The 576716-nt window shown below is 38.7% G+C and overlaps 1 protein-coding gene across 3 annotated transcripts; it reads right to left on the reverse strand.

The window, feature by feature from the left end:
• Window positions 1-32662: 32662 nt before the first annotated feature.
• brinp1 (bone morphogenetic protein/retinoic acid inducible neural-specific 1) lies at window positions 32663-366157 on the reverse strand. 3 transcript variants are annotated; one of them, XM_057818881.1, is made up of 8 exons: window positions 365820-366157; window positions 290676-290943; window positions 192129-192319; window positions 166231-166400; window positions 122767-122872; window positions 71673-71909; window positions 58083-58305; window positions 32663-36061 (listed from the first exon to the last, which is right to left on the reverse strand). In XM_057818881.1, exons 2-8 carry the CDS (start codon window positions 290891-290893, stop codon window positions 34927-34929), a joined length of 2280 nt encoding a protein of 759 aa, XP_057674864.1. In that variant the 5' UTR covers window positions 290894-290943; window positions 365820-366157; the 3' UTR covers window positions 32663-34926. The 3 variants fall into 3 exon arrangements, with proteins under 3 accessions (XP_057674864.1, XP_057674865.1, XP_057674866.1); XM_057818882.1 differs by lacking the exon at window positions 365820-366157 and adding an exon at window positions 356053-357201; XM_057818883.1 differs by lacking the exon at window positions 365820-366157 and adding an exon at window positions 350010-350255.
• Between the last annotated feature and the right edge of the window lie 210559 nt (window positions 366158-576716).

Below are 576716 nucleotides of genomic sequence, written 5' to 3' on the forward strand. Positions count from 1 at the left end.
CCAATAATAAATGAATGGAAATAGTGTACGAACTAGATGTTTACTGAGGTAAACCTACCAATTCTGCCCAAAAATGTTGTCCCTGGTGCCAAATTCATTGGCAAAGATGTGGAAGAACATACAAATGTTCAGTTAAAGAGATGGCTTCAGTGTCGAGGGCTAAAAAAAAAAGACGGGAAACAGAGTCTAGCCGACCTAAGCTTAGCCTTAGCTTTGTTATAGACACCTTTTTCTTACGCCACTGACAATGACATTCACCTGTTTCAACAATCTATCCTTTGCCACCATATGCCCTGTCTTTCTTATATACAGTGGGGCAAATAAGTATTTAGTCAACCACCAATTGTGCAAGTTCTCCTACTTGAAAAGATTAGAGAGGCCTGTAATTGTCAACATGGGTAAACTTCAACCATGAGAGACAGAATGTGGAGAAAAAAAACAGAAAATCATATTGTTTGATTTTTATAGAATTTATTTCCAAATTAGAGTGGAAAATAAGTATTTGGTCACCTACAAACAAGCAAGATTTCTGGCTGTCAAAGAGATCTAACTTCTTCTAACGAGGTCTAACGAGGCTCCACTCGTTAACTGTTTTAATGGCACCGGTATTAACTCATTATCGGTATAAAATACACCTGTCCACAACCTCAGTCAGTCACACTCCAAACTCCACTATGGCCAAGACCAAAGAGCTGTCGAAGGACAGAAGAGACAAAATTGTAGACCTGCACCAGGCTGGGAAGACTGAATCTGCAATAGGTAAAATGCGTGGTGTAAAGAAATCAACTGTGGGAGCAATTATTAGAAAATGGAAGACATACAAGACCACTGATAATCTCCCTCCATCTGGGGCTCCATGCAAGATCTCACCCCGTTGCGTCAAAATGACAACAAGAACAATGAGCACACAGGGACACCTAGTGAATGACCTACAGAGAGCTGGGACCACAGTAACAAAGGCTACCATCAGTAACACAATGCGCCGCCTGGGACTCAAATCCTGCACTGCCAGACGTGTTCCCTTGCTGAAGCCAGTACATGTCCAGGCCCGTCTGCGGTTCGCTAGATTAAGATTATTTGATTAAGTCTGAAGCATTTGGATGATCCAGAAGAGGACTGGGAGAATGTGTTATGGTCAGCTGAAACCAAAATAGAACTTTTTGGCAGAAACACAGGTTGTCGTGTTTGGAGGAGAAAGAATACTGAATTACATCCGAAGAACACCATACCCATTGTGAAGCAAGGGGGTGGAAACATCATGCTTTGGGGCTGTTTTTCTGCAACGGGACCAGGACGACTGATGTGTGTAAAGGACAGAATGAATGGGGCCATGTATCGAGGGATTATTAGTGAAAATACTTCCTTTTTTTCAGGTCATTCATTGTCAGACAGAAGTAGCACGGCAAAACTCAAGTAGATCCATTCTTCACATTTTTTCCTCCAAGTTTTTGGTTTCGGGAAACGTATGAAGAAAACATCTTTCATAAGTCGTAATGCCTATAGTCGTTTCTACTAGTTCCACAGCAGCAGTGTTTGATCGGCATGTTTTTTTTTTTTTTTTTTAAAGATTACCAATGAAAACAAGCAGAAATAACATGATGTGTATGCGAGGGCGTGTCTATAATGTCCCACTTTCCGCGTTGCGATGGTGATGTCCCGGTCTAAAAATAGAATTCGTGCGGTACGCTATTACAAATAGCAATTGCACATAACAAAGCAAATAAACTATGAATACAAATCATAATAATGAAATAATAATAAAAATAATCTAATAAATCAGGTTCTAATGTGGCAGTTGTGTTTTGCATGCTGATTCTGAACACACCATGTGACTGATGACAGTGAGAGAGGTGCGTTAGAGTGGGAAGCTTTCACTTTCTCTTTTCAGGTTCTGCTGTTTTTGGCCTCGGCTACAGCTGACAATAGCCGTGTTGTGTTGCACAAGTACTGAAATAAACGATTAAAAACCTGACGAAGCTGGTGCCTTCCTCGCCGATGTTACAATAACAATAACTGTCACCTTAACTTATAAAGACTTCGAACAGAGGTCAGAGAAGGATCGTGGAGATCACACTCCACGCTCATATTTTTTCTATCATTTTCTTCTTAATTTCACTGGTATGCATCACCATTTTCCTTTTTTGACCTCCTGCAATAACTTTGCTGGGACCCATGTCGGTTTCTGTCTCAAGAAAATCCGCCGTACGTCCGTCTTACGGGAAAACAATGAAATTGCTACGCTATCAAAAATAGTCATAAATCATAAATCGTATTTCCTATATTTTTTTGGATAACGATCACAAATCATATTTCCTGTATTTTTTTTTGTATACTGTATTCTTCGGACTATAAGTTGCACCAGCCATAAAATGCCCAACGAAGAGGGAAAAAAATATATATAAGTCGCACCGGAGTATAAGTCGCATTTTTGGGGAAAATTTACTTGCTAAAATCCAACACATAGAACAGATATGTCATTTGAAAGGCAATTTAAAATAAAAATACAATAGAGAACAACAAGCTGAATAAGTGTACAGTATGATAGTGTTACATGATGCGTGAACAAAGAAATGCGAATGTGGCCGGTGTGTTAATGTAACATACCTATTAAGAGTTATTCAGATACCTATAGCATTAATAACATGCTGACAAGTTCCAACCAACCAAACCATCAGTGTCACTCCAAAACACCAAAATAACATGTGAAATGATATAGTAATGTGTTAATAATTTCACACATAAGTCGCTCCAGAGTATAAGTCACACCCCCAGCCAAACTATGAAAAAAACTGTGACTTATAGTCCGAAAAATACGGTAAATGTCATATATCGAATATGTAACAAAGTCAAATGAGCCAAATTTTTTGTCGGATGCAGGAGGGATCGTATGTCGATGCGATTTTATGTCAAAGTTTTACTGTAGTTTCGATTAGTGTTGCACCAATACCATTATTCAGTTCCTGATACTTATTCTGACACTGATTCTGTGGTATCGGCTGTTTACTGTATGTACTGTGGTATCGACTGTTTACTTTATGTACCATATTTTTGGAATAAATATGCATTTAATACGAAATTTCTGCATATTCACCTGAAAGTAGAGTAATTGCTATCATGCCTTTGTCAGACACTGCTAGATGTCCAATCCGTTTAAAGTTTTTGTCTTTTACTATCAATGACACTGAATGGGTTGATTTTGGTTGGAAATTTCAGTTTCAAAATAAACTATTTCTTTGAAGTTAGGGCCGGCCGTAGCCCAGGTTTGGATGGTTTTCCGTCTGAGTTCTAAAAAACATTTTGGAAGCCATTAGCCCCATATTTGTTAGAGGTGTTTACAGAGGCCTTTGAGCTTAGTGCTCTCCCGCAAACGTTAAACCAGGCATGTATTTCTCTGATTCCTAAGAAGGGTAAAGACCCATTAAAATACAGTTCTTATCGCCCCCTCAGTTTGTTGAATGCAGATTTTAAACTTTTGTCTAAATTGTTAGCTCTTCGTCTAGAGCGAGTACTTTCATTGATTATTTCTCAAGACCAGACTGTTTTTTTTTTCGTGATAGACACTCTTTTTTCAATCTTAGGAGGATTTTCAATGTTGTGTATAACCACTCAACCGAAGCTCGGACAGAGGACTTGTTAGCCCTAGATGCGGAGAAGGCCTTTGACAGAGTGGAATGGGATTATTTATTTTTTTTGTTTGGGGAAATTTGGGTTTGGAACGAATTTTGTATCTTGGATTAGGCTTCTGTACTCGTCTCCACAAGTATTAGTTAGAACAAATGATACAAATTCTGAATTTTTTCATTTATCTAGATCTAACAGGCAGGGCTGTCCCTTGAGCCCACTTTTGTTTGCGGTGGCCATGGAACCTCTTTCAGCTGCACTGAAATGTCACCCTGACCTATGCGGTATAGTGCGACATGGTGTGGAGCTGAAAGTTGGACTTTATGCTGACGATCTTCTGTTATTTTTGTCGGACTTATCTCGTTCCATTCCTGCAGCACTCACTGTTTTAAGTGATTTTAGTAAAATCTCAGGGTATAAACTTAATCTGGGAAAGGGTGAAATATTTCCTGTAAATCAGCTAGCCAAGGTATATCCATTAGAAACATTGCCATTTAAAGTATCTAAATCAGGTTTTGCTTATCTTGGAGTTTATGTGGAGGACACATTGTGCAACCTTCGTAAGATGAATTTTAAATCACTGCTCATACAGCTCAAACAAGACTTTGAAAGATGGTCCTTGCTCAATCTCTCTGTTCCAGCTCAGATAAATTCGGAACATTCTCCCTCGATTTCTTTATGTGTTCCAGTGTATTCCGATTTTTCTTCCCCTTTCCTTGTATAAATCGGTGGACAGCCTTATTAGGGATTTCATATGGAATAAAAAGGAACCCAGGTTATGCTATCAGACACTCCAGAGACCCAAAGAACTAGGTGGAATGGCTCTTCCAAATATTTTGGCATTACTATTGGGCAGCTAATATTAAGAACTTGAAATATTGGCTCTGCTATGAGAGTACTGATAGCACCCCATTGTGGCTTGATGTTGAAGCCAACTCTGTTAAACCTGTGACATTAAAATCCCTATTGTTTTCACCGCTCTTCTCATCTACCTCTCCATATTCACAAAATTTTGTCGTGTTCTCCTAGCTCAGAATTTGGAACCAATTTAGAGTATATTTTGGTCTACAAGCACCTTCCATTCAGTCTCCAATTTCACCTAATCATGCTTTCCCTCCTTCTCTATTGGATAACACATTTACTATGTGGTCTAGACTGGGCATTGAAACGTTCAAGGACTTATATCTGAATTCAACCTTTGCTTCTTTTCAACAGCTAGCTGAAAAGTTTTCATTACCTAACTGCCATTTCTTAAGATATTTTCAAATCCGCAGTTATGTTCGCTCACTCTGGCCAAGTTTCCCAACACTCCCTTCTACCTCTGCTTTATATACCTTTTTAAAACCTTTGCCCTCGCTAAAGGGTGCAATTACTACAGTTTATTCAAATATTTACAAAATCAGCTCAGATCCCACTTTAACCACCCTTAAGGCGGTATGGGAGTCGGGTTTGGAAATGAGTATACCTGAAGTGGTCTGGAGAGAAATCTTGTGTAGGACGCACAAATCCTCAATCTGTGCTAAACACGGTTTTACCCAGTGCAAGATCCTACACAGGGCACATTATACCAAAACTAGGCTGGCCAAATTATTTGATGCGGTCTCCTCCACTTGTGATCGACGTAAGCAGGCTCCAGCCGATTATGTACACATGTTTTGGTCATGTCATTCTTTAACTGCATAGCCTATTGGTCTGACATTTTTGCTGTCTTATCAAAGTTCACCAGGATAGATATTGCTCCAAATGCCTTGACTGCTCTGTTCGTTGTGGTTCCAGCAGCAGCATCTTTTCTACCTTCTCAGAAACGGGACCTAGTAGCATTTTCAACCTTGCTGGCTAGGAGGCTAATACTTTTAAGATTCTCTTAAGAAGTCTCCAGTCCCACCTACGCAAGCTTACTGGATCAAAGAGATGTTATTTTCTCAAATTGGAAAAAATTAGACTGCCACTTAGTGGATTGGCTGAGACCTTTGAGGATGTCTGGAACCCTTTTTTGGTATACATTAAAAGCACAGAACATATGTAAATATAGTTTTTCCTGATCATGCCTTTTTCTTCTTTTTTAAAGTGGAACAATAATAATACATTTTTTTGTTGGTGTTTTTTTTTTGGGAGATATGTGCCTTGGGTATTGGGGGGTTGAGGGTTTTATTTTTATTTATTTAATTTTTTTTTTTTTTTTTTTTTTTTTTGATATGGTAAAAAGGGGGGGAAATGCTCAAATGTTGTCACTTCATTATGTCATGAGACTTAAGAGACCAATAAACAGTTTCCAAAAAAAAATAATAATAAAGAAAGAAAGAAATTAGGGCTGCTGTGGGAAAGCCAAGTTTCAAACTTGATCAGTGTTTCAAATCTGGTTTTGAGTTCCAAATGAGGATTTTTAGACAGTTTGGGTTTCAAGCAAGGCGTGAAGTATAGTAGAGATAAGGATATCATATTGTCACAGATAAAATAAAATAATCCTTGATGACTTACTACACACTAACGTTTGTGCATTTCTCATGAAGCCAAGCTCATTGATTAGCGTCAGGTGAAAGGAGCACCTTTTAGCAATAGGGTTGGGCGTGCCGTACCGTTAAATTCATTAATTACCCTTAGCCATTTGGGAATCACTTAAACTTGCAAAACTGTGCCTGGGCCACATAAGGCTAATTGGGCATTTAGTACTGAGAGAGCTAGCCTCAACCCCCAAGGACGAGCATGTCCCTAAAACAGACACAAGTCCTTATTAGTAAAAGTAGCACAGTGACCCTTTACAATATGAAATAACTACTTTCTTGCCTTTGACTGCCCCTCCTTCTCGCTTCTTTCACCATCCACATAGTTCTAAACGGATGAATGCCTCCACATAATCCTATTCCACCCCGCCACTGTCCTTTAGAAGAAAGGGGAGGTAAAGGACATAAAGGTGTTCCTCTTTAAATAGTATGTCATTTTTAAGGAGGGCAAAAAATACTTATTTCTGCTTATATTACACTAAAACGACAAAGACTTTCCTCTACAAAACCTAGGTATTTGAAATCTTTCAGTGGCTTTAACGACAATAGATGTGCAATCACATAGCTGTTTTCCTCTGTCTGCTGTGTGTTGATTTTTTTTTTTTTAAATAGTAAACATCCATCAATCTGAACAGTATTGGCTTGCACTGAATGTGCCAGCCCTGCCCAGATCAAATGGATTGGACACCAATGAGTTAACCTTTTTTTTAATTATTATTATTACCGTATTGGCCCGAATATAAGACAGTGTTTTTTGCATTAAAATAACACTGAAAAAGTGCGGGTCGTTTTATATTCTCGGTCTAGACATTATACCCATTCACGACGCTAAATGGCGCCAGATATCATTGAAGCGATGTTCGGCCTTGACAGATCTCAGCTACTCTCCCCATTCACGACGCTAGATGGCGCCAGATATCATTGAAGCGATGTTCTGTCATGACAGATCTCAGCTAATTGTTTAACCAGTTTGCATTATTTTGTTGAAATGTTTTTCCTTATTCAGATTTGTTTCAAGACAACAGTTACAGTTAGACTTCACGTCTTCACGACTTCAGGTTTATTTACATTTCAAAAACCAGAAGCCATTCATTCACGAATGTGATTGCACTTTAGTTTACATATTTAAATGTTCAGATATTAAGATTTGAATGAGGCAAAATAACATGCTTTTTCTCTCAAATATATTGTTATAAGCATTTGTTTCAGATGTACTGTAATTATTTTCTGTATAAAAATTTGGTGTTCAAAAAGTCTTTTTTCAAACTTGAGTCTTAATAAAGAGGGGGTTGTCTTATAATCAGGGCCGTCTTATATTCGGGCCAATACGGTATTATTATTATTAAATATATACAGTGAGGAGCAGAAGTATTTGCACCCCTTGAAATTTTACAAGTTCACCCACTTAGAAAATTGGTAGAGGTCTGATATTTGTATTATAGATGCATTTCCACTTATAGAGACATAATCTAAAAAAAATCCGCAAATCACATTGTATAATTTCTTCAATAATGCGTTCATAAATATTTGTACCACTGACAAAATCAGTGCTTATATGCAGAAGCCTTTGTTTGCAATTGCAGACGCTTTCTGTAGTTCTTCACCAGGTTTTCACATATGGAAACAGGGATTTTTGCCCATTCCTCCACACAAATCTTCTCTAGATCTGTCAGGTTTCGGGGCTGTCATTGAGAAACACAAAGTTTCAGCTCCATTCGAAGATTTTCTATTGGACTGAAGTCTAGAGACTGGCTAGGCCACTCCACAACCTTGATATGCTTTTTACGCAGCCACTACTTGGTCAGGTTGGCTGTGTAATACGGATCATTGTCATGTTGGAAGTTCCAGCCACGGCCCATCTTCAAGTCTCTGAGGGAAGAAGGTTGCGGCTCAAAATCTGATGATAACATTTCACCATTCATCCTCTGTTTTATACAGTACAGTCGTCCTCTCCCCTTTGCCAGAAGGCAGCCCCAAAACATGAGGTTTCCACCCCCGTACATCACACTGGGGATGGTGTTTTGGGGTTGTACTCATCCTTCTTTTTCCTCCACACATGAAGTGTAAAGTTTGCACCAAAAAGTTCTACCTTGGTCTCATCTGACCACATGACTTTTTCCCATGACCCCTCTGCATCATTTAGATGGTCCCTGTCAAACTTCAGACGGGCCTTCACATGTACTGGCTTCAACAGAACCTTTTGAGCAATGCATGATTTTAAACCATTACATCGTAGTGTTCTACTGATAGTAGCCTTTGAAACTGGTCATCCAGCTCCCTTCAGGTCATTAACCAGCTCCTGCCGTGTAGTTCTAGGCTGAGCACTCACTTTTCTCATTATGAGTGATGCCTCACGAGGAAAGATTTTACATGGAGCCCCATTCCGAGGTAGATTATTAGTCATGTTTAGCCTGTTCCATTTGCTAACAATTGCTGAAACTGTTGATTTATTCTCACCAAGCTACTTTTCAATCGTCCCATGGCCTTTTCCAGCTTTGTGGAGCTCAACATTTTTTTCTCTGGTGTCTTTCGAGCGCTCTCTGGTCTTGCCCATGGTAACAGCTGGATTATGACTGATTGTGGGGTGCACAGGTGACAATAAAGAGCTCAAACGGGTGGTGGGTGGATGGTTACTTATGGGGTAAAGGCGGACTATTTTTAAAAGGATTCACGGACAGAAAGATATGTAGTTCTTAAAAGATCAATGTTAGTGCGAGTTATACGAATTTCATATTAAATTTTTAATTTTTAAATTATTATTTTAAAGTTTTCATTGTAATAAAATTTGTAAAATTAGTTTAACTAGTAGGTCGCCATTGTTGTTGACGTCGCAGGGCGGTGACGTCAAACATACATGCTGCCGGACTTCCACAGTGTCACTCTTTAACTACATAAACATGTCGTTGGTTCTGCCCTTCCAATTTGAACCCAAGCGGAATATAAATGAGAAGGACAGCCCTGTCGATATTTCACAAAACTAGTAGCAAAAGCTAAATGAACACGAAAGACGGGATGAGAGGAGTAGCATACATGTGTCAAGTTCGCTAGTGACAGCTAGCACTCTCCTGCTCCATCACTAGAGCATGAGAGTGCTTGATGTCAAAAAACGAGACGTCTAACGACGGCTTACCTATTTTTTGTTTTGTTTTGTTCATTCGTTTTCACGGGTAAGCAAGCTGAGACAACTGAGAACACCGGCAGGATGATCATCGACGTGGAGAGCGCTTTTACATGGCAAACTATCAATGCTTTTGTGTGACGCAAAAAATAATCAAACTGCTGTGTTTCACTATATACCCTAATAATACAGTGTATCACAAAAGTGAGTACACCCCTTGCATTTCTGCAGATATTGAAGTATATCTTTTAATGGGACAACACTGACAAAAGGACACTTTGACACAATGAAAAGTAGTCTGTGTGCCGCTTATAAAATAGAGTTCATTTATTTTCCCCTCAAAATAACTCAAAATATAGCGAGTACATCGCATAGAAACTACGTACATCCCTAAATGTCCAAACTGAGTACTGCTGGTCATTTTCCCTCCAGAATGTCACGTGACTCGTTACAGGAGTGCTGTCAGCATTGCTGCAGAGATTGAAGAGGTGGGGGGATCAGCCTGTTAGTGCTCAGACCATACGCCGCACTCTACATCAAATTGGTGTGCACGGCTGTCACCCCAGGAGGAAGCCTCTTCTGAAGACGGTACACAAGAAAGCACGCAAACAGTTTGCTGAAGACATGTCAACAAAGCACATGGATTACTGGAACCATGTCTTATGGTCTGATGAGACGGGCAGGCTTTCTTCAAAGGTGTGTACTCACTTTTGTTGCCGGGGGTTTAGATATTAATTAAGCTTGAGAACAATAAACCGATGCGACCGGATATCCGGTTATACAGGTGAGAGATACAGCTGTATCGATAGTAAAGTTACCATTCAACAGTAATTAGCCATTAAATATTCAATGAACCGATAGTAGAGATAGAATTCGGCTATTGCGAGCACAAGAATCGGCTTCTAATGCCTAGTTCAATGCATTGCTTAATATGATAATAATTTAGCTTTTACCTCACATGCTGCGCTTGAGTCATTCACCACACAGCGCACTTAGATTGTGCCCGCCGTCGTGGTTGCCTCAATTTCCCATTCATTTCGGCAGAACCGCTAGTAGTCGCCGACATTACCCGATCGTCACGGGCGTGTCATAACAATGCGAGAGCTAACAAAACCACTGTAACGCACGCTCCGTTTTCTTCACAGCCCAAAACGAAACTAGTAGTGGCAACGAAGCAACATGCTAAAACAATTGACAGCTTGCGCACCACGCCAGCGACGTGCAGCGATTGATTTTCAATGCACCCAGGAAAACAAAAGTCGGACTTCGAAGTGACGAAGGCAGCCAGATCTGTTCGCATGGGACAGAGCTAGTTTGAAGCGGTACAGAGATCGTGAGTTTTTAACCCTAAAAATCAAGCCACTACAATGGTGGAAAGGGCGGCATATTGTTTCCATGAAACGCAGTGTACTTAAACAAGAACATGTGGATCAGTTGATCTTCCTCGAGAAAAATGTGCCCTTCAAAAAAGATATAGACAGTGATGAGGAATAAAAAATTGTGGAAGCACAGGCATAAGTGAATGACTTTGCCGTGTATAAGGTTAAAGTAATGATTATAGACCTGTCTGTCTAAAATGCCATGTTTTTATTCCCCCAGTTATACCAGTGGTAAAGCATTCATTCATTTTCCATGCCGCTAGGTCCTCACGAGGGTCGTGGAGTGATAAAGCATAATTTATTATTTTTATTTATGATAACACTAGCAGGTTTAATTTTTTTTTCTAGAGCTGCTGAATATAATTAATATTTTTTGCTTGTAAGATGTTTTTGTTGAAAGTTTGCACTTAAATTACTTACCTATTGTGTTCAAAACACCAGGAAATACAGTAATTAAATTACTGCACTTAATTGTTGTCTGTCACTGGTGTTATATTTTATTATCAATCTCATCCAACAAAATGACGGTCATATAGTAAGCTTTATTTATTTATTTTTTTTTCATTAAAAAAAAAAAAAAAACACATAACATTGGTATGAAATTTGGTTGTTTAATTTCATCTTTAATGGTTTTTTTTTTTTATATGCTTAAAATACTGTACGAACACACACAACAAATGTTTACTATCGTATCGTTTTCACTCTGTATCGAACCGTATCGTTCTTAAACTGTATCGAATCGTGTTGAATCGCTCGGCCTTAAAAATGTATTGTTTTTTAATCGAATCGTAACGTGTGTATCTAGATACATATTGAATCGGCTTCATGCCAGAGATTCCCAACTCTAATATGAATGGCTATATTTGAAGTTATTTTGAGAGGAAAATTAATTAATTCTATTATATAAGCTGCACACAGACTACTTTTCATTGTGTCAAAGTGTCATTTTGTCAGTGTTGTCCCATGAAAAGATATACTTCAATATCTGCAGAAATGCGAGGGGTGTACTTACTTTTGTGATACACTGTATGTAACGCACACAACAGCTCTGGATGCTAACTATCTCCATAATAGTATTGGAAAAAGTTGGATGACACAATATTTAACCATGAAGATCTGCAAACATTTTTTGACATCAAACACTCTCATGCTCCGTCACTGGAGCAGGAGAGTCCTAGCTGTCACTAGCGAACTTGACACATGTATGCTACTCCTCTCATCCCGTCTTTCGTGTGCATTTAGCTTTTGCTTCTCATTTTGTGAAAAAACGACAGGGCTGTCATTCTCTTTAATATTCCACTTGGGTTCAAATTGGAAGGGCAGAACGGACGACATGTTAATGGAGTTAAAGACTGACACCTTGGAAGTCCAGCAGCATGTCCATGCAACGTCACCGTCACAAATCATACAATGAGAATTTCGGATTTTTTTTTAGATTTTGTCTCTATACAGTGGGGCAAATAAGTATTTAGTCAACCACTAATTGTACAAGTTCTCCCACTTGAAAATATTAGAGAGGCCTGTAATTGTCAACATGGGTAAACCTCAACCATGAGAGACACAAAGTGGAAAAAAACACAGAAAATCACATTGTTTGATTTTTAAGGAATTTATTTGCAAATCATGGTGGAAAATAAGTATTTGGTCTATACCAAAAGTTCATCTCAATACTTTGTTATGTACCCTTTGTTGGCAATAACGGAGGCCGAACTTTTTCTGTAACTCTTCACAAGCTTTTCACACACTGTTGCTGGTATTTTGGCCCATTCTTCCATGCAGATCTCCTCTAGAGCACTGATGTTTTGGGGCTGTCGTTGGGCAACACGGACTTTCAACTCCCTCCACAGATTTTCTATGGGGTTGAGATCTGGAGACTGGCTAGGCCACTCGAGGACCTTGAAATGCTTCTTACGAAGCCACTCCTTTGTTGCCCTGGCTGTGTGTTTGGGATCATTGTCATGCTGAAAGACCCAGCCATGTCTCATCTTCAATGCCCTTGCTGATGGAAGGAGATTTTCACTCAAAATCTCTCAATACATGGCCCCATTCATTCTTTCCTTTACACAGATCAGTCGTCCTGGTCTCTTTGCAGAAAAAAAGCCCCAAAGCATCATGTTTCCACCCCCATGATTCACAGTGGGTTTGGTGCAATTCAGTATTCTTTTTCCTCCAAACACGAGAACCTGTGTTTCTACCAAAAAGTTCAATTTTGGTTTCATCTGACCATAACACATTCTCCCAGTCCTTTTCTGCATCATCCAAATGCTCTCTAGCGAACCGCAGACGGGCCTGGACATGTACTTTCTTCAGCAGGGGGACACGTTTGGCAGTGCAGGATTTGAGTCCCTGGCGGCGCATTGTGTTACTAATAGATGCCTTTGCTACTGTGGTCCCAGCTCTCTGTAGGTCATTCACTAGGTCCCCCCCTGTGTGGTTCTGTGATTTTTGCTCACTGTTCTTGTTATCGTTTTGACGCCACGGGGTGAGGCGGGAGTTGAAAGTCCGTGTTGCCCAACGATAGCCCCAAAACATCACTGCTCTAAAGGAGATCTGCATGGAGGAATGGGCCAAAATACCAGCAACAGTGAGTGAAAAGCTTGTGAAGAGTTACAGAAAACGTTTGGCCTCCGTTATTGCCAACAAAGGGTACATAACAAAGTATTGATATGAACTTTTGGTATTGACCAAATACTTATTTTCCAACATGATTTGCAAATAAATTCTTTAAATATCAAACAATGTGATTTTCTGTTTTTTTTTTTTTCTCTCCACATTCTGTCTCTCATGGTTGAGGTTTACCCATGTTGACAATTACATGCCTCTCTAATATTTTTAAGTGGGAGAACTTGCACAATGAGTGGTTGACTAAATACTTATTTGCCCCACTGTAAGTGGAAATCCATCTCTGATTGAAAATTCGGACCTCTACCTATTTTCTAAGTGGATGAACATGCAAAATCTCAAGGGGTGCCAATACTTCTGCTCCTCACTGTATATTTAACTAAACAAACCCCAATGCAGAGGTGGAAAAAGCAGACAATTAGACTTGAGTCACAGGGACTCAGACTCCAGTCAACTCAAGTCACAAATTTGATTACTCGCATCTCGTCTTGGACTTGAAGAAAAAAAAAAAAGCCGACTCGGACTAGACTCGCTTGAGCTGGGAGGGTCCGAGACAGGAGACCCGACGCTATCTGTGAGTCAATTAATCGGAGCACGACTCGACTTGTGAGACAATGACTCGAGACTCAATAAGCTGACTCAAAAAACGTAGATCGTAGATTGGTTCCCACCTTCCAGTGATCTCCTTGGAACACCTTAATGCTGGTTTATTCCTTGCAGACTATACTACATCGTTTTTTTTTAAATGTTTTTTTTTTTTTTTTTTTTTTTAATGACAGTAAGGTTTCCCTAAAAGATAAACCTGAGTGCTTTGTGGGTGGTCTGGTTAACAATGGTGAAGGCCTTGACTAATCTGTGACTGGACAACCTACTCACTTGACACGACTCGTCTTTACAACATTGTGACTTGGCTGGACTCAACATGACCTCGACACTCGACTCGGCTTGACTTTACATAACCTTATGACTTGACTCGACATAACCTCGTGACTAGACTCGACTTGACTTACCAACAACAGGTAAGACTCGGGACTGAAGGCTGATTTATGCTTCTGCATTCCGGTGACGGCGGAGCAACGGCGTAAACCCTACAAGGTCATTGAGCTTTTGAAGTTCTGCGCCAAGGGAACGCATTGCTCTGTAATTCACCGCCATGCCACTAGATCAGTGTGGCTTTGTCTTTGTACGATTTTGGGGGACTCTTGTTGAATTCCTTTAGTTTTCCTCAGGTCATTGACAGCAATGGCAACGAATATATTGAACCAACAAATGTTGTTAGTACAAATGTTAAAGCGTAAGCGACACAGAAGACGTTTGCGAATGTTTGAAAACGGACCAATCACAGTCCTTTGACGTTCACGTCACGTGCATAATCAGGATTTTTTTGGGCGATGCACTTTAGGCTACAGCGAAGGGTCTTAAATCGTGTCTGTATTAACGGTGTAGGTCCGCCATAACGTCTACGCAGAAACATAAATCAGCCTTTACTTGTGACTCGTGCAAATGTCTGTTAAAAAGTACCATCTTGTTGCAGTGATGAAAATTTACTCAAGTATAAAATACTTCTGTTAAAATCTACTCAAAGTAAAATGAGTAATGAATCACTGCCACTCCCTCCTATTTCAAATGGATTGGACTTCTATCGCTGTCAATGGCAGCCAATTAGTTAAAAAGGCCCAACATCACACAATTTAAATAAGTAGCCTGGAAAGGAATTGCTTTTTTTACAAGCAGCAAAGTGCAAGTGCTAGTAAAAGCGAACTACTAAATGGAAAAGGGACCTACCTGGTTTGTCATTTTTCATCATCCTGCTAAAACAGCAAGTATCTTGCTAACATATGGACAATGAACAAACAAAAACACTTTTGCTAGGTCAACCTTAAAAGGAGGTCTTCGCTTTACTTGTGCCATTGTTTGTGTGACAGAGATGGATGTAGTGGCACTTACTACATTTCCCAGCGGAAGCTGTTCAAGGGATATTGTCAAGGGAGCTTAGGCGTACTTTCTGAAAGATCGCTTTCCAGTCACCACCATCAATCTGGCCCGTGGCTTTCGAGGCAAAATGTTGGTTTTGCAAAAGGTTAGGTAAGGCTACCGGACATTGTTATGTATGCAAAGGTCTGCATTCTATTTGTCACCTGTTAAAAATAGGATGGGGCAATGTGAAAAGTCGAATAACCAACGCTAATGCTAAAACATTAGCTAACACATAGTGCTATAATGTACTATTTTTTTCACAGAGGTAATGATTTCATATACTGTCAATTATTTATTCAACATTTAAATATCAACTGTTTGGCTGTGAAGCCTTTTGATGATTTAGGTTTAGTATACACACTTGACCTCAAATGGAACTGGTATATGAGTTGTCATTCTTTTCCGGTTTAAAAAATAAACTAAACAAGATGCTTTTAACTCAGATCAAGTATCGTTTGGGTTTTATCAGATATCGGTTACTCCTCGGTACTTCAAAATATATACATGGAGGGACCCCCGAATGCGAACATTCCTTCATTTGCCCCTCTCAGTCAATGTGTATTGGACATCTAGCGCTGTCAATGGCCGCCAATGTTTTAACAAGAAAAATGCAAAAAATATCCTCAATTACTTTTCCTACCAAGAATAGTGCACAATCAGATTCAGCACAACATATTTCTGATAATTTTTTGGTAGTGAAAACAGACAATTTGAGTATCAACGTTTTATGATCAAATACAGTGGGGAGAACAAGTATTTGATACACTGCCAATGGGTTTTCCTATTGGCAGTGTATCAAATACTTGTTCTCCCCACTGTATATTGTTCAGATACGACATTCAATATTGATACCTTTTAATACTTTTGACAACCCTAGTAGTGTAGTTGCGTAATGTAGCGCAATGTAGTTGATCCATGCCTCGTTCATCTACTGTAGTGCATAGCAAAAGAACTCACTTTTCCATTTAGTCTGTCTCTTTTCTTGATATTTCACTGCAGTTAGTTTGTTTTATTCCACTAACACGTGGCATAAATTGTATTATACCCCAGAATGTGTACAACGGCTTCCCTGCACGAAAAAACAACAAGGATTTTGTTGTTTTCGGACAATCTGACATACCGTAATTTTCCTGAATATAAGGCGCACCTGTGTATAATGCGCACCCCAAATTTACTTGTAAAATTTGGGGAAAATTATTGTACCCGTTTATAACGCGCACCCTAATTTTAGCACCAATAAATAGAAGAATACAAGAAAACAGAGCTCGTGTACAGATACAGAGATGTCATCTTACTGACTGGTGAAACACAGCACAAGCATAGCACATTGGTAGTTCAAAACATTACCGTAAACTGACAATATTTACGGTAATAATATGATTTGACAACTTCTCCAACTTACCAGAATCTAGGAGAAAACAAAACGGATGTGACTTTTCTTTTAAAGGCTGCTGTATAACTTGCTCGTTTCCTCATGATGAATAAATGTTTCTTCCATGGATTGATACGGTAAAACTACTGAACTATTGTTATTTGGGTTTGAGTTTCCCGAGGGACCGATATAGTTGACGGACACAGGAAGTGTGTGTCCTTACATTTGTTATGCTCCGAATTGTGGAGCTGCAATAAACGTCGACTCAAATGAGTTCAAGAAACTAAATTCTGTGCTTTATGAAGAGTGAAAAAAGCAGAATTTAACACAGACGAAATCATTCGGCCGATTAGTGTGAAGTATTACCGAAACAAAATGGTGACGTCACGTACCGTAATGGTCGGCAACGGGTCGCCGTATACGTTTCTTCAACACAACGTGGCCGTGTCAATGAAAAAAATCGGTTTATATATATATGTAAAACATATATATTTCTGTCTCCATCCATGTACCCGTTTATAATGCGCACCATGAGTTTACAAGTTGATTTTGGGGGGAAAAAAGTGCGCGTTATATTCGGGAAATTACGGTACTAGGTTTTTATGACGACGCAGGCACTGATGCCTTCTCCAAAGTTCCCAGCTAATAAAATTGAAAGCTTCCATTACGATCCATCTTAACGTCCACTAAGGTCAGCCCACAATTTTTTTCCCTCCCGAAATGCGATCTGGCCATACAGCTGGCGAGGTTCAGCACATAAAACTAAAACACACAATGGCGAATCCAATAACCTTAAAAGTCCTGACACCATTACACTGTGTGTGCACAGCTGTCTGCACAACCTTCTGAGTTGACTTTCACATCCCGGCGAAACACAGAAAATGAAAGACATCATCTCTCTTGAGACACAAGGCTATTGGAACTACAGTAGGTGTTGAGTTAAAAATAAATAAATAAAGAAAAAAATTATATATATATACATATATACTGGACTGTCTCAGAAAATTAGAATACACAATATTCTAATTTTTTGAGACAGTCCTGTGTATATATACAGGACTGTCTCAGGAAATTAGAATACACAATATTCTAATTTCCTGAGACAGTCAGGAATCCTGAGACAGTCAGGAAATTAGAATATTGTGTATTCTAATTTCCTGAGACAGTCCTGTATATATACACAGGACTGTCTCAAAAAATTAGAATATTGTGTATTCTAATTTTCTGAGACAGTCCAGTATATATGAAAGAAATAACTTGAAAGAAAATGACCAGAGATTTGAGATGATGCCTATTGGAGAGACATGGAGTATATTTCAGAAAGTGCTGTGTGTCATCGAAAAAAAATACATTGAGATGTGGACCATTTTATATTATGGTATCGATATGCCAAATGTGACAGCTTTCCCTAATGCACTTAATGTTTGTATTAATATTAAATTGACCTTCCATGAATCTGAAACGTATCAAGTGGTGCTGCAACCTAAAACTATTCAGTGTAAATAGAAGCAGCAGAGTAGCATAAATATTTTTTCTCAAATGTAAAGAAATCTAATCCGTGCTTAATTTGTAAATCATAAGGTGCCGGAACGCAAAGTACATATGACAGCGCAGGATGATGAGACGGGCAAAGGTCCAGGAACATACACAGAAAATGGTGCTGAAACAACACGCAAATGCCCACTTGCCATGCTGTAGGACCAAAAATTCTCAATTTCAGATAATATCCATGATATAATTGTGGTGACAACAATATACAATTGTTTTGGCTATACTCTGCACAGCACGGGCAATTGCCCACATAACCACAGGTGGGACTTACAGTACACAGTAAGCAATTAATTTCTCAACAGTTCTAACTTGTAAAAAAAAAAAAAAAAATCAGAGAATACAATAAATAACACAAACCCATTCTTTAGCGAGTTTCATCCGCCCAGTCTTCTCTGGCCCCAAAGTTCCTACCGCCTTACAAATTGTGCAGCCCAAACCCGAATTTCCCATAAAGGCACTGGCCTGTTGCTCCAGCTGTTGGTGGTCCACCTAGCTGAATGCTGGCGCTGTAGCTGGGCCCCACTCCGGGTGGCGCTGAACCTGATCAGCTGCTGCCACGGTAGCGGCCTCCTGCCCTGGCTTGGCTGGATGTCCGTGAACCTGACTAGCTGCTGCTGCGCTAGCCTCATGCTGCACCCGGTCCTGCACGTTAGCATGATCGTTGCAGCTGCCCTCATCACCGGTTGTTGCTTTTCTGACCCGTTTTGAACAATCTTCCTTATTTTGAAAAAAAACAAAAAGACAGTAAATGCAACTCTCTTTGTGGCATGTTGAAATACTGTTTGATCCTGGCTCCTTGCTCCCCAGATGCCGCAAATTTCCATTTTTTTCCTTTTTCACGTCAGGGGCTTGATTTGGTGGTCCAGCTTTTCAGTGCATCAACAAATCTCCTTAAAATGACATTTCTTTTTTTTTAAACAACATGCAATAATTGGGATTTGTTTTGTAAATTAAGTTATGCATACTATTTATTTCATGAATTAAAAAAAAAAAAAAAATTATATTATTTTTATTTTCTATGCATGACAGGTGCCATATCTGCCCATATACAGTAAGTCCCGGAACACAGGGAGGCGAAAATCAAGAGGTGCCGGATCTTGTTCCGGCAGGATCCGGCACAAATTAACTGTATCTATTTATCTACCAACACTGGTGACAAGAGGTTTTGATTTTTCGGACTGCTGTATATTAAGCATATCATTTAATTATGATTGATATTGGAACAAATTGTTATGTTCTGTGTGTATTATATGTAGTATATAAAACAAATAGATATCGATGTCTTGCGATTTTTATTTTTTTTCTTCAAACTGAGAAAGGACTTGGAAGCCATTTCCGTACAGACGACACTTTGCAAGCAATGTACTTTAAATGCTAAATGGTGTGTTATTTTTGTCGCTAAAGGTTTTCTTGTGACTGTCATACTGACTCATTAGAAAAGAAAAACAGCCCTAAGGTGTTTGTGTTGAGTGTCTTCAATTATCAGGAGAACTGGCAGACAGCTTGTGTGTATTTCTTTCAAGACAAACGTTAACTAACAAGTGTGTCATCCGAAGTAAGCACACACCTAACTGTTAACCTCAATTGTTCCTCACTGATGCCCTTTATGTTTATTTACACGTTTGACTTGTTTCCCCTTTCTCACTTGTTCCTTAACAAAGTAGAAATGTAGAATGTATCATAATTGCCCTACTTTCTGTTTTAAATACAAATATATCACTTGACTACCTCGCTATTGCCTAGAGGGGCTTTGAGGTTATCGAAAGAACTTATGCCCTTAAATATTTTAAAACTTTGTCAAGCAGAAGTAAGCTACATTTTTGCAGAAACACATTGAGAACATGATGTAGCCTTGGCCAATGAGATAAAATAGTGGGTTCAAAACAACTATCACAATTTTTGGACTATAGTGAGTTTATTTTCATAGATAAAGCGGACCTGATTATATTGCACATAGTGAAGCAATGCATTGCATTTGCATAATTGCTGGATTATATAATAATTATTATTTAATGTATTGTTTCATTTATTGATGAATAATGAAGGTGAATGTCTTGAACTTTTCTGAAGCTGTATTTTAAGGATATGCTGCAACATAAATTTGGGAGGAAAATAAATCATTTTAAGTGTGCCTTATAGTCCAGAAAATACGCTGCTTGAGGAAGGCATCGTTTCTTGTGCAACACTTGTTTTTTATTTAATATTTTGTTATTTTAACCTGTGCCGTTCAGCTGTTAAAACACAGACAATGTTGATCTGAGTGTCATTATAGGCTAAACGGTTTTAATATGCCACATGGGAGTTTAATGTACTTCCAATGTGTTTGTTTATATTGTGTTTTTTAACCGGAGGAAGCAGTTGGATAAAAAAAAGGAGTTCGGGGTGATAGAGCGAAAGAAAGAACAAAAATATAAGAAAACAAAAAAATACATCACCTACATGTTTGAGATAGATTTCAAGTGACAGAGTGGAGTCATTTATGACTCCAGGCATATACTACTGTGCACCATTTTTTGAATTAGAATCAGAAAAAAAAAAAAAAAAGTTTCCTCCAGAGAAATAATTGTCCATCATTTGTTTATAAAGTTTTTCAAGGATCGACTGGTCCATATGGCAAATATAGTATAAAATTAGCTGCCATTGATGGCGCGAGATGTCCGATGAATTCAAACTAATGATTGAACTGACCAATGATTTGATGTCTATCATCATCAACGGCACTGAAAGAGTCAAGGCCACAATAAGAACAAAAACAGAAAGCTCAAAACAACTTTAACCCCTTTATGCCTGAATTTACATTGAACAAAAATACCCAAAGCATTGGAGGAATACATAAGTACGTACATAAAAACAGTACAGTGGTAATTTTCAGGTGAAGACACGCCTCAACAATATTGCCTCTTTTTACGAAATAAATTTCAGAATACAAAAAACAACAATACAGTGTGGCTGGTACTTCTTGCTACCAGAGTTTACTGAACGTAACATACTTATAGCTGCTCTACCATTGGCCAAAGCCAAGCATTCCTGGCATCCAATTGGCTAAGAGGGACATCTACTGTATGTGTATATCCCAGCATCCTCTTCATTTGTCCCTCGTTTTCCGACAGCTTTACATGACTGTATTAACTTTTATTCTTTACTTTATTCTTGGTCTGTTTTACATTATGCACAACTTTGATTCTATACTTATTGTGCAATAATCTAATTGTAACATGTATTTGCTACATGTATTGATGAATAGTTATGCATTATAAAAGATTTATGTCTGAATTTTGGATGTCTTGGAACGGATTAGGGCATTTAAATGGAAAATCTATCTCTTGAAGAATGTTCAAGTTACGGAACTACTTGCAGAACACATTAATTTGGTATGTAGAGGTCCCACTGTATGAAAAAAGAATACTAAAATGAAATTGAACAGCACAGCAAAAAAATATTAATAATTTCAAAAATTAAAAAAGGACTATATTAATAAATGGATCTGTGGAATAAATTTGTATGGAGTCCCACCTCTAAATGTTACAAAAGGGCTCCACTGAAATTTGGATGTTCTTTCTTTGAAAACTTTGTAACATAAAAAGGTTTCCAATTGTTTGCCAATCAAAAGGAATGCGATCGTTAGTTTTAAAGGGAAGTTGGATGCCAACATGGGACTCATTTCAGGCACAGGCTGGACTTGCATAAAAGGCTGGAGCTTTTTCTTCAACTCCAGTGGAGTGCTTAAAAGCTTGAGCGTGATAGGTTGCCTTTAAAGGCACTTTTCTTATTTCCTCATCTCTCCAGCTGAAATTACCGTCTGAACAAGCACGTCTCCATGAAAAGTTTGCACTATAGAGAAAATTAACCCTTAGATGCACAAGTAACTTTCAGTTCACTTTTTAACATTTTTGAAAAAGAAAATTACAAGAACAGCAATAAACTTCATCTATTATTAGTATTATATCATCAGTGATGAAGAGCATCTTTGTATGCATGCCTCTTTTTGGTGAGACATTGATCCCTTGTGCAGGCCCTGACCGACTTCTGAGGCTCTGTGTTCTGCCCTGGGTGGGTGGGAGAGAACTTCCTCTATCTAGTAAGAGCCCTACCAACCCATTCTGTTGGCCATGATTTGGAAAGTTTCTTCTTCAGATTACATATAAGTGGAATCTTGTGAGTCAGGTTGCTCCTGTTCAGTTGTATTTCCAGGTGGACAATTCCCACAACCAACGAGACAACAGTTTGGGTTCTCATCATCATAAATTTCCAATCACGTTACTTCCTCTCCATCATCCAGCATCTCTAGGACCTTTTCAGTTGTGTATCTAATAACCATGACACCTTGGATAATGAGAAAAATAGTCATGCTTTCAATAGATCAATATGCAGCTATATAAATAAACACACACACTACATACACAGTAAAGTTAGCTGGCTAGTTATGACGTAGGCTAAATTGTGAATTAACACTAGTAACAGCAGTCATGAAAGACACACACATTAAAATATTATATGAAGACAATACTTACACATATCAGCTCTTGCTGTGTAAAATATCTTCCTGAGGGGTGACACTTCTGATATAGTCTATGGGGTCCAAAGTTGATTTATTCCTGGCAGCCAAAGTTGATAAGAATTAAAAATCAAAGGTTCCAAATGGATTCCATAGAAAATGCATGTGGGTCAATTTTAACCCACTGATGGAAACTTGAAGTAGTGATACAAAAATTACAATTTCTTCAAATGCAAAAAAAGGGAATGAAAAATGTGAATGGCATTCTATCAAAAACATGTTTTTTGAGGAATACCTTTGATATGAAATGATGCAAATTTTTCATTACAAAGATATTTCAAGAAAACAACCTCACCTGGTCATTTTTGACCCACTTATGCATCTAAGAGTACAAGTGCCTATGACAGCAAAAAGCATGTTTATTTCATATTTCACGTGGTAATTTATGCTCCTGAATGAAATGGACCGCTTGGATGTCTGTGGAAGCGATTGATATATTTGTTCAATTTTTTGAACCCTGCGCTATGACAATGAGTGACTTCCGGCCAGAGTCTGGATTGAGGAAGAAGGCGAATGTGACGTCAGCGGTCGAAATTAATCTTCGCTATACAGCCATTACTGGAGTATGCAGAATAACTGCGGATTCATCAGATTTTGCAGATTAATTTGTTTATTTTTCGCATCATGCCAGCCCAAGGTGCTGCAGGCTTTTGTTGCTGCACCAGGGAGAGGCGTGTGAGCCTATTTGGGTTTCAGAAAAATCCTCAAGAATGGGCAAAAGAAGCCCGACAACTGCGGGAACATTGGACGGACAAGGAAGTGAGTACTCTACGTGTTTTATATTATGTAAAATACTGGAATCATGGAACAAATTTTAATAAGGAGGTGGCTTGCATTTTGTGGGTGACAATGCTCCCTGTCACTGAAAAGGCGGGAGTGGTTGCCTCCCTCGGGCGTCGACCGATCGATTGTGTTGAGACTTCCACCTCTCTCGGGACTCTTCGTTTGCCCGCCGAGAGACCACTATCCTTGGCTTGGGCTCGGGCAATCACACAGTCGGACGTCGGCCACTTTGTTCACCGAGAATGCGCCATTTTCGACGTTCATTCCCCAGCTGCGTCCTGCAGGGGCCACAGCTGGGGAACGACGAGTCAAAACCAATGGGTGAAGGCGATCACCCCCGCCACTTTGTGTGACTTGTGTCGGGGTAGTTTTGTGTGATTTTTCGTTTTCGAAAGGCGAGGAAGAGACTTTGAAGAGCCGCTCGGTTTGGGTTAGCATGTAGCCTAGCTCTTACGCTTCCTCTTTTCTGAAAGCTCCTTCCTTCGTCTTGAAGTCGCCGGGAGGGAAATGACAAGAACCGCACTAACTCCGGTGGCATTAAATACTGTGCGGAAGTCGGCAGTTTTGACCATTGTGTAGTAATTTAGCCCTGTCGTACTGAATAAATGCATTTTTAATATTTCATATTCCATTTAGCACAAGACTGTTATTTTTCATGATCATGCAAAGCATTTAGCAATCGGTGAAAAATGCTTGGATACAATGCATATAATGTAAGATATTGAAGAGAGAAAAAAACAATGATGACATTTTACAGTATGCTCTAGTCATCAGCCTCGTACATGTTGTTCTGAATCTTCCTCCTCCTCCAAATATGACACAAACATATATGGCTGTATGCCATAGGTTTCCTCTGTATCGACAATATCGCTTGAAAGATCCACACCTGAACCAGAATCGCTTCCTCCTCCATTGGGCTGTTTTTTTTTCTTTTTTTTTAACCTGTCCTTTTCAGCTGCTTGACACGGAGAATGGAGATCTGAGTGTCCGATTGATCTAAACAGTTTTAATGTATCACATGGGAGAATGACATACATCCATTGTTATCATTCAACGTTGGGCTGAATTCTGAAATCACTACTCTGCCGATGTCATCACCCAGATGGAGACGCCAGAGCGCCATAATGACAGGCGGGGCTAAACGGCAGATTCAAAGACTCCTTTCTCGTCATCTGCGCTTTGCCAAATTTTTGTACAGTGTATCACAAAAGTGAGTACACCCCCTCGCATTTCTGCAGATATTTAGGTATATCTTTTCATGGGACTACACTGACAAAATGACACTTTGACACAATGAAAAGTAATATGTGTGCAGCTTATATAATAGAGTCAATTTATTTTCCCCTCAAAGTAACTCAAAATATAGCCATTAATATCTAAACCCCTGGCAACAAAAGTGAGTACATCGCATAGAAACTACGTACATCCCTAAATGTCCAAACTGAACACTGCTTGTCATTTTCCCTCCAGAATGTAACGTGACTCGTTACAGGAGGGCTGTCAGCATTGCTGCAGAGATTGAAGAGGTGTGGGGTCAGCCTGTTAGTGCTCAGACCATACGCTACACTCTACATCAAATTGGTGTGCATGGCTGTCACCCCAGGAGGAAGCCTCTTCTCAAGACGGTACACAAGAAAGCCCGCAAACAGTTTGCTGAAGACATGTCAACAAAGCACATGGATTACTGGAACCATGTCCTATGGTCTGATGAGACGGGCAGGCTTTTTTGTGTACCCTCTTCAGAAGAAGCTTCCTCCTGGGGTGACAGCCATGCACACCAATTTGATGTAGAGTGCGGCGTATGGTCTGAGCACTAACAGGCTGACCCCCCCACCTCTTCAATCTCTGCAGCAATGCTGACAGCCCTCCTGTAACGAGTCACATGACAAGCAGTACTCAATTTGGACATTTAAGGATGTACGTTGTTTCTATGCGGTGTGCTCAATTTTGTTGCCAGGGGTTTGGATACTAATGGTTATATTTTGAGTTATTTTGCGGGGAAAATGAATGAACTATATTATATAAGCTTCAAACAGACTACTTTTCATGTGTCAAAGTGTCATTTTGTCAGTGTTGTCCCATGAAAAGATATACCTATACCTAATATCTGCTGAAATGCAAGGGGTGTACTCACTGTTGTGATATACTGTATACTAGTATAGTCGAATGGTCTCAAAATATGATTTACCTCCCAATAATAATAAGCCTTTTATGAAAACTTCCTCCTTCTTAACTATTAGATGAATTCCTTGCATGCTTTAGCCCTGATAGTTGAAAAAAATAATAAGGGCAATACAAAATGCGCCTGAAACAGAAACGCTGAAAAATAAAACAAGCGTGCCAATTATTATTAAATATAGCCTTTTAATGAGAAATAGATTATAATATGAAACATTCATTGAAAGAAGCGGATATAATGACCTCAACTGAACAGGAAAAAAATGTACATTGGCAAGGAAATCGGTGAGATTCTTCTTTGGACACATATAATGGACACATGTAAGCAACACTACGTAGCGTGATGTGTAAATGACTGCTGTTATAATTCGCAAGTAGCGCAATGTTCACAAACTCTTCCTGTTTGGGCATGAAATTGAAAAATACTAAAACACTTATTATGAATAGTGAATTTAAATGAGTTTGTCACTAGTAGACGTCCAATCCAATGGACGGGTTGGCAGCGAATGCATGAATGGATTGGACGTCATTATCATTATCTGTGGCAGCCAATGAGTCAACATTCTTTGAATTTCCTACATAATATCACTTAGCGTAACCCCTTGATGCCTGAATTTATACTTCACTGTTTCGGTGCCGTAGACAAAGCTGGACGTCCAATCATGTGTATTATTTTCATGTACTTATGTCTTGCTTTTTGATGTACTGTATATTTGTAAATGCAAATTCAGGCATCAAAGGGTCAAATGTAACAAGTGACCTGCCCCGCAAAAGATGTGAAAAAACGCTACAATTATTTTTTTTCAAATGAGCTAATGTGAGTGCTCATAATCCCGTGCTTTGAGGAATGACTTCACGCTCTCAATTTGTGGTACGTAAAACATTATAAACACCATAAACGTGCTTGTTTTATAGACCTTGCAATGGATTCCCAAACCCAAAATAAAATTGGTCGTGATGATTTAAAAACATTCTCAAAGTGTCATAAACGTGATGAGAATTGACGATACTTTGTGCTAATACAGGTACATTGCCGTAATTCAGTTACTCCAAAAGAGAGCACTTTGAAATGTATTCATTATAACTGGGGACAAAATTTTAGGTTTGCAGTTTTTTCCGACAGCAAAAGCTCCTTAAAAGGAGATTGTCATTGATTGAGACATTTTTCCAGCTCTAAACATGTTAAAGGGATAGATAACAGGCACTTATGATACAATAATAATATTATGAACTGAACTATGTGTTTGCATTTCCTAGGAATTGTCTGGTTTGGTGCCAAAGAATCGGGAACTATTTAGCTACAACTAAATGAGGAGTCGCTATCTATTGCAAGCCTAGGCTTGTGTAGCGTTCTGATTTGAAGTCCATTTACTGAAAGCATTCAGGCACAGTTTCGGCAGTAGCACGTTCGAGCACAAGAAACAGAACAAAAGTAGAACACAAATGAAAGTGAAAATTACGCACACGACGGTAGGAGACGTTGCGACAATTCCTTTCTGTGTGAGAAAAACCTTAACCAATGTATAGCATAGAGAACAACAAATGCTAGCATGCCAATGTTGTACTGCGGATGTTATGCATCATTCTACTATATTGAGCTCATGCTATTACTGTATGTTAAAAAAATGTCTTTGAGTGTGATGAAGTATTATAATACAACGGCACTTCAAGTGTAGAGGTTAAAATAACATAAAATATTTGTACATAATTTGAAGTCAACCCTAGAAATGATCATGAAGTGGCAAAAACTAAGTTGAACTTTGTAATTTGATAACATACAAGAAAAAAAAATATTCATGGGACATCATAAGTTGGAGACATTTTACAGTGGGGCAAATAAGTATTTAGTCAACCACTAATTGTGCAAATTCTCCCCCTTGAAAATATTAGAGAGGCCTGTAATTGTCAGCATGGGTAAACCTCAACCATGAGAGACAGAATGTGGGAAAAAAAAAAAAAAAAAAAAACAGAAAACCACATTGTTTGATTTTTAAAGAATATTTGCAAATCATGGTGGAAAATAAGTATTTGGTCAATCCCAAAAGTTCATCTCAATACTTTGTAATGTACCCTTTGTTGGTAATAATGGAGGCCAAACATTTTCTGTAACTCTTCACAAGCTTTTCACACACTGTTGCTGGTATTTTGGCCAATTCCTCCATGCAGATCTCCTTCAGAGCAGTGATGTTTTGGGGCTGTCGTTGGGCAACACGGACTTTCAACTCCCTCCACAGATTTTCTGTGGTTGGAATGGGGTTGAGATCTGGACACGACAGGACCTTGAAATGCTCCTTACGAAGCCACTCCTTTGTTGCCCTGGCTATGTGTTTGGGATCATTGCCATGCTGAAAGACCCAGCCACGTCTGATCTTCAATGCCCTTGCTGATGGAAGGAGATTTTCACTCAAAATCTCTCGATACATGGCCCCATTCATTCTTTCCTTTACACAGATAAGTCGTCCTTGTCCCTTTGCAGAAAAACAGCTCCAAAGCATGAAGTTTCCACCCCCATGCTTCACAGTGGGTATGGTGTTCTTCGGATGCAATTCAGTATTCTTTCTCCTCCAAACACGAGAACCTGTGTTTCTACCAAAAAGTTCTATTTTGGTTTCATCTTACAATAACACATTCTCCCAGTCCTCTTTTGGATCATTCAAATGCTCTCTAGCGAACCGCAGACTGGCCTGGACGTGTACTGGCTTCAGCAGGGGGACACGTCTGGCAGTGCAGGATTTGAGTCCCTGGCAGCGCATTGTGTTACTGATAGTAGCCTTTGTTACTGTGGTCCCAGCTCTCTGTAGGTCATTCACTAGGTCCCCCCGTGTGGTTCTGGGATTTTTGCTCACCGTTCTTGTTATCATTTTGACGCCACCACTAGGTCCCCCTGTGTGGTTCTGGGATTTTTGCTCACCGTTCGTTATCATTTTGACACCACGGGGTGAGATCTTGCATGGAGCCCCAGATCGAGGGCTTGTATGTCTTCCATTTTCTAATAATTGCTCCCACAGTTGATTTCTTTACACCAAACGTTTTACCTGTGCAGATCTACACATTTGTCTCTGGTGTCCTTCGACAGCTCTTTGGTCTTGGCTATAGTGGAGTGTGGAGTGAGACTGTTTGAGGTTGTAGACAGGTGTCTTTTATACCGATAATGAGTTAAAACAGGTGCCATTAATACATGTAACAAGTGGAGCCTCGTTAGTCCTCATTAGAAGAAATTAGACCTCTTTGACAGCCAGAAATCTTTGTTTGTAGCTGACCAAATACTTATTTTTAACTCCAATTTGGAAATAAATTCTTTATAATCAAACAATGTGATTTTCTGTATTTCCCCCCCCCCCCCACATTCTGTCTCTCATGGTTGAAGTTTACCCATGTTGACAATTACAGGCCTCTCTTATCTTTTCAAGTAGGAGAACTTTCACAATTGGTGGTTGACTAAATACTTATTTGCCCCACTGTATGTCATCTTTTTGACCACCCCGACTGCCAAAGTTGAGTACAAATTCCATTGCTGGGGTAGCGCTACTTGTTGAGAGAATGTAGACTGCAAAGTGAAGGTTGTGAGTATTTCCCTGTTGAAGGCAGCACTATATCATCACCGAACTGTTAAATTGCAGCCACAAATACCAAATATGTCCACTCCAAGAACTGTGAATTGAGACTGGTGCTGATTAAAAACTGCAAACCCAGGTATGGAATAAATGTTTCTGCTATGCCCACAAGACTTTATGCCACAATAAACAGAAAAAAAAAAAATTAATGGCAAGACAAGCAATTTTGCTTGTTCTTAACTAGGATCGTTCAAAGTATGTTTTGTGTCGTGAGTTGAGGCCGATTTATGCTTCTGTGTTGTTGTGATGGCGGACCTACGCCGTTAACGCAGAACCGATTTGGACCCTATGCAGTCGCGTGACGTGCGCCTCCAAAAAATCCTGACTACGCGTCACGTCAACGTGTCGTGAACGTCAAGGTACTGTGATTTGTCAGCTCAGAACATTTCCAGTTCAGCACACCACCACCCCATTTTCAAACATTCAAACACTTCGGCAAACGTCTTCTGTGTCGCCTATGCCTCAACATTTGTATCAACAACTTGTTTGGCTGCAGCTCCAAATACACGCGTTCAATCTCCGTTGACATTGTGTCTATGACCGGTGGAAAACTAAAGGAATTCAACAGGACTCCCCCAAAACCGTAAAAAAACAAAGCCTCACCCCTCTTATGGCTTGGCGGTGAACTACAGCAGAGCAACGCGTTCCCTTGACGCAGAACTTTGAATGCTCAATACTAAGTAACTCTGCCATCCACGGAACGCAGAAACATAAATCAGCCCTATGAAGACACCAGGTCAACCGGTTTCATCAGCAAAGATCATGAGAGACCATATTTCTATGTTTGACAAATGATTATATACATCTTCCTATAGGATTCACACAGACACACACAAAAAAAATACACTGTTGATAAGAAGGACCATTTGTGCCAAAAAATAAATAATGGTTTATAAAATTTACATGGTGTTTATGTGTGTGTATGTATATATAGACGTATATTAGAAATTATTGTAATTTTTATTTATTAGTTAAAAATAAATGTTTAACTAAATATTGAAATAAATGCAAATTTAAAATTTATATTAAAATTAGAAAAATAATGTCAAAATTATACGTACACATTTAGTTAAAGCAACACTCGGAAATTTTTCAGTTTGGGCCAATTTTAGCGACGCAGATCGATAAAACGTTGGTGTTTTGACATGAGGCTTAATCTTTGAGTTAACGGGGGTTTAATTGGTTGGTGGAGTTGATTTCAACAAATTCCGTGCAGTTTGTCAGTTACGTGTTAGTTTCAGGGCTAAGCTAGCGTGAGTCAATGGTGCCTGCTTAGCATGACAATAAAAAAACAACATTACCAGATCTAACAGTCAAATAAGTTCAAAATGCAAATCATTGTTCAAAATTCCCATCAGAATGTCACACTAAACTGCCATAATTCATTTCATTCTACAGCATTTTTTTTAGATGTGTAATGCGACCACAATAGAGTGCTCAGTCTGTGGTGAATAACCCGATGTGAAATCACTCAAATGTAGCTGTTCAAGTATTGACATGCAATGGTAAGTTCTAATAACTTTACCCTGAAAACATAGCCAACAATATTGATTGCATGGGTCATAGGTGATTCTCGTGTGTGCATATGTTGTTTTTTATTGGTATGCTAATCAGGCACCATTGACTAGCGCTAGCTAAGCCCCTCCGGAGCCCTGAAACTGGCAACAAACTGCACGTATTTTGTTGTAATAAACTCCACTGTCTAATTAAACCCCAGCTAACTCGAAGATTACGCCTCAAGTCTATAATTCTTAACTTTCCCTTTAAGGAAGACTGTGTTTCCCATGAAGACCAGCGCACAGTGTTGTAAAATCCTGATCTCCCGGTTGCCTGCAGATGGATTAAACGACATTTCAGTTTCCAGCAGCTGTGTGAAGGTTGAATAGTCATGAGGTAATTAATCCAGTTGTGCGTAACAACAGTAAATGCAGATGTCGACAATGAGAAACGTTTGACTGTGTACCGTATTTCCCCACCAGCCCTCCAACAACCCCGCCCCCCCAACCAAGCTCGTCAGTGGTAACAAGTTCATGCCAGCGAGTGAAAGCCGGGCCAATGTTTATTCTTTAGAGTGTCCTTTTATTCTGTTAGCCCTCCCTTTTTCTGCAGAATTTGCACGAAATCGTTTGCATCGACTTCCGTCTTTATAACGAATGGGGAAAAGGGGAAGTGACGTATGCCGTAAAGCAGTCAGTACATTTGTAGTTTTTTTGTTTTGTAGGGTTCCTGCCACCCTCTTCAAAGTTAATTAGCGCCGGTGAAAGCGATACAGATACCCTCACGGTACAAAAGAGGTGTCATTTAACTACTGTCAGTCGACATATCACAAATGTGATGAAAAGTTACCTAGTGTTGCTTTTTCTGTGCATTTTTTTTACTTTTGGCACTCCTGGTCCTCTAATGATTATTTTCAAGAAATTAGAAAAAAAAATACACAAACAGGTGGTAGTGAAAATATTCCAAATTTAAACTTGGTGTTTTACAATATAGTAGATTGGCTGCCACAGACAGCAATTGAGGTCCAATCCATTTAAACTGGAAGGTTCAAATGGATTGGATGTCCACTAGTGAATAATTCATTTAAAGACTTTTAATTGAGTTTAAAGAGCCACATGATTGGACGTTTATAGTCAATGACATTGAAGAGTTAATATCAGGAGTTCAATGACTAGCCAACATCATACTTTTTTGTGCTTTTATCCCAAATCAGATGAAAAATCACATTCTATTAAATTAAAAAAAAAGGAACATATTCTAGTTTGGAGTGGGAGTGGAGTATCTATGGCTTTTCGTCAGTGTGCCTGAACAATGAACGCGAACATTTCAGTGCCCAAGAAAAAGCTCCACAAACCAGCAGTTAACACATTTTTACCATTTTTTTTTTTTTTGTTTGCCCATTTTACGCAAAGCAGTACAAAATTTGCATTGACTGTTAAATCCACGACAATGTTTAAGCCTTGTGAAACTACGAGAACCAAGAAATAATAATAATAATAAAACAATAAAAACACGTCAAGAGCGGCAAATTCAAAAACCGGACACATTCAATTACCCCAAAAAATTTAAAAAGGTATGCGTCGACATACACACGCACACACACAAACGCACATCCATCCACATACACTGTATATGTATATATGTATATTTATATATATAAACAGCTGGCTTTTTCTTATTCGACATGACTATCCATTACCGGTCTGCTGTGTGTGCCTTACATGTCAGAACAATGATCGAGTGCTTCATAACTCACTGACTCGCCGAGGGTTGGAAAAGTAATAAAGACTCTATAATAAATGTGTTGGCTAGGTTACAAGCTATTGGGCTGTTTTTAAATCCTTAGGGTGAATATAAACATTTTCATTTTGCATGTTAGAGAAAAGGATATCTGGTCTGCCAGCTTAATTTTTTTCTGTGGAAATCCCCCCACCCCATTTTTTTTCCTTTTTTTTTTTTCTTTTTTTTTTTTTTAATATACCACGTGGAGAAGAATGGCAGTTTCAGATACAACCCTCCAAACAAATAGCCTGGCAAGCAAGCCTGACCTTTGCCATGTATGACGTACATGTCGGGTCAGTCTGGTTTTCTGTGGTTTGGGCTAGATTTCAAAATTTATACTAGAGGTGGGTGGTGCTAAGGAGCATAGACCGAATCTGAACCAATCACAAAAGCACGGCTGTGACACAAATGCATTGCGACTTACGCTGTTGGCTGTCATCAATTTGTAGTTCTCAAACAATCATGGCATTTCGTCAAGAAAACTGCTGTTTTTATGTAAAGTAAAAAAAAAAAAAAAAAACCTAAGCGTACATGGTGTATTTTCTATTGTTGTACTAATACCACTACCTGTACTATTGTGACCAATATGGCTCTTAAATTACTTAAAAGGCATCAGAGTACTAAAAATAATGTGTGTGCGTACTTTTCAAGATCTCGTTTCCAACCAATGGTCGCCCTACCCAAAATGGCCACCAGCTATGCACATCATCGTGTCATGATAAATGTCCAGTCCTGTGGGTTTTTTGCTAATTTAGCAACTATGTACTTCATGTAGCGCTTTGCTGCCTCTGTTAAGATGAACAATATTGAGAGCATCTTGTGGGGTTTCACAAATAAGGAAATCTTGGTAACTTGCGTAGCTTTGCGCATTTTGCGTAATATTGAGCAAATTTTGGAAAATTTGCCACACTGCATCTACACATATTACACAATATGCATAATATAACAAGTTTAATCCGGTAATATAATGTTTGTATAGTAAAAAAATTTCATAATACAGTGGTCCATCAACATACGATCGCATTGACGTACGATCCTTTCTAAATCTGACGTTTTCCAAGACTGATGCATGGTGGATTTTTTTGCCGTGAGAGAAATTAACATGTGTCCCAAGTAGGTTACTGCAGGTGGTGAAAAAAGGAATACGGTGATGCTCACCATTGAAATTAAGAAGGAAATGATAGAAAAATATGAGAGTGGTGTGTGCGTCAGTGAACTGGCTCGACAATATGGCCGGAATATGTCTACGATCTTGACGGTCCTCCTCCGACCTGCCTTCCTTCACCAGTCTTTATAAGGTGACAATTATTATTGTTGTAACATCGGCAAGGAAGCTAGCATGCTAGCTTCATCAGGTTTTAATCATTTATTTGTGAACTTTTGCAAAAGAACATGAAAAGTGAAAGTAAAAACTAACACACCTCTCTGCCTCTGTCGTCAGTCACACGGTGTGTTTAGGAACAGCATGCAAAACACAACCGCCATATTAGAACCTCATTCATTAAATTATTATTATTATTATTGTTCCGATTTGTATTCATAATTTGTTTTGTTATGTGTAATTGCAACTTGTAATTGTAACCAGCAGTATTTATTAAGGATTTAGAGTAGGTTTTTGGACAAAGGAACAAATTAATGGAATTATAATGTACTCTTAAAGGAAAATCCAGATCGACATGCAACCATTTCGACCTACAAATTAGGTCCTGGAACTAATTAAATTTGTTTGTAAAGGTACCACTGTACTATATGAAATTACATGACATTATGACTTTTATTCCCCGTAAAATTACGACTTTTGTCGAGTAACATTGTGGCTAACTTCGTAATATTACAAAATAAGACTATCTTCTTAGACTTTTTTCTTAAAATTATGACTTTATTCTCTGAGTACTATTTTTCTTCTTTATTTCTTTGTGTGGCTATAAAATACTCAATCGCAACAAAGTCCCGCCTCACATCCTATGATTTGTCGGTCCAGATTTGACCAGATTGGAAATCCAATTGAAACCACAGAATACCAGACTGACTTGCCATGTATGTTGGCTTGCCAGGCTACTAAACAAGGCCTTTTTAGAACATTTTTTTTCATTCTCTCTTTGACAAAGTTCTTTGAGGGAATGACAGACATGCTTGGACAGATACTGTATGTTACAGTCCTTTTATATTAGTTCCGGTTATCCTTTTCCTTTCATTGATGCCTTTTCCGTTTTTTTTTTTTTTCATTACAAAGTTTGAGTCACGTCAAAAAGGCAGAAAAGGTCCAAAAAGGATAAAGGCCAAAGAAAAATGAAATAAAAGTCAACCCCCGAGGTTCAATTCATTTGCAGAGGGATTTCTGCTGTTTTCCATTCTTACGTTGTCGTTTTTGAGCGATCAACACAGTTTTGCAGTCAGATGATCTGATTGTTTTAGTATCTCTGTGCTGTACATGTCCAAGGCGTGATTGACCCGAATCATCTCGCTGTTGTTCAGCTTGAGTCGATGCTTCAGCATACAGGAAAAGAGGTCCAGCTGGGGTTTCCCGGGCGCAGACGGTGGGGCCAGGCGGTTAATCCGATCACGTATGTCAAGTAACAGGAGCATGACTGACGACGACGAGTAGAATTGACTTCCCTGTGTGTACGACTGGTTCACCTGTTGCACGGCGCTGCGGAGCAGGTCCGCGTTGAAGCGCAGGCTGTAGCCAAACACTTGGATGTCGGATATTTTGATGTAGATCTGCCGCTTGTTGGGATCTGCCAGATCAACGGGACCCGTGTCATTGCGGAGGCCGGTGGGGATCTTGGCTCGGCTCCTTAGGTAGATGTGTACGGTCTCGAAGAAGGTCTTCCAGCGATTGCCCAGCAACAAGGTCCAGTTGAAGCACTGGGAGTTCTGCAGGCGCACCTTTTCCCAGCGGGGATAACCGTGCTCACCGAATGGCATACTCCAGCCTTCCGAGTGGCTACCACTGAACGGGTTGACGTAGACAAAGAACATCGGGTCGATGCTGCTGTTCCGCATCTGGCAGATTTTCATTGACAGGCCGATGATCATGTGGAGGTAGTCCATGCGGTTTTTGTTGCTTTTGAGCGTCAGGGACATGCGCTTACGCCACCGCGGGTCAAAAAATGTTTCAAGGCGGATCTCATTGCTGATGAACGTGGTGTGGATGTACAGTCGCGAGTCCATTTTCTGCAGCAGATACTTCAGTTCCAAGTCCTGAAAGTCCAGGTCCGTTTCAAAGCTGATGAATTGCTCACTGCGCTCAGAGTCCACGTTTTGAGGCTCGCAACGGCCACGGTACAGCTTGTAGCCTTTGTTGCATGAGCCACACTGCGAAATGTTGGCCAAGCTGCACATGGCACAGCTGTTGTTGCCCCCGATAACGCAAGGGATAGGTCGCTGGCAAAGAGTGACGCCGGTGTGGCACACGCATGTCCTCTGGCTTTCCAGGAAGGTTCCCCAAAAGCCGTTCTCATTGCAGTAGAGAAAGGACTGAACCCTGTTGAGCCACTGCATCACAGACCTAGTTGGAAAAGACAAGAAAAATACGAAGGGTTAAGATCCTTGATTGGCTCTTTTCATCCTTCTGCTGTGAACTGAAAGTTTAACACAGGTAGACATTCAATCCATTTGAAACGGGAGGGGTGGAGCAATAACCGTTCATTCATTGGCTCCCAACTCTCCCTCCTTTGTTCATATAAAAGCTGCACTGGATATTTAAAGCAAAACATTTTTACTTCTTAGAGTAGTTTTACTAAGCCATACTTTTTACTTTTACTTCAGTAGATTTGTGAAGAAAAAAACGCTACTTTTACTCCGCTACTTGGGGCGACACAAGAGTCATTACATTTTTCCTCTTTATTCAACATACTAGATTTTTTTTTGCCAGCGATGCCAAGAGTAGCTCTCCCAATTTCACCAATGAGACGTTGCAACAATAATCATGACTCTATTAAACCAATCTGATGCAAGATTGCCGTTCTATGATCACGCCAGCCTGTTCAATCATGTGGCGTCTTTAAAGCACCGTAAAAAATGAAGTTGCTTTTAATTGAAGCCATGTTTGGTTTCAATTAAATGCAACACAGAAGACTGCACGAAAGACATCACAGACGAATTGGAATAGCAAAAAGGAAAATGATCGAGCTAAACAACATTTGGAAAGACAGAACATTAAGCAATGCCCTGAAACTCTGAAACTGAAAGATATGGAGAAGCCTCATTTTTACAATGATAATATAAGGAGCAGAAGGATGGACCATCAAACAGAAAGAGGAAAAGAAAATACATGCAGCAGAAATGTGGTTTTACCGAATACTACTGAGAGTTAGCTGGAATCAAAGAAGAACACATTTAAGCATTCTTGAAGAACTAAACATGAAGTGACCATTTCTACCAGCAATAATTGAAAAGTTGTAAACATAAGTAGGAACAGAAAGTGCAGCATGAAGAGAGACATAATTCAAGAAAGGTAGTGGGTCGACGTTAAAGGGATAGACCAAGAGCGGCATATATGGACAACATCAAGAAATGGAGCAAAAGCACAATATAGGAAGCTTTTAGAAAGGCAGAGGAGAGAAGAACATGGAGATAGTTAACCAAGGAGGCAGCATGGTCAGCAAGCGACAAAGTCGACGCTGGATAGAGAGACAAAATGTATTTGACAGAGCGCTGCCCTCAACATGACTCGAAAGCGCAAATTTAAACCTCTCTTCCAGTTTTTATTTGGTACCGATTGACCAAGGAAAACCGGAGATATGATTCTTTTAAGTTCATAATAGTAACTATGAACGAACTATTCACTATTCAAACTAGAAACTATTTTCTCCACTAGAGGGCACCCATGCTCTTTGGACGAATAATGCTTCATTTGTGTCTTTTTTTTTTCTCTCGCCAGAATTCAATATTTTTATGGGGGGGTTGGCTTAATGTGGTTATGCAGTGGGTTATTGTAAAGTATCATTATAACAGTTCATATAGATAAGGGCTGAGAGAAAAAAAATACCATTATTTAAAAAAAAAATAAAACAAAATAAGCAATTACTCACAATGTTACTTATTACTTGAGTATTCTTTTCACTGAATACTATTTTACTTGAGTACATTTTTTGGATGACTAATTTTGCTTTTACTTGAGTAATAGTATTTTGAAGTAACGCTACTCTTACTTGAGTAAAATTTTTGGCTACTCTACCCACCTCTGATAATGTATTGCCATTGATATTGTACAGTGTCATTCATATGGTTATTTATTTATGAAGTGTATAATGGGGGTTGTGATGGTTGTAGTGGTTGTTAAAAAAGGCCAATATGAAGAATACCCTTGATAAATTTTGCCCGTCTTACCTCTGAGGCGCCAATTTTGCAGAAACGTATTGTGAAAGTGACGAGAGAATGGGACGTTCTTTGCCTTTTACAGAAGGGAGAAGTTCGGTTATTTCCCTCAGGTAGAAGGTATCACTTGCTATTCTTAGCGTGTCTCTGCTTCCCCTCAGGCATCTTTCCCTGTCATCTTGACAGTATTGGAACTTTGTTTCTGACTATAGGAAATTAATTCGGATTTTTTTTTTTTTTTTGCTGGAGTGAAGAGTTGGTCAAGGTTAGTGTGACATGTTAATGAACCTGAGTGCTAACTATGATGGATGGGATTGCATTGTTAGCAAATCACAAATCGGCTTAAATGGGTTCGAATGTGTTGCCAAAGCCTACTGAGATAGCTCACTTTGGATCTGTGACGTAATGTATATTTTTAGGTAAGCACTAAAATCTTGACTTTATACCATTGTTAAATTCAAGATGTCTATTCAAACACTTTTCTAAATCAGATTTTCTACTCTGGGGTCAGTAACGCCAAAGTTAACACAAAATATGGTGACAACTAGTGTTGCACCGATAGTCCGATACCAGTGCTATTATCGGTATCAGTACTGATAAAGTACGAAAAAGATGTCATCGGTAATGGGGAGTTTAAAGAAATAATGTGGTAATGCAGTGCAATGTGTACTCTTTAAGATCTAGTGGCCAACTGCCCTACTCAAGATGGCCGTCAGCTACGCACACTGGCGGAAAAAAAGGAGCGTTTGACACACTTCCCAAAATGATAAATGTCCGATCATACTTCTGCTCTGAATTTAAATGAGTTTATCACGAGTACACGTCCAATCCAGTTGAATAGGGAGGGTGGCAGGGAATGAACGTTGGTTCAATTGTTGCCAAAAATTCTATTTAAAATTCTATTCTATTTAAATATCACCCAAGTGAGTTACTTTAAATTATTTAGAGATTCTCTACTGTTCACATTTTTAAATTTAAAAGCATTTGAAGTATCTTCTTCAGCCTTTTTTGCATCTCTTCAACAAACTGAACCAATCTGAGATCACAAATCAGTGTACACCCCTAGTTAATACAATAATTATTTGTGTGAAAGAATATAATGCAATACAGGCTGATATGAAGATGAACACAATAAATGGACACGGCATACAGTAGTATGACAAAGTATCTGAACCTTTTTGGGATTTCTCACATTTCTGCATAAAATCACCATCAAATGGGATCTGATCTTTGTCAAAATCACACAGGTGAAAATACAGTGTCTACTTTAACTAAAACCACCCTAATATTTATAGGTTTTCATATTTTAATGAGGATAGCATGCAAACAATGCCAGAAGGGGGGAAAATTAGTATGTGAATCATCACATTTAATATTTTGTGCCCCCCACCCCCTCCCTTTGGCAGCAGTAACTTCAACCGGACACTTCCTATAGCTGCAGATCAGTCTGGCGCATCGATCAGGACTAATCTTGGCCCATTCTTCGTGACAAAACTGCTGCAGTTCAGTCAGATTCCAGGGATTTCTGGCATGAATCACTGTTTTTAGGTGATGCCACAGCATGTCAATGGGGTTCAAGTCTGGACTTTGACTTGGCCACCCCAGAACGTGTATTCTGTTCTTTTGAAACCATTCTGAAGTTGATGTACTTCTGTATTTTGGATCATTGTCTTGTTGCAGCATCCGCCCTCTTTTTAGCTTCAACTGTCCGACAGACTTCCTCAGGTTTTCCTGCAAAACATCCTGATAAACGTTTGAATTCATTCTTCCGTTAATGATTGCAAGTTGTCCAGGCCCTGAGGCCGCAAAACGGCCCAAAATCATGATGCTCCCTCCACCATGCTTCATGGTGGGATGAGGTGTTGATGTTGGTGAGCTGTTCCATTTTTCCTCCACACATCACAATTCAACTTTGGTTTTATCAGTCCACAAAATATTTTGCCAAAACTCCTGTGGAGTGTCCAAGTGCCTTTTTGTGAACGTTAAAAGAGCAAATGTTGTTGTTTTTTTTTGCACAGCAGTGGCTTCCTCTGTGGAGTCCTCCCAAGCAAACCATTCTTGGCCATAGTTTAACATATAGTTGATGTATGCACAGAGATATTATTGTGTGCCAGTGATTTCTGTAAGTCTTTAGCAGACACCCTAGGGTTCTTTTTTACCTCTCTGAGTATTCTGCGCTGAACTCTTGGCGTCATCTTTGGTGGACTGCCACTCCTTGAAACAATGCCAAACTTACTGTCGATTGAGGAACATCCAGACTTTTAGAGGTGGTTTTGTACAAATACAAATCAACATTCCTTGATCGCAGGTCTTCAGACAGCTCTTTTGACCGAGCCATGATGCACATCAGGCAATACTTCTCATCAAGTTAATTCTTACCAGGTGTGTTTTTTATAGTGGGCAGGGCAGCTTTAAACCACTCATCAGTGGTTGGGCACACACCTGACTTAAATTGTTTGGTAAAAATTGGTTTCAATTGGTCTGTAAGTCTTCTAAGGCAGACGGTTCATTTACTTGTTTTTCCCCTTTCTATCATTGTTTGCATGCTATTCTCATTAAAATATGAAAACCTATAAATGTTTAGGTGGTTTTAGTTAAAGCAGACTGTTTTTACATCGGTGTGATTTTGACAAAGATCAGATCTCATTTGATGGTGATTTTATGCAGAAATATGAGAAATTCCATAAGGTGAAGATACCTTTTCATACCACTGTAAGCTCCTTTGACAATAATACTAAATTACTGTCTTCAGCTTCATAATTCTGAGAGGGATACTAGAATTTTTGAAAATGTAACTAGATTGTTAATAACTACATCTTATCAGAGGAAGGTATTACTATATATTGATTTTTATTGCCTGCTTCATGGCTCAACTGAATATTGCAGGTCCAATTTGAATCATAATAGCGTTTTTGGCCTGTGATTTTTGGCTTCCCTGCTCTGTTGGTTTTTACTATAGACTGTCCTTGGCACAAGCTCAAAGTGCCTCCAAATCAACGATGTGAAAATGTGCTGCCTTGGAAAATATTCATTTAATCATATGCACATCATTATCATTTTGGGTGTGGGCAGACACAAACTCTCATGGTGCTCACCCTGGCTGTATGTTTATCAGTAATTAGGGGTAGAGGGGAAAAAAAAATAAAAGAAATAAAGCTCCAAGCAATAGTTTGGCCGAAAACACGTAGTTGTTACGCCAGGTATCTGGTGTTGACAGATAGAGTGGGAGTGTTGGAACAGATTGCCCCTGAAGCGTTAGTAATGTCGTTTTTATTTGACCAGCACTCTTGTGTACTGATTTCAACCACACACTTGTTGACAAACTAATTGAAACAGCAACAAAAGAAAAAAACTGATAATTAGCAAGCGACAGGTAGAAAATGCGCATAAGCATAAATGTGTCTTTCTATTTTTGTACTAATTGTGCATTTGCATGAAATTCTTAAGCAGCTAATTTGCATAATGGTGCTATGACGGGGCACAGCACCTCGCCAATTAGTGACTGTGGATGAGAGTGATACTTGCTATTCAGAGCTTGCCAACGTTCTGAATGACAGAACCCAATAAAGTCAATTATTGTGATTTTTTTTTTTTTTTTTTTTAATTTGCAGAGAAAATGGAAAAAAAAATCTGTCGAAACATTGGACTCAAGAACAATGACTCATTAGCTACCACTGACTAGGAGTGTGACAAAATATCGAAATGGTGATATATCGTGATCATTTGCATCCCAAAAGGTTATCGTAATGCTCTTTCCAAGAATTGATATATCGTTTTAAAAAGGTGTCACTGCTTTAAAAAAAGGTACAAGAGCAACAAGTTGCTACCAAAATCTTCCTCTAGAATAGTGCCTCTGTTAACTCAGTAGCTGCCTGCCATCGACCTTGCTGGGTCCCCAATCTATTTAGACTGGGAGGCAATGACGGTTCCTGGCACGGTTGGGTTGGGTGGTCACCCAGTGTGGCACTTGATAGGGCAGCATGGACAAAAGGTGCATGTGCATGATTGTCTGCCATTATTATTGGCGTCCCTAGCATTGCAATGACGCCCCCTGCAGACCGAAGTTACTGTCTGCATGCAACCCCAAAGGGAGAAGGAGGTGGGAGCAGGGATTGGATTAGTTAACTGTATCACTCACCCAGGGTTGACTTTGATTCTTAATGTGCAAAGAATCATTTTCTATACTTGATCATTTAACCTAGTTATATAATCTATATGTATTCTGTGTGTATTTCGGGGGAGCATTCGCAGCCGGTCTTTCCAGTTTTCGGGGCATTTACAGGCCACTTTCTGTTCATTTTAGGGAAGTTAGAGGTCAATTCCTGTTCGGTAACCCAAAATGAACAGGAAGTGATCCAGAAATTCCCCCAAATCAACACAACGTGACTGAAAATCAACAGCAAATGACACGAAATGCCCCAAAACTGGTTGCCATTGACCACCATAGTCCCAAAATTATTAAAAATTAAATGAATGAACGTTCAGTCGCTGCCACCCCCCATTTAAATGAATTGTATGTCTACTAGTGATAAACTAAAGTATATTCATAGCAGAAGAGCTTGTTTATCGGTTTATTACTTGTACAGTGGTACCTTGAGATACAGTCGCTTCAACACACGATCTTTTCGATATTCAACGTAAAATTTGACTCGCCATTTGTTTCTACATCTGACGAAATGCTCGAAATACGTCATGTTATGATAGCGTTGCAGTTTCATTGTTTTCCAGGAAGTCGGATGCACGGCAGATTTTCTTGCGAGAGACATCAACACGGGTTCTGCTTGACAAGATGGACGTAGATCTCGACGGTCCTCCTAAGACCTCCGTTTGCCAGTCTTTGTAAGTTAATGTGACAATTATTATGATTGTAACATCACCCAAAAAAATCGCAAGCTTCGTCAGGTTTTAAATAATAGATTTCAGAACTTGTGCAACACAACATGCCTAACTGTCCGCCGCACTGAACATGAAAAGTGAAAGTAAAAAAATACCTCACTCACTCTAGCACGTCTGCCAAGCGGTGCGTTCAGGTACACCACCTTAAACACATCCGCCACATTAGAACCTACTTCGTTACATTATTATAGGTATTACCGCATAGGCCCGAATATAAGACGGCCCTGATTATAAGACGACCCCCTCTTTTTCAAGACTCAAGTTTGGGAAAAAAAAGACTTTTTGAACACCAAATTAATTTTTACACACAAAATAATTACCGTACATCCAAAACAAAGGATTATAACAATATCTTTGAGAGAAAAAGCATGTTATTTTGGTTCATTCAAATCTTAATATCTGAACATTTAATTATGTAAACTAAAATGCAATCACATTCGTAAATGAATGGCTTCTGGTTTTTGAAATGTAAATAAACCAATCTATTGTGATAAAACAACAAAATTGCAATAACTGCATTAACCATCAAAGTGAAGTCTAACTGTAACTGTAGTCTTGAAACAAATCTGAATAAGGAAAAACATTGCAATAAAATAATTCAAACTGGTTAAACTAAAAAGAGTAACTGAGATCCTTCATGACAGAACATCGCTTCAATGATATCTCAGTGTTTCCCATAGGATTTTTTGAAACTGTGGTGGTGGGCTGCATCGGAGTCGGACAGCCTCACCATGTCGTGCCACGGCGAATTTTTTTTTTTTTTCATTATTTTTTTCCCCCAAGAAGAACAATAACAAAGATATATTTGAAATATGTCATTAGCTTGGCTAATGTTATAGCTCTCAGCTACGGTACATGTATGTAAAATGCGTAGCTGATTACAGCTACGTTACCCTATGTAATAATGCGACTTTTTTTCTCGTAGCAATAGTACGACTTGCATCTTGTAGTGACTCAGGGTTGGCAACCCAAACTGTTGAAAGAGCCATATTTGACCCCCCCCCCCCCCCCCCCAAAAAAAAAAAAAAAAAAAAAAAAAAAAAAAAAAAAAAAACTGATACAGTATGTCTGGAGCAGCAAAAAATTAAAAGCCTTGTACAAGCCTTATAATTATCGATACTAGCTATATTAGCCTACTATAGAAATGACTAAGTTGGCTAGAAATACATAATTAGCCTTCATGATTAAATGTTTATTTTCCCTGCAGTGGATCCTATAGCGCACCACGTGAGTACTCTGTTGTACGATGCCACCATGCCAAGTTTAACTTCATTACAATATTAATGAATTGAAAGAATGTTTGTGTCATGTTTGTCCTCCTAGAAATCTTATTAAAACAAAAAATATATTTCCCTCCCCCGTCTTTTTCCATTAAAAAAAAAAAAACAAAAAAAGCTCCGAAGCAGCGCTAAAGAGCCGCATGCGGCCCGAGAGTCGCGGGTTTTAGACCGCCGTCGTAGTCCTCCTTTTTCCTTTTTATTTGACCCTCATAAGTACTACATTACCACAACAATAACAGTCCTTCTGTCAACTGACCCATTTACAGGACTGGGGGAATTCTAATAGCCGTGTAAAGAGTTTTACTTGATTCGGTGAGAAGGTGAATAGTTTTTTCCCCGTTGTTCGTGAACTAAATTTCCACACAAATGCACATCGAGGTACCATTAACTTAGCAAGTAGAGGTATGAGAGTCATTTTTCGAGTGTCCCAGAGCTCGCGAAACTGGGGGTGGGGGGTGGGGGCGAATTTATCAAAGTTTCGTCAGCCGTAATTGTCTGAAGTTGGCGCGCCGGTGTTGTGCCGAAAAATAGCTACTCCACGCGAAATGTCCCCCCTGACGGGAGCGCCCACACGTCACTCGTACAAACAGCCTTTTCTTACCAATCGATGGACACGGAAACGACGTTCTTGTACCGTGAATATGTATCATTTTACTCTGCTTGGACTAATAAATATTTTACTGTGACCAACGCTCTGAAAATAGAGCAAGGCTTTATTTTGGGCCCCGCCTCTCCGCGCAAGTTCAATCAAACTTTGCTTTCCGTCCAAGACAGCCGTCCACCGCTCACTTTCGCCGAAAAGTCCGATCCAAACTATTGTAATGCCCCGGATACGGGGAAGAAGGAGAGAAGTCTGTATTTGCTTACCCACTTGATTGTGGTAACAATAATAAAGAAAAACAACAAAATAACAGCGGGCTGCTACGACATGCGACCACTATCTCTCGCTATCTCGCTCTTTCTCCCATTCATCCTACTTGTTCCCCTTGCGTCTCTTAATGGGGGGGCTGCATAGTTACGAACATTACGCAACAATACACAATGAATAGGTGTCCGCTGAACTCGCGGGTAGTAGAGTGGAGTGGGCTACAGCTGTGTAATCGGCTGACTGACGCATCTCATTATTATCTTTTTTTTTTTTTTTCGGCGGGGGGGTGGGGGTGGGGGCAAACGAGACTGTGGCGGGCCCAAACGAGACTGTGGCGGGCCGCCACAGTCTCATTCATTGGTGGGAAACACTGTATCTGGCACCATCTAGCGTCGTGAATGGGGAGAATAGCTGAGATCGGTCATGACAGAACATCGCTTCAGTGATATCTGGCGCCATCTAGTGTCGTGAATGGGTATAATGTCTGGACCGGGAATATAAGACGACCCCCTCTTTTTCAGTGTTATTTCAATGCAAAAAACACCGTATTATATCCGGGCCGATACGGTATTATTATTATTATTATTATTACCATTATTATATTTTTATTCCGATTTCTATTCATAATGCATTTGTTTTGCTCTGTGCAATTGCTATTTGAAATAGTACCACCAGTATTTATTAAGGATTTAGTGTAGGTTTTTGGGCTGTGGAACAAATTGATAAAATTATGATGTATTCTTATGGGAAAATCCTGGTCGACATACGACCATTTCGATTTATAATCAAGGTCCCGGAACGAATTAACTTCGTATGTAGAGGTACCACTGTATAGTCAAATATTGTAGAATTATTTCCTCACCCATGTATCGATAATTATTATATCATCATACTGTGAGACCCTTATCATGAGCCTTGTATCGCAAATCGCATCATATCCTGAGGTACCCAGTTGTTCCCATCCCTACAACTGACAGTGGCAGACATCCAATCCCTTTTGACTGGGAGGGGTAATGACCATTCGTTATTTTTTTACTCGCGCTCTTCTTTAGTTCTGTTCTGAAAGGCACAATGATCATAATATAATATGTTTATCACTGTTCTGTACCACTGTATACATTTCACATCCAGTACTCTTCCTCTACATCAGTTTAGATGTGACTAAAGTGCGTTTAGCGTACAAAACGCGCGTACAAAAAGATGTCATCATTTACATAGTCTGAAATTTACATAAATAAATCTTTTTTTCCCTTTTTTCTTCAAAGCTGAAATGACACATGAAAGTTTTTTAATTTTAAAATAATCATTTCATGATTAGGTTGAAATATGAAGATAAATTGTTTTTGTTGTTGAGTCGCCAAGCTCACAGAGATTTGTCGTAGGAAATCAAAAAACAATCAAGTGGAATAGACGGTTATTTCCGCTGAGAATACTTAGCGTCTGTGTGGGGCTTCAAAGTTAAATGAGCTCAGATTAAATGCGTCATAAAATCCTCCTAAAGAGAGCAGAGTCAAAGCAGCAGGGACAAAATATCAATTTACACTTATTTTTTTTTAAATATGAACAGCAGACTTTTTATAAACAAAAATTAATTGTGTGAATCAACTCTTTCAGTTGTTTACCTATTGTGATTTTTTTTTTTTTTACGAGAGTGAGAGAGAAAGAAATAAGCAAAGGGTAATTCAAGTCAGAAATTATTTAAATTTTTTGTTAACTTTTTCATTGCCACTGATGATGACAGATGTTAAATCGTGTCTCTTTTCATCGCTACTAGATGGTGCCAGCCCTCTAGTAAACAGTAAATATTTAATTTTTAAAGCTTCTTTTAAATAGAAAGAAAGGGAAAATGTACTGTAATTTTAGGACCATAAGGCACACCTGACTATAAGCCCTCACTCACCAAATTTGACACGAAAACCCCATTTGTTCATCGATAAGTCGCAATGGACAATAAGCCACAGCTGTCCTTACAGTATTATGGGGTATTTACACCTAAAGAAAACCAGTAACACTATATTGGACAGCGGCATCATAAGACCAAATGAACCACCTTGAAGCTTTGAACCAATTGGCTGCAAAGCTTCATTGGTTCAAGAAGCCTCATTTGGCCACCACTGTTCCCTTGGAAGAGACAGTCAACCTCTGCTGCCACCTGCGGTAAACACTGTTGTCGTCCAACATGCCTCCAACAGTGCTGGCCAAAAGTATTGGCACCCCTTCACTTCTGTCAGATAATGCTGAATTTCTCCTGGAAAATGATTTGCAATTACAAATTATTTAGTAGTCATATCTTTATTTGTTTTGCTTGCACTGAAAAAACACAAAATACATAGGAAAAAATGTAAAAATGCTGGAATTTTCGACCCTTCTTCTTTAGCCAACTGTTCCAAGTCTCTAAGATTTTAAGGGTGCCTTCTCCAAACTGCCATTTTCAGATCTCTCCACAGGTGTTATATGGGATTCAGGTCTGGACTCATTGCTGGCCACTTTAGAAGTCTCCAGTGCTTTCTCTCAAACCATTTTGTAGTACTTTTTGAAGTGTGTTTTGGGTCATTGACCTGCTGGAAGACCCATGACCTCTGAGGGAGACCCAGCTTTCTCACACTGGGTCGGTCAAGCAATCCAGTGCCAGAGCCAGCAAAGCAACCCCAAAAACATCAGCGAACCTCCGCCATTTTTGACTGTGGGGATTGTGTTCTTTACTTTGAAGACCTCGTTTTTATTCCTGTAAACTCTATGGTGATGTCTTTTCCCGAAAAGCTCTACTTTTGTCTCATCTGATAAGAGAACATTCTTCCAAAAAATTTTAGCTTTCTCATGTAAGTTTTGGCAAACTCCAGTCTGACTTTTTTTATGTCTGTCGGTTAGAAATCGGGTCTTCCTGGGTATCCTACCATAGAGTCCCTTTTCATTCAGATGCTGATAGATCGTACGGGTTGACACTGTTGTACCCTCAGACTTCAGGAGAGCTTGAACTTGTTTGGATGTTAGTCTAGGTTCTTTATCCACCATCCGCACAATCTTTTGTTGAAATCTCTCGTCAATTGCTGTTAATGCTGTTAATTACACAAATTAGAGAAGAATCACATGATTTTTCAAAGGGTGCCAATACTTCTGTCCGGCCCATTTTTGGAGTTTTGTGTAAAATGATAATAATTATTTTTTTTCCCCCCATTCTCTTTTGTGTTTTTTTTTTTTTTTTTTTTTATTGCAAGCAAAATAAATGAAGATATTACTACCAAAGCCTTTGTAATTGGAATTAGTTTATGGGAGAAATTGAGAATTATCTGACAGAATTGCAGGGGTGCCAATACTTTTGGCCAGCACTGTGGCATGCATTGCAGCGATACAGATGTAAATAAAATATTAAGTTCATGTTCTGTGCTAATTATTTCTTCAGTTACTGTTCCTGTTGTTTCATTAATTGATAGTTATCGTATTTGGTAACACTATTTGACAGTGGCGCCAAACGAGGTCATAAGCATTCATTAATGGCCCTGATAGTGTCATGTCATAATTATGACAGTCTTATGATGCCGCTATCACATAAAGTGTTACCTATTAACCCAACAAATCAACAAATAAGCCGCACTGGACCATAAGCCGCAGGATTCAAAATGAAGGATAAAAGAAGCGGCTTTTAGTCCGAACAGTAGGCTAAGGTAAAATCTTGAAAAAACGAAAAAGTATAAAAATCGGTAAACTTTATTTCAGTTTTGCATATTTCATCAAAAACAAAGGAAGAAACAGTGAATAATACAGTTGTCCGATAATGACCGATATCTTCCAGCTCCAAAATTCCGATACCGATATATGTGGTCGTGGACATATTATGGCTAATTGTATTGTGATGATCAGGTCAAATGGTCTACTCACATAACAAATTCCAAGCATCTTAGTTTGGAGACATTTTATGGTTAATATGCATAAGTGCTGTGCTCAGCTGTGACCCTCCCTTGTCCAAATGCAGAAGGCTTCTACATTCACTTTGAAGGCACCATGCATATTGGCCCAAAACCGATAATGGAAAACCGATGTCGATATTATCCGATATTGATTTAAAATGCTTATATCAGCCGCTATTATCAGATACCCAATAATATCGGACAACTGTAAGAAATACTATCTTTTTTTTATTTTTAATTTTTTGTAATGGTTAAAAAACTAAGTAGTCTAAGATTTTTGGACTAGAGTAAGTTTTTGCATCAATATTATCTGAGCAAAAAACAAAGTCGATGCACGTGATTTCCTTTCGCAGGCCACACAAAATGATGCAGCAGGCCCGATCTCACCGCGAGCCGCCAGTTTGACACCACTGGCTGCTTTAAACTTAAGGCTTCTTGGACTGTGATGCATTTTTTTGTTTTGTTTTTGTTTACCTAATATGTGTAGCAAAGAGGGATGGATGGTCACTGGTGGCAGTTCCTGTGGGGAAGATTGAGGATTGTGGGGGAATCCGCAGGAGGCACCACTGAACATTATTCTCACAGCGGCTCTCAGAGTGAGAACATGCTAAAACAAAGGCGGCTAGATGACAATATCCAGTCCCATTGTGGGTTCTGATATATGAATGGCAGCGGTCCCGCACTGGGGACCGACCCTGTAGCGTTTGTTGTCGGTCTGGTGAGATGCTTTCACATCATCATCCACTTTCTCTGCGGTCTGGCTTAAATGTATACGACGTGTTAGAATGCCTCCCTGGTGGTGCTATGGCACACACCTTGGAACCATTTGACAGATATAGTGGTCCAACTGATTTAAAGTTGGAGAGCTATCTGTGAAGGCTCATATTTCAGTGCCATGTACGACGTGAGATTCATTTGCCCCTCCCAATCAAAGTGGATTGGCTGTCTAGTGCCATCATTGGCAGCCACTAAGTTCAATGAGTGCCCCTATAAAGGGGCATTCATAATGCCCCTTTATATGCCATGTTTACAGAAGTTCGTAAACACAGCATACCAACTTTCCCTGGGTAACACAAAAATGTCATAATCCATCTTTAATCATCTCCAAAAGTGTAAAATACAATAAGGTGCTAGGATAAAGAATAATAAAATAATAATAGTGCCTAGCGATTAGGAAAAAAAATGATCAATTATCCATTTTATATCATGACATTGATATGCCAACATATAATACATTTTCAATTGTTCTATTAAAAATTATACCACAATTTTGACAGCCGGCAACTGACGTTATTTTTTTAATTAATAAACTGACTTGCCACAAATATAAAATGTGGCATCAGTAGTGCTGGAACCTAAAATTATACAGTGTAAACAAAAGCAGCAGCACAGTCATATACATATTTTTGCTCAAATATAAATATGTCTAATTACCTGCTAATACTTGTGAGTAGTGGTTTTGAATTTTAAGACAGCTGTATATAAATTTAGCATAATATTATTAAAAATTATAAAAAGATTAAAAAATAATAATAATAAGAATAAAAAAATAAATAATAAAACATAAATACAAAATAAAATTATATTGGAACAAATTGTGTAATCTGTGTGGATTATAGGTGTTGCTATTTTCAATTGTTTTGCATGCCTTACTCAAGTACGGTTGGCAGGTCATTGGCTAAACTGACATTCGCCAATCCCTGACCCACCCCGGAGCTGCAGTTTCTTGGACTGACCCTTTTCCCTTTCATGTTCCTCTCATTAGTACCCTCTCCTCATTTACCCTTCCTTCAATCCCGGCTATCTCTGACATCATCACCAAATCCAAATCCACTACCTGTCACCTTGATCCTCTTCCCACTGCCCTCATCAAAACTTGTCTCCCCTCAATAGCCCCCCTCATAACTACTATCATTCACTCTTCACTTACATCCGGTACGGTCCCTCAATCCCTCAAAACTGCTTCCATCACACCCATTCTAAAGAAACCCAACCTGGATCCCACCAATTTCAATAAACTCCGCCCAATCTCCAACCTACCTTTCATTTCCAAAATTCTTGAAAAAAACTTTGCCTCCCAACTTCATAACCACCTAATTACCAATGACATTTACAAGTACTTTTAATCCGGTTTCCGCCCCCTCCATAGCACCGAAACAGCCTTACTTAGAATTACAAACGACCTCCTCATAGCATCCGACTCCGGTTTATTATCAATTCTCGTCCTCCTCGACCTCACTGCCGCCTTCGACACAATTTCCCATACAATCCTTCTCGACCGACTCTCCTCCATTGGTATCACCCACACACCCCTTTCCTGGTTCACTTCCTACCTGTCCAACCGCACACAATTCGTCAAACTTGGCCCCCATCAATCCAGTTCCCTCCCTGTCTCTGCTGGCGTGCCCCAGGGCTCTGTCCTGGGGCCGCTCCTCTTCATCATCTACATTCTACCCCTCGATTCCATCTTCAGCAAGCACAACATTCACTTTCACTGTTACGCGGATGACACCCAGCTCTACATATCCTCATAACCAACCGCCTCCCTCCCAACTTCCTCCCTCACCCTCTGCTTAGATGACATTAACTCATGGTTCTCCTCCAACGTCCTCCTACTTAACAGCTCCAAAACAGAAGTCCTCTTAGTTGGTACCACCGCAACGCTCTCTAATGTCCATAAGTTCTCTATTACCATCAACAATTTACCGATCTCTCCTTCGTCTCAGGTTAAGAGTCTGGGTGTCATCCTCGACAGCACACTTTCCTTCCGGTCACATATCAGCAGCATCACTAGATCAGCCTATTTCCACTTTCGCAACATTTCTCGCCTCCTCCCTTCTCTCACCCGCCGTACCGCTTCCACCCTGGTCTGTAATCTAATAACCTCCCGGCTCGATTATTGCAACTCACTGCTCTTCGGTCTCCCTAACAAGTCCCTCCAGAAACTGCAGCTCCTCCAGAACTCAGCAGCACGCCTCATCACACGAACCCCCGCAACACACCACATCACCCCCATCCTCCGTCAACTTCACTGGCTTCCCGTCAAACAAAGAATCAACCACAAGATCCTCATCTTCACCTTCAAAATACTCCATGCCCTGGCCCCTCCCTACCTTCTCCGTCTAAACAATCCAACCCGTTCACTTCGCTCTACCACTATTCTTCCCCGCTCTGTCCCCCGTGTCCGCCTCTCCACCTTTGGTTCCAGAGCTTTTAGTCATTGCGCCCCCAGCTCTGGAACTCCCTACCCCCTGATCTCCGCAGCATATCTACTCTATCACTTTTCAAATCTAGACTGAAAACACATCTGTTCACTCTTTCTTACCCACCATAACCCCTAGCTGTCATATTTTTACTTCTTTTTATTGTGCTTTTAATTTTTTATCCTTTTAACACCTTTTTATTGTACAGTGATTCCATGTCTCTTGTGAAGCGTCTTTGTGTGTTTGAAAAGCGCTCTAGAAATAAAATGTATTATTAATATTAAAAATTGAGTGGCGATAGGGCCTTCTTGAGGCCAATTAGTGGTACTACTATGGAATATGGAATCCCAAAACAAAATAATTTAGTGGAAATTGCAAAACTGCAGATCTGGAAATTTTTTAGGAATGCATTTGTGTAACAACCTAATCGCGGTATCGTTGGCGCTGTGTTGTAACGTGTTATAGGAGCATCGTTAGAACTTTGTTGTGACTTATTGCCAGACGACCTCAGTTCTAGACTGATACAATTGCATAATGTAGCAATTAAGGCTGCAACAATGAATCGATTAAATCTATTAAAATCGATTAATAAATTAGTGGCTAATGCTTGATAATCGATTTTTGCAGGCAGCTCAGGGCAGCCCCGTTTGGGCCCCTGTTTGTGTATAATGTGAGGGTGTGCACGCACCAGTGATTAGAATAAGAGAGAGAGAGTTCACTGCTACACTCAGGTTGGGTTGCAGATTCAATAATATTACTTTTTTATTATTAGTTAGATTGTCTTTTGTGTTGTTAGATCTAGTGTGCCTCCGTTAGACGTGCGTAAATAAAGCTAATTGTATTTTTTTGTATTTTGTGCTGATGAGACATTACGACGCACGGAGTGCTAAGCTAGTTAGCAATTATGCTAATCAGTGTCTTAAGTGTCCGTTTGTATTGTGTTTTGGAGAAGCACTGATTTGAGTTTCACTTGAATTATTCTTAGATAGTAAAGTTGTTTCATTTTTTTTTTTATAACGGAACCATACACATAAATCCATTCATATAACAGCCTCGAGCAGGGGTGTCCAAACTTTTTGCAAAGAGGGCCAGAATTTGTGTGGTAAAAATGTGGGGGGCCGACCTTGGCTGACGTCCTTTACGTAGAACAATATATTTAAGCAAATTTTAGCAACCTATTCTGTGTGTCACATTTGCTTTGTTTTTTTGTTTTTTTTAATTCATAATTTCAACAATCTCGCAACTAGCCTTTGTGGGGTTCCCTTTCGACTCTCGGGCTCTTGCAAAATACTGCTGCTGTGAAATTGAACTAGCTTCAAGTTGCTTCAATTTCTCGCTGCGTATCTTCCCTGTAATCTGGTTGTACATCTCAGCGTGTCTCGTTTGGTAATATCGCCTCACATTTTGAACTCTTTAAAAACAGCGACTGTCTCTTTGCAAATGAGGCAGACACAGTTGTTGTGTATTTTAGTGAAAAAATAGTCCAATTTCCACCTATTTTGAAGCGTCGGCCGTCGCAGTCAACTTTTTTTGTTGACTGTCACTATTTTAAAAAATTGGAGGTAAAGGATCACACGGGGTAATGTTGCTTAGAGTGCTGCTGCCTTTTAGTGGGTCAATAAGGAGCAGCATTTAGTGTGTAAGCTACTTTATATGCTGGTAGCTGTACTGCTGACCAATTTATTAAGTGTGTGCGGGCCAGACGTTATTGATTTTATGACTGAGGTTGGGGGCCGGATGAAATTTGACCACGGGCCGCATTTGGCTGCGGGCCGGACTTTGGACATATCTGGCCTAGAGTGTCCATTCAGCACAAATTCCCATTCAAACTGTAAATTGTCATACCAGAGAGTTTGCTTTGAAATTGGATTTGGAATGTACATTGGTACTCAACTATGTAAAACTATGGCCAAGAATGGTGTTCATAGGAGAACTCCAAGGAGGAAGTCACTGCTGTCTCAATAAAAAAAAACAAAAAAAAAACAATATTGCTCATTTAATGTTCGAAAAAAGGCACTTGGACACTCCACAGAAGTTTTGGCAAAATATTTTGTGGACTGATGAAACCAAAGTTGAATTGTCATGTGTGGAGGAAAAATGGAACAGCTCACCAACATCAACACCTCAACCCCGGCGTTAAGCATTGTGGAGGGAGCATCATGATTTGTGGCTGTTTTGCTGCTTCAGGGCCTGGACAACTTGCAATCATTAATGGAAGAATGGATTTAAAAGTTTATCAGGATGTTTTACAGGAAAACCTGAGGCCATCAGTCAGAAAGTTGAAGCTAAAAAGAGGATGGATGCTGCAACAAGACAATGATCCAAAACACAGAAGTAAATCAACTTCAGAATGGTTTCAGAAGAACAAAATACACATTCTGGAGTGGCCAAGTCAAATTCCAGCCTTGAACCCCATTCAGATGCTGTGGCATGACCTAAGACAGCAATTCATGCCAGACATCCCAGGAATCTGACTAAACTCCAGCAGTTTTGAGGAGAAGAATGGGCCAAGACTCGTCCTGATCGATGTGCCAGACTGATCTGCAGCCACAGGAAACGTTATTGCTGACAAAGGGGGGCCCATAAAATATTAAATGTGATGGTTCACTTCTTTTTCCCCCATCTGTCATTGTTTGCATAGTATCCATATTGAAATACGAAAACCTATAAATGTTTGGGTGGTTTTAGTTAAATTAGACAGTTTTGTCTAATTTTTATGTTTTATGTTGTAATGTTTTATCTGTGTGATTTTGACAAAGATCAGATCACATTTGATGTTGACTTTATGCTGAAATGTGAGAAATCCCGAAAGGTTCACTTTTTCATACCACTGTATTTATACCGTTTGATAAAGAAAACTGATTCATTACAGTCTGCCTCCTCTTTATTCAATTTTGTTTAGTTTGTTTAAAGAAAATAAATGAGTCATTAACACAACTTCTATCAGCGTTTTACCCCCAATAAAAAAAATGTCAATGTCAATGTTTTTTTATTTGAACAAACAGGACTTTTGACAGATCTGTGAATTCAGAAATTATTCTTTTTTAAGTTTTATACTCAGACCCTTTATTAAAAACTTTAACAAAATTTATGTACCGTATTTTTCGGACTACAAGTCGCACCTGAGTATAAGTTGCCCCAGCCATAAAATGCCCAACGAAGAGAAAAAAAACATATATAAGTCGCACTTTTGGGGAAAATTTACTTGATAAAATCCAACACATTTAACAGACATGTCATCTTCAAAGGCAATTTAACATAAAAATACAATAGAGAACAACATGCTGAATAAGTGTACAGTGCATGAACAATGAAATGCGAATATCCTGTCCTCACCAGGACGCTACGGCTCGGTCCTGGCTATTCAGCGGGCTAAACTCCCAAATGACGATGCTGGACGTCCGTATAATTTGCTACATCAATTTCGTCCTCGATACCAAACGGGTTCGCGTCAACGTAAATAAATGATAATTAGGTGCTTTTACAGCAATGACAAAAACGGTTAGCATGCGTTCGCTAGCATTAGCACATCATTCAAACAACCACACAACTGGCTCTAAGTATCCAATCGCGGGTGGAAAACACACAACAAAAACAGAAAAGATGACACTCTAAGGCGTTGCCTCTATAGAGATATTTTACAAGCATAAACAATGAACGTAGGTTCGCAGCCGTGTTTCTCTCTTGCTAACTCGCCCACTCACTCAGACCTACGTAGCTGTCGGTCCTCTTCTGGGGTGTGAGCGCTCTTCTTCACGTAAACAAGTGCGAGTGCGCCCCCACGTGGGCGTGAAAGCGCCACAAACTAAAAGCATGCATTTCAATATAAAACGTCAATAATACAATTGAACACACATTGCCAAAGGCAGAACGGTAACGTGGCCAAAGCTATTAAGAGTTATTCAGATGATTCTAGCATAAAGAACATGCTAACAAGTTTACCAAACCATCATTGTCACTCCAAAACACCAAAATAACATGTGAAATTATATCATAATGTGTTAATAATGTCACACATAAGTCGCTCCTGAGTATAAGTCGCACCCCCAGCCAAACTATGAAAAAAACTGCGACTTGTAGTCCGAAAAGTACGGTGCTTAAAACAGTAGAGTTGTAGACTACAGTACAGTTAAGTCAGGAAGCTGTAATATCATATTTTTGAAGGAAAAAGTCATCCATTTTGTCTTCATTGTTGCTTACAACATGCCTAAAACAACTTCAAGTTAAATTGTGAAGGCAATTGAAAAAAAGTGACATTGATACGATTAATCATTTAATTAATCATCTTATTAATCTATTATAAAGAAAAAAATAATTATAGTGTCAGCTCTAGTACTAAGTCTGTGCAAAGTAGTGCTTTCTGCTGGCCAAAATGTGCAGGTACAGGTAAATGTCAAAGTTTTACTGTACAGGTATACCGTTTTGGATATATATATTATCATATCGCTCAGCCCCAAATAAGAACATATGATAAATCCATAAATACAGTTATAAAGTGTATATAGACATGTAGCTGTATACAGCTATGTCATCAACGCGTGGCTTCTCACCGCCTCTTCCTACATCTAACACTACCAGCATAAAAATAACAGATAAACCAACAATACAAATAAACCCACAATGTATTTGAAAATAATTATTTATACATGTTCTCACACATGGGGTGGAACTATCCAAATGCTGGATGTTTGAAATTATAAAATGATGTAATCCTCTTGAAACAAGCTATAGTGTGAAGGGGAGGCGCGCGCTATCTTTGATAACACTTCATAAGCCAAATCTTTTTACAGTAGTGCTACTCCTGACAGTCTTGAAGTGCTCATTTTCAGCAGACTTTAAAATGAATATTTAATCATTTTCCATTTGTACACTGACGCCTTCATTACAGCCGACTGTTTCATATTTCGGGGTATTTGCTGTCATGTCAGGCGGTGGCGCACCCGCGTAGCCAAGGCTCTTAAGCTGCAAGAGCAGGTAGGTGGTGGCAGATATGAGCAATGACCTTTCGAGAACACTCCCAGAGCTGCATTTGCTTTTATAGATGGCGACGTGGGACTACATGAGTGAAGTTGCATGTGCAAACCTTAGCACTAAGGCGACCTGATGGACACAAACAACACAGCCGTAGCTCAATATCTATTATGGATAATGCCCTTTTTAAAGCACAAGTTTAAAACTCAAGGCAAATCTTTCCCGCAACCTCATTTTTGCGACCTTCAATGGTAATTCAAACCGACTTTGTTTTCTTGCTACATAAATGAGACTTTCTACCTTTCATATTTTGCCAGTGTTTGAATAAAAAATACTGTTTTCCCATTTAGAAATAAATTAGATTTAAAAAAATAAAAAATGCCTTTCATACGTCTTTTTTTTTTTTTTAAATGAGATGATCAACTGTTTTTACCTTTTTTTATTTGAATTAATGAATTAATTTATTGTCATTGTCATCATCATCATAATCATTACAGTTACAGAGTGTGGAATTTGCCCGAAAGAAAGACGATGACTGACAAAGGAAAGACGGGAAAAAGCAAATGCTTAGTTTACATTTAAAAAATGTAAATAAATATATATTTTAATTCGAAAGATGAAATAAGAAATGTTTTTTCTTTTCTTTTAAAAAAGCAATAAGAAAAAAAAAAAAATCAAGAGAATATTTACTGTTTTCCACTTTTATTTAAAAACTGTAAATCAACAAAATAAAATGAAAAAAATGTTAATATTTACTTTTTTCCCCTTTTTTAAATACTGTAAATGAATAAAATAAGCAGTTTTTTCTTTTTTTTTTTTTGTTAAATGAACATTTATTTTTAGTTAATATAATAATAGATTTCTTGTCGAATAGACAATCGTTGCAGCGCTATCCTCGATGCGCCCATTGACAAAAATGCATTAGACGCCTGTTTTAAAGCAAGCACGCTCGGAAAAGCGGTTATCATTTGTTTTTTTTAAAGGACATTTTTCATCTAAAATAAGTAACTGTCTTGTCATGTATTCCTTTGGGTTGATGGAGCATGACAAGTTGGGCGGTTTCTGTCAAGATTGTATTTCTACCCACCTCTCCCTGGGCATCTGGTGGTTAGGATTGTGGTGACAGCGGATGCTGAGGCCAAAGAGCTTGCGGGCAGTACGCCGGATCTTGAGACGCTGGACCTCAAGGGAGCTCTGAAGTAGCCTGTAGCGAGCCTGCAGGTCCCAGTCGCTGCCCCACAGCAAGTGCACGCTGTTAATAGGTAGGAAGTGAGTGGAAGGCAGTCTCTTCAGGAAGGACTTGAATTCATCTGTAAAAAACAGAGGAGGGAGGGGGCTATATTTTTTTCATTGGACTCTTTCAAGGCACATGTTCAATATTTGATTTGATTTTATGAAACACACCATCTGAACTTGATTACCAATAACACTATTATCTAAATATAACATGAGGTGGATTTTAACTTTGATGAACAATAATTTTCTGTATTTAGTTCATGCATCACCATTTTCAGAAAATGGCACACAAAGAGTAAAAGCCCAAGAAAAAAATCATGAATATCATGTACTTGTATACGATGATGCTGAGGGATAGATTTACTTAAATTTCAGATAACAGGTGCTAAATTGTGTGTTTACCAGTGTTTTCGTCAACGATGACGATAACGAAAATATTTGGTCGATGAACATTTTTTTCATGATAATAACGAGAGGATACCGAGCCAAAAATGTGCCTTGGGAGACCAAAACATGACGAGACTGATGCCAGTTTTCGATGACACGAGAATAAGACAAAAATGTGCCATCGTTTCCAACACATGTTTACAATGTGTAAAATTTTTACGTGTAGTTAGCCTGCATCGTAGCAGTCTCTGGTTGCGTCACTCATGTGATGTGCTGCATCCCCCTAACTAATCATTGTCCTCTCCAGGCTTGCTTGTTTTGAAACAAACATGGTAAGATTTGTTTTCTTATCTTAACAAGAGAGAATATTCAATGTTGCTTTAGCCTTTAAACGTCTGTGCTGAGTGATCATCACACAATAAATGTAACTCGTAGCGTTAGCATAAATTCACGTGAACAATAGGCTAATGCTAATGACGAGAATCCTCACACTCCCAGACATTAAATACAAGCATCAATTTCATTTCAGGTATTGTTCAGACCAGAATATTTCATCCATCAACAAGTTTTTCATTACAATGATGAGACGATCACCAGCTAAAAATGTGTCTTGGTAGACTAAAACATTATGAGACGAATGCCAGTTTTTGTCTGACGAGACGAGAACGAGATGAAAATGTGCCATAGTTTCCATCCATGTTTACAATGTGTAACATTTTTAAGTGTAGTTAGCCTGCAACGTAGCAGTGAATTGTAGTGACGCTCATGTGACGTGCTGCGCCCAAACAAACCAGTGCCCACTCCAGGCTTGCTTGTTTTGAAAAAAAAAAACACGGTAAGATTTGTTTTCTTATCTTGGCAAGCGAGAATATGCAATGATGCTTTAGCCTTTAAAGGTCTGTTCTGAGTGATCATCACACACTAAATGTCACTGCAGCGTTAGCATAGCATCGCATTTGTGTAAGCATTAGGTTAATGCTAACGGCGAGCGTCCTCTTAAACTGCTGAGTGTGTATTATTACCAAGTTGGTGTTGTCCTTGTGGATGCTCCAATACGTGCTCATCTGTCAATTTCATTCAAATTTGTTGAAAACCTTTTATTTATTTTTGGACAAAAACTTTTACAATTTTACAATCAAAAACATTCTGAGTAAAAAGGTAAAACTCGACGAAGACAACCACATTTTGAAATGACTAAAATATGACTAAAACTAAAAAGTATTATTGTCCAAAACAGTAAGACTAAGATGAAAATTAAAAGGGCTGCCAAAAAACAACACGGGTGCCGAGTGTCTGGACCCGACACTCTTCCATAAGTGGGTCAAAAAGGATTTTTTTTTCATGAAATCCGAATGGGAACTGCATACACCACAAACTGAAAACCTGTAAAATGAATAAACAAATGAACAAATGAATAATTAAGGCCCAACCTGCTCAAATGGATTGGGCGGCTAACAAAATTTACAAGAGACAAATAAAACAAGCCACATGATTGGACGTCTATCATTGTCAGTGCTACTGGAAGATTTAAACAACAGCAAGAGGATTAAATAAATAAGGCACCAAAGTCAGACAGACAAGCGCTAGCTGAGGTCTGAGTGCCATTTTGTTCCACTGTCTTACTGAATTTAGATTTTGACTTCAAGAAACAGCCAGCAAGAGGGTGTTTGATGTTCCATCTCCGGTAGGAGAACATAGAGTCTTAAGTTTGGGGAGCTAAATTTAAAAGGCTTCAACATGAATAATGGAGCAACTAACATTGTAATGTCTTCTTTATAGCATTGCCACTCGAAGCTAAAGGCATCTGCAAACTTAGGTTACCAACTCGACTATATTGGCTAGATTACCTGTCATACTCAACAAAAAAGACAAAAATGTCCTAATATTTTTTGTACTTTGGTGTTTTAAGTGGGGCTGTCAAACGATTAAAAGTTTTAATCAAGTTAATCACAGCTCAAAAATGAATTAATCTTAATCAATTAAAATATGCCATATTTTTCTGTAAGTTATTGTTGGAATGGAAAGATAAGACAAGACAGATATATACAGTCAACATACTGTACATAAGTACTGTATCATAATGTGGTTGCTACAAAGAAGAGTAGCCTATTTTAAGGCTCCAACAATGCATCACAAGTTGAGTGACGCTTTGGCGCTTCTAATAGACGCCATGTAATAGAGAATCTTTTTCGATTACTCCAACAATACGTGAATGCAGCATCGATATTACGGTACGTGTGTTAATCAAAGAGTCAACGGTGAATATAACTGTACTGTAAAACCGTATTAGCTTCCCACCTGCTTTACAGGTTAGGGCCAGATAAACTGCCCGTCCTTGTTCCTTTTGGCCTCTGTGTTGATGTTTGTTTGCTTGCCTATTTTCATGAACTGTGAATTTAAATAGTTCAACTTTACTCTTTACGTATCAGCAGTGGCGCCACCAGGGGGTGGCCAGGGGTGGCCACGGCCACCCCTATAAATATGTTGGCCACCCCACTGGCCACCCTGCTTGCCAGTATATCATTAGATTATTGTAGCGTCAGTTATGCATTTCTTCCCAAATGAATGCATTTATTTTGTTTTGTTAAATGTAGGGCTGTCAAACTTATCACATTAACGGGCGCTAATTAATTTAAAAAAAAATTAATCACGTGAAAATATTCATCGCAATTAAGGCATTCGCGGTACGACTCATTCACACATTGCCGCAAACAGCCTACAATGGCGCCGTTTTACTTATATACAGATATAAGAGGCAGAGTGGAGTAGATACAAGCATTCATTGGGGCCGTGCTTTTAATTGGCAAAAGCTTTGTCATCGCTCCCACAGCAGCTATAAACACTGTGGGAAGCGACGTGGGGAAGAATGACAGGAGTTGATCTTTTTCTTAACACCCTGTAGTGTACCCAACACAGAGAAGATATAGCATTTGCAGCCACCACACACATTCATGGTTGCACCACTTCCCAACATATATTTGGGCAGAACAGTTAAGTCGCTACAGTATCATTTACTGAAAGCTCAACAAATACACTAGATGGCAATATTTAGTCACAATAAACAAACTCACATTTATACTTTAAGACTTACAAGTCTTTCTATCCGTGGATCCCTTTCACAGAAAGAATGTTAATAAAGTTAATGCCATCTTGTGAATTTATTGTTATAATAAACAAATACAGTACTTATGTACAGTATGTTGAATGTCTATATCTGTCTTTCCATTCCAACAATAATTTACAGAAAAAATTGGCATATTTTAGAGATGGTTTGAGTTGCGATTAATTATGATTAATTAATTTTTAAGCTGTGATTAACTCGATTAAAAAATTTAATTGTTGACAGCCCTAGTTAAATGTACACCTTATGCCTAATATATACATAACACTAGAGCTGGGAATCCTTGGCCACCTAACGATTCGATTACGATTCAGAGGCTCCGATTCGATTATAAAACGATTATTGATGCACCCCCCTCCTTTTTTTTTTTTTTTTTAATATTTTGTACATTAGTTCCAAAATTGTTCAAAAATACTGTGAGGCTAAACCAAACTACTATTTCAGTATTAAGTTAACATATAGCAGTAAATAAAATATACAAAAATAACAGTAAATAAAAAACTCCAGTCCCCATTCTGTATCAGCAGCTTTAAACTACATTCAATTAATGTTGTGAATCAACCGTTAAAGTTGTTGAAATTGCTCCCGTTATTCCATAATTTCCCTTTTGTCTACTTTCGACATATGAAAGTTTAAAAACTATTTTAAAGATAGATTCAAGTCAATATTTTACCGATTTAGGAGTATTTTAGATAAAAAGTTTGCTTGGAAGGTTCGCTACAACAGCCTTGCAGAGAAGTGTACTGCTTTAAGATGGCGGACGTTTACTAACGCCCGCATCTAGATTTTTGTAGGTGTGCTGCTAACGCTACCGAATCTATACTGCATCTAGTCCTATATAAATGATATCTACCGTAACATTATGTGGATGTACTTTGTAGCAGCTTTTCGGCAGCAGTCAGGTATGTTGTTGTGTTTTTTTTTTATCTCGTGGCATGAGTTGAGCTAGAGCCGTGAGTTGAGCATTGGCATTACCCGAGGGGCCGGGTAATGAGAAGCATGATGTTAAGCTACTCTCGCTCTGTTCCTCATTGACCGCGCGGCGCACTGAGTGTGTTGTACTTCCAGCTTTACTTGGCATATTTCAATAATCGGAATTTGGATGTTTGTGAATCGTTCTCGAATCTTTCACGGCCGAATCACGAATAATCTAAGAATCGGAAATTTTGCACACCTCTACATAACACAATAAAACAATTGTTGTGGAACTCAAAATGTTGACTGGACAGGTATGGACTATGCACATTAAATCATTAGTAACATCAAATGTTACACAATACACCAAAGTATATCAGTAGCCGTGTCCTTAAGTCTTTTTGATAGTTTTCCACTGACCTTTTTACTGCAATAATATAATGAAAACCTGAAATTATGGCTTTTAGTTTTGGCCACCCCAATGAAAAATTTCTGGAGGCGCCACTGCGTATCAGGCCGTTAGCTGCGATAAATTAGACAACGTCTACACTACGACAGATAATGGCCTTAAACGTGTAATTAAGTTGGACTAAATGGCACGTCAGCTACATTAATATACCTCTTGTCCGGATTACCATTTTTTCCGGACTATAAGTCGCATTTTTTTTTTCATATTTTGGCTGGGGGTGCGACTTATACTCAGGAACGACTTATGTGTGAAATTATTAACACATTATGATATAATTTCACATGTTATTTTGGTGTTTTGGAGTGACACTGATGGTTTGGTAAATTTGTTAGCATGTTCTTTATGCTATAGTTATCTGAATAACTCTTAATAGCTATGGCCACGTCCGCGTTCTGCATTTGGCAATGTGTGTTCAATTGTATTATTGACTTTTTTTTTATATTGAAATGCATGCTTTTAGTTTGTGGCGCTTTCACGCCCACGTGGGGGCGCACTCACACTTGTTTACGTGACGAGCGCTCACACGCCAGAAGAAGACGGACAGCTACGTAGCTCTGAGTGAGTGGGTGAGTTAGCGAGAGAGAAACAAGGCTGCGAACCTACGTTCATTGTTTATGCTTTTAAAATATCGCTACAGAGGCAATGCCTGTGTGTATCTTCTTTTCTGTTGTTGTTGTGCATTTTCCACCCGCGATCGGACACTTAGAGCCAGTTGTGTGGGTGTTTGAACGATGTGCTAATGCTAGCAAACGCATGCTAACCGTTAATGTCATTGCCGTAAAACAACTTAATTATCATTTATTTACGTTGATGCGAACCTGTTTGGTATCGAGGACCAAATTGATTCAGCAATTTATACGGACGTCCATCATCGTCATATAGCCAGGACCGAGCCGTAGCGTCCTGGTGAGGACAGTATATTCACATTTCGTTGTTCATGCATTGTACACTGTACATTTATTCAACATGTTGTTTTCTATTGTATTTTTATATTAAATTGCCTTTCAAGATGACATATCTGCTCTATGTTTTGGATTTTATCCCCCAAAAATGTGACTTATGTTTTTTTCTCTTCATTGGGCATTTTATGGCTGGTGCGACTTATACTCAGGTGCGACTTGTAGTCCGAAAAATACCGTAGTTGTTACACGGATAATGTAGGCGGGTAATATTACCCACCGCTTAATATAGACTGCTGTCTCCGTACAACAAGCAGATATTAAGGAAGTGACGTCATGGAGCTTGCCATTGCCATTTTTAGTGTGGCATGCCGGCATTGTTAACGATGGAGGCGGACGATCAGAATGTGGCAGTCCTGCTCCTCTTTTCTTTTCCACAGTCATTGTTCACAGTTTATCATCTAGTGTGTAGAACAAGTGTGAGGGAACCTGCGCAAGTCATTTCTGGCTTTTTGATGAGTGCATCTGCCTCTCCGCCACCCCGTAATTTTAAATGCGGTACCGGCCGGCTCGCTCGACATGGAGAGTTGATAATGCACTCATACATTTTTCTTGAACTTTCAAACATGTGTCGCAATAATATGCTTCAATGCAGTGCCCATTGGTGGTCCTCTCATTGCAGATCACACGGAGATGAGCGTTTTATTACAGAGCTCATCTCCCGCGTCCTGTCCCCCCTTGCTGAAAAAGCATATGTCTCCACCCCCATACTTCACAGTGGGGATGGTGTTCTTGGCATTGTACCCATCCTTCTTTTTCCTCCACACACGACGTGTAAAATTTGCACAATTCTACTTTGGGCTCGTCTGACCACATGACTTTCTCCCATGTCCCCTCTGCATCATTCATATGGTCCCAGTCAAACTTCAGACGGGCCTTCACATGCACTGGCTTCAACAGGGAAACCTTCTGAGCAATGTATGATTTAAAACCATTGCACCGTAGTTCTACTGACAGTAGCCTTTGAAACTGTGCATCCAGCTGTCTTCAGGTCATTGACCAGCGCCTGCCGTGTAATTCTAAGCTGATTCCTCACTTTTCTCATCATGAGTGATGCCCCATGAGGAGAGATTTTATATGGAGCCTCAGTCTGAGGTAGATTATTAGTCATGTTTAGCCAGTTCCTTTTTCTAATAATTTCTACAACTGTTGATTTATTCTCACCAAGCTGCTTTCCAAATATTCCCATAGCCTTTTCCAGCTTTGTGGAGCTGAACATTTTTTTCTCTTGTGTCTATCGAAAGATCTCTGGTCTTGCTCATGGTAGTAGTTGGATTATGACCGACTTTGGGGTGCACAGGTCACAACAATGAGCTCAAACAGGTGGTGGTTGGGTGGTTACTGATGGGGTAAAGGTGGACTTTTTTTTAAAGTAGACTGACAACTCTCTGAATGTCATAATTATTGCGGGTTCTCAGGGGTACAAATAGTTATGAACCCCAGTATATTATAAACCGGGGTGCACATATATTTTTTGCCCAGGTTCTCAGAGGAGGACCTGGAGATGTGACTTGGTCCTCATTGAGCTTGAGAGCCGGCCCGCCTGATGCAATAAAATTATGACAAGCTTTACTTAGAGCCAATTACCTTTAATTAATTATGTTAACAATTAATGCTTGATTATCAACTGACACAACAAAATTGCCATTACTTTGAAGTGAACTGTAAAGAAATAAACATAAAAGCACTAATTCAAAATAAAGGGCATTATGCGGCTCCCACATTAACTCCAAGCCTTTGTAAAAGTGGGATGTCCTCCTCATAAGAGCTCATTGAACGTGCATGTTTAGCTTTGTGAAATGCGAGCAAAAACACGTTTGTCAGTGCATGGCGCTGTTCTTTATTCCGCCAGTGGCGTCCTGACATCGATAGTTTGCTTAATTGCCACATGCTCTGTTTTTTTCGGGCTTTTCAAAGTTTGGATGGCTGAAATTCTTTGACCCTGCATAAAATGCGCTGCTCTTATCAGCGACATTGGAATTCTCACGGCAAATTTTGGACTACATTTCCGTGCGAGCATCATTTGCTTCTAGCCATGGTACCTCCTGCAGCCACTTTTCAGCAAAAGTCCTTTTTTTTCGGTAGCTCCGGTGACGTCTTTGTCGTCTGTCTGTCTTTTGACGAGGGGTTGGGGAACACGGAAATAATTACTCAGTGGGGCCGGCCTCTTTGACATTTTGAGAAGTGCTTTTCTCGTGTCCGCCCCCGATTACAGTGGTACGCAAAAGTGCATGGAAGCCGTTGAGGGCCAGCGCGTGTGTCTACGTCCAGTACGCATGCGCACCACTTATGTGCACCCCTGATTATAAATATTATAAATTATAGAAAAATCATACGATGTAAGTTTTAGATTTTTTTTAGATTATGTCTCTATAAATGGACATGCATCTATGATTGAAATTTCAGACTTCTACCAATTTTCTAAGTGGGTGAACTTGCAGAATCACAAGGGGTGCAAAGACTTCTGCTCCTCACTGTTAGGGCCTCGGCCCCGCCCTCCTGAGACCTGGCCCACCTTGGGCAGGTGTGAGTGTTTTTATTGATTTGCAGGTGGAGCGGCCACAGCTGCTGGCAATACCAATCAGCCATCTTATAAGCCAGTGGACGCCAGCACCTCGTCGCCCAAACAACTAGTCTGTTTACCACGTCAGTTGCATCTCGCGTACTTGATTATTTATCTGATCGCCGGCTCACGACTTTTATCTTCTCGCCCCAGGTCCTGACTTTGTGCACCCCTGTCAGATTCCACGCCTGCCTTCCTTCCGAGCTTCCACGCCCCACGTCGGCTCAGCTACCCCAAGCAGAACGACCTACACCCGCCACGTTATTGTTTGCGCTCGCCAATAAAATATGACTCGCCACAACCACTGCATTGTCTGCATTTGGATCCCCTCTCGTCGCACACCCTAACACTCACTGTATATATGGATATATATAAAAAGGGGGGGGAAATGAGATATTCTCTTTATATAGATATTCTTTCATTCATTTCTACTTTTATTTACAATCTTTAATTTATTTAAAAAAAAAAAAAAAAAGGGGGGGGGGTTCGTTTTTTAATTAAACCAAAGGGAAAAAAATAGTCTTTTTTAATTTATCTCCTTCATATACAACACTTGTATTTTTGCTTTTAATTAGATGTTAAATCAATTTGAGAAAATTTATTAAAATACAAATATAATCGTAATATTAATAATAGTATTAATACTAATGAAAGGAGAAAAGATTAAAAAAATAAATTGCATATTATTTTAATTAAAAGGCGTATATAAAAGGCAAAAAAAGCATTAAGGCTGCTTTAATTTGTAATCTGACTTTTTCACAACAACATGCATCAAGAGTTAGTAAATAATCTTCAATTTACGATACGGATAATTTTACCCAAAAAAATATTTTTGCGAAAAACATTAGGTCGTTGCAAAGTAAAAATTATTTTCGCTGGCCACACCAAATGATGTGAAACTGGCCCCCGGGCCGCCAGTTTGACACCACTGTCCCCAGATGGTTTAGCAAGCTATTGTCAAAATAAACCCAGAGGACCATTAATGAGGACACATGCTACAGAAAATGGTTGGAAAGTGAACAATCGTCACCCCTGGTCTAGGCAACACATTTTTGCATGTAATGCTACATATACAGTTCATAAATTGCAAATAAAAAAGCCAACATGACCTTCAGCATCCTATGATAATCTCGTGAGTTGAAGGGAGCCAAAGGACAATTTGTAATATGGCAATGCCCTCCACACTCCACTTCTTCACGACAGTGTAACAGCTTTTTTCTTTTCCCCCAGCCTCAGCGGAGACATTTCTCCGAGTTTTCGCCTCGTCCTCCCGAGGCTTGTCAGATCTGCTTTGCTCGTTCGCTTCAAAGACACCAGAGTCCGTCTCCTCCTCTCCACTATCTTTGCTCCACCCAGCATTCATAGATGTCACATGCCACCCTCAACCTTTTGCTCAATGAGCCGCCGTGGGCTTGTTGGCTCACGATTAAGAGTCGTCTGAATCAGACACCCTCATAAGACAATTAGCATCTCACTCCCTCCCGTCGGCTCGACAGCTGCCGCGTCCTGTATGTGAGGGAAATAAATGGATGCGCACTCTAATACATATTCCCAGAAAGGTAATAAAATGTACCGATGATTAATCAAACTAAAACCCTATCAATTTTTTTTTCTCTGTAGTGCCACATTTAGATGACAAAATGGATATTTACTAAAACAGATAATGTCTTTAGAAAGTCTTTAAAATAAAAATGTTAACTGTGCCATTGACGTCAAATTCATTTGATCTGGGAGAGGCGAATGAACCTTTGTCAATCGCACAGAAAAATAAGCATTCACAGCCAGTCCGCCCAGCAGGTGTGGAGTGGAACCAAAAAAATGGCCCAAGCATTTCTGTCCTGGGCAGCCTACCTTGTGTGACTGACTAGAGATTTGTACTTTTTGTTAAAAAAAAAAAAAAAAAAACCTTGGAATTGAAGTGACTCTAGCTTTATGTATCACATGCCTGTCAACCTTGGCCCTTATGAAATCGTTTTTTCCTGTAAAGCTTAAAACCCAAGCGGGGGGTGGTGCTTGGTAGCGTAGCTTCTAGAGTGTTTTCCCGTTTGATATTTACCGTTCGCCGTAACCATTAAAAATATAGTGAAAATTACGTACAAAATACAGGCTGGTGGAAAAAAAATTGCGGCTATGGGCATAGTGCAAAAATAAATTGATATTGTCTTTAGTGTCCTACAACAATCGTAAATTTAAAGATACCCTGGAATTTATTTTAACTAGATAGTCATTGCACTATGTTTTAAATTATGACTTGAAAACAGTTAAGATTCTTTTATTACATATGCAGAGTTTAAACGTGGCCGAAATGTGTCATTGTATGTAATTGACTTTCTTATATATGATTTTAAAATTGAGAGTTGTAAAGCAATGAAACGTACAACAAAAGTGAGTAAATTGAACAAAAAAAGAACAGAATCATCGAACAGATCATGTGGCTAGCACCTTAGACCGTCATTTGCTTTGCTTAGCCAAAACCCCCGGAGGACCGAAGAGGCAGGAAGGATATACATAATTTTTTCAAACCTAAGCTTTCAAAAGCGACCACAACTATTGAGCAAGAACCAAGGATTGAAAATGTGGACCATGAAACTCCAGAGAGCATCGCCAAAATGGTGAGCAGTTTCAATTTGCCCAACTAAAGAAGCTAATTGTACAACAGAGCCACCACCGGTGTCTTGCCAATGTAGTTACCTCTGTCAAAAATTGTATCCCATGGCTGCGGGAGCACACACACACACATTAGTTATCTGTAATGTCGACTTAAACAATTAATTGAAACCAGAAAAAAACATTATATATTTTGGACATCGACATTTATCAAATTGGACAACTCAAACAGGACTTGAATTACAGTAATAACAGTTAGACACTTCTGGCCAAAAGTATTGGCAACCCTGCAATTCTGTCAGATAATGTTCAATTTCTCCCAGAAAATGATTGCTATTACAAATGTTTTGGTAGTAATATTTTCATTTATTTTGCTTGCAATGAAAAAACACCAAAGAGAATGAAAAAAGAATAATAATATCATTATCATTTTAATGGGCCAGACAAAAGTATTGGCACCCTCAGCCTACTACTTGTTAGCACAACCTTTAGACAAAATAAAATGCCAACAACCGCCTCCTGTATCCATCAATGAGTTTCTTACCATGCTGTGCTGGAATTTTAGATCATTCTTCTTTGGCCAACTGCTCCAGGTCTCAGATCTCTCCACAGGTGTTCTATGTGATTAAGGTCTGGACTCATTGCTGGCCACTTTATAGGTCTCCAGTGCTTTCTCTGAAACCATTTTTTAGTGCTTTTTGAAGGGTGTTTTGGGTCATTGTCCTGCTGGAAGACCCATGACCTCTTGGGGAGACCCAGATTTCTCACACTGGGCTTTACATTATGCTGCAAAATTTGTTGGTAGTCTTCAGACTTCATAATGCCATGCACACGGCCAATCAGTCCAGTCCCAGAGGCAGCTAAGCAACTCCAAAACATCAGGGAACCTCCACCATGTTTGACTATGGGGACCGTGTTCTTTTCTTTGAAGGCCTCGTTTTTTTCCTGTAAACTCTATGTTGATGCCTTTTTTCCAAAATGCTCTACTTTTGTCTCAGCGGACCAGAGAACATTCTTCCAAAACGTGTTTGGTTTTCTCAGGTAAGTTTTGGAAAACTCCAGTCAGTCTTTTTTATGTCTCTGGGTCAGAAGTGGGGTCTTCCTGGGTATCCTGCCATAGAAGCCTTCTCATTCAGATGCCGACGGATCGTACGGGTTGACACTGTTGTACCCTCAGACTGCAGGACAGCTTGAACTTGTTTGGATATGAGTCGAGGTTCCTTGGCCACCATCTGCACAATCTTTCGTTGAAATCTCTCGTCAATTTTTCTTTTCCGTCCACATCTAAGTAGGTTCGCCACAGTGCCATGGGCTTTACACTTATTGATGAGACTGTGCACGGTAGACACAGGAACATTCAGGTCTTCGGAAATGGATTTGTAGCCTTGAGATTGCCCATGTTTCCTCACAATTTTGCTTCTCAAGTCCTCAGACAGTTCTTTGGTCTTCTTATTTTCTCCGTGCTCAATGTGGTACACAGAAGGACAGAGGTTGAGTCAACTTTAATCCATTTTAACTGGCTGCAAGTGTGATTTAGTTATTGCCACCATGTGTTATGTGCCACAGGTAAGTAACAGGTGCTGTTAATTACACAAATTAGAGAAGCATAACATGATTTTTCAAAGGGTGCCAATACTTTTGTCCAGCCCATTTTTGTGAGTTTTTTTGTAAAACGATAATTTGATGTTTTTTTCCATTCTCTTTTGTGTTTTATCATTGCAGATAAATGATAAAGATAAATAATTGCAAATAAATGAAGATATTACTACCAAAGCATTTGTAATTGCAATCATTTTCTGGGAGAAATTGATAATTATCTGACAGAATTGCAGGGGTGCCAATTCTTTTGGACATAAGCTAAGGTCATCCTACGAGTAAAACAGTAAAACATTGCCTTTTTTACGTTCAGCAAATATGTTACGTATTATGACAGAAAAAAAAATGACAGATTGGCTGTTTCTAAACCTTGTTGATACAGTAACTACATCATCAAAACACAGGAATCAAACAAATCAGTGCAGCGCAGTGGCTCCGCCAAGAGGATACAAATTTTGACGGGGGTAACTACATTGCCACGACTCCAGCGGGCGTAGCATATTCAATGGATGACGATCGTGGCGAGAAGCATAGCTATCCTAAGCGGCCTGATTTAGAATTTCCCTCAAGAATGATAGGGAAACATAAAAAAAACAATCTTTTTCAACGCATTATTATTATTATAATGGTGTCAATGGTGGTGTTATCGTTGTATAGCGCTTTTCCACCTTATATTCTTGTAAATTAATTTTATTGCTGACACTGCATCATCAACATGTTGTGCCTGCCCTGCCCCTAAAGTCAAACTCCGCCTATGCTTTAATAGGTCATAGGTCAAGGACTGAAAACTCAATTCTCAAGCAAAGGTGCTCATGACTACTCACCAGAGTTCTCAAAGTCTTTGTAAGAGGATGCCCATGACTCAGCCATGCCCAGCATTGTGTTTTCCATTATTTGGATATCGGTGATGGGACAGTTGCACTGGGGATACTCGTCAGCACACTGGCAGATGCAGTGGTTGTTGCGGCACAGGTACTCCCCTTCTCCATTGCACATAATATAACTCAAAGCTGACTGGACAAACTTTTCCTGCAGGTACTCCGGGAAGATTACCTGAAGACCTGGAAAATATCAACATAGATCAATTAAAGCATGATGAGCAAGACATTATTACATCCATTTCCCATACAACATTTCCTCATGTTGGTGGGAGGTGAGCTGGAGGCTACCTCAGTTGACTTTGGGCGAGACAATGGATTACGTTAAAATAACAGAATAATTAGAAACGGTTGTTGGTAACTTGAGGGGCTTTTAAACTTAGATCTTGCCATTAACACTATGCCATTAAGGACAACAGAATGGAAAAATGGATTGATGCAGTATTGTATTGGCATCTTATTCAGTAATGAGAGTTACAGTACATCATAAAAACAAAGAGGTCAAGAACAACTTCTAATTCATTTAATGATTGCCCTATAAAGGTATTGTGTGTGAAGAAATGCACAGTGAAGTGTCCTTTGTGTTAGACTCTGGGTTGTTTTGTCTAAAGGACGTGCTTCAAAGAGTTCCACGGTTCAACAATAGCTGACAATTTTATGTTGGCTTGCTCTTAGCATGACAGCCTTCAGTGGTGATTGATGCAACCCATCAAGTGTACTGTGGACGTATTTAGCACACATTTGTTAACCCCCAACTCACCTTTATCCATTTTCGAGCCAGTGTGTGCGTTTCATACAATTAGCTAACTAAAATATAATATCAATAATTTGATAAATTGATACATCATATTTCTCATAATATGTATTATACCATGTATTAGGGCTGCACTGAAAGAAAAATTCCTGGCCGAAACTGAAAACCAAATGTGAAAAAAAATCTTGAAACAAATATTTTTCAATTTATTAAAAATATATATGCATGTATTATAGATACATAAAGCACAATTAGCCCAAATGATATTTTTACTATTGTATTTATTTAATTATGATTTTAATTATGGAATTATTATGTTTAGAATAATAAAACTGTTTGATGTTTATTTGGTACTGACATTTCAAAAATGCACAACTTGAAATATGATAAAACACAAAATTAAATGTTTAACTTGACCCATTGTAGAGTAAAATTATTCGCTGTTCCAGAAAACATGTATATTTGAACTAATCAGCGTTAACTATCTATGCTGATCCAGTGTTTCTCCTACATATAAAAAGATTGTGGAGCTAGCTCCACCAAAATAAAAGCCGCTATGCCTTGCAAATGAGATTTTTTTTTTTTTAAGGCCGTTTCAAACTCGTGGCAGCCTAGTGTGAAGGGTTCAGCGGCAAACTATTCATTGTGTATTGTAATGTCCGTAACTATGTTTAACCCCCGTAAGAGATGATTGGACTGGGGAGCTCTGACGTAGGGAGAAGCGATTAGGAAGAATGGGAGACCAGGCGAGATAGCGAGTGATAGCGGTTGCATTTGCTGTTATTTTGTTATTGTCTTTCAATATTATTGTTGCCACAATAAAGTGGATAAGTCAATACAGAATCCTCTCCTTCTTACCCCGATCCAGGGCATTACAGTGTTTTGGATCGGACTTTTTGGCGAAAGTGGTGGACGCGGCCGTTTTGGACGGAACGGCAAGTTTGAATGAGTTTGCGCTGAGAGGCGGGCCCAAAATAGAGCCTTGCTCTATTTTCAGAGCGCCACCACGCTAACGTCAACAACGCATCCAATAGCAGAGGGGTTGGCGTACTTATATCTGTGCTATCAAGCTGTTTTGGGGGCTGGATATACGCAATGAGGCTGACGAAACATCGATAAATGCGCTTTTTTTCTAGTTTCGCCTGCTCTTGGACACTCGAAAAATGACTCATACCTCTCCTTGCTAAGCTAAACGGTACTTCGATTGCGTTTGTGTGGAAATGTAGTTCATGAACAACAACAAAAAAATTCTATAAAAAACTATTCACCTTCTCACCGAAACTAGTAAAACTCTTTACACAGCTATTAGAATTTCCCCCTACTTTGTGAAATGGGTAAGTTAGCAGAAGGACTATGATTGTTGTGGTAATGTAGTACGTATTAGGGCCGAATAAAAGGAAAAAGAGGGACAACGACATGCAAATCATACTATTGTTACAAGAAAAAAAGCCGTATTATGTAGGGTAATGTAGCTGTAATCAGCTACATATTTTACATACATGTACCGTAGCTGAGAGCTACAACATTAGCCTGGCTAATTAAATATTTTAAATACAACTTTGTTATGGTTGTTCTTGGGAAAAAATATAGGGAAACAAAATCATTCACTTTAATTTGCTTGTTGTTAACACTTGTGTATGTAAATCTGACAGTGGTAAGTTTATGCTTTATTCAAGGAGATGAGATGCGTGTGTGGCAGACTTGCAGTTTTTGTTGTTTTTTTGTTTTTGTTTTTAACATAGGGTTTTGATAGTTGCCGTCATAGTTTCAGGATCAAAGCACTGTTCCGCCCCCAAATATTTTACCGGGACCGTGTTCCAGACCGTTACATCCCACTTTCACCCCTACTTAAATAACTACCGTATTTTTTGGACTACAAGTCGCACCTGAGTATAAGTCGCACCAGCCATAAAATGCCCAACGAAGACAAAATAAAACATATATAAGTCGAATTTTGGGGGAAATTTTCTTGATAAAATCAAACACATAGAACAGATATGTCATCTTTAAAGGCAATTTAATCGTAAAATACAATAGAGAACAACATGCTGAATAAGTCTACAGTGCATGAACAACGAAATGCGAATATACTGTCCTCACCAGGACGCTATGGCTCGGTCCTGGCTATACAGCAAGCTAAACTCCCAAATGACGATGCTGGACGTCCGTATAATTTGCTGATTCAATTTCGTCCTCAATACCAAACAGGTTCGCATCAACGTAAATAAATGGTAATTAGTTGCTATTACAGATATGACACATCCAGTTAGCATGCGTTCGCTAGCATTTGCACATCGTTCAAACAACCACACAACTGGCTCTGAGTGTCCGATCGCGGGTGGAAAACTCACAACAACAACAGAAAAGATGATACACACAGGTGTTGCCTCTGTAGAGATATTTTACAAACATAAAAAATGAACGTAGGTTCACAGCCATGTTTCTCTCTCGCTAACTCGCCCACTCAGAGCTGCGTAGCTGTCCGTCTTCTTCTGGCGTGTGAGCGCTCTTCTTCACGTAAACAAGTGCGAGTGCGCCCCCACGTGGGCGTGAAATTGCCACAAACTAAAAGCATGCATTTCAATATAAAAAAAGTCATTCATACAATTGAACACACATTGCCAAAGGCAGAACGCGAACGTGGCCATAGCTATTAAGAGTTATTCAGATAACTATAGCATAAAGAACATGCTAATAAGTTTACCAAACCATCAGTGTCACTCCAAAACACCAAAATAACATGTGAAATGATATCATAATGTGTTAATAATTTCACACATAAGTCGCTCCTGAGTATAAGCCGCACCCCCAGCCAAACTATGAAAAAAAAACGACTTATAGTCCGAAAAATACGGTAGTTAACTAAATAGTAAATAGATATTTCACTTAAATACTGCTTTTCTATCCCTAAGGTACTCTCAAAGTGCTCTAAAATTGGTGTATGTTCTTTACAAATGGCAAAGCGTAGCAAGACAAAATGCAACAATACTACTCTATATTAAAGTTTGACCTGACCTGGCAGGCAGTGGCAGTCTAGTTTGGTATATAAACTAAAGGCGAACAAATGGAAGCAGAAGTGCATTTCGCCCCGTCCTACTGTCTCCAAACGTATCATTTCTGGACTATGGGCCAATTGATATCTCTCAGGAGATCTCACAGAAATGAAGGTTGTGCGGCAGTAAAGCCTTTTCCTTCAACTACGCCTTGGAAAATAAATCCTCAACTCTACAAGCCAGTGGACTGGAAAAGAACTAAATAGTTTTTTTCCATGCCCTTTTTGTACAGAATGTTTAGAAAGCAATATTTTTTTAATCGCTTTTACTTGAGCACACAAAGGTTGCCTCAGCAGAAAATATGCACGAAGGAGCCACAACATAATATCGTACTGAATGATGAATGTTTCCCCCCCCCTCTGTTTTCCGTGCACGTATTACTTTCACCAAAAGGTGAAAAAAAAAAAAAATCAATTCAGGCCAAATAAATGTGATGTAGCTGAAATGAAAGGGAAAAGCGAGTGCATTAATATACATTGTACGCATGAATAGCTTGCTGTTTAACTGTCAAACGTTGTCTGTTGTGTGCACACTTCAATTAAAACTACTTATTTTCACTTGCAAAATATGTTAATGCAAAAACTGGGGAGCTGAAAAGTTAATTAAGATCTTAATATTCACCGCCATTTAGCCATTTAGCCTACAACTATACACAGCATATTCGGTATGCTAATCAATAATTAATATTCCTTAAAGGAATACAAAAACACTTACTGCAACTAGTAGTGAGTAAAAGCACAAAATACACCAATGTAAAAATCTAATCAAATATGAAATGGAAATAACATCAATATGTGAACAGGCTGGCAGTCTTGTACAGTAAGCAATACATTTAATTCAATCAATTACGTACACGTACATTTTTCCAAGTAGAAACCTGCAAGAGCTAGAAATTAGATTTCAAGAATTACAGCACGTAGTGTATTCCTGCTAGACAGTGGTATACAATACCTCATGTTACAGTGGGGCAAATAAGTATTTAGTCAACCACCAATTGTGCAAGTTCTCCTACTTGAAAAGATTAGAGAGGCCTGTAATTTTGTCAACATGGGTAAACCTCAACCATGAGAGACAGAATGTGAAAAAAAACAAAACAGAAAATCACATTGTTTGATTTTTAAAGATTTTCAAATTAGAGTGGAAAATAAGTATTTGATCACCTACAAACAAGCAAGATTTCTGGCTGTCAAAGAGGTCTAACTTCTTCTAACGAGGTCTAAAGAGGCTGCACTCGTTACCTGTGTTAATGGCACCTGTTTAAACTCATTATCAGTATAAAAGACACCTGTTCACAACCTCAGTCAGTCACACTCCAAACTCCACTATGGCCAAGACCAAAGAGCTGTCAAAGGACACCAGAGACAAAATTGTAGACCTGCACCAGGCTGGGAATACAATCTGCAATAGGTAAAACGCTTTGTGTAAAGAAATCAACTGTGGGAGCAATTATTAGACAATGGAAGACATATAAGACCACTGATAATCTCCCTCGATCTTGAGCTCCATGCAAGATCTCACCCCGTGGCGTCAAAATGACAAAAAGAACGGTGAGCACACAGGGAGACCTAGTGAATGACCTACTGAGAGCTGGGACCACAGTAACAAAGGCTCCTATCAGTAACACAATGCGCCGCCAGGGACTCAAATCCTGCACTGCCAGACGTGTACTTTTGCCAGACGTGTCCCCCTGCTGAAGAAAGTACACGTCCAGGCCCGTCTGCGGTTTGCTAGAGAGCATTTGGAAGATCCATAATAGGACTGGGAGAATGTGTTATGGTCAGATGAAACCAAAACATAACTTTTTGGTAGAAACACATGTTCTCGTGTTTGGAGGAGAAAGAATACTGAATTGCATCCGAAGAACACCATACCCACTGTGAAACATGGGGGTGGAAACATCATGCTTTGGGGCTGTCTTTCTGCAATTGCCAACAAAGGGTACATAACAAAGTATTGAGATGAACTTTTGGTATTGACCAAGTACTTATTTTCCTCCATTAATTGCAAAATAAATCCTTTAAAAATCAAACAATACGATTTTCTGTTTTTTCTCCCTCATTCTGTCTCTCATTGTTGAGGTTTACCCATGTTGACAATTACATGTCTCTCTAATATTTTCAAGTGGGAGAACTTGCACGATTAGTGGTTGACTAAATACTTATTTGCCCCACTGTACACTTATAGTATATGACACTTGGGATTGTTGAAATGTTATTCTGAAGACGATTCCCAGGTGTCCTGATTAGACATGTGCCGGTTACCGGTTTCAAGGGATACCATGGTATGAAAATGTCACGGTTTCAAAACAACTAACATTTTCCGTTATAAGTTCCCAATGCTATCAGCAATTTTGTATGTCCCAAAAATACAGAAAAAAATCCCTCGCTCTCAGCTACAGGGCTCACCCCTCTCCCTCCGGTTGTTGCTCAGTGTCAGTGAGTCAGCTGTGCTACACGATGGCTGGATGAGGTGAAACACCTTAACTATTACCCCCATCGCAGAAAAAAAAGTCGCTGGTATGGGAATACTTCGGCTACAGAAAAGGGAGCGGCTTAGAGGAGGAGTGCCAACAGACAGGTAAAACATGTCTGCGGAGGTTGGCTGCCGAGGAGGCAATACCTACTATATTATTTCGCATTTATACAAAATTAAAGTTTAGTTAACACTGTCATGAACATTCCCAACACCTACAATAGTTAACTCCAGCATGTTTAGTGTGTCTAGCGGTCGTAAAACATACTATAACGTAAGCTTGTTAACGAGGCAGATAATATGGCTAATTAGCACGCCAAGACGGCTAAGTTTCCTCCCTAACATTAGCCTACTTTTTCCGCCATTGTAAACATCTGTTGAAAATAACATTTTCATAATACAGCCTGTGGTGTTTTTTGGTCTCTTTGGTGACTGTGTCGAGAGCGTGAGTGTGTTTAATACGAGTCATATACACGTGGTTTTTATGGAAAATAATTTCTTTTCTTTGGTTCTGATGATAATAATGAGCTGTGAGTTTAGGCTAACCTAAACGACTGCATTTATTTTAATTTTATTTACTGTAGAATATTTCAGTTTCATTGTTGTGAAAAATAAAAATCCTGTTCAATGGGAAAAACCTTTTGATGAACCCAGACATCTAAAACATTTTAGAGCTGTAATTGCAATACCGTGAAATTATGATGATTTTGCTTAAAGTTATCATACCTTCAGAATCTCAAACCGGCACAAGCCAAGTCCAGATAAAATAATAATGCCTGCTTGGCCCCAAATACCCTAAGGATCGCCAATAACAGGAACTGTCCCGTTTCAGGTAAATCAGCCACTGCTCACCCCACTCCTCTCTACTTACACAACCAGGCGTTACATAAATGCTATTTATGGACATACAATATTGTCCATTATTGTCCCTTTGTAGTTCTCACTAAATACTGTAGGAAACATTCATATGTTTTATTCTGTTTTTGGTGACTGTAATAATGACTGCTACCCTGTAACTTGGTTTAGGTTGGCTATCTGTGAATCCAACAATAGGCCTGTTGCGATAACAAATTTTAGTAGGCGATATGTTATCTCAAATTATTGCCGATATGCGATATTATTGCCTTTTTTTTTTTTTTTTTTTTTTTTTTAACAATTCAACCACGAACATAGTGACAATACATCAATAAAAATACAAATCACCAATTGAAATGCAATAAATTGTTATTCTGAAATACAACACAAACTAACATTTTATGAATATTAAAATAAAGACATCATGCATTATGAGTAATTTTTAAGCTAGTTAGGTGCAGAATATGAAATAGGTGAGAAACCCAATGTCATTTTTGTTGTCTGCCAATTAGAGCCAATAAAAAGTGTTAATTGGATCCAAAATGACTCTCATCTTGTCCTGCAAAGTGCGCATGCAACAAATTTGAAGCCAAATTATGATCATTTAGTACATTATATTATCATTGCCAATCTGATTTTTCATAATGGGTGTCATTTTAAAGCTATTCTTAGTGTAGAATCTGAAGTACGTGAGCTTGCCTCCAGAAATTTGGACATGACATGCTTTTATTTTGAAATGTTCACTGGACGTTTGCTAAGCCACTAACCGTATGCTTCACTCTCAGTACAGAAAAAAAAAAAACTGCGCTATTCGTCATGCATGTGGCATCAGTAATTGTTTTTTTCTTTTGTTCGCATCGTTTGCGAATTCTGTAATCCAGCGAGTTTTGATGTTTGAAGTGTCACCTTTTAACTGCAATTTTGCGTTGTGGAGAAGACTGCCAAAGTTTTATAGCAGGATAAAGTGCTTAGTACATTGTCTTTTTTCCACTAGCTTCGATATGGCAATGCTAACGTTTTACAATGTTTAATATTCATGTGTTTCCTTATTTTGTATGTCTGAACTTTTTTCTATGGCGTGTTGATGGCCAATAAACATCTGTGAAAGCTACTGAAGTCTCATATGCAATCAACACACACTTGTGCCGAGTGCACGAAGCACACGCACGCACAATTGTACAGTATGCAAGAACGCACGCGGCGATAAATCGTAGCTGGGAAAATTACCGCCCTTGCATTAATTTGACTTCTCGCATATCGCGACAGGCTTATCCAACAACACTGAAGCTTAGGTTTTAACTATGATATGAAAAGCCCCTTTCAGACATACGAAGAAGTATAACTACGGTAATGTACCGGTATTTACCCGACATGCACTGTAAACAGTAAATGCAATTTGGTGTATGCAGCAGGTAACGTTTCACTTCAGAGTGCAAAATTTGATGACGTAGCTGTCATGTTAATACAGTGGGCTGAGCCACAATCCTCGATTTTCTTCACCCTAAGATCAGACCCTAAGATCAGACGACTGTTCTATTAAAAAAAACAAAACAAAACAAAAAAAAAAACAACGAGGTATCGGTACAGTATCGGCATCAGCCGATACCACAGAGCCGGGTGTTGCAATCAGTATCAGGACCCAAAAAGAGGTATCTGTTCATTAACATATACAGTGGTACCTCTACATATGATTGCATCGACATCTGACGTAAAACTTAACTCCTGATTTGTCTCGACATATGACAACATGCTCGAAATACGACGATTTATGACAGTGTCACAATTTCATTGTTTTCCCGTAAGGTGGACGCACGGCGCATTTTCTTGTAAGAGAAATCAACATGAGTCCCAAGAAGTTAAGTGCAAGTGATAAAAAAATATTCAAGGTGACACTTAGCATTGAAATGAAGGTGGAAATGATAGAAAAATAAGAGCGTGGTGTGCGGGTCAGTGAAATGGCAATACGGCCGGAATATGTCTATGAACTTGACGGTCCTCCTCCTACCTGCCAGTCTTTATAAGATGTCAATTATTATTACTACTGTAAAATCGGCAAAGAAATCGCCAACTTCGTCAGGTTTTTAATCATTTATTTCAGAACTCGTGCAACACAACACGGCTACTGTCCGCTGTAGCCGATGCCAACAACATGCAAAGAGATTGAAATTCTACCACACCTCTCTGTCGTCAGTCACACGGAGCGTTCAGGAACAGCATGTAAAACACCTCCACCACATGTGAACCCGATTCGTTACATTATTATCATTATTTATATTATCATTATTACGATTTGTATTCATAATTTATTTGTTTTGCTATGTTAAATTGCTATTTGTAATTGTTCCAGCAGTATTTATTAAGGCTTTAGCGTAGAATTTTGTGCTGTTGAACGAATTAATCAAGTTATAATGTATTCTTATGGGAAAATTCTACTCCTCATGCAATAATTTAAACTTACAAACCAGGTCTTGGAACAAATTAAATTCGTATGAAGAGTTACCACCTTTTTTTAATTTAAAAATTTTTTTTTTATTTTTTATTTTTTATAAACAAACATTTTGATTTAGGAGGAGTCATTGTTCAGTCTAGTCTCCTACAAATAGATGAGCCCAATTGGTAAAGTATATGAATAGAATCTAAAAAAGAAATAGTGTCATGCTGAATCGCACTCTGCATCAGAAAGCTGCAGAGTACCACTATATTTCTCTACAGTATAAAACACAGCTGAGTCTGTAAAGTCCCGGTATATTTTCCGTATGTCTGAAAGCCCGGATCTGGGTAATTTCCTGGTCACAGTTCTCAGTAATCTTATGTCTGAAAGCAGCTATAGTGTTTTCATGTGGTTTGCTTACTGTTAGTTGTTACTAGTTATGGAGTCATGGACGGGGATACTCTGTGTGGGGGTCGTACTATGCAGTTTAACATCCATTTACCATGGAACTCATCCTCATGAGGGTGGTTGGTGAACTGGAGCCTAACCCTTTCTTCTATGTCCACAAGAAAGCCTTTACAAAAATGAAATCACGTCATATAACGGTCCACTATTTGAACTTGTTAACAGAATCCCAGGATGCGAATCTACTGTGATTTATTTTGTGTCTTCCTTGCTACACCACGCAATGACCGTCAACTAGATGAAGTGTAGGGAAGGTCGGGTTCTTGAAGGGGCAAAGTGCATGGATAGTTCAGAATGTGACCACAGAAGAGTCGTATTGCACCGGCCTTATTCTCTCTCCATCAGGCTTGTCTGTGGCCCACAGATCCAATATTCATTTAGCTTGATGTATTCCTAGACTTGAAACTTTAATGTGATTTGTGGGACAATCCAGATGGCAAGTTCACGGATCAACGCCGCTCACTGACGGAGCTTGGAGCCAGCGGGGCCTGCCGCACAATAACAAGAGTGCCTATCCTTCTCCTTCCTTCGCTTTTCTCCGACCGTACTTCATGAGCTACGAGTCCCGCGTCGACATCCGTCACTTCGGTTGCCGTCCTCTCTGTTTTGCTCGTCGACTTTGTCTCTCCTCTTTGCACCTCTGTCCGACTTCATTACGCTCACTTGTGCTCCCGCCGTGCACTTCCACGTGACCTTTGGCTCACGTTCACTCCATCACTCACTCCTGTTTCTTCACCTCTTGTGCTCTCCCCAACTACACTCAATCACTGTGCATCGACTCGGTTACTGGAAATGTTGATGTCTTGCCCTCGCACCCGGCCCCCTCGCTACAAGAATCCTTCAGCGGACACTGTTGCTTTAAATTCACAGAAGGATTAAAAACAGCCACATGATTGGACGTCTACAGAGCCAAAACACCCAACATATTTAAAATGTGATTCCACGAAAGCCATACAATGTGTGTGTGTGCTTTTTCAGTCTTGTCTGTGTTTTCCGCCATATACTGTGTACATATATATATATATATATATTCTTTTATTGTTGATTTCTGGTCCATTTCTGTTGGTTTTGGGACACTTTCTGATTATTTTAAAGTTTTCTTTAGTCACTTGCTGTAGATTTTGGATCACTACCTGTAGATTTGCGGGCTTTTAAGGTCACTTCCTGTTGTTATCAGGTCATTTCGTTCCCCGTTGGAAATTAATATAGACATTTGAAATAAATGAGGATGTTTTAGTTAGCACATCCAATTTTTTTAATGGATATCTTGTAAAATACAGTTACCACAGCCACCAACAAGTCCACAATAAATTAGCCCTTGTACAAAAAATTACAGATGGCACATGTTACATTGCTACCGAGATTCAAGATGATCAGAATTTTTTACCAATAGACTGAAACCTAACTAATACCTAATCTTGGAGAATGCATAGTACAGTGGTATGAATAGGGATCTCAACATTTGGTTTTTCTCACATTTCTGCATAAAATCACCATCAAGCGTGAGCTGATCTTTGTCAAAATCACACAGATGAAAAAACTGTCTGCTTTAACTAAAACCACCCAAACATTTATAGGTTTTCATATTTTAATCAGGATAGTATGCAAACAATGACAGAAGGGGGAAAAATAAGTGAACCATCACATTTAATATTTTGTGCCACCCCCCCTTGGCAGCAATAACTTAAACCTGACGCTTCCTGTGGCTGCAGATCAGTCTGACACATCGAGCAGGACTAATCTTGGCCCATTCTTCTCTACAAAACTGCTGTAGCTCAGTCAGATTCCTGGAATGTCTGGCATGAATCGCTGTCTTTAGGTCATGCCACAGCATCTCAATGGGGTTCAAGTCTGGACTTTGACTTGGCCACTACAGACTGTGCATTTCATTCTTCTGAAACCATTCTGAAGTTGATTTACTTCTGTGTTTTGAATCATTGTCTTGTTGCAGCATCCATCCCCTTTTTAGCTTCAACTGTCCATCAGACAGCCCCAGGTTTTCCTGCAAAACATCCTGATCAACTTTTGAATTCATTCTTCCATTAATGATCGCAAGTTGCCCAGACCCTGAGGTAGCAAAACAGCTCCAAATCATGATGCTCCCTCCACCATGCTTCACGGTGGGGATGAGGTGTTGATGTTGGTGAGCTGTTCCATTTTTCCTCCACATATGACGTTGTGTGTTACTCCCAAACAATTCAACTTTAGTTTCATCAGTCCACAAAATATTTTGCCAAAACCTCTGTGGAGTGTCCAAGTGCAAACATGAACACCATTCTTGGCCTTAGTCTTACATACAGTTGATGTGTGCACAGAGATACTGGACTGTGCCATTGATTTCTGTAAGTCTTTAGCATACATTCTAGGGTTCCTTTTTACCTCTCTGAGTATTCTACGCTGAACTCTTGGCATCATCTTTGGTTGATTGCCACTTCTAGGGAGAGACTCAACATTGCCAAATTCTCAACATTGCCAAACTCTCTTCATTTGTAGACAACTTCTTTGATTTTCAACTGATGAACATCCAGACTTTTAGAGATGGTTTTGTATCCTTTCCTATCTTCACACAATCAACAATCCTTTATCGTAGGTCTTCAGACAGCTCTTTTGCCTGAGCCATGAAGCACATCAGACAATGCTTATCATCAAGACTTTTCTTACCAGGTGTGTGTTTTCTTGTGGGCAGGGCAGCTTTAAACCACTCCTCAGTGATTGGGCACACACCTGACTTAAAATGTTTGGTAAACATTGGTTTCAATTGCTCTTTAAATCTCCTTAGGCAGAGGGTTCACTAACTTATTTTTCCCCCTTCTGTCATTGTTTACATGCTATCCTCATTAAAATACAAAAACCTTTAAATGTTTGGGTGGTTTCAGTTGAAGCAGACATAGAAATGGGCGGCCATAGAAATCCAGTCCATTTGAACTGGTCGGGGTGGCAGCAAATAAACGAATGCATCATCGTAATTGTCGCTCAAAAAGTTAACATACCAAGCATAATTCTCCATTTAGTGTCCTTGGTAAAGTTTCACAGTCTGAAAAAGCGTTGAATTTATTCATTACAAGTCACGGAGAAATATTTTACAAGAACTTGGCCTCCAATTCACTCAGAGTCAAAGTGTCTTTTGTTTCTTTTCAACTGGGATTGCAATAGTAATTTGATGTGGCACATTAACGTGCTCTTTATTTGTTTCTCCTGACTCCTGACTGACACTCGGGAAGTCTTCTCGATATTAGTTTGAGTGGAATTCTAAATTTCTCCCGAGACCTGAAGATAAAATGATTCTATTGAGTCTCCGAAGGTATTTGCGTGAAGTAGTTAAGCGGTCGGGATTTTAATTGTGAATAAATCCTCGGCTGTTGCCAAGAAATAAATCTCATTTATCATTTTAAAATTATGCTGTCTGCTATGTAAATTGTGGAGTGACTTGCCACATGAAAAGAAATCTAAATGTGGAAGACCTATGTTGTCCCTTTGCTGTTGTTCAACCAAATAGACTAACAATACACCCGTTATGTCATATTACAACCCGTTATGTCATATTACAATTAGTTTTGATTCAAAGTGGCAAACAGATGTGACAAAATATTTTCAGTCTCTCTAGATATTTTTCAAAGATTTTATGTTGCTATCAGGCCTGCCGAAATGGCTAAAGAAATGGCTAAATTAGTAGATCACTGTCATTATTAACCGTCAATTATACATCACAGTTGATGATTTACAACAAATGCAACACTTCCTCTAATGTGCGAAATGATTTACGCACTGGAGATTATCTGAAGTTGAGTTCCTCCAATAAATGTCTACAGTCACTGTAAGCGTTTGATCTGCCAGCGTACGTAGTCAATCTTGACACTTTGAGAGCAGTCGTATCTTTAAGAGATGCAATGGAAACGTCAAAGCTTGTCATGGGACAAGAGCCCACACCCACTCTCGGGGGTCCTTGTAAAATGTGTGATTTCTACTAGACCTCTGATGTGGTAGAGTGCTGACTGCACATATAGCAACAGCACTAAGAAATAGCTTGAACTGTGGAAGTGTAGGGCACTTGTAGCCACAATGTCCATTAAACTACTGTACCTAACCTTTTTATCTTAAGAAATGCTTCTAAAATTATGATTTTGGGGGGTAAATTCTGACAGATTTTTTTGTTATGCAAATTATGTATAAATTCAGACCATATCCTAGTAATTACAGTACATATGGTAAATGTTAAATGCGAAAAAAAAAAAACAATTTCCTTAGAGTTACAGTATATCAATAGAAAGTGACCAAGAAATGCCTCAAAATCAACACAAAATGACCCAGATATGCCCAAGTTAAATAGGAAGTAACTGGGAAATATAAAAAAATTAACAAGAACTGAGAGAATATTAACAGGGTTGACCTAAAAATGCCTCAAATTTGAGAAAAGCCCCAAACTTTTTAGGGAAAGGACTTGATATCAATAGGAAGTGACCTATATAAATCCCAAAATTAACAGGAAGTTAGCCTTTCTCAACAGTAAGTGACGTGTAAATGTCCCAAAATCAAGACAAAATGACTCAGATATACCCAAAAATTAACATTAAGTAAACCGGAAATGCCCCACAATTAACAAGAGGGGAGTTAGTATCAACAGAAGGGGACCTAGTAACCCCTCAGAATCAACTGGAAGTGACCTGATACACTGTACATAGGAAGTGACCTACATATGTCCAAAAATTAACTGGAAGTTAGCCTCTATCAACAGTAAGTGGCCTGTAAATGCCCCGAAATTAAGACAAAATATACCCATATATACCTCAAAATTAGCATCAAGTAACTCAGAAATGTCCCACAATTAACGAGAAGGGACTTAGTATCACAGAAGGTGACATACACTGCTGGCCAAAAATATTGGCATTTGGTACCCCTGCAATTCTGTCAGATAATGCTTAATTTCTCTCAGAAAATGATTGCAATTACAAATGCACTGGTAGTAATATCTTCAATGATTTTGCTTGCAATGAAAAAACACAAAAGAGATTGGAAAAAAAAAAAATCATGATCATTTTACACAAAACTCCAAAAATGGGCCAGACGGAAAGTATTGGCACCCTATGAAAAATCATGTGATGCTTCCCTAACTTGTGTAATTAACAGCACCTGTTACTTTCCTGTGGCACATAACAGGTGGTGGCAATAACTAAATCACACTTGCAGCCAGTTAAAATGGATTTAAGTCGACTCAACCTCGGTCCTGTGTACTTGTGTGTACCACATTGAGCATGGAGAAAATAAAGAAGACCAAAAAGCTGCCTGAGGCGATGAGAAGCAAAATTGTGAGGAAGCATGGGCAATCTCAAGGCTACAAGTCCATCTTAAAAGACCTGAATGTTCCTGTGTCTAACGTGCGCAGTGTCATCAATGAGTGTAAAGCCCATGGCACTGTGGCTAACCTCCCTAAATGTGGACGGAAAAGAAAAAATGACAAGAGTTTTCGACGAAAGATTGTGCGGATGGTGGATAAAGAACCTCGACTAACATCCAGACAAGTTCAAGCTGTCCTGCAGTCCGAGGGTACAACAGTGTCAACCCGTACCATCCGCTGATGTCTGAATAAAAAGGGACTGTATGGTAGGATACTCAGGAAGACCCGACTTCTGACCGAGAGACATACAAAAGCCAGGTTGGAGTTTGCCAAAAAACATCTTGGAAGAATGTTCTCTGGCCAAATGAGACAAAAGTAGAGCTTTTTGGGAAAATGCATCAACATAGAGTTTACAGGGAAAAAAAACAAGACCTTCAAAGAAAACAACACAGTCCTCATGGTCAAACAAGGCGGAGGTTCCCTAATGTTTTGGGGTTGCTTTGCTTCCTCTGGCACTGGACTGCTTGACCGTGTGCATGGCATTATGAAGTCTGAACACAACCAACAAATTTTGCAGCATAATGTAAGGCCCAGTGTGAGAAAGCTGGGTCTCCCTCAGAGGTCATGGGTCTTCCAGCAGGACAATGACCCAAAACACACTTAAAAAAGCACTAGAAAATTGTTTGAGAGAAAGCATTGGAGACTTCTAAAGTGGCCAGCAATGAGTCCAGACCTGAATCCCATAGAACACTTGTGGAGAGATCTGAAAATGGCAGTTTGGAGAAGGCACCCTTCAAATGGAAAGAAAAATGGTCTAAAATTCCACTAGAGCATTGTGAGAAACTCACTGATGGATACTGGAAGCAGTTGTTCGCAGTTATTTTGTCTAAAGGTTGTGCTACCAAATATTAGGCTGAGGGTGCCAATACTTTTGTCTGGCCCATTTTTGGAATTTTGTGTAAAATGATAATGATTTGTTTTTCAATCTCTTTTGTGTTTTTTTCAGTTCAAGCAAAATAAATGAAGGTATTACTACCAGAGCATTTGTAATCGCAATCATTTTCTGGGAGAAATTGAGCATGATCTGACAGAATTGCCGGGGTGCCAATACTTTCAGCCAGCAATGTAGTAACCCCTCATAAACAACAGGAAGTGACCCCTAGATAAGACTCAAAATCATCCCGAAGTGAGTCGATATCACTTTGAAGTGACCCGGAAATGGCTCAAAGTCAAGTGAACCAATATAAATAAGAAGTGATCTGTACATGCCTAAAAATCTATTTGTCCAGAGATTGCAATAATTAATAGTTGATTAATAAAATAAAACTAAAGTTTTTAAATTCCCCAAAATAATTACTTTCCCCATAGAGGGTTGAGAATCTTTATTAATATATGACCTTTCGTTCATTCATTCATCTTCTGAACTGCTTATCCTCACGAGGGTCGTGGGGGTTCTTCAGCTTGTCCCAGCTAACAATGGGCAGGGGGCAGGGAACACGACAAGAGTTTTAAATTCTATTATTTCAAATGGGAAAAAATTGACCTTCGAGGCGCCACTGTAAATAGCATTGAAGTCAATGAAGAGACTTAATTCCAGCCACTGAATGATGACAATGGCCATGAACTCCACAGTGACTTTGCCTTTCCATTATGTCTCCTTGTGGCATGCACTATTTTTAAATGTTGATAGATAGTAAGGGGGGGGGGGGGGGGGTGCAGCGCTTGTAACTGCAAAGCGGCCGCCTGCTTATTGCGATGCCACGCTTCGCCTCATAAGTCAGCGTTTCATTACAGATTAATTGACCATTGTGTGGCCCGCAATTTTGCAAAATAATCATTACTTAATCCAGTGGTGCAATAAAGTGCATTTAGTTGAATGGGAAGAGGGTGAGGAAAGGAGAAGAAGACGAGGACATTAAAAGTAGATTGTAGGTTATCGTTATCAAACCCAAAGACCTCCGATGTGGATTATTGCTTCTTGTATTTTTTTATAGGTTGGGAAACGGGAACTCTGGTCTGCCTGTGAAGGCTTTCACCAGAGGAAGGCATATCATCGGAATATTTGCTGTGTCGGATCATTTCGTGCACATGTGTGCAGCCAAAGCCTCTATTTATCCACTTTTCATTTCTGTTCCATAAGACTCTGTGAGTGGCACTGCAGCTCAGAAAAGCACTTTTGGAGAACTTTCAGTCTCAGCACTTAACCTGCAAGTAGTTCACAGGCATGGTGAGTAGATTATCAGACATTGTTATAAATATAGCAAGCACCTTGTTTTATCAAAGGGAGCCTCAAGTCCTAAATTTATGAATATGGATGTAAGAAAAAACTATTTAAAAAATAAAACCCATAGACAGTACAATTGGACAGCATTTTTACGGGGAAAATACCACCTGCTCAGCCAGAAGTCGAGCCTACAACCATGTACATTCTGCATTATATGTGGCTAAAAACTAGCAAACGAGGCAACAAAAGCAAATGCACTGAGAGCATCTTACCTCGTGGCAAACCGTATTGCTAAAGCCAACAAACCTTTCACGATTGGAAAAGAACTCATTATACCTTGCGACTAAGGATATTTGCCTTAAAGTTCTAGGAGAGGCTGCTGTTAAAAAAGGTTGATTCAGCGTATGGTGAGTGTAACGCAGGAGTGGGCAAACCGGTCCTCGAGGGCCGCAGTGGGTCCTGGTCTTTGTTCCAACTGAGCCAACACAGATAGTTTAACCAATGAGGTTTCAGCAGAAATGAGAAGCACCTGACTGCAATTGACTGATTGCACTTGTAAAACAGCAGATTGGCGAAAAGGTGTCCTCTTAACCCGTGGGCGTTATTTTATTTTGACTAAATTCTTGTGATTTTGTCCAAAAAATGGCTTTTCCTTTGAAGTGTGATAACTAAGTCATTTCTGAATATTTTTTCACTTTCAGCCACTCAAAATGTTCAGTGGCGTCAGACCTATCTACACATATAAAGTTTTTTTTTTATTTTTTTTTTTTTTTCAATGCCCCCTATGGACAATAATAGCAGCATTATCCGAATAGCAAAACTAACTATGCTGTATATATATAAAAAACAAAAGTCTAATTTGAATATTCCATATCACATAGTGAGGCTTGAATAAGTCGTTAAGTCATAACAACCGATTTTTTTATGCATGCCCAGTTTTTACACATTTGCAGTTTTCTCATTTACACAAAATTCTTGTGATTTTGTCCAAAAAATGGCTTTTCCTTTGAAGTGTGATAACGAAGTCATTTCTGAATATTTTTTCACTTTCAACCACTCAAAATGTTCAGTGGCATCAGACCTATCTACACATATAAGGTTTTTTATTTTTTTTAATTTTTCAATGACCCCTATGGACAATAATAGCAGCATTATCCGAATAGCAAAACTAACTATGCTGTATATATATAAAAAACAAAAGTCTAATTTGAATATTCCATATCACATAGTGAGGCTTGAATAAGTCGTTAAGTCATAACAACCGATTTTTTTATGCATGCCCAGTTTTTACACATTTGCAGTTTTCTCATTTACACAAAATTCTTGTGATTTTGTCCAAAAAATGGCTTTTCCTTTGAAGTGTGATAACGAAGTCATTTCTGAATATTTTTTCACTTTCAACCACTCAAAATGTTCAGTGGCATCAGACCTATTTCCACATATAAGGTTTTTTATTTTTTTTAATTTTTCAATGACCCCTATGGACAATAATAGCAGCATTATCTGAATAGCAAAACTAACTATGCTGTATATATATAAAAAACAAGTCTAATTTGAATATTCCATATCACATAGTTAGAGGCTTGAATAAGTCGTTGAGTCATAACAACCGATTTTTTTATGCATGCCCAGTTTTTACACATTTGCAGTTTTCTCATTTACACTAAACTCTTGTGATTTTGTCCAAAAAATGGCTTTTCCTTTGAAGTGTGATAACTAAGTCATTTCTGAATATTTTTTCACTTTCAACCACTCAAAATCTTCAGTGGCATCAGACCTATCTACACATATATAGTTTTTTATTTTTTTTTATTTTTCAATGCCCCCTATGGACAATAATAGCAGCATTATCCGAATAGCAAAACTAACTATGCTGTATATATATAAAAAACAAAAGTCTAATTTGAATATTCCATATCACATAGTTAGAGGCTTGAATAAGTCGTTAAGTCATAACAACCGATTTTTTTATGCATGCCCAGTTTTTACACATTTGCAGTTTTCTCATTTACACTAAACTCTTGTGATTTTGTCCAAAAAATGGCTTTTCCTTTGAAGTGTGATAACTAAGTCATTTCTGAATATTTTTTCACTTTCAACCACTCAAAATCTTCAGTGGCATCAGACCTATCTACACATATATAGTTTTTTATTTTTTTTTATTTTTCAATGCCCCCTATGGACAATAATAGCAGCATTATCCGAATAGCAAAACTAACTATGCTGTATATATATAAAAAACAAAAGTCTAATTTGAATATTCCATATCACATAGTTAGAGGCTTGAATAAGTCGTTAAGTCATAACAACCGATTTTTTTATGCATGCCCAGTTTTTACACATTTGCAGTTTTCTCATTTACACTAAACTCTTGTGATTTTGTCCAAAAAATGGCTTTTCCTTTGAAGTGTGATAACTAAGTCATTTCTGCATATTTTTTTCACTTTCAACCACTCAAAATGTTCAGTGGCATCAGACCTATCTACACATATATATATAGTTTTTTATTTTTTTGTTTTTGTTTTTAATGCCCCCTATGGACAATAATAGCATTATCCTAATGACAAAACTAACTATGCTATATATATATAAAAAACAAAAGTCTAATTTGAATATTCCATATGACATAGTTAGAGGCTTGAATAAGTCCACAAGTCGTAACAACCAATTTTTTTATGCACACCCACTTTTTACACAATTGCAGTTTTCTCATTTACATTCAACTCTTGTGATTTTGTCCAAAAAATGGCTTTTCCTTTGAAGTGTGATAACTAAGTCATTTCTGAATATTTCTTCACTTTCAACCACTCACAATATTCAGTGGCATCAGACCTATCTAAACATATAGTTTTTTTGTTTTGGCCACCTATGGACAATAATAGCAGCATTATCCTAATAGTAAAACTAACTATGCTATATAGGCTATATATAAATCAAACAAAAATATTTTATATTACATAATTACATCATTGGATAAGTAAAAGTCGTAACAATAGATTTTTTTTTAGAACAAGACTGTGACAACGTGACAATAACTGATTTGATGATAGAATTTATGTTAACAATTTTACAAAACATACATACAATATAACAGTTAACATAATAATATACACAATTCATGATGTGCACTTTGAGATTTGTTGTTCAAATGTAAAGTGTGTTATAAATAAAATGTATTATTATTTATTATTATGTTCGAAGCCCGAAGTGGCTTTGTGCAAAGGCCACATTGTTTGCGCTTGGACGGGGGTCCAGCTCGCTGCTCAACCAAGCCTTCGGCAGAAGGCGGTGGTTCCCGTTTTAGGACTTCTGGCCGAATTAGAGCCTTGCCAAGTTCCTCAAGAAATAGTCGGCGCTTGTAGCTTTTCTTCACGTTCCACTCAGGGTAGATCTCCGTGAACAGCACAAATGCGCCGCAGGACGAAATGTACGGCATGTGAAAAAACACACATTGGCCACCTGAGTGTGCGCCGGCGGCAGAAGTATGTGCCACAGGCCTGCAAAGCACAAGCGCACACAACAATAACAGCTTTGATCTTTGATCAGCTTTTACAAGACAAACCTTGATATGCAAAACATTTGCTTACTCACTCTCGTCATGACCTCGATCGCCGTCATTTTCGTCATGCGCCTCAACGTGGTCATGTCCGTGCCCCCGCCGTCTGCTGCTCCCCGCTTTCATCTCCGTCATTATGTTGTCAACCATTTCCTAATCCTCGTCATCAAAGCCGTCCTCCTCCGGCATAGTCCGGAAGAATTTGTTCAATGTCTTCTGGGCTCTCCAAAGAAGCGTCCGAACAAAGGTCGTCGTCGTCGGAATCAGGATTTTCTAACACCATTCGAATCGTGTCCTGCTGTGAAATACTTCTCGCCGCCATCGATCACAGTTGTGTTGGAAGAAATGCAAAATGGTGATCCTCGCGAGAACAGAGACTCCCAAAATGCCCAGAACCAATGAGAGTAAAGAAATTCAAACACCCAACCAATAAGAGTTGAAATTCAAACGACAACAATAAACACGTGTTTTTTTGTTTTGTTTTTTTTGCATTTCCGGGAAGTACCTTTTTATTGTCTTGTGCAAACGTGCAAAATTGCAAATATGCATGCCCAAATAGACTGAAAGTGAGCTCAGACAACATTGACACCAATTTTTTTGTAAAGCCAACCGTCTTTATTGCATTAATTTGTGACCGATCTGAAGCTAGCTTCGCAAGCAAATTCGTGTATTGGCCTATGGCTCCATCTAGTGACTTCTGGGTGTCAACACAAAAAAAAATTTATCTGCATGTTTTTGACTCGCCAAAGAAGCGATTGCATCAATAATCACGGAAAATGCATTATAAAACATCAGGTTTACAGCATATTAAAAATCATGATGTATAATGGGAGTCAATGAGCCAAAAAATGGCAAAATAACAAGAGTTTAGTGCAAATCTTCCCAGCCTGTTTGCAATAAGTTAGAAATTGCCGGATGGTGCCATTTCGAACTTCTACATGATTTAGTATCCTGCAGGAAATATCAGCTCCCTAGTGTATTTTTTCAAATGCTTTTTTTCCTTTTAAACACAGAAAAAAACGAAAAAAGCCAAAAAATGGACAAATAACACCCAGGGGATTTATTTAATGGGTTGCAACAAAAACCCGCACCCACTGCGGCCCTTTGTGGAATAGTTTGCCCACCCCTGGTGTAGCGGATGAGGTTATGGAGTCTCGTTAACTTGAGTTTGTATTGCCGTGTTAATCTCTTTGCCGGCGACAAAAGAGTTCCCCCACTGGAACACAACATGCCCCACATAAGTACCATAGGTGAATTCTGTTACAAGGTAGTGGTCACTACATGAGTTACATTTTCCCTGCACATTGCACTTGATGTTTGTTTTTAGCCCTGTCATGTTATTTCATATCTACCAGTGGTGTTACCAGGATGCCAGGTGTGGGTGGGCATTAGTCTTACCTGGGGGACAAAAAAAAAAAAAAAAAAAAAAAGCTACAATGCTTAAGTAGATCGAAATCCAGCGTAGGGTTACTGCACCTTAAAACATGTTTTGTTTTCTCCTTGAGATAACTTGTTGTGATTTGGTCTAAACAAAATGAAAGTTAATTTGATTTTATTTGACTTAGAACACATCCATAACTGAACAGTATGGACATGCAGGTGACAATGTTTTTTTTTTTTTTTTTTTTTTAGGTAACCTATTGTGGTTCCTCGGTTTTATTATTATTATTATACTTATTATTTGTTCCGCAGCCCCTTTGAGCTCAATTTGACTCCCTTAGAATGCTTCAAAATGCACCAAAATCGGCAGGCAAGGACAGGTGCAATCTTTGATACCGTGTAAAGACAATTTCCAAATACACTATGTAGCACCAAGCGCCCCCTAGCAGTCATTCTTTGTCCCGCCAACACTTTGAGCCCTACTTCGACCCCTCACAATGCTTCAAAACTCACCAAACTCAACAGCCAGGTGAACACTGGTGAAAACTTTGATAAAATGCAAAAAAAAAAACAAACAAAAAAAAATAATAATAATCTAAATTTGTGTAAGTGTGTTTAGCGTCCCCTGGGAACAAAACCAACATTTCATTTTTTTTTTTTTTTTTTTTTTAAAGGTGAAAGAGGAGGTAACAACGCAAAGGTTAAAACTTAGAACACATCAGTGCTATAGACCCCACTCACATGACGTCACAACCATGCCTCCACGCCATATTGTCCGTCAGCTCGTCGTGTTTACGCATTACCGCTACGTAAATTCCTCCTATTATGGCGTGTTTTTCTGCTCGTTAACATTAATAATCAAAATGGTGAAGGCGTGTGTGGCGGTTGGTGGCAGTAACAGAGAAGATAGACGGAGATAATTGAAGTTCTATCGTATTCCAAGAGACCCGGAGAGGAGAGCGAGATGGACTGCTGCAATTCGACGAGAAAACTGGGCACCAAACGATCACCACAGACTATGTAGTAGTCATTTTATAACTGGTAAGATACATTTAATATATATTTAGAGGGTTTTGGGCTGACAACCACAATTAAGATCATTGCGAGGCTAATCGCCGACAACATACAGTTTCAAATTCAAGATGGTTATTTCTTCCGCCATCATTATTTTTTGAATAATATTTAGCTGGTACCAAGAGAAAGAAGCTTGCCTCGTCTACAGATCATCAGTTAAACAGGGGTGTCCAAACTTTTTGCAAAGGGGGCCAGATTTGGTGTGGTAAAAATGTGGGGGGCAACCTTGGTTGATTAACAATATACAATATGAACAATATATTTAAACAATTTTTAGCAAGCCCTTTTGTGTGTCACATTTGCTTTATTATTATGTTTTTTAATTCATAATTTCAACAATCTCACCTTTGTGGCGTTCTCTTTCGACACGAAATACTGCTGCTGTGAAATTAAACTAGCTTCAAGTTGCTATAATTTCTCGCTGCGTATCTTCCTTGTAATGTTGTCGTACATGTCAGCGTGTCTTGTTTGGCAATATTGAACTCTTTGAAAACAGCGGCTGTCTCCTTGCAAATGAGGCAGACACAGTTGTTGCGTATTGTATTGAAGAAATAGTCCAATATCCACCTATCCTTGAAGCGTCGGCCATCGCAGTCAACTTTTTTTTTTTTATTGATTGTCGCCATTTTAGAAAATTGAAAGTAAAGGGTCACACGGGGTAATGTTGCTTAAAGTGCTGCTCTTAAAGTTTTTCAAAATTTCGTGAGAATAGGCTGTTTCTGTGGACAAGATAGTTGTAGATATCAGGATAGCAGATGTCAGACAGAGACGGCGAAGACAGCGGGTCGAAAAATATTGATTTAGGCATCAAATATGGATCTGGCGAATGGATAGACTGAAGCTTTTCCACATAACGCCTTTTATGCAACGCATCCAATGAGTTTACAATGTCTGAAAGCACCGGGGCTTCCATGAATTGCACTATAAATTGCACGGCAAACTGAAACCATTGAGAATACGGATAAACAATGACGGACAATATGGTGGCCGGATACAGCGACACGTCATTGTGTGACGTTGGTGAGTGGGGTCTATATGAATGGGATACCATATGCGGTGCCCAGACAGCAGTTATTACTACTTCCACTTTTCTTTGGGTGGGCAGAGCATGTCCGTGGGTGAGCAGTGCCCAACCCCGGTAACGCCCCTGATATCTACTGATTTTCGCCACACATTGTTGGTCAGTGAAAAACAGGACAACATTACACCAGTCCATGTTGCAAAAAAGGTTGGGGACCACTGATTTACAGGAAGTGACCTGCTAGTAACCTAAAATTTTCAACTCAAACCTGCAAAAAAAAAAAAAAAAAATCTCAATGTGAGTGTTCAATATTTTTGAGGAATAAAACACTTCCTCAAATTGCCACAAAATTGAGGTAGGACCCAAAATGTAGAGTAAATGACCCAGCAAATCCCCCAAAAAATCAAGTGGCCGTAAGTAATTTAGATTCATGAAACACTTGGTAACTTTTCAGTTTTGGTCGGTTTTAGTGATGCTGGTGGACAAAAGCGGTAGTGCTTTGCCTCAAGGAAGACTGCATTTCCCATGAGGACCAGTGCACACCTGCAGTGTCGTAAAATCATAAATCAATCAAAAATCCATCTCCCAGTCGCCTGCAGGGTAGAGTAGCCGAAGATATTACTCAGAGTAGCGTATCATCAAAATAATATTACTCAAGTTAGAGTAAGTAGTCATCCAAAAAATGTACTCAAGTACAAGTAAAAAAGTATGCAGTCAAAACAAACAATACTCAAGTAATCAGTAACATTGTGAGCAAATACTTTTTTTTTTTGGATTTTCTTTTAAACAATAGTATTTTTTTTCTCCAAGCACAAAAGTATCGATATGAACTGTTGTTATAATGATACTGTACAATAGCCCAATCCATAATCTCATCAAAAGAAATACTATTAAAAAAAAAAAAAAAAAAAAAAAAAAAAGGGAATGTAGCATGTAGCAGGAATGAAGCATTATTTGTCCGTACAGCATGAGTGCCCTCTAGTGGAGAAAATAGTTCCTAGTTTGAATTGAATAAAGTAGTTCCATTAAAGTTACTATTATAAAATTAAAAGGATCATATCTCCGGTTTTCCGTGGTCAGTCGGTGCCAAGTAAAGACTGGGAAAGAGGTTTAAGTCCGTGCTTTTCAGTCATGTTGAGGGCAGCGCTCTATGTCAAATACTTCATTTTTTACAGTGCTTTAAAGACGCCACGTGACTGAACAGGCTGCCGTGATTATAAAATGGCGTCTGATTAATGTAATGGAGTCATGTGATTATTGTTGCGATATCTCATTGGTGAAATTAGTAGATCTACTCTTGGCATCGCTAGCAAATAAAAAAAAGAAAGTGAAATAAAGAGGAAAAATGTATCAACTCTTGTGTAGCCCAAAGTAATGGAGTAAGAGTAGCATTTTTTCTTCACAAATCTACTCAGGTAACAGTAAAGAGTATGGGTTTAAAAGTTACTCAAGTAATGTAATGGAGTACATGTAACACATTACTACCCACCTCTGGCTGCAGATGGACTAAACAACATTTCTGTTTCCAGCGACTGTGTCAAGAATGAATAGTAATAAGGTAATAAATCCAGTTGTGGCTAAACAATAGCATATGACGGTTAGCAACCCTGTGATTAGACCCCATCCTCATTAGCACTGACGAGTTCGGTTGGGGGGGATGGGGGTGTCACGTGAGCGAGTGAAAGTCAGGCCAATGTTTATTTTGTATATCCTGGTAGCCTGCCTTTTTTTCCTCCTCAGACAAAACTTTTTGTCTCTTGTTGCTCTGCCATCTTTGCAGAATTCTCACAAAAACCTTCACATCGACTTCCGTCTTTATAATGAATAGGGAAAGGGACGTTTGCTGTCAAGCAGTCAGCACAGTTGTAGTTTTTTTTTTTGTGTGTGTGGCAGGGTTCCTGCAACCCTCCTCAAAGTCAATCAGTGCCCGTGAAAGCGATACTGACCCCCTCAAGACATATGAGGTGTCATTCAGCTACTTTTCAGTTGCCATATCACAAATGTTCATTCATACAATTTCCACGACGCATATCCTCACAAGGGCCGCAGGGGTGCTGGAGCTAATCCCAGATCATCACAAATGTTATGAAAATATTTTATAATGGTTGAAAAGTTACAAAGTGTTGCTTTAACAAGGAAGTTATCCATAATTAACTCATTGCCTGCCAACGTAAGATTCATTTAGACCAGGCGGACTCGCTGTCCATTCGCCCCTCCCAGTCAAAATAAATTGGACATCTAGTGCTGTCAAAAGCTCTCAAAGATGAACATTCACAGCATTCCTTCCAAATTAAAAGGATATTTATTTTTGTCAATGGCAGACAATGAGTTAAAACAAAAGTAAAAGGGGCATTAGACAGGTAAAAAGCCATTAGCTGAGAATGATCCAATCACTGTCAATACCGGTGTCATAAATTACAATCAAAACAAAAGCCGCGTAGTTTGTCTTCCTCGACACATGCTTTCTCTCACTCGTCTCTTTACCGCATTTTCTCAAGAGTCTATCTCGGAAGAGCCATGAGCCTATCGCGTAAGATTTATGAATATGTTCCAATAGCCTGAGCCAACAGTTTTCAAAGTGGTGAAGTGAAAATAAATTAAAGTGGCCCTGTAGGCGAGTCGTGAGCGGCGTGATGAATTAGATACTCATTGCGCTGTCGCTCCATTGCCGTTGCTCCTTTTTAATTTTTTTTTGTTTATGGAGAATGCTGCAAACACAAACAGAAAAATTAATTTCCCTTCTTCTTTAATAACGGACGTGTTGAGGAATTGATTTGCGGGCTTACTCACTGTAAACATCATCTTTCGTGGAAAATAATTAGCAAATTGTTTTCTCTTTCTGGAATTTATCATTTGAAGGAACCAGTTCCATCAAACTATTTCCTCCACACACAAATTATCACATGCAGTAAATCTTGAGAGGAATTGAAGCATCTCACGGAGTACTTTGCGAAACCCAACCGCCGTATTGATTTCCTTTATTAAAACATGTGACCCTTTGGCCGAAGAGCTGATAAAAAAGGAATCATTTTCAAGATGGATGGCGGTGCACGTTTTTTACTCAAACATGGCCAAAGCCCCTCCAGTACCTAATGAAATCTTCTCTGACTGACCCGCAGGTCAGGCTTCAATTGGAAGTGGTCAATCAAGGGTAAGTTTCCATTCGAGCTGGCACGGCTATAAATCTTCTGCTCTTGGCCCACTCTTGCCAACTGCAGGCTGTCATTTGTGCGGAACAGCAACCTCACTCTTGTGTCACAAAGTGATGTAACCTGTTCCTGGTGGAAGGTCATTTTGCTTGTTTTGATTGCAGACAGGGACTCGCAAAATGGGTTTGTCACAATGTTAACTCATTGGCTATAACTCTGTGACGTTGCTCTCCCGTCGGATGCAAATTTATAAAAAAATATATATATATGACATTTGTTTGTGCTGATATCATTTTTGAGATATTTAAAATTATTTTATAGGTCAATCTGAGGACAACCAGCCCCCCATTTTGATTAAAAATGGCTAAAAATGGTGTCAATAGTTTGTGTTACGTTTGTACTGTAAACATTTTCGTTTGTGCTGCTATCATTTTTAACATTTTTAAATTTTAATTTCGAGTGATGACATCATGCATCCCCGCATTTATTGCAAAATGGACGCGAAATGGTGCCATTTGTTTATGCTAAGTTTGTGCAGTAAAATTTTTCGTTTGTGCTGATAGCTATTGGGATATTAATTTCAAGTGATGACGTCAATCGCAGAACCTCTGTAAAAAAAGGGTCTGACTCCAGGCCGCAGCCACGGTACAAACGAAGTCTCATACAAACCACCCCCCCTCCAAACCACACCTGCTGTGGGTATGGTGGGGCAAAGAATTTGTTTACTGTACTATGTGAAATTCCAAGGGGTTTTGGGACAATAGGCCCTAGCCCAATTCTTTACCCTAAACTTAACTAGACACAGGGGGATTGCGGATATTGCGATAACTAGATTGTAACCTTTGCTGTTTGGAAGTCATTTAATGTTGTGAATCAACTGTTAAAGTTGCTAAAATTGCTCCCATTATTCCATTATTTGTTGTCGGTCTACTTTCGACATGTAAGAGTTTTAAAACTGTTTTATCATTTAAAGATATATTCAAGTCAAGATTTTGAGGATTTAGGACTAAAAAGTTACTGAGGCTCGCTAGGAATGTACGCTACAACAGAGCCTTCCTGATAAGTCTACTGCTTTAAGATGGTGGCTGTCATTTCGCATCTAGTTCTATATACATGTGATATCTACCGTAGCATCATGTGGGCGTAGTTTGTAGCTGGTGTCGGTTGCAGTCAGGTATTATTAACCTCCGTCCCAGTTTACGAAGCGTACCAACTTTCTCAATGACAGAGAGGTATCCCAACAACTAGTGCAATATAGCACAAACGAATGGCACCCTTTCGGGTCCATTTTTCAGTAAATGGGGGGCTGCAAGTCAAGTGATCACTCGAAATTAACATCTGAAGTCCCCCATTTACTGCAAAATGGATCCGAATGGGTGCCATTTGTTTCTGCTACGTTTGAGCTCATTGTTGGGATACGCCTCTGTTATTGAGAGAGTTGGTATGCTTCGTCAGCCGCAATGGAGTTGCTGCGAATGATATTCGATATTAATATATCAATAAAATGATAGCAGCAAAAACGAGTATTATACAGTACAAACAAGAACAAACATAGCATAAATGAATGGCACCATTTCAGGTCCATTTTGCAAGAAATGAGTGGCTGTGTGACATCATCACCCGAAAATAATATCTCAATGCCTCAAAACCTATAGCAGCATAAACTATTTTTTTTACAGCACAAACCAGCACAAACGATTGACACAATTTTTTAGCCATTTTTAATCAAAATGGGGTGCTGTTTGACCTCAGACTGACCGGTTAAAAAATTCTTAATATCTCAAAAACGATAGCAGCACAATTTTTTTTTTTTTTTTTTTTTTTCAGCACAAACGAATCACATTCTACAAATTTGCGTCTGATTGGGGGCCAGTTTCACGGAGCTATTGGTTACCATTGACGGAAATAGATTTTCAATCTATTTGAAATGGGTGGGGGCTGGAAGCGGATGCATAAAGCAGAAAGATGATTGGACGTCGCATGATTTGATGTCTATCATCGTCATTGACAGTCAAAGAGTTAATATTGGTGTAAGTGATCTGTGAGGAGACAAAAAAATCAGCTTGTCCCACACTGCACATTTAATATAATATTTGCCAAACTACAGCAGCAAAAGAAAAGCAATACATCAATGTTATCTTTGAAACTCGAAAATGCACTTTCTGAAGAAAATGCATGGGGTCACTTGCTCTTGTAGTCCGTAAACTTCAGTGGATCACTTTCTGTTGATTTTAGGGCATGTAAAAGTCACTTTAATGTGTGAATCTGACAAAAACTTTAGGACAGGTAGAATTTAGAAAATTTGAAATTTATATGTTTTGCCTTTGGAGATGGTTGAATTGTTTTTGGCTTAACCATAAACGTTCGGGGTGAAATCGAAAAGGAGCCTTGCGAACATGATTTTTTAGAACATTTCCAAGAGACTGGGATATTCGGTCATGATATTTGATTGACTTTTCTATATTTTTTTTCTAGTCAAGCTAATATCTGTATCGGTAAAAGGCATATTTTTGTATTTTTTTGCAAATTAAAAAATATTAAATGCTTTACCAATACATCAAAAGAAAATCAGGTAACACTTTACAATAAGGGTCCCTTAATTAACATTAGTTAATGCATCTTTAGACAATAACTCATGTTTAAGTAACATGACAATAATTCATTTAATCCCTTATCTATTATTTATTAATATCTTAATTACCATGAGTTAATGCATTAGTTAATGCATTTTAAGACAATAACTAATGTTTAAGTAACATTACAATAATTAATATAATTGCTTATCCAACATTTATTAATATATTAATCATCATGGGTTAATGCATTACTTAATGCATAACCAGACAGTAACTAATAATTTGGTACAATATAAATATATATAGGCTTATATGCTGTAGTTAGGTTTAGGGTTTGTTAACTTAAGCATTTATAATTTCTTAGATAAGGGACACATGTGCTAGACTTTACAATAAGGGACCAAAAAGCATTCAGTAATGGTTAATAAAGGCTAAGAGGGAGGAACTTAAGCATTTATAATTTCTCAGTTAAGGGATATGTGTGCTACACTTTACAATAAGGGTCCAAAAAACATTCCATAATGGTTAATTAAGGTTAAGTAATACTTATGAGGTACGTTCACGTGAAATAATACCATACTTAAGGTTAGGTTATAACATATAATATATATATAATACATTTCTTAACATAATTAATTCACATATACATTAGTGCATTAATAAATAGTTATTAATGTATACTGCTACTAGTAAGTGATAATGTTATTTTAAAATGAGAAACATTGCTCGATGAGTCCTTGGGTGCTGCTAATATATATATAATACATTTCTTAACATAATTAATTCACATATACATTAGTGCATTAATAAATAGTTATTAATGTATACTGCTACTAGTAAGTGATAATGTTATTTTAAAATGAGAAACATTGCTCGATGAGTCCTTGGGTGCTGCTAACCTAACCTTAAGTATGGTATTATTTCACGTGAACGTACCTCATAAGTATTATTTAACCTTAATTAACCATGACTGAATGTTTTTTTGGACCCTTACTGTAAAGTGTAGCACATGTGTCCCTTAACTAAGAAATTATAAATGCTAAGTTAACAAACCCTAACCCTAAACCCTATCGCTATGTAGGCCATTATATATTTTTAATTGTACCAAACCATCAGTTACTGTCAGTTTATGCGTTAACTAATGCATTAACCCATGTTAATTAATATATTCATAGATGTTAGATAAACAATTATATTAATTATTGTCATGTTACTTAAACATTAATTATTGTCTAAAAATGCATTAACTAATGTTAGTTAAGGGACCCTTATTGTAAAGTGTTACCCAAAATAACAATATGCCTAGTGCATTTTAATTAACATATGAATGACACTAAATAATCTAAGTGTGTTTCTACATTGAATGCATTGTACAGTTCTTGCATTTCTTTATATTTTGTGATCAGAGCCATGAAAAATTGATAACTCACTCTTGTGACCTATTGTGAAGCAGCAATAAGCTCTTAAAATAGTTTGAAAAGGCGCTCTAATGACCTGCTACTATGTCGCTATTGAATGTCGAACAAGCACAAATATAAAAGAAACTCTTCAGCGGCCGCATTAAGTTGACACCAATAACGGTCTCATGTTTGATTGATCAAAGTCGTGTGAAATGTGGGAAGAAAACATACTTCTAGCACTATCCTTAATTTTGATGATTTATCTAGGGAAGAAAAAAGGGAGTGTAAGTTGTTGGTGTAATAGACGACTATTTTAAATCTGCAGAGGGAAGTAAAAGGACAGTGTTGTTGGCTTAGATAGGCAGCTCCATTTATGTTCGAGTCCAATAGAATATTCTGATCTACATTGAAGTGCAAGCAGGAGGCACATTGGGGGAGTGTCATATTCGCCATTATCAGTGGCTCGCAGCCTAGCCTGCTTACCAGGAAAAAAAAAAAAAAAAAAAAAAAAAAAAACACACACACAGGGATAACCGGGGTGAAAGAAAAACACATTTCCTTTTGAACATTCTGATCCTAAGTATAATATTCCTCTGACATATCTCTGGGGTTGACTAGAAAGTCATTTTCTTTTGTTTAATCTGCATCTAAAACTTGACCAGCGTGACTGTTTTGACATTGCTATGACAAACCTTGAACACTGTAGAACATATGACTTTTTTTATCATTAATTTTTAAATATTATTAATTAATAAATAATGCAATTTCTGAAGAAATTTGTGGCAGTGCTTTCATTCTGGTCGGTAAACTCCAGTAGTTCACTCCCTGTTAATTTTGGGTCACTTCCTGTAGATTTTGGGGCATTTCCGGGTCACATCCTGTTGATAAAGAGTCACTTCCACATCCTTTTCAGGGACAGTGGTCGCTACAGTGGGCAGCTATTCAAAAGTTGACACAGAAAACCTTTAAGCCTTTCTAGGGCAAGTGACTATTTTTGGTCAATGAAAAAACTTTATTTTGGAATTATTCTTATAGAAAGAAAGTAAATATATATTTTGATAATATTTTATAAAATTATGAATACATTTTTTTTTTTTTTTTTTATAAATGAATACAATGTTAATAAAACCTAAATTAAAATGAATTTAAAAACAGGAAATACACTATGGTTACGACACAAAAAAACAATTTTCGAACTATAAGGAGCACCTGACTATGAGCCGCAACCCACCAAATTTGACACAAAAACGGCATTTGTTCGTAGATAAGCCGCACTGGAATATAAACCATAACTGTCCTCATTGTATTACATTTATTACACTGTTTTAAAATGACACCAAAATATATAAACCGGTAACATTTTATTGACAGCTGCATCAAAAGATTGTCATAAGACCAAATGAACCACCATGAAGCTTTTAACCGATTGGCCGAAAAGCTTCATTGCAACAAGAAGCTTTATTTGGCCATCACTGCTCCCTTGAGGGAGACAGTAAACCTCTGCTTCACCTGCTGTCAACACAGTTGTCGTCCAACATGCCTCCTAGCATGCATTGCATCGCTACTGATCCAAATATTAAAAAAAAGGTGGTGTGCTAATTATTTCTTTAGTTACTGTCCCAGTTGTTACATTAATTGCTAGTTAGGGTATTGGGTAACACTTTATTTGACATTGGTGCCACAAGACTGTCATAAGACCATCATAATTTAAGCATCTGCTTTTCCCGTCTTTCCTTGTCTGTCTTCGTCTTTCCTTCGGGTAAAAATTCCACACTCTGAAACTGTCAATGATTTTTTGATGATGATGACAATGACAATAAATTCATTCATAAATTAATTAATTCATTCAAATTCATTCATTCATTCATAATTATGACATGACACTGCCATGAGCATTAATGAATGCCTATAACATATTATTTTGTGTCATACAGCAAATCCTCTCACTTTTGAATGGATGTAAAAGATCCGAGCTGGACATTAATGGAGTTAGTGACATAATTTTTTGGATGACACGTAATGACATCTGTCATATGCATTTATTAATGCATATGACAAATAGTGATATGATATATGATATATGATATGATATGATATGTGTCATGTCATAATTATGACTGTCTTATGGCAGTCTAATGACACCGCTGTCAAAAAAAGTTTTACCTATTAACCCAAAAAATAAACAAATAAGCAGCACTGGACTGTAAGTGGCAGGATTCAAAACGAGGGGAAAAAGTAGCAGCTTATTGTCCGAAATTGATGGGAACACCTAAAAGTAGATTTTTTTTTTTCATACTACAGGTAGTCCCTGGGTTACGAACGAGTTCCGTTCCTAAGCTGGCGACTTAACCCAAATGTCTGCGTTGTCGGAATTGACCCTTTAAGTAAACACCCCCTCCGAATCTCAAATTAACTATCCAAAAACATGTCTTATGCGTCATTGTACTTTCCTTGCCAAGTCATTGGAGCTAAGTCCTAGCCGTGTGGTGTGCTAACTTTATTCAGCTGCTCATGACATCAACACTTGCACAATAAAACTACCGTAATTTTTGGACTATAAGCCACTACTTTTTTCCTTCATTTTGAAACATGCGACTTATAGTCCAGTGCTGCTTATTGTCGTGCTGCATGTTGATTTATTTGGTAAATAGGCAACACATGCCTTTTAGCATGCATTACAGTGCTACAGATGTAAATAATGCTTATGATAGATGTCATTAAGTGTCATCCAGCAAATTATACTACTAACTCCATTCATGTGCAGTTTGGATCTTTTACATCCACTCAAAAGTGAGATAATTTGACGGATAACACTAAATGACATTTGTTATAAGCATTCATTAATGCTCATGACAGTGTCATGTCATAGTTATGATCGTCTAATGACAGTCTTATGGCGCCATTGTAAAATAAAGTGTTACTAAATACCATAACTAGTAGCAATTAATGAAACAAGTGGAACAGTAACTGAAAAAATAATAAGCACAGAACATGAATTTTGATTGTTATTTACATCTGTAGCGCTGCAATGCATGCTAGGAGGCATGTTGGACAACAACAGTGTTGACAGCAGGTTGCAGAAGAGGTTGACTCTCTACCCCAAGGGTGCAGAGATGGCCAAATGAAGCTTATTGAAGCAATAAAGCTATGCAGCCAATTGGTTCAAAGCTTCATCGTAGTTAATTTGTTCTTATGACACTTGTATGATGCTGCTGTCAAAGAAAGCGTTACTGGTTAATATATTTTGGTGCAAATATCCCATAATACAGTGAGGACAGCTGCGGCTTATAGTCCATTGCAGCTTATCTATGAACAAATCCTGTTTTCTCGTCACATTTGGTGGGTGGCGACTTATAGTCAGGTGCGCCTTATAATGTGAAAATTATGGTAAAATCAAAATGAAATTCGATCAATTTCATCTTCAATAACAGCAAATTTACGTTTATAACTAGCTGCTGATACAGCAATAACAATCCACAAAAATTATTAGCATACAGTACAGAACAAATATTTGACATTTGCAGTGTATCAAATACTTGTTCTCCCCACTGTATATCAGTTCTGGTCCGCACATCATCAAAAACAATCACATAAAATCGCCCCGAGTATTTGACCACAACTAAAACCACACAATAAACAATACAAAATGTGTTAAATACAGGTGTTGCCACTGTGGATGCTTCACAAGCAACAAATGTGCACGCAGGCTTGCAGCTGTAATCTGGCTGGGCGACATCTTCGTGGGCGCAAATATGCTCTTCCTCGTGTGTGCGCGTGCACTCTTCTTCATGTGCGCAAATACGTTCTTCTTCGTGTGTACATGCGCTTTTACTCGCGTGTGGAAGTACCACTGTCATGTACGAGAGAGGAACCAGTTGCGTATCGCAGACACATGATTTTATTGATGTTGACATGCAAATAAAACAATCAGGTCAAGCGGTTATGGCTAGTTGGCATGCAAACGTAGTTACCATTTACCATTTATGCTGAATCGCTGACGACCTGACACTGAATGCAATGTTTTCGTGCCTTATATACTGTTCTCAGTTGTTCTTTGCGACATGTTAAAGAGTACATAGTCTTTGTGATGTAAGCTTTGTAATGCATGAGTGTGATGCAATATGCTGGTACACTGGTACATGACAACTACATGCTCTATGCTTCCTGCGCCAAAAAAAAACCATTCCTCTCAAAACAAAAGTAAACATTATTAAAGTTTTTTTAAAAAATGGCAGATGAGCCTTTGGTGTCGTAAAGTTGCCTCTTCCTGGTCAAAATGGGCGTCTAGCGCCGTCAATGGCAGGCAATGAGTTAAATACATAAAATAAATAAATAACTGAATTAAAAAGTCCATTTGGGTATGAAAGGGTTCGTTCTGGGGCATGTGCGTGTCACTTCCTGTTAGTTTTGGAGCATTTCAGGGTCACATCCTGTTGATATTAGCTCACTTTCTCTTGATTTGCTGACATTAATTAGGGACATTTCTGGCACTTCTTGTTGGTATATCGTTATTTGCTGTTATTTTTTGGGAGCATTCATAAGTCACTTCCTTTGCGATTATTGTCTAACTTAAACAATTCAAGCACTCTATAAAATATATGGATGAGATGCAGTGGAAAGTGTTGAAAGGCAAAATTGATGCCTAAAGATGCCCGGTGTCAATTTTTCTTCAGAAACTTTGCTTTCCTTTATATTGTCAAAAAGAGGGTGCCTTTGAGAGCTTAACTAAGGGGGAAGCATTAACTATAAAGACCAGCGACTCATTTTTCCTCAAAGGAAAAAAAAAGGCAATGGAATGGCTTTAGGGGGTTCGAAAGTTTGTCCAGATGGCCAAAGCTTCCAATAGGATTTTTTTCCTATCTAAAGAAATAAAGCATCTGTCACTTTCAGTTACTTAAACCAACTTTGTTTCCAAATCATAATTGGAGTGGTGTCCAAGCAAGGACTTGTAACCTGTCTTTTTTTTTTAAGGTCTTAATTAAGCATACTTTTTTGCCAAACCCCATCTGACAGATTCAGATTTATTTTTTTGTCTCAAGAAGTGATAGAGTAAAAGAAAGGGGAGAAAATGCCAAAGCGTGGAACAACATGGGCTCAACTCTTTCAGCCAGTTGACCACAGATATCCAAATATATAAAACTGCATCATGTAAATAATTTAGTCAAGGTATCCTCAAACATCAGGCTGGAGACCGGTCCGTGTCGCATTAGGGACCGGGCCGCACAGATATATGAAATTATTTAATAACAACAACATTCTGGCCATTGCCTCTTGACACATCAATCTGCCTTTCTACTCTATAGATATAATAATAAAACTGGATAGGATGAAATCCATTGGAGCTACCATCTATATTTATATATCTATGCGCGCTTGTCTTGGATAATGACGTAGGCACATCAGATCTGTTCCTGGAAATAATAGAGACAGCGACAGTGTATTTGTCACAATTGAGATGTACAGTCTTTAATTTTTCAACATACAACACAATCATATATAAACAAAAGCAGCAATAAAATTAAGACTTTCCTGTAATTGTTGACGAGGCTTCTGAAATAACCTGGTGGTCCAACCGCGAGCGTAGTGACCGTATACCCAAGAGTCATCAGAAAGCCGACATGGAAATTTGGACGTGCACAGCCGTCAATAGCCTAGTCTGACTTGGGTGTCAGTTAAATGTCAATGCGCTCCAATGTTATGTGAATGGTCAAAAATCACAGGCACATATGTTTTTCTGCCATTTAAAATGAACGGAAAATTTGGACATGCATAGCAGTCAATGGTACTGGTGTCAACAATAATCGATTCGGCGATGCATCCCGATGCGGGCCATGGACGATGCGATTCGATGCGGGCAACAAGCCGAATCGATTCAGCACATATTAAAATATATAAGTCCGTTCAAAAATCTTCCAGTGATGCAATGGATTTGGTTTCCCCATTTGTATTATTATTCTCATGTTTACCTGTAGAGGGAGCTATTGTACAAGAAATGCAGGGGGGACGAGCAACCCAAATTTGCTTCCTCACGGGAGTAACGTCACAGACATGCGCAATTGCGCAGTGCCAATCGAGAAAGCAGAGAGATAAGTCATACCAACAATGGCTGAAGCGGAGAAAGAGGGAGTGCGAAAGATTATTGACGCACCAAAGACATTGAAAGCAGGCATATGGAGACATTTTGGCTTCTATGAGGTTGGTGGGAAACTTGACCAAACTTATGCGGTGTGTGTAAAAAAAAAAAAAAAAGAAAGCCCTGGTCTCATTCAAAGCACTAATTAAATGCTGTGATGTTTTTTTTTTTTTTTTTTAATTTTTTTTATTTATATATTACTATTTTCATTTGACTACAACCAGGAATGACACAAGAGCCTATAAAAAGTTGTTTAATGTCTGACCGCTTGTGTTGCCTCATGATTCACGAAAAATATGCTTTGGTTTAGCATTTTAATGCATCCCAGGCTTTAATGCATCGTGATGCATGGCCGAATCGAACCGAATCGAATCGTGGCCCTCTGAATCGAATCGAATCGAATCGTGGCCCTCCGAATCGTAATCGAATCGAATCGTGAGGGCAGTGCCGATGCACACCTCTAGTCAATGGCATAGCTTTACTTGGGTGACAGTTGAATATCAATACACTCTAATGTAAAGTTAATGGTAAAAAATCACAGCCACACATGTTTTTTCTGCCATTTAAAATGAATGAAAAATTTGGACGTGCATCACCGTCAATGCCCTGGATGTTGCCTGGTATACCAGACTCACCGCTGTTCCAGCGATTGAGTCTGGCGACCGTCCGGCTGATCAAATTCCCAGGGTGGAGCAAGCCACAGCAAACAGACAGCAAAGTGGACCAATCAGCGATGGGCAGACGTGACATTGTTAAAGCGACAAGTAACTAGCGTGCAACATTGCTAGCGCGAGCCATGTTGACTGTTGTCAATGACTTGTGTCGATGTGTTTTTGGTAATTTAAAACTGATTTTACCGCGGATTGGAACATATTCTCGGCTCTCCCGTTCGCCATCTGTGTTGTTGTAGAGACGACTTTCGGCGCACAAGAGTGACGTTACTTGTTAAGAACATGTCACGCAAATAAAAAAATAAAAATAGACATCTTTGGACAGCTTTTTTACGTTGAAAATGCCACCTTACGAGCCAGAAAAGGATCCACCAACCACGAAGACAACAAAAACTTCTCTACATAATATGTGGCCTAATGCTAGCAAACGGGCAAACTTTTCACGATTGGAGAAGATCTCATTACATCTGTGACCAAAGATATTTGCCGTCAAGTTTTAGGAGAGGCCGCTGTTAAAAAAAGGTTGATTCAGCGCATGTTGAGTTACATTTTCCCTTAAAGCCCCGTCGTGTTATTTCATATTTGCTGTGTTTTTCTTCCACACATTGCTGGTCCGTGAAAAAATCACATCGGTCAGTGGTGCAAAAAAGGTTGAGGACTACCGATGTCGCCCACTTGACCCAAAATATGATGCCCAGCTACAGTTGTGTTAGATTATTAAACCATAACACTGCTGTATAGTGTTGTAACAAGTATGACATTTAATTTTAAAATCATTGCTTTTCCGTTCAAAGGTCGCCACAGCGAATCAGGTGTCTCCATCTAACCCTTTCCTCTGCATCCTCTGCTTTCACGCCAACTACCTTCATGTCCTCTTTAACTACATCCATAAAACTCCTCTTTGGACATCCTCTAGACCTCGTATCTGGCATATGTAAATTCAGTGTCCTTTTGCCAATATACTCACTTTTTTCTCAATCTGGCCTCTCTGACTTTATCTCCATATCCTTTACCATGTGCTTTCCCTCTTATATGCTCATTCCCGGTCCTAACCATCATAGTCCATAGAGATCCCTATCTATCATTGTCTATCGTCTTGTCCATTTCCATAGCAAACCCAAAGGGGCTCAGAGCTGACCCCTGATGGAGTCCGACTGCCACCTTGAACTCCTCTGTCACACCAACAGCACACTTCACCAATGTCCTACAGTCCTCATACATGTCCTGCACCACTTGAACATACTTCCCTGCCACACCAGACTTCTTCATCCATAACCACAGTTCCTCTCTGGGCACTCTGTCATAGGCCTCCTCCAGTCCACAAAGACACAATGCAGCTCCTTCTGACCTTCTCTGTACTTCTCTATGAACATCCTCAAAGCAAACACTGCATTTGTTGGACTCTTTTTGGCATGAAACAATACTGCTGCTCTTATATGTACGCCTCTGTCATAAACACAAAAAAAAAAAAAAAAAAAAATGGGTAATCTAAACAAATGGATTGTTGATTGTACAATTCATAATGTGATCTGGTTGAATAATTTTGAACACAACTTTATGTGGATAGTCTTTACGGGTTCAGATATTTTATAGTTTGTTTTTCAGTCCTAATATTATTGCCAAAAACTGTCACTGTCCCTAAGAATTGCTATATATATATATATTTTTTTTAAATAAAATGAATATAAATTAATATCGACCTTATCATTTTTTAAATTATATATTAAAAAAAAAAAAGTCCCATTTTTACGATTAAAATCATCTTGAACTAAAAATTAAAAATAAATATTCAAAAATAAAAACCTGATTATTTGCCACCAACTCATTCACTGCCAACCCAAGCATACATTATGTACAGTATTTACAAAGTATGTGTTGTTGTTAGTAAAAGAAAAAGTACATGTATATTATAAATACCCATCGATTTGTTCATTTGCCCCTCCCAGTCTAAATTCATCAGACATCTAAAAGCTGTCAATGGCAACTCATGAGTGCAATAAGTGCCCTATAAATAGTTAAATACACAAAAGTCTGTTTTTCTCTTAATCCAGCCCCCTGGGGTGCAGAGCAATGCCAGGGGTACAACATGTGACCTCAGAACATACTTTTTTGCTGTACTACAATAAAGTGTAATTGTGCATCCACTCAGTGAGTGGCAGTGGCGCTCCCATTTTCAGAGTGTGTGCAGTATTTTTGAACCAAACAAAAGCACACAGTAAAGAGCACTGGATATATGAAGAGTTAAGACGAGGAAATATGACGAAGCGTAGCATTTGGCTTTTAATACAGTGCGAGATGAGGAGACCAGTCCATTTACCGTGTCTAAAAATGTTTGCAGCGGACAACAGGAAGCCAAATCAAATAAGACGTCACTTAAAGACATTAGACCCCAATCACATTGATAAGCTGCTTGATTTTTTCCCCCAGCAAAAACGTGTCGAATATTGCCAACAGCTGTCCCGCTTTGTCAGTGTTACATCAGTAAACCGGCGAGCACTGTTAGCATCATTTAAGGTAGCATACCTAGTTGCTCAGAGCAAAATAACCCCACACCAATGCAAAGGAGCTGATACTGCCTGCAGCAAAAATATTAACGGTCCCTGTCCAAATACACTGTCTTTTTTGTTCTATTCATTTTTGTTTTTTTCGGTCAAATTGTTTGGCATATTGTCCTCATGAGTTCATGGTGCTAATCAATTTGAATTTATTATCATTAATTGATTTGACTAAATTTTAAATTTCAGGATCAAATGGTCAAAAATTAACCTTAACTGCATTTTTACAGTTTGGATGTGACCTAAAGGGATCCACGGAAAGAGAGACTTGTAGTTCTTAAAAATAATTTCATCTTGGAACCCCTCTTGATGTTTTTGTTTTTATACAATTTGTAAAATTAGTTTAATTAGTAGGTCGCCATTGTTGTTGACATCGCAGGGCGGTGACATAACATGGTTACGCTGCCGGGCTTCCAGAGTATGACTCCAGCAACATGTCATCTGTTAAACCCTTTCAATTTGAACCTGAGAGGAACGTTAATGAGCATGACAGCACTGTTTGTTTTTCAGAAAACAAGCAGCAAAAGCAAAACGAACAGGGAAGACGGGATGAGACGAGACGAGAGTATGAAAAAAAACGGTGTTCTGCCAAAATGTGCTACACCAGTGAAACATCTACAAGAGGCGAATTTGACACCCAAAGTACTACCGCACGTTTTCAGCTTGTTGTGTTTAGACACTTATAGACAGAACATACTAAAGATGCCTTAAGAAAATACTTAAACATAGCAATATCAATAAGGGTGGTTTAAAATGCTACGTGACTAATGTGGTCATTAGATCAACAATCTGCTTTAAAGGTATCACAACACAGTGCTTAAAAGTATAAGAAAATACTAGGGCTGTCAAGCGATTAAAATTTTTAATCGAGTTAATCACAGCTTAAAAATAATTGTAATCAATAAAAATTCAAACCATCTCTAAAATATGCCATATTTTTCTGTAAATTATTGTTGGAATGGAACGACAATATACTGTATATACATTTATAATATATACATTCAACATACTGTACATAAGTACTGTATTTGTTTATTATAACAAGAAATCCACAAGATGGCATTAACATTATTAACATTATTTCTGTTTAAGGGATCCATGTATAGAAAGACTTGTAGTTCTTAAAAGATGAATGTGAGTACAAGTTATAGTAATTTTACATTAAAAACCCTGTTAATGTTTTCGTTTTAATAAAATTTGTAAAATTTTCATTAAAAAAACTAATAGCTCGCCATTGTTGACGTCGCCGAGTGGGACGTCACGTTGCCGTTCTTCCACAGAGTCTTTAACTACGTAAGGTAGTAATTGAAATACACCACAAGGTGTCAATGGCGAGTTTTACATTAATTAGAGATCTAGCCAAAGTCTAGGCAAAGTCTGAGTCAATTTTATGTGTATTTTGCATAGCATTGGGAATGCCAGTTCTCTTTGCATTGAGCGCTTTTCTTTTTGTGAAAATTATTTTTTTGAGGGATAGGAATATTATATATAATATTATTAATATTATTTTTGTTGTGCTTTCACTAAATGATACTGTAGCTGCCTAACTGTTCCGCCCAGATGCATGATGGGAAGTTGGGCAACCATGACTGTCAGTGGTGGCTGCAAATGGTGTATGAAAAAGATAAAGATCAACTTCTGTCATTCTTCCCCATGTCGCTCACCACAATAGTTATGTTTGTTGTGAAAGAGTTGCCAAAGCTTTTGCCAATAAACAGCGCAGTCCAGTGAACGCCTGTGTCCACTCGAACTTCTATGCCTGTTAGCTCTCAATGGGTAAAAACAGCGTCATTGTAATATGTTTTTGCCAATGCATGAGCGGGTCAATCCGCGAATGCGTTAATTGCGTCAATTATTTTAATGTCATTAATTTAAAAAAATTAATTACCGCCCGTTAACGCGATAAATTTGACCGCACTAGAAATAAATTAAAAAATATATACATAAAATAATTTTGAGGCAATGAAAAAGTTCTAAAAGACAATAAAAACACAAACAGAAAGAACTTTTAACCGATGAGCGCAATTGCTGGATGTCTCGCCGCGTAGAAGGAACTGCAGTAACCAGGTAGTATTCGTGAAGTGACAGTGACAATCTACGTCATCACCTCGAGTGTCCACTGCGCGCTTAAATAAAAATAAATTATTCCTAAACAAAAGTAGTTATCTGCAACATGGAAGCATTTGCATGGTTGAGCACCAACGTGTTATTCCACAACGCCTTCCATAGGTCAAAACATGTACTAAATTTTATAGATTTTTTTAAATCAATGGCAATATTTTATGTGTTTCTAATAACATCTTTTAATAAATCAGAACATTTGTGACTTATTAGAGCCTACAAGACTAAGTCCGAGGTACTCTTTTAAAAACAAAAAAATCCTTTTCTAATTCAGGCAAAATGATGCGCTTTAAGTCTTTTCTGTCATAAACAAAACAAAGTTATATTTTATTGTAAATTGATCTACATTACTTATTTCCTATAACCAGGGGTGCACATATTTTTTTTGCCCAGGTTCTCAGAGGAGGACCTGGAGATGTGACTTGGTCCTCATTGAGCTTGAGAGCCGACCCGCCTGATGCGATAAAATTATGACAAGCTTTACTTAGAGCCAATTACTTTTAATTAATTATATTAACAATTAATGCTTGATTATCAAGTGGCACAACAAAATTGCCATCACTTTGAATTGAAATGTAAAGAAATAAACATAAAAGCACTAATTAAAAAAAAGGGGCATTATGCGGCTCCCACATTAACTCCAAGCCTTTGTAAAAGTGGGATGTCCTCCTCATAAGAGCTCATTGAACGTGCATGTTTAACTTTGTGAAATGCGAGCAAAAACACGCTTGTCAGTGCATGGCGCTGTTCTTCAATAACTTTTTTCCGCCACTTGTCCATAGGGCGAGTGGGGTCCTGTCTGACATCGATAGTTTGCCTAATTGCCACGTGCTCTGTTTTTTTCGTGCTTTTCAAAGTTTGGATGGCTAAAATTCTTTGACCCTACATAAAATGTGCTACCCTTATTAACGACATTGGGATTCTCACGGCAAATGTTGCACCAGATTTCCGTGCGAGCATCATTTGCTTCTAGCCATGGTACCTCCTGCAGCCACTTTACGGCAAAAGTCCTTTTTTCCGGTAGCTCCGGTGACGTCTCTGTCGTCTGTCTGTATTTTGACGGGGGTGGGGGAAGACGGAAATAATTACTCAGTGGGGCCTGCCTCTTTGACATTTTAAGAAGTGATTTTCTCGTGTCCGCCGCAAATACAGTGGTCAGCCATCGGTACGCAAAAGCGTATGGAAGCCGTTGAGGGCCAGTGCGTTTGTCTACGTCCAGTACGCATGTGCGCATGCGGACTACTTATGTGCACCCCTGCCTATAACTCATTTGCTCCCAAAAAACGTATGAATACATTCTATTTTTAATTGTTTCGGTGTCCTAAAGACGTATTTATACGTCTTTTACTTTTTTTTTTTTTTTTTTACAAGAGACATCTCTGGGTTCTGATGCAATTTTGCTACAAAGCACAAAGCTGAAAATCCATTTTAAAGCAATAAAACTGGCCACTGGAAGGCAGTAGCGCATTTGGCAAGATCCACAACCTGATTCAACGGCAACAAATGGCCGTGGTGCACAGCCGGGGCGCCGGTGGAAGACGACCGAATGGAGAAATACCTAGAGGACGACCGGGATGCCAAGCAAACGAGCGGGACCACCACCAGACGATGCCGCTGAGTCCGTGCTGCTCGCCGAGCAAGCCCCGCAGAGACTCAAAAAAATCCTTGCTTCAGGCGACAATGAGGGAAAAGTTTACCCGGCTGTCACGTCGGCTGACAGCGTAATTTTTCAGTTAGTTAAGTGTAAATAGTTACTTTGCTATCAAAAGCTCTTTTTTTCTTGTTATGTTATTTTGTAAAAGGAAAACATTTTTCAGATGTTTGGGATGTAACTGAAGCAAAAAATAGCTGTGTTAAAGTCAAAGTTATGTTTGAAATGTATGCTTTCACAAAAAGCTAAATTTCTGTTTTTTTTTTTTTTTCAGAAATTGGAAAGTTGCTCAAACTAAGCTATTTTCTAATGCTGATTTCTAAAGAATGGAAAAGGATATGAACTTTTTTTTCCTGCTGAAAGAACAGAGTCTAATCTTTCTTTTGGTGGGTTCCATATTTAAATAGCAATAGAACAGAATTTTCTGTGTGCCTTGCAAAAAATGCCGGGAGCGAAGGGGGTTGCACCGGTGAAAATGGCTGGGAGTGAATGAGTTAATATAAAAAGGACACAATGTTATGCAGAGGTGTACTTATACAAATAATCATTTTATAGACAAATGATACTATTTACATTGGCGGCAGAGAGAAACATTTACGTCTTCCTGGGAGAGGGGCGTAACAGAAAATAATTGAGAAGCACTGTCTTAATCAAATGTTAAATCCCATCGTAATCCAGACTTTTGTGGCCCACGCCCATAAATGACAATGGTCATATTGAATCAAACCGACAAATGATTTCTATAAAGATGCCAAGAAAAATGTCAGCGACCTCTCTTTCAGGTTCTTATAATAGCCAGGTCAAAAGAAAAGCAAAATAATATTTTCCAAAGCTTTAATCCGATCAACATTATGTTAAATTCAGGCTAAATCAAACAGTCAAGTCAACTGTGGAAAATGAAAAGGTTTAAGCTTTGCAGATTTTGTTCCCAAGAGAAGAAATTTCTGAAGGGGGCACGTGGCTGGCTTTGAGAGGCATGCAAACAATACGTATAGTCAGGATAAAAGAAGACTAATTGCTATACGAACACTGGCGCTTAAGACAAAATGGGCAAATTAAATAAGTGGATGTCATTATTTCCGTGGTGCCTACCTTCAAAGTGCTCTGCTGGGAATCGGCCTCTCTTTATGAGCTGTGCAAAGTGTCATCGCTTGAAAACCGCTGCGATGATTTGTTCGTAAAGTTAAACCACCTACTTCTACTTAAAATGGGCTAAAATTAAAGTTTAGTCCTTCGATAAAAAATACCTTTTCAGGTGAATTCTCAATCGCTTGAATGCCATTATATTCAAGGATGAATACCAGCCACTCACCTTAATTCTATTTATGTATTTATTTATTTTTTTATAACGCAACCCCAGCTGCAACAAAGTGTGGAACTTAAATGCAAATCGAACATTGTTTAAAAGAATAACTTGAAACAAAACAAAGCTCAACAGTGACTGTTAGGTTGTTTCAGAACAGAACAACACAGGCACTAGTGTGCTACATTAGGCTGAAGGCTGTTACGAAGAGCATGCGCGCATGAAATGTTGTTTCAATCGCCCCTCCTAGTCAAAATTGATTGGACGTCTATCGCTGTCAATGGCAGTCAAACAAGTTATTTTATATATGTTGCCCAAGGTAGTCATCAAAACCCGATGAAGAATACTTACAAAGAACAAAGCAAGTACTCCAGAGTATAGCTTTGGAATCCACAGAGCAAGAGACAACTTAAATAGTTCCTTTGACAAAACCGCTTCTGATTTTAGAGGACAAATAACGATCGCTTTGTTAAAGGGAAAGGAGACTATCACAGGAGTCGGAATGTAGAAAATGTGCCTTTTGAGAATCTCCAGCTGCTCGTAATCGCCTCGGTAAACTCGGCTGGATCAAAAGAAGCAATCACTCTGTTCAAATACTTGACCGCAGATTATACGCCGTGCTGTCTTTGACATCGATTGGCGGTTCTGGTAATTAGTTTGCAACATTGTTTAAGATCTTCAAATACGGTAACTGCTGGACCGTTAAAGTTTAATATTGAAAGAAACCCCACGATCGGTTTTCAGTTCTGAATGTCTATGAAATCAGTGATTTTTTACAGTATATCTGTTAATTAGATATTGTATATGTATATAATGTTTCTGTGCCTTCGACGATGATTGAAGTCTAATCATGTGGCTCTTCTCATCCTTCTGCTGTGAATTTAAATGAGTCTATCACTAGCCAGTCCTCCCATTTCAAGTGGAGCGGACATCTATCACTGTCAATTTGTGCTGTGCGATCGGAAAAATAGAAAAATCTAACGCGATCTAGGCGATTTCATATCGCGATTTTGATATATAAACCACAACATCATACGATTTTTTTTTTTTTTTTTGGTGCGAATTTATGAACTCTTTTACACCCTGCCCCCCATTATTTTTGGATTCATAATAAATTGACCATACACAAATATTAAATGTAACAAGTAGTACAGCAACCTAAAAACTAGCCAGTTTAACCAGAAGCAGAACTGCAGGAGCAGTATTTTTGCTCAAATTAAAAAATATCTATCTAATACTTGTGAATGGTGGATATGACTATTTAAACTGGTGAATTTTAAGTTAGCATAATGTTATTAATAATAAATCAAAATTGATATTGGAAGGAATTGTCTGTTTTCTATATGAATTTGATATTGGTTCCCATTTTCAATTGTTTTGCGTCCATTACTCACATACCGTTGCCAGCTCTGTTGTTTTTGTTGTTGGTTTATTAATCTTAGTCATATCTTCATTTAGTTTTTGTTGACGAAAACTCAAGACTACTTTTGTCTTGGTTTAGTCGACCGTTTGCTAAAAACGGTTTCGTCTGTAAAATTTGAAAATTTCTCGTTTTGTCTAGTTTTAGTCGACGTTTGCTAAAAATGTTTTCATCTGTAAAACTAAAAATAAATAAATAATTTCAAATGAAAATTGACAGACAAGCACATGTTGAAGCATCTACAAATCTATCACCTGATAATACCCACAAAGCAGGGAAACCGTACATTATTTTCAATGAATTATACCCACCTGGATGCCATGAACTGTAAGTAAAAAAAGCTGTCCAAGAGTTTAAGAGTACGCTCGCCTTTGGCAATTGCCTAATGCTAACACGAACGTGAATGTTGTGTTAACGCTGCGAGTAGGGGTGTAACGGTACACAAAAATCTCGATTCGGTACATACCTCGGTTTTGAGGTCACGGTTCGGTTCATTTTCGGTACAGTAGGAAAACAAAATGCAAAATATAAATGTCCTAGTTGTTTATTACACACTTTTGTGCTTTCAACAATAGGAACATTAGCCTATGCAAAGCTAGAATTCTGCTCAAAAATAGAAAATACAATATTCTGAAATGTAGATATTTTGAAAAACAAAATAAAAATAACTTTGGCTAAGACTTTTTTTTTTAAAATAAATATCTGATGTGCAAAATTGAACAGTTGCAACACTGAAATGAAGAGTGGTTCCATCTATATTCTTTTTTAATTTGAATTCCCCACCCAGAGGGCCAACCATCTTCCATGTTAACATTTAACCGTTACCCACGCTGCTCACTGCACTTCTGAGTGGTGCGACGGTCCTGGCCGTTTAATTGTTATCTTTTTCTGAGATCAGTCATCTGATCACCACGTCCGCCAGCTGGCTGCCTCCCCTCCCAACGTGGCATACTCTGATTGACGCCGGACGGGCAGACGACATCACCGCCGCTGATGGGTCACCCGAACTAGCCGCTGTCTGACATGTATCCATTATGCAGTGCTTTGTTTACATTTGCGGCAATAACGACACTTGCTTTACGGCAGCTAATCCGATACACGGTAATACAGCTCTTAGGCCGTTTTTGAGCTTGCATACCCGCATGCGTGTTGTATTGTGCCTGAGTCTTGTTAACCAAATAAAGGCAGCGTTAACAAAAGTCATCTGACCGCTTGTCATTTTACAGTCAACACACAGAGTTCGCAACTTCGCATTTGACAGCATACGTGCCGCGTACCTCCTTGCCAGCTGTTTGCTCGCCATTCATTCACCTGAATGAATCGCTATTTTGTTACACTCCCGCTTTTTCGGTGAGGTATTTTGTGTTCATTCGTTATTGGATTTTGGATTGGATTGCATTTTTGTTCACCACTGTAAATAAGAGCACCGCAGCAGTAGAGGTAAACTGCCGTTTTCGTTCAACCAGTTTTGTTTAGTGTAGAAGCCAGGGTAGTGGCTGTATTGTTTTTTCTTTTTTACGATCAGGGTTTACTTAGCGGGTGGGGTTCAAGTGTTGTTTCATTTTGTTTGTTGTTTTGGCCTGGGCTTACGCTGAAGCCAGCTTCTTCCGCATTTTGTATATTTTGTTCATTGCGAGTTTGACTTGTGTGAATAAATTTGTGTCCACTTGCAACTTGTGTGCATGGCTCGTTTTATGTTACGCCCTTAGCAGCCGTCCGTTGGACGTAACAGTGGGATTATGGGAAGCATGAGCGGGCATTCCACGCTTGCGTTAAATGCTTCAAATATTTTAACGTGATTCTTTCAAAAAATTTATTATCGCCCGTTAACGCGCTAAATTTGACAGCACTTTACATTACGTCAGAAACTCGTTCGGTACGCCCCCGTACCGAACCGAGGACCACGTACCGAAATGGTTCAATACAAATACATGTATCGTTACACCCTTAGTTGCGAGTTACATTTAGTGTGTGATGATCACTCAGCACAAACATTTAAGGGCTAAAGCAACATTGCATATTCAGTCTTGCCAAGATAAGAAGACAAATCTTAGCAATGGGGAGACTGGAGAGGACACAAGTGGGTGAGTTGGGGTACAGCACGTCACCTGAGTGGCACAGCAAGACACTGCTACGATGAAGGCTAACTACACATAAAATGTAACACGTTGTGAACTTGTGACAGAAACTATTGAGCTTTTTTGTCTCGTTCTCATCTCGTCAAACAAAAAACTGGCATTTGTCTCGTTGTGTTTTGGTCTTCCAAGACATGTTTTTAGCCCGTTATCGTCTCGTCATGAAAAACTGTTCATCGCCGAAACATTTTCGTTATAGTCATAGTTAACGAAAACAATACTGGTTGGCAGGAAAGGCCAATTGGCTAACCAATGAGTGGTGATAGAGGCACTGCTGTTACTACGGCACACTGAATCAATATACAGTAGCAACTAAACACAAAATAGGTGCCATCTGCTGTCCAAAATGTACATTTTAGGAACAGGTCTGTTTATGGCGATAATGATGATACACACATACATTTTTTTAGGGGCTGTTTACATGACAAGGGCAACGGGGGTGACAATACAAAATCTTTTCCAGCGTTTTGGGGGGCTGAAAATGCAAACATTTGAAAACGCCTTTCAGAGTGGAAATCTTGAAAAAACTCCACCCTGTCGTCACCGTCTAAACAGTTGACATGCAAAGGGAGTTTTGGGTGACAACGGACTTCCATGCTCTGCAACAGAAGGTGACGATAATGCTCCAATATATTTGTCAGTGAAGGGGGTGAAGATACTGATGACATCAGTGCATGCGGTTAGTCTGACAGTGTACGAAAACATGTCTTCAAGTAGCAACCTTGTACACAGCCTAACTGCGTTCAACATTATTCAAGAATCGAGTCAACTATTCACTACTGTAATTACAGCCTGTCAAGAATCGAGTCAACTATTCACTACTCTAATTACAGCCTGATGCGCATCACCATGTTGTTATTTGACCAGGACGAAAAAGGAAACATCAGAAGGGAAGGTGATGGGACACCCTTATGTTATTGAAAGAATTGGTACGTTCTGTCAGCCGCGGATGTTAGGACACGGAAGTAATGCATTCTCGTGCTTTTTGTTTTTGGTGCTGCCACCTACGCATTGGCAATGCATACTACATCGGCAAATTGGATGTTTCATGCACTTTTGTGCTTCGGTGGTCGTGTAAATGCTGAATTAAAATAATGGCAAAACGCCACTTATTTATTATTGTGTAAGATCGTTGTTCTGTAAACGAGGCCTTAAATCGTTTTAGTGATTATATATCGTCATATTGTACAGCACTGCTGTCAGGGGCAGCCATTGAGTTACGCACTATGTCCCATTTTGGACAAAATTGAGTTAACCCAAGCGTGACAGTGTCACACGGTTAATACAAACACGTTGGCTTTTTGTTTACCTTGCAGATGAAGTTTGCTCTCGGGGCTCTGCAGCAGGACGGAGCTGACCGAGTCCAGATTGTCGTAGCTGCTGCATCCCAGTGGCCCCGTGCGTGTCTCCGTCACCTATCAAGAGACAATAAAAAAATCGAAATGGGTATTTTTGTGCCTAGGCGACTTTGAGAACAATGGTTGTTGTTAAATCTTTAAGTGTACATTTAGGGTGTCATTCTAGATAGATTTGAAAAAGATGAACATATTATTTGACATAAAACTGTTGGCGGTAAGCCCTAACTCACCACTAAGGATGAGCTTAAAACACTTTTAGGAGGGGCGACGACAGACACTTTTCTTGAATAAAAAGCTTATGTCCATGCCAAACGGCCACACCAAGACGTACAACAATGACTCCCGACCCTGAACTGCCATCAAGAGGGTATAATAAAGATTTTCTGATGTGAAGAGCCTGCTTTTAATATGACTTTCACACTAGGTTTGGACAACATTGTCTTGTAACCCCTTGGCTGCCAATGATGGCGACAGACATCTAATCCATTTGAACTGAGAGGGATGGCAGTGAATGAACAAATGAATTGGATGTCTACTTGTGACAAACATTTCAATTACATGACTGTAAATCTATCATTGTCAATGGCGCTAAAGGCTGTTTCACACTAGCGGCAGCCCAGTGTAAAAAACAGCCCACGGCATGCGCAAAATGGGAGGAGCCACGTAGGCTTATGTAGACGCTGTCAGGAAGAGAAAAGCGGGTGGACTACAGCAAGCATATTTACTATAGTCCCAAGCACCAATGCATTTATTTTTCATTGTTGCGCAAGAAAACAGCAATTTTTCCTATTTCAAAGAGTAGGGGGAATTATAATAGCCGTGCAAAGTTTGACTAGTTTCAGTAAGAAGGTGAATAATTTTTGTTTTTTTGTTTTTCATGAACTACATTTTCTTACAAATGCACATCGAGATCATTTTGTTTAGCAAGGAGATGTGGGAGTCGTTTTTCGAGTGTCCCAGAGCTCGCGAAACTCTAAAAAGCGTATTTATCAATGTTTCGTCAGCCGTGATTTGCGTGTATCTGTCTGCCGAAACAGCCTGATAGCACAGATTTCAGTACTCCTGCCCCTCTGCAACTAGATTGTTGTTGACATCAGCTCGGCAGCGCTGTGAAAATAGAATAAGTTTTTATTTTGGGCCCCGCCCCTCTGAGAAAATTGACTCAAGAATTTTAACTCCGTCCAAAATGGCCGCTGCCACTCACTTTCGCCAAGAAATACCCTTCCACATACAAAATGAATGGGTTGACGCACACCGATTCACACTGGGCTGCGGCTAGTGTGAAACAGCCTTTAAACGGTTAAAATAAGGAGCAAATGTTATTCAGTCTGTTGCTAACACTACAGACACTTCAGAAAGTCATTCAATATCTACAGAAAGTGACCCGGAAATGTCCCACAAAAAACAGACAAAACAAAAAAATGTTTCGATCTGAAAAAAGAAAAAAAGCTGGAGGGAAAAAAAAAAGCCAAAACCTCGAAAAAAGAATATTCGTTGCCATCACTTCCAGTTCAAATAGATCTGATGTTTACTAGTGGCAAACATTTAAATCACAACAGAAGGATGAAAAGAGGCACATGATTGGACGTGTATTATTGTCAATGGCACTGAAAGAGAAACAACATGAATAGATTTCATACGGGCGATGATTTTATTATATATAATATACAAATATACAGTGGTATGAAAAAGTATCGAACCTTTTGGAATTTCTCACATTTCTGCATAAAATCACCATCAAATGTGATCTGATCTTTGTCAAAATCACACAGATGAAAGTACAGTGTCTGCTTGAACTAAAACCACCCAAACATTTATAGGTTTTCATATTTTAATGAGGATAGCATGCAAACAATGACAGAAGGGGGAAAGTAAGTAAGTGAACCCTCTGCCTAAGGAGACTTAAAAGAGCAATTGAAACCAATTTTACGAAACATTTTAAGTCAGGTGTGTGCCCAATCACTGATGAGTGGTTTAAAGCTGCCCTGGCCACTATAAAACACACAACTGCTCAGAAACGTGTTGATGAGAAGCATTGTCGGATGTGCATCATGGGTTGGTCAAAAAAGCCGTCTGAAGACATGCAATCAAGGATTGTTGATTGGTATAAAGCGGGGAAAGGATACAAAACCATCTCTAAAAGTCTGGATGTCTGGAAAGACATACAAAAATCACTGAAACAGTCCAATATCTCTGTGCACACAGCAACTATATGTACAACTATAATCAAGAATGGTGTTCATGGGAGGACTCCACGCAGTAAGCCACTGCTGTCTAAAAAAACATTTTTGCTCGTTTAATGTTCGCAAAAAGCCCATTGGACACTCCACAGGAGCTTTGGTAAAATATTTTGGGGACTGATGAAACCAAAGTTGAATTTTTTGGGAGTAACACAAAACGTCATGTGTGGAGAAAAAATTGACCAGCTCACCAACATCAACACCTCATCCCCACCGTGGAGCATGGTGAAGGGGGAGCATCATGATCAATTGCAATCGTTAACGTAAGAATGATTTCAAAAGTTTATCAGGATGTTTTGCAGGAGAACCTGAGGCTGTCTGTCAGACAGTTGAAGCTAAAAAGAGGATAGATGCTGCAACAAGATAATGATCCAAAATACAGAAGTAAATCAACTTCAGAATGGTTTCAGAAGAACAAAATACTGGAGTGGCCAAGTCAAAGTCCAGACTTGAACCCCATTGAGATGCTGTGATCTAAAGACGGCGATTCGTGCCAGACATCCCAGGAAACTGACTGAACTACAGCAGTTTTGTAGAGAACAATGAGCCAAGATTAGTCCTGATTTATGTGCCAGACTGATCTGCAGCTACAGGAAGCGTCAGGTAAAGTTACTGCTGCCAAGGGGGATGGGGGGAAGGCATACAATATTAATAGTGATGTTTCAATGACTTATTTTTTCTCCCTTCTGTCATCGTTTGCACAACATCCTCATTAAAATATGAAAACCTATAAATGTTTGGGTGGTTTTAGTTAAAGCAGACATTGTATTTTCATCTGTGTGATTTTGACAAAGATCAGATCACATTTGATGGTGATTTTATGCAGAAATGTGAGAGATTACAAAAGGTTCAGACACTTTTTCATACCACTGTATATTATACCTACAAAAAGCAGAGGTTTCACTGTAATAATGAGGAAAAGTTTGTTCATCACATACTTTTATCCTGTCTTTCATGTTGATCATGCAGCAGATGGTGTGCTGACATGCAAGAAATTAGACAGATGCATTTCGTAGGTCGTTAAAGCGAGAGGGAGACTTGAAAAAAAAAAAAAAAAAACTCATTGGGAGGGGCATAAAGAAAGCTTGCATTTGCTGTCCAACGAGCCGTAGGACGCACGCTTGTAAAAGGATAGCATTGTAATATTTAATGACTTACTAGTAGAGGAATGTCTGAACACATTGCAGTAAATGGGACGGATGGCTCATCTCAGGCATCTCAACTGGCAGCAGTTTAATACGTGATAAGAAAATTGTACACCTGTCTATTTTGGCATGATGCCATTTAACTAACAGCAGTAATCCACCTTGCAGTGGACTTTAGATTTACTAGTGCTATCATCTTATCAAGAAAATTCCTTATCGAAATAGTTCAGTTGAAATATAAAAATTCAATCAAATGAACTTTTAGGTCATAATCTAAAGAAAGTATGTATAACTTTTACATTATTTCCAGTCAGTCTACAATAACAGGGTTAAATTTCAACCCATAAGACAAACAAGAAGAAAATGGGGTCTACCGCCAGCATTTTGTTTCAATAAAAACCTAATGTTTACATCCTGCAAAGGGTAATGTGACACAAAATAGGCCATTAAAGCTAACAAGCAACAAATGGTTGGTGAAATTGCATTTTTCCGTAAAGCCTGTTGTATTACAAGTGTTCCATACACTTATCTTACTGCAAAGAAATGTGGGGAAAGTCTTTTGTAAAATTCATTATGTTTATTGATCGTTCTAAGTGGTTCATGACACAAGGCTGCTTTACTGCAACTTTTTCTTTTCAGACATTGACACATTGTCATCATAGCATTACAAACCTGGGAAACATTGCATTTGTGCAACTTGCATCTTTGGTACAATAGCCAGAGGTGGGTAAAGCAACCCAAAATTTTACTGACGTAAAGTAGTGTTACTTCAAAAATAATATTACTCAAGTAAAATTAGCTAACCAAAAAAATGTACTCAAGTACAAGTAAAAAAGTATAAGGCGAAAAGAATCCTTAAGTAATGAGTAACAATGTGAGTAACTGATTAGAATGTTTGATTTTTAAATTTTTTTAACAATGAACTTTTTTCTCAGCGCGTTATTTAAATTAACTGTTATTATTATACTGCACTATAACCTAATAAATAACAACATTAAGACAAAGAAATAATAAAAAAAAATAAAGAAAAAAAAAGAAAAAAAAGCTACATCAATGAAGAACCATTCGTCCAAAGAGCATGAGAGCCCTCTACTGGAGAAAACATATTTCCAATTATGAAATTAAAAAGATCACATCTCCGGTTTTCTGTAGTCAATAGTTGCCAAATAAAAACTGGAAGGTTAAAATCCAAACTTTCAAGTCAAGTTGACGGGAGCGCTTTATGTCAATTACAGTGGTACCTCTACATACGAAGTCAATTCGTTCCAAGACCTTGTTTGTAAGTCGAAATGGTCGTATTTCGAGCAGGATTTTCCCATTAGAATACATTATAATTCCATTAATTCATTCCATAGCCTGAAAACCTACACAAAATCCTTAATAAATACTGCTGGTACTATTGCAAATAGCAATTACACAGGGCAAAACAAATGAATTATAAATACAAATCGGAAGAATAATATAATAATAGTAATAATAATAATAATAATACATGTAATAATGTAAGGAATCTGGTTCTAATGTGGCGGATGTGTTTTGCGTGGTGTTACTGAGCGCACTGCATGGCTGAAGTGACAGAGTGAGAGAGAGGTGCATTAAGAGTTTTTACTTTCACTTTTCATATTCTGTTGGCATCAGCTGCTGTGGACAGTAGGTGTGTTGTGTTGCACAAGTTCTGAAATAAATGATTAAAAACCAGACGAAGCTGGTGATTTCTTAGGCGATGTTGCAATATTCATATTTGTCATGTTAACTTATAAAGACTGTCGGAGGCGGACCGTTGAGCTCATAGACATTCTGCGGCCATATTGTCGAGCCAGTTCAACGACACGCACAACACGCTCATATTTTTCTATCATTTCCATCTTAATTTCAAAGGTAAGTGTCACCTTTTCCCTTTTTTTACCACCTGCACTAACATCCTTGGAACCTATGTTGATTTCTTTCACAAGAAAATCAACTGTGCGTCCGTCTTGTGGGAAAACAAAGAAACTGCGAGCTGTCATAAATCGTCGTATTTCGAGCATGTCGTCGGATTTAGAAACAAATGGCGAGTGAACTTTTACATCGGATGTCGAAAAGATCGTGTGTCGAAGCGATCGTATGTCGAGGTACCACTGTACTTAATTTTTTACAGTGCTTTAAAGACGCCACGTGATTGAACAGGCCAGCGTAATCATAGAATGGCAGGCTTAAGTCTGATTATTATAATGGAGTCATGTGAATATTGTTGCGACGTCTCATTGGTGAAAATGGTACAGCCATTATTGAAATCTAATATGTAGAATAAAAAGGAAAAATGTAATGAGTAGTGTAGCCCAATGTAGCAGAGTAGCGTTTCTTCTTCCGAAATCTACACAAGTAAAAAGTATGGCTCAGTAAAATTACTCTTTGAACTCCATTTTTCTCCAAAAGTTACTCAATATAACGAAGTAAATGTAATGCATTACTACTCACCACTGACTATAGTCATTCTTTTGACACGTTATATGATAAATGATATAATGTGGTGTTCGATATGGGATTGTCATTATTAAGAATTCATTCATATTTTCTATCATTTAATGTATTTGATTATTGTATAGTTACACTGGCCAACATTTATTTTCATTTTTTGTTGTATCTGTTTTTTAACTAACCATATTTCCTTTTTGGTTACCAATTTCTAATCTGCCATAATTTTTTTTCTGAACACTTTAATTTTCATGTAATCAACATTTTGGGTATTCTTATATTAGTGGTATTTTACACAAATGATATACTGTATATATATATTTTACAAAATACCAGTTTAACTCTTTAGTCCTTTGCAGTTCTAAACATTTTTCTGAATCCTGACAAATTTTCACATACTGGTAGCCTTCTGCAGCAGTCCAGTACAGCACAGCACTTCACATTGTCCCTAGTGTTGGTCTCCTGTGTCTGTAGTTGTCTTCAGCATGGCATAACGGGTATTATTTTATCTTTTTTTAAGTGGCAATCAAGCAAATGAATTGCTTAATCACAAAATTATTTGACAGATTAATTTATCATCAACTAATTCCCTGCCAATTATCATGTCTCGGTACCACTGATCAATTCATTTGGACTCGCAACATTAAAATTCATCCATTAATTTCAAAATTGCATTAATCACAAAATAAATCATCAGATTAATCCGTCAAAATCATCAATAATTCACAAAACTTTTTCACTGAATCTATCATTACCTCATTAACTCATTTGCTCCCAGAAACATTGAAACGTTCTATTTTTAAATGTTTCATTGTCCCAACAACATATTCATACGTCTTTTGCATTTTTTTTTTTTTTTTTTTTACAAGAAACATCTATAGCTTGCGATCTATCTTAGAAACAAAAACCATGGCTCCAAACCCATTTTAAAGCAATAAAACTGGCCACTGGAGGACAGTAGCACATTTTATAAGACCCAGAACCCGATTCAACTGCAATGAACAGCACGGTCAGAGCGCTGGCGGCATGATGCCAGGCAGTGCTCCAACCGAACAAAACAACCGAGAGGATGCCTGGGAGGCCAGGCGCTGGACGACCGAGCAAAACGAGTGGGACCCCCAGTGCAGCGGCTTGCCAAGCAGATCCCGCAGAGACGCAAAAATAATCCATCTTTGTGAGACAGGCTACGATGAGGGAAAAGTTTACACGGCTGACGTGGCGACAACGGTGTCATTTCGGTGACAAAGTGTCATCTCTCAGTAGTCATACATGAATAAATTGTTACTTTGCTATCAAAAGCTCTATTTGTCTGGTTGCTCATGGTATTTTGTAAAAGGAAAACATTATTCAGATGTTTGGGATGTAACGAATGCAAAAAAATAGCTTTATTAAAATCAAAGTTATGTTTGAAATGTATGCATTTACAAAGAGCTAATTTTCTCAGTTTTTTCATCAGAAATTGGAAAATTGCTCAAACTAAGCTATTTTCTAATGCTGATTTCGAAAGAATGGAAAAAGATATGAACTTACATTTTTTCTGATGAAAGAAGAGTACTCTTTCTTTTGGTGGGTTCTATGTTTGTATAACAATAGAGCAGAATTTTCTGTGGGCCTTGCAAAATCAGTCAAAATCCAGAAAAAACGGCCAGGAGCAAAGGGCCTTGCTCTGGTGAAAATGGGTGGGAGTGAATGAGTTAACTGTCAATAACCACTGTTCGTTGTTAATGATCAGTTTATTTGGAGTAGCAATGTTACAATTCACAGATTAATTGCCAAATTAGATTACTCGGACGTTGGTTGATAGATTACCGTATTTTTCTGACTATAAATTGCTGTTTTTTTTTTTTTTTTTTCCATCGTTTGGCTGGGGGTGCGACTTATACTCTGGAGCAATTTATGTGTGAAATTATTAACACATTATTATATCACTTCACATGTTAATTTGGCGTTTTGTAGTGACACTGATGTTTTGGTAAACTTTTTAGCATGTTCTTTATGCTATAGTTATCTGAATAACTCTTAATAGATATGTTACGTTAATATCCCGGCCACGTTCGCATTTCATTGTTCATGCATCATGTAACATTATCATACTGTACACTTATTCAGCATGTTGTTCTCTTTTGTATTTTTATTGTAGATTGCCTCTAAAGATGACATCTGTTCTACAGTATGTGTTGGATTTTATCTAGTAAATCTCCCCCCAAAATGCGACTTATACTCCAGTGCGATTTATATGTTTTTTTTTCCCTCTTCATTGCCCATTGATGGGCCGGTGCGACTTATACTCAGGTGCGACTTTTAGTCCGAAAAATATAGTAATCTATCAAATTTATTGTTTAATCACAATATTATCTGCGAGATTAATCTATCACTAATATAGTCACTGGCATTGATCATGTTTCATTGCAATTGACGGCAGTCTACGTCCAATCAAACACTTGTCACTCCATTACTGACACTTTTCTCTTGTGTGTGGTACTTGTATTTGACACACCAATGCTTCATATGACACTGCATTACAGCCAATTACATCTTCAGCACAATATTTGTGACACCATTGCAGCATGATATGACACGAATATTTTGTAGATTATTCCGAGTGGTTAATTTTACAATTTCTTGTGTCCTTTAAAAGGTAATGTAGCATAGTAATGCTTACATTTATTCGTCCCCTGTCGACTGCTTTCAGCAGCAGACTGAGACATGTTTACATTCATTTTCACACACAAACACACATGCACCGCTAATAGATGTGCATAAACATGAGAGCGGTGCTTTGTGGATTAAGTGTGGCCCTGATAATCTGCAGGATTTTTGAGAGAGCTACCGTATGTGCCTCACTTCTCTGAGCACACACCAGCAGATTATGAAAATGTATCGTCTAAACGAAATAAAAATACAAGGAGCAATCAAACGACTGAAGTGGGCCTTGGGGGGGACGGTTAAGGATTTGGATTATTAAGCGGAACACAACAGTCGAATCCCACTGGGCCACCGTACACCCCTCCCCACCCAGCTATATCAAAGCCCACCGTCAGAAATCAGAGTTCTGGAACAGCCTCGATAATTGTCATCTGTCATCATAAGAATGATCTTCACGCTGTAAATAAAAGATGCACAGGAGATCTAAAGTTTTCTCTGCAGTGAAGTGGATAAATAGTGCATGTCGTATTCTAAACGCGACACCTAATGACGAATGCTAAATTAATTTCAGCACTATGCACGAGTCTCAAGCATTGAGAATCAGTTTATCAATAAAAGACGCCCAATCCATTTGAACTGTGAGGTTTGGCAGCAAATTACTTCTTTTGTTGTCAATGGCAGCCAATGAGTTGCATGACTACAACTGTTCTCCTCTGTATGATATTGATCTGTAGCACTGTCACTTAATGATACGACATAACATTATTGGAAATCTCTTTGGGCTGACATTTATCTTTGTCGTCCCACTGCTTCCCAATATGGTGCAACAGTAGTGCAACTCTCCCTTTTGTGTATGAAATGTATCTTTGTCACACAAAACAAGACACTTCATGACTGCAAGTTTCCTCTCAGCTATGGTCTGATTTTGTATCACCATATGTGTAACACCATTGCTTTACGATATGACACCACATCACTGCAACTCTACTCTTTAAGGCCGATATTCATCACTTTAAAACAAGGGCGTAGGTTTGCATAGGGATGGTAGGGACATAACACAACCAACTTTTCAGGATGCTCAAATTGTCCCCACCATTTTTTAAGCAACTTTATTTGCATATAATGATGAGTTCAGTTATATAGATACTTTTGTGTAATTTTGTCTTCCAAAATGTTGTAAGGATAGAATTGACCCTAACATTATTAAGTGAATGTTTTACATTACGTTAAGACTTAGAATTTAGCTCTTTTCACTTGCTGAATGTGCCGGTCCATTTTTCCCCCTCAAATGCACGTGCGATTGGCTGATGACTTGCATTTATTTAAAATGTATTTATGTATTTATTTTCTGCATTATTTATTTTAAATTATTTTTATATGCAAGTTAAGCAGACATTTCTTCAGATAATCATACATTAATCATAGTCGAGGTAAAAAGTATGTATGTAAGTATGTTCATATAATTTATGTTTAAATATTGGAATTTAGATTTGCTCATAAAATCCAGACATTTATTCTGGAAGTCCAGACATTTACTCTGGAAGTTTTCAAAATGTTTCTTTCGTACTTTTTGAAAACAAAAGTTTGAAACAAACGGTGTATCACCTGAACACATGAACACATGAAAGTTAGTATAAGTCAATTTAGATATATGTTGTTGCATTGATCATTTTGCCTATCAATTAAGAAGGTTCATGAGTAGGGATGGGAATTGATACGATTTTTACGATTCCGATTCCTTTATCGATATTGCTTAACGATTCGATTCTTTATTGATTCTCTTATCGATTCTAATTTCGGGAAAAAGAAGAACAAACATTTTGATTGGCATTGAGTTTGTTTAATCAGAAGTCACAACCTAACAAACTCACAACGAGGTCAAAAGAGGCCGAAAGCCTCAATGTTAACTGTGGCAATAAGTGGCAAATGCACAAGAATTTGTAACATTTTACTGAAACATTTTTCTAATAGAAATAAAAAATATTGGTATATATTGGCATATAGGCCGTTGTTCTGGCTTTGGCAATATGTGTTAAAGCAGGGCTCCCCAAACTTTTTCCTGTGAGGGCCACATAACTTTTCCCTTCTCTGATGAGAGGCCGGGGTCAGTTTGTAACAGAAAAAGTGAGACGATTGCAGGAGTACGTAAATGTAAAAAAAATATTGTTTTGCAGAAAGCCACAATCAAATAACCCTCTGTGGATTCTTCACGGAACAAAAGTAAATAAAATAAAAATAATAATATAATATAATATAATATAATATAATATAATATAATAATAAATAATAATAGCACTATTAATTAAATAGATAATAACCAAATAACCCTCTCTGAGTTATTCACTGAAAAAGGCCAGGAAATAAATAACACTACTGAGGGAGAAAAAAAAAATTCAAAATGCTCTCTGGAATTGTTCAGGGGGCCGGACCAAATATGGAGCCGCGAGCCATAGTTTGGGGACCCCTGTTTTTATTTACCAGTATATTGAAATGCATGCCTTTTAGTTTTTATGGTGCTTTCATACTCAAGTGGTGGTGCCCTTGCGCTTCCTCACGCGAAGAAGAACGCGCTCACGTGAAGGAGAGCGCGCTTACACACGAAGAAGAAATGCCGTATCCAAACCAGTGAGCGGGTTAGTGAGAAAGGGAAACACTGCCACGAGCCTACGTTCTTTGTTAATGTTTGCAAAATATCTACAGAGGCAACGCCTGTATGTATCATCTTCTGTGTTGTTGTTGGGTGTTTCCACTCGCGATCGGACACTTAAATCCAGTTGTGTAGTGGTTTAAACGATGTGCTAATGCTAGCGAACGCATGCTAACTGTTTGTTATTACTCTGTTAGCAGCTAACCATCGCTGATTTACGTTGATGCAAACCTGTTTGTTATTGGGGACGAAATTGATTTGTTTCATTTCTATTTTTAGTTTCAAGTGATGGTTGAATAAAGTCAGCAAATTATACCAACGTCTTCTACATCGTCATTTGGGAGTTTAGCTAGCTGTATGGCCAGGACTGAGCCTTAGCGTCTCCGTGAGGAGTGGACAGTGCAGTCTATTCCCTCCCGATGCAGTTATCTCCACCTTGCAATGACTGCTAGTCGTTTTGTTGTAATTTTTCCTCGTGAAGTAAAGACACACTTTCGAGCGTTCGAACCTACGTGCTGTCATTGTTATATTTACAGCGGCAATGCTCGTGCTAAACTATCGTAACCTTTCATTTTCACCCTTTTTCCTGGTGAAGTGTAGCCAAACTTTGGAGCGAGTGGTTCTTGGCGCCATGCTAGTTTGATGTGCCTGGACATCAAAGACACGTAGACACGGAAGACACGTCACGACGCAATATGCGTCTTTAGGGATCGTTAAAGGGATCGTTAAGGCTTTTTCATTGTGATGTCGAGGCCTCGAAACACTCGGAACCGGTTCCGAATTGGAATCAGATTTCGATTCCCATCCCTATTCATGAGAAAAGTCGCAATGACCCCTGTTCATCCAATCTGTTTTGTCTTATTAATAAAGATGCACCGATACCGATACCAGTATCGGCAGAGGAGGCCAATCCGGCCCTAAATGGTGGTATCGGTGAGTACCAACAAAGAGGGCGCCAATACCATTTACTGGTCCAGTATTATAACACTTGACCGCAGCCTTTTTTTCTCCTGACGCTCACTACACTCTTTGTTGTGTGATGACACGTGATCACTTTGCATGCCCAGCAGTTATCGCTATTGGCCTGCTCCAGACCAATGATCGCGGGCCAATAGCCGCTCTTAACAAATGTGGGGGCAGCTATTTTATATGGAGGAAAAACAAAGCACGAGAGGGAAATGTCAGGGGTCTTGAAATATTTCATATATATATCCGTCACGCACAATGGCTGCATGCAAGATTTGTGGCCTGAAAGTTTGGAGATGTGGAGTTAATCGGCCAGTTTTAATAACTCGAACCTGATGAAACATTTGAAGACGAAACGTGTGAACGAACACAAAGAGTTTGAGGCTGCAACAGCAGGACTGCTATCCAGAAGGAGGGGGGTGGACTGGAGCAACAGTCCAACTGGGTCAATTGGGTTCGTCTACATTACTTTTATTGTCTTTTACTGAAAGAAATGCCGCAGTAATTTGAGACCTGTTTCAAAAGTAGGGTTGCCACCTTTCAGAAATAAAAATAAGGGACGCTCCTCTCGCGGCCAAAGCCGTACAGGTGATGAAAAAAACCCCACAAAACTCCTAAAATGCCTAGAAATGTATCCATTTATATATATTCCGTACTGGTTCAATACGGAACGCAACTTTTCATTCCCAATTCGGAAAGATTCCTTATTTCAAAGGACGGGTGGAAAGCCTATTCAAAAGTGCTGTAGAAGTAAGCAAAGTAAGCCAAGCAAAGTGGCTAAGTGTGTGTTGCTGCTGGTGCAGAGAGGGAGGCTAATAGAGAGACAGGATGCTGTGGTCAATTATTATTACTTATCTTTTCATGAAAGTTGCACTGTTTGGCTTTTGAGAGCCTGTTGTTTTATTCCGGTTTTACCCCAAATTTAAAAATTTAATATGGCGTTAACTTTCAGTATTGCCTGGGTTCCTTTCAAAAGCTTTGTCAAAAGTAGCCCACAGTCTTTGAAAATAGACCAATCGGGCAGAAACCTGCCCCACCTGGCAGTACTGAATTAACAGTGAATTTGTACAGAACAAGGGAAAGCAGTATTATTATTACCTTGATTTTACAAGTTTTAAATATCATGCGAAAAAAAGAAAATGAGTGTCATTATTTGATTAGACATGACCTATTTTGACCCACTTTAATGAGCACCACAACATGCACTATATCTACAAAATGATGTCAATGCTTCTCAATGTTTTTTTTTTTTTCCCTCTGCACACACTGGCCTATTCACTCATACGCTCGACCTTTCTTGCGCACACAGTTTTAATTAGACACCAATTAAAAATCTCATTAGGGCCTCAGCAGCTTGACAGAAAATAGTGAGTACGGCACATTTGGCGGCGTAAACGCCAGGCTCACGTCAGATTGCAACAAAGCAAATATTCGCGCAAGCTAGACTCTCGGCTACGATGCGACATTGTTTTGACAACCAAACACCACATGCGTGGTGTCATGGAGCGGCGTAAATTATTCGCAATAATTGAAGTTGTCCCACGGCATTAGCATGAAAGATCTGAATCCTCATGCCTAATTAGAGAGTTCATTTTTTTCATTTCTTGTCAATGTATGAATTATTATATTACATACTTTGGAGTTACAGAATACAATAAGGATATTTTGCTGAACAAACAACATTAGACAATAATGTGAAGAGAAAACTAATTGTCGGCATTGCACTTAGCCCTTTATCAATGACTCGAGTCCAGCGGGTGTGGAATGTTACAAATGTAATGAGAAGATGCAATTTCTGGAGACAATGCATCGGGATGCTTTGCCCCTCTAGTTGATAACTTTTTATCAATTCCCACTGGAATTAAGGGAATTGACTTACGTATCAGTCTTTGTCATTGACGGATATAGCCCTTTTTATTAAAGTTTTCCAATATTATCAGGTAGCCGTTAACACTGGCCGATAAAAGCATGTCAAAATGACATCATATGATATCGCCATGGGCTTGTCATTATTGGTTTTGGGCCAATATGCATGTTGCTGTCAAAGTAAATATAGAAGTACTATGACTGGTCGCAGCTTAGAACAGCAGTTATGCTTATTGACCAATAAATGTCTCTAAATTAAGATGCTTGGGATTTGTCAGCAGTCCATTTGCATCCATGGTGCAACATTTAACTCATTTGCTCCCAAAAACGTATAAATATGTTCCATTTGTAATTGTTTCAGTGTCCCAAACACATATTTATACGTCTTTTATGGTTTTTTTTCATAAGAGATCTCTGGGTTTTGATTCAACTGAGCTCCAAAGCACAAAGCTGAAAATCCATTTTAAAGCAATAAAACTGGCCACTGGAGGGCAGTGGCGCATTTGGTAAGACCCGCAACCCGATTCAACGGCAACGAACAGCCGAGCCACACGGCTGGGCGCCGGCGGAAGGATGCCAGGCGGCGGACGACCGAGCAGAACAACCGAGAGGACGCCTGGGATGCCAGGCGCTGGACGACCGAGCAGAACGACCGGGACCACCAGTGCAGCGGACGATGTCGTTTAGTCTGTTTTTTTTTTTTTTCCGCCCGTTTTTTGGATGGGAAAAACAAAAGACCGTCAGCCCCCCTTGCTGTGAGTGACTTTCAGCGCCCCTGTTGCATTGGTATGTCCTATGATCGCTTGCTTGTATTCGCAATGCTTTGGTCGCCTTCTAGTGGCTCTTTGGCATTACTACTGTAAACGTGATTTCAATTGTGAATGATTCCTTTAATTTAATTATGGACATTTTGGCTCATTTCTATCATTATTTATATGGAACATTTATTTTCTATAACTTCAGTTGAAATTGTTCTCTTGTTTTTTACAGAATGTTTATTTGGTAAACCTTGAAGTTGTTACATTTATCATTAATAAAGCATACAGTTGGGCATTACGATACAATCAGCGATAACACATTAAGTGCACGACCACATATATCGGTAGCGGATTTTTGGAGTTGGGCAACATCGAAATATCGGTTATCGGTGAAAAAGTTATTATCGAGCAACCCTACTTTTTAGCATTGACGGACATAGTTGTCTTTGCAATTGAGGTTAGATCACGAAAAACCTTTTCACGATTTCGCAAAAACCTGTGAAAATCGGAAAACCTCAAAAAACAGCAAAAGGCATAAGAAGCATTCAAATAAATTTTAAAACATAAAACATTAAGTCATTGGCTGCCAATCAATTTGACTTGAGTTGACAGCCCTCCCATTTCAAGTGGATGGGACACTAACTATTGACAGACTAAATAGTTGTAGTTTTTATGAGCCACATGATTGAACTGTCAACATCAATGGCACTAAATGTGTTGAGGTCATGTCATTTAAAACGGTCACCTAGCTTCAACTCCACATGAATAAATAAGTAATAATAATAAAAATAAAACACACACAAATTAGAGACTGCTGAATTTTTCTACATGGGCTTGAATAATTATAATCCCCGCCTCATTGTTTGCCAAGTTCCTTTTATTGTGCATTCCAGCTGTGCTCGCAAACTATTAAATATTTCACCAACAATTTCATTTCATTACATTTCAGCTCCAACCACAAAGAATAAAATGCAAGGGGTCTGCTGGGACTTATGTGAAAGATGTCTTCATTTCAGGAGGCCTCGGAATCTGCCCATCACTTGCCATTCTCCCCTAATGACTTGCTATTTCTAGCCAACGTAGAAATGAAGAGACGTGATCCTTGCTAATTCTTTGTGGATGGCGCTGTAAGATCTTAGAGGACCCCCCCCACCCCACCCTCACCCCTGAAAAATAGATCTCTGAGTCACTTTTCCAGTAGAATCAAACTGCTGTTGTAGAAAGCATCTTAATCTTGGAGGCTTTCTAATTATTTTAATTTCATTTTGGCTATTTACATTGTGTCAAAACAATGATTGAGTGGACACAATACATATTCCAGGGTCGATTACATTATTTATCATATGAAAACAGCTATTGAAGTCGCTCACCCTAACCCTAACCGTGTCGTGGTACATTCGCCTGACTTTAACACAGGCAGCGTGAAATCGATTCCCACTCAATGGCGGTGTGATGATGAGTGCGAGTAGTTGTCTCTGTCCGTATGTACCCTATGACTGACTGGCGACCAGTTTAGGGTGTAGTCAGCCTTTTGCCAGAAGTCAGCTGGGATAGGCTCTAGCACCCTGGTTAGTATAAAGGGTGTAGAAAATGGATGAAAAAAAAAAAAAATTACCTAAGGCGAGCTTGAACAAAAAGATTAGTGTCAAGCACAGTATTACACAGGTAATATTGGTGAGGAGATTGTCTTTTACGTTTTTTTTTTTTTTTTTTTTTTAATACACAAGGGACATCTCTGGGTTGTGATTCAATGTAGCTCCAAAGCACAAAGCTGAAAATCTATTTTAAAGCAATTAAATTGGCCACCTGATGGCAGTAGCGCATTTGGTAAGACCCGCAACCCGATTCAACAGCAACGAACGGCCAGGCCGCACGGCCGAGGCGCCGGCGGAAGACGACCGAATGGAGAACAACCTAGAGGACGCCCGGGATGCCAGGCACTGGACGACCAAGCAGAAGAACCGGGACCACCAGTGCAGCGGACAATGCCATTGAGTCCGTGCTGCTTGACGAGCAGACCCCGCAGAGACTCAAAAAAGTCCATATTTATGAGACAGGCAGTGATGAGGGAAAAGTTTGCCCGGCTGTCACGGCAACAACAGTGTCATCTCTCAGTTAGTTATGTGTAAATAAATTGTTACTTTGCTATCAAAAGCTGTATTTGTCTTGTTGTTTATGTTATTTTGTAAAATGAAAACATTATTCAGATGTTTGGGATGTAACTAAAGCAAAAAATAGCTGTCTTAAAGTCAAAGTTATGTTTGAAATGTAGGCTTTCACAAAAAGCTCAATTTCTCTGTTTTTTTCATCAGAAATTGGAAAATTGCTCAAACTAAACTATTTTCTAATGCTGATTTCGAAAGAATGGAAAAAGATACAAACTCACTTTTTTCCTGCTGAAAGAAGAGAGTCCAATCTTTCTTTTGGTGGGTTCCATGTTTATATAGCAATAGAACAGAATGTTCTGTGGGCCTTGCAAAATCAGTCAAAATCAAGGTCAAAATGGCTAGGAGTGAATGAGTTAAATGACTTCTCCAAAAAATGTTGCATCATAAATTTAGATACAGCCATTGATGCTGATAGACAGTATCAGTGTTGGGAAAATTCATTTTTCTACATGACATACTTCCAATTGCAGTTCACAAATTTTAAAATGAACTGTTCAGTTCATAGTTAATAATTCAAAATTTTGAACTAAGGTTCGGGGTTAAAAATGAACTTTTTTAGTTTTGTTTTTTTTTTTTTATCTTTATTTTTTAACTTTTGTAGTTCTTTCTTCTCAGCAATAATATCTGCAAGCTATTATTAACAGTCGATATTAGAAGCTCAGACAACAATTGTTTTATCCATTTAAACACTAAAACTGTCTCAGTTTCATCTTCATATTCAATTTCAAATCTGCATCGGTATTGACCCGTTCGTAAAACTCACTTAAATGTGGGTACTGGGCCAGTGTTCTGTCAGATTTTGTACTCCATCAGAAATTGCAACTTTGCAGTTTTGCACATGCGCATAACGTTGCAAATGGCTGCAAATGCAGATCTTCCAAAATAAAGACCAAAAATTTTCTACAAATACTGTAAAGGAATGTACTTATGCTTGGTCATGGACGCACACGAAGGAAAGTAGTCTCTAACCGAGTCTTTCCCGTGCTGTTAAGCATTTATTTACACCGGTTTCATGTTGCAGAAGTATGTTTATGATGCGACTTGTTTGTTTAGCATCTTTGGCTAAGTCCAATTGGATGTAAAAGAATGGCTATTCGCCGCCATAAAATCTTCGGGAGCAAACGCTGCCATATATGCTTGAACTACACAGCTGTGACAGCCACGGGCAGGTTGAGTTGACAGGTTGGATAGTTTTCCACTATTTTCATTATTATTACTATTATTTTTTGTTTGTTTGTTTTAAGCCTATGGCTTTATCTGCAGTTTTGTCAGAAAGGCTCTAATTCTGAACTCATGAATGTGGTATCCGGACTAAATTTCCGATGATCACCCTGGGTTCACACTGCCAATGGGATGAGACTTGGGTGAATGGGGGAAATCATTGTTCTGTTATATGATATCTCGTGAGATATGCGCGAAACTTACGGTGCATTAAAAAAAAAAAAAAAAAAACTTGACATCACATACTGTGTAGGCTACCACAGTAGTCACGTGTGTTCGTTGCTGCACAACACCAATACTTGACAATGAACGTGGTTATGAACGCCGCTCACAACCACTAGAACGAGCGCTTTCATGAGACAAAAATATGATGAGTTCAGTTCACGTTTGCCCAAAATAGGAGCAGTGTTCATGAACAATCGTTCATTGAAGGCGTTCATGTACAACACTGCACAATATCTTAATGAGGGGTGGACCGACATGAAAATTCTTGGCCATAAAACAAATGTAAGCAGACTGAGGCTGAAAACCGAAACCAAAGCTTCAAAATATTTTATCAAATATATTTTTAATAGTTATATTTAAAAATATAACACACAACTGAGCCAATTATTATTCTTTTTTTACATCTAATTATTTATCTGATTGATCACCACAGAGCTTATCACCACAGAGCTTTTTTACGTTGAAATTTTGGGAATAAATGCTTAAAATACCTGAATTCTTTATAGATATGGATGTAAAAAAGTCAATTCTTGGTTAAAAGCAAAAAACGGGCAGTTACCATTTATTTTACGTAAATATGTCGAATGTGCTGCTAGTCTTTAAGCCACTGTGGCACCGCTTTATCACCACAAAGAGTTTTCCGTCGAATTTTTGGGGAAAAAATGCTTAAATCCCTGAATTCTTTATAGATATGGACGTAAAACAGTCCCGATTCTTGGTTAAAAGCAAAAAAAACTGGCAGATCGCATTTATTTTACGTAAATATTACTAATTATGACGCCAATGCCGTAGTGGTTAATTTTTCCCATTGATTCATTCCACAACATTTAAAAACGCATGCAAAATTTTTTTTTTAAATGAATAAGGAGGCATGCATGGTATGAAAAATATAATAATTACCTTGAATCCTCAAACAAATCACTCCTGAGACAATCCTTTTTGTTTGTATGCGGTACAGCTTTCGTACTTTTTCAACCCAAATCCGGCGGAGAAAAACTACGACCGACTTCAACCGACTGAAGTGGAGTGTAAGACGGCCCCCTACTTGAAAGCGTGGCGCAGTGTGGCAGGAATATGACCCGTCAATATCATTATGAAGTCTATGGCTTCTCGTTATCACACTGAAGTCTGTTCGTCCGCTCATCGGCAAAACAGAATAATAACAGAATCATCTCTGCCAGCACTCCAAGTAAAAATGGATTCGACATCTTGCACCATCAATGACACTAAAACATGAGAATTCACAGCCAGTCCTCCCAAACTTTACATTTTCCCATTTTTTACTCTTTTTCTGTTGTTGTTATTGCTAATTCCGAAAAGCAGTTGCTACAGGCAAACGCATGCTTGTGAGGTTGCCGCTCATCCACCGCCACCACCCACACAGCAGAAGCATTACAGGGGGAAAATGCATATTGAGCACTGGTGTAAATCAATCCGTGGTAGCTGTGCGCATAGGTGACCTTGTGAGGGAAGCAGTCAAAGTACTGCCTGGCAGCCATGCGCACATCTCACGCCGGAATGCATTAACGACACACATTCACAAGCTTTTGCCACGTGTTCTCTCAGCCGTGATAACGTGAGAGCGAGGGAGAGCCTACACATTATTCTTCACACACTTCTTGCACAGGACGACACAAATGCAGAGAGTGGTATTTGCTTTTCATTAAAATACTCGGCTGGGTGTCTTATTGTCGCTGCTAAAAGATTGTCCCTCGCAACTGGAGTCCTAGACGGTGCAGCCATCCAAACACAAACAACTTGATGATATTTATTTCTATCAGTAAGAAATTATAGTGGTCAGAAGCAGGGGCATGAGTATCTATTCAGGACTGCATAAACAGATACAGAGCCTCCTATAATTTGTACATATTTTCTGTAGGGCTGTCAAAATTATCGCGTTAACGCGCGGTAATTCATTGTTTTAATTAATCACGTTAAAATATTTGACGCAATTAACGCACATGTCCCGCTCAGACAGTATTCTGCCTTTTGGTAAGTTTTACAGCAAGGCTTTTTGTGCTGTCTAACAGCGAACTCTTGTGGTCGCTTTGCGACATGGTTTGTTTTCTTGCCAGTTCAATATGGCTGCACGACGTCTCAGGCTGACGCCTACGTTGTAATGTTGTGCTTATATGATCCTTGGACAAGATTTGTCCGTAAGTATGGTTGTTGTAAAGAATGTACATATTATGTTAGTAGGCGAAATGTTATATTTTTTGTATGAGACACTTTTTGTTTATGTTTAGTGAACATGTATAGCGTGTTAAGCTAACGTTGTTGCTAATGCAATGCTTGTGTACTTTTTTTTTGTAGTTTTACGACGGTCTAAAGAGGACAATGGTTTGAAGCTATTTTATTAATAAATCAGATGAAAAAGGTAGAAGTCTGATTATTAAGGCGTCGTTCACTAGCTGTCTAGCTTTGGAAAAAGTAGACGCTTCCGAGTGAGGACAGCATAGACAGATTTAAATGACAGTAGAGTGAAATGCCCACTACAGTCCTTATGTACCGTATGTTGAATGTATATATCCATCTTGTGTCTTATCTTTCCATTCCAACAATTTATTTTACACAATATATATATAATTTACAGTAAAATATGGCATATTTTATAGATGGTTTGAATTGCGATTAATTGCGATTAATTACGATTAATTAATTTTTAAGCTGTAATTAACTCGATTAAAAATTTTAATCGTTTGACAGCCCTAATTTTCTGTCTTAATCATGTCAGCATGTCAAATCTTTGTCATTGTATATAATGTAAATTAGTACTCTTCGATTTTGCCTCACAAGAAAATCCCGATTTTTTTCTCTCAAACCCGATTTTCTGATATTGATTACGATTTCTTGGCGAAATAAAAATAATAACAAAGTATTCAGAATGTTTTCTATTTAAACTTATTTTTTCTTGACGAGAACTAAACGTGCTAGTGAATCTAACTCTGTTAATACACACAGAATAATCCCTTGGAATTAAGAGCATTTTATTGATGCAACGGACTCCAGCTCTGTTCTTAATTAAAGCAAAAATGAAAGAAAAGCGTGTATCAGGCCTGAACGATATTGTAAAAAACTATGGTTGTGATTTTTGGGGGGTTTGCTATATATTGGGATATTATATTGTGATATTAAAAAGTATATATCACATACATACATATATATATATATATATATATATATTTTTTTTTTTTTTTTCTTTTAAGAAATTTTCACTAGATGACTGTAATAGCTGTTTGGAAAGACTTTGGATGAGTCACCATGACCACAGTGTACAGAGATTCCTCGTTTTTCGTGCTTAATGGAGACCAGAACCCGCCAGGATAAGTGAAAAAATGCAAAGTAGCACCCCCCCCCCCCCAAAAAAAAAAATATATATACTGTATTTTTTTTTTTTTTTTTTTTGGTGTGTGTTCAATGTATTTATTCAGATTTAGCATTGGAAAGAGATACACATACACATTTTTTCACTTTTTCCCCCCCAAAGTATAATTTTAAAAAATGTATATATTTTAATAAATGTTTTTTAAGCACTTCAAACGTAATAATTATGATCAGTTTTAAACATAACTGTCCCACTTTTCCTGTCCTGTCCCATTTGAAAAAAAAAGAAAAAAGAATAAAGTACTGTAGTAGAAAAATGTTTGACTTTATTAAATGTTTCTGTTTACCTACCTGGGCTGTGACTCCTAGAGTGACATGTAGAAATTAGAAACTCAAGATAACTTCTGGCGTTTATTGAAACGACACAACATGCCCGGTTGCCTTGAGCGTTTCGACACACACACATTCATTCCAGCGAGCGGAAGAGGAAGCGCAGCAACTATTTAACAAGTTAAAAAATGATTGACGTATGCGGCACATGTGAAGTCCGCTTCTCTGGCAAGATCAAAGACAACCATCCGTCAACATCGTTAACTTTAGTAAGCAAGTGCCACAGTGACTAAGGGAAAAAAAAGAGCTGGGAGAGGGAGGGAGGCTGTGCGGCGCTCATGAAGCAGAACAAAAGTTTGTGGATTTTTTTTTTTTTTTTTTAACTATCGTACGTCCTTGCGATGGGACTATTGCGCATACGCACATAGCGTTGGCAATGTTTAAAGGATATATCGTTCAGGCTCGTTCATTTGAAACAAAATCAAACAAAGTAGTCAGTCACTCAAGTCAGGTGAAGTACGTAGGCAGCCAGGCTCAGGATGATGGGCTGTCACATTTCTCGCTAGTCTTACTTACATAAATTAATGATTAGTGCAAAACTGTCACTCAATAATAACAATATGCAAGGTGGCAGTCACCTTTTCTAAACACAAATATGCACCCCAGTGAAGGTAACAAACAGAATGACCCCTTAGGTTTTGAGCACCTAATCTTTACACATCTGTTAGGTCAAACACATTAATGGGCCACAATGTGCAGTCTGTGTAGATTCCATTTTCAAATGTAGAACTACAGTGGGGCAAATAAGTATTTAGTCAACCACTAATTGTGCAAGTTCTCCCACCTGAAAATATTAGAGAGGCCTGTAATTCTCAAAATGGGTTAACCTCAACCATGAGAGACAATGTGGGGAAAAAAAACAGAAAATCACATTGTTTGATTCTTGAAGAATTTATTTGCAAATCATGGTGGAAAAAAAGTATTGGGTCAATACCAAAAGTTCATTTCAATACTTTGTTATATACCCTCTGTTGGCAATAATGGAGGCCAAAAGTTTTCTGTAACTCTTCACAAGCTTTTCACACACTGTTGCTGATATTTTGGCCCATTCCTGCATGCAGATCTCCTCTAGAGCAGTGATGTTTTGGGGCTGTCATTGGGCAACACAGACTTTCAACTCCCTCCACAGATTTTCTATGGGGTTGAGATCTGGAGACTGGCTAGGCCACTCCAGGACCTTGATATGCTTCTTACGAAGCCACTCCTTTGTTGCCCTGGCTGTGTGTTTGGGATCATTGTCATGCTGAAAGACCCAGCCACGTCTCATCTTCAATGACCTTGCTGATGGAAGGAGATTTTCAAAATCTCTCGATACATGGCCCCATCCATTCTTTCCTTTACACAGATCAGTCGTCCTGGTCCCTTTGCAGAAAAACAGCCCCAAAGCATGATGTTTCCACCCCCATGCTTCACAGTGGGTATGATGTTCTTCGGATGCAATTCAGTATTCTTTCTCCTCCAAACACGAGAACCTGTGTTTCTACCAAAAAGTTCTATTTTGGTTTCATCTGACCATAACACATTCTCCCAGTCCTCTTCTGGATCATCCAAATGCTCTTTAGCGAACTGCAGATGGGCCTGGACGTGTTCTGGCTTTAGCAGGGGGACACGCCTGGCAGTGCAGGATTTGAGTCCCTGGCGGCGCATTGTGTTACTGATAGTAGCCTTTGTCACTGTGGTCCCAGCTCTCTGTAGGTCATTCACTAGGTCACCCCGTGTGGTTCTGGGATTTTTGCTCACCGTTCTTGTTATCATTTTGACGCCACGGGGTGAGATCTTGCATGGAGCCCCAGATCGAGGGAGATTATCAGTGGCCTTGTATGTCTTCCATTTTCTAATAATTGCTCCCACAGTTGATTTCTTTACACCAAGCGAAGAGTGAAGAGTTACAGAAAACGTTTGGCCTCCGTTATTGCCAGCAAAGGGTACATAACAAAGTATTGAGATTAACTTTTGGTATTGACCAAATACTTATTTTCCACCATGATTTGCAAGTAAATTCTTTAAAAATCAAACAATGTGATTTTCTGTTTTTTTTTATTTTTTCCACATTCTGTCTCTCATGGTTGAGGTTTACCCAGGTTGACAATTACAGGCCTCTCTAATCTTTTCAAGTAGGAGAACTTGCACAATTGGTGGTTGACTAAATACTTATTTGCCCCACTGTATGTATTTTGACAAAATATGCTACTGTATTAAAAAAAACAACATTGCATTCTTTTAGTTACTGTAATTTTGTAGTAGCAATCTTGACAGGAAGACGAGACGGGACAGACACACTCACAATATACACAGTGAGAGAGACAGACACAAACACACGCACACACTTTCATACTTATGGTATAGTGCAATATACACTCAGCCAGATGTGGTGCTGTATTACCGTCTGTCGTTGTGTTGTACATGAAAGTGTGGTGACAAAGTATGTAAAAGAAGTGTTGAACGTTTCAAGGCTGCATGTTTTATTTGACAATCCACTGCAGTCCTTCTACATATACAATAATACCTTAAGTACATCATGAAATAATACACTTACCCATGGCATTATGCAAATTGTGCCCAAAGTTGGCCGGGCAAAAGTAGCAGAATTGCCAGTAGCCATGGTTGTTGTTGACAAACTTCTGCGGCTTAGATAAACCAAAATGGTGCAGTTTTGAAAATTGAATGGCACAATTTCAACATTTCTGACATCGGTTTCAGTTCAAAATCAATTAATTGAACAGCCTTACTGTAAGTGTATCATTATCGTGGCACATTTGACTGCCTTAGGTGCTCAGCTCCCACTCAGTGAATGCGAATGCAAATAGTATGTCTCTATATCTGCCCTGCAATTGACTGGTGACCTGTTCACTGCATTTTGTCCAGAGTCAGGATTAGGGTTAGGCTCTAGCTGCCCGTGACCCTGAACTGGGTTAAGCAGTGTGAAAATTGGACAGACTGATGGGAAATTTTGCCTGGAAGGCATACTGAGAGATCAGCCCACGTCAAGCGTGTTGTGGGTAGCCTACCAGCAGAGTTTCATACAAAATCAATGAAAAAAAGAAATTTAAAAAATATGTTAACTTGGATGAGTGTAACAAATAATATTAGCAGATAAAAGCATTTTAAAATGATATTGGATGATATTGACATTGTTTTTTCATTTGCAGTTCTGGGCCAATATGCATGTTGACTTGAAAAAGAATGTAAAAGCCTTCAACCTTTGTAGAAAGGCTAGTCAAAGCTTAGCAGAGCAGACCATTAGACCGTATTTTCCATTAGATGTCTCCAAACTAAAATGTTAGGGACTTGTTATGTAACCAAACCATTCACATTCATGGTGCAGAAATTAAATGAACAATAAATGATTGAAAATAATAAATTTATAAACTCTTTAGAAATAAATATGCAATGTGCAATTTAGGCACTTTTCCATATATTCAGTTGAAGTTGTTTTCTTATTTTTCACAGAATGTTTATTTGGAAAACCTTGAAGTTGCTACATTTATCATGATTAAACATGCAGTGGGGCTTCACGATAAAATTAGCCACAATATGCTCCACGACGAAGTCCACGACCGCATATATCGGTATCATTTTGATATCGATACCGGATTTTTGGAGTTGGCCAATAGCAGGATATCGGTTAAAAAATTATTATTGGACAACTCTAGTTGTCACAATGAAAAACTTTCCACTTCAGTATGATACTTACATAGAGTATATTGATCTACAAAAAAAAAAAAAAAAAAAAAAAAAAAAAAAAAATCAACTGCCCGGTTCTTTGCTCTTTTAACAAAGAAGCGAGACTGTTTTAAGTCCATATCTATAAAGAATCCATGGATTTACGCATTTATTCACAAGAATTTTCCATGTAAAAAGCTCTTTGTGGTCATAAGGCGGCGCCACAGTGGCTAAAAGACTAACAGCAAATCTGACATATTTATGTAAAATAAATGCTAACTGCCTGTTTTTTTGCATTTAACAAAGAAGCGAGACTGTTTTACGTCCATATCTATAAAGAATTCAGGGATTTAAGCATTTATAGACATTAATTTTCAACGCAAAAAGCTCTTTGTGGTGATAAGGCGGCCCCACAGTGGCTAAAAGACTAGCAGCAAATCCGACATATTTATGTAAAATAAATGCTAACTGCCTGTTTTATTGCATTTAACCAAGAATCGAGACTGTTTTACATCCATATCTATAAAGAATTCAGGGATTTAAGCATTTATTCACATGAATTTTCAACGTAAAAAGCTGTTTGTCTGTTTCTGCTCGGTCAGCTTTAACGGAGATAGGCCCCCTATTAATCGGTCTCGCGTCCCGTCAATATATTATGAAGTCTATGAATACACATAGTTTAATCTTTGCACAATTGAACAAAATTTTCAACCTATAATATAGTTGCATATTGATTTGATTAAGATTTGGTAATAAGAGCGAATCCATATGCAGAAGATGAGTAATATAGCAGGACAACATGTTGATGAGATGCATAAGCGGATTTTAAGGAGGGGGCCAAGGGAGCCAGCCCCCCTGGTGGCCTAAAAGTGTCATTGCATGTAATTGACTTTCCGATAAATGTATATAAAAGTTGTAAAGCAATAAAACTGAAAAAAAAAAAAAAAAATGAATGAAATGAAATGAAATGAACAAAAAATATATATTTTTAAAATCTGTCAAAATTATTTTTCGAGCACCTTAGATGGTCATTTGCTTTGCATATGATTTTCACACAAAAAAAATTAGAATAACAAGATTTTTAAAAGATGATTTTTTGTCTTTGATCGAAAATATGTTTTGTGATTGAAGCAACTTTATTAGGGGATTGAATGAGTTAGACACAAATGTCCTAATCATAATATGGCCCAAATACAAAAAGAATTGCTTCATGCAAAGAAAAGTTTTTCTATGAAAAATTAAGTGTTCAAATGCAAATTTTTCAATCTTAATTTTTTCGCATTCAAAAACTTTTTTTGTGATTGATTTTGTTCTTTTTTTTATTGAAGTGATTTTCTTTTTGAAAATCTATGTTTTTGAAGCAACCTTTTTTTGATTGAATAATAAAGTCAAAAATGTCCTAGCCAAAATGTGGCCCAAAAATAAATCAACATTACATCATTTAAAAAAGTTGCTTCAATCAAAAAAATAAAAAAATAAATAAAAAATCAATCAAAGAAAAATAGCTTTCACATACATTTTTTTTTTAGTTTTTTGATTTTCAAATTTATTTTTGCATTCAAACACATTTTTTTTGATTGAAGCTACATTTTTTGATTGAATAATAAAGACAAATTTACCTTCATATGGCTCCGCCCAGGGGATACAATTTTTGATTGAGGTAACAACATTGGCACGGCACCGGCAGGCATACCATATTCAATGGATGACGATCTTGGCGAAAAGTATGCCTAAGCAGCCTGATTTAGAATTCCCATCAAGAATGATGGGGAAAAAAACGCTCATTGTCAACTTATTATTATAAATATTCTTGTAAGTTAATTTTATTGCTTACAATGCGTTTCGGGGTGATCAACATGTTGTGCTCCCCCTGCCCCAAAATTAAAACTCCGCCTATGATGAGATGATTGGTGAAGACAGCTGAATCTTCCTCGTTTTACACCAGGATTTTTTTCTATTTGTGAAACTGCTGAGATATAAAGGTACGTGAAAAATGAGTGACAATCCAACATCACATCTCTCTGAATTCAATTCTGATTGTTTGCAGAGACGTTTGACTCTCAACGGCTATTGCAATCAATGGACAAACTTCATAGATGCCGACCATAAACCAGGTCACAGACTCATTTTGACCTATGTTATGCATAAAACAGTGGAGAAAATTGGATTTTGATGGAACGGGACCTTTGTACTTGACCATCAAATTTCCCTTTACAGAGGCAACGTCTGCTGTGCAGACTGTGCTTTGTTCAAGACAGCACCATATTTTTCATGGTTGACATAAATCTCGAGTCATCATCTCAGCACGGGATGAGTGGCGGAATGTTCATATAGAATGTGAACTCATTGGCTCCCTTTGACAGCGCTAGAAGTCCGATCAGTTTGAACTAGGTTCGAACTGACTGAACGTCTACTAGGGATAAATTAAATTCAATTGAAATAAATTGATAAATTGAAAACAACTACACCATTGGACGTCTATCATCGTCAATAGCAGTGAAAGAGTAAATAAATGCAGTTTTGCCACAACAGTAGATTCTAAGTCCTTTCCTGTCAATACGAAGGCTTGGGATACATTAATGGAAATCACACGATCAGAAAGAATGCCCATACTGCATGATCTCATTATCTCCTAACCCTAGGCTAGCTTGCTTGCGCATTGTCGGTTTACTGCATTTGTCTCTGCGGAATCACATCTGCCTCCTTGCTGCCAACGGTGAACACAAACTGACACATTTGAGGGAAAAAAAGCATTTCACAATTTTTCTCACCCCTGAAGGAATAGTCTTTTTTTCCTCTATTTTTCAGGACGCATAGGACCTGTGAATGTTTGTTTAAAGTGATGCACTCTCTGGAGAGCGCAGTAAACAACGGAGCATCTGCAGCGATTGTGGCAATGTATACATCTTGGATTTTGATTACTGTTTAGATGACAGCAAAAAAGTTCTTCGGGTACACTGAGGAGAATAGCAAGAAAGGTTTCTTTATATATTTAGCCACCCTATCTTTATACTTTTAGTGGTGAGCAATTGAGTAAGGAGGATAAACAAACATGTGACTTTTAAAACACGAAATTAAAATTTGTTTGAATCTGTCTCAGATGAATGATAGCTCCACCAAGATTTGAGTCTCCTCAACATATCCATTCCTTACATCTGATAACAGTCTGTTGTGTTATTTCAGTAATTGAAATAAAACAAATTACTCACATTTGTCTTCAAACAGCAACAATATGTTATCTGTTAATTTGCTGATACATTTGGTCGATTCATTTCTAAGATGAAGCATCGATCTGTCATCAGCCACACTTGCTCCACATTCTTAGGCCGACAGCCAACAAAGATGCTGGCTGCAACCCATCTTTGACCATCTTGCTGAAAGGAATTGTGAAGCCACCAGCTTGTGTCCGACCATCGGCGAGAATGTGCATTCATATCCAAATGAGAGCATCTGCTGTCTTCAACATCAGATGGTAATACTTGATGAATTTACATCAGCTTCTGTTTGGTCCAGCTTTAAAAAATAGTTTTTAATTGTTGTGTACTTTATTCTTCAGGGAAGAGAAACTAAAATCTTAATGGGAACCACGGATAGAAAGACGTGTAGTTCCTAAAAGACAAACATTAGTATGAGTTAAAATAATTTAATATTAAAACCCCTCTTGATGTTTTAGTTTTTATGCAAATTGTAAAATTAGTTTAACTAGTAGATCGCCATTGTTGTTGCCACCGCAATGCGCTGTTGGTGGTGACGTCAACGGGTGGCACTGCCGGGCTTTCAGAGTGTAACTCTAGCAACATAAACATGTCTTCTGTTCAGCCATTTAATTTTGAACCCGATAGGAGCATTAATGAGCAGGACACCACTGTGATATTTCACAAAACCAGCAGCAAAAGCAAAATGAACAGAAAAGACGGGATAAGACGAGAGTAGACAAAACCGATGTTCTGCCAAAATGTCCTACACCAGCGAAACATCTACAAGAGGCGAATTTGACACCCAAAGTTCTACCGTGCCCTTTCAGATTGTTTTGTTTAGAAGCATACAGGCAGAACGTATGAAAAATGCCTTTACAAAACAAGTGAACGTAGTCATATCAAATAAGGGTGTTTAAATGCGCTACCTGACTAGTGTGGTTGACAGATCAACAATATGCTTTAAAGTAACAATGCTTAAGGTAAAAGCAATAAAATACTCAATAAACACACAAATTGTAAGTACGCGCCACTTTCAACCGCATGTGTTGGACATCTCGCACCACAAGGACCATGTTATTTTTTTCTACATCAATAGTATGTGTATTATTTATCGATTATTAGCTGCAATCAGTAACAAGTCCTCAGATGAAAACAAACGTGTTACAGTCCACAAATGCGGAAGCAAGCAGACAACAATAACAGGGATTGCGTAAAAGGGCTTTGAACAAACAAAAAATGTGATTGCAAAAAGCGAGACAAAAACAAGGGTCTATGACAGTAGGTCGAGATAAATTCAAACCATCTATAAAATATGCCATATTTTTCTGTAAATTATTGTTGGAATGGAAAGATAAGACAAGACGGATATATAGACCCTACTCACGTGACGTCACAGCCACGCCCCCGCGCCATGATGTCCGCATACTCGCCATAGAAATGCATTAGCGCTTCGTAAATTCTTCCTATTATTGCACGTTTTACTGCTCGTCAACATTAATACTCAAAATGGTGAAGTCGTGTGTGGTGGTCGGTTGCAAAAACAGAGAAGATAGACGGAGAGACTTGAATTTTTACCGTATTCCGAGAGACACGAAGAGGAGGCCGCGATTGACTGCTGCAATTCGACGAGAAAACTGGGCTCCAAACGACTACCACAGATTATGTAGTAGTCATTTTATATCTGGTAAGATGCATTTAATATATATTTAGAGGGTTTTGGGCTGACAACCATAATTAAGATCATTGCTAGGCTAATCGCCAACAACATACACGTATGTATGTAGTTAGTGCTATCGCTAAACCATATAAACATTAAAAGCCCTAGCTCCATTGACAAATGACATGAAATACATTAGACTTGACAGTGAATGTTAGCAAGAACAAAAGATTTTGAATTGAAAATTTCGTAACTCACCTTCCGAGCACAAGATTCCTGCCGAATTTTCGTGTACGAGGACGTGTTTCACCTAACCAGCAACGTAGCATTTATAAGCCTCCAAGCTCTTAAAGTTGTTCAAACTTTCGTGAGAATAGGCTGATTTTGTGTGGGTATCAGATGTCAGGCGAAGCCAGCGGGTCGAAAAACATCGATTTAGACATCAAATACGGATCTGGCGAATGGATAAACTGAAGCTTTTCCACGTAACGCCTTTTATGCAACGGATCCAATGAGTTTACAGCGTCAGATAACACCGGGGCTTCCATGAATTGCTCTATAACTTGCTCGACTAATTGAAAACAATGAGAATAGGTCTGAAAAAGAGGTACAATATGGCGGCCGGAAACAGCGACACGCCCATTTTGTGACGTAGGTGAGTAGGGTCTATACATTCAACATACGGTACATAAGGCCTGTATTTGTTTATTATAACAATAAATCAACAAGATGGCATTAACATTATTAACATTCTGTTAAAGTGATCCATGGATAGAAAGACTTGTAGTTCTTAAAAGATTAATATTAGTACAAGTTATAGAAATGTTATATTAAAACGCCTCTTAATGTTTTCGTTTTAATAAAATTTGTAAAATTTTCAATCAAAAAATAAACTAGTAGCCCTATTCTGTCCTCAATGTGTGTGAGTACACAAATTGACAGATAGCGAACATAAGTTCCAAAAAGAAATCAGACGGTGTGGCAAAGTTGCATGGGCTTTACTGAAGTCATCTCTTTTTGACAGGAGCACGTTTCTTGTATTTTTGTAAAACTGAAAATAACAAGGCAATGTGTCAATAACTTGCATAAATCACAAAATAACATAAAATGTACACAGACGTGTCCATTTGAGCAGTAGCACTAGCCAATTAGCTCACAAGCATCTAACAACGTAACTGCATTTCACCATATATGTGAACAAATTCAAATACACATCATCAATAACTATCTAATGCTCATGAATATAAACAAAGGAGGAATATAACTCACAAGCAATGCATGTATTAGACACAAACAGTGTGATGGGGCTATGAGAACTGCCACTGAATACTGGATGCAGACGTTAGCTGGTCTGAATAGCACTGTCTATTAGTGTGAGTTCGCGTCGACATATAATCACGTCAGAAAAGCGCGCCGAAACCCAAATAATCAGCTGCACTGAATCGCCAGCAGAGGGCGACATTACGCCACATAATATATGCAAGTCACACCCAAGCGCCAGCAGAGGGCGGAAAAACTCCATAAAACACAATTAACAAGTTGGCCTTTCACTGTACTGACATTTAAATCTGTCTGAGCGGGCCTAGTGCTTTAATTGCGTCAAATATTTTAACGTGATTAATTTAAAAAATTAATTAACGCCCGTTAACGCGATCATTTTGACAGCCCTAAAAAAAAACATAATAATAATAAATTAAAAAAAACAAAGGAAAACCGTGGTGAGAGACGAACGAAAAAATGAAGGCAAGAATACAACTCGCAACGAAGGGGTCAAGAATATAAACTGTCAAATGGCAGCAAGTCAATATCTCGGCACACCGCGTAGGATTGGTTTAAAGACACTGCTGATGAACTGGAATTGGATGAGGGTAAGACCTCAGGAACTCATCCCTGTAACAAAACTATTTGACCAGCAGCAGAATGTGACAAAATTACACTCCTCGTCATACTAGCATTGCTTGTATAGAGCACAGGTATTCTCCCAGTTTAACCCAACTGTGTCATCACCCCCAGCATACATTGGGCGCGTAAAACGAGTTAGCGGGAGTTTAACTGGTCGTTGGAGTTGATTTCAACCAATTCCATGTAGTTTGTCAGATATTTTTTTGTTTCAGGGCCCAGAGTGGCTAAGCTAGCGCGAGTCAATGGTATAATCTTAGTATGGCAATATAAAACGAAATTAACAGATCTAAGATAGTCTAATTCAAAATGCAGATCATTGTTCGAAATACCCATGCGGCCAATGTCACATCAAACTGCTGTAATTAATTTCACTCAATTGGACTATTTTTTTAAATGCGTAATGCAACCACAGTAGAGAGGAATGCTTCGGCCACCCGTGCCCATGCTGCATTTGTGAAAGGTGGGAAGTCAGACTTATCCCACTCAGATGGTACCAGTTGCGGCCTCATAGCGTTCCAAGTGAATGTAAACAGCAAAGTTGGCTGATCACGACAAGTTGTTTTTTATTTGGCCATCAATAGACATTTTATCTCCGGCAAACCTGCCTTCCTGAAAGCGACCAAATATTTGAGGAAAAACGACGGCTGAGGTAAAAATTACACACTGTAAACTGCCTTCTTTAGTTTTACTATTGACAATCTGCTTCTTGACGGGCAGCGGCATTTTGTTGATGTCAGATTTAAACAACTCGTTATATCTGGGTACTTTTTTTTTCTCGACTTTGTGACTAAGACCTCCCAGTTCGAATGGCGTTCCAATGACATACTGTATTTCCAGGTCCCAAGTTGGAAACTCCAGCTTCCCACCTTCCTCGAATGCATTATTTTCAATGAATTACACCCACCTGAACGCAATGAACTGTATGTAAAAAAATCGTCCGACAGTTTAAGAAGACGTTCGCCGTTAGCATTAGCCTAATGCTAATGCTACAAGCTACATTTTGTGTGTGATGATCACTCAGCACAGACCTGTAAAGGTTAAGGTAACATCGCATATTATTTCTGGGCAAGATATTAAAACAAATCTTAACGTGTGAGCAAGCCTGCATGGAGACTGGAGAGTACACACTGGTGAGTCGGAATGGTGGGCGCTGCATGTCACATGAGTGACACAACCAGACACTGCTACGATGCAGACTAACTACACATAAAATGTCATACAGTGTGAACATGTGACGGAAACTTGCGCATTTTCGTCAATTTCTTGACTCGTCAGACTAAATCTGGCAGTAGGCTCATTATGTTTTAGTCTCTCTCTTGATCTATCACCATCTTGGGAGATAATTGTTATCGTAAGCCTTGTATCGCAAATCGTATCGTAAGGTACGTTCATAATTCATGATTGTTGACATTTGGTTCATTAAAACAAAGTGGCAGCTTTGACGTTCACTCTTCATCAGTCAAAATTAAATGTTGAAAGGTGTCTTTAAAGAGAAATTACAATTATAATTAATCAGAGGTGGGTAGTAACGCGTTACATGTACTCTGTTACATTTACTTGAGTGACTTATTGAGAAAAATGTAATTCTAAGAGTAGTTTTACAAAGCCATACTTTTAACTTTTACTTGAGTAGATTTTTGAAGAAAAAAACACTAATCTTACTCCCCTACTTTGGGCTACACAACAGTTGTTACATTTTTCCTTTTATTCTACATATTAAGATTTATTATTGTTTTTGCTAGCGATGCCAAAAGTAGTGCTACTAATTTCACCAATGAGACGTCACAACAATAATCACACCACTCCATTACATCAATCAGACAAAAGCTTGCTGTTCTATGATAAAACCAGCCTGTTCAATCACATGGCGTCTTTAAAGCACCGTAAAAAATGAAGTATTTGACGTACAGCAACTGCAACATGACTCGGAAGAGTGGATTTTAACATCTCTCCCAGTTTCTATTTGGCATCGATTGACCATGGAAAACCGGAGATGTGATCCTTTTAATTTCATAATAGTAACTATGAAGGAACTACAGTATTTACTTTTCAAACTAGGAACTATTTTTTCCACTACAGGGCACTAATGCTCTTTGGATGAATAATGCTTCATTTCTTTTTTTTCTCGCCAGAATTCAACATTTTTTTTTCTATTTCTTTGGCCTAATGTGGTTATGTAATGGGTTATTGTACAGTATCATTATAACAAGAGTTTATATATTTAAGTTTGTGCTGAGAAAAAAAAAAAACATCGTTTAAAAAAAATTCAAAACAAAAATAAACAGTTACAAAGTTACTCAAGTTACTCGTTACTTGAGTATTGTTTTCACTGGATACTTTTTTTACTTTTTACTTTACTTTTACTTGAGAACATTTTTTGGACGACAACTTTTTGTTTTACTTGAATATTTTTATTTTGAAGTATCGCTGCTCTTACTTGATTGAGTATAATTTTGGGCTACTCTACACACTGGAATAAATCAACAGGAAGCAGAAGGTGGCATTTGGGCGAGTATCACAAGTTATAATTTCAAGCCGTCATGAGAGTATTATTACAGTAACGGTCAGTCAAAATGGCACTATACAGCAGAGTGAATTTGAGCAAATAATGTGTAAATATTTTCTTTGTGAGCGTACGCTTTCCCGGCGGAACACAATCGACTTGTTCAACCTGCTTCCGCGTGGACAGGAAATGTCTGAAACATTTCTGCCATATTGACACATGCTTTTCATCCTGATTGTAAGTTTGCAGTGCAAAGCAGCTCTCACAGCCACACTGAATCAATATTGGAGGAGCAAAGCCCTTGTTCCTTGTGTTTATAGATCTACGGGCTGGACTTTGCTTCCCCTGCACATTCGCTCTTGTCTGAGACGTGAGCGGAAAACAGTCATTTCTGCCGCCGTTATTCATAGTCAAGGGGTTTTATAAGGCACATAACCTGAGATTAAATTTGGGTTATGTTATGTCTGCAGTAATACAGTCGGCTATGCATGTTTTATATTCACGCAGCGTTTGCTCACTATGATCTGCTGCAAAGTGTCTTTTTCTCCCTTTTTTTTTTTTTTTTAAGACAACCGAATTACGGCCCATAAGCTTTTTATTTGAGATTAAACCACACTAGGTTTGGTTGCATTTTATTGCATTGTGAGGTTTGATGTGTGTGATGTAACAATTGTACGCCGTTTGTATAAATATTGCATAGGCAGGATATAAAAAGGTATCTTTTTTTTTCCAATTTATCATACCAGAGATATACTTTGTTGCACAGGCTGTACTCTAATCATCTAATCGCAAATATGATCACCTGATTATTAATGTTGCACCATTACCAATACTAGTATAGGTAACAATATCGGTACCGATATGGCACTAAAATGACAGCAGTATCGAGGAGTACTCCGAGCTCAGATGGATGGGACGTCAACTAGTGACAAGCTCATTTCCATTTTCAGCATACGGATGAAAGCAGACGCATGATTGGACAAAACACACCATAAGGAGTTGCTGTGATCCGCACACAGCTGCGTTTTGTCTATCTGCACAGCAAATCGGCATCACTGCTACATTAGCCTGTTAGAAGAGCAAGAGATATCCAGCAGGAGTTGCAAATGAGTCATTACGTCCCGGCAGATGTGATGTTATCTGCAATCCTGACATGCTGTCTCTTAAATTGCAGCACTACGCCCTCAAGCAATTGTTCCTAAATATCAGACAAGCCTCACCTCGCGACATACGCTGGATGTCCGTCACATTTGACAAACACACTGTCCACTCCACGACTTGTCTCAGAGCCCCTTCGGCCTTCCCTTGACAGCGCTCCGAGTCTTGCCCCCCTTCAGAAACTGACTCAGCACCCACTGTCAGGTTTGCTTAATTTTGCTATCCTCGACTCGTCGCTACCTGCACTCTCATCTGCCACAGCGCCTTAATCCTCTTGTCACTCAACAGCCCCCAAAAAGATAAGGACGGAATGAAAGCTCGAGATGACGAGTTGAGGGGGACCGTTGAAGTAGAATTTCAAACTATACTACAAAGTGAAATAATAAAGAAACCTCCAAAAGTAGTCGCGAGAAAAATAAGAAATGTCAAGTCCTGTTGTAGTGAACACAGTCTTTAAGTGCACGCTGACATTTTTACAAGGTCACATTCATGCATTTGCAAGCTATTCCATAGAGTGCAACTGTGGCGAATAAGGTTCCAAAGGGGCAGAATAGTTCTTGTAAATTCACAGAAACTTTTACCAATGGGAGTCTATCCTGAAAATAAATATTCTAATTTCATGGGTGTCACACTAATCAACTCATTCTGAAGCAGGCAAATTCCACTCCTAGTTAGGAAATTTGGGTCTAAATGAGACACAATCAGAAACAGGTATCCTTGACTGATAAGGTGATGCTTAATTGCAAAACTTTGTTGCCTTCATTGACCCAACCCCCAGGCTGCAGGGCCGTACTAGTCCTCGAGCCATGGATAATAAGCCGCTACTTTTTTCCCCTATTTTGAATTCTGCGGCTTATAGTCCAGTGCAGTTTATTTGTTGATTGATTTGGATTCATAGGTAACACCTATTTGACAGCGGCGTCATAAGACTGCCATAAGACAGTCATAAATATGACATGACTATCATGGGCATTGATGAATGCATATGACAGATGTCATTAAGTGTCATCCGGAAAATTATGTCACAAACTCCATTTATGTCCTGCTTGGATCTTTTACATTCATTCAAAAGTGAGAAAACTTTCCGGATGACACAAAATGACATCTGTCATGAAGGAGATTTTTCTCGTAGGCACCGTCTAACTGTTTGCATTATTCTAACACACTTAATAAATCAGGGAATAGTATCTTTTCTCGTATTTACTGATCAACTGTTTGTATTACTCTAATACACCCAATATAAAATAAATAGTACTTATACCATAGTTTACGGAAAACAGCAGAATGTTGGGCATAGGAGATAACGCCTTATTACCACGGAAGCCTAACGTGTGCGTCATGCAAAGGACTGAGCAAGATTGACGCTGACAAGCCCACGTCTGCACCGCCAACTTTTGCAATCAGTTCTCTCGGGCAGTCCAGAACAAATGGTGGGACGCCCGGTCTCAACACAAGGAACACCGGAGAACGTCTGATATCCAACTGATAATACTACTGACAAGACTCCAAGAGCCCCCTTTGACGATGAGGAGCCAAAATCCACAACCTCGTTGCCCTGACAACACTAACTCCCGAATCCTCCAGTCCAATCCATAAACAGATAATAATCTTAAACAAACACACCCTTCATCTTGCCCACGGCCCGGCCAGCGAGAGCCTTCAAAAGACTGAATGTTTAACTAAGCGTTGTCATTTTTCTTGGGAACCTTTTATTGACGTGTGATATGGTGACCTTGGAACGGGTTTGCCTCCCCGCCTGAGTCTGTTTCTGTTTCGCCTTGCTGTTATATACCTTGTTTTCGGTGAGCTTTCTTTAAATATTTCAAATTTGAGTCAGTACAAAGGGTTAAGACTAAGGTGAACACTCAGAGTTTGACCTTTTGGCCGGGATGTCAGGGTCCCGCCGGCCCAGGTCGTTGGAGCTGTGCCAGTGCAGGTCCGGCGGTTTGGCTTCCCCGATTCTGGCAGTCTGGCTAAAAGGTCAGATTCCTTCAATCATAAGCATTCATTAATGCTCATGGCAGTGTCATATCATAATTATGATGGTCTTTTGACAGTCTTATAGCGCCACTGTCAAATAAAGTGTTACCAGATAGCATAAGTCGCAATTAATGAAACAACTGGAACAGTAACTGAAGAAATAATTAGAACAGAACAGAACATGAATTTTGATTGTTATTTACATCTGTAGGGCTGTAATGCATGCTAGGAGGCATGTTGGATGAAGAGAGTGTTGACAGCAGATGGCAGCAGAGGTAGACTCTCTCCCCCAAGGGAGCAGAGATGGCCAAATGAAGCTTCTTGAAGTAATGAAGCTTTGCAGTCAATTGGTTCAATGCTTCATGGAGGTTCATTTGGTCTTATGACAGTCTATGATGCCGCTGTCAAATAAAGTGTTACCGATTTATATCTTTAGATGTAAATATCCCATAATACAGTGAGGACAGCTGCGGCTTATAGTCCGGTGCGGCTTATTTATGAACAAATGCCGATTTCGTGTCAAATTTGGTGGGTAGCGGCTTATAGTCAGGTGCGCCTTATAGTCTGAAAATTACGGTACTTAGTAAGTCAGGGTGTGACAATACAATATATCGATATGATGATATATTGCGATACTTTGTATCCCAATAGGTCATTAATATGATCCCACCAAAAATTGATATATTCTTTTAGAAAAATTTCACCTTTTAATAAAGGTAGCTCCCAAAATTTGCTACCACTGACAGTGCTAATTGTTGTATCATATTGTGAGATATTAGAATGAATATTTTAATCACAAATTACAAAAAGAAAAGACGGCATCATTAATTTTTCATTCGATCAAACTATCTTGTGATTGCTGAATTAAAGAAAGCCAACTTAAGCCAAATTTTCTAGAGCATCAAGGCTTGCAATAAACAACTTATCGTTTACCCCTCATATGGGTAAAAAAATTCCATCAAAGTTTTCCACACTGCAAAAAGGAGAATAAATTCGTATCGACTGTGTTAGCCTCATGCATGTCCATCAATGGAATAAATCGTTGTTGGGAATGATAAAAATTCATTTCCTGCACTCATTTTCAGTAAAAGTTACTCTTTATAACTGTTACTGGTCAAGGAAAAACAGGAAGCCACCAACACAGAATTATTCATCCTAGTAGAGTGACACAAGGAACTCTAATTCTCATGGTATAGCACTGCAAAAAATAAATAATGTACATGCCTGTTAGGTCATGGCAGAAATGCAACCTGTTGTTCTTGGGCCCTGGACATTTTTATTTATTCAACATATACTGCAGCTTCATGCAATGCATTATAGGTCTGTCCTCGCTTTCGGCTTCTTTCCTGTTATAATGTGTGTTGTGTATGGATGTAATAATTTGCAACGTGTTGTATTCCCCTCTCATGAATTTATAGTAAATAAGAAAGCATGAACAAGTATTTTGACATGAAAATATTAAAATTCCAGCAACACATCATGAGTCAATGCTTAAAAAACATACTGTATATAGTTTCAATACAGATAGTTCCCGGGTTACGACATACACGACTTACTTTATTTTGACATTACAACGCCGAGTTTAAAAAAAAAAAAAAAAAATGTAAGTCTCGAAACAGTGTCTTGTCAACCACATTACAACATTGATGGTAAGTACAGTATTATTTGTAATTTTTAATTTTGTTATTTACAGTGGTATGAAAATGAATTGGACATTCTAATATTCTGCATAAAATCCCCATCAGATGTGATCTGATCTTTGTCAAAATCACACAGATGTAGAAGCAGTGTTTGCTTTAACTAAAACAACCCAAACATTCATAGGTTTTCATATTTTAATGAGGATAGCATGCAAACAATGACAGAAGGGGGGAAAATAAGTAAGTGAACTATGGAGGTACATTTGTGTCTTTATTATTCAATCAAAAAAAAAAAGTTGCTTCAATCAAATAAACACTTCAATAAAAATATATATATTTCAAATAAAAATAAATATATATATATATATATACATTTTTTTTTTTTTTTGGCCAATGATTTAAAAAAAAAAAAAAAATAGTTAAAAATAAAAAATAATTAAAAATGTTTTTTTTTTTTTTTTGATTGAAGCAACTTTTATTGGGATTGAATGATTTAGACATAAATGTCCTACCCATAATATGGCTCAAATACATAAAGGATTGCTTCAATCAAAGAAAACAGTTTCAATGAAAAATGAAGTGTTCAAATGCAAATTTCTGTGTCTCAAATATTTTTTCACATCCAAACCTTTTTTCAACGATTACATTTTTTTTAGTTTTTGAAGTGATTTTGCTTTTGAAAATATATATTTTTTTGTTTGAAGCAACTTATTTTTTGATTGAATAATAAAGACACAGATGTCCTAGCCAAAATGTGGTCCAAATGCAAAATTACATTACTTCAGTCAAAAAAGTTGTTTCAATTAAAAAAAAAACTTGACTTGATCAAAGAAAAATAATATAAAAAAATATTTAAAAAAATAATAAAGACACAAATCTACCTGCATAGTGAACCCTCTGCCTAAGGAGACTTAAAGAGCAATTGAAATAAATTTTTACCAAACAATTTAAGTCAGGTGTGTACCCAATCAATGATGACTGGTTTAAAGATGCCCTGCCCACTATAGAAAACACACCTGATAAGTATTGTCTTGATGAGAAAGAAGCATTGTCTGATGTGCATCATGGCTCGGTCAAAAGAGCTGTCTGAAGACCTGCGATCAAGGATTGTTGATTTGTGTAAAGCTGGGAAAGGATACAAAACAATCTCTAAAAGTCTGGATGTTCATCAATCGACAGTCAGAGAAGTTGTCTACAAATGGAGAGAGTTTGGCACTGTTGACACTCTCCCAAGGAATGGCTGTCCACCAAAGATGATGCCAAGAGTTCAGCGCAGAACACTCAGAGAGGTAAAAACAACCCTAGAGTGTCTCTGTGCACAGATCAACTATATTTAAAACTATGGCCAAGAATGGTGTTCATGGGAGGACTCCACGGAGGAATCCACTGTTGTCTAAAAAAAACATTGTTGCTCGTTTAATGTTCGCAAAAAGGCACTTGGACACTCCACGAAAGTTTTGGCAAAATATTTTTGGACTGAAGAAAGCAAAGTTAAATAGTTTGGGAGTGAAACACAACGTCATGTGTGGAGGAAAGATGGAACAGCTCACCAACATCATCACCTAATGCCAACTGTGAAGCATGGTGGAGGGAGCATCATAATTTGGGGCTGTTTTACTGTCAGACAGTTGAAGCTAAAAAGAGGATGGATGCTGCAACAAGACAATGATCCAAAACACATAATTTGGGGCTGTTTTACTGTCAGACAGTTGAAGCTAAAAAGAGGATGGATGCTGCAACAAGACAATGATCCAAAACACGGAAATAAATCAACTACAGAATGGTTTCAGAAGAACAAAATACACGTTCTGGAGTGGCCAAGTCAAAGTCCAGACTTGAACTCCATTGAAATGCTGTGGCATGACCTAAAGACTTATACCAGACATCCCTTGAATCTGACTGAACTACAGCAGTTTTGTAGAGCAGAATGGGCCAAGATTAGTCCTGATCAATGTGCCAGACTGATCTGCACCTACAGGAAGCGTCTGGTTGAAGTTATTGCTGCCCAAGGGTGGGCCACAAAATATTAAATGTGATGGTTCACTTACATATTTTTCTCCCCTTCTGTCATTGTTTACGTACTATCATTAAAATATGAAAACCTATAAATGTTTGGGTGGTTTTAATTAAAGCAGGCACTTTTTTCATCTGTGTGATTTTAATGATCAGATCACATTTGATGGTGATTTTATGCAGAAATGTGAACAATTCCAAAAGGTTCAGATACTTTTTCATACCACTGTATAAACTCTAAATCGTTGATCTATCTCTAATTGCTATGCTTATCTGGTATTTCATTATATTATACTGTATGTGCAGTCTGCTTTCCTTTGTTGCACTCGGACTTGTTTGACGTCACACCAGCGCTACTTTCTGTAGTTTCGAGCATTGCTTTCACGTTGGGAAGCGGGGGTGAACGCCAGTTAACATTGCAAGAAGGCAGAGAAAGGGTAAATGGCGCAGGCTTGGCGATGCCCCACCTTTAGCTTGCTATTAGTCCGCTAGCTTATTGAGCAGCGTTCCTTTTCACCGCTGGACCGGTGCCATAGCTACCGTTTTTCTTGTTGAATTGCCCAAGAGTTGGACCTTATTTCCCTCTGTATTATTGTGCAGCCGTTGAAGTATGTTTTTGTAAGCAAATATGTCTCTGTTGATCTACTTTATAGCATCGTAACCCTGTCAGGATTGTATTTTCTAAATGTGTGTTCATAGTTTGATGGTGACAAATAAATAAATGTCAGTTGTAAGAAGAACTATGTGTGATCGATGTTGGGGAGGGAAGAAATATCTAGCTACCTATCTTATTTTTTTATCAATATGATGTATAATACATGTTTTTGGATAGTTATTTTGAGATTAATGGTATTTAAAGGGTTATGTCCGACCTGCACAGAAATTTGGGTTACGTCGCCATTGTAGGAACGGAACTCGTTCGCCAACCTTGGACTATCTATATAATCAGCAGTCGTTTTTCACTGATACACATATTAGTAACGGTACCGATACGACACTAAAATGGGAGCATCGGTATCAAGGAGAAATAGGAAATAACGTTCCGATGCTGTGCAATATGTACTTTTCAAGATCTAGTTTCCAACCGCAGTTCGCCCTACCCAAGATGGTTGCCAGCTATGCATGCCGCCGTAAAAAAGCAGCACTTGTCACACTTCCCAAGTTGATGATAGATGCCCAATGGTGTGATGTCAAATCATCCTTTTGCTGTGAATTTTAATGAGTTTATCAGTAGTCGACGTCAAATCCATTGAAAGAGGAAGGGTGGCTGTGCCAATCCCTCCCACTTCAAACGAAATGGACGTCTAGCAATGTCAATGGCAGTCAATGAGTTCATTTGTAATTTGTAAAAAAAATATATATATATATAACTCTGCCTCCAACCAAGATGCAACCCCTTCCCACCAATTAGTTTATCATTAGTAGACGCTCAATCCATTTTAAGCGGAAGGGTTGCAGCAAATGAACGTTCATCGACTAGTGAAAAACTAATTTAAATTCACAGAAGAAACATAAAAAGAGACATGATTGGACGTTCTGTAATCGTCAATGGCCTAAAAGAGTTAAATATGTAGAGCGGGGGATTGAAAATAAACTGTAAATGAAATTTTGGTGGAAAAAAATCAGATATTTTTATTGTATGGCCAACTAACCTTGATGGCATTGGTGGATATCTGGATTTCATGCAGCTTCCTCATCGTGCCATCGCGGTCAATAAAGTAGGATGAAGCCAGCTGATGTAGGGCTTCCACATTTTGAGTGGCATTGGCGAGCTTCCTGTCCAGCTTGTTTTTAGCCAGGTACATTGTCAATGCCTCCTCCCCTACAACAGAAAATACCAAATTGGTTATTTGTGATCATTTGGTGTGAAAGAAATATCCGTTTGATTCGCTGTGGCGACCCCTAAAGGTAAAAGAAGAAAAATATGTGCCGTTAAAGCTTTGCCCCCCTTCCCAAAAACCCTGAAATTATACATACATAAATCCATGTACTATAGCATAATGAAGCTGGAGCCATTTAAAACTGACAAAACAACAAACAAACAAACAAACAAACAAACAAACATTTAGAGGCAGATTTAACAGACATCAGCATAAGTACCTTCTACTGAGCAAACCAGTTTCAATTCCTCAATGAACATTTGTTCGTTCGCTAACACCCTCCCTGCTAAAATGAATTGGACGTCTACATGTTTTGAATTTATTTAAGTTGTTTATGTTTATTTGCAGCTTTTCACATTTTTATCCCATTTTTTAAAAATGTTTAAGTGCTTTTTTTTAAACATTTTTTTCTTTTATTTTTCCCCCCACTTTTCTACAATTTTTCCATCCTGATTTGCATCTTAAAAACTGCATATAAAAGCAAAAAATGACAACTTGTGTAAAAAAAAATGTGTAAACCATAAAAAAGTTAAAAAAAAAAAAATAATTAAAAAAAAAAAAAAAACATTTTAAAAAAACGCAAAAAAAATGGACAAAATATTCTCGCAATTAATGAAAGTTTTGCAAGTTCTACTTCACAAACAATAAAAAGCCTGTATAATGTGTTAAGTTTTTCAGTGCCTTTGGACGACGACAGGCGTCCAATCACATGGCTACTTTCATCCTTTGACTGTGAATTTGACAGGCATTTTCACAAGTAGACGTCCAATCCATTTTGAACTGGGTGCGCCTTTCCAGGAAATCACAAAAACCTTGCCCCCATACCTTGACCCAGACAAGTGCAAGTAATTTACACCCATCCACTCTTTTTGGCTTATTCCACATAAAAATAACACCTTTAGTGTCTGGACATGATGAATTGTATTTGCCGTGTTTACTGTCCTATGTGCGCTGGGTCAAAGACGGCCCTTGATAAAAATGTTTTGCATTAATTGGTTAGGATTTAAGAAAGACAAAACATAAAAATTATATATTTTTTAGCATTTTATGTAAATCATCAGAATAAAACAATCATATTTCCAGTTAACATAGATTTTGTGCTAACACGGTCTCATTAATTTCTAGGCGTACAGGCAGACATTTTTGGAGACTGAATGATGTAAGATTTCAAGCGAGTCAAAAGAAAACTGCTGCTCTGTGATAGTCTTCCTAGTCACGCTTATCTGCTTTAAAAAAAAAAAAAAAAAAAAAAAAAAAAAAAGACAAGCATCATTTACCCACAGAAACCAGATGCCCCATTTTTCCAGGAACATACTCTGCACGATTGCTGTTTTATCCCCAATTGGCATCAGAACAATTGCCCAGAAAGGGCCCAGCTTTACCCTGTCGGGATGGAATTACTTCTGTGAAAAGAATGGTGTCCATACAGGAAGGCCGTGTATGCATTTGTTTGGACAATGCTATGACAGAAATAGCAAATAAACTGAATGCTTGACTGTTCTTATGATGTTCTAACACATTGGAGAAGAAAAAAACCTGGGGACTATAGGAGCATTTACTGCCTTGCTTGTTAGGCCAATTCTTTGTGTACATCTTACAGAATCTACCCACATTATCGAGCCACAATTTTTTATTTATTATGGCACCACGTGGAGGCGTGAGGGGGTTTAGCACATTATTCTTGCCAAGTTTCTTGTTCGATACTTACAGAATCCAAGGTTAGATGCATCTCGCTGCTGTTATGAAAAAGTGATTTCATCTCACGTAAATGTTACCAATTTGTCACCTCGGAGATAAAGAAAAATAAACTGCACACAATGAAAAGAAGTATGTGTGACCTTGTTCTTTCAGCCTGCTGGTACTTTGCCTGTAATAAAGTGTGTCTTCCAGAATTTTGCCAAACACACCTAATGAGCAGTGTCGTTGTCTTGCTGAAACCCTCATTAATGTTTACCAAGATAGACTACTCACCTCTAATAGGAGGTGAGTTTCAAACAGCTGGAATACGCTAACACCTTGTAACTTGATTACACCCAGAACAAAAGTCCTTGCACCTTTTCGAATCGTCAGAGTGTTAGGATAACTATTGTAATGGAGCAGGTTGATCAATAAGAGCAATTACGAAGTATATTCAGCATATCATTTGAATTAAAATAAGGAATTTAAAATGAACTGCACAGCAACAGAAAAAGTATCTGAACCTTTTGGAATTTCTTACATTTCTGCATAAAACCACCATCAAATGTGATCTGATCTTTGTCAAAATCACACAGGTGAAAATACTGTGTGTTTTAACTAAAACCACCCAATCATTTATACAGTAGGTATTCATATTTCAAGGAGGATAGCATGACAACAACGACAGAAGGGGGAAAAAAATAAGTCAGTGAACCCTCTACCTCAGGAGACTTAAAGAACAATTGAAACCAAATTTTTACCAAACATTTTAAGTCAGGTGTGTGCCCAATCACTGTTGAGTGATTTAAAACTGCCCTACCCACTTTATAACACAAAACGGGTAAGAATTGTCTCAATAAGAAGCATTGTCTGATGTGCATCATGGCTCGGTCAAAAGAGCTATCTGAAGAGCTGTGATCAAGGAAAGAACCAGATCTGTAAGTTTATCTCCTATTGATCTCGATCATGTGTCTTCTTTTGTATTTTGGGTTACATGTGTACACAGAGATAGAGTATATTTTATTAGTCTTGGAGTAATTGTTCTGCGTTCGTGTATTTGGTTGAATAGTAGTATTATATTCTAAGTAGCTGTGTTTCTTATGCTTCAGGGTTCCATCATCTACGTTAATGAAAGGCAGTTCCAAATTGACACGGAGGAGTATTTCTTCACAATTAGCGTATGTTGAAATTGACTGACACTTTGCACAGAATACTAAGATACTGTGCTGCCTGTGACGTGTTCCTCGAGAGCCTGCCCAGTTGTTAAGAGTGTTTTTTACAATCAATACTATATACTGTATAATCCAATGCTCATGTACCCAAAAGAGAATTAAGTTGAAAATACCTTTATTCTACTTTGGATACAAATTTGCGCATGCGTGCGCAGTCACAGACTGTATACATACCGTAAATACATTTCCATGGGTCTGAATTTATATATTATATAAGGGCTGTCAAACGATTAAATTTTTTAATCGAGTTAATTACGGCTTAAAAATTAATTAATCATAATTAATCGCAATTCAAACCATCTATAAAATATGCCATATTTTTCTGTAAATTATATATATATATATATACATATATATATATATATATTCTGTAAAATAAATTGTTGGAATGGAAAGATAAGACACAAGATGGATATATACATTCAACGTACGGTACATAAGGACTGTAGCGGGCATTTCACTCTACTGTCATTTAAATTTGTTTATGCTGTCCTCACTCCGAAGCGTCTACTTTTTCCAAAGCTAGACAGCTAGTGAACGACGCCTTAATAATCAGATTTATTCCTTTTCCCTCTGATTTATTCATAAAATGTCCTCAAACCATTGTCCTCTTTAGACCGTCGTAAAACTACAAAAAAAAGTACACAAACATTGCATTAGCAACAACGTTAGCTTAGCACGCTATACAGGTTCACTAAACAAACAAAAAGTGTCTCATACAAAAAATAGAACATTTCGCTTACTAACATAATATGTACATTCTTTACAACAACGATACTTACGGACAAATCTTGTCCAAGGATCATATAAGCACAACATTACAACGTAGGCGTCAGCCCGAGACGTCGTGCAGCCATATTGAACTAGGAAGAAAACAATAAAACAATGTCGCAAAGCGACCACAAGAGTTCGCTGTTAGACGGTACAAAAAGCCTTGCTGTAAAACTTACCAAAAGGCAGAATACTGTCTGAGCGGGACATGTGCGTTAATTGCGTCAAATATTTTAACGTGATTAATTTTAAAAATTAATTACCGTGCATTAACGCGATAATTTTGGCAGCCCTAAAGCCTGTTGAATAACCTGTAACCTGTTGAGTAAAAACATTTTGCCATTTAATACATGATATATACTACCATATTTTTCGGACTATGAGTCAAACCTGAATATAAATGGCACCAGCCCAAAAATGTGCAATGAAGAGAAAAAAAAAAAAAAAAAAAAAACATAAGTCGCACTGCAGTATTTTAATTTGCATTTTTGGGGGTAATTTACTTGATGAAATCCAACACATAGAACAGATGTCATCTTGAAAGGCAATTTAAAATAAAAATACAATAGAGAACAACATGCTGAATAAGTGTACAGTATGATAATGTTACATAATGCATGAACAACGAAATACGAACGTGGCCGGTATGTTAGCGTAACATAGCTACTAAGAGTTATCCAGATAACTATAGCATAAATAACATGCTAACAAGTTTACCAAACCATCAATGTCACTCCAAAACACCAAAATAACATGTAAAATGATATAATGATGTGTTAATAATTTCACACATAAGTCGCTCCAGAGTATAAGTCGCACCCCCGGCCAAACTATGAAAACAACTGTGACTTGTAGTCCGAAAAATACGGTATATGGCAATATATATATTTTTTTATAATACTGATTTTTTTTCATCCAGACGAAGGAGGCACACTTTAAATATATTAAAGTGATATAGGCACCTTTGAGTGAACTTTGAGTGAAATTCGAGTATCTGAAGGCCGGCCCGTGTCGTCTTTTTTAGAAATCATAATATGGTCACCCTACAATATATAGAAAAGGTCATATGATGCTATACTTTCTAGACCAAAAGGTTATAGATATGCTCCCACCAAGAATCGATATATCATTTTAAAAAGGTGTGACTGTTTGGGAAAAAAAAAAAAAAAAAAAAAAGGAACCAACAGGTAGCTACCAAAATCTACCATTACAAAAATGTCTACGTTAGCTCACTGGCTGATTTGACAGCGCTAGACATCCAGTTCATTTTGACTGGATTGGACGTCTAGTACAGTCAATGGCACTGAAACTAGAGCGTTCACAGCCTTTTTTGGACATTTACAAATTATTTCGTGTTGATTTTGAGTCACTTCCTAATCATTTGGGGACATTTTTGAGTCACTTCCTTTTCCGTTACCCAAAATCAACAGAAAGTGATCTGCAATTGTAACCAAATAAACAGGATGTGACCCGTAAAGGCCCCTAAAGGAAAAGGAATAGATTAAAAGTCAACAGTTAATGACGTGAAATGCCACAACATTAACTCATTGCCTCACTCATTTGAAGTGGGAGGGATGGCAGCCTCCCACTTCAAACAGATTGGACATGTACTAGTGATAAACTCATTCCAATACACAGCAAAAGAATGAAAATAGCTTGTTTTTCCATTTATTAGTTGTTTTATGTAGAATATCCTAGCATGATTTCCTGACCCATGAATCACTAATTGTTGTAACGCCATATTGTGAGACCATCGGAATCGTGAGCCTTGTATTTCCACCCATATTTAAAGCCTTCCAAAAAGCTCTGCAATAATTGTTATGAAAAAGACATGGAAAAATTCACTGAACCCACACATTCCCATTTTATACAGAAATAAAAATCCATTCCATCCTAGTGTTCTGTCAATTTAGTATGGCCATAGGACTAAATTTTAAATTGAATGTGAAAAAGGCAGTAAGCCATAGACATCTCCTCACACGGTGGGTGAAATGTGAATTCAGTGAGCCGGAACGGGTCCAAATATTTACCCGTTGTGTGGCAGTTGCTTGTGATTTGCATGTCATACATTTGTTTGTTGACACATTCTCAAAAGGTTTGCACTACGCTCATTGTATAAAACATCATGTTTATCCACATCTCATTTCGACGAGCACGATGAGCAAACAAGCAAACAGCCCCGATTCAATCCCACGGGCTCACGTGACCTCGTCTTTCCAAGATTACGGTTCAACAAAAAGGCAAAAGCGTATGCCTGAAGCCGGGTTAGAGAGCGTGTCACACATGCTCACATCCATGGCGGCCTGGAATGCTTTATTCCTCCTCGAGCGATGCATGTGAATTGGTCACTTAACTTGTGGTGACCAGACTAGCGGTCTTATGTCTGGTTAGAGTACAAAACTCTTTGTCTGCCTCAAGGCCCGGGCAAATTACTAAAGCAGGGTAAACAGACTGGAAACTAGGAGTGGGAACCTCTAGGTGACTCACGATATGATTTTCGATACAAGGCTCACGATGACGATTATATGGTACATAGATCAGGAAATCATTTTTAATTGAGTTTATCACTAGTAGACGTCCAATTCGTTTAAACTCCCACTTCAAACTGATTGGACATCAATGGCAACCAATGACTTTAATTTGGAGTTATTTCAGTTCATTTGCTGTTGATTTCCAGTCACTTTCTGTTTATTTCTGGGTCACATCCTGTTGATTTTGGGTTACAGAACAGGAAGTGACTTGGGAATGGACCTATCGCAAAACCACGGCCCAAATGACAATAGCCTGACACCTAGCCGTAGATATTCATAGAAATAATGTGTGGTTGTGACTTTTTTTTTTTCAAATTTTAAAATAGCAAAAATCCGATGATTAATGCTGTGCCATTGACTTCATAATGATATTGATTGGACACATTCCCAAGACTCTGCGCCATGCTTTCAAGTAGGGGGCCGTCCCACACTCCGCTTCAGTCGGTCGAAGTCGGTCGCAGTTATTCTCAAACACATGCAGCGATCCAACGCTGGATTTAGGTTGAAAAAGTACGAAAGCTGTACCTCATACAAACAGGAAGGATTAAAAAAAACAGGAAGGATTGTTTCAGGAGTAATTTGTTCAAGGATTAAAGGTACTTATTATATGTTTCATACCACGCATGCATTTTGAAACATGACAAAAATCAATGGGAGATATTAACCGCAATGGCATTGGCGTCATAATTCGCAATATTTACGGAAAACAAATGCTAACTGTCCGGTTTCCGTTTTTTTGCTTTTATACATTCATATTAGGGCTGTCAAAATTCATGTTAATTTTTTTAATTAATCACGTTAAAATATTTGACGCAATTAACGCACATGCCCCGCTCAAACAGATTAAAATGACAGCAGTGTCATGTCCACTTGTTACTTGCGTTTTTTGTCTCCCTCTGCTGGCACTTTGGTGCGACTGATTTTATGGGTTGACAACAATGGCGAGCTACTAGTTTATTTTTTGATTGAAAATTTTACAAAATGTATTAAAACGAAAACAGTAAGAGGTGTTTTAATATAACATTTCTATAACTTGTACTAACATTTATCTTTTAAGAACTACCACTCTTTCTATCCATGGATCGCTTTAACAGAATGTTAATGAATGTACAGTATGTTGAATGTATATATCTGTCTTGTCTTATCTTTCCATTCCAACAATAACTTAAAGAAAAAAATGGCTTATTTTATAGATGGTTTGAATTGCGATTAATTGCAATTAATTAATTTTTAAGCTGTGATTAACTCGATTACAGATTTTCATCGTTTAACAGCCCTAATTCATAAACATTACATTCTTATCTTAAAGAATTCAAGGATATCAGCATTTATTCACAAGAATTTTCAACGCATAAAGCTCTTTGTGGTGATAAGGCCGCCACAGTGGCTTAAAGACTAGCATTATACTTCGACATATTTACGTAAAATAAATGCTAACTGCATGTTTTTTTTTCTTCCTTTTAACCAAGAATCGAGACTGTTTTACGTCAATATCAATAAAGAATTCAGGGATTTACTCATTTATTCACAAGAATTTTCAATGTAGACGCTCTTTGGGGTGATAAGGCGGCGCCACAGAGGCTTAAGCAGCACATTCGACATATTTACGTAAAATAAATGGTAACTGCACGTTTTTTTTTTTTTTTTTTTGCTTTTAACTGAGAATCGATACTATTTTACGTCCATATCTATAGAGATTTCAGGGATTTAAGCATTAATTTACAAGAATTTTCAACGTAAAAATCACTGTCTGTGTTTCCACTCGGTCAGCTTTGACGGAGATAGGCCCCCTATTAATCGGCCCAGCGCCCCATCAATATATTATGAAGTCTATGGCTGTGCGTGGGGTACCTGTAATTCCGACACAGGTTACCCTGAAAGATTGAGGGGATGAATTTTTTTTTGTTCCTTTTCAAAGCTTAAAAGAAGGCTCGCCAAATGCACACTATGAATAAGGCTACCACATAAACGACTGAATGTCAAGACTGTGACACTGATCCTAGGACATAATGCTTGCTTTAAGTAGGTGATCGATTTGTAAAAATAAATAAATGAATGAATAATTATAATATTTGATAGCATGTAGTAAAAATGTCGTCTTGACTGTTAACCTTAGTTTGCTAACATTTGACTGCCTGCTGTTTTACTATCCTGTCTCTGCACAAATAGAATAAAATATAACTAATCTGAGCTTTTAAGACCCCAGCACTAATATTCCAAAGTAAACACCACAGACTTTCTATGAAGAAAGGAATACTGTATGTACATACGTTTGGTCACGGACGCACATAAAGGAAAGTTCTCCTCATGCACACACCTAGCATTTGGCTGCGGTCAACTCGAATGCATGCTCTTTCAACGTTGAGCATTTATTTACGTCGTATTGATGTTGCACATAAAGGTTTATGATGTAAATAGTTTATTTAGCATCTCTGGATTATAATGAGAATCCAACTGATTGTAAAAGACTGCTTATTCATCGCCACAAAAGCTTCGGGAGAATAATCTGACAGAACACATGACATAATGTTACTAAGTAGTTAACGTTATATCTAGATAGATATTCGGCCTGTGGGGTTTCTCGTTTTTAAGTTGCGAGTAGTAGCATTACGCTCCGATTACAATAATAGTCTACTTTCTGTAAATTTCAATACCATGATATACCGCTCCACTGCATATTGCAGCTGAAGCTGTCTGCTTCTTGACGAAATTCATTAAAGCAAACAAACAAAAAACATGTCTACGGCCAGCTGTGGTTGTGCAAATTCAGAAGTTTAAACTCCCACCATCAACCATAAATCGTTCATTCACTCAATACTGTCACTGAAAAAATTGGACAGAGTCTTGGGTTGAGTTTTTCAAGGGGTCATGGCTTTGCGATAGATCCATTGTCCCAAATGAATAGACTAAAACCCAACAGGAATGCCCTAATTTGAACAGAAAGTGACTTGTAAATGCCTCAAAAATCGGAAAGACTGGCTGCGAATGCTCTGGTTTTGAATAAACGAAGGTTCATTCGTCCCTCCCAGTCTAAATGGATTGGGTGTCTAGTGCAGTCAATGGCAGCCATTGAGTTAACAGAGACAATATTTTGGTGGAAGATTTTTTTTAAACAGTGACACCTTTTCAAAACGATTATCGATTCTTGGCAGGAGCATATTGATAACCTTTTGGGATACAAAGTATCATGGTGTATCACCATTTCAATATCTTATCACACCCCTACTGGCAACTGGATCAAATTGGAGCATTTTCCCCATTTGGATCAAATTCAGATTTCTCCAAAAGGGATTACGTCATATGGTGGGGGAATGTGGAGAGCAAAGAGGAAACTAAGTACTGCAGGACTTTTTTTTAGTGTCTTAACTTGATATTTTTCTAATAACTTTCCGGTTTTACTCTTTACACTACATTTGAACTCAGAATCTATCGGTAATTTATTCTCCTTACTTTGTCAAAATACATTCGTAACCTCTTTCAACGCCCACGGATAAGTACACACCATAAAACAGAGAAGTCAACAAAGAGGAAAAATCAAACATGTTTGAGATTTGATGGATTGCGAACTTATGGTGGAGGGAAAAATCAGCACAATAACATGGAGAAACATGGGCAGGGGAGAATGAACTTTGAGGACACAACAGGTCTGAAGACGCAAGTGTGAGGCGCCATTGCTACCCAGTAAACCAGTGTGTCATTAATGTTTTTTAATACATTTTTTCAAATTAAAATCACATTTTCAGTGATTTTGCTGGGGTTTTAAGGAAGGCACTGTTCAGATGTTTGAGGTGATGCGAAGGCAAAAAGTTAAGTGTAAAGGCACACTAACTTTCACACCAGCGTCAGCCAAGTGGGAAGAGTCGTCCACGGCAAGTGAAAAATGGGAGGAGCCACGTAGCCTGACATAGACGCTGTCAGGAAGTGAAAAGCGGCAAACATATTTACGATAGACCCAATGCACCAATGCATTTATTTTTCATTGTTGCACAAGAAAACAGCGACTCATCTTATTTCAAGGAGGAGGGGGCATTATAATAGCCTTGTAAAGGGTTTTACTACTATTACATTATCACATAATCTCACATCGAGGTACCATTTAGCTTAGCAAGGAGAAGTGTGAGTAATTTTTCGACTGTCCCAGAGCTCACGAAACAAAAAAAACAAACAAAAAAAAACAAAAAACAAACAAAAAAAAAGGGTTTATAAAGGTTTCGTCAGCCGTGGTTTGCATATATCTGTCTGCCGAAACAGCCTGATTGCACATATATAAGCATGCCCGCCCCTCAGCTATTGGTTGCGTTGTTTACGTCAGCACGGCGGCGCTCTAAAAATAGAGCTATGCTCTATTTTGGGCCCCGCGTCTCGGCACAAATTAATTGAAACTTGCCGATCAACTCAAAACGGCCACTTTCGCAGAGAATTTCCTGCCCTCATACACAATAAATGGGTTGCTGCTGAATCCTTCACAATAGGCTGCTGCTAGTTTGAAACAGCTTTTAAAAAATCATCATTGTGCTAAAAATGTATATCAAGAACGGTACTTTAACTCATTCACTCCAAGCCATTTTCCCTGGAGCAAGGCTCTTAGCTCCCGGCCGTTTTACTGGGTTTTGACAGATTTTGAAGGCCCACAGAAAATTCTGTTCTACTGCTATATACAATGGGGAGAACAAGTATTTGATGCACTGCCGATTTTGCTGGTTTTCCCACTTGCAAAGCATGTAGAGGTCTGTAATTTGTATCATAAGTTCTCTTCAACTGTGAGGGACGGAATGTAATACCAAAAAACAGAAAATCACGTATGATTTTTGTATAATACATTTAATTTAATTTATTATTTTTTTTTTAAATGCCCTCCTGTTCAAATTGTTTCCCCCAGAAAATTGAGATTTTAAGCTTTCCAATGATGTATCCCACATGCATATAGGACAATTTTGAAATTTTCCCAAATTGGGGGTCTCAGAGCGGAACTTCAAGTACTCTGAGTGTTTACCGCCATTTACATTTTTGAGACAAATAATACTGTGCTGAAAATTTCTAAAAAAACGAAATAAAACACTGGTCTTAGACTTTTTTTTGTTGTAATCTTTCATTTGGTAGTGTCCAAATTTACTGCCATGAAACAATATTTTGTGGACCTTAAAAAGGATCACCAAGGAACACTTTTCTTTCTGTTTCTTGTTATTTGAAGTGTGGATATGTCCATCAGTAGCAACATGCCATTTCTCCAAGATCATTGTTGGCACAAGTTGGGAGAAGAGACTGCTGATCGTTGATTTATACAGTATATTCTCTGGGTTGTTCATCCTGATTATGCAACACAATATAACCACGAACACACATGCACGGCCATGTTCTCATCATAATTCATGGGGTCTCTTCTATAAAAGAAAATTTGTGAAGATGTTAAAAATCCGTGTGTGTTCAGTTGCACTGCTGCGCGCTAATACTACTCCCATATTAAGTTCTTTATAGGAAGCTACTGTTGCGTGAAGCTTCATAAATATTTGTGGTTATTGCCTCTAGTCTAGCAATAAATTACTATTACAGACCACCCTGCTTGCCTGTAATCACAATTAATGCGCTCGGGCAAACCTTTTTTTTAAACCGTTTAAAAACAATGTAGTGTATCACTTTGAAAGCCCCCCATTAAGCAAGTACTTGTAGTTTTTAAATGTATGTATGCACGTATGTATGGCAATGTCAATGGTGTAGAGTGCAAATAGTTTGAAAGTAATGGAAAGGCTGTAGAGTGCTCCATTCTTTATTAATACTACATGTGTGGGTCTCTTTATGGAGAACCATTAAAGTATATAGTGACGCCAATGTTTGGCATGGTTCCAGAGGAAAGTGGCTAATGAAAGCCCCCCCCAGTTTCCACTCAGACTAAAAATTCTGCTTTGATTAAGCAACGGGTGTTTGAAGGCATGCAACAAAATAATCCCGCAAAATGCCTGTATAATTAGGATACTGTTAAAGTGGATGAACAATTTCATAATAGGCAACCATTATAGTAAATTATACATTTAATTGAAGAACTGTCCATTGTTATAACTGTACCTCTTGAACCATAACAAAAATGATGGAAATGAAACAAAAACATACAGGAAGTGAGCCAGAAATACCCCCAAATCTTCAGAAAATGACCAAAATAACAAAAAAAAAAATGTCACCTGGAAATGTCCCAAAATCAACAGGAAATGACCTGGATATGCTCTCTAATTTGTGTATTTAACAGCACCTGTTATTTACCTATGGCACATAACAGGTGGTGGCAATAACTGAATCCCACTTGCAGCCAGCTAACATGGATTAAAGTTGACTCAACCGGTGTCCTGTCTCCTTGTGGGTACCACATTGAGCATGGAGAAAAGAAAGAAGACCAAAGAACTGTCTGAGGACTTGAGAAGCAAAATTGTGAGGAAGCATGGGCAATCTCAAGGCTATAAGTCCGTCTTCAAAGACCTTAATATTCCTGTGTCTGCCGTGCACAGTGTCATCAATAAGTGTAAAACCCATGTTACTGTGGCTAACCTCCCTGGATGTGGACGGAAAAGAAAAATTGACGACAGATTTCAACCAAAGATTGTGCAGATGGTAGATAAAGAACCTCGACTAACATCCAAACAAGTTCAAGCTGTCCTGCAGTCAGAGGGTACAACAGTGTCAACCGGTACTATGTGTCAGCGTCTGAATGAAAAGGGACTCTGTGGTAGGATACCCAGGAAGACCCCACTTCTGACCCAGAGACATACAATAGCCAGGTTGGAGTTTGCCAAAACTTATCTGAGAAAGCCAAAAATGTTTTGGAAGAATGTTCTCTGGTCAAGTGAGACAAAAGTAGAGCTTTTGGGGAAAAGGCATCAACATAGAGTTCACAGGGAAAAAAAAACAAAAGAAAAGAACACGGTCCCCACAGTCAAACATGGCGGATGTTCCCTGATGTTTTGGGGTTGCTTTGCTACCCCTGGCACTGGACTGCTTGACCATGCGCATGGCATCACGAAATCTGAAGACTACCAACAAGTTTTGCAGCATAATGTAGGGCCCAATGTGAGAAAGCTGGGTCTCCCTCAGAGGTCGTGGGTCTTCCAGCAGGACAATGACCCAAAACACACTTCAAATAGCACTAGAAAATGGTTTGAGATAGGGTTGTTCCGGTCATGTTTTTTTGCTCCCGATCCGATCCCGATCGTTTTAGTTTGAGTATCTGCCGATCCCGATATTTCCCGATCCGATTGCTTTTTTTTGCTCCCGATTCAATTCCAATCATTCCCGATAATTTTTCCCGATCATATACATTTTGGCAATACATTAAGAAAAAAATGAATAAAACTTGGACAAATATATACATTCAACATACAGTACGTATGTACTGTATTTGTTTATTATGACAATAAATCCTCAAGATGGCATTTACATTATTAACATTCTTTATGTGAGAGGGATCCACAGATAGAAAGACTAGTGACTTTGTATATTGTGACTAAATATTGCCATCTAGTGTATTTATTGAGCTTTCAGTAAATGATACTGTGGCCATCCCAAATGCATGATGGGAAGTGGAACCATGACTGTGCGTCGTGCTACCAATTGATATATCTTCTCTGCGTTGGGAAATAACTTGGTGTTAAGACAAAGATCAATTGCCACCTTGCATCCCCACATTGCTGCCCATGATATTTCTATTCATAGGGAGAGGGATTGCAAGGCTTTAGCCAATTAAAAAAAGGCTCCAAAGGCTGCCTAAATTCACTCTACTCATTTTGCGCTGCTTTTTATCTCTCTAAATAGGTAAAACGGCGTCATTACAGATTGAGCGCGACAGTGAGTGAGAGGGTCGTGCAGCGCATACATTAATTGCGTTAAATATTTTAACGTGACACGTTTTTTAATAAATTAATTGCCGCCGTTATCGGGATATTTTTGATAACCCTACCTTAAGCCTAAACTAAAGACTCTGGATGAGTGTAACATATTATGTCTGTAACGTTAAATACAATTAGAAAACAATTTAATTAAAATATATACTGTATATATATATATATTAAAAAAACGCATGGCCGATATTTTTTTGCCGATTCCGATACTTTGAAAATAACGTGATCGGACCCAATCGACATCCCGATCGATCGGGACACCTCTAGTTTGAGACAAAGCACTGGAGACTTCTTAAGTGGCCAGCAATGAGTCCAGACCTGAATCCCATAGAACACCTGTGAAGAGATCTGAAAATAACAGTTTGGAGAAGGCACCCTTCAAATCTCAGAGACCTTGAGCAGTTGGCCAAAGAAGTCTGGTCTAAAATTCCTGCAGAGCATTGTAAAAAAACTCATTGATGGATACCGGAAGCGGTTGTTCGCAGTTACTTTGTCTAAAGGTAGTGCTACCAAGTATTAAGCTGAGGGTGCCAATACTTTTGTCCGGCCCATTTTTGGAGTTTTGTATTAAATGATAATGATTTTTTTCCCCCCATTCTCTTTTGTGTTTTTCTTATTGCAAGCAAAATGAATGAAGATATTACTACCAAAGCATTTGTAATTGTAGTCATTTTCCGGGAGAAATTGAGCATTATCTGACAGAATTGCAGGGGTGCCAATACTTTTGGCCAGCACTTTACAATAAAACAACTTTAGGTAACACTTTATTTGACAGTGGCGCCATAAGGCTGACACAGTCATAATTATATAACGACACGACAGTCATGAGCATTAATGAACGCTCATGACAGATGTCATTTAGAGTCATCTGGCAAATTATCTAACTTTTGAATGGATGTAAAAGATATTGAGATATTTTCTAGTGAGGCCGTAACTCGCAGCCCCCCCATTTACTGCAAAATGGACCCGAAGGGGTGCCATTCATTTGTGCTTCGTTTGCGCTAGTTGTTGGAACACCCCTCTGTTATTGAGAGAGTTGGTATGCTTCATCCACCCCGACAGAGGTGCTGCGGTTGACGTCATCACTCGAAAATAATATCTCAAAATCTATAAAATGATAGTAGCACACACGAATATTATTACAGCACAAACATAGCATAAACGAATGGCACTATTCTAGGTCCATTTTGCAAAAAATGGGGGGGGGGGCGCACAAACGAGCAAAAACGTAACACAAACGACTAACAACATTTTTAGTCTATTTTAATCAACCGACCAGTAAAACAATTGTTAATATCTAAAAAATGACAGCAGCACAAACAAATTTCTTTCAGCACAAACGAGCAAAAACCTAGCACAAACAATTGACAACATTTTCTAAATATTTGCGTCTGTTGGGGGCCAAATTCACGGAGGTAACTAAAAGGATCATATTTTCAGTTTTCTGACGTCAATCGGTGCCAAATAAAAACTGTGAGAAAGATTAAAATCTGCGCTTTTGAGTCATGTTGACAGCGGGGCTCCATGTTAAATACTTAATTTTCTTATAGTGATTTAAAGACGCCACGTGAGTGAACGGGCCCGCATGATCATAGTCTGATTGAGTCTGATTGGAATAATGGAGTCATGTGATTATTGTTGCGATATCTAATTGGTGAAACTGGTAGAGCTACTGTTGATATCGCTGAGGGCAAAATAAATGAATAAAATCTAATATGTAGAATAAAATTGAAAAATGTCACGACTAGTGTAGCCCAAAGTAGCGGAATAAGAGTAGCGTCTTTTCTTCACAAATCTACTCAAGATAAAAAGTATTGCTTACTAAAATTACTCTGTTAGGGCCTCTGCCCCTCCCCCCTAAGCCCAGGCCCACCTCAAGCAGGAGTGCGTATTTTTATTCTGATTACAGGCTGGGCGTCAGACAGGTGGAGTGTCCACAGCTGATGGCGATGATAATCAGCCCTTTAAAAGCAGTGGACGCCGCCACCTCGTCACCTGATCAACGTGTCTGTTTCCTATGTCAGTTGTATGTCACATTCCTTATTGTATTCTATGATCACCGGCTCACGACATATTTGCTCTCGCCCCAGGTCCCATTTTGTGTGCCCCTCGTCAGATTTTACGCCTGCCGACTTCCTGAGCTTCATCGCCTCATGCCAGCTCGACTAGCAGGATCAGAAAGCACCGGTCTTGTTTTGTCTTTTGTTCCTCGCTACACTGTACCTGGTCTGCTCAGGGATCCTCTCCATTCCGCGAACCCTAACATTCTTAGAAGTACATTTTTCTTAAAAAGTTACTCAAGTAAATGTAAGGCATTACTACTCACCTCTGGCCATGTCATAATTATGACTGTCTAATGAGACTCTTATCATGCCACCAGTGTTGTTAATCTTATTTTTGAGAAAAATAATTAATTACAGTTACAAATTACTTCTTCCAAAAAGTAATTGAGTTAGTAACTCAGTTATCTGAATGTAAGAGTAATTAGTTACTTGGCAAGGTAACTGGGGTTACCCTCTTTTTTTTTTTTTTGCTCCCGTTATTACATTTGTTCCCTTCTGTCTACTTTTGACATGTGAACATTTTAAAATTGTTTGATCATTTAAAGATAGATTTGAGTCAAGATTTTGCCAATTTAGGCATATTTTAGATAAAAAGTTTCTTAGGTCCGCTAGGAAGGTTCTCTACAACAGAGCCTTCCTCAAAAGTCTACTGCTTTAAGATGGCGGCTGTTTACTAATGCCACCTTGTCTGTCATTTCGCATCTAGTTCTTTATACATGTGATATCTAGCGTAGTATCACGTGGGCATAGTTTGTAGGCTATCGCTTACAGTCAGGTATTATTGTAGCCACCTAGCATCGCGTTTGCAACGGCGTCACAACTCCCGTCCCTCCTACCCACTCCCGCTCTGCTCTCTCGTCTCCATGAGTCGGTGTCTCCGACTTTTCTCGTGTCAGTCAACCAACGTAGTAACGCATAGTAACGCACACCTTTACATCCTCAGTAATGGTAAAAGCATTGCCAAGATGAGAAAAGTAATAATACCGTTATACTTTAACGCCGTTATTACAACACTGGACGCCACTGTCAAATAAAGTGTTACCCAACTTATGTAGTGCAACTCTAACTCAAATGTTCACCCATGTCCTTGCCCCGAGCATGTCAAGCTAAGTGCAGATCAACACAAAGGCCTGAAAATTGGGAGAGTGATGTGACAAAAAATAGCAGCGTGGACCTCTTTCACTAGGTTTCCCTTTACATCCCTACTAAATCAGGTCCGCCATGTTCCTAGAAAACAATCCCCAGCGACCCTAGCCCAGTCATTTCAATAAACCATTTCTGTGAGCACGCTACTGAGTACAGAGGACCGTCGCACCGAAAGCGCCTCGGATCCAATCACAGGTTGCACGTTTTACGAGAGGGAAGTGGAATGAGCTCTCGCTCCTGCTCTCTTTCCACTCAGCCGAAATCTATATTGTGGTGCTTGTTGACGCTAAAGGAGTAATCTACTTGACAACCCGCTCATTCTGTTCAACAGGTTTGGCGCTCTGAATCAATCACTTGCGTTTAAGTTCCACTGTGAGACTTATCGAATAAATGTCCTTCTCTTTATTCCAAGCAGCCCTTATTCAGGAAAAATGCAGTTGCTCCAATCTGTGCCTTTTTGCTTCCCGTAACTATATGGAATATTTCGTACAACGTTACATAGTCGTAAATTAATAGCATGAAACATGGACAAGAATGACGTATGAGTTGTGCTTAATGACTCAGCCGGAGATGGGAGCTTCTAATTTGGAGGGGGTGTCCATTAGCAGCGATGCATGAACTCATTGACTCATTCGCCCCTCCCAATCAAAAAGGATTGGACATCTCGCATCGTCAATCGCACTGAAAGATGAGCATTTACAGCCGGTCTTTGCAGTTAAAGTTATTTTCATGTGTATCGTTGTCAATGGCAGTTGGTTTGAAACCAATACTGACAGAGTAAATTGTAATGTGTATGTCATCCATGTTGAGTTTAAAATAATTAAAATCATGAAAAATTGCAGCAAAATATGTTAAAGCACAACAATCTGTAGCTCAGATCGGTGGCGACAGGACGCGACTGGGACTGGTAAGGTTTTGTGACAGATGACTTACAAGTAGGGCTGTCAAACGATTAAAATTTTTAATCGAAGTAATCACAGCTCAAGAATTAATTAACCGTAATTAATTGCAATTCAAACCATCTCTAAAATATGCCATATTTTTTTGTAAATTAATGTTGGAAGCGCAACCAGCGGCACGTGCGTGACGTCATTACAACGTGACGAGGCTTCAAAGATGACATGCGCGCAGGAGGCACGGGCGCGTCCCACGACCTTAGCCGGTTAAATCATTAACTTTAAGAATGATTGATCGACTCTTTCTGTCCCACTGACGATATTAGATGTCCAATCATTATCTGCTGTTAATTTAAACTTGAAACTAGTAAACATCAAATTCATTTGAACTAGGAGGTCTGGCAGAGAATTAAGCCTGTCGCCATATACAATAAGTCAATTTATTGCATGGTAAATAAAAATGAGGGCGGTAATTTTCATGCGTGCGTGCATACATTTGTGTGTGCTTGTACACATGCCTGTTGATGGCATATTAGACTCCAGTTCCTTTCACAGATGTTTATTGGTCATCAAAATGCCATAGAATTAAAGTTCAGACATACAAAATAAGGAAACAATTAAAATTTTTAATCGAGTTAATCACAGCTTTATTAATCGTAATTAATTGCAATTTGAACCATCTCTAAAATATGCAATTTTTTTCTGTAAATTATTGTTGGAATGGAAAGATAAGACACAAGACGGACAAGAGTTGTATTTCTTAAAAGATAAATGTTAGTACAAGTTATAGAAATTTTATATTAAAACCCCTCTTAATGTTTTCGTTTTAATAAAATTTGTAAAATTTTCAATCAAAATAAACTAGTAGCTCGCCATTGTTAAAATAATAATAATAATAATAATAATAATAAATAAATTGTTGATGTTGCCGATCGGTGAGGTCACATGGGCTCCCTGCTGTTATTCCACAGTGTCTTTAACTATGTACTGTAGTGATTGAAATATACCACAAGGTGTCAATGGCAAGTTTTAAATTACTTAGAAATCAAGCCATTGAGTGAGATTGTCCCTCGACTGACGCCGTAGTTCCCCGTTTACTGGGTCCATCCATTCCATTGTACTTCACGGTCATTTGAGTGCTGGCTTCACAATGTACAAGACCTCTGATAGTTTGTATATTGTGAGTAAATATTGCCATCCAGGGTATTTGGTCAAACTCTATTCAAACATTTCATTTAGCTCAACAAAGTCTGAGTAAGTTTTAAGTGTATTTTGCATAGCTGTTTTGATTGGGAATGCCAGTTGAAGTGCTTTTCTTTTTGTAAACATTTTTTTGAGAGATAGGAATATTATTTTGGTTGTGCTTCACTAAATGATTCTTATGTTTGTTGTGAAGGAGTTGCCGAAGCCTATGCTAATAAACGGCGCGGTCCAATGAACGCCTATGTTCAATCGCCTTTCTCTGTCTCTCAGTGTATAAGTTCTTGCTAATGCCGCCGTGTCTGTCATTTGCATATAGTTCTATATATGTGTCATATCTACTGTAGCATCATGTGGGCGTAGTTTGTAGGCTATCGACTACAGTCAGGTATTATTGGAGCCACCTAGCATCACGTTTGCAACAGCGTCACAACTCCTTGCCTCCTTCCCACTCCTGCTCTGTTCTCTCGTCTGCGTGAGTCCGTCTCTCTCAGACTTTTCAATCGTCATTCTACCAACATAGTAACGCACACCTTTCCTGCCTCAGTAACGGTAATTGTGTTGCCAAGATGAGAAAAGTGATGAATTTGATTACTCACTACTGAAAAAAAATAACGCCGTTAGTAATGCCGTTATATTCTAACGCCGTTATTAACAACACTGATAATACCGATAGCGCTGCAAGTTTGACAAGGATTAGCAGTGTTGAAAATGAATGAATGAATGATGAACTCATGTATTTTTTTCTTTAGAACAACATATATCTATATATAACAAACATCTAAACACAAAATGATTGGAGAAAAAGGCTTTCAACAAAGAAAACATTTTAGATGGCAGGATTTTTTTTTTCAAGGTTGAAATGCCTTGAACTACATGGAGAGATACTATATACAATAGATGAGAGTTCCACTGAGTGTAGTTGACACTCAAACCAATCAAACCACCTTAACACCATGAATTATATAAAGCCTGTCTGCAATTTATGGAGCGACATCCAGAGGGAGGTACACAGCGGGAGAGGGAGTACACAGGGATTTTTGGTGGGAGAGGGGTAGAGGTTGAGCTGCATAGACTAGTGACGGGAAAAGTCGTTCACCTGAGGAAACGAATCAATTCCGGTTCGTTCAGTAAAAAGATTCGTTCAAACAAATCGTTCAACGAATCGTTCAACGAATCGTTCGCCCTCCTCATCCCCCCCACCCACAACCGCCCAAATGAATCGTTCGGTCAGTGAACGGGAAGTGACGTTGCCAAATGAATCACCAAAAGACTGCTTATAACTGAACAGGAAAGCTTGGTTCCTCCCCCTCTTGCACAGTACACAGGCTTTTCATTGGCCGCTCTCTTCGTAGATTCAGAAGTGAGTGACAGACTGTGTTTTTCTTTCTTTTTTTTTCACTGCCTCGTCTTTGCAGCCCAGCCGCTTCAGCAATGAGAATTTCCGCGTCTATCATATTTCTATGGGATCAAAGCCATGGCTTGTGCTTGCTTCACTTTGATATAGGAAACGGTTAAACATTTCCCCTTTTTTTAAGCACAAACTTTTTCAATCACGCTAAATTACGTGTACGCTCCCTTCCGTATTCGTAGTTTAAATGCGTGTTTACGTGAGCTGGCTGCTCGTGAAAGCCATTTGATATACCACCAAATCATTTCGGCTGAAGAACAAATAAATGTGGAATTTGAATAAACAGTCTTCGGCTATTTTTTCCGGTTGAGTGGGATTTATTGCACACAAATAAGAAAATATAAAAAATATTAATAAATAATCAATTTATTATGTATATTAATAAATATTAAATCAGCGTTATAAATAAAATGTATTATTATTATTATTATTATTTGGCTTCTCTGACACGAAAATAAATAAATAAAAAAACACTCAAAAAAATATTACCTAAAAATCGCGTTGAAATGTCATTTTTGCACTGGTATTAATATATAAAAAATCCCATCAACTCCACGCAGTCATCCCCTCCCGATCTCAGATCACCAAATGCTGACGAAAAGAGAATCGTTTGCTCTTTACAATGTAACCATTCCACTCTCATTGGTATGTTAAGAAAGTGGAGACATACATGTATATATACATCCTACGTCCCCGCGTTTAATTTTTGGACGCTTTAGTCGCACAGGATGGACTGATGGACTCAACATTAATTAATTTGCGCCCCAACCCGACAAGCTGTGACACGGGGGGAAAAAAAGAAACTCGGAAAAATGTCATGAAACTACCGTTTCATAGCAAATCAGTATTATGGTGATCATACTAAATAGTCATTTTCCATGGGCACAGATTAGATAAATTTAGCTGCCATGAAGTCCAGCTAGTCTCTTGACAGCTTTCTCGCCCGCCCCCGCGACGTATCCATAGCTCAGCCTTATCGCCTTGTAGCTACTGGCGAAAGTTTTAACGTACTGTAAAGTGGATACAATGTCGTCATATGTAGTCTCGAGTCTGTCGAGAAAAGCACAGTAAACTTTGCTCACTGTGTTTATGTGGGGATTTTTGTGCATTTGAGTAGCATATGATAGGCTCAACATGAAAGAATATGTGATAAAGCCCTTTCCTTTCAGTCCTTGGCTCGTTCACTGCCGCAGCGCTGCTGCGTGACTGCCGGTGTAGGCTGACTATAAATTAGCGTAGCAGTCTAGCAGAACGAATCATCTAAGCATTCTCGGTAGGACGGAGAGTCAGTGAACGGGAAGTGACATAACTCAGTCTTGCCCCTGCCTGCGTGCTGGCTGCTTATTGGCCACACGTGGAAGTGAGTGACAGACCCCCTGATTCTGTTTCCGCTCCCTCCCCTGCCCGCGATGAGGCTGGCGTCTGATTGGTCGTGTGCTATGTCAGTAGACGCTGCCGCTTGCTCAACGCCCTCCCACGCAGATAACAAGGGACCCAACTTCATTGAACGAATCAGTGCAGAAGATGATTAGTTCGGTCTCGTTCACCCAAACAATTCGTTCAAAAAGAACGAATCGTTCACGACCGATACAACACTAGCATAGACTCCCCCTACTGGTATGGAGGAACGGGTCATTTTCCCCATTTTGTCTGAAAACGACATTTTTCCTCACCAATAGCCCAGTAGGTGTTAAAGATTCAAATGTACTCTAAAGGTAATTGAAACGTTTGCAGTAAAAATTCAGCAGGTAAGACATTTAAGCGAAAAGGAAAATATATCTGAGTTGGCGATGGATGCGAATGTCACTTTTTTTTCATTAAGCATGTTAATGACTATCGCTGAAGGGGGCAGTGAGAATACACAGAAAAGTTCCATTTTTGACCTCATAGAACAGGCACAGAAAAATAAGGATCATTTAGAAAATGTGCCGCACACGCACCCAAGAATGTCAATGTATTCTACAGCTCTTCTATTTCTGTTTAGTTCCATGTTACACTTAAATGATCCAACCACTAATGGCATGCTTTACACTTGACCAGTGAAATTTAAGTTGCCTTTGAAAATTCACTTCTTCCCTGTTGTATAATGACGCTTGAGAGCATAAAAGTGGAGGTGCCCACATAGCGCATTAGCCTCTTCTTCTTGATTACTAGCCTGCTGAGCACCTTTATTGTCCTTTATAACTGTGTTCGTTAATGGGCAATCCCCAGAGTAAGATTGTAACAAGTGTATTGGTCTGCAACTTGAGATGAGAAGGCCTCAAGGTTAAAATGTGGCCATGAGCACATAAACAGAAAAAATAAACCCCAAAATTAGTTTATCACATCCATCCGTTTAAAGAGGGAGGGTTAGCAGCGAACGTACAAATGTTCTGTCATAGGCTTCACTATCAGTTGATGGGACACGGGCTCGGGGCTAATCCGTAGGGGGCCTATTTTAAAAAACTTAAAATATTTTCAAAAGCGAAGCCACTAGCGACCTGGACCAAAACAGGCACCTCCCTTAGGCATATCATCAAAAAATTTAAAGTCGTTCCATAATAAAATTCTGATTATTCTATACCGTATTTTTCAGACTATAAGTCAGTTTTTTTTCATAGTTTGGCAGAGTCTTATACGCTGGAGCGACTTATATGCGATTATTTATGGTCGGGTCGGGCCGACTTCTCTCTCGCTAACTTTTTAAAAATAAGTATATATTCATATATTTATACTAAAACTATGTATGGATGTTAAATAAAATAATTTGGATAAAACAGAGAAGGGCTGTGCATGCCTGCGCACGTGAACGCAGTGGCTCTTTTCAATCTTCCCCTCCCGTGCCCTGCGGCGCCCTCCGCGAGCATCCTGGTATTTCTGTTTCGATATGGAGCAGCTATAGTAGTGAAAAACAAACTGAAACAACTGCGGTAGGAGTGGGATATGGAAATTGATTGTTGAAGGTGCTATACGGAAACCTGTGTCGGCTTTGCTGAATGTAAACGAATGTGGCGCTTTGGTCTCATACGAGAAATATAACAAACTTTTCCAGCGTTATTTTGTTGTGTAAATGCATTTATAATGATCATAAAAACATGTAGGCTATATAAACATTGTGAAAACTTTTTTTTTTTTCCCGCCAACTTAAGAAGATTAAAATAAATGTCAAATCCACTATCCGCCTGTTAAAACAGACATGCAAATATAAAAGATATAAATGTTTATTGAATATCCACAGTCTTGTTTAACTGGGACAATTCGTTACAAAAAACAGGCTTTAATTTGTTATTACTATGCATATATGCACCCACATTGTCACAAACGTGATTACACAAAACGCAACCACGCATCGCATTTCCTCCTGAGTCCTCACAAATAAAACATAACATTTGTTTTTTTCGGGCTCGTGCCTACAAATAAAACATTAATTTTGTTTTTTTTCTCGGGCTCGGGCAAGCAAATCAAGTTAATTGATGAGGCTCGGGCCGCGTCGGGCTTTAATACCCTCAGGCCGGTCGGGTCAGGCTGGACTTTTTAGGCCCGATCTAACTTCTAGCATCATGTAATGTAATGTAATACCATATACCTATTCAGTCTGTTGTTCTCTATTGTATTTTATATTGCCTTTCAAGATGACATGTCCGTTCTTGGTCTGGATTCTATCACATAAATTTCCCCCCAAAAATGCGACTTATACTCTGGTGCGACTTATATGTTTTTTTTTCCTTTTCTTTGCGTATTTTTTGGCTGGTGCGACTTATACTCAGGTGTGACGTATAGTCCGAAAAATACGGTAAGTATAACAAAATTTAAAATGACTATGAAATTCTCCGATTTTACACTAAATGCACAAAAATCACCTAATGCAGAGATAATCACATATATTTTCAGGACCAATAGCAATATTTAACATATCATATACGTTTGTACCAGAAAGAGCAACTTAAATGTCATGTGTAGAGATTCAAAATCACTCATGGCGGCTGTCACAAAACAAAGAGGTTTTTAAGTTCAAAATTCTTGCAAATAAATGCTTAAATCACAGAATTTCTATAGATATACATGTAAAACAGTCTAAATTCTTGTTTAAAAGAAAAAAAAAAACAAGCAGTTATCGTTCATTGTACGTAAATATTTCATGCAAAGGTATAGTATTCTGTAATCCAACATGGCGGCCGTCACGACAAAGAGCTTTTTAAGTTGTAAATTCTTGTAAATAAATGCTGAAATCGTGGAATTTCTATAGATATGAACGTAAAACAGTCTAGATTCTTGGTTAAAAGCAAAAAACAGGCAGTAATCGTTCATTGTACCTAAATATTTCAAGCAAAAGGTATGATATTGTGTAATCCAACATGGCTGCCGTCACGACACAGAGCTTTTTAAGTTGAAATTCTTGTAAATAAATAGATATGAAAGTAAAGCAGTCTAAATTATTGGGTTGAAAGCAAAAAAAAAAAAAAAAAAAAAAAAAAAAAAACAGGCAGTTATCATTCATTTTATGTGAATATTTCAAGCCGTTACACTAATTTTATCCATTGATTTTTTTTTTTACAACGTTTCAAAGTGCATATATGGTGCTATTTAACATTATAATTATCTTGAATTCTCGTCTAAATCACTCTTGACACACTGCCTGCTTGCACACAGTAAAACCTTCATCCTTTTCCACCTAAATCCGGTGTTAGAACACAGCGTGCGTTTGAGTTTATCACATTGAAAGCCAACTCAACGTTCTGCCTGGGTCGGCCCCCTACGGGAAGACATGGCGCAACGTCTGTGGGAGTTTTCTTGTCAACTGATGGTGGAGTCTTTGGTTCTGTACCAGTATGTTTACTGGATTCTCCCACCGTCAGTGGCAGCCAACGAGTCAAAGTTTCTTACCTCCCAGCGTGGCTGAGATGAGAATGTGGGTCCCATATTTTTTAATGATGGTGTGAATGAACTGCTGTGTGGTCGGTCTTCGGCCCAGCAGGCGGACGCTGCGCTGGAACTCGGGCATGAGTGGCACGGGGTTCCGGATCAGGTCCCGCCTCTCAATGGCTGTGTTCCTCACCTTCCAACGTGCAAATTCCCTAAAGGCAACAAAACACGTCAACAGAAAATTAATGCTTTCTAGGGTAAGTATTTTTGGCAATTAATAAAAAACAAACTTTAAAGTTCCTAATTATGATTACATACTTATGCTATTCTTAAAAAATATTACATTTTTATACTAATTTAATTGAAAAATACATTAACAAATCAGCTAAATATTATTAAAAACTAAGGTCATTTCCTATTTCATGCACCGAATAGAGAATCTGAATCAAATCAAATAGATTTCAAATAGAGAGTCTGAATCTCGTTGTTCAATGAAGGCTTTCCATTCTATTCTAGTCAATTCTGGATGACTTTCCTTTCATCTTGGGGCAGTTTAATGAAAAATAAACTAATTATGGCTGTTAATTATAGGTGAAAGTTGATTTAAAAAAAAAAAATGATTCCTAATATTTAAATGAGTGCCCTGAACACTATAAACAACTTCAGCCTTATACCATGCAAGCCTATCTCTAATATGGAATATCCGTGAGTAACTGGCAAAAACAACAACAACAAAAATGTATCAGTGATTGCTGCTACAGGATGGCCCCAACTAATGTATTTTTTAGTTTAGGTGTGTGGCACCAAGATCCCACTCGATCAGGGATGCTCATTGTTTTTTGCTCCAAAATCTAATTTTCAAGGAGACGACCTCCCACGATTTATCTTAACATTTTATTATTATTTTCTTCTTTTGATGCCACGAGCTACCCACACGAGCATTGCGATCGACGTAATGGGCACCCCTGCATTAGATGGAAAATAATATTCTTATACAAGACATAGCCTTGGCCTGAGCATACAAATGGCAAATGGGTTTTTCAATAAATCAGAGGATAGTGCCAAAAAAGGTAGGGTTCCAGACTAACATTTTTTACTAGGAGCATAGCATAGGTCCCCAACTTAAAATGGAGAGAGGTTAACCCTTAAAAGTTGCAGGAACTGCCCACGCGTCCTCTGCGCATGTCATCTTTGAAACCTCCTCACGTTGTAATCACCCATGTGCCACTGGCTGGTATTGTTTGAAAGTGCGGAAGTTGAGGGTGACTCTCGTTTTTATTTGAAGTCAATCGACCAAGTAAAACGTGAGCTGATGTCATTTAAGTTTTATAGTTGTATTGTCCTCTCAAATAAACATTAAAACCCTGCACGGATCATTTGTTCATGTCCATATTTCCATCATTTCTAGTCCTTTGTCAAAACGGAAAGCACCAGGGAAAAACCACATATCCAATGAACCTTTCTGACATGACTACTGCCATACTGCTGAGCCAGGTTCCACATAATATGGTCAAAACAAGTTATATATGGTAGACCAACAGTGCAAAATGGTGAATATATATGGCTGAAAACACAGACAAGGCTGAAAAAGTAGCTTTTGCTCTTGCACCCCTCTTTAAAATAAAATGCTTTATTTTAAGCCAAAGGAACTGTTGTGTTTGATAGCAGATTCATGGCGCATTAAGCCGTCGAACTATTTTTAATTTGTTCGTTTTACCCTGGAAACCCCCGTTTACAGACATCAAGCCATATATATATATATATATGTATAGCGAAAACACTCAGATGACTTGAATTTCTGCTTTGAGACCCCCAGTTAGGCCAAATTTCAAAATTGTCCTAAAAAAAGCTTAAAATCTCAATTTTCTGGGGGAAAAAAATAAATTGAACAGCATACGCATTCAGAACTACATGCGAAATGACAGACTCAGCCACCATTTTAAAGCAGTAGACTTCTCAGAAAGGCTCTGTTGTAGTGAAACTTCCTAGCTAACCTTAGTAACTATCTAAAATACTCCTAAATCGGCAAAATCTTGACTTGAATCTATCTTTAAATGATGAAACAGTTTTAAAACTTTAACATGTCGAAAGTAGACAGAAGGGAACTACTGCAAAAACGAGAGCTATTTTAACAACTTTAACGGTTGATTCACAACATTAAATGACTTCCAAACATAGCAAAGGTTACAATGTTTTTTGGAAAAAAAAAAAAAAAAAAAAACATGAAAGGTAACACCAGTTACTTTGCCAAGTAACTAATTACTCTTACATTCAGGTAACTGAGTTACTAACTCTAACTTTTTGGGAGACGTAATTTGTAACTGTAATTAATTACATTTTAAAAGTAAGATTAACAACACTGGTCATAAAGATGAAGTCTGCAGAATGAAAAGTGACGAAAGCGGAGATTTTATTCTGCCAATTTGTTGCCGAACACAATTTCACTTCTCAGAATTACCAAAAGAAATGTTCCCTCACGCAAAGATTGTATCGATAAGTTAATTTTATCAATTGACCTTTTGAATTTATAATTGGACACACTAACGAACTACCTTCAAGTCAAACTGAATTGCGAGCGAAGTGCCATGAAGTCCAGCCATCAAAAGACATGATACAAATTGCCAAAAGTGCTACATACAATTATAACAAACATCACTGTTAAATTTTAGTAATCATGATGTAGCTGAAGATATTGATTGTTCTTTGATTGAACCAGGTTATATGTTACAATATTACCAATAAAGTCATATCGTTTTAAAAATTGAGTTATTTTTGTTTCATATTGCACTCTATATAGGAGATTCTAAGATTAGTCACCAATTTGTAAGGGCATACGTCACTATTTGTAAGATTGGCAACGGCCTCGGGTTGACAGGTATGTTAAAGGATTATTAGGTCTTGAATTTAACTTTCAATGAGCTGAAGGAATCCTGTCAATATTTTCGATTCTACTCGTTTTTACCATATTACTGATAAATGCAATGCTTTAGCAACTTATTTGTGCATTGCTGCCAACAATTAAGCTTCAGCGTGGAGTCAAATTTTGTCAGCCAGACAAATTCTTGGGCTGAAATGCCCCTATTTAGGAGCAGTCTGGAGACCTGAAAGGCATAACTTCAAATGGTGAAAACCGAAACTGTGAGTTCACAGCCTACAAACTAAGTGTTGAAAATTTAAACTCATTTTTTTGTTATTTAGTCAAAGAAGTAATCAAGGCCAAAACAGTTCATCCCCTAGTTTGTTTCTTTAGTAAATTTTCCATTTTTACTATCATGAGTCACTGCTATGTAAGTGCACTCCATCATTAATTGCTGAACTTTCCTTTAGCTGATGACAATTACATTTAACAGAAGTGAAATGCATACAATGTATCTGCCAGACTGGGTTTTCAAAATATTTACAAGGATGCATTGGCGGCGTTTACTCATGAGACCGTTGAGACGTACGTCAAGAAAAACAAGAGATACAGAAATCTCTGTTGCTCGGTGGAAGAGCACCCATAAGCCTGGGGATAAAAGTGCCACGTTTTCTCCAGCTGTCTGCAATGTTGAAGCGCTAAAGCAAATACACTGTCATTGAGTCAATAACTCGTGCCTGGCATATTTAGGAACTAAATCGTATAAGCATGATTAGGCATTCAGGTATGATGCCACCACTGGATAGAACATTATCTGTGTAAAGAATGTGTTAAATGGCACACACCTGCAGCATTTTTTCATTTTCAATCAAGTACACAAGTGAGCTTTGCTGTTCTCACAGCTAGAATTTTTATGATTGTGTTTTTTTTTTTTTGTAGTAATTTAAAAAATATGCTAATCCATTTGTGGGGATGTTTTGCAAAGCAAACCTCCTCACGTATTAAATTCATATTTTTTTCAGTCCACATTTTCAGTACGCTGCACAGCACACAGCTCTTAGACTCACACCAATCCAAAAATTGATGTCACGCAGGTTGTCTTTCGCAATTAAGGTTAATGTTTGCGCCAAAAGCAGCTTTTTTGACAAAAAAGCACCATTGAATACCTAAAAAAAAAAAATTCAAAATATTACTTGTCCTACAGTTTATGTCCCATTCACATGATTCACTAATTTAAAAAAAAAAAAAAAAAAAAAAAAATCAGGGCACAGAAAAGCCTATTTTTGGTCAAACAATCAATGCTGCAAAACATTGACAAAAACATCTCCATATATCTTCAATGGCCCCATTCATTTCTAATGCCACATTCAACTCCCACAAAATGTCAAACGCACTCACACAAAATCCTCGAAGGCAAGGCAAGGCAAGGCAAGGAAAATTTATTTATATAGCACAATTCAACACAAGGCAATTCAAAGTGCTTTACATCACATGAAGACCATAAAAATCACATTTAAATCAACACAACGTAAAAACCAAGACAAATGATCACATCTAATCACAGAATAAAAATAAATAAATAAAAATAAAACAAAAATAAAAATAAAGCAAAAACTACTACTACTAATAATCATTGAAATCAGCAATGGAGATAAGCACAATAGGAATAGAAGGCAGGTAGGTTGAAATATATAGACAGTTATGGATATGCAGTGCCAAACAAAAGCGTTTTTAGCTCTGATTTAAAGGAGCTAACAGTTTGAGCATACTTCAGACGTTCGGGCCGCAGATTTAACAGGAAATTCCCTAAAATGTACAGCAGATGACCCAGGTATGCCCCCAAATCAGAAAGTGATCCAAAATAAACAGAAAGTCACCAGAGATGCTCTAAAACCTACAGGAAAGATTTAAAATGTAGTGGAAGTAACTCCAGAGTGCCCCAAAATGTGCAGGAAGCAAGGGTGAAAGAACATCGTTCCAGTATAAAATTTGGGGGCGTAATGGTTCTTTGATCCCGAAAATATGAAGGGAACTGTCAGACCTCCATGTTTAAGAAAAAAAAAAAAAAAAAAGCCAGGCTGCCACACATACCTCTCCATGAAGAAAACAATCTACTAACGTCAGATTTACATACACAAGTTCTAAAAAGAAGCCTAATGAAGTGGTTCTGTAGCGTCATCCACTTCCACAGATATTTATTTATTCCACGGAGTTCTCCGAGCGAGCCTGACGAGACAGTAGACTCGCGTCGATGTGCACATGCAAACCACCCTTCCTGGGCTCCAGTTGTCCGTTCAGTTGGCTGCAAACTGGTATGTTGAACAGCATGGATAGTTAGCTCTTATTGGTTGAAATGCACATTTTCTGGGACAACAAAAATGAAAAAAGACCATGCTTGTTGAATTAATGCGAAAAAAAAACAGCAATGCAGCGGAAAATTGAGAATGGGAAAAAGATTTGGAGGGACTTATTTTCTCTGATGGGGAAGTTCAGAACAACTTCCATGTTAACTGATAAGATGATTATTAAATGATTATTAAATATTTGCTTTTACCAATGAAAGCTCACAATAAAATATTGATTTCTATAATAGTATGTTCCATGACTGATGGCAGTAAGAGACATTTTAGTGATTGATAACTATAGACATGTTTAGCTCTTGATAAAACTGCCTTGTAGGCCTGAACGATATTGGAAAAAAAACTATTGCTGCAATTTTTGGGGGGGTTTGCAATATATTGCGATATTATATTGCGATATTAAAAAAATATATCTACATTTTTTTGTAAATAAATTTTTACTAGATGACTTGAATAGCTGTTTGGAAAGACTTTGGATGACTCTTCATGACCACAGTGTACAGTATTCCATCATTTTTCGCGGTTAATAGGGACCAGAACCCACCGTGATAAGTGTAAAACCGCGAAGTAGCGCATAACCCCCCCCCCCCATTTTTTTTTGTGTGTGTGTGTGTGTGTACTCAATGTATTTATTCAGACCTAGCACTGGAAAGAGATACATATAAGACATGTGTCTCATGTTTTTTCTCCAAAATATGATTAAAAAAAAAAAAAAAAAAAAAAAAAAACATATATATATATATATATTTTTTTTTTTTTTTAAATAAATGCTTTTTAAGCACTTCAAATGTAATAATTATGATCAGTTTTAAACAGAATCCTCCCACCGAATCATTTTTAAACAAGAATAAAGTACTGTAGTAGAAAAATGCTTGGCTTAAATGCTTCTGTTTACCGAACATTGCTGTGACTCTTGGAGTGACATGTAGAAATGACAAACTCCTAATAATCACTTCTGGCGTTTATTTTATATGTCTCGAACGTCTCTACATTCTCCCCCCCTAACCCACCCCCCACAGACACACACATTCATTCCAGCCTGCGCTTCCTTGCAGAAACTGTTTAACAAGTTAAACGATGATTGACAGATTGCTGCTTGAGTGAAGTCGGCTTCTTTGGCCAGATCAAAGCCATTGTTAACTTTAATAAGCAAGTGCCGCAGTGACTAAGAGCTGGGAGAGGGGGTGAGGGAGGCTGTGTGAGAGAATGAAGCAGAACAAAGTTTTGTGGACTGGAAAAAAAAAATAAAACTATCGCACGCCCTTGCGATGGGACTATTGCGCATGCGCACATCACGATGGCGATGTTTAAACGATATATCGTTCAGGTTTACTGCCTTGTCATCGTGACCGGTTTCAACCGGCCTAGGTTTCACAGTTCAACTTCAATACAAGCCACAGACATTGAGAAACTAAAACTGTCTGGGACATTTAATAAATCAAATATAGAACATAATTGAAAGCATACAATTTTGAATGAAAATCAATTTCTGATGTATGCCTTGTCCAAGTAAGTATAAGGCATTAGCCTAATGCATGTGTAAAACTTGTTGTGTTTTATTTTGTATTATAGCTAAAACTGCCAAAAGCAGTTTTCCTTGCATTTCTGTGGCAGGAGGTTTAACGCCCCCCCACCAAAAAAAATAAAAATCAAATAATAATCATAAAAATAAAAAAAATTCTGGCTCCGTGGCGTGGCAAGCTTTATGTCAGGGAGTTCCGGCACGAAATTCTAGACACTTTCACCCATGACAGGAAGTGACTTAAAATCAACAAAAAAATGTCCCTAACATGGAAGTGACTATAAATAAACTTTAAAGCAAGACATACAATTGATTTAAACTGGGAGGACTGGCTTGATTACTCATCTTTTAGTGTCATTGCTAGACATCCAATCCCTTTTGACTGGGAGGGGCTAATGAACAATCATTCGCCCCACCCGGTCAAAACAAACTGGAGATCTAGCACCGTCACAGGCAGCCAATTAGTTCACAAGGAAGTGACCCGAAAATGTCCCAAAATTAATAGAAAGTGACCGACAATCTATAGAAAGTGACCCATGGGGGAGAGAACAAAGAAAACAACCTTGCAATTACTCCAGATATTGAATTTTCTCATTTGTATTGTTATTTAAACTGATGAAACCTTACCAGAAAATCTCCTTTTCATTTAATGCACAAAGGAGAATGTATTGTCTTTTTTCTTATAAATATATATATATATATATTTTATGTCCTTGTTTAATTTATTGAGATACTTCTGATCACAGTATGCCTTTTCCTTTCATTCTCTCCGGTCCTTTTACAGAACTGTATTCTAATGGTGACCACTGCTGTGAATTTAATTAGTCATGTCCTTGTTCCCCCACAAAAGCAAACACACACCAAGTAGCATATGTAAGTAGAAGTAGAGTTAAAATGCAGTGACTGTAAAAGAAGAGTGGGATGCGCTGTTTATGGTAATATAGTTCAAAAAGCAATTTATAGTGTTGGGTTTTAGCTAAGACCAGGTCATTAAATTAACTAATAAGGTATGACCATTAATAATAATGTGGCTATTAATAATAGGTATAGTTATTATACTACGGATGGGCATAATAATCAATAAATTGGTCATTAAGAATTCCATTCATCACTGTGTGGAATGGATTGCTGAATAATTGTGTCTTGAAGTAATTAAATTGAAATGTAGTGCCTCCATTGCTTACATTGATCATAAATTTGAATCCAGTGAAGATGCAGAGCCTTCGAATAGCTTTATGGTAACCAGGGGTGAAAGTGGCTTGAATTTCTTGCCGGAACTCCCTAACATAAAGTTCGTCACAGAGCCTTTTTTGTGTGTGTGGGGGGGCTTAAACCTCCTAAAACCACCAAAATGCAAGAACTTTTGGCACAGTTACAAATATAACACACAATAAAACACAAAAGGTTTCACAGTGGTTAGCACGTTCCCCTCACAGTTCTGATACCAAGGGTTCAGAACTGTGAGGGAGGGGAGTTTGCATATTCTCACTATGCCTGCGTTGGTTTTCTCCTGGTGTGTGTGAAAGCAGGGCTATAAACATGGCAAGCTGGAAATGGCTAAATTAAACTGAAAACATAACGAAATTAAAATGTCAATCATTACGTTCGGATCGGGGTTCTCGCTAAATTTTAAAAATACATATATATTTATATACGTATACCAAAACGATGTATGGATGTTAAACGAAGGAATACTTATCAAATAAATAATTTGGATAAAAAAAGACAAGGCGCTGTATGGTCATTGCAGAGCCAGAGCGTGCCATGCGCCCTCTTTTTACTCTTTCTCCTCTACGATGCAAAACCGCATCTGTTTATTTACATTTTACACACTTTTCCAGTGCTATTTCGTTGTGCAAATGCATTTAAAATGATCATAAAAATATGTAGACTATTTAAACATTAAGAAAAGTTGCGTTTTTTTTTTCTGCCAACTGAGAATTCGTTACAAAAGACAGGCTTAAATGCGCAGGCATCACCAAATGTGATCACGCAAAACACAACCAGTCCGTTTTTCCAAGCAGCAAGCAGTGATCTGTCCAGGTCTGACTGGAGCATCCCTTCCCTCTCCTCCTCACAAATAATACATAGAATTTTGAGGGTTTTTTCTCGGGCTTGGGCCTACAAATAAAATATGAAATTTTGTTTTTTTTTCCGGGCTCGGGCCTACAAATAAAACATAACATTTTGGGTTTTTTTCGGGCCTGCAAATCAAGTTAATTGATGGGGCTCGGGTTGGGCATAAATACCAGCGGACCGGGTCAGGCTGGATTTCTTTTAGGCCCGATCTTACATCTTGGTGACCTTTAATTGGTTGCAGTTACACGTCGGGGAACGCTCCCTCCGGAACAAAACACCACAGGATTTGACCAACATTGTGACAATGCTGACCAAAAATGACGTAATGTCCAGGTTATAAAATCGCCCAGCAGCCTGCCACGCACAGAGAGTGCCAGTGGGAAACACAGGTCAAGTCTGTGAAAGCGTCCAACCGGCTTCATTCTCAGAATCTTTTCATGCACGAAAGCAATGACGAGAGTAAATCCTGCGTTACCTTATACGGGAAATTCCCTGGTAATATGTGTGAAAAGGGCTACAGGCAATGCGACTTGTCAGAGAGAGACGCTGGGGAGAACTACGTAGAATAAATGAATAATAAAAATCCGTGAAAACGGATGACGCTAAGCAAGCTCTTTATTAGGCTTCTATTGTGAACACTTGTGTATGTAAATCTGACATTAGTAGATTGTTCTTATTGGAGATGCGTGTGTGGCAGCGTGGCAGGTTTTTTTTTTTTTTTTTTTTTAAACATTGGGTTTTGACAGTTGCCGTCATATTTTCGGGATCAAAGCACCGTATGCCGGAACGGCGTATTTCTTGGCGGAACGCCGATCCGGTGTGTTCCGGCCCACTTTTCACCCCTGATGGTAACCAGAAAAAGCAATTTCTGGGGAATATTTGCACTCCCATTGGTCAATTTCTATGAATTTTTATGTAATTTCTTATTAATTTAGAGGCATTTTCAGGTCACTTCCTTTTTAGCTCATTGATAGCTCATTGGATGTCCATCGTTGTCAATGGCAGGCAAAGAGTTAATATTGGGTTACTTCCTTGTTATTATTAGGGTACTTACAGGTCACTGAATTTTGGGTCAATTCCAGTTAATTTTGGAGCATTGCTGGGTCACTTACTGTGCATTTTGCATCATTTCCTGTCAATTTTGGGGACAATTTGAGGACGTGATCAGTAGTCGAGTAGTTATATTCTTTTCCTTATTGTATTTCCAATTAAAAAAAAATAATAAATTGATTCTTTTGCTCGTCATGCATTTTATGGTGAGCCCTTTGCCATTTTGTCGCTTCTTTTTTTGTGAGTTTAAGGTCATACCCACACATAGCAGGGCTTTTTAAGAACAACGTCCACATCACCTCGTTTGTATGAAAAATATCATCCACACCCAACCGCCTACTGTATGTGCGTTTTTTTTTTTTTTTTTTTTTTTTACACATTTATTTGTGTGGATTCAAGCACAGAGTGAATGACAAAAAGTCAAATGGGTCAATGAAGTGTTCTGTCTGTTTAGCCCTTGCCTTGTGATATGTTCTTGAACAGTTAGAATGTTAGCACGTTATGTACATTCAGAGGTGGATAGAGAAGCATAAAGTTTTACTCAAATAAGAGTGGCATTACTTCAAAATAATCCTACTCGAATAAAAGCAGTCATCCAAAAATTTAAGCAATGAGTAACATTGTGAGTAACATTGTAACTGCTTTTTCAACTGTTATCATTAAACTGTACTATAACATATTACATAACCACATTAAACCAAAGAAATACAAAAAATAAAGAAATGAAGAATTAAAAAAATAAAACATTGAATTCCGGCGAGAGAAAAAAAAAATCTACAGAAATAAAGCATTATTCGTCCAAAGATCATGAGTACCCTCTAGTGGAGAAAGCATATTTCCGATAATGAAACTAAAACGAACATATCTCCGGTTTTCCTTGGTCAATCGGTGCCAAATAAAAACTGGGAGGGATTAAATTCCGCGCTTTCAAGTCACGTTGACGACAGCGCTCAATGTCAAATACTTATTTTTTTACGGTGCTTTAAAGACGCCACATAATTGAAGAGGCCGGCGTGATCATAGAACGGCAAGGTTGAATCTGATTGGTATAATAGCGTCATGTTGATTATTGTTGCGATGTCTCATTGGTGAAACTGGTTGGCGTCTCTGGCAAAAAAATGGAAGTAAAATCTAATAATGATAATATCTCAACATCTACAACAACATCTATGAAATGATAGCAGCACAAACAAAAAATTTTTACAGCACAAACATAGCAAACGAATGGCACCATTTAAGGGTGGCTGGGTGACGTCATCACTCGAAATTAATAACTCAAGTTCTCGAAAACGATGGCTGCACAAACGAAAATGTTTACAGCGCAAACCAGCAAACGTCGCACAAACGACTGAAACAATTTTTAGCATATTTTAATTAAAGAGAGGGGCTGGTTGACCTCATACTGACCTGTAAAAGAATTGTTAATATCTCAAAAACGATAGCAGCACAAAAAAAACTTTTTATAATAATTTTATAATCATTTTCTATAAATTTGCGTCCCATGGGGGCCTACCTCACAGAGGTAACTAAAAGGATCATATCTTCAGTTTTCCATGGTTAATCGGTGCCAAATAAAAACTGGGAGATTATAATTTGCGCTTTTGAGTCATGGAGATGGAAGCTCTCTATGTCAAATCATTTTTTATGGTGCTTTAAAGACGCCACGTCATTGAACAGGCTGGCGTGATCATAGAACGGCGAGCTTGAGTCTGATTGGGCAAATGGAGTCATCTGATTGTTATTGCGATGTCTCAGTAGTGAAACTAATTGAGCCACTGTTGACGTCTAAAGAGGAAAAATGTAAAGACTAGTGTAGCCCAAAGTAGCAGAATAATAGTAATGTTTCTTCTTCACAAATCTACTCAAATAAAAAGCATGGTTTAGTGAACTACTCTTAGAAGTACATTTGTCTCAAAAAGTTACTCAAGTAAATGTAACGGGGTAAATGGATGTAAGTGGATGATAGGCCAAACCATAGAAAATGTTGTTTTTGCGAGATAGGCCATGTCCACGCGTAGCAGGGTAAGAAAAACAGCGCGCACCCAAGCTTGACAGTGCTCAGATGAATTCCTAAAGAAGACTGTCACATTTTACAATTTATTGGAAGTTCTGCCTCACAGTTCAGAAGTTCTGTGTTTGAATCTCCTTTCCTATCTTGACTGACAATGTTTTTTTTTTTTTTTTTTTTTTTTTTGGTGAAGCTTGCTCTTCTCTCCTTTATCTCCTCTGTCTAACAAAGGATTGGCAAGACAGCGCATGGTGTTTTTCAATGGTTTATTACACTAATAGAGAACATATTGATATAGACATGATCTACTTCTCTGCATTTGGAAATGATCATGTGTTGTTTTTCCGCCCTGTTCATTAAGTAGCTTAAGTCGTCATGCAGCAGTAGTGGGAGTGATTCATGCGTTTCCTCTCTACTTTTCAATTAGCCAGAGAACTTGTGTATCACATTTTGGATGGCAGTGCTTTAACAAGTAAATAATTTACATCAGCCAATATGGCCAATGGGTTGGCAATTGCTGCACATTGGTGGGTAGGAGGTCAAATTAGGTTTAGTCATGGATGTATCGACATTACTTCAAAACGCATAGTATGAAAAATTGTGAAAATAGTTGAGTTTAAGGTGTGATTGCCCACCCAACATGTCAAATGCAAAGCGGGATGTTGGGTGGATATGGCTAAATCAGCCAGTGGTGGCAATGCATACGTAACATTTAATTGCAGTCTAAATGCGGAGAAGTCAGGAGTCTTGAATATCATGGCAAAAAGACATTAATTTTTTTGACAGTGTCACTCAAGGGCTTGCTAAAGTCGAAATATAGTAAGAAAATTAAGTTGGCAAAATTTATAAAGTGGAGTACACAATAATACTGTACTCTTTGTGGATTTTGATGGAGGAATGGGATTCATCATAATATTTCATACTGTAGAAGATAATATTTCAATTTTTCAAAACACGCACGCAAAAATATCCCCCATGACTATTACTATTAAGACTAATCTACCCCATGACAACACATTTCTGGTGGTCTGTGGTCGTGCAAAAAAAACAATTGAGTAGCTATACTTTTGCAATGAAATGTCATATCCAGATACAGGGGAACTGCCAGGGATTTTGGGCTCCATGAAAAGATCAATTTGGGCCCCACCAAAAGTGCCGGGACAAACACACACATTTAGAGTATCAACTACTTAATTTCCTGCATTCTGGTGAATCCTTACACACTAATTTGTGCATTTTCTTCATTAATTTAAGATGAAAATATATTTATGTAAACATACAGCGTATAAAGCAATAATAAATAGACTGATATCATCTATAAGAAATGTACTGAAGGCCGTCTTTTACAACCTAAACATTTTTATGAGAAATATTCTCAAAGCAAATACTATAATGGATGACTTAGAATAAATGTTTTGTTTGAACTTAACTATACTACAGTCAAGGGCGTAGGTTTGCAGAGGGACGGTTGGGACAAAACACTACCAACTTTTCAGGATGCTTAAATTGTCCCCACCAACTTTTATGCAACCTTATTTGCGTTATGTAATGACTTCAGTTGTTTAGGTTATTTATATTGTCTTCCCATATTTTTAAATTGTTGTAATTGACCCCACCATTATTAAGTGAATTATTTTTATTATGTTTAGATTTACATGTACATTTTTTCACTTGCTGAATACATTGCTGGTACATTTTTTCCACCTAAACCCACATTTGATTAGCTGATGATTTAACCCTCACACACACCCACATTAGATATTAGAGATATGAGAAGTTTTTTTCACCCAGCAGCAGCCACTGTTAGAAATGTAATGGGCATCATTGTTTTGGAAGTGGGGAAGACACCATTAATTTTGCTACTGTAGGTCCAACCAATCAGTGTTAACAATAAACTGTGTGAACTTGCTAACCTGCAAAACTCAAGTAGGAAGCTGCTTCGAGAGAAGTGTCTTTCTCTTTATGTTTTCTACTGTTAATATTAAATAAACTGTGAGAAATGTAGGAACCTCTGCTGGCAACTATGGAACTAGAAAAACATTAGCAAGAAGCTGCTTAGAGAGAGGTGCTGCATAACCTCGTACGGAGCTCACACAACACAACATCCACACAACAATCATAATTATGTACATTAAAAAAGTTTTTTTTTTTTTGGGGGGGGGGGGGGGGGGGGCTACCCACACTAGCTTTGTGATTGACTGGTCGATCGTGATCAACGTCATGAGCACTCCTGATTTAGTATATCAATTAATTAGGTTCATATTCATGAAATGTAGACCTGACCCCCGTTCACCCAATCTGTTTGTGTTAGGTCCTCTTCCCCTTCTTTCTGAGACCTGCCCACCTCCGGCAGGTGTGCATGTTTTTATTGATTGCAGGTTGGACGACAGACGGGTGGAGCGGCCACAGGTGCTGGCAATGCCAATCAGCCATCCATAAAAGCCAGTGGACGCTGCCACCTCGTCACCCGATCAACTTGTCTGCTTCACACGTCAGTTGTATCTCGCCTTGTATTTGCTATCTTTTGATCTCCGGCTTACGACTACATTGCTTTCGTCCCAGGTCCTGCCTTCTGCGCGCCCCTCATCGGATTACAAGCCTGCCTCTCTTCCGAGCCTCCTCATCCCACGTCAGCTCCCCAACTTCGCTCCCAGCAATCTACACCCGAGACAGCCTTGTGATCTTCAATAAACGATTGCTCATTTTTACCACTGTGTGTCCACTCTGGGATCCCCTATTGCTCTCGCACCTTAACAGTTTGATCGGGCCATCATGGATCCCACGGACAACACAGCCAGCTCGCCCACGTCACTCCTTGACCACCACCAAGCAATCGAATATCTATTCAGTAAGGTAACGGACATTTCTGAGTCACTTCAAGCCATCCAAGCACAACTCACGCCGCTGCCTCCTGCACGCACAGCCCCGCCTCCCCTCCGCCACACCGCCGCTTCGCTGAGTCATTTTCCCGCAACTAACCTGGCGTCAACAGCTGCGGCGCGGGAACCCCACGTCCCGGCTCCGTCTCCTTACGACGGCAACCTTGGTACATGTCGTGCTTTTTTAGTCCAGTGCAGCCTTGTATTCGAACAGCAGCCATCCATGTACCAGGGGGACCGAACAAAGATTGCTTATTTGATCGGATGCCTACGCGGAGCGGCTCTCGATTGGGCTTCCTCCATATGGGAGCAGGGATCCGCGCTGTGTAGTTCGTACGCCCACTTCACCGATGAAATGCAAAAGATCTTCGACCATCCTATCCGTGGTAAAGAGGCTGCCAAGCGGATGATGTCCATTCACCAGGGGTCACGGAGCGTCGCCGAATTCTCGGTGGAATTCCGCACGTTGGCCTCTGAGAGCCGTTTTAACGATGCGGCGCTACAGGAGATCTTCACCCGCGGCTTAACGGAGTCCCTCAAAGACGAATTGGCCACGCGGGATGAGCCCGTGTCTTTGGACGACCTTATTAAATTAGCGATCCAAATTGACAATCGCTTGCGGGAGCGAAGAAGACAACGCCGGGAACCACCGAACCCCCCCGGCCCGCGCCTAGCTGCCCTTCCACGCCAGTCTTCGCTCCCTGTTCAGGCCACTGATGCGGCTCAGGCGACACCGCCCCCTGCTGACAAACCTGAACCAATGCAGTTGGGCCGCGCCAGGCTATCCCAGGAGGAACGCACTCGCAGGTACAGCGCTCAGTTGTGTATTTACTGCGGGCAAGGGGGGCATTTTATTCGCAGCTGCCCGGTGCGTCCGGGAAACTGCTAGGCTCACCATTAGAGGAGGGACTACTGGTGAGCCACATGTCCCACAGTTCCTCACGCCGGCTCCAGCTCACCGCCACGCTGTCCTGGAGGGGCCAATCCCGCACTGTCACCGCCCTTGTAGATTGTGGTTCCGACGAAAATTTCATTGATCAAACCTTGGTGAGCCAGTTGGGGTTGAGTACGCACCCGCTTCCTGCCCCTTTAAAGACTACTGCGCTGGATGGACAGCCCCTGTTCAGCGTGAGCAGACAGACCGAAGCTGTTGATGTCCTCTTATCTGGCAACCATCGAGAGGTGAGCTCCTTTTTTGTTTTCCGTAGTCCCCGCACACCTCTGGTCCTTGGTCTGCCTTGGCTAAGAACTCATAACCCCGCCATAGACTGGACCCACCCTAAGTTAACTGCATGGAGTAACTATTGTCACTCACACTGTCTTAAATCTGCCTTAGTGCCTCCCTGTTCAGTCCAGGAACCGACGCAACCTGACCTCTCCGCTGTGCCAGAATGCTACCATGACCTTGGACTGGTTTTTAGTAAGGACCATGCGGTGTCACTCCCTCCTCACCGTCCGTACGACTGTGCCATTTCTCTCCTTCCTGGTGCGACCCTCCCCAAGGGACGACTTTACAACATCTCTCTACCAGAAAGGGGAGGCAATGAAGTCATACATCACGGAGTCCCTGGCCACAGGTATTATTCGCCCTTCCTCCTCCCCTGTCGGGGCAGGGTTCTTTTTTGTGAATAAAAAAGATGGCGGCCTCAGATCCACCATCGACTACCGGGGGCTGAATGAAATCACAATTAAAAACAAATACCCTCTTCCTCTTCTTGATTCCACTTTCACCCCCCTCCACGGGGCTACCATCTTTACGAAGCTCGACCTACGTAACGCCTACCACCTCGTCCGTATTAAGGAAGGCGACGAATGGAAGACTGCCTTTAACACGCCCATGGGCCATTATGAATATCTTGTTATGCCCTTCGGGCTCACTAACGCCCCTGCCGTCTTCCAAAACTTGGTGAATGACGTCCTGAGTGATATGATTAACAGGTTCCTCGTGGTGTATTTGGATGACATTCTGGTGTTCTCTGGCACCCCATCAGAACATGAGGACCATGTCCGCCAAGTACTCCAGAGGCTGCTAGAGAACCGGCTGTACGTAAAAGCCGAGAAATGCGAGTTCAGTGTTCCCGAAACTGCCTTCCTTGGCTACATTGTGGGGCATGGGAAGCTACGTATGGACCCGGCAAAAGTGACTGCTGTTCTGGACTGGCCTCACCCCTCTGACAGGAAGCAACTACAACGCTTTCTCGGTTTTGCAAACTTCTATAGGAGATTCATTCGCAATTACACCCGGATTGCAGCTCCCCTCACGGCCCTCATCTCCACCGCCAAACCATTCCTCTGGTCCGACGCTGCAGACGCCGCTTTCAGCGACCTCAAGAGTCGTTTCACCTCAGACCCCGTGCTGGTCCACCCCGACCCGTCACTCCAGTTCATTGTGGAGGTTGATGCCTCAGAGTCGGGGGTGGGCGCAGTGCTCTCCCAACGCCAGCCCGCCGATAGCAAAATCCACCCATGTGCCTTTTTCTCCCGCAGGCTCTCACCCGCTGAACGCAATTACAGTATCGGGGACAGGGAGCTCCTAGCAGTAAAACTGGCTCTGGAAGAATGGCGTCACCACCTGGAAGGCACACCACAGCCATTCCTCGTACTCACTGACCATAAGAACCTGGAGTACCTCAAGGCGGCTAGGAGACTGAATCCACGACAGGCCAGGTGGGCTTTGTTTTTCTGCCGTTTTGACTTTGTGCTCTCTTACATCCCAGGCTCCAAAAACACAAACCCGACGCCCTGTCAAGCCAATTTCAAACCATTGAACCTAAGGAAGAACCCGCGCTGATTCTTCCTCAAACCCGCTTCCTTGCCTCCGTGGAATGGGAGATAGAGCGCAAAGTAAAGGATTCCCATGCTGAGCACCCAGATCCTCGAGCCGGTCCCCAGTCTAACCTGTTTGTGCCCCAGAATCTCCATTCCCAGGTCTTGGAGTGGGCTCACTCATCCCGGCTGTTCTGCCTTCCCGGCATCCGTAGGACATTGGCTGTCCTACGCCAGCGGTTCTGGTGGCCATCCATGCCAGAAGATACTAAATCCTATGTCCTAGCCTGTACAGTATGTGCGCGCAGCAAAACGTCCACCAAGCCCAGCTCTGGACTCCTTCGCCCACTACCTGTCCCAAGCCAACCCTGGTCCCACATAGCCCTGGATTTCGTCACCGGTTTACCCCCCTCCAAAGGTAATACTGTAATTCTCACTATTGTGGACAGATTCTCCAAAGCCGCTCATTTCATTCCCCTTCGCAAACTTCCATCAGCCACGGAAACTACAGCCCTGCTCACTAACCATGTCTTCCGTTTGCATGGCATCCCGTCAGATATAGTCTCCGACAGGGGACCCCAGTTTACTTCTCAGGTCTGGAGGGCTTTCTGTGCGGCCCTGGGCGTGGGAGTGAGCCTCTCCTCCGGTTACCACCCACAGACAAATGGCCAGTGTGAGCGTGCAAACCAGCAGCTCGAGGCGGCCCTCCAGTGCACCACTCAAGCTCACACCAACACTTGGAGCGACCAGTTGCCCTGGATTGAATACGCGCACAACGTCCTGCCGAATGCCTCATCGGGTATGTCACCTTTCATGTGTTCCTTGGGTTACCAACCCCCGTTGTTCCCCTCCCAGGAAAGTGAGATAGCCGTCCCGTCTGTCCAAGGCCACATCGACCGTTGCTCCAGAGTCTGGGAACAAGCGCGCGCCGCTCTCCTCCGCGCCTCTGACAGGTCCCGTACCCAGTCCGATCGTCGCCGCCAGTGTTGTTAATTTTACTTTAAAAAAGTAATTAATTACAGTTACAAATTACTTCTCCCAAAAAGTAATTGCGTTAGTAACTCAGTTACCTGAATGTAAGAGTAATTAGTTACTTGGCAAAGTAACTAGTGATATATATTTTTTTTTTCTCAAAAAAAAAAAAAAAAAAAAAAAAAAAAAAAACAGGTCACACAATGTGAAGCTTAAAGGGTTTGGGGGACAATTGGCCCTAGCCCAATTCTTTACCCTCAACTTAACTAGACAAAAGGGTATTGCGATAACTAGCTAGTAACCTTTGCTATGTGTGGAAGTCATTTAAAGTTGTGAATCAATCGTTAAAGTTGTGAAAATTTCTCCCGTTATTGCATTAGTTCCCTTCTGTCTACTTCAAACATGTGTAAGTTTTAAAACTGTTTCATCATTTAAAGATAGATTTAAGTTAAGATTTTGCCGATTTAGGAGCATTTTAGATTTTAAAAAAATTACTTAGGTTCGCTAGGAAGGATCTCTACATCAGGGCCTTCCTGAGAGGTCTACTGCTTTAAGATGGCGGCTGTTTACAAACGCATGTAGTCCTTAAAACATGTTGGCAATGCAGCAGTGTCTGTCATTTGCATCTAGTTCTATAATATGATATCTACCGTGTCATGTGGGTGTAGTTTGTCGGCTATGGCTGCAGTCAGGTATTATTGGAGCCACCTAGCATCGCGGTTGCAACGGCGTCTTCCCCACTCCTGCTCTGCTCTCGTCCCCGTGAGTCCGTTTCTCTGACTTTTTTTTATTCAACCAACTTAGTAACGCATAGTAACGCACGCCTTTCCCGCCTCAGTAACGGTAACGGCGTTGCCAAGATGAGAAAAGTAATTAATTAGATTACTCATTACTGAAAAAAATAACGCCGTTAGTAACGCCGTTATATTGTAACGCCGTTATTAACAACACTGGTCGCCGCTCGCCCGCACCGATTTACACTGTCGGCCAAAAGGTGTGGCTCTCTTCCAAGTCCTTGCCCTTGAAGACAGGGTCCGTGAAGCTCACCCCCCGGTTCGTTGGGCCCTTTGAGATCACGAAGGTGGTGAACCCCAACGCGGTGCGTCTCCGGCTCCCTGCACATTACCGGGTCCACCCCACGTTCCATGTCTCCCTCGTGAAACCGGTCTCCACTAGTCCCTTGGCCCCCCCTGTTCCGCCCCCTCCGCCGCCTCTGTCGGTCGACGGGGATCCGGCCTACCGTGTGGAGCGGCTTCTGGATGTCCGCCGCCGTGGCCGTGGGCTCCAGTACCTTGTTGACTGGGAGGGCTATGGCCCGGAGGAGCGGTCCTGGATCCCTGCCCGGTGGGTGCTGTCGCGGGCGCTCATCCGGGACTTCCACCGCGCCCATCCTGGGCGTCTCCATCGGGCGCCTGGTGTCGCCCGTGGGGGGGGGGGGGGGGGGGGGGGGGGTCCTGTTAGGTCCTCTTCCCCTTCTTTATGAGACCTGCCCACCTCCGGCAGGTGTGCATGTTTTTATTGATTGCAGGTTGGACGACAGACGGGTGGAGCGGCCACCAATGCTGGCAATGCCAATCAGCCATCCATAAAAGCCAGTGGACGCTGCCACCTCGTCGCCCGATCAACTTGTCTGCTTCACACGTCAGTTGTATCTCGCCTTGTATTTGCTATCTTTTGATCTCCGTCTTACGACTACATTGCTTTCGTCCCAGGTCCTGCCTTCTGCGCGCCCCTCATCGGATTACAAGCCTGCCTCTCTTCCGAGCCTCCTCATCCCACGTCAGCTCCCCAACTTCGCTCCCAGCAATCTACACCCGAGACAGCCTTGTGATCTTCAATAAACAATTGCTCATTTTTATCACTGTGTGTCCACTCTGGGATCCCCTATTGCTCTCGCACCTTAACAGTTTGGTACTATTAATGTCCTATCCTAAGCAAAAAGTGTCCATGCAGGTTATGCTGTAATATCTCTACCAATGTTGAGACCAAACCTTTGCCCTTGACTACAGTATACATTACAGTATACAACTGTTTTAGTATGAAGAGATTGCTAAGGATTTTAGAACTAATGTTCTAATTTTCTTTGTGGGCCCCCATCAGGGCATGGGCCCTTAGAATCAGTCTCACCTTTCCCCCCTATATGGCGCCCATGTCCAGATACAACAATTAAATATTAATAATGGTGATAACTATACCGGAAATGAATTCCTTGTTTCGAAAATACTTGAGTTACCATTAAAGATTTGATTCTAAAAAGCAAATCAAAGTTAACTTGACTTCAAAATGCTAGAATCAGGTTTTAAACTAAATTGTTTTTGTGACAATATTTGGCCATAATCTGGATTTCATAACCTTGGGGGCGTTCAGTGATTTAAAAAAAAATCAAAAATGCACAACACTGATGAGACAGTGCAAGGACTCAAACCATAACAATAAAGAGGTGGAAAATATTTTTTATCCCCCCCGCCCCACCTCCCTTCCACATCTCTTCGCTGCTATAGCTCACTGACATCAGATTCATTTCCAATGAAACCCGCTGGCTGCCAGTTGTTATATAAAACCTTAAATGGCGGCCATATGCGCTCCAGCCCTTGTGCCCCAGATTAAACATGCCAGCAGATGGAATGGGGAAACATGATTCAGTGCTTTACTCCACAGCTCCAAGACCACTTTAATGACCTATCACTGCACGTAAAGAGGAGACGAATGGCACAGTGGGCTGCATAAGAGGGGAAATTGGAACATAGGTGATTATTGCTCTATGGGGTTTCGGTAACTTACAGAGGAGGGGGGGGTGTTACATTGAGTCCCTTGTCAAGTGTAAATAAATGATGTAATTGAATCATAATTTATTAATTATTTACATGGAGGACTGATATATTTTTTTCACCCGATTTAACCTAAATAGGGAATCCTTGAGATGTGATTCCCAATCCTCCCCCTTGAAGAAAAAAAAAAGTAGGAATTTGTCCAGTACAGGTAGTCCCTGGGTTACGACATACCCGACTTACGTGATTTCGACATTACAACACCGTAGTCTCGTCTGATATTTTGGCTAGGTTCATACCCTAATGACTCCTAATGCTCAATTCAGATTTTTTTTGTTAGACTGACTTTGTCCATTGAGCCCGTTCAAGTATCATGCATGCGCACTAATTCGCAGTCCGAGATTCGGTGAGCAAACTGACCCGCATGCACAGGAGCATCAAAACAAATGACTACACATGCTTGCTAAACGTCAAGGGTGGTCATATTTTGATTTCCAAAAAGAGGACACAAATAACATACATAAATGATCCCCGTTAAGTCTTATTTTCGAAGTTTATATGTATTTATAGCATCCACATACTGTGAGTGCATGACACACATACACACACACATACGGACAGTTTGTCCCGACTCTCAGCCGTGTAAACAATCTTGAAATATTGCTCATTTGGAGCACAGAGACAAAACCGAGCATTCTCGGGGTTATCCTATTCCCCATTTTATTTTTTATGACTGTTGTCAAGCCCGCCTCTTCCTTAAAAACCGCGTTCAAGCTAGGCGCCAACGCTAATGCACAGCTCCATTGCTACCGTAGCACCCTGTCTTTCGCGCTCTTTGCTGACATAATTGATGCATGAATTCCGATTCTGACTTGACAGTTCAGACAGCAGCCACATTCTAGAAAAATGTGGCCCAGATCGGATTTTAACCACATACAAAATCAGATTTGAAATGGGCTACTTCTATGCAACTTGTCACATTCAGACCGGAAAAACACGAAAAAAAAATGGATTTGTGCATTAAGACCGGCGGAATGAAACTAGCCTTTGTCTTTTTTCAAATAACATTGACTTTTTTTTTATGCATGTTTTTATTTTGGCACAGGAAGCACAGAGCAGGTAGCACTTCCACACACGAGTAAGAACGCATTTGCGCACACAAAGAAGAGCGCACGCACATACACGAAGAAGACCGCACGCGCACACACGGGGAGGTCTAGCAGCCGAGTGAGAAAGAGAGAAAAGGGGAAAGAAAGCTTGAGCGCACATTTGTTGCTTGTGAAGCCTGTATATAAGACCTTTTGTACTGTTTATTGGAGCTGGAATTAAAGTAATTTAGTTGAAAATTATTTTTCTGAGACAGACCAAAAACACTGCCGCACCAACAATCCTCCATGGCTATCATGTTGTTAAGCTCAAAATTAAAACAAAAATGTGTATACAGTTGTGGTCAAAAGTTTACATACACTTGTGAAGAACATAATGTCATGGCTCTCTTGAGTTTCCAGTTATTTCTACAACTCAGATTTTTCTCTGATAGAGTGATTGGAACAGATACTTCTTTGTCACAAAAAAACATTCATGAAGTTTGGTTCTTTTATGACTTTATTATGGGTGAACAGAAAAAAGTGATCAAATCTGCTGGGTCAAAAATATACATACAGCAGCGCTAATATTTGGTAACATGTCCCTTGGCCATTTTCACTTCAATTAGGCGCTTTTGGTAGCCATCCACAAGCTTCTGGCAAGCTTCTGGTTGAAGCTTTGACCACTCCTCTTGACAGAATTGGTGCAGTTCAGTTAAATTTGATGGCTTTCTGATATGGACTTGTTTCTTCAGCATTGTCCACAAGTTCTCAATGGGGTTTAAGTCAGGACTTTGGGAAGGCCATTAGAAAACCTTAATTATAGCCTGATTTAGCCATTCCATTACCACTTTTGATGTGTGTTTGGGGTCATTGTCCTGTTGGAACACCCAACTGCGCCCAAGACCCAATCTTCGGGCTGATGACGTTAGGTTATGTTGAAGAATTTGAAGGTAATCCTTCTTCTTCATTATCCCATTTACTCTCTGTAAAGCACCAGTTCCATTGGCAGCGAAACAGCCCCACAGCATAATACTACCACCACCGTGCTTGACGGTAGGCATGGTGTACTTGGGGTTAAAGGCCTCACCTTTTCTCCTCCAAACATATTGCTGGGCATTGTGGCCAAACAGCTCGATTTTTGTTTCGTCTGACCACAGAACTTTCCTCCAGAAGGTCTTATCTTTGTCCATGTGATCAGCAGCAAACTTCAGTCGAGCCTTAAGGTGCCGCTTTTGGAGGGCTTCCTTCTTGCACGGCAGCCTCTCAGTCCATGGAGATGCAAAACACGCTTGACTGTGGACACTGACACCTGTGTTCCAGCAGCTTCTAATTCTTGGCAGATCTGCTTTTTGGTCATTCTCGGTTGAATCTTCACCCTCCTGACCAATTTTCTCTCAGCAGCAGGTGATAGCTTGTGTTTTCTTCCTGATCGTGGCAGTGACAAAACAGTGCCATGCACTTTATACTTACAAACAATTGTTTGCACTGTTGCTCTTGGGACCTGCAGCTGCTTTGAAATGGCTCCAAGTGACTTTCCTGACTTGTTCAAGTCAATGATTGTTCAAGTCAATAATCACTCACAAGAAATTGCTAATTCGTGTTGCTATATGTATATTTTTGACCCAGCAGATTTGATCACTTTTTCTGTTAACCCATATTAAAGTCATAAAAGAACCACACTTCATGAATGTTTTTTGTGACAAAGAAGTATCTGTTCCAATCACTCTATCGGAGAAAAATCGGAGTTGTAGAAATAACTGGAAATTCAAGAGAGCCATGACATTATGTTCTTCACAAGTGTATGTAAACTTTTGACCACAACTGTATATATATATATATATATATATATATATATATATATATATATATATAATGTACAATATATATTATGATTGTTGTATTACAATAATAATAATACATTGATAAATAATATATAGCGATAATTCAATTCAATATAATTCAAATAGCCATCTCAATCTTACATGGCTATCATGTTGGGATGGATAAGTTCAAAAAAAAAAAAAAAAAAAAAAAAAAAAAATTACAATTGATGTATTATATAATAGAGTAATATTATAATAATATATATATATATGTGCTGTACTGGCCCGAATATAAGACTGTTTTTTGCATTGAAATAAGATTGAAAAAGTGGGGGTCGTCTTATATTCGCGGTCTAGACATTATACCCATTCACGACACTAGATGGCGCTAGATATCATTGAAGCGAATGCCGAACTCGAGTAATAATCTGTCATGACAGATCTCAGCTACTCTCAAGTTTAACCAGTTTGCATTTTATTACAATGTTTTTCCTAATTCAGATTTGTTTCAAGACTACAGTTACAGTTAGACCTCACTTTGAAGATTAATGCAGTTATTGCAATTTTGTTGTTTTATCACAATAGATTGGTTTATTTACAGTTCAAAAACCAGAAGCCATTCATTTACGAATGTGATTGTACTTTAAGTTTACATATTTAAATGTTCAGATATTAAGATTTGAATGAGGCAAAATAACATGTTTTTTCTCTGAAATATATTGTTATAATCATTTGTTTCAGATGTACTGTAATTATTTTCTGTATAAAAATTAATTTGGTGTTCAAAAAGTCTTTTTTCAAACTTGAGTCTTGAAAAAGAGGGGGTCGTTTTATAATCAGGGCCGTCTTATATTCAGGCCAATATGGTATATATATTTTTGTCTTAACTCATTCACTGCCATTGATAACAACAGACGTCCAATGTTCAAATGGATTGGACTTCGACTAGTGACAAACATTTAAATTCACAGTACAAGGCTGAAAAGAGGCACATGTTTGGACGTCAACCATTGTCAATGGTACTGGAAGAGTTAATACACTGCAGAGGTATCGGTTCTGGACTTCTGGACTTTGGTGAAGTGTACTTGGACTTGTGTACAAAAATATGTGATCGGGACATCCCTACTTATAGTTGCAGGCACTTACCTCACTTTACTTTTCTCAAAATACCGACAGCAAGCAAAGAAAGAAAAGTGCTTGAAGTTACAGAAAAGAGGAAGGCATGATTAGCTGGGACGTTTTGGATATGAAATATTGATGCGGAACGAGGGCAACGTCTCGTGTCTTTGAGCTACGTTTGTGTTCGTTAGCAACACACTAGCTAACATCTCACGGATGTGGACTTACAATTAGCAAAGATTTTATGGAAAATCCCAGCAATTTGTGTCTGCATTATAGATGGCCATTTTACCAATTTCTTTTTTTTTAATCATTTATTTATGGGAATGGGTATTTTTTAAATATAAAATGATAGTAGAAGCTCAATTTAAATTGCTTAGAAAGTAAAATATGTCTTGTAAATTTGATACACCACAGATCAAATCAAATCAAAATCAAATCAAATTTATTTATATAGCCCTTTACAAAACCCGAAAGGTCCCCAAAGTGCTTTACAACAAAGACAAACATGGCACATAGTAAATAAAAGGCAGGAAACGAACCATCGCATCACGATTAGTTAGACAGCAAACAAAACAATAAAACAGATAAAATCCGAAAACATTAAAAACCCTAAAGAAATAAAACCAGGCTAAACTAATCTTGGGGAAAGGCGAGTCTAAAAAGGTGTGTCTTTAAACGAGATTTAAAAAGGCCCAAATTTGTAGTGGTGCGGATTTCCGGGGGAAGACTATTCCATAACCTGGGTGCAGCAACCGCAAAAGATCGGTCTCCCCACTGTTTGGGATTTGCAAATGAAGTTGGCCGGTAGAGCGAAGACTCCTGCCAGAGTTACGGATGGTTAAAATTTCTGATAAGTAAGAATACTTACTACACAGATAAGAGTTTTGCTTACAAAAAAATGTTATGTTTCCTGAATAAGGCTTACAAATCCCGAAAAATAGTTGCCGTTCATCTGCAGGACTGGAGGACTAAGTTGACAGTTAATTACATGTCTTCTCTCAATGTGTTTGTACCCTCCCAATTCCTTCTTAGCGATGCAGTGATTTCATCACGCCCTATTACACAGAGGACTCAAAACACCCAAACATCTGAGTGAAGATGCATTTATAGTGAAGGGTTGTTGCATATTTTGATGGCTAACCGCCTGCTGTACTGGTGGAAATTGACCAGGGGGTTATGAATGAGGAAGTTTCCATTACACCCGTGTTGGTACAGTGGTTTGAAAAAGGATCTAAACCCTTTGTAATTTCTCGCATTTTTGCATAAAATCACCATCAAATGTGATCTTTTCTTTGTCAAAATCACCCAAATGTAAAAACAGTGTCTGCTTTAACTAAAACCACCCAAGCATTTATAGATTTTCACATTTTATTAAGGATAGCATGCAAACAATGACAGAAGGGGGAAAAATAAGTCAGTGAACTCTCTGCCTAAGGAGACAAAGAGCATTTGAAACCAATTTTTATCAAACAATTCAAGTCAGGTGTGTGCCCAATCACTGATGAGTGGTTTAAAGTTGCCCTTACTACTATAAAACACGCACCTAGTAAGAACTTTCATGATGAGAAGCATTGTTTGATATGCATCATGGCTCGGTCATAAGAGCTGTCAGAAGACTTCCGATCAAGGATTGTTGATTTGTATAAAGCTGGGAAAGGATACATCTCTAAAGAACCATCTCTAAAAGTCTGGATGTTCATCAATCGACAGTCGGAGAAGTTGTCTACAAATGGAGAGAGTTTGGCACTGTTGTTTCTCTCCCAAGGAGTGACCGTCCAACAAAGATGACGCCAAGAGTTCAGTTCAGAATACTCAGAGGTAAAAAAAGAACCCTAGAGCAGGGTTCACTAAATCTGGACCTCATGCCACTTTTTCCGTCGTGTTTTCCATGTCTCCCTCCTCCAACACACCTGAATCAAAATAATCAGGATCATTATCAGGCTTCTGGAGAGGTTGCTGATGACATAATCATTTGATTCAGGTGTGTTTGGGGAGAGAGAGAGACGTGGAAAACACAGCAGGAAAAGTGGCACTGAGGTCCGGATTTCGTGAACCCTGCCCTAGAGTGTCTGGTAGAGACTTACAGAAATCACTGGTACAGTCCAATATATCTGGGCACACTTCAACTATACGTAAAAATATAGCCAAGAATAGTGTTCATGGGGGGAAGCCACTGCTGTCTAAAAAAAAAAAAACAAAACATTGTTGCTTGTTTAATGTTCGCAAAAAAGGCACTTGGACACTTCACAGTTTTGGCAAAATATTTTGTGGACTGACGAAAAAGAAGTAGAATTGTTTGGGAGTAAAACACAATGTCATGAGTGGAGGAAAAATGGAACAGCTCACCAACATCAACACCTCATCCCCACCGTGAAGCATTATGGAGGGAGCATCATGATTTGGGGCTGTTTACCTGCCTCAGGGCCCCGACAACTTGCAATTATGAATGGAAGAATGAATTTAAAAGTTTTGCAGAAAAAACTGAGACACGAGACGAGCAAAAAAACAGAAGTAAATCAACTTAAGAATGGTTTCAGAAGAACAAAATACACGTTCTTGGGTGGCCAAGTCAAATTCAAGACTTGAACCCCATTGAGATGCTGTGGCATGACCGAAAGACAGCAATTCATCCCAGGAATCTGACTGAACTACAGCAGTGTTTTTAGAGAAGAATGGGCCAAGATTAGTCCTGATCAATGTGCCAGACTAATCTGCAGCTACAGGAAGCGTCCGGTTGAAGTTATTTCTGCCGAAGATGGGGGGGGGGGCACAAAAAATTAAATCTGAAAGTTCACTTACTTATTTTTGCCCCCTTGTGTCATTGTTTGCATACTATCCTCATTAAAATATGTAAGCCAATGAATTTTTAGGTGGTTTTATTTAAGGCAGTTTTTTTCATCTGTGTGATTTTGACAAAGATCAGGTCACATTTGATGGCGATTTTATGCAGAAATGTGAGAAATTCTAAAAGGTTTAGATACTTTTTCATACAACTATAAAATGTGGGTAAGGCCAGTCATCTTAAAGCTTATAGTGCAGTGGTGTCGGATAGATATCCGGTTCTTATGCATATATGAATGAGCCCAGGAATAGGAATTGGGGTCTTCACACTGCATGAAAAAAAATCTGATGTGTCGCATATCAGTCAGGAAATTAGAATTGACCTAAAATACTTTATAACTATTTTTTTTTTTTTAATCATAAGCATACCATAGTTGATGACAGTACCATATATATAATTTATCACAGTATCATTTCATCAACATTACCATATGATAGTCTATCATAGTCGGAGGGGAGAAGTACTGACATTTATCCGCTCAATAAACATGCCATCTGCTGCCATTTGTCTGTTCAACAAATGTCAGTTGATGTAAGACTGATTCAAATGTCTCTGTAGATGACTGCAAAGCTTTTTCCAGATCGACATTCAAAATGGTTGTTTGAGGTTTTAAGAAAACAAAATACCTTGAATAAGTAAGTCATTTTCTTTCTACAGACTCCAAATACTTCCAAAACCTGACACATTTTTCCGATAATTAAATGGAATAATTTAACTCATTGGCTGCCATTGATAACAATAGATGTCCAATCTATTTAAACTGGTAGTTCCAATGAACTGATGTCTGATAGTGACAAACTTAAATTCACAGCAAAAGGATGAAAAGAGCCACGTGATTGGATGTCTATCATCGTCAATGGCTCTAAAAGAGTTAATGATTTTTTTTTAAACTCATGCTTCAGTAACGCCACCCAGATTTGAGTTTTTATACTTCCATAGAGCCAAAAACATGTATTTTCTGGGATATTATTTTCATGTGCAGCTCCTTTTAAATCATCCTTTTAAAAAATGAAGACCGTGACACCGTCAAGCATTATGACAACATCATGTCAGCTTCAAATAAAAGTCAGGAGAGTTCTGATAACTCTCAGATGTTTATAGCTGGATGTTACAACTTTTTTGTTGTGTTTTCCATCATAAACGCTTGTATTCCCGAGTGAAAGTGTTGTTTTTCACATTCTCAATCTAATGAAGCCTAGGTTGGAACTGTCCAAAATAAGCACTTTGAAATTTTAGCTGTAGCAAGTAAACAGGAAGATGTTTTGCCTCCCATGAAGGTTCTTGACTTCTTTCTCTTCTTTTTGTGCTTCCTGAAACATCTCTTTGAATCCTGCAGAGCCACTTTTCTCTTTATAATTGGTGAGAGATATTCTTGCAGGTAAAACTGTCACCCTCATGCTTGGGATTGATGTTGACATCATCAAGAGTTGTTTATATTTTTTGGAGGTTCAGGAACATGTTTTGTAGTTTTCACAAGTGAATCAAATGCTGCAATGTGCTTCACTGTTGGAAACCAGACTAACAATCTCCCGTAGCTGCATTGAACCAAAGCAACTGGACTGATCTAGTTGTTGAAGTTGCTTAACTCTTTCAGCACCACTGAGGATGATGTCCAACCATGTGGCTCTTTTCAATCTGCTGCTGTTAATTTAAACGGGTTTGTCACCAGTAAACATCCGATCTATTTAAACTGGAAAGCAGTGTTGTTTTTGGCAGCCATTTTAATTTTCGTCTTAAGGCTGTGCTATGCTTCTGCGGTAGGCCTACGCTGTCAAGGCAGCCCCGATTTACGACTCTGCGCCCTAGCCTGACGTGCACCTCCACAGAATCCTGGCTATGTGTCACATCAACGTGTGGTGACTTGACGCAAATGGACTGTGATTGGTCCGCTCAGACTGTTGTTCACAGTTCAGCACGAAATCTTCACCATATTTGCGTTATACTTGGATCAAGCCGATGAGAGGATCATCGAAGAGGTCCGCAAGTACAACCACCCATACAATGTTAAGTCAAGGCATTGTAAAGATTGCCAAATGGCAAGCAATTTGTGAAAGGAGATTGCTGAAAATACGGGGCTGGAGGTCAGCGAATGCATAAAAAAAAATGCAAGAAACTCTGAGATAAGTACCGTATTTTTCGGACTATAAGTCGCAGTTTTTTTTCATAGTTTGGCTGGGGCTGCGACTTATACTCAGGAGTGACTTATGTGTGAAATTATTAACACATTATGATATCATTTCACATGTTATTTTGTTGTTTTGGAGTGACACTTATGGTTTGGCACCTAATTATCATTTATTTACGTTGATGCGAACCTGTTTGGTATCGAGGACGAAATTGATTCCGCAAATTATACAGATGTCAAGCATCGTCATTTGGAAGTTTAGCTCGCTGTATAGCCTGGACCGAGCCCTAGCGTTCTGGTGAGGACAGTATATTCGCATTTCGTTGTTCATGCACTAATCACTTATTCAGCAAGTTGTTCTCTATTGGAATTTCATATTAAATTGCCTTTCAAGATGACAGATCTGTTCTATGTGTTGGATTTTATTAAGTAAATGTCCCCCAAAATGCGACTTATACTCCGGTGCGACTTATATATGTTTTTTTTTTTTGTCTTTGTTGGGCATTTTATTGCTGGTGCGACTCATACTCAGGTGCGACTTGTAGTCCGAAAAATACAGAATGTGTGTGTTCGGAACCGAATGGCCACACGAAGCGGTGACCCAGGCGGCCAAAAACTGCCAGCTTTTTTGTCACTTTATGTCGTATTTTTGGTCGGTGCACTTATCATTTAATGTACATATGTTTGCTTTGAGTCCGTGACCTATTTACATTTTACACTTCAAGCATATGAAAAATAAAGCACACGTTTGGTGTCAAGAGTTATGATGTTTAATTTTCAACAACAGACAGTTTAAACCAGTGCTTCTCAATTATTTTCTGCTACGCCCCCCCAAGCAAGACGTAAATGTTTCGCGCCCCCCCAAACTCTCTGCCGCCACTGTAAATAGTATTATTTGTCTATAAAATTACTATTATAAATACGCATCTGCCTAATATTGTCCTTTTTTTCTAATAAAGAAAAAAAGTAACATAGATCAACTTATAATAAAGTATAACTTTATTAACATTGTTTTGTTTGTAACAGAGAAGACTTGACGTGCATCAATTTGCCTGAATTAAAAAAAAAAAAAAAAGTCACATTCAAACTGTAAAAATACACTCAAGGTACATTTTTGACCATTTGATACAGAAAAATAAAATGTAATAAAATCAGTAAATAATAACAAATTCAAATTGATTAGAAACATTCACTCATGAGGACAATATGCCAAAAAAATTTGACCGAAAAAACAAAAATGAATAAAGGAAAAAAAGAGTGTCCTTGGACAGAAGGACAGTTTTTATTTTTGCTGTTCACACTCAGTATTACTTCCATTGCAATGGTGTGGAGTCATTTTGCAATGAGCATGCTAACAATGCTCACTGGTTTACTGATATAACACTGACAAAGCAGGACGATTGTTGGTAATATTCGGCACGTTTTCGCTGAAAAACAATCAAGCGGCTTATCAATGAGATTGGGGTCGAATGTCTTTAAGTGGCGTCTTAATTGATTTGGCTTCTGGCGGTCCGCTATAATTATTTTTAGACACAGTAAAAAGTCAAAGCTAAAAGGCAAACGGCACGAACAAAGCGCATTCTCGGCGGCCGAGGTAGAACCGTAGGTGAGGGGGGTCGTCGTGACGATCCCAAGCCGAAAATGGCACTTATCGGGCGGCGGCGTGAGAACCTGACAAGACAGTGGGTCGCTGCGTGAGTGAGTCCGGTCGGAAAACGGCTTTCGAAAACGGCGGCGGCGCACTGCTCTTCATATTTGTTTTCTGTGCGATGAGTGCTCTTCCTTAGTTCAAAAATACTGCACGCACTCTGAAAATGAGAGCGCCACTGCCACCCACTGAGTGGATGCGCAAGTACACTTTATTCCAGTACGGCAGAAAAAAAAAAAAAAAAAAAAAAGCATGTTCCCCGAGGTCACACGCACCCCCCCTGGCATCGCTCTGCGCCCCCCCAGGGGGGCACGCCCCACTATTTGAGAAGTACTGGTTTAAACACTTGATACGCCATTATTGATTGAGAGTGCCTCGGTGCTTTTATGATGGCATGTTTACCATCAAGTCTTCCAACGCATTTTGGGAAGTTCAATAGCCACCACAAATCTGCTATGTCTTCCCACTGGCTGGTTGTAGGACACGGCAAAAAATCGGACAAAACGCTGGACAAAGCTTTCACTAGATGCTAGAATTCGTAATGTGACTGCCAGTCTCAACAGTCATCAACAGTCTGATAGACCACCTCTTCAACAGTCTTCTGCTTTGCCTGCGCCTCAACATTTGCATCATCAACATTCATTGTTCAATGTTGATGAGATCCACATTCCAGTCCTGTTGCCATTGTTTTCTAACAGGAAGAAAACTCAAGGAATTCAACAAGAGTCCCCCAAAACCACACAAACAAAACGCAACACCCCTCTAGTGGCTTGGCGGTGAATTACAGAGCAATGCATTCCCTTGCCGCAGAACTATCGAATAACTCAGGCTTTAGTCTTAGTCTTTTGGATTAGTTATAGTCAACGAAAAGTCGCTTAGTCTTAGTCGACAATTCTCAAAATGCTTTCATCCATAAACTTGAAAAGTTTTAGTCCATGAATAAATAAATACATAAATGGTTTCCAACAATTTCGAATGAACATGACAGATGAGCACATAACTGTAGAGTCTACAAGGACATCACCATTTACATGATGATAATACACACTCAGCAGAAAAACATTGTTTGCAATTAATTAAACCCTCCTGGATGCCACGAACTGTATGAAAACCGTTTTCCAAGAGTTTAATAAGACGCCGAGTCACTGCGCTAAATGCGTATGTCATCACGCAGCACAGACCTTTAAAGGCTAAAGCAACATGGCATAGCTGAGATAAGAAAACAAAACTTAGCACCTAACACGTTTCACAAAATGAGCCTGGAATGGGCACAAGCTTACTCACCGGCTGGTGAGTAAGCGTGTGTGTGGGTCGGGTGAGTCTGGGGGGAGGCGCAGCATGTCACATGAGTGATATTCCAACACTGCTAAATGCATTCTAACTACACATTCAATAAGAAAATATCACGCATTGTGAATTTATGATGGTAACTATAGCAAATTTTCTATCGTCAGACGACAACAGGCATCCATGTCGTTATGTTTTAGTCTCCCCGCGTTTTCAGCGCGTCATCGTCATGAAAAAAAATGTTCCTTAACGAAATATTTTATTCGTTGACGAAAATAACACTGCTGGAAGGGCTGGCAGGGAATGAACACGAGAAGACTACTCGTGACAAAATTTACAGCAGAAGGATCAAATTAACCATAATTGGACGTCTTACCATCGTCATTGACACCGAAGAGTTAATTTAACCATCTAAGGTTGGTGGACATCTTACAAGCCTTGTAACTTGGTGAATAATAAGCGTTTGCAGTACCCTTATTCAAAAGTGAGGAAGTGGAGGTTGTCCCTCGTTTTTACTTGAAGTCAATAGACCAAGTAATGTAGGGGGTATTGCCCTTCGAGTTTAATAGTTTTATTGCCCTCATAAATAAGCATTAAAATGCTGCATGGACCATGTGTCTGTGTCCATATTTCTGTCATTTCTTGTCGTTTTTCCAATCAGAAAGCACCTTGGAGAACCACATATCCTATGATTCTATTCTGATATCACACCGGAAATCATGATCGTTGAGGGCGGTGAGGGCGAGGGCATGTGTTGAGAGAAGTGAGTTATGACTGGACGGCTCAGATGTGTATATTTTTGCGTTATATTTTAATTGTTTTGCACTATTTTGCACAGCTGTTCTACTGTATATAACCTTTTTTTGACCATAGTATGTATAAAGGCCAAAAAGGCCTATGGCTATACCAGCTGTTTCTGTTGAATTCTCAAATAATAAATTATTCAGTCAAATTTTTTATAATATTTATTAGAATTGGTCAGCGTGAATGTCAGGAGAAATAATCGATTTTAAAAGTTTACCTGTGATCACAAGGAGAAAATCCATCACACACAGAGTACAATGATGCTCTGAAGCGGGAGAGCTCAGAGGACTTATCATACTGAAAGCGGGGTTAACTAGTAAAAGCAATAGTCACATAATTATTAGAAAAATACGTCATATCATGAAGCGTAGGTGGCCGGGCCACCCTTTACTAATTTAAATGTTACATTTTACCTTTTGAAGAACAGCTTTACCCTTGAGTGTGTCTGCTGGCCTCCCTCACCTCAGGATGTAGACAGCTGTGCTCTGAATTATGAATTTTTAGATAAGAACGTGTACAATAATAAAGCTTAAGCTATATATCAACATCTGAGAAGTATTTGTTGAGAAGTAATTCCTTGACAGTAAAGAAAACAACAGGTTGCACATGAAGGTTAAGTTGTCCTGAAAATAGGAACTCAACCAGGCCATTGTCAAGAATTTTTTCTTTGAAATATAATGGCAAAATTAAAGGCATGCAAAACTGGACCTTAAAGGGTTAATTAAATAAGCTAGAGTGGGATGAAAAAGTATCCGAACCTTTTGGGATTTCTCAAATTTCTGCATAAAATCACGTGATCTGATCTTTGTCAAAATCACACAGATGAAAATACTGGCTAAAACCACCCAAACATTAATTAGCTTTTCATATTTTAATGAGGATAGTATGCAAACAATGACAGAAGGGGGATTTACGCTTTGTTTAAGGAGTATTTAATATTTTGTGCCCCCCTTTGGCAGCAATAACTTCAACCAGACGCTTCCTGTAGCTGCAGATCAGTCTGGCAGGACTAATCTTGGCCCATTCTTCTCTACAAAACTGCTGTAGTTCAGTCAGATTCCTGTGATGTCTGGCATGAATCACTGTCTTTAGGTGATGCCACAGCATGTCAATGGGGTTCAAGTCTGGACTTTGTCTAGGCCACTCCAGAACGTGTATTTTCTTCTTCTGAAACCATTCTAAAGTTGATTTACTTCTGTGTTTTGGATCATTGTCTTGTTGCAGCATCCATCCTCTTTTTAGCTCCAACTTTCTAACAGACGGCCTCAGGTTTTCCTGCAAAACATTCTAATAAACTTTTGAATTCATTCTCCCATTAATTATTGCAAGTTATCCAGGCCTTGAGGCAGCAAAACAGCCCTAAATCATGATGCTTCATGATGATCATGATGTTGGTGAGCTGTTCCATTTTTCCTCCACACATGACATTGTGTGTTACTCCCAAACAATTCAACTTTGGTTTCATCAGTCCACAAAATATTTTGCCAAAACTTCTGTGGAGTGTCGAAGTGCCTTTTTGGAAACATTAAACGAGGAACAATGTTTTTAGACAGCAGTGGCTTCCTCCATGGAGTCCTCCCATGGACACCATTTTTGGAGCTATTGGACTGTGCCAGTGATTTCAGTGAGTCTTTAGCAGACACTCTAGGTTTTTTTTTTTTTTTAACCTCTGTCAGTATTCTGCGCTGAACTCTTGACGTCATCTTTGGTGGACAGCCACTCCTTGGGAGAAAAGCAACATTGCCAAACTCTCTCCATTTGCATACAACTTCTCTGACTGTCGATTGATGAACATCCAGACTTTTAGAGATGGTTTTGTATCCTCTCCCAGCTTTATAGAAATCAACAATCCTTCATAAGCGGTTCTTAGATCTTTTGACCGAGCCATGATGCACATTAGACAAAGCTTTTCATCAAGACATTTCTTACCAGGTGTGTGTTTTATAGTGGGCAGGGCAGCTTTAAACCACTCATCAGTGATGGGACACACACCTGACTTACTACGTTTAGTAAAAATGGGTTTCAATTGTTCTCTAAGTCTCCTTAAGCAGAGGGTTTAATTATCCAACCCCCCGTCATTGTTTGCATGCTATCCTAAAATATAAAAACCTATAAATATTTGGGTGGTTTTAGTTAAAGCAGACATTGTATTTTCATCTGTGTGATGTTAAGATTGGATCACGTTTGATGGTGATTTTATTTTGAAATGTGAGAAACTCCAAAAGGCTCAGATACTTTTTCATACCACTGTATGTTAGAATAATGTAATCTGGTGATTTTTAACTGAATTCAATTTTACAGTAGATGCCAGTCAGGCTATAACATTTTTAATAATGTCAATACTGAATTACCAAAAAATAAATGTCAGTGATTTAAAATCTGCTCTTTTCAAAGTTAAAGGGGATGTTGAATCAGCAGATTGAAAAAAAATACAGAAAAACAAGAGCAAACATTGATTTAGTTTATGTATTTTTGTTGACTGGTCAAGATGATGGTGATGTGCTGTGAACTAATGCTAGCTGAAGTCAGTGTCACACTGAGAGCAAACATGTTTGCTGACCAAACCCAAGTAATTATATATATTTTTCAGGGACGACATTAAATGACATGTAGTAACAATCAAGCATAATATCATGCTGTTAAACATAGCTAGAAAAACCTTCCCTGATATTTATCAAATGCCACATGCAAATTCTGCAGGCCTCCTGCTGTTGTCCTTCAACCACTGAATATGAAACGTTAGTAGCCCGCGCCAGGCCATCTGACAAATTCAATGTAATAACATTTACCCTAACTGCCTTTGAAAAAATATATATAAATAATATCCGATTTGCCGTATTGCTTCATGGCGGGGACACCATGTGCATAGTGGAAAAGAAGAAGTCAATACTGTGTGGGAAGACCAAATTGCTTCAGAAAGTCATTCATGTGGGAAATTACCATTATTGGATCAAAGTCCACGTCTGCATCCCCGCCCCACCATAATCAAGTACCAGCAGCTTGCCGCTTGGTCTCATGGTGCAATGCCATCATCTAAGTTAAATTCAGCAAAATAGCTATAGATAAAAAAAAAACACTTGTCCACAGGAGTAAGGCAGGCAGCAAATTTCCGCCATCTTAGAATTAGTTTCTAGACAATGGTCAGTGCGGACAGTATGCTCTTCAATGACAAGGCTGTTTTGATTCACGCACATTGACTGTTATAGAAGTCAATACGATACATTTCAAATACAGTTGCGTTCGAAATTGTTCAACCCCCACAGTGGATAAGTGTTTTTTCAAGTTTGACTTTCATTTGTCATCTTGTTTATAATCACGTCAAATAATGACATGTTAAATAGACAAATACAACTGAAAAGGACTGTGACACATGGCTCTTCTTGGCAGTTAATGACATTTTTACAACATGGTGAAGTCCAAGGAATGGCAAAAAAAAAAAAAAGTTCAGAGAGGAGGTCATTTCACTTCATAAGCAAGGATATGGATATAAAAAGATAGCAAAAGGACTAAGAAATTCAAGAGACACAATTGAGTCCGCAAGTTTAAATCTAAAGGCACAGTGGAAATGCTACCTGGGCGTGGTAGAAAGAGGTTACTGTCTGCAACTGCTTTGCGATACCTGAAGCGAAAGGTGGAGAAAAATCCCAGGTGACAGCTAAGAAACTGCTACAGGACATATCATAGGAAGGTATTCAGGTTTCATCCTAGACAATAAGACGCAAACGGCCAAATGATGGCTTCCATGCAAGAACTGCCAGGCGCATTCCCCTGCTGACTCCATAGCACAAAAAGTATGCCAAAGACCATTTGGACAAATCACAAAAGTTTTGGGATTCTGTTCTCTGGAGTGATGAGACCAAACAAACCTTTTGGGGCAATAGATCAACAGTACGTGTGGAGGAGAAAGAATAATGCCGAAAAAGAAAAGAACACCCTATCTACTGTGAAGCACGGTGGGGGGGGTCAGTCATGTGCTGGGGTTGTTTTGCTTCTTCAGGTACATGGAATCTTCAGCGTGTGCAAGGTATTATGAATTCACGTCAATAACAGGAGATTTTGAATGCAAATGTCATGCAGTCATTCACAAAGCTGAGGATTGGGTGAGGTTGGACCCTCCAACAGAACAATGATCCTAAGCATATCTCAACATCTACCACATCTTGGTCGCAAAAGAAGTGCTGAAGATTCTGGAGTGGCCATCGCAATCACCAGACTTAAATCCCATTGAAAATTTCCGGTCGTACTCGAAGAAGGCAGTTGCAGCACGCAAACCCAAAAATGTTTGCCTGGCACGGCCAGACTGTTCTCCCTGTATTTTTCAAACACTGAGATAAAAGTCTGGGACCCAGCCCATTAACGGCCTCTCGAGCAGGTACAAAATCAATCGACAAATCAGATTCGTTTATTTGCGTGACGTGTTCTTAACGAGCAACGTCACTCTTGCTTCAGTTGTGTGACTCTTGGAAGTCGTCTCCACAACAACACAGATGGTGAACAGGAGAGCCGAGAATATGTTACAATTCATGGTAAAATCAGTTTGAAATTACCAAAAACACATCGACATTGACAACAGTCTGTCTCACGCTAGCCATGTTGAATAAACTCCGCTCTCCTCGTATGTTTCCTTCCGCGCGCAAGTCCCTCGTCCTGCCCTCGTCGCCTTACTAACGTCACTTCTGCCCGTCGCAGATTGGTCCACTCCGCTGTCTGTTTGCTGTGGCTTGCTCTGCCCTGGAAATTGTATCCCCTGAATGGTGGCCAGACTCAATAGCTGGAACAGCGGTGAGTCTGGTGTACCAGGCAACAAAAATGTCACAAGAAGGCCACACATTGGAATATTCCCAAAAATATTTTTGTTATTTCAATTGTATTTGTCTATTTGACATGTTATTATTTAATGTGATTATGAAAAAGATAAAAAATGTCAAACCTGCAAAAACACTTATCAACTGTGGGGGTTTAATAATTTTGAACACAACCTACTGTCTTTCCCTCCTGTTTATACCCAGACTGAAAGCAAATATTACTTTGTTACATTTGGAGGATAAATTGCGCATACAATCCTCTCGATCCCGCCATCCAGCAGTGTTATTTTGATCAACAAAGATAACGAAAATATTTCATCAACGAACATTTTTTTTTTCACGATGACGACGAGCTAAAAATGTGGCTTGGGAGACTAGAACATAACGAGACGAATGCCAATTTTCATCTGATGAGACGAAATTGTGACAGTTCCTGTCATATGTTCACAATGCGTGACATTTTCTTATTGTACGTGGAGACGTCAGCTTGCATCGTAGCAATGTTTGGGTCGTGTCAATTATGTGAGATGTGCTGCGCTGTGTTTCAAGCTAGGCTGCGCTCCATCTGGCTTGTTCGGAAACACATGGTAAGATTTTTTTTCTTATCTTGGCAATAGAGAATATGCAATGTTGCTTTAGCCTTTAAAAGGTCTGGGCTGAGGGATCATCACACTGAATGTAACTCATCGCGTTAGCATATCATTCATGTTAGCATCAACTAACGCTGACTTTTTTTTTTTTTTAACCAGACAGTTCATTGCTTCTACGTGGGTTTATCTGAAAATATTTGTACTGCTTTTTCTGCTGAGTGTGTTGTCCTTGTAGACGCTACAATATAGGTGTTCATCTGTCTGCTCATTCAAAATTGTAGGAAACATTTATTTATTTTTTGACTAAAACTTTTTAATTTTACATACGACATTTTGAGAGATTTTGAGTAACTGTCAAGTACCACGAGAAAAAATTTGAGATTTCGTCGACTAAAAGTAGACATAGACAAACATATTTTGACGTGACTAAAATATTACAATGACTGATAAGTATTTTCATCTAAAAGACTAAGACAAAAAGTAAAAGGGCTGCCAAAAACAATGCTGTTATCCAGGAACAAGTCCAAAGCCCAACCCAACCCCTTTTTTTTTGCCCTTTACGAGGAAGGCACAATGACACAAACTGCCCCCGTTGACGGCTGATTTCCCCAACCTCCTTGATGAACAGTGCCCTTAGACCGTGCTCTTGGTGATAGCACGCAAAGATCAGGCTGTATCTAGTCAGTGTCATACTTGTAGTGTAGTAGCCCCTCACCTGGTCCAAGGGAACAAATTTGACACCGTGAGCCTTTTTTCGTATATTTAGACCAGTGCGAGTCTGCATCAAGCCAAGAGCCATTTTTATTAGTATTGTGAACAGTGTTGTTAATAACGGGGTTATTTTCTACAGTAGTGAGTAATCTAAATAATTACTTTTCTCATCTTGGCAACGCCATTACCATTACTGAGGTGGGAAAGGCGTGTGTTATTATGCGTTACGATGTTGGTTGACTGACGCGAGAAAAGGCTGAAAAAGACGGACTCACGGAGACGAGAGAACAGAGCAGGAGTGGGGAGGAGGCAAGGGAGTGTGACGCCATTGCAAACGCGATGCTACTATGCTAGGTGGCACCAATAATACCTGACTGTAGCAGATATCCTACAAACTATGCCGCATGACAAAAGTAGATGCAAATGACAGACACGGCAGCATTAGCAACATGTATAATAAAGAACTAGATGCGTTAGTAAACAGCCGCCATTTTAAAGCAGTAGACTTCTCAGGGAGGCTCTGTTGTAGAGAACCAAGCGAACCTAAGTAACTTTTTTATCTAAAATGCTCCAAAATGGGCAAAACTGAAATCTTTAAATGATGAAACAGTTTTAAAACGTACACATGCCGAAAATAGAAGGGAACTAATGCAATAACAGGAGCAATTTTAACAACGTTGAGGGTTGATTCAAAACATTAAATGACTTCCACACATCGCAAAGGTTACTATCTAGTTATCGTAATATCCGAAGTACCCCTGTGTCTAGTTAAGTTTAGTGTAAAGAATTGGGCTAGGGCCAATTGTCCCAAAAACCCTTTAAACTTCAGCATTGTGTGACCTGTTTTTTTATTTATTTTTATTTTTTTATTTTTATTTTTTTTAGAAAAAACAAAAAAACAAAACATGAATATTATCACCAGTTATTTTGACAAGTAACTAATTACCAGTACTCTTACATTCAGGTAACTGAGTTACTAACGCTATTACTTTATGGGAGAAGTAATTTGTAACTGTAATTAATTACCTTTCTAAAGTAAGATTAACAACACTGATTGTGAATAGGCGCAAGTATCACTATGCCAAAAAAGTGAGATGTGTCGTTAATTGGAGTAAACACTGGTTACGCCTTTGCACCAATAAGCAGGCTTTTTTAGTCTCTTAACAACGGTGCAATTTTTGGGTGGGGCAAAGGTGTCCTCTATAAAAGCAGAAACTGGTTTGCTCAGTGGAAGATTGGCACGCAAGTGCAAGCAAACCTTTAGGTAAATTACATGAATTTGGTCCAAAATATCTGCAAAGTGAAATGAGTGCTTTAAGTCCACCTTTCCACCCTGAGCCCACGTATCCTTGTGTAATACATACTTCGTGACTCTTTATCCGCCTTCAGTGATAGCAATGCTTGTCAAAATGCACCTTTGCTACAAAGGGGAGAATCAACAACGCGGAAAGATCATCTTCACCCTGCAAATACTGCTCTTATAGAAGCCAATGTACGTGAACAACAACAAAAAAAAGATGTAGTTTCAGCATAGTAATACAAGGCAACAAGTTTCATCCAAAAAAACAAACAAAACAGGCACACACTAAGTAGGGCTGGTAGCAAATGCACAAACGTTCATTGCCAACCTCCATGTTTAAATGAATTGGATGTCTGCTATAGATAAAGTAATTTTCATTTCACAGTGTAAGATAAAAGGAGCCACATGATTGGACGTGTACAATTGTCAATGTCACTGAAAGACTTACGCAAAGCCCCCCCATTCACTTTATACAAATCAGACTAATGTTTCATTAACATAACCTTTTCAGGTAAAAATAGTTTGACAAGTGATGAGAGTGTTGATACTTGCTATTTTATCTATAATGTATTCATGCAAATGCAACATCCATACTGTACTTATTGCTCATTTGCTTGGAGTGTCTGAAAAAAGCCCCCACCCCCACCACACCCCACCCCACCCCAAAGCGTTTTGTCAGGTGACAGTTTTTTTATATTTTTATTTATTTTTTTATTAGGCACGCAAGACGACAGCCCAAGCCGACATCGTCGTTATTGTGTCCTCTTGTGGCATTTGAAGTATTAGTCAAGTCATCCCGAACAAATAGGTAGTGGAACAAATGGCTGAAAATGAAAGGTTCATCCTTCATCAAAGCCCGACACCAAATGCTGTCTTGTTTGGCGACAGGAGGAGTCGACATTTTCAACACGCAATTGCAAATGCACACAACGCACAGGCATTTCCATTAGGATTTACATTTCATTAAGCTTCGCTTAAGTGAATTCCACAGTTTCTCTTCCATGTCCGCAATGCATGAAATATGTATCTTTCCTTTGTGCTTTTTATGCAAAAACAAGTCTGAAGTGAAATCACAGTGGCTTTTTTCCGCACACCTCCCCAAATGTTTTAATTGGGGGAAAGGACAAGAGTGACTGTGGCCCATTCGTTAAATGTAAAAGTGCCAACAAATTGGCATTTGATTGCTGAGAATGTAGTTACAGTGAAATGATTTATTTTCATTTTGTCAACGTTTTGTTGTTGCCTGTCATAGTTAAATGAAATTACTGTCCTGCAAACCAATAATTTCTGCACATTTTGTGGTAAAACAGCTCATTAGAGCCTCTATTCCTCTAGAATGAGGCAATCTTTCGAGGGAGCGACGTCAGGACATTGTTACAGGCAGATGATAGGTGATGCCTCAAACCTCTTTCACCGGCCAAAATGTCCATTCTGTTTCACCGCAGTTTGAAAGAGCCTTCCCGATACGTGTCTACTCTTTTAGTGTTGAGCCAATACTAGTAAAGGAAGGGAAGTCAATATGGCATTAAAATGAAGGTCTTGATATTAGTGAGTACTGAGAAAAAACGCGCCTATGGTATGCAATATGTACTCTTCAAAAAATGTTTTCAGCCCCCAGTCCTCCCAAGATGTCTGCCGGTAACAAACGTCTGTTTTCGAAGGTAGCAGCGCTTGTTACCCTTCCCAAGATGTCCACGACGTCAAAGAAGAAAAACAGGGGTGGGGGAGAATATTATATATATATATATATATATATATATATTAGGGCTGTCAAACGATTGAAATTTTTAATCGAGTTAATCACAGCTTAAAAATTAATTAATCGTAATTAATCGCAATTCAAACAATCTCTAAAATATGCCATATTTTTCTGTGAATTATTGTTGGAATGGAAAGATAAGATGAGACAGATTTATACATTCAACATACTGTACGTAAATACTGTATTTGTTTATTATAACAAATCCACAAGATGGCATTAAAATTATAAACATTCTGTGAAAGGGATCCATGGATAAAAAGACTTGTAATTCTTACAAGAAATGTGAGTACAAGTTATAGTAATTTTGATAGTTTGTATATTGTGACTAAATATTGCCATCTTGTGTATTTGTTGAGCTAAACGAAATGTTTGAATAGTTTGACCAAACTGAGTATTATTTTGCATAGCAATTTTAATTGGGAATGCCAGTTCTCTTTGCATTGAGCGCTTTTCTTTTTGTGAACATTATTATTATTTTTTTTTTTTGAGAGAGATTGGAATATTTTTGTTGTGCTTTCACTAAATGATACTGTAGCGACTTCACTGTTCTTAACTGCCCAAATGCATGATGGGAAGTTGTGCAACCATGACTGTCAGTGGTGGCTGCAAATGGTATATCTTCTCTGCGTTGTGTTCAATACAGGGTGTAAAGAAAAAGCTCATCTCCTGTCATTCTTCCCATAGCGCGGCTCCAATGAATGCCTGTGTCCATTCTACTCGCTTGTCTCTGCCTCTTCACTCTCTATATACCATATTATCCCTGATTATAAGATGACCCCCTCTTTTTCAAGAATCAAGTTTGAAAAAAAGACTTTTTGAACACCAAATTAATTTTTATACAGAAAATAATTACAGCACATCCGAAACAAATGATTATAACAATATATGTGAGCGAAAAAGCATGTTATTTTGCCTCATTCAAATCTTAATATCTGAACATTTAATTATGTAAACTAAAGTGCAATCACATCTGTAAATGAATGGCTTCTGGTTTTTGAAATGTAAATAAATCAATCTATTGTGATAAAACAACAAAACTGCAATATCTGCATTAACCATCAAAGTGAAGTTTAACTGTAACTGTTGTCTTGAGACAAATCTGAATAAGGAAAAACATTGCAATAAAATAATGCAAACTGGTTAAACTAAAAAGAGTAGCTGAGCTCTGTCATGACAGAACATCGCTTCAATGATATCTGGTGCCATCTAGCGTCGTGAATGGGGAGAGTCGCTGACATCTGTCATGACAGAACATTGCTTCAATGATAACTGGCGCCATCTAGCGTCGTGAATGGGTATAATGTCTAGACCGCGAATATAAGACGTCCCCCTCTTTTTTCATTGTTATTTCAAGGCAAAAACACACTGTCTTATATTCGGGCCAATAAGTATCAAAAAACGCCGCCATTGTAGTCTGCTCGCGGCAATGCGTGAGTGGGCCGTTCCGCGCATGCGTTAAATATTTTAACGTGATTAACAAATGAATTACCGTCTGTTAACGCGATAATTGACAGCCCTAATATATAGCTGTATAGGGTATATGGCGGAAAACACAGAAGAGGCTGAAAAAGCATTTTCTTCACTTGCACAGCTCTTTAAAATAAACTGCTGTATTTTATACCAAAAAACTTGTGTTTGATAGAGCTATATGTCCATATGCTGCCACAGCAGTTTCATGGCGCATTAAGCCCCCAAACTATTTTTAATTTGACCGTTTTACCCTGGAGACCCCGTTTACAAACGCCGCGCAACCGCTTTTGTTTCAACCCAGCCATAAAAAGGTTAATAATTCTAATTATTATTAGAAATGTCTATCATTTTTAGCTTAGAATCATTAATTGATGTCTAATATTTAGCTAAAAAAACGACTTTGTAAAATTATTCACTCGCATATTTTAAACTTTTAAACAAATTACGTCACAATGAAAAAAATAGTGTCTGTAAATATGTCAGAGATATCTACCGCACAACTATCGCTTAATTGTATTTTTTTGTTACTGTTGCATTTTCCTCGATATTTTAGATAATACTCGATCCAAACAGAAAAATTGGGGGGAAAAAAAAAAAACGTTTAAACATTTTAACACTCCTTGATGTCTGCAATTTCTGCTTTGCTTCCCTTGTTATATTACCGTGCTTCACCCATAAAAGCCTGACTGTGGCCATTCATGGCTATGTTTTGACTCTCGGTGAGACTTGCTACCGTACATAGAGTTTTTAGATCGAAACAAGGCAAGTAAAAGATTATATGTCGTTAAAATCATTATGTCATTAATTATGCTCTCTAATGCGCTCACCTCCAGTTAGGGTTTTAATTTAATTTAGTTCAAAATGTTTCTTCTCCCAGAAAATTGAGATTTTAAGCTTTCCAATGATGTATCACGCATGCATATAGGGCAATTTTCAAATTTGGCCAAATTGGGGGTCTCAAAGCGGAACTTCAAGTCACCTGAGTGTTTCCAGCCATATATACATTTTTTTTTAATGCCTAGACTTACTTCCTGTTGATTTTGGTTCACTTCCTTTTAATTTAAGACCATTTACAGGTCACAGTCAATTTTGGGTAATTTCCTGGTTATTTAGGTTCAATTCTAGGCACTTATTGTTGATGTTTTCGGGAATTTTTGGGTCACTCCCTGTTAATTTTGGGTCATTTCTGGTTCACTTCCTGTTCATTATTGGCCATTTCTGGGTCACTTAATTGATTTGGGGGCATTTCTGGAAGAAATGCACTCTGGTTATAGTCTCCAATAACCTTTTAAGGCTGTTTTCCTTTTTCTTTTTTTTTTTTTTTTTTTTTTTTATTCATTCATAGTATTTATAGACAAGTTTCCGAGGTACTTCCACTTTACTTCCTGCTTCCTGCGCGCGACTTCCCTCTTCACGTTATTTTACATGCAATTGCGCTGGAGTGGCATCACGCACTAAAAACCCTGAAAAAACACTATTTGGAAATACTGCATCTTTCTGCCATCCCGACATGTGAAGACAACAAAGAAATGGCCGAGGGTGACCACAGTAAGGCTATGGGGTACATCTACAGTGGCGCGTTGTAGCACGTTGGTAATAAAAACATTCCCCTTCAAACCATATATTTAGGCGCTTCCAGGAGTTTGCATAGCCACGCACAGCACAGAAAGTCCCGAACCCTCGTTTACGTTGGAGAATCAGTGGGTTTCTTTGATTTGATTTTGACTTTGTCAACACACTATGATCCTCAACCGCAACTCATGAAGTTTTGTCTAAACCGGAAGCCCAGAGCAGAAATGTTCCATGTTTCGCTCAGGTAACTTGTCTATAGGGCTGTTGTATTTTTTTTTTAATTCATAGTATTTATAGGAGTGCTTTGAAAAGGGTTTTCTTTGAATTATTTCTAAATGATAAGTTTAATAAATTTTTCAAAATAATTTTTTTAAAAAAAAAACGTAACGGACATATGTAAACAAGAAAAAATATCCTCGCTCAGGTAAGAGCTAACATTATTTTTCTCCTCTCAATTATTTTAAGCTTGCACTGGTTGATCGTTAAAAGATGCAAATCTGAATCCTTTTCACTCTGTTGCTGTGGAGATGATGCAGTCACTGAGTCAGATCCTGCAAATATGTCAACCTCCTCTCAGCCTAACAGATGTTTTAATAATCTGTATTATACATCTCTTTTGTCTCGCTAAATTACAGCGGATGAAGCAAGCAAACATATGGTGCTTTCTCCCTCTCTTTTTCATTATTAACATTGCATTTTAATACTTCATACCGCAGGTTTTTTTTTTTTTTTGCGTTAACATTCCCTGGAGGGCAGTAATAACTGGTATTGCTTAGGAAAGACTGGCCATAATCGTCGACCTCTCGAACTCTTGTTCCTGCCGAGGTATTATGCGCCAGCCACAGGGGGTGGGAGAAAAAAAACGGAGACTTTTTCATGTTAATAAGAAGGCAAAGTCCAGCCATAAATCACATAGACAGAGACGCAATTGAAATTCCTCGGTGAAATTCCGCCGTGAAATTCATCTGGCAAGAAGTGTTCCAAATATTATAGAATGCATCTTAATCACACGCTACAGCGCGCAGGGGGAAAACAATAGGAAGACACACAGACATAGCGAGCGAGGTCGGTGTTATTTCGGTTGACCTGAGCTGTTTGCTTTCTGGATTTATAAATTTTTGCCTCGGTGCTGTCGTTCTAAAAGAAAAAAAAAAAGAAAGAAAAACATACATACACACAGAGCATTGCAGTTTTTATTCATTTATATTCATCGTAGAGGTGCTATAAACGAACTGAGAGATAGCATCAGTAAACATTGCAAAAGGCAATCTGTGTGACAGGCAATATTGCAAGTGGCCTTACATCTGTCTGCGAACAGATGACATCTGTCTCCTTAGCTAAAGTTCAAAGAAGCAGTCCTATAAGAATTAGAGTATACAGTGCTAAATTGTTTGGTTTTTGCTATATTTTTTGACAACATATTATGAGAAAGTGGAAAATTAAACAAGTCAATATTTTTGGAAATGTGCCCTTAAATAATTTAAATAACTACCAAAATGTAACCGATTCATTGCTATTGACAGAAATAGGGGATGGTTGCTAGCGATAGGAGCTCATATTGATTGGACATCTACTAGTGACAAATATATTTAAATTCACAGCACAATCTCTAATTATGTCAGGATTAAACCGATCAATATTTTTGGAGTACTGTAGTACGAGCACATCTAACAGCTTCCTGTTTAGGAAGCTTCCAGAGATAGTCGCCGCTTCCCAAATTAACCTCTATTTCATTGACAAACTGCACATACACTGCCAAAAGACATGTAAACATCCTTATTATTAACCATTAAGGTCTGCAAATGGAACATAATTACCTAAATGGAATATAATGGCGTAATAGTCCTATTAGCGTGCTCAGCGATTGTTATGAAGCTTATGAGGTGAAAATTTATCCCATCAAAATGAACTTTCCATTGAAGTACGTCTTAAACATTTGATAGGAAATTCTGTACAGTAGTGCCAGAAGACGGAGATAATAATGGACCGACTGACTCACTGTTGTATAAAATTACATGATGACATGCTTTTATTCGAGAAATGTCAAATCCCATGTTATTTTTGTAATTTTGTTCCGATAGAAGGAAAATAGGATCAACATATTTTCATGCATGGCATTTTGTTGGTTGTCACAGGGGCGGAACTAGAGGGGTTGCTGGGGGCACGACCGCAGAGGGATTCAAGTAATAGAACTAAATAATTAAAATTTAAAAAAAAATTTTTTTATAACTTTCTGTAAAATGTAATTTTAAATAGATGTAATTTCTGTTGAGGAATAAATTAGGACACCCCCACATTCAATCCCACTTAAAATGGCTAAAATTGCACACACAGGTATCACATTAGGTGCACATGATAAGAACATCATTACCCAGTTTTTTGAAGGAGGCTTGCCTTATTTAAACCTCAAATTTAGTTCAGTGTGCCCCTCACTGTTGAAGTGAGAGAAAACACCATGGTGAGAACAAAGGAGCTGTCTGAGGCCTTCAGAAAGAAGATTGTAGACGCTTATGAGTCTGGTAAGGGATTTCAAAAGATCTCAAAATAATATAAAATCAGCCATTCCACTGTCCGGAAAATAGTATAGAAGCGGAAGACATTCAAAACAACTGCCAACATGCCCAGGTCTGGCCATCCGAGCAAGTTCACTCAGAGAGCAGACCGCAAGATGCTAAAAGAAGTCTCCAAAACCCTAAAATGTCATCACGCTACAGCAGGCTCCTGCTACTGTTGATGTGAAAGTGCATGCCTCTACAATTAGAGAGACAAGTTTACAAGTTTAACCTTCACGGGAGGTGTGCAAGAAGGAAACCTTTGCTCTCCAAGAAGAACATGAAGGCAGACTGAAATTTGCCAGAATGAATGTAGACAAAGACCAGGACGTCTGGAATAATGTTCTTTGGACAGATGAATCTAAAATTGAATTATGTGGACATCAGAACAGAGGACATGTTTGGCGTGAACCCAGTACAGCATTCCAGCAAAATAACCTCATACAAACTGTGAAGCATGGAGGTGGAAGTGTCATGGTTTGGAGATGCTTTGCTCAAGCAAGACCTGGCCAGCTCACCATCATAGAATTCACCATGAATTCTATGGTGTATCAGAGGGTGCTTGAGGATCATGTGAGATCATCTGTGAAAAACTTAAAGCAGAAGCGATACTGGAACCAGCAACATGACAATGACCCAAAACATACCAGTAAATCCACCTGTCAGGAATTACGGGCAGGCAGGTGGTGTGGACCCAAATGCAGGGAAAGGGAGGTGAGGCAGATAGACGGTGCAAAAATGATTTAATTAAGGCTAGCAAAAAACAAAGTACCAACAAAATAATGTGGAGATCCCCAAAAAACACCGCAGCAAAAAAAAACTAACAAAAGGCTCGATATCAAAAACTTACTGAGGGGAACACGAGGGCTTGGAGAAAACTGACGAGAACAGGTTCGAACGTGAACCTGGTTGACAATGACGCAACAAGGAGTGAAAAGAAACCAGGAGCTTATATACACACACAGACAAGGGGTAACAACACAACGAGGAACAGGTGAGCACAGGAGGATGCAGGTTGGAGGATACACTAGGAACAGGTACACAGGTGAAATCAATGGGCAATCACAGAGACAAGTCACACTAGGAGAAAACAAACAAAACCTAACACCACCAAGGACTGGCTGAAAAGGAGGAAATGGAAAGTCCTGGAACGGCCGACTCAAAGCCCAGATCTTAGTCCCATTGAGATGCTGTGGGGTGACTTGAAACGTGCTGTACATGCAAGAAACCCCTCAAACATCTCACAGCTGAAAGTATTCTGCAATGACCCAAAAAATACCAGTAAACCCACCAAGGACTGTCTGAAAAGAAAGAAATGGAGAGTCCTGGAATGGCCAAGTCAAAGCCCAGATCTTAGTCCCATTGAGATGCTATGGGGTGACTTGAAATGTGCTGTACAAGCAAGAAACCCCTCAAGCAACTCAGAGCTGAAAGTATTCTGTATTGAGTGGGATAAACTTAAGGACTGATGTCAAAGACTGGTAGAAGGCTACAAAAAGTGTCTCACTGAAGTTATTTCAGACAAAGGGGTTAAGCTAGCTAGCTATTAGATGGAAGGGTGTCCTAACTTTTTCCTCAGTTAGAATATCATTTTTGTTGTTATTTTTGGTTTAATGAGTAAAACAATGTGAATTTTTGTTGTTTACCTGCAATCAAACCACTTTCTTTTCCAGAAATAAAGTAAACAAGATCAGACATTGACATGTGAACATTTCTTAATTAAGAACTGAATAATTAATGAGGTGTCCAATTTTTTTTTACATGACTGTAGTGTTAAAGTCTTAAAATTAAAATTTCCACTATCATCCAACCTCCCCACCCCCCAGGTCCAGCTTATGCTCATCGCACTCGGGGCCTGTTCACATTTGTTCCACCACTGAGTTGTCACACAAACAGAACGTAACGAAATGTATCATTTTGTAATCATTTTGCTTTATCTTTAACATTCACATGCTAAATTTGAAACATATCAAGTAATTCGAGAAAGATATCATTCAACAGCGATGACATGGTAACTTGATTTTCAATTTGTCATTTCATTTCCGCTTAACGTGGTTGTCATTTTTAATCGGGGAATACAGAAGCGCAAATATACAGAAAACATTTCTACTGAACAGCGACTATATGTCAAGCAGAGTGAAGTCTATTTATATAGCCCTAAATCATCATCAAGATCCCAAAAGCAAATGAACATTCTTTCATCTGCTGCCAACCTTCCAACTGCCAACCTTCCAACTTTAAATGGATCAGACGCCTATTGTCGTCAAAGGCAGCCAGTCTGAACATATATAAATAGAATTTTGTCAGTGTGTGTCTGTTCGTTCCCTAGGGACTCCAAAACGGCTGTGCGGATTTTGACAAAATTTTACACAGTTTTACTCTGTGTTCTGTTATGCCTCCATTTAGTGCGGAAAATTAATTTGAAACTCCAAAAATTAGCATAGAAAATCCCTGATTGTGGAGGCGACAGTGCAATCTTTTGGGCAAAAGTCTCTTGCAATCGCAATGTCGCAGTTGGCTTACTAACATTACGGTTTCATGTACAAATGTCATTGTGCTGTGATGAAAAATTGCAGCTTTTAGAACTCCACAACAAGACGCTGGATTTCAGAAAAATGTACAATTTACTAGAATATTACAAACAGACAGTCCGGATATTCATACTTTTAGTGACTGTTTTTTATTATGTGTTACACCCGCAATGGTTCATGGGTAGCCGTGGCAACCATGACTGAGAGTAGTGGCTGCCTTTGCTGTGTTCTGGTGTTTTCTGTTCAAAAAAGGTGCCGTCTCTTGGGGTCACGAGGTGGGTAGAGTAACCAAACATTTTACTCAAGTAAGAGTCTTCATCCAAAAATTTACTCAAGTACAAGTAAAAAAAACATTCGCTGAAAATAATACTCAAGTAATGAGTAACTGCTTACTGCTTTTTTTTTTTTTTTTAAATAATGGTATATTTTTTTTCCTCAGCACAACTTCATCTATATGAACTGTTATTATTATACTGTACCATAGCCATAGCCCAGTGCTCCCCAACCTTTTTTTCTGCACCACGGATCTGTGTGATGTGAGCCTTTTTTTCCACGGACCGGCAATGTGTGGCAGAAAATGAAAGTAAATATAAAATAACACGACAGGGCTAAAAACGAACATTAAGCGCATACACCATACTGACCATACAACTGCTTACATCTTCCTGGGGGGTTGGGGGGAGCAGAGAAGCACTGCTGTACACAGTGATGGAAACGCAATTGTGCATTAATGCCTTTATGGTGTCCTTTTCCTATTACTACATTACAGCTGAATCTCTAAGGAAATTATGTTTTATCTGGCTTTCGGTTGTATTGCGTTCACGTTACACAAAACCGAGCAACTTTACTGCTAGTGAGTTAAAAAACAACATTGTGTCGATAATGCACTCCCAGCACATTCAGCTCTTTATATCTATATTATTTATCTTTAGATTTTACTTACCAGTGACCCTCATGAGGATAAGCGGTACAAAAAATGATTTTACGTAGATTTTTTTTCCCCCTTACATTTCATAAACGAGTAGGAATTTGCATAAATGCATGTTTTTCTACAAATTTGGCCGACGCAAGGGAATGGCATACTGTAGACCAGCTTAGTAAAAGGGGAATCATCACAAAGTAAGCCACAGTTTTTTTTTTTAAATACTTCAAGTCAGTCCCACACGTTGGTTCTTTGAGGGGGTTGTTGTTGTTGTTTTTTTTTTTAAATGATCAACACAACAGCAATGAAACAAAATCTGTCTCTCTTGAACAGGGACAACCTGCTGATATGCTTTTGTTGGCGAAATTTTATGTCTACCTCTGAAGTAGTAACTGTGGCAGTTTTAATTTTTTTCTAATTAAAAGACACACACAAAGTTTTGAAATATGTGCCTGTCTTTGACAACAAGACCAGTTATTTGTTACATTAGATTTAAAGGAAACTTAGAACATGAAGAAATACATGCTCCATATTAACTCCCAAGTAGCATTGATGATGATTGAAGTCCAGTCACGTGGCTCTTTTCGCCCTTCTGCTGTGAATTTAAGTGTCAGTAGTAGATGTCGGATCAATTTCAAATGGATGGACTTCTTTCGCCGACAATGGCAGTGAATGAGTTAATTGGGGGCATTTGTGGGTCACGTCCTGTTAATTTTGGGTTAATTCTAGTTGATTTTGGGTCTATGAAGGGCAGTGTTATTGTTGGCAGCCCTTTTAATTTTCGTCTTAGTCTTTCTGACGATAATACTTATTAGTCTTAGTCATATTTTAGTCGGCTCAAAATGTGTGTCTTCGTCTAGTTTTTGTTGATTAAAACTCAAGACTAATTTTGTCTAGTTTTAGTCGACGTTTACCAAAAATTTTTTGGTCTGCAAGAAACAAATAGGTTTTAGGAAAAAGGTTTTCAAACTATTTCGACTGACAGACGAGCACATATTGTAGCGTCTACAAGGACAACACCAACTTGGTGATAATACATACTCGGCATGAAAAAGGTACATTATTTTCAATTAATTATGTCCACATGGACGCCACAAACTGTATGTAGAAAAAAGTTGTCTGAGAGTTTAAGAGGACGCTCGCTGTTAGCATTAGCTTAATGCTAATGCAATTGCTATGCTAATGCTAGGAGTTACATTTAGTGAGCCTGCGGGGGGGGGCAGCACATGACATGAGTGACACAACCAGACACTGCTACGATGCAGACTAACTACACATTAAAATGTCAAACATTGGGAACGTGACGGAAACTATTGCGCATTTTCGTCTCGTTCTCGTCAGATGAAAGTTGGCATTAATCGCATTATGTTTTAGTGCCCTAAAACACATTTTTATCGCTTGTCATTGTCATGAAAAAAAGTGTTGCTGAAATATTTTTATTATTGTCATTTTTGACGAAAGCAACACGTTCCAGTTGATTTTGGTCTCCTTTCCATGTAATTTTTGGTCACTTCATGTTGATGTGAGGCCTAGGAGCTTCTTCCGGTCGACTTTGGGTCATTTCCTGTCGATTTTGGGGCAATTCAAGAACGTTTTTTTTTTTTTGTTTCGTTTTAAACGTTTGGTGTGAACTGGTCAAAGCCATAGGCGGAGTTTGACTTTTCGGGCAGGGGGGGGCACAACATGTTGACAATCCCGAAACGCAGTGTCAACAATAAAATTAACTTACAAGAATATTTACAATAGGGCTGTCAAAAATATGGTGTTAACGGGCGGTAATTATTTTTTTGAATTAATCACGTTAAAATATTTGACGCAATTAACGCACATGCCCCGCTCAAACAGATTAAAATGACAGTACAGTATAATGTCCGCTTGTTACTTGTTTTTTGGTGTTTGGTGCCCTCTGCTGGCGCATGGGTCCAACTGATTTTATGGGTTAGTACCAGGAGTGAGCATGGTGTAATTATTGACATCAACAATGGCAAGCTACTAGTTTATTTTTAGATTGAAAATTTTACAAATTTTAATAAAAAGAAAATATTAACAGTTTTGATATAAAATTTCTATAACTTGTACTAAGATTTATCTTAAGAACTACAAGTATTTCTAATCGCTTTAAGAGAATGTTAATAATGTTAATGCAATCTTTATTTATTGTTATAGTAAACAAATACAGTACTAATGTACCGTATGTTGAATGTTTATATCCGTCTTATGTCTTATCTTTCCATTCCAATGATAATTTATAGAAAAATATGGCATATTTCTTAGATGGTTTGAATTGCGATTAATTACGATTAATTTTTAACCTGTAATTAACTCAAATAAAATTTTTAATCGTTTGACAGCCCTAATTTATAATAATTGAAAATGAGTGTTTTTTGTTCCCCATCATTCTTGTGGGGAATTCTTTAAATCTACAGGCTACTTAGGACAGCTATACTTTTCGCCAAGATCGTCATCCATTGAATGTAACGTAAAACGTTAAACGTAACGTAAAACGTAACGTAAAAAAGGCAATGTTTCACTTTTTTACTCGTAGAATGACCAATAACTGATATTACTGTAATTCAAGTCATGTATGGAGTTTCTCCAGTTTAATAATCGTCGATGTCCAAAGTATATAACTTTCTTTTCTGGCTTCAACGAATTGTTTCAGTCGAAATAACTCATAACTAATTTCTGTGCGCTCCCGCGGCTAGGGGACACAATTTTTGACGGGAGTATCAACATTGGCAATACACCGGTGGTAGCTCTGTTGTACAATTAGTGCCTTAATGGGGCAAATTGAAACTCCGCTCACCATTTTGACGGAAGTCTCCAGCATTTCATGGTCCACATTTTCAATCCTTGGCTCTTGCTCAGTAGTTGTTGTCATTTGTGAAAGCTTAGGTTTGAAAAAATTACATACAGTATATCCATCTTGCCTCTTTGGTCCTCAGGTGGTTTTGGCTAAGCAGAGCAATGACCGTCTAAGGTGCTAGTCACGTGATCTGTTCGAAAAATAATTTTGACCCATTATAAAAATATGTTTTTTTGTTCATTTCATTCATTTTTGTTGTTTGTTTTATTGCTTTACAAGTTTTATATACAATATTTTACCGGAAAATTCTTAATTTTAAAATCGTGTATGGGAAAGTCAATTACATGCAATGACACTTTTTCGGCCATCGGTGGGGGGGGGGGCTCAAACTCCACTTATGGTCAAAGCATGGTAAATGTGTGGTGCACCGAAAAAGTGGATCATACATATACTATAAGTATATATACATATACTATAAGTATATATATATATATATATATATATATATATATATATATATATATATCTTTATCACATGTTTTAATAACACTTGAGCTGTTACATATCATGTCCAAAGTGTCACCAAGGACACACGGCTGGTGTACATGTACCATATCACAGCTGCTTCCCATCTCCACTTTTGAAAATGAGATGCATGTCGTTTCTTGCTCGAACCACTTAGCAGGTCTCAGCTGTGCGAGCCCCCGGAGATCGGAACAAATGCCCGCAAGATATTAGGCTGCGTGTCCTCGTCAGCTTTATAAAAGCTCTCTTGAAACACAACATACACTTTCTTGGGGGAAAAATAAAATATTACAACTAAATTATTCAGCTGCTTTGCTTTTCTTTCTTAAAGTTAGGATCTCCCAAGAAATACATCTTGGGTCAGTTTGACCTTAATATGGTTATATGAGGCGCAGCAGGTCTGCAGAATTTGACTGTGCTTTCAACACACATTCACATAAAATTGCTATCATCCTTCGCCTTCATAAATATAAATGGGCCCAATGTCAGAACATTAAAAACACATTTTGGGGTCCCAGATTTTGCAGAAAGAGGACTCTGGATACACATAATGCATTTTTCATAATGCATAATGCATTGGGATACATTTTAGATACTCTTAGTCAAACATCCATCATTTCGGTGTTTATTTTTTTTCATTATTCTGCGGCGATCAAAAATTCCAGAAAGGGCCTCACGTTTGTTGAAATTAAGACAAACTACAATTTGAAAATCCCATCTCAAGAGCATAAACTAAACAGCTTTTTTTTTTTTTTTTTAGTAAAAGAATATGCCTGGATATTTAAAAATGTCTCATATGGGCATTTCTACTCTTAAATCCAGTCTCTCCACCACAAAAGGCAGCCAAAGCCTTTATCGCATCTATTTATTCAGCCCTTTTCAATTTCAAGGCCAAGAATATACTAGTATACTCATGCTATAAAAACAATGCTACTGTATAAATGATATTAAAATAAATAGCTATACTAGTTTTTTGGCTCCAGATACCCGGCAGATGTGGTATCGGCTAATGCTGATACTCTTCATATATACAGTATATATAGTATATATAGTTTTTTGTACTTTTTTTTTGTGTTTGTTTTAATACTAAACTAATGTAAAGTTTGTGCTATCATTTATTGATCAGACACTTCTTAACTCATTGGCTGCCATTGACGGTGCCAGACATCCAAAGAACATCCGTTCATTCGCTGCCATCCCTCCCACTTCACTTGAATAGGACGTCTACTAGTGATAAACTAATTGGCTGAAGGGAGCATCTTTTTTTACCTCACTGGCTGCCAATGACAGCACTAAGCATCAATTGTACGTCTATTGGTGATAAACTTCATAAAATTAATGGCAGGGGATAATTGTGCGCCACATTATTAGATGTTTATCACCATCTTAGAAAGGGAGACAAGCGCTGTTCTTTTTTACAGTAGCATGTGAGGCTGGCGTCCATCTTGTGTAGGTCGTCCAACGTTTGGAAATTAAATCTCAGAGTACAAATTGCGCAGTACTCGTGCTGTTTTCGTCAACAATGACTTTAAATGGATCCACGGATAAAAACACTTGTAGTTCTTAAAAGATAAACGTTATTATGAGTTAAAATAATTCGATATTGAAATCCCTCATGATTTTTACGCTGTAATACCATTTGTAAAATTAGGTTAACTAGTAAGTCAGCATTGTTGTTGACGTCGCAGGGCGGTGACATCACATGGTTATGCTGCCTGGCTTCCAGAGTATGACTCAAGCGACATAAACAAGTCATCTGTTCAAACTTTTCAGTTTAAACCCGAGAGGAACATTAATGAGCATGACAACAATGTCAATATTTCACAAAACGAGCAGCAAAAGCAAAATGAACAGGAAAGACTGTATGAGAAGTGACGAGAGTAGGGAAAAGAAAAAGGTTTTCTGCCAAGATATGCCACACCGGCGAAACATCTACAAGAGCCGAATTTCACACCCAAAGTACTACAGTATGCTTTCAGCTTGTTTTGTTTAGATGCATACAGACAGAACAAACTAAAGATGCCAGAACACACTAAAGATGCCTTAAGAAAACACTTATAAGAGGGAAACGCATAAAAAAAGTATTTTGAGGCAATAAAAAGGTAATAAATCACTCAACAAAAACACAAATAGTAAGTACTCGTTGCTTTTAATCGATAAGCGCATGTCTTGGACATCTCGCTGAGTAGAAGGAATCACATTAACCTGGTAGTATTCGTCGAGTGACTGTGACAATCTTTGTCCTCAACCCGAGCCTCCATAATACATGGCACCCTGCGCAGGTCAAAACATGGAGTAAATATTATAGATTTTTAAATCAATGACCATATTTTATGTGTTTTTAATCACGTTTTAGTAAAATAGAAAAAGTGTGGCTTATTACAGCCTATAAGCCCAAGTCTGAGGTTCCCTTTCACAAAATTATTTCGTCATCATGACAACGACGAGACGATAACGAGCTAAAATATGTTTTGGGAGACTAAAACCTAACGAGATTAATGACAATTTTGTATGCCGAGACAAGAACGCAAAGTGTGCAATAGTTTCCGTCACATGGAGTTACACTCGTAAAGTTCCTTTCCACCTTTACAGCCCTCAAAGGGCCTCACACTATATCCTCATCTACCTACTGGTGATGCAGCACCAGCAGCAATGTGGGGTTCAGTATCTTGCTCACGGACACTTAGATGAGTTCATCAGGGTGGAGAATCGAAGTCACAACCTTCGGGTTGGTGAACAACTACTTTACCACTGAACGGCACAACCCCATGTTCACTGCAAAAACATCTTAAAACTGGCAAATTCCCTTGTTTTCAGTGTAAATCTACTAGAAATAAGTGAAATTATCTGCCTGTGCTTAAAGTAAATTTTGCTCAGATTTCTTAAAATAAGAAAAATAGCTTGCTGAAAATAAGCTTTACAGACATTTTCAGCAATAAATTAAATATAAAGTATATTTAATCTTAAAAAAAAGATTTAGGTTGATCAGAAATGTTCTCAATTCAAGAATATTGAAACTATAATAAACTAATAAATTATAATATTATAAATTACGGACAGGATAGCTCACCGGGGAAGCAACTGGACAATGACCGCTGAACAAACCGGCCGAGGGGAAAAGGAGCATGTCAGCCACAACATGCAAGCCACCTACATATTAAAATGATCCCAGTATTTGACATAATACAAAACACGATGTTTACTCACTTCCTCGTAAGTCCTATGGTCCCACAGTAGTAGGGCTTGTTTTGGCCAAAATCCACCAGTGAATGGGAACCTTTTGAAACCCCAAAAAGGCGCACACGCCTCTCCCTCATACAGCAAGATTTTTCTGCAGCCGTTTGGCTGGCGTGATGCGAGAAATAAACGTATTAATCTGCAAAACCCTGAATCCTTAGTCCTGCTCATACAACAGTACGGCTGTATAGTGAGGAGGACTCCTTCCTCCGTACACGTCACAGCGCCCTCTTTCTCAACTCGAGACTGTTGCCGGAAGTCACTCATTTTCATGGCGCGGGATTCAAAAAACTAAATAAATATAGCGATCGCTTCCACACACATCCAAGCGGTCCATTTCATTCAGGAGCATAAAATACTTTGTGTATTATGAAATAAACATGCTTTTTCGTGTCACAGGCACTTTAAAAGTTGGTGGGGACAATTTGAGTAGGTAGTGTTATGTTATGTCCCTCCCGTCCCTATGCAAACCTTGGATCCATATCAGCAACGATACATCGGTATCGGTGCAACACTAGAAAAGACCCCCAACGAAGGCGTTACAAGCTGGCGGCCCAGGGGCTATTTACGGCCCACTGCATTATAATATCTGGTCGGCAAAAGTATCATGCATATCAACTTCATGTTATTCGCTAATATAAAATGAATGTGCATTTTTTTCGCAGTCAATCTTAATCCATGAATCTGATTTTTTTTTTACCCAAATCAAAACATCAAACACAGACCGCAAATCAAGACAAGAAAAGCTACTCCCACATTTATTCTCTCAATCTTTCCTATTATTCCAGAAAGTTTTAAAAAGCATGCAGAGCACAAAGTATACAATTTATTCAATCACAAACTTATAGATATCAAGCACTTTTTTGGCTCAGTATTTTTTTTCCACCCGTGTGGCCATCTGCCAGGTTGCCTTGTTGTCATGCAGCACACAAAAAGCAACAAAAACAAACAAAATAAACCTCTGAGCCTCCTACATAACATCTGACTCGATATTACTCTTGGCAAAACTTTGAAAATGTCAGACATTGTTATGTTGGTTCCCTTTATGTTAGGAATACAGTGCATGGCGTGTTGCCTCGTGCTTTATACACATCTACTTTTATGTGTGATCAAGTTGAATGTGTTTACCAGCTGCCACAATGGTCTGGCAGATATGGGGCCAGCTTTTAGTTTGCTGACGTGGCCAATTTCTTTCAAAATAAAAAGGTAAGGAAAAATGGAAAAAGCAATCTCTGAATGAATTGCTTTGCTCTCCTGTGAGTCTGTTCCTGTAAATTTACACTCACTTTCTATAAGTCATGGGGCATTTTCAGGAAGCATCCTTGCTAACAAATTGGCTGCCATTGACGGCGCTCGGCGTCCAGTCCATTTTGATTGGAAGGGGCAAATGAACGCCCCTTTCAGTCAGAATGGATTGGTTGTCTAGCGCCGTAAATGGCACTGAGAGAGTAAACGTCTGAGCTCGGTTTTTTTCTCCACAGCTACCGTATTTTTCGGACAATAAGTCACACCTGAGTATAAGTCGCACCAGCCATAAAATGACCAACGAAGAGGAAAAAAAAAACAGGTCGCACCGGAGCATAAATCACATTTTGGGGGGAAATTTACTTGATAAAATCCAACACATAGAACAGATAAGCCATCTTGAAAGGCAATTTAAAATAAAAATACAATAGAGAATAACATGCTGAATAAGTGTACAGTATGATAATGTTACATGATGCATGAACAACGAAATGCGAACGTGGCCGGTATGTTAACGTAACATCACTATTAAGAGTTATTAAGATAATTATAGCATAAAGAACATGCTAACAAGTTTACCAAACCATCAGGGTCACTCCAAAACATGTAAAATTATATAATAATGTGTTAATAATTTCACACAAAAGTCGCTCCAGAGTATAAGTCGCACCCCTAGCCAAACCATGAAAAAAAATGACTTATAGTCCGAAAAATATGGTAAAATACGGATGCACACAACTAGCTATAATTTTCAGAGTTGTCCGATATTATCAGCTACCTGGTGAAACCATTTTAAAATGATATCGGATATTATCGACATCGGTTTTGGGCCAATATGGATGTTGCCTTCAAAGCAGTGTTGTATTTAGCAGCTTTTTAATTTTTGTCTTCGTGTTTTGGGCGATAATACATATTAGTCATGGTTAAGTCATCTCAAAATGTGTCTTCGTCTAGTCTTTGTTGAAGAAAACTCAAGACTTGTTTTTTACAAAAAAAAAAATGTCTGTAAAATTTAAAAAGTTTACTCCATAAATACATAAAGCTTTCAACTATTTCAAATGAGCATAGACAGAGGAGCACGTATCGTAGCGTCTATCTACAAGGGCAACGCCAATTTGGTGATACTACACACTCAGCAAGAAAACAGTACATTATTTTCAATTAATTATACCCATCTGGACGCCACAAACTGTATGTAAAAAAAAAAAAAAAAAAAAAAAAAAAAGTCAGAGTTTAAGAGGAAAAAAAGTGTTCGTTGACGAAATATTGTCATTGTCATCCGCGTTGTGGAAAGCAACGCTGCTTTAAAGTGGATGTAGAAGCCTTCTGCCTTTGTACAAAGGCTGGTCATAGCTTAGCACAGCAGTTATGATTATTGCCATTAGATGTCTCATACAATAAGATACTTGGAATTGTGAGCATGATCATTATTAAAGCATCCAGTGGGGGATCACAATACAATTAGCCTTAAAATATTGAGTCCACGACCGCATATATCGGTATCAGTTTGATATCAGTATCGGATTTTTGGAGTTGGACAATATCGGGATAATGGTTATTGGTTAACATGTCATTATCGGAAGACTAATAATCCTATTAAAAACATAATAGCTTTAAACAAATACTGCAGTCACAGTCATGCCTGTTTCCTTCATATTTCAATGTCTGTCAATATTTGAAAACATGTTAAGATTTGTGAGTCCCGACTACAAATGGCTAATATGGCTTAAATACCGTATTGGTCCGATTATAAGACGACCCTGATTATAAGACGACCCCCTCATTTTCAAGACTCAAGTTTGAAAAAAGACTTTTTGAACACCAAATTAATTTTTATACAGAAAATAATTACAGTACATCTGAAACAAATGATTATACAATATATTTGACAGAAAAAGCATGTTATTTTGCCTCATTCAAATCTTAATATCTGAACATTTAAATAAGTAAACTTAAGTGCAATCACATTCGTGAATGAATGGTGTCTGGTTTTTGAAATGTAAATAAACCAATCTATTGTGATAAAACAACAAAATTGCAATAACTGCATTAACCATCAAAGTGAAGTCTAACTGTAACTGTAGTCATGAAACAAATCTGAATAAGGAAAAACATTGCAATAAAAACATGCAAACTGGTTAAATTTGAGAGTAGCGGAGATCTGTCATGACAGAACATTACTCCTCAAGTTCAGCATTCGATTCAATTATATATGGCGCCATCTGGCGTCGTGAATGGGTATAGTGTCTAGTCCCCAATATAAGACGACTCTCACTTTTTCAGTCTTATTTCAATGCAAAAAACAACGTCTTATATTCGGGCCAATACGGTATGTATGCAACATTCCGTGTACATTTTGTGAAGAAAATGTAGACAAAATATCCACACTGATTTTTGTGATTGTTGATTTTAACTGCAGAAGTTTGTTTCAAATGAGGCGTTTTGTAAGTATAGCAAGACATTTCATACCTACAGGAGTAGCAGCTTATTAAAAAAATGAAAATTTGATGGAACGCAGTTTAGATTAATTTTTTGGTGTAGGCCTTAACAACTGCTCCAGTTCTCATGTGGCCCATTTGGGAAAATTGATTGTCCACCCCTGTTCCGGTTAGATTCTTTCATGTGTTTTGTTAATATAAGATTAGTTAGATGCTAGGATGTTGTGTATTCTCCTCCATTGCTCTATGTTGTTGTACATGGATTGAAGTAAGACGCTCTCCTAACCTGAAAAAACTTTCGAAGAGAATCACAAATTTCAGGACTTTCTAAGGATAGTATTTGTTGATATTATAAAGTCACCCATGATTCAATTCGAGGAGCTTCGATGTATTGAGTACTGGATTAAGTACACATTCAACAGACTCAGGTTTTGGCTAAAGTAATGAATAATGCAGACTTGCAGAGTCATTGTGATATTGTTGACATGAAAAAAAAAAACACCTTTAAAAGACGACCATGTTCACTGTCATTTTGCAGCATTTTGATCGTTGCTTAACTAGTTAATATATCATCACAACTCTAAGCAGTACATTGTGAACGTCATCCATCTATGAAACACTAAAGAAAGGAAACCTGGACAGCAACCACATCTTCTGTTTAAATGTCTCAACTATTTGACTCCAATAATGACTAGTTAGAGAACTATAAGCCATACAAGTCAACATGAATAACATTTTTGAATATTAAAATGTTCAATTTTGGGTTGCTTTAGATAAAGCCATTATGTTCCATGGTGAAACCTGAAATGTGTATTTTTATTGGTATAAAATATTGTTGCTTTCATCAACGATGACGCTAACGAAAATATTAAGTCGACCAACTATTTTTTTCATGAAAATGACGTGACAATGATGAGCTAATAACGTGTCTTGAGAGACTAAAACATAACGAGATGAATGGCAGTTGAATGCCGACAAGATGAAAATGTGCCATACTTTCCGTCTCATTTTGTTATCGTATCTGTAGTTAGCCTGCATTGTAGCAATGTTTGATCGTTTCGGTCATGTGACGTGATGCACCCCCTACACACTCACTGGTGTCCTCACCAGGTTAGGTTTAGACATTGCCTCGGGTTAGAGAGAATATGCCAGCCTATGAAGGTCTGTGCCAAGTAGGCTTGCCACACGTCCCTTGAAATACGGAATCGTTCCTTAATTGGGAATTAAAAGTCCAATACGGAACGCGGTCTATTCCGTATTTCACAATTGTCCCATTGGGCGACCCCGTGCGACCCGCGGCTCCGGTGGCGGGGAGGGGCAGGCGGCGGTGCGCCCAGCATGTCTGTCACACAAAAAACTGACCTGCGCTCATGAGTGAACACTGAGCCAACAATAATGAACAAAAAGGGCTGGAGATATTAAAGAGAGCAAGATAGTTATCCGCCTGCCCGCTGCTGTCTGCCCTGCACTTAGCACTGCGCTCCACTTCCGGGTTCGTTGCCTAGTTAACTCTCTCGCTCTGCTCAGTGGACCGTCCCGCGCGTTTTCAAAACAAAGATGTCTTCAACAGCAGATGCTAAGGACACCCCACCTCATCCTAAAAAGAGGAAACGTCTCCAAAAAATAGACTGGAGTGGGAAGAGGGTAACCCGTGGCTCGATAGAGTCACTGATGATTATAAAGCGAACTGCAAGGCAGGCAGGAAAGTTTTTGCAGTGTCTCACGGAGGTATAAAACAGTGTGCTGCAGGGGACCTCCACAAACGGAATATAAGATCCCAGAAGAGCCTCCGTCACAATTCTTTCTACCTGAAACATCCCCTGAGCTTGATTTGGTATGTTATTATGCTCTTGTATATAGTTAACATATAGGCTATATTTATATTTACCTTCATACAGCTTGCATTGATAGAAGCATAGCTAGGCTATTTCAGTTGCTACTATGGTTGATTAATTTCAGTAATGTTGATTTTTTTTTTTTTTTTTTTTTTTTTTTCCAAACATGCATTTATCATCAATCAATATGGAATGAATTTATGTACCCATAAAGGACATCTTATTTTGTTATGCTAACTAATGCTCCTCATTTGGAATTATTCCTAATAGAGTAACAGCAAATAAACACTGAATAAATATTCCTACTGCGAATATATACTATCTATATTGATTAATAGTGATACCAAATTAAAGCAATCATTTGACATCATCCCACTCCTACCCTCTAAATTACTGCAGCTGAGGTGACACAGGTATAGCACAAAGTAAAACGTGGCTAGAGCTACAATAGTGCTGACTGTGGACACATGCTCAATCAGAAGATTTTTATGTGATTCCAAAATGGTGAAGAAAAGGACTTTGGGGAGAACAAAGCTAGAGGCACTGTTGAAACAAGTCCTGGGTCCAAAATCAGTGGGTAATGTGCTCAAGATCTTAACGTCACCCATCCCATTCTCCATACAGACCGATGCCTCAAATAAATTGAGCAGGAAGATTGTTTCCCCTTGCTGTCCAGTACTTCAGTCCAGAGTCTTGGGTCACCAAAAAAATGTTGGACTTCATAGAGAATGCAGACGAGTCAGCTGCTGGAATTGTAGCTCTCCTGTAACATTCCCTTAAGAAATTTGGCTTGTCAGTGGGTCATGTGACTAGATTCAGTGCCGACAACAAACAAATGTTAATTACGATATTCACAACTTCGTTTTCACTAACCTGCAGAAAAAAACAAAACAGTCTGCTGCAAGAAACTGCCATGCCCACATAGTGCACAATACAGCTTTCATCTAAAAATAGATACATTTTTATGCATTTTAAGGAGTTTTAGGGATGCCCCTTTTTTTTCGCCCGTAAGGCTTTGGGCACGAGGGGGGCGTACCTTATTTCCATTTCTGAAAGGTGGCAACCCTAGCGCCAAGTGATCATCACACACTTAATGTAACTTGCAGCGTTAGCGTAGCGTTCTCGTTGGTGTTTAGCTGTGTTTTTTTTTTTTTTTTAACGTCCAGGTATGGAGTCACAGAAGTGCCAAAATTAAAAATAAATAAATAAATGAATAAATAAATAAATAAACGAATAAATAAATATAAAGAGAAATAAATATATAAATATATAAGTAAATAAATGAATAGGTAAATAAATGAACGAATAAATAAATATAAAGAGAAATAAATATATAAATAAATAAAAATATAACTATACTTTGTCATTGACATTTACTTTTGGTCATTAACAACCACAAACGGAAAAAACAATGACAATATTTTTCATTGACTTTTACTTTCTGTCATTGAACACCACAAACGGAAAAAACAATGACAATTGTATTTTTTGCCTTTGCCTTTTCTGTTTGGCTTTTACATTGTCATTGTCATTTGTCGATCGCCTTTCCTCTTCGGGAATGTAAATGGCAAATGCGCAGAGAAACGGTCTGTCAATCAAATGACGTTGGGAGGGGCTTTCCAAACAGGAATAGTAGTCGAGAACTGATTATTCCTGGTTTAACTTTCCGCACATGCGCTGTACGGCTACCCAAGCGCAACCACGGCTGCTTTGTGTGACTGCACTACGCCACTTCCTCCAAAGTCGTCATAATTATAAACGCAAAGATTCGGACAAATAATTATTCTTTGCATGGTCTGGCATGTGTGTCGAATAATATATTTTATAATATATTTTTTTAACGGTCTAGAAAAATGTATATCCATCGTTGAATCTATCACGTAAAAAGTCTATCCATATCCATATCTATCCAGTCTATCCTATCCATAAAAACCGCACGTGCAACTCGATAACCGACGTCACTTTCCTTCAGGTAAACTAGGAATAATCAGTTATCGACTACTATTCCTGGTTGGAAAGCCCCGCCCAACGTCATTTGATTGACAGACCGTTTCTCTGCGCATTTGCCATTTACATTCCCGAAGAGGAAAGGCGATCGACAAATGACAATGACAATGTAAAAGCCATACAGAAAAGGCAAAGGCAAAAAATACAATTGTCATTGTTTTTTCCGTTTGTGGTGTTCAATGACAGAAAGTAAAAGTCAATGAAAAATATTGTCATTGTTTTTTCCATTTGTGGTTGTTAATGACCAAAAGTAAATGTCAATGACAAATTATACCGTTATATTTTTATTTATTTATATATTTATTTCTCTTTATATTTATTTATTCGTTAAGTTATTTACCTATTCATTCATTTATTTATTTCTCTTTATATGTATTTATTCATTTATTTATTTATTTTTAATTTTGGCACACCTGTGACTCCATACCAGGTGGGTTTAATTAATTAAAAATAATGTACCATTTTCTGCTGAGTGTGTATGTATGGTCATCACAAAGATGGCCAAGTCCTACAGTTATGTGCTCGTCTAATTTTGAGTAATTGCCTAAAACCAGACGAAGTTGAACACATTTAGAAATGACTAAAATATGACTAAGATGAATAAGTCTTTTCATCCAAAAGACTAAGATGAAAATTAATAGAACTACAAAAAACAACACTGGTATAAAATGTCAAAACGGGCCAAATATGACCAATGCCAGTATCCAGTAGTATTTTTTTCCCTTACTGTACATTTCACTAGTGTTTCAACCACACAGTGCATTAACCTCCAAAAGGGAGTTAACAAACTCATAATGTCATGTATCGCATTTGAATATGAAAATGTGAACTAGAACTGGCGGACTTCAATGAGAAACTTTCACGGCTGCGGATTAAAATGTCAACACACGACGCATAAACTCCATTAACTTCATGGCCAGTATGACACTGTGACAGCTTTAAAAAAAAAAAGCATATTATTACATGTACATTTCAGATGCTCTTTGAGTATATTAGACAGATTAATCGGCTAACGTGAGACGACGGCGAAACCAACGTCTCCTCCTTCGAGCGCTCTGTTGCTCTTGTGGAGATTGCCACTGTCTCGCGGGAGGGTGACGGCAACCCACGCGGTGAATTAGTTGGCGCTTAACCCAGGCGCATCCCTTCTCATCTCCCCCTGTAATGGCACTAATTAGCCGCCCACTTTCCCTACTGGTGATTAGTTGGTCTGCAAGTGGAAAAGGGAAGTGGCACAAAATGCAAGGAATGCAGTACACAAGGTCAACTAGGGAGCGCAAATCTGTCGGAGATGTTTACATATTTGTTGTTCCGATGTCTAATACTGAGGTGTCCAATAATCCGCCTGCTGTGAATTTTAAATAGTTTTATCGCTAGTAGACATCCAACCCATTTAAAGTAGAATGAATGGTCGTTCATTCTGTACTAGCGACAAACTCATTTAAAGAGTTTTAATTTCGTTTTTAATAGTCGTGATGGACGTGTCTCATCATCGATGGCACTAAAAGTGCTAAAAGTGCTTTGGGGGCGGGGGGCTGCATGCTCGATTGCAGGGGTGTCAAACCGGTCAGATACTGCATGCCACATCATTGTGTGTGGCCCACGAAAGTAAATTGTGTGCATCGACTTCATTTTTGGCTAAAAAATGTATAAAATATATGATAATATAAAAACATTTACTTTTTTTTTAATAAAGAAAATATTTCCTGTTTTCTTTTGTTTATTTCCCTTTAAATCCCCTAATAAAAAGAGACAATATTAACCAACTTCATCTTCTGATTGAAAATCAAGATGTCTTCCAGTAACGAACGTCTGTTTTTGAAGGTAGCAGCGCTTGTTACTCTACCCAAGCTGGCCACCAATTACAAACGACTTCGAAGAAAGGGGGGGGGGGGGGGGGGGGTATTATAAATATACAGTATATATGGCGGAAAACACAGACAAGGCTGAAAAAGCAGTTTCTGCTCTTGCACCACTCTTTCAAATAAACTGCTGTATTTTAAGCTAAAAGAGCTGTTGTGTTTAAAAGAACAATAGTCTATATGCTGCCATAGCAGTTTCACGGCACATTTAGCCCCCTAGCTATTTTTAATTTGTCCGTTTTACCCTGGAGACCCCGTTTACAGACACCACACAACTGCTTTTGTTTCAACCCAACCATAAAAAGAAGGTAATTAATATTTATTATACGAAATGTCTATCATTTTTAGCTTAGAATCATTAATCAATTAATGACAAACCGATGTCTAATATTAAGTTGAAAAAAAAATACTTTAGAAAGTTACTTGCATTTTTAAACTTTTAAACAAATTACGTCACAATGAAAAAAATAGTGTCTGTAAATAGGTCACCGATATCTACCTAACAACCATCACTTAATTGTTTTTTTTTTTTTTTAAACTGTCGCATTTTTCCCGATATTTTAGATGATAATCAACCCAAACAAAGAAAAATAGAAAAACATTTTTTTTTTTTAAATAAATAAATAAAAAACATTCAAAAGGGTAAATATTTGAAAAAAAAAGATTTCTGCATTGTGACCCTTGTTAAGTTTCACCCATAAAACCCCCAAATAGTCTGGCTGTGGCTATTCACAGCTGAGTCTTGACACTCAGTGAGACATGCTACACAGAGTTTTTGGATCCAAACAAGGTAAGTACACGATAAAATCTTGTTAAAATCATGGTGTCTTTAATTATGTCCTCTCATGCGCTCACCTCGAGTTAGGGTTTAGGGGTTTAATTTTTTTTCTTCTTTAAATGCCCTCCTGTTCTAATCCCCCCCCCTCAAAAATTGAGATTTTAAGCTTTCCAATGATGTATCACACATGCATACAGGACAGTTTTGACATTTGGCCAAATCGGGGGTCTCAGTGCGAAACTTCAAGGCACTTGAGTGTTTTTTGCCATATATAATATTAATTGATGCATTTGTATATAAAAACATTTCAAAACAATTTCAAAAACAATTTCAAAAAAAGAATATTTACAGTTTTCCATCATTTCTCAAAGGGAAATCAAACATTTTTAAAAACTGGTTATTTCGAGGGTCAAAAAAGGATTTGGACAATTTTGAGGTTAACAATGTCTCTTAACAGCTTATTGACTACCAAAATGATGATGATTACTTATAGTTTCGTATAGAGGGCTTTTATTTTGGCCAAACCATATAATTTTTCAACGTCCAATTGATTGTATGTAAAAAGAGGTAGCTGGGTTAGAGGTACAGTGATATCTCAAAATATGATCGCTTTGACACACGATCTTTTCGACATCAGACGTAAAATTTGACTCGCCATTTGTTTCTACATCCGATGACATGCTCTAAATACGACAATCTATCACCAACCGCAGTTTTTTTGTTTTCCCGCAAGACGGACGGAGGGCAAATTTTCTTGTGAGAGAAATCAACATGACTTCCAACAATGTTAGTGCAGGTGGTGCACATCTGTGATATGGCTCAACAATACAGCCATAGACGGTCTATGATCTCTGCGGTCCTCCTCTGTTTGCCAGTCTTTATAAGTTAAGGTGACAATTATTATTGCAGTAACATCGCCAAAGAAATTGCCAGCTTCGTCAGGTTCAAATCATTTATTCCATACACTCGTGCAACACAACACGCCAAGTTTCCCCCGCAGCAAGTAAAAGTGAAAGTAAAAACAAAAAGTAAAAAACACCTTCGCCACATTAGAACCCTGATTCGTTACATTATTGCGGGTATTATTATTATTATTACTATTATTATTCCAATTTGTATTGATAATTTATTTGTTTTGCTCTGTGTAATTGCTATTTGCAATAGTACCAGGAGTATTTATTAAATATTTAGTGTAGGTTTTCTGGGGGTGGAACAAATTAATGGAATTATAATGTATTCTTATGGGAAAATCCTGCTCCATATACGACCATTTCAACTTACAACCAAGGTCCTGGAACGAATAACTTCGTATCTAGAGGTACCACTGTATTGTACTTCCATGAATTACAATATTTATGCCAACTTTACGGCCTCCCTTTTTTTCCCCAATTTGGGCTTTGCTTCCAAAGGTAGAAGCAATCTGCAAGTAGCAGTGCACACCTCGCGGCAAGAGAACGAGAGCCAGCTCATCCCAAGACAGAGAAGAAAAGTCTGGCTGCAAATCGCACACTCACCGGCGGGATCCTTACCGCAGTTACGCATAAATGTTACATCAGAATCCGCACGATCAAATGTGGCTTCTTAAGTGAGATTTTATTTGGTCCCCCACATAATACAAGATGTACATGGGCTTGGAAAATAGACAAAGTTGAATCAATTTTAATATCTTGAATTAAAAAAATAAAAGAGAAAACAAACACCCGTTTAAAAAAAAAATATGAATGGAATTGCAAATCATTGATTGGAATGAATACAAAATGAGAAACCTACTTTACCAACCATTCATGTAGAATATACAGTAGTGATGTACCGAAATGAAAAAAATAATCTGCTATTGGTTTACAGACAGCCCCTTGTGTTTCTTTTTCACTATTTGAGACACTTAATAGGTTTAAAATCTGAGTTTGCTCAAATCCAATCCTCCCTGTGAGCGAACTGTATATTCTCCCAGTGCTTGTGTGGGTTTTCTCAGGGTACTCGACCCTCTTAAAAATGGATGGTTCTCCCTTTCAAACAACTCCTGTAATCATACTGACTACAGATCGCCTTCTTATCCGAAAACAGCCTCCTGCTTAAAATAGTCGTGAGTGTGCTACTGTGCTTGTCCAAAAATGACTCAACTTATTACATAAACCAGCAAATATGACCTTCCAAACAAATCAATGATGAGATGACAGCTTCAATAAAAATAAGTTTTTATGTTGTGTGGGAGAGTCAACAAAGCCTCTCCTTCCTCACTCCCAGCGTGACCTCACTGTCAGCGTTCATCTATTTGATACTAAACACAGCAGACCTGCTTTTATGTCTCTACCGCATACTGCTTCCCCCCTTACTTTTTGCACCTTCCTTTCCCGTCCCCTAATGGCCACCTCGAACCCAACCCCTACCGCTCCCTTTTGTGTTCTTCTATTCCTCAGTCTGTTTCATCCATCCTGACTTCCTGTCACCTCGCCACTTCTCCATCGCTTTCTCTACCCGCGGCTACCACGGTAGTACACCTGCTGAATTAAACATGGCCACAGCAAAATTGCAGACTCCATCAAATCAGCTTTCCAATTACAGGCCGCTCATCCCGGCTAATGCAAGACCCCGAGACAAATGGTGCACCTTGTTGTGGTGTAAAAACAAACAGCCAGGGGGCAAAAAAAAAAAAAAAAAAAAAAAAAAAAAAAACATGAAAAAAAGGGATAAATGTTCAACTGTGTTTATTTAGAAAAATATATCTACATAAAGCAGTGCTAGAGAGAAGTTTTCATATGCAAATGACAAGTGCTGATAATTCATTCAAGGCTCGTCTGCGGACTGATTAGGCCTAATTAACAATGCCGAGGAAACGTTCTGTTCGTGCGACACATAATGTGCTTGTATAACGGCATATGTCACAACATATCGAATGAAGCACTGGGGAAGATTGAAGCACGTTCCGAAATACAAACAATGACTAACTATCGTTGTGGTTTTCATGCACAATCGCATCTTTATGAATAGCAGTTGCAGTGGGGGATGAAGAACTGACTTTTTTTTTTTTTTTTTAACTTAAATAAAAGCACAGATACAGGTGCAAAAAAATACTTAAGTAAAAGCACAAGGATAAAAGTGGACCATTTCAAATCCGATCTTGGTCACTTTCGTATGTGGTTATAACCTGATCTGGGCCACATTTTTCCAGAAAGTGGATGCGGTCTGAACTGTAAAGTCTCCCAAATTGGAATTAATTCAGCAATGACGTCAGCAAGAGCGAGAGAGGCACAGAGCACAGCAGCGATGAATTTGTACATTAGCATTAGCGCCTAACTTGAACTCTGCTTTTAGAGAAGAGGTGAGCTTGACAGCAGTCATAAAAAATAAAATGGGGGGGATATGCCTACGAATGTTCGGTTATCTTTCTGTGCGCCAAATGAGCAGTACTGTATTTCAATATTGCTTACATGTCTGAGGGTCAGGGCAAACTGACCATATGTGTGTGCCAGAGGTTGCGCTAGACTTTTTCGTTGTCTGTCATTTTGACTGACAGTGTCATAAAAATCCGGTCATAATCTATTTTTACCAGTCACTTACATTTTTAAAATGATAATAATGACATATTCTATAGTATTTAGTTTTCATTCATTTTTAATTAATATTCTGTCCGAATAAGCTTAATGTAGTGGAGAAAACTGGATTCTCGCTGATTCAGGTTGATTTTAGCTGTGTTCACGTCAGTGTGTTGGCCAAACACCACTTAAGGCCCACTCAAAGTAGAGGCAATCACGGCACTTGGACAGGTGGCTGGATTTCTCCTTTTTCTTTAATGCAAATCCTCTTAAATCAACTTTATACAGTCCATTCATCCCAACTGTCCATGTAGATGTGGAAATGGTTATATTCTTGAGTAGGTGTTTGTGGGTATATATGTGTGTATCTGTGTGTGTGGTTTATCTGTACAAAAGACATGAAAAGAAACAATAAATAAATATACATTGCTTAAATTCAACTTAATTACATTTAAACATGTAGATGGAATATTCGAAGTTAAGTTTGAACTATTTTCTACGCTCCAGCTAAGCACTTCCGGTTTCGGGCACTTATTGTGAAGGCGGATTCACTCTACTTCCGGTGCGCTATGCCGCAACTTGTCACTATTTTAGAATCGCAGCATAGCAACACGCTAACGGACTACCACGCAAAACCATCGGACGAACTATCATAACAACAGCAAAAGGTAATCATAACAAATTGTCTACGTAAATATGAATGCTGCTTGTGATACTCACTTTGCATTTACGCACAGCAATGAACAAACACACAATTAGATTCACGCTCATGTCGTGCATCCACCCGTGACTTTCTTACTATCGACATCCGCATTCTGGTACGGTGCATGCGCAATCCAACTTTTCACCTATTTAGGTCAGCCAAATGTGGGAATCAAATGATGCTGAAGGCATTGAACGTGCAACTGTGAACATCTTAAGCAAACAATCACATAACTTTGTAGCCTTTTCTACACTTAACAAGAGGCAAACAGACAGCGGAGTTCACCAATCAGCGACGGGCAGACGTGCCGCTAGCAAAGCGACAAGGGCAGGACGAGGGACTTGCGCACGGAAGTAAACATACGAGGAGAACGGAGTTTATTCAACATGGCTAGCGAGAGACAGACTTGTCAATGACTCGTTGTATTTTAGCTTATTTAAAACTGAATTTACCGCGGATTGGAACATATTCTCGGCCCTCCCGTTCGCCATCCGTGTTGTTCTAGAGACGACTTTCGGCGCGCAAGAGTGACGTTGCTCGTGAAGAACACGTCACGCAAATAAATCTGATTTGTCGATTGATTTTGTACCTTCTCGAGAGGCTGTGTCCCAGACTTTTCTCTGTGTTTGAAAAATACAGGGAGAACAGTCTGGCCGTGCAAGGCAAACACTCAGTTGCCTTAACATTTTTCCGAGTAAGGCCAACGACGTCATGCATCAAGAGAGACAATAGCTAATTAATATGCTCACTTGCCACCCTCTGGGTGTGAATTGCAACCTGTCAAAATGACGGATGGACTTCACTTTTTTCCGTCACCGTTTTAAAAAACCGGTCAACGACGGAAAATATTTGGTTAACGCGACCCCTGGTGTGTGCGTCATGCACCCGTAGTGCACATGCACATGCATGTGGTCATGTCATATATAAAATCCACCCTCACACCCACTCTGGACCCCTTCCAGTTTGCAAAGAGGGCCCAATGCTCCACAGATGATGCAATATGCTCTGCCCTCCACCCAACCCTCACCCACCTGGACAAGAGAAACTCATATGCAATAATTCTGTTCATAGACTTCAGCATTCAACACCATAATACCACAACAACTCATGAGTAAATTGGACAAGCTATACTTAGCACCTCCCTCTGCAACTAGTTGCTGGACTTGCTCAGCAAGAGACCGCAAGCAGTACATGACGGCAACAACATCTCGAGCATCATCACACTCAGCACAGGAGCGACTCAGGGCTGTGTTCTGAGCCCCATGCTCATCACTGCTTAAACATGACTGCGAAACAGCACGTTCATTTGGTAAAATATGCGCACTACAGGACTGAGGTGGACCTCTTGGCCACGTGGTGCAGAGATAACAACCTCCTGCTGAACAACAAAACAAAGGAGATTGTTGTCAACTTCCAAAGAGGCCCCAGCCAACACCTGCCACTGATCATTGATGGGGCTGCCGTACAGAGAGTAACCAGCACAAAATTCCTCGGCGTGCACATCGATGAGGATCTCTCTTGGACCTCCAACACCACATCACTAGCCAAGAAAGCACAGCGGCACCTCTATTTCTTCAGGAAACTGAAGCACTCTAGGGCCCCACCACCCATCATGGCCACGTTTTACAGAGGGACTATCGAAAGTATCCTCACCACCTGCATTGCTGTTTGGGGCGGAAGCTGCACAGATTACAACATGAGAGCCCTACAGCGTGTAGTGAATACAGCAAGCAAAATCATCAACGCTCCACTTCCTTCCCTGCAGGACATCTACACCACCCGCCTCACTCGCAAGGCAGTCACAATTGTGAGGGATGTGACACACCCAGCGCACAGCTTTTTCTAACTTGCTGCCCTCTGGTAGGAGGTATAGAAGCCTCCGGCCCGGAACCACCAGACTGACAAACAGCTTCATCCACCAGGCCATCAGGATGTTGAACTCCCTCCTTTGCCTCCCATCATTGACTTCCACACATACACACACATTCAAGTACAGATCACTAATAATTTACTACCTCATAAGAACTACTGGTGCCTTGCAGTACACAACAATGGACTGTCTCAATTGTTTCCTGTTACATCACTTTATTATTATTACTACGATACATGTTTGTGTCCTAATGTATGTACTGTATGTCTCACTTATGTTAGTTCTATGTTATGTGTCTTTCATTGGGAGAGAAACGCAATTTCGTGTTCTTTGTATGTATGTGCATATGAAGAAGACAATAATAAGCCTGACTGACTGTTCCATCATCTTAGCCTGGCTCTGCCAGACTATTCTCCCTGTATTTTTCAAACAGAGAGAAATAGTCTGGGACCCATCCCATTGACGGCCTTTTCGAGCAGATACAAAATCAATCGACAAATCAGATCCGTTTATTTGCGTGACGTGTTCTTCACGAGCAACGTCACTCTTGCGAGTCGAAAGTCGTCCCTTCAGCAACACAGACGGTGAACGGCAGAGCCGAGAATATGTTCCAATCCACGGTAAAATCAGTTTTAAATGACCAAAAACACATCGACACGAGTCACTGACAACAATCTGTCTCGCGTTAGCCATGTCGAATAAACTCCGCTCTCTTCATATGTTTACTTCCGCGCGCAAGTCCGTCATCCTGAAGTCGCCATTTTACTAACGTCACGTCTGCCCGTCGCTGATTGGTCCACTCCGCTGTCTGTATGCTGTGGCTTGCTCCGCCCTGGAAATTGTTTCCGTGGGAAGGGTGGCCAGACTCAATAGCTGGAACAGCGTTGAGTCTGGTGTACCAGGCTACCATCATCTATCAATCCATATAAACTTTGTCTCTGTTATTTGTGTTCTCCTTTTGTAAATCAAAATATGATCAACCTCGAATGACGTAGAACCAGCATGTGTAATCATTTTTCTTATGCTTCTGCGCATGTAGGTTGGTTTTCTCAGCACATGTTGGACTGCGAGTTCTAGCACATGTGTAATACATGAACGGGCTCAATGGAAAAAGGCAGTCTGAAGGAAAAAAAAAACAAAAACATGAAGAACAATCGGAATTGTGCATCAAAACCTGCGGTCTAAACCTAGCCCTAGTGACAACGACACTCAATTCACAGCAGAAGGTTGATAAGAACCAAATTCCAGTTAATTGATTAATTGTTGCACTTGTTTGTCAATCCATGTAAGTTAATTATACAATAGGGGTGCAAACGTCTGGGTACCTCACCATACGATACAATATGGTTAACGATACAGGCTCATGATAACGATCTCACAATATGGCGATACAACAATTATCGATAAATGGGTCAGGAAATTATTGACGATATTCTAAAAAACTAATTTAAAAAAAAATTGAAAAGCTATTTTTATCCTTTTTCTGTGAATTGGAATGAGTTCATCACTAGTAGGCGTCCAATCCATTTGAAGTGCGAGGGATGGCAGCCCTCCCAGTCGATGGCCATCAGTGGCAGCCAATGCCAAGCAATGACTGTATTTTAGGGCTTTTCACATCAGTTCCTGTTGATTTTTGGACACTTCCTTTTCCTTTTGGGGCATTTACAGGTCACTCCCTGTTGATTTAAGAGCATTTACAGGTCACTTCCTGTTAATTTTGGTGTTACTGAAAAGGAAGTGACTCAAGAATGACCCCCAAATGAATAATAGAGGACTCAAAATCAACAGAAAGTAACCTGTAATTGTCCTGAAATGAACAGGAATTGGCCTGTAAATGCCCACAAGAGACTGGCTGCGAATGTTCTTGTTTCAGCGCCATTGACGAAGCGAGACATTCAATCCAGTCAAAATGAATTGGATGTCTAGCGCCGTCAGTGACAGCCACTGAGCTAACGTAGACACTATCCTAATAGGACATTTTGGTAGCAACCTATTGGGTCATTTTTCAAACAGTGACACCTTTTGGGGTAAAATGTATCGCGATATATCACCTTTTGGATATATTGTCACAAAACAGTTATACAATCTCCATAAATAGTAGATATGACACACAGTAGGATTTGCTAGAAGTAATTTTTGTTGTGTAATGATATTGTCCACATTGGTGCAGTAAAGTGCAAATTTTCCCCATTGTGGAACTAATAATAGTCTAATTCTATTCTAAACCAGAGTACATATCAAGATTCTTCACATCAGACGCCGATAAAGTCGCATGCAGCGACTCACCCGGAGCCAACAATGTGCAAATGAGGAGCTTAACACTTTGACCGACGATTTGTGCTAATTGGTCGCCACTGGCTTTGGGTTTTTGATTGTCACTCTGATCCAGTAATTAAGTCTGCAGTGACTGAGTTGCTTAAGGGGTATTTTGGAGTATCATCGTCATTATAATTTTTATTTTTTTAAATTATTCTATTTATTTGCACTTTTGATGCCCTTACGCAACAAATTATACAAAAACAAGGTTGAATTAGTTTGGCATTTTTCCCAAAAATTGTATTTTCAGACAGTACTTGTAAAAATGAGATTATTCGCTGCCACCCTGCCAAATGGTTTTGACGTCTATCCTTGTCAATGGCTGCCGATGAGTTGTAATAGTGCAACATATTTTAAGCAATCAAACAAGTGAACCATCACATTTAATATTTTGTGCCCCTCCCCCTTAGGTAGCAATAACCTAAACCAGATGCTTCCTGTAGCTGCAGATCAGTCTGGCACATCGATCAGGACTAATCTTGGCCCATTCTTCTCTACAAAACTGCTGTGGTTCAGTCAGCTTCCTGGTGTGTCTGACATGTATCGCTGTCTTTAGGTCATGCCACAGCATCTCAGTGGGGTTCAAGTCTGGACTTGGACTTGGCTACTCCAGAATGTGTATTTTGTTCTTTTGAAACCATTCTGAAGTTGATTTACTTCTGTGTTTTGGATCATTGTCTTGTCGCAGCATCCATCCTCTTTTTAGCTTCAACTGTCTGACAGAAGGCCAGCAAAACATCCTGATAAACTTTTGAATTCATTATTCCATTATTGATTACAAGTTGTCCAGGCCCTGAGGCAGTAAACAGCCCCAAATCATGTTGCTCCCTCCACCATGCTTGATGTTGATGAGTTTTTCCATTTTTCCTCCACACATGATGTTGTGTGTTACTCTAGAACAATTCAACTTTGGTTTCATCAGTGCACAAAATATTTTACCAAAACTTCTGTGGAGTGTCCAAGTGCTTTTTTGCGAACTTTAAACAAGAAACAATGTTTTTTTAGACAGCAGTGGCCTTCTCCGTGGAGTCTTCCCATGAACACCATTCTTGGCCATAGTTTTACATATACAGTAGGTGATGTGTTCACAGAGATATTGGACTGTGCCAGTGATTTCTGTAAGTCTTCAGCAGACACTCTAGGGTTCTTTTTTACCTCTCTGAGTATTCTGCACTGAAATATTGGAGTCATCTTGGGTGGACGGCCCCTCCTTGGGACAGAATCAACAGTGCCAAGATCTCTCCTTTTGTAGACAACTTCTCTGACTGTCGATTGATTAACATCCAAACTTTTAAAGATGGTTTTTAATCCTTTCCCAGCTTTATACAAATCAGCAATCCTTGATCGCAGGTATTCAGACAGCTCTTATGACCGAGCCATGATGCACATCAGGCAATGCTTCTCATCAAGACATGTCTTACCAGGTATGTGTTTTATAGTGTGCAGGGCAGCTCTAAACCACTTATAAGTGATTGTGCACACACCTGACAAAATGTTTGATAAAAATAGATTTTAATTGGTCTTTAAGTCTCTTTAGGCAGAGGGTTCACTTACTTGTTTCCCCCCTTCTGTCATTGTTTGCTTGCTATCCTCATTAAAATATGAAAACCTATAAATGCTTGAGTGGTTTTAGTTAAAGCAGACACTGTATTTTAATCTGTGTGATTTTGACAAAGATCACATTTGATGGTGATTTTTTGCAGAAATGTAAGAAATTCCAAAAGGTTCAGATACTTTTTCATACCACTGTTTTTAGCACTTTTTCCATTTTATTACAGCTACAGTGTACAATGTTTGTTCTTGGCCTCTGATTAAATAAAATGATCTCGCCCATATTCGACTTCTACTCCAGTATGACATATCTGTATTTTTTTTTCTCTTCTTTTTTTGGCTGGTGAAACTTATACTCGGGTGTGACTTATAGTCCCAAAAACAAGGTAGTTGAGCAGACTTGCATAAAAGGATACATTATGCGGCCTATAGTTTACTTTTTAACGTCCAACAACTCTTCTCGTGATTGCCATCGTCAGAATAAGACATGCAATATGATTGACTTGTAAACCGTAACCAGTGTGTACAGCAGAGAAAATTTTACTTTTACAATTGACTATTCATAAATAACTTAACAGTATATCAAGATTCCACCCTCCTTCCCGCACTACAATATTTGATTCAGTTAGCAGTTCAATCTCAACAGCCCGTTTTGCTCAGACTAGAATCGCTCATTCTCTCGCTTGTACCCCATTATGGACTACCAATGTGTTTCGTATGATGCTCTTTGTTTGCTCCATTTCAGGTTCTCGCATGCCCCATGCCAAAATCCAATATAAATGCAAATCCAGCGGCCATTAATGCATTCTGAAGGCTTCAAATCGGCATTGTACTGTAATCAAAGACACGAGGTGGAGGATGTTATTTAGACATGAAAAATATTTATGAAAATGCACACTTTTGATTGATTGCTCTTTTTGAAGCGCCTCCCGTCCAATCTGCTAAATATGCGAGAGGCGTAATGACCTGCAGAGAAGTATAAAAGATCTGATATCAAATAAAACCACCAATCTTTCACTTTATTTAAAGGCACAGTTTTCAACAATACCATAAGGGAGGGGGAATATATTCTGCTGGCAGGAGAAAGCTCATTTAAAATGGAAAACTGGGCCATTGCATTTTACTGCAGTATATCTGCAAATCCCTCCATATCGTATTTATGATCGCTATGCTAAATTATAGAACGAAAATTGCCTGCACATACTCAACAGCAGTCATGTTATTAAGTTATTATAGTCTATTTTCATTAAAATGTAACCACTCAGTAATTGGCTTCATCCTTATTTCTTGCTTGTCCTGAGGCATGGAAAGTGTATATGTACTGTATGTATATACTAGTATAGTGTATATATACAGTGCCTTGCAAAAGTATTCGGCCCCCTTGAACCTTGCAACCTTTCGCCACATTTCAGGCTTCAAACATAAAGATATAACATTTTAATTTTTTGTCAAGAATCAACAACAAGTGGGACACACTCGTGAAGTGGAACAAAATTTATTGGATAATTTAAACTTTTTTAACAAATAAAAAACTGAAAAGTGGGGCGTGCAATATTATTCGCCCCCCTTGCGTTAATACTTTGTAGCGCCACCTTTTGCTCCAATTACAGCTGCAAGTCGCTTGGGGTATGTTTCTATCAGTTTTGCACATCGAGAGACTGACATTCTTGCCCATTCTTCCTTGCAAAACAGCTCGAGCTCAGTGAGGTTGGATGGAGAGTGTTTGTGAACAGCAGTCTTCAGCTCTTTCCACAGATTCTCGATTGGATTCAGGTCTGGACTTTGACTTGGCCATTCTAACACCTGGATACGTTTATTTTTTAACCATTCCATTGTAGATTTGGCTTTATGTTTTGGATCATTGTCCTATTGGAAGATAAATCTCCGTCCCAGTCTCAGGTCTTGTGCAGATACCAACAGGTTTTCTTCCAGAATGTTCCTGTGTTTGGCTGCATCCATCTTCCCGTCAATTTTAACCATCTTCCCTGTCCCTGCTGAAGAAAAGCAGGCCCAAACCATGATGCTGCCACCACCATGTTTGACAGTGGGGATGGTGTGTTCAGGGTGATGAGCTGTGTTGCTTTTACGCCAAACATATCGTTTTGCATTGTGGCCAAAAAGTTCAATTTTGGTTTCATCTGACCAGAGCACCTTCTTCCACATGTTTGGTGTGTCTCCCAGGTGGCTTGTGGCAAACTTTAAACGAGACTTTTTATGGATATCTTTGAGAAATGGCTTTCTTCTTGCCACTCTTCCATAAAGGCCAGATTTGTGCAGTGTACGACTGATTGTTGTCCTATGGACAGACTCTCCCACCTCAGCTGTAGATCTCTGCAGTTCATCCAGAGTGATCATGGGCCTCTTGGCTGCATCTCTGATCAGTTTTCTCCTTGTTTGAGAAGAAAGTTTGGAAGGACGGCAGGGTCTTGGTAGATTTGCAGTGGTCTGATGCTCCTTCCATTTCAATATGATGGCTTGCAAAGTGCTCCTTGAGATGTTTAAAGCTTGGGAAATCTTTTTGTATCCAAATCCGGCTTTAAACTTCTCCACAACAGTATCTCGGACCTGCCTGGTGTGTTCCTTGGTTTTCATAATGCTCTCTGCACTTTAAACAGAACCCTGAGACTATTACAGAGCAGGTGCATTTATACGGAGACTTGATTACACACAGGTGGATTCTATTTATCACCATCGGTCATTTAGGACAACATTGGATCATTCAGAGATCCTCACTGAACTTCTGGAGTGAGTTTGCTGCACTGAAAGTAAAGGGGCCGAATAATATTGCACGCCCCACTTTTCAGTTTTTTATTTGTTAAAAAAGTTTCAATTATCCAATAAATGTTGTTCCACTTCACGATTGTGTCCCACTTGTTGTTGATTCTTGACAAAAAAAAAAAAAATTCATATCTTTATGTTTGAAGCCTGAAATGTGGTGAAAGGTTGCAAGATTCAAGGGGGCCGAATACTTTTGCAAAGCACTGTATATGTATGTATATGGTGGAAAACAAAGACTGAAAAAGCAGTTTCTGCTCTTGCACTCTTTAAAAGAAACTGCTGTATTTTAAGCCAAAACAACTGTTATGTTTGATAGAACAATATGTCTATATGCTGCCATAGCAGATTCATGGCGCATTAAGCCCCCGAACTATTTTTAATTTTCTCATTTTAACCTGAAAACCCCCGTTTTGAGACGTTGCACAACCACTTTTGTTTCAGTCCAGCCATAAAACGAAGGTGAATATATTTATTGTTCAAAATGTCTGTCATTTTTAGCTTAGAATCATTAATTGATGTCTAATATTTCATATAAAAAAAAATATGCCTTTAAAAAATTATTCACTTGCATATTTTAAACTTTTAAACAAATGACGCCACTGTGAAAAAAATGGTGTCTGTAAAAAACTCACGGATATTTACCTCATAACTATCGGTTTTTGTATTTTTTTTTTTTTTCTGTCGATTTTTACGATATGTTAGATGATAAATAATGGATCCAAACAAAGAAATATTGGAAAAAAACATTTAAAAAGGTAAATATATGAAAAAGAAAATCTCGCCCACTCCATGATGTCTACAATTTCTGCATCGCGACCCTTGTTATATGTAAAGATGCACCGATACCGATACTAGTATCGGCAGGGGGCGCCGATCCGGCCCAAAATGGTGGTATCGGTATTGGCGGGTACCAACAAAGACGGCGCCGATACCATTTACCGGTCCATTATTATAACATTTGACCGCAGCCATTTTTTTTCTCCTGGCGCTCACTACACTTTGTCTCTGTGTTGTGTGATGACACGTGTACACCAAACAGCTATCGCTATTGGCCTACTCCAGACCAATGAGAACGGGCCAATAGCCACTTCTGACCAATGACATGGCCGACATGGTGGCGGTCGGGAAATATTTCAAAATGGGAATCCTGTCAATTAAGATCAATGGCTGCGTGCAAGATTTGCGGCCTGAAAGTTTCGAGATGTGAAGTTAAATCGGCCAGTTTCAATACCTCGAACCTGATAAAACACGTGAAGACGAAACGTGAAAGAACACAACGAGTTTGAGCCTGCAAGAGCAGAACTGCTATCCAGAGGAAGGGCGCTGGACAGGTGCAACAATCTCTGGTCAGTTCACTACGTCTACTTTACTTTTATTGTCTTTTACTGAAAGAAATGCTGCAGTAATTTGGGAACTGTTTCCAAAGTAGGGTTGCCACCTTTCAGAAATAGAAATAAGGGACCCACCCCCTCCCGAAAAAACGAGGCTAATAGAGAGACTGGATGCTGTGGTCAATTATTATTACTTATAATTGTGAGCGTCCGCAAATGTGGAAACAAGGTTGGACCTCGAAGTGGACAACAAGCGGGGGATAAGTACAAGGGTTTAATGATTGCAAACAAAAAATAACACGCGATGGCGGGATAGTAGAAATAACAAAAGGAGTCCGTGACAGCAGGTTGACGGAGCTCAATACTACAAACTTGAAGATTAACTAAGACGATAGGCAGCGAGCCAAAAAGCCAAAATAAAAACACTCAAATACCTGCACAGGGTAGACGTTACAAACGAGTGCAGCACACTAACAGAAAAAACCCAATGCAGGGGCGTAACAAGCAAATGCAGCGAGACTATAGTGCGAGATGTCAAATGGCGATCAGCAAAGCAAATATCTCGGCAGCCTTCTCGGAGCTCACCCGTGCTTAAATGCTGCGTTCATGAGCCCGCATTGGATTCAGGTGCGATGTCAGGAACGCCCCCACTAACAGCCCAGCAACAAAACACAATCTAACCAGCAGCAGAATGTGACAATAATTTCATGAAAGTTGCACTGTTTGGCCTTTGAGAGGTTTTAAAAAAGTTTACTCAGTTCATTCAGAGTTTATTATTATGAACTTATTTTTACTTTCTTACTGTTGGGCTAGTATTATATTTTGTACTCATCTTTTTCTTATTTTGCAAAGGTAAGCAACAGCCTGACAAAGCCTTGATAGCAATGATTTCACATCCAATTATGTAGCTCTTTGGGGGGAAAAAAAAAAATATATATATATATATATATATATATATAAATATATATAAAATCGGGGTGGTATCGGTATGGTATCGGCCGATACTGCACAGCCAGGTATCGGTATCGGGGCCAAAAAATGGTATCGGTGCAACACTAGTTATATGACCATGTTTCACCCATAAAATCCCCCCAAAATCCAGCTGTAGCCATTCACAGCTGTGTCTTGACACTCAGTGATACACGTACATGGAGTTTTTGGATCGAAACAAGGTAAGGATGAGATAATATCTCGTTAAAGTCATGGCGTCTGTAATTCTGCTCTCGTGTGCTCTCACCTCCAGATAGGGTTTTGCTGTTTAAAAAAAAAAAGTTTTTTTTTTTTTTTTAAATGCCCTCCTGTTCAAAATTTTTCTTCCCCCAGAAAATTGAGATTTTAAGCTTTCCAATGATGTATCACACGTGCATATCGGACAATTTTGAAATTTGGCTAAATTAGGGGTCTCAGAGCGGAACTTCAAGTCACCTGAGTGTTTTCTGCCATATACAGTAATTTCCTTCAACTTTAATTACTATTACTATTGTAGCTAAATCTCCCTTTCAAAGATTTCAACATACATAATAACACACCCGAATTAAAAAAAGGTAAAACGGTGTAACCATTTGAACTGGTAGGGAGGTATTTTCACTAAGGCCTGCGAAAAATTCTCCATTTATCTTAAATAGTACCAGAATTAAGAGCAAGTGACTCAAAATGTGCATAAAGAGACTTAGGAATGTCCAAAATTTACAGCGAGTCACCCAAAATCAACAGGAAATGAATGTAAACCTAAAATTAACAAGCACGACACGTAAAAAATTCTCATTACTTGCCATTGAGAAGTTTCAATTTAAACTGGGAAAACTGTCAAAGCTCATCTTTCACTTTCATTGACATACATTCATTCACCCCTCCCGGTCCAAATGAATTGGACAAGCGCCGTCAATGGCAGTCAATGAGATAAGGGTCCGACCCAGGTGATAAAACGCACTGAGTACACACACAAAATGTTCCGTGTCCTGTGGAAAAAATCAAGTAGTCAGTTTTCCCAATTTCTGAAGAATTTAAACTGGATTTGCAAGGAAACTACAAATACAACTTCTAACATGGGAATGTCATACCCACATATCAAAACTAGAGATGTACCAAAAGCAAAATTCTTGGCCGAATACGAAAACCAAATATTGGAAACACTTGGCCGAAAAACCTAAAGGCCGAAAAATACACATGTATTTTTAAAAAATTCATTATTTTCCGATTAATGCCCTTTGCCTTGGCTCTACAACGCTGGAGGCACAAGAAATTTATTCCGAAAGGTGCCGATTCTGACCCCCCAAGGGAGGGTGCGTTCCAGTTGTTCTGTCAGATTTTTCACCCCATCAGAAACTGCAACCAATTGGCTCCAATTGCTAAGCTAAATGAGATCTTAATGTATGTTTTGTGTCGAACCGTAGTTCACAACAACAACAAAAAGCTATTCAGTTTTCGCCGAAACTAGTAATGCTCTTAACAAGGTAATTACAATCTCTCCTACTCCTTAAAATAAAACACAGCATTTTCTTGTGCAACAAGTGGAATTAATCAAGAGCCATGCGAGTGGGCAGAGTTCTAGCGGCGATGGAGCCGAGCAAAGTCGCTCCCAGCAGGATTAAACGGCGACTGGCAGAGGGGGTGTGGAAGCCGCGGGAAAAGAAAGTGACAAAATGAAGTGGTAGTGCCATAAATGTACTGTACTAATTCACAGGAAATACACATGTATGCATTTGAATCAAGGGTGGGCAAACCGGTCCTCAAGGGCTGCAGTGGGTCCTGGTCTTTGTTCCAACAGAGGCAGCACAGACAGTTTCATCAATGAGGTTTCAGCGGAAACCAGAAGCACCGGACTGCAATCAACTAATTGCAATTGTTAGACACCAGATTGATAAAAAATATTTCCTCATGATGGGTTTGAACAAAAACCTGCACCCATTGCGGCTCTTTATGGAATAGTTTGCAAACCACTGATTTAAATATGACTTTATTTGTAGCCTATACTGTCTACTTGATTAAACTCCAAACTACTCACGCACTTGCTCAAATGCACTGTACTCGATGTAACGCGGGATATTAATGGAAAGCAACGTCAGAGCGAGCGTGTAGCACCAATGAAGCACATTTATTTCATTTTCCTTCTTTTAATAATTGATATACAGTGGTACCTTGACATAAAATTGCATCAACATACAATGCTTTCGACATCCGACGTAAAACTTGACATTTGTTTCAACATATGATGACATGCTAGAAATACGACAATATATGACAATGTCACATTTTCATTGCCCCCTCCCCCCCAAGACTGATGCATGGGGGATTATTTTGTCATGAAAGAAATCAACATGGGTCTCAAGTAGGTTAGTGCCGGTGGTGAAAAAAAAAGGAAGACTGTGACGCTTACCATCGAAATTAGGAAGGAAATGATAGAAAAATATGAGCGTGGTGTGTGTGTCACTGAACTGGCTTGACAATATGGCCGGAATATCTCTACGATCTGGACGGTCATCCTCAGACCTCCGTTCACCAATCTCCATAAGATAAGGGGTGATAATTGTTATTATTCTAACATTAGCAAGGAAGTCGCCAGCTTCGTCAGGTTTTAAATGTTTCATTTCAGAACACGGCCACTGTTCGCCTTAGTCAACAGCAACAACAACAAAACATGAAAAGTAAAAACTTCCCACTCTTCTGCACCTCTCTTGTCAGTCACACAGTACGTTCCGGAACAGCATGCAAAACAACCTCCACATTAGAACCCCATTCTTTACAACATTATTAATTTTGTTATTATACAGTGGTACCTCTACATAGAAAGTTAATTGTTTCCAGGACCTTGTTTTTTAGTTGAAATATTCGTATGTTGAGCAGGATTTTCCCATAAGAATTCATTATAATTCCAATAATTCGTTCCACAGCCCGAAAACCTACACTAAAACCTTAATAAACACTACTGGTACTATTACAAATGTCAGTTACACATAGCAAAACAAATAAATTATAAAATCATAATAATAATAATGATAATGATAATCATAATAATGTAATGAATCGGGTTCTAATATGGAGGACGTATTTTGCGTGATTTAACTGAACGTACCGCGTGGCTGACTTAACTGAGATAGGTGCAGTAGAGCTTATACTTTCTCTTTTAATGATTTGTTGTTGTTAGCGTCAACTGCGGCAGACAGTAGGCGTGTTGTGTTGCACAAATTTAGAAATAAATGATTAAAAACCTGACAAAGCCGGCGATCTCTTTTGCGACGTTACCACAATAATAATTGTCACCTTAACTTATAAAGACTGGCAAACAGAGGTCAGAGGAGGACCGTCGAGATCTTAGACATTCTACAGACGAATTTTCGAGCCAGTTCACACACTGCTCATATTTTTTTATCATTTCCATCTTCATTTAAATGGTAAGCCTCACCTTCTTCCTTTTTTTTTCACCACCTGCACTAACCTTTTTGAAAACATGTTGATTTCTCAAAAGAAAATCCTCCCTGCGTTCGTCTTGTGGGACAACAAAGAAACTGCTGCACTGTCATAAATCGTCGTACTTCGAGCATGTCGTCGGATGTAGAAACAAATGGCAAGTCAAATTTTACGTTGGATGTCGAAAAGAATGTGTGTCAAAGTTATCATGTGTTGAGGTACCGCTGTATTATTCTGATTTGTATTTACAATTTATTTGTTTTGCTATGTGTAATTGACGTTTGTAATTGTACCTGCAGTATTTATGACAGATTTAGCATAGGTTTTGGGCTGTGGAACGAATTAATCTAATAAAAATGTATTCTTATGGGAAATTCCCGCTCAATATATGACCATTTCGACTTACAAACCAGGTCATGGAATGAATTAAATTTGTATATATATGTACCACTGTATTTCTTTACTACCTCAAAATACTTCCACGGCAGACATGTTGACTGTGAGCCAGTAGTGTTAGCTTGCCGTGTTTTGATCACGTCATCACAAGAGGACTAAGGTCCTTCACACTTTTCAGTGGTAAACCTTCGGCCTTTTAACCGAAAATTCAATTTTAGCGATTTTCAGGCAAAAGTTTTAGGCCACATCTCTAATCAAAATGTCAGAACCTATCAAAACCCACCGCAAGTACTGTGGTACCACTACATATGAAGTTAATTCGTTCCAGGACGTTGTTTATAAGTCGAAATAGTCGTATGTCGAGCAGGATTTTCCCATAAGAATACATTAATTCCATTAATTCGTTCCAAAGCCTGAAAACCTACATTGAATCCTTAATAAATGCTGCTAGTACTATTGCAATTAGCAAAATAAAACAAATAAATTATGAATAAAAATTGGAATAATATGAGTAACAATAATACCATTAATAATGTAACAAATTCTGTTCTAATGTGGCAGATGTGTTTTGCGTGAAGTATCTAAACGCATCGCGTGGCTGACTTGACAAAGTGAGTGAGGGACTTTGTTCAGTTGCTGTGTACAGTAGAGTTGTGCTGCACAAGTTCTGTAATTAATGCTTAAAAACCTGACATAGCTGGTGATTTCTTTGGTGAAATTACCACAATCATAATTGTCACCTTAACTTATAAAGACTAGCGAACAGAGGACAGAGGAGGAACGTCGAGATCGTACACATTCTACGGCTGTATTGTCGAGCCAGTTCACAGACGTGCGCATCACGCTCATATTTTTCTATCATTTCCATCTTCATTTCACTGGTAAGCCTCACTTTTTACATTTTTTTTCATGTCGTCGGATGTACAAACAAATAGCGAGTCAAATTTTACGTCGGATGTCGAAAAGATCGTGTGTCGAATCGATCGTATGTTGATGTACCACTGTACTGTCTGTCTGAATGACATGAAACCCAGTTCATAAGATGTTTTGGAAAAAAAAAAAAAAGAAGAAGAACCTACACTACATCTATGAATTACACAGGTCATCCATCATCCATTTTAGTTTGAAAATGAATTTTTCACACCCGATAACCACCACAGAAGAGTGTCTGCAAAGGCAGAAATAAGGTAAACAATATGATGACTTGACCCAGAAATGTATTGCCTTGTACAAAATTGTCACCCAACTCTCCCAAGAGCGCCTTTTCTTTTCTAGATTCGTAAATGCAGGGGGGAGAGTAATTGGTGCCTCGTAGCTCTTCGCTTCCCCCTTCACATGGCCACTGACCTTTTCAGAGAACAAGACAAGAGGCTGGCATCTCCTAAAGCTGTGTTTATCTTTCAAATTAGGCACCGCGCCCATGTTATTAGAGATGGTCCTGATTTGTTTGTTGCTGATCAGGTCAACATTGTCCGTGCATTGTGCCTCTGAGTAATTGTTTGTGATATGAAACGCCAAGAAGAAGAAAAAAGAAGAAACGGATGGGTGTTTTTTGTCATTCTGCAAATCTGATTTGACCACTTTCCACCTCTAAATCGCCAAGGCTGACAGTGTCCCCGGGGAAATTTACAAAGCTATTCACTGCTCATTGGCGCTTAGAGGAGAGCGCAATAGAGGAGAGTGTTGCGGTAGAGACTTCATTTCGACAAAACACTACAGCACCTGATATCATTGGTTTCCGCCCTCCTCTCTGCTTGAAAATGCACTGATCTACTTCTCCAGCACACAACCAGCGCCACCAGTCAATTTGTATCGGTGGATCGGCCAGTTTAGAGAATTCATTGTAATTTTCTTGTGCACGGTTGTGTGCATGCTGATAGAAGTCACATTGACTGTCTAGAGATAAAAATATACAGGGTGACCCAAAAAAAAAAGTTTACACTCAGTTGACTGCTTGTTTAAAAGCCATTGAAACATATCTAAATAGGTTGACATGCTTAAGTGATTCATTACGGTCACTCAATGCAGCTGGTAATCTCTCGTCTCTACAATTCCTGTGCTTCTGCTGAAAATGAAGAAAACTTTAGCTGTACCTGAATTTCTGCGTGCCGGTCTGACACCTACTGAGATTGCAGCAAATCTGAGAATATCCAGATGTGCAGTCTACAAAGTTAAAAAGAAGCTGAAAGATACTGGAACAGCCTCACGAAGACTTGGGTCTGGAAAACCCGATCTGTGCGGACCAAAAAGTTGATTGACAAGGTGATATGTGGCCACCCCAGAGTCCAGATCTCAATCCCCTTGATTATAGCATATGGGCAACTGTGGAGGACAGTGCCTGTAAGAAGCCACAAACTTCTGTGGCAGCCTTGGAGAGGTCCATTGTTAGATCTTGGGAAAAGATGACAGCATCCTACATAAAGAAGCGTTTCGCAGGCGCCTGGAGGCTGTTGTGACACTTAAGGGAGGACACATTGAAAAATAGAGTGTACTGTACATGTTCTTTACAATAATGTATAATTTGTGATTAAATTCTAATTCTAAGCTGAATAAACATGGCATTTAAGTTGTATTATGGCAGTGTAAACTTTTTTTCGGGTCACCCTGTAAAGTATATTGGTTACAACCGTTCTTGCATCTAAAATGACAAACTCATTTCACTCACCTTCTCCTCAGGTAGTTGCCATCGAGCTCTGCGCAGAAAAATTAGCAGGAAACCCAATAGCTTTTTCCCTGTGAACTTTTTAAACAATGGGCCTATAATTCCATAAGCATCAATCTGTGCTTTTGTGTTCCACATCTCTGTTCTGTCTGTAGTCATGAGGTGGTGTTAAGAAATGTGATCGTAGAAAATTATTGAGGAGTAATGTGATAGAGCTATACGTATTCTGATATACTGTATTTTTAGGAATATAAATCACATTTTTTCATGGTTTGGCTGGGGGTGTGATTTATACTAGAGCACACATGTGCCGATTACTCTTTTCAAGGTCCACCGTGGTTGAAAACGTCAAGGTTTCAAAACCGCAAACTTTTTCCGTTATACCGTTCCTAAGGTATTAGCTACTTCTTATGTCTCAAATATGCATGGAGAAATCCCTCGCTTGCAGCCGTAAGGCTCAACCTTCCCCTACCAGTTGTTGCTCCGTGTCAGTGAGTCAGCTGTGCTACACAATGGCTGGAGGAGGTGAAACTCCTGAAATTTTTCCCCCCATCGAAGAGAACCAAATCGCTGGTATGGGAATACTTAGCCTAGAGAAATGTTACAGACAGCCGCGGCTTGGAGGAGGAGGGCCAACAGACATGTAAAACATGTTTGCGAAGGGTGGCTCCCAAGGAGGCAATACCTCCCATATGATTTTGCATTTATACAAAATTAAAGATGAGCAAACACTGTCATGAATGTTTCCCACCAGCTAAGAGAGTTAACTCCAGCGTGTTTAGTGTGTCTAGCAGTGGTAAAATGTGGTGTTTTTTGTCTGACAACTGTGTTGAGAAAGAGTGTATGTACGTCGCAAACACGTACTTTTTATGGAAAATATTGATTTCTGTTCTGATGCTAAAAATGCTGAGCTGTGGCTGTGGGTTTAGGCTCACCTAAAGGACTGCATTTATTTTATTTATAATATATTTTATTTATTTTAACATTATACTTATGTTCCAATTTGCTAATATATTTTGACAAATAAAAATGCTGTTCAATAGATTTAATTTATTTTTTTGAAACCCAGATATCTGAAAGTAACACATTTTGGAGCTGTAGTTGCAATACTGTGATATTTTTGCTTAAGGTTATGATACCGTCAGAATATCATACCGGATCACATGCCTACTCTGGAGCGAATTATGTGTGAAATTATTCACACATTATTATATCATTTCCGATGTTATTTTTATTTCATACTAAACCGCAAGAGGGTGCTCAAGTTGTTTAAAAATTAAACTGAGGATGAAAATTTTATTGGGTTTAGAAATTTGGAGTGCTAGCTATGTTTGTCATGCCTTGAGTTGAGTTCTGTTAAGTTCAGGGCTGCAGCTATCAAATATTTTAGTAATCGAGTAATCGATTGAAAATTATATCGATTAATCGAGTAATCGGATAAAACATTTTTAGGTGAAGAGCAATTTTAAATATACATGAGAAAACAAGACAATTCATCTAATATTGAACCATTTTCAGTCAATCAATATCTATTTTTATGTACTTTGTTGAAAACAGCCAACAATGCATGTCAGATGTAACTGGAAAAAAAAAAAAAGACTAATTCACTGCTCTCACTCAAAAAACTTAGATCTTATAAAAAAAAATATTTATATATATCTATATTTCTTACCTGAAGATGCCATTACACTTGATAACACACATCACTTAAAAGTTAGGTTTTTTTTCCATGTGTTTCAATTGAATTTCCATTTGTGTCAAGCTATTTTTAAGTTCTAGTTAAGTTTTAAGTTAGTCTAAACTGTAAGTCCTGATAGGATTTTGAGTTTTTGAAGTGTTCAAAATAAATGTAGGATACCTGCTGTATTACATTAGGGACAATTGCTACTTGGCGTTTTATCCAGCAATGACTACTGAGCTAAAATTGACAGTTAGCATTATTAAGTTCTTATTTTACACCCTCATCACTCTACAGCGCTATGTTTTCACAGATGAAATAAAGCCTGTATGTAAGACACGTTAGCCACGCATCAACAGTGGTCATAATTAATAGAAACTAGCCCTTCGCAGGGCTAACGTTACGTGAGCGAGTGACAGTAACGTTAATCTCATTTATTAGCACTTACAAGTCTACTGCTTTAAGATGGCGGCTGTTTACTATCGTCACTGACTCTGTCATTTCGCATCTAGTTCAACATATATGTGATCTCTGAGACGCATCAGACGCTACCTCCTACCACCGTAGCATCATGCGGGCTCGTTTTTAGCAACGTCGGCATCGTTTGTAGCGGCTGTCGGCTGCAATAAGTTTTTTTTTTTTTTTTTTTTTAATTGCTTCTTTCCTCTACGCACGTGACATCAGCGCGTTGTCCTGCATTAAAAGTACTTCGGGCAAAACGTGATGCTTAGAACTGTCAAAATGAAACGATTACTCGAGGTGAATAAAATTACTCGGGTCAGTTTTTTAAACTCGAGTTACTCGAGTTGCTCGAGTATTCATTTCAGCTCTAGTTAAGTTTGTGCCCTCGTGTGTCTGGTCATTGTGATTACCCATTCAGTTCACCTGTTGTGGCCTGCTCCTTGTGTCACCCACCCTGACTCATTGTCTGTAAAAATGTCAAAAGTGTGGGAGCATTTCAAGCTGGACACAGTTTTGTGTATTCACTGTAAGACAGCGCTTGCATAACACAACAGCACGTCTTCAATGCTGCAGCTCCACCGAAGGCACCCTGTTTACTCCGAGAGCGGAGGAGCGATATATGGGACAAGATAAAATTGAGTTAACGTAGCATTAATGAATAAGATTAACGTTACTGTACCTTGCTAACGTAATGTTAGCCCTGCGGAGGGCGAGGTTTCTCTTAATTATGACTACTGTCGATGCATAGCTAACGTGTCTTTCATAAGGCTTTATTTAATTTGGAAAAACAGCACTGAAGAGTGATGAGGGTGTAAAATAAAAACAAATAAAGCTAACTGTCAATTTTAGCTTTGTAGTCATAGATGAATAAAACACCAAGTACCACTGGTGCCTAATGTGCTCCAGTAAAGCAGATACATACATTTTGAACACTGCAAAAACTCAAAATCATATCAGGACTTACAATTTATACTAACTTAAAACTTGAAAATGAAATGATGAAATGAAAATTCACTTGAAACACGTGGAAAAAAACCCTAACCTTTAAGTGATGTGTGTTATCAAATGGAATGACATTTTAGGTAAGATATCAGGATTTTTTTAATAGGATCTTTTTTGAGTGAAAATAGTGATTTATTTTTATTTTTTTCAAGTTTTATCTGATTACTTGATTATTCGATTGAATTTTCATTAGAATACTCGACTGAAGTATTTGACAGCTGCAGCCCTAGTACTCAGTCAAAAATGTTACCCCTTTTCAAAATCGAGAATAAGGAAGTTCTGATGATGTCTTGCATCATCTTTCATAAACTAGGAAATCGCGTTTTTTGCGTCAACAAAAACCACGCCGGGAATATGACAATACGATTACTAAAAACGGTTTTTGGGGGACTAAAACATAACGAGACAAAACCGAACTTCTGAAGCGTTACATGTGTCAGTCATCGTTTAAGTTGTTAAACAGTTGCTTTGACAACTCATTGTGTGTAAGTGAGCAGCTCCAAGCGGATTTGAGAACACTCACTCAGTGAAGCATTTAATAAAGCCAAGCATTTTTCTACTACTACTTTATTCTTGTTTAAAAGTAATTCAGTGGGATAGCAGCATGTTTAAAACTTGTCATAATTATTACATTTGAAGTGCTTAAGAAACGTATACAGTATATACATATATGACATACAGTATATCTTTTCATGGGGAAAAACTGACAAAATGACACTTTGACACAATGAAAAGTAGTCTGTGTGCAGCTTATATAATAATTTATTTTCCCCTCAAAATAACTCAAACTATAGCCATTAATCTCTAAATTCCTGGCAACAAAAGTGAATACACTGCATGGGAACTACGTACATCCCTAAATGTCCAAAGTGAGTACTGCTTGTCATTTTCCCTCCAAAATTTCATGTGACTCGTTACAGGAGTGCTGTCAGCATTGCTTCAGAGACATTTTTTTTTAATTATACTTCGGGGAAAAAAAAGTGAAAAAGCATGTCTTATATGTAAGTATCTCTTTCCAATGCTAAATCTGAACAAATACATTGAACACACAAAAAAATGTCCAAAAGACTAGCGCTGCCAAAAACAACACTGCTAGGAAATAGCCCACAAACCTACAAAGGGAGGAACAGTATAGCCCTCATTTTTTGTTTTAATGTATTTGAATCCATATGACTTTTTTCCCTTTGAGTCGCATCAAAAAATTATTACTCTCCTCAAAATTTCATCACCTTACATCATTCTCTGCAATCTAGTAAGCATCTCACCACATTTTCCAGTTTGATCGATAAGACTTCTAACCTTTTACTGCTAAAGACAAAAGAACATATTGGTGTGACAGTTGAGAAAATCCGCCAAAGCTTTCCCATTTAATTATCTTGTAAACATCAAAGTCGCACACTGTACTGATGGCTGAATTTAAAGCTACAAATGATTTGATATGAGGGTAAGACGACACCTGGGCATAGTAACTTCCCCGGCGTTTCCCTTCGTGCAAACAGTCTGTTTTAATAAACCGATGCAGTACTCTGCAACCCATCTGCTGAACGTCGCCTCAGAAGTCTTGCCTCTGAGAATCACATCACCGGCACAACAATCCTCGCAAAAGTCGAGAAACATTTTATGCAAATGTCTTGTTTGCCGTTACATGTGACAATACTGGGGGTACAGAAAGCCGGAGGGGAGCAGGCAGCCGCTGTGGCGACTTTCCAAGAGACACCGAGCAGTGAGATAGAACAAACGGGGGTGGGGAAGAAGAGCCGTCAAAAGCAACGTGGCGAGTGAGTGGAATTTTATACTATTACTTGGGGTTTTAATGCAATTCTGAGGTTGCAGGGGGACAGGAGGAAAATTGCAAGCAGATTTATGTTGGCGTGTTGTGCATTCGCTGATGTGAATTGAAATTAGTTGATCACGAGTTGATGTCTAGTCTATTTGACTCACCTCCCCTTCTCTCTCTCCTCAGTTATCAGGTGTCATGGTGTCCACGGGTGAATATAATTAGCTAATGATAGCACCACTGTGTCCATAGTTAGCTTAAGCGTGTAACAATGTATTTCTTGTTGTTGTTGTTGTTTGTTGTTCTCTTGTCTGCTTACTTCCTCTCTGTCCCCCCCATAACCCCTTCCTGCTCGCTGCTTTCTCCGAATAAGTAAAACAAAGAACAACCACAATGGAAGTATATCAAACTCCCATGTGATACATTAAAACTGTTCAGACCATAAGGACACTTATATTCCTATTCTCCCTGTCTAAACAGATTAAAAGGATCGGTTTAAAACAAAATTAAATGGTACTATCTTATTTTGGGGACACTTTATAATAACTATGTTATAACGAGTTAATACATCATTACTAAACAATTAATAAAAGTTTGTAACAGTTTTTTAACTATTTCTAATGATGCCTTACACATATTTAATATATCATAAATAAATTGAAGGTAAATAAATGAGTTGTTAGATGTACGTCAATGAGTTATACCTATACTTTATAGATTAGAATGTTGTGGTTGTTAACAGTTTGTTAGACATTTATAATGATGCCTTATGGAATACATGATTTGTGACTTGACAGTGATGTCAATCATTCATATCTACACCTTATAAATTAGTAATATATCATTAACAAGTGATTAATAACTTACTAACGACTTAAGAATCAGTTAATAGTTTATGTTGTTGGGATTTTATTCTAAATTAGCAACTACTCCTCATTCCTTAACTGTTCGTAAATGAGGAATATTTGCAACTTTAGAATAATGTTCCAATAACTTACATAACCTTATAACTAATACCTAACTAATATATTAACTCACACTTTACAGCTTAGTTGTTAAGAGTTTGCTTACCATCTGCTAAACTTTGTAGAACAGGAAATAGGCTTTTCTTTGTGATGTATTTTTTACCAAAGAAGAACCACAGTTGAAATGTTGACCATTTCATCTTTAATCTATTTGCCATTTTTCAAATTTTAGTAGATGGTTAGCAATTAACAACTGATCTGTTAGTGTGAGTTAATATATTAAGTGTTAGATATATGCTTATGTATGTTACTGGGACGTTAGTCTAAAGTTGCACTTATTCCTCATTTACTAACCATTAAGAAATGAGGAGTAGTAGCAATTTTAGAATAACGTCTCAATAACAAAAAAAAAAAAAAAAAAAACAACAAAAAAAAAAAAACTATCAGCTGATACTTTAGTCCCAGTGAGTAGGTTAATAATTGCTTGTAAATGGTATATTACTAAGATATAAGGTGTAGGTAAAAATGATTGAAATAAGTCATTTATTCCATAACCATCATTATAAATGCTTAAATGTTAACACTTGAAAAGTCATTAGTTAGCTTGTTTATGATCTTAAGCCAGTTTACAAGGTATAAGGATAAATAATTGACATAGAGCTTACACTAATTCATTACTCATTAACCATCTGTTTAGGATATATTTACTATCAATAAGGCATCATTATAAATGCTGAAAAAACAACACTTAACAAGTCAACAATAAATTATTAATAGTTTACTAATTATATATTAACTAGTTATAACTGATAGCTATAATAAAGTGTTACCCTTATTTTGATAAAAAAGTGACCGAGGTTGCCGACTGGCGAGTGATACCTGACTTTAACAGTTAACAGTTACCTCAGTCGATTCCTTCCAAAAAATGATGTGTTGTCTATTTTTGGACATAAATTCTGAAATAAAGAATATTGGAACCATAAAAACACATTAGCGAAAAGACAGCCAATCGATTTGAACTGGGAGGCCTGGTAGCGACTGAACTTAGTAAGTTTACAGCATCTCTCGGGGTTTATGATAAACGAAGCAGTTTGAAAATTGAGCAATATTTAGCTATTCCAAAATGGAGGCTCCAATTACAATATAGATTACAAAAAGCCCAAGTTGGATTTGAATATTTCAGAATTGGCCTTTTCATAGTGCATGAAAATGTCAGGACAACAAAAAAATCCAAACTCACCTGCGGTGTGAACGTAGCCTAAGTAACTTCTACTTTGAGAGAATTTTCAGTGAGAATTACTTGCTTAATTATTTCTATACCAATACTTTTGATTAAAATGGTATCAATTTAAAAGTATCATTATGAAATAAATATTTCCCACCCCTACGTCTAGGCCTGTTTAGTTAAGCAAAAATCCAGTTCTGTTGTACAACTGGCAACACGAGGACAAACAGGTTATTAACTGCCAGTAATGGTGATAGATGTCCAATCCTTTTGAATTTGCAGGGTTGGCAGCAAATGAACAAACGTTCAATCGCTGGCAACTCTTCCAGTAAAACTTTACTTTTGCTTGAGTAAAATGTCATCAGCGCACCAGCACTTTTACTCGGGTAGATGTTTTAGGAACTTTAGTCATCACTGGTAGTTTTAGAGCATTAGTGTGAATGCTCATCACTGATGATAAACGTGGCATCTAAATGAAAGTGTTTCACTAGGGCCGATCGGCGTGCAAGGTCAGCGTTACCGTCTCATAGTTGCAAAGTTAAGCCTCCTGCGACACGGCGCAGGTGTCCTTGTGCAAGACTCGAAACCCTTAAGAGCTCCTGATGAGCTGCTTTGCACCTTGCCATCATCACCGGCGTGTGGTTGTGGGCGTGAGTGGGTTGCATAAGAGGCTATGCAATGAAATGCCGCGCGGCGCTTCTGGACTTAAGGGCTATAAAAATACAGCTGTAAATGCCCTCTATTTATGGAGGGTATTTCGGTGTGGTAAAGCTGAGCTACTCCCCAATTGTTATTCCATTTAAAAGAATAATATTTTTTCAAAATAAGCAGGGAGGAGCCCCATTAATATCTCATAAGGACCAACAACACGCTATGATAAAAAATGCATAGTGGGTTAAAAATGTACACGCAGCTTTTTGCAAGTGCCATCTGAAAATAGTGCGCGGCGTCAGCGAACACTCACCTATAAATTTTATATCTGGTCGTGAATCCTTGGCGGAATCTGTCCACAAAGGACAGATAACTGCGGGAGTGGTGGAACGGCCCACGGTCGGAGATGAGCCAGTCATACTGCTTGGCAACATGTTGCTCAGTTGCCAACGGGTCTTGGCGGGAAGACTGAACTGTTATATGGTCCCATATAAACAGGAAGCAGATGACCTCAATAAACCTCCAGTTCATGCTTTTTTTTCAGCCGCTCTCTGTTCATTCTCGCTCCATTATGTGGAGACCTGATGAGATAAAGAAGAATAAAAGAGGGAAGGAGTGTGTGAAAAGAAACACAGTTGTTAGAAGGCAATTTTAACTATAAGCCCACGTAAATTCAATTGTAAAATAGCACAATGAAAAATTAAGGGTGATTACACACTAACACCCATTAGCTCAATGAGACTTTGTGATCCAGATGAAAAAGAACCAATCAGGATGGGCCATAAATGGCGTAATGGGGAAAAATGATGGGTGACTTATTCAGCATATGCAGACTTTGACTTTAGTGGGAGTGGGGGCAAAATACGTTGATGACCATCAAACGCAAAGTCAGCAATTAAAGTAACTTCCAATTTATATGTGTGTATATTACATATATAGACTATGTTCATGTTCAATCTTCATTTCAAACTCAGTTGTTGTTGAAGCTTTTGAAAGCTTAGGTTCTTGTTATGGTTCATTTTATTCATTTTTGTTTCATTGCTTCACAACTTTTATCGACAACATTTTACTACCTTCATCTTTATTATAAATGCATATACAGTGGTATGAAAAAGTATATGAACCTTTTGGAATCTCACATTTCTGCATAAAAATCACCATAAAATGTGACCAAAATCACACAGATGAAAAAAAAAACTGCTTTAACTAAAACCATCCAAACATTTATATGTTTTCATATTTTAATGAGGATAGTATGCAAACAATGGAGGCAGAAGGGGGAAAAAATAAGTAAGTGAAGCATCACATTTAATATTTTGTGGCCCTCCCTTTGTCAGCAATAACTTAAACCAGATGCTTCCTGTAGCTACAGATCAGTCTGGCACATCGATCAGGACTAATCTTGGCCCATTCTTCTCTACAAAACTGCTGTAGTTCAGTCAGATTCCTGGGATGTCTGGCATGTATCCCTGTCTTTAGGTCATGCCACAGCATCTCAATGGGGTTCAAGTCTGGAATTTGACTTGGCCACTCCAAAACGTGTATTTTGTTCTTCTGAAACCATTCTTGTTGCAGCATCCATCCTCTTTTTAGCTTCAACTGTATGACAGACGGCCTCAGGTTTTCCTGCAAAACATCCTGATAAAGTTTTGAATTCATTCTTCCGTTAATGATTGCAAGTTGTCCAGGCCCTGAGGTAGCAAAACAGCCCCAAATCATGATGCTCCCGCCACCATGAATCATGGTGGGGATGAGGTGTTGATGTTGGTGAGCTGTTCCATTTTTCCTTCACACGATGTTGGGTGTTACTCCCAGACAATTCTACTTTGGTTTCATCAGTCCACAATATATTTTGCCAAAACTTTTGTTGAGTGTCTTTTTGCGAACATTAAACGAGCAACAATGTTTTAGACAGCAGTGGCTTCCTCCGTGGAGTCCTCCCATGAACACCATTCTTGGCCATAGTTTTACATGTAGTTGATGTGTGCACAGAGATATTGGATTGTGCCAGTGATTTCTGTAAGTCTTTAGCAGACACTCTCGGGGTCTTTTTTACCTTTTTTACCAGATCACATTTGATGGTGATTTTATGCAGAGATTTGAGAAATTCCAAAAGGTTCAGATACTTTTTCATACCACTGTATAGGAAATTCAATTACATGCAAGGGAATTTTTGGGCACCAGGGGGCCACTGCCCTGCCTTCATCCCCTTAAACTCTGCAAATGATATTCACCAACTCCCACTCAAAATGAGTTGGACGTCTGGGGTCGTCAGTGGTGCGGAAATATGCAGATTCACAACCAGTTTGCCCAGTTTAAAGAAATTTGACGTCTATACGTATATTTATAGAGACGAGGCAACCCTTCCTCGATGACATCTTCTAATTAAAACTGCAGATGACATCATGTCATTGAAGCGTGTCACAAAACAATTGTCTGCATCGTTGAATTTTATTAATCAAACTCAAAATGAATATTTTCATTTCATTACTGCAACCACAAAATATCCAGTTCCTGCTCTATATTTCAAGTGCTATGAATTTCAAATTAAATATAACAAATGTAATTTTTTACAACTTTGCATAAGGACAACCCATGAGTGTGATAAAATGACAATGCAATGCAATACATCATTTAGGAATTTTAAATTAATGTAGTGATGAACCGATACCATTTTTTGGCTGCAGATACAGATTCAAACACTCGGCTGTGTGGTACTGGCCGATGCCGACACTGCAGCGAAACTTTTTATTCTTTCAATACTAACTTATTTCATAATCACTTGAATGTGAATTAATTGTAACCATGGCTTGATCAGACACTGCTTAACTTATTGTCTGCCATTGACGATGCTAGACGTCCAACAAACATCGAATCAACAAACATGCTAGTATTGGTATCGTTGCATTACTACATGTTTTCATTGTCATTTTAGCAGCTCAAGAACAATAACAAAATTGTCCTCCTTAGGACAGTAAAATACTACACATCCTCATTGTGTAGACTTCTTGCATTAATATTATCTCACAAATTACATTAAACCACTCAGTTAAAGATAAAAAAAAATAGAAGAAAAACCTAATTGCACTGAAAGAGCTGTGCCCCTGGCCGTAGGAAAATGTCCAACAGAGCACTATCAAATGTGACTGTGTGAAATCTTTCGTATTTCATGCTTTATTAGACAATTACATCGTAAAAGAGCTGACAAAATGTAATGGGTCTAATCTGTCCCAACTAAATACGTGATGAACAACTCCATACTTAACCCATTGGCTAACATTGACAGCAATAGATGTGCAATCCAGTTGAACTGGAAGGACTGGCAGAGAATGAACAAATGTTCAACTCTGATTGTATGCACAGCGATGAATTCTGTGCACAAAGACCAATTCGTGAACTTGTGCACCCAAGGGCTTCTAAATTGTAGCTACCAACGTGTCACTTCTCTCTCGAATCTCCCTCAAACCACCTGCCGTGAATACATTTACATTCATACGGTCACAGGATGAGGATAAATCCTAACGCCTTAGTTCCACAGACGATTCTGTCAAAGCATTAAGGTTTTTATACCACCTGCTGCCAAGAAATGGTGTTCATCCCACGCCGCGTTTTCTGCAGATAGCAACTCCTTAAACGGAGCTTTACTCTCAGGTAAAATGGACGCTCTAATAATGGCTCTAATTACAAATGTGTTATTGCTAAATAGTTAATGTGCTATCAAGTCGGGGTGTGACAGTATATCCAAAAGGTGATATATCACCATACTTTTAATAGACAAATCGTTCGAAAACGTGTCACTGTTAAAAAAAAAAAAAAAAAAAAAAAAAAACGGTTGCTACCAAAATCTTCCATTAGAATATTAGCTACTTTAGCTCAATGGCTGCTAGACATCCAATTCATTTTGAAGTGGAATGGACATCTCGTGCCGTTAATGGCATTGAAACCAGAGCATTAACAGCCAGTCCTTTGTGGACATTTAAAGGTGACTTCTTGTTGATTTTGAGTCACTTCGTATTCATTTGGGGACATTCTTGAGTAACTTTCATTTTCAGTAACGCAAAATCAACAGGAACTGACCTGTAAATGTCCCAAAAGGAAGCGGAAATGCCCAAAAACCAACAGGAAATGATGTGAAATGCCCCAAAATGAACTCATTGCTTGGCATTGGCTGCCACCAACAGCCATACGTCCAATCCATTAGAACAGGGATGTTCATTAGCTGTCACCTTCAGAGTTGAAACGTATTGGACGTCTACTAGTGATAAATTCCAATTCACAGCACAAGGATGAAAATAAAAAAAAAATGTTTTTCTGTTAATTAGTTGTATTCAAGGGTGTAGGTTTGCATAGGGACGGTAGGGACACAACACTAGCAACTTTTCAGGATGCTCAAATTGTACCCACCAACTTTTAAGTTGCCTCATTTGCATTGTATAATGAGTTCAGCTCTATAGGTTATTTAGATTGTCTTTCCATATGTTGTAAGGATAGGTTTGACCTTACCATTATTAAGTGAATTATTTTCATTATGTTCAGACTTACATTTATCCCTTTTCACTTGCTGAATGTGCCAGTCCACCCCCCCACAAACGCACATTTGATTGGCAGATGACTTGACCCCCCTCCTCCCCTCCACACACACATGCATTCACAGCCCCGACGGAAATAAGGCATGCCGCCTCCTCCGCCCCCGAAGATTTTTTCGGCCAGCAGCAGGAGATGTAAAAAGGCGGCGATGGGGAACACACGATTAATTTTGCTACTGAAAGTCCGACCTGCATGAAAGTTAGCATAACATTAAACTGTGTGAATTTGCTAACTGGCAAAACTCGAGTAGGAAGCTACTTAGAAGTGTCCTCCTGTGTGTGTTTTTTACTGTTAAAGTTAAATAAAATAGTAAACAGGGGTACTTCTCCCAATTTTCATTTTTATTTTATTTATATGGTCTTAAAGCGGCCCAAAGGAGCTTTCATTTTTTTGTTGAGTTTGGCTGTGCTTGTGGACTGAAGCAGCAGTGTTTTCACCTGAAGGAGGACTCCATTTTCATTCATTTTTGTTATTTCCTGACTTTTTTTTGTTATATTTTTTTGTTTAGACAAACAATGTTGAGTAGCAAATGTCTATTTGTTGCATTGGTGGATAGTTAAGAGATTATTAAGAAGTTTGTATTTGTTGTGTATGTTAATATAATTTATGTTCAAATAATGCAATTTCAATTTGCTAATAAAATCCAGACATTTATATAAATCTTTCTGTAGTAATTTTTGAAAACAAAGCTTTGAATCCAACGGTGTAACACCTGAACCAATATACAGTGGTACCCCCCACATACGATTGCTTCAACACACGATCTTTTCAACACCCGACATAAAATTTGACTCGCCATTTGTTTCTACATCCGACGACATGCTCATGACACATGACACCTCTGCAGACAGACGCACGGCGGATTTTCTTGTGAGAGAAATCAACACAGGTTCTAAGAAGGTCAGTGCAAGTGGTGAAAAAGGAATTAGGTGACGCTTACCATTGAAATTAAGCTGGAAATGATACACAAATATGAGCGTGGGCTGAGCATCCGTGAACTGGCTCAACAATAAGGCCGTAGAATGACTACGAGCTCGACGGTCCTCCTCTGACCTCTGTTCGCCAGTCTTTATAAGTTAAGGTGTCCATTATTATTGTGGTAACATTGCCAAAGTAATCGCCAGCTTCCTCAGGTTTTTATCAATTATTTCAGAACTTGAGCAACACAACACGCCTACTGTATGCCCCAGTTGACGACAACTCCCCAACAAAACATAAAAGAGAAAGTAAAATCTCTATCGTACTCTCTCTCTCAGGTACAGCATACAAAACATGTCCGCCACATTAGAACCCAATTCGTTAAATTATTACAGGAATTATTTTATTATTCCAGTTTTTATTAATATTTGCTTTGCTATGTGTAATTGCCATTTTTAAAACTACCAGCAGTATTTATTAAGGATTTAGTTTAGGTTTTTAGGATGTGGAAAGGATTAATGGAATTATAATCTATTCATATGGGAAAATCCTGCTTGACATAAGACCATTTCGACTTACAAACAAGCTCCTGGAACGAAATAACTTCGTATGTAGAGGTACCACTGTATATGAGAGTCTAAGACAATGCAGATTTATTTTGCATTGATCATTTAGCCTATCAATTTTTTAGGTTTATATTCGTAAGAAATGTAGCCCTGACCCCTGTACACCCAATCTGTTTGCTCTTATTAATGTCCAGTACCCAGAAAAAAAGTGTACATGCAGGTTATGATGTTATATTGTCCCTACCAATGTTGAGACCAAACCTACGCTCTTGGTTGTATTGTAGAATACTCTAGAGCGATTTCCTGTATCGATAATTGTTGTCTCGCCATACCGTGAAATCATCATCATCGTGAGCCTTGTATTGCAAATCGGACTGTATCGTTAGGTACCCAGAGGTTCCCTCCCCTAGCAGATGTGTTTGTATCTTCAAAATTAGAACTAAATGTCTAATGAAGAGACAAAGAATAAGTGAAAGCCGATGTACCATTTACCCAATAATTAAAGTTGCAAGCACCAATGAATGAGACATTGCACCGAAGCTTCATGGTTAATCCTAGTAATGATCATTAAATTTTGATGATGCGCTCCACTCCCCACTACAAGATGAAGTAGGACAAAAAAGCTTTGCGAAACTGTGGTTCATTCGAATTCCCGAGTTGGAGTTCATCTCAGTACAGGCGCAGGAAATGTCTGCTTCAAACCAGAAAGTGACTTGTCTTTTTTTTTGTTTGTTTGTTTATTTATTTCACATTTAGTACTTATTGTGTTTGTGATTCCCTCAGCTACCATAGAGGAATACAATATACTGTAATTTCCGCACAATAGAGCACACCTTGATATAGAGGTTTTCACCGTCACATGAATCATGACATATTTCTGCCCAGATGACAACTTTCCACCATCTTGGACCTCACGCAATGTTTTTTTGTTGTTGTTGTCGTTTTGTAATTTTACGTTACAGGGAGGAATAAACAGAAATTGGCGTCATTTCAGATAAGATACAATGATTACCGGGCCATAAATCAAGAGAGGTACAGTATATTAAAAGATAACACAGATTGGGTCAATAGACGTGTTGCCAAAATTGTAATTTCAGGACATTATGTTAGCTTTTGAGCTGTCACATTTAGATTACCTGGACATTTATAATTATTTGATAAACAGGAGTACATAGACCAACCAAACTTTGAAACTTTGAAAGCCTACAAAAGCCTTGAGGGATGCAAATACTTCATAGCAGGATTCGTCAAGGAGCTTTTATTGGCGAAAAACGCCAGATGTTTACATTGTTGTCAGTAAGAAGATTGATTTTTTTCACGTACACTGCACACACGTAGAATAATTTCAAGCAGATCTGTCGCCAGACGGGGAATAAGAAATCCATGCAGATCTGTCGCCAGACAGGGAATATGAAATGCATAGGACGGCACAATAAATATTCCCCTTCTGTCTTGTGTATACAGTATTTTAAATTGGTCCACTTTACACCACTGGACACATAAAATGACATATATTTCATATTGTGTTATTTATTAGAATGGCAATTATATTAATTTTGCAAGAGGGAGCAACACAGTCTTGTGTCTTAATTGTATCGAATTTTTTATTCTTTTATCGATATCTATATGGCGGAAAACGCAGACAAGACTGAAAAAGCGCTCCTCTTTAAAAGAAACTGCTGTATTTTAAGCTAAAACAACGGTTGTGTTTGATAGAACAATATGTCTATATGCTGCCATAGCAGATTCATGGCGCATTAAGCCCCCGAACTATTTTTAATTTGTCCGTTTTACCCTGAAAACCCCCGTTTACAGATGTCGCGCAAACGCTTTTGTTTCAACCCAGCCATAAAACAAAGGTAATTATATTTATTATTCAAAATGTCTATCGTTTTTAGGTGAGAATCATTAATTGATGTCTCATATTTTGTTTAAAAAAAAAAAAAAACGACTTTAAAAAATTATTCACTCACATATTTTAAACTTTTAAACAAATTATGTCACTATGAAAAAATGGCGTCTGTAAAAAAGTCACGGATATCTACCTCATAACTATCGCTTAATTGTATTTTTTTTTTCCTGTCACATTTTCTCCGATATGTTAGATGATAATCAATCCAAACAAAAAAAATATTTAGGAAAAAAAAAAAAAAAAAAAACATTTAAGAGGGTAAATATATGAAAAAGAAAATCTCGACCACTCCTTGATGTCTGAGATTTCTGCATCGTGACCCTTGTTATATTACCATGTTTCACCCATAAACTCCCCCCCAAAATCCAGCTGTGGCCATTCACAGCTGTGTCTTGACACTCAGTGATACATGCTACATGGAGTTTTTTGATCGAAACAAAGTAAGTACGCGATAATATCTCATTAAAGTCATGGGGTCTGTAATTCTGTTCTCGCGTGCTCTCCCCTCAAAATAGGGTTTTGCTGTTTAAAAAACATTTTTTTTAATGCCCTCCTGGTCAAAATGTTTCTTCCCCGCAGAAAATTGGGATTTTAAGCTTTCCAATGATGTATCACAGATGCATATCGGACAATTTTTAAGTGAGTGTTTTCCGCCATTGTATCTAATTTCAAAGGAGAAGCCGCCAAAAAGTTTAAAGTTATCCTTGCAAAGCTACAACCAGTGTACAAGCATGGCGTGAGGTCCAAGATGGGCATTGCCATTTTGGACGGAAGTGCGGTGATATCACGTGATAAACCTCTACAATCAGCAAAGCCTGCAAATTCCACAAAATTTGAAGATTCCTTTTAAAAAACACCAGTCAGATATTTTGATTACAGTATATGTGAAACTCGGGGCTAACTCAGTCCAAAATAAAAAGGGTTTTTTAAGTGCTTTTTTAGCAATAAACATATTTCTGACAATTAATTTTACTTGCAAGAAATAGTGATACACTAAGGGCATGGATCCAGCGGTAATTATGCAACATCGCTTTCCAAATACTGCATTCCCGGCTCCTTTGAGGACTGTTGTCAGATGTAGGCAGGTCCATTCAATGCCATCCAAAGGACAACCAAATCATCTGCAGAATTGCAGGACAACGAAATGGAGGTTATCTAACTAAGAAACACATTCAAAAACAGATGAAAGCATAATAGAATTGGGCCGCAACACGGTACTAAATCAGTGCAATTGACGAAAATAAACATCCACACATGTAGTTCTTTTCATCCTTCTGCTATTAATTGAAATGAATTTATCTCTAGATGTTGAAACAATTTGAAGTGGGAGGGTGGCATATGTGAATCCTCCCACTTCAAATAGATTGGACGTCTATGGCTTTCAATAAAACTGAAAGATTAAAAAGAAATAGTTTGTGTTTTATACATTGTTACACAAACATACGAACATACACATACATATATAGCGGAAAACAGTTTCTGCTTCTGCACCCCTCTTTAAAATAAACTGCTGTATGCTAATCCAAAAGAACTTGTGTTTGACAGAACAATATGTCTACATGCTGCCATAGCAAATTCATGGCGCATTAAATTGTCCGTTTTACCTTGGAGATCACCGTTTACAGTTGTCACGTAACCGCTTTTGTTTCAACCCAGCCATAAAAATATATTTATTATTCCAAATGTCTGTCATTTTTAGCTTAGATTCATTAATTGGTGTCTAATATTTAGTTGGGAAAAAAAAAAGACTAAAAATTCACTCACATATTTTAAACTTTTAAACAAATGACGTCACAATGAAAAAAATAGTGTCGGTAAATAAGTCACGGATAAAGGAAAATCCCCCAAAATCCGGCTGTGGCCATTCACAGCTATGTCTTGACACTCGGTGATACATGCTACATGGAAAAGAGGTAGGTACGCGATAGTATCTCGTTAAAATGATGGCATCTTTAATTATGCTCTCTCATGCTTTCACCTCCAGTTAGGGTTTTGCTGTTTAAAAATTATTATCATTTTTTTTTTTTTTTTTTTTTTTTTAAAGGCCCTCCTGTTCAAAATTTTTCCTGCCCCAGAAAATTGAGATTTTAAGCCAAGGGCGTAGGTTTGGTTTTAATATTAGTAGGGACGATATAACAGCATAAACTGCATGAACACTTTTTGCTGGGGATGGGAAATTGTCCAAAAAAGTCCAAACATATTTGGTGAAGGGGGTCAGGGCTACATTTCAAACCAATATGAACCTAATAAATTGATAGGCTAAATGATTAATACAAAATAAATCTGTATTGACCTATGCCAACTTTCACACTGCAAATTTATAACGTCTTAATCTGATAATCTTTTTTAAAAATCTAGTCAAATAATTTTCTCCATCTTTTTTTGAGTGTTACAGGCTAGTTAACAGATTAATGCGTCAGATTCTTTCACTTTAAGTAAATATTACTATTTGTTCGTATTGAGACCATAAATCTAAATGTCATCTTTCACCTAAATCAAGAAAAAAAATTTCAAATAATGTTTTGAACAATATTCTTGGATTAAGAACATTTCCGACAAACAAGTTTTTCTTTTAAGATTAAATAAACGAACCTTTTTGCTTAAAATAAGTCTGTTAAGCTTATTTTCAGCTTGCTGTTTTTCTTATTTCAAGAAATCTCAGTGAGTAAAATCGACTTGAAGCACTGTAGCAGTAGCAAAATTAGTGGTGTTTTCCCCACCTCCACAACACTGACGTCTTTTTACATATAGTTGCTGCTGCTAGCAGGAAAAAAAATGTCTAATCTCCCTCGTCTTTGAAGGGGGTGGGGTAGGCGGCATGTTGTATTTCTGTCTGCCCGTGAATGGATGTGTGTGTGTGTGTGTGTGGGGGGGGGGGGGGGGGGGGGGGGCGTCAAGTCATTAGCCAATAGAACGTGCGTTTCAGGGGAAAAATGGACTGGCACATTCAACAAGTGCAAAGGGGTCAGTGTAAGTGAACATAATGAAAGAATTGTAATTGATTTAATAATGGCTGGATCAATTCTATCCTAATTGAATTCTAATTCTATCTAAATGACCTATATAAGTGAAGTCATTATATAATGCAAATAAAGTTGCTTAAAATTTGGTGGGGATAATTTGAGAATCCTGAAAAGTTAGTGAAAAGGTAGTGTTATGTCCCTACCGTCCCTATGCAAACATATGCCCTTGTTTTAAGCTTTCCAATGATGTATCATACATGCATATAGGACAATTTTGAAATTTGGCCAAATTGAGGGTCTCAGAGCGGAAATTCAAGTCACCTGAGGGTTTTCTACCATGTCCATATACATACATACATACATACACACATATATATATATATTTATACATACACATATACACACACAGTGGTACATCAACCAACGAAGGTCTTTAATACAGAAATTTCAGGTTAAGACACGCCTCAATGGGAAAATATTGCTTCTTTTTACGATAGAAATATCAGGATACGAAAGGCAAACATACAGTACTGCATGGCTGGTACTCGCAGCTCCAAGAGTTTAATGAACGTAACATTTTCATAGCTGCTCAGCAATTGTCTATTGCACAGCATTCCTGGCATCTAATTGGCTTCGAGGGACCTCTACTGTATGTGTATGTGTGTATCCCAGCATCCTCTTTATTCACCCCTCGTCTTCCGACCGCTTTACATGAGTGTATTAACTTTGATTCTTTATGCTTGATTTTGTACAGTATGCACAACTCTGATTTTATGTTTATTGTGCAATAATCTGATTGTAACATGTATTTGTTACATATTTTTTATGCATTCTAAAAGACTGGTGTCTGAATTTTGGGGGGCTTAGAATGGATTAGGGCATTTAGATAACATGTCTCTACTTACAGACTTTTCAACTTACGAAACGACTATATTTAATTCATTTCGAAAGTAGAGGTAACACTGTCCATACATATATACAGTATATACAGTCTATCACAAAATTGAGTACACCCCTCACAATTCTGCAGATATTTAAGTATATCTTCATGGGACAACATTGACAAAATGAGACTGAAACAATGAAAAGGAGTCTGTGTGCAGCTTATATAATAGAGTTAATTTATGTTCCCCTCAAAATAACTCAAAATATAGCCATTAATATATAAACCCCTGACAACAAATTGGTACTCATTTTTGTGATACACTGTATGTTACTCTTGAGTAATAATATTTTTGGCTACTCTATCCACATCTGCTCACTCACTGTATATACAGTACACACACGCGTATAGATACACATACATTACATATATATACAGTGAGGAGCAGAAGTATTTGCACCCCTTTTTTGATTTTGCAAGTTCACCCACTTAAAAAATAGGTGTCTGAAATTTCAATCATAGATGTGTTTCCCTTTATAGAGACATAATAAAAATTTTAAAAATCCCAAACTCACATTGTATGACTTTTCATTTATTTCAATTTGTAATTTACTGGGGTTCATAAGTTTTTGTTCCCCTGAGAAAATCAGTGCTAATATTTAATGCAGAAGCCTTTGTTTGCAATTACAGAGGTCAGATGCTTTCTGTAGTTCTCCAGGTTTTCACATATAGAAACAATCATTCCTCTACACAAATCCTCTCTAGATCTGTCAGGTTTCGGGGCTGTTGTTGAGAAACACTCAGTCTCAGACTGAAGGAGGAGGTTGTGGCTCAAAATCTAAAATACATATCACCATTCATCCTCTGCTTTATACAGCACAGTCACCCTGTTCCCTTTGCCAAAAAGAAGCCTCAAAGCATGAGGTTTCCATCCCCATACTTCACAGTAGGGATGGTGGTCTTGGGATTGTACTGATCTTTTTCCTCCACACACGACGAGTACCATTTGCACCAAAAAGTTCTATTTTGGACTGGCTTCAACAGGGGAAACTTCTGAGCAATGCATGATTTTAAACCATTGCACCATAGTGTTCTACTGACAGTAACCTTTGAAACTGTGCACCTAGCTCTCTTTAGGTCATTGACCAGCTCCTGCCATGTAATTCTAGGCTGTGCCCTCACTTTTATCATGCGTGATGCCCCGCGAGGAGAGATTTTACATGGAGCCCCAGTCCGAGGTATATTATCATTGTCATGTTTATTCTCACCAAGCTGATTTCCAATTGTCCCATAGCCTTTTCCAGCTTTGCGGAGCTCAATTTATCTCCGGTGTTTTTCGAAAGCTCACTGGTCTTGCCCACGGTAACAGTTGGATTATGACTGACAGTAGGGTGCACAGGTGACAATACTGAGCTCAAATCAAACAGGTGGTGGATGGGTGGTTACCGTACTCATTGGGTAAATATGGACTTTTTTTTTTGGACTGACAACTCTTTCAGTGTCATAATTATTGCCGGTTCTCAGGGGTTCAAATACTTCTGAACCCCGGTAAATTACAAATACACTATTTAAAAAAATCATACAATGTGTTTTCTGGATTTTTTTTTAGATTATGTCTTTGGCTGTCAAATGATTAAAATTTTTAATCAAGTTAATCACAGCTTAAAAATTAATTAATCGTAATTAATTGCAATTCAAACCATCTCTATGCCATATTTTTCTGTAAATTATTGTTGGAATGGAAAGATAAGACAAGACGGATATATACATTCAATATATTGTACATAAGTACTGTATTTGTTTATTATAACAATAAATCCACAAGATGGCATTACCATTATTAACATTCTGTTAAAGGGATCCACCGATAAAAAGACTTGAGGTTCTTAAAAGATAAATGTTAGTACAAGTTATAGTAATTTTATATTAAAACCCCTCTTAATGTTTTCATTATAATAAAATTTGTAAAATTTTCAATGAAAATATAAACTAGTAGCTTGCCATTGTTGACGTCGCCGAGCGGTGACGTCACAGACATTCTTCCACAGTGTCTTTAACTACGTAAGATAGTGATTGAAATACACCACAAGGTGTCAATGGCGAGTTTTATATTACTTAGAAATCAAGCCGATGAGTGTTTTGTCCCTCGACTGATGCCGTTGCTCCCTGTTTTTTTGTTTTTTTTGTTTTTTTTGTTTAAGACTGGGTCTATTGTGATTCACATTCATTTGAGTGCTGGCTTCACAACGTACGAGACCACTGATAGTTTGTATATTGTGACTAAATATTGCCATCAAGTGTATTTGTTGAGCTAAACAAAATGTTTGAATAGAGTTTGACCAAAGTCTGAGTAAGTTTTATGTGTATTTTGCATCGCTATTTTGACTGGGAATGCCAGATTTTATTTTTTATGAACATTTTTTTTTTGTTTTTTTGAGAGGAATATTATTTTTGTTGTGCTTTCACTGAATGGTACTTATGTTTTTTGTGAAGGAGTTACCGAAGATTATGCCAATAAACGGCGCAGTCCAATCAACATCTGTGTCCACTGCCTTTCTCTGCCTCTTAGCTCTCAATGAGCAAAAAACGGCGTCATTGTAATCTGAGGCAATGCATGAGCGGGTCATTCCGCGCATGCGTTAAATGCGTAAAATATTTTATCGTAATTAAAAAGATAATTACCGCCCGTTAACGCAATAAATTTGACAGCACTAATTATGTCTCTGTGAGTGGAAATGCATCATTGATTGAAATTTCAGACCTCTACCTATTTTCTAAGTGGGCGAACTTGCAAAATCACAAAAGGTGAAAATATTTCTGCTCCTCACTGTATATATATAAACACACACACACACACACACACACACACACACACACACACACACACACACACCCTTACAGTCTACATGGTCAATTAGGTGTCAGACCCAACATGCATAATGTAAACATAGTGCATTAAAAAAATAAAATAAAAAAACGACGACCAAAAAGTTTCTAACTTGTTTATTTTCATCTTCGAAAGGGGCTGCTTGAGTTCATAAAACAGCAGACTCAATCAAGAATGCATGCTGTAAATATTGATTCATCGATCCTGCGAGTTTCGTGTTGTTGTCGTTTTTTTTTCTCCTCCCTGTTACATCCAGAGGCCAGATTGGATATGCATTTCACAAAACAGCCTGGCGGCCTGTTGTAAATAATGGCCATCTTGTGCTGTTTGCAGATTACAGTTTTTTGCAGAGTGGATTAGCAAAGACGAGAGGAGACAGCGAAGAAAAAAAAAAAAAAAGAGGAAGCTGAACGGAGTGGATCGCGTTGAATAAGAAATAAAGGAGGGAGGATGTCTGCTTCAGGAAATCAAGCAGACAGGACAAGGGAGGGCTTGTTTTCTCCATCGCCCATCTTAAAGCGGCCCTATTCATGCGGCGACTCCTCCTCCATTCAGGTTCATTCAAGGGGATTTAATTTCCATTCTGGTCCCGTCACTGGCTTTGTCAATCAATTCGTATCTTCTTCCCCTGTGTGTGCACTTCTAAGTGTCCCTCTTTATTCTAAAAAGTTCATAAGAAACAGGAGGCTTGTTCTCTCTATTTGAATTCTGAATCCTGGCCACGAGAAAGATCAATGGAGACTGAAGCCATGTGGGGGAGACAGGTAGACACCAGGGATGCTGCGCTGGCATAATTGCCTGAGTGTTACACTGCATCTGGTCACCATTATTAGGAGGCCGCTTCTAAAGAAATGTGACTTCCCAGTTTGAGGTCTTTCCCATACTAATAATAATCCTCTATATTTTGTAAGTGTTTATCCAAGTGAAGACTAACAATGGGTGGTGTCAGCATGATTTTTTTTTATTCAGCTACTGAAGACACATTAAAATGAAATTTGATTTCTCTCATGTGGAGACTGAGGAATGATATAGAAAAAAAGTCTTAGTAGAGCAGGGCAGTTTTGCCAATGTCTTCTTTTGAAGAACAATTTTGTAATTTCGAGCAGGATTCTTTTAATTAATTCCAGACACTAACTAATTGACTGCCAATGACAAAAACATATGTCCAATTTATTACACCGGTATGACTGGCTGTGAAATCTCATCTTTCAATGTTACTGAAGGTCAAAGACGTCCAATGCATTTTGACTGGGAGCCTTGAAAGCAATCATTCACCGCCTTTGTCGACAGCCAAAATTCATTGGATGTCTAGCGCCATCAATGACACGGAGTTTAGAATGGGTTTTATATGTTTAGAAAAAACAAATTAATAACAGAAGTTTATTGTAAGACTTCGACCTTTTGAAAATTTTTGTATTCAACTATTCTGTTGAAAATTCAAAAATTCAACTATGATCGCTTAGCATAAAGCTTGCTTGGTTTGAAGAGTAATTATGAATACAAAGAACAAAATAGATTTTACTTCATGATGAATAACCAGTTGGTTCAATTCCTCATATAATCAACAACAAAATGTGTATAATTTCTCTCTTTTTTTTAGTGTAGCATTTTCCAAAAGCAAATATATAGAGTACAATTTAATATGAACATACTATTTATTAACACAAGGAATTAACCAAACAAGTTTGAATTACTACCGCAGGATGGAACACATTCGATTTGTATACCAGTACATCCCTAGAATATGCAGTTCCGACACAATTTCATTTCGATCCATCCACAAAAAAGGAAGAGTAGCATTTTTTTAACACTAACAGCCTTTGTGCCTGTCATTCAGAGCTTAACCAAATATTTTACAATTAAGCATTTAGAAAATGTTCAAACTAAAATTAAGCAAATGTTTCCTTTGACTTAGTTTAAACACTTCTAAAGTAAGTAAAATCGTAGCCTAGTACAGTACCTTTTTTTTTATTCTTTTACAAATGCACACATCATATAGAGGATGTCAGAAAAGGCAAGATAAGGAAAATGTACATACGCAATTTAAAACAAGGTAATCCAAAGGGTTTGCCCTACACAGAGATAATTGGCGCACTGCCACACCAAAATAAAAGCCGTCACGCCTTGCAAATGAAATTTTTTGTTTATTTTTTAAATTTTTTTAAGGCCGTTTCAAACTAGCGGCAGCTGAATGTGAAGATTTCAGCGGCAACCTATTCATTGTGTATTGCAATGTCCGTAACTATCCGCGGCCCCCCTTAGGAGACGATTGGACTGGGGAGCTGTGATGCAGGGGGAAGCAAGTAGAACGAATAGGAGAACGGGCGAGATAGCGAGCGATAGCGGTCGTATGTCGCGGCAGCCCGCTGTTATTATGTTATTGTTTTTTTTTTATTATTGTTACCACAATAAAGTGGCTAAGCCAATATCGATTCCTCGCTTTCTTCCCCATATCCGGGGCATTACAGTAGTTTTGATCTGACTTTTTGGCGAAAGTGAGCGGTGGACAGCAGTCTTGAACGAAAGGCCAAGTTTGAATTAATTTGCGCCAAGATGTGGGGCCCGAAATAGAGCCTCGCTCTATTTTCAGAGCGCCGCAGCGCTAACGTCAACAACACATCCAACGGTAGAGGGGCAGGCGTACTTATATCTGTGTTATCAGGCTGTTTTGGCAGACAGATATACGCAATCACAGCTGAAAAAACTTTGATAATTGCACTTTTTTTCCAGCTCTGGGACACTCGAAAAATGACTCATACATCTCCTTGCTAAGTTAACTGTACCTCAGTGTGCGTTTGTGTGGAAATGTAGTTCACGAACAACAACAAAAAACTATTTACCTTCTCACCGAAACTAGTAATGCTCTTTCCCGGCTATAGTAATTTCCCCCCTACTCCTTGAAATGGGTCCATTAACAGAAGAACCATTATCATTGTGGTAATGTAGTATGTATTAGGGCCAAATAAAAGGAAAACAGAGGGACTTCGACAGGGGTCTGCAACCTGCAGCCCTAGAGCCGCGTGTTGCATTTATGGGTGCCCTAGTGGCTGCCTGGAGCTTTTTCAAAGATTTTTGAAAATGGAAAAAGATGGGGGAGGGAAATATATTGTTTGTTTTAATATGGTTTCTGTGGGAGTAAAACATGACACAAATATTGTTTCACTTCATTAATATCATAAAAGTCGTATTATTACGTTGGGTAACGTAGCCGTAATCAGCTACGAATTTTATGTACATGTACCGTAGCTGAGAGCTACGACATTAGCCTGGCTAATGAAATATTTCAAATATATTTTTGTTATGGTTCTTCTTAGGGGAAAAAAACGTGAAAAAAAAATTTCGTCGTGGCACAACATGGTGAGACTGTCTGTCTCTGATGCAGCCCACCACCGCAGCTTTAAAAAAATCCTAGGGGAACCCTGACTTTACATAAAACACAAATAGATAAGTTTGTCATTTTGATTTCAAAGATTCTGCGGCCGTTTGTAATTTTTCAGTGGTTCTTCAAAATTAGCGATATTTCCAAATGATAGCATGACTGCTAGTGTGTGTACTTTTCCAAGGTTTTCATAGCTATTAAGTATTTAACTTTTATCGATCAGCTCAACAAGGTCAGAGCTTTAGCAAAGGAGCACTGTGTGATGAAGGCCTCGTCCTGTAGACACACTTTGGTGCACCCAGCAGACAGAAATGCATCGATTCAATCGTTGCTAATGCTCTGATATACTGCATTTCAAAATGACTCGTCTACAAGGTGCACGTTCAAACTTTTCCAACAGCACTTGGGCCTGTTTATCACTGCCTCCCAGTAATTAATGTCAATATTTTTTATTGGATTTCCCTCTCTCGACAAACACTTACATTGCAAACTAAAAGGACGATCAATTGAAGGACACGCAGTTATGCGCTAATTGGTCAACAGAGCACATTTTCAATCACAGAATTTTGTCAATATGTGCCTTTAGAAATTATTGTTATAATACTAGAATGTTTAAACTCGATATCAATATTGAAAAAAAGGTGTATTATCATATAGCCTTAAAAACTTGAAAAAAAAATAGGTGAATTAATCACCAGTAGTGGCCCAATCCATTTGAACTAGGAGGGTGGCACTTCAAATGGATTGGATGTCTAGCACAGTCAATGGCAGCCAATTAGATAACAAGGAAAATGCAAATATCCATTCCATACATTCCTAAAATTTCCCCATTACAACAAAATTCAGGTACTAAAATAAATACCTGTGTCGATCTTTGGCTATCAAATATCGTATCCAAATACAGCATTTTAGTACTCTTACTGTTGACAAACCTATCAGCAACACATAAACAGGAACTCCTGTGTGGAGATAATCATTTGGATACATTTATCTCGGGGATCCAGTTAAAGGAATACCACAACGTAAATCTAAATTCCAAGAATGATGATCGCACAGCTCTCAGCCAAGTGCGGAAAGGGACGGTAATGGTCTGCCACTTGCAATTGCCGGGAAGTAACAGAAGAACTCGAGGACCAGCCGTAGCTAACTTCATTTGTACTGGATTGCATATCCCACCACCCCATCCCCCTACATCACGGTCTCTTGACATGATCGCTAATTTAAAAAAAATAAAAGGCTGCGGTGGCACCCTGACCTTCACAAAACATGGCTGAGCAAGCAACACACTTTATAATTAAATTCCCTGGCTGGTCAGCAGCATATCAGCTCAGTTCAACAATCAATGGCTGATTGTAAAGCGCAAACTAATTCACTAATGGTCACAGTTATTCCAATTTACCTGGCGGCTGAATTATTGCAAAAGGGAGGAGGGAGGGGAGGAAGCGTCAGTAATGTTTTTGTCGTGAATGCAACACTGCGAGGTTTACATGATAGTTGCCCCCCGCATTAACGACGAAGGCGCAGAGGCAGTTTATGAGACAGTTCTTAAAGCAGGGAACGGCTCTGTCATAAAGCAAACTAATTAATAAGATTCCTGAGACAGCGTGAGACCAGTCACTATGAATGCATAGCACATATTTTTTCACTGTTATGCAGATAAATTGGCTACCAGAAAGGCAGTAAAATGTGGCATGGAATAAAAACAGTAATTCATTTGCCTCGTGAGGGAATTGGCAGCGAGGGAAATAAAAACATTGCCATGCTTTAATTATTTTTGTTCCTCAAGTCCATTACTTTAAAAACCAGAGATCGTAAATGAGAGAAATGTTCAACAGTGCCATTGTTTTGAGCTGACGATTAGCAATGAAGGCAGAGGAACGCAATCACTGGAGTGACTGTGGCGCATATTGATCAAATATATCGAAGCGTATCCACAAACAAGGGCACTTACATACCCAAACTGGACTATGAAGCTTATGTAGCAACTACAGAGTCTTTATGAAGACTATGGGCGCTTTCACACTAGCACTGTTTGGTCCTTTTTAAACGGACCAGAGTTCATTTTTTCAGATAGTACGCTTACGTTTGTAAATGAAAACCCGCACCAGAACTCTAGTTTGGACCAAACAAACGAACTCTGGTGAAAGTGCCCTGTGACACTTAGGCTAGGTTCAGACCGCAGGTCCTAATGCACGAATGCGATTTTTTCATGTTTTTCCGACTCGAGCGAGACATTAACTTGACTGTCTGAACGGGACAAGTTGAATAGAAGTGGACAGGGGCGGACTGGGACTAAAAAGCAGCCCTGGACTTTGACCCAGCCCAGCCCACGAGAATTGCTATACGAAGGGAAACACAGACCCTCTAGGGGGGCTCGGGGGCACGCCCCCCCCGGGGATATTTTTTTTTTTTTTTTTTACATGTTATTGTAAAATGCATCAATTTTGTGAACTTTGAGAGAAAATGAAGAAAATGTGTCTAGACTGTGACTGTCTGACTTGGGGCGCTCAAAGTACTGCAAGGCTGAGCTGGAGTTGGATTCATTTTCTGTAGTAGCTCTATGATCAACCTGAATAAACAAATGAAAGAATTTATTTTTCAAAGCAAGTTTTATGTATCCAATTGATTATAATATATCTCTATATATCTCTGTCTATAAAATGACTTCATTGTTTATGCCATAATTCAGTGGTCTCCAAACTATTACACATAGGGCCGCAGCGGGCGAAGGATTTCATTCCAACAAAACAAGACAACACCTATCCACCAATCTGGTGTCTTAAAAGTGTAATCTTTTGATTGCAGTCAGGTGCTGCTTGTTTTAGCAGAAACTTCTTTGGTTAAACTGTCGGTACTCGATCGGCTGAAACAAAAACCAGACCCCACAGCAGCCCTTGAGGACCGCTTTAGAGACCCCTGCCATAATTAATCTTGCCATACAAATAATACATTTCAATGAAAATACAATAAACATTTCAAGACAAATCCTGTATACATAACCTTCATTGGAAAGTATTAACCAGAAAACAAAACGATATATAAATGATTAATAATATATATAACATCAATTTAACTACCTAAACTTTAAAGTAAAACCATTCATTTTATTAATATTTTGTTATATTTCTTCTGAATTAATATTGCTGCTGCGTGTGCATACGTTGTTTTACAGCTAAAATATTTTTCTTAGGAGAGTGATAGTAGGACTAGCATACTGTAACTTGACACGATTGCAAACGGGTACATGGGCTAGCTGGCACTAACCCTTTAATTGTCATTTATTTAATTTGAAATGTAGCTACCTGGTGGATAACAACTGCCAGTATACCGAGCAAGTAACCCTCTTCATCCCTACTTTCCCTGCGTTTGTCTGGGGAACTTCCATATCATTACCCCCCTCCCTCTTCTTTTCCCTCTCCCTGCACCGCTTGCATGCTACGTGACTAATGTGGTCAATAGATCAACAATCTGCTATAAAGCTACCACAAGAAACCACAATGCTTACAAGTATGAGAGGAAAACGCACGCAAAAAGTTTTGAGTCAATGAAAAGGTAATAAAAGACTCAATAAAAAGACAAATAGTAAGTACTCGCCACGTAGAAGGAGTTGCAGTAACCAGGTAGTATTCATCGAGTGACAGTGACGATCTACGTCAACATCCTGAGTGTCCATTGCACGCTTAAAACATGCACCCTCCGTAGGTCAAAACGTACTAAATATTATAGATTTGTAAATCAATGGCATAATTTTATGCGTTTTTAATCAAATATTTTCGTAAAAGAGGACAAAAGAAAACAGTCTTTAAGTCAGAGGTTCCCTTTAAGAACAGATACATCTTGTGGAATTCATCAACGAGTAGAGCGCTCGTAAAATGACAAAGGACTACTACACAGGGATCAACCATCGACTCTTGGAGCTCCTAAAGTGACAATGCATGATGGAACATGCATAGAGCTTTAACATCAATAATGGGACCTAAACAATAACTATAGAATTGAGCTCACATAGCTCATACTGTAGTATATAGTGTACAGAATATGTTCTATAGAGCTCTTACAAAAAAAGGCCCAAGAACATTTTTCCAACCAGGTTTGAGCGATTTGTCACCAAATTTGTCAGCGTTGCCACTTCATGCAACTGTGGCTGCCTCGCAGATGAAGATTGATTATTTGTCAAGTCACAAATTGGCTTTCAAGTGCTTCCTCTAATTACCCTGTGGTTTTATTGATGAGAAACCACTGACTGTTTTCCTTGGATTTACCTCGACAGGCACGTTTTTTTTTTTCTTTTCATTTGTTTGTTTTGGATACCTCATCACTTGCCAAAAAGACATTAAGGGGAGGGACATAAAAGCGAGCCATCCTGACAGATTGCGCTCATCTGTTCTGCTGGAATAATATATTACGAGGACAAAATTCCCTTTGTTTGTGGCTTATTATACAAAAAAAAAAAAAACCCGATTCCAAGCGACTATGAAGATGTCGATGACAAGAGATTGCTGTATAGGTTTGTGCATATAAATCAGTGATCTCCAACCACCGGGCCTGGGACCTGTGCCGGTCCAAGGTGCATGTGCTACCGGGCCGCAGAGAATATTTGGTTAACGACCGCAACCTTGCCTGTCCCTCTTGACGTATCAATATGCCCGTCTCCTCTATTGACTAATCCGAGTGGAGATTTGCGTACATTGCCCTCTAGTGGTTGACCGCCATTACTGGGGTGTTTGTACACCTATTGCAGCCTAGCGTCAGTAAACAGTAATGTTAGCTGCTGTTGGCTGTGTGCTGCGGGCAGCGACATCTTTGGACAGCTATTTTATGGGGAAAAAGGCCACCTGCTGAACCAGGAGAGGAGCCTACAACCAAGTCCATCTTGCATATTATGTGGCTAACAAACGGGGAGACAAATGCGAATGCACCGAGAGCATAATACTTTGTGGCGAAGTGTATTGCTAAAGCCAAGAAACCTTTCACAATTGGAGAACTCATTACGTCGCTGTTAAAAAATGTTGATTCAGCGTATGATGAACTACATTATCCCTCCACCTAATGTTTGTTTTTTATGTTCGCTCCATCGTGTTATTTTATATGAACTGTAATTTTCTGCAACACATTGCTGGGCCGTGAAAAAAAGGCCCATATTACACAGGTCAATGGTGCAAAAAAGGTTGAGGACCACTGACCGAAATGAAAAGTGATTTTATCCACTATAAGCTTGCCCGCTGACCCAACATGGTGTCCACCAAGGGAAAGTACAAGCCCAAAGATGTTATCCCACAGAGTGCATTGCAATACACTGTGAAAGACAAACAATCTGAATCAGAAAAAAAGTTTAAATGTTTATTGTATTAGTTAATTGAAGGAACATTATCCAATTAAATAAACATTTTTCTGACTACCTAGTTCAAAAAAGTATCTTGGCAGGCAAGAAAAAGCCTACAGTACATTTTCTTCGTTGGAGACATTTGATATTTAGATGATTTTTTTTCGCATGTGCATATGCCTACAACACAATAACAGGATGGAATATAAATTAAAAGATGTATTTGGAATTCCTTGTGTAAAGTACCATGGATGGTGATCATTTCAAGAAAAAAATACTCTCAGAGAAAAGCAGTCTTTAACATATAATGGGGAGAGGGCAGAAATTGAGTTTAAATTTGTAAGAATGCACTGACTTGCTTGCCTTAAACCCAATCAACTGTTTCATGCAAATACAACACAGATTCTGCCAAGCAACAAGAATTTAGGACAATAATACAAAAAATATGAGCCATTCTGTTGAATGTTCTACTTCCAGTTTGCTGATACAGTGTATATACTCGCAGTGGTACCTCTACATACAAATTTTAATTTGTTACAAGACCTGGATTGTAAGTCGAAATGGTCGTATGTCGAGGGGTATTTTCCTATAAGAATACATTATAATTCGATTATTTCGTTCCACTGCCCCCAAAACCTACGCTGAATCTCTAATAAATACTGCTGGTACAATTATATATGGCAATTACACATGGCAAAACGAATTATGAATACAAATCAGAATAATAATAATATAATAATAATGTCACAAATGGGGTCCTAATATTGTAGTTGTGTTTTGCATGCTGTTCTTGAAAGTACCATGACTGACAAGAGAGTGACAGAGGAGCAGAAAAGTGGGAAGTTTTTACTTTCTCTTTTCATATTCTGTTGTTGGCATCGGCTGTGGTGGAAAGTAGCGGTGTTGTGTTGCACAAGTTCTGAAGTAAATGATTAAAAACCTGACAAAGCAGTCGATTTCTTTGCCAATGTTTGTTTTAACAACAATAATAATAATGATGAGAGTCTTACTCAAGATCGTAAACATATTCCGACCGTATTGTCGAAGCAGTTCACTGACGTGCACACCAGCCTCATATCTTTCCTTCATTTTGTTCTTAATTTCACTGCTAAGTGTAACCTTTTTCCTTTTTTCACTTCCTGCTCTAACCTTCTTGTGACCCATGTTGATTTCCCTCAGAAGAAAAGTCTGAAATTGTGGCGCTGTCATTAATCGTTGCATTTTGAGGATGTCGTCATATGTCGAGACAAATGAAAAGTCAATTTATGTAGGATGTCGAAAGGATCGTATGTCGAGTTACCACTGTATAAACACACATACTGTACATATTTATGGATATATATATATACAAACATAAGTATGTGATTTTGCAAGTTCTCCCACTTGGAAGTGCCTGGTGGGTTTGAAATTTTAATTCTAGGGGCTAAAAAAAATCCAGCAATCAAAGCAAATTACTTTTTTAACAATTTATTGGTATTATGCTGCTGCAAATAAGTATTTGAAAATTAATGTCAATATTTGGTAATGTAGCATTTGTTTACAATTACAGAGGTCAAACATATCCTGTAACCTTTCACTAGATTTGCACATACTCAAGCAGGGATTTTGCACCACTGCTCCACACAGATCTTCTCTAGATAAATCATGTTTCTGGACTATCGATAACACAGTTTGAGCTTCCTCCAAATATTTTCTTTTGGGTTTAGTTAAGGAAACTGGCTAACCCCCTCCAGAACCTTGATATGCTTTTTACGAAGCCACTCCTTGGTTATTCTGGCTATCTACTTCTGCTCATTGTCAAGTTGGAAGACACAGTCACCCATTTTCAATGCTCTAACTGAGGGAAGGACGTTTTTCCCGAATATTTCACAATACATGGCCATCCTCTCCTTAATACAGTGCAGTCGTCCAGTCCCATGTGCAGAAAAACACCCCCAAAGCTTGATGCTAACACCCCCATGCTTCACAGTAGGGATGGTGTTCTTGTAATGGTACTCATTCTTCTTCTTCTTCCAAACACTATGAGTGGAATTAAGAGCAAAAAGTTCCATTCATATAAGCACGTGACTTTCTCCCATTACTCCCTGCATCATTCAAATGGTCAGTGGCAAACTTAAAACAGGCCTGAACATGTGCTGGTTTAAGCAGGGGAACCTTCCACACCATGCATGATTTTAAACCATGACATCTTAGAGACACAAACACTCCACCTCCACTCCACTTATTTAGTAGAATGAGTATAAATAAGTGGAGTAGAGGTAGACTTTTTAAAGGCGACTAACAGGTCTTTGAGACTCACAACTCTAGCTAATAGACAGGCGTTCAAATACATAGTTGCAGCAGTATGATACAAATTGTTAAAAAAAATAATACGTTGTGATTTCTGGATTTTTTTTTTTTTATTAGATTGTCTCTCACAGTGGACAAGCACCTACCATGAAAATTTCAAACCCACTCATCATTTCCATTTTTGGAGAACTAGCAAAATCGCAGGGTGTTCAAATACTTATTTTCCTCACTGTAGATATATATGGCTGAAAACACTCAAGTGAATTGAAGCTCCAATTTGGCCAAATATCAAAACAGTCCAATATGCATGTGTGATACATCATTGGAAAGCTTAAAATCTCAATTTTCAGAGGGAATTTTCAACAGGAGGGCATTTAAAAAAAAAAAAAAAATACAGATGCCATGACTTTAACGAGATATTATTGCATACTTACCTTGTTTCAATCCAAAAACTCCATGTAGTATGTATCATTGAGTGTCAAGACACAGCTGTAAAAGGCCACAGCTGTTTTTTTTTTGTTTTTTTTTTGTTTTTTTTTTGGGGGGGGGGGGGGGGATTATATGGGTGAAACATGGTAATATAACAAGGGTTGCGATGCAGAAATCAGGAGTGGTCGAGATGTCCTTTTTCATATATTTACCCTTTTAAACTTTTTTTTTTTTCAATTTGTCTTTGTTTGGATCGATTATTTATCATCTAACATATCGGGGAAAATACGACTAACAAAAAAAAAAAAAAAAAAAAAAAAAATACAATTAAGCGATAGTTGTGAGGTAGATATCAGTGACTTTTTTACAGACACCATTTTTTTCAATGTTATGTCATTTGTTTAAAAGTTTAAAATATGCGAGTGAATAATTTTTTTAAGTCGTTTTTTTTTATTTTTATTTTTAAACAAAATATTAGACATCAATTAATGATTCTGAGCTAAAAATGACAGACATTTTGAATAATAGATAATAATTACCTTCATGTTATGGCTGGGTTGAAACAAAAGTGGTTGCGCAACGTCTGTAAACGGGGGTTTTCAGGGTAAAAATAGTTTGGGGGCTTAATGCGCCATGAATCTGCTATGGCAGTATATAGACATTGTTTTAATTAACACAAGTTGTTTTGGCTTAAAATACAGCAGTTTCTTTTAAAGAGTAGTGCAAGAGCAGAAACTGCTTTTTCAGTCAGTGTTTTCCGCCACATACATATATATTATATATAATTAATTTCCTATGAGAAGGTGTCTAATGAGGAAAGATGGAAATTTAATGAAAAGTAAGCGATGATACGAATGCTTTGGTTGGTTTCAACAAAAATAAAATATATGGGGCAGTCATGTGGGACTAGACCCTCGTGAAACGCATCAGCTTGATTCTCAGAAAATTGGCAATCTTTTTTTCCAAGCGTACCGATTATTTTCTCCTAAGTATGTATTGGGGAGGCATGATTACAATAAAATGTGCCTATTTTAAAAATAGAATTTAAGGTATGTTCATGAAAATCGTTTAAGAATAATTTCCTAGAAATCGCCAGGGTATCTAGTCTAAAAGGATTGGCCATTCCATTGGTTGCCACCCCTTGTGGCATGGCGCACTTTAGTTTTGTTTCTCCAACTTTCTCTCTTGCAGTTGTTTTAAAGGCTCTGTTTTTGATATTGACATTGTTTTTCTTTTGCATTTGGAAGTTGTTGTTTGCACTTTGTTTCTGTGGTTTCAGAATTTTTTAAAATCTTGCAGTGTTTTTCTGTTGCTTCTGTGCAATGTTTATTTGTTGGCATCTTCCCTGTATTTGTCGTGCTTGGGGCAAACGCGCTGCGTACTGCCCCCATTGCCCACTGTAGAGACGATAGCAAGCCACGCACATCAGCATACCTCCACTGACAATAATGAAAACCAGATGTCTATTATGTTGTAGCACTGACCTAAATGTAGCAGCCTTGTGCCATAGTGCATTCAGACTGATGGAAAACACAATGAGGAACATGTACAGTGGGGCAAATTAGTATTTAGTCAACCACAAATTGTGCAAGTTCTCCTACTTGAAAAGATTAGAGAGGCCTGTAATTGTCAAAATGAGCAAACCTCAACCATGAGAGAGAATGTGGAAGAAGAAGAAAAAAAAATCACATCGTTTGATTTAAAAAAAAAAATATTTCCAAATTAGAGTGGAAAATAAGTATTTGGTCACCTACAAACAAGCAAGATTTCTGGCTGTCAAAGAGGTTTAACTAGGTCTAACGAGGCTCCACTCGTTACCTGTATTAATGGCACCTGTTTTAACGCATTATCGGTATAAAAGACACCTGCCCACAACCTCAGTCAGTCACACTACAAACTCCACTATGACCAAGACCAAAGAGCTGTCAAAGGACACCAGAGACAAAATTGTAGACCTGCACCAGGCTGGGAAGACTGAATCTACCATAGGTAAAACGCTTGGTGTAAATAAATCAACTGTGGGAGCAATTATTAGAAAATGGAAGACATACAAGACCACAGATAATCTCCCTCGATCTGAGGATCCATGCAAGATCTCACCCCGTCAAAATGGTGACAAAAACGGTAAGCAAAAATACCAAAACCACACGGGGGGACCTAGTGAATGACCAACAGAGAGCTGGGACCACAGTAACAAAGGCTACTATCAGAAACACAATGCGCCGCCAGGGACTCAAATCCTGCACTGTCAGACGTGTCCCCCTGCTGAACAAAGTACATGTCCAGGCCCATCTGCGGTTCACTAGAGAGCATTTGGATGATCGAGAAGAGGACTGGGAGAATGTATTATGGTCAGATGAAACCAAAATAGAACTTTTGGGTAGAAACACAGGTTCTCGTGTTTGGAGGAGAAAGAATACTGAATTGCATTCGAAGAACACCATACCCACTGTGAAGCATGGGGGTGGAAACATCATGCTTTGGGGCTGTTTTTCAGCAAAGGGACCAGGACGACTGATCTGTGTAAAGGAAAGAATGAATGGGGCCATGTATCGAGAGATTTTGAGTGAAAATCTCCTTCCATCAGCTAGGGCATTGAAGATGAGACGTGGCTGGGTCTTTCAGCATGACGATGATCCCAAACACACAGCCAGGGCAACAAAGGAGTGGCTTTGTAAGAAGCATTTTAAGGTCCTTGAGTGGCCTAGCCAGTCTCCAGATCTCAACCCCATAGAAAATCTGTGGAGGGAGTTGAAAGTCCGTGTTGCCCAACGACAGCCCCAAAACATCACTGCTATAGAGATCTGCATGGAGGAATGGGCCAAAATACCAGCAACAGTGTGCGAAAAGCTTGCGAAGAGTTACAGAAAACGTTTGGCCTCCATTATTGCCAACAAAGGGTAACTAAAGTATTGAGATGAACTTTTGGTATTGAGCAAATACTTATTTTCCACCATGATTTGCAAATAAATTCTTTAAAAATCAAACAATGTGATTTTCTGTGATTATTTTCCACGTTCTGTCTCATGGTTGAGGTTTACCCATGTTGACTATCACGGACCTCTCTAATATATTTTCAAGTGGGAGAACTTGAACAATTAGTGGTTGACTAAATATTTATTTGCCCCACTGTCGTAGAAGAAATAGGAGGTGTTAAGGCCGTTTCAAACTAGAGGCAGCCTAAAGTCAAGGGTTCAGCGGCAACCCATTCACTGTGTAAGTGGGAGGGTACTGCATGGTAGTGTGGAGTCGGTCGCGAATTATTCGTTCTTTTTGAACGAATTGTTTAGAGGAACTAGACCAAACTAATCACGTTCTGCACTGATTCGTTCTTAAGGAAGGTGGAACTTTCATGGAAGGGCGTTGAGCAAGCAGCAGCGTCTGACATCACGCACGACCAATCAGACGCCAGCCTGATCGTGCAGGCAGGGGGCAAAACTGAGTTATGTCACTTCCCACTTCACTAACTCGGTCGTGACTATGCTACACACGTTACTTGACTTTCCAGTCACGCAGTGAATGAGTCAAAAACTAAAAGGAAAGGGCTTTGTCACATATTTCTTAATTTGGAGCCTATCGTATGTTACTCAAACACACAAAAACACCACACAAACGTACATAGCACGGTTTAGTGTAGTACTTTTCTTAACAGACTCCAGATATATATAAATAAAAATATTCAAAGCGGCTGTAGATGTATGGATGGATTTATAGCAGAAGCCACGCTCACGTCTTCGGTATTGCTCATTTCCAACTACCACACCAGACGCAGAATACAGTATATGTTCCTAGTTCATCAGTACCTACCGTTGACGGTCGATTCGTCATCAGTGATGAGCGTACTTTTTGACCAGGACCTACCTCTTCTGGTTCTTTAATGTAATTTCATTTTTGGATTTGTGGTTGTGTTTTTTTAGCTATGTGATGTGGCTTTTTTTTTTTTTTCCAATTTTTTTCTTCTATTGTGTTTTGCCATTGTGTATTTGACTTTGTTTTTTTCTTATGTGTTTTGCCATTGTGTTTTTGAATTTTTTTTTTTTTCAACGTGATTTGGCATTTTGTTTTTTAATTTGTTTTTATTTTGTTATGTTATTTACCATTGTGTTTTTGAATTTGCCGTTGTGTTTTGCACTTCAGGGCCACCATAGACGAAGGAGTGAAAACAATAATAGCGTCTGTCACCAAGGCGAGTGGCCAATAAGGAGCGTATGTGCAAATAGGGGAAGGGACCAAACAATGTCTTTGGTGATTCGTTCGGCAATGTCACTGACCGAACGATTCATTTAGGGCAGGGGTGGGCAAACCGGTCTTCGAGGGCCGCAGTGGGTCCTGGTCTTTGTTCCAACTGCCCCAGCACAGATAGTTTAACCAATGCGGTTTCAGCAGAAATGAGAAGCACCTGACTGCAATCAACTGATTGCACTTGTAAAACAGCAGATTGGTGAAAAGGTGTCCTCTTAATGGGTTGCAACAAAAACCCGCACCCACTGCGGCCCTTTGTGGAATTAATTGCCCACCCCTGATTTAGGGGGTGTTGGGGCAATGATTTGCTGAACGATTTGTTTGAATGAGTCTTTTTATTGAACGAACCGGAATAGATTTGTTCCCCCACGTGAATTGTTTATCCCGTCACTACTACTCGGTGAAAGTGAGTGGTGGGCGGCTGTTTTGGATGGAACGGAGAGTTTGAATGAATTTTCACCGAGATTTTCAGAGCGCCGTCAAGCTGACGTCAACAACGCATCAACACCAAGGCCAACCATTTCTCTATGGCTAGGTTCAAACTACAGGTCTTAATGCACAAATCAGAATTTTTGTCATATCCGTTTTTTGGCATGCCCGTTCAGACTGCCTTTGTTCATTGAGACCATTCAAGTATTACGCATGCGCTCTAATTCGCAGTCCGACACGCGCTAAGCAAGAAGACCCGCATGCGCAGAACCATCAAAACAAATTACCACACATGCTGGCTGTCATCCGTCATTAAAGAGGACACAAATAACAGACATAAAGAATCCCCGTTTAGGTTTATATTCAAAGTTTATATGGATTGATAGCATGCACGCACTGTCCGTGCATGTCACACACACATACGGGCAGTTTGCCCAGACTCTCGGCCGTGTAAGCAATGTTGAAATATTGTTCATATAGAGCAGAGAGAAAACCGATCATTCTCAGTTTTATCCTCAACTCATTTTTATTTTTTTATGACTGTTGTCAAGCCCGGCTCTTCCCCAAAAGCCGTGTTCAATGCAAGCTAGGCACTAATAACGCACAACTGTACCGCTACCGTAGCGTCTCTCTCGCTCTTTGATGACGTAATTGCTGCATGAATTCCGATATGGAAGACTTGACAGTACAGACCGCCGTGACATTCTGGAAAAATGTGGCCCAGACCGGATGTGAACCACATCCGAAAGTGACCCAGATCGAATTTGAAATGGTCCAGTTCTATGCGACTTGTCACGTTCAGACCGTCAAGTTAATGCCTCACTCGAGTCGGAAAAACACAAAAAAACCGATTCATGCATTAAGACCTATTAAGGGTGTAACGGTACATGTATTGAACCGTTTCGGTACGGGGTGCTCGGTTCGGAACGGAAGCGTACCGAACGAGTTTCTGATGTAATGTAACCCTTCATTTTCGAGACTGTGAGTCGATCGGGTTACAGTTTCTTTGTGTAGATTATATTTACTCCGTCTTCTCTACTATAATGAGGACCAACACGGACATTATATAACGCTGAAACGTCAACGGCGCGACAACGTGGCCGACGCGAGAACGCAGTGAAACGCGGGCGGTAAAGTCAATCATCACCAGTCGCAGTGTGGCCGCGTGTTAGACACGTCCCAGAAGCGGCTCAACGCGACACACGCGAAAAGAACGGCAGAGTTTATTATTTGACGTGAGACGCGGCCCCCCCTGCGTCAATGCTACTAGCTAGGATCGGGCAGACCGGAAGTCACTCGTGTAAAAATATGGGTGGATCCAGTCGATTTTCAAACTAATATGCAATCGTAACCCACTTTTTGAGTCCATCAGATCTCTTGAGTGGTAGATCGGGGCACAGTTGACTTGTCTTTGTTGATTTACTGCTGCCCTCTCTGCTATAATAATAACCAACACGGCCGCGTGTTCAATACAAAACCCTCCTACCACAACAAAACAAGTAGGAACTAATATTCACATAGGAACTGAAGTTATACAACATAAAATATCCAATATAAATGAATACTACATCACATTTGTAAAATATAAACACATAATAAAATAATAGCCCATTTAAATAAAATAAATTGAAATGAGCTAAAACACCTGTAATTAAATAATAAGAATAATACACAGATCCTGCTTACACAATTAAATTTATTAATTTCTGTGTAGCGCTTTAACTTGAAAAAATCCACCAATAAAGCTTTTGAAAACCGCTAATAAAAAGATTCATTGAGGCATTTCATTTGTAAAATACATGTTAAAATCTTTGTCATTGGGATTGCTTTTCTCTTTAGCACAGGACTTTTTTCTTCTTTCTTTCAGAAAGAAAGCTGATCAATACACGGGGTCTGAAAGGCAAATTGGTGGAGTATTATTTTTAAATACCCACTACTTTTTGAGCAGAATTCTAGCTTTGTATAGGCTAATGTTCCTATTGTTGAAATGAAGCGCAAAAGTTTGCAATAAACAACTAGCACATTTATATTTTGCATTTTCTTTTCTTACTGTACCGAAAATGAACCGAACCGTGACCTCAAAACCGAGATTCTTGTGTACCGTTACAGCCCTAAAACCTATAGTATGAACCTAGCCTATTAGTGTCCAGGAACAGAATAACCAGCTCGATACATTACCGCGAACTAGTCCATTTCAACATGGAGTTGAAATTCACACCTGACAAAATGCTCAGGATAACTTTTTGGAAATATCTGTAATTAGGCGGTTAATCGGAGGAAGCTTAAAAAATATTTAAAAAAAAAAAAAAAAAGTTAAAAATATACCTGATATCAGTCTGCATGTACCCCTGATATCAACAATGTGACAATCAGTACAATTCCTCTGATACACCGGCTAGGAAAAAAGTTCAAAACATTCCGAGGATGAATATAAAGACTACTGCGCTGTTTATCTGCATCAGGTAAATTCCTCCAGCACATATTAAGTGGGTACCCGTCGAGACAGTTCACCTCAGCTCCCATTAACACTTTACTATTGTCATTACCCTAAGAATTAGACAGCCGTTTCCAAGGTATCTCCCCACTGCGACTGATCCGTCACCCTTCGCTCGTGTCATAATATATTCATGTCTCACTGCGGGTGTTGCCTCGTTGGATGTGATGAAAGCGTTGCGAGGCGACTGGAGATTGCTGTTGAAGTGAGGGAAGATGTACATGCCGCCCCCCCACCCAAAAAAAAAAAACAACCTTATCAGACTGAGGTGTTTGCTCGTCCTAGGCCAGTTTCCAAGAGAGGGAATAAATACGAGTAGTTTTCTCATTCCCGGGGTTTTATCAGAAAATGACGCTTGAATAGAATCATGTCTTTGCCCCCACCGACTCATCTCCTCTCGCTTTTACCGACAGATGTTCATATATCACAAGAAAATATATGTAATGAAAAAAGGAGGAGAAAAATGGTGAACAGCTGTCACCCTCTCCAGGGAAGCGACCAGTGGCATAATTTGCAGAGCAGCTTTTGTCCAGCTAGTGCGGGTTTATTTTTGCACTTGCTCTGACGAAGTGCCACCCCCGAGTCTAGCGGCCTCATTTTTTCCCAATTTGCTGTTTACTCTCCAATTCTCCCGCCCGACAAAATACTAATGAGCAGACTTGTGGGCTGAAGGTTTCCTCGGTGAACGGAGGAAATGAAGTGTTAAGCCGGTGTCCTGCCTGCTCCCACTGTTCCTAAATTCAAATTCATACATATTGGGAGAATGGGAGGAAATCGAAAGAACAAGCGAAGAAGCTAGGCGGGCTTCATAAGTCGGATAAATCTGCCGAGACACATGGCAGATGGTACCTTCCAAGTGCCTTCCATCTCAATTCCTTTCAGATTAAGAACTGCAAAGCGAAACGGTGCCGTATTACTAGAGCCTTGTGTCACCAATATCTATATAGAGAAGACTTTTGTACTGTGCCAGGCTCCGTCACAATCACGACTCCTATTCTTTGGCAACTGGCATAAAGTAGACTTTGGAATCATATGAATGTGCTGCAATAGCATTTTCAAATACTATCACTTCAAACAAAAAGTACACAATGTAAACAAACAACAGACATTCTTTGGTATTAACGATCAGTGACATCGATGGTAATAGTTTCTAAGAGCCACATAATTGGATGTCTAACTTTTCACTCGTAGACGTCCATTCTATTTGCATTGAGAGGGTGGCAGCGAATGAATGAAACCCTCTGAGTTTAAATGAATTGGACGTCATTTGCTGTCAATGGCAGCCAATGAATGAACAGGAATTTTAATTAACATTGGTTAAAGTTCAGCGATTACTCAATTACCTAAAAAAAAAAAAAAAAAAAAACGTAATCAAGATCTGATACTCAGTATCAGTATTGGTGCCAGATACGGCTACTTACGGAGTCTTGGACAGTATGGTCACAAGATTGGATACAATCCAGTTCAGGTGTATATATACTAGTCAGAGGTTGCGCTAGACATTTTCGTTGTCTGTCATTTTGACTGACAGGGTCATAATAATCCGGTCATAATCTATTTTTACCCGTCACTTAAATTTTTAAAATGATAATGATGACATATTCAATAGTATTTAGTTTTCATTCATTTTTAATTAATATTGTAACGCTTGCTTGGCGGCGAAAAATTAGACACGGAAGTCGTGGTATTTTCTCCCTCTTTTTACTCTGCTTACCGCCAACAACACCAACAAAACAACAACTCCACCCCCAAAGAAAATGAGGCAACTATATAGACCCCAATCACCAACGTACCACAATGATCTTAATTGTGGTTGTCAGCCCAAAATCTTCTAAATATATAATAAATGCATCTTACCAGATATAAAATGACTACTACATAGTCTGTGGTGATCGTTTGGTGCCCAGATTTCTTGTCGAATTACAGCTGTCCATCTCGCTCTCCACTTCGGGTCTCTCAGAATACGGTAGAACTTCAAGTCTCTATGTCTATCTTCTCTGTTACTGCAACCAACCGCCACACGCGCCTTCACCATTTTGATTATTAATGTTAACGAGCAGAAAAACACGCCGTAATAGGAGGCATGTACGTAGCGGTAATGTGTAAACACGACGAGCTGACAGATAATATGGCGGCTCCAGTCAGGGGGGCGGAGTTTTGACGTCATGTGATTGGGGTCTATATACAGGCGGCAATCTAGTCCACCAATTGGATGACGCGCTGGCACACCGGGTGCACCAATAAGAACCTCGCGTTGATGTGTCAATCACGGTGCCGCCGCCAGACCCCGGTGACGCTACAATATTCTGACAGAATAGCCAACGACGTCATGCATTAAGAGAGACAATAGCTAATTAATATGCTCACTCGCCACCCTGTGGTCTGGGGTGTGAATTGCAGCCTGTCAAAATGACGGACAAACTTCAGTTTTTCCCGTCACCGTTTTAAAAAACCGGTCAACGACGGAAAATATTTGGTTAACGCGACCCCTGATACTAGTCCCTCTCATAAAATTTGCATAATGTGATAAAGTTCATTATTTTCTGTAATGTAATGATAAACATTAGACTTTCATATATTTTAGATTCATTACACAAAACTGAAGTAGTTCAAGCCTTTTATTGTTTTAATATTGATGATTTTGGCAAAAAAAGTCAAGAAAAAACAAAAATCCCTATCTCAAAAAATTTGCATATTTTATCCAACCAATACAAAAAAAGTGTTTTTTTATACAAAAAAGTCAACCTTCAATTAATTATATCAGCTATGCACTCAATACTTGGTTGGAAATCCTTTTGCAGAAATGACTGCTTCATTGTGGCGTGGCATGGAGGCAATCAGCCTGTGGCACTGCTGAGGTGTTATGGAGGCCCAGGATGCTTCGATAGCGGCCTTAAGCTCATCCATTGTGTTGGGTCTGGTGTCTCTCAACTTCCTCTTTACAATATCCCACAGATTCTCGATGGGGTTCAGGTCAGGAGAGTTGGCAGGCCAATTGAACACAGTAATGCCATGGTCAGTAAACCATTTACCATTGGTTTTGGCAATGTGAGCAGGTGCCAGGTCGTGCTGAAAAATGAAATCTTCATCTCCATAAAGCTTTTCAGCAGATGGAAGCATGAAGTGCTCCAAAATCTCCTGATAGCGAGCTGCATTGACCCCGCCCTTGATAAAACACAGTAAACCAACACCAGCAGCTGACATGGCACCCCAGACCATCACTGACTGTGGGTACTTGACACTGGACTTCAGGCATTTTGGCATTTCCTTCTCCCCAGTCTTCCTCCAAACTCTGGCACCTTGATTTCCAAATGACATGCAAAATTTGCTTTCATCTGAAAAAAGTACTGAGCAACAGTCCAGTGCTGCTTCTCTGTAGCCCAGGTCAGGCGCCTCTGCCGCTGTTTCAGGTTCAAAAGTGGCTTGACCTGAGGAATGCGGCACCTGTATCCCATTTCCAGCACACGCCTGTGCACGGTGGCTCTGGATGTTTCTACTCCAGACTCAGACCACTGTTTCTGCAGGTCCCCCAGGGTCTGGAATCAGCCCTTCTCCAGAATCTTTCTCAGGGTGCGGTCAACAGGTTGCGCAGCATTTCCTGCCACACTTTTTCCTTCCCACACACTTCCCACTGAGGTGCCTTGATGCAGCACTCTGGGAACAGCCTATTTGCCTAATTAAATTTCTTTCTGTGTCTTAGCTTCTTGCTTGAGGGTGTCAATGATGGCCTTCTGGGCAGCAGTCAGGTCGGCAGTCTTGCCCATGATTGTGGTTTTGAATAATGAACCAGGCTGGGAGTTTTTAAAAGCCTCAGGAATCTTTCGCAGGTGTTTTGAGGCAATTCGTTGATTCAGATGATTAGGTTAATAGCTTCTTTAGAGTACCTTTTCATGATATGCTAATTTTTTGGGATAGGGATTTTTGGTTTTTCTTGACTTTTTTGCCAAAATCATCAATATTAAAACAAAACACTTGAACTACTTCTGTTGTGCATAATGAATCTAAAATATATGAAAGTCTAATGTTTATAGGTACATTACAGAAAATAATGAACATTATCACAATTTGCTAATTTTTTTTAGAAGGACCAGTATGTGTGTATAAATCAAATCAATAAGAAAAACTTTAGAAACCATTGATTGTAGGAGAGCATCTTGTTATTTTTAAACAAAGCATTTCTGGAGAAGCGTTCACTTTAATACTAAAAACAAATTGTCATTTACAGCGGAACCACTTGACAAAGTTGGCGCCAGTTTTTTTAATATTCATTTCTTTTACAAAACTGATTTGTATAATGGCTTTTAATTTTAAACACTTTGGAACTTTTATATTTACAATTTATTTTATTTTTGCATGCTGGTTGGCAGAGAATGTTTGTTGCAATAAAGTTTACTTCTAAACCAAAATTAAAAGGAAGTCGGTAATACAGTTTTGAATTTTTGTAATTTTTTCCCCCCATTATTTTTAAATGGTACAACAATATAGGTATCGGATCGGTAACTAATATTTTTTTTTTTTAAATTAGGAAGTAAAAATCAACGACAATTCACATAACCAAAAAAAAAATAATAATAATAATAATTCAGAAAACACATCGAAAATTAAAACGATAAATCACATAACAAAAAAATAAATAAATAAAAAACAAAGGTAGGTAGGTACCAGTCAAAAAGAACACTCATTGCTGATTGGACGAATCTAACGTTTTGGGTAGGTACTGATAAACTACGAAGTGATTCGGTTTCTGGTGTGGCATTTGAAAATGAGCATTACCTAAAAGGCGAATGTAGCTACCGCTACAAATCAGTATTTTTATTTGGCACATACGTATGAAGTAAAATATTGACGTAAAATATTACCGTATTGGCCCGAATATAACACAGTGTTTTTTGCATTGAAATAAGACTGAAAAAGAGGGGGTCGTCTTATATTCGCGCTCTAGACATTATACCCATTCACGACGCTAGATGGCACCAGATATCATTGAAGAGATGTTCTGTCATGACAGATCTCAGCTACTCTTAAGTTTAACCAGTTTGCATTATTTTATTGCAATCGTATTCCTTTCTCAGATTTGTTTCTAGACTACAGTTAGACTTCACTTTGATGGTTAATGCAGTTATTGCAGTTTTGTTGTTTTATCACAATAGATTGGTTAATTTACATTTCAAAAACCAGAAGCCATTCATTTACAAATGTGATTGCACTTTGGTTTACATATTTAAATGTTCAGATATTAAGATTTGAATGAGGCAAAATAACATGCTTTTTCTCTCAAATATATTGTTAAAATCATTTGTTTCGGATGTACTGTAATTATTTTCTGTATAAAACCAAGAAGTCCCCTCCCACATACACAATGAATGGTTTGCAGCTGAATCCTTTACAATAGGCTGCTGCTCGTTTGAAACAGCCTTAATGATGTAGGGGTACATTTGCCTGACCTCGATGCAGGATGTACATGAGTGCAAATGTTTGTATGTCATTGACTGACGGGTGGCCAGTTCAGGGCGTCGTCTGCATTAACCCAAAGTCAGCTGGGGTAGGCTCTTGTGTCCTACAACTGCGATCAAGATATACGTAGTTTAAAATGGATGGTTGGATTTTAAAAAAATAAGTGAAGCCTAATCCACCAAGAATGTATCATCACACCATGAGCCATTATTAATTCCCTGTGTCCATTAAAAAGTAACAGTAAATCTCTGCTCTGGTCATATTTTCTGCACTACTGCAATAAACACAAAGGGTGGCAGGATGGTTTGAAGATTTTCTCTCTAGGTTTTTTTGAGGATGGATTGTACAGTGCAGTTGCAATGGATGCCAGCTTGCAAATACATAAGAAAACCTCACTCCTCGTAGCCTTAAAAGAGTGCTGGCTGCTAAGATGCCGGGGATTTTGGATCAGCAGTTGTCTCGCACTTGTTTCACACTTGTGGTGGAATTGCAGGTTCACAACCCAAGTAACTACGGCTGGGTCAGAGCACAATTACAGATCGACACGAGTATAAATAAGATATCTGACATAGTAATTTTTTGTCACATTTTTGCTGAACTAAATCCAAATCCAGCCATCAAACATATTTGTAGGTACCACACAAGAATAACCTTTTATAAGAATCACCAGTATTGTGAGTGGTTGTGTCCTCAGTTATTGGCTCAGATTCGATATTTTAGTAGTTTTCAAAAGTGTACACAATATCACAGCTAATGGCCCAAAATACAGACACTACACTGTTGCTATCCTGTCTAAGACAAATTTATTGCCCTTTGAATTGATTTCCCCACATACGCTGACAACAGCACATACTCCATTTAAAAGCTCTGAAAGCTGGATGGAAGGAGCTGCCTCATAAAGAGCTGGGGTGTCCTTATTATAAATACAGGTCATGTTTTCCGTTTCTCAATTTTTCAATGGAACGGCCCTGAGCAGTGAACGGAACAGAATTACAAAACTAAATTGTCTGTCAGGTCGTTTGGCGATTCAAACTGAAGGCTAACCTTTTATGAAGCGAAGACGCACTTGAGAGAGAATGAGTGCAACAACAATATTTCAGCTTTCTTGCCAAGCTTCGAACTATAGGTTGGTTGAATAGCAAAAAAAGTGAGCTACAGTACTTTTGAAAAATATGAGTTGAGTTTAAGTAAAAGGTAGGGATCCTAACACTTACGTGAGTTGTAAGTGAACACTACTGAAATGGGAAGTTCAAAATTTTTAACAATAGACCTAATTTTCGAGTTAGCAGAGGTTTAATTAATAATCTGTAGCGTTGGTTTCAACAAATTCCGTACAATTTGTTAGTTATCTGTTAGTTGCAGGGCTCCATAGTGGCTAAGCTCGCGCGAGTCAATGGTGATTGCTAGCATGCCAATAAAAAATAAAAATAATTGAAAATAATAAATAAAAATAAAATAAAAAAACAATATTAACAGATCTAACTGCTCAAACGAAGCTATGTCGTGGTCAAAGAGCAGAGGTGGGTGGAGTAGCCAAAAATTATACTCAAGTAAAAGTAGCGTTACTTCAAAATCATATTACTCGAGTCCAAGTAGCCGCATCCAAAAAATGTACTCGAGTACAAGTAAATAAAGTATTCGATGAAAAAAACCACAAGTACCGAGTAATTCCTTATATCTTATTATCTTAAAACTATTGCATATTCTTTTCTCAGCATAAATTCATCTAAATGAACTGTTATTATTTTTACAGCATAAGCTATTAGATGACCATATTAGGAAAACCCGTCTTGTTGTGATGTTAGAACACGGAAGTGATAAGTCTGGACTGAAAGCTTGTGTTGTGTGTATTGATGTATCTGTATTGTTACATCTAATTGGTGTAATGGGGTCATGTGATTAACCCTTGCTGCGTCTGATTGGTGACTCTGGGTGAACCACTGTGCTGGTAAAAATAAAGAGGTACTCTTGTGCGAGCCAAAGTAATGGAGTGTGTTTCTACTTCATAAATCTACTCAAGTAAAAAGTATGGCATGGTAAAACTACTCTTATACTGTACGTATATATTTCTCAGAAAGTTACAAAAGTAAATGTGAGTAAATGTAACGCGTTACTACCCACCTCTGTCAAAGAGTAAGCAGTACAGTGAGTCACGGTGATTGATTTGGGAGATGGGGAGCCCCTTTCGTTCCCAACAAAAAAAATAAATAAATCAAAACGGCCTAAATTAGTAATGGTGCGTATTTCAGGGGGCAGACAATTACACAACCTGGGGGCAGCAACCTCAAAAGATCAATCACCCCACTGTTTAAGTCTCGACCTTGGAACTTGCAGAGGAAGCTGGCCGCTAGAACGAAGGGCCCTGCCAGAGTTATGGAGGGTTAAAATCTCTGACAAATAAGGAGCCTGGCCGTTAATAGAATAAGAACAAACAGTAAAAGTTTAAAATCAGCTCTAAAATGATTTGGAAGCCAGTGCAAATAACTGTACTAGAGCAGTCCCGACAAGTCGACGTTGTCGACATAGACGATAATGTAAATGCGTCGACGAGCACAACATCCCGTCGACGGTTAAAGGCAATTTAGAAAAAATATTTACAGTGTATCACAAAAGTGAGTACACCCCTCGCATTTCTGCAGATCTTTAAGTATATCTTTTCATGGGACAACACTAACAAAATGAGACTTTGACACAATGAAAAGTAGTCTGTGTGCAGCTTATATAATATTTAATTTATTTTCCCCTCAAATAACTAGAATTATAGCCATTAATATCTAAACCCCTGGCAACAAAAGTCAGTACACCCATTAGAAACTACGTACAACCTTAAATGTCCAAATTGAGTACTGTTTGTCATTTTCCCTCCAAAATGTCATGTGACTCGTTACAGGAGTGCTGTCAGCATTGCTGCAGAGATTGAAGAGGTGGGGAATCAGCCCGTTAGAGCTCAGACAAACGCCGGACTCTACATCAAATTGGTGTGCATGGCTGTCACCCCAGGGGGAAGCCTCTTCTGAAGACTGTGCACAAGAAAGCCCGCAAACAGTTTGCTGAAGACTTGTCAACAAAGCACATGGATTACTGGAACCATGTCCTATGGTCTGATGAGCCGGGCGGGCTTTCTTGAATCCATTTTCGGCGTTCATTCCCCTCTGCGTCCTCTTCCATGAGCACTGCCTGCCTGCCGGGGCTGCAGCAGAACGACGAGCTGAAACTTGCTCGCCGCCAGGGGGCTGGACGATCTGAGGACAATCAACCCCTCCGCTGTGTGTGACATGAGTCGGGATAGTTTTGTGTGATTCGTCGTTATCGAAATACGAGGAAAAGACTTGGAAAAGCTCCTCGTTTCGGGTGAGCATGCCGCCTTGCTCTCACGTCTTCTGTTTTGGTGACGCTCTTTCCTCAGTCTCTGAAGCCAGGGCAGTGAAATGACAAAAGCTGGACCAACTCCGGTGGCATAAAATACCGTTCGGGAGGTCTAAGAAGTCGCCAGTTTTGACCATTATAGGCAGTAATATAGCCCTGTCGTACTGAATAACTGCATTTTTAATATTTCATATTCCATTTAGGACGACTTATTTGTCATGACCATAAAATTTATGTAGCAACTGGGGCAAAATAATTAGATAAAAAGAATATCCTGTAAAAATATTGGCGTAGAGAGATAAAAATGATGACATTTTTCTGCTCTGTCGCATTTTCCTCATTCTGAATCTTCCTGATTGGGCTAAATTCTAGATCAGCTGAAATTGTTGCTCTGTCGACGTCATCACGCAAATGGAAGCGCTAGAGCGCTAAAATGACAGGCGGGGCTAAACGGCAGATTAAAACATATTTCTCGTCATCTGCGCTTTGCCAAATTGTTGTATATTGTCGAATCGTCTCAAAATATGATTTTAATTCACATAATGCTACTTAAGATTTTTTTTATCGTGTCACAGGCACTTTAAGTACTCCGTTATTTTCATTCTTTCAGTGTCATCAACGGTGACAGACATCCATTCATAAGGCCCTTTTTATCCTTCTGCTGTCAATTGTAAGTATTTTGTCACTTATACTAGTAGCTGTCCAATTCATTTGAACTGGGAGGAATTGCAGTGAATGAAGATTCATTCATTTGCCGTCAACCTTCCCAGCTCAAATGGATCTGATTTCCTATTGCTGTCAATGGCAGCCAGTGAATTAAAGTAATATTTCTAGCTAGTTGCAAACTGTAGCAGAAGAAATACATAGTGGGGAAAAGGGGCGGGTGGTCATGTCATGTTGCTCAACCAAATCTCAAGTTTTTCTATGTATTCGACACAAATATCTCAATGCACTTCACAGGGAAGCTGTATTTTTACTAGAACACAGCACTAAGGATTGCTGCTGATAGAAAGATTTTTCTACTTATAACAAGAGACGCTGACTCACTGTAAGCAGTTTACTTCTCCACTTGACTGCAAATCGATGTGATCGACGGAACGCAACCTTTTTTCGAGCTGCTTCCATTGTCTCGTTCCCAGATGGTAACGCCAACAAACCATCTGGCACATCACTCTACATGACCGCTGCAAATGTGCACTCCATTCGGGGAGAAGTTGCACAAAGCAGAGAGAGTTAGATCTAAATTGCATAAATACGCATACATTTCACTTGTTCTTCCAGGTTATGCTCAGCAAAAAATGCCCTCTTGATACAGGTTAGAGCAGCCATTCCGTGTTTTAAGATTGGAAATAGAGTGCTCTTGACCTCATGCCTTTGAAATTCTCCCACAGCCACTGCGTGCTACCTTCCCTCGAGATGTCCTCTTTCCTTCTCCCCCCCTCCCACCCCCCAACTCAGAGGCTTTTGCCAAAGAGCTCAGTTTTATTTCTCACCTTCTTTCTTTCTAAAATGGAGATGAACATGAGTGCTAGCCACTATTACGTTGCAAATTAGTTTTGAGGATTCACGTACAACTTCAAATAAGCAACTGTGTGATTTTTTTTTTTTTTTTTTTTTTTTTTTTAGTAAATTCCCACATTCACCGAAATGCTTGACTGAAGGCTGACTGGATGCGTCGTGACAATCTTGCAGTTCCATTCCAGTGCCTCTTAAAAGAAGTGTTATTTATATTTAAGCTCCTTAAAGTAAACTGTTAAAAAGCCTCAACTCCTTATCATTTTGCTGCCAAATTACACAGCTGACTGGACATGTCGCAGAATATAAATATGTTTTGAAGCGGTTCGTAATTTATGACGGAGTTGTTTTTGTGAAAGAGGCATAAGAGGAATGTGTTTGCAAGTCGTCATGTTGTTTCTATAACTGCTCACTTGCCTACACCAAAGCAACATTTAAGTCAAATGTAATTACAGTGAAACATTTCTGTCATATATTTGATCAAATGCAATCATGTACAAGAGCAACTGATCCACATCATTTATGTATAAAAAAAATTAGGAAATCAAGGTAACCCGGGTTATTATTTTGCTTTACCTCTTTGATACTGTTCTGCCAATATTTGAAAAACTGAAAATAATGTTGCCATTGTTTTCAATGGCCAAAATTTAACAAACATTTCCCCATTTTTTTTTTTTTTTTCTTCTCCAGTTTATCAGTCTTTCGCAGATGGCTCATCTGTTTTTGGCAGTTTTTGCATGACAATGATCCCTTGCTAGTCGCGCTTCAAACTTCGGTAACTTTATAATTACTATCCGTTATAACTGGTTAATTGATCATTAGTAAACTTTTATCTTTTTTTATTTATTGTTCATTTGTGACTCGTTTGTTAACAGCTTTATAGTAATATACCATTAACAAGGTATTAGTAGTTTACTATCTAATGAATTTTAAAGTATCAGTTGATAGTTTATTATTTTATTCATTTTATTGGGATGTTATTCTAAAGTTGCAACGACTCCTTATTTCCTTATTGTAAGTGAATGGGGAATAAGTGCTACTTTAGAATAACTTCCCAATAACATGCATAAGCTTATAACTACGATAATATATAAATTCACACTTTACAGATCAGTTGTTAATAGTTTGCGAATCATCTACTAAACTTTAAAGAACAGTAATTAGTTTGAACAAGTTCAAGGTACAGAAATTGGATGGGATATTTAACGAATAAAATTTTTGTACCTCAAGATTGTTCCACCTACAGGCCTTTCTGTGTTCTGTAATTTACCAAAGAAACACTAAAGATGAAATGCTGAACATTTTGTTTAATGCATAGAAACACACATACAAAGCCATCACATGGTAGAACAACAAAAGTCTTACTAACCCATGAGTTTTTTTGTGCTAAACACAAGATAAATGCCCCTCATAAATTCAGTTTAAACTCCATTCATCACAGTCAACTTTAACACTTAACATGTGAACAAATCATTTATTAACAGTTTAGTAATGATGTATTAATTAGTTATAATGGATAGTTACTATAAAGTGTTACCAAAACTTCCAGTCCGTCTCAGTTTAAAAAAAAAAAAATTAAAAATGTTAAGATATAGGCATGTACAGTATACATGTACAAGTCATTTTTTCATATATATAAATCTCATTTCATAATTACTATATTTGCAGAGCTTAACCATTTCTTACCAAATGTATCACATTTGATACACTTATAATTCCATGATTGAGACCAATTCAGAATGTTGAAATATCTTTAAATAAATAAATAAATGAATAAATAATGGATGCAACTCAACTCATGCATCTGCAGGTTCCAGAAGAAAAAAAAAACAAAAACAGGATTTAGCAAGGGTTATAGATATTAGAGCGCTTATTACACATATATATATATATATATATAGTTTTTTTTTTTATAAATTTGAAAAAAAGGCTTCATTAAGACCTTATTTTTCAAATTTTGTGATTCTCTGACAATTGCTTCATATTGCAGGCATTAAGGGGTTAAAACTTTTATAAAAATATACATGAACATAGTATTTAAAAAAAAAAATGGTATTTCAAATTAGTATTTGAAAAAAAAAAAAAAAAAACTTAGGAAAAATCATGTCTTATATAGGTATTTCTTCCCAATGCTGTTGAATCTGATATATTGAACACACACAATATATATATATATATAATTATATATTTTTTAATATAAATAAGCTCCGCCTCTACTTCGCAGATTTTCAATTTTGGGGGGTGTTGGCGTTCCCCATTAACTGTGAAAAACGAGTGATCTCTGTATATCTTTATTTGTTGTCTTGGATTGAGAAATCTAAGAATGATCCATACCACAAGATAAATATCATGTAAGAAACTGGACCTTTGCAAAATTGGTCGTAAGCAGAACAAAATGCTCATGTTAAGCTTGCAAATATGTATTTGTCAGTGTTCCCTAATGCTAAAATGTCAATCTTTTACAAAATTCTATTGTTCTTTTTCCTTCTGATACCGATACTTTTACTGCAACTGTCAACTGCTATAACTTACATTTGTTTTCATACTAGTATGACAATCTAATGTTAAAATAACTAAGAAGAAACTCAGAATAAATTCTTAAAATACTTTATCTTAATGTGAATGGTACAAAAAATAGACGTCCAATCATGTGGCTCTTTATATCTTTCTGCTGTGAATTTAAAGAACTTTGTTACCATTTCTTCATTCGCTGCCAACCCTCCAAGTTGAAATAGATTGGACTTTCAGCGCCGTCAGTAGCAGCCAATGAATTAAATTGCGAGCATGAATGTTTCAAGATGTAAGATTCCCTATGTCAAATATCCAGCTGAGAACACTCCCGTAATTCTGCAAGCCTAGTCCTGACTGGATTTATTTTTAGCCCTAACATGATCAAGACTGTTGTGCAGCAAACTGCATTTTTTTTCAGCTAACGACTGCCTGAATTTGCTGTGTTGTCTTTTCTGTGCCCTACATGGGAGACGTGGCGGCATGCTGAGTGTGCACGTTGCGAGAACACGATACAGCACGGCTAAGCTTCACCTGGACCACTCTCTTTCTGTCATTACCACTAACAACAGTGGCTCCATCAGCACAGGCTGCACTCACAACACCTGTGGGAATATAATGATCTTGAGCTCCTTGTGGACGCATGTCAATGTGCACTGGCCGCCCTCTAAGAATTGATTGTTTGCAATCCACACTGTAAATCTATCGCATGTACACTATGTGTGCATCCATGCGCTATCAGTGAAGTGGCAAAGACGAAACATGCAACTTACACCATGTCAAATACTAAAAGAGACTGAAATAATTAAATACAGTACTGTAAATGTACCAGGGTTCTTATTTACACAACTACGGATCGGGGAAAGAGTCTTGTGGGGATAGAGATCTTTATTTCACTTACATTTATAGCTATGTAAATATAAAATACAATTATGGACAAATGGAAAAATTCAAGAACATGAATATGAAACAAATGTATACATAGACACACATTTGTACATGCTAAGTAGGAGTGGGAACCTCACGATATGATACAATTTGTGAGAACGATTATGTCACAATATGGCGATATAACAGTTACCGAGTTATGGATCAGGAAATAACTCTACAATATTTTACGATACAAGTAATTAACAGGAAAAATAAGCTCTTGTCATTCTTCTGTTGTGAACTGGAATTGAGTTTATCACTAGTGGAAGTCCAATCTATTTCTTCAAATGGATTGTACGTCTATGGTGGTCAGTGGCAACCAATGAGTTTAATTTTGGGGCATTTATGGGTCACTTCCTGTTGATTTTGGGTTACAGAACAGGAAGTGACTTGGGAATCTCCTCAATTGAATAGGCGGTGATGCAAACTCAACAAGAAGTGACCTGTAAATGACCTAAATCGAACAGAAATTGACCTGTAAATGCCCCGAAAATCAAAGACTAGCGATGCACGATAATATCGGTCACCGATAATTATCGGCCGATAATGGCAATTATGACGTCACACAGATAATCCAGGTAAAACGAAATTCAACCGATAATGCAATCCGTTAATTATATACTTGATTTAGCCTCCAAATGTGCGCAATCAACAGTTTTGTCCAATTCTGCTAGTTTTAAGGAGTTGTTTTTGCAGTGTAGTAATGTGATATATGTTAGGAATGGCTTACTTTTAAAGGCATTTTTGTGCAACTTGGGTGTTTACTCTCTAAGTAATTGTTGCCAAAAGCTTACCATTACACAATGTCATTGCCATTGTTTAGATGTTGGAATTTACTACTTGTTCACATTTGATGTGGAAAAAAATAGCACTAAATTACATTTTTGCACAGTAACATTTGATCTTTGTATACTTTAACATTTTACATACATATTTGAATAGAATTATCGGCGTGAAGGGGCAGGAAATTATCGGTTGAAAAATGTATTATCGTGCATCACTAATAAAGACTGAATGTGAATCCTCTGCTTTCAAATGAAGGAACGTTCATTTGACCCCCTCCCCCCAGTCTAAATGGATTGGGCGTCATTTGAATGGTAGCCATTGAAGGAAACTATTCTTGTCTGTCTAGTCTAGTCTTTTTTTTTTTTTTTTCTTTTATAACAGTGACTATCTGTGCCAGGATTAGCGATCAGGCAGCATAGAATATGTCAACATATTCACACAATACTGGGTTCTACGCCTCACATTGCCAATTTGTGTACGCTCCACCACACCTAATCACATCTCTTTCGGACCCCACCTCCCTTCTCCTCAGTCATCAGGTGTCAACCGGAAATACAATTAGCTAACGATAGAACGATAGCGTGACGTTTTTCATAGTTAGTGTAGGCTTCGAATGTATTTCTTCTTCCGTTGTCTCTCCCTTTCTGTCCCCCCCATAACCCCTTCCCGCTTGCTATATAAACGAAACAATGAATAATCATCACAATGGGAGTATATCATACTCCCATGAATTATAATAAAACTGTTCAGAGCAATAGGACACTCAGATTCCCATTCTTTGTGTCAAGCAGCTGAACAGGAAAGGTTACAAAAAAAAAAAAAAAAAAGTCCAAATGTAACATTGGGTCTCACTGAAGCCATGATTTATTGTTCGAATGGCATTGTTTTGTACATTTTCTGTGTTTTCACAATGTGAAATCCATGACTGAATAAACCTCCCTCTTGTCTGTACAGGGGGGGAAAAAAAAAAAAAAACTGTCAACATGGAGGAGCGTATCATTTGAGGAGTGTGCGAACAGCACATACTATGTGATGATCTCTCACGGCGAAATTTCCCATAGCCAATCAGAGATGAGCGACGCGATAGGACAGAGATAGGACGATGCGAGTCACTGTCGCTGGCCGCTACAGTCGCATCGTGCCCCATGTGTTGGCTTACAGCTCAACGGCGATGACTTACACATTTTGCCATCGCTCATCGCCTCCTCAATTATTTTCTGTTACGCCCCACAACGAAGACATAAATGTTTCGCACCCCCTAAACTCTCGGCCGCCACTGTAAATAGTAAAATGTGTCTATAAAATTACTATTATAAGTACACCTCTGCCTAACACTATGTCCTTTTTTCTATTAAAGAAAAAAAGGAACATAGATCAACTTATAATAAAGTATAACTTTATTAACAATGTTTTGTTTGTAACAGAAAAGACTCATAGCGCATCAATTTGCCTGAATTTAAAAAATGTATATGTCACATCCAAAGTGTAAAAATATACTCAATGCACATTTTTGACCTATTGATAATGAAAAATAAAATGTAATAAAATCAATGAATAATCAATTCAAATTGATTACAAACATTAACTCATGAGGACAATATGCCCAAAAATTTAAGAGAAAAAAAAAACTGAATAGAAGAAAAACGACAGTGTCATTAGACAGAGGGACAGTTTTTATTTCTGCTGCTCGCGGTATCACCTCCTTTGCAATATTTTGCAATGGCGTGGGGTTATTTTGCACTGAGCATGCTAACAGTGCTATATCACTGATATAACACTGACAAAGCGGGACAATTGTTGACAATATTCGGCACGTTTTCGCTGAAAAACAGTCAAGCGGCTTATCAATGAGATAGGGGTCTAATGTCTTCAAGTGACGTCTTAATTCATTTGTCTTTCGTTGTCCGCTACAATCATTCTTAGACACAGTAAAAACAGTGGACTTTCCTCGTCTCCCACTGTATTAAAAGTCAAAGCCAAAAGCCAAACGGCCGAAAACAGCGCATTCACGGCGGCAGGGGGGAGAACCAGAGGTGAGGGCGGTCGTCGTGACGATACCAAGCCGAAAATGGCACGTCTCGGGCGTACACGTGGGAACCGGAGAAGACTGTGGGTCGCTGCGTGAGTCCAGCCGGGAAACGGCTCTCGAAAACGGCGCACTTCTTCATATCTCTTTTCTGTGTGCTCTTGCTTGGTTCAAAAATACTGCACACTCTCTGAAAAAGACAGCGCCACTGCCACCCACTGAGTGGATGTGCAAGTACACTTTATTCTTGTACAGCAAAAAAAAAAAAAAAATGCATGTTCCCTGGGGGGGGGGGGGGGGGGGGGGGGGGCACACCCCGGGGGGGGCACACCCCACTATTTGAGAAGTACTGCCTAAATCATAAGTGATGTAAAGCACATTGTCGCCACAAATCTTGACATATTTTACAACACTGCACAATTTATGTATTCTTAACTCATTGCCAGCTATTGATGAGAAGAGATGTCCAATTCATTTAAACGGGGAAGACTGTCTCATGTTTTAGTGCCATTGACAGCACTATAGTTGTCCAATCGATTTTGACTGGGAGGGGTGAATGAACATTCCTTCACGGCAGCCAATGAGTGCCCTCAAAAAGCTTCAACTTTTTTTATTCTTTGTCTTTTGCTATCATGATCTTCATAAACGAGTAGGTGTGAGGGTGCAAAAAAATAAAGAGCAAATATTTTGAGATTTTATGCATTTTTTTCCCCCTGCCCTACTAAGAGTTGAGGCACCACTTGATACTGCTACATCACCTCCACCCTCACCCTCACCATTTGCTTGCTGTTCGTAGGCAGGTGTCAAATGTTTAGAATTGCACCATGACATCTTTTGTCAAATTATGAGCACTATTATTTATTGCTTTTTTTCTCTGTCAATGTACGGGTAAATGCAGTTTCTTTAAAAACCCGCTTTTGGATATTGTTTAAAATAATTATTTCCTAGCTGATGGTAAGCCGTTCCAACACCACATTTTAAATACTGTATATAAAAAAGTATAAAGAAGAATAATTTTGGGTAAGAATATTTAAACCGAACTAAAATCTATTGGTTGGGAAGCTCTCAAATAGCTAATTAAATATTAGCTTTTGAAGGAGTACTGTCAAGTACACATCATTACCTTATCAGCAGTCCAACGGAAATCTGACAAGTATTCTACCGTCAGCTTCAGAAATTTTTGTAAGACTTACAGGGGTGTGTGCTCTAAAACGATATTTCATATTTAAAAAAAAAAAAAAAATGCATTGAATTGTGTATCTGTTTTCTGACGCTAGAAATATATCTGTTTCCCTCTTTTCTCCAAGGAACAAACGAATGGTTGAAACGGCTGTTTTTGTGCTAGATGCTAAAATTAGGAGAAAATGACTAGCAGGGTTCTGTTCGTATTCAACAAGTTGAATGTTTTTTTAAATGGAAAATACTGCTAATTTTTCTTGCCGTGTTGTAATCAAAAGAAGTATCGGAACACACACGCACACACACACACACACACACACACACACACACACACACACACCGGTCTTGACTTTATTGCCATCGGTTGATTTGCAATTCGCAAACAGCCCGAAAGCAAAACACAATTAATTTTGTCTCGATTGTGTTTTATTACTGTTCAAAGTCAGCCCATGGGGGGTGAACCATGAAAGCCTTGTGATTTCACATTGGAAAAAATTGTTTCACACAAAGAATGAGCACTTTTGATGCAATATTGAAAAGTATTACTGGGATAACGCGGTTAATGTCAAGTGAAAGAGTTCGAAACTAAACTAAAAGGACGATAGTGGATTATAACATTCTTCTGCTGTGCACACACCACTTTGTAGTTATGAATTCCTTCAGAAGGCCAATATGTTGGCCAACCTATTTAAAATATTTAACATGTTTGGTGGTGCTAAACATCCAATCCATTCGTTCATTCTCTCCTTCCAAGCAAAGGGCATTGGATGTCTAGAGCCGTCAATGGCAGCCGAAGAGTTAATAGTTTGTGGATGTGCCATCACAGTTGCTGCTGTTTTGTTTAGCTACATTATTAACATGAGTACTTCACGTGCCTGTGACACCATAATAAAATAGCATTATTATGTGAATTAAAATCATTTTGAGAGGATTCGATTCTATACAACAATTTGGCAAAGTGCAAATGACGAGAAATGAGTCAATCTGTCGTTTAGCTACTCCTGTCATTATGGCGCCACCATCTGGGTGATGACGTCGGCAGAGTAACGATTTCAGCTGATTTAGAATTCAACCTCATAGAGGAGGAAGATTCCGAACGAGAAAAATGTGACAGAGCAGCAAAATGTCATTATTGTTTTTGTCTCTCTAGTCCAATATTTTACATTACAGGATATTCTTTTTATACAAGTATTTTCCCCAATTGTTAAATAAATGGTATGGTCATGACAAATAACATTCTTGTGCTAAATGGAATATGAAATAATAAAAAAGCATTTCTTCAGTGCAACAGGGCTAAATTACTGCATAATGGTCATATTTTATGCCACCAGAGTTAGTCCGGCTTTTGTCATTTCCCTGCCCTGGCTTCGGAGACAGAGGAAAGAGCGTAAACAAAACAAGAGGCGTGAGAACTAGGCGACATGCTAACCCAAACAGAGTGGCTCTTCAAAGTATTTTGAAAACGAAAAATCAGACAAAACTACCCCAACTGATGTCGAACATGGCAGCCGGGCTGATTGTCTACACCGATCGGCCAGCATCCGGCGGCGAGCAAGTTTCGGCTCGTCGCTCTGCTGCGGCCCCGGCAGGCAGGCATTGCTCATTGCTGGGGTAAAAGAGGGGAATGAACGCAGAAAATGGCGCACTCTCAACGGACAAACCGGCCGGCATACGAGCGCGTGGCTTCCCGAACCCAAGCAGAGTATAGCGCTCTCTAGGCATGCACAAGAAGAGGGCCGAGGGGGCTGGAAATCTCGACACAATCAAGAACCAGAGACGAGAGCGGGGGGCTCCACGGGCCCAAGAGGATAGCGCTCTATGGGTGGGCACGCCTTTATCGTCCGGCGACCATGGTGTGCGACAAGCAGCCGGTCGTCGGTCGAGTGTCCTTCTCGGTGGAGCAGGAGCATTCAGGGAGCATTGTCACCCACACAATGCAAGCCACCTCCTTATTAAAACCTTTGCCATGATCCCAGTACTCATCATTTGTTTAATGGTCTCTAGATTGTCAGACTTCTTTTTCCCCATTCTTCACGGTGAACAGGATGTTTCTCCAGAAAGCCTCACACCACTCTCCCTGGTGTAACAACAAAAGCCTGCAGCACATTTGGCTGGTGTGACGCAAAACAAACAAATCCGAAAAATCAGCTGAATCCACAGTCCTTCTGCATACAATAGTAATTGCTGTTTTGTAAAAATGGTTAGTCCGCTGACATCACATTCGCCTTCTTCCTCACTCCAGATTATGCCCCAAGTCACTCATTTTCATGGCGCGGGATTCAAAAAATTGAATATATTGATCGCTTCCACACAAATACAAGCGGTCCAAATACAAGCGGTTTCATTCAGGAGCGTAAAATACAGTGTGTAATCTGAAAAAAAACATGCTTTTTTTCGCCACAGGCACTTTAAACATAAGGTCTGAGATACAGTATACTTGTGGTGGGAACCTCTGGGTACTCACGATTTGCAATACAATGGTCACCGTAAAGATTTGGATATGCAACAATTATCGAGACAAAATCAGGAAAATAATCTACGATATCCTTTGCCTGGCCACCATTCCCACGGATACAATTTACAGGGCGGAGCAAGCCACAGCAAACAGACAGCGGAGTGGACCAATCAGCGACGGGCAGACGTGATGTTATTAACTGACTACGGAAGTACGAGGGACTTGCGCGCGGAAGTAAACATAAGAAGAGAGCGGAGTTTATTCAACATGGCTAGCGCGAGACAGACTATTGTCATTGACTCGTGTCGATGTGTTTTTGGTAATTTAAAACAGAATTTACCGCGGACTGGAACATGTTCTCGGTTATCCCGTTGACCATCTGTGTTGTGGAGACGACTTTCGACGCGCAAGAGTGACGTTGCTCGTGAAGAACACGTCACGCAAATAAACAAATCTGATTTGTCGATTGATTTTGTACCTGCTCGAAAAGGCCGTTAATGGGATGGTTCCCAGACTATTTCTCTCAGTGTTTGAAAAATACAGGGAGAATAGTTTGGCAGAGCCAGGCAACGATATCCTAGGATAAAACTAACAAATTTTAACCAAGATAAAAAAATCTATCCTTAAATGAGAAAATTATTTTTGGGGAAATTTGCAAAAAAACATTTGCAACATTTATGTAATTAACTAAAGCAAGACTATGTTATTGCAATATTCAGTATTTCTTCAATGTGTCTTTCTTAACATTGACACTTTTGCAATGGAAAATTCAATTTGCAACCTGTTGGTTCCTTTACTAAACAGTGGCACTTTTTTTTTTTTTTTTTTAAATGATTAATTTTTAAATGATTCAGCGATTCCTGCCAGGAGCATATTGATACCCTAGTGGGATTTACGTATCACGATAAATAACCATATTTGTCACACAAATACAGTAGTCTTTACAGAATATATTTTTCTCCTGATGGGGATAATGTATCCATTTCTCCTGTATTTCTGTCCAGCTTTTGGGATTTCAGAAAAAATCCGCAAGAGGTCGTTTTAAAAGTCATTGCAAAAAGCCAACAGGGTTTTGAAGTCATAAAATTGCACTCAACTTTTATGCTTTGTCAACTCCTATTTCTTTTTCAGACTCATGTATCCCCAAACACGTTCCATCTCTGTCACCCCAATTTCCCAAACACAATTCAAACACCTTGGACCTGTAATAGGTGTGCTACATGATGACCGTGTGTCAAGATTAAAGAATGGTTACTCCCCTTCCTGAGGGGAGAAAATAGCTTTACTATAATTACTGATAAAACTACTGCACTTCTTCTTTCCTCCCTGTCTGCCTGGCCTCTGTGTCAATGTGCAGGCCTGAGTGATTTAAGCTGAAAATGGTCCTAGCCGGCTGCTTCCTTGGCAGTGCTGATATTGCAGTTTAGTTGAGGGAATTCAGGGCCAATTGACCAGCTTTTACTCACCTTCCAATTGCAGACTCTTTTGAAGTGAGACCAGGCCGTACCCGAGAAGGGCCGCCTCTGACATAAAGGAGCTCGAGCCGCAACGAATCATGCTAGAAGTACACGGCTCGGAACATACGTTCGGTTTTTACCTTGACATTCTGGCTATGTTGTGTAACCCAATGTGGCTGCACAACAAAGCACAGTGTGTCATCCCCCCCGCCCCCCCATCTTTTTACTGAGTGCTACACGTGCGCAATGCAATGCCAAGTTCGAATCCCTGCGATTGTTTTACCGTCCTCAACAGCCCCAATTGGAAACGCAATGTGAAGAGTGGTGGAAAGCGTGCGGCGGTCTTTGCAAACCCAATTGTCAAGGGGCTCTCAACACAGAAACATAACAATAACATAACAGCTGCTTTTTGAGTGAGTTTACAGAATATCATTTCGCTGGCACTCTACTAGTATTGTATATAGTATACAAATTTTAGTAGGAGAGATATTGACTCAAATTATTGCTGATATGCAATATTATTGTCATTTTTTTTTTTTTTAACAAATTCCACCACTAATGTAGTGACAATACACCCTAATAAATCACCCATTCGAATGCAATAAATTGTTCTTAAATAAAACAAACTATATTAAACATAAAATAAAAAAAGCTAAGCGCAGAATATGAAATAGATGAGAAATTTTTGTGTTTACGCAGTATTTGATCCAAAATGACTGTCATCATGTTCTGCAAGGTGCACGTTAGCAACTTTGAAGCCAAATTATTCATTGCCAGTCAGATTTTTCATAAAAGGTGAAGTATTTTAGATTAACTCCAGAAATGGTTATCTTTATGATGAAGATGACATGCTTTTATTTTGAAATATTCACAGGAAGTACATTCGCTAAGCAGCGAACAGTATGTGTTACACTCCGTGTATAAAAAAAAAAAAAATAAAAAAAAAAAAAAAAGCAATTTTTCATGTTGTTGAAGTGTCACCTTTTACCTTTTACCCGCAAGTTTGCATTTTGGAGAAGACTGCCAATGTTTTATAGCAGGCTGAAATGATTAGTACATTGTCATTTTTCTCCATTAGCCGCAATGTAGCAATGCTAACGATTTATAGTGTTTATTATAGATTAGTGCTGTCAAATTTATCGCATTAATGGGCAGTAATGAATTTGACACATTTAACGCTTGCACGGGATGACCCGCTCATTCATTGCCTCAAACAGATTACAATGACGCCGTTTTTTGCACATTGAGAGCTAAGAGGCAGAGAAACGCGAGTGGACACAGGCGTTCGTTGGACTGTGCCGTTTATTGGCATAAGCTTCGGCAACAAACATAAGTACCATTTAGTGAAAACACAACAAAAACAATATTCCTATCTCTCAAAAAAAAAAAAAAAAAAAAAAAAAAAAAATCACAAAAAGAAAAGCGCTCAATGCAAAGAGAACTGGCATTCCCAATCAAAATAGCTATGCAAAATACATACAAAACTTACCCAGACTTTTGTCAAACTCTATTCAAACATAACGTTTAGCGCAACAAATACACTGGATGGCAATATTTAGTCACAATATACAAACTATCAGAGGTCTCGTACGTTGTGAAGCCAGCACTCAAATGACCGTGAAGTACAATGGATGGGAACGACGGCGTCAGTCGAGGGACAAAACACACTCGTTGGCTTGATTTCTAAGTAATTTAAAACTCACCACTGACACCTTGTGGTGCATTTAAATACTACCTTACATAGGGTTTTAATATAAAATTACTATAACTTGTAGTAACATCTTTTAAGAACTCCAAGTCTTTCTATCTGTGGCCCCCTTTAACAGAAAGAATGTTAATTATGTTTAACAGAAAGAATGTTAATAATGTTAATGCCATCTTGTGGATTTATTGTTATAGTAAACAAATACAGTACTTATGTAAAGTATGTTGAATGTATATATCCGTTTTGTCTTATCTTTCCATTTCAACAATAATTTACAGAAAAATGGCATATTTTAGAGATAGTTCCAATTGTAATTAAGTACGATTAGTTTTTAAGCTGCGTTTAAATTGATTAAAAATTTTAATTGTTTAACAGCCCTTATATAGATGTGTTTCTGTGGAGTCTCATAGCAAAGTCTCAAAGCAGTTTCTGCTCTTGCATTCCTCTTTAAAAGCAACTGCTGTATTTTAAGCCAAAAAAACTTGTGTCTGATAGAACAATATGTCTATATGCTGCCATAGCAGATTAGAGGCACATTACGTCCCCGAACTATTTTTAATTTGACCATTTTACCCTGAAAACCCACATTTACAGACGTCGCGCAACCGCTTTTGTTTCAACCCAGCCATAAAAAAAATTATATTTATTATTCAAAATGTCATTTTTAGCTTAGAATCATGAACTGATGTCTAATATTTCGTTTAAAAAAAAAAAAAAAAAAACTACTTCAAAAAATTATTTACTCGCATATTTTAAAGTTTTAAACAAGTTACGTCACAATGAAAAAATTGGGGTCGGTATAAAAAGTTACGGATATTTACCTCATAACTATCACTTAATTGTAGTTTTTTTCATTACTGTCGCATTTCCCCCAATATTTTAGATGTTAAATAATCGATCCAAGCATAGAAAAAAAATATATAAAAAAACGTTGAATTTTTTATTTGAGGCGTAATCGTTTTGACGTCTGCGATTTCTGCATTGCAACCCTTGTTATATTACCATGTTTTACCCATAAAATCCCCCCAAAAATCCAGCTGTGGCCATTCACAGCTGTGTTTTGACACTCGATGATACATGTTTTTGGATCGAAACAAGTACGTGATAATATCTCATTAAAATCATGGCATCTTTAATTCTGCTCTCGCGTGCTCTCACCTCCAGTTAGGGTTTTGCTGTTTAAAAATTTTAAAAAATGCCCTCCTGTTCAAAATTTTTCTTCCCCCAGAAAATAGACATTTTAAGCTTTCCAATGATGTATCACTTGTGTAAATCGGACAATTTTGAAATTTGTGGGTCTCAGAGCGGAACTTCAAGTCCCCCAAGTGCTTTCCACCATACTGTATATATTTTTCCACAATCAATCTTTTCAATCTGTGTATATAAATGTGTGTTCGAGAAGCTTGAGTCTATGTACTGTATTTAGTTTTAATAGGGTGATGGATGCAAAACAACCTCACGAAGAGAGATCCTCCAAACCTTTTTTTGTGTTAAACGGTTATATATTCACTACTTTGCACTGTTGGTCTACTGTATTTAACCGGTTTTGACAATGGTATGTATAATACAAAGGCCAAAAACGCCTATGACCATACCTGCTGTTCCTGTTGAATTATCAAATATAAAACTATTCTCATTTTTTTTCTGTTGAATGTTCATCCTAACAAGTTAAATAAATATTATCAAGCTTCAAACGGTTGGTTGAGCATGTTTGGTTGGCAATAGGACATCAATATTACAATTTTTTTTTTTTTTTTTTTGTCTTTTTCGGGCCCAAATGTTGATTATAATTGGTCATTGAAGAAAGCAACAGTTTGCACATGAAGGTTATGGTGTCCTGAAAAAAGGGATCGAACAGGCCATTGTGATTTTTTTTTTTTTAAATTTAATTTCTATAAAGACATGAAAGATATGCGAAATCTGACCTTAAGCCTTTATGCCAAATAGAACTTCATGATTTTGAGACCAATTCAGAATTTTCACATTACTTTTTGAAAAAAAAAAATATGGATGTAAGTCAACACATGTATCTGCAGGTTCCATGAGAAATAGATATGTGGACTTAGCAAGGGTTATAGATATTACAGTGCTTATTACACGTATTCATTTTGATTTTTCTTTTTTACAAATTTGGAAAAGAAAAACATTTCCATTAGGACTATTTTTCAAATTTTGGGATTCTCTGGCAATGTTGTAGGCATTTATCAAGCGTTTATTGAGTTTGAAATAAGGCGTTTTTATGATCATGTCCGTAGTATATTCGCAGTTTTAACTTACGTACCAATATAAATATTTAAACCTGGTATGAATTATTCACAGCTCGGATCCGCTCCCTCGTGAATATCTGGGATCTATTGCATTTTCGAAGAACATCGGAGAGCAGTCAAGTACAACTGGCATTTGCATGATAATGTCTACTTCATTTTCCCTCTGCATTGTTGCCTCAACCAGCTGAGCCAACAATAGCTATGCTCTGAAGTGTTGTAGAAACATTCATTTTTCAAGAGTTGTTGTTTGTTGCACTTCCCGAAGAGCTCGAGTAAATGCATGACGCTGCATTTTTGCCATTCTGCCGGCTATTTTTGCGGCACTTTATCTCAAATACGGCCCACTGCAGCTCTTAGTGGCCACTACAAACACAGCGATGACTGCAGTTCTTATATGTGAATGATCAAAAGTGTTGCAGTAATACACAAAACTATTGATATTTCCAGCGCCCCTGGTGCATTGAAGAGTGGGTAATTCATGGGGGGAAATATATATTTTAACTTTGGCATAGAGGATGTTCAGCAGTGAGATACTTTAAAGTGTGGTCTAAATATGTATTTTTTTTTTTTTTTTATAATCCAGCATTAAGTCCCAAACCTCTCTTGCAAATGCTGCAACACATTTATAATTCATTGCATTCTACATATTCTTCACCATGCTGTTTCTTTCACAAAAATGTCTTGATAACAGACCTTACCCTCATGATAGATGTCTGTCCAATCATCTGGGCTTGTTCATTGGTCCTTTGCGGATCCACAATGAGTTACAAAAGGACGTCCAATCCATTTGCACTGGGAGGGTTGGAAGCGGCTCCCTATACAAATGGAGTAGATGTCTATTGCCGTTATGGCAGCTAATGAGTTAACAAATCAACTTGTGGAATCTATCAGAGATGACTTTAGCTCTTTAAAATCTCACTCTCGGTGGAAAATATACTCGTTTCCAGTCTATCACATGGCGTACAGACAAACAATTATTTATCCACTATAAAAATAATTAAAAAAAAAAAAAAAAAAAAAAAAAAAAAAAAAAAAAAAAAGACTTCATGGTAAAATACTGGCAGCTGTGTTTGCCAAAATTATACCATTAAAAACACAGGAAAACTGTCAATGTTCTATTTAAATAAGCTCCCGTAAAAGTAACTATACAGTGGCACATACAATCCTTTCGACATCCGAAGTAAAATTTGACTCATATTCCAACATGCTCGAAATGCGATTTATAACGGCGTCACAATTTAATTGTTTTCCCACAAGACGGACGCATGGCAGATTTTCTTGTGAGAGAAATCCCAAGAACGTTAGTTCAGGCTATGCAAAAAGGAAAAAGGTGATGCTTATCATTTAAATTAAAAAGGAAATGATCGAAAAATATTGTCAGTGGCTCGACCGGAATATGTCTACGATCTCGAGGACGACTATTATTTTTGTAACATCGACGAGAAAGTCACCGGCTTTGTCAGGTTTTAAATCATTTATTTCAGAAATTGTGCAACACAACACAACTACTGTCTGCCTTAGCCGACGACAACAACAACAGAACATGAAATGAGAAAGTAAACTCTGACGCACCTCTCTCACTCTCTCGTCAGTCACATTTGTATGTAAAAGTGAAAAAGGTACCCTGTTTCACTGTGTGTGGCAATTTGCAGAAATTAAGATATTTTGGGATGAGGTAAAATAGGATGTTGGAAGGAGTGATTTTAAAACACATTCCATGCGGCCAAAAGTTTTTTTTTTGTTGGGATTCTTTCCAGAAGAACATAATTTTAACAAACATGAACAGACACTTATCAATCTTGGTTTAGTAATGGCAAAGAAATGCATTGCATTAGTATGGAAATCGAACCATGGACCTTCTACCAAACAGTGGATGAATCAGATGTTGTCAGTAATGCCTCTAGAAAGCATGCCATACAGTGTATCACAAAAGTGAGTACACCCCTTGCATTTCTGCAGATATTTAAGTATATCTTTTCATGGGACAACACTGACAAAATGACACTTTGACACAATTAAAAGTAGTCTGTGCGCTGCTTATATAATAGAGTTAATATATTTTCCCCTCAAAATAACTCAAAATATAGCCATTAATATCCAAGCCCTTGGCAACAAAAGTGAGTACACCGAATAGAAACAACGAACATCCCTAAATGTCCAAATTGAGTACTGCTTGTCATTTTCCCTCCAAAATGTCATGTGACTCGTTACAGGAGTGCTGTCAGCATTGCTGCAGAGATTGAAGAGGTGGGGGTCAGCCTGTTAGTGCTCAGACTATACGTCGCACTCTACATCAAATTGGTAATCTGTAATGAGTCACATGACATTTTGGAGGGAAAATGACAAGCAGTACTCAATTTGGACATTTAGGTATGTACGTAGTTTCTAAGGGGTGTACTCACTTTTGTTGCCAGGGGTTTAGATATTTATGGCTATATTTTGAGTTATTTTGAGGGGGAAATAAATTAACTATTATCGTATTGGCCCGAATATAAGACAGCCCTGATTATAAGACGACCCCCTCTTTTTCAAGACTGAAATTTGAAAAAAAAAAAAAAAAAAAAAAAAAAAAAAAAGACTTTTCGAACACCAAATTAATGTTTATACAGAAAATAATCACAGTACTTATGAAACAAATGATTATAACAATTGGGCTTGTTCCGATCATGTTTTTTTGCTCCCGATCCGATCCCGATCGTTTTAGTTTGAGTATCTGCCGATCCCGATATTTCCCGATCTGATTGCTTTTTTTGCTCCCGATTCAATTCCAATCATTCCCGATAATCTTTCCCGATCATATACATTTTGGCAATGCATTAAGAAAAAAATATATACATTCAACATACAGTACATAAGTTCTGTATTTCTTTATTATGACAATAAATCCTCAAGATGGCATTTACATTATTAACATTCTTTCTGTGAGAGGGATCCACGGATAGACTTGTGACTTTGTATATTGTGACTAAATATTGCCATCTAGTGTATTTGTTGAGCTTTCAGTAAATGATACTGCAGCCATTCAACCCAAATGCATGATGGGAAGTGGAACCATGACTGTGCGTAGTGATACCAATTGATATATCTTCTCTGCATTGGGAAATAACATAAGGTGTTAAGAAAAAGATCAATTGCTACCTTGCTTCCCCACATTGCTTCCCATGATATTTCTGATCATAAGGAGAGGGATTGTAAGGCTTTAGCCTATTAAAAAAAAGGCTGCCAAAGGCTGCCAAAATTCACTCTACTCATGTTATGCTGCCTTTTATCTCTCTATATAGGTAAAACAGCGCCATTACAGATTGAGCGCGACAATGTGTGAGTGGGTCGTGCAACGCATGCATTAATTGCATTAAATATTTGAACGTCATACATTTTTTAAAAAATTAATTACCGCTTTTATCTGGATAAATTTGATAACCCTACCTTAAGCCTAAACTAAAGACTCTAGATGAGTGTAACATATTTTGTCTGTAACGTTAAATACAATTAGAAAACGATTTAATTAAAAAATATATGTATATTAAAAAAAGGCATGGCCGATTTTTTTTTTTTTTGCCGATTCCGATACTTTGAAAATGACGTGATCGGACCTGATCGATCGGGACGCCGATCTCTAATAACAATATATTTGACAGAAAAGGCATGTTATTTTGCCTCATTCAAATCTTAATATCTAAGCATTTAAATATATAAACTAAAGTGCAATCACATTCGTAAATGAATGGCTTCTGGTTTTTGAAATGTAAATAAACCTATCTATTGTGATAAAACAACAAAATTGCAATAACTGCATTAACCATCAAAGTGAAGTCTAACCGTAACTGCAGTCTTGAAACAAATCTGAATAAGGAAAAACATTGCAATAAAATATTGCAAACTGGCCAGTAGCCGAAATCTGTCATGGCAGAACATTGCTTCAATGATATCTGGCGCCATCTAGCGTCGTGAATGGGGAGAGTAGCTGAGATCTGTCATAACAGAACATCGCTTCAATGATATCTGGCGTCATCTAGCGTCGTGAATGGGTATAATGTCTAGAATATAAAACGACCCTTTCTTTTTCAATCTTATTTCAATGCAAAAAAACACCATCTTATATTCGGGCCAATATGGTATACAAGCTGCACACAGACTACTTTTCATTTTTTCAAAGTGTCATTTTGTCAGTGTTGTCCAATGAAAAAATATATTTAAATATCTGCAGAAATGTGAGGGGTGTACTCACTTTTGTGATACACTGTACATTTTGAAGGGCAAACAACAGACTTTTGAGGACTTGTGGACACCTTTTATGAGGTATGTCAAGAAGAGGAAACTAACATGAGGTTCACCGGATCAAACTGTGGATTGTGATTCTGTGTTATGGAGGATGAAGGGGAAGAACAAAGAGGAGCGGGAAAAAGGGGGTGGGGGGTGAAGCTGGAGCTTAATAATGGTAGAGGAACAATTGTTTTTTTGTTAGGTTATTTTTTTTTTATGTTTCTGGGATGGTCTTTTTTATGGTTTGTTTTGATGGTGTGAATTATTAGTTTGAAAATCAATATAAAATACTGTGGCGGGGGAAAAAAGAGTATGTAGAGGTACCACTGTGTTTTGTTTTATATACTTTATGTAAATGTTTTATACTGTAACTCTTGTTTTACATCAGACTGAAAAAGGCACATATGTGTAACCAGTCTAAAAAGCTAATTTCTTGTTCTCTTCTCTCGCCAAGATTTTGAATCCAGCAGTAGTAGTCACTAAAAATATCTAATCAGACTATACTGTGAGTATTTGTTACACTGGACACTTTTGTGATGTTGCTTGAAGACACAAGAAATTAACCACATAAATAATTAATGTAAGGTGAACAAATTTGTCATGAACCCAGGACCCTATAACCTCCTAGTCAACATTTATCATTTTTAAAGACATTTTCCATATAATTTCACAACCTTACAGAGACACTGCAGCTCTTTCATGGTGTTGCTAAACATAAGACGTTTTAGTTGTGAAAATTTTGTTTTGAGGTGCTTATTTCACAAGAATAGGTAAAGTAAAGGAATTGGTAAAACAGCACCTGTAAATAAAAAACTGTATAGTAACTGCTTCGTAGATTTTATTCTTCACCCTGAGGCAAATCTTGTTTAAATGCAATAATGCCAAAGCCTTCAGGTGAAGCTTGCCTCGTAAACACTGGCGTTGTCAATTAAATGCAAAAAAATTAAAAAGTACATCCAAATGTGCAGCACAGGTCATCATGTTAATCTTTTTTCTCATTGCATATTCTTAAAAGATTGATTTACACCAAATGATGAATTTTAAATGGTGCTTATGCGCAACCAAGCTCAAAATTCTGCAAAACAGGTCGAAGTGTTTCCTTCCGGTTCAGTGAACTAGAAATGTAAACAATGTATTTTCTGTATAAAACAAGACACAGGTCAAAAACACATCTAAGCCTGTAGGTATCGTCAATGTTGAAAATCCCCAAAACTTTTCTATTTGGTAATATAATGTTTTGCAGAAACCAGGTGAAGACTTAAGGCAAGTGCAGAGTCACCATAGCAACAGGCCAGGAAGTAACATCCACTGACCACAAATGTGTATTAATTGCTCATCCAATCAATGTACCGCACTGGTTGAATGTGACAGGATGTTGTTAGTGAGCTCTAAAGATCACATCGAGATGTGCTAAGGGCATACCCGCTGAGAGAGCTGCCCATGTACAGTAAATGGCAGATTTGGTTGTCATATAACATAAGTTAGAGCAGAATTTTGATCATGTCCACTCTAAACATGTTTCCAGTAAACCATTTCTATGTGACATGCTTGGTCAATCCATGTCTTTTGCCCCAAACTTAAAAAAAATAATAAAATAAAATAAAATAAAATTAAATTAAAAATCCCATTATTAGAGCCTTATTAAAAGGGCTTTTAGTACACCAGTGGTTTCAACGAAAAGAGAAAAATCAACAAATATTTTTTTCCTTGCAGATCAGTTGTGCAGCACAAAATAATAAAATTAAATAATTTCAGTTGAGGCTACTGATATTAAAAAGCATTCTACATTGACACTTTGTCCTCAAAGGGAGAAGTGACTGGGCTACAGCTTCTTTCTCTCGCATGGCCTGCAAACATCAGCGCCTCTTCGGGCTGACAATAAATCCTCTCCCATTCCCATCTCCCCAGTCATTCGTTTGCGCTCACCTGTGCACAAACTGTGACAAATAATGATTTATCTGCACGGCACTAAAATACATTTTAGTGCTTCACCTCTGGAAATCTTGTTTTAATTTAACAACTGTAGAGTGTTTTTTTTTAAGAGCCAAAGGTGATTATGTGAAGTATTAATATGTATAGTAGATTATTAGTGGCTCACATGAAAACCAGGATATTTATCTCAAGAATGAGTAGTATATCATCAACTGTGATTCATATAATTTGAAATATGCTCAACCGCAAATTATAGCTCCTAAAGTAAGAACTGAAATAGCCTTGACTTCTTGAAAACGTTTCATTATGAAAGGAGAATGATTAAAAGCCTTGTGAAGCCAGGATTAATGGCATTATTTTTACTTCGTAATTAATTGAATAGCGAGTTAATATCAGAGAACCGTCTGCATAATCAAAGCTAAATTACAACGCCCTAGTCTTTCTACATTTGAAATTTTGATTCTAACCATGGGCTATACAGTGTATGAGTAGGCTGTGTACAGTCATACAATACAAACAATCTCAGACCGAAACCAAATAGCTTACCATCACACAGGGATGAGCAAACCGGTCCTCAAGGGCCGCAGTAGATCCTGGTCTTTGTTACAACTGATCCTGCACAGGCGGTTTAACCGATGAGAGGCCCGGGGAAACAAAAAGCACCTGACTGCAATCAACTGATTGCACTTGTAAGACACCGGATTGGTGAAAAAGTATCCTCTTGATAGGTTACAACAAAAACCCGCACCCACTTCGGCCCTTTGTGGAATCGTTTGCTCACCCTTGCGTAAATGGAGTGGCCGTTTCGGGTTTTGTAATTCGACTGGATAATGGTCGATATTAGAAGCCGTTGCATTGTGTGTTAATTATGAGCATTGTCTTTTATCTTTTTTGATTGATTAGTTGTGCACAACTCAAACATGGGTTTTGCAAAACGATGTAATACATCGCACAAGTTCAACATATTCATATACATACCAATACTGCACTGTTGAAAGTGCTGCAGTTTGCATCCAATAGTGCAGGAGTATCAAACTCATCAGGTTTAACCCCTGTTAGGGAGAATTGAGTAGTTTTGCTAATTTAAAAAAATAACTATTTAGATCCTGTCTGGGAGGGCATATCTTCAAATTGCTATTTGGTCGAGCACAAATTGCATATTTAAGCAGTAGAGGTCCTGGTTAATTTTTTGACTCCCCCTTCCAACCCCTACCACACCACCAACGTACAAAAACAAGATTGTCCTCCCAGTTAAATAGATTAGGACATCAATCGTTATTAATGGCATTTATAGAGCAAAATGCAGTGTATCACAAAAGTGAGTACACCCCTCGCATTTCTGCAGATACTTAAGTATATCTTTTCATGGGACAACACTGACAAAATGACACTTTTAGACAATGAAAAGTAGTCTGTGTGCGGCTTATATAATAGAGTTGATTTATTTTCCCCTCAAAATAACTCAAAATATAGCCATTAATATTTAAACCCCTGGCAACAAAAGACAACATACCTAAATGTTCAAATTGAGCACTACGGTACACAAGAAAGCCTGCCTGTCTCATCAGATCACATGGGTCAATCATAAGCGGAGTTTAAGGGGGGGCCAGGCCCCCCTTGGTGGCTGAAAGGTGTCATTGCACGTAATGGACTTATATATACATATACACATGTACAGTGGGGAGAACAAGTATTTGATACACTGTCAATGGGTTTTCCCATTGGCAGTGTATCAAATACTTGTTCTCCCCACTGCATGTATGTATATATATATATATATATATATATATATATATATATATATATATATATATATATATATATATATATATGTGTGTAAACACACATCATTTTTTTAGGTTAATGGGGACCGCCCCCACCCCTCCGTGCTAACCGAAATCCACGAAGTAGAGCTTATTTACATTATATTTTTTGTATGTATGTTTTTTCTTGGTGTGTTCAATGCATTTATTCAGATTTAACATTGGAAAGAGATACATATAAGACATGATTTTTCCTTTTTTCCCCAAAGTATAATTCTTTATTTCTTTATTTTAGTTCATTGATTGAGTCCTCTCAAATCAACTCATGCTGCTTACGACAGCCACAACACAACACAATGAGTTGCCATAGCATAGTATTTTCTTGCAACAACAAAATATTTGTCAGTCCTTCTGCATTCGGCAACTGTAATATTATTTTTAATTTCACCTCATTTTGGTCAGTCATGTGGCCGGCATATCAATCTACACCTCACGTCAACACAGGCTGACAGGTTGTCATAATTTTGTCCATGAATGATCAGCATACAATCTTTTATGTAGATCCTTAGGTTTAAATCATATCCTTAACTGATTTGCTCCCAAAAACGTATAAATATGTTCTGTTTTTAATTGTTTCAGTGTCCCAAAAATTGATTAATACGTCTTTTACGTTTTTTTCACAAGAGACATCTCTAGGTTCTGATTCAACTTCGCTCCAAAGCACAATTGTCAAAATTCATTTTAAAGCAAAAAAACTGGCCACTGGAGGGCAGTAAAGCATTTGGGCGCATCCGGGATGCCAGCCGTTGGACGACCAAGCAGAACGATCGGGATCACCAGTGTAGCGGATGATGTTGTTGAGTCTGTGTTGCTCGTTGAGTAGAGTTCGCTTTGCCGTGGTCGGCCGCACGTGTCTCTCGTGACTCTCTAGTGTCTCGTGACTCAGCCGGAAACGCGCACAACAACGTCATCTCTCAGTTCAATAGTTTAGTTATGTGTAAATAAATTGTTACTTTACTATCAAAAGCTCTATTTGTCTCGTTGTTTATGTTATTTTGTAGAAGGAAAACATTCAGATGTTTGGGATGTCACAAAAGCAAAAAATAGCTGTGTCAAAAGTTATGTTTGAAATGTATGCTTTTGCAAAAAGCTCAAACTAAGCTATTTTCTAATGCCGATCTCTAAAGAATGGAAAAAGATATGAACCATTTTTTTTATTTCCTGCTGAAAGAAGAGAGTCTAAGCATTCTTTTGGTGGGTTCCATGTTTATATAGCAATAGAACAGAATTTTCTGTGGGCCTTGCAAAATCAGTCAAAATCCAGTAAAACGGCAGGGAGCGAAGGCAAGGTTGCTTCAGTGAAAATGGCTGGGAGTGAATGAATTAACTTATTGTCTGCAGCTGGTTACGATTTAAGGCGTATGTCGAGGTAGATCCACACTGGTGCTTTGAAGCTGGAAGCAGTTCAAAACATTCCACTTACAACATTATAGACAGGCGCTTCCAGGAGTTCATGCACAGCACAAAGTCTCATCTACATCGTGCTGAATCCATTTTTGGAGATTCCATGGGTTTCTCTGATCTGATTTTGCAGTTTTAGGTGTGTCAACACACTGCTTACTTCAACTGCACTTCATGTTGTTCTGTCGAAACCGGAAGTTCAGAGGAGAAATTATCAAAGGGGCACATGACGACAGATTCTAAGATCCAACAAAAAAAAAAAAAAAAACAATGAGAGGAGCTGCTTTGGTAGTGAATCTTGTCAATCACATTAGCACCCACAACAGACACAACAAAATCTCTCTTTTTGTGATAGGTCGGCTCGCGCTTCAGGGAAACTTATGCACACCTGGTTTGACTTATCAGTGCAAATTGTGGTCACATGAATAGAACAGGTCACACATACTGAATATAACAGCTTTTGTAGCAATGTCCACTGTAAAAGCCAATATGCAACTCTGATATTAAGTCTATAGACAGCATTCAAATTTGTGATTACGTTACATTTCTCTGAAAGACAGTTGTCAACTTTTAAAAATCCAATTTTTTAAACAAGAAGTAGTTCGAACTCACTAATTTGGACCCAGCGGTTTATAGCCCAGTGCGGCCCATTTGTGGATTTTTACAGGATAATGAGATGCATGTCTATTTGTGTAACCATTGCATAATACAACGTGGCTTACACTCCAGTGTAGCTAATATGTGAACAAATACGGATTTCTTGTTAAATAGGTGAGTGAGGCATATAGTCAGGTGCTCCTTATAGTCCGAGAATTACAATTGCCTTCCAAGCCGGACCACTGCACATGTATGTTTAAAAACCAAACAAAAAAAACAAACAAAAACTTTTTGGATTGATGTTCTTTGTAGAAATTTGTAATGAAGTGCAAGTATTTTTACGGCCAGTTCAATGTTCATTTACGGGTCTGGGGGCAGCTGTAGCGAATACAAAAGCAGCTCCTTAAGAAGATATGCCTACTTTGAAGGGAGAATGAACAAAGATATAGCTGCAAAAAGTGAAAGAGAAAGAGAGGGGGGCGATATCTGATTCTTCAGAAGCTCAATTGTGCGCTGTGGAAGTTTCAAAAATATATAAAAATAAATCCTCTCTATTGTGATAATTTCACGCTTCTGCCTGAGTCCCCAAAAGGTTCGGCACAGACTTCAGTTTTCAAACTTTCTTTTTACTTGAATGGCACGCATAGCTGCAATTAACTACCAGCCTGAGATTCTTCATGCCTTAAAATTATTCATATGCTGGTGAACTCTTCAGTTCAAGTAAGGTTATTTTATGTGTCAAATTCTCTAGTTGGTCATGACAGTCTGTAAATGTTTTTTCAAATACTGTAGTGGAGACTTTTTAAGTTTTAGTATGTCAACAAACTGGTCAAAAATATTGCCAAAAAAAGTGACGTCAAACCAGTGGCCTCCAGGCTAGATCCGGGCTGCAACTTCATTTTGTTTTTTTGCTAAAATAAAATGTAAAAATCTGTAGTCCCAAAAAACTGAATTACTGTTATTTGTACTTTTATGCGTTTTTTTTTTTTTTTTTTTTAAACAAAAACGAATATTTTACTGTTTTTCATTTGTTTGTTTTTTTATTAAATCCAAAAATGGTAAAATAATGTTTACCAATTGATTCCTAATTGTAAATGAATAAGTTATTTGGAAAAAAAAAATGGGGGAGAAGAAAAGGGAAATAAATATATAAAAATAGGAATACTTATGTTTTTGTTTTTTTTCTAAATTAAATAAATAATATTAAAAAACTAGCACTTTGCTGTGATGGTTGGTATAGCGGATCACTTTCATTTTTGTGACATTTCAGGGTCACTATGAGTCATTTCAGGGTAACTTCCTGTTGATATGTTACTTCCTGTCGATTATGGGGCATTTTTGAGTCACTTCCTGTTCATATTGGGTCATCTGTTGATTTGGGGGCATTTTGGGATCGCTTGCTATTGTTATCGGGTCACTTCCTATTGATCTGGGATCATTTCACAGTGAATATCTGTTGATATCAGGTCACTTCTGGATTTAGGGGAATTTAGAAGTTTTTCTGCCGTTGAAATGAACAGCGAATAGGGTCATTGGAAATGAATGGGCTTTTGGTCTTTAGAAACGAATGGGCATATGTTTTTGGCATATTTTAGCCAAACCGTACGCTTTCGGCAAAAACTTTTGTGCCTTTTTAGTCCTAATTTTTTAATGTTAAAATTATGGAATCTAGATAAAAACTGTAGGACAAGGGGAGTTTTGAATTTAAAATTGTTTTTTTGCATTTACTTTTTTCACCTTTTAGGTCAAACGATATTTTTTTGCCTGTCAGTTGGAGGAGAGCCGGAGGAGAGCCTGTGTTGCGCTGTCATTTTGGTGTTTGAATGGTGTTCGTGGGCCAAACGGTTTTGGCTGGGCAGCGCGCCAAAGAAATGCCACTGAAAAAATATATATTTTAAATAGAAGGTTTTGCATTACAAGCAAAGCTATCATTAATAAAAGAAAGGGAGAATATTTTTTCCTACCTTTTTTTTTTTTTTTTTTTTTAAAGATATACATATATAAAGTATATACTGTATATATAGAAAGAAATAAGGGGGGGGGGGGTTAGGAAAATATCGAGGTCAACATTCTCCATCCATTTGCTAATTGATTTGTCAATTATTCGTGGCTATTGACGTTGGACACGTCCAATCTGTTTTGACAGGCAGGTGCGAATGAACGTTCCCAGTCAAAATGGATTAACTATCTCACGCCATCAATGACAGCCAAATGAATTAAATATTTATATCGGTTGGTCAACAAAATAGTCTTCTAAGGGAAACCATAACTATGGGGCACATGTCAAAGTTGAGTTTGACATCGCCTAAAAGAAAGGGACGTTTACATGGTGACACTCCAAGAAGACGACAAATTTCATCAATGCATATACATGGTTCCATCTCTATTCGAATGATGTCGCAATTCCCCGTGAAAATTATGTAGTATTAATGCTAGGCCCGAGAGGGCAGTGCAGTTTTAGAAGCCAATGATGCACTCCCTTGACAACAATCTCCTTGGCTCAGAAGACAACATACGCCCCCCCGCCCACATTTTATTTTGCACAATTTTTCTGTATACTTAAATTTTTTCTCGTATTTATTATACGTTTGCTGTTCTTTAAAAATTCAATTATTTGATAATATTGCTCGTCAAATAAAAAAAAAAAAGAAGAAAAAAAAAAAGAAAACTCGAAGCAATGGTGTCCATGCGTTTTTTTGTTTTGTTTTGTTTTATTGCTTCAAAGGGCAAAAACACGTGAAAACAAAATACATTTAAATTAAATATAGTAGAAAAAAGTAAATTAAAGCCACCATTCCTCCATATTTGCGGTTTTATAGTGTGCGAGTCCTGATGTGATAGGAGTGAGAGCGGTCCTTTCAAAAGGTTGTTTCTCCACCTTCTGTTTTCGCTGTCACTATATAAAGGCGAGACCTTTCCGCAACAAAATTGTTGCATCTTGGTGTCGCAGCATTACCATGTAAACAGCCCAAAAGAAATTAGAGAAATTATGGAACCTTCACAGCAACTATAGCATGGCCCTTGTTCTACCCACAGCAAATATGCAATAGCCTCCCAGTCATTAATAATAAAGCTAGGTATTAATTTTCAATGAATCTGTCAAAACACAGCATTTTAAGAGCCACTTTTTGTGTCATTTCCATCTAAAAAAAGATACAAATTAGGCCAGGGTATGAGTAATTCCGGTTTTAACTGTGGCTGACACGGCTTCTTTGAGTCAGCAGCTTTTTTTCCCAGTTGTTGCATGTCATTATGTGACCCTGTTTTTTTTTTTTTTTTTTTTTTTTTTTTTTTGTATCCATTTTTTTTCTCTTAGAGCCTCTTGGGACAAAGATAACCTTCTGGTCCAATGCAGCTGCAAAGAGTTCACCTTATAGAAATGCTCACCACTAAGAGAAATTAAGCTGACCTGAACTCAAGTCCTTATTCTTTGTCATTCTTTAAAGAAAAGAATCAGCTCGTCGGAGGTTTAAAATGTTCAAAAGCTATTCATTGTTTTTGAAGCATGTGTACAATGAGGTGTATGAATTTAATTTGTTCCAAATATAATACTCTATATCTATGATACAGAAAAGAAGATCAGTAATTATTCCCTGAAAATAGCCATCAAAGGCTGTTTAATCAAGTGACAGGAAATGTGGAAATTCATGACAGGAATCACAACAACATTCATAAGTACCACAAGTCTATCTTGGTTTGAAGCAGCCAATCAAAGAACATTTGAGGGCAGTGATTGGGTGTACATGAAAAATCACTGAATTAAATAATAAAACTGCATAATATTTAGAGAATTCCCCAATCCGATCACGTGATCGAAATCAATCCCCATAAATATTTTCAGAGGATCAGAATCGGGTGAATAAAGTTAGTGTTTTAATATGTATTTATTGTAATTTTTAAAAATATTTATATAAAGGCTACAAAGCAAAATATATTACAGATATACAATGATATTGCCAAAAGAAATAAAAAATGTATATGTTTCATCCAAAGTCAACACTGTCTGATTATCATAATTTTTTCCTTAATACATTCACGAAGTATTGCATCAGGACTCGGTATCGGTAGATCCTCAAAATCAAGTGACTCTGATCCATGTATTTGATCGGGACATCCGAAAAAATATTACAAACACTTAAAAAGAAATTGTGAATCATTAGGTACCTTTTAGTTGTTTTAATTTTCAAGCAGAGTGCAGTTTGTTTTCTTAAATTGCATGCAATCAATACAAAAATATCTAAAGGATATGCATTCGAATCATTATACTGTAATATTCATAAGCACAATTTATATTTTCCGATATTTATACACACAGTTCAAGTTTAAACGGTATGCGATAATGTGGTTTAAAACATGATGGTATTTAAAGACTTTTTCGGAATAAAACATGTACCCTGTTTTTAAATCGTGAACAGACGTTCATTCGACACGCCCAGACAAAATAAATTCGACATCTAGCTCCGTCAGTGGCAATGAAAGCTGACCATTCAAAGCCAGCCATCACAGTTTAAATGAATTGGATGTCTATCGTTGTCAATGGCAGGCAATGACTCATTATGCTAACTATGCTACTGAAATTTAATGGTGGTCATCAATGGAAAGTTGCGGTACTTGGCTAATGTATAAATACATATATATTTATACATATACAGATATACAGTGATCCCTCGCTACTTCGCACCGTCAGTCAGTTCAATTGAAAGATGAATAATATTGAGGAAAAAAATTGAGTTGCGAGTTGCTTATTAAAGTTAAGGATGACTGACAGATGAATGTGTCTGATCTTGCCAGAGTCACGGACTTCTAAAGCGCTGCATGCGTCAATCATCGTTTAACTTGTTAAACAGTTGCTGTGGCAACTCATTGTGTGTAAGTGAGCAGCTCTGAGCAAATTTGAGTAGACTCACTCAATGAAGTATTTCGTAAAGCCAAGCATTTTCCTACTACTTGTTTAAAAATAATTCGGTGGGACAGTAACATGTTTAAAAGTTATCATAATTATTACATTTGAAGTGCTTAAAAAAACTTTTATTAAAATGTATATATTATATTTATATACATTTTTTTTTATTATACTTTGGGGAAAAAAGTAAAAAAAAACATGTCTTATATGTATCTCTTTCCAATGCTAAATCTGAATAAATACAATGAACACACAAAAAAGTTACAACAAAAAAAAAAATTAAGCTATTTCATGGTTTTTCCCTTATCGCTGTGGGTTTTGGTCCCCATTAACCTCATAAAACGAGGGATTTTTTTTTTTTTTTTTTTTTTTTTCCTCCAGTGTTTCAGTTTCAGTGTACTTCTTTGGCCAATGATCCCTTGCAGCTTTTTACGTCAATGCCAATTTGAACAGAACATGCAATCAAAGTTTTTTTATCAATGTAATGATTTTGCAGAGGAAAAAAAGGTTACCTGACCATTCATATCATAATAAAAATATGGACCATGAAAAGCTGGGGGGAAAAATGATACATGCTCTCATTAGGGCTCATTTGGACAGATGACTGTAGGTCAGGAGTTAGCCAGTAGGGGGCATGCGCCTCATGACAGCTTTGAGCCTGTAGTAGCACATTAGTGCTTATTGGTTTAATTCATTTATTGAGGGAAAAAATAGCTGATGACTACAGAAATGTTATTTAAATTTCTATTTAAAGAAAAAAATATATGTCATTGCACTTAATTTAGTTTTGTGTGACGTAAAAAATGATGCGATAGGCCATATCTGGCCCCCATGGTGCCATTTTGACACCTTTACAAAAAGGCAACGTGTTTTCAGCTGTTGAGGAGCCAAACAATGATCACAGTATGCATTTACTGTCTGCTGTAAATACAACCCCGTCTCATACGAGTCGACACGTTAAAGAAAGGGGGTAAAGGGGTTGACTCAAGTAGGGAATCGCTTCAGGGATTCATTTTTCCCAAACAAAGCTGATTCTGTGGAGTTGATATCGAGGATCATTAACAGCCATCTCGCCTTAGGCCAGAATCGTGACACGATTAGTGGAAAAGAGCATGAGCTCCCCTCGCAGTGAGGCAGTGGAACAGCACGATCAAGGTAAACTTTGGGGTGAGACAACTTTCTAGTGACAGACTGGGTTACAGTTGAGCTTATTTGTTACGCTTTTATCGTTTAATAGAATAAAAAACTACAACTTAAAAACATTTTTTTCTTTATGCATGGATATTCTGATTATGTATACCTAAAATATGGAAGTGAATATTGATCAAAAATGACCTTACTTGGTAACCAAGCAGTAGATATGCTTCCAGCAAATTTCTAATGTGTTTACTGGAAGCACGCTTGTCCATATCCAATAACAGTGATGCGACACACATTTGGGAAATGAAAATCTATCCTCCAAACATGAATGCAATGAAGTCGTTTGCATAAAATATTCCCAAAAAAATATGAACGCTGAATAACAATGCTGACCACGCACGTACTGTATGTATAGAGAGTGCACACGCATTCACAGACACAGGACTCACCTAAATCAGACGCTCCCCTCCGAGTCTCGTCCCCCTGTGTGACTTGCGCGGCGGACAACTTCTGCTGGAGCATCCGGTGCTCGGCGACGGTGATGCTTCTTCTGGTGCTGATGCTGGATTGCGGCTAATTGGGCAATCCTGGCAATCCTTTTCATGCTCAGGGGGGGGGGAAATCCAGGTTCGGTGGCTATAGTGCACACAGAATGAGGAGAAGGAGAAGAAAGTCCGTCAGGAAGCAGATCTCAGTGTGTTTATGTGTGTGACTCGCAGAGTCGTTACTGTGGCTTTATGTCACACAGCGGCGGGCTTTGCGGTTGGAGAAGGTGTGCGTGCGTGCGATGTGGAGGGTGGGAGGGAGGGATGAGGAGGCTGCGATGCTTAGACCGGAGGCGAGAAAAAAGGGGGAGGGTCCATGCAGACGGCAAAGGAGGAGGGGGAGGAGGTGAGGGGGGTGCGGACCGGATGAGGGAAGGGGTGGCTGCTCGGGATGGATGAGGACAAGAACCTTATGGTATAGGGTTGGTAATGTTGCCCCAGTAGCCTACTGCAGGGCAAAATAATCCCAATGAATGAATTATATGTGGAATAAAAACCGATACAGAGTTCTTGGGTACTGATTAACTCATTGGCGATAGAAGTCAAATCCATTTGAACTGGGAGGGTGGAAGCGAATGATGAAAATGTATTCACTTTCATCTTGTCAGTTGAAATGGATTGGACTTCTACTTGTGATTAATAAGATGATTGGATATATGACTGGACATCCTATCTTCGTCAATGGCACTGAAAGTACAAAGATAAAGAATTTCTCTAATGTGAAAAAGTAAAAATGTCAATAAAAACCAATAGAGTGGTACCTCTTCATACGAAATTAATTCATTCCAGGACCTTGTTCGTAAGTCGAAATGGTCGTATGTCGAGCAGGATTTTTCCCATAGGAATACATTATACTTCCATTAATACGTTCAACAGCCCGAAAACTTACACTAAATCCTTAATAAATGCTGCTGGTATTGCAAATAGCGATTACACAGAGCAAAACAAACAAATTATGAATAAAAATCAGAATAATGATATAATAATAGTAATAATACCTGTAATAATGTAACAAATGAGGTTCTAATGTCCCGGCAGTGTTTTGTGGGTGTACCTGAACGCACCATGTGGCTGACTTGACAAAGTGAGAAAGGGACTTTCTACTTTCACTTTGTTCAGCTGCGGCGTACAGTAGGCATGTGGTGTTGCACAAGTTCTTAAATAAATGATTAAAAACCTTAAGAAGGCGGCAATTTTTTGGCGACGTTACCACAATAATAATTGTCACCTTAAATGATAAAGACTGGCGAACAGATGTCGGAGGAGGACCGCCAAGATCATTAACATTCTACGGCCGTATTGTCGAGCCAGTTTACGGACGCGCGCACCACGCTCATATTTTTCTATCATTTCCATCTTCATTTCATTGGTAAGCCATAGACTTCATAATGCTATTGACGGGACACATTCCCCAGACACTGTGCCACGCCTTCAAGCAAGGGGCCGTCCCACACTCTTCAGTTGATCGAAGTCGGTCGCAGTTATTCTCAAGCACATGCAGCGATCCCACGCCGGATTTAGGTTGAAAAGTATGAAAGCTGTACCACATACAAACAGGAAGGATTATCTCAGGAGCGATTTGTTCGATGATTCAAGGTAATTACGGTATTATATTTTTCTTACCATGCAGGCATTTTGAAACATTGTGAAAACAATCAATGGGAGAAATTAACCGCTTCGGCATTGGCGTCATAATTTGCTATATTTAAGTAAAATAAATGCTAACTGCCTGGTTTTTTGCTTTTAACCAAGAATCAAGACTGTTTTATGTTCATATGTATAAAGAATTCAGGGATTTACATATTTATTCACAAGAATTTTCATTGTAAAAAGCTCTTTGTGGTGGTAGGCGGTGCCAGAGTGGCTTAAAGACTAGCAGCACATTCGATATAATGATGTAAAATAAATGCTAACTGCCCGTTTTTTTTTTTTTTTTGCTTTTAACCAAGAATCTAGACTGTTTTAAATCCATATCTATAAAAAATCAGGGATTTAAGGGTTCATTCACAAGCATTTTCGACATAAAAAGCTCTTTGGGGTGATAAGGCAGCGCCACAGTGGCTTAAAGACTAACAGCACATTCGACATATTTATGTAAAATAAATGCTAACTGCCTGTTTTTTTGTGTGTGTTTTTTTTTGCTTTTAACCAAGAATCGAGACTGTTTTACGTCCATATCTATACATAATTAAGGGATTTAGGCATTTAGTCACAAGAATTTTCAATGTAAAAAGCTCTTTGTGTTTCCACTTGGTCACCTTTGACAGAAATATATTATGAAGTCTATGGGTAAGCCTCAGCCTTTTTTCACCACTTTGTTGGAACCCATGTTGATTTCTCTCACAAGAAAATTCGCCGTGCGTCCGTCTTGCAGGAAAACAAAGAAACTGCGGCGCTGTCATTAATCGTCGTATTTCGAGCATGTTGTCGGATGTAGAAATAAATGACGAGTCAAATTTTACGTCGGATGTCGATAAGATCGTGTGTCTAGGCGATCGTATGTCGAGGTACCACTGTATTGAATTTCCTGAAAGTTGGCAAAATAGCCAATGCCAGACATTTTTAACTATGGGACTATTTTAGCCAATCAAAAACCAGCATCTCAGATTGTCATTTACAGGGGGTCATTTATACTAGACCTTTTCATTTAAACTGAGTGCGAACGCTCATGTTTCAGTGCCATTGAGGTTGCGAGACGTCCAATCATTTTGACTGGAAGGCTTGGAAGCCATCGTGCCACCCTTAGTTACTGGTAATTATTTAGTTCTTAGGAGGATTTTATGCAACCAGAGGCAAGATTTTTTTTTACCTTTTAACTTTATATATGGTATCGATAAGTAAAATGTATAATTTTACGTTTACACCTTCGTTAGCCATTGCTCATTTTATCGAACAGTGGCGACGTATTTCACTTGTTGATGACGCATGGACCACATTCATGTGGAAATGCTTCATACTGCAGAGGTGTCCAATAGACACTGGATTTTTTTGCACATATGAATAAACCCAGGTGGGTTAAAAAAAAAAAAAAAATGTTCATACTGCGTGGGGAAAAAATTAAATATATGTCGCATATGGGCAATCAAATCAGAATTGAAATGCAGTGTGACCGTAGCCATGAAGTCTTAAAGTCGTTCGTTGGTCCAGGTCCAGCAGAGAAATCCATTTAGGCCAGCTAGTATGAGATGCTAATGTAGCAATCTCTTCACGTGGTGTTCTTTTTTAGTGAACACCAAAAGTAGATGAACTGAAATATATGACAAGCCTTCCGCTCACAAAAAGTTGGCCCATCTCAGAATTCTGGCTCTTTGAATGAGATGCTAACCTCATCTTTCACCATCTCCAATCTGTGCTCCTTTTTGTCAGTACAAAGAAATGCTCAAATGCAACACCCCTCAAGAAGGTTCTAACAAATTATTCTCAAAAAGCCAAATTGATTTCTAAAACCTATTTTACAGAATTGGATAAACACCTGCCAATGTTCATCTGGAATAAAAATACACCTCAGATCAGGAGAGTGTTTATGGAAAGAAAAAGAACACGGTGGCCTTGTTTTACCAAATTTTCTCTACTACTACTGGGCTGCAAACATTCAAATGTTACTATTCTGGTTTAAAAAATATTCCATAAAGCCAATCTCTCTTGGTTCTCTTCTTTGCCATTGAGTAAAATGAATTGGACAAACAATGAAGTTGTACCTGTCTCCTTAAAAAAACTGGTTTCAGTTTAGAAGACATTTGCAATTCAGGTGTGCCTTTGCTGCTACTTCTATTAATTCCAATGTCCATTTTGCTCCATCACTCATTGATCCATCCTTCTAGCGATGGCAAAGGGGAAGTCTATCATGCATAAAAGATCTCTTTAGAAATGATAAATGTGTTTCTTTTAACCAGCTAAGAGAAGATTTCGGTCAGTGACGATCAGATTTCTTTAGATATGTTCAAGATCGCAGTTTTGTGAAGAAAACATTCTTACTTATTTTGCCACCTATAACATAGCTTGATGACTGTTTAGAATTGGACCCTTCCATCAAAGGTGTCCTTTCCGCTCTTTACGACAGGATTCAAAGTGCGGTATCTCCATCATTAACTCATTTGAAACACAAATGGGAGGGAGAGCTGGGCGAGGAGCTCACGGATAACACTTGGCAAGCTGCTGTTAGGTCAATTCATTCATCTTCTACACTGCTGGACAAAAGTTTTGGCACCCCTGTTTTTCTGTCAGATAATGCTCAAATTCTCCCAGAAAATGATTGTAATCAAAAATGCTTTGGTAGGAATATCTTCATTTACTTTGCTTGCAATGAAAAAAACACAAAAGAGAATGGGAAAAAAATTAAATCATTATCGTTTTCGCAAAACTCCAAAAATGGGCCGGACAAAAGCATTGGCACTCTTTGAAAAATCATGTGATGCTTCCCTAATTTGTGTAATTAACAGCACCTGCTACTTACCTGTAGCACATAACAGGTGGTGGCAATAACTAAATCACACCTGCAGCCACTTAAAATGGATTAAAGTTGACTCAAGCTCTGTCCTGTGTCCTTGTGTGTACCACATTGAGCATGGAGAAAAGAAAAGACCAAAGAACTGTCTGAGGACTTGAGAAGCAAAATTGTGAGGAAGCATGGGCAGTCTCAAGGCTACAAGTCCATCTCCAAAGACCTGAAAGTTCCTGTGTCTACCGTGCGCAGTGTCATCAATAAGTGTAAAGCCAATGGCACTGTGGCTAACTTCCCTAGATGTGGACAGAAAAGAGAAATTGACGAGAGATTTCAACGAAAGATTGTGCGGATGGTGGATAAAGAACCCCGACTAACATTCAGACAAGTTCAAGCTGTCCTGCAGTCATAGGGTACAACAGTGTCAACCGGTACTATCCGTTGGCGTCTGAATGAAAATTGACTCTATGGTGGGATACCCAGGAAGACCCATTTCTGACCCAGACACATAAAAAAGCCAGGCTGGAGTTTGCAAAAACTTATCTGAGGAAGCCAAAAACGTTTTGGAAGAATGTTATCTGGTCAGGTGAGACAAAAGTAGAGCTTTTTGGAAAAAGGCATCAACATAGAGTTTACAGGGAAAAAAAACAAGGCCTTCAAAGAAAAGAACACTGTCCACACTTTCAAACATGGCGAAGGTTCCCTGATGTTTTAGGGCTGCTTTGCTACCTCTGGCACTGGACTGCTTGACCGTGTGCATGGCATTAAGACTACCAACAAATTTTACAGCATTATATAGGCCCCAGTGTGAGAAAGCTGGGTCTCCCTGATAGATCATGGGTCTTCCAGCAGAACAATAAAATTACACTTCAAAATACACTAGAAAATTGTTTAAGAGAACGCACTTCAGACTTCTAAAGTGGCCAGCAATGAGTCCAGATCTGAATCCCATAGAACACCTGTGGAGAGATCTGAAAATGGCAGTTTGGAGAAGGCACCCTTCAAATCTCTGCGACATAGAGCAGTTGGCCAAAGAAGAATGGTCAAAAATTCCAGCAGAGCATTGTAAGAAACTCATTAATGGATACCAGAAGCGGTTGTTCGCAGTTATTTGGTCTCAAGGTTGTGCTACCAAGTTAAGGCCGAGTTATGCTTCATCATCAGACCTGCGCCCTCAAGGAAGACCCGATTTACGACCCTGCGCCATAGCCTGACGTGTTCCTATTGAATTTTCAAATCCTAGCGTCACGTCGACCCATATGACGTGGCCGAAATGGACTGTGATTGGTCCGCTCAGGCTGTTGTTTTCGGTTCAGTGCGATTGTAGCTGCCATTGTAGAATAAAATCAAACATTATTTTTCTATACGCAAAAATTGACCACGCCGACGGGAGTATCATCGAAGAGCAAGTCTCGTCAAGACAACATAAAAATGGCCAAATGGCAGGGTCAGCGATTGAATAAAAAAAATGGAAGAACCACCGAGACGTTTGTGTTCAGAATCGAGTGGCCACACGAAGCGGTGACCCAGTCGGCCAAAAACTGCCAGCTTTTTATCACTTTATGTCATATTTTTGGTTAGTGCACTTCATCATTTATTGTGTACATATGTTTGCTGTCAGTCTGTGACTTATTTACGTGTCACACTTCAAGTATCTGAAGAATAAAGCACAGGTTTGGTGCCAAAAGAGTTGTTTTGATGTTTAATTTTCAACAACAGACAGTTCACACACGATACATCATCACTGATTGAGAGTGCCTTGGTGCTTTTATGATAACGTTAACATCAAGGCTTCCAACGCAGTTTCGGAAGTTCCATAGACGCCAGAAATCTGCCATTGCTTCCCACTGGCTGGTTGTAGAGCACGGGAAACAAATCGGGCTGGAAGGCTTTGCAGACCTCGGACAAAACGCTGGACGCAGTGCTCGACTCCAGTTTGAAGCTAGCAGCCACAGGTAGCTGGGTTCCACCCGAGGCTAGAACTCTCTATGTGGCATCAAAAGTTGGACGACCGCCTCGAAACCGTCTTCTGTGTCGCCTGCGCTTCAACATTTGTAGGATCAACATTAATTCAACGTTGATGAGCTGAAGATCCACATTCAAGCGTTCCATCTTGCATTGTTTATTTTTTCTCCGATTAAACTAGACAAGAGGAAGTCAACAAGCATGCCCCAAAACCGTACAAACATAACGCCACACCCCTCTAGTAGCTTGGCGGTAAATTACAGAGCAACTAGTCACCTGGCCAGAGAACTATCGAATGTCGAATGAAGCCGTAGTCGCTGCGCCATCAACGCAACGCGGGAGCATAACTCAGGCTTTAGGCTGAGGATGCCAATACTTTTGTCTAGCCCATTTTTGGAGGTTTGTGTAAAATGATCATGATTACATTTTTTTCCATTCTCTTTTGTGTTTTTTCCTTGTATGCAAAATAAATGAAGATACTGCTAGCAAAGCATTTGAAATTTCAATCAGTTTCTGGGAGAAATGTAGCATTATCTGACAGAATTGCAGAGGTACCAAAACTTTTGGCCAGCAATGTATAAGACATCGATTAATACAGATTCTTCACAGGTTACACTGGCCACCAAGTAAAATGTCAAAACTGTATTCAGGTGCTGATCCAGCATGTCCAAGATGTGGCCTCACTTCAGCCAATTTGAGCCATATGTTTTGGGTGTGTCCCAGGCTTTATGCATTCTGGAGAAAGATTTTAACCGCACTGTCCTCCTTATGTAATAAGGATATTGCGCCAAACTGTACAAAAGCGTTGTTTAGTATTGCCCCATCAAACATATTAGTTTCATCTCACCTCGCCAGTGCAATAGCTTTTATTACCTTACTCACAAGGCACATGATTCATTTAATTGGAAAAAAAAACTGAGCCTCCACATTTTAAGAGCTTGATTGAAGACGTTATGTCCAATCTAAAATTAGAAGACTTAAAACATGTTGTGAATCCAGACCTCCAGACCAACGAAAAAAACATGGCAGCCATTTTTAACCTTTTTTGAGACAGAATTTAAAACATAGCTCTAATTATCATCTAAGCTGCTACAGCCTCGCTCTTCCTTAATTTATTTATTCTACAAGCCACCTGCCCCTTTGGAGTGGAGACTCCAAACTAAGCAGCCATATTTTGTATCCCAGACCACATACCTGTGTATTGTCTATGTTTCTAGACTATGTGTCTATCATATTGTCTATGTTTTTTTTTTAATGATTTTCTTCCCTTCGTCATTGAGTGTATGGACTGACTGCCGCTTCCACCTCAATTTTTGGATATCGTCCATATTCTGTTTTTGTTTGTTTGAATGTATGTATGTTGTTGTACGTTGCTTTGTTATAATAAAACCAATAACAAGATTTGACAATAATAACACAAATTGATTAAAAAAACACAAAAAAAGACTAACAAATCCAGATTCCTTTGTCAGTAGTGTAAATCTCTGTCTGTTGATGAAGATTATCTGTACTGAATGTTTGGTAAGTCATGTTTTTCATGGAACATTTTCATCAAACTCCACAACTTTGACTCATTTCAAGACACTGAAGGTAGCATAGTGTGGATCACTAATTAGAGATCCAGAAAGCAGAAGGTGTGAGATGTTGAAGAGGCGCGTAGGAGCCACACTCCTATGACACGCGTGGGCTGTGTGGACTTTTGCAGTAACGCGAGATAGAACGTCTGAACATGACACGCTTTAACAAGCAACGCACTGAGTAGGAAGTCAAGAGGCAGTGGAGAAAAAGAAGAGTGGTTGATGTCCTTTGGGCTGAAGTCAAGTCGAAAGTGTTTGTGAGCAAACGGACCAGAACATTAGGAACAACTGCTTTCTATTAGGGCTGTCAAACGATTAAAATTTTTAATTGAATTAATCACAGCTTAAAAATTGATTAATCGTAATTAATCGCAATTAAAACCATCTCTAAAATATGCCATATTTTTATGTAAATTATTGTTGGAATGTAAAGATAAGACAAGACGGATGTATACATTCAACATACTGTACATAAGTACAGTGGTACCTCTACATACGAAGTTAATCCGTTCCAGGAGCTTGTTTGTAAGTCGAAATGGTCGTATGTCGAGCAGGATTTTCCCATAGGAATACATTATAATTCCATTAATTCGTTCCACAGCCCAAAAACCTGCACTAAATCCTTAAAAAATACTGCTGGTACTATTACAAATGGCAATTACATATAGCAAAACAAATAAATAATAAATAAAAATCGGATTAATAATATAATAATAATAATAATTCCTGTAATAGTGTAACGAAACGGGTTCTAATAAGGCGGACGTTTTTTTCTGTACCTGAAGGCACCGCGGCGCTGACGTGACAAAGAGGGAGGGGAGCGGGTGAAAGTTTACTTTCGCTTTCAATGCTTTCTTGAGAACATCGTCAATTGCGGCAGACAGCAGGCGTTTTGTGTTGAATAAGTTGTGAAAGAAATGATGAAAACGTGGCGAAGCTGGCGATTTCTCTGGAGATGTTACCACAATAAGAATTGTCAGCTTAACTTATAAAGACTGGCGAACGATGGTCGGAGGAGGACCGTGGAGATGTATTGTTGAGCCATTTCACAGATGCCCACCCTACGCTCATATTTTTCTGTCATTTGCATCTTCATTTAGAAGGTAAGCGTCAACTTTTTCCTTGTTTCACCACCTGTACCAACCTTTTCTGAAACCTGTGTTGATTTGTCACACAAGAAAATCCGCCATGCATTCGTCTGCGGTGCTGCCATTGTCGTCGTATTTCGAGCATGTCGTCGGATGTAGAAACAAATGGCGAGTCAAATTTTACGTCGGATGTCGAAAAGTTCGTGTGTCGAAGCGATCGTATGTAGAGGTACCACTGTACTGTATTTGTTTATTATAACTATAAATCCACAAGATGGCATTAACATTATAAATATTCTTTCTGTGAAAGGGATCCACGGATAGAAGACTTTTAATTCTTAAAAGATAAATGTAAATACAAGTTATAGTGATTTTGATAGTTTGTATATTGGGACTAAATATTGTCATCTAGTGTATTCGTTGAGCTAAACGAAATGTTTGAATAGAGTTTGTGAGTATTATTTTACATAGCTATTTTTGATTGGGAATGCCAGTTCTCTTTGCATTGAGTGCTTTTCTTTTTGTGAACATTATTTTCTTTTAAGAGAGTGGAATATTATTTTGTTGTGCTTTCACTAAATGATACTGTAGCGACTTAACTGTTCTTAACTGCCCAAATGCATGATGGGAACCATGACTGTCAGTGGTGGCTGCAAATGGTATATCTTCTCTGCGTTGTGTACAATACAGGGTGTTAATAAAAAGATCATCTCCTGTCATTCTTCCCAACGTCGCTTGCCACAGTAGTTATAACTGTTGGGAAATTGGGCAACCATAACTAACAGTGGTGGCTGCAAATGGTATATCTTTTCTGCTTTGTATACAATATAGGGTGTTAAGAAAAAGATAATCTCCTGTCATTTTACCCCACGTCGCTCGCCACAATAGTTATAATTGTTGTGGAAGAGATGTCAAAGCTTATACCAATAAATAGCACGGCTCCAATGAATGACTGTGTCCACTCCACTCGCTTGTCTCTGCTTCTTAACTCTCAATATACTTAAAAAGGTTCCATTGTAGTCTGTTCACAGCAATGCGTGAGTGGGTCGTTTTGCGCATGCGTTAAATATTTTAACGTGATTAACTTAAAAATTTAGTTACCGCCCGTTAACGCAATAATTTTGACAGCCCTACTTTATAAATGTATTTTTTTTTTTGCCATGACTATGTTGAGACTGACAATCTCAAAACTCTTTAAATTAGTGCTCTCCAACCACCGGGCCGGGGGAACGGTACCACCTATGCCTCTTGATTCATCAATTTGTGTACGTCATCCTCTAGTGGTTGGCCGCCATTACTGGGGTGTTTGTACACCTATAGACCCTACTCACCAACGTCACAGAATGACGTGTCGCTGTATCCGGCCGCCATATTGTCCGTCTCTGTTTAGCCCTATTCTCAATGGTTTCAATTAGTCGTTCAGTTTATAGAGCAATTCATGGAAGCCCCGGTGCTTTCAGACGCTGTAAACTCATTGGATGCGTTGCATAAAAGGCGTTATGTGGAAAAGCTTCAGTCTATCCATTCGCCAGATCCATATTTGATGCCTAAATTCATATTTTTCGACCCGCTGTCTTCGCCCTCTCTGCCTGACATCTGCTATCCTGATATCTACAACTATCTTGTCCACACAAAATCAGCCTATTCTCACGAAGGTTTGAAAAACTTTAAGAGCAGCACTCTAAGCAACATTACCCTGTGTGATTTCTAAAATGGCGACAATAAAAAAAAAAAATAAAAAAAAAAGTTGACTGCGATGGCCAACGCTTCAAGGATAGGTGGATATTGGACTATTTCTTCAATAAAATACGCAACAACTGTGTCTGCCTCATTTGCAAAGAGTCAGTCGCTGTTTTTAAAGAGTTCGATGTGACGCAATATTACTAAACAAGACACGCTGACATGTACGACAACATTACGGGGAAGATACACAACGACAAATTATAGCAACTTGAAGCTAGTTTATTTTTTCACAGCAGCAATATCTCGCAAGAGCCCGAGTGTCGAAAAAGAAAGCCACAAAGACGAGACTGTTGAAATTATGAATTAAAAAAAAATAGTAAAGCAAATGTGACACACAGAAGGGCTTGCTAAAATTTGTTTAAATATATTGTTCTATGTAAATCAGCCAAGGTAGCCCCCCGCATTTTTACCACACCAAATCTGGCCCCCTTTGCAAAAGGTTTGGACACACCTGTTTAACTGATGATCCGTAGACGAGGCCAGCTTCTTTCACTTGGTAACAGCTAAATATTATTCAAAATGTAATGATGGTGGAAGAAATAAGCATCTTGAATTTGAAACTGTATGTTGTCGGCGATTAGCCTCGCAATGATCTTAATTGTGGTTGTCAGCCCAAAACCCTCTAAATATGTATTAAATGCATCTTACAAGATATAAAATGATTACTACATAATCCGTGGTAATCGTTTGAAGCCCAGTTTTTTCGTCGAATTGCAGCAGTCCATCTCACTCTCCTCTCCGGGTCTCTCGGAATACGGTAGAACTTCAAGTCCCTCCGTCTATCTTCTCTGTTATTGCAACCAACCGCCACACACGCCTTCACCATTTTGATTATTAATGTTAATGAGCAGAAAAACACGCCATAATGGGAGGAGTTTACGTAGCGGTAATGCATCAACACGACGAGTGGACGGACAATATGGCGCGGAGGCGTGGTTGTGACGTCATGTGAGTAGGGTCTATAGCCATTGCGGTTCCTGGTATGGCCGGGTTGGGCGGTCCCCCGGAGCGGCTAAATGCTAGGGGCGCAGTGATTGTCTACTATTATAATTGGCGCCTCTAGCGTTGCAATGACCCCCTCTGCAGACCACAGTTACTGTCTGCGTGCAACCACGACAGGAAAAACTACCGTATTGGCCCGAATATAAGACTGTGTTTTTTGCATTGAAATAAGCCTCGAAAAGAGGGGGTCATCTTATATTCGCGGTCTAGACAGTATACCCATTCACGACGCTAGATGGCGCCAGATATTATTGAAGTGATGTTCTGTCATGATAGATCTCAGCTACTCTCGTTATTTTATTGCAATGTTTTTCGTTATTCAGATTTGTTTCAAGACTAGTTACACTTAGCCTTCACTTTGATGGTTAATGCAGTTATTGCAATTTTGTTGTTTTATCACAATAATGGCTTCTGGTTTTTGTAATGTAAATTATTGGTTAATTTACATTACAAAAACCAGAAGCCATTCGTTTAGTTTACAGGTATATTTAGCCATTTTTTGTGGGAATATGTGTTTGAACCATTTGTTAAGAGCACTGTTAAAAAAAAAAAAAAAAAACATTCACATTTACTGTATAGCATTTAAGCTAGCAGATGTTTGCTCTGTAATTTAGACCATTTTTTTTTTACTTAGATCATTATTTATTTTTATGCCGTTTGCGGCTCAGCTCAGGTACTTTCATTTTTTTATGTTCCTTATCCGATTACTCGATAATTCGAACTAACTAGTTCATCGATTAATCCACTACTAAAATAATTGGTCGCTGCAGCCCTAGTTGTTAGCTAGTTTTTTTATTGGCTACAACCGTTAGCATGATATCAAAATCATTAACTCATTCACTCCCAGCCATTTTCACCGGTGCAACCCCCTCTGCTCCCGGCCGTTTTACTGAAATACAAGGCCCACAGAAAATTCTGTTCTATTGTTATATAAACATGGAACCCACCAAAAGAAAGATTAGACTCTCTTCTTTCAGCAGGAAAAAAGTTACTTCATATCTTTTTCCATTCTTTAGAAATCTGAGAAATTTGAGCAATTTTCCAATTTCTGATGAAAAAACTGAGAAATTGAGCTTTTTGTGAATGCATACATTTCAAACATAACTTTGACTTTAACAGTTATTTTTTTGCTTTAGTTACATCTCAAACATCTGAATAATGTTTTCCTTTTACAAAATTACATAAACAACAAGACAAATAGAGCTTTTGATAGCAAAGTAACAATTTATTTACACATTTCTAACTGAGAGATGATGCTGTTGGTAACCAGCCAGGGTAAACTTTTCCTTCATCGCCAACTCAACAGCATAGTCCGCTGCACTGGTGGTCCCGGTCGTTCTGCTCGGTCGTCCAGCACCTGGCATCCCGGGCGTCCTCCCGGTTGTTCTGCTCGGTCATCCGCCGCCTGGCATCCTGGACGTCCATTCGGTTGTGTTCCGCCGGCGCCCCGGCCATGCGGCCGGCCGTTCGTTCCGTTGAATCGGGTTGTACGTCTTACCAAATGCGCTACTGCCCTCCAGTGGCCAGTTTTATTGCTTTAAAATGGATTTTCAGCGTTGTGCTGTGGAGACAGGTTGAATTAGAACCTAGAGATGTCTCTTGTGAAAAAAAACGTAAAAGACATATAAACACGTCTTTGGGACACTGAAACAATTAAAAATAGAACTTATTCATACATTTTTGGGAGCAAATGAATTAATGTGAGCAGTGACTGTATTGGTTTGAAGGGAGATAGCGTGCAAATGTACTATGTACTACTATGCTATACTACAGGGTGACCCAAAAAAAAGTTTACACTCAGTTGACTGCTTGTTTAAAAGCCATTGAAACATATCTAAATAGGTTGTCATGCTTAAGTGATTCATTAAGGTCACTCAATGCAGCTGGTAATCTCTCGTCTCTACAATTCCTGTGCTTCTGCTGAAAATGAAGAAAACTTTAGCTGTACCTGAATTGCTGCTTGCCGGTCTGACACCTACTGAGATTGCAGCAAATCTGAGAATATCCAGATGTGCAGTCTACAAAGTTAAAAAGAAGCTAAAAGATACTGGAACAGCCTCACGAAAACCTGGGTCTGGAAAACCCAATCTGTGCGGACCAAAAAGTTGAGTGACAAGGTGATATGTGGCCACCCCAGAGTCCAGATCTCAATCCCCTGGATTATAGCATATGGGCAACTGTGGAGGACAGTGCCTGTAAGAAGCCACAAACTTCTGTGGCAGCCTTGGAGAGGTCCATTGTTAGATCTTGGGAAAAGATGACAGCATCCTACATAAAGAAGCGTTCCGCAGGCGCCTGGAGGCTGTTGTGACACTTAAGGGAGGACACATTGAAAAATAGAGTGTACTGTACATGTTCTTTACAATAATGTATAATTTGTGATTAAATTCTAATTCTAAGCTGAATAAACATGGCATTTAAGTTGTATTATGGCAATGTAAACTTTTTTGGGGGTCACCCTGTATATACTATACTATACTATACTATACTATACTATACTATACTATACTATACTATACTATACTATACTATGTTTAATGTTTAATAGGCTAAACACATTAAGAAGTCTGTGAATGTTGACTATATGTCTGTATGTTATTCACCAGATACTAAATGTGTGTACATGTATGCACACCTGCACATGAGCCCAAAAAAGTTTGATTTCACCTCCCGTGCTCTCTAACTGGAGATCCTTTAGTGGTCAACACATCTAAACCAATGAGTCTCAAGTAGAATCGTCCACACTTCATTAGTTCTACAATAGTTTATTCATGTTTGTGATGAGGTGTTCTGTACATATATATTGTTGTCCACTTTTAACTGGTTTGATAGTGTTAATAAATGTAACATTCTTAGCAAATACTATGTTTTTGTTGTTTGGATTTGTTCCAAGTATACTTCATGTGCTGAATTCTGTGGGTCAACCGTTTTTGTTTTTTTGCGATTGTTTTTCTTTTTTTATCTTTTTTTATAGGAGGCGCCAAAGCGTCTTGTTGCCCAGGGCACCATGTAAGCTAGGAACACCACAACCTATAGCAGCCCAGCGTCAGTCATTGTAAATAGTAACGTTGGCTGCTGTTGGCTGCGTGCTGCGGGCGGCACACCTCAGCAACGGCGGACGGGGAACTTCCGGTCGGTTTGCTCGGATTAGTAATAAAAAGACAACTGGATAGAAAGTCATCATTAAAATCCATTGGGAGTAGAGATGCGACTAACGATTATTTTCATAATCGATTAATCGGACATTTAATTAAACAAGCGATAGATCAGATGAATGTCACTTTTTTCAATTACCTTTACAATTTACTTTAAAGTTGTTAAGGCATGTTGTAAGTAACAATGAAGAAAAAGTGGATGATTATTTCCTTCAAAAATAATATTTTATTACAGCTTCCTAACTGTAGTCTACAATTGTATTGATTATCAATTACCTTTGCAACTAATTTATTAATTGGTTTAAGCGATTAGTTGTTTCAGCCTTATCAAGAAGCTAGTTTGGACAAGATGTCCAAAAATATGCAAAACTGTAAATTGTTGTTTTCCAAAGAAAAAGCTGATTTTTGTTCTTGTCCTACTTTGACTTAACAAAAATATAATCTGAAAATATTTACAACTGAGAAGTTTTATTATGTGGTAATTTCAAGAATTTAGACAAGTTAAGGTGAAGAAGGTCCTAAATGATTAATTGGTTATCAAAATAGTTGTCTATTAATTTGCTAATCGATTAGTTGTCGATTAATTGATTAATTTCTGCAACTCTAATTGGGAGCTAACATCTATTTTTGATATCTATGTGCTCTTGTCCTCCTGTAATGACGTAGGCGCATCAGATTTGTTCCGTAAAGAATAAGTCGACAGGCGACCGAAGATGACTGAAAAACAGGTGTCTTTGGACAGCTTTTTTACGGGAAAAAGGCCACCTGCTGAGCCCGAAGAGGATCCTACAGCCAAATCTATTCAGCATAATATGTGGCTAAAAGTTAGCAAACAAGGCAACAAAAATGAATGCACTGAGAGCATCATTTCTCATGATGAACCGTATTGCTAAAGCCAAGAACCTTTTCTGATCATAGAAGAACTCATAATGCCTGCAACCATAGATATTTACCGTCAGGTTTTAGGAGAGGCCACTGGTAAAAAGGGTTGATTTAGCAAATGGTGAGTTACCTTTTCTTTGTACTTAATGCTCGTTTTTAGCCCAGTCATGTCATCAACTGTACCTTAATTTTCGCACGATAAGGCACACCTGACTATGAGCCGCCACCCTCCATATTTGGCACAATAACGGGATTTATTCATAGATAAGCCGCAGCTGTCTTCATTGTATTATGTGATATTTACACTGAAAGATATTAACCGGTAACACTTAAAATCCACTTATGGTCATAATTATGACGGTCTTATGACAGTCTTATGACGCTGCTGTCAAATAAAGTGTTACCTATTAACACAAATAAATCAACACATAGGCCACACTGGACTGTAAGCCGCAAGGTTCAAAATGAAGGAAAAAAGTAGATGTTTTAAGACCGAAAGTTACGGTAAATGTTTGCCACATATTGCTGTCCGTGAAAAAAACACATAACATAACACATAACACCGGTCCGTGGTCTAAAAAAGGCTGGGGACCACTGCTTTAAATGAGTTTCTCATTAGTAAACATCAAATTCATTGAACTGACAAATTAGCGTTCGTTCATTTGCTGCGAGCCCTCCTGGTTCAAATGGATTGGACATCTATCGCCAACAGTTACAGACAATGAGTTAAACATTAAAGGGCAACTGAAGACCTTTCCGGATTTTGGTGTAATTTTATGAATATAAACTTTGGACGAGTTTGTCAAAACAACCATGACATTATCAACACGTAATTGTAAGGATAATTTGCGGTTTTTTAGGTTTTTTGCACACCGTTAATGGTTCCTTCGCAAACCCGGAAGTGTGACGTAGGCAACAGAAGACTACCCACAGCTAGCATAGCAGCAACAACGATGTCAGTGATATTTCCACCAAAGGTAACCATTCAGGATCGCTCTTTCGTGACGCTACCGATGGCAAAGGCTCCCAGGAAAGATGAACTACAATTAATCCCTACATGTTTGAACCTGAGGCGTCAGATGACGGCGCTTTACTTGACACAGAAGATGGCGTCATGACGCCAATTGACAGCTCGACACTTCACGAACGGGAGAGTGAGTGGTAAGTCCAGCATCGTGATTTTTTTATTAGAATGCGATTACATGGTTGTATATTTTTCCATGCTCTACACAGAGCTAAAACTGGATATTACGTAATGGGACAGCTCCTACCGATCTAAATATGATAAAGCTAGCCCAAATGTGGCTAAATGAATGCTCTACACATAGCTAAAACTGAATATTAGGTAATGGGACAGCTCCTACCGATCTAAATATGATAAAGCTAGCCCAAATGTGGCTAAATGAATGCTCTACACATAGCTAAAACTGAATATTAGGTAATGGGACAGCTCCTACCGATCTAAATATGATAAAGCTAGCCCAAATGTGGCTAAATGAATGCTCTACACATAGCTAAAACTGGATATTAGGTAATAGGACAGCTCCTACCGATCTAAATATGATAAAGCTAGCCCAAATGTGGCTAAATGAATGCTCTACACATAACTAAAACTGGATATTAGGTAATGGGACAGCTCCTACCGATCTAAATAAAATATGTTATTGATATTTCAAAATAAATGACAAAACCATTTTATTTTCCAGGTGTTGCTGTAAACCGTCAAGTAATTACCCTTCCAAGAGTATGCCTGTGTCATCAGGAGATCCCAGACGTGAGAGCCAAACTTGAGGAGGCTGAAGCACTGACAGGGGCATGAATTATAAAACCATAAATTGTTAACAACATTGACACATTTTGTTGACTGTTTAATGTATTCTATTGGTATATAATATATTGTAATTATATTACATTATGAAAAAATATTCAATATGCCACAATAAGAAATGATACCAGATTTATGTTGAATCAGCATTAGCTTTCGTTGTCAGATTGTGACACATCATGTTATACCAAGCACACAATGGCACACATCAAAGAGCATAATTTTAGTAAGCAACACTAAGTTAGGATAGCAATGGACTAGCGCAACATTGAAAAATGATAATGGCAGTGGGAAATATGTACTCTTTTCTGTAGCATGAAGTGTTCTCTATACAAAGATAATAATGCATTATCATTAAAATATGAAGGTAACTAGATTTTTCTTTTAAAAAATGTGTACTGTATATATGACTAGTTTATGATTTCATGTCATCAAAATTTGCTACATTTATTTCTCCTAAATCATCGTCATCTGATGTCGCAGACGGAAGAAATTCAGCATCTGGCAGGCCTCATAGGATCTCTTCAGTCGTCATCGCTGGACACCGCATCACTTGGGTCATCATATGACTCGACCCACTCTCTCTTGATTTTGGGAAACTGGGTGGCAACTGACTTGCAATGCTTTTTTCATCGTGTTGAGGGTTTCCGCCACTTAATTTTTTATGTTTAGCTTCCTGGAGAAAAAAAAAAATCACAGCAGCATGAAAATATTGGATGAATCCTAATTTCAATTTAATAATTTCTTGGTGATCAAATAATAATGCCCCAGTCATAGCAGCCTCTATTTGATATAAAAAACAACGAGCCAAGGACCTATTTGGTGCTGGGGACATTTGAATTTACATAACACCTATTGATATAGTAATAAAATCACATGAGTAGACGACATGTCAGCCAACCTATCTACTTATGACAGGCCAACAGCAAAAAAAAAAAAAAATGTCGCACTTCAACAAACAGGCAGTAGGAGTCCCCGTCGTTTATCTAAAAAAGCCATTAATGTTCTACTTACGTCTTTTTAAAACCAAGGTTGCATTGTTGTAGGTTTTCAAAGCTGTCGTGGCTGAAATGATGAAAACAATGAGCCGATTGGGGACCTGTATGCATGCTAACAAAAACGGTCCAAACCTTTGCAGGAGAAGTTGTTTTGGGACCACTCCTAGAGTCTCGAATCTTCCTGTGAGTAATTCATCGCTACACATCGAGATGGCATGACGAATCCCGCGAGTAAAACCCAGAAAATGTTTGCAATATATGGCGAGGATAGCGTGGTGCTATATTTCCGCGTTCAGAGTGGTGGCGAGGCTTCCTGGAAGATACGTCATGAGGTAGGGGTCGGCAGGACGGCGCGTCCCTCGTTGCTATGGTGTTGCTATGGCCATAACTCAAAAACTACGCGGCCAATTATTATTTTTTTTTTTTATGTGACTTTTTGAGAGAGCGAATGACGCATTTAATACAGTTCAACTGAGTAAAACACTTAAGAGCGAAATCTGAAAAGCTCTTCAGTTGCCCTTTAAATAGCCTATACTGTAGATAGCCTATAGATAGCCCACTGATTTGAGACTCACCTTCACGCTACTTTGTATGCTACCATCTCCAACTAGTCTGCTCGTTTAATGTTGTGCAAATGATCAGTGGATTGCATTTCAGCAGTCAAAAATATGTCTCTTTACGCTGCCATGTCAAATATCCCAATTATGCCACTTGAATGAAAATAGTAAGTGGGTCAATTGGACCATGCACTGTACATTCACTCTTTGGCCATCTCAGCTGCAATTCACAGTGCACCTTATAATCAAATGTGCTTTATGTATGATTTTTGTAACCTACTGTGGGGCAAATAAGTATTTAGTCAACCACTAACTGTGCAAGTTCTCCCACTTGAAAATATTAGAGAGGCCTGTAATTGTCAACATGTGTTAACCTCAACTATGAGATAGAATGTGAAAAAAAAACAGAAAATCACATTGTTTGATTTTTAAAAAATTTATTTGCAAATCCTGGTGGAAAATAAGTAGTCTGGCTAGACCACTCCAGGACCTCGAAATGCTTCTTACGAAGCCACTCCTTTGTTGCCCTGGCTGTGTGTTTGGGATCATTGTCATGCTGAAAGACCCAGCCACGTCTCATCTTCAATGCCCTTGCCGATGGAAGGAGATTTTCACTCAAAATCTCTCGATAATTGGCCCCATTCATTATTTCCTTTACACAGATCAGTCGTCCTGGTCTCTTTGCAGAAAAACAGCCCCAAAGCATGATGCTTCACAGTATGGTGTTCTTCGGATGCAATTCAGTATTCTTTCTCCTCCAAACACGAGAACCTGTGTTTCTACCAAAAAGTTCTATTTTGGTTTAATCTGAACATAACACATTCTCCCCGTCCTCTTCTGGATCATCCAAATACTCTCTAGCGAACCGCAGACGGGCCTGGACGTGTACTTTCTTCAGCAGGGGGACACATCTGGCAGTGTAGGATTTGAGTCCCTGGTGGCGCATTGTGTTACTGATAGTAGCCTTTGTTACTGTGGTCCCAGCTCTCTGTAGGTCATTCACTAGGTCCCCCGTGTGGTTCTGGGATTTTTGCTAACCGTTCTTGTTATCATTTTGATGCCACGGGGTGAGATCTTGAATGGAGCCCCAGATAGAGGGAGATTATCAGTGGTCTTGTATGTCTTCCATTTTCTAATAATTGCTCCCACAGTTGATTTCTCTACACCAAGCGTTTTACCTATAGCAAATTCAGTCTTCCCAGCCTGGCGCAGGTCTACAATTTTGTCTCTGGTGTCCTTCGACAGCTCTTTGGTCTTGGCCAGATTGGAGTTTGGAGTGTGACTGACTGACAGGTGTCTTTTATACCGATAATCAGTTAGAACAGGTGCCATTAATACAGGTAACGAGTGGAGCCTCATTAAGGCCGAGTTATACTTCCGCGTCAGACCTACGCCGTCAAGGAAGAATCGAGTTACGACCCTACGCCGTAGCCTGACGCGCGCCTCTCGAATTTTCTAACCTTCGCGTCACCTAGACGTGTATGACGTGGCGAAAACGGACTGTGATTGGTCCGCTCAGACTGTTGTTTCCGGTTTACCGTGAAATCACCGCCATTGTAGAATAGAATCAAACATTATTTTCTACACGCAAAAATGGACCAAGCCGACGGGAGTATCATCGAAGAGCAAGTCTCGTCAAGACATTATTGTGATTGCCAAATGGCAAGGTCGGCGATTAAAAAAAAAAAAAAAAATGGAAGAACCACCGAGACGTGGGTGTTCGGAATCGAGTGGCCACACGAAGCGGTGACCCAGTCGGCCAAAAACTGCCAACTTTTTATCACTTTATGTCGTATTATTGGTAGGTGCACTTCATCATTTACTGTGTACATATGTTTGCTGTGAGTCTGTGACTTATTTACGTGTCACACTTCAAGTATATGAAGAATAAAGCACAGATTTGGTGTCAAAAGAGTTGTTTTGATCTTTAATTTTCAATAACAGACAGTTCACACACACGATACATCATCACTGATTGAGAGTGCCTCGGTGCTTTTTATGATAACGTTAAAATCAAGGCTCCCGACGCAGTTTGGGAAGTTCCATAGACGCCAGAAATCTGCTATGGCTTCCCACTGGCTGGTTGTAGGACACGGCAAACAAATCGGGCTGGAGGGCTTTGCAGACCTTGAACGCAGTGCTCGACGCCAGTTTGAAGCTAGCCGCGGCTAGCTCTCTCCACCCGAGTCTAAAACTCTCTGTGCGGCATCAAAAGTCGGCCAGACCGCCTCGAAACCGTCTTCTGCATCGCCTGCCCCTCAACATTTGTATGTTCAATATTTATTCAGTGTTGATGAGCAGAATATTTACTTTCAAGAGTTCCATCTTGCATTGTTTATTTTTTCTCCGACTAGCGGAAGTAAACAAGCATGCCCCAAAACCGTACAAACATAACGCCACATCCCTCTAGTGGCTTGGTGGTGAATTACAGAGCAACGCGTTCCCTCACCGCAGAACTATCGAATGTCGAATGACGCCATAGTCGCTGCGCCGTCACAGCAACGCGGGAGTATAACTCAGGCTTTAGACCTCGTTAGAAGAACGTAGACCTCTTTGACAGCCAGAAATCTTGCTTGTTTGTAGGTGACCAAATACTTATTTTCTACTCTCATTTGGAAAAATTATTCTTTAAAAATCAAACAATGTGATTTTCTGTTTTTTTTCCACATTCTGTCTCTCATTGTTGAGATTTACCCATGTTGACAGTTACAGGCCTCTCCAATCTTTTCAAGTAGGAGAACTTGCACAATTGGTGGTTGACTAAATACTTATTTGCCCCACTGTATTTTGCTGGCGAAACTGATTATAATATTGCAATGAGGTGCTCAAGATACAAATTTCTCATTCATCAAACCAGTTTATAAAACTATAAAACTTCAATCGCAATATTAAAAGATTAGGAGCAAATGACAACTGCTATACATTGATGAACAAATACAATTATACAGCAATCTGGTGTGCGTTATGTATGACTATAACTCAGGACTGAGACCAGACACAAACCAAATGTAGGAAAGTAGTTTAAAGCAGACTCATTTCAAATTTGATTTATCCAACAGAACCTGTCTTACATGAGGTGGTGTTAGTTTGTCAAGCACTATAATGTCAGATTATGCAGAGGTGTAGCATGATGAAACACCTCTTTTAGCAATCAAATTAGCGCTGAATTCCTTCTCATCTTGACACCTCTTTACAAAGTCAACGAGAAACTGAAATAACGAGAATTTGCGGCTGTAGTTAACACCTCCCGTGACTGACATTCGTTTAAAGTTTTATCAACCCCTCGCACCAACAGATCAAAACACATCTCGCATTCTGGCAGCAGGTTTTTTTTTTTTAATTCATGATGAGGATTTAATAGTATATTGCTGAACAAGCAGAGATATGAATTCCTAGTAAGTGATTTATGAGCAGCATATTCATCATTAATTAGCTGCTTAATGGTATGCATGTGAGTTGCTTTTAAATGTAGCTTATTAGTCTTTGCAAAAACGTTGCCTTGGATGTTGAGCTTGGGTGGTCAAAAATGTATTTTTCATTTATTGATGCTACATGTTCACCCAAGAAAGTATCCATTCATTAATTCATAACTCTGTGGCACTTGCAACAGTCATAAAAAATTTTCATACCTCCATAAATTGACCTATATAGCACAATATGTACGTGGGATACAAACATGACGATGTTCGTGATGTTTATTTGACCAAGAAAACTGAAGAAAAATGCAAAAGCAACATTGCAGTGTTGTTAAATTGCTTGCAGTGATGACTAAAATATTACACAAACATTTTGGATTGCCCAGAAAATCACAAGATCATTTTTAATAGGTGCTTAAAAAATGTTGGAATTTAAATTAATGAGAACAGTATTGATCGGAATTTTTACAGCTGTTTATGTTCAATACGCATTCAAATGTGGAACTGTATCAATTGAAAGCTATTTATCAAGGAGTGTGTACATGAATCTAAAAATCATATTTTAAATATGATTGAAAGTCCAATACAATTAAAAATGTCTCATATAAACTACTGATGCACCGATACCAGTATCGGCAGGGGGGGCCGATCCAGCCCGAAATGGTGGTATTGGCGAGTACCAACAAACAGGGCACCAGTACCATTTACCAGTCCGGTAACACTGACCGCAGCCTTTTTTCTCCTGACACTCACTACGCTCTGTGTTGTGTGATCACGCATGATTACTTTGCATGCCAAGCACCTATCGCTATTGACCTGCTCCAGACCAATGAGAGCGGGCCAGAAGAGAACAGAATTTTCTGTGGGCCTTGCAAAATCAGTCAAAATCCAGTAAAACAGTCGGGAGCGAAAGGGGTTGCACCGGTGAAAATGGCTGGGAGTGAATGAGTTAAATAATCAATAGCTGTAGCCCTAAATAAAAGCAATGACGTTTTGTGTGGACAAATCACAATCCTTGCCGTTCACCAAACGTCCTCTTTTGCCCAGACATGTCCACTTTTCACGTCATTTGCGGGGCGTCCGGCCGGGTTTTATAAATTAATGAACATGTCTGGTTTTCATGATTTTTCACGGAACCAATTAGCGTGTGTTGAAATTCACTGACAGTTTATCACGGTACAGTGCTTAGGGTGACCGTATTTTGATTACCAAAAAAGAGGACACTCGGCCCAGCCTCGAGATACCTGAATTTTACTCGAAGTTCACTCAAATATGCCTTTAAAACTTTAATATATTTAAAGTCTGCCTCCATTATCTGGATAGAAAAAGTCGCAGTAAAGTCGAATAGTCGCAGTTTTATCATAGTTTGGCTGGGGGTGCGACTTGTACTCCTGAGCGACTTATGTGTGAAATTATTAACACATTATTATATTTTTTTAGGGCTGTCAAAATTATCGCGTTAACGCGCGGTAATTAATTTTTTTAATTAATCACGTTAAAATATTTGACGCAATTAACGCACATGTCCCACTCAGCCTGCCTGCCTTTTGGTAAGTTTTACAGCAAGGCTTTTTGTGCTGTCTAACAGCGAACTCTTGTGGTCGCTTTGCGACATGGTTTATTGTTGTCTTGCCAGTTCAATATGGCTGCAGGACGTCTCGGGCTGACGCCTACGTTGTAATGTTGTGCTTATATGATCCTTGGACAAGATTTGTCCGTAAGTATGGTTGTTGTAAATAATGCACATATTATGTTAGTAAGCGAAATGTTATATTTTTTGTATGAGACGCTTTTTGTTTATGTTTAGTGAACCTGTATAGCGTGCTAAGCTAACGTTGTTGCTAATGCAATGCTTGTATACTTTTTTTTGTATTTTTACGACGGTCTAAAGAGGACAATGGTTTGAGGGCATTTTATTAATAAATCAGATGAACAAGAAAGAAGTCTGATTATTATGGCGTCGTTTACTAGCTGTCTAGCTTTGGAAAAAGTAGACGCTTCGGAGTGAGGACAGCATAGACAGATTTAAATGACAGTAGAGTGAAATGCCCACTACAGTCCTTATGTACCGTATGTTGAATGTATATATCCATCTTGTGTCTTATCTTTCCATTCCAACAATTTATTTTACAGAATATATATATAATTTACAGAAAAACATGGCATATTTTATAAATGGTTTGAATTGCAAGATTAATTGTGATTAATTACGATTAATTAATTTTTAAGCTGTAATTAACTCGATTAAAAATTTTAATCATTTGACAGCCCTAATTTTTTTACATGTTATTTTGGTGTTTTCAAGTGACACTGATGGTTTGGTAAACTTAGGATGTTCTTTATGCTATATTTATCTGACTAACTCTTAATAGCTATGTTACGTTAACATACCGGCCACATTCATATTTCGTTGTTCATGCATCATGTAACATTATCATACTGTTCAGCATGTTGTTCTCTACTGTATTTTTACTTTAAATTGCCTTTCAAGATGACATATCTGTTCTATGTGTATGATTTCATCAAGTAAATTTCCCCCAAAAATGCGACAACCCCTTTACATTTAGTGGCAGAGAGTAATGTAATGTGCATGTCAAAAAGAATAATACAATCAGATTCAGCTGGGGCCGGCCACGCAAACGCGGATTGACCGTGAATCTCTTTACTTAATCTTTATGTATACTGATCAAATCCTATTCACTTAATACGATTGATTTTAATCGGATTGAGGAAAACTACCAATATAAATGCACTCAAGATGTCATAAACAGAATAACCTGTTTTCTATTAAAACAGAAAAGGACCTTCACTTTTTTTTTCACTACAAGCAATTAGAGAAAATGTTCTTTTAAGCAAAGAAGAATCGAGAGTACAAGGTCTGTTGACTCACAATACTGAAACTTTAAGCCGTAATAGATAATTTAATGACTTAAAACAAGGCGTACTTGCATTTGACAAAAAGCTGTATGCTGTGTTCCAAATACAAAAAAAATCTGATCGCTTCCTGGCCTGCTTTGCTAAAGTTTCATTACATTAACATTATCATTTTCAACTAAATAGGCCCTTTTACATCCATCACCCACACACTAGACCATTCAAAGTATAAAAAGGCACGCATGCTAGCAGTTTCTTGGAGTTGTTTGACTTACTCCACATTGTTATGCCAAAGCTCGGATGTCAAAACGCCTACTTCCTCCTCTGCAAAACTACAACGATAGTTTACTTCTTTTCCATTACTTTACAAACATTACATAACGTGTTAATTTCCATATAAATGCATTCCAAATGTAATTTCTATTAAATGCAATAGACTTACAAAAGGGCTAAGCAAGCGCGAGTAGTTTTCCATCACTTTTATATCCAGCACATGGCATCCGAGCGTTACATCCTCGTGTTTATCCTCCACTTTTAAACGGCCAAGATTACGTTTAATGACGCCATCTTTAAGGTGATTGATGCAGTAATTTGTTCACGCTTTTCTTTGCAATGCCGACCATCTGTTCCGGCATAAGAATTCTTAGCGGCGTGCGTGGGCATTCCGAAGCTTTTGGCAAATTTGAATTGGATTGAGGGCTTGATTAAAGGGAAAATAATAATTTATTCGTGCTTGTAATCAATAATAAACCAATTGTAAACTATTGTCATTGTTCTTCTGCTGTGAATTGAAGTTGCTAACTAGTAGACGTCCAATCCATTCTAACTGGGTGGGTGGCAGCGAATGAACGTTCGTTCATTCGCTGCCACCCTCCACGTTCATTCGCTGCCACCCTCCCAGTTCAAAATGGATTGGACGTCTATCATCGTCAATGGCAGTCAATGGGTGTGTTTACATGTAAGCCTGTGGCGATATGCAATAATTCCATTTTTCGCACGGTAAATGAAAATGAAGGCGGTAATTTTCCTGCTGCGATTTATCGCCTCGCGTGCGGCAGATGTGCGGCGGACGTGCTGTTAAAAGTTTGGCTTCCTTGATACCAACAGCGCAATATGCTGTGACGAGGATTCCCTCTGTTTTATTGACTGCTGGGTATGTTTGTTTTATACATTGGAGTTTGCGTGACCATCATTCAATGGGGGGAGGCGGGGCCGAGTGCAATGTCGGCGCGAGCGAGCAGAGTGAGGAAGATGAAAATGGACGGAAAATGCTGCTTTCCAAGCCAAACACCACAGCCCCGGTGTGGGAATATTTTGATTATAAACCAAATGAAAATGGCGAGGCAACCAAAAATGTGTTTGGAAGTTGTTTCAATAAAGACGGCCAGCACAAAAAATCTACATGCTCATTTGAAACTCTATCATCATCTTTAGTTTTCACTTCTTTGTAAAAAAACTGGATCGCAACAAGCGGAGCCTTCCTCGTCACATCAATCGACAATTACAGAGGTAATCATTTGATTTGAGAAATACAAGCAAGATCCCGCAAAATGGCGTTCCCTCACAGAAAGTGTAGCCTAGTCCGCTACATTGCTGAAGAAATGAGACCATTTTACCTCTGTTTAATGTTGTTTGACACTTAGGCTAGGTTCATACTGCAGGTCTTAATGCACAAATCCAATTTTGTCGTGTTTTTCCAACTCAAGTGAAGCATTAACTTGACGGTCTGAACGTGAAAAGTCGCATAGAAGAGGACCATTTCAAATCCGATCTGGGTCACTTTCGTATGTGGTCTAAATCCGATCTGGTTTTTCCAGAATGTGGCTGGCGGTCTGAACTTTCAAGTCTCTTGAAACAGAATACATCCAGCAATGACGTCAGCAAAGCGAAAGCGGCAGGCAGGACGGGAGCAATGTAGCTGTGCATTAGCTTCTAGCTTGAACTCTGCTTTTATGCAGAAGCGGGCTTCACCACAGTCATAAAAAAATAAAGAAAGAAAAGGATAAGCCTGACAATTTTCGATTTTCATTCTATGCGCTGAATGAGCAATATTTCAGTTTTGCTTACATGGCTGAGACGGGGCAAATTGACACACCCACTTCATGTCACGCACACAAGTCAAGGCTTATGTGCGTGCCTGTATGCGTTCTATCAGTCCATATAAACTTTGAATAAAAGACGAAACGGGGATTATTAATGTCTGTTATTTGTGTCCTCTTTTTCGAAATCAAAATATGATGACCCTGGAATGACATACAGCTAGCATGTGTAATTTGTTTTGATGCTTCTGCGCATGCGTGTCACTTTGCTGAGCGCATCTCGGACTGCGAATTAGTGCGTTTGCGTGATACTTGAACTGGCTCCATGGACAAAGGCAGTCTGAACGGGCACGCCAAAAAAACAGACATGACGTTCATTCATTTTCCATGCTGCTTTTCCTCACGAGGGTCGCGGAGGTGCTGGAGCCTATCCCAGCTACCAATCGGAGTTGTGCATTAAGACCTGCAGTATGAACCTAGCCTTAGTGAAGCCAAATTTTTGTTACTGCTACTTAATTAATGTATTTTTCTCTGTTGTTGTTGAAGTGCAATTGTTTGTGTTACCACAACTTTATACCTCTGTGCCTAAATGCTTAAGTTATTGAAGTGCAATTTTATTTTTTCTTGAAAAAGACATTTTATTCATTCTGTGTTTCTGTACGGTACTGATATTGTTGTCTTTTACTTAAAAGAGGCATCGTCTATTGTTTTTCGTTGTGATTTCTTAAAAAGTATTTTTGAATATAAGAGTAAACGTTTATCGCGTTTAAATGGGTGTCCTTAATATTAGAATTATAAATATATACTGTATTCTTACTGTGTTATTGTAAATGGGTAAAAAAATAATAATATCGCATATCCCAATAATTTATGAGAGAATTTATCGCCCACTAAAATTTGTTATCGCGACAGGCCTAGTTACATGGACAAAATTTCTTCATTTAGAATCGGATGCACTGTGTTCATAGACACTAAAAATATTGATCCGATTAGGTCTTGTATGTTCATGCATCAGAACTTCTGTCAGAACAAATTATTTTGATGTGCGCATATTGATGCTGTGTTCATGGAGTGTCGCAACTATTGTAAATACAGTAAAAAGCTAAGTTTTTAGAGAAGATTTATGGTCAATTTGCATTCTATTTTTTTAAGAGAGCGTAAGAACGTTTTGTACACATACATAAAAAAAAAAAAAAAAATTGAACCAAGTTCGTTAAAATGTTCAGTTATAAACAAAAACTTAGCATTCGTATTTTGATGCGTTCTCTTCTTGTTGTAGATTACATTATTTTAAACACTACTGTGTAAGGCTGAGGTTGGGCATCGTTTGAATTTGAACGGTCGCGATTTTCGATTCAGATACTTTTAATAGGCAGGGTAAAAAAAAAATTGTGTGGTTTATATTAATTTCTCAACTTCTCGATCATTTTTTATATTACCATAATTCACCAAATATAACGCACACTTTTCCTCCCAAAATGCACTTGTAAAATCATGGGTGCGCGTTATTCACAGGTACAGGGATGGAGACAGAAAGATTCATCATGATTCATGTTCCAGTGTCAGCATGAACAGGACGTACTTGTAAATACCAATGTGGTAAGGTTCATCTTTCCCACACCATATAAAGGGAGCATGGCCAAATATACCAGAAAAATAGGAAAAAGAGGAAGCCATCCTGACTTTTGTCAAAATAACATTGTTCTGTCCATTTAAACATTAAATGTTAGCATTATTTCAAGTATTTTTGCCGTTTTTCCCCCCAAAAAGTCAACATTTTAAAGATCTTATCATATTTCCAGCAACGTGTTTGTGTCATATACAGACAAGTTTAATCTTGTGCAAATTGTGCCTACCCTGTCCTCCATTTGCTCTGCTTCTCCTAGCTTCTGGTAATATCAAAAAGGCATCACAGGCAAGGACAGTTTGTTTCAAACTTTCGGAAGAAAGTGTTTTCATGCACGCCAATCGGATTATACAGTAAATCAGCATAAACCACCCTTCTTGTTCGGAATAAAATATTGATCGGAATGGGCTGGATCGGGTTAAAATAATCCGAATGGGGTGTGCACATGAAGCATTTTTATTCCGACCAGAGTTTTAATCCAAATATAAACGGCATGGAAAATGAATGAATGAATGAATAAATGTCCATATAAGCATATCTAATAGTTATAAATTAAAGTGCTATTTTGTGTTATTCAAGCTAATTTAAGAAGTTGAAACTCAAAGTATTGTGGTGTGAACCTAAACAATTTTTTTAATGTCAGTAACATATCTTTTTTTTTTTTTTTTAATTAAAGAATTGACAAAATATGTTTATACCGAGAGTATGATTTTACTCACGACTGTCATTTACTGTCAGTGCAATGGTCCAGTAGTGCAAGGCTGGCAGAGGAAGCTGGCAAGGCCCGCTTAACATTAAAGCCAATGAGGCTAAATGGACAAATGGAGTCATTACCAAGTCATTCAAGCTCGGGGACGGCGGTGACACGTGACAATTTGCAATTGCTTATCGTCCATGTTGAATATACCAGTGACTGTGGTGTTTTATATCAGTCTATTGCTCATGCGTAATCCTATATTGCCTTCATTTGGAGCCAATGTTGGACGATACCTCATCATCATTGGATTCACATTAACTTTTTCAGTGCCAATGACGATGAAAGACGTCCAATCGTGAGGCTCTTTTCATCCTTCCATCATGAATTTAAATGAGTTTGTAAATATTAAACATAGAATGAACGACTTCAGTCTCTGCCACCCCTCCCAGTTCCAATGGATTGTACTTGTATTTATTTATAAGTACAGCTACTTTTCCTGGAGTCAATTCAACCTGCTTCGTGCAAAACATTTACCAGTGCTCACATCGCCAACAAAAACACAGACAAAAAAAAAAAAATAATAATGATAACAAATAAATAAAACCCAAATCCGAAAAACCCACCCACCCCCTTCCAATCCACACATACGCACACTCACATCTACATATAAATGCACATATAGTACATAGACATACACATTACATACATATAACCATATACATACCTATATAGTGTATCACAAAAGTGAGTACACCCCTCGCATTTCTGCAGATATTTATATCTTTTAATGGGACAACACTGACAAAATGACACTTTGACACAATGAAAAGTAGTCTGTGTGCAGCTGATATAACAGAGTTAATTTATTTTCCCCTCAAAATAACTCAAAATATAGCCATTAATATCTAAAACCCTGGCAACAAAAATGAGTATACCCCAGAAACTACGTACATCCCTAAATATCTAAATTGATTACTGCTTATCATTTTCCCTCCAAAATGTCATGTGGCTTGTTACAGGAGTGCTGTCAGCATTGCTGCAGAGATTGAAGAGGTAGGGGTCAGCCCGTTAGTGCCCAGACCAGACGCTGCACTCTACATCAAATCGGTGTGCATGGCTGTCACCCCAGGAGGAAGCTTCTTATGAAAACGGTACACAAGAAAGCCCGCCCGTCCCATCAGACCATAGGACATGGTTCCAGTAATCCATGTGCTTTGTTGACATGTTTTCAGCAAACTGTTTGAGGGCTTTCTTGTCTTTGCTGCTGATGTTCATTGAGATTCTCAGGCTCATTGTGGTTAGTTACCGTATTGGCCCGAATATAAGATAATATATATATATAATATATATATCTATAATATTAGACTGTGTTTTTTGCATTGAAATAAGACTGAAAAAGTGGGGGTCGTCTTATATTCGGGGTCTAGACATTATACCCATTCACGGCGCTAGATGGCGCTAGATATCATTGAAGCGAATGCTGAACTTGACTCCCCAGGCCAAAGCGAACCCCTTATGGTTAATGCAGTTATTGCAATTTTGTTGTTTTATCACAATAGATTGGTTTATTTTGTTAGGTTTTGTGTTGTTTTTTTCCTAGTGTGACTTGTCCCTGTGATTACGCATTGATTTCACCTGTTGTACCTGCGCCTAGTGAATTCTCCCTTATTACCTAGCTGTTCCTCGTTGTCTCGTTACCCCTTGTCTGCATGTGTGTGTATATAAGCACCCAGTTTCTTTTCACTCCTTGTTGCGTCATTGTCAAAGTCTATGTCAATGCCCATTTGCTCATCAGCGTTGATTCTCAAGTTTTCGCCATCCAAGCCCTTGTGTTCCTCGGTAAGTTTTTGATACCCAGTCTTTTGTTACTAACAGTTTTGTTTACCTCTGTACTTTCTTTGGATCATCACAGCCTTTGTTTTGCACTTTGTTTTTGTTGGCTTTCATTAAATCATTATTGCACCGCCTTTTTAGCCTCGCTTCCCTTTTCCTGCGCTTGGGTCCACACACCACCTGCCTGCCCGGAATTCCTGACATATTTACATTTCAAAAACCAGAAGCCATTCATTTACGAATGTGATTGCACTTTAGTTTATATATTTATATGTTCAGATATTAAGATTTGAATGAGGCAAAATAACATGCTTTTTTTCTCAAATATTGTTGTAATCATTTGTTTCAGATGTACTGTAAGTATATTCTGTATAAAAATTAATTTGGTGTTCAAAAAGTCTTTTTCCAAACTTGAGTCTTGAAAAAGAAGGGGTCATCTTATAATCAGGGCTGTCTTATATTCGGGGTAATACGGTATTTCAAATGCAGAATTCATTACTAATAAAATGCCTCTTCAGAAGGGACTTAAACTGTTGTTTACTGTTTGCAGAAATTATTTCACTTGGCAAAGTGTTCCAGCCACACATTGCTCTATACATTACCATACTTTTTCCACAGTTTGTTACCACATTAGGTAGTTTGAATCTACCCTCTATGGCATGTTGGGTTTCATATGGATGTTTATCAGAGCTTAGATATAACTTTTGGAAGAGTACATTTGGTAATTCAGTTGTAACAATATTTCTAGTAAAATTAAGCAATGAGGCCGTAAATCTTTAACTTTGCATCCAGTTCACATCAGTCCTGAGTGGACAACAAACTGCTCTATTTTGGACAGTTTATGAAGTCTTTATATGTGTTATTGCAGCACATGACCAAATCTCAGAGCAGTAACGTATTTTTCGGACTATAAGTCGCACCAGCCATAAAATTCCCAACGAAGAGGAAAAAAACATAAGTCCCACTGGAGTATAAATCGAATTTTTGGGGGAAATTTACTTGATAAAATCCCAACACGTAGAACAGATATGTCATCTTGAAAGGCAATTTATTATAAAAATACAATCGGGAACAACATGCTGAATAAGTGTTCAGTATGATAATGTTACATGATGCATGAACAACGAAATGTGAATATACTGTCCTCACAAGGACACTACGGCTTTGTCCTCGCCATACAGCGAGCTAAACTCCCAAATGCTGGACATCCGTATAATTTGCTGACTTTATTTTGGCCGTCGTTATGACACCATCATTTGAAGAGTGAAACTATTTTAACATTTTCGTCCTGGATACCAAACAGGTTCGCATCAACGTAAATAAATGATAATTAGCTGCTATTACAGCAATGACACAAACTGTTAGTATGCGTTCGCTAGCATTAGCACATCGTTCAAACAACCACACAACTGGCTCTAAGTGTCCGATCGCGGGTGGAAAACACACAACAACAGAAAAGTTGATACACACAGGCGTTGCCTCTGTCAAGATATTTTACAAGCATAAACAATGAACGTAAGTTCGCAGCCGTGTTTCTCACTCTCTTTCTCTCCGCCCACTCGCTCAGATGCTGCATAGCTGTCCGCCTTCTTCTGGCGTGTGAGCGCTCTTCTTTGTGTATACAAGTGCGAGTGCGTCCCCACTTGGGCGTGAAAGCGCCACAAACTAAAAGCATGCATTTCAATATAAAAAAGTCAATAATACAATTGAACACACATTGCCAAAGGCAGAACGCGAATGTGGCAATGGCTATTAAGAGCTATTAAGATAACTATAGCATAAATAACATGCTAACAAGTTTACCAAACCATCAGTGTCACTCCAAAACACCAAAATAACATGTTATAATATGTAATAATGTGTTAATAATTTCACACATAAGTCGCTCCTGAGTATAAGTTGCACCCCCAGCCAAACTATGAAAAAAACTGCGATTTATAGTCCGAAAATTACGGTAATCTAACTGCGACAGCACAAGTGTCTTTAACACATCTGCTGTCATGTTGAGAGGTAGCATGTGAGAACATCCTCTTACAATTGAGAGACTTTGGCCCATCCTGCGAACTGCTGTGTGAATATGTTCTGACCATGATAACTTGTTATTAATCTCAACATTAAGAAATGTTGTCCCCTGTACCTGTTCAACATTATGTCTTTGACAACCAGAGAAGCAGAAGACAACCAGATGTAGTTTGGGTTCAGTTAACAGCATATGTTTGGTTCCAAAGACAATACTTTTTGTTTTGTCAACATCTAGGACTAGCTTGTTATTCGTAACCCAATCAAGTACAGCTTTTAACTCTTCCATCAAAACAAGTTTGATTGTACGCCAATCAATGACACTAAAAATTGAGCATTTGCGGTCATTCCTCCCAGTTTAATTGAATTGGACATACATTGTTGTCAGTCGCAGGCATGAGTTAATAGTAAATATTGTTTTTTTACTACTATTTAACCATTTAACTGTACTTTTTAACATTTTTTTTTTAATTTAAAAAATAAAGGGGAAACAGTAGACATTGTTTACTTTTAAAAAGTATCTTAACTCTTAGAAAGATAATTGCAATTATTTGCTTTATTTAAAATGTTTATTTTTTTAATTACTGTGTTTATTAAAAACAAAAATAATTATTTTTCATTTGTTATTGACACTATATAATTTATTTTAATTATTCATCAACTAGTGTTATCGGAAGCCATAATCATAGTGTATTTCTTTTTTCATTTTAATGTTTTATTAACGTTTTATAAATGTCCTTTATTCATAAAACAACAAAAATATCTGTAGGATCACTTGTAGGATGCCAAATGTTAATATTGAGGCTTACGTGACCCAAAATGCCAAAGTTTTTTTAAATGCCCAAAAATAGTCATTTGCCCTCTAAGGGTAATTCTATAATTATATACAGTATATTTTTTAAGTAATTCAGAGCTGTATAAATTGATTTCCTCCTGAATCTTCCCTCTAACTGCGACTGACTGGCAACAAGTTTAATCAACTCAAGCTCATACAGAAGTAACACTTTTCTGCCTTAAGCGGAAAAGAACTTTATTTGACCGATGACTTCCATAAAAACTTTGGAGCGCACTTTTCTTTTTTGCCAATTTGTCATGATTGCAGAGTACTGCGAACAAAGCTATTGTATACATATTAAATTCCCTCATCCTTTCTTGTTAGGTAAATTAACAAGCCATATGCTCATTCACTCCTCATTTACTTTGTGTGTGATTGTTAATGCAGCTCTTGTGGTATTAAAATCTATCAATGACAACATGCGAAAACGGACACGTTGCTGAAAATGATCCATGTGCAATTATCTCTGAAGGATCTTCACACTAGGTTTGGTTTCATGTTTTTAGACATCCAGCCAGCTGGTCATGCTGATGCTAAAACATTATGTTCTAAGTTTATTAAATTGGCGTTCTTTGACTTTGTTTTGCTTGTCCAAATTGATTTATAGGTTTAAAATATTAGTTTGGCTCCCTTTCAAAAGTGGAAAAGCAAAGTAAGTAGTGGCAGCTATATTTTGCCTCAAGAAACAATGAATTGACAATCAAGCAATTTAAAAAATGTATAAAAAGAGATCACAGTTACCGGTACTTTTGTCATTTATTACCTTTTAATTATTTTATATATTGGGTTCTGTATGTCTGTCAGTATGTTTGGTTTCAAGTTAACTCAAGAACAAATAAAGAATAATTATACTTGAACATTATAACATGAAAAAAAGAGGAGATTAAGTTTTGGGGTAAAGAGGTCCAAGGCCAATGAGTTAAGAAAATAATTTCATGATAACGTGACAACAGATTAGCCAATTTAATTCAAATCTGCATGGTCGGTGCTATGATGAGAAGACAAAGTGTCAAAGTTCACAGAGGTCAGAAAAATGGCAATGCAGCTAACACTCATTTTGCTTTAGTATTGGTACTGTATTAGTGTTAGATTAAATTTCACACTTCAGATAGACGTGGCAATGAACAGCTTGAATCAAGCACACTGCCTCTTTTTTGAATAACATTTCGCAGCAGATAGACAGCACGGTTAAGATATAAAGCATACTGTATGTCTAGGTCATATTTTTGCTTCCAACTCTGAGGGAAAACGGCTCATAACATGAAGAACTTGTTAGTCAGGGCACATGTGAACTAGAGTGCCTGTGACACCATAAAAAAAAAAGTCCTAAATAGCATTATTTTGTGAATTTAAATCATATTTTGAAATGATTCGACTCCCGTATTTTTCGGACTATAAGTCGCAGTTTTTTTTCATAGTTTGGCTGGGGGTGCGACTTATACTCCAGAACGACTTATGTGTGAAATTATTAACACATTATTATATCATTTCACATGTTATTTTGGTGTTTCGGAGCGAGACTGATGGTTTGGTAAGCTTGTCAGCAGGTTCTTTATGCTATAGTTATCTGAGTAACGCTTAAAATTTATGTTACGTTAAGATACCGGCCACGTTCGCATTTCATTGTTCATGCATCATGTAACATTATCATACTGTACACTTATTCAGCATGTTGTTCTCTATTGTATTTTTATTTTAAATTGCCTTTCAAGATGACATATCTGTTCTATGTGTTGGATTTTATTGAGTAAATTTCCCCCAAAAATGCGACTTATACTCCGGTGCGACTTATATATTTTTTTTTCCTCTTCGTTCAGCACTTTATGGCTGGTGCGACTTCTAGTCAGGTGCGACTTATAGTCCGAAAAATACAGTATATGCAATAATTTGGCAAAGCGCAGATGACGAGAAACGAGCCTTTCAATCTGCCGTTTAGATATTCCTGTCATTACAGCGCTCTGGCACCGCCATCTGGGTGATGTCGGCAGAGTAACGAGTTCAGCTGATTTAGAATTCAGCCCCATAGAGGAGGAAGATTCAGAATGAGGAAAATGTGACAGAGAGCAGCAAAATGTCATCGCTGTTTTTCTCTCTCTACTTCAATGTTTTTACGAGATATTATTTTAATATTTTTGTATATCATGTTTCAGCTTGTCGTTGAACGCCAAAATTGTGCAATCTCGGTGGACAAACTGGCCAATGTCGGCACGCGTGGCTGCTCAAGCCGAGGATAGTGTTTCTCTCAGCGGGCACATGAAGAGGGCCGAGAGGGGTGGAAGTCTCCACACAATCGAGACGCAGACGAGAGCGCGTGGCTGCCCGAGCAGGTACGCTCATCAGCCGGCGACCATTGTGTGTTACAAGTCGCCGGTCGTCAGCCGAGGGAGGCAACCACTCCCACTTTTTCAGTGGACAGGTAGCATTGTCACCCACAAAATGCAAGCCACCTCCTTATTAAAAAATGTGCCATGATCCGTATATTTGACATATTATTAAACACGTAACTTACTCACTTCTTTGTCCATCCAATGGTGGGACAGTTGTCGGACTTTTTTGCCCATTCTTCGCGGTGAACAGGATCTTTTTGAAACTCAAAAAGGCTCACACGCCTCTTCCTGGTGCAGCAACAAAAGCCTGCAGCAACTTGGGCTAGCGTGATGCAAAAAATAAACTCATCTGCAAAATCAGCTGAATCTGCAGTTCTTCTCCATAATATAGTAATGGCTGTATTGTGAAGATGATTAGTCCGCTCCCAGACTCTGGCCGGAAGTCACTCATTTTCATGGCGCTGGATTAAAAAAAAATTCTATATATATATATCGATCTCTTCCACACACATCCAAGCGGTCCATTTCATTGAGGAGCATAAAATACCACGTGAAATATGAAATCAACATGCTTTTTGTCGTCATAGGAGGTAAGGTACTGGCGTATCAATTCAGGTTTCATTGTCGCTGCAAGACCAAAACTCCATTGTAAATCAAGCACCCGCTGTACTCCTCCCACTGTGAACCACAGGCCTTGCGTATATTATAAATTTAACAACTGGTCCAAAGCACTGCACAATTCCAGAGGCTAAATCAATCCATAATGATCACTCCTTTACATGAAGCCAATTTTTCCTCTGAGCTGCCTGCAGGAGTATGAAGCCCACATTGATTGACAGGTTGCTAATGGCTGATCTCTGAGGCTTAGGCCATGGAGATGTCTCTTCCCAGTGTTAATACACGTTGTTGCAGGAAGCCCGTGACATTGTAGCAGACCTTTTCGCTAAGGCGGCGACGAGGGAGAAGACAGATGTCCAAATAGCCCGCGGGTTCATCACTCACAAGGATTTGTTTGGCGCGCAGGGGTCGAGGAGGGGCGATGCGCGGATGAGTAAAGATGGCACCGTTCGAGCCTCTCTGCTCCTCTAATGAAAAACAAACTCATTCGAAGGAGGCTGGTGAGTAATAGCGACCAACAGCCAGCTCTGAAACTTTTTGGGGTAGTATTGCCTTATTTCTGAAGTCGACTAATATTTTTAGTCAATGTCAAGCAGTGTTGCTTTCATCAACAATGACGAGAACGAAAATATTTCATTGACGAACAATGTTTTCATGACGCTGAAGACCTAAAAACGTGGCTTGGGAGCAGGGGTCGCGTTAACTGAATATTTTCCGTCGTTGACCGGTTTTTTAAAACGGTGACGGAAAAAACTGAAGTCCGTCCGTCATTTTGACAGGTTGCAATTCACACCCCAGACCACAGGGTGGCGAGTGAGCAAATTAATTAGCTATTGTCTCTCTTAATGCATGACGTCGGTGGCTATTCTGTCAGAATATTGTAGCGTCACCGGGGTCTGGCGGCGGCACCGTGATTGACACATCAACGCGAGGTTCTTATTGGTACACCCGCTGTGCCAGCGCGTCATCCAATTGGTGGACTAGATTGCCGCCTGTGTATAGACCCCAATCACATGACGTCACAACTTCGCCCCCCTGACTGGAGCCGCGATATTGTCCGTCAGCTCGTCGTGTTTACACATTACCGCTACGTACATGCCTCCTATTACGGCGTGTTTTTCTGCTCGTTAACATTAATAATCAAAATGGTGAAGGCGTGTGTGGCGGTTGGTTGCAGTAACAGAGAAAATAGACGTAGAGACTTGAAGTTCTACCGTATTCTGAGAGACCCGAAGAGGAGAGCGAGATGGACTGCTGTAATTCGACAAGAAATCTGGGCACTAAACGATCACCACAGACGATGTAGTAGTCATTTTATATCTGGTAAGATGCATTTAATATATATTTAGAAGATTTTGGGCTGACAACCACAATTAAGATCATTGTGTGACGTTGGTGATTGGGGTCTATATAGTTGCCTCTTTTTCTTTGGGGGTGGAGTTGTTGTTTTGTTGGTGTTGTTGGCGGTAAGCAGAGTAAAAAGAGGGAGAAAAATACGACTTCTGTGTCTAATTTTTCGCCACCAAGCAAGCGTTACAATATTAATTAAAAATGAATGAAAACTAAATACTATTGAATATGTCATCATTATCATTTTAAAAATTTAAGTGACGGGTAAAAATAGATTATGACCGGATTTTTATGACCCTGTCAGTCAAAATGACAGACAACGAAAATGTCTAGCGCAACCTCTGCTTGGGAGACTCCAACATAACGAGACGAATGCCAGTTTTTGTTTGACGAGACAACAGCGAGATGAAAATGCGACAGTTACGGTCATATGTTCACAATGCGTGATATTTTCATAATGTACATGGAGTACGTCAGCTTGCCTCGGAGCAGTGTTTGGGTCGTGTTATTCGTTTGAGATGTGCTGCACCTCTCCCTCACTCTTCAACGGAGTTTAGGATATGTTTCAAGCCAGGCGGCGCGCCATCTTGCTTGTTTGGAAACACATGGTAAGATTTGTTTTCTTATACAGTGGTACCTCTACTTATGAAGTTAATTCGTTCCAGGACCTTATGTGTAAGTCGAAATGGTCGTTGTCGAGCAGGATTTTCCTATAATAATACATTATAAATCCAATAATTCGATCCACAGCCTGAAAACCTACACTAAATCTTTAATAAATACTGCTGGTACTAAGCCTGCACAATATATCGTTTGAACATCGCAATGTGTGCAATAGTCCCACCGCAGGACGTGCAATTTTTTTTTTTTTTTTTTAATGTACTAGTAAACTTTTGTGCTAGTTAACTTTTTGTAATGCAACAATTGTGCAGAGACATGGCTTCTTTGATCCCTTTTATAGACACCAATCTGCATTATTCTATATATATAATAATATATATATATTATATAGATTTTTGCGCCCGAGTCCGGGTCACCTGACTTTGAGAATCTGCTGATACAGAGTCCCAATCTGATACCTAAAAAATGTTTGTTTTTATTTTTGCTTTGACGCTCCTGCTGCCGAAAAAAGCCCCTCACTTACACAATGAGTGAGTTGCCACAACACACTTCAGACTGCGTACCAAGTTTAACGATGATTAACATTTTTGTGCATGTTTTTTTTTTTTTTTTTTAACCTGTCCTGTTCAGCTGTTTGACACAGAGAATGGAAATCTAAGTGTCCAGATGGTCTGAACAGTTTTAATGTTTCACATTGAGAGTCTGACATACTCCTATTGTGATCATTAAACATACTTCGTTTAATATGACAAAGCAGCGAAAAGGAAGGGCTTATGAGGGAACAGAAGAAAAGAAACACAAGAGAAGAAAGAAAAGAAACACAAACTACAACAAGTAATACATTGAACGTCGACACTAACTACTAATATGTTGGTGCTATTGTCAGCTAGGTGTATTTTCGGTATTTGTGCATATTTGATTGTAGAGCTACCGAAGAGTCTTTGGCAAAATCTACAAACCTGTCAGTCATTGTTAACGTTAAGTACCAAGTTTAAGAAAAACAGTTTGGTCACACTGCTTAGCAGGCGGGAGGGTAAGAGGATGTACGAGCATGAAACAGAAAAAACATAAACCAGATCCTTTACACCCGATTCTGATCGATCGGCTCAATTTCCGATTACACAATCAAGCAAAGTCTTCCCAAATAGAGCTTTTCAAGTCATCTGGTGAAAATTCCTCTAGTTTAAATATCGCAGCATATACAGTATTGCAATATATCGCAAAACCCCAAAAAGTCGAAATGTCAGTGCTCTCCAATATTGTTCAGCCCTAGCTGGCACCATTACAAATGGCAATTACACATAGTAAAACAAATAAATTAAAATTAGAATTGGAGTAATAATAATATGATAATAATAACAATTCCAGTAATAATTTACCGAATCGGGTTCTAATGTGGCGAATGTGTTTTGCGTGCTGTACCTGAACGCATCGCGTGGCTGAGGTGAATGTGAGATAGGTGCGGTAGAGATTTTACTTTCTCTTTTAATGTTCTGTTGTTGTTGGCATCAAATGCAGCGGACAATAGGTGTGTTGTGTTGCAAAAATTCAGAAATAAAAAATTTAAAATCTGACAAAGCTGGCGGTTTCTTTGGTGATGTTACCTCAATAATAATTGACACCTTAATTATAAACACTGGCGAAGGAGGTCGGAGGAGGACCGTCGAGATCATGAATTTTCTACGGCCGTATTGTCGAGCCAGTTCAAGGACGTGCACACCACGCTCATTTTTCTATCGTTTCCATATTCATTTCAATTGTAGGCGCCACCTTTTTCCTTTTTCACCACCTGCACGAACATTCTTGGAACCCATGTTGATTTCTCCTACAAGAAAATCCGCCGTGCGTCCGTCTTGCGGGAAAACAAACTGTGGCGCTGTCATAAATCGTCGTATTTCGAGCATGTCGTCGGATGTAGAAACAAATGTGAGTCAAATTTTATGTTGGATGTCTAAAAGATCGCGTGTCGAAGCGATCGTACAGTATGTCGAGGTACCACTGTATTTGCAATAGAGAATATACAATGTTGCTTTAGCCTTTGAAGTTCTGTGCTGAGTTATCATCACATAGAGTTTATATAGCATTAGTGTTAGCATTAGCATGTACTTTATTGTGGCGAGCATCCTCTTAATTTTTTAATTTTTTTTATTTTATTATTATTTATTTTTTTTACATAGTTTGTAGCTTCTAGGTGGGTTTAATTGAAAATAATGCACTGCTTTTCCTTTTGAGTGTGTTTTATCACAAATTTGGCATTGTCCTTATAGACGTTTGTTGTCTGTTCATACAAAAATGTTGGTAACCTTTAACTAAGACAAACTCATTTTGAGTGTCGACTAAAACTAGACAAAAGTTGTATGAGATTTCATCGACTAAAACTACAACAGAAATTTTGAAAATGTTATTGTAGTGGTAAACATGAAATCGATGATTTACTTTTGTGGGCCAAACAAAATGATGTGGTGGGCCAAGTTTGGACCCCAGGCCGCCAGTTCGACGCCTGTTTTTCAGATAATTGTAAGCACTCGAATACACTCTTGAATTTAGTGACAAATTATCATTTAAACGTGAGGGATAGAGGTAAATAATAGTTTTATCTCTTCTGACAGCAGGCAGGTTCGCAGTGAATATACACAGTAGCTCAAGCAGATAATCGCAGATAACGACGTAAACATTAACATAAGCTGTTTGTGGCGTTCCGCCTCAAAACACTGCGTCCGTGGGGAATCATCTCGTATGGAAAGTGTGGCCTTTGTCGGCTTGTTTGCAATTGAGCGCATGCGATTGGATTAGCGTGCATTATCTTTCGTGGAATGGCTTCGATTTCAGGCGACTTTCGATAGCAGCTGCCACTCTGATGGCTCTTCAGTTAAAGGACCGACCTCTAGTTAGTGTGAACCCGCCGTGTTCCCCCCTTTCCACTCACCACCTGCCCTCGCTGGTGTTCTGCCAGGGCATACGTGCATTTAGCAGGAGTTATGTCACTTCTGTAAACGTGAACGGCATGCGCGATTGCCCACGATGACAAATGTTGTTTACAAATGAGCTCGAAGCGTGCATCTGGCCGTGGGACAATTAGGTGGAAAATGCATGCAGAGTGAGGGCAAACACGACCGAAATGAAAAGTAGGGAGTTTGTTATTTTGTTTTTCCAATTTTCTGTTTTTGTAGAGCTGCTCTGCATGAAAAAGCTTTTTTAGATAAGTGCCCAAATGGAAGTGATGTAATTAAAAGATTTGTCAATGAGGGCTGTTACAGAACAGCAAAGCATTCAGGTGATTGTGACTGTCATAATGGAAATTTAAAAGTGGCTACCAGATAAAAAATAATAATAATAGTTCATGCATTTGGGACACTGTAGTTCAAATTGCATCTATATGACTACAAGTTTTGTTACAGAACTATGCACAGTAGGAATAATAATTTTTTCATAAAAATATATTTATATGATGCAAAATAAATTCTCACACATTTTGTTAAATTTCTTGAAGAATGCAGAACCTTAACAGTTCGGCGGTGTGGTCAACAACAACAACAAAAAATTATCAAAGAAACTAAAGTAGTTGCCCCACATAATTTGATAGTGTAACGCCCAAATGCTATTTTTAGACCGCAAGGCTGCGTGATGTCACCATCGTAAACCGGAAGGGGGTCCAAATAGAAGCGCGCTCACATACAACCCATGCTAGTACGGTTTGTTTTCTGTCGGTAATCTTTCAAAAAAGAACATGCTGAGCAAACACTGCTGCTATGGAACTTGTAGAAACGACTGTAGACATTACGAAATATGAAGGATGTTTTCTTCATACATCTCCTGGAGCAAAAAACTGGAAAAAAATGGATCAACTTGTGCTAATGTCCAAAAGACCAGGTTAACGCCAGCAAAGTGAAGCCATTCAACTTTACATGCAGTAAACATTTTGTTGGGGGCCATGGTCCAACAGATGACAATGCTGATTGCCTGCCCCGAATAGGTAAGCCATTTTGATATTTTTACTTATTTTTTAGTGTGGCGTTCTGCGGTGCTACTTTTGTCTGACAATGAATGACCGGAAAAAAAATAAAATTGTATCTGACTGCCACTGTTGTTACTTTTCTGTAGTTAAAAACAACTTTAGTAAGGAGGAAGTGCAAATAAATTAATAGAATTAGGATTTGTTGTTAATGAAAAAATTAAAAGTGTTCGTTGGCTGTCGCTGAGTAGCATTTGCGATCGCTACACAAAAATAGCAATATAAATTACCCCCAAGAACGGTCAGAGACGTAAGACAACCAGACGATAAAATATATAATAAAGACAGGGGATATGGTGGTTAAGGATAGCTTGTTGAAACAGGAGAATGTGGTGTAAGGCAATAAAAAAGCTACCTCTGCATCAGGTCATCTCTTTTTCCCATCTTTTTCAGCCCTCGACACTCAAGCCATCTCTAACGGAACATTTGTATGTTCTTCCACTTCTTTACCAGTGAATTTGGCACCTGGGACATCATATTCGGACAGAATTGGTAGGTTTAGCTCAGTAAACATCTCGTTCGTATACTATTTACATGCATCTAGCATGAGGGACAAACACAAGTTTGACTCACCCTAGCAACAGTTGCTAACGTCGTGAATATTAATGAGCAAAGGTGACGTGTTACGTGCGGTACACTGTTGGATTGGACTTCTTGCACCATATTATTAGCAGCCAAATGAGTTATAGGGCAGATGAAGACTTCAATTCATCAGCGTTTTACTCTGTTATATTCTCTTGAATGCATCATTCGTTGTCTCAAAACTCACATTACCAAAACATTTTTTGAATTGACTGTAGTTTTTGAGTTACTGCCATAGCAACACCTTAACAATCAGGGATGCACCTTGCTGCTGGCCGCTACCTGATGACGTCAATTCCTGAAGACCTCGCCAGCACTCCAATACGAAAGTATAGCACCACGCTATCCTCGCCATACGTTGAAAAAATTTTCTGGGTTTTACTTACGAGATTCGTAATGCCATCTCAATGTATAGCGATGAATTGCTCACACAAAGGCTTGAGACTATGAGTGGCCCAAAAAACCTTCTGCAAGGATTTGGACATCTTTTGTGAGAGTCAAGTGGAACATCTTCTCCACGGCTCCACAATTGCGTCTTTGTTTTCAACATTTCAGCGACCACAGCTTTGAAAGCCTAGGAGGATACAACCTTGGTTTTTCAAAGACGTAAGTAGACCCTTACTGGCAGTTTGATACGTTTATTACTATATCACAACCTTATTTTTGTTGTTGTTGCTTGCCTGTCATACGACATCTGATAGGTGGTCTATTAATGTCAATTTGATACATTTATTACTAGATCTATATCACTACTCATCTGTTTTTGCAATTACTGATAATTATATCACAGAATGACTAGGGAGAGAAGATTTCAGAGAGAAATAAGAATGCCAGATGCCTACCACTCTTTCCTTTGTGAAGTGTCAAGCTGCCAACCGGCGTCATCACCAATGTCTGCTGTGCAGAGTAAATCGTCGTCATTTGACGCCTCAGGTTCAAACATGTTGGGATTAATTTTAGATGATCTTTCCGGGGAGCGATTCTGAATGGTTAGTTTCTGTGGAAATATTACTGACATCATTGCTGCTGCTATGTTCGCTGCTGCGTTCAGGAATTTACGGCACACACTATCGGGTTTGGGAAGGGAGTATTAACGGAGTGCAAAAAAACTATAAAAATAAATAAAAATAAATAAATAAAGCAAATTATCCTCGCAGTTACGCGTTAAAAATGACATGGTTGTTTTCGCCAAACTCGTCTAAAGTTTATGTCTGCAAAATTACACCGAAATCCGAAAAGCTCTTCAGCTGCCCTTTGCCATCAAAATGGCACTCCGAAGCAGAGATTGACCGATATGGGTTTTTCAGGACCGATACCAATACCAACCAGTATTTAGATGGGCTGATAACTAATTTTGGAGGGACATTGACGTTAAAAAACTGAATGATGCAAACACTGAACTTCATTGAAATGCCTAAAGCATGTTTATTGAATGCCTCTGCGGCTTGGGGGGTGGCATGGTTCAGAGGTAGGTTTTCCCTTGCCTGGTATACCAAACTCACCGCTGTTCCAGCGATTGAGTCTGGCGACCGTTCGGCGGATCAAATTTCGAGGGTGGAGCAAGCCACAGCAAACAGACAGCAGAGTGGACCAATCAGCGACGGGCAAACGTGACGTTGTTAAAGCGACAAGTGATTAGCGTGAGCTGAGAATGGAGAAGTTTATTCAAAATGGCCAGCGCGAGCCATGTTGACTGTTGTCAATGACTTGTTTCGATGTGTTTTTGGTAATTTAAAACTGGTTTTTACAGCGGATTGGAACATGTTCTCGGCTCTGCCGTTCGCCATCTGTGTTGTTGTAGGGACGACTTTCGGCGCACAAGAGTGATGTTACTCGTTAAGAACACGTCAGGCAAATGAACAAATCTGATTGGACGGTTGATTTTGTATCTTGCTCGCGAGGCCGTTAATGGGCTGGGTCCCAGACTATTTCTTACAGTGTTTGAAAAATACAGGGAGAATAGTCTGGCTGTGCCAGGCAAGGTTTTCCCCAAACCCAGAGGTTGTGGGTTCGATTCTTTGCCCTGATGACCTTGCCAAAGCATCCTTGAGCAAGATACTAAACCCCACGTCGTTCCTAGTGCTGTGTCACCAGTAGGTAGATGAGGATATAGTGTGAAGTAGAGCCTAGTTCGGGCCTAAAAAATCCAGCCCGACCCGACACGGCCCGCTGGTATTGAGGCCCGACCCGGCCCGAGCTCGATCACTTAACTTGATTTGCAGGCCCGAGCCCCAAAAAACCCGATTTTTATTTTATTTTATTTTATTTTTTGAGTGACGTGGAAAAAACGCAGCAGCAGCAATTTATTTTCATTTCTTCGAGTTGGCAGAAAAAAACGCAACTTTTCTTAATGTTTAAATAATCTACATATTTTTTTTAGAATTATCAAAGCATTCACACAACGAAATAACGCTGGGAAAGTTTGTTAAACATATTTCTGAGTGTGTGGGATATTGTTCTCACATGGACGCGCCTCTCTGACAAGGAGAGGGAACAGGAGAGGGCGGCGCCACGGCCGTGCAGCGGGAGGACAAGAAGAAAAAGCGGCCGGCGCCACGGCGTTCGTGCACACGCACAAGCAAAAGCGCAATACAGAGAGCATGCTCTCCATTTTATTTATTTATTTATTTATTTATTTTGAGTGACGTGGAAAAAACGCAGCAGCAGCAATTTATTTTCATTTCTTCGAGTTGGCAGAAAAAAACGCAAGTTTTCTTAATGTTTAAATAATCTACATATTTTTTTTAGAATTATCAAAGCATTCACACAACGAAATAACGCTGGGAAAGTTTGTTAAACATATTTCTGAGTGTGTGGGATATTGTTCTCACATGGACGCGCCTCTCTGACAAGGAGAGGGAACAGGAGAGGGCGGCGCCTCGGCCGTGCAGCGGGAGGACAAGAAGAAAAAGCGGCCGGCGCCACGGCGTTCTTGCACACGCACAAGCAAAAGCGCAATACAGAGAGCATGCTCTCCATTTTTTTTTTTTTTTTTTTTTTTAAATAATTTATTAGTCCGGCATGGCGGCCCGACCCGACCTGACCCGAACGTGAATGCTTAAATTGTGGGCCCGATCGGGTCGGGTCGGGTCGGGTTCGGGTTCGGGCACAAAATCTAACCTCTAGTGTGAAGTGGATTGAGGGCCTTATAAGGTAGGTGCAATACAAGTGTAACTCCATTTACCATTACCATTTAACCAATCAAAGGACGGGGTGACTACGAGTGCAGGAGAGAGCCGCAGCTGCATCCGAGCGGAAATAACCCAGTTTTAAATTGATTTTTTCGTGCATTTCATTTTTTTTTCACCATTCGGATTTTGTTACCGTTTCGGCAACGAGACAATGTGCGTTACGGTGCGTTACTACGTTGGTTGAATGGCGCAAGAAAACTCAGAGACACAGAGAGAAGAGTGTTGTGATGCTTTAGCAAACGCGAAGCTCGGCTAGGTGGCTCCAATATTTCCTGACTGTAGCCGACAGCCTACAATCTACGCCTAGATATCAAATGCTAATAGAACTACATGCAAAATGACAGATGGCGGAGTTAATAAACAGCCGCCATTTTGAAGCAGTAGACGTCTCAGAAAGGCTCTGTTGTAGTGAACCTACCTTGCGAAGTTAAGTAACTTTTTATCTAAAATACTCCTAAATCGGCAAAATCTTGACTTGAATCTATTATTAAATGATGAAACAATGTTGGGTCTAAAACCCGTTCATTAACTTAGTTATTTACCCAAGGCAAGCTGACAAAAGGCAGGGCACGGTGAGATAAATTCAGAGAATTCACATTTTTCAACCTGCAGGTTGGGAGAGCCAGGAGACATGTTCCGCAACCGATGTCTCTCATCCAAGTCTCTCTCCGAACTCTCCCGCACTGCTAACTTTTATTGAGGGCTTGTTGATGGGCAGAGTACAGTTACAACACTGTTGTCCACCGTGGCAGTATTCTAGTCAGTGATTGAACAGTCACACTTCCTTATTGAATTTCCTGAGCAGGCAAGATATCCTTGTTTTGAACACACATTTGCACTCAAAGTACTGTAGCTTGGTGGAAAAGTACTGAATCAACATATGTGTGTGTATCTACTTATCAGCAGAATGTGATCAATCACCGGTAAGCACATGATTATGGGCTAAAACTGTATTCTTCATAATAGCTTGGGAGTGCGTGTATAATAGCTGTGGGAGAGCAAACTGGCATAATACGTACATTTGGCACCCAAAAACAAGCTTATCTTACAAACAGTTTTAAAACTAACATGTCGAAAGTAGACGGAAGGGAAGTACCGTATTGGCCCGAATATTAGACTGTGTTTTTTGCATTGAAATAAGACTGAAAAAGTGGGACTTGTCTTATATTCGGGGTCTGGACATTATACCCATTCATGACGCAAGATGGCACCAGATATCAATGAAGCAAATGCTGAACTTGAGGAGCAATGTTCTGTCATGACAGATCTCAGCTACTCTCAAGTTTAATCAGTTTGCATTATTTTATTGCAATTGCAATTTTTCCTTATTCAAATTTGTTTCAAGACTACAGTTACAGTTAGACCTCACTTTGATGGTTAATGCAGTGATTCCAATGTTGTTGTTTTATCACAATAGATTGGTTTATTTACATTTCAAAAACCAGAAGCCATTCATTTACGAATGTGATTGCACTTCAGATATTAAGATTTGAATGAGGCAAAATAACATGCATTTTCTCTCAAATATATTGTTATAATCATTTGTTTCAGATGTACTGTAATTACTGTAACCAATACGGTAATGGAAAAACGGTAGCAATTTTAACAACTTTAACAGTTGATTCACAAGATTAAACGATTTCCAAACACAGCAAAGGTTACTATGTTTATTTTTTTTTTGTTTTGTTCTTTTTTTCATGAAAAAAAAAAACATGAAATGTAACACCAGTTACTTTGCCAAGTAACTAATTACTCTCACCTTCAGGTAACTAGTAATTTGTAACTAATTAATTACTTTTTAAAAGGAAGATTAACAACACTAGTCATAAAGATGAATTCTGCAGAATGAAAAGTGACCAAAGCGGAGATTACCTTCTGCCAATTTGCTGCCGAACACAATTTGCCTGCAACTATTGCTGATCACTTCTCCGAATTAGCAAAAGAAATGGTCCCTGACTCAAAGATTGCATTAATTTTATCAATTGACCTTATAATTGGAAACACTAACGAACTACCTTCAAGTCAAACTGAATTGCGAGCTGAAGTGCCATGAAGTGCAGCCATCAAGACATACTAGAAATTGCCAAAAGTGCTACATACAATTATAACAAAAGTCACTGTTAAATTTTATTAATCATGATATAGCTGAAGAACTTGATTGTTCTTTGGTTGCACCTGTGGCCTATACTACGAAGCCGGTTTTCTGGCTTAGCAGGGTAACTTCGAGAGTAACTTTATCACGTGCGACGTAAGTTCGCGGCTATGCGAGACTACGAAAGGTGGATATGTTGGAACCGAGAAGTGTTGCCATGGCAACACACGCCACACGCCAAACCTGGTCGTGTCAGAGTTAGATCTTGCTTAACATCAGGATTCCAATTAACCACGCTCTATTTCAGTGCTTCTCAATTATTTTCTGTTACGCCCCCCCAAGGAAGACGTAAATGTTTCGCGCCCCCCCCCCCCCAACTCTCTGCCGCCACTGTAAATAGTATCATTCGTCTATATTACTATTATAAGTACGCCTCAGCCTAACATTGTGTCCTTTTTTTTCTATTAAAGAAAAAAAGTAACATAGATCAACTTATAATAAAGTATAACTTTTTTAACATTGTGTTGCTTGTAACAGAAAAGACTTAATGCGCATCAATTTGCCTGAAGTTAAAAAAAAAAAAAAAAAAAAAAAAAAGTCACATCCAAACTGTAAAAATACACTCAAGGTACATTTTTGACCATTTGATACTGAAAAATAAAATGTAATAAAATCAGTAAATAATAACAAATTCAAATTGATTAGAAACATTTACTCTTCAGGACAACATGCCAAAAAATTTGACCGAAAAAAAACAAAACTGAATAGAAGGGGGGGAAAAGGTCTCTGGACAGAAGGAAAGTTTTTATTTTCGCTGATTCACCACAGTGCTCACTGGTTTACTGATATAACACTGACAAAGCGGGACGATTGTGACAATTGGCAATATTCGGCACATTTTCGCTGAAAAACAATCAAGCGGTTTATCAATGAGATTGAGGTCTAATGTCTTTAAGTGGCGTCTTAACTGATTTGGCTTCTCCGCTATAATCATTTTTAGACTCAGTAAACAGTGGTCTTTCCTCATTTCCCACTATATTAAAAGTCAAAGGCAAACGGCCCGAAAAAAGCGCATTCTCGGCGGCCGAGGGAGAACCGTAGGTGAGGGCGGTGGTCGTGACGATCCCAAGCCGAAAACGGCACTTCTCGGCCGGACACGTGAGAAAGACAGTGGGTCGCTGCGTGAGTCCAGCTCTGCATGAGTCTCTTCCGTGTGCTCTTGCTTACTTCAAAAATACTGCACGCACTTTGAAAATGAGAGCGCCACTGCCACCCACGGAGTGGATGTGCAAGTACACTTTATTCTAGTACGGCAAAAAAAAAAAAAAAAAAAAAAAAAAAAAGCATGTTCCCCGAGGTCACTCGCGCCGCCCCTGGCATCGCTCTGCGCCCCCCTGGGGGGGCGCGCCCCACCATTTGAGAAGTACTGCTCTATTTAAACAGCACTCCTCCGCGGACGTGTCCTCCTGACAATGACAGCGTACTTGGACGACCCATACGACATTGGCGCGCGGATTGTGAGGGGCTCTCTCCGGAGGGCACGGGTATTTCGGGACCGCCAGAATCTGCTGGCGTACCCGGACGATGTACTCCACGAAAGATATAGATTTTCAGCTTAGGGAATTCTTTACCTGTGACAAATGATCGAGGCGGACGTCACTAATGTAACCCGCCGAGTCAGGCCCTCACAACCGCGCAGCTTGTGTGCCTGTCCGTGCGCTCTTTTGCTAGGGACAATATATGTATTCCATCTGTGATGCTGAATACCTGCGTAAGAACACTGTATGCCGTGCGATTCGGAGTGGGGTATGGAAACGCTTCAAATGGATTGTTAAAATCGCTGAATGTAAACAAATGCGGAGCATTGCTCTCATACAAGAAATATATTTAACGAACTTTCCAGCGTTATTTCGTTGTGTAAATGCAGTTATAATAATCATAGAAAAATATAGACTATTTAAACATTGAGAAAACGTTTTTTTCTGCCAACTCGAAGAGATTAAATTGTCAAATCCACTGATAGGACAGACGCACAAATATAAAAGACATAAATGTTTATTGAATATGCACCTTACAGTCTTGTTTAACTGTGAAAATTCGTTACAAAAGACGGGCTTTAATTTACGCAACAACGCATGGCATCCCGCATTTCCTTCTTCTCCTTGAGTCCTCACAAATATAACTTTTTTTTTTTTTTTTTTGGTCGGGCTTGGGCCTGCAAATCAAGTTGATTGATCGGACTCGGGTCGGGCTGGATTTTTTAGCCCCAAACTAAAAAAAGAACATACGTATTCATACAGTCAAGGAGACTAAACATACAATCATCCTGCTTCATGTGGTGATGCGCGATAAATTATTTCTTACTGTTAACGTACCAAATCTTCTTTTATTGTCCTAACAGCAGGCTTTATTTCTTTTGATGGACATATGTAAACTGGCATATTGACGCATTCACAAATCACACGATCTGTAAATTCGCTGTCAATAGACCCGTCGCACTCCACTCGCCGAATCGGTGTTGGATTCCGCGGTGAGGGTGGATTTTAATCATCGCGCATTCCTCCTCCGTGAAGTAAGGTGCCCGTGCAATCGTCACAAGTAGTGTTTGACTCTGGTCTCCGCCCCCTTTTATGTGAACGCGCAGTAACTCTGACTGGGTTGACACAGGTTCGACTAATCAACCTCATAATCAGCGTCGTAGCACCGATTGACCACAAACTAGACAACCAGGTTTTGTCAACTCCGGTTACCCGCCAGTAAACTGGATTACTTCTGGGGAGGTTGAACTCCGTTCGTAGTATAGGCCACTGGTTATGTGTTAGACTATTACCAATAAATTCATATTATTTTAAAAATTGAGTTTTATTTTTGTTTCATACTGCACGCTATATAGAACGTTGTAAGATTAGTCACCAATTTGTAAGGGCATACGTCACTATTTGTAAGATTGCCAACGGCCTCGGGTTGACAGATATGTTATCATCTTTGTTGACGAAAACAACAATGCTTCGAAGGAATCCTTAACTCTGTAGTTATGGTTTCCTACGGAGTGCCCATGACAAAAATGAGTTTGACATCCCTGTTTTAGGGCTCTGAAAGGATTTCATTTATTTATTATTATTATTTTTTTTTTTTTGCAAATAATCTGTCCACATGTGACCATGTTGTACCCAGTGCTCAGCGTGTGGTTACCATATTTTTAATTGCCCATCTGGCACAAACGGTAGCACAGCGTGAGTGCGTGTCATTTAACATCATTGAGTACAACACTTGTAAATAAGAATTTGAGAGGCTCCTCGAGAACAGAGTGCTGGCTGAGACTCTAAAAGTTTTTGTAATAACTTTGCAGAGTAGTTTACGGCAAGGGGGTCAAGTGTTGCCTTCACAAGTGGAATTAATCTTAGGTTCTTTCATTGTTGACTTCAAGTCCTTGTAAAGTGAGTCAGTGTTTTGTTACAAACTATTGAACATGTTTAAAGTTGAGCACTTGCGAAGACTGAAAACGATTCTAGCAATGAATTGTTGGGATATTCAACCTTGAATTCCCCTTCACGAATTCAAGATGAAGTAGGCCACCAGTATTCGACATATAGCGTTGTCAATGGCAGAGTTAATGAGCAAGTGACCTGAAAATACCTCAAAAATTAATAGAAGTGATTGAAAATCTACAGGCAGTGAGCCACGGGAGGATAAGACTTCCACATGCAATTTCTCCAGATATTGCATTTTCGAGTTTCTATTATTTTGCTTTAAATGGGTTTTATTTTGGCTTGTGTTCCCCATCTTGCTTAAAATTACCCAGCCTCTTTGTTCCTTTCCTGGGCTTGTATTAGGTATGTTCATTCTTGGTTTTTTTTTTTGTTTTGTTTATATTTTTATATCTATAAAAAGTCATTATTTCATGCGCTTTTGAATTTCACTTGGTTATCTTAGCTTTGGGCCCTCTGTGAAACACATTCCATTTATGATAGCGTTTCTCTGCATGTTTGAACAAATCAATGCATTTGTTAAAGCCATCTGTTTATGTTTGCAGAGCATCTCGACTTGATAAATCAACACTATCTATTGATGAAGTGATTTATGCTATGGTATTTTGTTTTGATGCGTTAAAAAATAAAGGGGCAGGGGAGACGGCAGGCCCTACATATTAAAAATCGTGGCGCTGCGCCACTCCAAAATAAAAGCCGCCACACCTTGCAGTTTTTTAACATTTATTTTTATCTATTTGCCATAAATCGTCTCAAACAGCACGACAAACACAAATTGTTCCTTTACACGCTTTATTTTGAAAAGTGCATCTGTTCTCCTACTGAAAGTTTGCGCCTCGAGTACATCGGCGCGGGGATCGAAATGGGGAGAAAAATCCACAGAGAGGCATTTGAAGTTAATAAATTAACTTCTGTCTTATAGACCCCACTCACCAACGTCACACAATGACGTGTCGCTGTATCCGGCCACCATATTGCCCGTCATTGTTTATCCTTATTCTCAATGGTTTCAATTTGTCGTGCAATTTATAGTGCAATTCATGGAAGCCTAGTTGCTTTCAGACGCTGTAAACTCATTGGATGCGTTGCATAAAAGGTGTTATGTGGAAAAGCTTCAGTTTATCCATTCGCCAGATCCATATTTGATGCCTAAATCGATATTTTTCGACCCGCTGTCTTTGCCGTTTCTGCCTGACATCTGCTACCCTGATATCTACAACTATCTTGTCCACAGAAACTCAGCCTATTCTCACGAAACTTGGAAAAACTTTATGAGCAGCACTCCAAGCAACATTACCCCGTGTGACCCTTTACTTTCAATTTTCTAAAATGGCGACAATCAATAAAAAAAAAAAAAGTTGACTGCGATGGCCGACGCTTCAAGGATAGGTGGATATTGGACTATTTTTTCTTCAATACAATACACAACAACTGTGTCTGCCTCATTTGCAAAGAGACAGTCGCTGTTTTCAAAGACATGCTGACATGTACGACAACATTACAAGGAAGATACGCAGCGAGAAATTATAGCAACTTGAAGCTAGTTTAATTTCACAGCAGCAGTATTTCGCAAGAGCCCGAGTGTTGAAAGAGAAAGCCACAAAGGCGAGATTGTTGAAATTATTAATTTAAATAAATAATAATAAAGCAAATGTGACACACAGAAGGGCTTGCTAAAAATTGTTTAAATATATTGTTCTACGTAAATCAGCCAAGGTAGCCCCCCACATTTTTACCACACCAAATCTGGCCCCCTTTGCAAAAAGTTTGGACATCCCTGTTTAACTGATGATCCGTAGACGAGGCCAGCTTCTTTCACTTGGTACCAGCTAAATATTATTCAAAAATAATGATGGCGGAAGAAATAAACATCTTGAATTTGAAACTGTATGTTGTCGGCAATTAGCCTCGCAATGATCTTAATTGTGGTTGTCAGCCCAAAACTCTCTAAATATATATTAAATGCATCTTACCAAGTATAAAATAACTACTACATAATCTGTGGTGATCGTTTGGTGCCCAGTTTTCACGTCGAATTGCAGCAGTCCATCTCGCTCTCCTCTCCAGGTCTCTCGGAATACGGTAGAACTTTAAGTCTCTCCGTCTATCTTCTCTGTTACTGCAACCAACCGCCACACACGCCTTCACCATTTTGATTATTAATGTTAACGAGCAGAAAAACATGCCATAATAGGAGGAATTTACGAAGCGGTAATGCGTAAACACGATGAGCTGACAGACAATATGGCGCGGAGGCGTGGTTGTGACGTCATGTGAGTAGGGTCTATACTGTAAACACGACCTTAATATTGACATTGACGCGACGTTTAAGTTCTTTATGGCGTGTCTTTGACCCAAATCGTCACCTCCTAGCATAGCATTTGCTCGGCGCTGACGTCACTCTTAATTTCAGATGAGGATTTCGAAGTACAGCTTTTCGGAAAGACAAAAGTTCCTGAATACGAGGGTCCGCTAACAAAATGACAATTATTGTTGTGGTGATCTAGACCGTCGCGTTCCTAAATAATTAATTAGCGTCTGAAGCTTAATTAAATATTTCAGAACGTGAGGCTCACGCTCCCCAGTTACGAAGATATTAGCTCTCACATCCTGAGGAGTAGAAATAACGAAATGGTTATGGCAAGCGGTGTATTTTAATGTTTATATAAAGTTTTCAAATGAGGCAAGATCACAGCTGGAGACGAAGATCAGGAAAGTGCACGGTTCAGCGTAGGAGAACTCTCAACTAAGAAAAAAAGGAAAACAGAGAATCTAGCAGGGACCCAGCATGGACAGAAATGGCAAAGTTCAAGCCGTGGCCCTGTTCCACACAAATCAAGGTGAGTGTGAAGAATCCTGCACCTATTTTTAATAATAATAAATTAAGAATTGTATTATTTTACCTTAAATTTTGGTGTCGAAAAAGGTTTATTGTCAATAAACTATAGACATTATTATTATTGTCTATAACCTGGCATATTCCTTATACAAAAAATTACAAGACAGATGGCGCATTTACATTAAAAGAAGTAAATTTCATCTCATTGAAAAAAATCATGATATGAATTTGCACTAACAATCAGAAAAGTAACTCCAACAAAGACTTCAGTTTGAGCTGAAGTCAAATTGACTAATGTAAATTAGACATATTTGATTTTCTTATTCCTGTGTAGGTGAAGACAGACTTGAGAATCGGTGCCAATCTGGCAGCATGCCTCACTAAAAATTGACCATTAATTGCTGATTTCCCTTTTTATTTTTTTTTTAAAAATTTTTGTCCAGGAAAATCAAATATCCGCAGGCAGGATGCAAACTTTGCAAAGGTTAAGGTTCTTAGAAAAAAATAAATGTTGTCAAAAAAATCTTATTTGTCATGATATGAAACAAATTTGCCACGGCACATGATGGTATTGTCTGACTCTGACTCGGCCCACCACCACCACAGCTTCAAAAAATCCTAGGGGAAACACTGGACGTGTATATGAAAAAGGCAGGAGTAGAATTCAAAACATGGCCACAAGCACAGTTACAGTAATTATTAAAGCATAAAACAAATCTATTTATCTGTAATATACCCAAACCCTGGGAGACACAAATATTGAGCTTCCTGGGAAAAGGAAAAAAAATGTGCTCCAGGACTTTGCGTTCTTGCTCTATTCATACAGTATTATTGGTCAATACAACTCCAAATCCAGGATTTGATTTCCTCCCCCTCAAGAGTGCTAGGCGTTGCCATATATATATTTTTTTTTTGTGGTCCGCCGAGCTGAGTCAGTGTGCATCCAAAGAGGGAGGGTAAAGGGGGCACACTGCAGCGTACACACTCAAGGCCACCCACAAAACAGTTTTGAGGCAAGAGACTATAAACACAAAACTTATAAGTCATGATTCTAACTAAAGTAAGCTGATCCAAATCACGATGTACAATGGAGAGTGTCAAAGATCACAAACAGTAAATTCCAGGGTCAACTACTTTTCCCACATCAGAATGCATTGAAATGGATCATTTCAGACTTTAAATCAGTGTCTCTCGTCAATCATTTTTAACGTGTAGAAGTAATGTTTTTAAGCCCCCGAACTATTTTTAATTTGTCCGTTTTACCCTGAAAACCCCCGTTTACAGACGTCGCACAACCGCTTTTGTTTCAAACCAGCCATAAAAAGAAAGTTAATTATATTTATTTTTCAAAATGTGTCATTTTTAGCTTAGAGGCATTAATTGATGTCTCATATTTCGTTTAAAAAAAAAAAAACGACTAAAAAATTATTCACTCATATATTTTAAACTTTTAAACAAATTATGTCACATTGAAAAAAATGGCATCTCAGATATGTTAGATGATAAATAATCGATCCAAACAAAGAAAAATTGAAAAAAAAAAAAAACGTTTAGAAGGGTAAACATACGAAAAAGAAAATCTCGACCATTCCTTGATGTTTGCGATTTCTGTTGTATTACCATGTTTTACCCATAAAATCCCCCCCAAAATCCAGCTTTGGCCATTCATAGCTGTGTCATTCATTGACATTCATTGATACATACTACATGGAGTTTTTGGATCAAGACAAGATAAGTACATGGTAATATCTCGTTAAAGTCATAGCGTCTGTAATTCTGCTTTCGCGTGCGCTCACCTCCAGATACGGTTTTGCTGTTTAAAAAACATTTAACAAAAAAAAAAAAAAAAATGCCCTCCTGTTCAAAATTTTTCTTCGCCCAAAAAATTGCGATTCTACGCTTTCCAATCACACATCACACATGCATATCGGACAATTTTGAAAGTTGGCCAAATTGGGGGTCTCAGAGTGAAACTTCAAGTCACCTAAGTGTTTTCCGCCATATAATATTCTGAGAGCCACAGCCTCTCATCCTCCCTCCTGCTAAGCAGTGTGGCCAAACTGTCAATCTTGCATTTGGTACTTAACGTTAACAATGATTGACAGGTTTGTCGCTTTGATCTTGCCAGAGAAGCTTGGTAGCGCTAGGATCAAAGGCACCAATCTATCAATCATCGTTAAACTGGCATAAGTGTGCTGTGGCAACTCATTGTGTAAGTGAGAGGCTGTTCTCTGCCGCGTAAGCGTCAAAGCGTGAGTGGACTCACTTAATGAAGCACTTAATTAGGACAAGCATTTTTCTACGTTATTATTTAAAAGTAATTCACATTATGAAAGCTGCACAGTGGAACAGTAATATGTTTGGAACTTTTGTTTTTTTTTTTTTTACTCAAGGATGGGTTTGGCACTCTTGCAAATTATCAAAATCAGGTGACTCTGATTCAGGTGCAGAAATATGCGCTCGGGACATCCCTATGTATTACCATCACGAAGATGGTGATGTCCTTGTAGACTACTGTAACGGGTACACATTGTATCTGTGTACCCGTTACACTACCATTATGTGCTCGTCTGTCAATGTTCATTCAAAATTGTTGGAACCCTTTATTTATTCATGGACTAAACCTTTTGCAAGTTTTACAGACGAAAACATTTTGAGTCATTGTCGACTAAATCTAGACAATACAGGTATTTGAGTTTTTGTTTTGAAATGATTAAAATATGACTATGACAACTATGCATTTTCATCCAAAAGACGACAACAACATTAAAAAGGCTGCCAAAAATAAAACTGGGTCACATAAAAAACCCAGAATAGGGTTAAAAATGAAGACTATGGGAGTTGTTCTAACACTGCAGATTTTGTTGTATATTATGCTTGATGTAGGACTACACTCTGAACTGGTCACATCATCATTGAGTGGAACTAAATATTCTACAAATAGCCTACTGCTACTCTTATTATTATTGACATTAATGTGATAACTTTTGAAAGATATAAAATACCACCACGAGGTGGTTATTAAATGCCAATGTCTCATGCATGAATGAAATAGGAGGATTGACTCGCCCAAATTTTACTGAGCCAGGATAGATTTTGTTCTGCTTCTCTAGGTCACAATGAATTGCAGTTCTTATTTAACGGTCGCAATCACACTACCACTTTCTTGGCATCACTAGAAAGAAAATAAGCACATGCAAAGATAGCGTGTCATGAATATTGACATTTGATTGAGCCGCAAACAGCAATGTTCCTCAACTCATCCCGTCTACTACCGCCTCCTCCTCCCTGAAGCAAACGCAGACATAAACAAATACTAACTGCATATGCAAGCGCACACAGGCAAACAAACTGAAGACTGTGTTGAAAAGGTACAGTAATGAGAGCGACACTGTCAAAAGTAGTGGCTGCCACAAAGAGGCATTTGAGATATAGCTGACGGCGTGGAGCACAGAAAAACACAAAGTAGACATAAACCTCAACAGTGGTACAACCACATACAGTACGTACACAGAACAAATGCTGGAGGTTAACAGCAGAGCGCTGACAAGCAATACGCAGCTGGCAATCTGACAATTGCCTGAGCGAACAGAGCCAACTCCAGTCGGACACTCAATAAAATCTTTAAAGTTCTTGGTCTGACATTGAGAAATAATACCTGACAGTTTAAGACATTCTTTTAAAATTGTGTCGAGTAGAGCAATGAAAAATTTGCACCCTCCTGCCAATGGCATTTGAGTACTACATGAAAAAGTATCTGAACCTTTTGGAATTTCTCACATTTCTGCATAAGATCCCCATCAAATGTGATCTGATATTTGTCAAAACCACACAGATGAAAATACAGTGCCTGCTTTAACTAAAACAACCCAAACATTTATAGGTTTTGATATTTTAATGAGTATAGAATGCAAACAATGACAGAAGGGGGAAAAATAAGTAAGAGAACCATCATATTTAATATTTTGTGTCCCTCTTTGGCAGCAATAACTTCAACCAGACGCTTCCTTTAGCTGCAGATCAGTCTGGCACATCGATCAGGACTAATCTTGGCCCATTATTCTCTGCAAAAGTCCTGTAGTTCAGTCAGATTCCTGGGATGACTGGCATGAATTGCTGTCTTTAGGTCATGCCACAGCACTTCAATGTGGTTTAAGTCTGGACTTTGACCTGGCCACTCCAGAACGTATAATTTTGTTCCTCTTAAACCATTCTGAAGTTGATTTACTTCTGTGTTTTGGATCATTGTTTTGTTTCAGCATCCATCCTCTTTTTAGCTTCAACTGTCTAAAAGATGACCTCAGGCTTTCCTGATAAACTTTTGCTTTCTTCCATTAATGATTGCAAGTTGTCCAGGCCTGAGGCAGCAAAACCGTTCCAAATCATGAAGCTCCCTCCGCCATGCTTCACGGTGGAGATGAGGTGTTGATGTTGGTGAGCTGTTCCATTTTTCCTCCACACATGACATGTGTGTTACTCCCAAACAATTCAACTTTGGTTTCGTCAGTCCACACAATATTTTGCTAAAACTTCTGTGGAGTGTCCAGGTGCAACGAGCAACAATGTTGTTTTTTTTTGTTTTTTTTTTACAGCAGTGACTTCCTCCGTGGAGTCTTGCAATGAACACTATTCTTGGCCACAGTTTTACATATACAGTGGGGCAAATAAGGATTTAGCTTCTTCTAACGAGGTCTAACGAGGCTCCACTCGTTAATGGCACCTGTTTTAACTCATTATCGGTATCAAAGACACCTGTCCACAACATCAGTCAATCACACTCCAAAATCCACTATGGCCAAGACCAAAGAGTTGTCCAAGGACACCAGAGACAAAATTGTAGACCTGCAAGAGCTGGGAAGACTGAATCTGCAATAGGTCAAACGCTTGGTGTAAAGAAATCAACTGTGGGAGCAATTATTAGAAAATAAAAGACAGACAAGACCACTGATAATCTCCCTCAATCTGGGGCTCCATGCAGGATCTCACCCCGTGGCGTCAAAATGATAACAAGAACGGTGAGCAAAAATCCTAGAACCACACGGGGGGACCTAGTGAATGACATACAGAGAGCTGGGATCACAGTAACAAAGGCTACGATCAGTAACACAATGCGCCACCTGGGACTCAAATACTGCACTGCCAGACGTGTCCCCCTGCTGAAGCCAGTACACATCCAGGCCTGTCTGCAGTTAGCTAGAGAGCATTTGGATGATCCAGAAGAGGACTGGGAGAATGTGTTATGGTCAGATGAAACCAAAATAGAACTTTTTGGTAGAAACACCGGTTCTCGTGTTTGGAGGAGAAAGAGTACTGAATTGCATCCGAAGAACACCCTACCCACTTTGAAGCATGGGGGTGGAAACATCATGCTTTGGGGCCGTTTTTCTCCAAAGGGACCAGGACGACTGATCTGTGTAAAGGAAAGAATGAATGGGGCCATGTATCGAGAGATTTTGAGTGAAAATCTCCTTCCTTCAGCAAGGGCATTGAAGATGAGACGTGGCTGGGTCTTTCAGCATGACAATTATCCCAAACACACAGCCAGGGCAAGAAAGGAGTGGCTTCGTAAGAAGCATTTCAAGGTCTTGGAGTGGCCTAGCCAGTCTCCAGATCTCAACCCCATAGAAAATCTGTGGAGGGAGTTGAAAGTCAGTTTTGCCCAACGACAGCCCCAAAACATCACTGCTCTAGAGGAGATCTGCATGGAGGAATGGGCCAAAATACCAGCAAAATTGTGTGAAAAGCTTGTAAAGAGTTACAGAAAATGTTTGGCCTCCGTTACTGCCAACAAAGGGTAAATAACAAAGTATTGAGAATAACTTCTGGTATTGACCAAATACTTATTTTCCACCATGATTTGCAAATAAATTCTTTAAAAATCAAACAATGTGATTTTCTGGGGGGGTTTCCCCCACATTCTGTCTCTCATGGTTGAGGTTTACCCATGTTGAAAATTACAGGCCTCTCTAATATTTTCAAGTGGGAGAACTTGCACAATTAGTGGTTGACTAAATACTAATTTGCCCCACTGTTGTTGATGTTTGCACAGAGATATTAGATATTGGCTGCATGCAGATGGTTTTAGTTACAGCAGAAACTGTTTTTACATCTGTGAGATTTTGAAAGAAAGATCAGATCATATTTGATGATTTTATGCAGAAATGTAAGAAATTCCAAAAGGTTCAGATACTTTTTCATACCACTGTACGTGTCAGAATGTCATGTAATGACTTTTTTTTTTTTTTCCCCCTAAAGGTTTGACTCACTGGCTTCCATTGACTGTGTTAGACGTCCTATCCATTTAGACCGAAAGAGGCTAGCATTCGTTCATTTGCCCCTCCCAGCCAAAATAAATTGGACGTCGAGCACCGTCAATGGCAGCTAATGAGTTAAATGAGTGCCCAGAGTGTTGAAAATGTGCAATTGTGTTGACTTTCAGGAATGTTGCCTGGGTTTCTGTCTGACGCGCCGTCTAATCAGAGTTGTTGTGTAATGTCAAATTCATCACCACCGCCCGTTAGCATCCTTTGCAAAGTCTCTGCGATAAAGGTGGTGGGGGCAGTATCCTAAACGTGAGTGATGCCTTGGACGACAGCTCAATCTCATAAACGACCAGGCAGGGCTTTAAGTTATTGAGCTCGGTCGGTGGGATCGCCAACGGCCAAACCACTTCATCACGGGCGCCAATCTTGCTCGAGCTCTAATGTAATTAGTGTGGATCTCCTCGGCCCCACTTTGGTCTTGTGCTGTTTGCTAAATGTAATTAGAATAAACAAGCATTAATATTAAAAGAAAAATGGATGGCTGGAAAAAAGTGACAAGAAAGGCTCCATTATTACTGGAGTGACTGGAAAAACACACACACTCCAATTATCCTTGAAGGAAGGTTACATTAGTTGTGGCTTTTCAGGTGGCACTGCCAGGTTACATGCAAAATGTTGATAATTAGAACACTGAAATGTTTTATTTGAATTCAAAAGTGCAGGATTTGGAAAGATTAAATCCAAAGAGTCCACATTGGTACAGCCGCACTATATCTAACATTTGATAAAGGGCACGTTTGAGGCTGCAACATTGAAAGGCGCCAGTGAGGCTAAATCACACTGCGAGGGCTATAGGTTGCATTTTATAAAACACAGTTGCTTCAGTCTTGAACATACTGAACTACAGGATCATTAATTCAACCAATCATTCAAGCAAAGCTCATAGAGACTTTTTAAAGCTCACTAAGACTGTTGGGTCAGTCGTCAATACATACAGTAGAGGAGGTGGTTTTGAATAATCACAAGGCAACACATCGGACCTCAATCGCTGTCAATGGCAGCTAATGAGTTTATTTTAATATTCTATCAAACACAACTGACAGCCAAAAACAGAGTTCCTGCAACTCATTCAAGTACAGCATGATCTGTTGAGGTTTGACTTCATTCAAGTGATAATTACTTTGTAAAACCACATATGCTATCAACCATTCACCACCACTGTATTTATTGCAACCTTAGACACAAACATAAACACAGGAAAAACTTAACATTAAATGTAAATAACACCAACAAATCTATTGATTTAATATCAATACAGTAGCAGAATACTGCAGAATAGAATAGTACAATTAGTTACATTTCACCTCAAGCAATAAAAAAAAATACAAAGCAATTAAAAAGGTAGTTACTCATGAGTTCCGTTCCTACGCTGGCGACGTAACCCGAAGTTCTGCGTAAATCGGAATTAACCCTTTAAGTACCCCTAAATCTCAAAATAATTATCTAAAAACATGTATTATACGTCATTGTACTCTCCTCGCCAAGAGGTTGGAGCTAAATCCTCGCTAGATAGCGAGCTAAACTGTAATCTTCCCCCTCTCTTTCTCACTCGGCCGTAAACTTCGTGGGATCAAATGCGCTCTTCCTTGTTTGTGCGCGTGAACTCTTCCTCGTGTGTGCAAATATGTCCTTCGTTTGTATATGCGCTCTCTCGTGCAGAAGCATAAAAAAAAAAATCGTTATAATCAAATACATATTTTGTCAAACAGAAGAACCGTCATATTAATACAATAAAGTGAAAAAATAAGATAATGTGAGATACAGTAAGGTACTGTTTACGAGACCATAAAAAATGGAGACAAAATGGCAGACGAGACTGCGGTGTCATAAAGTCGAAGTCACGTAAGTTGAGGATTTCTCACATTTCTGCATAAAATCACCATCAAATGTGATCTGATCTTTGTCAAAATCACACAGATGAAAAAAAACAGTCTGCTTTAAATCAACTCAAACATTTATAGGTTTTCATAGTTCAATGAGGATAGTATGCAAACACTGACAGAAGGAGGGAAAATACATTTTTGTGAACCATCACATTTAATATTTTGTGCCCCCCCCCCCCCATTAGGCAGTAATAACTTCAACCAGACGCTTCCTATAGCTGCAGATCAGTCTGGCGCATCGATCAGGACTAATCTTGGCCCATTCTTCTCTACAGAACGACTGTAGTTCAGTCAGATTCCTGGGACGTGTGGTAAGAATTGCTGTCTTTAGGTCATGCCACAGCATCTCAATGGGGTTCAAGTCTGGACTTTGACTTGGCCACTTCAGAATGTGTATTTTGTTCTCCTGAAACCATTCTGAAGTTGATTTACTTCTGTGTTTTGGATTTTCCTCCACGCGTGATGACGTGTGTTACTCCCAAACAATACAACTTTGTTTCATCAGTCCAAAAAATATTTTGCCAAAACTTCTGTGGAGTGTCTAAGTGCCTTTTGGCGAACATTAAAAGGGCAACAATGTTTTTTCTAGACAGCAGTGGTTTCCTTCGTGGAGTCCTCCCATGAACACCATTCTTGGCCATTGTTTTACATCTAGTTTATGTGTGCACAGAGTTATTGGACTGTGCCAGTGATTTCTGTAAGTCTGTTAAAGACACTCTAGGGTTCTTTTTTACCTCTTTGAGTATCCTGCGCTAAAATCCTAGCGTCATCTTTGGTGGACAGGCACTCCTTGGGAGAGAAGCAACAAAGCCAAACTCCCTCCATTTGTAGACAACTTCTCTGACTGTCGATTGATGAACATTCAGACTTTTAGAGATGCTTTTGTATGCTTTCCCAGCTTTATATAAATCAACAATCCTTGAAGCCATGATGAACATCAGACAATGCTTCTCATCAAAACAATTCTTACCCAGTGTGTGTTTTATAGTGGGCAGGGCAGCTTCAAACCACTCGTCACTGACTGGATAACACACCTAACTTAAAATGTTTGGTAAAAATTGGCTTCAATTGCTCATTAATGTCCTTAGGCTGATGGTTCACCTATTTTTCCCCCCTCTGTCATCGATTGCTTGCGATCCTAATTCCGATATCAAAACCTATAGATGTTTCGGTGGTTTTAGTTAAAGCAGACGCTGTATTTTCATCTGTGTGATTTTGACAAAGATCAGATCACATTTGATGGTGATTTTATGTAGAAATGTGAGAAATTCCAAAAGGTTCAGATTATTTTTTTATACAGTAGTAGTTTGAAAATCATCCAGTGTGTACAGCCAGTGGCGGAACAAATGTGAACAGGGCCCAGGTGTGATGAGCATATACTGGACACCCAGTATGGAGTGTTTGTGCATGGGGTGCATGTCGAAATTTTTTTGTGGGCCCCTCCAGACAACCGGCCAAGCTTGGGGGTCTTGGCAGAGATATTTTAACACTTAAAACATTAAATTACAGCTCTGTGCAACATCTTATTTCGATTGGTTTGATTCTCCCCTTGCCCAACCACGCCCAATTCATGGCCGCAAAACATGTCCTTTAGAGGCCCGCCCTGATGCGGTCGCACCCTCGTTAGGTTCCGCCTCTGTATGTGGCTGAAATAGCCAGTCATACAGTACGTGCTAACCAAGGGCGTAGGTTTGCATAGGGACGGTAGGGAAATAACACTACTAACTTTTCAGGATGCTCAAATTGTCCCCACCAACTTTTAAGCAATCTTATTTGCAATATATAATGACTTTAGTTATATAGGCCATTTAGACTGTCTCCTTATATTTTGTAAGGATTGAATTTACCCTACCATTAATTAGCGAATTACAGTACTTTCATTATGTTCAGACTTACATTGACCCCTTTTCACTCGCTGAATGTGCCAGTCCATTTTTTCCCTCAAACGCCTGTTTGATTGGCTGATCACTAGACGAAACAGAAACAATCTACATGCTGCCTTCCCCACCCCTTCGAAGACAAGGGATATTAGAAGTTTTTTTTTCTGCCAGCAGCAGCCACTCTAAGTAATGTAAAAAGACGTCAATGTTGTGGAGGTGGGGAACACACCACTAATTTTGCTCCTGCTACTGCTGCTTGAAGTCAATTTTACTCACTTAGATTTCTTGAAATAAGAAAAACAGCTCGCTGAAAATAAGCTTAACAGACTTATTTTAAGAAAAAGTTTGTATATTTAATGTTAAAAAAAAACGTCTGAAATGATCTGAATTCAAGAATAGATATTGTTCAAAAAATTTTTTGAAAGCAATTTATTCTTGAGTTAGGTGAAAAAGACCAACTTTTAGATGTATTAACTCAATACGAACAAATAGTAATAGTTACTTAAAGTAAGTGGAAGAATCTGATGCATGAATCTAATAACTAGCCTTTAACATTCAAAACAAGATAGAGAAAATTATTTGACTTGATCTAAGAAAAATTGTCGGATTAAGAAGCTATAAATCATTACAGATTTATTTTGCATTAATCATTTAGCCTATCAATAAATTAGGTGTACAGTGGTGGAAATGTAGCCCTGACTCCCATTCACCCAATCTGTTTGGTCTGTTTTGTCCCGTCCCCAGCAAAAAGTGTACATACAGGTGATGCTGTTATATCGTCCCTACCAATATTGAGACCAAACCTATGCCTTTGGTGCTAACTACATTTAGACAAATGCTTAGTGCTTATAAAGATTATTCTGAATACACTGATTCTCTGACTATAGCCAATCATCTCTTCAGGGGTTGCTATCGTTTCCCACACTTGAAATACTCCCGTAGCTGCTTTCTTGATCCAAGGTTGATAAGTGCAGTTACTTATTTAACAAAAATAAATAAATAAATAAAAACACCCACACTGTATCCATTTGAAGTATGGCAAAAATGATTTATTGGCTGGCATAACTTTGTGGCTCAATCAACCTCACAAGGTCATGGGTTTGGATTATTCGCTGCACTTAGTGGACACATGAAGGGGGCCTCTGGTGGGTAGCATATTTGAGGGCAATCAATCAGCATTACAAATGGAGTTAAAATGAAAACGACCTATATGAATGCGAATAACTGACATTGCCAAGTACGTTCGGCCATCCAAAAGTGTCATTCCTTAATTGAACAATTGCAAGTGTGTAGGGCTATTTAGTTTCCCAATATTTACAAACATAGCATTTACATTTTACAGATGTCATTTAAAATATGGCGATATCCACCACTAATGTTTCCAAGAGCATTCCAATCTGGTAGAGTAAGTGAATTCACAATTTAGTACTTTAGAAAAATGAAGCCCTCACTGCGATGTTTTCACCAATCTCACTGAAAAGATTCATCTGAAACTGAAAAGGATTACCATATAAAAATTTGTATTTATGTCTATTGATCATATTTAATGTGTCTGGTAACAGTCGAATTGAAGGTAAACCATACAGCAGTGAATTCCAACGATATATGTGTGTGTGTATGTGTGCGTCTCAGTTTGAAGTTACAAGAGTAAACACTGTTTGGTTGAAGCATTCTGCTGGGAAATGCACACAATTTACACGGCCTAACAAGCAGCAATTACTTTTGGGACTGTCACCTATTTGACTTTCCAGCTTTTTCTATTTCTAACAGAAAGAACATATGAAGCATTTCAACAAAGTCATCGCTCCTGCTATTTGTTGATTTTGAACCTGTTGACATCAGATATTCAGAATATTACGTTAGAGACTCTTGATAAAGGGTTCTTGCCAAAAGAATGTCGAAAACAAATAAAGCATACAATCAAAGGATACAGCTGTCACGTGTAGACACTTTCCTGATTCCATTGAATCAATGCAGTGCCACGACATGAAAGCGAACCTCAAAGGGAATCAATGAAAGAAAACAGCATTTGATCCTGGATTGTACTGACCAACGAGTCCCTATGAGGAACAAGGTCTTTAGTCTTGGAATTGTATTGCATCTGGTTCATAAGAATTTTTCAAATCTGAAAAGATTGTTTACCTTTGACTGACTCCAGACATACAGTATAGATTAAAACGTGTGCTCCGATTATCTCAACACACACCACAATAAAAAAAGATTCTGTTAAAGCACCGATCTTGAAACAAATCCTACAAGGAAAACATCTTGAGCGTAAAACTTGACAGCTGGCGGAAAAATACGCCTACGAGAATTAAAATGAACTATTCTGACTTTGAAGTCGTAATGTTAAGAGAATAAAGTCGTACTATTGCGAGATTTAAGTTAAAATATTACGACAAAAAAGTCGTAATATTACTACAGTGGTACTTGAACGCATCAACAGACAATCCTTTTGACGTAAAATTTGACTCGTCATTTGTCTCGACATACAGTGGAGCAAATAAGTATTTAGTCAACCATCAAATGTGCAAAGTTCTCCTACTTGAAAAGATTAGAGGCCTGTAATTGTCAACCATGGGAGACAGAATGTGGAAAAAAAAAAAAAACAGAAAATCACATTGTTTGATTTTTAAAGAATTTATTTCCAAATTAGAGTGGAAAAAAAGTATTTGGTCACCTACAAACAAGCAAGATTTCTGGCTGTCAAAGAGGTCAATTTTCTTCTAATGAGGTCTAACGAGGCTCCACTCGTTACCTGTATTAATGGCACCTGTTTTAACTCATTATCAGTATAAAAGACACTTGTCCACAACCTGCCAATCACACTCCGAACTCCACTTTGGCCAAGACCAAAGTGCTGTCGAAGGACACCAGAGACAAAACTGTAGACCTGCACCAGGCTGGGAAGACTGAATCTGCAATAGGTAAAACGCTTGGTGCATAGAAATTAACTGTGGGAGCAATTATTAGAAAATGGAAGACATACAAGACCACTGATAATCTCCCTCTATCTGGGGCTCCATGCAAGATTTCACCCCGTGGCGTCAAAATGATAACAAGAACGGTGAGCAAAAATCCCAGAACCGCACGGGGGGACCTAGTGAATGACTTAGAGAGAGCTGGGACCACAGTAACAAAGGCCACTATCAGTAACACAATGCGCCGCCTGGGACTCAAATCCTGCACTGCCAGAGGTGTCCCCCTGCTGAAGAAAGTACACGTCCAGGCCTGTCTGCGGTTCGCTAGAGAGCATTTCGATGATCCAGAAGAGGACTGGGAGAATATGTTATGGTCTGATGAAACCAAAATAAACCTTTTTGGTAGAAACACAGGTTCTCGTGTTTGGAGGAGAAAGAATACTGAATTGCATCCGAAGAACACCATACCCACTGTGGAGCATGGGGGTGGAAACATCATGCTTTGGGGCTGTTTTTCTGCAAAGGGACCAGGACGACTGATCTGTGTAAAGGAAAGAATGAATGGGGCCATGTATCGAGAGATTTTGAGTGAAAATCTCCTTCCATCAGCAAGGGCATTGAAGATGAGATGTGGATGGGTCTTTCAGCATGACAATGATCCCAAGCACACAGCCAGGGCAACAAAGGAGTGGCTTTGTAAGAAGCAATTCAAGGTCTTGGAGTGGCCGAGCCAGTCTCCAGATCTCAACCTCATAGAAAATCTGTGGAGGGAGTTGAAAGTCTGTGTTGCCCAACGACAGCCCCAAAACATCACTGCTCTAGAGGAGATCTGCATGGAGGAATGGGCCCAAATACCAGCAACAGTGTGTGAAAAGCTTGTAAAGAGTTACAGAAAATATTTGGCCTCCGTTATTGCCAACAAAAGGTTCATAACAAAGTAGTGAGATGAACTTTTGGTATTGACCAAATACTTATTTTCCACCATGATTTGCAAATAAATTCTTTAAAAATCAAACAATGTGATTTTCTGGGGTTTTTTCCCCACATTCTGACTCTCATGGTTGTGGTTTACCCATGTTGACAATTACAGGCCTCTCTAATATTTTCAAGTGGAAGAACTTTAACAATTAGTGGTTGACTAAATACTTATTTGCCCCACTTTATGATGACATGCTCGAAATACGACGATTTACAACAGCGTCGCAATTTCATTAATTTCCCGCAAGATGGCGACATGGTGGATTTTCATATGAGAGAAATCATCATGGGTCCCAAGAAGGGTCTTGCCAGCGAAATTAAGATGGAAATGATTGAAGAAATGATAGAAAATAATGAGCCTTGTGTGCGCGTCAGTGAACTGGCTCAACAATACGGACGGAATATGTCTACGATCACGACGGTCCTCAGTCTCCGCTCGCCAGTCTTTATAAGTGAAGGTGACAATTATTATTATTGTAACATTAGCAAGGAAGTCGCCAGTTTCATCAGGTTTATAACAATTTATTTCAGAACTTGTGAAACACAACACGGCTACTGTCAACCGTAGCCGACGCCAACAACAGAACATGAAAAGAGAAAGTAAAAACTTCCACTCTTCCTAAAAGCAAAGAAAACCTGCAGGTAGCATTTATTTCGCGTAAATATTGCCAACTATGAGGTTAGTCAGCCTCCATGTGTAAACAAAGAAGAAAATTCCTGCGAATAAATGCTTCAATCACGAATGCATGCTACGAAAAACATAATACCTTGAATCCTCAAACAAATCACTCCTGAGACGATCCTTCCTGTTTGTATGCGGTACAGCTTTCGTAGTTATATCAAATCGTAAGTAAATCCAAGTTTAAGTGTGCCGTCTTCGGCTAATACTAAATGAAGCTCTGCCGCCTGTGATAAGGCGTGACGCAAAGAATGACGAAGTGTCAGGTCAATAGATTTTTTAAGTCTATGGCAAGATAGCGCAATATATCATGATGGAAGCTCCAACTAAATGTAAAACTATATATACTGGACTGTCTCAGAAAATTAGAATACACAATATTCTAATTTTCTGAGACAGTCCTGTACATTAATCCACCATTTAAAGCAGGGGTGTCCAAACTTTTTGCAAAGGGGACCAGATTTGGCGTGGTAAAAATGTGGGGGGCCGACCTTGGCTGACGTCCTTTACATAGAACAATATACAGGACTGTCTCAGAAAATTAGAATATTGTGTATTCTAATTTCCTGAGACAGTCCAGTATATATATATATATATATATATATATATATATATATATATATATATATATATATATTTTTTTTTTTTTTTTTCTTTTTCGCATAAACTGCTGCCCTATCCCTTTCATACGTCTATCATATTGGGATAGTTTTCAGTTTTGCTCAAACAAAAAAGAAATAACAGAATACAAGATTAATATATTGCCAAGGCAGCAGATGGGGAATCTATTGGAATTTTCCCAACCTTCATGGACATATTAACAACTAATCGAGTGTTCCTCCCTAGGTAGAATAACATTTCTAGAAAATGATAATCAATTAGTTAATTGCTTTTTTTTTTTTTTCTTGTAAGCTAAAATCCAATCCTATAAAAGACTTTGGTTTAGTCGGTTTGCAACACTCGATTAAGATGTGCACTCTGTCCCAAATGCACTACCTCATAAATTAATGTCAGCTCTAGTTTTATATCACCCTTGTCATCTCGACTATCCTGTTGAAATATAATCCCTAGCAATAACTATTGTGTCTCGCTTCTTGTTGTGAGGTTGATCTCACACGACTGGATCGGTCCTGCCGGGATGTGACACTTAACACCGTCTGACCCAAACAATTTGCGGCTGTCCTCGAGTCCACGCTAGACGGCTCGGGACCCCCATCGCCGAGCTGCTTTTGCGGTATGAATCGATTTTTATGATCTATCCCTCCCGTACGCCTCCCTGAACAATCTGTCTTCATCACGGCAAGATCCACGTCGCGGTTGTGTGCTTGACTGATTAAACCTGGCACACTCGGCAGAGATTGTGCCTCCCCCGCCTCACATCATGGAGAAATGGGGGGGAAATTACAAGAGTGATTTACGAGACAAAATTATTGTTATTGCATTAGTTGACTCATACTTCACATCGCTTCATTCGAATGGCAGAATGGAAATCATCCACACTCTCTCCTTGGCTTTGATGCCTGTCAGATGGCAGGATTTTTCTCTGAGAGAATGAGAGTGTACTGTATGAGATTGGATATTTATTCAACGTATTCACCGTTAGGCTTTGTAAAAATGGGGACACGCAGTCTGACAAGTTTGTCTCAGGCCACATCGTAGTAATAGTTTTCTTTGGAAGGCCATTATGTCTGTCAACCATTCTAAATATTCAACTCATTGGCTGCTATTGATGGTGCGAGACGTCCAATCCATCCAAGTCAAAATGGATTCTTCCCCGTCTTTTCAGAAAAGAATTACCGTAATTTTCGAACTATTAGGCGCACCAGACTATACGACGCCACTCACCAAATTTGACACAAAAACGGCATTTGTTCATAGATAAGCCGCAGAGGTCCTCATTGTATTATGAGATATTTACACCAAAAGATATCAACCGGTAACACTTTATCTGGCAGCATCATCATAACACTGTCATAAGACCCAATGAACCATCATTGCTTCAAGAAGATTCAATTTGGCCTTCACTGTTCTCTTGGGGGAGACAGTCGACCTCTGATGCCACCTGCTGTCAACAATGTTGTCGTCCAACATGCCTCCTAGCATGTATTGCAGCGCTACAGATCTAACTAAAAAAAAATCAAAAATCATGTTCTGTGCGAATTATTTCTTACAGTTACTGTACTAATTGTTTCATTGATTGCTAGATATGGAATTTGATAACACTTTATTTGACCGTGGCACTATTAGACTGTCATAAGACCATCATAAATATGACATGACACTGCCATGAGCATTAATGAACACTTATGACTAAGCCAGTCGCAATATGCAATAATTACATTTATCGCACGGTAAATTAAAATGAAGGCGGTAATTTTTCCGCTGCGATTTATAGCCTCGCTTGCATGTGCGTGCGCGGGTGCCGCAGACGTGCTGTTAAAAGTTCGGCTTCCTTGTTACCAACTACGCAAAATGCATCTTCGTTCCGGGTCCGGCAAAAAACAGCGTCGGAGCCAATCTGTTCCCAATATATCCATTCTATTGTTCAACTCATACCGGCCGCGTTACCATCACCACCGTGCCGGAGCCCGCCGGATGATTTAGGCTATTTTTTATTTTTGCCGTAGACGCATCCGTCAAAATGGACGGAGCCGGGCCTGGAGTCAACAGCCCAGTTGCTTATTCACGGTTTAACCAGCGAACATAGACGAAGAACGCTCCATCATGGAGGTGGAAAGTCACAAAGCGATTTATGATGCAGCAGATCATCATTATAAGGACAGCATTAAAAAGGAAGCTGTATGGTGTCCTATTATATGTGTTTTTCTGGTAATGATATCAAACACAAGACGTGCTGACAACTTTTTTTTTTTTTTTTTTCGTTTTTTTATTACCACACAGCGCTAACAACACTTCCTCAACCTGAGGCTCTCGGCAGGCTGTGTGTCTCTTACTGCCGCGTCACATGAACAAAAACATCACCGTTGCGTTCAGGGTGCCTCGGAAAACATACAATGCGAATATTACACATGGAACGCCATGGCAGAAGCTATGAGGGGAAACGTTTTCATTTGCCTAAATGCTTAAGTTATTAAGTGCAATTTAATTTATTTTCTTGAAAAAGACATTTATTCTGTGTTTCTGTACGGTAATAATATTGTTGTCTTTTACTTAGAAGAGGCATGGTCTGTTGTTTTTAGTTATGATTTCTTAAAAAGTATTTTTGAGTTTAAGAGTAAACATTTATCGCGTTTAAATGGGTGTACTTGATCTATTAATATATACTGTATTCGTACTGTGTTATTGTAAATTGGTTTAAAAAGAAAAAAAATTGGGGGGGCCGCAATAATATCGCATATCGCAATGATTTATGAGATAAATTATCGCACACTAAAATTTGTTATCGCGACAGGCCTACCTATGACAGATGTCACTTTGTGTCATCCGAGAAATTATCTCCCCCTTTGAACGGATGTAAAAGATCCGAGCTGGACATAAATGGAGATAGTGACATAATTTGTCGAATGACATCCGTCATAAGCATTCATTAACGCCCATGATAATGTCATGTCATACTTATGACTGTCTTATGGCAATCTTAGGGCGCCACTATCAAATAAAGTATTACCTACTAACCCAAATAAATCAAGTACGCCACACTGGACTAGATATGTCCCGATCCAATATTTGGATCGGATTGGACGCCGATATGGGTAAAAAAAATGTGCATCGGTATCGGATCGGAACATGGGAAAAATTCCGATCCTGACTCCCGATCCAGTTTTTTTTCAAGTCTGGTCCGGGTTTTCCAGCACACAGATTTACATAATCGATTCCAGTTTTTGCTTCGGTTTCCCTAAAACCCGGTCCGCATTTTACGGCACACCTTCAATACACCACATTTACATTACCGTCTCCCAATTTACCGAGAGACTTTATCGGTAAAAATGTCAGCTGTGTGGGATGATTTCACCTTAAAGGACGACAAAGACGAAGAGGCAGAGAGCAACATATGCCACAAAGAAGTCAAGCGTAGTGGTAAAGCTGTAAGAAGTTTTAATGCAACCAACCTAATCAAGCATTTAGCGAAATACCACCACAAACAATATCAGTATGTTAAGAAAACCGAGACAAAAAGAAAGGTTTTACGCAACTAACACTGGCAGAAACTTTTGCTATGCGTGACAAACTGGCACTCGACAATCCCAAAGCCCAGGGAATAACAAGAGTCATTGCCAAAGAATTCATTCTGGATGACGAGCCATTATCTCACGTGAGTAAAGACGCACCATCCAACACGTGATTCGGCCGCTGAAGATTCGAGAACGATTCACAAACATCCAAATTCCGATTACTGAAATATGTCAAGTAAAGCGGAACTAATAAACAGTGCGGTCTTCGGGACGCAATGAGAAATTGACCGCATTGTGTCCCGAAAGTAAACATAACTTGTCTTAGACCCGGGTAATGCCAATGCTCAACTCACGGCTTTAGCTCAACTCATGCCGCTGAATAAAAAACACAAGAATATCTGACTTCTGCTGACAGCCGCAACAAACTACGTCAACGTCATTTTACTGGAGATAATAGATATCATATGTATATAGAACCAGATGCTACACGACTGACTTGACTGCGTTAACAGCATTGAAGTATTGAAAACCAGATGCGTTAGTAAACAGCCGCCATCTTAAAGCAGAAGACTTCCATAGTAGGCTGTTGTGAACCTTCCAAGCGAACCTAATTAACTTTTTATCTAAAACACTCCTGAATCGGCAAAATCTTGACTTGAATGTATCTTCAAAACAGTTTTAAAACTTTCACATGTTGAAAGTAGACAGAAGGTAAATTTTGGAATAACGGGAGCAATTTTAACAACTTTAACAGTTGATTCGGAAAATTAAATGAATTGAATGTAGTTTAAAGCTTCTGATACAGAATGGGGACTTGAGTATTTTATTTCCTGTTTTAAAATGTTAACTTGATACTCAAATAGTCATTTATTTAAACCTGAGAGGCTTTTTAGACAATTTTTGTAACTAATGCACGAAACATTAAAAGCATCTAATAGCTTGGGGATTTGTGGGATTTTCCACTGAGGTTGTTGGTGTGTTTTGCTTTTTTAAGACAGTTTACAATATTATTTGCACGTTTTACTGACTGACTATGCCATTTCTGTTTATTCATAATGTTTTTTGTTTGTCACTGAATAAACAGGTCAGTTTCTTGTTACCAACCGTTGTGTGTTATTCAAACTCACCTAATTCAGCTGGCTAGTTGTTATCAAGGGTACTAAAACCTTTTTCAACATGAGTCTGACAACTAAGTAAGGAGGCTAAATAACTTTAAACTTTAACACATGCTCAGATAGGTTGGTATCGGTATTGGCCCGTATCGGTATCGGATCAGAAGTGCAAAACAATATCGGTATCGGATCGGAAGTGCAAAAACCTGGATCGGGACATCCCTACACTGGACTATAAGACGCAGGATTCAACATGGGGGTAAAAAGTAGCAGTTTATGGTCCGAAAATTACGGTAAATGTGACAGTCAGAAATAGTCAAACTCTTCAATGAACACAGTAACGAAAACAATACCTAGTTGGCCTGAGCAAAAAATGCAGCGATTGTAAAATGAAAAAGAAGGCGAGCACATTGAACACACAAAATGATAATCTTTCAATCCTTACAACTAAAGTCAGCAAAGGGTTGATCGTCAGAGGTTTAAACGCTTTTGATGTAGAAGGACTACTCTGTTCAGATCGGGATCAAGCAACCCACAATTATAACTTGTTTTTATATTTGTATGCTTGGTTTGCTGCTTAATTTTGCTTCTGCAGTTCTACTATCACTTTTTAATATAGATTATGAATGCTTTCTGGCAGTCTGAAAGCCCTGTGGCAATGTGCTGCCTCTCACAGGTCAATTATGGTAGGATGCCAAACTGCTTTGGGGCAGAGCAAGGGAAGTTTACTTGTATAACACTACCCATAAAGATTCAAATCATAACATAAAAGCAGAAAAAAATTATAATATCACACAAATCACCAAAATGAAACAACCAAGTTGACTCAATACCTGCCATTGACAGGGATTGATGTGCAACCCATTTCAACTTCCAGTTGAAATTGATTGGACATCCATAAGTGGCAATCTACCACACAGCAGAAGGATGATAAAAGCCACAAGACTGTACATCTATTGTCGTCGATGGCTATTGAAAAGATGAAGATTCAATTCCCACACAAGCTGCTCGAAAGAGGAACACTTCCATGGAGGTGTTTGGCATGACAACATTGGACCATGTGTGAACACTTGTGTGCAATCTCTACAGCAGAGGACAGATGGACAGTCCAGTGCTGCAACAATGACACACTCATTCCACTGTTCCATCCATACAATTCTTTTTCCGTGTGAAAAATCTCAGCACAACGACCTTTAAATAAAAATGTCAAGATGCCGGCGGAAGCGTGTGAAGGAGTTTGCCCTATTTGAAGTGTGTCTGCACCTTGAAGCTATCGTCTAATTCATATTATATACAGTATATCCAGTGGTACCTCAGCATACGATTTTTTTCGACTCGACGTAAAATATGACTCGCCATTTGTTTCTGCATCCGATGACATGCTCGAAATACGACGATTTATGACGCCGCAGATTTGTGCAAGCGCTGCAGTTTGTTTTCCCGCAAGACAGATGCACAGCGGATTTTCTTTTGATAGAAATCAACACGGGTTCCAATTAGATGAATGCAGGTGGTGAAAAAACGAAAAAGGTGACAATGATTATTATATAGTAACATCGCCAAATAAATCGCCAGCTTCTTCAGGTTTTTAATCATTTTTTTCTGAACTTGTGCAACACAAAACGCCTACTGTCCGCTGCAGTTGATGCCAAAAACATGAGCACATACTGTCAATGGCATACTGTCAATCTCTGCCACACCTTTCTCTGTGACATCAGCTACACGGTGCGTTGAGGTACAGCACGCAAAACACATCCGCCATTAGAACCCGACTTGTTACATTATTACAGGAATTATTATTATTCTTACAATTCCGATTTTTATTTATAATTTATTTGTTTTGCCATGTGTAATTGCTATTTGTAATAGTACCAGCAGTATTTATTAAGGACTTTGTGTAGGTTTTTGGGCTGTGGAACGAATTAATGGAATTATAATGTACCGTATTTTTCAGACTATGAGTCGCACCTGAGTATAAGTCGCACCAGCCATAAAATGCCCAAAGAAGAGGGAAAAAAAACATAAATAAGTCGCAGCGGAGTATAAGTTGCATATCTGAGGGAAAATTACTTGATAAAATCCAACACATACGACAGATATGTCATCTTGAAAGGCAATTTAAAATAAAAATACAATAGAGAACAACATACTGAATAGGTGTACAGTATGATAATGTTACATGATGCATGAACAACGAAATGCGAACGTGGCTGGTATGTAAACGTAACATAGCTATTAAGAGTTATTCAGATAACTATAGCATATAGAACATGCTAACAGGTTTACCAAACCATCAGTGTCACTCCAAAACACCAAAATAACATGTGAAATGATATAATATTGTGTTAATAATTTTACACATAAGTCACTCCAGAGTATAAGTCGCACGCCCAGCCAAGCTATGAAAAAAAAACTGACTTATATTCCGAAAAATACGGTATTCTTATGGGAAAATCATGCTCAACATACTGTACAACCATTTCGAATTACAAACAAGGTCCTAGAACAAATAAACTTCGTATGTAAAGGTACCACTGTGTATGTATATTATAAATACAATACATATATATATATAAGAGATGTCCCGATCCAATATTTGGATCGGATCGGACGCCAATATGGGCAAAAAAATGCGCATCAGTATCGCATCGGAACACGGTTAAAATTCCGATCCAGACTTCCGATCCAGTTTTTTTGAAAAGTCTGGTCCGGCGCACCGATTTACATAATCCATTCCAGTTTTTGCTTCGGTTTCCCTAAAATCCGTTCCGCATTTTACGGCACACTTTCAACACACCACATTTATATTACCGTCTCCCAATTTACCGAGAGACTTTATCAGTAAAAATGTCAGCTGTGTGGGATCATTTCACCTTAAAGGACGACAAAGACACAGAGAGCAACATATGCCACAATAAAGTCAAGCGTAGTGGTAAAGCTGTAAGAAGTTTTAATGCAACCAACCTAATCAGGCATTTAGCGAAATACTACCACAAACAATATGAGGAGTATGTTAAGAAAACCAAAGACAAAAAGAAAGGTCCTACGCAACTAACACTGGCAGAAACCTTTGCTATGCGTGACAAACTGGCACTCGACAGTCCCAAAGCCCAGGGAATAACAAGAGTCATTGCCAAAGAATTCATTCTGGATGACGACCCATTATCTCACGTGATTAAAGACGCACCACCCAACACGCGATTCGGCCACTGAAGATTCGAGAACGATTCACAAACATCCAAATTCCGATTATTGAAATATGTCAAGTAAAGCGGAACTAATACACAGCGCGGTCTTCGGGACGCAATGAGAAACGGACCACATTGCGTCCCGAAAGTAAACATAACTTGTCTTAGACCCAGGTAATGCCAATGCTCAACTCACGGCTTTCGCTCAACTCATGCCGCTGGATAAAAAACACAAGAATACCTGACTTCTGCTGACAGCCGCAACAAACTACGTCAATGTCGTTTTACTGGAGATAATAGATATCATATGTATATAGAACCAGATGCTACACGACAGACTCGACTGCGTTAGCAACATTGAAGTATTGAAAACCAGATGCGTTAGTAAACAGCCGCCATCTTAATGCAGAAGACTTCCCTAGTAGGCTGTTGTGAACCTTCCAAGCGAACCTAATTAACTTTTTATCTAAAATACTCCTAAATCGGCAAAATCTTGACTTGAATCTATCTTCAAAACAGTTTTAAAACTTTCACTTGTCAAAAGTAGACAGAAGGGAAATTATGGAATAACGGCAGCAATTTTAACAACTTTAACAGTTGATTCGCAAAATTAAATGAATTGAATGTAGTTTAAAGCTGCTGATACAGAATGGGGATTTGAGTATTTTATTTCCTGTTTTAAAATGTTAACTTGATACTGAAATAGTCGTTTATTTAAACCTGAGAGGCTTTTTATACAATTTTTGTAACTAATGCAAGAAACATTAAAAGCATCTAATAGCTTGGGGGATTTGTGGGATTTTCCACTGAGGTTGTTGGTGGTTTTAAGACAGTTTACAATATTATTTGCACGTTTTACTGACTGACTATGCCATTTCTGTTTGTTATTTATAATGTTTTGTGTTTGTCACTGAATAAACAGGTCAGTTTCTTGTTACCAACCGTTGTGTGTTATTCAAACTCACCTAATTCAGCTGGCTAGTTGTTATCAAGGGTACTAAAACCTTTTTCAACATGAGTCTGACAACTAAGTAAGGAGGCTAAATAACTTTAAACTTTAACACATGCTCAGATAGGTCGGTGTCGGTATCGGCCAGTATCGGTATCGGATCGGAAGTGCAAAACAATATCGGTATTGGAAGTGCAAAAACCTGGATCGGGACATCCCTAATACATACACACACTATATATATATATATATATATATATATATATATATATATATATATATATATATATATATATATATATATATATATATATATATATATATTTATATTAGGGCTGTCAAAAGATTAAAATTTTTAACCGAGTTGATCACAGCTTAAAAATGAATTAATCGCAATTCAAACCATCTCTAAAATAATCCATATGTTTCTGTAACTCATTGTTAGAATGGAAAGATAAGACACAATACGGACATAAACGTTCAACATACTGTACATAAGTACTGTATTTGTTTATTATAACAATAAATCCACAAGATGGCATTAACATTAACATTCTTTCTGTTAAAGGGATCCACGGATAGAAAGACTTGTAGTTCTTAAAAGATAAATTTGAGTACAAGTTTTAGTAATTTTATATTAAGAAAAAGAACGTCCAGTCGCATTTCTCTGCCATTTGGCTCTCAATGTGCTAAAACGGGGTCATTGTAAACTGTTTGAGGCAACGCATGAACGGGTCATTCCGTGCATGCGTTAATTGCGTCAAATATTTTAACGTGATTCATTAAAAAAATTAATTACCGCCCGTTTACGCGATAAATTTGACAGCCATAATATACATACATATAAATATATATTTATATGGCGGAAAACACAGACAAGTAAGTTATTTAGTATTCAAAATGTCATTTTTAGCATAGAATCATTAATTGATGTCTAATTTTTTGTTTGAAAAAAACTTTAAAAAATTATTTACTCGCATATTTTAAACAATTAAACAAATTACATCACAATGAAAAAATTGGTGCCTGCAAAAAAAATCATGGATATCTACCTCATAACTATCGCTGTATTGTATATTTTTTCGTTACTGTCACATTTTCCCCAATATTTTAGATGATAAATAATCGATCCAAACAAAGAAAAATTGTAAACAAACAAACAAACAAACAAAGAAAACTTTTAAAAGGACGAATATATGAAAATGAAAATCTCGATTACTTCTTGATGTCTGCATTGCAACCCTTGTTATATTGCCATGTTTCACCCATAAAATCCCCCAAAAATCCAGCTGTGGCCATTCACATCTGTTTCTTGACACTCAATGATATATGCTACATGGACTTTTTTGATCGAAACAAGTTAAGTATGCGATAATATCTCATTAAAATCATGGCGTCTTTAATTCTACTCTCGCGTGCTCTCACCTTCAGTTAGGGTTTTGCTGTTTAAAAAATATATTTGGGGGGGGGGCTTGGAACGGATTAGGGCATTTACATGGAAAACGCTTCGACTTACAGAATTTACAAGTTGTGAAACAAATTAATTTCATAAGTAAAGGTACAACTAATATACAGTCATGGACGAAATTATTGCCACCCCTGGAATTCTTCCAGAAAAAACAGCATTTTTCATGGCAATCAATGCAATTGCAATTGTTTTCAGTATGATTGTGTTTATTTCTTGGATGTGCATTGGAAAAACACAAAAAAACCTGAAGGGAAATGCCAAAATGTACACAATTTTACACCGAATGCAAAAAATGGGCTGGACAAACCCACAACTCAATATTTGGTTGTGCATCCTTTAGAAGAAGTAACAGAAAGCAATTGCTTCCTATATATCAATATGATTTAGATCTGGACTCATCAATGGCCACCTCAGAATTTTTCAGCGGTTGTCTCCAACCATTTCTTGTTGCTATTTGAGGTATTTTTGGGTCATTGTCCTGTTGGATCACCCATGACCTCTGACACAGACACATTTTTCTGACACTAAATCCTACATTGCGGCCCAAAACATTTTGATAGTCTCCATATTTCATGACTCCATGCACACCGTCAACGCACCCAGTGCAAGAGGCAGCAAAACTACCCCAAGACATCATTGGACCTCCACCATATTTGATTATAGGCACTGTGTTCTTTTCTTTGCAGGCCTCATTCTTTTTCCTGGCACTGGGCACTGGTCTCCAGCCATTTCTAGGTGATATTTGAGATATGTTTTGGGTAATGTAATGTGTTTGTAATTGCATTAATTTCTGTGAGAAATGCTGTATTTTCTGCAAAAATTCCAGGGGTGCCAATAATTTTGTCCATGACTGTATATGTGGCAGAAAACACAGACAAGACTGAAAAAGCAATTTCTGCTCTTGCAATCCTCTTTAAAAGAAACTGTTGTATTTTAAGCCAAAACAACTGTTGTGTTCAATAGAACAAAATGTCTATATGCTACCATAACAGATTCATGGCGCATTAAGCCCCGGAACTGTTTATAATTTGCCCGTTTTACCCTGAAAACCCCCATTTACAGACGTCACGCAACAGCTTTTACCAGCCATTAAAAGAAGCTAAGTAATTATATTTATTATTCGAAATGTCTGTCATTTTTGGCCTAGAATCATTAATTTATTTCTAATATTTAGTGAAAAAAAAAAGACTTTAAAAAAATTATTCACTCACATATTTTAAACTTTTAAACAAATTACGTCACAATGAAAAAAATGGTGTCCGTAAAAAAAGTCACGGATGTTTACCTCATATCTATCGCTTAATTGTATTTTTTTGTTTCGCTCACATTTTTTCCGATATGTTAGATGATGAATAATCGATCCAAACAAAGAAAAATTGGGAAAAAACATCTAAAAGGGTAAATATATAAAAAAGAAATCTCGACCAATCCTTGATGTCTGCAATTTCTGCATCGCGACCCTCGTTATATTATCATGTTTCACCCATAAAATCCCCCCAAAAATCCAGCTATGGCCATTCACAGCTGTGTTTTGAAAATCAGTGATACATGCTACATGGAGTTTTTGGATCGAAACAAGTTAAGTATGCGATAATATCTCGTTAAAGTCATGGCTTCTGGAATTCTGCTCTCACGTGCTCTCACCTCCAGATGGGGTTTTGGTGTTAATTTTTTTTTTTTTTTTAATGAAAAATGCCCTCCTGTTCAAAATTTTTCTTCCCCCAGAAAATTGAGATTTTAGGCTTTCCAATGATGTATCACGCATGCATAGCGGACAATTTTGAAAGTTGGCTAAATTGGGGGTCTCAGAGCTGAACTTCAAGTCACCTGAATGTTTTCTGCCATATATACAGTATGTAGATGTGTTTTTTTTGTTTATTTTTTTAATCACAATTTAAATGAATTCCTTTGTTTTTCCAAAATGTTTGTGTGCATTCTCAGTTCCATTTTTTTTTTCTTTCAGCACCTGATTGAGCCAGATGGACAAGGCAATGCGACACACTTGTACTGCATTAGGAAAGCTCAATATTTAAGGATGCCTGTCACCATCTGCAAGTGTCAAATTATTACTTGCTTACTTACCGCTGTGTGTGTCATCTCGAGATCTCTTGCGTTTTACGGTCGTATTCTTTGTTATCACATTGTTGTGCTGGTATTTCTGTTGCTATTAATAGTTTTTGCCTTTTCTGGCCATTGTTGCCATCTCCTTGGTTCTCTGACCGACTCTGTTTGTGCCATTTTAGTTTTGTATTTTATTAGCGCATTCATGGCTCACTTCCTGTTGACATTGGGTAACTTCCTGGGCTTTTCTTAGTCACTTACAGTTGATTTAGGGCTTTTCCACTAGAATTAGACTCTTGTTTAGGCCTTGATAACTAATGATATTTACATAAATATATTTCTTTTTCAAATAATTAATAGTTTTCTGTTTGTTTTTTGGGGGGATCTTTTGTGTTGGCGAGGTAGCAATGTATATACAGTAAAAACTTGTTTAGTTTGAACACGACATCACTTTCTGTATTTTAGTAGGTTTACACTGCATGATTCAGTGACTGATGTATGTGGTGTCTTTTTAAATGGGGAAAAAAAGAATGCAGGTTGACAGTTGTGAGAGGGTTTCAGCATCATCAACTTTCTGGAGAACTCAGATGCTTTCGAGTCCCAAGAGCTCACTGGCGCATTTTTAAGAGAGGCATCTGTCATGAGCTTTATAACTCACGGCAAAGTACCAAAGCTTGATCTGCAGCCCCCTCTCTTCTCACCACCCTTGTGCCTTCTTTCTACTCATGGATGATCCTGCATAATGGCGACTTCTCTGAGGGGTCACAGTGAAATGCTTTTGGGCTGGAGTCAGGGGAATTACATGGGTTTGGGGAAATTCATTAAAAAATAAAACTAAGGGGGAAAAAAATCCTGAATTTTCTTTCACAGATAGGCAACATAGCAATGTTTTATCAGACCACATTTCAAAAATATCAATGCAAAAGCATTGTATAAGCCTTGATTATCCCACCAAGGGGATTCTCCGATTTTGCAGCAGCAAGTGTACTCTAGCAGCAAACAAGCATAATAATATCAAAGATCAAAGAAAGATCTATGTACATATTTAAACCAGACAATGAGACTGAAATGAACAGTAGCAGTGTATGTGGCAACTGTACATGAATAATATATAGGGTACTATGCGGATGTGACTGGCAAACTTAACATCAATACAAGCACAGTATATGGCAGTGAAGGTTACCAGAAATAATAGTGAATGAAGCAAAAATATAAACATATCGATTAGAGCTGTCCCGACTAGTCGATGTTGTCGACGTCATCGATGACGTCGACAACATCAACTATTCTCTCAGTGTTTGAAAAACACACGGAGAACAGTCTGGCCGTGCCAGGCAAGAATTAGCATACCCGCATCATGCTAGAAGAAATGGTTATGATGTGCCGAGTTGAATTGAAGGCTTGGATGGCCATCGACAACAACTAAATGCCTCGACCGACACAACATACCGTCAGCGGGTAATGACGAGTTTTTAAAAAATTAAATGCAGATAAAGTTTAGAATGGCGGACACTCGCCATGCAAGCGGTGAAAGCGGCGTAAAGCCAAAAAAGCGGACCAGAATGGCCAGAACCTGGAATTATTTCAAGGAAAATATGGAGGGTGCCACTGTGTGTCTCTTTGCGATGCTGAGCTTGCATACCACGGTAGCACATCGGCAATGAACGAGCACTTGAAGCGCGTCACCCAGGTGTAATTTTGGACGACGAGAAGAAACAACAAGCTAGCGGATCGTAAGTCCATATAACTTTCTAACGATTTTTTTAAAATTGAAGTTGCCTTTATGTGCGTCGTATCAACATGCATCATTTTTTTCCCCCACGTACTTCACTTTTTTAATCTACTCTGCTGCTGCTCCTGAAAGCTGTAGATCTCGACATCTATGTGCACGGCATGCAGGCATATTTATTAGGATCATGGAAGCTCCCACTTGGGTGAAAAAAAAAAAAAAAAAAAACAATATTTTATATATATATATGGAAACACAGCACTGGCTTGCTTACTATAATCCATGACTGCAATAATGTTAGTTACTTTACATAATATAAAGTATTACTGTGTATATACATATACAGTGGGGCAAATAAGTATTTAGTATTTAGTCAACCACCAGTTGTGCAAGTTCTCCTACTTGAAAAGATTAGAGAGGCCTGTAATTGTCAACATGGGTAAGCCTCAACCATGAGAGACAGAATGTGGAGAAAAAAAAAACTGAAACTCACATTGTTTGATTTTTTAAGAAGTTATTTCCAAATTAGAGTGAAAAATAAGTATTTGGTCACCTACAAACAAGCAAGATTTCTGGCTGTCAAAGACGTCTAACTTCTTCTAACGAGGTCTAATGAGGCTCCACTCGTTACCTGTATTACCGTAAATTCCGGATTACAAGCCGCTACTTTTTTCCCTCATTTTGAATCCTGCGGCGTATGCAATGATGCGGCCAATTTATGAATTTTTCTAACGACCGCCAGGAGCGCTCGAGCATAAAATGCAAGCATAAGACACGTGGAATATGTGTGTCGAGGAAGACGCTAGTTGGCAATCTTACCCGTCTTTTAACTTTGTGCTTTGTGCACGAATAAAAGTAGCAGACCCTCATCTTTGTGCATTAGTAGAATTAGCATAGCCTGGTACTCCAGACTCACCGCTGTTCCAGCTATTGAGTCTGGCCACCATTAAGCGGATAAAATTTTCAGGGCGGAGCAAACCACAGCAAACAGACAGCGGTGTGGACCAATCAGCGACGGGCGGGACGAGGGACTTGCGCACGGAAGTAAACATACGAGGAGAGCGGAGTTTATTCAACATGGCTAGCGCGAGACAGACTGTTGTCACTGACTTGTGTCAATGTGTTTTTGGTAATTTAAAACTGATTTTACCGTGGATTGGAACATATTTTCGGCTCTCCTGTTCGCCATCTGTGTTGTGGAGACGACTTCAGATGCGGAAGAGTGACACCGCTCATTAAGAGCAAATAAACGAATCTGATTTATCGATTGATTTTGTACTTGGTCGAGAGGGCGTTAATGGGCTGGGTCTCAGACTATTCTCTCAGTGTTTGAAAAACACACGGAGAACAGTCTGGCCATGCCAGGCAAGAATTAGCATACCCGCATCATGCTAGAAGAAATGGATATGATGTGCCGAGTTGAATTGAAGGCTTGGATGGCCAGCGGCGTCAGATCGTTTACAAAAGTGGTCGCATGCGAAGAGCAACTTTTGCAAAAGTCTGACAGCGTGGAGCAGCGTGAAAAAAATCCACCATCACCAACGGGTTTCGAAAAGCCGGTCTACTGCGTGATGAAGAGGACGACACGCTAAGGAGTGAGCTTGAGGAGTCAGCTAAGTGCCGTGTTGCTGGCGCTGTTTGGAAAGAAAAGTTAAGGTATTGTAACGATGACAAATAGTAACCCAGTAAGTTAGGTTGCAATTCTTTATTTTGGAAACTCGTTGAACAACACATGACTGCTGCCTCTAGCAGCCGACGCACAGACACACCCGCAACAACAACGACAGCACGTCTCTTGCTCTTCCACACCTCCCTTACCTGTAAGTCACGTGCTGTATCATAACCCGATTCGTTAAAATATGGTATTTAAACTTGGAAAACTGTGTATTTCTTTATAAATATTTCAGTTTAATATGTGGGCACACGCGGCTTATAGGCAGGAGAGGCTTATGTATGTACAAAATGCTTTTTCCTTTAAAAATGTACTGGGTGAGGCTTGTAATCCGGGGCACTCAATGGTCCGGAATTTACGGTAATTGCACCTGTTTTAACTCATTATCGGTATAAAAGACACCTGTCCACAATCTCAGTCAGTCACACTCCAAACTCCACTATGCCCAAGACCAAAGAGCTGTCGAAGGACACCAGAGACAAAATTGTAGACCTGCACCAGGCTGGGAAGACTAAATCTGCAATAGGTAAAACGCTTGGTGTAAAGAAATCAACTGTGGGAGCAACAGATAGAAAATGGAAGACATACAAGACCACATATAATCTCCATCGATCTGGGGCTCTATGCAAGATCTCACCCCATGGCGTCAAAATGATAACAAGAATGTTGAGCAAAAATCCCAGAACCACACGGGGGGACCTAATGAATGACCTACAGAGGGCTGGGACCACAGTAACAAAGGCTACTATCAGTTACACAATGCGCCGCCAGGGACTCAAATTCTCTACTGCCAGACGTGTCCCCATGCTGAAGAAAGTACACGTCCAGGCCCGTCTGCGATTCGCTAAAGAGCATTTGGATGATCCAGAAGAGGACTGGGAGAATGTGTTATGGTTAGATGAAACCAAAATAGAACTTTTTGGTAGAAACACAGGTTCTCGTGTTTGGAGGAGAAAGAATACTGAATTGCATCTGAAGAACACCATACTCACTGTGGAGCATGGGGGTGGAAACATGATGCTTTGGGGCTTTTTTTCTGCAAAGGGACCAGGACGACTGATCTGTGTAAAGGAAATAATGAATGGGGCCATGTATCGAGAGATTTTGAGTGAAAATCTCCTTCCATCAGCAAGGGCATTGAAGATGAGACGTGGCTGGGTCTTTCAGCATGACAATGATCCCAAACACACAGCCAGGGCAACAAAGGAGTGGCTTCGTATGAAGCATTTCAAGGTCCTGGAGTGACCTAGTCAGCCTCCAGATCTCAACCCAATAGAAAATCTGTGGAGGGAGTTGAAAGTCTGTGTTGCCCAACAACAGCCCCAAAACATCACTCTTCTAGAGGAGATCTGCATGGAGGAATGGGCCAAAATACCAGCAACAGAAAGCTTGTGAAGAGTTACAGAAAACATTTTGCCTTCGTTATTGCCAACAAAGGGTACATAACAAAGTATTAAGATGAACTTTTGGTATTGACCAAATACTTATTTTCCACCATGATTTGCAAATAAATTCCTTTAAAAATCAAACAATGTGATTTACTGTTTTTTTTTTTTTTTTTTCGGTCTCTCATGGTTGAGGTTTACTGATGTTGACAATTACAGGCCTCTCTAATATTTTCAAGTGGGAGAACTTGCAAAATTAGTGATTGACTAAATACTTATTTGCCCCACTCTGTCAGAGTATAGTCTAAAATTAATGCTATATATTTAATTTTTGTCACTATGACTATGTGTGCCTTCTATTCAAAATAATTGTGGTAATATTTCAGTATGCCTTCTGCATCTATTTTTAGGTTAAAACAAACAAAAGTTGAACAGTTTTTCCCCTCCCCAAAAAATGCGGAATGCACACCAGAAAGACCATTTGAACTCACACAAAGTATTCTGAAAATGATTGTCCGGGACATTGCAATTCATTTTAACATTTAGAATAATATAGACATACCACAAAAAGAGTAAGAATTTTTTTGACTCCTCTTAAAAAGGTGAAGTCAAAGTGTTTCCCTTTACATTTTTTGCACTAGTTAATGCCAGCAGCATTTGACCTCATAATAATATTATTATTATTATTTATATGTTAATAAAGAATTTAAGTGTTCCAAAATGTTTTTGTGAATTAATAAGCTTTAAAAAAATGTCATTATTAAATTAGTTAAAAAAAAAAAAAATTATTAGATTAGTCGACTAATCGTAAAAATAGTCAGCTGACTAATAGGGAGAAATTTAGTCGTTTGGTACAGCCCTAATATCAATCCAGTGTAGGTAAAGATAAAATAGGAATATCACAACTCATTGGCAGCCATTCACAGTATTCAAATAAAAACAAAAATGTTTTGGTGAACATTGTAAAATGTAATATAATAATTAATCAAGTTTCTACTCTGAAATATTTCTCCCCATCACTTCTTTTGTTTGTATAATACAAGTAAATGGCTGATCCAAACACAGAATGACTAAGAAATGAAAATAAGGGAAACATGTCAGGGTTTTTCATACCACTGTACATACACAAGTGGCGATTGCTCTATGGGCACTTTCACGTTGGACAAAGAGGACCAGAGACCAGTTGGAGAGCTCCCTCGCAACAACACTTGTTGGAAATTTTCAGTATTCACACTGCGCCAACCCAACTTAGACTAGCATCACGTGAACAAAAAGTGTACTCAATGATTGCACACATTTAGAGGAAGAAATACTTCCCTCCTGGGAGGGGAAGGAGTGTGGTGTGTAAAGGCCAAATAATAGAGGGCAATTACAAAGGCAAGCTATAGCACCAAAGCCAATCCATTTCCATTCTATCGTATTGTTCAAATTATACCGGCCGCGTCAGCGCTACGGATTGACTGCGGACAATCTCCGACGTGCCTGATCTCGTCAGATGGTTTTGGCCATTTTCTATTTTTGTCGGAGACGCATCCGGCAAAATGGGCTGAGCCAGGCGCTTCTAGTCAACAGGCTAGGTGCTCATTCACGGCTTAAACACCGGCAAACATGGACGAAGAACGCTCAGTCATGGAGGTGGAAAGTCACAAAGGGATTTATGATGCAGCAGATCCTTTTTATAAGGAAATCATTAAAAAGGAATCTGCATGGAACGCCATAGCAGAAACTATGATGATGGACGGAGAGTTTTTATGCAAGTTATGTAATTTAAAACTGCAATTACATTGTAGAGCACGGGTTGTTGGCGTGGTCGGGGTGTCACAAACCCATGGTAAAAGAAAAAAAAAAAAATGTCCGATATGTTAGATGATAATCGATCCAAACAAAAAAATTGGGAAAAAAAACATTTAAAAGGGTAAATAAAGTATATGAAAAAGAAACTCTGGACCACTCTTTGATGTCTGCGATTTCTGCATCGCGACCCTAGTTATATTACCATGTTTCACCCATAAGATCCCCCAAAAATTCAGCTGTAGCCATTTACAGCCGTGTCTTGATACTCAGTGATACATGCTACATGCTACATGGAGTTTTGGGATCGAAAAGACGTAAGTACGCAATGATATCTCTTTAAAATCGTGGTGGCATCTGTAATTCTGCTCTCGCCTCCAGATAGGGTTTTGCTGTTTAAAAACATTTTTTAAAAAATGCCCTCCTGTTCAAAAATTTTCTTCCCCCAGAAAATTTAGATTTTAAGCTTTCCAATGATGGATCACACATGCATATCGGACAATTTTGAAAGTAGGCTAAATTGGGGGTCAAAGAGTGGAACTTCAAGTCACCTGAGTGTTTTCCGCCATATAAATACACACAGTGCAGGGCAAAAGTTTGGACACACCTGGATACTTTGAAGAATGTAGAATATAAAACCTGTTTTCAGTTATTTCACTTTTTTTTGCCAAGTTAATAATTCCACATGTTCATTCATATTTTTGAAATCTTCAGTGAGAGTTTACAATGTAAATAGAAGTGAAAATACATATAGAAAATACACAAGGTGTGTCCAATCGCACAAAAGTCAAACTTCGCCTATGGTTACAAACTGTAACTATAAAATGTACGTAAAGGCTGGTTATAAACTATGAAACTGTTCTCTGTGTCGTCACCTGTAGGCTTTGTTTCAAGTTTTGTCGCTTTGTGCTGTAATTTCAAGTGGTTCTTTGAATTGGATGTGGAGTATTTAGCGTTCTTTTTGGATATTTTTGTCATCTTTACTGGATAGAAATGTGAAGTAATGGCTCTATTTCCAATGAGCAAATGCAGCCGTTTGTGATTTCTCTCCTGCCTCTTGTTAGCGTCCTGACGAGTTAGCCAAGCTATGTTGTTGTGCCACCGCTGTAGACACCGGACAGCGCTCACACAGCATTGTAATGCACGTGACATTTTTATTTTTTAATTTTTTTATTAGGGCTGTCAAACGATTAAAATTTTTCATCTAGTTAATCACAGCTTAAAATTTAATTAATCATAATTAATAGCAATCGCAATTCAAACCATCTCTAAAATATGCCATATTTTTCTGTAAATTATTGTTGGAATGGAAAGATAAGATGGATACAGTGCCCTCCATAATTATTGGATTGATAATAATTATGTGTTTTTTAGTTTCTAATATTTTTTTTCCAAATAATATGGAACCTTAATGGGAAAAAAAAAAATTAAAAAATCCAACCTTCAATACAAGTGCATTTATTCAGTGGGGAAAAAAATCCCAAATAAAGAAATAATTATTTGACATCAAACAATGTGTGTCACAATTATTAGCACCCCTGGTGTTAATACTTTGTACAACCCCCTTTTGCCAACAAAACAGCACCTAATCTTCTCCTATAATGTTTCACAAGATGGGAAAAGACAGAAAGATGCGTATCTGTTGTGGCACGCCAGACCCACTTTGAGTGTTTGTTGCCAAAAAGCTCAATCTTGGTCTCTTCTGACCAAAACACACTGTCCCAGTTGAAGCCCCAATACCGCTTGGCGAACTCCAGACGTTTGCGTTTATGATTGTGAGTTAGGAAAGGTTTTCTCTGTGCATGCCTCCCAAACATCTTGTTGGCGGTAGACAGCACTTCATACCCACTGTGAAGTATGGGGGTGTGTCAGTGATGCTGTGGGGCTGTTTCGCTTCCAAAGGCCCTGGGAACCTTGTTAGGGTGCATGGCATCGTGAATGCTTTGAAATACCAGGACATTTTAAATCAAAATCTGTTGCCCTCTGCCCGAAAGCTGAAGATGGGCCGTCACTGGGTCTTTCAGCAAGACAATGACCCCTAAACATATGGCCAAATCTACACAGAAATGGTTCACCAGACACAAAATCAAGCTCCTCTCATGGCCATCTCAGTCCCCAGACCTCAACCCCATTGAAAACCTGTGGGGTGAGCTGAAGAGGAGAGTACAGAGGAGAGGACCCAGGTCTCTGGATGATTTAGAGAGATTCTGGAAAGAGGAATGGCTGAAGATCCCTCTTTCTGTCTTTTCCCATCTTGTGAAACATTATAGGAGAAAATTAGGTGCTGTTTTGTTGGCAAAAGGGGGTTGTACAAAGTATTAACACCAGGGGTGCTAATAATTGTGACACACATTTGATGTCAAATAATTATTTCTTTGTGTGGGATTTTTTCCCCACTGAATAAATTTAGAAAGAAAAAAAAATTAGAAGCTAAAAAACACATAATTATTATAAATCCAATAATTATGGAGGGCACTGTATATACATTCAACATACTGTACATAAGTACTGTATTTGTTTATTATAACAATAAATCCACAAGACGGCATTGACATTAACATTCTTTCTGTGAAAGGGATCCACGGATAGAAAGACTTGTAATTCTTAGATAAATGTGAGTGTAAGTTATAGTAATTTTGATAGTTTGTATATTGTGACTAAATATTGCCATCTAATGTATTTTTGAGCTAAACTTAATGTTTGAAAAGAGTTATTTTGCAAAGCTATTTTGATTGGGAATGCCAGATCTCTTTGCATTGAGCGCTTTTCTTTTTGTGAACATTATTTTATTTTTGTGAGATAGGAATATTATTTTTGTTGTGCTTTCACAAAATTATACTGTAGCGACTTAAATGTTCTTAACTGCCCAAATGCATGATGGGAATTTGAGCAACTATGAGTCACAGTGGTTGCTGCAAATGGTATATCTTCTCTGCGTTGAGTACAATACATGGTGTTAAGAAAAAGATCACCTCCAGTTATTCTTCCCCATGTCGCTTGCCGCAATAATTATAACAGTTGTGGAAGAGGTGCCACTGCTTATTCCATTAAATAGCGTGGCTCCAATAAATGCCTGCATTACCAATTCGCCGTTCTTGGTAATTGGCGGTGCTATGGACGAGCGATTCATGTTGGCTCGTTGTCGTCAGTTGGCTCGGTTGGTCAGATTTCCTCATGAGGCAGACGTCGGCGTACATATAAACACCGAGAGGCGTTGGATGGCTTTGTGTGGGTACTTTTATTAATAAAACAAAAAGCATGTAGGGGATGCAGCACTTGAGCCTGCGCTAATAGAGCACTTTCTCTACTCTATCGCTCGCTCGCTCTCTCACTCGACCACTTTTTTCCTCACTGCTCAATCTGACAATGCCGGTTACATTGAAAATAACAGCGGCCACCTTGGGAAGTGTCGGTAACACCTGCGTCCACTCCACTTGCTTGTCTCTGCCCTAAGCTCTCAATATACTTCAAAGGCCGCCATTGTAGTCTGTTCGCGGCAATGCTTGAGTGGGTCGTTCCGCGCATACTTAAATTGCGTAAAATATTTTAACGTGATTAATTTTAAAAATTAATTAGCGCCCGTTACCGCGTTAATTTGACAGCCCTATTTTTTATATATACCGATGAGTAAACGTGACATGTGATGTCAGGAGCAACAATTTCTATTCGAAATGGTCTTTGTACATGACTACAGTTGTCTTCATTCTACATACATTATGAGGCAACAACAAAATAGTAACTCACAGGCACTAAGGAAACTAATCACATTACTTTTTTGGAAAAATGAACGCGTTAGGTTGCTCGTTACTGAACGAAAGTAATGAGTAATACGTACTGACAACACTGGCTACAACACACTCAACTTTTGTTCAGAATTAGTTTCTTATCACCGTTTGCAAAGTGGCTTGCTTTTCATCACGCAGCTTCACAAATCTTTAAACAGTGTGGTTGTTGGTGTGTTTCCAGAGTTGAGAGTATATAGTTCCACTACAGCAAAACAAGAGGAGTCATTGTCTAAAAGCAAAGTTCATACCTACTCATCAGATGCTGAGCATCTCTGAAGGTCTATGGGCAGTGGGCGGGGCTCGGCTGGCCTGGATGCTGGCTTCTCTGTATAATGATTAGATGATCTGTTTGAGGCTGAATCCCTTTTTGATTGACAGAGAAATGAGCGAATCGGTGATCTTGTCGTATTAACATTCACGGGAGCCATTTTTCAATTTTCATTCCGTTGTTCCGGGTTTAAGTGGAGACTTTTGAAATCATCCTAGCGATACTTGCTTTGTCAAAAATGACAGTGAAAAACTGGGGTTTTCTTTTTTATTGATAGCTGCTTTTGTTTGGATACTTGATTTCTGGCACCTTCGTTTCTTTCCCTACCGGGCAGCGGGTGCTGCTGAGCAACTCCACTGTCACAAAGTACTAATAGGCAAACACACTTTTAGCTTCCCCTCATTGAAAAACCAGCATCCACCATATTGAAATCAGCACGAATTAAATACCTCCCTTTACGGGGCAAGGTGTCTTTGCTTGCATCTTTCCAGTTACCGTTTTAAAAACACAATTTAAAACCTACAGCCAGTTATGCATAATTGCCAGTCGTGCCCTTTAGATAATGCTGGATGCCCTTTAGTATCACGGCGTCAGGTTAATCCTACCAATCAAACGTTCAAATCAAACAGGTGGGCTGCTGATAAAGCCCACTTATAGCTTTAAGGGCTCCGACAATTTGGAGATAGGCATCAGAAAATTAATATTTTTGTGTGTACTTGTGCCAATTATAGGAATTTATCTGGCGCAAAACATGTCTGCGCGTCATACTGTGTGTTTTTTTAATTGAAAGGAAAGTAGCATTTAATTAACAATTGACCGGAAGGAAATGAGTTTTATTGATTTGTTTGCAAAGGGACAAGAGTGTGCTTCTGCGCTTCACTGCTTCACTACTGTGAGGGGACTGGTTGGTTATTGGCAAATATTGCACATGAGAATCGATGTTGATGGTCAATATTGGGACTTCTCGAGGGGGAGGGAATGAGTGGACGCAATAATGGGCCCAAATCACGACAAATTTGTGTACTTAACTTTGTGACACCGAGAGTAACAGTTGGCTGTCTATTACATTTATATGCAAATGCTTAGAGATTTTATTATTTTCTAGTTTTGTACATAAACTAATTGGCTGCCGTTGACGGCGTTAGACGTCCAATTCATTTGAACTTGAAGGGATGGCAGATTATTAATATGCATTTCCTCCATGCTTTAACTCACCCTCACACCTGAGCCTATTTTGTGCGAATTTGCATTCCTATGATGTTGCCTTTATATTTCAAAGAAGACATTGTTCACAATGGCCAGATTGGGTCCCTGTTTTCAAAACACCATAACCTTCATGTCCAAACTGTTGTTTTCTTCACTGAGCAATTGTAATCAGCATTCTGGACCCAAAAAAAAAAAACAAAAAAAAAACAATGTTGTCGAAAGTTGTAATATTGATGTCCAATTGACAACCAAACATACTCAACAAAGTGTTTTGAAGCGTAATAATATTTATCCAACTTGTTAAACATTCAACAGAAAAACTTGAGCCTGAGTAGTTTTATATTTAATAATTCGACAAAAACAGCAGGTATGGTCATAGGCGTTTTTGTCCTTTCTATATACTATGGTATAAACAGGTTGTATACAGGAGACCAACAGTGCAAAATAGTGATTATATACTGTACATAACTATTTAGAATAAAATGTGTTTGATACTTTTCCTCCAAATATGCAAAACAGGCCATAAAATGAAAACTATATATTTTTTTTTTAGTCTTCGATTGCTCAGAGGTCTTGATGTAACTGCCAGTAGCAATTCCTCTCTGGCTGGAGACACAGGCCCACATTGCATGTCTCACACATCCAGGCAGTGCTTCTTTGGGTTTGCAGCGTTGGTACGCTATGCTGACTCATAGACTTCACCATCACTTGACAAGCTCCCACAAATATTGTGTCACGCCTTCCCTTAGGGGGCCGACCCAGGCAGAACGTTGCTTTGGCTTTGTGATAAACTCAAACACACGCTGCGTTCTAACACCCGATTTAGGTAGAAATAGGACGAAGGTTTTAACGCACACAAGCAGGCAGGAGTTTCTCAAAAGTGATTTGGTCGAGGATTCAAGATTATCATATTATATAGCAACATGCATACACTTTGAAACGTAGTGGAAAAAAACAAAATCTGGATAAAATAAGTGCAACTTTGGCTTGAAATATTTATGTAAAATGAAAACTGCACGTTTTTTACTTTTAACCAATAAGTTAGACTGTTTTACGTTCATATCTATAGAAATTCCACGATTTAAGCATTTATTTACAAGAATTTTCAACTTAAAAAGCTCTTTGTTTTGTGACGGCTGCCATGTTGGATTTTGTATCTCTACACAATAGCGGAATTCAACCTAAATAAGTTGTGATGGTATAAAGAAAAATGCAAATTTTGCTTTTGTTGAGTTTATTTAAGATGATTCTGCATGCTTTCCTCAAGTACAATGGTACCTACAATGGACCTTGTTTGTAAGTCGAAATGGTCGTATATCGAGCAGGATTTTCCCATAAGAATACATTATAATTCCATTAATTCGTTCTGCAGCCCAAAAACCCACACTAAATCCTTAATAAATACTGCTGTTATATGGAGGTAGATTTGTGTCTTTATTATTCAATCAAAAAAAAAGTTGCTTCGATCAAATAAAAAGTTGCTTCAATCAAAATATATACTTTCAATCGAAGAAAACGTCACTTCAATCAAAAAAAAATGTGTTTGAATGCAAAAATAAATTTGAGACTCAAAAAAATATATTTGAAAACTATTTTTCTTTGATTGAATTTTATTTTTTTGATCAAAGTCAAGTTTTTTTTAATTGAAACACCATTTTTGATTGAAGTCATGTAATTTTCCGTTTGGACCACATTTTGGCTAGGACATTTGTGTCTTTATTATTCAATCAAAAAATAAATTGCTTCAAACAAAAAAATATATATTTTCAAAAGAAAAATCACTTCAATCAATTTTTTTTTTTAAATCAATCGTAGAAAAAAAGGTTTGAATGTGAAAAAATATTTGAGACTCAGAAATTCGCATTTGAACACTTTATTTTTCATTCAAACTGTTTTCTTTGATCGAAGCAATCCTTTTTGTGTTTGAGCCATATTAGGGGTAGGACATTTGTGTCAAAATCATTCAATCGCAATAAAAGTTGCTTTAATCAAAAAACTATTTTTAATCAAAGAAAAAAATCATTTGCAAAAACTTTTTTTTTTTATATATATATATTTTTTATTTGAATTTTTTTTTTTTTTATTGAAGTGTCACTTTTTTTGAAAAGCAAAAAGTTTTAAACTTATTTTTTTCAAAGTGGAAAAAGTTTTGAACACACTTTTTTTTTTTGAAGTGGAAAAAGTTTTGAAGGCACTTTTTTTCGATTGAATCATTTTGACACAAAGATTCTCCTTCAACGCTAGTTCCGGTGTGTTTGATTGGCAGGTAGCTGAGCCAATGACATAAAAGTATGAAGCAAGCATAATGGCCACCAGGGCTCCATCCAGCCATCGGAGTCTGTTGGATTCTAAGCCGAATATAGGGCACCGGTACGGGCGTGTGACATCGGCATTTCACCGGAGTACGGTGCCCTGTTGCTTAATGTGATTTAACACGGCGAACTTCACCCGCTGCCCTGACGTGACAGTTGGCAATTGGTTCCAACCGGAGTGTCCGCGACGCGCCGGTACGGGAGTGGTCGGCGAGTGGCCCGACACTAGCCTGCCCAGTAAGCGAGTGGACTACCGGCGAGTCGCCGGCTTCCACGCCGGCAGCCCCATCGCTTCAGCTTTGAATGAGTGCCGTGTCATTCGCGGGGCGTCCACTCGACAGCCGGCCTCCGCGCCTGGGGGGTGATATAGGGGTCCGACCAGTGTGCCACGACAGGGCACCGTACCGTTGCGGGTAGTCCGGTGAAGTGTTCAAATGCGAATTTCTGAGTCTCAAATATTTTTTCACATTCAAACCTTTTTTCTACGATTGATTTTTTTAAAAAATTTGATTGAAGTGATTTTTCTTTTGAAAATATATATTTTTTTGTTTGAAGCAATTTATTTTTTGATTGAATAATAAAGACACAAATGTCCTAGCCAAAATGTGGTCCAAACGGAAAATTACATGACTTCAATCAAAAATGGTGTTTCAATTAAAAAAAACTTGACTTTGATCAAAAAAATAAAATTCAATCAAAGAAAAATAGTTTTCAAATATATTTTTTTGAGTTTCAAATTTATTTTTGCATTCAAACACATTTTTTTTGATTGAAGTGACGTTTTCTTCGATTGAAAGTATATATTTTGATTGAAGCAACTTTTTATTTGATCGAAGCAACTTTTTTTTTGATTGAATAATAAAGACACAAATCTACCTCCATACTGTTACGATTGCAAATAGCAATTACAAAGAGCAAAACAAATAAATGAATAAAAATCAGAATAATAATAATTTTAAAAAATTGTAACAATGATACTTGTAATAATGTAACGAATCGGGTTCTAATTTGGCTGACTTTTCTTTGCTGTACCTGAACGCACTGCGGGGCTCACGTGACAGTGAGCAAGAGAGCGTGGTTCTATTTTACTTTGTTTTGATGATGGCGTCAACAGCAGCGGATTAGAAACCTGACGAAGCTGGCGATTTCTTTGGCGATGTTACCACAATAAGAATTGTCACCTTAACTTATAAAGACTGGCGAACGGAGGAGGACAGCCGGCTGAGATCAACATTCTACGGCCCTATTGTCGACCCAGTGCATGGATGCACACACCATGCTTATATTTTGCTATCATTTACATCATGGGTGTCCAAACCTGTCCGCAAGGGCCGCTGTGGGTCCTGGTTTTTGTTCCTACCAATTGAGCACGGACAGTTTAACCAATTAAGTTTGTGCTAAAACAAGCAGCACCTGACTGAAATCAACTGATTACACTTGTGAGACACCAGATTGGTGAAAAGATGTCATCTTATTTTGTAGGAATGAAATCCAGCACCCACTGCGGCCCTATGTGGAATAGTTTGGACACCACTGATTTACATCTTCAATGGTAAGCGTCACCTTTTCTTTTTTTTCTCAACCTGCACTAACCTTTTTGGATCCAGTGTTGATTTCTCTCAAGAAAATCAGCCGTGCGTCCGTCTTCCGGCAAAACAAAGAAACTGCGGCGCTGTCTAAACCATAATATTTCAAGCATGTTGTCGGATCTAGAGACAAATGGCGAGTCAAATTTTACATCGGATGTCGATAAGATCGTGTGTCGAAGCGATCGTATGTCGAGGTACCACTGTACTTTGAAACACGACTTTGACAATTTTAACCTGTTCAAATATGGTTGCTATGCCAACGAGGCACGCATCATCCATAGATTGCCATCACGCACATTTAAGCATTTACACTCTATTGCTACTACAGTGCCTTGCAAAAGTATTCGGCCCCCTTGAATCTTGCAACCTTTCGCCACATTTCAGGCTTCAAACATAAAGATATGAAATTTTAATTTTTTGTCAAGAATCAACAACAAGTGGGACACAATCGTGAAGTGGAACAAAATGTATTGGATAATTTAAACTTTTTTAACAAATAAAAAACTGAAAAGTGGGGCGTGCAATATTATTCGGCCCCTTTACTTTCAGTGCAGCAAACTCACTCCAGAAGTTCAGTGAGGGTCTCAGAATGATCCAATGTTGTCCTAAATGACCGATGATGATAAATACAATCCAAATGTGTGTAATCAAGTCTCCGTATAAATGCACCTGCTCTGTGATAGTCTCAGGGTTCTGTTTAAAGTGCAGAGAGCATTATGAAAACCAAGGAACACACCAGGCAGGTCCGAGATACTGTTGTGGAGAAGTTTAAAGCCGGATTTGGATACAAAAAGATTTCCCAAGCTTTAAACATCTCAAGGAGCACTGTGCAAGCCATCATATTGAAATGGAAGGAGCATCAGACCACTGCAAATCTACCAAGACCCGGCCGTCCTTCCAAACTTTCTTCTCAAACAAGGAGAAAACTGATCAGAGATGCAGCCAAGAGGCCCATGATCACTCTGGATGAACTGCAGAGATCTACAGCTGAGGTGGGAGAGTCTGTCCATAGGACAACAATCAGTCGTACACTGCACAAATCTGGCCTTTATGGAAGAGTGGCAAGAAGAAAGCCATTTCTCAAAGACGTCCATAAAAAGTCTCGTTTAAAGTTTGCCACAAGCCACCTGGGAGACACACCAAACATGTGGAAGAAAGTGCTCTGGTCAGATGAAACCAAAATTGAACTTTTTGGCCACAATGCAAAACGATATGTTTGGCGTAAAAGCAACACAGCTCATCACCCTGAACACACCATCCCCACTGTCAAACATGGTGGTGGCAGCATCATGGTTTGGGCCTGCTTTTCTTCAGCAGGGACAGGGAAGATGGTTAAAATTGACGGGAAGATGGATGCAGCCAAATACAGGAACATTCTGGAAGAAAAGCTGTTGGTATCTGCACAAGACCTGAGACTGGGATGGAGATTTATCTTCCAACAGGACAATGATCCAAAACATAAAGCCAAATCTACAATGGAATGGTTCAAAAATAAACGTATCCAGGTGTTAGAATGGCCAAGTCAAAGTCCAGACCTGAATCCATTTGAGAATCTGAGAAAGAGCTGAAGACTGCTGTTCACAAACACTCTCCATCCAACCTCACTGAGCTCGAGCTGTTTTGCAAGGAAGAATGGGCAAGAATGTCAGTCTCTCGATGTGCAAAACTGATAGAAACATACCCCAAGCGACTTGCAGCTGTAATTGGAGCAAAAGGTGGCGCTACAAAGTATTAACGCAAGGGGGCCGAATAATATTGCACGCCCCACTTTTCAATTTTTGATTTGTTAAAAAAGTTTAAATTATCCAATAAATTTTGTTCCACTTCACGATTGTGTCCCACTTGTTGTGTATTCTTGACAAAAAATTAAAATTTTATATCTTTATGTTTGAAGCCTGAAATGTGGCGAAAGGTTGCAAGGTTCAAGGGGGCCGAATACTTTTGCAAGGCACTGTATATATTGTACTGTATAGCAAACACACAGTTCAAACATGTTTTACATAAAGTACCGTGCACAAAATAAGAATGAGCTTGAGAAAAGTACGGAGAGATGTTCAACTACAGAGAAACAATCGATACCTTTCTCCACCAAAAGTTGCTCCTCCTGTTGTGCCATTGCTCCTAAACTATTCTCTAAACCTCTGTGCAGGTTGTATTGTCCTGGATGACAGTCTTGCTGGCATTTCTTCACAAAAAAATAAATAAATAAAACCTGTCATTCTTCGCTGTTTTTTTCTACCCCAATCCTGACTTCTCTGTGTGTTTATTGCGGCAGTCCAACAGGTCGCATGAATAAATGCACCACTGGCAGCACGTCAGAAAATAAAGAGGTGATTCTCTGGTTTCCTGGCGGTAGGAAAATGAGATTACAGCAAAGACACCCATTTGGCTGTCAAGCGCAACCTCTCAGCTTTAAGGAACCATAGAAATTTTTTCGATAGCACAAATCGTTTAGGAGTTACAGTATTTCAAAATACGCATGCGTAAATTTGTCGCCGCCGACACATCCGTCGTTAAAGGGTTAAGGGTGGATGCAAAAGATGGCTACAGTTAGCCCTTTCATTCATTCATTTACTGCCGTCCCTCTAGAATGAAATGGATTAATTTATACGTCTACTAGTGACAAACTCATTCAAATGTATACTAACCCATGAAACTTTTATATTTTAGACCTGACCTGTGTCACCACTCAAAAATATGATGTAATAGATAGCTAAGCAAATCAATCAGGCTCTTACTCAGACATAAAAATCAATGATATCTGATTAGCTGCTGATTGGTGGAGGTATGTCAGGTGACTGATGAACTACTTCAACCTTTTTTTAGACCTTCTGCCAAGAAATCATTATCTAATCTTTGAAACCTGACAAAAATTTAGTTCTAATAGTGCTTTGGACTTAATGTCCTTTAAAATCAATATCAATCTTGTTAGGTGATAACTAAAACAACCCTTGAAAACCTGAAAAAAAAATGATGAGGTGAGATGAGGTCGAAATAAGCCAATGACTAAATCTTAAATTGGCCTTCTTTGGTTTTATGCCGTATCCTTAGAAATAAAAGAAGAGTTTTGTTTGAATCTAAGAAATATTTAAAATAATAAATAAAGTACATCCTATTGCATTTTTTGGTTTGTGCATCGTTAGATTGTAAATACTACCATGTGCAGCTGGATGTCAAAAGGAAAAAAAATCCAAGCACCCGATCGTGAGTGAAAGTCTCTGAGTGCTGCCAAGTGACCATTTTTGTTAGCTTGAAAATAAAATAAGAGAACAGCAGGGAGAAGGGGGGGGGGGGCTTTTTTTTTTATTGCATTTCTTGCTGGCAGAACTAGAAAATAGCTTTTTGATTGCTGCTTTTGGACAAAAAAGAAGTAGCAACTGCTGCTGATGATGCTGCTGCTGCAAGGTGGGCGGCTAGTGTGGACTTCTTGTTCGCTTGGAAAAGTGTGCGTGGGCGGGGCAGAAGCAAGGTTGGAGCTCAGAGCAATGTGTATCTACACACTGTATATACACTAGTATATACAGAGTATATACAGTGTATAACAAAAGTGAGTACGCCCCTCGCATTTCTGTGGATATTTAAGTATATCTTTTCATGGGACAACACTGACAAAATGACACTTTGACACAATGAAAAGTAGTCTTTGTGAAGCTTATATACTAGTAATAGAGTTCATTTATTTTCCCCTCAAAATAACTCAAACTATAGCCATTAATGTCGAAACCCCTGGCAACAAATGTGAGTACACCCCTTAGAAACTACGTACATCCCTAAATGTCCAAATTGAGTACTGCTTGTCATTTTCCCTCCAAAATGTCACGTGACTCGTTACAGGAGTGCTGTCAGCATTGCTGCAGAGATTGAAGAGGTCTGGGGTCAGCCTTTTAGTGCTCAGACCATATGGCACACTCTACATCAAATTGGTGTGCATGGCTGTCACCCCAGGAGGAAGGCTCTTCTGAAGACGGTACACAAGAAAGCCCGTTCGTCTCATCAGACCATAGGACATGGTTCCAGTAATCCATGTGCTTTGTTGACATTTCTACAGCAAACTGTTTGCAGGCTTTCTTGTGTACTGTCTTCAGAAGAGGCTTCCTCCTGGGGTGACAGCCATGCACACCAATTTAATGTAGAGTGTGGCGTAAGGTCTGAGCACTAACAGGCTGACCCTCCCACCTCTTCAATCTCTGCAGCAATGCTGACAGCAATCCTGTAACGAGTCACATGAAATTTTGGAGGGAAAATGACTAGCAGTACTCAATTTGGACACTTAGGGATGTACGTAGTTTCTAAGGGGTGTACTCACTTTTGTTGCCAGGGGTTTAGATATTAATGGCTATATTTTGAGTTATTTTGGGGGGAAAATAAATTAACTCTATTATATAAGCTGCACACAGACTACTTTTCATTATGTCAAAGTGTAATTTTGTCAGTGTTGTCCCATGAAAAGATATTTACGGTAAATATGTGCAGAAATGCGAGAGGTGTACTCATTGTTGGTGTACTCATTTTTTTTTTTTTTTATTTGAATAAAACAGGCAAAATCCTAAAAACATGAGATTTTAAGACTAGGGATGGTCCTGATGCTGAGTTGTTTTTTGTTTTTTTTTACTTCCAGTCTGATTTTTTCAAGAAAATTATGATTTTTTTTCAAGATACAGTATGTTTTGCCGATACGGATCTGATGCCAATACTCATATTTTTACAATTGTAAAAATAATGTAACCAGTAAATCACAAACTATATTTTTGTATTTAAGTGAGCCCTGCTGGTCATTCCTCAAGAAATGCTGTTTACAAATATTACACAAGGCTCTGTTACTATCATTAGTTTCTAAAGAAAAGTAGTCCCACACAGTGCACATGTTTGTCTAGTCAAAGGGCCCCAGTGGGTTGATTTACAGCATTGGAAAAGCACAATGATGCTGAAAAGATACTGGACCTCATTCCATGCAGTCAAATACTCCATAAATAGCAATATCGGGCACCAACACCGATGCCAAGTATCGGATCGGGATCACTACATCAGACAATTAAATGGTCTACACCAGACAAAAACAGTGTTGTGGGTGGTTATATTCTAGTAATTTCAAAATGTGTTCGTCTTGGTCTAGTTTTCCTTGACTAAATCTCCAACAAATGTGGTCCAGTTTTGGTCGACGATTGCTGAAAATGTCTCTCAGAAATTCAAAAGTTTTAGCCCAAAAATAAATTAATAAATAAAAGCTTCCATTAAGCAGCATTAGCAGATGAGCACATATTGTAACACCTACGAGGGCAATGGCAACTTTGTTATAATACACACTCAGCAGATAAGCAGCACATTTTTTTCCACTTACACCCACATGGACGCCACGAACTGTATGTAAAAAAGAGTTGCCAAACAGTTTAAGAGAACGCTCGCCACACTAAAATTGATGCTAATCCTAATTCGAATGTTGTACTAATGCGACAAGTTACATACAGTATAGGCAAAGTTAATACTGCAGGTCTTAATGCACGAATCCAATTTTTTCGTGTTTTTCCGTCTCGAGCGAGGCATTAACTTGACAATCTATACGGTACAAGTCGCGTAGAAGTGTACCATTTCAAAGCCGATCCGGGTCAGTTTCGTATGTCGTTTAAATCCGACCTGGGCCACATTTTTCCAGAATGTGAAGGCGGTCTAAACTGTCAAGTCTCCCAAATCAGAATTCATACAGCAATTACGTCAGCAAAGAGCGAGGGGCACGAAGGACGGCAGCGATGTAGCTGTACAGTAGTGTTAGCGCCTAGCTTGAACTCTGCTTTCTGGGAAGAAGCAAGCTTGACAACAGCCAGGAAAAAATAAAATGGGGGGGGTCAAGCCTGAGAATGCTCGGTTGTCTTTCTGAGTGGTAAACGAGCAGTACTGCATTTCAATATTGCTTACATGGTCGAGAGTCCGGGAAAACTGACCGTATGAGTGTGCGCATGGATGCACGACCCACACTTATATGGTGCATGCGTTTTATCAATCCTTATAAACTTTGAATGTAAGACTAAACGAGGAATATTTATGTCTGTTATTTGTGTCCTCTTTTTGGAAATCAAAATATGATCACCCTAGAGCAGACATGTCCAAAGTCTGGCCCGGGGGCCAAATGCAGCCCGTGGTCCAATTTCATCTGGCCCCCAGCCTCTGTCATAAAATCAATAACGTCTGGCCCGCACAGACTTAATAAATTGGTCAAAAGTACTGCTACCAGCATATGAAGTAGCTTACACACTAAATGCTGCTCCTCATGTACCCACTAAAAGGCAGCAGCACTCTAAGCAAAAACACACCATGTGACCCTTTACTCCCAATTTTCTAAAGTGGCGAAAATATGAAAAAAGTTGACTGCGACGGCCGACGCTTCAAGGATAGGTGGAAATTGGACTATTTCTTCACTAAAAACGCAACAACTGTCTCTGCGACATTTGCAAAGAGACAGTTGCTGTTTTTAAAGAGTTCAATGTGAGGCAATATTACCAAACAAGACACGCTGACATGTACGACAAGATTACAGGGAAGATACGTAGCGAGAAATTGAAGAAACTTGAAGATAGTTTAATATCACAGCAGCACTATTTCGCAAGAGCCCGAAAGTCAAAAAAGAATGCCACAAAGGCGAGTTGCGAGATTGTTGAAATTATTAATTGAAAAAAAAATAATAGCAAATGTGACACACAGAATGGCTTGCTAAAATTTGCTTGACTATATTGTTCTACGTAAAAGACGTCAGCCAAGGTCGGCCCCCCACATTTTTCCACACCAAATCTGGCCCCCTTTGCAAAAAGTTTGGACACCCCTGCCCTAGAGGGATGCAGAGCCAGCATGTGTAGTCATTTGTTTCGATGCTTCTGCGTATGCAGGGCAGTTTGCACAGAGCGTGTCGGACTTCGTGTTAACGCGCATGCGTAATACTTGAACGTGCTCAACAGACAAAGGCAGTATGCCCGGGTGTCAGGGAAATTCAACTTTGAACTCCAAGACAAGTGTCAACTCAAAAGCTCAATGAGAAAGGAATCAGACCCCAAACATGGATTGCTTTGCTTCGAAGGCTTTATGAACAAGAGCTCTTGGGTACAGACTTGGAGCCATGCACAAAGCGTCCTCTCCGCATGTGGAGAAAAGAGAAATGTAGAGCATGCCTCTGTTTATGGGTTGACATCATAGAAACAAAACCGAAACTTACTATAGCATATCCTGGTAAAAACATCTCAAGTTACAGAAAAACATCTCTATTAGGGGAAAAACACCTCAAGTTATGACCTTGAACACCGGCTCTGGCTAGAACGATGATGAGCTCATTCTGATAAGCCACAGTCGCCCACTGTATTCATTCAGGGCATATTGGAAAACACAGGAACATAACAGTCCATATTTGGGCATATTGTGATACAGTCTACAATACTCAAGGCTATGGGAAGGCACACTCAAACAGGTTAATATAACAATGATGCTCCATGCTACAATGTTCATAACAAAAGCATACAAAATATGATGTATAATGGTTGTGTTTTAAGCATGAATAAAATTCTCTCACACCTGGCATGCCCAAAAAACCGACATGACAAAAAATCGGAATTGTGCACTGAGACCTGCACTCCGATCATGTAGCACAGAACTATAAAGGCTTAAGCATTGTATATTCTCTTGGCAAGATTAGAAAACAAATCTCAGTATGTGTTTCAGAACAAGCAAGTCTGTGCAGGACACCGTTGAGTAGGCTGTGGAGGGCACAGCTTGTCACATGTCAAATGTGATCTGATCTTTGTCAAAATCACACAGATGAAAAAAAACGGTATCTGCTTTCACTAAAACTACCTAAATATTTATAGGTTTTTTATATTTTAATGAGGATAGTATGCAAACAGTGACAGAAGAGGGAAAAATAAGTGAACCATCACATTTAATATTTTGTGCCCCCCCTTTGGCAGCAATAACTTCAACCAGACGCTTCCTGTAGCTGCAGATCAGTCCGGCACATCGATCAGGACTAATCTTGGCCCATTCTTCTCTACAAAACTGCTGTGGTTCAGTCAGATTCCTGGGACGTCTGGCATGAATCGCTGTCGTTAGGTCATGCCGCAGCATCTCAATTGGGTTCAAGTCTGGACTTCGACTTAGCCTCATCAGAACATGTATTTTGTTCTTCTAAAACTATTCTGAAGTTGACTTACTTTGGATCATTGTCTTGTTGCAGCATCCATCCTCTTTTTAGCTTCAACTGTTTGACAGACGACCTCAGGTTTTCCAGCAAAATATCGTGGTAAACATTTGGATTCATTCTTTCATTCATGATTGCAAGTTGTCCAGGCCCTGAGGCAGCAAAATAGCCCCAAATAGTGATGCTCCCTCCACCATGCTTCACGGTGGAGATGAGGTGTTGGTGAGCTTTTCCATTTATCCTCCACACATGACGCTGTGTGTTTCGCCCAAGAAATTTAACTTTGGTTTCATCAGTCTACAAAATATGTTGCCAATACTTCTGTGGCGGGTCCAAGTGTCTTTTTGCGATCATTAAACGAGTTTATGTGTGCACAGTGACTGTGCCAGTGATTTCTGTAAGTCTTTAGCAGACACGCTAGACTTCTTTTTTACCTCTTTGAGTATTCTGCGCTGAACTCTTGGCATTATCTTTGGTGGACCGCCATTCCTTGGCAGTCAGAGGTTGGCACTGTTTTCTCTCTATTTGTAGACAACTTCTCTGACTGTTGATTGATGAACATCCAGACTTTTAGATATGGTTTTGTATCCTTCCCCATCTTTGTACAAATCAACAGTCCTTGATCGCAGGTCTTCAGAAAGCTCTTTTGACAGAGGCATGATGCACATCAGACATTTCTTGCCAGGTGTGTGTTTTATAGTTGGCAGGGCAGCTTTTAACCACTCATCAGGGGTTGGGCACACACCCGACTTAAAATGTTTGGTAAAAATTGGTTTCAATTGCTCTTTAAGTCTCCTTAGGCAGAGTTTTCACTTATTTTTTCCCCTTCAGTCATTGTTTGCACGCTATCCTCATTAAAATATGAAAACCTACAGTATAAATGTTTGGGCGGTTTTAGTGAAAGCAGACACTGTATTTTCATCTGTGTGATTGTGGCAAAGATCAGATCACATTTGATGGTGATTTTATGCAGAAATGTGAGACATTCCAAAAGATTCAGATACTTTTTTATCCCACTGTACAAAAAGAAAATGACACACATTGAGACCGTATGATGGAAACTGGCACATTTATGTCTCGTTCTCGTCAGATGAAAACTGGCATTCATCCCTTTATGTTTTAGTCCCCAAGACATGTTTTTGGTCATTATCATGAAAAAATTGGTAGTCGACAAAATATTTTCGTGATCATCATTGTTGGCAAAACAATAATGGACAAAAAATAGCACATCTTTCTTATATGAATAATAATTTAAGGGTACTAAAATTCCAACCTTGGCAACAATTATTTTGTATTTTAGGTACTCCCTAAAACACTGATTTCTTATTCTCTTGATAGGCTTCTTTTGGAGACTGCTGATGTAACAAGTTTTTCTTTACCAACTCGGACTCACAGAAGTGACTTCACAAACTCTTAGTGTGTGTCTTTTTTATGTATGAATTGTTGTGTTTGCATATATAAGAAAGTCCTCTCATTCATCATGGCTTTCCTTCTCACCTTCATGAATAATGTCAATGTTTGTGCATCCCGCTGATACTGTTAGCTTGGTAGTGCAATGGAGTCCAATTCAATGGAGCTTTAAAGTTAGGTATTGGAAAACATTTGCATCAAGAGCTAGACTCACCTGGCGCGATAGAGATGTTATTTCAGCATAGTGTAGCTGGGGGGTGTTCAACTGCTAAGAGAAAAGACAGAACTTTATACAAAATGAAATTTGAAAAAATGTGCATGCATAGAGAAGGGCTGTAGAGAAGCGGAAAAGTAAAAGGATGAGCCAAGTCCTGGGTAAAATACTGGCTACATCCTACCATTTTTTCTTTCACTGGTCCTTGTAGAGTCAAGTTAAAACCTAAAATATGAATTGCTAAATCTCTAAAATCGTGCTGCAACGATTAATCTACTAAGTAATTCAATCAGAAAAAAGCCTCTAATCAAATGTTGCTGCTTTGATTATTTGTTTAATTAGAGTGGCGTTGTCATGGTTTATTTTTAAGTGTTTTCATTTAGTTTTATTTATTTGGTTGGACACACTGCCTTCTAGTGGTATAAGTGAATATGACATAACTCATTTACCATGTCTGAATCCATCTGCTGCCTGTTAAGACCAAAAAAAGGTACGTTTTTGTTTGAGGTAAAAAAAAAAAATTATGCATTCGTAATTTAGTATATACGTATATTTAGCAGTTTTTGGGTGGGAATATGTGTTTGAATGATTTGTTAAGAGCAATGTAAATAAGAATGTTAGCATTTTATAGCATTTAAGCTAACTGACTTTTGTTATGCCAGTTAGCCAATTGTTCTTTTGTTGTACTTACATCCTCATTTTTTTAAATTTTTTTTTTTTTTTTTTTTTTAGACCGTTTGAGGCAAAGCTAAGGTATTTATTTTTAAATGAAAGTGCAATTCTGCATAGTTTGAAGAAACACTCGGAATTTTATTCTATATTTGCATTTTATGCTCTTTTGATAGTGCAATCTTAGCAAGCCTTTGTTTTACATCTCATATTTATTCTGCAACGCATGAAATGTTCCTAATCTGATTACTCGATTATTCATTCTATGTAGTTAATAGATTAATCAATTACTAAAATAACATATAGCTGCAGCCCTACTCTGAATGTATATGGCGGAAAACACAGACAAGACTGAAAAAGCAGTTTCTGCTCTTGCAACCCTCTTTAAAATTAACTGCTGTATTTTAAGTAAAAAAATCTGTTGTGTTTGAAAGAACATTATGTCTTTATGCTGCCATAGCAGATTCATGGCACATTAAGCCCCCGACCTATTTTTAATTTGTCCGTTTTACCCTGGAAAACCCTGTTTACAGAAGTAGCGTAACCGCTTTTGTTTCAACCCAGCCATAAAACAAAAGGTAATTAATTATATTTATTAGTCAAAATGTTGTTTTTAGCTTAGAATCATTAATTGACTTCTAATATTTCATTAAAAACAAACAAACAAACAAAAAAATCGACTTCAGAAAATGATTCGCTTGCATATTTTTAACTTGAACAAATTACGTCACAATGAAAAAAATGGTGTCTGTAAAAAAAAGTCACGGATATATACCTCATAACTATCGCTTAATTGTATTTTTTTTTTTTTTTTGTTACTGCTGCATTTTCTCCGTTATGTTAGATGATGAATAATCGATCCAAACAAAGACAAATTGAAAAACAATGTTTAAAAGGGTTAATATATGAAAAATAATTTTGCATTGCGACACTTGTTGTATGACCATGTTTCACCCATAAAATCCCCCCAAAATCCAGCTGTGGCCATTCACAGCGGTTTCTTGACACTCAGTAATACATGCTACATTGAGTTTTTGGATCGAAACAAAGTAAGTACGCGATAATATCTCGTTAAAGATATGGTGTGTCTTATGTCCAGAAAGGGTTTTTCAGTTTTTTTTTTTATTTTTTAAATGCCCTCCTGTTCATAATTTTTCCTCCTCTAGAACATTAAGATTTTAAGCTTTCCAATTATGTGTCACACATGCATATCTGACAATTTTAAAAGTTGGCCAAATTGGTGGTTTTAGAGCGGAACTTAAGTCACCTGAGTGTTTTCAGGCATATATAGTCATCATACTCTAGCTGTATTTGTAGAAACTCATTAATGTTAGCTGCTCGTGTTAGCCTTAAAATGTTAACTTTGCAGGTTGCAAACACACTTGACATCTGGGCAAAATTTCCAATTTAAAAACTTTAGTCAAGACAATCTGAACAAGCCAACAAGAGGCCAACGAGTGCATGTTGGCTGTGATTGTCGACCTCAAAATATGAAGCTCCACACATTGTATAAATTAGGCACATAATAACAGATTTAAAGGCCCAGGTCATCACTAGCCGTTAGTCAGGGGTGAAAGTGGCTAGAATTTCTTGCCGGAACCCCCTGACATAAAGGTCGCCATGGAGCCAGAATTTTGTGTTGTTAATTTTTGTTTTGTTTTTTCAAACCTCCTTAAACCATAGAAATGCAAAGAAAACGCTTTGGCAAGTTATACTTCTAATACACAATAAAACAGTTTTTTTTTTTTTTTTTTTTTTTTTAAATGATGTGCAAAATAAGTTGATAAAACATCATAAAGTAACCCCAACTTCCATCCAATTTTTATTTTCCCTCATTTCCTCATATTTAAATGCAATACCTCAATTTTAAATACTTAACATAGGATGTACAGTACATTAACATTGAAAATAATGTAATAATTGACTCATACATTACTTTATTAAAAAAGAGTAATAAAATAAAAAAGTAACATTCATTAACAAAAATAAGCACAAATGACTCACATTATGCTCAGTGAAAAGGAATATATTTTGAAGATAACACAAACATTGATTTTTTTTTTTATATATTCTAAGGACAAATGAGTAGCCTAACATAGGTAAATGAACAAAAATAAGTCCAAAGTGCACAGTAACACTATTGCCAAATGTATGACATTTGAGATACAAGCATTTCTGGACCTCATTGCAGTAAAAATTTTGTTTAATACCTTATTGTGTTCAATCTTACAAGTTAAATTTGTTTCACCACGAGAACTGTATGTAATGCTTAATGTATTATTTATGATACAAATCAGAGAACATATATACAACTTTTTTTAATTATTATTATTTTTAAAGACCACATAAAGCTTTTCAAAAAAAAAAAAAAAAAAAAAAATCAGAATTTTGGATTTATTATTTCTGGGGTCAGGCATAATAACATGGGAGATGTTCTGGACCTCCCCATCACAGCAAATAAAATAAACCTCTTCAACTCTTTCCTTTTCCTTAAAGATATGATAAATTTTCCAATGCATAGCCCTTTTTTATCACATAAATTCAACAAGCTTGTTCTTTTTTTCCTTTTTTTGATGTCCCAGAAACGTGTGCATTTGAACAATTCAGAGCTAACTATCCATACCGAACTCCTGTTACTATGTCAGCCAACTGAACGAACAACTGGAGTTCAGGCAGGGCTGCTTGTTACGCGCATGCGCACATCGACGCGAGTCGGCTGTCTTGTCGGACTCACATACACACGCTGAGAGAAGTCCGTGAAATAAATGATTATCGCTGGAAACGGATGACGATACAGGACCACTTTATTAGGCTTGTTGTTAACACTTGTGTATGTAAATCCAACGTTGGTCAATTGTTTTCTTCTTGGGGATGCATGTGTGGCAGCCTGGGTTATTTATATTATTTTAATGTTTTTCACATGCAGGTTTGACAGTTGCCATCATATTTTCGGGATCAAAGCACCGTTCTGCCCCGTTCCACCCCCATGTTTTATACCGTAACGGTTTTTCGGACAATTCAGGCCCACTTTCACCCCTGCCGTTAATGCTAGCTAGCTGATAGCTGGTCAATGTCAAGCCAAGCTTTTATATGGAATATTATGGGTTATTAATCAATTATGTGGATCTTTTCATCCGTCCGCTGTGAACTTAAATTAGTCATTAGTAGATGTCTAATCCATTTGAACTGGAAGGGTTCGCAGTGAATGAAAAAATCAGCCCTCATATTTTCAAATGGTATGGATGCAGTGTTGTAGGGCCATGTAAAGAGGGTTACGACACTCTTTGATGTCACAGCGGGTGGTAACGTGGTTCATGTAGGGCGTGAGTAGTTCCAAGCACAAGCAGTGCTGTACTTGTTTGCCATGGAACTGGCAGCAGTGACTGTGATATTTATGGGAAAATTGATAAAATCACGTATCTAAGTACTTGTTTGTTTATGTCATTGCATTATAACGTATATGTAAGTGCTACTTTTACATTTGGAGTGGTAAGGCGACAAATGAAAACTATATAAACTAATGCAGAAGGCAACTTTCCCATGTTATGGAGTGAAAGTATCATGTTTGTGTTAGCATTAGCACTGGAAATCGACTTTTACATTGAAATGCAAGATGATTTAGGGTTTTTTCCACTACTAGAAGACTGTTTTTCCAGAGAATGTCTAGATGTCCTTGATTCGCCTATCTGTTGTGTATATATATTAAAGATAACACCATGTATAACATATTTTGTTTCCAAGTTCTACGTGGTAGTTCCTAATTTTTTGTCGCATTGACATATAAAAACACTTTTGTTTCCTAAAAGGTTTGGGTTTGTGGTCACGACTTTCAAATTCTATTTTCCACTTTTCTATACTGTTGCACTTTCTAATGCTTATATAATGTGTACATTTTCCTTTTTATTTTATAGACTTAGTTTGACCTGAAACACAAAGAAATGACATTTAACAAATATTTCCTGCATAACAACTAAGCCTGTCGCAATATGCAATAATTCCATTTATCGCTCGGTAAATAAAAATGAAGGCGATAATTTTTCTGCTGCGATTTATTGCCTCGCGTGCACCTGCATGCGCGCGCGCGGCTGACGTGCTGTTAAAAGTTCGGCTTCCTTGTTACCAACTACGCAAAATGCATTTTCGTTCTGGGTCCGGCAAAAAATAGCGCCGGAGCCAATTTATTCCCATTATATCCTATTGTTCAATGTATACAGGCCGCGTCAGTGCTCCGGATGGATTGCGGACCATCTGCGGATGGTTTAGGCTATTTTTTAGTTTAGTGCAGTTTAAGTTTAGTGCACGGGGAGAAAAAAAAAGAAAATTTTAATGGTAAGCGTCACCTTAAGATGTGAATGATAGCAAAATATAAGCATGGTGTGTGTATCCATGAACTGGGTCGACAATAGGGCCGTAGAATGCCAATCTCGGCAGGCGGTCCTCCTCCGTTCGCCAGTCTTTATAAGTTAAGGTGACAGTTTTTATTGTGGTAACATCGCGAAAGAAATCGCCAGCTTCGTCAGGTTTCTAATCATTCATTCCATCAACTTGCCGAGTGTCCACTGATGTTGACGCCAGGATCGAAACAGAAAGTAAAATAGCGCTCTCCTGCTCACCGTCAGCCCCGCGGTCCGTTCAGGTACAGCAAAAAAAGTCCGCCACATTAGAACCCGATTCATTGCATTATTACAGGTACTGTACTGTATTATTGTTATTGCTATTATTAGATTTTTGTTATTCTGATTTTTATTCATATTTTATTTGTTTTGCTCTTTGTAATTGCTATTTGCAATAGTAACAGCAGTATTTATTAAGGGTGTAGTGTGGGTTTTTGGGCTGTTGAACGAATTATTGGAATTATAATGTATTTGCTATGGGGAAATCCTGCTCAACATACAACCATTTCGATTTACAAACAAGCTCCTGGAACAAATTAACTTCGTAAGTAGAAGTACCACTGTATTACACATGGAACGACATAGCAGAAGCTATGAGGGGAAAAGTTTTCATTTGCCTAGATGCTTAAATTATTAAGTGGAATTTTATTTTTCTTAAAAAACACATTTTATTTCTTCTGTGTTTCTGTGCAGTATTATTATTGTTCTCTTTTACTTAAAAGAGGCATGGTCTATTGTTTTTAGTTGTGATTTCTTAAAAAGTATTTTTGAATTTAAGAGTAAACATTTATTGCGTTTAATTGGGTGTAAGTGATCTATTATATATATTGTATTCTCACAGTGTTATTGTCATTTTTTGTAATTGGGGGGTGCAATAATATCGTATATTGCAATAATTTATGAAATAAATTATCACACACTAAAATTTGTTATTGCGAAAGGCCTAATAACTAAATTTTGAATATAGCCTCTACTTTTAGCAAAACCAAACCTGTACCTCTTTAGAGGCATTTTTTGTTTTGGACCCAAGAAACACAAAATGATTACAAGACAGGAACAAAATTTTATCATTTTTCTCAACATTGTGTAATGTATAACAATAACAACATATTACCCTTTGACAAAGAAAATATTTTTTATTGAACAATTGGTAAAATTAGTGTCATGGTTCATTGTTTACACATAACATATTATAGATCTGTGGCCTGTGATGGTTGTTTGTGCAGCATGGTTTCCCCAAGGACCAAGAGCAGCAGAGAAAAATGGATGGCAATGGTCAACCGTCACAACATGAAATAAAAGGCTTTTTTGTTTGTTTGTTGCTATTTAAAAATGGGCTTGGTGCCCACAGCCAGCAGTCACCATCAGCAGTCACCAGCAGCTGTCCCCAGAAGCAGCATCATGATGTGGATCATGAAAATGTAGTCTAAAAAAAATAAAAATAATATACATTAAATTAGTTTTCTATTATAAATTTGTGTCTATTATTTAGTGACATAACTTTTCAATCTATACAAAGATCTAAAATACAAACATTTTGGTGTACAGAATACACTGGTTGTTATCCATTGACTTGGTACTCTTCCATATGACTGATACCTTAGTTCAAAGCTTACAGAATCGAGCTAATAAGCACGCGAAAGCCAGTCTACCAATACTCACAAATACAGATGAGTGTGTACATCACAAAGGGCCTCTGAAAGACCTAGTGACTTAATGAATTTATCCCCTGCGATAGATTCCCAGTTAGCAGAATCAGCTTAAAAAGTAGGAGAAAAATGATAAAATATATGTATAATTACGCCACGCACATACAAATAAAGCTCAACATACACATCATAAAGCGCCTCTGATACAATAAAGACTGTTGAAAATTCAAAAGGGATCGTTTTTTTCATCAACTTACCTCCGAATATACTTTACAGCCAGCCATTCGTATGAATGTGGTCCGCCCTCGTCGAAGCGAAGTTTGGAACTACCCGCGTCTCCACAACCCGGAAAACCCAGAAGTAAAATCGTATAATGGATCCCTATGGGACTGTCGCAACCCTCTTTATATGGCCCTGCAGAGTTGCCAACTCTCGCAATAAGGAAAGTAGCTATTGGCCATCGCTAGATGACTTCACCTAATTAACATGATTCGCAATTTGCATGTAATTGTCATGGACGCTGTAGGAGGGAGGGATAATGCCGTGGGAGAAGATAAAAGTGAAGGGGAAAAAAAACAAAGAAAAAGTATCTGGATTTCTTGCTAGTTGCTTTTGACAAAAAAAAAAAAAAAAAGTTGCCTTAAAAAGTTGCCAGATTCAGTGTGAAAGTTGCCAAGTTGGAAACACTGATTGGACATGTATCCCTGTCCATGGCAGCCAATAAGTTAAATGGACTGGAATTGTCTTTTGTTTGTTTGTTCCGTATGAGTTTTTTTTTTTTTTTTTTTCCCCCCATAGGTGGACAGACACTCCAGAGACCAAAAACTTTGACCACACGGTTTCCGCTGCAAGCATTTTGAAAAGAATATTAAAGTGAATAAGTGGTGGTTGTCATCGCAATTGTAATGAGTATTCTAATAAGAATATATCTTGCTAATGCAGGCCAGATGCGGGCCAAGCAGACTGAAACAAATGCAGGAATAAAAGTGAAAAGTTAATTAAACTAATTCCCCTCTAAGAGAAAAACAGAGCAATTAATGGGTTATTCGGTGGATAGACAATTAATCTCGAATAATAGTGATACATGAATTGAGTGAATTAAGCAGATTTGTGAAAAGGGTCTTATTTGTAGGTCAATAATTGAGAGTTGAAGAAACAGCCAGTGTTGTGAATCTGTAATTAAAAAACACAAGCAGTGCTAGAATGCATTTTACGTAAGGGCTATTAGCCACAGACAGGAAGCAGTTTTAGCTCCCCTATTTCCCCCTTCGCTGCCCGTCATTGTTGCCAAATCATGGCAGGGTTTTAGCAATCTAGCCGAGGCAGGCCGCTCGCTTTACGGTGATAAAAGGATCTAGTGTGGCCAGGAAACACTCGCGCAAGCAGCATGCAACTTTTTAATCCTTTTCAGTTGAACCGTAGCGGTAATTAACAGCCTTTTCACAGCCAATTAATACAATGTTTTGTGTATAATTTGCCTGCAACTGAGGCCATGCTCACTGAAACATGGATATGTTTGGTCTTTTCGTCCAAATGAATTTTGGGTGGCTAGAAATGTGGCAGTGGCGATGATGTCACAGACTGCGCCAGTTTTTCTTTTGGTTTAACAGTCAAATAGTAACCCTTTTGGAATGCTTAAGCTGTCAATCAGTGTTACCTTGAGACTGAGCTTCATTTGGTTCCTTGACACAAAAATCATTCACATCCAAGAATTTATTACTATGTAAGTGTTGGATACGGTTCAAAATTAGTCTAGTGAATCGCAACGTGATTAATCGCATTTTAATCTCACAATACAATTTATCCCCGAAACATTTAACTTAAATAGATCTTAGTGAATGACTGTGTCAAAAAATTTACACCGGTGTGAATATCGTTTCTACTTAACAAACTAGGGCTGAACGATATTGGAAAAAACTCACATTGTGACTTTTTGGACGTTTGCAATATATATTGCAATAATAAAACTAGAATATTCACCAGATGACTTGAGTAGCTCTGTTTGGGAAGACTTTGCTGGATCACCATGACCACTTTGTCGTCATTAGAGATGTCCCGATCCGATCACATGTTAGGAAATTGGGCCGATAGCGCCATTTTTCAGATGATCGGAACGGGTGAATAGGATCGCGTTCTTAATTGGACCAAAAAAAAAAAAAAATTCTGCTTCATGCTCGTACAGCCTCGCACCCTCCCTCCTGCTAAGCAGTGCAACCAAACTGTTTTTCTTGGTCACCAGTGCAGCTGTCGTTTGGTACTTGATGTTAACAAAGAATGACAGGTTTGTAGCGTTGATCTGGCCCGAAACGCTTCGGTAGCGCTACGATCAAAGGCACAAATATATTCATCGTCATTAAGGCTGGCCCAGAGTCTGAAATGTGCTGTAGCAATTCATTCATTGCAGAGGTGACACGATTACTCAAATAATTCGAGTAACTCAATTTAAAAAAATAATCGACGCATTTTCTCCGCCTTGAGGAATCGTTTAATTTTGCCAGCTGTAAGCATGACGTTTAATGCGGCATCTTTAAGCAGTAGACTTACCGCTAATAAATAAGATTAACATTACTTTACCTTGCTAACGTAATGTTAGCCCCGCAGAGGGCTAGGTTTCTATTTATTATGACTACTGTCGATGCGTGGCTAACATGTCTTACAAACAAGCTTTATTTAACTCATTTGGTCCCAAAAACGTATAAATATGTTCTATGTTTAATTGTTTCAGTGTCCCAAAGAAGCATTTGTACGTCTTTTATGTTTTTTGTTTTGTTTTTTCCCGTAAGAGACATCTCTGGGTTCTGATTCAACTGCGCTCCAAAGCACAAAGCTGAAAATCCGTTTTAACCCTCTAATGCCAGCAATATGAAGCAATTATCAAAGAATCTTTTTTACAAATTTGTAAAAAGAAAAGTCTAAATTAATATGTGTAATAAGCTCTCAGATAGCTATAACCCTTGCTAAATCCTGTTTTTTTTTTTTTTTCTCATGGAACCTGCAGATGCATGTGTTGACTTACATCCATCATTTTTTTTTTTTTTTTTTTAAATGTCAAAATTCTGAATTAGTCTCAAAATCATGAAATTTTAGGTGTATCAAATGTGATACATTTGGCAATATAAGGTTAAAGCAATAAAACTGGCCACTGGAGGGCAGTAGCACATTTGGTAAGACCCGCAACCAGATTCAACGGCAATGAACGGCTGGGCAGCACGGCCAGGGCACCAGTGGAAGGATACCAGGCGGCGGACGACCAAGCAGAACAACCGAGAGGACGCCCTGGATGCCAGGCGCTGGACGACCAAGCAGAGCGACCGGGACCAACAGTGCAGCGGACAATGTCGTTGAGTCCGTGCTGCTCGCCGAGCAGACTCCGCAGGGACTCAAAAAAAATCCATCTTTATGAGACAAGCGGTGATGAGGGAAAAGTTTACGTGGTTGTCGCGGGAACAACAGCGTCATCTCTCAGTTATGTGTAAATAAATTGTTACTTTGCTATCAAAAGCTCTATTTGTCTTGTTGTTTATGCTATTTTGTAAAAGGAAAACATTCAGATGTTTGGAATGTAAAGCAAAAAATAGCTGTGTTAAAGTAAAAGTTATGTTTGAAATGTATGCTTTCACAAAAAGCTTAATTTCTCCTTTTTCATCAGAAATTGGAAAATTGCTCAAACTAAGCTATTTTCTAATTCTGATTTCTAAAGAATGGAAAGAGATATGAACTAATTTTTTTTCCTGCTGAAAGAAGAGAGTGTAATATTTCTTTCTGTGTGTTCCATGTTTATATAGCAATACAACAGAATTTTCTGTGGGCCTTGCAAAATCAGTCAAAATCCGGTAAAACTGCCGGGAGCGAAGGGCCCCCTTGCTCTGGTGAAAATGGCTGGGACTGGGAGTGAATGAGTTAAACTAAAAACACAGTGCTGTAGAGTGATAATGGTGTAAAATAAAAACATAATAAAGCTAACTGTTAATTTTAGCTCTGTAGTCATTGCTGGATAAAACGCACTGGTGCCTAATGTGCTCCAATACAGCAGGTATACATTTGTTTTGAACACTGCAAAAACTCAATTGAAACACATGGGAAAAACACCTAACTTTTTAAGTAATGTGTGTTATCAAGTGTAATGACATTTTTAGGTAAGAAATAAGATCTAAAACTAAAAAAAAAAATCTTAAGTTTTTTTGATTGAAAGCAGTGAATTTAGCGTTTTATTTTTCTAGTCAAATCTGAGATGCAATTGTTGGCTGTTTTCAACAATGTACTGTACATCTAAAATAATTGTCTAAAGATGGTTCACTATTAGGTGTTGTCTTGTTTTCTCATTTATATTTATAATTGCTCTTTACCTTAAAAAAAAATCATAAAAATATATATAATAAAAATACATAAAATATTAATTTAACCGATTAATCGATGGAAGTACAATACTCGATTACTAAAACATTTGATAGCTGCACCCCTAATTCATTGTTTAAGTGAGAGGCTGTTTTGGCAGCGTGACGTCAAAGCAAAGTGGTATCGGATCGGGACTCATGTTTCTCAAAATCAGGTGACCCGGACTCGGGTGGAAAAATATGCAATCGGGACATCCTTAATATTCATACAATACCATTTAATCCAGGTTAAGGGGGTTTATATGTGAATGATTAAGATTGATGCATACAAAAGGCATCTAGGAACAGACCCGGCGGCATGGGCGGGCATTAGGGGGCCGTGCCCGCCCTGAGGGACGGCTGTGCCCACCCTAGCTCGATTAAACTGTACTGTGTAATTTAAAAAAAAAAAAAAAATTTTAATCTTCCACAAAAACACTCACACACGGGGAGAATGAACCCTATATCCCCGTGTTTTTCAATCGATTGTGCCGCCGCCGCGAGAAATTATCCAATGTCGCTTTTTTTTAACATCGTCGGGCAAAGTTGCAGTAGGAAGGAAGGAATGTGGAAAAAGTTCTCGGTTGTGTGCAGATGAGTCGTGTTGCGTTCAAGAACTGCTCGGATTTCTAGCCGTCAGCCACCTTGCTCTCCGTAACAATGTGGACCCCAGCACTTCTACTGTTCATTATTTGACTCGTCAAGTGTCGATATATACAAAAGTGTCCTTTCCATTTTATCCATATGTGACGACCGTTAATCCACCCTCTTTGTCTTATTCCAACACATTATCGAGGACAGCTAGGTGGGAGATACCTAGAAATCCGAGCAGTTCTTGAAAACGACACGAGCGGCTATCTAGCGCCATGGCGCCATACAAGCTTAAACTCATCTCCAAATGAACCCCCGTCGCTTCAGAACAAGTCAATGGATTATTTTGTACGCCTTCGTGAAAACACAGAGAAATGGGCAACTTTTTTGAGGAAAACTACAAAGGTAAATAAGAACGCCCTGAAAGCCAGTTACTTTGTTGCTAAATCCCAAAAGTCCCAAACTGTGGCAGAGACGTTAATACTACCTGTCTGCAAAGCCATTGTCAGCGAGACGACCAGCCCTGATGTGCTTAAATGCATTGCTCAAGTCCCCTGTCTGATAGTTTTTCAAGCCTAATTGCTAAACGTTTCACACTGAGTAAGTATAAATACTGAGAAATTATTTTTATAATTAAATATACTATACAGAAAGTAATTTTGGAACATTTTGGTGTGGTGTGCCGCGAGATTTTTTCCAACGAAAAACGTCCCGTGACTCAGAAAAGGTTGAAAAACACTGCTCTAGTCATCCTATCTTTATCTGTCGTCACAATCAGAGCAGCGAATGTAGGCAATTTCTAGCCAATCACAGATAAGGGGGGTGGGCTGAGTAGCCGGTGTTGTGCCGAAAAATAGACGCCCCGCGTGAAATTCCCCCCGACAGGAACGCTTATTTATAACTCTTTATTGAGCGTTTATTTGATTTATTTGTTTATTTGTTTTATTGTTGAGCGCCCACACGTCACTCGTACAGCTTTTTCTTACCAATCAATGGACATGGAAACGACTTTCTTATACCGTGAATATATGTATTATTTTACTCTGCTTGAACTAAATGTCATAACTGTGTGATTGTCATTGAGATATCGTCGTGAAAACCTGTAGACTAATACATTTCTGTTCAAAGATGGTTTTGTGGCCCAGTCCACGATTTGTTAGTAAAATAAAGTTCTAGTATTTTGTCTAATTTATTTAAAAGTGATTTTACAGTCGTAAATCCATTACTGTAACGAGTCCATGAAAACATTTGATGTTTTCACCTCAATAAAGCGTTATAAATAAGCGTTCCCGTCAGGGGGGACATTTCACGCGGGGCGGCTATTTTTCGGCACAACACCTGTTATTGTGTACTGCGATTGGATAGGGATAGCTCCGGTTACAGAAATGGCGATTGAGCGGCTCCTCCGTTGCTAATTCAAATTGGAATGGACATCAGTGTTTTTTTTTTCAAGAAACTAAAGACGAACTCAAGCCATGACAAAGACGCGGCCGAAAGTCAACATGGAGGGATAGCGCTGCCACCTCCTGCAGTTTCACTGACTGACACTATCATCAGAAAATATAACGGGTAAAAATGCCACTGGTACGGCTAAATTTACATTGAAGAAGTGTGCCCCCCCCAAAAAAATGTAATGCCCCCCCTGTAATTTCTTTCTGCAGCCGGGTCTGTCTAGGAAGCCAAGCACAACTGCTGCTTTTGTGAGTAAAAACAAAAGTTCATAATAAAAAAATAAAATAAAATAAAATAAAGAAAACAATTTCACGTCCTGCGATTGGACTATTGCGCATGCGTACATTGCGATGGTGATGTTCAAACGATTTATTGTGCAGGCCTATAACAAAAAAAAATAATCATGCAGATACATACATGGCCCCGGAAAGTAGCAATTTGCAGGGAAGCGCTTGCCTTGTAACATTCGTGGAGAACACTTTGGATTGTTGATAAAACTTGTTTTGAGCCTTGTACAAAGAGCATACTGTACAGCTTCAACTGTTGTTGCATTTCTTGTTCATGACAAAAGATGTGATGGTGTTTATGTAGGTTAATATTCTTTTGCGAGTGACAGTGAATAAGGCAAATAAGGCGTATTACAATGTACAGTATATTAGCATGAAGCCAGCGGGCGCATTCAGAAAATGAAATATATTTTGTATTTTAATATAGGGGGCCCGGTTTGGTTGCCTCAGTATTGCATCTGTGCTTTTTGCAGATGATGTAGTTTTGTTGGCATCATCAAACCTACAGTAGATCTTAAACCCTCACTGGAAGAGTTCGCAGATAAATGTGAAGCGGTCCGGATGAGAATCACTTCAAATCTGATACCAGAGCCCTCAGTCAGGAAAAGGTGGAATGCCCTCTCTGTGTGAGGGATGAAGTCCTTCCCAATGTGGAGGAGTTTAAGTATCTGTGGGTCTTGTTCAGAAGTGATTGAAAAATGGAATGGAAGATTGAGAGGTGCGGTGTCTGCAGTGTTGCGGACTCTACATCGGTCGTCGTGGTGAAGAGGAAGCTGAGCCGAAAGGCGATCCACGTTCCTACCCTCACCTATGCGGCCGAAATTAGTTTCTTCCGTAGGGTGTCAGGGCTCTCCCATAGACATAAGGTGAGAAACCTGGTCATCTGGGAGGGGTAGTAGAGTCAACGCTCCTCCGCATCAAAAGGAGCCAGATGAGGTGGCTCGGTCATCTAAAAGGGTGCCTCCTGGACGCATTCCTGGTGAGGTGTTCCAGGCACGTCACACTTGGGCCGCGGGTTTGATCCCGGACACGCTGGAGAGACTGATTACCGGGTGGCCTGGGAGCCCTTTCGGATGCTCCAAGAAGAGATGGATGAAGTGGCTGGGGAAACTGAAGTCTGGCCGCCTCTGCTGAAACTCCTGCCCATGCGACCCGACTTCGAATAGGCAGGAGAAAATGGATGGATTTTAATCAACAATATGTGTCATTTTCCTTCTGGATTTAACGTTGCGGATGACCTGAACTGGGGTTTAATGAACATATTATTCTCCAGTTGTTTTTTTTTTATCCAGGTTAATATGCGCTATTATTTGCAACAGTTTTTCTTTTTGTAGGAAATTCCTCATAACTTGTTCCATCTCATCTTTATTATGTTTGAAACATACCACTACCTATAACAGATACAATCAGCACAACGAATTGTCAAAATTTTTCTGTTTTGCATAAAGCATAATACACATAATGCACATAATACATTTGTACCATTGGATAGTAAAGCTCACAAAGTGTGGCCATCAGTTTGCAGCAAGTTTGAAAAAGCAATTGCTGCAACCAGCTAAGGAAAGTGAGTAAGCAGAGGACAGCATCTGTCCTTGGCAACTTTCCTACAACAGCCGCAGGTCAAAGTGCACAACATTCACCAAAACACAAAGATTTCAAGGGTGTCAAAAAAAAAAAATGAAAGGCAGCTCTTCTCTTTGCCACATCTTCAACTTAAGAAAAAGGTAGAAGGGGAGCTCAAGGATGCTTGGCAGATGGACATTAGGGAGGCAGAGTTCGCCTCTAGCCGTCGTAATTACATTGCATAATTGCACAGATAATGAATCAGTATGCCTTGGAGTCAAAACAGTACACGGCACACAACAGGGAGTTTTTTTTTTTTTTTTAAATCATCATCTGCAGAGAAAAAAAAAGGTCCTTGTCTATAATACCAATACAGAATAGCAGCAGGCTACACTAGATGATACACCATAAAACACATCTATGATGGCTTCATATTATATTAGAGAACATAAAGCATTGTGGAAACCGTTGCCTGTAATAGGATGCAGGGCAGCCAGGCGGCATAAAACCTCTTTTATGGACACTTATTAGTCAATAAAATGAAAAAAAAAAAAAAAAAAAAAAACATGCATTATTGTTAACACTGTTATTAAAAAAAAATCCTTAAAATATACTGTAAATGAGTTGCATGGAGTTGTCCAGAACAACTGCCCGTATTTATTAACTCACTAAACTTGCAAATGGTAAATAAGTGGACTATAAAGGACGGAGACGGCAGTATTTTTTTAACCATTCAGATGCTAATGTACAGTTGTAGTTAGCATTTTCAGTGCCAATGACAATGATTAAGCCACGTGATTGGAAACCAATCATTCGTTTTTTTCCAATCCATTTGAACTGGGATGAATGAAGCGAATGAACATTCACTGCCATCCCTCCCAGATCAAATGGATTGGACATCTATTGCCATCCTATCACCATCAATGGTGGTTAACTAATTGTTCATCTGTACATCACAAAACTCAACGCATGAAAAAAGGAGTCGTCCTGCGTGACCCGACAAAACATTCTGCCCAAACAGCAAGGCTTCCTGGTAAATTCAAATCAAAACAATCTGACCCGCCATCATTAGTCAAATTTTAAAGATATTTCTCAGCAACTAAGCCAGCTGACACAACCATCCCCTACCAGTGCTGTTCTCTAAACATTAGTCGGTAGAGCCAGGTCACTGCATTTTTAACAACATCTTTATTTATTTTATTTTTTTCACTGCAGCAGTCAGTGTGTTTGTGTTGCCTTTTTTTTTTTAAACATTTGTTTTCTTTCTGGCAGACCTTGCCTATGGGCAGCTGCAAAGTGGTAGAGGTTTTCCACAACCTGTGCATCTTTTCAATAATGATCTAATGTTTTGAAAAAGGTTTTTGACCATATCTCATCTGACTCATGGGCCTCTGAGGTTTAACTACTATTTAGTCAAGGCTACAGATCTGTGGCAGATAATGCTATTGATCGGTATATACTTCCACTACTGCTTAGAATGAACCATCTCTAAACGACATGTTTTACAAATGCCTGTAAGAGACAGTTCTTTTAAAGCTTCCTAAGCCCCTTTCACAAACATATCCCGGTAAATTCCCGAAGTGACCTGGGATTTACTTACGTCATTGCTTTCACTCATGTAGAGATATCCCGGGAATGACGTTCGTTGGACACGCTCACAGACTTGTCCCAAGTTGCCCACTGGAGCTCTCTATGCGCATAAGGCAGCTGGCACGGTTTTATAACCCAGACATTACGTAATTTTCTGTCGCCATAGGCTTTTCAAAATGTTGGTCAAATCGTGTTTTGTTACAGAGCCGGTTGTGGGAGCGTTCCCAACGTCGCACTTGCAGCCAGTTCAAGCTCATCCAGACAGTATTTAAGCCCAGGCGATCCAAGAGAAGGGTGCCGATATATTAACTTGCTGGGCGCCATTCGGCACCTTGTACTCTCGAATCCCGTGCATTTGTTAGCTTGTACGTCTGCCGCCCTTGTTTTGAAATCCCTTACGTTGTGCTGGTATTTGAGTGTGTTTTGTTGTCTTATCGGCTCTCTACCTACCGCTTAGGTAAGTATTATTGATCCCCGTAAACCTACTGTCACGGACCAATTGTGTTCATCCTCCCTTTTCCGCGATAGCGTGTATTTTGTTTGTGCTTAATAAACCCTTGAGCACTTCCCTCTGTTGTTTTCTGCTTTGAGGTACTGTACAACCTTGGATCCGCAGTTGCGGACCCGAACATCAGCAACAAAATAAACCACATATTTCCAAAGATGGACAATGGACTCTCTACCCCGGCTCGTCGATCCAGTAGCAATTTAATTTCGTTATGTTTTCACTTTAAGCTATTTCCAGCTTGCTATGTTGATCACTGCTATGTTTATTTTACTGCTTTTCATCTGACTGCGAAGAGAGAAGTGACAACTGGCCCACCATGATACTTGCGTCTTCAGCCATCGTGCTGTGACCCGGGAATATAAAGCTTGCTTTCACATACACCTCGTCCTGGGAAAGTCCCAGATATTATACTAAGACGCGAACCGTTAAATGTCCACGTAATCTCCGTGGGAGTCAAGCCGGGAAATTGCTTTCACATACTAGGCCTGTTCAAGTGTATGTGAAAATGGCTCTACAGAGCTGGAAGATCTGACCACGCTCTCCATTTGTATTAACTATCATTTAACCTTTATGCTATGGATACATAATATATAATATACAAATCATATTTCCATCCAGAACTAGCTTATAATTTGAAAACATAAAAGGACAAGATCTTTTTTTGTTGTTGTTGTTGCTTACATACATGTTTTCTACACGAGTAATACAGCTTTTTCAAAATGAAAGTGTTCTCTCAAAGTTCAGAAGATTTCTTCTCTGGGAATGCTGCCATCCAGATAAATGCAGCAACAGCATCTTCGTTCATTCAAAAACTGAGGAGAACAAGAGGCTAGAGGTTGACCCTTCTCCTGGCTGTGAACATTGTGATGATCAATGTTATAACCCTCAATCTCTTTTGAAGTGTATTGCAGAACAGATAAGTGGTTCAAATTCATTTCATGAACTTTTTGTAACTTGTCATGATTTAACCTTCAAAAAGTATTGGACAACATGCAAGTGTTTATTTTGACCAGATCCGGTACATCTTGATTTTAGCCTCACTGTGTTCTGTGACTTATTTGGGCTGATAATGACATTTTGTTGACTGGCTATGTCGTCATAGACCTGGCCACGGTTGTATTACATTCAACAGCAATTGTTATTGGCTGTGACACTGGTTTGGTGCTTGTAAGGTTCTAACAGGAGTAAACTTACTATTTTGGGACATTTGAAACAAATATTCTTTATATGGGCCTGCAGTTCATTAAAGTGCCTGTGACAAGAAAAAGCATGTTTATTTTATAATACACGCGGTATTTTATACTCCTGAATGAAATGGACCACTTGGATGTGTGAAAAAGCGATCGATATAGTTATTCAATTTTTTTAATCCAGCACTACGAAAATGACAGACTTCCGGCTTCGGTCATGCATTGAGGAAGAGGGCACTGTGACGTGTCCGGGAGAAGGAGTCCGCTTCACTATACAGCTGTACTGTTGTATGAGAAGGACTAAGGATTCAGCTGATTTTGAGGATTAATATGTTTATTTTTCGCAACGCGCCAGCCAAACATCTGCAGAAAAATCTTGCTTTACGAGGGAGAAGCGTGTGAGCCTTTTTGGGGTTTCAAAAGGTTCCCATTCACGGTGGATATTGGCCAAAACAAGCCCTACGACTGCGGGACCATGGGACTTACGAGGAAGTGAGTAAAAATCGTGTTTTGTATTATGTCAAATACTGGGATCATTTTAATATGTAGGTGGCTTGCATTTTGTGGCTGACATGCCTCTTGTCCCCTGGGCCGACGACCGGTGGCTTGTCGCACATCCCCCCGCCGGGAGAGCACTATACTCGGCTCATTGCCCTCTTCATGTGCCCGGTGTTCTGTAAAATTTTCCAACCAATCAGAAATTGCAACTTTATGTTAAAAATAGCCGCGAATTCAGCGATTACAAAGTAAACACTACAAACTTTCTTTAAACAAAGGACTACCGTATTGGCCCGAATATAAGACGATGTTTTTTGCACTGAAATAAGATTGAAAAAGAGGAGGTCGTCTTATAACTGCGGCCTAAAAAAAAAAAAAAAAAAAAAACTGCGGCCTAGACATATACCCATTCACGACGCTTGATGGCGCCAGTCATCAATGAATCGAATGCTGAACGCGACTCGGGCGGCCAAAGCGAACCCCTGACACGAAGAAGAAAGTGGTAAGAAGGAAAAGAGAAGAAAATACCGGTAATAGAAGAGATAACCGAAAATGGAGAAACTTCGCGACAATTTGGAGAAAAGTGGGTCGAAGATTGGCCAGGTTAACCGGTGTTTGGCCATTCCTTACTACGCGGCGAAACGTCCTACACAATGCTCAGGGCGCTTGCATATGCATTCACACGCATGCGCACATCGGTTGGAAGCGGCGAGTACTCACTATTTTTGTTTTTATTTAGTTATTTAGAACCTTTTCACAGCCTCAAAGATACTTTTTGCATGTATTACCCTCTCATACTTTTAACCATTGTGTTTTTTTGTGTTAGCTTTGAAGCAGTTGACCACATTAGTCACGTAGCGTATTTAAACCGTCCTTATTTGACATAACTACATTTAAGTATTTTCTGCAGGCATTTCTTTAGTACGTTATTCCTGTATGCATCTAAACAAAACAAGTTTAGAGCACACGGTAGTAATTTAGGTGTCAAATTCGACTAATGTAGGACGTTTCGCCGATGTAGGACATTTTGGCAGAACACCGGCAGCTGAGGAGAAGTTATGACGCAAACTTCAAGTTGATGGTGATAAATGAGGCGGTGTCTTCAAACAACTGCAAAGCGGCTGTGAAATATGGTGTCACAGAGTGTAATGTACGGAGATGTAGAGCTCAAAAAGATCGCCTAAAAAATGCTCACAGTCAGAGAAAAGCTTTCCGTGGTCGTTTCTGTATAAAAATTAATTTGGTGTTCAAAAAGTCTTTTTTCAAACTTGAGTCTTGAAAAAGAGGGGGTCGTCTTATAATCGGGGTCGTCTTATATTCGGGCCAATACGGTACTTACGTTTGATCATGGATGGGCATGTAAAAAGCTCTCCTCATAAACAATGTCATGTTAGCTGCATAACAACTGCTGCCGCCCTTCTCTCGCTGTTTATGACTTAGTAAAGCATTATTTTGCTATATTCGTGCTAACCATTTGGCAGCTACACGTTCCTCCGACGTCGGCCGGTTTGTCCAGCAGTCATTGTCCAGCTGCTTCTCCGCAAACGAGCCCCCTGCCCTCACCAGGGGAACGACTTGTTCGCCGACGGGTGGGTTGCCGATCGGCGAAGACAATGGACAACCCAGTCGTCATGTGAAATGGCTAGTTATGTGTGATTTTCTGCTTGGACGACTTTGAAACATCACTCGGTTTGGGTTAGCATGTTGGCTAGCTGTCACGCCTCTTGGTCTGTTTACATTCTCCAAAGCCGGGGAAGGGAAATGACATAAGCCCGACTTAGGTGGCATAAAATATTGTTCGGGAGGTAAAGGTGACAGTAAAGGTGATGTCGACAGTTTTGACCATTATGGAGTAATTTTTGCCATGTCGTCCTGAATAAATGCATTTTTATTATTTCATGTTCTATTTAGCACAAGACTGTTATTTGTCATGACCTTGACATTAATTTAGGTATTGGGGGAAAAATACTTCGATAAAAAGAATATTCTGTAAAAATATTGGAGTAGAGAGACTGAAACAATGATATTTTGTGGCTCTCTTCGTCGCATTTTCCTCGTTCTGAATATATCCCCCTCAATGGGCTGAATAGTAAAACCGATGAGCCCATTCTCACGCTGATGTCATCCACCTGTTGGGGACGCTAGAGCCCTATAATGGTAGGCGTGGCTAACCAGCAGATTAAATGACTAATTTCTTGTCATCTGCGCTTTGCTAAATTGTTGTATATAGTTGAATCGTCTCAAATATGATTCTAATTCACATAATAATGTGAATTAAATATTAAGACTTTTTTTTCTCCTGTCGGACGAACGTTAACTCATTTGCCGCCATGATGGCAGTAAATATCCAATCCATTTGAACTGGGAGTTGACGCAGTGACTGAACATTCCTATACAGTTTGGACGTCTACAAGTGACAAACCAATTAAAATTCACATCAGAATAATGAAAGAAGCAACACGATATTATCCATATTTGGCGGCGCGTAGGCGGCGGGTAACATTACCCACCTACATTATCCATCTAACAACTAATCCGGATGATAGGCATACTAGTGTAGCATACATGCCGTCCAACTAATTAGTTTAAGGCCATTATTCGTCCTAGTGTAGACGTAGGTTCGTGATCTTGCTGAAGCTGTAGAAGCTGATCTGTGGCTCCAAACTGTTGGCCAACATCTGCCGGCTGTCTCGAGTATGTAAGTAACTGAGTACTCAAGTAATGAAGTAATGCGTACTCGAGTAATGAGTACTCAAGTACTTAAGGAATGAGTATTTAAGTAATGAAGTAATACTCGAGTACTCATGTATCGAGCACTCGAGTACTTATGTAACGAGTACTCAAGTACTTGAGTAATGAAGTAATGAGTCCTCAAGTAATGAAGTAATGAATACTTGAGTACTTACTATTTAAGTAGTACTCAAGTACTTAAGGAATGAAGTAATAAGTGCTCGAGTACTTAATTAGTGAGTACTCAAGTCCTTAAGTAACAAATACTCAAGTCCTTAAGTAATGAGTACATTATTTTAGTTGGTCAAATTGAATTGAATGCATACCAAAAAAAACTGAATTGACCGCGTAGTTTTTAAGTTACTGCCATAGCAACACCTTAGCAACGACTAACAGACTAGCATCGGACTCCCCTTGCTGCCTGCGCTTCCTGGTGACACAGTTTACAGAAGGCCTTGTCAGCACTTCAATACAGAAGTATAGCACTATGCTATCCTCGTCATATACTGCAAAGATTATCTGGGTTTTACTCACGTGATTCATCATGCTATCTCGATTTGTAGCGATGAATTGCTCACACGTAGCTTCGGAACTATCAGTGGCCCAAAAAACTTTCTTCTGCAAGGATTTGGACATCTTTTGTGAGAGTCAAGTGGAAGAACTTCTCCCCGTCTCCTCGATCGCTTCTTTGCTTTCAACATTTCAGGGACGACAGCTTTGAAAGCCATACAACATTGGTACCCTAATTGGCTTTTCCAATTCTAAAATTTGATGGAATTCTGTTGACTTAGGAGGGCAAATCCTACTACCTGTTCGTTGAAGTGTGACCTTTTTTTTTTTTTTTTTTTTTTGGGTTAGTGTTGCTTGCCTGTCTTAAGGAGATAGAACATCTGACAGGTCGTCTATTCATGTGAATTTGATACATTTTCTATCAGATCTATATAACTTCTCATCTTTTTTTGCAATTACAGTAGAACCTCAACATACGATCGCTTCGACACATGATCTTTTCGAAATCCGACGTAAAATTTGACACACCATTTGTTTCTACATCCGACGAAATGCTCGAAATACGAGGATTCATTTTCTTTTCACGAATTGCTTTGCAATTTCATTGTTTTCCCGCAAGATTGATGCACGGCAGATTTTCTTATGAAGGAAGTCAACATGAATATTAAAGCAGGATGTTGAAGAAAGAAAAAAAAGTGAGGCTTACCATTTAAATGAAGATGGAATTATAGAAAAATATGAGCATGTGGTGCAACTCCGTGAACTGCTTGACAATACTCCTCCGACCACTGTTCGCCAGTCTTTATAAGTAAAGGTAACAATTATTATTGTGGTACCATTGCCAAAGTGATCGCCAGCTTCATCAGGTTTTTATTTATTTATTTATTTTTTCAGATCTTGTGCAATAAAACACACCAAATGATAGCAACAGCAGGACATGAAAAGAGTCAACTGTGCACTCTCACTCTGCTGTCAGCCCTGCGGTGCGTTCAGGTACACGATGCAAAATACACTCGCCACATTAGAACCCGTTTTTTTACATTATTACAGGTAATATTATTAATATTACGTAATATATTATTATTCCGATTTTTATTTATAATGTATTTGTTTTGCTCTTTGCTATTGCTTTTTGCAATAGTAACAGCAGTATTTATTAAGGATTTTGTAAAATAGCGCTGGGCTGGTGTGACTAGAAGAATGGATACCACTGCAGATAGTCTGGTTAGAACAATAATGATGCCCATCCCGAATTAATCAGACTAAACATTCTCTTCATCAACGCATTGCCTTTTTATTTTCTTTCAATGAGAGCGTAGGTCTTACCTCCTTTGGTGGCCAAAATATGCCTGATCAGAAAAACAACAAATTGCAACAAACCAAAACACGTAACATGCAAACAATTTTTAATTTCCATTTTCAACAGATTTAGTGTAAGTTTTCGGGCTGTGGAACGAATTAATGGAATTATAATAGATTTTTATGGGGAAATCCCGCTTGACATACGACCATTTCGACTTACAAAGTCTTGGAACGAATTGAATTCGTATGTAGAGGTACCACTGTACTGATAATTATATCACTGAATGACTGGGGAAAGAAAGCTTCAGATACAAATCACGATGCTAGACTTACTTTGCATTTTTTTCTTTTTTCAATGTTTTTTTTTTTGCTTTGCATGCTTTACCACTCTTCCTTTCGTGAAGTGTCGAGCTGCTAATCGGCGCCATCATCACCATCTGCTGTGCTTAGTAAATCGTCGTCATCTGACACCTCAGGTTCAAACATGTAAGGATTAATTTTAGATCATCTTTCCTGGGAGCTCTCCTCATCGGTAACATCACTAAAAAGCGATCCTGAACGGCTACTTTCGCTGGAAATAACACTATAGCTGGTGCTGCTATGGATAAAGTCCACCATGTCTTCTGTTGCCTTCTGTAAATGACGTCAAACTTCCGGGTTTGAGAAGGCAGTAGGCATGTGCCAGTTACAGAATTACCATGGTATGAAAACGTCACGATTTCAAAACCACTAAAATTTTCCGTTATACCGTAGTACGGTATTAGCCATTTTTTATGTCCCAAAAATGCAGTGAGAAATGGCTTGGAGCGGCAGCACTCATCCCAGCCCCTCCGGTTGTTGCTGTGTTCTGTGTGTCGGTTGACACTGCTGTCACAGTCAAAACTGCACCCAAGCTTTTTCAAAAACCCCCTCAAAAAAAATCAACTCGAGTATGGGAGTATTTCGGCTCCCAAAAAGAAACAGACGGCCGCGGCTTAGTGGAGGAACATGGACAGCCGCCGTGCAGGCAACACCTCTAACATGATTTCACATTTACATCCGTCACTTTCCACAAAACTTAAGTAAACGCTGTCATGAATGTTTCCCACCAGCAACTAGTTCACTTTAGCGTGTTTTGTGTGTCTAGCGATGGTAAAACAAATACCATAACGAAAGCTTGTTAACAAGGCTGTTAACGTGGCTAGTTAGCATGCCAAGACAGCTAACTATTTTTCTTTGTATTAGCGTGCTTCCGCCATTGTAAACATCTGTTCAAAATAACATTTTCATAATACAGCCTGTGGTGTTTTTCTCTCTGGTGACTTTGTGTTGAGGATATGTGTGTGTATAATGTGTAAATAATGATACGAGTCATACAAACGCGCTGTCTCTTACTCTCACTCTCACTCTCCATGTATTCCACTAATTAATATTGTATTCCACTAATTAATATTAATGTTATTTTTTAACCCAGAAAAAGAAAACATACTCACATTCCTGCATAATAACTTGGACTGAGGAAAAAATATGTAGAAAATGAGCAAGTCTCTATTGAAATGGAGCTTTAAAGTCAGTGAAGTACCTGCAATATAATAATAATTATAGCAATAATTGCAATACCATGATACCGTGAAACAGCTGTATTTTTTTTGCTTAAGGTTATCATATCGTCAAAATGTCATACCAGCACATGCCTAGAAGGCAGTTTTGAAAAAGTGCTTAAAGTGCTTGTGACACGAAAAAGCATGTTTATTTCATAATACACGCGGTATTTTATGCTCCTGAATGATATGGACCGCTTGGATGTGTGTGGAAGCGATCGCTATATTTATTTAGTTTTTTGAATCCCGCGCCAGGAAAATGAGTGACTTCCGGCTTCGGTCTCGCATTGAGGAGGAGGGCGCTGTGACGTGTACGGTAGAAGACGTCCTCTTCACGCTACAGTGTACTGTTGTGTATGAGGACGAAGGATTCAGCTGATTTTGCGGATTAATACTTTTATTTTTTGCATCACGCCAGCCAAACGGCTGCAGAAAAATCATTCTGTATGCGGGAGAGGCGTATGCGCCTTTTTGGAGTTTCAAAAGGTTCCCATTCACCGTGGATATTTACTGTGGGACCATTGGACTTACAAAGAAGTGAGTAAACATCTTGTTTTGTATTATGTCAAATACGAATACAGTGATTACAAAGTAAACACTATAAAATTCCTTTAAATAAAGGACTACTTACGTTTGATCATTGATAGGCATGTAAAAAGCTATCCTCACGCTCATTAGCAGTTAGCTGTTAGCACGTTAGCTACACAACAATTCCAGCCACCCTCCTCCAGGGAACGAACTGTAAATTGCTCTCCGCCGGGCGGTTTGCCGATCCGCAAAGAAACTCGACAACCGGGTCGTCATGTCAAATAATCCAGAATAGTTATGTGTGATTTTCCACTTCGAAGACTTTGAAACATCCCTCGGTTCGGGTTAGCATGTCGGCTAGCTGTCACTCCTTCTGGTCTGTTTACATTCTCCGAAGCCGGGGAAGGGAAATGACATATGTCTGATTTAGGTGTCATAAAATATCGTTCGGCAGGTGTGACAGTAAAGGTAAAGTCGACTGTTTTGACCATTATGGAGTAATTTTGCCATGTCTTGAATAAATGGATTTTTATTATTTTATATTCCATTTAGCACAAGTTATTTGTCATGACCATGCCATTTATTTAGCAATTGGGGAAAGTACTTGGGTAAAAAGAATATCCTGTAAAAATATTGAAGTAAAGAGACAGAAACAATGACATTTTGCCGCTCTCTTCGTCGCGTTTTCCTCATTGTGAATAGTTCCCCCTCGACGGGCTGACTGGTCCTTCTCAAGCCATTTATATAGCTATTGGGGAAAAATACTTGGATAAAAAGAATATCCTGTAAAAATATTGAAGTAAAGAGACAGAAACAATGACATTTTGCCGCTCTCTTCGTCGCGTTTTCCTCATTGTGAATAGTTCCCCCTCGACGGGCTGACTGGTCCTTCTCAAGCCATTTATATAGCTATTGGGGAAAATACTTGGATAAAAAGAATATCCTGTAAAAATATTGGGAGTAGAGAGACTGAAACAATGACCTTTTGCAGCTCTCTTCGTCTCGTTTTCCTCGTTCTGAACAATTCCCCCTCACTGGGCTGAATAGTAAAACCGATGAGCCTAGTCTACCGCTGACGTCATCCACCTGTTGGGGACGCTAAAGCCCTATAATTGTAGGCGTGGCTAACCGGCAGATTAAAAGACTAATTTCTCGTCATCTGCGCTTTGCTAAATTGTTGTATATGGTCGAATCGTCTCAAAATATGATTCTAATTCACATAATAATGCCATTTAAGACTTTTTTTCTGGTGTCGTATGCTCTTTAAAAACTAAAATAAGAATGCAAATTCTTCTCGCAGTTTTGAGTTAGAAATGAGGTAGTTGTTTCGACAAACTTGTCCTAAATTTAAAATTCATCAAATTACACAGAAATCCAAAAACTCCTCATCTGCCCTTTTAAACCAGCTGTCTTACTGACTGCACTTTGAGTGCATTCTGTGATACTCATGAATACAGATATGAAGTGATGCACATCTGTCATTGCAAATTTAAATGATGGACAGCGGGTATAGGAATGAATCTTAGCAAAAGGTAGAGAGATAAAAAACGAGCTTGTCGTCAGCCAGTAACTGTCACAGTGCTGCCGTTATTATTGCATTTATTTGACTTTTTGCTCGGCTGTTTTACGAGTGCAACACACAGCATGTTGAACAGACAGCTTGAAAGAGATAAAAGTAGACAGAGTCCCCTCTGGGTCAGTTTGGATGGCATTCAAATAAGTCTTAGCAATTTAAGCACAGTACAAGTATACCAATTTTTAACATCCTATCTGTATTTGAAAATATAAGTGCCATAATTGCCTGTTCTTTGATGTACAAGATGACAAACAGAACATCACATGCAACAATGTAGAACGAAGAAAAATGACTGCAAGATGCTGTGTGGTGACGAAGGAATGATTGCAGCAAAGGCATGGAGGTAATCAACCTGTGCCAGATTTTTAAATGTTAACATTTAATAATAACTACAAGTTATAACTAGAGCTATCAAACGATTAAAATTTTTAATCGAGTTAACCACAGCTTAAAAAGTAATTAATCGTAAATAATTGCAATTCAAACCACCTCTAAAATATGCCATATTTTTCTGTAAATTATTTTTGGAATGGAAAGATAAGACGGACATTCAGCATATTGTAGATAAGTACTGTATTTGTTTACTATAACAATAAATCCAGAAGATGGCATTAACATTGTTAACATTCTTTCTGTTAAAGGGATTCACAAATAGAAAGACTTGTAGTTCTTAAAAGATAAATGTTAGTACAAGTTAGACTAATTTTATATCAAAACCCCTCGTAATGTTTTCGTTTTAATAAAATTTGTAAAATTTTCAATCAAAAAATAAACTAGTAGCTCGCCATTGTTGACGTCGCTGAGCGGTGACGTCATACGGGCTCCCTGCCGTACTTCCACAGGGTTTTTAACTACGTAAGGTAGTGATTGAAATACACCACAAAGTGTCAATAGCGAGTTTTAAATTACTTAGAAATCAAGCCAATTAGTGTTTTGTCTCTCAACTGACGCCTTAGTTCCCTGTTTACTGGTCCATCCGTTGTATTTCACGTTCATTTGAGTGCTGGCTCTACAATGAATGAGACCTCTGATAGGTTTTATATTGTGACTAAACATTGCCATCCAGTGCATTTGTTGAGCTAAACGAAATATTTGAATAGAGTTTGACCAAAGTCTGAGTAAGTTTTATGTGTAATGTGCATAGCTATTTTGATTGGGAGTGCCAGTTTTCTTTGCATTGTTTTTGTGAACATTATTTTTTTTGAGGGATAGGAATATTTTTGTTGTGCTTTCACTAAATTATAATTATGTTTGTATTGAAGGAGTTGCCAAAACTTATGCCAATAAACGGCGCGGTCCAAATAACGCTTGTGTCCACTTGCCTTTCTATGCCTCTTGGCTCTCAATGTGCATAAAACAGCGTCATTGTAATCCATTTGAGGCAATACATGAGCGGGTCATTCCGCGCATGGGTTAAATGCATAAAATATTTTAACTTGATTAATCTAAAAAAATTAATTACCGCTCGTTAACACGATAAATTTGACAGCACTAGTTATAACTAGTAAATACATCATTACATAACAATGATTTATCGTCACAGTTGTTGTTGCAACCTTAATGTCCTCATAACATAAATAAACTATCAACTGATACTTAATAAATCATTGGCTACTAATAGCTTGTAATGGTATATTACTAATTCATAAGGTGTACAAGACAGGACAAGTTTCCGAGGTACTTCCACATTCTCTAACCGAAACAACAGTGGAGCTGGAGTGGCATCGCTCATCAAATTCCCTCCCAAAAAAAAAAAAAAAAAAAAAAGACAATTTGGAAATACCACATCCATCTGCAATCATCACGACATGGGAGGACAACATGTTCATGAAGGCAGATGTGGAACCAAGCTCATGCCTGGTGTTTATGTAGCAATGTTGCTGCTGTGTTATGGAAGGTATGTTCTTCCTATCCCTGCATTTTCATGTGTCCAGTGCTCCAATACTAAATACTAAAATACTAAAGCTAAAAATCTTCCACAAGAAACCACTTGTTGTCTTTGATATTGTTATTACGATGATGATTGTAATTATGCTGTTTAATATTATTTAATACAACTACTGTACTGCTGTGGCTGCAACACATGCTATCTGCTGCTAGCCTGTTGCTAATCAGAACGTGTAGGATGGCACAATTATGTTCAGTCTGACTACAAATCTGTGTTTTGCATCACACCTGAGACATTAGCTTTGCTAAATTAAGTTATACAATACATTTATATCATACGTCACTTTACACAAAGTTTTAGGTAAGTATATGCTGTCATGAACGTTTCCCAACTGCTACGAGTTCACTCCAGCGTGTTTCGTGTGTCTAGGGATGGTTGAACATAGACTATAACAAACTTGTTTATATATATATATATATATATATATATATATATATATTACACATATATACAGTGCCTTGCAAAAGTATTCGGCCCCCTTGAATCTTGCAACCTTTCGCCACATTTCAGGCTTCAAACATGAAGATATGAAATTTAATTTTTCTGTCAAGAATCAACAACAAGTGGGACACAATCGTGAAGTGGAACAACATTTATTGGATAATTTAAACTTTTTTAACAAATAAAAAACTAAAAAGTGGGGCGTGCAATATTATTCGGCCCCTTTACTTTCAGTGCAGCAAACTCACTCAAGTTCAGTGAGGATCTCTGAATGATCCAATGTTGTCCTAAATGACCGATGATGATAAATAGAATCCAAATGTGTGTAATCAAGTCTCCGTATAAATGCACCTGCTCTGTGATAGTCTCAGGGTTCTGTTTAAGGTGCAGAGAGCATTATGAAAACCAAGGAACACACCAGGCAGGTCCGAGATACTGTTGTGGAGAAGTTTAAAGCCGGATTTGGATACAAAAAGATTTCCCAAGCTTTAAACATCTCAAGGAGCACTGTGCAAGCCATCATATTGAAATGGAAGGAGCATCAGACCACTGCAAATCTACCAAGACCCGGCCGTCCTTCCAAGCTTTCTTCTCAAACAAGGAGAAAACTGATCAGAGATGCAGCCAAGAGGCCCATGATCACTCTGGATGAACTGCAGAGATCTACAGCTGAGGTGGGAGAGTCTGTCCATAGGACAACAATCAGTCGTACACTGCACAAATCTGGCCTTTATGGAAGAGTGGCAAGAAGAAAGCCATTTCTCAAAGATATCCATAAAAAGTCTCGTTTAAAGTTTGCCACAAGCCACCTGGGAGACACACCAAACATGTGGAAGAAGGTGCTCTGGTCAGATGAAACCAAAATTGAACTTTTTGGCCACAATGCAAAACGATATGTTTGGCGTAAAAGCAGCCCAGCTCATCACCCTGAACACACCATCCCCACTGTCAAATATGGTGGTGGCAGCATCATGGTTTGGGCCTGCTTTTCATCAGCAGGGACAGGGAAGATGGTTAAAATTGACGGGAAGATGGATGCAGCCAAATACAGGAACATTCTGGAAGAAAACCTGTTGGTATCTGCACAAGACCTGAGACTGGGACGGAGATTTATCTTCCAACAGGACAATGATCCAAAACAAAGCCAAATCTACAATGGAATGGTTCAAAAATACACGTATCCAGGTGTTAGAATGGCCAAGTCAAAGTCCAGACCTGAATCCAATCGAGAATCTGTGGAAAGAGCTGAAGACTGCTGTTCACAAACACTCTCCATCCAACCTCACTGAGCTTGAGCTGTTTTGCAAGGAAGAATGGGCAAGAATGTCAGTCTCTCGATGTGCAAAACTGATAGAAACATACCCCAAGCGACTTGCAGCTGTAATTGGAGCAAAAGGTGGCGCTACAAATCATTAACGCCGAATAATATTGCACGCCCCACTTTTCAGTTTTTTATTTGTTAAAAAAGTTTAAATTATCCAATAAATTTTGTTCCACTTCCTGATTGTGCCCCACTTGTTGTTGATGCTTGACAAAAAATTAAAATTTTATATCTTTATGTTTGAAGCCTGAAATGTGGCGAAAGGTTGCAAGGTTCAAGGGGGCCGAATACTTTTGCAAGGCACTGTATATATATATATATATATATATATATATATATATATATATATATTTGTGCTGTCAAACGATTACAAAATTTAATCTAATTAATCATATGTCAAGTGTGTGATTAATCATGATTAATCACATTTCCCTTGGGATAAATAAAGTTGCTCTTCAGGAAAAAAAAAATCTATGAAAATACTATAATTGACTTAAAATTTATTTTAAGATGAAATGTATGATGTGTGAATGAATTAATACTTAACCAAATAGAGTTTTAAATTTTTATTTAACAACTCAGCTCGTATAAAATAATAAATAAAATAAATTGTCTGTAATATACAGCAAAGAGCTTTAACAGATTAAAGTGCCTCAGACTAACAATGTGGCTCAAGTACCGTTTGGCATATTACCCAAAATGAACTGCCAAATTAAAGAGCAGACAAGCACAATACAGTAACAATAGCTAGTGTTTAAAAAAAAATGTGTAAACAATTTGTCTGTTAAATTGAACATTTCACACAAATAAATGCAGCATTTGCAGTTTTACACTAAATGGCCTGAAAGCTGTGTGAGATAAAAAAATAAATTGTCAATTTTCACACACTTAACTGAAAAACATTACACTAAACCAGTGCTTCTCAATTATTTTCTGTTACGCCCCCCCAAGGAAGATGTAAATGTTTCGCGCCCCCCCAAACTGCCGCCACTGTTAATAGTATCATTTGTCTATAATATTACTATTATAAGTACACTTCTGCCTCACATTGTGTCCTTTTTTCTAGTAGAGAAAATAACAGAGATGAACATATAAAGTATAACTTCATGAACATTGTTTTGTTTATAACAGAAAAGACTTAACCGCATCAATTTGCCTGAATTTTTAAAAAAAAAGTCACATCCAAACTGTAAAAATACACTCAAGGTACATTTTTGACCATTTGATACTGAAAAATAAAATCAGTAAATAATAACAAATTTAAATTGATTAGAAACATTAATTAATGAGGACCATATGCCAAAAAATTTGACCGTAAAAACAAAACTGAATAGAAGGAAAAAAAAAAGTGTCTTTGGACGGCAGGACAGTTTTTATTTTCGCTGCTCACAGTATCACTTCCAGTTTGCTATGGTGTGGGGTTATTTTGCACTGAGCATTCTAACATTGCTCACTGGTTTACTGATATAACATTGACAAAGCGTGACGATTGTTGGCAATATTCGGCGCGTTTTCGCTGAAAAACAACCATGCGACTTATCAATGAGATTGGGGTCTAATGTCTTTAAGTGGCGTTTTAATTGATTTGGCTTCCGGCTTACCGCTATAAATATTTTTAGACATAGTAAACAGTGGTCTCAACTCATCTACCACTGTATTGTATGTCAAAATCAAAAGGCAAACGGCCCGAAAAAAGCGCATTGAGGTGAGGGCGGTCGTCGTGACGATCCCAAGCCGAAAATGGCACTTCTCGGGCGGACACGTGAGAAACGGAGAAGACAGTGGGTCGCTGTGTGAGTTTGGCCGGATAACGGCTTACGAAAACGGCGCACAGCTCTTCATATCTCTCTTCTGTGTGCTCTTGCTTGCTTCAAAAATACTGCGCGCACTTTGAAAATGAGAGCGCCACTGCCACTCACTGAGTGGATGTGCAAGAACACTTTATTCTAGTACGGCAAAAAAAAAAAAAAAAAAAGCATGTTCTCCGAGGTCACATGCGCCACCCCTGGCATCGCTCTGTGCCCCCCTGGGGGGGCGCGCGCCACTATTTGAGAAGTACTGCACTAAACTGTGTGTAAAGGTGTTTAGAAACACTGCTTAGGTTAGCCAGTCATATTCTATTTTTAACCAACTGCTCAGGCAAACTAGCTTGTTGACATTTTCAGATAACAGAGCAGACCTTTTCTCTTGAACAATGTGACCTGTCAAAGAAAACAGTCTCTCGCAAGGAACGGTTGTGGCAGGTGTAACCAGATACTTTTTTTTGCATGGGCCAGCTTACTGTGGGCACCACTGTGCGCAGACCACCACTGTAGTGGACATGAGTCCATGCTGGTAAGCCTGTCTAGTGGTTTGTCGTTGTTGTTTGTTGTCATTGGATTTTCAACGCTCTCGTCTTCGACTATGTTAATGGGTCTACACTCTACAGTCTCTGTCAACCCATGAAGCGATAGCAGTCGTCAACCTACTTGTTGTCTTTTGTTGACATGTCCGAGTCCGCACTCTGCCAGCGTAGCTTGATGACTGTTGCTTGTTTCCCGCAGTGTTAGCGTCATTGCTAACACTAGCTGTGCCCGAAGGTGGTACTTTAGGCTGGTTGAGCTTCGATCGAACGACAGTTCATTACATCAGTATGTGCACACAACTTTTTATCCAGATTTCCATTAGGCGGCTTTTTAAAACGGAATTTGATCATCATCCTCACTCATCGTGGCTGGATGAATTATGTCTTGCATTGTCGCACGGAGAATGTAAACATCAGAGTGTGGGACTACAGGAGGCAGTTGTGGCCAAACTTAGTGTGAGCGGTAAATTGCGTTATTTTTTTTTTTATGCGTTAATATTTCCAGATTAATCATGGTCGTTAACGCGTTATTGTTGACAGGCCTAATATATATATATTTTATATATAAGGCTGTTAACGTGGCAAGCTAGCATGCCAAGATGCCTAACTAGTTTTATCTGGATTAGCGTGCTTTTGTAAAGTCTTCCGCAATTGCAAGCATCTGTTCAAAATAACATTTTCATAATAAAGCGTGTGGTGTTTTTTCTCTCTGGCGACTTTGTGTTGAGAAAGGATGGGTGTGTGTGTATAATGTATAAATAATAATAATGTGTTATACACACGTGCCGTCTCTTAGTTTTTTGTTCGTTTGTTTACAGGTGGAAAACGCTTGTTTGCAAGGGAGGACAACTTGATTTGCCTCACAACAACACTGTACGTCGATGGACATATATCGAGACTACGTGCATTCTACTTTGATGATGGAAGGCTTGACTTATGCTCCACCTTTGTTAATATATTTCTAATAATGTTATAAATTGTTATTTATTGAACTGTTTTGCACATGCACCAATCGTTTGATATAAAACAAGAAATGGAATGATGTCATCCAAAAGTTGTATTGCAATCAATATCTGGAATAATAAAGAATGACATACTATTTGTGTTTATATGTACATGTGTGATGAGCTCATAATACCATAACTATAATCTAAACAGATGCACAATAACTTGTAGTATTGCCCTGTAACAACAAAATCTGTCAGCCCTTCGGCAATCGGCAACTGTAATATTATTTGTAATTTTGCCTCATTTTGGTCACTCAAGAGTATCAGTCTACACCTCATGTTAACACAGGCTGCACAGATTGTTAGAATTTGTCCGCGAACGATCAACGAGGTGATAAGAACAAACGCATAACACAGAAAGTCCTGAATCTTCATCTACGTCGTGCCGAATCCATTTTTGGAGATGACGTGGGTTCCTTTGGTTTGATTTTGCAGTTTTAACTTTTTCTACACACTGCTTACTTCAACCGCGCTTTATGTTGGTCTATCTAAACTGGAAGTCCGTAGCAGAAAATGTCAAAAATGGTGCTGCCCATGTTTCGCTCAGGAAACTTGTCTATAAATTATATATTTAACAGGTAATTTATTTCATAAGGTATCATTATAAATGTTTAACAAACTCAAAACACATAACAAGTGATCAAATCATTAAAAATGTACTAATTATTTTATAATTAGTTATAACGGATAGTTATTATAAAGTGCTACTGTAAAATAAATATTCCCTTAATTATTCTAAATTTTTTAAATGTTTAATTCTAAAAATTGACAAAAAAAAAATCTAATTTAAGTTATTACTATTCATTTTTCATATCTTAATTCCACCCAGTTTAAAGGATTTGGACATCTAGCACGGTCATTAGCAGGCAGTAAGGTAAATATGAAATCCAAAAAATTGATCACCTGTCACACTTTAATTGGGGCCATAAACAGAGCGCATTTTTTTTCCCCACTCATTTTTAACTCATTTTGTTTTATCAACATTTCTAATATTATCTATTCATGAAACAAAATAACATGCATCAATACAGTAATTAAGAAAATGTATAATATAATACATAAAAAATTATAATAAAAATACATCAGGATTATTTCGCAAATGTTTTTATAACTTGGCATAATCATAACCTCGCTTTCCCCTGAAGTGACCTGACCTGAAAGGGTTAAGGTTTTTTTTTTTGTTTTTCAAAGTCCAAAAATAGTCTCTTGTCCTATCATGGTTTTAAGCTAGCATAACAATAGCAAAATAATGCAAATGTGCTTATTTGGGAATGAACCCGCGCCGGCATCTCACGCTTCAAAAACTGTCTGGTGATAACCGGGTTTCAAAGAAATATAATGGAATTTTATTGAAAAAAAAAAAAAGAAATATGAAAGGTATCTTTTAATTTGGCTAGACCTACACAAAGCATATTAAATGATAAGAAGGCTGATATCGCGAGTCACATATCCAGCAAAGCTCTCCAAGGGATCAAGCCGTGATCTGACGTCTCCTCTCCGATGAAACACTTGAGGAATAATACTCGTGAAGCTTGGACGCACTGTGCCATGAAATTCAAGCTCCCCTCAAAATAAACATTGTTCTGCTCACAACAAAAAGGTGCAACATCTTTTGCCGAGAAACAAAAAAAAAGAATAAGGAAAATACCAAGATCATCGGCAAGGACAAGACTGAATATTCACTTAGAAATTTTTCATATATCCATGGAAACGGTGTGACATTCTAAGTATACTGGACTGTCTCAGGAAATTAGAATACACAATATTCTAATTTTCTGAGACAGTCCAGTAATTTGTATTTTACACTCAAAATGTCTTTTCAAGGAGTGTTATGCATTTTTTCACAATTCAAAAATGGGTAAAAGGTGTTTTAGAGTCAAGAATTATAGATTTTAACTCATTTACTGCCATTGATAGTGATAGAGATCCAAACTAACACTCTTTGAATAATTTCATTACTAGTAGACAACCAATCCATTTCACGTCTTTTTTGGTCAATTGCGGTTAATTAACCACAAATATGTGCGTCATAGAACTCAATCCAGCTCTGACATAAAGCAATGGTGTGAAGGTAGATGCATGCATGATAGCATTTTAAAGACTAAATTAGTAGTCGCAACTAAGGCAGCAGGGCCCAGAACTAAAAGTGGTATTTGGTATGTAAAATGGAAATGGAAGGCAAAATGGATTTTGGTATATGTGGCATTTTTTGGTATTTGGCAAAATGGATTTGTTTTATTGGTTGGATTCACAGGCACTAAACGCCAGTATTTAAAACCAATGGGAGAGTTGCGTTGGCACATTGAAATAGGAAATCCACGAGGACACACCATCGCGGCGCCGGCATATTTTACTTCATACATACTGTATGTCCCAATAAAAATATTCAAAGCGGTTGAAGATGTATGGATGGATTTATAGCAGAAGCCACGTTAGCGTCTTTAGCAATGCTCATTTTTCAAATACCACACAAATCCATTTTGCCACCCCCCCCAAAAATTCCGCATACCAAAATCCATTTTCCAGCACATACCGTATACAACTTTTCGTTCTTGCTCTTTCTCAACTAAGGAGGGGAAGCAGCTGGAAAGTGTTAGCATTGTTTAAAACTTTAGTTTCTATGCTTAACTATCAATTATATTGGTACAGGTAGTTCCCGGGTTACAACTACAACTACAGTAGAGCTGTCCCGACGAGTCGACATTGTCGATGTCATCGATGACGTGAATGTGTCGATGGGCACAACATACAGTCGACAGGTAATGACGGGTTAAAAAATGTATATATGGCAGAAAACACTCAGGTGAAGTTCCACTCTAGAACTTCACCTAAGTGTTTTTTTTTTCAAAACTGCCTGAATTTGCAAAATTGTCCGATATGCATGTGTGATACATCATTGGAAAGCTTAAAATCTCAATTTTCTGGGGGAAGAAAAATTTTGAACAGGAGGGCATTTTTTTTTTTAAATATTTTTTTAAACAGCAAAACCCTAACTGAAGGCCAGAGCACGCGAGAGCAGAATTAAAGACACCACGATTTTAACGAGATATTATCGCGTACTTACCTTGTTTCAATCCAAAAACCACATGAAGCATGTATCACCGAGTGTCAAGATACAGCTTGAATGGCCACAGCCGGATTTCTCTGGATTTTATGGGCGAAACATGGTGACATAACAAAGGTTGCGATGCAGAAATCGCAGACATCAAGGAGTGGAGGAGATTTTCTTTTTCATATACAGTATTTACCCTTTTAAATGTTATTTTTCCATTTTTCTTTGTTTGGATCGAATATTTATCATCTAAAATATTGGGGAAAATGCGATAGTAACGAAAAAAATTAAGCGATAGTTATGAGGTAGATATCCGTGACTTTTTTTACAGACGCCAAATTTTTAATTGTGACATAATTTGTTTAAAAGTTTAAACTATGCGAGTGAATAATTTTTTTAAAGTCTTTTTTTTATTTTATATATATATATATATATATAAACAAAATATTAGACATCAATTAATGATTCTAAGCTAAAAATGACAAACATTTCGAATAATAAATACGATTACTCACTTTCTTTTTATGGCTAGGTTGAAACCAAAGCGGTTGTGCGACGTCTGTAAACTGGGGTTTCCAGGGTAAAACGGACAAATTTAAAATAGTTCGGGGGCTTATTACACCATGAATCTGCAATGGCAGCATATACACAAATTCTCTCAAACACAACAGTTCTTTTGGCTTAAAATACAACAGTTTATTTTAAAGAGGGGTGCAAGAGCAGAAACTGCTTTTTCAACCTTGTCTGTGTTTCAGATTCAGAGTTTATTTGTCATTGTCAGATGACGAAATTCAGATTGGAGTTCCAACAATACTACGAGTTAGGCCTGAACAATATTGGAAAAAACTATTGCTGTGATTTTGTGGGGGTGTGCGATATATTGCGATATTATATTGCGCTATTTAAAAAAAAAAAATATATATATATATATATATATATATATATATATATATATTTTTTTTTTTTTAAAGAAATTTTTACTAGATGACTTGAATAAAAGACTTTGGATGACTCTTCATGACCACAGTGTTCAGTATTCCATCGTTTTTCGCGGTTAATAGGGACCAGAACCCGCTGCGATAAGTGAAAAACCGCGAAGTAGCCCCCCCCCCCTTTTTTTTTTTGTCTGTGTGTGTGTGTGTGCTCAATGTATTTACTCAGATCTAGCACTGGAAAGAGATACATATAAGACATGTTTTTTTCTCACTTTTTCCCCCCCAAAGTACGATTAAAAAAAATTATATATATATATATATATATATATATATATTATATATATACACATAATCACTTCTGGCGTTTATTTTATATGTCTCGAACGTCTCCACATTCTCCCTCCACAGACACACACATTCATTCCAGCCCGCGCTTCTTTGCAGAAACTGTTTAACAAGTTAAACGATGATTGACAGATTGCTGCCCGGCTTCTTTGACCAGATCAAAGCCATCGTTAACTTTATTAAGCAAGTGCCGCAGTGACTGAGAGCTGGGAAAGGGGGTGGTAGAGGCTGTGCGAGCGAATGAAGCAGATCAAAGGTCTGTGGATTGGGAAAAAAAAAAAAAAAAACTCGCACCTCCTTGCGTTGGGACTATCGCGCATGCGCACATCGCGATGGAATTGTTTAAATGATATATCGTTCAGGCTTATTACGAGTTAGTACCCATTAAAGTGCTTGTTTTTCCGCCATATTCATGCGGATAAAGTTGAGAATGGCAGACGCTCGAGATGCAAGTGGTGAAAGCGGCATGAAGCCAACAAAGCGGACCAGAGTGGCCAAAGCCCGGAATTATTTTAATGAAAATAAGTAGGGTGCCACTGTGTGTGGTCTTTGAAATGCTGCGCTTGCATACCAGGGTAGCACACTAGCCATGAACAAACACTTGAAGCACCGTCACCCAGGTGTAATTTTGGAAGAAGACAAGAAACAACATGCTGGTGGATCGTAAATATGTAACGACTTTTATTTACTTATTTTTTTTTTTATTGAAGTTGACTTTATGTGTGTTGTATCAACGTGCATCATTAAGTTTTTTTCACATACTTAATGTATTTATCTACTTTGGTGCTGCTCCCGAAAGCTGGGGGTCTCTCTGCACGGCATGCAGATTGTATTTATTGGGATCATGGAAACTCCCGCTTGGGAAAAAAACAAAAATTATCTAGGAAATATTGAGCAGGTAGTAATGCCACACGCGAGAATGTATTCTGTATTCTATGTTTCGCGAGCTGTTGATTATTACTACCGTATTGGCCCGAATATAAGACTGTGTTTTTTGCATTGAAATAAGACTGAAAAAGTGGGTGTCGTCTGTTAGAGTTAGGAAAATTGCACCATTTATAACTGAATTTATTCACATTCATTCTTATTAAATTATATTTTAATCTACAAATAAAAAATCTTTAAATGCCCTTTGCTGGTAATGTTAAAGCAGTAGAATAGTCACATCCCTGTTTTGCAGACACAGGGAAACCGTAAATTACTGAGGTTTAGTGAAGTTTCAATACTTCAGCATTATTTACTTCCCTATAAGTGGGACACTCACCCGGTTAAACATAGCACAAGGGTAAGTACGCATTGTTTAGAGGAAGGGCGCTAGGGGTACAAGGGGCCACAGGTTGCGCCACAGGCTGACCTAAGCGTCTAGGCCGGAGGTGCTGAAGAGGCCTTTTTGTCTGGACACCTGCTCTTCACGTCATCCCGACATCACATCACCCCATGTTCTTAGTATGCTAATTTTCTTACGAATGGAGTATATAAGGAAAGTGCCTGGCTGCTGGGTTTACTGATACTTCTGCTTTTCTGTAATTGCTCAGACTAGAGAACTATCAGCCAGATATCTGTAACTGTAGATTGCTTTATCTCTGGAATCAATACACTCGGATCGAATTGCAACTCAAGGCCTGTGACTCTTTTTATTAGATTAGCACTCAATTATTAGAATACCTCGCCTCTGAGTAACGAACACAAGTAAAGTTAGGACAGAGGAGTAGTCTGGTGTCTTTACCCTTAATAGGGGCCCGGACCCTCACAACAGGTAATTTTTAAACCTAACACGTCTTATATTCGCGGTCTAGACGTTATACCCATTCACGACGCTAAATGGCGCAAGATATCATTGAAGCGATGTTCTGTCATGATAGATCTCAGCTACTCACAAATTTAACCAGTTTGCATTATTTTATTGCAATGGTGTCCCTTATTCAGATTTGTTTCAAGACTACAGTTACTGTTAGACTTCACTTTGATGGTTAATGTAGTTATTGCAATTTTGTTGTTTTATCACAATAGATTGGTTTATTTACATTTCAAAAACCAGAAGTCATTCATTTACGAATGTGATTGCACTTTAGTTTACATATTTAAGTGTTCAGATATTAACATTTGAATGAGGCAAAATAACATGCTTTTTCTCTCAAATAAATTGTTATAATCATTTGTTTCGGATGTACTGCAATTATTTTCTGTATAAAAAATAATTTGGTGTTCAAAAAGTCTTTTTTCAAACTTGAGTCTTGAAAAAGAGGGGGTCGTCTTATCATCAGGGCCGTATTCTATTCGGGCCAATACCGTACTTTGGTCATGCTGTCGTTTTTACCTGACCAGCTACATAATGTGTAAAATGTGGGCTTTTTTTGGTAAAATTGTTTCGAGAAGAACTTTTGATTAGTTTTAACAGTTAAACATCTATGTGTACCAATGACGTTTAGCAACATTGCTTTCTTACAGCAGCATCTTCACTCCAAGTACTGAGACTACTGAACTGGCATTGTAGCGCCTTAAAACGCATAAGCTTTGAACTGCATATGATTGTGATTTATAAGTATGCTGTCAAATTTAACAAAATTCAAATTCCGATATGACAGAACATTAAAATGTGTTAGATGCACTATTTTTTTAGGTTTTGTTGTCTATTGTGTTCTGAGTAGTTTCCTTGTGAGAGATGGATTACGTTGTACTTCAGTGATTTCTATACGCAAGCGTATTTTTGACCTTCAAAAATGAATATAGTTCAAAATGAACGTGTTTCTGTAAATGAAAGTCAAAAATAAAAACATGTTCTAAGAAGAACCACTTCACCCATGATGCTTATCAGTGAAACATCAATAATTACACCACAATGTTGGCTTTTTTTTTTCTAGTTTGTAATACTACAATATTCGTCGAGTTGTGGAAGGGAAACATCTTATCTTGAACAGGAGATTATAATTGGGTCTGGTTTTCATTGAAGTGGGCAGGTTTTACGGCATGATTGGGCTTGGAGACTCTTTGCGAACTGGAAAATCTGGAGTTGACCCTGGTATCTAGGGGGCAGTTGACACGACAACGGCAACGGGGGTGACAACGCAAAATCTTTTCCAGATAGCTCTATTGCTTGCACAGTAACAGCGTTTTAGTGGGCTGAAAAAGCAAAAATTTGAAAACGCCATCCAGAGTGGAAATCTTCACAACACTCCCCTCTCTCGTCACCATCCAAACAGTTGACAACGCAAAAGTGAGTTTTTGATGACAACTGACTTTCGTACTCTGGAACAGTAGGTGGTTATAATGGTCCAATATATTTGTCAGTGAAGGGGGTGAAGGTACTGATGACGTCACTCCGGACAGTCTGACTGTGTGAAAACATGTCTTCAAGTAGCAAACTAGTACATGGCCTAACTGTGTTCAACATTATTCAAGAATTGAGTCAACTTTTCACTACTCTAACTACAGACTCATTATTTACTCTGCCTGATTTGCTTCGCCATGTTATTTGACCAGGAAAAGAGAGGAAACAGCAGAAGGGAAGTGTTACATTGCCTGGAACTCCAGACTTGGTCGCTGTTCCAGCAACCAAGTCTGGCGACCGTTCCGCAGATCAAATTCCCAAAGCGGAGCAAGCCAGAGCAAACAGACAGCTGAGTTGACCAATCAACAACGGGCGGATGTGACGTTGGTAAAGCGATAAGAAACTAGCGCGAGGGAGCACATCTTCTTTTAAAAGAAATGCTTCCACTCCTGTCAGCTGTTGGGGTTGTTTTTGGTCATTTAAAACTGAATTTACTGCGGATAGGAACATATTCCCAGCTGTCCCGTTCGCCATCTGTGTTGTTGTGGAGACTACTTCCGACGCGCAAGAGAGATGTTGCTCACTAAGAACAGGTCACGCAAATAAATGAATCTGATTGCACGGTTACTTTCTTTCGGACTTGAGAGGCCAATGAGGAGCTGGGTCCCAGACTGTTCTCCCGGTGTTTGGAAAATACAGGGTGAACAGTCTGGCCGTGCCAGGCAAAGGGTTACATGCAGGAATCAGTTTTTGGTGGTGCTGCCACCTACACATTGGGAATGCATCCTACATCGGCAATTGGAGGTTTTATGCACTTTTGCGCTTCCGTGTGTACGCAGTTTTCCCCACACATAATGGTTGTGTAAACGCAGAATTGAAATAACAGCAAAATGCCACTTTGAGTTAGTTAGATCATTGTCGTGTAAACGTGGCCTAAAGCTTAATTTATGCTTCCGCATTGCGGTGACGGCGTAGTCGCTATGATGTCAATGAGGATTTGAAGTTCTGCATCAAGGGGACGCGTTGCTCTGTAATTCACCACCAAACCACTAGAGGGGTGTGGCGTTGTGTTTGTACGGTTTTGGAGGACTCTTGTTGAATTCCTATAGTTTTCTTCCAGTTAGACGACAATGGCAACGGAGATGAATCAGATTGAATGTGGATCTTCAGCTCATTTACATTGAACAACAAATGTTGATCATACAACTGTTGGGGTATAGGGGACGCAGAAGACTGTCGCGAAGGTGGTCTTTCCGACAACTAAAGCAGTCGAGGTTAAGAACCGGCGAATTTACAACACTGGTTTGCCCACCGCGTCTCGATGCGGAAATGTACTTTCGCATGTCAACGGAACGGTTTGATGACCTACTTCGCCATATACAGCCTTTGCTATTGCACCAGACAACGCACAGCATGCCTGTTGATGCCGCAAAGAGACTGGCAGTCACATTATGAATTCTAGCCTCGGGTGTAAGCCAGCAAACTGTCGGCTAGCTTCAAACTGAGGTCGAGCACTGTGTCCAGCATTTTGTCAGAGGTCTGCAAAGCATTGTGTACAGCCCTCCAACCCGATTTTTTTGCTGTGCAAACAGTTTGTTGTTGAAAATTAAACATCAAAACAACACCACCAAACGCACCAATCCTGTGCTTTATTCTTTACACACTTGAAGTGTAAATGTAAATAAGTCACAGCAAACATATGAATGTACAAAATAAATGGTAAAGTGCACCGACAAAAAATATGACAAGGCGATACAAAGCTGGATGTTTTTGGCCGGCTGGGTCACCCACATCGTGTGGCCATTCGCTTCCGAACACGCACATACTTGTCTAGGTGGTTCCATGTTTTCATGCATTCGCTGACCTCCAGCTCCGTATTTTCAGCAATCTCCTTCCAAGAAATGCTTGCCATTTGGCAGTCTTTATACTCGTAATGCCTTGATGAAACATTTTACAGGTGGTCGTACTTGCGGACCTCTTCAATGATCCTCTTGTCGGCTTGGTCCATTTTTGCGTGTAGCGCAAGAATGTGAATGGCGGTGATTTTGTGCTGAAGCAAAACAAACACAGTCCATTGCCGTCATGTCACCCACGCGTTGACGTCACGCGTGGTCAGGATTTTGTGGAGGTGCACATCAGGCTACGGCGTAGGGTCGTAAATCGGGTCTGCGTTGACGGCATAGGTCCACCGTCACCGCTACACGGAAGCATGAATCAGTCTCAAGAGTGATGTCTTTCCATTCCACTCCCAAGTAAGGCCAGTAGTCAGAAAAGGAACAACGTTTTTCTAGACTTGAGGGAAAAAATAGTCTTTGACTTCATTTCAGTATGAATGTGTGTAAAACCAAACCAACAAAACATGGGAAATTGTGTATGCTTCCACCAAGACTTTTTATTTCTTCACATCCCTTTTATTCAGAATAAGGTGGGGTATGATGAGTTAAGTCTATGTAAACAAACATTACCACAGAAAAAAACTATGCATCTGAACTTGTGATCCAGGCACTGCACTAGAAGTGATAGTACCTGTAAGACACTACACTATAAAAATCAAAAGGGGAGCATTTTGAAGTTCACTGCATAGACTTTTCATGAACTGACTAAAGTGGCTACAAGAGTGTCTGACAAAGGGAAAGTAAGGCAGGAAAAGACAGAGGTAGGCTTTTTTTCACTTAAGGGAACATTTGTGTGTACTAAAAAAAAAAAAAAAAAAAAAAAGCAAAATGTAAAAGACAGATAAACATCACGAGTGGTGGATATGCGCACATCCCTGCAGCCAGTCTAGCTGTCATAACACTGATTAATGTCGCCGTTTGTGCGTGACAAAGTGAACGGCTGAAACAAATGATAAAAGTCCCGTATAAATCTGTGTGGAAGAGGCTGTCTGGGACTGTCACGCTCGCAAATTTGACATCGCCAGCTGAAGGATTGTGAAGGGTAAATACGGCACTGCGTGGAAGACTCAAGATAGGAGGGAAGTGAGTGACAATAGCCCTGCGAGAAAAAGAAGTGACACATTTATCGCGGGTTGCAGAAAAGAAAGAAACAAACAAACAGTAGAAGTAATATGCGCAGAACTGAGAAAAAGAAATTAGAGAGGTCATTACGACAGCAAATCTCACCTAGCTTAGCACCGCTTGACGACACAATTCCCGTTTATTAAAAGGAAGAACGTAAAAACCAATTAATCAGGTGTTTAGTGGCAAAAGGCTTTTGATGTAACATCCCAGAGGAGACCGCTTCATGTCCTGCATTGAAGCATGTCAGAGTTCAGGGCTTTAAGGGATTGCGGCACAGGCTTAGCGTGTCTGGACAAGGACAGTTATTGAGTGCGCTCGTCCTTGGGGGTCGGACAAGGGCTTACGTGATGGTGACGAGAGTGACGGTGGCAGATGTCCCTGATTGTGTCCTATAGTGAGTCACGTAGCAAAAGGAAATTGTGACCTTTAAAAAGGTGCTACTTGACTTTTACAGCTTGGGAGCAGAACTGGACCTTTGGAACCCGAGTCAGTATTTATTAGAGTAGGATTTCCTATTGTATACATAGTGTAAATTTCTTCAACAAGACCTTGAAGAAGAGTGAAAGGAAATGTCCAAAATGGAGAATTATATTTAACAATCGTCATTTTTTTGTATGGTTGAGAAAATTCCGTGTATGAAACGACCATACATTAATCAGGGTTCTTACACCTTTTTAAAAGAAAAAAATGAATGCATTTTAAGACCTTAAAATATAGTTTAAGATCAAAACATGTTGCAACAATTTCTGACGATAAAAAAATAATTTTGCTAAAACTGACGTTTTTTTCCTCTCATGTACAACTCGACGCCTTTGACCTCCATTGTCCCGAACCAAAAATTATTTTTGCAGACTTTTTTGCAGTGTGAGAACCTCTAGGTACCTCACCATATGATACGCGATCCAAGGCTCACGATAACGATCTAACGATACAAAAATTATCAGGAAATCATTCAAGGATGTTCGAAAAAACAACTAATAAGCTCTTGATATCCCTCTACTGTGAATTGGAATGAGTTTGTCACTAGTAAACGTCCAATCAATTTGAAGTGAGAGGGTGCCAGCATTCGTTCATTCGGTGCCATCCCTTCCATTTCAAACAGTGTCAGCCAATGCCAGGCAGTGAATTAATTTTGTAGCATTTACAGGTCACTTCCTGTTAATTTTGGGTTATTGACTCAATAATGTCCCCAAATGAAAAGGAAGTGGCTCAGAATTAACAGGACGTAAATGCCCCAAAATGAACATGAAGTGACCTGTAAATGCCCAAAAAAAGAAAAGACTTCCAGACTAGTCGATGACATAAATGCCTCGACGAGCACAACATCTCGTCGATGGTTAAAGGAGAGTTAATAAAAAAAAAATATATATATATATATATATACAGTATACACTATACAGTATATGCAGTATAGACTACATATACATGGCGGAAAGACTGAAAAAGCAGTTTCTGCTCTTGCACTCCTCATTAAAAGAAACTGCTGTATTTTAAAGTGCCTGTGACACGAAAAAGCATGTTTATTTCATAATACACGCGGTATTTTATGCCCCTGGATGATATTGGCCGCTTGGATGTGTGTGGAAGCGATCGCTATTTTTATTTAGTTTTTTTAATCCCGCGCCATGAAAATGAGTGACTTCCGGCTTCGATCTCGCATTGAGGAGGAGGGCGCTGTGACGTGTACGGTAGAAGACGTCCTCTTCACGCTACAGTGTACTGTTGTGTATGAGGACGAAGGATTCAGCTGATTTTGCGGATTAATACGTTTATTTTTCGCATCACGCCAGCCAAACGGCTGCAGAAAAATCATTCTGTATGAGGGAGAGGCGTATGCGCCTTTTTGGAGTTTCAAAAGGCTCCCATTCACCGTGGATATTTACTGTGGGACCGTTGGACTTAGGAGGAAGAGAGTAAACATCTTGTTTTGTATTATGTCAAATACGAATACAGCGATTACAAAGTAAACACTACAAACTTTCTTTAAATGAAGGACTACTTACGTTGATCATTGATAGGCATGTAAAAAGCTCTCCTAATGCTCATTAGCAGCAGAACGTTAGCTGCACAACAACTCCAGCCACCCTCCTCCGGGGAACAAACTGTAAATTGCTCTCCGCCGGGCGGTTTGCCGATCCGCGAAGACAATCGACAACCGGGTCGTCATGTCAAATAATCCAGGATAGTTATGTGTGATTTTCCGCTTCGAAGACTTTGAAACATCACTCGGTTCGGGTTAGCATGTCGGCTAGCTGTCACGCCTTCTGGTTTGTTTACATTCTCCGAAGCCGGGGAAGGGAAATGACATATGTCCGATTTAGGTGTCATAAAATATCGTTCGGGAGGTGCGACAGTAAAGTTGAAGTCAACAGTTTTGACCATTATGGAGTAATTTTGCCATGTCATCCTGAATAAATGCATTTTTATTATTTCATATTCCATTCAGCACAAGACTGTTATTTGTCATGACCATGCCATTTATTTAGCAATTGGGGAAAATACTTGGATAAAAAGAATATCCTGTAAAAATATTTAAGTAAAGAGACAGAAACAATGACATTTTGCCGCTCTCTTTGTCGTGTTTTCCCTCGTTGTGAATAGTTCCCCCTCGACGGGCTGACTGGTCCTTCTCAAGCCATTTATATAGCTCTTGGGGAAAATACTTGGATAAAAAGAATATCCTGTAAAAATATTGAAGTAAAGAGACAGAAACAATGACATTTTGCCGCTCTCTTCGTCGCGTTTTCCTCGTTCTGAATAGTTCCCCCTCGACGGGCTGACTGGTCCTTCTCAAGCCATTTATATAGCTATTGGGGAAAAATACTAGGATAAAAAGAATATCTTGTAAAAATATTGGAGTAGAGAGACTGAAGCAATGACATTTTGCGGCTCTCTTCGTCACGTTTTCCTCTTTCTGAATAATTCCCCCTCAATGGGCTGAATAGTAAAACCGATGAGCCCAGTCTACCGCTGACGTCATCCACCTGTTGGGGACGTTAAAGCCCTATAATGGTAGGCGTGGCTAACCGGCAGATTAAAAGACTAATTTCTTGTCATCTGTGCTTTGCTAAATTGTTGTATATAGTCGAATCGTCTCAAAATATGATTCTAATTCACATAATAATGCCATTTAAGACTTTTTTTCTCGTGCCATATGCTCTTTAAGCCAAGACAACTTTTTTGTTTGATAGAACAATATGTCTATATGCTGTCATAGCATATTCATTGCGCATTAAGCCCCCGAACTATTTTTAATTTGTCTGTTTTACCCTGGAAACCCCAGTTTACAGATGTCCCGCAACCGCTTTTGTTCCAACCCAGCCATAAAACAAAGGTAATGTCGAAATGTCTGTCATTTGTATATATTAGAATCATTAATCGATGTCTAATATTTCGTTTAGAAAAAAAAAAAACTTTCAAAAATTATTCACTTGCATATTTTAAACTTTTAAACAAATTACATCACAATGAAAAAAATGGCGTCTGTAAAAAAGTCACGGATATCTACCTCATAACTATCGCTTTATTGTATTTTTTTGTTACTGTCGCATTTTCTCTGATATGTTTGATAAATAATTGACCCAAACAAAGGAAATTTGAAAAAAATGTTTATAAGGGTAAATATATGAAGAAGAAAATCTCGACCCTTCCTTTATATCTGCAATTTCTGCATTGCGACCCTTGTTATATTACCGTGTTTCACCCATAAAATCCCCAAAAAATCCAGCTGTGGCCATTCACAGCTGTGTCTTGACACTCAGTGATACATGCTACATGGAGTTTTTGGATTGAAACAAGGTAAGTACGCGATTATGTGTGGTTAAAATCACGGCGTCTTTAATTCTGCTCTCGCGTGCTCTCACCTCCAGTTAGGGTTTTGCTGTTTATTTATTTATTTATTTATTTTTTAGCGGCCTACTGTTCAAAATTTTTCTTCCCCCAGAAAATTGAGATTTTAAGCTTTCCAATGATGTTTAATACGTGCATATCGGAAAATTATTAAATTTGACCAAATTGGTTGTCTCAGAGCAGAACTTCAAGTCACCTGAGTGTTTTGTGCAATTTATATTTTGTGGAAAGTTGACAGTGGGAGAGTTGAGAGTAGGGACTACTGCAACTGAATAAGCAGCTACGTACTTTACATAGCGCGTTGCCGCCTCCGTTGAAATCAGCAATATTGAAAGCATCTTGTGTTTAAGAATCGGTTTTACAAGTAGGGAAATCTTTATTTTTGCTTCATCTACATCAAACTATAATCAAAAGACGAATTTATACTAAAGTTTTGTCGTAGCTCCCAGCTACAGTACATGTATGTAACGTGTTTAGCGGCTCACAGCTACATTACTCTTAATTATTAATGAGACTTATTCTGGTAGCAATAGTACGACTTTAATCTCGTAGTGCTTTTTGAAATTTTTATTTTGCTCTATTACTTCGTTACAAGAACATGTATCTTTTTTTTTCCCCACATACTTTACTCCAGTGAAAAGTGACATTTATCTATTTACTCGGCTGGTGCTCACTCTCATGCTAAAAACAATATAGAAATACCACAAAAAGAAAGTAAAAATTGTTTTGAAGCCTGTTGGAAAAGCAAAGTCATAGTGTTCTGAATCTGTTTACATTCCACCGTTTTGCAGTAGTTAATGCCATCAGCATTTGACCTCATTGTTTGTGATCTATTATTGTTATTTGTGTTTATTTGTAACTTAAGAACGAATTGAAGTATTCCAAAACATTTTTGTGAATAATCGTCAACAAAAAATTAATTTTAAGTTTTAAAAAAAATGTATAGTCCTACTCAAAAAATTTGCATATTGTGATAAAGTTCATTATTTTCTGTAATGTACTGATAAACATTAGACTTTCATATAGTTTAGATTCATTACACACAACTGAAGTAGTTCAAGCGATTTGTTGTTTTAATATTGATGATTTTGGGGGAAAAAAATTAAATTAAAAAAAAAAAAAAAAAAAATCCCTATCTAAAAAAATCTAAAAAAAAAGGTACTCTAAAGAAGCTACAAACCTGATCATCTGAATCAACAAATTAACTCAAAACCCCTGCGAAAGATTCCTGAGGCTTTTAAAAACTCCCAGCCTGGTACATTACTCAAAACCGCAATCATGTGCAAGACTGCCGACCTGATTGCTGTCCAGAAGGCCATCATTTGCCACGTTTACATGGAGCCAAATATTCCAATTACAATCGGAATATTTGTTCAAACCGAATAAATGTGTTCCATATAAACACCTCATTCGGAATGAACAGGCCCAAACCGAATGGAATTTCATTCCGATTCACAGGGGTGGAATATTCCTTTTCCCAAACCGATTAGAAGAAAATTATATCATGTAAACAGGGAAGCGGAATGGTGTCTGGTTGCGTTCTTTCTGCACATGCTCCGTACTGACGTGGTGACGTCACTTTGTGACGTAAGTAACGTCACTTGCAACATGGCTTCCAAGCACAGCGCACCTAATTGGAGTCCGGCGGAAAGATTGTATTTAATTCAAACTTTAAAAGAATTGAATATAATTGCTCGCTTAGACGGGCATAAAACGAGGAACAGTGAACTATTTAAAAAGTTCACGAGAGGTTACACGAAGCCGGAATAGACCGGAGCGTTGACCAGATAAGAAACCGGTGGAAAACCGGCTACTACAAGGCAAAAGAGCAAAACAGCAGAAGCGGATACGACCCCACAAACACAACAAGTGCGTTAAAGTTAAAACAGCAGCACTCCGACGATCGATCTCCATGTTTTGCAACGTGACGCTTTGTTTCGATTAATCTGCGCATGTCAGACGGCAGTTGTCAAACGTCCTTTCGGAATAAAGGCAGTCACATGTAAACGCTGGATCGGATTAGATGAAGTGACATGTAAACAGCTGATCTGAAATTTCCATTCGGAATGATTTGAATCGGTATGAATAAAAGTCAGCCTGTAAACGTGGCTATTGACACCCTCAAGCAGGAGACTAAGACACAGAAAGGAATTTCTGAGCGAATAGGCTGTTCCCAGAGCGCTGTATCAAGGCACCTCAGTGGGAAGTCTGTGAGAAGGAAAAAGTGTGGCAGGAAACATTGCATAATCAGAATAATCAGAAGAGGGGACCGCACCCTGTGAAAGATTGTGGAGAAGGGCCGATTCCAGACCTTGGGGGACCTACAGAAACAGTGGACTAAGTCTGGAGTAGAAACATCCAGAGCCACCGTGCACAGGCGTGTGCTGTAAATGGCAGAAGCGCCTGACCTGGGCTACAGAGAAGCAGCACTGGGCTGTTGCTCAGTGGTCCAAAGTACTTTTTTCAGATGAAAGCAAATTTTGCATGTCATTCAAAAATCAAACTGCCGGAGTTTGGAAGAAGACTGGGGAGAAGGAAATGCCAAAATGCCTGAAGTCCAGTGTCAAGTACCCACAGTTAGTGATGGTCTGGGGTGCCATGTCAGCTGCTGGTGCTGGTCTACTGTGTTTTATCAAGGGCAGGGTCAATGCAGCTAGCTATCAGGAGATTTTGGAGCACTTGATGCTGAAAAGCTTTATGGAGATGAAGATTTCATTTTTCTGCACAACCTGACACCTGCTCACAGTGCCAAAACCACTGGTAAATGGTTTACTGACCATGGCATTACTGTGCTCAATTGGCCTGCCAACTCTCCTGACCTGAACCCCATAGAGAATCTGTGGGATATTGTGAAAAGGAAGTTGAGACACCAGACACAACACTGTGGATGAGCTTAAGGCCTCTATTGAAGCATCCTGGGCCTCCATAACACCTCAGCAGTGCCACAGGCTGATTGCCTCAATGCCACGCCGCACTGAAGACGTCATTTCTGCAAAAGGATTCTAAAACGAAATATCGGTTCTTGGTGGGAGCACAAAGACAACCTTTTGGGCTAAAAAGTACCATGATATATCACTTTCGAGATATTGTCACATGGATACTTTGCACAGGGCACTGATGTTATTTTCACCAGGGGTCAACCACCACTCAAAGGCATCGTCCGCTGCACTAAGGCCCCAGTCGTTCTGCTCGGTCGTCGAGCGCCTGGCATCCCGGATGTCCTACCGGTTGTTCTGCTCAGTCGTCCGCCGCCTGACATCCATTCGGTCGTCTTCCGCCGGCGCCCGGCCGTGCGGCTTAGCCGTTCGTTGCCGTTGAATCGGGTTGTAGGTCTTACCAAATGTGCTACTGCCCTCCAGAGGCCAGTTTTATTGCTTTAAGATGGATTTTTAGCTTTGTGCTTTTGAGCTAAATTGAATCAGAACCCAGAGATGTCTTTTTTGAAAAAAAAAAAATGTGTCCCAACGTGGTTGGGACACTGAAACAATTAGAAATAGAACGTATTTATACGTTTTTGGGAGCAAATCAGTTAATAACTCATATAACACATGTGAATAACACATTTTAGTCCATCGCAAATGCAGTACAGCGAACCCCTCGAATGTTTTTAACGCGATACTAGTGTTGTGCTAAACATACAGTACTGACTGCTTGGTTTACACAGCAGCTGGTGTGTAATATATATTTTTTTAATTTATAAAACAAAAAGCTCCGCCTGTTTTGTTTCATTTCCCCCTCGACATCACAGTCAGTTCTCTTTTTTCCACTCTTCACAGCATCAACCTCTTGAGCAGCGAGGATATGACGAACAACAGAAGTGCTGTACCGGTGCCATCCAAACTCCACTGATGTCAGTCCATGTGGTTAATGCATGCGCAGGCTGGCTCCATATGCTCACCTGTACAAGCTCTTGAAGACTTACTAATGAGTGCTGACAATTTTGCTTCTGGTTTTGCAGTTAGAGGTGAATACAAAACTAACTGCTCTCTCAAAGCTAATTCAGCCTTTTAATGTATTTCTCATTAACTTTCTCTCTGATTGTGATTTTCTTTTGAATGTATCTTAACTTTTACAATTGAACTTAAAAATTGAACAAGCAGTTGGACAAAATGCATGGAGTCGTGTTGCCAGGCAGACTTTCACAAGGCTGAAGCCAACTTTTTGAACGTTTGAATTATGAATGCTTCTTGTTGTGTAAATTATTGAAATTATACCCTGAATTCCAATGTTGGTTTTGTCAACAATGATGAAAACGAAAATATTTCCTCGTTGAACAATTTTTTCATGACGATGACGAGCTAAAAACGTGGCTTGGAAGACAAGAACATAACGAGACAAATACCAGTTTTTGTCTGACAAGACTACGAGACGAAAATGTGACATCGTTTCAGTCATGTGTTCACAATGCGTGCGTGACATTTTCACATTGTACCTGGAGTGCACCAGCTTACATCGTGGCGATGTTTGCGCCGTATAACCTCTCCCTCACTCTCCACACGGGGTTCATGATGTGTCTCAAGCTAGGCTGCGCTCCCTCTGTCTTGTTTGGAAACATGGTAAGATTTGTTTTCTTACCTTGATAAGATAGAATATGCAATCTTGCTTTAGTGTTTAAAGGTCTGTGCTGAGTGATCATCAGACACTTAATGTCATCCTAGCATTTGCGTAGCATACACATTAGCATTAGCTTCAGAATGGCGAGCATTCACTTATGACACTGGTTGGTCTAAAGCAGAGCCACTTGGCTTTTCTGGTCAGTAAGTCTAGAAGATGTTAAACACTCGGACAGTTTTTTTTCTTACAGCTCGTGGTTTCTAGGTAGGTTTAGCTGAAAAGAATGTATAATGTTTCGTAATTTTTCACACCATTTAAACCACTGCGATTAGTCAAAAACCGCGAAGGAGATATCATCTTAGATGACATCTAATATTTAGTTTAAAAAAAAAAAAAACGACTTTTTAAAATTATCCACTCACATATTTTAAACTTTTGAACAAATTGCGTCACATCGGAAAAAATAGTGTCTGTAAATAGGTCAAGGACATCTAACTCATAAATATCGCTTAATTGTATTTTTTTTTCCCCGTTACTGTCGCATTTCCCCGATATTTTAGATGATAAATAATCGATCCAAACAAAGAAAAATAGAAAAAGAAAAAAAAAACTTAAAAGGGTAAATATCGGAAAAAGAAAATCTCGACCACTCCTTGATGTCTGCGATTTCTGCATTGCGACCCTTGTTATATTACCGTGTTTCACCCATACAATCCCCAAAAAATCCGTCTGTGGCCATTCACAGCTGTGTCTTGACACTCGGTGATACATGCTACACAGATTTTTGGGATCGAAACAAGGCCATAATATCTAGTTAAAATCATGGTGTCTTTAATTATGCTCAATCATGCTCTCACCTCGAGTTAGGGTTTAGGGCAGGGGTGGGATGGGCAAACAGGTCCTCGGGGGCCGCAGCGGGTCCTGGTCTTTGTTCCAACTGATCCAGCACAGAGCTTTTAACCAATGAGGTTTCAATGGAAACAAGAAGCACCTGACTGCAATCAACTGATTGCACTTAGAACACACCAGATTGGTGAAAAGGTGTTCTCTTGATGGGTTGCAGCAAAAACCCGAACCCACAGCGGCCCTTTGTGGATTAGTTTACCCACCCCTGGTTTAGGGGTTTTATTATTTTTAATGTCCTCTTGTTCTAAATTTTCTCCCTCCAGAAAATTGAGATTTTAAGCTTTCCAATGATTTATAACACATGCATACAGGACAATTTTGAAATTTGGTCACCTGAGTGTTTTCCGCAATATACACACATATATATACACACACACACACATATATATATATTAGATTCATATAAATTTTAATACATTTTTAAGTACTTCAAATGTAATAATTATGATCGGTATAAAAACATGTTACTGTCCTACCGAATTATTTTTAAACAAGAATAAAGTAGTAGAAAGTTGCTTGGCTTTATTAAATGCTTCATTGAGTGAGTCTACTCAAATCCGGTATAGCTGCTCACTTACACACAATGAGTTGCCACAGTAACTGTTTAACAAGTTAAACAAGGATTGACGCATGCGGGCTTTAGAAGTTCGTGACTGGCGAGATCAAACACAACCATCTGTCAATCATTGGTAACTTTAAAAAGCAACTCCTGTGCACGTGCGCTGCCTGACGAACAAAGAGCAGGGGGAGGGAGGGAAGGAGGGAGCGAGAGTTAAGAATACGCGATCGGCTTGGGACAGCTCGTCTGCATTTTTTTTTTCTTCTTTTTTTATAATTGAAAAAAAATACGCGATTGACTGAGGGCACGAAGTAGCGAGGGATCAATCACTGTAGTGCTTTTCCTGCTGAGCGTGTATTATCATCACAAAGTTGGCATTGTCCTTGTAGACGCTACAAAATGTGCTTGTCAATCTTTTCATTCGAAATTGGTAGAAACTTGTTTTCGTCTGTAAAATTCTAATTGAAAATTTTAGTTCAAAAATATTTTGAGTAACTGTCGACTAAAACTAGACAAAATTTGCAGAGATTTTGTCGACTAAAACTAAACGAGGACGAAAACATTTTGAAATGACTAAGATATGACAACGACTAATAAGTATTTTTGTGCCATAGACCATCAAAAATCAAAAGTGCTGCCAAAAAACACTGCTGCATTCAATATAAAATACATATTAAAATGAATTCCTAGCTAGCAAGCAGACGCATCAACATAGGAAAATGGCTCAGATTCTTGTTGCTTGGCAGACTTTGCAAAGCTACAGCGACTAAAGCTATTGAAATAAAACACTATTATTCGTGAAAAACTATGCTGCAATAAATACAGTATACAGTGGTGCCTCAACATACAATCGCTTTGACATCCAACGTGAAATTTGACTCACTATTTGCTTCTACATCCGACAACATGCTCGAAATACTACGATTTATGACAGCACCGCAATTTGTTTTCCCGCGAGACGGACGCATGGCGGATTTTTTTGTGACATAAATAGACATGGGTTCCAAGAATGTCATGAAAGGTGGTGAAAAAAGGAAAAAGGTGAGGCTTACCATTGAAAAGAAGATGGAAATGATAGAAAAAAATAACTGTATTGCACGCGTCCGTGAACTGGCTCAACAATATGGCCGTAAAATGTCTACAATCTCGACAATCCTCCTTCGACCTCCGTTCGCCAGTTTGTATAAGTAAAGGTGACAACCATCACCAAAGAGATCGCCAGCTTTGTCAGGTTTTAATAATTTACAGTGGGGAGAACAAGTATTTGATACACTGCCAATGGGTTTCAAATACTTGTTCTCCCCACTGTATTTCAGAACTTGTGCAATACAACATGCCTACTGTCCGGACTGGAAAAAAGTGAAAGTAAAAAGTCTCACTCTGTCACGTCAGCCACGCAGTGCTTCAGGTACACTATGCAAAATACATCCGCCACATTACAACCCGATTCGTTACATTATTACAGGTATTGTTATTATTATTATATTATTTGTACGATTTTTTTCATTATTTGTTTTGCTCTGTGTAATTGCTATTTGCAATAGTACCAGCAGCATTTATTAAAGATTTAGTTTAGGTTTTCGAACTGTGGAACAAATGAATGGAATTATAATGTATTCTTACGGGGAAATCCTGCTCGACATAAAGCCATTTCGACTTAAAAGTCCTGGAACGAATTACCGTATTTTTTGGACTACAAGTCGCACCTGAGTATAAGTCGCACCAGCCATAAAATGCCCAACGAAAAAAGAAAAAACATATACAAGTCGCACCGGAGTATAAATTGCATTATTGGGGGAAATTTACTTGATAAAATCCAACACATAGCCAGATATGTCATCTTGAAAGGCAATTTATTTGATATAAAAATACAATAGAGAACAACATGCTGAATAAGTGTACAGTGTACAGTGTACAGTGCATGAACAACGAAATGTGAATATACTGTCCTCACCAGGACGCTACGGCTCGGTCCTGGCTATACAGCGAGCTCAACTCCCAAATGACGATGCTGGACATCCGTATAATTTGCTGAATCAATTTCATCCTCGATACCAAACAGATCGCATCAACGTAAACGAATGATAAATATGTGTTTTTACAGCAATGACACACATGGTTAGCGTGTGTTCGCTAGCATTGGCACATCGTTCAAACAACCACACAACTGGCTCTAAGTGTCCGATCGCGGGTGGAAAACACACAACAACATAAAAGATGATACACACAGGCGTTGCCTCTGTAGAGATATTTTACAAGCATAAACAATGAACGTAGGTTCGCAACCGTGATTCTCTCTTCTAAGTCGCCCACTCACTCAGAGTTGCGTTGTCTTCTGGCGTGTGAGGTGAGCGTTCTTCTTCGCGTAAACAAGTGCGAGTGCGCCCCCACTTGGGCGTGAAAGCGCCACAAACTAAAAGCATGCATTTCGATATAAAAAAGTCAATAACACAATTGAACACACATTGCCAAAGGCAGAACTCGAACGTAGCCGTGGCTATTAAGAGTTATTCAGGTAGCTATAGCAAAGAGAACATGCTAACAAGTTTACCAAACCATCAGTGTCATTTAAAAACATTAAAATAACATGTGAAATGATATCATAATGTGTTAATTTCATACATAAGTCGCTCCTGAGTATAAGTCGCACCCCAGCCAAACTATGGGGGAAAAAAAAAAGACTTATAGTCCGAAAAATACGGTAACTTCATACGTATGTAGAGGTATCACTGTAAAAGCATTTTTCTGAATATTTTGGGGCATTCCTCTTCCAGCCCCAAATGAAGACTTTGTTGTAGAAATAGAAATTAAATGCTGTTAATTAGAAAGTGATGTACTGCAGCATTAGCCCCGTGCAGTAGCCAACCAGGCGAGAACAAGATTGATTTCAAATGACTCACAAAAAGTATCAAGTCAACCCCAGTCAGTATGAGAACACAGTTTTAGCAATGGACACATTATTCAATTATTCTACCAACCTCATGCCGTCGTATTAATGTGGCGCCGAGAAATAAATATCTCATCAAACAAATCATGAATCTAATCATTTTATGCAGTACCGGGAGGAAATTAAAGCTGCCTGGAGATAATTAACACAAGCTGAACAGGTCAGCGGGCTATCACTGCGCCATTAAATATACCTGACAGATAAATAAAAACATTTACACCAGCGCGCTTTTCTTTTTATGTCCATTCAGGAAACGATTCATCCATTCAGTGCTTACTCAAATGTTTGCTCTTGAGAGGAATCATTAAATTTGGTGCTGTCACAGAACTTTTATAAGCGATGCACACGTGCACGCTGCCTCAAGCATCTTGCAATTACCGTCATTGGGAAATTGTGTTTGTGTTGGGAAGTGGAGGCTTCTCCTGGGAATATTTCACGCAGCAAGCGTAGGGGTGTGATTTTTGCTAGCTCTGCAGTCTGAACTAGGCCCACAGTCATGATTGAGTGATTTTTCCTTGGATCGATAATCCACACGAGCAAGGACAACAACATATCCTTGGATTTCTGCTCAAACCGGATTCCAAACAGAGACTTTTTAGACATCAGGTCAGATGCATGCTCACAATCAAGCGTGGGTCCAGGCAAAGGTGGGTAAACAAGCCCTCATTAGTCGCCCGATTCCCGAAGAGCCTTATAACGCCCGGCGCGCCTGCGGCTGTTACAGAACATGCTTGGAATATCTACTCATACCTGTCAATACCTTCAAACTGTGATATACAAAATATACAAGACTTCAGAGCACACTGTAATGCAATAATATATTGTGGGGTGGGGGAGTATATAGGTTAATTGAAAATGCTTATTACGATGGTGCAACAATGTTTTGTTAACTTAATGGCCGCCACTTATGAGTGGAGACATTTTACAAATTTCCATGAACAAACTCTTACCTTAGAAACTTTCACTTCGAGTTTAACCCTTTCAGTGCCATTGACGGCGATTGACGGGCAACCCATTTCAGTCGTGCCAGTTTCTTTCATTGTCGGTCAATGTCTGAAAATCCCAATAAAACAAGCACACATGTTAACTCATTGGCTGCCATTGACAGTGATAGACAGCCAATCCATTTGAACTCTGAGGGCTGCCAGCAAATAAATGTTCATTCATTCTCAGCCCTTCCAGTTCAGATGGATAGGATGTCTACTCGAGACAAGGCATGTGCCGATTACCGGTTTCAAGGTATACCATGGTATGAAAACGTATGAAAGGTTTCAAAACCGCAAAATTTTTCCGTCATACCGTCCCTCCGGTATTAGCTATTTTTTATGTCCCAAAAATGCATGGAAAAATCTCCCACTCCCAATTGTTGCTCAGTTTTATCAAGTCAACTGTGCTACATGATGGCTGGAGGAGGTGAAGCTCTTGAACTTTTTACCCCATCGAAGAAAACAATCACTGGTACGGGAATACTTCGGCCACAGAAATGTTACAGACGGCCGCAGCTTAGAGGTGGAGGGCCAACCAACATGTAAATCATGTTTGCGGAGATTGACTGCCAAGGAGGCAGTATCTCCAATATAATTTCGCATTTATACAAATTAAAGGTTAGTAAACACTAGAAGTGGGAATCTTGGGGCACCTAACGATTTGATTACGATTCAAAGGGTACAATATGATTATAAATTGATTATTGATGCACACCCCCCAGCTATTAGCTGCTTTTAATGTTTCGTACATGAGTTACAAAAATTGTACATAAATACTCTCAGGCTTAAATTAAGTACTATTTCAGTATCAAGTTAACAGTTCACAACAGTAAATAAAATACTCAACTCCCCATTTTGTATCAGCAGCTTTAAAATGCATTCAATTATTGTTGTAAATCAACCGTGAAGTTGTTAAAATTGCTCCCAAAATTTCCATAATTTCCCTTCTGCTTTCGACACGTGAAAGTTTTACAACTGTTTCATCATTTAAAGACAGATTCAAGTTAAGATTTTGCCGATTTAGGAGTATTTTAGATAAAAAGTTAATTAGGTTCTCTCGGACGGTTCGCTACAACACCCTTCCAGAGAAGTCTACTCACGTCGACAAGTCAGTCATTTCGCATCTAGTTCTTTATAAATGTGATATCTACTTTAGCATTATGTGGGCGTAGTTTTTAGCGGCTGTCGGGAGCGGTCAGGTATTATTGTATTTTTATTTAGCGGTAGGAGTTGAGCCAAAGCCGTGAGATGGGCATGATGTTTTCTCTCGGTCCGTTCCTCATTGCGTCCCGAAAACCGCGCTGACTGTGTTTTAGTTCCACTTTACTTAGCATATTTCAATAATCGGAATTTGGATGTTTGTGAATCGTTCTCGAATCTTCCACGGCCAAAATCGCGAGTAATCAAATCATCTGAAATCTCGCACACCTCTAGTAAACACTGTCATGAACATTTCCCACCAGCTACGAGAGTTAACTCCAGCGTGTTTAGTGTGTCCAGCGGTTGTAAAATGTGTCTTTTTCATCTCTGGCAACTGTCTGTGTTGAGAAAGAGAATGTGTATAATGTAAACATGATACGAGTCATACACATGTGCTTTTTCTGGAATTATATAATTATATTTATTTTCGTTCTGACGGTAATAATGTTGAGCTGTGGCTGTGGATTTAAAGGACTGCATTTAATTTTATTTTGAAGAATTTGTTATTTAATTTATTTTAACTTAGAAGTATACATATGCTCCAATTTGCTAATATGTTTTAAAAAATAAAAAACATGTTCAATGGATTTTTTTTTTTTTGTTAACCCAGATATAACATTCTAAAGCTGTAATAGCAATACCGTGATATTTTGGCTTAAGGTTATCATTCCGTCAGAATATTCTATCGCCACATGACTACTTGAGACAAACATATTTAAATTCACAGTACTTATCTAATAAAAATGAAAAATCAATTAGAAACACGTAAAAATGGTCATTTACAGCTTTAGTCAGTGTTTTTTTGGGGTTTGAATTATTATTTTTCAACAAAACGGAGCTCCTATAATTGAAAATATTTAAACGAATAAGAAAAAAAAACTGATTTAAGTTTTAGATTAAGCACCCAAGTTCATTTTAGAAACAGCTGTCATAGCAAAACTATACAAATTGTGTTCGCCAGTGTATACATGCAAATATCATTGTCGGAATCAATAAAATTCAAAAGTATCCATCCATGAAATGTGTGCATTACATTCATAACCCTTTCCTCTAACCAGTAACCAGCACCCCTTAGCAGCGATTGGGATTTATGAATTATCAAACAGTACGTACGCCTCCTCATTTATCTGTTCATCCCTAGCTATTAACGTAATTAGCTTTTGGAACCGGGAGCCGCATCACTCGTAATAAAGAAGCCCGGAAAGCAATGTGCAAGGACACAACGATGGCAAATTGGAGCGAAGCGAATTGCGAGTCATGCGGGGCGAGTCGTCTCGCAGGAGAAATAAGTCAGGTCCATGCCGGCAGCTGATGTCGTAATTGCTCCCTTCAAAAGAGCTCCAGCCTAGCCGGGAAACAAAAGGCTGACCTTTTTTACTTTGTATTTATTATTTCTTTTGTTTGTTTGTGATTCTAAAACTCTATTACCGCTGCGCCATTGTGGTCAAAAGCCGTGACCTTCTCCTTCCGGCTGGCTCGGCAAATATTCTAATTATGTCATTCAGGACTTTAGAGGGTTGCCATTTCGACCCCTTTTATTTTTGACATATGCCATGAATGCAACAATGTGTATGACTTAGACCTTAAACTAAAACACATTCTTAAGGTGATGCTTTTGCATACAAAAGTGTCTGATGCTGTTGTCATAGCGACAACAAGAAGAGTGATGTCATCGTGGTGAGAGCAGATCAACAATTTATACATACACATGTGTACAGGTTTCTGTCTCAATAATGTAAAAGTATTTAGTAGTTCCAAAGTGAAGCATACTTGTCACTATGACGTTTATATTAGGGCTTATGCAGCTATCGATTATTAAGGTAATCGATTAATCTATTGATTAATTAGTTTGAATAATCGACTAATCAAACTACGAACATTTTGCAGAATAAATTTTAGATGTTAAACGAAGAAACAAGTGTTCATGCCTGAAATAACATTTGACTTAACAAAGATTGCACTTTCAAAAAAGGGTGCTAAATATAAATACAAATTAAATTCCTGTGTGTGTTTCTTCAAACTATGCAGAATTGCACTTTTTTTCACAAGAGCAATAAATGCATTTAAAACCAAATACCTGAGCTTAGACTCAATCAGCATAAAAAAAAAAAAAAAGAGGATCGTAGTACAACAATAGATCAATTGGCTAACTAGCATAGCAAAAGTCCGCTAGCTTAAATGGCATAAAATGCTCAGGTTTTGTTTTTTTTTGTTTTTTTACAAATTTAACAAATCGTTCAAACACATATTCTTTCACAATATCTTTCTAAACTAAATAATGAATGCATAAGCAAACATTAGCTCAAACAAAAACATACCTCATGTCGGTCTTAACAGAGAACAGCTAGATTCAGCCATGTTAGACTGGTTATGGCTAGGGCTGCAGCTATAGATTATTTTAGTAGTCGATTAATCGATGAGCTAGTTATTTCAAATAATCGAGTAATCGGATAAGGAACATAAAAAATAAAATACCTTAGCTGAGCCTCAAACGGTATAGAAAATAAATAAGAAACTAGGTACAACAAAAGAACAATTGTCTAACTTACATGGTAAAAGTCCGCTAGCTTAAATGCTATAAAATATAAAACTTTTTTTTTTTTTTTTTTTTGGATACAATGCTCTAAAGAAATGGTTCATACACATATTCCCACAAAAATTGGCTAAATATACCTTTAAAGAGCATACGACATGAGAAAAAAAGTCTTAAATAGCATTATTATGTGAATTAGAATCATATTTTGAGACGATTCGACTATATACAACAATTTAGCAAAGCGCAGATGACGAGAAATTAGTCTTTTAATCTGCCGGCTAGCCACGCCTACCATTATAGGGCTCTAGCGTCCCCAACAGATCGATGACGTCAGCGGGAGACTGGGCTCATCGGTTTTACTATCCATCCCATTGAGGGGGAATTATTCAGAACGAGGAAAACGCGACGAAGAGAGCCGCAAAATGTCATTGTTTCAGTCTCGCTACTCCAATATTTTTACAGGACATTCTTTTTATCCAAGTATTTTTCCCCAATAGCTAAATAAATGGCTTGAGAAGGACCAGTCAGCCCGTCGAGGGGGAACTATTCACAATGAGGAAAACGTGACGAAGAGAGCTGCAAAATGTCATTGTTTCTGTCTCTTTACTTCAATATTTTTACAGGACATTCTTTTTATCCAAGTATTTTCCCCACTTGCTAAATAAATGGCATGGTCATGACAAATAACATTCTTGTGCTAAATGGAATATGAAATAATAGAAATGCACTTATTCAGGACGACATGGCAAAATTATTCCATAATGGTCAAAACTGTCGACTTCACCTTTACTGTCGCACCTCCCGAACGATATTTTATGACACCTAAATCGGACATATGTCATTTCCCGTCCCCAGCTTCGGAGAATGTAAACAAACCAAGAGGCGTGACAGCTAGCCGACATGCTAACCCGAACCGAGTGATGTTTCAAAGTCTTCGAAGCGGAACACATCACTAGCCCGGATTATTTGACATGACGACTGGGTTGTCGATTGTCTTCGCGGATCGGCAAACCGCCTGGCGGAGAGCAATTTACAGTTCGTTCCCCGGAGGAGGGCGGCTGCAGTTGTTGTGCAGCTAACATGCAGCTAATGTGCACGAGGAGAGCTTTTTACATGCCTATCAATGATCAAACGTAAGTAGTCCTTTATTTAAAGAAAGTTTGTAGTGTTTACTTTGTAATCGCTGTACTAATATTTGGCATAATACAAAACAAGAAGTTTACTCACTTCCTCGTAAGTCCAATAGTCCAACAGTAGTAGGGCTTGGCCAATATCCACGGTGAATGGGAACCTTTTGAAACTCCAAAAAGGCGCACACGCCTCTCCCTCATAAAGCAAGATTTTTCTGCAGCCGTTTGGCTGGCGTGATGCGAAAAATAAACGTATTAATCCGCAAAATCAGCTGAATCCTTAGTCCTCATACACAACAATACGGCTGTTTAGTGAAGAGGACACCTTCACCCGTACCCGTCACAGCGCCCTCCTCCTCAATGCAAGACCGAAGCTGGAAGTCACTCATTTTCATGGCGCGGGATTCAAAAAACTAAATAAATATAGCGATCGCGTCCACACACATCCAAGCGGTCCAAATCATTCAGGTGCATAAAATACATAATACATGTATTATGAAATAAACATGCTTTTTCGTGTCACATGCACTTTAAACTAATTTACAAATGCATTAACACATAAAACATTAGCTCAAACAAAAACTCAGCTCATGTTGGTCCTAACAGGGAGCAGATGGATTCAGCCATGAGAATGAGGCAGACTAAAGGGCAGTGTATCCACCCAAATCAATCAAATTAAAGGCAAACACTTTATAAACAAAGCATTACAACGCCACTTTAATTAAACAAATACTCGAAGCAGCAAAATTTAATTCGAATAACTTTTTCTAATCGAATACTCGAGTTAGTCAATTAATCGTTGCAGCACTAGTTATGGCATATTCACTGTTGCCACCAATGGGCAGTGTATCCAGCCAAATTGATGAAGCTAATGCAAAACTTTCAAAAAGCCACCATTACAACGTCATTTAAACAAATCCTTGAAGCAGCAAAATTTGATTCGAAGCTCTTTTTTTAAATTCAATCAATTCATCGTTGTAGCACTAGTTTATATATCATAATATTCTTTTGTCAGCTCCTTGTCCGACATGTTTCTATTACCTTTTCTCTCTTCAAATCCTGGCAGTGGTCAAAAGACGCCCACCCCCTCCAACGGCACTTTGTATGCTTCACTTTTTGTTGCCACACAATCAGGTGGTGGATTTACTCCAAATAACACAGTCAGTCAACCCTGTCTGTTTTTGTGAAGGTTACGTGAGAAGCATTGATGGCGCATCCCCAAGACGCAGACTTGGGCTTTCTTATTCACCAGCTTCACAAAGCTTCCTATCTGAACATCAGCACCCCACAACCATTTGTAATTGTGCTCACTGCCGCCTGTGTGGGACTGGCTCATTAAACTCTCTTCCACTGTTTTATGCTGGACACCTAGTGAATGTCTTTTCAAACTTATTCAAACTAACTGGTTGCCACTGACGGCAATTGATGTCCAATCCCTGACCTGGGAGGGATGGCTGTGAATATTTCTGATATTCTTTTAGAGTGATGTAACAATGTCGGCAACAGTCTGGCTTTTTCAGTTCATAATTAACTCATTGGCTGTGATTGACAGCGATAGATATCCAATCCATTTAAAGTGGGAAGGTTGATGGAAATGAAAATCTTCAATTGCCGCAAGCCCTCCCGGTACAAATGCTAGAAGTGACAAACTAAAATTCACAGCTGAAGCATGAAAAAAGCCCCATGATTGGACATCTTTCAACGCCAATTAAGCTTAACAACATTTTCAATCACCACTATGTGAACAAGTGTAATGTATGAGAAAAGGTTTAAAAATGTTGTTCAATGTACAATTGCTAGGAAATGAAGGATTTTGGAAACTACAATCCATAACATTAAAAGAATCCGGAGAAATCTCTGCACATCAGCGTCAAGGCCAAAGATGAACATTGAATGACCGTGACCTTCAATCCCTTGAGCAGCACGGCATAAAAAATATTACCCCCATGTGCTCTGGAACACTTCAGTTAACAAATTTCTTTGCTCCATCTACAAATTCAAGTGAAAACTCAAGACACACAGTAGGATCTTTCATGCAGTATTTTGTGGCAAGAACCATCGTATCTTACATGTAGTTCAATTGTTTAAAGCAGTGGTCCCCAACCACCAGTACCACTCCATGACACATGTTACAGGGCTGCACAAAAATAATTTATTAGTGACCGCATTCTGGCGTGTGCCTCTTGACACACCGATCTGCCTGCCTACTCTATTGACTAATCAGAGAAGCGATATGTGTACGTCGCCCTCTAGTGGTGGCCCCCATTACTGGGGTGTTTACACACCTCAGTAACAGCTCAGCGTCAGTCAATGTAAAGAATGTTAGCTGCCTGCTGCTGGCTATGTGCGGCACACCTCAGCAATGGCGGACAGGGTACTTCCGGTCATTTTGTTCGGATTAGTCAATAGCTATAGCAATAAAACTTGATGGGGTGTTGTAATTAGGAATGGGAACCTCTTGGTACATCACTATACGATACGATACGATTTGTGATACAGAGCTCACGATAATGATGATCTCACTAAATGGTGATACAACGATTATTGATGCATTGTTCAGGAAATCATCGTAGGATATTTTACAAACAACTAACAAACAGAAAAACAAGCTTTTGCAGTGAATTGGAATGAGTTTATCACTAGTAGACGTTCAATCCGTTTGAAGTGGGAGGGTGGCAGCCAATGAGGTAATTTTGGGCCATTTAAGGTCATTTACTAGGGTTGGGAATCTCTGGCATTAAGCCGATTCGATATGTATCTAGATACACAGGTTACGATTCGATTAAAAAATGATACATTTTTTAGGCCGAGGGATTCGATACGATTCGATACAGTTTAAGAACGATACGGTTCGATACAGAGTGAAAACGATACGATAGTAAACATTTGTTGTGTGTTTTTGTACAGTATTTTAAAATATAAAAAAAGACCACATTTTTTAATAGCAAAATTAAACAACAAAATTTCACACCAATGTTATGTTTTATTTTTTTATGAGAAAAAAAAGAAGGCTTACTATATGACCGTCATTTTGTTGGATGGGATTGATAATACAAGAAAACTCCAGTGACAGACAACAATAAAGTGCAGTAATTTAATTACTGTATTTCCTGGTGTTTTGAACACAATAGGTAAGTAATTTAAGTGCAAACTTTCAACGTAAACATCTTAAAAGCAAAAAATATTATATGCAGCAGCTCTTGAAAAAAAAGAATTAAACCTGTTAGTGTTATCATAAATAAATAATAAATTATGCTTTAACACTGGTATAACTGGGGGAATAAAAACATGGCATTTTAAACAGACAGGTCTATAATCATTACTTTAACCTTATACACAGCAAAGTCATTCACCTATGCCTGTGCTTCCACATTTTTTTTATTCCTCATCATTGTCAATATCTCTTTTGAAGGGCAGATTTTTCTTGAGGATGATCAACTGATCCACATGTTCATGTTTAAGTAGACTGCGTTTCGTGGAAACAATATCTCCAGCAGATCGTGTTGCTTTTTCCACCATTGTAGTAGGTTATTTTTCAGGGTTAAAATAAAAACTCACGATCTCTGTACCTCTTCACACTTCACAATAGCTCTGTCCCATGCGAACAGATCTGGCTGCCTTCGTCACTTCAAAGTCCGACTTTTGTTTTCCTGGGTTTGTTGAAAATCAGTCGCTACACGTCGCTGGCGTGGTGCGCAAACTGTCCATTGTTTTAGCATGTTGCTTCGTTGCCACTACTAGTTTCGTTTTGGGCCGTGAAGAAAACGCTACGAGGCGTGCGTGACAGTGGTTTTGTTAGCTCTCGCGTTGTTATGACACGCCCGTGACGATCGTGTAATGACTGCGACTACTAGCGATTGAGGCAGCCACGACTGCGGTCACAATCTAAGTGCGCTGTGTGGTTAATGACACAAGCGCAGCATGTGAGGTAAAAGCTAAATTATTATCATATTAAGCAATAGATTGAACTAGGCATTAGAAGCCGATTCTTGTGCTCGCGATAGCCGAATTCTATCTCTACTATCGGTTCATTGAATATTTAATGGCTAATTACTGTCGAATGGTAAGTTTACTATCGATACAGCTGTATCTCTCACCTGTAAAACCGGATATCCGGTCGTATCGGTTTATCGTTCTCAAGCTTATCATTTACCTGTTGATTTTCATTTACTTCCTTTTGATTTTGGGGTATTTTATGTGTCTCTTCCTGTTTATTTTGAGTTACAGGACGGGAAATAAACTGGGAATCATCCAAATGAATAGGCAGTGACTCAAACTCAGCAGAAAAGGAACTATAAATGCCCTAAAATGAACAGCAAGTGACCTGTAAATGCCCTGAAAAAAAATCGGACAGAATGACTGAATGCTCTGGTTTCGAATGAACGAACGTTCCCAGTATAAATGGATTGGGCGTCGAACACCGTCAATGCAGAAGATTTTGATAGCAACTTGTTGGTTCATTTTTATTTTTTATTTTTTAGACATTGACACCTTTTCAAAACGATATCTCGATTCATGGCAGGTCATATCAAAAACCTTTTTGGGATACAAAGTATCACGATATATCACCATTTCGATATTTTGGCACACCCCTAGTTGTAATAGAAATCAATTGGAGCTAACATCTTTCTTTATATCCATGTTCGCTTGTCCTCAAAAATGATGTGTGACGCTGGCGCATCAGATTTATTCCCGGAAATAAAAAGCCCACACATGAGCCAAGATGACTGAAAAACAGACGTCTTTGGACAACTTTTTACGGGGAAAAGGCCATCTGACAAGTCACAAGAGGAGCCTACACCAAGTCCACTCTGCAGAATATGTGGTCAAAAGTTAGCAAATGAAGCAATGAAGCCTTCAAAGCTGCTTCGGCACAGAGACTAAGCACCCTGGAATAATGGATAAGCTTTTGGAATTTTTTTAAAACAAAAGAACGAGCACGAAGGGCAGAAACAATTAGGAAGGGGCACCACATCAACAAAAGTAAATGCTCCGAGAGCATCATACCTTGTGGCGAACGGTATTCCTAAAGCAAAGAAACTTTTCATGATTGGAGAAGACTTGTGCCTACAACCAAGGATATTTGCCATCAAATTTTGGGAGAGGCCGCTCTTACAAAAGTTTCAGAATCTGGCGAGTTATATTTTCCCTGCACTTAATGTATGTTTATAGCCTTGTCGTGTTATTTTACATTTACTATATTTTTCTGCCACACATTGCTAGACTGTGGAAAAAAAAGCCCCGCATCACACTGGTCCGTGGTGCAAAAAACTGTTAAGGACCACTGGTTTAAAGAATTTAGGGAGGCAGATGGTTTACTTTGGGCCTGATAAATTTTTGAATTCCCACTGAAATACCGCATAAAAACTAAATAATTAGCTGCAGGAAAACCTGGCCTGTTTATTTAGCGCTTTTCCACATATTAAATGTTGCTCAAAATACTTTATAATATTGACACTTCTGAATTTTAAGGTGTACAGTAATTTGTGGACTAACTACATTTGTCGTACACTGAACTAATCTTCATAAAGTTGCGTAGCCGTATTTCAATGCAAATACATTTAGAGTATGGTTGTTGTATACTTTTTATAACCATTTGATGACTCATTGTATTAGGTATATGGCGTACATAATAAATCAAATGTTCCATAAATCTGCATTTAAATACGGAAATATGAACGAAAACATTTGTTCATTTGCTGCCAGCCCAGCAATGTAAATGGATTGGACATATTATCGCTTTCAATGGTAGCCAATGAGTTAAAAGGAATGTTGACGTAACACGGGGAAACATGCCCCTGTTCCAACTCAACTTTTTTTGTAACATGTTGTGTGAATGAAATTCATGAGCAAATATTTGGTGGAGTGGGTGCTTAAATTGACCCGTTCACACCCTGATTCATTCACGTCTCTAAACCAATAAATACACTGAATTTAGTTGCTATTGCCACTTCTGGGAGTTGATTGGATGAAATTTTACCCATCGAAATCAAATCATGCGGTTTGAAACGCCCTCTTTGCCATTTTTAGCTCTCTGAAAATGGCTGACCAAACGAGTCTCCGGCCTGCTAAAATATGTCATGTTGTTTCATTCTGAATTAGTTGCATTAAACATCAGGTGTGCCAAAGATGTATTTTAAAGCAGAGGTACTTCCATCTTTACTGTAATAATTACTGTACTTTTTTGTTTTCAAATCTAGTTGTCCGAAAATCACTTTTTAACCGATATTGTCCAACGCCAAAAATACAATACAGTTACCGTATTTTTCGGACTATAAGTCACAGTTTTTTTTCATAGTTTGGCTGGGAGTGCAACTTATGTGTGAAATCATAAACACATTATTATATCAGTTCACATGTTTTTTTGGTGTTTTGGAGTGACACTGATGGCTTGGTGAACTTGTTAGCATGTTCGTTATGCTATAGGTATCTGAATAACTCTTAATAGCTATGTTACGTTAACATACCGGCCACGTTTGATGAGCGTAACATGATACCACCACCGAGATGTCTTGCTGATAAGGAATTATTTCTTCTTACAGATAGTCAGATTTATTCATAGCTTCAGAGACAAATACGGTACCCGTTAAGAAACAGTAAATATTAAAATATTAAAGAAATAATGAACTGTAAATCAAATTAGATATATTTAGAAATATATATACCGTATTTTTCGGACTAAGTCGCAGTTTTTTTTTAGTCTTATACTCTGAAGCGACTTATGTGTGAAATTATAAACACATTATTATATCAGTTCACATGTTATTTTGGTGTTTTGTAGTGACACTGATGGTTTGGTAAACTTGTTAGCATGTTCTTTATGCTATAGGTATCTGAATAACTCTTAAAAGCTATGTTACGTTAACATACCGGCCACGTTTGCATTTGTTGTTCATGCATCATGTAACATTATCATATTGTACACTTATTCAGCATGTTGTTCTCTATTGTATTTTTATTTTAAATTACCTTTCAAGATGACATATCTGTTCTCTGTGTTGGATTTGATCAAGTAAAATTCCCCCAAAAATGCGACTTATACTCCGGTGTGACATACTATATGTTTTTTTCCTTCTTCGTTGGGCATTTTATGGCTGGTGCGACTTATACTCAGGTGCGACTTGGTCCGAAAAATACGGTAAATCAAACTGATACAGATACCTGTATATGCAGTCAAAGATTTAACATATTATGGCTAATTGTATTGTGATGCCCCACTGGACGCTTTAATAATGATAATGCTCACTTAACAAATCCCAAGCATCTTAGTTCGGAGATATCTAATGGTCAACAAGCATAATTGCTGTGCCCTTGAACAAAGGCAGAGGGCTACTACATTCACTTTGAAGGCAACTTGAATTTTGACTCAAAACTGATTATGAAAAAACGTCGATATTATTCGATATCATTTTAAAAATGCTTTTATCAGCTGATATTATCTACCTGCTATTATCAGGCAACTCTATTTTCAAATACCGTAGTCACTTAGCGCGATTGGCTGCATAGTAATTTGTCTTCACTGTAAGCACACAGCTGAAACTTGACTCTTACCTACAAGCAGCTGGGTTGTTTGACTTGCATGTTGACTACAAGTTAATTGCTGTGCTTTACAGTGGATTTAATTACATGGGTTCTAATTTCAAGTTAGTATCACTTAATAGAAGCCTTAATTAGAGCCCTATCTCTGACAATTACTCAGCGTATCTATGAGGCTTTTGTGTCCTCCCTCACCCAAAACTAAATGAAATAAAATATACCTGGATATCATATACTGTATGCCCGTGGCGAACCTTCAGCTCCTCTCTCATCCATTTCACAAGATGAAAAGCTCATTTCTGTGCCTTCCCCTCCATCTCCTTCTCCACCCTTTACTTGGTGCATCACTTCGTCTATTTGACTGCACGTCCCCCACCTTTTCACCACCCGTCCCCCGCTAACCTTCATCTCAGAACAAGCGGGGACGCAGCCAGCGACTGTTCAAACAAAATGCTAATGCCCTCCTAATGGATCCCTGCTTCCCTGATAACTATATACTGTACACATTGGATTTCTCCCGCACGGGCGGTTCTCTACACTGCAATGAGACAAAGGCTCAGCCTAACGATGGAACACTTTTATGTAACAGTCTCTCTTTAGAGTTATTATATCAGGACTGAGTTGAAACACATTCACATTGATGTTTTGGAAAAAAAAACAATTTGTACTAGAAAATGCCATTTTGGGAGAAAATGCATGGGGATGTTTTGCTCTCCCATGGGTCACTGCCTATCAATTTCCGGGTAATTTTGAGGCACTTCCTTGCTAACATCGATGGTGATAGGTGTCATTCAATTCATTTGAACTGAGAGGGCTAGCAGTGAATGACCATGCACTTCCATCATGCTTTAAGGGTGGATGTAATATAAGGTTGGCCAGGGTCTGGATTTTTCAGTTCATATTTCACTCATTGCCTGCCATTGAACACAGTAGAGGTCTAATCCATTGAATTGGAAGGAGTAAATGAACAACTAAATCCTCCCAGTCCACCTGGATTGGACGTCTAGCACTGTCAATGGCACTGAGAGATGAGCATTCACAGCCAGTCCTTACAGGTTAAATGAATTGGATTGGACTGCTGCTGTCATTGGCAACTTTGGGTGTACCAACAGGTTACTTCCTACACATTTTAGGGCATTGTGGGGTCACTTACTGTACATTTTGGATCATTTCATGTTCATTTTGGGGCTTTTATGGGTCACTTCCTGTAGATTTTGGGACTTTTGTCAGGTTTCTTCTCGTTACACCGTTTATAAATGGGCATAATTTTAATATACTGTCCATAATACTCGTGTACATGCTGTTCATATCAATACTACATATGGGTAATTACCAGAGGTGGGTAATAATGCGTTACATTTACTTGAGTAACTTTTGAGAAAAATGTATTTCTAAGAGTAGTTTTACGAAGCCATACTTTTTACTTTAGATTTCTGAAGAAAAAAACACTACTCTTACTCCTACTAACAATTTCACCAATGAGACATCGCAACAATAATCTCACGACTCCATGACACCAATCAGACACAAGCTTGCCATTCTATAATCACGCAAGCCTGTTCAATCACGCGTCTTTAAAGCACTGAAACAAAGTATTCGACAGAGCGCTGCCCTCAACATGAATTGAAAGTGCGGATTTGAAACTCTCCCCCAGTTTTTATTTGGCACCGATTGACCTTGGAAAACCGGAGATTTGATTCTTTTAATTTTATAATAGTAACTATGAAGGAACAACAGTATTCACTATTCAAACTAGGAACTATTTTCTCCGCTAGAGGGCAGGGCACTCATGCTCTTTGGACGAATAATGCTTCATTACTGTTTTTTTCCTTTTCTTTGGCTAAATGTGGTTATGTAATGGGTTATTGTACAGTATCATAACAACAGTTCATATATCAAAAAGAAAAAAAAAACACTCAAAATGTTACTTATTTGAGTATTCTTTTCACTGGATACTTTTTTACTCTTACTTGAGTACATTTTTTTGGATGACTAATTTTACTTTTACTTGAGTAATATTATTTTGAAGTACTGCTGCACGATAATTATTGATCCGATAATTATCAATCCGATAATAGGAGTTATGACGTCATCCCAATAAATCCAATAACATTTATATTACGACCAATAATATGTGCTGTTCTGGCTTTACAGTTTACACACTATAGTATAGGAAATCAGTTGACCATTTGCAGGGCATTGCTCCCACCTGCTGGTCAGAATAATTCACTGCATCTATTTTTTGTTACAGTAATTTTGTTCAATCACTTACACATTGCGGTGTCTAGCGGTAGGATTGACAGTCGAGAATGCTTTCTGTTACGTTTACGCCTCGGAAATATATGTAAGTATTTTATGTTTACTATAACATATGAATGTGCAATATATGTTTACTTCTGTGGTGAAGGGTCATATGTACAGAACGTCATAAGTTGTGTTATAGGGGCCAGCCAATGCTTTAGTAGCTCAAGCTAGTGTGCTAGGCTATACATATAATAGTTGTGTATATAAGTGTATTGTGCAGTTTGTGGTATAGTGAGTATTGAAAGTGCGTATTTTTCTGTTCTACTTTCACAATATTAAGACGAGTGTCTTCCCATAAAAGCAAAAAAAGACCCAGCCTTGTGGTTTATGGAAGTGCATTCATTCTTAGCTGACTGTCGGGCAGTGCAGAAGTGAAACGCACCGTTTTGTTCATTTCATTATGAAAAATCTGGTGAGATCAAAGGCAAATCTATGTTGAATCCGCCACTAGTTTTATTTATTTATTTTTAAACCTGCAGGTCTTCAAAAACGCAGGTTATACATTTTAAAAATTCGTATTTTTATTATCGGTTATCGATATCGGTATCAGTTTTAAGGAGCAGGAAGTTATCGATATCGGTATCGGTTTCAAAAAATGGATATCGTGCACCCCTATTTTGATGTAACGCTACTCGTATTTGAGTAAAAGTTTTGGCTACTGTACCCACCGCTGGTAATTACCAAACCTCTGATTCACTTTCCCAGATTTATCAATGTGTATATTATGCTTGTAGAATAATGTGTCAAAAAGGGGGGCACTCAATGCTGGACTTAAATACACCAGAAGAGGTGAATGGCAGGTTTTGATATAGGATTTATTGCCAGGAACGTGAAAACAAAGCTGTTCAAAACAACTGGTAACGGCAAGAGAAGGCATGAAACAAAAACGTTACCTGAAGACTCTGTCATAGCTTCCTACCGCAAGTCCAACAAATGAAAACGCACTGGCACAGGACAAGAAACAAGAGGGGTATAGGGGACCAGGGCTAATGACAAACAGGTGTGGGCAATCAAGTGAGCAAAAACAAAGCTAAAAAGTTAGCACAAAGTAACAGGAAACCACCAAAATAAAACTGGACAGGATGGAACATGTAAAAATGTACTGTATTTTCTGCACTATAAGGTGCACCTATGAGCCTTCCATTTTCTCAAAAGCCGACATAGCACCTTATAATCACATCTGCCTTATATATGGATCAATACTGGATAATCATGACATGACATTCCCTTTAGCGTAGCTTCATCTAGTTGATGCATAAAGCTACTACAACTACAACAGAGTGACCCAAAATCTTTCAGCAAAACCAAAACCAAGAGTGATGGAAGAAAAATATTTTATTTATAGTAATTGCAACCTTAAAACATGCCATGTCTGAAACAATTATGGAATTTCCATTTCACAATTATGTCCTTTAAATGGCGTCCTTCAGCATGAATGCATTCTTGAAATCTCCTGTTGACAACTCAACAGCTGACAAGAGGAATCAATGAGGAATATCAACAGCAGATTTCAAGAATGCATTCGTACAGGAGGACACCATTTAAAGAACGTCATTCGTTAAAACGTGAAAATCCCATCATTGTTTCTTTATTGGCATATTTAACCCTATACACTCCACGCTGTACAATCGAGGACGCCAGCAACCCCTTGATTTCTGTGGGCCAAAACGTCTGTTGTAATCATCATAAAGACATAATTTTTGGCCAGTATATTGATGGATAGTAGCGCTTTCATTCAACACTAGATGACAGCATTGTCGCATTGTAAGTAAATGAGTTTTCCCGAGGTGACTGAAAAAATTCAGTCCAAGTCCAACCTTGCTTCCGCAAAGTTTTATATCCTCTCTCTGCCGGAATAATCAATTTTGATCACAACTATACTTGAAATATGGCATCACACTGACAAAGCAGGGGTAGAAGAAGGTGTGGAACACCAGGAAAAGACCATCCAGTCCGTAGGAGGCGAGTACAAGCAGTAAAGCCGGGACATGGTTTCGAAGAGGAAGGAAGAGAAGTTGAAAAACAATGGCAATGATCCCCTCAAAGAAGGTAATAAAATGAAAAAATATAGCCATTATCATGAACATATAAATGATCCAGTTAAATTGGATAAAATTTGAGCCCTCCAGACCAACTTTGAACAGTGACCCTCACTGCTGAATCAATGATCTCTTGTATTATTGCCCATGTTAACAATAACAAAAAAATGTTTTTTTCTCTATGTAAGCTGCTAAACTCCATTAGAAACCTAAAAATTAAATGATAAATTATGAGATTAAATTATTTTTATATGATACTCAAGTGTGAATTTGAAAATACTAGTCCTTCTCAAAAAATTAGCATGTTGTGATAAAGTTCCTTATTTTTTGTAATGTACTGATAACATTAGACTTTCATATATTTTAGATCCATTACACACAACTGAAGTAGTTCAAGCCTTTTATTGTTTTAACATTGATGATTTTGGCAAAAAAGTCCAGAAAAACCAAAAATCCCTCTCTCAAAAAATTAGCATATTTCATCCGACCAATACAAAAAAGTTTTTAATACAAAAAAAGTCAACCTTCAATTAATTATATCAGCTATGCGCTCAATACTTGGTCAGGAATCCTTTTGCAGAAATGACTGCTTCAGTGCGGCGTTGCATGGAAGCAATCAGCCTGTGGCACTGCTGATGTGTTATGAAGGCACAGCATGCTTCGATAGAGACCATAAGCTCATCCACCGTGTTGTGTCTGGTGTCTCTCAACTTCCTCTTCACAATATCCCACAGATTCTCTATGGGGTTCAGGTCAGGAGAGTTGGCAGGCCAATTGAGCACAGTAATGCCATGGTCAGTAAACCATTTACCAGTGGTTTTGGCACTGTGAGCAGGTATCAGGTCGTGCTGAAAAATGAAATCTTCATCTCCATAAAGATTTTCAGCAGATGGAAGCATGAAGTGCTCCAAAATCTTCTGTTTGCTAGCTGCATTGACCCTGTCCTTGATAAAACACAGTAGACGAACACTAGCAGGTAACATGGCACCCCAGACTATCACTGACTATGGGTACTTGACACTGGACTTCAGGCATTTCCTTCTCCCCAGTCTTCCTCCAAACTCTGGCACTTTGATTTTTGAATGACATGCAAAATTTGCTTTCATCTGAAAAAAGTACTTTGGACCACTGAGCAACAGTCCAGTGCTGCACCTCTGTAGCCCAGGTCAGGCGCTTCTGCCGCTGTTTCAGGTTCAAAAGTGGCTTGACCTGGGGAATGCGGCACCTGTAGCCCATTTCTAGCACACGCCTGTGCACAGTGGCTCTGGATGTTTCTACTCCAGACTCAGTCCACTGTTTCTGCGGGTCGCCCAAGATCTGGAATCGGCCCTTCTCCACAATCTTTCTCAGGGTGCTGTCACCTCTTCTGGTTGTGCTGCGTTTCCTGCCACACTTTTCCCTTCCCACAGACTTCCCACTGAGGTGCCTCTGGGAACAGCCTATTCGCTCAGAAATTTCTTTCTGTGTCTTAGCCTCTTGCTTGAGGGTGTCAATGATGGCTTTCTGGACAGCAGTCAGGTCGGCAGTCTTGCCCATGATTACGGTTTTGAGTAATTAACCAGGCTGGGAGTTTTTAAAAGCCTCAGGAATCTTTCGCAGGGGTTTGAGTTAATTCGTTGATTCAGATGATTAGCTTCGTAGCTTCTTTAGAGTACCTTTTCATCATATGCTAATTTTTTGAGATAGGGATTTTTGGTTTTTCTTGACTTTTTTTGCCAAAATCATCAATAATAAAATAATAAAAGGCTTGAACTACTTAAGCTGTGTGTAATGAATTCAAACTATATGAAAGTCTAATATTTATCTGTACATTACAGAAAATAATGAACATCACAATATGCTAATTTTTTTTAGACGGACTAGTACAGTGTGAAAATGGCTATTCGTAAACATACTTTTTTCCACTTTTCAGATCGACCCCTGCTAGAGTTCCAAGGGCTGAGAGCGCGAGAGGTAGAGCCAGCGGCATAAACAGACACCTCCCAGATGTAAAAGATGAAGTTTCATTTTATTTAAATGAATACAAAATGTGATGTTTTAAGTTGCATGACAATAATGTCTATTATTTACAAGTTTCATTTTATTTAAATGAATACAAAATGTGATTTTTTTAAGTTTCATGACAATAATGTCTATCATTTACATGCTATTGTCTAAAAAGTGCAATTTTTGGAATGTTAATTACTCCGTGATCATTAGCTCAACCTCGATGTGCAATATGTCAAATTAAAGCTAAGAGGTAAAATTTTTATCATCAGTTCTCAAAACCCTCCTGAGATTTATAATGTATCAGTAATCAAGCAATGTCTGTGATTTTCCATATTTGGCATTTTGAAATTCTTCAACTTTAGCTGGTTGTGACACTTTCAAAAATGTAAAAAATTTGGAAAAAAGTTTGACATAATCCTTTGATCATTCAGGAATAAAAAGATGTGCAACAAGCCATGTTAGAACAGTTTTTTTTTTATTATTATTATTAATACTCAGAAAAATAAACCCCTAACTTCACAAAAAATGTTAAGTGTAAGGTTTCAATTACTATTAATACAATATTTTTCTTCCATCACTCATGGTTTTATTAAATTGTTAAAAAGTTTCCTTTTGGGGGGCTGAGTCACCTTGTATATGGATCAATATTGGTTACTCAGGGCATGACATTCCCTGTAGCGCAGCTCCATTCAGTGGATGCATAACACAACCCCAACCATTACTAATACTGCGCCTTATAATGCGGTGCACCCTATATAAGGCCATTCATTGGAGGTGTGTCTTATACTCTGATGCGCCTAATAGTGCGGAAAATCCGGGTACATATTCTAGACAATTTTTTTTCTTCAATTGTTCACTTATTTTTATTGTCGCACTGTATGTCTGAGAGGAATGCAATTTCTGGCATGTTATATGTATGTGTATAGCAAATCTGACAGTTACTTAAATGCGATATCGGGTCATTTCCAAATGCAAATGTAAACTATGCAAATCGGCTAAAAAAAAAAAAAATGAAGAGGAGATACATTTTGAAATTTTATGTTTTTGCCACTGGAAATTAGTACGGCTTTTCTTGTAAAAAATGAATAAATAAATAAATGAATAAATAAAAATTGCTGGAATCATAAAGGTTAGGTATGAAATCGAAAATAGACCGTTTCAAGTCAATTTTTGGAACACTTGTAAGTTGTTGTGTGTTTCACCGAAAAAGTGGACGGGAAAACGATATGAATATTACATTGTATGTGGGGAGCTTTGCAATGCATCCCCTACTATTCGGCCCTTTTTGGGAATCACTGACTGATGTGAAGTCACTGGGCACCATTAACGCCTATTGACATCCAATCCAAAGCGTACTGACAGGATAAATAACCAATTAATTAAAAAATGCCCCAGAATCAACAAGGAGCGTCCCCCACAGCCCGTGGGCCACGGGAGTTTACCAAAAAGCTGAGTCATGCATTCCAATGCATTACCCCCAGAAATTACCGTACATTTTTTTAGTTATAAATAATATCACCTGACAAGAAAGATTGTTTATTAAACAGGCTAATCCTTATAGTGCTTGTCTAAGTAATGCATAAGACAATACTGTACCCCCTTTATGAATAAATGACATCTATCCTGATTGACTAAAATGACTTTTAAATGGAACACTGAGAAATCTTTTCAAAAACATTTTATAGTGAAATAATGTTGGAGCTCGAATGTGAGCATGTATTTCAACCATACCATTGTACACGGCATAAACTTAGAACAATTTCCTTGAATAGTATGAAAAATGACTGTGCAAGGCGACAGTCAGTAAAAAGATCACCTGGAGCGCCACGCTAAAATGCAAATAAGCCGGAAAAAAAAAATTCTGAAGTTGAGATGTCAAATGTATGAGTGCAAGTATAGTGAGACTTGATTAACTCATGGAAATGCATCAGCATGGAGGCTCGAGTTGAGAAGGAGAAGAAGAACCCCCCCGTGTGAAGGTGGGCACTTCTCCGCCTCCTCCTCCTCCGAAAAGCATTTCTCAGCATTATCGATTCATTCCCTGCTCGCTGAACTGAATTACATTCGATCCAATTTGGTTCCCCCACCTTTTCTCTTCTGCAAGACAGAAGAATGATTTGCATTAAAGGGAGAACCCGCGATTCTAATCCAAGACTTTATTTCTCAGCGACTCAAAGTGTCGAGGAAGTAAAAAATGCTATGTAAGAAAAAGTTTTAAAGTAGGCGATCGATGATATTTTGTACAAGACACTTCAACTCTTTCAATGCCGTTGATGATGAGACGTCCAATCATGTGATTCTTAAATACTACTGTATAGGTAGCACATTTTTTTAAACCAAAATTTTCACCCAAAAATGCGGGTGCGACTTAAAAACCTGATATGCCGAGTCATTGCTGATCATAGCCATGGCGAAAATTTGACTTTTGTGGCACGAAAAGGCGAAAATGTTGATAACCCCAAAACACAGCAACGTCAGCAATAAAAAGACAGTAAAGAAACGAAAACTAGAAACATATACAGTATGGTATATATACCATCTCTTTCTCCGCTTTTTCTTTCCAAACATCACAAATAGACTTAAAGTGCGTACGACACTAGAAAAAAGTCTTAAATAGGATTATTATGTGAATTAGAATCGTATTTTGAGACGATTTGACTATATACAACAATTTAGCAAGGCGCAGATGACGAGAAATTAGTCTTTTAATCTGCCTGTTAGCCACGCCTACAATTATAGGGCTCTGGCGTCCCCAACAGGTGGACGACGTCAGCGGAGTCACGATTTAATCTGATTTAGTATGCAGCCCAACGAGGGGGAATTATTCACAACGAGGAAAACACGACAAAGAGAGCCGCAAAATGTCATTGTTTCAGTCTCTCTACTCCAATATTTTTTAGAGGATATTCTTTTTATCCAAGTATTTTTTCCCCAATAGCTAAAAAAAATTGCTTGAGAAGGACCAGTCAGCCCGTTGAGGGGGAACTATTCAGAACGAAGAAAACGTGACTGTTTTACGAAAAGTCAAGGTTCACAGTGAGTCAGCAACAGGCACACATTTGCTTAATAGACAATGTTTATTGATTAGAAATTGCAAATAAATGAATAAATGAAGTTTTATTGATTACAATCCCACAAAGGCAAGCAAAAAACAGGCCTAACACAGAATAACCACAACGCTAGGTCCAGATTGTCACTGATAACGTCTAAAAACCCCCAGGATGCAGTTAAAACACACAAGCACAAGAAAACAATGGCGTTAGATTTATCAGTTGTCGAAGCTAAAATACCCCCACACCAAAGTTAAGGTACAACGAGTTCCCTGATAATGAATCAAGCTCCTACCTGTCGACAATGAGCGGAGAGCCAAGACGTTCCTGGTTTGAGCCTTCAAGGAACCACGCCAAGCGATCACACGTTAAAATCCATGGCAGACTCTAAGGTGGCCCGGAAAATGTCCGCTCTTTATTGGCACATGTCACGTGAGAGCAGAGGTGGCCAGCCCCTACTCTCAGGAGACACACTGCCTGCCCAAACATGGTAACTTTAACATGTTTTGCTCAAACTCTTAAGGAGATGAGTCTCGTGTCCAAATATGATTGGTTCACTCGTTGTAATTTTTAGCAGCATCAAATATCTTGGTTACCATAGCAATGAGCTAAACCGCGCCAAAGTGGCGAGCATAACCTGATAAGAAGTAACAGTCAGTCCAAAAGAATGTGTGCACTTAGAAAACAACAACACACAGTTAGTCCAAGACAGTTATTACTAGTTATACAATATATGTGCAGTTATTGCTATATGTGTGTAGTTATATATGTGAAACACAATTGGGGTCACAAAAAGGTCACAAAGGTCATACAAGGGTTTTTCTCCATTCAGTGACGAAGAGAGCCGCAAAATGTCATTGTTTCAGTCTCTCTACTCCAATATTTTTACAGGATATTATTTTTTATCCAAGTATTTTTCCCCAATAGCTAAATACTGTAAATGGCATGGTCATGACAAATACCAGTCTTGTGCTAAATGGAATATGAAATAATAAAAATGCATTTATTCAAGACGACATGGCATAATTACTACATAATGGTCAAAACTGTCGACTTCACTTTTACTGTTGTACCTCCCGAACGATATTTTATGCCACCTAAATCGGGCTGTAAGCCTGAACAATATATTGTTTAAATATCGCCATCGCGATGTGTGCGTGCGCGATAGTCCCATCGCAAGGACGTGCGATAGTTTTTATTTTTTTTAATCCACATACGCCCTGCTTTCTGCTCTGCACAGAGCCTCACACCCTCCCTCTCCCAGCTCTTTGAACCTCACAGTCACTGCAGCACTTGCTTATTAAAGTTAACGATGCTGGTATCTTTGATCTTGCCAAAGAAGCGGACATCACAGCGCAGCAGCTGTCAATCATCGTTTAACTTGTTAAACAGTTTCTGCAAGGAAGCCGCTTTGGAATGAATGTGTGTGTGTGTGGAGACGTTTGAGACATATAAATTAAATGCCAGAAGTGATCATGAGGAGTTTGTAATTTCTACATGTCCACCAAGAGTCACAGCTAAGGTTGATAAACAGAAGTATTTAATAAAGCCAAGCATTTTTCTACTACATTACTTTATTCTTATTAAAAAATGATTTGGTTGGACAGTTATCTTTAAAACTGATCATAATTATTACATTTGAAGTGCTTAAAACCATTTATTAATATGTATGTACACACATATATATATATATATATATATATACATACATACATATTGGGGAAAAAGTGAGAAAAAAAACATGCCTTATATGTATCTCTTTCCAATGCTAAATCTGAATAAATACATTGAGCACAAACACAAAAAAATTCAAATTTGGGGGGCGGGGTGCGCAACTTTGCGGTTTTTCACTTATTGCGGCGGGTTCTGGTCCCCATTAACCGCGAAAAACGAGGGATCACTGTACACTGGTCATTGTGAGTCATCCAAAGCCTTTCCAAACAGCTATTCAAGTCATCTAGTGAAATTTTCTTTAAATTCTTTTTTTTTTTTTTTTAATATCCCAATATAATATCGCAAACCCCAAAAAATTGCAGCAATAGTTTTTTCCAATATCGTTCAGGCCTAGGGCTTATGTCATTTCCCTTCCCCTGCTTGGGAGAATGTAAACAAACTAAGAGGCATGACAGCTAGCCGACATGCTAACCCGAACCGAGTGATGTTTCAAAGTCTTCGTAGCGGAAAATCCCACATAACTAGCCCGGAGCATTTCACATGACGCCTGGGTTGTCGATTGTCTTCGCCGATCGGCAAACCGCCCGGTGGAAAACAATTTACAGCTCGTTCCCCTGCTACAACGGACAGGAGAGCTCGCCAGGGAAGCAGCTGGACAATGAACGCTGAAAATTTACATGCCAGTCCATGATCAAACGTAAGTAGTCCTTTATTTAAAGAAAGTTTGTAGTGTTTACTTTGTAATCGCTGTGTTCGCGGCTATTTTTAACTCAAAGTTGCAATTTCTGATCGGTCGGAAAATTTGACAGAACACCGGGCACTTGAAGAGGGGAATAAGCCAAGTATACTAGTAGTGCTCTCCCGGCGGGGGGATGTGCGACAAGCCGCCTGTCGTCGGCCGAGGGGACAAAATGCAAGCCACCTACATATTAAAATGATCCCAGTATTTGACATAATACAAAACACGATGTTTACTCACTTCCTCGTAAATCCTATGGTCCCACAGTAGTAGGACTTGTTTTGGCCAATATCCACCGGTGAATGGGAACCTTTTGAAATCCCAAAAAGGCACACATGCCTCTCCCTCCTACAGCAAGATTTTTCTGCAGCCGTTTGGCTGGCGTGATGCGAAAAATAAACGTATTAATCTGCAAAATCAGCTGAATCCTTAGTCCTTCTCATACAACAATATGGCTGTATAGTGAAGAGGACTCCTTCCTCCGTACACGTCACAGCGCCCTCTTTCTCAACTCGAGACTGTTGCCGGAAGGCACTCATTTTCATGGCGCGGGATTTAAAAAAAACAAATAAATATAGCGATCTCTTCCACACGCATCCAAGCAGTCCATTTCATTCAGGAGCATAAAATACCGCGTGTATTATGAAATAAACATGCTTTTTTGTGTCACAGGCACTTTAAGGCTGATTTATGCTTTTGCGTACTCTTATAATTCTAAGGTAGGTGTCCGTTTTGGTTTTAGGTCAGTAGCAGCTTTGGTTTTGAAAATATTTGAATATGAATTTTTTGAAAATAGCCCCCCTACGGATCTGCCCTGTTTCCAGTGTCATGTCAATAGGTTATGAAGTCTACGGTAGCGTGAGACTGATATTCGCGGGCAAAGCGAATGGTCGAGAATTTTTTTTTCCCCAAGAAATATTTTCTCTTTTGAAGGTTTTTTTTGATTTTTTTTTATTTTAATTGTTTGGATCGATTATTTATCATCTAAAATACCGGGAAAATGTGACTAACAAAAAAATCCAATTAAGTGATAGTTATGAGGTAGATATCCGTGACCTATTTACAGACACAATTTTTTCTTCGTTTTGAAGTGTTTTGTTTAAAAGTTAAAAACACTCGAGTGAATAACTGTATAAAGTCATGTTTTGTTTTTTAAACTAAATAAAAGACATCAATTAATGATTCTTAACTAAAAATGATACAAAATTCGAATAATAAATTTATTTATCTTGTTTTAATGGCTGAGTTGAAACAAAAGCATTTGCGATGTGTCCGTAAACCGGGGTCTCAGGGGTAAAACGGACATATTAAAAATAGTCCGGGGGCACAATACAAGATGAAACTGCTTTTACAGCAGCTACACATAATTTTCTATCAAACACAACGATTATTTTGTCTTAAAATACAGTAGTTTAATTAAAAGTTGGTTGCACAAGCAGAAATTGCTTTTTCAGCCCTGTATGAGTTTTCCGCCATGTTTATTGGACGCAACTTTGCTCATAAAAAGTTTGGTCAAGCTCTGTTTAGGAAAAAAATGCCGAACTACATACACTTAATACAACACTTTGGCAGTTTTTTGTTTTCATTTGACAAACATTCATCTCTAGTTATGTCATACCATTCAAATTCCGGCAGGGCCAACCAGGGCCCTTGATGACAGATGGCTGTCTTGGAAACGTCTCACAAAACGTTTAAATTGGATATTTTTCAGCGCAGTGGCATGCAATCCGTCATCCTTTAAAAGGTCACATATCTTACTAACGACCACTGGGGTGGGAAAAAGCTAGAAGTTAGCACATTTTTTTTTTTTTTTTTAACTTGAACGGGAATAGCTCATAATAACATAATGGAACACGTGAACCCGCCTTCACTCACTCCCCCGTCCTTAGTGTCAAACCCACGTCTGGTAAAGCCAAGCGGGGACCGCTGACAGGACAGCAGGGCAATTAATGATTACTCTTCAGCAGGTGTCCCATCACATCGTATCCTCTGACCTTTCCAGCCAAATACAACTGTCGATGGACTGCAGCGGCGCCCAGTCAGATGTCCTTCCTTCTTCTTAATGGCCCGTCAAGCACATCAAGAAGTTTACGTCATCATTTTACATCGAGTTGATATTCTAGTAACACCACAATTAGTAGTGAAACTTTCACACAGTTTGCAGTCATGTTCGCATATCGACAACAACAAAAATAAATCTTTTGATTAGTCTTGTCCAATAATTACTTTTAAACCGATAACCCGATATTGTCAAACTCCAAAAGTCAGATACTGATATCAAATCAATACCAATATATGCGGTCATGGACTAAACATATTACAGCCATAGGCGGAGTTTGACTTTTGGACCGGGGGGGCACAACACGTTGATGACCCCAAAACATAGTGTCAGCAATAAAATTAACTTACAAGAATATGTATAATAATAAGTTGAAAATGAGCGTTTTTTGGTTCCCATCATTCTTGAGGGGAATTGTAAATCAGGCTGCATAGGACAGCTATACTTTTTGCCAAGATTGTCATCCATTGAATATGTTACGCCCGCCAGTGTCGTGCCAATGTAGATACCCCAGTCAAAAATTGTATCCCCTGGGCGGAGCCATATGGAGGTAGATTTGTGTCTTCATTATTCTATCCAAAAAAAAATGTGTTTGAATCCAAAAATAAATTTGAAACTCAAAAAATTGTTTTTTTTTTTTTTTTTTTTTTTTTTTTTATTGAAGCAACTTTTTTGATTGAAGTAATGTTGTTTTGTGTTTGGGCCACATTTTGGCTAAGACATATGTGTCTTTAATATTCAATCAAAAAATAAGTTGCTTCAAACAAAAAATATATATTTTCAAACAAAGAATCACTTCAATTAAAAAAAAAAAAAAAAAAAAGTTATCTTTGATTTTAGCAATCCTTATTGTTTTTGGGGCCAAATTATGGGTAGGACATTTGTATCTAAATCATTCAATCCCCCCAAAAGTTGCTTCAATCCCCATAAAATATTTTCAAAGAAACAAAATCATTTGAAAAATAAAATTGCCCTCCCCTAATTTTTTTTTTTAAATAATAGGCAAAGCAAATGACCGTCCAAGGTGCTAGTCACATGATCTGTTCGAAAAATAATTTTGACCCATTAAAATAATGTTTTTTTGTTCATTTCATTCATTTTTGTTGTTTGCTTTACAACTTTTACACATATATAGGAAAGTCAATTACGTGCAATGACACTTTTCGGGAACCAGGGGGGCCTGGCCCCCCCTTATACTCCGCTTATGATTACAGCTAATTGTATTGTAATACCCCACTGGATTCTTTAATCATGATAAATGTAACAAATTCAAGGTTTTCCAAAAACATTCAGCGAAAAATAAGAGAACTTCAACTGAAGTTATGGAAAAAGTGCCTAGATTGCACCATTATATTTATTGTTGAAATCAAAATAGTGCAAACATCAGTTTTTTGGATCAAGTGCAAGTGCTTACTGCCAATCAGGCACTTACTCTGTCCTTAATGTGTGTGTGGGTACACAAAATCGACAGATAGCGAACAAATCAGGCTCTAAAGAGGAATCAGACGCTGGAGTAAAGTTGAATTGGCATAGCGGTGGTCATCTTTCTCTTGACAACAGCACTGATACTTTTTTGTAAAACTAAAAACAACAAAACATTGTGTCACTAATATGAAGTCCCAAATTAAGCAAAGTATACACCTCGCGTCAATTTGAATAGCAACTGGCAGTACAGCTTGCAAGCAATGAAATAATGCAGGGATCAGCAACCTTTTTGGTGTGGAGTGCCACTTTCAAATTTTCTTGTCAATCAGTGTGCCACACCAAGATTAATTACGCACATCTGAATTTTTATATCCAACAGAGCTGTAATTTTACTCCAAAGAAAACAACATGGACATACACTGAAATCCTATAACTACCATTCTTCTTTATTAATTAACTAAAAAATAAATGCGAATTGTAGAAAACATCAAAACCTGAAAATACATGCAACAGTAATAACAGATGTACAGCAGAAGCATCTTATGTAAACATATGAGAAACAGCCCAGCAAAAGGGTGTGATTCTCAGTGTAGGTCCCTCACAGTACAGAGCGGGCTGTTTTAACCTTCAATGTCAGAACAGGCGACTCTTAAATTTTGTCTTGTTCTCTAACAACTTACAGTGAATTCTATGCATAATTTTAGATGTTATATTAGAAATATAAAAGATTCCTACCTTGATGCGATCCCTGGGCCTGTTTTCCATGATTTTTCATGTTTTGTCTCGTAGTGCCGTTTGAAACTTGTTGTGCGACACACAACGCTCTCGAGTAGAGATGTCCCCATCGATCGGCATCCCGATTTAATTAAAAAAAAAAATATATATATATATATATATATATATATATATATATATATATTTATTTTTTTTTTTAAATTAAATCGTTTTCTTATTGTATTTAACGTTACAAACATAATATGTTACACTCATCCAGAGTCTTTAGTTTAGGCTTAAGGTAGGGTTATCAAATTTATCCTGATAACGGCGGTAATTAAATTTTTAAAAAATGTATCACGATAAAATATTTAACGCAATTAATGCATGAGCTGCACGACCCACTCACGCATTGTCGCGCTCAATCTGTAATGGCACCGTTTTACCTATATAGAGAGGTAAAAGGCAGCGAAATATGAGTAAAGTGAATTTTGGCAACCTTTGGAGCCTTTATTAATTGGCTAAAGCCTTACAATCCCTCTCCCTACGATATAAAATATCATGGGAAGCAATGTGGGGAAGCAAGGTAGCAATTGATCTTTTTCTTAACACCTTATGTTATTTCCCAACGCAGAGAAGATATATCAATTGGTAGCACTACGCAGTCATGGTTCCACTTCCAGTCATGGTGCCACTTCCCGTCATGCATTTGGGCATGCCTACAGTATCATTTACTGAAAGCTCAACAAATACACTAGATGGCAATATTTAGTCACAATATACAAAGTCACAAGTCTTTCTATCCGTGGATCCCTCTCACAGAAAGAATGTTAATAATGGAAATGCCATCTTGAGGATTTATTGTCATAATAAACAAATACAGTACTTATGTACTGTATGTTGAATGTATATATTCATCCGAGTTTTATTCATTTTTTTCTTAATGCATTGCCAAAATGTATATGATTGGGAAAAATTATCGGGAATTATTGGAATTCAATCGGGAGCAAAAAAAAGCAATCGGATCGGGAAATATCGGGATTGGCAGATACTCAAACTAAAACGATCGGGATCGGATCGGGAGCAAAAAAACATGATCGGAACAACCCTACTCCCGAGGCATAATACACAAACCGAGCTAACGGAAGTAACCAGCCAACCAGTTGTTACCGGTATCCCCAAGGGGCCGCTGTCCCCTAAAATATGACCGTCTTACTAGTTAAGCGTAGAAGAAGAATTGGGCGTCTGGGAGAGAAAAAGAGGCAGCAAAGCAAGGTGTTGAGAGAGTGTTGCGCGGAGAGCGCCGTGAAAAGTGGCTGTGTCCAATGCTGTTTTTTGTTTTGTTAATAAAAGTCTCCAGCAAAATGCCTTCCAACACGTCACTATGTTTTTATACAAATCGCCACCTCTCAAAGGTAAGCACCGGACGAATCGACGTCCACTCCACACTACGGTGCTGAGTCATTGAAAGCACCGCAATTACCAAAAAGTGCACATTGGTAACACAGTGTATTTCTGCCAGCTCTCTGATTGGTTGGCTTCGTGACACGTGAGTAGCGTGGGCTGAGCGCACAGAGAAAAAAATTCATAAGCCCAGGAGTCGAGAAATTGAAGAGCTGGAGATGTTCTCAAAATCCATTATTTCGCATATAACGACATAGGCAGCGGGGGCGGGAGGGGCGCTCCCGTAAAGCCCATAAAAAACAGGGGGCGCAACTGAAACTGCTTTAATTTAGAGTAAAAAGGCGCTTTTAAAGGGGAAAAAAAAATTGCCATGCGCTTACGTATCACTGGTTAACCCTTTGTGTGCCAGTGTTGACACGCGTGTCATAGGTTGCCGACCCTTGAAATAATGTAACCACATTTTATCACAAAAGCAAAGAAAACAAAAGATACAATATACAACAGAACGCTCATGATTTTAAAACAAAGTAAGAGTATAACTTAAAAGCGATGCTTGTATAAGGCACAAACAACGTGGTGATTTGGCAAAAACTGTGATTGTAAACTGGCTGCAGACATTAGCTCGTCCATTTAGCTAACTCTATTCGCAATGAGCGCGTGTGGACACATGATTATGTCAGCAGAAAGTGCTGGAACTTTTCAAAACAAACTCCTCCTAAGCTCCATTAGGGGGCATAAAAACACTAAAAACACAGGTAGGCAATAAGTGGGCACGACAGCATTGTCATATGCAGGGGTCCACAATATGAATGGCCTGGTGACCCAGACGTACTTTTAAAACCGTCAGTAAAAATAATGAGTCGATTAAAAAAAAAAAAAAAAAAAGCTTCACATTAATTCCCAGTGGTCCCATATTTTGATGACGTTACGCTATCCCGATCAAAGAGAACCTTAACAGTCTAAGCAGCCAGCCGTTGCTCTCTGTGGAGCGCAAACACACATCGTTCGCTTGCTCGCTTCCCTGAAAACCCCAGCACTGGGGGAAAAAAAGACCACTCAAAAGAGAAAAAAGTCACCAGAGATGAAGGAATGCAAAACCCAATATAAAAAGAAAAGGGAGAGAAAGTTTCCACCCCATTGGCAAGACCGCTGGAATTGGCTCGGCTATGATGAGACAAAAAGGAGGTTTACTATGAGGTGTGCAGATCAATGCCCACATATGCAGACAAGTAAGTTAGAGAAAGGGATCCTCGACCTTAAATACATGTAGGCTCTAATAAACCACAATTGTTCTCTTGTACTAAAATATGTTGTTAGAAACACATAAAATGTTAAATCAATGGCAACATTTTATAATATTTAGTACATATTTTGACCAATAGTTGGCGCCATGTTTTGCGGGCTCGAAGTGATGACGTTAATGGGATGTTTCCAAATGTGTAGCATGTACAACAATTGCGTATTGCTGCTTGAACTCGCGAAGTAAAATGCCATGATGTGCTGCTTTTGGATGCAATTTCCAGTCAAATGGAAACAACGGGAGTTCCCGTTGACAAGAAGAGGAGAAAGGTTTGGGAAAGTGCCGGCTGACTGGCAAAATTTCCCATGGACCCAAGGCTTTGTTCTCGCCATTTTTCTCCTACCACGTTCGAGGCTTTTAGTCGACAACAACTTATGAAAGAGCTCACCGGAGTGGCTGGATAATAAACACAGACTAAAACCAAATGCTGTTCCAACTATTTTCCCTCACAAAAAGCCTCAACATGCCTCGGATATCGAGTGAAATGCGCGCAATAAGATACTCTGGCCGTGCTTTTAAGCAGCCAAGCCGCTCCTGTTACGACAGCGGTAGGCAAACCTTCGGGCGTACCGCTAGTCACAGAGGAAGCTATTAATTCACTTCTACTGTCAGTTCATCAGGCAGTAAAACTTTTGGCCTGTGCTGTATGTAAAGCACATGACAGCTCTGAATGCTAACAATCTGCATAATTATACTAGGAAAAGTTTGAAAACGCAATAGCTTCTTACCCTGAAGATCTGTTAACAAAAACCGGAGTTCTCAACAGCATACGAGTACACTCTCTCGCTCTGTTGTCATTGAGACGCAATTGCCGCGAGTACATCACCAGTTTTGCCCAACTCTTGTCTTATCAGGTACTGTATTTCCTGGTCTGCGTTTTGCCTTTGCTGCTCGTCTTGTGAACGACCGACAGTGCTGTCCTGCTCTGAACTTTTCCGATCTGGTTCAAATTGGAAGGGCAGAACCGACGACATGTTGGGGTAGCTAACGAGTGACACGCTGGCAGTTCGGCAACGGGAACGGTGACGTCACGCACTGCGACGTAACAAGAATGGCGACCTATCACTTAAAATAATTTTACAAACTTTATTAAAACAAAAACATTAAGAGGGGTTTTAATATCAAATTATTATAACTCATACTAACATTAATCTTTTAAGAATTATTTGTCTTGAAGATTGAGTATCCCTTTAACGAGTATGAAACCTATGGTATGAACGCAACGTGATCATTCATCCACATGACTGCAGAGAAAAAAAATATCGTCATAACGACGGTCTAGCTTAAAAATTGTTAGCCATGATTACCTTAGTCATTTCTTTGACTTCTAAATTGTTGCCACTATAATACGGCCGGGGAAGACTTCCACAGGGCGGTAAGGGGAAGATAGGAAAGCTTCGCCCAGGCTAGCCTCTCCCACGGGCCCGCCTCCCTCTGGAGCTCCCCCAAAAAAAGGTTGGCTATACTGGAGTGATTATGGATGTGATTATGGAATTGGAGTAGGATTATTTGCACTAGATTCGTGTTTTTGCTGCACTTTTCATTAAATCTACCTAAAAAAATGTTATTCATGTTATTCAAGCTAATTGTTCTTTTTTGATTATTGGGATGAATAACTGATGCGTTGACCTGGCCAAGTGCTTTTGATAGTGGGGCAAGTTAACTTCAAAAGCCACCGGCCCAAGTTTCCCTTATTTGTCTACCCCTGATATGAATATTGCCCCAAAATCAATTCCGATATTATCCAAAATTATTTTAAAATGCTTTAATGTGCCGATACTTTTGATCTTTTGATATTTACGAACAATTTGGGTGGCAACGATCGTTCGATGGCTGCAGGCTGCATAGTCAAATTGGATTAGACGTCTATTGCAGTCAATGGCAGCCAATGAGTTAAGAGGATGATGCTTATTTCCACTTATTTTTTTTGCGGCTTGTAAAAGTAAATCATTGATTTAATGTTTATGCATATGTATATGCTCTAGGATTTTTTTGTTGTTCTATTTTTCTTTTTATATAAAAAAAGAATTGAAAAATACAAGATTTTTTACAGCTTCCCTTTTTTGGGTTTTTTGAAGAAAAAAAAAAGAATATTTACAAATGCTAAACCCTAAAAACACGAAACAAAAATTAAAACAAGAAAATATTTGCAAATAAGAGGCTCAAAAAGATGATGACTATTTTGAGGTCAACAATGTCTCTAAACTGTTCATTAACTTTCAAAATAGTAATAATCAATGAAATTGTTAATTAGTTGATTAATCATGATAGCCCCAGTTACACTGCCATTGACAGTGCTGGACGTCCAATTCATTTTGACTGGGAGGGACAAATTAATGTATGTAGTAGTTCAAGTCGTCAAATGAATTGTCTCATGCCGTCAATGGCAGCCAAGGAGGTAGAAACTCCTTTTCCATACGAATAATCAGAAAAATAATTGTAAAAAATCAATCAATTAAGATTCAAAAAATTATTTAAACAAAGGTTTAAGTTTCTAAGTACTGTAAAATCTATGCTGTTTAACCTTTCTTTGACACTTTCATTGTGTTAGCACTTCGCCAGCAGACTTTTTTAATTGGAATCCTTTGTTCGTTTCATTATGAAGGGTTTCAGGTTAAAACAAGCTTATGTCATCTTCTCGCCTTGTTGTCGTTCTTGAACTTGCCATTAATGACAGCCAATGAGTTAATGTTAGTCAATTTACTTGGCAAACCAATTATTTTTTTTCTTGCTTGGTATGAGAACCACTAGGTGGGGGAGTAGGATTTTGAGGTTTGTGGAAGGCTAAAATCAGGGTAAGGCTCAATGTTAGCAAATTCATCTTTCAGTACAGTCAGAATTGGTTGAATTTTCATCTCCCATGGCACCTAAAGGTCCTGAACTGTCATAACAACACCTAGACTGTGTAACGCATCTTGCCTTCGGCAGTGCAGAGCATGACAGCAAAAGTGACATACATAAAAAATAATTTGCCCTTTTACTTTAAATTAATTTAAGCTAGACTCTCACTTTTTTTTTTTTTTTTCAAAGATGTGGCTTTTTCTTGAAAAGGTTACATTAAAAGGGAAAAAAAGAAAGAAAAATGTTATGGCCAGCTATAAAGATATGAGACGGAAAAAAATTTAGCCTGTGAATGTTTTGCAAAACAAAGATGCACACATATACAGTGTATCACAAAAGTAATTAAACCCCTCACGTTTCTGCAGAAGTATATATTTTCATGGGACAACACTGGCAAAATGACACTTTGACACAATGAAAAGTAGTCTGTGTGCAGTTTATATAATAGAGTTTAGGAGTGGGAACCTCTTGGTACCTCACGATACGGTTTGCAATACAAAGCTCACGATAACGATGATCTGACGATACAACGATTATGGATACATTGGTCAGGAAATCATTGTAGGATATTCTACAAACAACTAATAAACAGAAAAACAAGCTTCTGCTGTGAATCGGAATGAGTTTATCACTAGTAGACGTCCAATCCATTTGAAGTGAGAGGGTGGCAGCGAATGCCAACAATGAGGTAATTTTGGGCCCTTTATGGTCATTTACCTGTTGATTTTCAGTTACTTCCTGTTGATTTTGGGTAGTTTATGGGTCACTTGCTGTTTATTTGTGTTACAGAACAGGAAATGACCTGGAAATGCCCTAAATGAACAGCAAGTGACCTGTAAATGCCATGAAAATCGGACAGCACAGTCAATGCTGAAAGCACTCCTATAACGAGTCAAATGACATTTTGGAGGGAAAATGATAAGCAGTACTCAGTTTGGACATTTAGGGATGTACGTAGTTCCCATGCAGTGTACACACTTTTGTTGCCAGGGGTTTATATATTAATGGCTATATTTTGAGTTATTTTGAGGGGAAAATAAATCAACTCTATTATATAAGCTGCACACAGACTACTTTATATTGTGTCAAAGTGTCATTTTGTCAGTGTTGTCCCATGAAAAGATACTTAAATACTGCAGAAATGCGAGGGGTGTACTCACTTTTGTGATACACTGTAATAATATTTTTTCCCCAACATCACAGAGCCCACAGACTGACTAATTCACCCAATTCTATCTTGGGAACGTCCCTAAAATTCACACGACGCAGGCTCTCTTTCAATTTCACCCCTAACATTCACAGTTGAACCAAAAACAATTTTTTGTTTTTGTTTGTTAAAAGTCACAAGTGTGATATTTGTTTTAAAGTGGTCACATAGTTTTATTGCCAGCGTACATTGGGTGTTCATTCGCTGCCACTTCAAATGAATTGAACTAGGGATGCAGCTATCGATTATTTTAGTAGTTGCTTAGTCCATCAACTAGTTGGTTCGAATAATTGAGTAATCGGATTAGGAACATTTAATGTGTTGCAGAATATATTTTAGGAGGTGAAAATATTTCTTCAAACTATGTAGGATTGCACTTTCATTTAAAAATAAATTAAAATGCCTGAGCTTAGCCTCTCAAATGGTGAATAATAAATAAGGATCTAAGTACAACAAAAGAACATTTGGCTTACTTGCATGGCAAAAGTTTCCCAGCTTAAATGTTATAAAATGCTAACTTTTTTTTTACAATGTGCTCAACAAATCGTTCAAACACATAATCCCACACAAAAGACTAAATATACCTATAAACAAAATTATGACTGCATAAAAAACATGAGCTCAAACAAAATCTTATGTTGGTCTTAACAGGGAGCAGCTGGATTCAGCCATGTTCAATGAGTTATGTCCTAGGGCGTAGGTTTGGTCTCAACATTGGTAGGGACGATATAACCGGATAATCTGCATGTACACTTTTTGCTGGGGACAGGACATTAATAAGACAAAATTGATTGGACGAAAGGGGGTTAAGGCTACAATTTTCACGAATATCAACCTAATTAATTGATAGACTAAATGATCAATGCAAAGTAAGTCTGTATTGACTTATGCAAACTTTCATATGTATTGGTTCAGGTGATAAACCTTTGTTTTCAAAAACAACTAAAGAAACATTTTCAAAACATTAATATCTGGATTTTATTAGCAAATTTAAATTGCAATATTTGAACATAACTTAAATTACATTAACATACACAATAAATACAAACTTGTTAATAATCTTTTAACTATCCAGGAATGCAAAAAAAATAAACATTTGTCTTACAACCACTCAATATTGTATATCTAAATAAATTAATTAAATATAACTGAAAACACTTCTTAGTCAGGGAATAACGAAAAATTCAGATAAAACACTACTGCTTTTGTCCATAAGCACAGCCAAACTCAACAGAAAATGAAAGCTCCTTTGGGCTGCTTTAAGGCCACATAAATAGAACAAAATTGACAATTGGGGAGAAGTGAGTAGACCTCGGTTTACTACATTTCTCACAGTTTAAGGAGAAAACGCATACAGGAGGACACTTCTCTTGAAGCAGTTTCCTACTCGAGTTTTTCAGCTTAGCAAATTCACACAGTGTAATGTTACGCCAACTCTGATGCAGGTCGGATTTTCAGTAGCAAAGTTTGTGGTGTGTTCCCCACCTCCACAACATTGACATCTTTTTACATCACTTACAGTGGATGTGGGTGCTGCTGGCTGAAAAAAAAACTTCTAATATCCCTCCTCTTTGAAGGGGGCGGAGGAGGTGGCATGTTGTCAACATGTTGTACGAGTAATCAACCAATCAAACATGCGTTTCAAGGCAAAAAAAATGGACTGGCACACTCAGCAAGTTAAAAGGGGTAAATGTAAGTCTGAAGATAATGAAAATAATTCACTTAATAATGGTAGGGTCTATTTTATCCTTACGGCTTATGGGAAGACAATCTAAATGACCTATATAACTGAAGTAATTTTATCATGAAAATAAGGTTGCTTAAAAGTTGGTGGGGACAATTTGATCATCCTAAAAAATTGGTTGTGTTATGTCCCTACCGTCCCTATGCAAAACTACGCCCTTGGTTATGTCATATCTACGGTTGCGACTAGAGGGCAGTGTATCCACCCAATTCAATAAACTAAATGCAAATACTTTCAAAACTATTACAACACCACTCTAATTAAATGAATACTCGAAGCAGAAAAATTTGATGTGAAGCTTTTTTTCCCTAATCGAATTACTCAAGTTAATCGATTAATCGTTGCAGCACTGGATTGAACATCGACTACTGAATTTAAAGAGCTTTAATTTAAGAGCAACACAATTGGGCGTCCACCGTCGTCAAAGCGCTGAACACAAAAACAGTATCACCTAGCAATGCCTGGTAATTCCTCACTCAAAGACCGATTTGCCATTTGCCTTTTAGTGAAATCAAATTTTGCCCTAATTGGATGACGGTTCCTCGCACACTCCCCCAGGACATCGGGACCGCGACATACACGCTAGAGAGGCCATATAATAGCGAGAACAAATTACAGTGGGTTTTAATGTGATGAGAAAACACTATAAGCACAATTTGCACTTTTAAAGCGTTAATGTTCATGCTTTTTCATGATTCGCCGCATAATGTGACGTGATGTCATTAAGATGAAGCAACTTAGCAATCGTTATTCGTCTGGAGAATGTATCTTTCCCGCGTAAAGCATTTGCTAGATTGGTTAACATAATTGAAGTATTGATCCTTGCCGAGCTTCCATCTCACTACAGTTAAACGAGACGTATTGTTGCATTCAACATTAAAAGCCCTTTCTTGTGTCTCAATATTTGTCAAGAAAATTATCTATGAGTCTTTCATTGTCAGTGATGATGAAAGACATCCAATCATGTGGTACTTCTTATTCTCCTGCCGTTTGTTTCTCACTAGTAGATGTAGAATCCATATAAAGTGTTGGTTCTTAATACAAGCTGGTTTTGAAACGCAACCCCCTACAAGAAACAAAAATGTCTAAAAAAAAGACCAGTGCTAACATATAATGTGAACATCAAACAAAGGCCAGTAAAGGTTAGCAGATTATACAGTAATTTAGGGTTTCAGATATCAATTATTTTAGTAGTCGATTAATCTATCAACTAATTAGTTCGAATAATCGAGTAATCGGATTAGGAACATTTATGAGTTACAGAGTATATTTTAGGAGAGGTAAAATATTTCTTACAACTATGCAGAACTGCACTTTCATTTAAAAATAACGACAAAATATACCACTAAACTAAATTACAAATGTATAAAAAAAAAAAAAAAAAAGAAATAAAACTATTAGCTCAAGCAAAAACTTACAACCTTATGTTGGTCTTAGCAGGGAGCAGCTGGATTCAGTCATGTTACATGGTTTATGTCATATTCACTGTTGCCACAAGAGGACAGTGTACTACTCGAAGCAGCAAATTTTGATTAAAAGCTTTTTTTTTTTTTTCCAAATCGAATTACTCGAGTTCATCAATCGTTGCAGCACTACAGTTATTATGAATTTTAAAATGAATATCTTAACTGAAGTGTATTTTAATCATTGATTAATACTGGGCTTACCGGGCAGCATGGATGCAGAGTGCTTCGCACGTCCACCTCACAGTTCTGAGATCAAGGGTTTAATCCTGGGCTCAAACATACCTTTGTGGAGTTCTGTGGCGTGCATGTTCTCCCTGTGCATGCGTGGGTTTTCTCCGGGTACTCCAGTTTCCACCCACATCTCAAAAACATGCATGGCAGACTGATCAAACACTCTAAATTGTCCCTTAGTATGAGTGTGTGCGTGAATGGTTGTTAGTCTCCTTATGCCCTGTGATTGGCTGGCAACCAATTCATGGTGTATGCCGCCTACTCCCCATAGTTAGCCTGAATTGGCTCCAGCACCCCCGTGACTCTCGGGAGGATAAGCAGCTTGGAAAATGAATGAATAAATGAATAGTTTGTCAATCATTTCTGATTCGTTCAACTTTAAAAAAAATCAATCCACCCTTAAAGCATGGTGGAAATGCATGCTGATTTGCTGCCAACCCTCCAAGTTCAAATCGATTGGATGTCTATCACTATCAGTGGTAGCTAATGAGCTAACCTACTAAGCCTTCGCAAAATATATATACACATTATAACAGACCACCAGCCTAAGCATGACTTTAACCATAAAACCTACTTGGGATGTCCCGATCCGATCACATGATCGGAAATCAGGCAGATCGCGCCTTTTTTCAGATGATCAGAATCAGGTGAAAATGATCGGGGGTTTATTAATCTACTTTATATTTTTCGGTATCGGATCGGGACTATGTATCAGCAGATTCTCCAAATCAGGTGACTCGGACTCCCTCTGCAAAAAGATGCGATCAGGACTTAGCTTCCTTTCAGTTTTAATGACGTTGACGGTGACTGTATCATAGCATATTGAGCCTTGTCATATTTGGCCATGTTTGCATGCTTTTCTTGAATGCCTACTATGGGTATCTGCTGACCGCCTTATCAAAAAACGTGCTGATGACTCACTGTTCGTACCAGGTAGGACCGGACCTCAAGGTTTCAATTTAAGATGTTTTTCTGATAGAAAATCTCCAGCTTGTGCTAGAGTTTCGGCACCGCCCTTTCAACAGTATAAAAGACTTGCCTCATATTGTTTTTACTTGCACTTCTGTGAGATCACAGTCCTTGTCTGTATCACATTTGTGCCCAGAATATTCTGTAAATAAAGCCGTTGAAGGAAAACTGTTCATCTTCCAGTTTCTAATTTACCAGCATTCTCACCACCCGAAACTCAACGAACACTCGAAGGACGAAAACGGTGTCCTTCGACTCCTTCGCTCTTTTCATTCTTCTGCTGTGAATTTAAATGAGTATCACAACTAGATGACCAATCCATTTGAACATAGAGAATGTCAGAAAAAGAACATTCGTTCATTTGCTGCCAACCCTTCCAGTTCAAATGGACTGGACATCTGTCTCCATAGATGGTAGCCAATGAGTTAATTATGAGCTGAAAAATCCAGATTGTAGCCAACTTTTACATCCACGCATAAAGCATGGTGGAAATGCATGTTCTTTAGCGGCCAACCCTCCCAGTTCAAATGGATTGGACGTCTCTAGTCCTCACTGGCAGGCTATGAATTTGCCCAATCCCAGTCAACCTTTGCAAATAAAAGTATAACCAGCTACCAGCCTAACGCAAGGTTTATGCTTTTGTGTTGGGGCATAGCTACGGCGTCAACCCTACGCCATCGATGAGCACTTGAAGCTCTGCATAGAAGTGACACATTGAGCTGTAGTGCGCCTTCCAGTCACTAGGGGGAGTATCCTTATTTTTGTGTGGTTTCGCAGTGCTTCACATAGCACTCTTTGGTTTCTTCAATACTCAGTCTAATACTCTCCTTGAAAATTGTCTCCGTCTCCACTCAGGTGCTTTACGTGTGGGGCTAGCCAAGATAAAAAGTGACAGAAGGCTGGTATCTTTGTCCGCCTCTGTTGTCATTTCTTGTGGCCAGTTTTTTTCCTGAGATGAACATATCTGTGGCGAAGAGTCTTCCATTTTTCATACATACTGTAAACTGCAGTCCAGTGTTTTCAGTTATTTTTCGCCACTAATTGACTTATTGGCAGTCTTTCTTGTGTTTGGAGGCCTCGGCTTGGTCAATCACAGTCCTCGCCACTGACGTAGCAATGAGTCACCGTGACGTGTAGTCACAATTTTTGGGAGGCGCACGTCAGGCTACGTCGTAATCGTCCCGACGTAGATGTATAACAGCGCCTTAAGTATTCCCCTAACCCTAAAACAATCCTACAGCTAAACCCTGACCCAGCTTCCACTTTTTCTGCCTTTTCACCCTGAATATTTAGAGGTCAGAATCCTCTCCAGCCGCCGCAATAATTAGCCATCGCACAGAGTGCGTCCAGACACCAACAGCTGGCTCCGACTAATGAATAGTTAAAAAATGAGCTTCGAGAAAGATGAATGGCACTTTTTCTGGAAACAAAGACCCAAACACCTGCCAGAACCTCTGACTTACGCCCTCGTACGTTATGAGCTCTTGATGAGCCCTGCCATCTTTGATTAACGGCACCGCAGACTCATCCTCTTTTAAGCTTGGCTCGCTCCCCGCCATCCTCCATCAACCTTCACGCCACGATTCTGCTTTTGAAAACGACTCGAGTCACTCGCTGCATTTAATTACCTCGCGGGTTCTTATTAGACGCCGCTTAGGCCATCGCTCTCTTGGCACGTTTTGACTTCTTTTTCAGGGATGGGGCACATAGATCCAGTTAAATCACTTAATCCTTCTCGGTAGAACAGAGGAATCTATTAATTCTGAAAAGTGCCTCCTGAAAGAGTATTCCTGTGCAGGAAAAGGTCAGCGAGAAGGGTAGCCTATCTGAGATTGTGTCATGATATCACATCTGACACACCTTTGTATGCGTTTGTATCCTAGGAGATGGTCGGAAAGGAATTGTAAAGGTCTGGGGAAGGCTTATTTCATGTATATAGCATTCTGGGGCAGGTTAATTTCATGTATTTATCATTTTGTAGCGTGACAAATCAACCCAGGCTGGATAAAAATGCAAGAAATTTCATCCATCCAATTTCTATACAGTAGTGCTGTCCTCATTGATGTCACAGGCAATAGCCAATGGCCCCAATGAGGACCTGTGCTATAACATAAAGAAAAAATAACATAAAGAAAAAAAAAATTGTAGCTACTCTGTAAATTACTTTGGAACAAAACACCGACCCCAATCCCAACTTTTACCCTAAAATATGCATCGCAATAATCACTTTCAATAGCAATATAAGAATACTTTGTGTTCTAGAGCTGTCCCGACTAGTCGACGTAGTTGATGTAGTCGATGACATAAATGCATCGACGAGCACAACATCTGGTCGATGGTTAATGAAGGGTTAAAAAAATATATTTGTGGAAAGTTGAGAATCTCAAACGCTTGGTATGCAAGCGGGGAAAGCGGCACAAAGCCAAAAAAGCGCACCAGAGTGGCCAAAATAATGAACACCTAAAGCGCCGTCACCCAATTTTGGGAAACGACAGGATACAACAAGCTGGCAGATCAGATAAGTCCATCAAACATGTTTTATTGAAGTTACTAAGCCTGTCGCGATATGCAATTAGTCCATTTATCGCACGGAAGCTAAAAATAGCGGTAATTTTCACGGCTGTTTTATCGCCGCGTGCGTGCGTGCGTGTTGATGGCATATGAGACTCCAGTTCCTTTCACGAATGTTTATTGGTCATCAACAGGCTGTATAATTAAAGTTCAGACATACAATATAAGGAAACACATCCATGTTAAACACTGTAAACTTTAGCATTGCTACATTGAGGCTAATGGGGAAAAAAGACAACCTACTTTAGCCTGCTATAAAACATTGGCGGTCTTCTTCATAACGCAAACTTGCGGTTAATATGTGACACTTCAAACATGAAAAATCGCTGGTTAACAGCATTTGCAAACGAAAAAAAAAAAAAAAAATCTTATTGACACCACATGCAATTACGAAAAATGCTTTTTTTGCAGAGTGTAAAGCTTACGGTTTGCGGTTTAGTGAATGTACTTCCGGTGAACAATTCAAAACAAAAGCATGTAAATAACAATTTCTGGAGTTAATTCCACATACAGTACTTCAGAATTCTGATTTTACACTAAGAATAGCTTTAAAATGACACCCTTTATGAAAAATCTGATTGGCAATGAATTATTTTTATAATTATTATATGACTATTATATATAGTGGTATACTATCATATTAATGGTAGATTTTTTTTTTTTTTTTTTTTTTTAAGAATTGCTTTGAACCATGTTGGAAAGGCAAAGTCAGTCTTCTGAATCTGGTTCCTTTCCATCTTTTTGCACTAGTTAATGCTATACGCATTTGACCTCAGTGTTTATTTGTGATTTATTATTGTTATTTAAGTGTTTATTTGTACTTTAATAAAGAATTTAAGTGTTCCAAATGGTTTTGTGAATTAATAAGTGTCAACAAAAATTTCATTGCTAAATTATTACAAAAATATCTATATATTAGCGCTGTCAAACGATTAAAATTCTTAATTCGAGTCATAGCTTAAAAATTAATTAATCGTAATTAATCACAATTCAAACCATCTCTAAAATATGCCATATTTCTCTGTAAATTATTGTTGGAATGGAACGGTAAGACAAGAAGGATATATACATTCAACATACAGTACATGAGTACTGTATTTGTTTATTATAACAATAAATCCACAAGATGGCATTAACATTATTAACATTCTTTCTGTGAGAGGAATCCATGGATAGAAAGACTTGTAATTCTTAATGGATAAATGTGAGTATATTGTGACTAAATATTGCCATCTAGTGTATTTGTTGAGCTTTCAGTAAATGATACTTTAGCGATTTAACTGTTCTGCCCAAATGCATGATGGAAAGTGGTGCAACCATGACTGTGTGTGGTGGCAGCAATTGATATATCTTCTCTGCGTTGGGAACAATACAGGGTGTTAAGAAAAAGATACACTCC

This window comes from Corythoichthys intestinalis, chromosome 17, assembly GCF_030265065.1.
Source record: "Corythoichthys intestinalis isolate RoL2023-P3 chromosome 17, ASM3026506v1, whole genome shotgun sequence".
NCBI classification, from domain to species: Eukaryota; Metazoa; Chordata; class Actinopteri; order Syngnathiformes; family Syngnathidae; genus Corythoichthys; species Corythoichthys intestinalis.

Bases quoted from the DNA above. Each gene is read 5' to 3' on its own strand.
- brinp1 (XM_057818881.1), bottom strand. From the start codon at position 290,893: ATGAACTGGAGGTTTATTGAGGTCATCTGCTTCCTGTTTATATGGGAC. The intron at 122,873-166,230 runs GTTAGTTGGCCA...GTCTCTTGATAG, and splicing joins TATCCACCAATGCCATCAAG to GTGACGGAGACACGCACGGG. The intron at 36,062-58,082 runs GTGGGTAGAAAT...TTTTCCAACTAG, and splicing joins CACCAGATGCCCAGGGAGAG to GTCTGTGATGCAGTGGCTCA.